This window comes from Callospermophilus lateralis, chromosome 3 (genome assembly GCF_048772815.1).
Source record: "Callospermophilus lateralis isolate mCalLat2 chromosome 3, mCalLat2.hap1, whole genome shotgun sequence".
NCBI lineage: Eukaryota > Metazoa > Chordata > Mammalia > Rodentia > Sciuridae > Callospermophilus > Callospermophilus lateralis.
In genome coordinates, this window is record NC_135307.1 from 46,086,584 (window position 1) to 46,663,299 (window position 576,716).

The 576,716-nt window shown below is 36.5% G+C and overlaps 8 protein-coding genes, 4 non-coding genes and 2 pseudogenes across 23 annotated transcripts; 8 read left to right on the forward strand and 6 right to left on the reverse strand.

The window, feature by feature from the left end:
* Window positions 1-1,212: 1,212 nt before the first annotated feature.
* Baz1a (bromodomain adjacent to zinc finger domain 1A) lies at window positions 1,213-111,812 on the reverse strand. 3 transcript variants are annotated; one of them, XM_076850187.2, is made up of 27 exons: window positions 111,615-111,812; window positions 110,969-111,139; window positions 97,162-97,440; window positions 68,281-68,421; window positions 61,123-61,224; window positions 57,643-57,730; window positions 53,284-53,418; window positions 50,484-50,583; window positions 43,591-43,757; window positions 41,397-41,492; window positions 40,525-40,663; window positions 38,530-38,676; window positions 34,931-35,026; window positions 34,572-34,796; window positions 33,725-33,890; window positions 33,110-33,223; window positions 27,333-27,457; window positions 23,091-23,690; window positions 21,124-21,287; window positions 20,268-20,422; window positions 18,928-19,076; window positions 8,687-8,934; window positions 8,379-8,602; window positions 6,179-6,648; window positions 4,377-4,519; window positions 2,858-2,945; window positions 1,213-2,208 (listed from the first exon to the last, which is right to left on the reverse strand). In XM_076850187.2, exons 2-27 carry the CDS (start codon window positions 111,079-111,081, stop codon window positions 2,012-2,014), a joined length of 4,671 nt encoding a protein of 1,556 aa, XP_076706302.2. In that variant the 5' UTR covers window positions 111,082-111,139; window positions 111,615-111,812; the 3' UTR covers window positions 1,213-2,011. The 3 variants fall into 3 exon arrangements, with proteins under 3 accessions (XP_076706302.2, XP_076706303.2, XP_076706301.2); XM_076850188.2 differs by lacking the exon at window positions 23,091-23,690; XM_076850186.2 differs by lacking the exons at window positions 34,931-35,026; window positions 111,615-111,812 and having other exon boundaries at window positions 110,969-111,107.
* Window positions 68,538-68,641, reverse strand: LOC143396194 (small nucleolar RNA U13). The gene has a single exon (XR_013091062.1). It is a non-coding gene; the product is annotated as a small nucleolar RNA U13 (small nucleolar RNA).
* LOC143396009 (U6 spliceosomal RNA) lies at window positions 79,023-79,127 on the forward strand. Its single transcript, XR_013090909.1, has one exon. It is a non-coding gene; the product is annotated as a U6 spliceosomal RNA (small nuclear RNA).
* LOC143393464 (DNA primase small subunit pseudogene) lies at window positions 79,098-80,327 on the forward strand (annotated as a pseudogene).
* Window positions 111,813-182,513: 70,701 nt separating the features above from the next.
* Window positions 182,514-182,696, forward strand: LOC143396152 (U2 spliceosomal RNA). Its single transcript, XR_013091027.1, has one exon. It is a non-coding gene; the product is annotated as a U2 spliceosomal RNA (small nuclear RNA).
* Window positions 182,697-190,973: 8,277 nt separating this feature from the next.
* LOC143395200 (uncharacterized) lies at window positions 190,974-215,477 on the reverse strand. 2 transcript variants are annotated; one of them, XM_076850199.2, is made up of 8 exons: window positions 215,048-215,477; window positions 204,081-204,202; window positions 202,276-202,414; window positions 200,076-200,197; window positions 197,846-197,956; window positions 196,299-196,405; window positions 193,342-193,432; window positions 190,974-191,238 (listed from the first exon to the last, which is right to left on the reverse strand). In XM_076850199.2, the coding sequence occupies exons 1-8, from the start codon at window positions 215,142-215,144 to the stop codon at window positions 191,122-191,124; spliced, it is 906 nt and encodes a 301-aa protein (XP_076706314.2). In that variant the 5' UTR covers window positions 215,145-215,477; the 3' UTR covers window positions 190,974-191,121. The 2 variants fall into 2 exon arrangements, with proteins under 2 accessions (XP_076706314.2, XP_076706315.1); XM_076850200.1 differs by lacking the exon at window positions 190,974-191,238 and adding an exon at window positions 196,084-196,171 and having other exon boundaries at window positions 193,393-193,432.
* Window positions 215,478-215,542: 65 nt separating this feature from the next.
* On the forward strand, window positions 215,543-259,810 carry Srp54 (signal recognition particle 54). Of its 2 annotated transcripts, XM_076850191.2 has the most exons (16): window positions 215,543-215,783; window positions 233,528-233,638; window positions 236,819-236,910; window positions 237,956-238,040; window positions 242,239-242,343; window positions 243,344-243,410; window positions 243,492-243,549; window positions 246,070-246,220; window positions 247,290-247,438; window positions 248,151-248,251; window positions 248,757-248,843; window positions 252,223-252,296; window positions 252,496-252,604; window positions 255,886-256,056; window positions 258,185-258,280; window positions 259,337-259,810. In XM_076850191.2, exons 2-16 carry the CDS (start codon window positions 233,561-233,563, stop codon window positions 259,426-259,428), a joined length of 1,515 nt encoding a protein of 504 aa, XP_076706306.1. In that variant the 5' UTR covers window positions 215,543-215,783; window positions 233,528-233,560; the 3' UTR covers window positions 259,429-259,810. The 2 variants fall into 2 exon arrangements, with proteins under 2 accessions (XP_076706306.1, XP_076706307.1); XM_076850192.2 differs by lacking the exons at window positions 215,543-215,783; window positions 236,819-236,910 and having other exon boundaries at window positions 233,532-233,638.
* A 6,381-nt stretch (window positions 259,811-266,191) lies between these two features.
* On the forward strand, window positions 266,192-286,781 carry Fam177a1 (family with sequence similarity 177 member A1). 3 transcript variants are annotated; one of them, XM_077109140.1, is made up of 6 exons: window positions 266,192-266,366; window positions 266,463-266,568; window positions 272,598-272,771; window positions 278,867-278,933; window positions 280,199-280,296; window positions 281,994-286,781. In XM_077109140.1, exons 2-6 carry the CDS (start codon window positions 266,485-266,487, stop codon window positions 282,198-282,200), a joined length of 630 nt encoding a protein of 209 aa, XP_076965255.1. In that variant the 5' UTR covers window positions 266,192-266,366; window positions 266,463-266,484; the 3' UTR covers window positions 282,201-286,781. The 3 variants fall into 3 exon arrangements, with proteins under 3 accessions (XP_076965255.1, XP_076965256.1, XP_076706316.2); XM_077109141.1 differs by having other exon boundaries at window positions 266,466-266,568; XM_076850201.2 differs by lacking the exon at window positions 266,192-266,366 and having other exon boundaries at window positions 266,373-266,568.
* Ppp2r3c (protein phosphatase 2 regulatory subunit B''gamma) lies at window positions 284,934-314,020 on the reverse strand. Of its 5 annotated transcripts, none has more exons than XM_076850195.2 (13): window positions 313,638-314,020; window positions 310,793-310,920; window positions 307,450-307,554; window positions 306,694-306,776; window positions 305,913-306,010; window positions 304,365-304,435; window positions 295,759-295,891; window positions 294,138-294,193; window positions 293,244-293,319; window positions 292,057-292,193; window positions 289,317-289,454; window positions 286,678-286,737; window positions 284,934-285,226 (listed from the first exon to the last, which is right to left on the reverse strand). In XM_076850195.2, the coding sequence occupies exons 1-13, from the start codon at window positions 313,693-313,695 to the stop codon at window positions 285,038-285,040; spliced, it is 1,332 nt and encodes a 443-aa protein (XP_076706310.1). In that variant the 5' UTR covers window positions 313,696-314,020; the 3' UTR covers window positions 284,934-285,037. The 5 variants fall into 5 exon arrangements, with proteins under 5 accessions (XP_076706310.1, XP_076706308.1, XP_076706312.1 ...); XM_076850193.2 differs by having other exon boundaries at window positions 306,694-306,806; window positions 313,638-314,018; XM_076850197.2 differs by lacking the exon at window positions 289,317-289,454 and having other exon boundaries at window positions 306,694-306,806.
* Prorp (protein only RNase P catalytic subunit) lies at window positions 313,792-449,225 on the forward strand. 2 transcript variants are annotated; one of them, XM_076850190.2, is made up of 8 exons: window positions 313,792-313,968; window positions 314,653-315,915; window positions 320,260-320,307; window positions 321,094-321,226; window positions 358,290-358,397; window positions 442,308-442,456; window positions 445,783-445,978; window positions 448,583-449,225. In XM_076850190.2, the coding sequence occupies exons 2-8, from the start codon at window positions 314,927-314,929 to the stop codon at window positions 448,712-448,714; spliced, it is 1,755 nt and encodes a 584-aa protein (XP_076706305.2). In that variant the 5' UTR covers window positions 313,792-313,968; window positions 314,653-314,926; the 3' UTR covers window positions 448,715-449,225. The 2 variants fall into 2 exon arrangements, with proteins under 2 accessions (XP_076706305.2, XP_076706304.2); XM_076850189.2 differs by lacking the exon at window positions 313,792-313,968 and adding an exon at window positions 314,215-314,284.
* Window positions 321,893-322,012, forward strand: LOC143396143 (small nucleolar RNA SNORA31). Its single transcript, XR_013091018.1, has one exon. It is a non-coding gene; the product is annotated as a small nucleolar RNA SNORA31 (small nucleolar RNA).
* A 20,439-nt stretch (window positions 449,226-469,664) lies between the features above and the next one.
* On the reverse strand, window positions 469,665-470,080 carry LOC143393772 (arginine vasopressin-induced protein 1 pseudogene; annotated as a pseudogene).
* A 7,805-nt stretch (window positions 470,081-477,885) lies between these two features.
* Window positions 477,886-502,690, forward strand: Psma6 (proteasome 20S subunit alpha 6). Its single transcript, XM_076850202.2, has 7 exons — window positions 477,886-478,057; window positions 490,353-490,447; window positions 490,892-490,973; window positions 492,389-492,544; window positions 495,333-495,511; window positions 498,103-498,197; window positions 502,471-502,690. The coding sequence occupies exons 1-7, from the start codon at window positions 477,982-477,984 to the stop codon at window positions 502,526-502,528; spliced, it is 741 nt and encodes a 246-aa protein (XP_076706317.1). The 5' UTR covers window positions 477,886-477,981; the 3' UTR covers window positions 502,529-502,690.
* A 69,153-nt stretch (window positions 502,691-571,843) lies between these two features.
* Window positions 571,844-575,189, reverse strand: Nfkbia (NFKB inhibitor alpha). Its single transcript, XM_076848213.2, has 6 exons — window positions 574,864-575,189; window positions 574,148-574,256; window positions 573,601-573,811; window positions 573,245-573,333; window positions 572,859-573,119; window positions 571,844-572,402 (listed from the first exon to the last, which is right to left on the reverse strand). Exons 1-6 carry the CDS (start codon window positions 575,088-575,090, stop codon window positions 572,355-572,357), a joined length of 945 nt encoding a protein of 314 aa, XP_076704328.1. The 5' UTR covers window positions 575,091-575,189; the 3' UTR covers window positions 571,844-572,354.
* Window positions 575,190-576,716: the final 1,527 nt, after the last annotated feature.

Below are 576,716 nucleotides of genomic sequence, written 5' to 3' on the forward strand. Positions count from 1 at the left end.
CACACACAAAAACCATTTCACATAGAGGGCCACACACATAATCAGATGTATTATCTTCTCTCCATTTGGCACTCTTTTGCAGTTACAGATCAAGTATTTTTAGAAATATAATTTATTTGGACTTATAGACAAAATTTAAGAGGAGATTGAAATATCTCCATCACCCCATCACCATACTGGACTTACTTAAGTTTTCTCAATCATGTTTTTATTCCACCCATTCTATTATGTAGTCCTTTGTCTTTAAAGAAAAATTCTAAATGAAAGTAAAAGATGAATATAGCTGATTTTTTTGAAGGGTCATGTTTATGTTACATGTAAGATAAATTGCAAGTTTTATGACTGACTTTCAGATAGAATAATTCCACAATTAGTTGGTCAGAAATGTTTCCTTCTTTTTTAAAGATATATATATTGTATAATGCCTTTATTTGTTTTTATGTGGTGCTAGGATCGAACCCACTGCCTAGCACTTGTGAGGCAAGTGCTCTACCAGAGCTACAACTCCAGCCCAGAGTTTAATTTTCTAGAAGAGAAGCAAATATAATAGTTACTTGTTATTAATATTAAAAAGAATATTAAGTAATCAGATAATTTACTTCCTATTAAAATGTAAGCCTATCTTCAGAATTGTCTACTTGATATTAAACGTTTGAAGTATTTTCTAAGAAATTTGGTTATTGGCATGTAAAGTGATTATAAATTTCCCATTAGTCACAGATATGAGAACATGTTCATGCAAAGAGTGCAGAAATTTGATAAACTATGAGAAAGAAATGAAATGAAGAAGGGTAACTTTTCAAATAAACCGAACTAATAAGAAAGAAATACACTATCCCCTGGCTTTTAGATTAAGAAAACAGAGGGAAGATTCTCCTACCCACCAAAGAGCTCCAGACTCTTGACTTTTCCATTTGGGAAAAGACAATGAGACTCCTATGTTATTCACACCACACACACATACACACAACCTTAACATTTCCAGGGTGCTTCTTAACTAGGTGGGTGCCTTTCCTTCTTTTAATGAGAACATGTATATAGAATGTTACTGTTATTGACAAGAGATATCTTACTCCTTAAGGATTTGGACATAAAAAGATGCAAATTAGTGCTATTAGAGATGCTGATATAACAAAATGTTGATTCCTACATTCTGGATATATCAAGCAGAGTCTAATTTTGATTTGTAAAAATTCCAGAAATTCAGAATGGTTGAAAAAATGTATCATTTTATTTGTACACTTAAAAAAAGAGTTGTACATAGAAACTTATAATACAGTTCTGTAAAACTGAGAGAACTGTCAGGGAAAAGGGAGGATGATACTTTTTTTTGATTGATCATTAAGGAAGTTAGAGAAATAAAACAAAACAGTAAAATGTTTAAAAAATTAAAGAACATTTTCCAAGTATAAATTTTATAAATACAAAACAAATTCACAAATTACTTTGAATGCTAAATAAATATCTAGTTAATAAACTCAGACTTAATACCTCCGGTCAGCACTGGTACAGTACTTCAAGGATATAAAATTGGATTCATTCATGTGTAGTGTTGAAAGAATGTGCTAATTAAACAATTCTCAAGATGGGTATACATTTTTCTACACTGTGCGATAGCAAAAGACTCATCTGTGTAGATAAATCTCCCTTAATACCACAACTTCTAAGAAATAATTAATGACAAAATAAATCATAGGTGAAAAAATATTTCCCAAGATATCTGGACACATGAATGATCTCAAAATGTACAAAAACTTCTGTAAACCAGTACTGTATCCAATACATCTATCAAACTTATTAGACACTGAATACAACTGTAGCAAAGGAAATCTTTCCTACATTCTCCTGAGTGCTTAATATTAAAATTGAGATTATAGTGCAGACCACACTTTGATGTGGTCAATCAGTTGTTATTGCTTTATACATATATGTCTGCTTTAGAGCATGATTTAATGTTCTACTTTCATGTACAATTTGTTTTTCCCCAAATACCTCCTTTAGAAGGACAAAATTAGATTCGTGACTTTTTTGCAGCTGGTGGTGTACTAAGTTGGTCCACATTACTGTGTGAGACATGGAGTCCAAGCTTTTGAGCCTGAATATGAAAAAATGCTTGAAGCCTACTTCCAGCTTTTGCTTCACTTGTGTTGCGAGGGTTGTACTCAAAGCAGTTTGAAAACATTAACTCGATATCATCAATAAACTCAGCTAGAGAGGAAAAAAAAACCCACAAGATTAGAACAAAAGTACATAAACTGCAAATACAATTTTTGTTTTTATTATTCTTAAAAAATTCATTAAGAAAATGGAAAACTACTTTTTTCTTTAAAAAGAGAAGATTATAAATCAATGGTAGAAGGAACCTGGGGCTTAAAATTGTTTAAATAAAACTCTTATTGAAACTGTTATTATATAATTAACATATATTATGAAATTATAAAGACCCTCTTTTAATTAGCTTATATAAATTTTATATATTCTGATCTTATTAAATTTTTATATAATCTGATCTTATTAAAAAAATATATATATTTATATATATATTTTTTAACTCATTCAACCCTAGCACATCTTTTATCTCCATATGCACTGTTAGGGATCTAGGGGCTGGGGTTGTAGCTCAGTGGTAAGAGCGCTTGCCTAGCACGTGTGAGGCACTGGGTTTGATCCTCAGTACCACATAAAAGTAGATAAACAAAAGGTTGAAAAAAAAAAAAAAAAACAAGTGTCTAAAGTAAAAAAAAGAATCTTAGGATCTCTTGGGAGGTCATCTATACAACTGCATAAGCACACATAATTTAAAACAAGAACAGCTTAACTCTTAAAAATAATTATCAAAGGAAAACAAATTACTTACATGCTAATTTATATTCACATTTATTTACTTTTTCACGAATTATATTTAAGGCAATTGGCTTTTTAATGATGTCATAGTAGTCTGGGACCTGTAAAATAATTCCAGTATTATTACTCCATAGAAAAATATATTGAAAATAGTGGTTAAATACATAAAGGTTTTGTACTTAAAAAGCAACTTACAATTAATCTCTGAATACTATTATTCCATTAAAATAATGTAATATGTTTTCAATCATTATAATGATGTATAAGCCTGTTAACAATTTATTATGAAAAGAGAAGAATTAATGGTTTTGCTCATGGCTCTCTCCCTCTGCATATATAGATACAATCCATTCAAATTATATACCATTACCCATAATCTCATTTCTGTGCTCTTAACCTATAGCCTCCTTTTCCCAAAATGTCCATAATTCATTTCCCACTGTTGAAGTTTTCTTTCTTAAATGATCAGTCCTAGTACTTTTTTCCATAAAAACTTTAATTCCTGCTATTCTCTCCCTCTGAAATGCTCAAATCAATATTCTTCTCTCTTCTAGTTCTCTAATACCGTTATAATTTCTATAACAGTATTATGACACTGTTCTTTCTGCTACATAGCACAAAACATTCTAATATATACATATATAATTATCTCATCACAGATATCTAAGAGCACCCATCTTTTCCATCAGTGTCTCTCAAAATGTGATCTCTGGGTCAGGACTATAGTATCATCCAGGACTTATCAGAAATGCAAATGGTTGGGAATTGACCTATACCTAGTAATTACGTCAAAAACTCTGGGGGTTGGGACTCACATTACTAGAGTTACATTTGGTTTAAAAAAAACCCCTTTTTGAAAAATTTTGAGACAGGGTCACACTAAATTGCTGAGGATGGCCTTGAATTTGTGATCCTCCTGCATGGACCTCCTGAGTGGCTGGGATTACAGGCTTACACCACCAACCTGGATGGCATCTGTTTTTTATCAAGCCCTCCAAATGATTTTGATGTATGCTGAAATTTGAGAACTGTGGTTATGCATAAGATAAATACCATTATATTAACTTTATATATATTCATTACACAGAATAAAAACTTTATTTCAACACACTGCCATCATTTAATATAAACAAGTCATGGGATCAGAAAAGAATGAGGAGACTATGGAGTCTATTCCCTTTTTTCAATATAGGAATCAACCTTCCAAGTGTTTAATTTAATTTGTTAGTTTCATTATTACTGGGGATTATACCCAGTGATCCTCTGCCACTGAGTACATTCCCAGTCTTTTATTTTGAGAAAGGGTCCCACTAAATTGCTGAGGTAAACCTCATATTTGCAATCCTCTTGCCTCAGCTTCCTGAATAGTTAGGATTACAGGTGTGTGCCCCCATACCTGGTCCATTTTTTTTTTTTTTTTAAGAAAAAAGTAGACAGTGAATACCAGGTGTTTTGACAACTTCAAGATGCCATGAGGACTAAATCAGATAATATACATGAATACATTTTATAAAAACTAGTTATATTATTACCTGAATTTTAGAAACAAGTTTCAAAAAAGGCCAGCTGTCATCATGCCGTACCAATTCCACAACAAGCTGTTCAAAAGCAGACAATTCATGAACTCCTCCCTGTCGGCCAGAACTCCTTCGATTCAGTAGCATAGGAGATGACTCTGAGTAAATAATCAAAACATCTTAGGGGTTATCAAAGCAAAATATTGACCAAACAAGTTAAACTAAACCTAAAAGTACAAACCAAATTCAAATAAAAAATAGACACTCTATACACATTGAGATATTTCAAAATTAAATATTCATGAAAATAGAAAAATGCAAAAAAAATACAAAGTTTATGGGCTATTTTTACTCCATTTAAAAATATTTTCAACTACAATAAAATGAAACTAAGCAATTCTCTTAGTTTCCTAAGGCATATCATATCCTTAAGTAAATCCTTCAGGTCTGGAACCTAAAGCTTTGTAAATAAGCTCATAGAACGAGAAAGCAATTCTCAAAACAAGTAAAAGATTATTCTTAAAGTTAGTATATGCAGAGTTTCTTAAAGGAAAACATTTTTTTCATAGATCCAAGAAATGTATAATGAAATCTAAGGTGTACACATCAGTAGAAAAGGGTAGTATAGTTTATTTATGAATTCAAGAATTTAAATTCTTTCCATATAATATTAATAATTCCCCCATTATTTATTTGTTTTTAGAACCAGGTTAGTAATTTTCACAAATTAATACAACAAATTTTTTTCTTCTGTGGAGTTTTCTGAACAAAAATATTCAAGTGTTGCCAGCTATGGTGGGGTAAGATTGTAATCCCAGCAACTCCAGAGGCTAAGGCAGGAGGATCACAAGTTCAAGTCCAGCCTCGGTAAGTAAGTGAGACCCTGTCTCAAAAAAATAAAAAAGGGCTGGAACGTGGCTCAGTGGTAAAGGGCCTCTGGGTTCAATTCCCAGTACCAAAAAAATTACATATATATTACATATAATTATATTATTTATATATGTATGTCTGTGTGTGTTTGCCTTTTTTTCCCCAAGTGTTATCATTGCTTCAAATACCTTGGAGTTAAGAATTGGTAAGAGGACAGAAAAAGTCAAATTAGATTTTCTTGGTGCAAAACTGCCTAATATTTCCTCTAAAATACTTCATAATCTATTGAGTGCATGAGCAGATCACATGCCATTCTTTTTTTGGTACTGAGGATTGAACCCAGGGGTGCTTAACTACTGAGCCCCATCCCTAGCCCTTTTTTATATTTTATACAGAGATAAGATCTCGCTGAGTTCAGTACCCAGCAACAACAAAAGCAACAACCACAACAACAAAAGAATAAACAGATTATTATATGGACAAATATTACTATTTAAACAAAAATCATAATTAAAAAGATAGCTGGTGACTACTCCCTAAAATATTATTGCCTTCAACCCTGTCCCACTTCAAATCCAGATGGGAAACTTATCAAATAATCTAATAGAGCTTATGTAGGTGATGAGTTTTGTGTTTGGAGGGAGGTGAAAATGGGAAAGGATTAAGTGTATCATAATGTGTTACACTGAGCAAGACTGTTCAAACACTGGCCACTCCACTAACAACTGAATACCATTTATATATTTATTACCATACACTACTCTACTATTAGAAAAATTAGTAATATAGTTTACCTTTATTCTCCAAATAGCTGTCCCTCAATAGAATTATATGTTTTAGGTTAGACTGATCCCTTATAAGTTTTATAAATCTTAGTATTTCAACATTTGATGTTTCCAAATTAATTCAATTCCTAGGTAAGAAAGAATATAAATTAGACTTCATACCTGTAGATTGTCTTTTCCTGCCTCTTTTCTTGGATTCACTCGCTTGGGTAGAAATTCTTGAGGCAACATTTAAAGATCTTGACTGTTCACTTGACTTTGTGCTGATAACTCTGAAGTTAGGGAAGTTGGGACTATTATTAGGTGTACTATTAGCACTTTTTCTCCCTCTGCGTTTTCTACGCGGACTAAGTAGTTCCACAAATACATCTGCTTGCAGTGTGCCATGGCTATGGCGAGTTGAACGACTGGCAATTCTTAATGATTTTGTTTCCGTAGAAGGAGCAGATTTTATTTTTCTTAGGCTTCTACCAGTACTTTTAGAAGAAAGGGTTGTTTTGGGTGTACTCTGCTGACTCCTTGAAGGGTATCTTCCAGGATCTTGTCGTTGTCCACGACTTGAGAAAGAAGAGCTAAGTCTCCCTCTTGTTTTAATTGGCAATCTAACTTGTGGTCTTCCTCGTTTGGGTGGGCTATAAATAGTTAGGAAACACAATTACTGTACAGAACAATAATGAACATATTATTACTTAACTCTATTCAGCCAATGAGTTCTACATAAATTCTTTCTCTGTACAATTGAGACTTATCCTGTACTCAGTTCTTTAAAATTGCTGCCTACAAGTTTTCATGAATATCTAAACTGTGCTTCCATGATTTCTTTGAAATACAAAAAGAGAACACTTAATATTTTCTTGGTGACTCTAGTACATCGTAATGAAAATCAGGTCCGAAATTATGATAAAATGTAACAATATCCTCAGGAGAACCAACATATAGACATATTCATTGATGAACAAATCTTTTATTTATTTTTTACTTTTTGGTAATAGGGATTGAACCGAAGGGTGCTTAACCACTGAGCTACATCTCTAGCCCTTTTTTTTGGGTGTGTGTGTATAAAATTATTTTATTTATTTATTATTATTTATGTGGTGCAAGTGCTCTGCCACTAAGCTACAACTCTGGCCCATCTTTTTGTATATTTTATTTAGAGACAGAGTCTTGCTGAGTTGCTTAGGGTCTTGCTAAATCTTTGAGGCTGGCTTTGAATTTGCAATCCTCCTGCTCAGCCTCTCGAGCTGCTGCGATTACAGGCATGTGCCACTGAGCCTGGCTAACGATCTAATCTTAAAACACAATTATTTTACTCCTTTTGCTATGTATGAGTCTTACTTTTGATTACCATTGGTACAGGTGTTCTTTAGCCATTGGCTGAAACTGAAAAACTGTTGTTCCTTAATAACAAACCAAGAATCTCTTTGCCACTTTTTGATTTTGACTGTAAAATACAAAAATAGATTTGATATTTTAAGTGCCTTTAATTAAAAGGATGAAATAGGTTGGGGGCATGACTCAATGAGAGAACTTAACCTAGAATGTTTACAAGAATTTTTCAAATCTTGGCCAGTGCAATGGTGTACACCTGTAATCCCAGAATCTCAGGAGGCTGAGGCAGGAGGATTCCAAGTTCAAAGCCAGCCTCAGCAAAAGCAAGACACTAAGAAACTCAGTGAAGACCCTGTGTCAAAATAAAATACAAAATAGGGCTGGGGATATGGCTCAGTGGTCAAGTGCCCCTGAGTTTAATCCCTGGGACCAAAAAAAAAAAAAAAAAAAAAAATCCAATTTTTCAAATTCTTTACCATCTTTATCCTTAAGACAATATTGCCACCATAAGCCTTAGTATAGATGGCTTCTGTTAACTGGTACTCTTAAAAATCAACATTTGTGTAACACAGCTGGGGTGGCTCTATTTTTACTTATCCTCCTTTGATTGTGGTCCTTTTGTACTTTTTTTCCCCTTAGTATATATTTTGGTTGTAAATGGACCTTTACTTTATTTATTTATATGTTGGCTGAGAATTGAACCCAGGGCCTAATGTGCTAGGGAAGCACTCTATCACTTGCCCACCCTCCCCCCTCCGGCTTTTGTACTTTTGATAGTGTGAAGCCCATGCTTCACACTCATTTTCCTGATTCCATAAGAATGAGGTTCAAATGTTTAAAAAGGTGGAGGGGGTGGGTGATAGTGAGAACAAAGAGCATACATAATATGACGTCCACTGGTGTACATCTGGCTAGGCCTGCTGACAGAAAACTACTAATAGATATACCGCATTGGGAATATTTTGGATGCTTATAATATATAAAAATCAAGGATAATTTATATAATAGTCAAGAGTTGTATATTAGGACATACCTGAGTTCTTCCTCTTCTTGACAGTCATCTTCATCTTGTTCTATCTCATATTCTTCTTCCTCACTTTGACCTTCTTCATCATCATTAACTTCATCATTCTCATCTTCCATAGTCTCTTCCATTTCTTCATCACTTTCCAAGGATGGTCTTTGTCTAGAGGAGAGTCTTCTAGACCGTTGCTTTGGTCGACATTCTGGACAGAACCAATCTCCTTCAGGTACAGTCTAAACGAATCACATAAATGATCATTAATCATCTATTGCTCAAAATCTCAGGGTCTGAATTCTAATCCGAGAAGATAAAAATACCTTGAGTTTTGGTCGAACACAGTAGGTATGATGACCTCGATCACAACCATCACAAAGAACCATGTTTTCAGCATCACCCTTCTTTCGGCATATCTTGCAACGAGCATTCAGTATAGATTTAGACCATATCACGCTACGATCCAAGGTGGATAAGTGAAGAAAGACTTGAGAAAGACTAGCAGAGGAAAGGAGCGATTCTCTCCAACGGTCCAGGACTGTTTTATAAGAACGCCCACTGTCACTGGCATCTTAAATGAAAGAGGAAAGTGATTAAAGTTTCTAGGCAAACCTAGACATCTTCTAGAACTATTTTCATGGCAATTTAAACTTTACATTTCTTCTTAACAAAAAGTCCATGCTTGATATTAAAAACATCATTTTAAAGAAAATATCTGCTGAAGCATATGCCTGTAATCTGAGCAACTGGGGAGGTTGAGGCAGGAGGATTGCAAGTTCATGGCCAGCCTCAGCAACTTAGCAAGACTCTCTCAAAAATATTAAAAGGACTAAGGAGGTAGCTCAGTGTTTAGTAAAGTGAAGCTGGGTTTAACTGCCAGTACCAAAAAGAAAAAAGGAAAAAAGAAAAAAAAAAAAAAGAAAAATTTGCTGAGCCACATTTTGTTTATGACATAAGGAATTACTTCTGTCCATAAATCAAATGCTTGGAGATTTCAGTAGTTAAATGCAGAAAAATCTCAGGCAATGTGTTCTCAATCTAGTCTTTGTATTAAATCTTGATCTAATTTAGAACACTGGCTAAATATGATCCCAAGTAAGTTACTAATTCATCTGAATCATTTATGTTATTTCCTTAATTTCAGATAAAAAGAATTCTCTCCAACTTAAATATCAAGCATACATGATGTTTCTTTTGGATTGGTGATAATGTTGTGAAAACAGTAGTGTTGATGATATAATGGTGAATATATACTAAAACCATTGCATTATATATTTTAAAAGGGCAAATTTTATCAATAACACTCTTATTAAATCTGTCAACTTTATTATATATAAATATCAACTATATTGTCTTCAGTCTCTGAGAATATATTATTTTTTTAAAAAAATTTTCTTTTTAGTTGTATATGGACACAATACCTTTATTTTATTTGTTTTTATTTTTAATGTGTTGCCAGGGATCAAACCCAGTGCCTCATGCATGCTAGGCAAGCACTCTATCACTGAGCCACAATCCTGGCCGAGAACACATTATTTTAAAACAGGTAAATAAAAATAATGCCAATATTTCCAAAACAATAATTTTCAGCACCAATATTATACAGAAATATTTGAAACCTTCTGTCATTAATATCACCATTCTTTTGTCTTCTGGGCTAAAACAAATTTAAGAGTAATTTAGTAGTATACAATGATAGACTACTGATATTCTATTACGTAATTTCCATCTCTATCTTTAATACTTCTACTACCTTAATTTTCCTAAAATATTATTCTTAATTATAAAGGCCAACTATATCATGTCAAAATTCTGCAATTTATATAAAGTTATATAAAGACTACATACAGAGTCTGGTTCTGAAATGCCACAGGTAGTACTATTATCCTCAAATAAAGCCCTTGGGCAGAAGCATAATGCTTAAAAGAATGCAGGCTCTGGAGTCAGTCTAGTCTGAAGTGAGCACTGATTTTCTCATGTGTGGTAAGTTACTCAACCCTCTAATAGTTAAAATATGTGGACAGTATTTACCTCAGAGGGTTGTTGGACATATCAAATGAGATAACACATAAGACATGTAAAGTACCTGCCAGAGTAAATATTACTATTACTAACATTACTCCTGCATTATCCAGTTCTCCCTATGTGCAAGCACTTTTTTTAAAAAAAATATTTATTTATTTATTTATTAGTTTTCGGCAGACACAACCTCTTTGTTTGTATGTGGTGCTGAGGATCGAACCCGGGGCCGCACCCATGCCAGGCGAGCGCGCTACCGCTAAGCCACATCCCCAGCCCTGTGCAAGCACTTTTAACTAATTTATTCTATTGTCTTATCTTCAAAGAATTTTCAGTATAGCGGGGAAGGTGAAGAGATACGCAATGAGTTAAAACTGTAAGGCAACAGACCTGCCAACAGTAGTGGACCCAACTCCCATTTGACTATTGGGTGGAGAAAGAACATGAAACCTAGGGCCCATCCAAGGCAGTAGATCTCTCTCTAGAAAGCTAGAACCCTAGAAGGCTACCTGTTCCTCTTTCAAGACTCAGGTCATAAGAGTGCCACACAGAAATAAAAGGGTAGCAAGGAAATCTACTCACTTGAGCCTTGGTTTTGGGTAGCAAGGGGAAATAAATCTAATCTGAGAATTTGTAACTATAAAGAAACCCTTTAATAGGTTTAACATCTGACAAAAAAAAGAGCCACACTTAATTGTCTAATTGTAGTTATAAAGTGGTCAGGTGAATGTCAGAAACAAGTATACAGATTTCTGTAAATTCTCTCCGAAAAAATTTCCACAGATCAAATTCTGAGGAATGAGAGTTAACAGTCAAAACTCACAAGGGGGCTAGGGATGTAGCTCACTGGTAGAGGGCTTGCCTACCATGTATGAGGCTCTGTGTTCAATTCTCAGTACCATAAAATAAATAAATAAATAAAACAATTTATCAAAAAACTACTTTCAAAACAAATGAAAAAGCTCCACAAAGGATGCTGGTAAGGTGGTGTATGCCTGCAAATCCAGCCACTTGGGAGGCTGACGCAAGAGGATTGAATGTTCAAAGCCAGCCTGTGCAACTTAATAGACCCTATTTCAAAACAAAAAGGGCTGAGGATGCAGGTCAGTGGTGAGTGCTTGGCCTAGCATGTGCAAGCCCTTGGGTTTGCTCTTTAATATGGTAATAGAAAACAATCAGATAGAACTTCTTTTTTTAGTAATTGAGATTAATAATTCAATGGAAGTAGGAAAAACTGAATGGATAAGCAAAATGGCTCTTCAAAGCTAAAATATTAATCAAGTGGGAATTAAGTGCAAATGCATGTAATCCACATAGTATTTTTCTCTGTCTTCCTATGTCCTTTTGTTTTACGGGTGTGTGTGTCTTATGGTGGATTAAACCCAGGACCTTATCCAAGCTATACCACTGTTCTTAACACTAAGCTACATCAATAGCCCCTAGGTATACCTTTTATAGACAGGATATAAACCAGTTGAATTTTGTATTTAACCTAGTCTCTACCTTTAATTTTTAGCCTGTCTTTACCATTAGAGAGTATAATTCATTTAAATGCATGATATATTTCTGCCTTCTCATTTTGTGCTTTCTAGAAAGCACAAAATTAACTTTTATTCTAAAATTTCATGAAAAGCTCTGGCCAAAGTGGGACTTCCAAGGAAGGAAGCAGCAAGAATTGCTAGTTCAGAGATCATGAAGAAGTCTTTCTGGATAAATCAGAATTTTTTTTATACCTTTATTTTATTTATTTATATTTATGTGGTGCTGAGGATCAAATTCAGTGCCTCACAACACACCAGGCAAGCACTCTACCACTGAGCTGTAGCCCCAGCTCCAAGAATGGACAACTTATTAAAAAAAAACTTTTGCAACCTTGGAAGTCAGTGGTGACAAAACACTGAAGTGTCTTTTTTTTTTTTGGTGGTACTAGGAATTACTACATAAGCATTCCTACCATGCAGTTACATCCACAGTCCAACCTATTGAGTTTTGATCAAACTCAGAAAATTAAACTAGTTTTAGCTCAAGTCCCAATTCTTATCCCTCTGACTCCAACACATGTTTATTATAATCCATGGTAGATAAGCACATTTTCCTATTTTTACATAGTACTTAAAGATTACACTAGGAGATTTCATAGTATTCAACAGCCTCTGTATAGAAATGTTATCATTCCATAAAGTTTTCTCTAAGGTACAAAACAACTCTTGCCATATGTCTCTCTACGCCAGTAAAAGAAAAGAAAAAAAAAAAAAAGCGGTGAATAAAAACTTCATGTGAAATAAACAAAAGTTCCACAGTTTTCCATTCTCTTGGCTAATTGCTAAGTATATCAAGATTCATCTTGTACAAGCTAATTTAAGAGTTTAGATTAGCCTAGGTGTGAAAATAGAGAGAAAAATATTTGGAAGATATTGCTTTTAATGTAAGACTACCCCCCCTAAGCTCATTCCCTTCCAAAAAAAATCAAATTCAAGATTTTCCTTCAAAAGCTAAATATTCATATTAATAATCAACAATGTAGAAAGTAAAATCATAATTCTCTAAAAAGACAAAAACATAAATTTCTTTAAAAGTTAAAAATTTACCATCTGTCACACTAGATTGATCTTCCTCTTATTCTTTTTTTTCTATCTCTCTTTTGATCTTTATTAATTTCTGTGTTACCTAGTTTCAAATTAATAAAGTTAGTTGAGGATTTTTTTTTCCCATAGCTTCAGGGTTTAACCATAAGCATGACTTTATAAATGATGAAATTACCAGCCTAAATAAACAATTACTTACCTAAAACAATTAACTGAAACATGATTAGCTTGCCCCAATTATAAAAAGTTTATTAATATCAATGTGATTAATCACTAGAATAGATGGGATACATTAGGGAAGGAAGAACATAACCAGAATTTTTTTTTTAAATATTTATTTTTCAGTTTTCGGTGGACACAACATCTTTATTTTACTTTTATGTGGTGTTGAGGATCGAACCCAGCGCCCCACGCATGCCAGGCGAGCGAGTTACCACTTGAGCCACATCCTCAGCCCCATAACCAGAATTTTTGTTTTTTACTTGCTACCTCAAGAAGACAAAATAATCTCTGAAGCTTAATAAGGAAAATTCCTGCCATGATTAATTTGCTCTGCCAAAATATTATCAGGAGAATTTCAATACGTATTCTCTCAAATATTTATAAAGGAGAACCTTCTATTCTCTCCCCAGATTAAGGATATTCTTGATTACTTTATTTCAAATATGTCCCATTCAAAACAGACCTTTCAAAGGCCTTGTGTAAAGAGCTAGAGACAATCAGTTATTAACCTTCTATGGAGAAGCACAGAAGGCAACACCATATTATAAATAATCAATATGACTTTGACCAACACCACCAAATTAAGGTAAGCTCAACTCTTCCCATGTCACTTTTTTTTTTTTTAAAAGATCCCAAATTAAAATGGTTTCTTTTTTATCTCTCAGGATGAAACGAAAGTTTAAAACTACTCAGCATAACCTATCATGGAATACTGTGGCTCTCACATAACATACTAGGTACAAGTTGCAACAATTCCCATTATCAAATTTTTTCTTTGTCCAAATATTTACTAAGATGTACAGAGGAAAATATAGACACAATAAACAACTATTTTGGTATTTTCCTTAGAACTTAATAGTTTTTTTTGGCACTGTCAGTACTGGGGATTGAACCTAGGGTATTCTACCACTGGGATACATCCCCAGCTCTTTTTAAATTTTATTTACAGGTTCTAAGTTGCTCAGGCTGAGTTCCAACTTGTGATCCTCTGTCTCAGCCTACTGAGTTGCTCAGATTATACTCATGTACCACCAGTCCTAATTTATAAACAATTTTGATGGCAATTTCAAAAGGGGAAAAGCCATCTAAATTGTGCCACATCCCTGACCCTACTAGAATCACAGGTTAATCTGTAGTAGTAATTTTACATTTATGAGAGCTGCATGATTTATAAATAATCACAATTTATTTATTTATTTATTTATTCATTTATTCATTCATTCATTCGAGACAGCATCTCTAATTTATTGAGGGTGGCCTTGAATTTGCAATCCTCCTGCCTTTGGTCTTCTGAGTCACTGGGATTATAGGCATGTGTCACCATGCCCAGCTTAACTGTAATTTTAATTGAGGTAACTATATATTCACATATGGTATAGAAAATAAAACAAGGATTCTCTGTATACATAATTGGATTTAGACCAAGAAAATACTAAGAAATAGTAAAGCCTAGGAAAGAAGAATGATATAGCAAATACAAACTCTAATATCTTTATGAGCTGTGATCATATTTTATCTCTCACAACTGCTATTTTCAATGTGATAACTGAGTTATTTAAGCTCATAAATGGTAGAATTAACAAAACATATAAATAGGTTTACTGGCCACAAACTCTTCAATTTGAAAATAAATATTTTATGAACATATTCATATTCCAAAATTGCTGATAGTAATTATGAAAACTTTGTTCTTACTCTATAAAATAACAATAATTATTTATGATTAATTTTCATCTATTCAAATTGCTCTTTCAATATGAGACCAACAAATGTGGTTTTAAAAAATTCTTTCTAGGATACCATGCTGAATCATAAATTTAACATCTCAAAAAGACAACATGGTAGTAGAAGCAGTTATGACATTAAAATTAATTTGAAACTTGAAACTCCTATTTTCCCAAAGACATGATGATTAGATTCTTAGACTGGTTCCTTAAATCCTATTAATTTCATAAATTGCCCAAAAGGATAGAGATAGTGTTATTTCTATTATCTAACCATAATTTAAAAAAAAGTTTTAGTGGTAGATGGACGCAATAACTTAATTTATTTATTTAATGGTGGTGCTGAGGATTGAACTCAGTGCCTCACATGTGCTAGGCAAGCACTCTGAGCCAAAACCCCAATCCCTATCTAACCATAATTTATAGAGCATTTTCTTATCTATGTTTCTGTAACACTTGGTATTTCTTCCTTTTGGGGGAGGGGCGGGTACTAGGGGTTGAACTTAGGAGCACTCCACTGTTGAGACACATCCCAGCCCTATTTTTTATTTTATTTAGAGACGGGGTTTCACCGAGTTGCTTAGTGCCTCACTTTTGATGAAGCTGGCTCTGAACTCAAGATCCTCCTATCTCAGTCTCCCGAGCTTCAGGGATTACAGATGTGTGCCACTGCACCTGGATAACACTTGGTATTTCTGATTTAACATTTATACAGTGCTTGAGTCTGTGATTCTTAAGTTTTAAATCATACCCCAAATGGTGATATTTAAAGTCACTATAAAAAAAAATAGGTATAATTTTGATTATTCAAGGTCTGGCTAGTCATAGGTTTTAGTCATTTTCTTTCTTTCTTTTTTTTTTTTTTTGAGAGAAAGAGAGAGAGAGAGAGAGAGAGAGAGAGAGAGAGAGAGAGAGAGAGAATTTTTAAAATATTATTTTTTTTAGTTTTCGGTGGACACAACATCTTTATTTTATTTTTATGTGGTGCTGAGGATCGAACCCAGCGCCCCGCACATGCCAGGCGAGTGCGCTACCGCTTGAGCCACATCTTCAGCCTTAGTCATTTTCTTTCAATAAAACTTTACAAAAGATGAGATTAACTAAATGCTTTTAAATGAATCAGAAAAAGTAATTAAGTAATATTTAAAAAATAAATCCCCACATCAATATCTTGATGAACACAGATGCAAAATACTGGCAAACTGCATACAAAAACACACTGAAAAGATAGAGCACCATAATTAAGTGGGATTCATCCCAGGGATGCAAGGTTGGTTCAATATATGGAAATCAATAAAGGTAAATCATCACATAGATAGACTTAAAGACAAGTTCATATGATTATCTCAATAGATGCATAAAAACACAAAAATACTGCATCCATTCATGTTTAAACACTAGAAAAACTAGGAATAGAAGGAACATACCTCAAAATTATAAAAGCTATATATGACAAACCCAAGGCCAACATCATTCTGAACAGAGAAAAACTGAAAGCATTCCCTCTAAAAACAAGAACAACTCAGGGGTGGCCCACTTTCACCATTTCTATTCAACATAGTCCTTGAGGCTCTGGACAGAGCAATTATAGAAAGGAAAGAAAGGAAAGGAAGGAAGGAAGACAAATAGGAAGAGCTCGAACTATTTCTGTTTGCCAACAATATGATCCAATATCTAGAAGACCCAGAAAACTTCTAGAACTCATAAATGAATTCAGTTAAGTAGCAGGATACAAGATTAACATCCATAAATCAATTGCATTCCTAATCACCAATGATGAATCAGCTGAAAGAAAAATTAAGAAAAATATCCCATTCACAATAAACTCAAAGAAAATAAAATACTTGGGAATCAACCTAACAAAAGAGGTGAAGGACCTCTACAGTGAAAACTACAGAACTCTAAAGAAGGAAAGCGAAGAAGACCTTAGAAGATGGAAAGACCTCCCATGTTCTTAGATAGGCAAAATTAATATTGTCAAAATGGCTGTACTACCAAAAGCAATTTACAGATTCAATGCAATGCCCATCAAATTTGAATGATGTTCTATACAGAAACAGAAAAAGCAGTCATGAAATTCATCTGGAAAAATAAAAAGCCCAGAATAGCCAAAGCAATCCTTGGCGAGAAAACACGAAGCAGGAGGCATCACAATACTAAACATTAAATTGTACAAACAGAGCAATAGTAATGAAAACAGCATGGTATTGGCACCAAAACAGGCCCGAAGACCTATGGAACAGAACAGAAGACATGGAGACAAACCCATATAATAGATACAGCTATCTCATATTAGATAAAGGTGCCACAAATATACATTGGAGAAAGAGAGCCTCTTCAACAAATGGTGCTAGAAAACTGGAAATCCACATGTAGTGGAATGAAATTGAACCCTTATCTCTCACCTTGCACAAAATTCAATTGAGAGTGGATCAAAGACCCAGGAATTAGACCAGAAACCCTGCACTTACTAGAAGATGCAGGCCCAACACTCCAACACTTGTTAAGGAGGTCAGTTCAGGAACTGACCTCCTTAACAAGACTCCTAAAGTGCAAGAAGTAAAATAAAAATTCAATAAATGGATGGCATCAAACTAAAAAGCTTCTTCACAGCAAAGGAAACAATCAAGAATGCAAATAGAGAGCCAGAATTGGAGAAATCTTTGCCATTTAAACCTCAGGGTATTAATTTCCAGGATATACAAAGAACTCAAAAAACAACACCAAAAAACAAAAACAACAACAAAAAAAAAACAGTCAATAAGTGGGCAAAGGAAAGAAACAGACACTTCAAAAGAAGAAACATGAACATTCAACAAATATATGAAAAAAAATGTTGAATATTTCTAGCAATTAGAGAAATGCAAATTAAAACTACATTGAGATTTTATCTCACTCTAGCCAGAATGGCAATTATCAAGAATACAACTGACAATAAATGTTAGTGACGATGTGGGGAAAATGGAACACTCATACGTTGTTGGTAAGACTGCCAACTGGTGTAACCACTCTGGAAAGTAGTATAAAGATTCCTTAAAATACTAGGAATGGAACCATCTTTTGACTCAGTTATCCCACTCCTCAATATACATCAAAAGGATTTAAAATTACCATACTACATTGATATAGCCACATCAGTATTTATAGTGGTATAATTCACATAGCTAAGCTGTGGAGTCAAACTAGGTGCTCTTTAGCAGATGAATGGATAAAGAAAATGTGGCATATGGCTGGGCCTGGGGGCACATGACTATAATACCAGAGGCTCAGGCAGGAGGATCATGAGTTCAAAGCCAGCCTCAGCAACTTAGTGAGGCCCTAAGCAACTCAGCAAGACCTCCTTTCTAAATAAAATATAAAACAGGACTGGGATGTGGCTCAGTGGTTAAATATCCCTGGGTTTAATATCCAGTACCAAAAAGAAATAATGAAAAATGTGGAATACATACACACACACACACACACACACACACACACACACACACACAATGGAGTATTAGCCAGAAAGAAGAATAACTTTTATGACATCTGCTGGTAAATGGATGGATCTGGAGACTATCATGCTATGTGAAATAGCTCAACCCCAGAAAACCAAAGATCAAATGTTTTCTCTAACATGTAGAAGCTAACCCACATTAAGGGGTGGGAAGTAGAAGTTCAGTGGAATAGACAAAGGGGAATAAAGGGAAGGGAGGTGGGATAGGAAACGGAAAGACAGTGGAATGAATCTGACAAGACTTTCTTATGTACAAATATACTACAGTGAATCTCACCATTGTGTACATTGTATACTGGGGTATAAGATATAGTCCATGCATAACTAAAAAGAACCAATAAATAAAGAATTAAAAAATAAATAAATCTCACCTGAAAGAACTTATCTTTTAAAATGAAAGCAATCTCAAGCTTTTCATATTGGTCTATCAATTTCATTGTCAGCCAATAAAATTCTATTAAAGGGCAATTTCAAAATTACTTAAGACAACACATTTTGAAATAAAAACAGATACTTACCAAGTGGAGCTTTGAGAAAACGCCGCTCAATGCCCTGTTCTATTTGAAACAGTGCTGTTGCCAGATGATGTACCACATTGCTCACTGATTGTGGTGTACTTGCATTAGTTGAGACGGTACTCGGAGTTTCTGTTTTTATCCCCAAAAGTCTACAATAAAACAAAGAAATTGTGGCACTTAAAAACACTATTAGGTGGGCTGGGGCTGTAGCTCAGTGGCAGAGCGCTTGCTTAGCATGTGTGTGGCACTGGGTTTAATCCTTAGCACCACATACAAACAACAAACTAAAGGCATGCTGTTTATGTACAACTACAAAAAAATAAAAACACGATTAGGTGAAACTCAAGACCACTCATTCTTTCAAATATTTATATAGAAAGTTTCATAATTTCAAGGATCTGGTATAAGCTAATTGGGAGGACAGAGTCATTTAAGAGGATAAGAGAAGGTGGAAGAGAGAAGACTTATGGAAAAGGTTTTAGAAAGGTGATGGTGATAAACCTTAAAGACTATGTATCTTCAACAGCTTATTTATATTTCTCTTGCTTCAGCTACTGGGCGAGATACTAATAGTTGCCTCAACTAATTCATTAGACTTCAGACTTGGTCCCTCAACAATGAATCTCCACAGTGCAGCTACAATAATCAGTTTGAAGTGCAAACCCATTCAAAGCCTTTGCCCATGGTCTTTCTTGTCTAATATTTCCTTCCTCACCTTCAGAGCTCAGCTTTGCAATCAGGAACCTTCCTCTAGTATTTCCTTCAAAGTTCTTTCCATGTTCCACCAAGATAAATAATCCTCTACCCTACTATGCACTATATTTGTACTGGGAATTTACTTTTTTTTTTAATATTTAGTTTTTAGCTGTAGTTGGACGTAATACCTTTATTTATTTATTTTCATGTGGTGCTGAGGAAAAAAACCCAGGATCTTGCACATGCTAGGCGAGCGCTCTACCGCTGAGCCACAACCCCAGCCCCGAGAATTTACTTTCTATCAGAGTCCTTACCCTGATCTATAATTTCTAGCTTCATGTCTCTCCATCATTCCCTTCTAAATAATAAACTCCTTAAGAGCATATATTAGCCAAAATAACCTTGAAAAAGTAAAAAAATATTTTATTCTAATGAGTTGTATTTTGGCTGTATTAGTATAAAGTGGAGTAATAGAGATCCTGATGTTTAAAAAATGGTCATTTCAGTGATCAGAAATATTAAGGTCCTCATAAGTTTTTAAAAGAAGGAAAAGAAACATCTACTTAAAAAAAAAAAAACACCAAAAACCTTAAAATTAAAATTGCAAGGAAAAATTGGTTATTTTAGAAAAATTCTTTTTGTACCTATCTTTTACTATGACCCTTGATTGTTCATCAATCTGCATCTCTTCCACATCTTCATTCACAGTTTTAATTATTCCATTTTCCTTGTTTTCCTCACTTAATAGCTCGTATCGTCCACTTTCTAAGGCTGATCTCCAGATATGTCTATCTGTAACCTGAAACAAAACATAAATTTACTAACCCTGGAAAACAGAAATGTTGGTCCTAAAAGACATTAAACTTAATTTACATATAAAATTAATTTATAGATATTCTAGAACAGATTTATGAATAAAAAAGGAGTATAAAAGTAAGGTTCCTCAGTGGCCAAAATGGAGTTCATATCATTCATACACAAAAGCTTTAATACCTTATTGTTTAAAAATATCATAAATGACTTTAGGATTTGTCATTAAATTAGGAGCAAAAAAGTGACAGAATATGACAAAGGCATAAACAGAACAGGTATATCAAATAAGAATTACTTACAGATTTAAAAAAGGTAACAAAGAAACCAACAAACAAACCAGACTCAGCAGAGAAGGCAGGAGCTAGTCAAGGAAGAAGAAAATATCCTTACACATTTCAACATCTGATTAAAATATTGAACATTTTTTAAATATTAAAAATATCAAAAAGAAAAATTATATTAATTAAATTCTGTTTAAGAAAGTAGATAGTCATTTAATATACTTAGGATTTGGGTCCATATATAAACATTATGATTTAGAGGAATAAACTTAGTCTTCATAAAAGATATATACTTTCCTGATGTTTATTAAAAACCACAAGTTTTACATATACAGATAATCAACAAATATGATTAAAAATCTGGACTAAGCAAATTAGATAAACTAAAATGTGAATAGGTACAAACCTTGATTGATCCTAAAGTTCCTTGATAGATTCTGTCTTCAATATCCAAAAGAAAATCTCTCAACCTCAATTCAAGTTGCTTTTCTGCAGACATCTGAGATGGATCATAGGCACTGGAAGATCTTCCCCGAGTATACGTATGCTTGCTATCAGTTTGAGGTTTGTCTGAAATAGAATCAAATGTTTTTTATGATTTTCTTAAATATAATGTGACTGTTATGATTCTGAGATGGTGGATGTTTTAAAAGCACTTTGTAAATCCTCAATAAGTAAATGATAAATAAATAAATATTTGCAAATCATATATCTGGTGAGGGCCTGTATTCAGAACAAATAAAGAGCTCATAATCAACCACAAAAAGACAAATAACCCAATTGAAAGGTGTGCAAATGAATCAAATGTATGAAAGATGAAAACAATAAAATAAAATAAAAAAAAGAAAGGTGTGCAAAGGATCTGAATAGATATTTAAGATATATAAATGGTCAATAAGCACATGAGAAGATGCTCACCATTATTATTCATTAAAGGAAGAAAAGTCAAAATTACAGTGAGATACCATTTCATGCCTCTTAAGATAACTATAATCAAAAAGTCAAACAATTTTAAGTGTTAGAAAAAAGTGGAGAAATTGGAACCCTCATACACTATGGGAGAGAAAATTAAACAGTGTAGTCACTTTGGGAAACAATCCAGTATTTCCATTCCTATTGTATAAATTCAAGATAAATGAAAACCTATGTCAACACAAAACATGTACATGGATATTTATAGCAGCATTTTTCATAACAGCCAAAAGGTAGAAACAAACTAAATGCCTATCAACTAACAAATGCATAAGTAAAATGCAGTATATACAAACTGTAGAATATTATTATTTGGTGATAAAAAGAAATGAAGTTCCAATACATGCTATATCCTGGATGAACCTTGAAAATATTGTGCTAAATGAAAGATGCAATCACAAAAGACCATATGTCATATGATTCGATTCATAGGAAATTCAAGAATAGGACATTTTACAGAGACAGATTTATCTAGAGCAGAGGGAGGATTGGTGGGGGACAGGGGAGAGAAATATAGCAGAGTGGTAGATAAAAGCTACAAAATTTCTTTCTGAAAGGAGAGAAATGTTCTATAAGAGGACTGTGGTGATGGTTGTGCAAATTTGTAAATATACTAAAAACAATGAATTGTATGTTACATGATAACATACAGGGAAGTTACATGATACGACAAGGAATATAAAGAAGTATGATCTATAATCCTAAGAAGAACTAAAGTAGGTATGGTAACATGTTCTTAAATTTAAGCAGTTTTCTATCTAGAAAATCTCATTTACTAATATAAAAACTAACATCTAAAAATTCCTTCTTTTCTGATCTGTTGTCAGTGGGCCAGCTATCATATAAGAAATGCTGCTACTACCTGATCTGACCAATTTCCAAAGAAGATATTATTAATGGAATCTGTCCCTGGGCTCCCAGCAAAACCATTAAGAGAGATAACTTCATTCACTATAATATCTCCCAAACTGAAGGCAGCCTTATAGCCTTGGGCATTCAGAGCCTACTGACTAAGGAATGAGATCAGAAAGAACACTAATATTCTCATACTATAGATAGCTTCTTATAATCCAAATAGAACCCAAATAGAATCCAAAAATTTAGACAACCATGTTTCTGTTGTCCTCTATAAGATGGAATCTCACTATATTGTAGGGCTGGCCTCTAATTCATGTACTCAAGTAATCCTCTTGCCTCAGCCTCCCAAGTAGCTAAGACTACAGGAACACTCAGTACAAGAACCTTGTTTCTATAAAGAAATACACTTCCCAACTCTTAACTCCCATACTGAAAGCATGGTCAAAATGTTAAGGTGTTTTAAATATATTTTTAATACAATGGAAAACATTTAATCTTGAATATCCAGAGATGGGGGGGGAATGGTTTTCATAGAAAATTTACCTGAAAAATGAAATTTCTCTTCTGAAAAACGGGCAAGTTGTGCACATATTCTGCTTTTTTCTTGCAACAAGGTTTCCTTTAAGGCACTTTCTCTATGTCCTCTAGAATTAAGAGCTTCAATAAGCTGGTCTAGCTGTTCACAAGAACTGTAAAAGCACCACCGATTTGGCTTATGCACTGGTTTTGGCAGCTGTGAAGAATCATCACATGGACCTTGGTCAATGTTGTTGGAGGTAGATTCAGACATCAAACGCTCTCCAGTTTTGGTAGATACCTGAGGATCTTGAGACTGTACATTATTCTGAAATGATGAAGGTCTAGGCAATAGCATGTCTTCAGTGAGACCAGAATAATCTTCTTCAATAAACAATCCAGGAATAGAAGGGAAAATCCAGTATCGCCTATACATGCGGTCGCGACCCAAGGGAAAAATATTGGTACATGCTATGGCACTCTGGATTTTTTCTAAGAGCTCTTTCTCTTTCCGTTGTTGTTCCTGTTTTAAAGCTTCTTCCTCATCAGCAGTAAGAGGCTCTTGCATTACACAGTTTATCTCTTCTTGCCTTGTAAATTCTTTAAATCCATTTTGTTCACTTTTCCCTGCAGTTTAATAACATTTAACTTTATCATATTTTAAATTTTCACTAGAAAAATGAGATTAAAAGCTATCCCAAGTTATTATGTGTTATCAAATGAATTATGTCCAATTCAAATTTCATGAATTCATATATTGAAGCCCAAACGCCCAATGTGACTGTTTTTGCAGTTAGTGCCTTTAAGGAGGTAATGAAGGTAAACGATGTAATAAGAATGGGGCCATTGGGCTGGGGTTGTGGCTCAGAGGAAAGAGTGGTCACCTAGCATGCGTGAGGCACTGGGTTCGATCCTCAGCACCACATAAAAATTAAATAAAGGTATTGTGTCCACCTACAACTAAAAAATAAATGTTAAAAAAAAAGAATGGGGCCATAATCCAACAGGATTAGTGTCCTTATAGGTAGTCAAGCTCTTGCTCTCTGGTATGCGGAGAAAAAACCACAGGGAGAAGGTGCTGCTTGCAAGCCAAGGAAGAGGCATTACCAGACAGCGACCCTGCTGGCATCTTGATTTTTGAACTTCAAGCCTCCAGAAATTGAGAAAACAAATTTCTGCTACTTATATGACCAAAGTCTATGGTATTTCATTGCAGCAGCCCAAGCAGCCTAGTAGACTGTTAGTAAAACATCGACATATTTAAATCTAATGAAATAAACAAAATCTGTAACTTGAGAGTATACTAGTTATTCTCTAATAGCCATCCAGACCATCTAAGGAAAGGCTCAATGAACTACTTTTACAGAGGGCTAGCAAGTATCTCATGCTTTGTTGGTCATATGGTTTGTCACAGGTACTCAGTTCTGGCACTATGGAACAAAAACAGTTTAACTGATGATATGTAAATAAATGAGAATGGCTGTGTTCAATAAAATCTGCTATGGACAATGAAATCTGAATTTCTTATAATTTTCACTTATCACAAAGTATCATTCTTCATTTGATTTTTTTCAATCACTTAAAGATTTTTAGCTTATAATGGTACAGGCCACATATGGCCCACAAACTGTCATTTACTAGTCATTGTATTAAGGTAACAGAACCATTAATATTTAGCTGGATACTATAAAACCCAAAAGAAGGATAACATTTCCTAGGGCAGGCATGAATGGCTACAAGAGAAACTTTTGGTCAAGGAGATAGGAGTAGAAACACGAAACCTCTGGGTTGTACTTTTCCTCTTTCTTTTTCCAACTAGCTAGAATGGAAAGCTGGTGATGAATCACTTGGGAACATAAAGTTGTTAGCAAAACCCACAGTATGACAAAACTGACAAGATGAAAGAACCTGGACCCCTGATAAACTGGACTTTTATGACATGTTGGAGAATTAAGCTGCTATCTTGTTTCAGTTGCTGTCAAATTGGGTAAATACTTGGGGAGTGTTTCTTCTATTTCTATGCATGAAAGAGATTGTGAAGTTTGGTATGATCTGATTCTTTAAAACTTGGTAGAAATTTACCTATAACATCAGTTTAGAACTGATGTTTTCTTTGTGTAAGATTTTTAGTAATGATTCATGTTCTTTAACGGTTAAGGACCAAGGACCATTTATTCACATTTTAAAATTTCTTCATGAACCCATTTTAATAGTTTGTATTTTTCTAGGATTTTGTTCATTTTCACGTACATTTTCAAATTTATTGTCAGAAAACTGTTACATGTTGTCTCTCTCTCTCTCTCTCTCTCTCTCTCTCTATATATATATATATATATATATATATATTTTTTTTTTTTTTTTTTAATTTTCTTTTTGTTTTGTGGTGCTTGGGATTGGACCTACGACCTTGCATATAAAGGGCAAGTATTCTACCACTGAGCCACATCCTGGGCCCTCCTTATAGTTAAATTTTTATTTTATCTATAGTTATGCACTTTACTTTTTAGGCTTAATTTCATTTATTGTAACCCTTTGCTGTTTCTGCCCTGAAGTACTGGGAATCAAACCCAGGGTCTTCTGCCTGTTAGGCAAGCACTCTACCAATAAGCTACAACCCCAAGTCCTCTGTTCTTTTTAAAAATAAATTTTTACCTTATTTTAAAGAACAAAGTTTTGGTATAATTGTTCTTCTTTACTGTGTTTTTATTTTCGATCAATTCCTACTTTTATTATAATTTCCAACTTATTAAATGCTTAACTTGATGTGTTTCTTCTTCCCGAGTTAGTACTGAAAGCTATACATTTTTTTTCCTAAGCAGAGGGACAAGATCCAATGAGTGCTAATATGCAGTATTAAGCAGTTTTAAATGTTTTCTAGTTTTCTTAGTTTCTCCTTTGACTCATTGCTCACTGTGTGTGTGTGTGTGTGTATATGTGTGTATATATATATATATATATATATATATATATACACACATATACACACACACACACAATATTTTTAGCTGTAGATGAACACAATACCTTTATTTTTTTTAAAAAAGTTAGGTTCTCTTTAATACTTTATTTTCTAGTTATAGTTGGATATAACTTTTATCTATTTATATTTATATATATATATATATATATATATATATATATATATATATATATATATATATATATTGCTGAGGATTGAAACCAGTGCCTCACATGGGCTAGGGAAGTGCTCTAACACTGAGCCACAATCCTGGCCCTACTCATATTTTAAAACTGATCACACACAGTTTGTTTGGTATTTTGAAATTAACTGCATTGTAATCAGAGAATTCAGTCTCCAAGATGTAGATTTTCCAACCATTTAGAATATGTGTGTGTGTGTGTGTGTGTGTGTGTGTGTGTAATTCCATCCAAATTATAGGCACAAAATTAAGTTAAGGTTCCTCATTAAAATGTTATTTTATGAGATACATATATTTAGTTGTTGTTGGTTCATTATTTTATTCATTTATTTATATGTGGTGCTGAGAATCAAACTCAGTGCCCCACACATCAGGCAAGCACTTCACCACTGAGCTCTAAGTGAGGCTAGATGAGTAATTTGTATCAATAGCTTTAAAACAGTGTATTCTCTGTGATCCAGAAATTTATAAAATTATTTTCAGCAGCAGATTTTCATTCTCAGCAATAAAGTTCCAATACAAACATTACTGATCTTTATATCTATTATAGGAGGCACTCAATTCATGTTGAATAAAATATATTATAGCATAAAAATTTTAATTTGGTTTTATATAAAATAGTAAATGCAAAAACTAAGCAAAACTTGCCAAATGCAATAATGAGAAACTTGACCCATTAAAGAGATAGGAATATTGTCTCTCTTCATTATGGTATAAGTGACATCTGAATAAAGATATAATCATAAAAATACTAATGACTTCATATGAACATTTTTAACAAAATGGTTACCATTTTACAACTCAATATGAGCTATAAGATGGGCATTTAATACACACATCATAGAATCAAATGAAAATAATTGAATCTAATATATATTTCAGAACAGCTCTATCAATAAACTACCTTATCAATTAAAAATAAACAAGCATGTCCTTAAGAAATCTTATTACTGCCAGGTATGAGGCATGCATGTAATCCCAGTGACTCAGGAGCTTGAGACAGGAGAATGGCAAATTTGAGTTCACCATGGACAAATTAACAGAACCTATCTCAAAATTAAAAACAAACAAATAAACAACAAAACAAAAAACAACTCAATATTATTACCTCTTCTGCTTTTTTTATGTGATCCTAGGTCATCTTCATCTTCAGTGACTGTATCTTGATCAAGGTCCTTTTGTTCTATCTCTTTGCTTTCAGTGCTAGTATCAAAATCTTCCTTTTCTTCCTCCCTTTAAGATAAAAACAAAGATATAAACTTATTAATGAATATAATTCCATTCATGTTTATAAACTTATTAATGAATATAATTCCATTCATGTTATATTGTCTCACTCTACTGTCATGTATATCTAAAAAAAATATTGTCTGCCTAAAAAGTATAAGGCATTATGCTTAGGAAGTAGTGAAAAATGTAAAACTGTAAACACGCAAGTGTTTATAGTCTTGCAGAGAAAACAGATAATTATATAATGTAAAATTAAAATATGTAGTAAGTACCAAAAGAGGAGGACCTCAAGATGCTAGAAAACATGTCAGGAAGAATCAAATCTATCTAGGATTGAGAGAGTCTGGCTTGAACAAGTGTCATTTAAATCGTGACTCCAGGGGGATGGGGAAGTAGTGAGCAGCAGAAGAGAGGAAATCTGCATATCATGCCGAAAAACAACATATGCACATATGCATAGTCACGAAGCTTATAATTTTGAGAAATGTGTAAGTGAAAAAGCAATAAATCAAGATATATATGAGAAAAATGCAGGGTTAGATCATGCTTGACCTTGGAGGGCATTATACAAAAAGCAATGGGAAAAAACCTAGAGTTTAGAGAAGGAAATTGATATAATTTGAAAGCACTTTGGCTGCTATTTGTAAAGTTAACCAGTTAACTAGTGAAGGGACACTAGTAAAGAAGCCACTGTAATAGCGCAGGTGGCTGGCTAGGAGGTGATAGAAGCTCAGAGTAGGAAGGAGATATAGACAAATACTGGAGAACAAAAGTAGTTACATTCCTATAAAATAGGCAGAATGAACACAATATGGATATTCATATTTACTATTTTGCTTCAATTAAAACTAAAATTATATGGCCTTGAAATAAATGCCACCATTTATGTTCTACATCATAGAGTGATTCTGCAAGCTCACATGTATTCAGGAGATAGAGATAATATACATAAGTGAGGCTGGATGAGTATAAAAAATACAGTGGTGGTACATGCCTAGAACCCCAGCATCTCAGGAGGCTTAGCAAGACCCTCAGCAACTTAGTGAGACCCCGCCTCAAAATAAAAAAAAATAAATAAAAAGGGCTGGGGTATAGCTCAGTGCTAGAGAACCTCTGGGTTAAAAAAAAAAGACCCCTCCATCCCTCCATATCCATTTATAGTTACTCCACTGCCCCTGGCACTCATTTGCTTTCTGTTTCTATATACTCACTTATTCTGGACATTTCATATAAATAGAAACACAATACATTTTGAGACTAGCTTCTTTAATTTAGCATATTTTCACAGCTCCTTTACATTGCAACATTTATCGGAACTCTATTCCTTTTTATTGCTGAATAATATTCTCCTGTATGATGTACCACAGAAGAAATATACCATTTTGTTTATCCATTTATCAACTGAAAGATATGTGAGTTGCTACCACTCTCTTCAGTTAAGAATAATGCTGCTATAAACATTTATGTATATATCTTTGAGTGAATGTATACTCTTAATTCTCTTGAGTACATAAGAGAATGGCTGTAACATTTACACACAGCAATATGGTTTAACTTTTGAAGAACTCTCCAGTTACTTTCCAAAACAGTTATACCATTTTATATTCCCATAAGCAATGTATAAGAATTCTAATTTCTTCATATCCTTGTCAATACCTGATTTCCATCAGTTTGAATAAAGTAGTATTGTGGAGCTGGGTGCAGCAGGAGGATCATGCGTTCAAAGCCAGCCTCAGCAAAAGGCAAGGTGCTAAGCAACTCAGGGAGACCCTGGCTCTAAATAAAATACAAAATAGGGCTGGGGATATGGCTCAGTAGTTGAGTGCCCCTGAGTTCAATCCCCAGTACCTACCTTCCCACCAAAAAAAAAAAAAAAAGAGGGAGAGAAAAAAAGAAAGTGGTACTTTTTTTTTTTTAGTATTTATTTTTTTAGTTATCGGCGGACACAACATCTTTGTTTGTATGTGCTGATGATCGAACCTGGGCCGCACGGATGCCAGGCGAGCGCGCTACCGCTTGAGCCACATCCCCAGCCCGGTACTAGGGTTTTAGTGTTCACTTCCCTGATGGCTAATGATGTTGGGCAGGTTTTCATGCACTTATCTTCTTTACCCAAATGTCTATTCAAATCCCATGTCATTTTAAAATTGTTTTGTCTTGGGATGTGATTATGGCTCAGCAGTAGAGTGCTTGCCTAGCATATGCAAGGCACTGGGTTCAATCCTCAGCACTACATAAAAATGAATAAATAAAATAAAGGTATAATTAAAAAAAATGTTGTTTTTTTATTGTTGAATTATAAGAATTCTTTACATATTCTAGCTACAAGTCCCTTTTCAGATACAGAATTTTCAATTTTTTTCTCTCATTCAATAGGCTGCCTTTTTTAAAAAGACATATTTTCTTTTTAAAAAAAATTTAAGTTGTTGATAGATTTTATTTTATTTATTTATTTTTATATGGTGCTGAGGACCAAACCCAGTGCCTCACACATGTGAGGAAAGCACTCTACCACTGAGCCACAACCCCAGCCCTCATTAGGTTGCCTTTTATTTCCTTGATAGTGTCTTTTAAATCACATAAGTTGTTCTTGATTAGGCAGAATTAATACAGTCAAAATGGCCATATTACTAAAAGCACTATAAAGATTTAATACAATTTTCTGTTAAAATTCCAATGATATCCTTCATAGAAACAGAAAAAGCAGTCATGATATTCATTTAGAAAAGCAAGAGGCCCAGAATAGCCAAAGCAATCCTTAGCCCGAAAAATGAGGCATCACAATACCAGACCTTAAATTATAATACAGAACAAAAACAGCATGGTATTGGCACCAAAACAGGCAAAAACACCAATGGAACAGAATAAAAGACACAGAGACAAACCCACATAAATATAGTTATCTCATACTAGACAAAGGCATCATAAACATACCTTAGAGAAAAGATAGCCTCTTCAACAAATGATGCTGGGAAAACTGAAAATCCATATGTAGTAGAATGAAACTGAACCCCTATCTCTCACTCTGTATAAAACTCAACTCAAAGTGGATCAAGGACCTAAGCATTAGACCACAGATCCTGTACCTACTAGAAGAAAACAAGGCCCAACTCTCCATCATGTTGGCTTTACGAACCAACTTCCTCAACAAGACTCCTTTAGCACAAGAAATAAAATCAAGGGCTGGGGTTATAGCTCAGTGGTAGAGCTATAACCCCAGGCAAGAGCACTTGCCTCACAAGCATGAGGCCCTGGGTTTAATCCTCAGCACCACATAAAAAATAAGTAAATAAAAATAAAGATTAAAAAAAAAAGAAACAAAATCAAAAATCCATAAATGGGATGGTATCAAACTAAAAAGCTTCTTCACAGTAAGGAAAACAATCAAGAACATGAAGAGAGAGCCTAAAGAATGGGAGAAAATCTTTGCCACCTGTACCTCAGATAGAGCATTAATCTCCAGGATATACAAAGAACTCAAAAAACATAACAACAACAACGACAACAACAAAAAAAACCCAATCAATAAATGGGCAAAAAAAGTGAACAGGCACTTCACAGAAAAAGAAACATGAATGGCCAATAAATATATGAAAAAATGTTCAACATCTCTAGAAATTACAGAAATGCAAATTAAAACTACACTGAGATTTTGCCTCATTCTAGTCAGAACAGCAATTATCAAGAATACAACAATAAATGTTGGCGAGGATGTGGGGGAAAAGGTTCACTTATATATTCCTGGTGGGAATGAAATCTGGTGAAACTGTATGGAGATTCCTCAGGAAACTTGGAATGGAATCCTCATTTGAGTCCCATGGAATCAAAAGTAAGGGTATAATTTTGATACAAAATCTGAAGGCAAAATATGAAAAATCACAAATCATTCTAACTTAAAATTATGCAAAAATCCTAGCAAAATGACATAAATATTTGTTTGAAGAAGCTGTGTGCCATGGCACATGTCTATAGTCCCAGCTACTGAGAAGGCTGAGGTAGGAGAAGGATTGAGCCTAAAGAGTCTGAAGCTAGTATATAACCATACCTCAATATATACCCAAAGGACTTAAAATCAGCATACTATAGTGACGTGGCCATATCAAGGTTTATAGCAGCATCAATATTAATAGTGAATCTATGGAACCAACCTAGATGCCCTTTCAACAGATGACTGGATAAAGAAAATGTGGTATATATATTACTCAGCCATAAAGAAGACATGACACAGACACCAGAATGGCAATATGTAAATCAATGGTTGTGCAACTGATGTGATTCTGCAATCTGTATATGGGGTAAAAATGGGAGCTCATATCCCACTTGAATCAAAGTGTGAAATATGATATATCAAGAACTATGTAATGTTTTGAACAACCTACAATAAAAATTAATTAAAAAAAAAAAAAAAAAAAAAAAGAAGACATGACATCTGCCAGTAAATGAACGGAACTGGAGATTATCATGCTAAGTGAAAAAAGCCAATCCCAAAAAACCAAAGGCCAAATGTTCTCTTTCTCTGATATGTGGATGATAACATGTAATAAGCTAGGGTAGGGGGTAGAATAGAAGTTCACTGGTTTGGACAAAGTGAATGAAGGGAAGGGAGAGGGATGGGAATAGGAAAGACAGTAGAATTAATTGGACATAACTTTCTTATGCTCATATATGAATACACAAACAGTGAAACATTATGTACAACTGCAAGAATGGGAGCCTATATAGAATAAGTCATAGTCCATGTATGTATAATGTCAAAGTATATTCTACTGTCATGTATATCTAAAAAGAATAAATTAAAACACATAAGTTTTAAATTTTGATTAAGTCCTTTAATTGCTGTCTTTATGTGCCATTTCTATTAACTTTTTAAATTTTTATTAATTTTTTTTTGTGTGTGGTACTGGGGATATAACCGAGGAATGTGTTCATGCTAGACAAGTTTTATCTACACTAGGATAAATCCCTACCTCTTTTTAATTTAATTCTTGGGATACGGTCTTGCTAAGTTGCTGAGGCTCGTCTTGAACTTCTGATCCTCCTGCCTTGGTTAACTGAGTCACTGAGATTACAGGGATGCACCACTGTACCTGGCTTTACTTGTTTTCATAACTAATCCTTATTCCAAATATTTGAAAAGCAATAAAATACTTTGGCAGTCTCTAACTTACCTGAGGCACTATCATCCTTTCCCTATACCATAAACTGAAATTTCAAATATCATCCTTCTCTATCTATCAAAGGATCTCTGAAATAGTGGGATGTGGTAGTGGAAATAAACGACTCATGCAAGAAATATTACTGCTTAAAAATAACTTATTGAAAGCTTTCTGTGAAATTACCATTCAAAACATTAATTCTGGGGCTAGGGTGAGGCACCGGGTTCGATCCTCAGCACTATATAAAAATAAATAAATAAAAGAAAAAGAATTAATTCTAAGAGAAAATTGGCCTAAAATTTAAAAATTTAATGACAGATCTATACTTGATGACTTCCTATATATACATTTTATAAGTTTGACAGCAATTATTGTGTACTTATAGAAGACTAGTTTACTAAAATTCGGAAGTATTCTAGAGTTTAAGTTACTTGATTTTTATTTACGTATGTTAAGATGAATAAATAAAGCCAGGTAAGCAGTGTAGTTCAAATCATACCCTATAGATAAATCTGCTGTTGAATTTCTTTGCTCATCTTCCTTCAGTTTTTCTTGCTTTTCTTTCATTTTTTGTTCTTGCTCCTTAAGTTTTTCTTCCTTCCTTTTACGAATTCTGAAAGTCAAAGTAAAATATTATAGTCTACTGATGCAAAGATATGTTTAAAATTTCAGGATCTTGTCTTTAATTATTCATTATGAAAAGTGCTCCAAATGTTATTACAGTCCATTCAATAACTTCTTTGTAAAGCCATCAAACATCAGAATAAGTAACAGAATGTAAAATACTATTTTTACAAAGAAATATATATATATATATATATATATATATATATATTTTTTTTTTTTTTTTTTTTGGTACTGGGAATTGAACTCAGGGGCACTCAACCACTGAGCCACATCCCCAGCCCTATTTTGTATTTTATTTAGAGACAGGGAGGGTGTCTCACTTAGTGCCCAGCTAAGAGTTGCTTAGTGCCTAAGTTGCTGAGGCTGGCTTTGAACTTGAGAATCTTCTGTCTCAGCCTCCAGAGCCACTGGGATCACAGGCTTGCGCCACTACACCTGGCAAAATAAATAGCTTTTAATAGCATGACTGACTGTAATTGTATCTTACCTAGCAGCTGCTTCTTCCCTCTCTTTTCGATGTTGTTCTGCTTTTAATTCCCGGAATTCCTGTTTTGCCTGTCGTAATATATCAACATAATCTTCAATGAAATCCCGAGTAGAAACTAGGGTTAGTAGCTTCCCACAGAGAGCATGAAGTATCTTCATTTTTTCTCCTGTCAAAAATTGGTAAACAAGACTTCTGTATTATCAATGAGAAAAAGAGGAATTGTGTTTGAAAACTTTAAATTTGTGGCTCAATATGGAATACCTAATAAATAATAAGGAGTACTCTCTAATGGTCAAACATGCTAATGGCATCTTTTCAAAGCAACTTTGAATCCAATTTAGTAGCAATGTGATATATAAGTCATTTTAAATAGTAATATCTATCTTGTACACTAGCTAAGTGGACATGAAAAATTTTCTAATTGCAAAAACTATTTTAAGTTTTCATTTTTAGGCTCACTAATAAAATTCAAATCAAAACTAAATTATGATCATGTGAATTAAAAAAATGGCAACAAACTGCTACTCTGAAGAGATAGCACAAAGTCACTGCTATAAATTATAACGATATATGAATGTCGGGAAATAAGGTGCTCTACATTTATTATATGTTCTCTAAAGTTCATTAAATTTTTTACATTTTTTATGTAAACATGAAAAACAGGTTCAATTTAGGTCATTATTTGTAGTCTAATAAATTTTTCTTAAAAGACTTATCTTTTTTAACTTTCTCTTTTAAAACTGATATCATCTAAAATTTCTCATCAGCTACTTTGTTTTTTGGGCACAAGAGACACAAAAGGATGGAAAGTGGGCAGTTTACAAAAATTTCAACTTGCTAAGTTTACCTGGTGTCAAATCATACACTGAAGTGCTTGATAGCTTTTTTAGTAGGCTGGGGTTGCTCAAACGAAGCTCCATACAGGCATCATCTGTAGCATCAAATCCTCCTCGTTTCTGATATCTGTACTTTGCATTTGCTGATGTTACATCTGCACCTGAAGCTAAGATGTGCAGTCTGAGTATTTCAGAAAGAGTGCAGCTATCAAGATCCAAGCTTTTCAAACTGCAGCCTGTAGTTGTTAAAAATGAAAGAGTCATTTAGGACAATAAATACTTAGCAATTTAAAATATACCTTTATAAATTAAAAAATAAAAAGTCAAATAAGCAAATAAATAAATAAAATAAAATAAAACCCACACATACCCTGGTGTAACTGTGGCCATGCAGCTGCCAAAGATGCAACTGCAGACAGTGCAGATTTTGTGGGGTCTGCATCTTCATCCAAAGCCTCTGTTAAATCTTTAAGGAAATAAATACTTTATTCTAGTGCAAATCAAAGCTTGAATATTTGGGAATAATGCCCTTTTAAAATGATGAAAGAAATAGAATCAACTTAATATTCAGGAACCTCAAAAGAACCAACACTAAGTACAAGCATTATTCACATTCTGCCTAGTCTCCACCTACAACTATACATCCTAAAACACACATGCCACACTAACATTTTCCTTACATAACATAAAGAAGGCAATTTCCAAATTACCAACAAGATGCACTTACATATTACAAAAACACAGTAAAATGCACTTTAGAATTAGAAACAAATCCTCTCATTCAACATCACCTTAGAAAAAGCCCACTTTGAAAACTGGAATCTACTTAAAGCTACCCAATCTTTTATAAATATTTTAAGATCAAATCTTAAAATAAAGGCTATAATCATCACAAAATCAACCCAGAAAAAGAAATAAAGAGAACTACTAAGCACTGCTGTTAGTACTTATTTAACCTTTTCATTAAAATTTCCAGTCTTTATTTTGAAATATCTCCAATCCAAGAAACAATGGGATGATTTCCTTGTATTTTCCAAATGAACTGCTTTAGATTTGAAAAAAAAAAAAATGCTTGGTTTAAAAGTAGGACTAAACAACAAATCTACTGGTAAAAATGTAAAGCATTAGAATAAACAATCCTAATTATGATATACAGATTGATTAAAAAAAGATTAAGTTTAGAGAAAGAACTGCTATCTTTTAATAAAGGAAAGAGGTAGCTCTAAGATCACATCTAATTATAATAATTGACTATTTCATGACACTAAAAGCATCAACAGGATGACACAGAAGTTATTTGACTAAACTTATCACACATGACAAAGTCATACCTATCAGGCCTAATCTAGCCCAATGACAGACAATGTATTTTTTTCTCACCAAGGAAAATTAGACTTAAAACTTTCAATTTTCATTTAACATATAAAGCCAAACAAAATTAATAGGCACTCTAATTTTTTCCCAATCAGGACTTCAAAAACTACAAAATTCATCTAGTCCTAGATACACAACTATAAAACTGTGTTGGCTCTCTTTCTTAGCAGCAGCATCAACCTATACTATCTATAGAAAGTTATAATTTTCTAGGACCAAGGTTATAAACACCTTAGGTACTGAATCACCAGTGCAAGGACAGCTTATTTATTTATTTGTTTTGCAGCGGTGGGGATGGAACTCAGGGCTTCCTGCAATGCTAGCTAAGCACTCTGCCAATGAGCTACATTTCCAGCAGGCCAGTTATTTTTAATTGGGTTAAAATAAAGTAACATGTTAAAATATGTATTCTGTAGCTCCATTATCTGTGATATAGCACTCTTGAGAAATTGTAAATATCACTGTAAGATTTGTTTAGATAGTCACTTGGCTATATCACACGAAAAGAATATAGCTGAAATATATCTATGACTATCTGAAACACATTATCATCTTAATCTAAAGTTAATACATACAATTCCAACACTAAACAAGATATCCCAGCAAATACACAAAACTGTTCTATGTAAGAAGGATGCTCTTGTTTTTATAATTTACTTTTATTCTGTTTTGGTGTTGGGGATCAAAAACCCAGGGCCTTCGATATAAACAAGCACTCCACCAATGAGCTACCAACCCGTTCCCGTGCTCTGAAGGGCTTTTAAGTTCATGATGTAAGACTGAAGACAGGATTTTAAAGTGTAAGATTTTAAAAACTGCTAATCAACATTTCTAAGACTTGATATAAAAATAGAGGTCAAGGACTAAAGAAGTTATATCTTCTTGAAGACATAATTTTATGGGTAATGCTAGTGTGACAAATATTCAAATTTTCAACTTTGCTGCCATATTTAGAGGCAACATGGTAGTCATTATGAGGGTCTAGATCAACCAAGCTTGTACCCAATTTCCTTACTCATGTTTCCTTAAGCACACCTCATTTCTTTATATGTAAAATGCAGACAATTATTATATCTGCCTCACAAAGGTGGCCTGAGAATTAAATGAAATAACACGTAGTGTTATATCAATTCTAACTATGTGATCTTTATTACATAACTTCATTGAACCTAGTTTTCCCATCACTAGATAAATTAATTCTTCTCTTTCTGATCAATTTTCCTCTTGCTAGAAATTGCAGAAAACATCTTACTAATAACACCATCACTAAGGAGAAGTAAGACGATATTCAATCCCATGTGATTCTTTAATTGATTTTTAGGAAGAGGTGTGAAAAAGCTTTTTTTTTTTTACTGAGATAGGAGAATAGATGTGAGGAAAGTGTCAATTTTTATTCAGATAGACAGACTTTATATTTATACTTATAGATAGTCCTTTATAAAAATGGAGCTATAAAATTTGCAGATTAAACAAATGGCAATACAAACCATATCCTTTCATATATATATTTCCTTTATATTAAGTGATTTTTCAACACAATTTCCTTTTTACTCCCCATCCCTTTTTACCCCCCAACTGGGACTTCAAAAATTATAAAATTTATCTGTTTAAATCCTGAATTAAATATAGCCTTATGTCTTGTATTAAGGTCAGAACTTAATCAATAACCCTCTTAGGTTATTCGCTATGATATAAACAATGGCTAAAAGAATATTTTCATTTAATTGACTAAATTATCTGAGAAAACAACAGGGGTTATATTGCTAAAATGGCCTTGATAAGGGACCCATAGTGATTATGCTCAAGCTGGACACTAGGGCAACCAACATCAGATGCATACTCATCAATACCCTATTGCTTCAGGAACTAGACATAAATAAAGATAAGCTCAAATTGTCTAAGGCCAACGAAACTATCAGAATGGAGAAATGCCCCGTTTTTTTGAACCAACATTCTGCTATTCAGTTGTTTCTGAGCGGTTATTTCTTTTCTTTTTTGGTACTGGGGATTGAACCCAGGGACACTTAACCACTGAGCCACATCCTCAGCCGTTTTTTATATTTTATTTAGAGATAGGGTCTTGCTGAGTTGCTGAGGCTAACTTTGAACTCTTGATCCTCCTGCCTTAGCCTCCTGAGCCTCTGAGATGACAGGCATGCACCACCATGCCTGGTACTCCTAGCAGTTACAAAATCATAAGTAGTATTTTTGATTTCAAGTATTAATAATAATTCATTTTTCCTAAGATGGGGCTAACAAAAATGAGTGTTATTTAATATAATATCTTGGGATTACAGATACTAGTCAGTGAAATCTGTAATATTCCTAATCATAGATAAAAATCTAAAGGAATGAAAGCAAAATAGATTGTGGGAAGATGTCTTTAAGGTCACTGGAACCAGATTACTTTAAAGTAAAGTTTTTATAAAATAACAGGTAAAATGTTGTCAGTATTAGTATCTGACCTGGTATCAGGTAACCTGAATAACTATATTTTCTAACTGTAAAAGCCAAGTTAACTTTAAAATAAACTTTAAAAACTAGTTTCAATATAAAGCTACTATGGTTCAATCACCAATAATATTGAATTCTGACCTTTGGTGTCCGCATCTGTTATTTGCTCTTTGGCTACTTCCTCTTCTTCTTCAGCTATCGCCTGGAAGATTGCAGTCAGGAAGAAAAAAAGCAATTCACATAGTGGGCCTTCACTGTCATTTCCTACAAGAGCTTCCTCTAACACTTCTGTGAATAAAATGTTTAAAATGAATTTAAAAAGTTTTATTCATATTTGAAAAAACAACTCAACTGGAATAATAAACATTTAATCAACAATAGAAAGCAGGGCCAAGTATTATATCCAAGTAAAAATTTTTAAATATTCATAATGATTACAAATAAAATACAATAAAATCATAAGTCAAAGTTACTATTTTCTCAAGCAAGCCAAAATAGCTTCAACAGACCAATATTTCATTCAAATTTAAATGGAGGCACAAATTCAGGCACTTTACAGATTATAATTTTATTCTGATTATGCAAATATTTGTTATTGTATCCCACTGTTCTCAAAAGGTATGTAGGACATTGTTGTTCACTAATTAGTGCATAGGAAAGGTAATTATTAGCTTTATTTTTTTTTTTAAAGAGAGAGAATTTTTTAATATTTATTTTTTAGTTTTTGGTGGACACAACATCTTTATTTTATTTTTATGTGGTGCTGAGGATCAAACCCAGTGCCCTGCACATGCCAGGCGAGCGTGCTACCGCTTGAGCCACATTCCCAGCCCAGCTTTAAATTTTAATCGCAATATGGTCTTCAAGTGTTAAATAAATGCTTCTTATCTAATTTGTCTTACCTATACCAGCACTGTTTAAACCTTTTTGATTGGTAAGGCACAATGATTCATATCTAGCTCATAAGGAGAAACTGAAGAATTTCAAAGCCCCCCTGAAAAATTTTTTTTTTTTTTTGAGACAGGGTCTTGCTATGTTACCCATACTCGGTTCAAATTCATAATTCTCCAGTCTCAGTCTCCTGAGTAGCTGAAATGAAAGGTGTGTATTACCATGCCTGGCTTAAGAATACCCTCTTATTAAAATTGAGACCATAATTATAATTCTGTTTTTTGAGGGTTCCTATGTGGATTTTTTTTTTCTTTTGGTATTGAGAAATTGAACTCAGGAGTGCTTATTCGCTAAGTCCCAGTTCCAGCCCCAGCCCTTTTTCTTATTTTCTATTTTGAGGCAGGGTCTCATTACGTTGCTAAGGCTGGCTTTGAACTTGTGATCCTCCTGCCTCAGCATCCTCAGCCACTTGGATTACAGGTGTGCACCACTGCTTCCTGCATGCATACATGGATCTTAATATTTTGTCTATTCAACAGCTAAAAATTCAAAAATTAGACCTAAATCCCTCCTTAAACTCTATTATAAATGTTTACACAAAGTAAAAGTATGTAAGTAGACAGGTAAGCAGAATTACAAATCAAAGGGAGGCAATCATTTGTCAGTAACCATGCACATACCACTCTCCACTCAAGTAGTGGAGTCTATTCCTCCAACCCCTTCAGTTCCAGGTGGCCTGTAACTGCTCTGACCAATGGAATGTGGCCTAAATAATACTGTGCTGGTTTCAGGCCTAATCTTTCAGAGGGCTGGCAGTTTCTGTTTTCTTGCCTTCTGAACCTTCAGCTGCCACATAAGTACAGAAGAAATGGAAGGCCATGTGAAGAGAACTGAGGCATCAGACATGTTCATTAAGAAGCCATCTCAAACATCTAGATCCAGTTAAGCCTTTGGATGATTACAATCCTAACTAGGTAATAACACGAGAGAACCCAAGGAATAATAGAACAGTTAAGTCTAGTGACCTTCAAAACTTTGAGAAGTAGCTTGCTTTTTAAAAAATATTTTAAAATTGTCAATGGATCTTTATTTTATTTATTTATATGCAGTGCCGAGAATCAAACCCAGTGCTTCACACATGCTAGGCAAGTGTTCTACCACTGAGCCACAAACCCAGCCCCAATAGCTTGTTTTTCTTAAGCCAGTAATGAAGGGTAAACCACATAATATAACTAGAGTACTTGCCTAGGGTTACGCCCTCAGGAAATTCATCTTGAAGATCAAAAAGTTCCCCAAATGCATTAAGGAACTCCAAAACCATTAGAGCATCACCAAAGATTTCAGGAGGTAGTCTAGTTTTCACTGGAGTTGGTTCTGGAAGTTCCTGCAAGATTAAGCAATTTATATAACTCTTGAATCAAGTATACTCTTTACCTAATAAAAATTATTCTATATAAACCAGCTGTCTTTAATAATTCTGGATGTTTATTATAATCACCTTTGGAACTCTTACAGATTTCATGGACTTCCAACTTTACTAGCAAGGGACTCTGAGAAAAAAATATTATTCTTCCTAAAACTGAGAATGTAACTTTAAGCTGAAGTGAATTTCTGACTCTATTTCCTAGCTAAGAAGGCCTTTTAATCTAGATTTTGAAGTCAAATTAGTTATGCAAATGTTGTCTTCAGTGCAGTATCTCCTTATGTTATGAAATATAATCCCAACAGACTGATTTGGAAGTGCTTCCTTATAAGCTGGGAATGAGTTTTGTTTTAGGTACTTAGGTTCTTCTGGAAAAAAGGCAAGAATCTATACCTAGTAATCAGCCTTAATACATGCCTGGCGACAGCATTTACCAAATTGTCAAGGATCACAAAAAATGATCAATTATTTCTACAGAATAGTAATTATTATCAAAGTTTTTTTTTTTTTTAAACAAAGCACTAGCAATGCTACCTTGGAACTCTAAGGCTGAATATTTCCTTAACTGGTTATTTCCTCTCAGTTAAACATAAAGAAAAGAGGTCATTATTAAATAAAAGAAACATTTCATCAGCAAAGCCACATACAACATATAAAATACACATGTGCCAAATATCATATAACATGCTTTTACCTTAAGGTCATCACATTCCATATCTTCTCTTGGTTTACTCCATTGTTTTAGGTATTCCATATATTTTCGCTTTTCTTCACGTAATTTCTCTCTTTCCTAATTAAAAAAAGGTTAGTAATAATTCTTTAAAGAAATTTAATAAACTTGAGATCTTGTTAGAAATACAAATACTTGGGCCCCACCCTAGGCTTACCAAATCAGGAACTCTGAGGTTAGGAGTAGCAATTGGTTAACAAACCCTTCTGGTAACTTCAATGTACATTAATGTTTTAGAACCACTGGACAGAATAATACCTATTAAGTAATTCTACAAAGACCAAAAATGCCTGGTACGTACTGGTTCCTGAATAAATATTAATTTAACTTCATACTGCCCACTCACTACTTGAATTCAATTACATCCTGACAAAGTAAATTAACATTAGAATACTTAAATAAAACCTCCCCTTCAGTTTATAATACATTTGTTATTTTCAAGATTAATTTGAATCTGTTAATAGCCCAGAGACATGCAGGGGAACATAAGTAAAAGCAACAATAATATTATATAGTTCATGGACTTCTCTTTCTTATAATCCAGGCTATTTCTCTTGTTCACTTGGTCTTTTGTTGAAACCTTAATTTCTTTGTTCTGATATTTGACGCTGCAAGGTAAATACTGTAAGGTCTCTAATAAAGCAGCACAAATAAAATATTTCATCATTATTTTCCAGTAAACATTTTTAATATACATTAAAACTATATTCTAACTTTGAATTTTAGGAACATGAAAGATGAACTATGCACTTATCAATTTTTCCACATAAAAGGGCTAGTTAGATTAACTTATTAACTGTGCTTTGAGAAGTCTGCTGTAATGTTTTTCTCCTAAAAAACAATTCTTACAGGACATAATACGATGGGCATTCTCATTCATTGTTGCTGAGAGTGTATAAATAAGCCCATGTCTGACAAATATTTAGGCTAAGTATATATATAGAAAGTATTTTAAGTGTTCTTAGCCTCTGACCTACTATTCTACATATTAATTCAGGGGCAGAGCAAAAAACAAACAAACAAAAAAGAAATTTGGCTTTATGAGAAAAAGACTATAAAGTGCTTAATTTTAGTTATTTGATGAATTATTGGGCAGTCACTAAAAATTCCACTTTAGGTTATTTAATAATATGAAGGAATGTTTATAATAAATATTAGGTGAAAAGAGAATATAAAATTATAAATGGTAGGTGCTCTAACTATTTAAGACCTTGAATAAAGACTGGAAATTAATTCAAGTGTTATTTTAATTCCATCCCTAAGTTTAATTTACCATTAAATTACAAGTGATTCTTATTCTCTACATTTCCAGAGTAAGTTTGTATTTGGCCCTTGACAGCACACTAAGAGCCTATTTGAAATATTTCAAGAAACTATAGGCAATTTAAATGAATACAGTGTATAACCTGATCCTCTGAGGCTAGTTGTGGATATCCCAAAAATCCACCTATGAAAATGCCTAAGTTGAACAGAACCAGCTATAGACTTTTGTTAAGACACATCTACCACTGAAGACTGTAAAGATTTGCTGGAATACCCTATTATTATACATACTTAATTTTTCAAGGAGGATAAGAACACCATAATAAATTCTTACTAATCATAGAATTTATTTATTTTAGTTTTTCATTAATGTAGACAGGGTCTTACTATGCTGAACAGACAGGCCTTTAACTCTTGGGTTCAAATGGCTCTGCTGCCTTTTCCCTATATGTAGCTAGGACTACAGGTATGTGCCTGATTTGAATTTACTATATTTTATCACTATTTATTTCTTTTACCTTTGAAAGTTTCATGCATAATAATTTTCCTAAATTTGGAATTCTAAATAATGAAGATGATTTGGGTTGCACTGTAAGTTTTAAGTGAGGCATAAAGACATGTAGAAATATATTGAATCTTGCAGGGCACCTGTAATTCCAGCTACTTAGGAGGCAAGTTCAAGGCTTGCCTTGGCAACTCAGTGAGACCACCCCATTTCAAAATAAAAAGTATAAAAAGGGCTGGGGATGTAGCGCAGTTATAGAGATCCACTGGGTTCAATCCCCAGTACCACGTGAATGAAATTAGTAAAGTATTTGAAAATTAATCATGAATTTAAATATGTAAAGTGATATTACTATTTGTAGGAACACAACTAATATTCTAAAATAAATACCTTTTCTCTTTCTATTTTAAGTCTCTCTTTTTCCTCTTTTTTCTTTAGTCTTTCTTCTTCAACAATCTTCTTCAATTCTTCCCTCTTTTTCTCTTTATCCTCCTTTTCTTTCTTTTTTGCTTCTAGGGCATCTGCTTTTTCTCTTTTTAATTTAGCCTTTTGGAAAGCTGTGGAGAAGGTCAAACTTAAAAATGTAAACAGGCAAAAACAACATTTGGCATTTTTTTATGCAACAAAAAAAGCCCTGACATAATTTATGGTTAAATGAGATTAGTAGAGACAAAATTCCTGAAGGGAGTCAGCAGATAATAGATTAAAATGGGAAAGGCAAATTGGGTAGGTTTAAGACAAACTACAGTACTGGGACAAACAAATCCTTCCTTTGAAAGCCCTGATACTCAAACTGTGGTCTAAAGACAGGGCAAGGTAATCATCTTGTTAAAAATGTAGAATTTCAAGAGATCCAAGATGACGGAATAGGGGAGGTCCCGTTTCTGGCTGCTCTGTGGCATGAAATCAAGAAAGTAGACAGGGAACTTCTCCACAAGGTCTTGCCTAGACGGAATACAACATCTGAGAGAGTGGGAGAAGACCCCTATACAGAGGATTTTCACAGAAATCACCAGTGCTGCAACCACCCATACAGAAATCAGAGCCTCTGTGCTCGAGTTAAGTCTCTGGACTTCGGACCCAAAGCCCGCAGGTCTAGCTCACACAGGGCTCACAAGCGGCTCACAAGCGAATTACTGTTCAGCACTTCTGCAGAACTCCAGACTGCGCTCTGCTCCCACACAGGTCACTCAGCCGCTATCTATCCACAGCTCCGCCCAACTCAGGAGACACCCTGGCACTGGAAACAGAACAACTTTATCTTGGAAAAACTTCCTCACCATTTTTTTTGGTGGGTGTGGCTACCAGATGGAATCGCCATCTGAGCAGGAGAGATCTTAGAACCGTACAAGAGCACTACAAATCTATAGGGTTAAAAACAAGAACACACCAGATCCACAGAGCTGGAAAGGAAGACACATGAGCAACATGAAAAGGGAAGAAAGTACCACAAACAAATCAAGGCAACACATGATTAGAAGCATTGGCAGCTACGGCAGAAAAAAGGACAGAGAAAGATTTCAGGATACACATGGTTAAAATGTTTTGGGATCTCAAAGACATAAGAGAACCAATACAGGCAGTGAAAGATCACTTCGACAATGAGCTACATAAAAAAATCCAAGAAGCAAAAGATCACCTCAACAGGGAGATAGAGGTTCTAAAAAAGAACCAAACAGAAATCCTTGAAATGAAAGAAATAATAAAGCAAAGTAAAAACTCAAATGAAAGCATCACCAACAGAGTAGACCACTTAGAATATAGGATATCAGACAATGAAGATAAAATAAATCATCTTGAAAAGAACATACACCACACAGCGAAAATGATAAGAAACCATGAGCAGAACATTCAAGAAATATGGGATAGCATAAAAAGACCAAATTTAAGAGTTATTGGGATAGAGGAAGACATAGAAGTCCAAACTAAAGGAATGAACAATCTATTCAATGAAATAATATCAGAAAACTTTCCAAACATGAAGGACGAATTGGAAATCCAAATTCAAGAAGCCTACAGGACGCCAAATGTACAAAATCACAACAGATCCACACCAAGGCATATAATAATGAAAATGTCCAACATACAGAATAAGAAATTTTAAAAGCCACAAGAGAAAGGAATCAGATTACATATAAGGGAAAACCAATTAGGATAACAGCAGATTTTTTAACACAGACCCTAAAAGCTAGAAGATCCTGGAACAACATATATATAATGGGTGCCAACCAAGAATTTTGTATCCAATAAGATTAAGCTTTAGATTTGAAGATGAAATAAAAACCTTCCAAAATAAACAAAAGTTAAAAAGAATTTATAGTTAGAAAACCAGCACTACAAAACAACCTTGGCAAAATATTTTATGAAGAGGGGGCTGGGGTTGCAGCTCTGGGGCTGGGGTTGTGGCTCAGTGGTACCATGCTCGCCTAGCACATGTGAGGCCCTGGGTTCAATCCTCAGAACCACATAAAAATAAATAAATAAAGGTATTGTGTTCAACGACAACTAAAAAAAAAATTCATGAAGAGGAAATGAAAAACAACAATGAAAATCAGCAGAGGGAGGTAGTACACTAAAGGAAAACTAATAAAAGAGGAAAACCAATTCAAGTTAAATAATAAAAATAAACAAATATAGCTGGAAATACAAACCATCTCTCAACAGTAACCCTAAGTGTTAATGACTTAAACTCACCAATCAAAAGACACAAGCTAGCAGACTGGATTAAAAAAAAAAAAAAAAAACCAACAATATGCTGCCTCTAGGAGACTCATCTGATAGGAAAAGACATACACAGACTGTAGATGAAAGGTTGGGAAAAATCATACCATTCACATGGACTGTGGAAGCAAGCAGGGGTTTCCATACTCATATCAAATAAAGTAGACTTCAAGCTAAAATTAATCAAAAGGGATATAGATGGACATTATATACTGCTCAAGGGAACTATACACCAACAAGGCATAGCAATCATAAACATATATGCCTCAAACAATGGTTCAGCTATGTTCATCAAACAAATTCTTCTCAAGTTCAAGAGTCAAACTGATCACAACACAATAATCTTGGATGACATTAACACAACTCTCTCTCCACTGGATAGATCTTCCAAACAAAAGCTGAATAAAGAAACTATAGAACTCAATAACACAATCAGTAACTTTAACTTAACTGACATATATAGAATATTTCAATCTGCATCAAGTGGATACACTTTCTTCTCAGCAGCACATGGATCTTTCTCTAAAATAGACAATATACTATGACACAAAGCAACTCTTAGCAAATACAAAAAAGTAGAGATACTAACAGGCATTTTATCAGATTATAATGGAGTGAAATTGGAAATCAACGAAAAAAATAAAAAATAAAAATTTCTCCATCACCTGAAGACTAAACAATATGCTGCTGAATGAACAATGGGTTACAGAAGACATCTAGGAGGAGATTAAAAAATTCATAGAGGTAAATGAGAACATAGACATAACATATCAAAATCTCTGGGACACTATGAAAGCAGTACTAAGAGGAAAATTCAATGCATGGAGTTCATTCCTTAAAAGAAGAAAAAGTCAACAAATAAATGACCTCACATTACATCTCAAAGCCCTAGAAAAAGAACAAAAAACCAGCAGCAAAAGCAGTAGAAGGCAAGAAATAATTAAAATTAGAGCTGAAATCAATGAAATCGAAACATCAACAACAACAACAAAAAACAATTTAAAAAATTGACAAAACAAAAAGTTGGTTCTTTAAAAAAATAAATAAAATTGACAGACTCTTAGCCACACTAACGAAGAGAAGGAGAGAGAAAACTCAAATTACTAGCATATGTGATGAAAAAGGTAATATCACAATAGACACTACAGAAATACAGAGGATAATTAGAAATTATTTTGAAATCTTATACTCCAATAAAATAGAAGACATTGAAGGCATCAACAAATTTCTTAAGTCACACGATCTGCCCAGATTGAGTCAGGAAGATGTACACAATTTAAACAGACCAATTATCAAGTGAGGAAATAGAAGAAGCCATCAAAAGCTTATCAACCAAGAAAAGCCCAGGACCAGATGGATACACACCTGAGTTTTACAAGACCTTTAAAGAAGAACTAATATCAATATTCTTCAATTTATTTCAGGAAATAGAAAAAGAGGCAGTAATTCCAAACTTATTCTGTAAGGCCAACATCACCCTGATTCCAAAACCAGGCAAAGACACATCAAAGAAAGAAAACTTCAGACCAATATCTCTAATGAACATAGATCTAAAAATTCTCGATAAAATTCTGGCAAATCGAATACAAAACATATCAAAAAGATTGTGCACCATGATCAAGTGGGATTTATTTCCAGGGATGCAAGGTTGTTTCAACATACAGAAATCAATACATGTAATTCATCACATCAATAGACTTAAAGATAAGAATCATATGATCATCTCAACAGATGCAGAAAAAGCTATTAACAAAATACAGCACCCCTTTATGTTCAAAACACTAGAAAAACTAGGAATAACAGGAACATATCTCAACTTTGTAAGGCTATCTACGCTAAGACTCAGGCCAACATCATTCTAAATGGAGAAAAATTGAAGGCATTCCCTCTAAAAAACTGGAATAAGACAGGGATGCCCTCTTACACCACTTCTATTCAACAAGTTCTTGAGCAATTAGCAAAAGAAATAAAAGGGATATTTATAGGAAAAGAAGAACTTAAATTAGCAATATTTGCCGACGATATGATTATATACCTAGAAGACCCAAAAAATTCCACCAGAAAACTTCTAGAACTAGTAAATGAATTCAGCAAAGTAGAAGGATATAAAATCAACACCTATAAATCAAAAGCATTTCTGTATATCAGTGACAAAGCCTCTGAAAAGGAAATGAGAAAAACTACCCCATTCACAATATCAAAAAAAAAAAAAAAAAAAGATACTTGGTAATCAACTTAATGAAAGAGGTGAAAGATCTATATAAGGAAAACTACAGAACCCTAAAGAGAGAAATCAAAGAAGACCTTAGAAGATGGAAAGATCTACCTTGCTCTTGGATAGGCAGAATTAACATTATCAAAATGACCATACTATCAAAAGCACTATACAGATTTAATGCAATTCCAATAAAAATCTCAATGGCATTCCTCATAGAAATTAGAAAAAGAAATCATCAAATTCATCTGGAAAAATAAGAGACCCAGAATAGCTAAAGCAATCCTTAGGAGAAAGAATGAAGCAGGTGGCAGCGCTATATCAGACCTTAAACTATACTACAGAGCAATAGTAACAAAAAAAAGCATGGTATTAGCACCAAAACAGACTGGTAGACCAATGGTACAGAATAGAGGACACAGATAATAATTACAATTATCTTACGTTAGACAAAGGTGCCAAAAACATGCACTGGAGAAAAGATAGCATCTTCAACAAATGGCGCTGGAAAAACTGGAAATCCATATGCAATAAAATGAAATTAAACTCCTATCTCTCACCATGCACAAAACTTAACTCAAAATAGATCAAGGACCTAGGAATTAGACCAAAGACTTTGTGTCTAATAGAAGAAAAAGTAGGACCTAATCTTCATCACGTGGTATGAGGCCCCAACTTCCTCAATAAGACTCCTATAGCACAAGAATTAAAACCAAGAATGAATAAATGGGATGAACTCAAACTAAAAAGTTTCTTCTCAGGAAAAGAAACAATCTGTGAGGTAAACAGAGAGCCTACATCCTTACAGCAAATTTTTATCCCTCACACATCATATAGAGCACTAATCTCTAGGATATATAAAGAACTCAAAAAGCTAAGCACTGAAAAAACAAATAACCCAATCAACAAATGGGCCAAGGACCTGAATAGACACTTCTCAGAAGAGGATATACAATCAATCAACAAATATATGAAAAAATGCTCATCATTTCTAGCAATCAGAGAAATGCAAATCAAAACTACTCTAAGATATCATCTCACTCCAGTCAGAACAGAAGCTATTATGAAGACAAAAAACAATACGTGTTGGAGAGAATGTGGGGGAAAAGGTATACTCATACATTGCTGGTGGGACTGCAAATTGGTGCAGCCAATATGGAAAGCAGTATGGAGATTCCTTGGAAATCTGGGAATGGAACCACCATTTGACCCAGCTATCCCTTTCCTTGAACTATACCCAAAGGACTTAAAAAAAGCATACTACAGGGACACAGCCACTTCACTGTTTATAGCAGCACAATTCACAATAGCTAAACTGTGGAGCCAACCTAGATACCCTTCAGGGGATGAATAGATTAAAAAAATGTGGCATATATACACAATAGAATTTTACTGAGCAATGAAAGAGAATAAAATCATGGCATTTGCAGGTAAATAGATGGTGTTGGAGAAAATAATGCTAAGTGAAATTAGCCAATCCCCAAAAAACAAATGCAGAAAGTTTTCTCTGATATAAGGAGGCTGACTCATAGTGGGGTCGGGGAGGGGGGAGCATTGGAGGATTAGATGAATTCTAGATAGGGCAGAGGGGTGGGAGGGGAAGGAAGGGGGCAGGGGATTAGCAAGGGAGGTGAAATGTGATGGATACATTATCCAAAATACATGTATGAAGACTCGAATTGAGTGTCAACATACTTTATATATAAATAGATATGAAAAATTGTGGTATATATGTGTAAAAGGAATTGTAACGCAAAAAAACCCCAAAGTACATGTATAAAGGCATTGATTGGCGTGAACATACTCTATACAAAGATATGAAAAATTATACTGTGTATGTATAAGAATTGTAATGCATTCCACTGTCATGTATTTAAAAAAATCGATTTATTCTTTGAAAAAAAAATGTAGAATTTTAGCCCTCACACAAATCTACTAATTAAGAACCCTTATTTTTTTCAATATTTTATTTTTTAGTTGTAGATGGACACAACATTTTATTTTTGTGGTGCTAAGGATCGAACCCAGGGCCTCACACGTGCCAGGTAAGTGTTCTACTGCTGAGCCACAACCCCAGCCCAAGAAGAACCCTTATTTTAACAAGTCTTTTAAAACGTTGCTTCCCAAAACATTCAAGTTTGGGAAGCAATGTTTTAAAAGACTATGTGAATCAAACATACTATGTTTATAAATTCTGGAAATTCCTACTTCTGAGATGTTATCTGAGGGTAAAAAATACTTACACTGGAAAAAAAAAAAAAACAACCAGAAATATGTCTCCCACTTGGGCCCACGAGAAATATTCTTTCTTGTTCTAAAGAGTTTAGAGAAAGATATTAAAACTCACCCAGTGTCTTCATTTCTTCTTGTTTCAAAAATTTGTCTCTTTCTTTAATAGCTTTGCTCCTATAACCCATGATACTCTGTTTATTAGTAAAGTTGTCTTCCTAAAAAACAAACCATGAAACTAAACTTATAAACCAGAAATTTATATAAACTGATGGTCTGCCTGGATCTTAACTAAGTAAGAATAAAAAACAAAATTTAAAAGTTCACAAAAAGACACCTTCTTCATACTAAATGAGTTTTTTACTCTAAAGTATGACTGAACTTTTAATAACTCCAGTCAGAATAATACTCAGAACATAAGTTAATACCATAGCTCTATGAATTACTAGAGTATCATCCCAGGAAAAACAACCGGTAGTATACAGTCTTGAAATATGCATTAGAAAAACAAAAATCCTCCAGATTATTTTATAAACTAGATAGGGTAAACATCAAATATGAAAAAGACAGAGAAAAGACATGTCAGAAACATTTTTGTGGCCACTGTTAAACAATGTCAAAATTTTACTTTTACGTTATTCCTTGTAAGAATGTCTCTAAATTGCTTAACATGTATAATATTCTTGTTATGTTATAAATATAATAAAACAAATAATTCATGTGAATATTTGAGTACTTCGCATGGGTCAGGCACAATACTAATCATAGTGAAAAACAAGATAAATTTGGTTCCTTTCCTTATAGATAGTTTAGCAGGTAAGTCAGATCTTAAATGAAATATAGAAAGGCTTGTTATAGCTGAAGTTCAATGTTCTGAATAAACACTTTCCAAATCTAAAAATTAGGCTAAATTCTAAAATGGAAAGACTAAACAGCCAAAAAGACTTAAAATTAAGTTGGTGTTAGAAAGTAAAAGTGGTAATGAATGATTCTAACTTTATTATCTTGTGAAAAATAGTATCAATATCACTGCATCATCAAAACAAGGGACCAGTTTTGAATTCCAGTTCAAATCCCAGCTTTTATATTCTCACTTTGAGAATGTAATCTTTCTTCATTTATAAAATGGGATCCTGCCTATTTTGAAGAGCTATCATGAGGCTCAAAGAATATACACAATAAATTGTTTGATATAAAGTAGAAATAAAATAAAAATTATATTGAAAATTATTTGGAAGAAGGAAATAAACTTCAACTAGGACAGAGGTTACTGAGTGACACAGCCTAAAGGAAAGAAAAACAGAATTCCCCAGCTAACGTTTTTTATCAGGGAAGAAGTAAGAAAAAATCTTGTTTTGCTTATTCCTCTTATAGCACAAGCAACTCTTTTGACCACTTAACTGAAGCCTGGAAATGATTCTGAAAGACTCCTCAATAAATTTCTAAATCATGCTGACTGTGCTGCAAACTATACTTAGAAACAGTGAGAATCTAACTGTAAATGATTATAACCATTAGCAATCCCAAACTAGCAGAAGAGAATAAACAGAATTCATAGAATAAGGGTATGAGAAAATAAAAACACAGAAATGGAATTAAAGGATTAGAATAATCCAAAATAAATTTCCTTCAATTTAAGACAGCTGCATTGGTTTCTTAGTTTGCCCAATTTCAGAAACTTTCATAGTGTCATTGCTCTCTGAATTGAGAAATGGCAATGACTTGTGGTAGAATAATTCCTTACTGCTAGGGAGCAAGCACAGAATTAAACACATCAACCTATATTGCCTTTCCTCCTTTTGTTCTAAAACTTCTTAGAGAAGATTTACTTCACATTCTGAGGTCTTTCATTACATACATTGAATCAGTACATTCTTATTTGCTTGAATTTAGACCATCAGCTTTTGGTTAAAGACTATTTTTAGCCTGTACATAAAACAAATAATTAAATATTTAAGCAAGATGAATATTTTTATGAAAAGAACATTTTAGAACCACTTGACAGAGAAATTAGAACCTCAAGACTAACTACAGATTTTTCTGCCTCATTTCCCATTATATTCCTCTCTCTACTAACTGATCAATCATACTATATTCACTACTCAGTGATGCCCTACAAGAGTCCCCAAATCCCTTGTGATCTTTTTTTCATACCTCAAACACCTTTCGCATTTCTTTGCCTAATTATTAGAAATCTTGTATACTGTTTAGCTCAAGTATTATTCCTTAAAGTACTCCATAATTTCCTCCAATCAGAATTTTTTTCTCTTTACACTTCAATCTCACAATTTAGTCCCTACATTTCATTCTGCTTTACATTTCAGTAATTGGTTATATGTTAGAGTCTGTAAATGTTAGAGTCTGTAAACAAGTCAGGATGGCGCCTGGCATTTTGCCAGAGAAATGTTAGAGTCTGTAAACAAATCTGGATGGCGCCTGGCAAAATGCCAGGGGGAGTGGTTTGTGAAGTAACGCCAGCGAGCCATTAAGTGTGGAGATTCCTTATTGGTTGACTGCTGTATCTAGTTTATGCTAATTAAGATAAGCTGTGTGGAATGTATAAATACCGCTCCGGTCCTACAATAAACGGCTCCCACTCCTGCTGTATCAATCTACACAAGTTGTTTGTCACCCCCGGGTTATTTTGCCCAGCCAGCCGGGCTGCGGCAGTTATATGTTTGCTTCATCTTGGCAAAAAATTCATATGGCATGAAAACAGTGTATAATTCACTCTTAAAGCCTTTCCAAACCTTAAGGCTAAGCAGCTATCAATGCACAGTTCACACATACATTTTTCTTGTGTAGAGTAATGGTTTTCTTCTTATAGACTACAGGGTGACAGGAACCAAACATTGCTCTTGATTCTGAATAATGTTTCATTAGCAAGTAAAATATAGTTTTAGCCTCTTCTCACTTACTTGACTAACAGATATTCGCTTGGGAGGTCTTCCTCTTCTTCTGTTAGCGGGACTGAAGATAAGTGTAGGTGGATCATCAGGGAAGAAATAGGAAAAATCTTGTTCTGCTATTTTATATGCTAAGAGAGATGATGGCTTCGTAAAAGAAAAAAAAGTACAATAACAACACATTAGTAAACCGTAAATCATGTACAGATACCACTAATGTATCACATTAATTACTACTAAAGTGGTTATAAAGACCAGGCTACAGACATTAGAATTTCATGTGTTACTGTGTAGTGATACATTTTAGTTGGTTTACATTTGATCCTTTTCTAAATTACATTATTAATCAGTCTTACCAGAAAGAAGACTACACTTCAAAGATCACCATAAAACACCAAGAATGTTTTCATCAATTTGCTTCACACTCTATCACTGAAATAAATGTCCAGCCCTTTTTAATTTTTTTTTCTTTTTTAGATAGGGTTTCACTAAGTTGCCCAGGCTAGCCTCAAACTTGCAATCCTCATGCCTCAGCCTACTGAGTAGCTGAAATTATAGGTATGCCCACTACACATGGCTCAGATCCTGAATTCTAAAACTACTTCAAAATTACACATATAATAATCTATTTATTTTGCTTTTGACTAATTGCCTGAGATTTTCTATGTAAATAATTAATTCATATATTTACCATTAAAAATATACCACTGTAACTCTATAAATTGTTTTTGTTTTTACTTGATACAAAATATTCATGGAATACAGTGCAATTTCTGTACCCCAATACTTTTTTCTTAACTGTTTACCAACCCTGAGTTTAGATTTTCATTTTAGGGTTAGGTAATAAATACTGTATGTATCAAATTTTTAAAACTGTTTTGGATAAAAGCAGAAATATTTATAAATTCATATAATTTTACCTCAGAATTTAAGTTCAGAAGTTAATCTCTCTTTTTCTTTTTTGTAGTATTGGGGATTGAACCCAGGGATTCTCAACCACAAAGCTATACTCCCAGCCCTTTTTATTTTTTGAGACAGGATCTAAGTTGTCCAGGCTGGGCTCTAACTCAATCCTCCTGTATCAAACTCCCAAATCTCTGGGATTTTAGGCATATGCCACCATGCCTGGCCAATCTCATTCTTACTGGAAGTTGTATGGTTCAAGGACAATTACCAAATTTACAAGCTTCTTTCCCTTTACCTTATATTTAGAACTTGTTTAACTGTTATCCATGTCTAACCCTAAATGTTTTACTAATTTTGGCCTAGTGACCAAGATCATCACTTTTTCTCAAAGAAACCATATGTCATTTATAGAAATATCATTTCAAGAAATGTATAAGAGGGGCTGGGTTGTGGGCTCAGCGGTAGAGCACTTGCCTAGTACGTGTGAGGTCCTGGGGTTCGATCCTCAGCACCATATAAAATAGATAAATAAAATTAAAATATTCTGTCCAACTACGACTAAAAATGTAAAAGAAATGTATAAGAAAATAATGATCCAAAAATTTAAGTATTAACAAAACAAAAACACTTCTACTGAGAACTTGATTTTCTACATATTTTTTTAAGAACACCATTTAAAAAAAAAAAAAAGATTTTTAGCTGTACATGGACACAATCTCTTTACTTCTTTATGTGGTTCTCAGATCAAACCCAGTGCCTCACACATGCTAGGCAAATGCTCTACCACTGAGCCACAACTCCAGCCCAGAACACCATTTTTAATACTTAAAATTCAATCGCTTCTGGCTATCATAATAATCAATAACCTATTAAGACCTTACATCAAAGTTGGGCTGGGGCTGTGGCTCAGTGGTAGAGTACTTGCCTGGCATGTGAAAGGAACTGGGTTCGATCCTTAGTACCACATAAAAACATAAGCAAATAAAATAAAAGCATGCTGTTTATCTATAACTACCAAAAGAAAAAAAAAAATCTTACATCAAAGTAGACTCCATTAGGATGATTTCATGTTATCCTACATAATTCTGAGTATACAGAACAGCTCTTTCAGCATGAATATAAAGCACATGGGTGGTTTCTTCTCAAATATAGGATGAGTATTCCTTATGCTTGGAACCAGAAGTGTTACAGATAATTTAAGACTCTGAAATATTTGCATATACTTAATGTTTTGGAGATGGAACAAAATTCATATGTTTCATATATACCTTATGTACACATCCTAAAGGTAATTTTACATGATTTTAATAATTTTGTGTATGAAACAAAGTTTCAAGATGTGGTATTTTCCACTTCAAGTCATGTCAGTGCTCAAAAAATTTCAGATTTTGGAGCATTATGGATTTTCAAAATTAGGGATGCATGCACACGTGGTCACAATAGGTTTTATTAACATTATTGTCCAAAACCTTTATTCATATACACACAACACACAAAAACTACCCACATTTTTGTGTATTTATAAAGACTCTTAATAGCATCCTCTGCCAACAGTGGGAAGCAAATTGTTTTTGCATATGTATGCTTGAAAAAGTATATGCAAGCATACCAAAATATCTTCTGGCAATCTTTTATAGCCTTAAGTAAAAATTGTTCAGTATAATCTTAATTTTTATTTGTGAAGTAAAATTGAGCTTCTTTTCATGTTTGTTGATTGTTTTTTTTTTTTTGTTGTTGTTGTTTTTTGACCTGGGATTGAACCACTGAGCCACATCCCCAACACCTTTTAAAAAAATATATTTTACTTAAGAGTCTTGCTAATGAAACAAAGATGACGACGAGGATGAAGGCACAAATGAGTCTCAGACCTAGGGAGATGAGTCAGACGATGAAATCCAGGAATTACCAGGAAATTTTAATAGATTTAAGTCTAGCAGGACCTGCTCCAGCTATTCAGATTCAGCTGCTTCCAGGTGGGAGAACAAATTTTAACAGGTACTCTGAGCTCTCAATGACTTTCCTTACACTGTTACAATGTGGGTTCAGGAGAGCTCAAGAGGCAGAGAGGACATTAGTGGGTTTCAGTTTTTGAACAGGTTAACAACCAAGACCAGAGTGTCCACGTCCATGCTGTAATACCATTCAAAACTATCAAGGCATTAAAAAACACTTGTGATGTATATGGTCCTAATTCGCCATTTGTACAAAGCTTGCTCGAGTCCGTTTGCCACAAGTCTCTTCTTCCGAGTGACTGGATTTTTTATTGCATGTTCTTGTTTAAGCAGTGGAGATTTCCTACTTTGGAAATTCTATTGGACAGATTATGGTATGGAGCAAGCAGAGAAAAATCGAAAGCAAAATACTGAAACCCCCTTAGAAATGCTTATGGGGACGGGTGAATTTGTGGACTTGGAAAGATAGCTGAATTACGAATTTGCAGTGAGAAACTGATGTGACTCCTTTTTTGAGAAACCAGCCTCTACCCCAGAGCAAAGCCTGTCCAAGGAAGGGGGCATGGCTCTTGTCCTTGGAAACACCCACAGAGCACTCCTAGGCACATACCCACCCTGCTGAGTTGTTTGTCTGCAAATAAAAGGAGAGATCTGTTGCACCAGGTGTCCCTGACTCAGTCAGGCTAAGTGAGGACCCATAGCAAACCCCTAGCAACCACCAATCAGCATGAGACAGGGAAAATACCTGGGATGCCAGATAACCCTCCCAGTAGTTTATGGTGGTTGATAATATGTTGGGAAACCAAGTAGTTCAGCACGTACTCCCCTTGTGACTTGAACCAATCAGCTCAAATCCAATCAGCTCAAATCCCCCTCTTGTACTAACCAATCACCCTTACCCAACTTGTTCTCACCAGTGAATGTGCTAATCATGTTTTAGGGTTGTTGTTTTTATGATTTTCCCGTTTTAGGGTTGTTGTTTTATGATTTTCCGGCGGTGTGTGATGATTTGCTAAGAGATGCTATGATGTAAAGTCCCCACCTTCCCCAAAGAGTGTATAAAACTGCTGCAAACCCTGGGCTTGGGGCCTCTCAGCATCACCAGTTACTGTGTGCGCAGAGGACCAAGCTAGCTCGCAATAAACGCCTCTTTGCTGCTTACATGGAGAGGGGGGGAGAGTCTTGCTAAATTGTTGAGGTTGGTCTTGTACCTGTGATCCTCCTGCCTCAGTTTCCTGAGTTGCTGGGACTACAGACATGTACCACTGCCTCTGGCATGGCTAATCTTTCTTTTGTAAGAAAAAAAAGTGGTAGTAACAGAGAATCTTAACAATTCTAGCAATTGCAAAATTAGTATTTAATCCAATAAATATTTTTTAAAGTACTAAAAACTGGCTCCACATAAGTTATTTTAAACAATTTTTTAACATTTTTGTAATGTTATAGCTTTATAACACTACTTATTTCTTATTTTTTTCTTCCTTCTAACAAATAATTTCACAACTCTGATTACCTTAATTTTAATGACTCCATCTTGTGGTTCACAGTGTTGCTTCAGAAAAAGTTTTAATTTATCACGAGAAAATAAGTGTTTTCTCCTGCTACAGGGGGGAAGAATAAAGAAGGTAGTGTTAATATCAAAGAAAATTCAACTCAAACTCCAAATTTTCTGCAAATTTAAAAACTGAATTTTGAGCCCAGGAAATTAAGGACATTTCATCTTCCAATTTTATTTATGTAGAAATTGTGAGAAACTTTATGAAGAGGTATTTATGTTGGAAGTTATAAAATCTACTTGAGGGCTGGGATTTGGCTCAGTGGTAGAGTGCTTGCCTAGCAGTGTGAGGCACTGGGTTTGATTCTCAGCATCACATAAAAAAAATAATTAAAGATATGTTTCCATTTACAGCTAAAAATATTTTTTAAAAACCTACTTGAGTGTATCTATTAAGTCTATTATAGAAATAATATATGAATTTATTGCTTAGGAGCCATTTGGAAATCATATAAACCTCAAGGAAAATATAATATGGACTATAAACCAAATGTTATCACCCTTTCAAATATCATCATTAAAATTATTTTAAAAATTATAATCAGTAGTTATCAGATATAACATAATACTATGACTAAGTAAATCTATACCAAAATGGATATTGTAAGCAGGGCTGAACATAGGTTTTATTGAATTTTTAAATCTTTGTTTTAAAATCTCAGGAGTACTGGGTATATAGCTCAGTTGGTAGAGTATTTGCCTTGCATGCCTAAGGCCCTGGGTTCAATCCCCAACACCACACACACACACACACACACACACACACACAAGAATCCATATGTTTTGAACATACCTTATACAAAGATATGAAAAATTGTTCTCTATATGTGTAGTAAGAATTATAATATATTCTGCTGTTGTGTATTTAAAAAAATAAAATCAATTAAAAAAATCTCATATGGAAGCCAACAAATAAGCAGATACAAATTAAACAGAAGTGTCTGGGTTCAGTAGCATATACATTAATCCCAAGCTATTTGGGAGGCTGAGAGGCAGGAACTTGGATAATTTGGAGAGACCCTGTCTCAAAAAAGGGCTGGAGAAATAGCTCAGTGGTATAAAAATTATAGGGACTTGGATACAATCCCCAGTACCCTCTCACTCACACACACACACATACACACACACACACACACACACACACACACACACACACACTCTCTCTCTCAAATAAATTATCATCATCAATAATTAAAGAGAATTAAGATTCTAAAACACTATTTTTGATTCTCCCTTATCTCCAAACACAGAACAACCATGGAACACCACCACCAACAAAATCAAATTAATAAAAACCCCACATGTATTTCTGGAAAAATCTAAACATTTTTATATAACACAAAAGTATTCCCTTCAAGAAAAAGCCAAGTTAAAAGGTTCTATAAGTGAATAAACAAACAATAAGAGTGTTTTTGCGGGGTGGTTGTTGTTTTGTTTGTGGTACCGGAGATTTGAACTCAGGGATATCTTGCCACTGAGCTAAATCCCCAGCTCTTTATTTCATATTTTGAAACAGGGTTATGCTAAATTGCTTAGGGTCTTGTTACGTTGCTGAGGCTGGCCCTGAACTGACCATCTTCCTGCCTCAGCTTCCTGAGTCACAATACTTTAAGTTTTAGGCAAGGACTCTTTGGTTCATTGCTGTTTCCCAGAACCACAGAGTAGTTGGCAAAAAAGAAGGTACCTATTATTGACTACTGAATAAATAAATAACCAGTCCTCAAAAAGACTACATTGTTTTATATGGTAGCTACTAACTACACATGGTTTTATTAAATAAGTAAAATTTTTATTGGAGAGTTCAAATGTCATAGAAAGTTGTATTATCTGGAATACTCTAATATCAAGTCTTCTTTATTAGAGAAATATTACTATTTCTTCATTAAAAGAGACAGTAATATTTATCTTTTGATGCTAACAAAGTGTTGTAAGTCATTTAAGCCTTCTATTGTCAAGTATAACCTTCTCACTTTATAGTTCTTTGGTTTAAAAATTAAGAAGGAAATGAGTTTAAAAGACTAACCAAGATCTAGCCAAATAATTAATTATAAAGTGTAAGTAAACAAGAAACTAGAAAAATAAAAAAAAAATTAGAGAATTTATACTATATAAATAACATATCTTCAACTAAAGGCAAAAGAAAAAAAAAAGACAAAACTCAAGCGTGAACAGGAAAACATTTGCAGTCTCAACTATGCTACTCAACAGTCCATAAACTAAAAGTTTTAATAATCCTGCCAGGCACACAGTGGTACATGGCTGTAATCCCAGCAATTCATAGGAAGATCACAAGTTCAAAGCCAGCCTCAGCAATTTAGTGAGGTCCTAAGCAATTTAGTGAGACCCTATATCAAAAAATAAAAAAGGGCTGGGGAGGTGTCAGTGGTTTAGCAATCTCTGATACTACTACTCCTACTACTACTAATCCATTAATATTAAATTGGAAATATTATTTTTCAATTTAAACTAAAATGTAGGATGCCCTAGAGATCTTAATGATGGTGTTCCCAACATCAACGGACTGACAAACCACCATACCTCAATATAGCTACAGAAAATTCTCTTAAGATATCACTTTTCTTTGGATACATGTATGTATGATGTAAACATTATTTTATATCAAATGATATGCAAGGCTGACTCCTATGTGGCAGGTTCATAGCTAGTTGATGCCAACATACTTTCAGATGATTAAGAGTCTAACAAACAGACAACAATAGGAATTTTCCTAAAATATATCTCTGCAACCTAGAGCCAATTCTTTTTTGGGGTCAAGGCAGGGTGTGGGGGAGGTAGTAGGGATTGAACTTAGTGCTCTATCACTGAATACATCCCCAGTCCTGTTCCCCCTTTAAACTCTATTTTGATACAAGATCTTGCTAAATTGCCCAGGATGGCCTTGAACTTGTGGTGCCCCTGCTTCAGCCTCTGGAGTAGCTGGGATTACAGATGTGCACCACCTCACTTGGTTAAGGTGGTTCTTTTATACTACATATGTCATATTTGTAAGTACTATTAAATTTCTCATCTTTGAAAACCCCTTTCTCATGAGAAATACTTTATAAATAAAAATCTTCTTAACTCTTTAGTTTGAAGACTATTTTTCGAAATATTTTAGTTGTAGATGGACATAGTATCTTTATTTATTTATCTTTATGTGGTGCTAAGGATTGAACCCAGTTCCTCACACATGAAAGGCAAGTGCTCTCCCACTGAGCTACAACCCCAACCCCTGAAATCTATTTGTGGTTAGTTAATAACCTAAACATAGGGTTTAAGGAGTCCATTAGGATTCATTTTATCAGTTTAAGAACATATAAATTTACTTTAAAAGAAGAATTAACCATCTACAACACTATCCGTTTGTTCTAAATTAAACCTTCTGAATCTATCTACACAATTATTGTACTTTACTATAGAGAAGACAAGGAGTTTTACCTGATCTGTGTTGCTTTAACAATAGCAGACTCATACAATTCCTTTTTAGTGGGTTGCACCTTGTACTTGAATAATAAGGGATCAAATGCATCTTTTTTCTTCCTAAAAAGATGAAAGACAAAATAAGTTACTGGTGATAAACCTTCCCTGCCATTCTCTTAGCCAAAATAGTACAAAGCACAATTTAATGTTGGTATTTTAATTACTCATTTGATAAATTTTCCCTTAAGTGACAAAAGTAACTAGAGTTGAACAAGCACTCATTTTGGGTCAGATCACTTAAAAAAAATTCTTCTTCATAGCTATATAACCCAAGAGCAAAAGCAGATACAATGTAGTTTACCTTAAGAATTGGTGAAGAGGGGCTGGGTTGTGGCTCAATGGTAGAGCACACACCTAGCATGTGTGAGGCATTGGGTTTGATCCTTAGCACCACATAAAAATAAATAAATAAAAATGAAGGTATTTTGTCCAACTACAACTAAAAAATATATATATTTTATTTTTTTTATATTTATTTATTTATTTTAGTTTTCGGCAGACACAACATCTTTGTATGTGGTGCTGAGGATGGAACGTGAGCCGCACGCATGCCAGGCGAGCGCGCTACCACTTGAGCCATATCCCCAGCCCCTAAAAAATATATTAAAAAAAAAAAAAAAAAGAACTGGTGAAGAGGCTGCATGTTTAATTCCTACCTCCACCAACTTCTTTCCTTTGAGAGTATATTCATCCACTTATTCAACTGTTTTATTTATATGTATATAAAATATATATAAATACATATATACATATATATAAATATATATAAATAAAATATATGTAATAGTTTATATATAGTCTTAAATATATGTAATAGTTATATATATATATATAATTATATATATATAGCTTTATATATATATAAAAAATTCAGTTCTACCAAAATGGAAATTGTTTTTGCTGCTATCCTACGCATGACAATAAAGAAAAAAGTAATAAATTTTACTATTAGCAGAACAAAAATGACCCAAAAAACCCAAACTATACTTTCTTTTTTAAACATAACTTGTTATTTACTTACTTATTTATTTTATGTGGTGTTGAGAATCAAACCCAGTGCCTCACACATGTTAGGCAAACATTCTACCACTGAGCTTCAACCCCAGCCCCCAAATTATATTTTCAACATAAAGATTTCTTTTAAGATCATTACCAAGCTGGGCACAGTGGCATGCACCTACAATCCCAGTGACTTGTGAGGCTGAGGCAGGAGGATGGAAAGTTTGAGGCTAACCTCAGCAACTTAGTGAAGTTCTGTCTCAAAATAAAAAGGGCTGGGGATGTAGCTCAGTGGTAGAGTGTCCCTAGGTTCAATCCCCAGTACCAAACAAAAACAATCAATCACACAATGACAACAACAACCAATGATTATCAAGTTATGTTCACTACAAATGTTCTTCAATGACGATCCATTGAATGATTAGGTTTTCAGCACAGATGGTTACTTAGGGCAATACATATATTTTAATTTAAAATACTAACCTTACTTTTCACACATTAAATTTTCACGAATGGAGCTTCCAATTCCAAAAGAATGAAGTCCATTTTAATAATATATGTATTATAATAGAAATTTACATCAAGCAAAACAATTTTTGTTTATAACCAAGAATGATTCTAAATGTAACATACTTGCTAAAATATAAAAAGTTAGTTAATTTTTATTAACTCTCTAAGGTGTTTTCAGATTAAAATAACACAGTGACTATTTTATGATATCAGTGTTTTCAGGAGAAATAGGATTGGGCATAGGACTAATAACTTGAAAATCTTGACAACTTCTAGCTTTAATGCATTTATGTCCAGTTCTGTTCTTTTTTATTGTTATTCTGTTTAGATATACATGACAGTAGGTGTATTTTAAAACATTATACATATCTACTTTAAAAACGATACTCAAATTCCATTATCTTACTAACAGTCAAGTTATCATGAGAGCCAGATTACATTACATGAAAGAAATTTAGTGAATATACTATTTTCAGATTAGACACATATTGCTCAAGAGGATCCTACACCATATATACACCTCTCTTCAGAGAGGAGCACCAGGAGACAAAATTCTAAACTGCTTAAACTTAATTTGTGAGGACGGGTGCTGGGTATTGAACCTAGGGCCTCACACATGCTCTACCACTGAGCTACATTCCCCAATTCTTCACCTCAATTTTATTTATTTATTTATTTGCAGTTCTGGGGATAGAACCCAGGACCTTGGGCTTGGCAAGCATTCTACCACCAAGCTATATAACTAGCACCTCAATTTTATATGATGTAAAATATCATCCCTAAAAGACACGCCCAACTTTATCTATAAATTATACCCAAGAACTCAACTCTAAAAATAAATTTTGCTTACATGATGCCACCTAAAAAACCGCTTCCAAAGAGTTATGTTTTGGCTAGGGATATAATCCAGTGGTAGAGCACTTACTAGCACACACAAGGCCCTGTATTTCATTTCTAGCACCCCAAAAGTGAATAAACAACAAACAAAGAAAAATAATTGCCTGCATGAAATAAATGTAATAATTCTAAACTTAAGGTGTTATTAATTATATAATCTACACAAAGTATCCCTGTAGTACAATTAGTCTTATTTCATTCTAAAGTAGATTTACATAGGAATATGTACATTTCTGCCCTATTTAGTTCTACCAACAGCTAAGGAAGAAAATTACCTCATATTTTTACTGAAGAACACAATTCTGGCTAAAAGCCAGATTTTTTTGGGGGGGGGGTGAACACAATATCTTTATTTTATTTTTATGTGGTGCTCATGCATGCCAGGCCAGCACTCTACCACTGAGCCATAACCCCAGCTCCATGTGTTAGGTTCTTTAAGAACCACAAGATGCTAAAATGTCCCAAGAGCTGTTAAGAATACATGAAGTATGCTTTGTGATAAGCTGCAATAGCCTCTTTCACAAGCTTAGTTTAAGTTTGGGCTAAGGATATAGCTCAATGGTAGAGAAAGAATATGTTTAGCTTACAAGAGACTCTGGGTTCAATTTCCAACACCAACAAGTAAATAAGACTATATTTAAGCTGATCCTCAAAATTACTAATTGACCTGCTCCCCAAAACTTTGAACACTGCCCACCAACAAAAATTGGTTACTGCTTTTATACTTTTTATTTCAGTAATATATGGCTATCAATGCCCAGACTAATAAGTAAGCTTAATATGTTCTGGAAGAATGAAATTGTATAGAAGACAGGCAAATTTTTAATTCCCTGATTTTACAAACATGGCATTTGGTATTTGCAAAGAAAAAAAATCAATATGTTCCCCCCAAATGCATCATAATCTTTTTATAAAACTCTGATCAAATCGTGCACAATGAGAGAAATGAAAAGTTGCGCTGCTATTGGGTACAATGAATCAAAATGCATTTGCTGTCAAACATACCTAATTAGAATAAATAATTTTAAAAACTCTGGTCAAAATATATTGAAAAAATACTATGATTCAACAACAAAAAGACAAATAATCAAATTTTAAAATGAGCGTGTAGTATGTACAAGATCTTGATTCTATTCCCTGTGTTGGAAAAGAAATAACAAAAAATTGATAAAGCATTAGAATAGACATTTCTTCAAAGAAGGTATACAAATACCTAATAAACACATTATTAGTCATCAGGGAAATCCAAATAAAACCACAGAATATCACTTTCCATACCTACGGATGGCTATAATTAAAAATAACAGGGCTGGGGATGTAGCTCAGTGGTAGAATGCCTGCCTACCTAGCATGTGTGAGACCCTGCATTCAATCCCCAGCTCCACAAAAAGCAACAACCAGAAAACAACAATGATAACAAAATTGGAAACTGGTATATTGCCAGGGAGAATGTAAAATGACATAGCTAGTGGGAAAAACATTTTGGCATTTCCTCAAAAAGTGTCGAATTACCACCTAACTCAGCAATTTCTACTCAAAGGAATGTACTCAAAAGCATTTAAAAACAGACTCGATTACTTGTACAACAGTATTTATTACAGTATTATTCATAATAGTCAAAGATGAAAACAACCCAAGTATCCATCAACAAATGAGTGGATAAACAAAATATAGTACAGACACACAATAAAATATTCAGCAATAATGAAGAAATTAAGTTCTGATTCATGCTACAACACAGATGAACCCTGAAAACATGCTAAGTGAAATGAGCCAGACAAAAGAACAAATACTACATAATTCTACATACATTAAATAACAGAAAGACAAAAAGTTGATTAGCAATTACTAAGCTGGAAAGAAGAATAAATGGGATGTTAAAGCCTAATAGATACAGAATTTCTATTTGCAATGATAAAAGAGTCTTTGAAATAGATTGTGATGGTAGCTGTGTAACACTATAAAGGTAATTAATGTTACCAAATTATACACTTAAAAATGGCAATATATTATGTACATGTATTTTTTTTAAATTAATATATTTTATTTTTCATAATTTTAGGTTCACATAAAAATTGAGCAGAAAATATAGCATTCCCATATATTCCCTGTCTCTGCACATCCACAACCTCCCCTGCCATCAATATCCTGAATCAAAGAACACTGTTGCAATCGGTGAGCTTACACTGACACATTATCATCCCCAAAGTCCATTCTTTATATTAGGGTTCACTCTTGGTGTTGTAGACCAATGTATAAAAACATGTATCCACCACTGTAGTAACATATAGAATAGCTGCAATGCCCTAGAACTCTTTTGTGCTCCACCAATTCATTCTCCTTCCCTGAAACTCCTGGTTTCAGCACTTATCCTTTTACTGTCTCCATAATTTTGCCTTAACCAGAATGTCATAGAGTCATACAGTCTATAACAGATTTGCTTCTTTTACTTAATATGAAATTATATTTCCTCCATGTCTTTTCATGGTTTGCTAGTTCATTTCTTTTTAGTTCGAGATGACATTCCAATGTTTACATGTACCATTGTTTATTTATCCACTCACCTACTAAGTGACATTTTAGTTGCTTCCATGTTTTGGAATTACAAATAAAGCTATAAAGTTTATTTACAAATAAAGTTATAAATATCCACACACAGGTTTTTGTATGGATGTAAGTTTTCAACATATCTGGGTAAATATCAAGGAGTGTAATTGCTGGATCATACAAGAGTATGTTTACCCCTTTTTTTTAAGAAACTGCTCACTGTCTTCCAAAGTGGCTTTACTATTTTGCATTTCTACCAGCGACTAACCGGAGCTCCTATTGCTCCACATTCTCACCAGCATTTGGTTTTGTCAGTGTTCTAGATTTTTGCCATTCTAATAGGTATGTTGTAGTATCTTACTATTATTTTAATTTCCAATTCCCTAATGACAATTGATATTGAACATCTTTTCACATGCTTACTTGCTATCTATATAACTTATTTGGTGAAGTATTTGTTCAGGTCTTTTGCCCGTATTTTAATTAAGTTGTTCATTTTCTGAGTTTTAAGAATCCATTGTAAAGTTTGGGTCACCCCCACCACCCACCAGGACTGGGGATTAAACCCAGGGTCACTCTACCAAGAAATACAACCAAGCAATTTTTCATTTTTATTGTGAGACAGGGTCTTGCTGAGTTGCTGAGGCTGGCCTCCAACTTTCGATCTCTGGCTGAGTCTTTGGAGTGGCTGGGATTATAGAAATGTGCCATCATGACTGGCTGGATAACTGTTTTAAAAGATGGTCTTTGGCAAGTTCTTTGTCCCACTCTGTGGCTTGTTCTCTTATTCTTTTAATGACTTTTGCAGATCAGAAATTTAACTTAAATGAAGTCTAGCTGATCAATTATTTCTTTCATGGATCATGCCTTTTGTGTTGTATCTAGAGAGTCATTACCACAACCAAGGTCACTTAGGTTTTCTCCTATATGTTATCTCCTAGGGGTTTTATAGTCTTGTGTTTTACATTTAGGTCTATAATCTGTTGATTTAATTTTTGTGAACAGTATAGGCTCTTTACCTAGATTTAATCTTTTGTAAGAGGATGTCCAGTTTCTCCAGCACCATTTATTGAAAAGACTATCTCTACTCCATTATACTGCCTTTGCTCTTTTGTCAAGGATCAGTTAACTATATTATTTACATGAGTCTATTTCTGGGCTCTCTATTCTTTATCATTGTCTATTCTTTCAGTAATACCATGATTAACCTTTCTAAGTCTCAGGTTCTTCCTTGTTAAATAACAATATTCTTCCAAGTCTAACAAAAATGCATACAAAGCACTTAGCACAGTGCCAGGTTATAATCAATTGTGAGATGCTAGTTATAGCTACCTACAATAGTTCACACCACACAAAACCAAAACTTGAACTACAAGATTCTAAGAGTGAATTTGGCAGGCACTGTTATTTAAAAAGCAAGGTAGTGAAATGTGGCCTCAAGTTTTTTATTTGAATATTATGGCACTAACCAATAAAAATAGGGAAGAAAAGACATAGACAGGAGAAAGCATTAAAGTTTGAGATGCTTGAAAGGGAACTGATTGGAGGAATTAAGATTTAGGATAGCTGAAATAGAGGACAGAAGAAACTGTTGAACTAAAATACATAAAATGACTGACTTAAGATTTTAAATTACAACATATCAGGGCTGGAGGTATAGCTCAGTGGCAGAGCACTTGCCTAACATGATAAATCTAGTAGGTGTGATCCCTAGCACAGACCCTCCTCCCCGCAAATTACATCATATCTACATGTTTGTGTGATTTTTGCCAACAGTACTCAGCTGACACAGACCATTATTTGACTCAGTTATAGGTGGTTACAGAAGTTCTCACTTTTCTTTACCATATTCTCCATAAATTAAGTCTTAATAATTATAGAATGAATTCTTCCAAGTAAACAAAAAGGGAAATATATAAATACAATTTAATGAGATTTACTAAAATTGCTCTTAAGCAGTTTATTAGCATTAACTAGATAGGTTAATTTTGAAAAAGGTTAATTTACCTTTTTCAAAATTAACCTAACATCTTTTGTTCAAACAGATTGTTTAGATGGGTAGTATACCATAGTATGATTAAAAAGGAAAGTAAGGGATAAAGGAACAACTGTTTCAATGGAATGTCATTATTCAGTCTGATAAATAATTTAAAAATCACTTACCCATTTTGGAAAGAACCGCTTTGTGTTTCTGAATCATCACTGTCACTGATGATAATAGTTTCTCCATCTGTACTGCTAACATGTCCATTAGCATAACCATTATGATGTGGAGGGAGGACTTCCAAAATCCTACACTGTAACCTGAAACAAAATGAATGCAAATCACTTGATACTTTACAACCAAACATTTCACAACAATCTGTTTTGAACAAATGAAGTTTTTATTTACTTATTTATCCACAGATAGATCATTGCACTGTAACAAGAATAACTGCCTACATCATAACAAGGTCTGAGGGAGGCACATCCCTTTTATCAGCTTAAAAATCCAATAATCATGCTTCTTTATCAACAAAAGGATCAGTTTTATAGAAAGAGTATAGCTGACTAAATAAACAATTTAATTAAGAAGAAAATCTGTAATATCCAATTTAAGCAAAGATTAGATACAATTCAAACAATATAAAACTATAGTTCAATTTATGAAAATCTTTAGCAATTATATTCTTTATATTTCCTTCCTCCTGCTAGATCTGAATTTTAGTTATTTTTAGTTTCTTTTTTCTTTAGTGAGAAAGGGAAAACAGGGGTTGAACCTAGGGGCACTTAACAACTGAGCTACATCCCCATCCCTTTTTAAAAATTTTTATTTGAGACAGGGTCTCCCTAAGTTGCTTAGGACCTCACTAAGTTTCTGGGGCTGACTTTCAACTTGTGATCTCCTTACTTAGCTTCCTGAGTTAGTGGGATTATAGATATGTGCCACTATGCCCAGCTTTAGTTTAATTTATCAAGTTAGGCTACGGATTTGAGATCTTTCTTCTTATTATTATTTTTTTTTACAGTTAGATGGATACAATACCTTTATTTTATTTATTTATTTTTATGTGGTGCTAAAGACTGAACCAAGTACTTCACACATGCCAGGTTAGAGCTCTACCACTGAGCAACTCTAGTCCCAAGATCTTTCTTATTTTTTAACACACCCATTTATAACCATAAAATCTCCCTTTAGTTCTTCTTTTGCTGTGTCTGGTTAAGTTTGGGTATACTGATTTTTATATTTCCTTTGTGATTTATTTTTAATCCAATGGTTATTTACGAGTGTGTTATTTGGGGCTGGGATTGTAGTTCAGTGGTATAGAGCACTTGCCTAGCATGTGTGAGGCACTGGGTTCAATTCTCAGGACCACAAATAAATAAACAAAATAAAGACTATCAACAACTGAAAAAAATTAAAAAGAAAAGAGTGGGTTACTTAAATTTCCACAAATTTGTGAATTTTCCAGTTCTTTTGTTGTGGTCAGGGAAAATACTTTGTATGATAATGTGACCACTAATCTTAGGCATCAACTTCACTGGATCAGAGAAAACCTGGATAGCTGGTAAAACATTATTTTGGGATGAGTCTATGGACTAAATAAAGACGATCAGTCCTTAATCAGCAACCACTGATTCTAAATTTCAGGATTTTACCCCCGGACTGAGAGTTGACCATCCATTCCCTGATCCTAAGGCCTTTTCAGACTTGGACTGAGCCATACTACTGGCCTCTCTGGTTCTCCAGCCATGAAGAGATGGCCTGTTGTGGGACTTCTTGGTTTCCATGATTGTGTAAACCAATTCTAATAAATTTCCTTCACATGTCTTTCCTCTCCCATATATTTACTATTGCTTCTCTCTTTCTTTCTCTCTCAAGAATCTTGATTAATGAAAGTATCTATCTTTTAGAATCCAATAAGGGCGGGGTGCGGTGGCACACTCCTGCAATCCCAGCAGCTCGGGAGGCTGAGATAATTTAGCAAAGCTCTAAACAAACTTACTGAGATGGTGTCTCATACAAAACAAAACAAAACAAAAAAACCCAAAAAGGTTGGGAACGTAGAGTAGTGGTAAAGTGGTAAAGTGCCCTGGATTAAATCCCAGTATCAAAGGGGTGGGAAGAAATCCAATGAGACCAAATTGGTGGCCCAGTATATTGTCTCCCCTAGAGAAGGTCCCATGTGCACTTAAAAAGAATGTACATTATTGTTGGTTTGAGTGTTCTGATTTATATCTATTAGGTCTAGTTGGTTTATTATATTGCTCAAGTCCTCTATTTCCTTATCTTCTGATTATTCTATCCACTATTGAGAGTTGGGTATTTTAAGTTTTCAACTATTATTGTCTGTCTCTCTTAGAAATTATTATTATTATTTTGGATACTGGGGATTGAACCCAGTGGCACTCAATCCTGAGTCACATCCCCAGCCCTATTTTGTATTTTATTTAGACACAAGGTCTCACTGAGTTGCTTAGCACCTTGCTATTGTTGAGGCTGTCTTCAAACTTGCCATCCTCCTGCCTCAGCCTCCCAAGCTGCTGGGATTACAGGTGTTTGCCCTTGTGCCCGGCTAGAAATTTTATATATATACTTTTTGTGTGTGTGGGGGGGGTGCTGGGGATTGAACCCAGGGATTTGTGCATGCAAGGCTAGAAATTATATTCCTTTTAAAAAATTTTTTAGTTTTTAGTAGTAGTTGGACACAATACCTTCATTTATCTATTTCTATATGGTGCTGAGGATCGAACCCAGGGCCTTGCACGTACTAGGTGAGCACCTCACCCTGAGCCACAACCCCTGCCCCTAAAAATATTCTTAATTAAAGTTAACTGTTTAGAAAATAAAATGTTGGCACAATCTCTCCTTATACAGATTGGCCTTATCATTTTTCAAAGCATCTAATTTATATATATATAATATATATATATATTAGTTATAGATGGACACAATATCTCCTTCCTTCCCTCCTTTCTTCCTTCCTTCTTTCTTTCCCTCTCTCCCTCCTTCCTTCCTTCATTTATGTGGTGCTGAGGATGGAACCCAGGGCCTCACACATGCGAGGCAAGCGCTCTACCACTGAGCTATAGCCCCAGTGCAGTATTTAACATTTTAATTTCAAAATTTTCCTGACCATTTCCTTATTATACTTACCAAAAATCTTGAAAGGAAATGTTTTTTAAAATATATTTTAGTTGTAGTTGGACATAATACCTTTATTTTATTTGTTTATTTATTTTTTTATTTTTACGTGCTAGGCAAGTACTCTACCACTGAGCCACAACCCCAGCCCCTTGAAATGTTTTTTGATTTCTGGAAGGTTTCCTGTTCACTAACTCTATGGTCCCTATTCTGGCTTCTTCTTCTTCTTCTTTTTTTTTTTTTTTTTTTTTTTGTTGTTGTTGCTTTTGGTGCTGGGGATTTCTGGGGATTTGACCCAGGACCTCATATCCTAAGAACAAATTTTTCCACTGAACTGTACTGCAAAACCTATTCTGGCTTCTTTTACTCTGCACATTCCATTTAGATTTTATGGACTGCAACTTCAGACTCATTCACTACATCTAAAATATTCCTGAATCCCATTTCTACTGTGCCAATTTTCAGTGCAAGAAAAAAAGGCACCTGCTTTCTCCACACTCCCTCTTATTCCAACTTCTTTATTTTCTGCCTCGAAACCACAAGTCCATTGTGAATTCAAGGTTAGGATCTTATTATTATGGTTAGTATCATTTTTGTTGGTTCTCAAAGAGATTTCTGAAACTTTCTTCTTTCTCAAGTCCCTGTCCTGCCCCCAGCTCTTTAATGTTAAAAAAACAGAGAAAAGATCTTGACTTAGGATCTTTGACTTTTCTTCTTTTCAATACCAAAATGTCCATATTTATCATAACTCTCCATATTACTATGTCAAAGGGATCTTCTTCATCCTATACCACTCTTCTTGTTTCATCTCCTGTGTATGTTTAGCCTTACTCTGCTAGCCACATAGTATTCAATACCCTGGAAAACTTATATCCATTCTCCAGCTTTCTAGAGATTCCAATTCTCTAATACTCATTGGAACCTGACATTGCTGAAGCCAAAGATGACTGCAAGAACAAAGAGGAGAATCTGAATAAATATCCCCTTGTGTAGAAATACACTGATTGTCAAAACAGAAGGAGAAAGCCAAGCAAAGAAAACCTACATCTGTATCTGTTCTGTATATATTTTGCTTCTATTAAAGACCATTTCCTTGGCTAAAAAAATAAATTTATAGCTTCTTCCTATCAATATATAATATGTTCTTTAGTGCTGTGTCTCCTTTCCCAGAGCTTCCTCACATGTCTTCACAAGTCTCAAAAATACTTTTGGCCAGTTGTGGTGGGGCATACCTGTAAGCCCAGTGACTCTGAAGGCTGAGACAGGAGGATTACAAGTTTGAGGCCAGCCTCAGCAACTTAGTGAGACCCTGACTGGTAGAGTGCCCAAGTTCAATGCCCAGTACCACCAAAACCAAAACAAACAACAACAACAACAAAAAAATTTTTTCATATACTAGATATCTTCCCCTTCTTCCATTTACTGGCAGGTGGTTTGAATATGTAGTTTATATGGTCCCTCCACTTCCCTACCCTCTGAAAACCCCAATTTTGGTCATCTTACAAAAGAACCAGTCCCATCAAAGAGCATTACAATTATACACAGGGTTCATTTTGACAAAAACATATACACAAGGAATTTGACTTCAGTCCCCCCAATATCCTCTTTCCTCTCTCTTCTTATTCTCACCCTCCCTCCCTCCCTCCCTCTCTCTCTCTCCCTCCCCCCCCCCCCTGATCCTCCTTTTGCTCCTTTATTATTTTTTGATTGGTAAAGTCCCTGATCTTTTGGTCAACAAAGCTAACAGTCTTGTCTTAGTTTTATCTTCCGTAAACCATTGTTATTCCCTTTTTTTCTAAAAATGTCCTAAACCTTCCCTACATATTTACCTCCATACCTTTTCCCTCTTTGCCAGGTTCTTTTTCTTTTTTAAGTACTGGGAATTGAACCCAGGGGCACGTAACCACTGAGCCACATCCTCAGCTCTTTTAAAAATATTTTATTTTGAGGCAGTATCTCACTAAGTTGCTAAGGTTAGCCTTGAACTTGTGAGGTTAGCTTCAGGCTCCTGAAACACTGGGATTACAGGCATGTACCACCACACCCAGCTTTTGACTGGTTCTTGTTTCTTACTACCGAAAGTGTATTGCGTATTTCTCAATAGTTATATACTTTCCCTGGGTATTTTCATCTCAGCTCTATATAACTGACTCCCTCCTAACTTCTAATAATTTAGTCATTTTAAAAAAAATCTATTTCATCTCTAAGAATCACAATTATAAGTTTGCTTTGAAGAAGCATGGCAATTTCTCATATGGTTAAACAAAATTACCATATGACCTAGCAGTTCCACACTTAAGTATACATCTAATACATATAAAACATATATCCACACAAACATTTGCATATGAATGTAGCAGCATTATTCCTAATAACCAAAAAGTAGAAATACAAATGTTCTTCAATTGATAAATAATTAAAATGTGGTATATATCCATACAATGGAATATTACTTAGCCAAAAATAAAAAAGGAACGAAATAATAATACATACTACAGAATGGATGAACCTTGAAATCTGTTTTTTTTTTAATTTTTTTTTAACTATACAATTTATTTTTATTTTTTTTTAGTCATATATGACAGCAGAATATATTTTGACATATAATACATACATGGAATGTACATACATCAATCATATTGTCTATTCTATTCTGTTGCTGAACCTTGAAATATTATGTTAAATGAAAAGGGCCAAACACAAAAGACCATATATTGTAGGATTTCATTTACATGAACAGATACATCCAGAGAGAAGTAGATGAGTGGATGCCAGGAACTTGGGGAAGAGAACTTAAAGGGCAATACATAGTATGTGCTCATAGGCACAGATTTCTTTTGTAGATGGTGAAAATGTTCTTAAAATGAGACAAAAGCAAGACATAGTTAGAAGTAAAATTTTTAAAAAGAGAGAACCCTCTGGAATTACATCTATAACACTTCTATAATTAGCAATCTTAGAGGAGGTTTTATTAACTAAGAATATCCTAATCACATAAATACCTAATGTGCTCAATACCAGAAAAAATAGTCCAAGATTAGAGACTTTGCTCACTACATCATTCATTTGGTCATCTCATACTACAAATAAGTTTTAATATATCATGGGCATCCACAAGACTGCCTGTCCATTTGCTAACTTTGTTCTTCTAGGAACTTTGTCTTACCATACCCTACCTCTTCCACATGGCTATTAGTAGTGCTGGGCAGAATTAAAAGGGTGGACAGAATTAGGTGATAGAGTGCAAGAAGCTTTTTGTTGAGTTAATACATCTTTTCCAAAATTTTAAAACTTAGAATCTAGAAAGTGAAAATCAGTCCCTCTCATGGAATCTATAAGATAAAATTCTGATACTAGTGACAGCCATGTTTCCTGCCATAAGAGGGCCACAGTACAGCAGAAGATAAAGCCTATAAGAGGGAAGAAAGGGGAGATGCAAAGGATTCTCTTATTCCTGATTTTCATTAGTCTTAGCTGCATTTTTCCCATTTCAGACTTACCTGTTTAATCTTTTCATCAATTCAAAAAACTGATAATTCCCTTCTTTTTCTAAGATGAATTTTTGTTACTGCCAAAATAAACAGAATCATAAAATTCCAGAAAAACAAACAATATTATTTAGAGCTAATTAATTTTGGGAAGCTAGTAGATTTTTATTAGATAATAGTTCCACAAAAGAACAATTATATGATTTCACTTATGTGAAGTATCTAGAATAGGCAAACTCATAAGGGGGTTGGGGGAAGGGGAGAATGAGGAGTTATTGCTTAATGGGTACAGAGTTTCTGTTTGGGATGATGAAATACTGGTGATGGTTACATAACACTGAATGTCACTGAACAGCACACTTAATAATGATTAAATTGATGTGAAGGATGTGACTCTACTTTGTGTACAACCAGAGATATGAAGAATTGTGCTCTATTTGTATAATGTGAATTGTAATGCATTCTGTTGTCATATAATAAATTAAAATTTAAAGAATTTTTTAAAAAATAATTTAATTGGTAAAATTTTTGTTTACTACAATAAGAAAGAAACTTTTAGTTGCTGTTGTTCTAACAATAAAGTCTGAGAAAACCACTTACCAAACCTACATTTGTAGCAAATGGAAATGTTATCTAAAAAACTATAGGCTGGGGCCAGGGTTATGGCTCAGTGGTAGAGCGCATGCCTAGTATGCATGAGGCACTGAGTTCGGTCCATGGCACCACAAAAAAAATAAAATAAAAATAGATTAAAGATATTGTGTCCATTTACAACTGAATAGAAAGAAAAAAAAAAAAAACCTGTAGACTGACTTTCACCATTGGCTAATGTAGAAATAAACCAGCATTTCTAAAGAGGAAAAACTACAGGAAGTCAGATCAAAACCTGTTAGGTAATTATGTATTCTATCTTTTTAAAAGTCTGTAATTTATTGACATAAATTAAACCACAAATCTGTAACAGTGACAATTAGACATAGAAGCAGCATTTTAAAGAATGTTCTGGAATGGTATATACATCTTTCCACTAAAAAGATGTTTTCAATACTCATTGTCTAATTTATATCTCAACATAAAAACTCTGTGGCTGGGGTTGTGGCTTAGCAGTAGAGCACTCACCTACCACATGTGAGGCATTGGGTTCAATCCTCAGCACCACATAGAAATAAATAAATAAAATAAAGATACTGTGCTCAACTACAACTAAAATAAATAAATAAATAAATCTCTTTTTAAAACAAAAGCAAATCATAACACATTCTAGAACTGAGACACATGCAGAATTTTTACAAGGCATTTGGGGTAGAAGTTAAGGAGAAAGACCAGAAGAAGCCTGGGAAGATCTACTTGAGATAAGAGACTTCCCACCACATTTGGATCTTTAAAAATGGATAGCTAGGGCTGGGGATGTGGCTCAAGTGGTAGCGCGCTCGCCTGGCATGCGTGCAGGCCGGGTTTGATCCTCAGCGCCACATACAAACAAAGATGTTGTGTCCGCCGAAAACTAAAAAATAAATATTTTTTTTAAAAAATGGATAGTTAAACCTATGACACTCCTACCCGCTTTGTGATGCCTCATTACCCTTTTATTTTCTTGCAATATAGATGAAATAACATTAATTTAAAAACACTGCACTGGGCTGGGGTTGTAGCTCAGTGGTAGAACACTTGCCTAGCACCTGTGAGGCACTGGGTTTGATCCTCAGCACTACATAAAAAAAAAACAAATAAAACAAATATATTGTGACATCTACAACTTAAAATACATTTAAATAAACACTGCACTTAGATAATTAAACTTTAAATGCAGAAACAAAGTAAATTTGAAGTTGAGCTAAAAAAAAAAGAAGTTTTGTAATACCTATTTTAAGTGGAAGAAACCAGACCACTCAATGAAGTCTCCTATCTCACACAAAAAGACTATAAATTATGTTGATTACTTGTCATTGGGAAGAAGAGGTCAAGAAAAGACTGCTTCGTTTATAATTCTTCACTTTTTAGATTAATTAATCAGTGTATCCCAAAGAATATTTCACTTTGAATTGTTCTAAGGTTCTTTATAGATTTATTAATACTACTATAATTAAATCCATGAGGAATTTATTTCTCCAATAGACATTTGACCCATTATGAGTCTGAATATTGTAACAAGAATCAACAGATTCTTTATGAAGACAAAAACACATTATTAAAAGATACACAGTATAAATAAAAATATTCATCAAGAAAATTCTAAATGCAAAGTAAATGGAATTAAACCCCACATATTTCTAATTAGTTCTCAGCATCTGGATATTATTAGCATTCTGTTTAAACTCCTTGGGCTTCAAAATTATCTTTAAAATCCATATTGATTAGTATGAATGAAACATCAAACCAATTAATTAGAACTTACCAAAAATTCTAAAATCCCAACTAGTATATTCAAATTAATTATTCAAGTGTTTGTAAGCTCAGTTTTATGTCGACCTAACAGTCTGATGTAAACATGCAAGATATGATAACCTTGCTGTATGGATACAGGATCCATGAATAAATATTAGAGATAACAAAACATTAAGTATGAAAAGCTACCATATTTTTGGTAGTAAGTATCTAAAACACTTATTCATAATAATTCATAATAGCCAAAAGGTGGAAGCAATCCAAGTGTTCATTAATGGATGAATGGATAAATGTGGTGCCTATGTATAATGAAATATTCAGCTATAAATAAGAAGAAAATATTGTCTGTATAGATTAAGCTAGACATGATTACAGCCATCTTGGATTTTAACCACCACAATTACCCCAGAGTAATCTTACCTAGTTTTTCCTGCATAGTTTCCTAGCAAATTATAAATAGACAAAACCATTAGTGTGGTAGGTGGAGCTTTACAACCAGACCTCAGCTCCAAGGTTGTGCCTAACTCTTTGATATTAAGATAAATCAAGTGTACTGCAGCTAGGATATATCAGTTTTGTTTAACTCAAATTGCAGAGATCTAACTGGTCTTGCTGTCACCCACGGGCCACACTTTCATCAGTAAATGAACCAATAAATTGCATTCTGTGCAATCCTGGATCTGATTTCCTCTTTCTTTGGTCTCATGACACTTTGAGGATAGTTCTCACATATAAGGATTGGGTTGTTCTGGGAACACTGTTATATGTGACAATGTGAATAAGCCTCGACAACATTAGATAAGATGAAATAAGCCTGTCATTGACAGACCAATGTTGCATGACTTCACTTAAATGAGATAGCTAAAGTATTCAAATTCAATGAAGCAGAGAGTAGAACAGGGAGTTGCTATTCAACAAGTACAAAGATGAATTAGTAATAGAGATCTGCTGTATCACATTTGCCTATGGTTTTACAATACAGTAGTATACTTAAATTTTTTAAGGGGGTAGATTTCTTATTAAATGATCCCACCAAAAATTTAAAACTATTTTTAAGTGGAATAATTGTAAATTCTGCTTTTAAACTATGTATGTGGGCATGTTTTAAGTGTATTAAATGAATAATACAACATCATAATTATATATACAAAAATGTTAATGATCAATGTCTCTAGAAAGGATTATATAATTCTGGACGGTGAACTTCCACTCTTCCAGAAAGTTCTGTTTATTTCATTCTTAATAAAAAATAAATAAATGTGTAAAAAAAAAAGTATCTAAAACAAAAGAGTATTTCTAAACAATCAAACAGGTCTTAATATGAAGAGCTGATAGGAAGAGATTTGTTGACTTTCCTCTATCTTATACTATCCTAAAGAAAGAAAACAAGGACCTCAATATAGTTGTAATAAACAAAAGAAAAAGTCTGAGTTCTTGCTGACTCTGGTCTTGTCATGTTAGCCCTATACTATAGACTTCTGGACTTACTTTATATATAGAGAAATTCTATTATGCTTATATAATTAAAAGTTTTTGAAATGAAGTACATTCTGCTCTCATATATAACTAATTAGAATAAAATTTAAACAAATTAAAAGTTTTTCTATTATATGTATCCAATTCAAATCCCAGGTGATAGGAAAAAGCAATCTCCAATTAGGTATGGTAGGTCTTTTATAAACACTAATTGCTGGGCTGGGGATGTGGCTGAAGCGGTAGCACGCTTGCCTGTCATGCATGCAGCCCGGGTTCGATCCTCAGCACCACATACAAACAAAGATGTTGTGTCCACCAAAAACTAAAAAATAAATATTAAAAAATTCTCTCTCTCTCTCTTTAAAAAAAAACACTAATTGCTTTACACAGATTTTGTCTATGTTAAATTCATTTTAAAAGTTAGAGAACTGTTGCTTGCTTCGGCAGCACATATACTAAAACTGGAATGATAGAGAAGAGTAGCATGACCCTTAAGCAAGGATGACATGCAAATTCGTGAAGCATTCCATAATTTTTCTGCAGACATATGTTCAAAGTGCTGGACCCTCACGACAATAGCCATCCACATCATCAACTGAGCATTAAAGGAGGACTTTGGATTTAAGCCTCAACTCTGAGTATGTTCTGGAAGGTGAAGTGTTCATTGTTGGGTCTGGGTTGAATGAGTTGGAAAGCTATCCTCTGCAGTACATTCTAGAATAGTTGAGTATTTGAGGGTTTTTTTTTTTTTAATACTTTTAAATTTTTAAAAAATTTTTTGTAGTTGTAGAGGGACAGAATGCCTTTATTTTATTTGTTCACTTTTTTTTTTATATATGTGGTGCTGAGGATCAAACCCAGTGCCTCATATATGCTAGGCAAGTGCTTTGCCGCTGAGTTAGGGCCCCAGCCCTAAATACTTTTAATTGTAGATGGACACGATATTTTATTTCTTAATGTGATGCTGAGAATTGAACCCAGTGCCTCACATGTGCTAGGCAAACGCTCTACCACTGAGCCACAACCTCCCCACCACACCCTGAGTATTTTCTTCTTGTAAAGTACAGTTAAGATATTAAAAAAAGAAAGTTCACCTACATGAAAAAATTCACCCAAGGGTGAATCTATAAACATAATTTTAAAATACTTTGAAGAAAATGCCTTGGTTGACCATGATATTCTTGAAAATACAGAAAGTTGGGATAAGATTTTAGCCCTTGTTCCTAATTCCTTGTTCCATGAAGATCTTCAAAAAAGACTTCCAAAAGTCTCACAGTTCACTTCAGCAACAGAAGCATTTGAAGAGAGTAGCCAGTACAAACCAGAATATCAAAAATGAAAATGTGAACCCTGGCTGGAGTGGGAGATTTTGCTCCAGTACTATTTTCCACAGCTGGATATTAAAGTTAGTAAAAGAATCAATCACTTACTGAAGAGCTCTTTTAGTGTTCATCCTAAAACAGGTCACATTTCTGTGTGTATTAATTTAAGAAAGTGGATCAGTTGATCCACTTACTATTCCAACTATAAGCTCCATCTGCCATGAATTGGATGTCATTTTCATTAATGAAAAAAGAGGAGACTGAAGTTGAATCTGATATCAAACACAGAACCAAAGATCATAAGAAGGCCAGTCTAGCATCTTATGTGAAATATCTGAACAGTTTCTTGAAACCCTGGAAAAATCCCAAAAAGGAGAACTTCTCAAGAAGAGTGATTTACAAAAAGATTTCTGAAGATAACAACTCCCCTCAAATACATGTGGATATCATCTACCTTTAAGCAAGGATCAAATACTTCAAGAGTCTTGTAATAAATATGGCAGAGGGCTGGAGTTGTGGCTCAGTGGTAGGGTGTTCACCTAGCATGTGCGAGACCCTGGATTTGATCTTCAGCACCACATAAAAATAAATTTTAAAAAAGTTATTGTGTCCAACTACAACCAAAAAATAAATAAATATTTAAAAATAAAAAACAAATAAATATGGCAGAACCAAAATAAATAAATAAATAAAAGCTGAGTGAGATTTTCAAATGTGAAAGTTATCACTGGCAATACAAATTTCAAGTCTCACATCTGTTCCAGAAAATTGAAAATCTGAAGAATAAATTGTAAGTTTAACGATTTACGATTTTAAAAAGGCAATCCCTAGCATTGGAAAACAAAACAAAACCAAGAGAAGTGGGTATCACTATAAAAGATCAAAAGAGTCTTATGGTAATAGAAATGTTCTGTTTCATGATTATCTCAACATCAATGTCAATATCCTTGTTGTGACACTGTACTATAAATCTGTAAGATAATATTGTAGAAAATTATTTTACAACAGCACGTGAACCTATAATTATCTGAAAATGGAAAAATTTGTTTAAAATGCTAACAATAAACATGAAGAAAATATTAATTCCAACCAAGAGTATTCATTCCACATAGGAGAAATAAATCAATAACAGATGAAAGTAGCCAGGCATGGAGGCATATGCCTGTAATCCCAGAGGCTTGGGAGGCTGAAGTTTGGGAGGCTGAGGCAGGAGGATGGAGTTCAAAGCCAGCATCAGCAATTTAGCAAGGCCCTAAGCAACTCAGTGAGACCCTGTCTCTAAATAGAATCCAAAAAGGGCTGGGTACATGACTCAGTGGTTAAGCACCCCTGGGTACAATCCCCAAAAGAGAGAAGTAATGGATACTATGTATATATGTATATTACTAGCATGGGAGACCTTGGGTTCAATCCACAGGACTGGGGAGAAAAAAGTCTACTGGTGTTGTTATATCTTAAAACAACATATAGGAAACCCTCAAGAACAATGACTATGATATAAGAGAATTAGAGACTGCCTAGAAATAATTCACCAGAGTAGGCATATTCACTTACTCTAAGTATGGGAGGAACCTAAACATTTACTGAGTGCTTTACATGCCAGGTACTACACCAGGCTTTTAATAAATATTAACCACTATGGCAGATTGCTCTAACTGTTGAATTGAATCATACTTCTCTAATCCCTTCCCACATTTACCCTGGATTTACTCATGTGTCTTGCTTTAGCATATGGAACACTAAAGAACATGGACCAGGGAACATTTCTACCACCCTGGGAACAAGTTTGGGCTAGCCTCCTGAAAAATGAGAGGTCATATTAAAGTAGACTCTAGCCATCCTTAGTCTAAGGCCCCAGATTTGTGAGTAAGTTATCCTAGACTTTAAGACCTAAACAGTCTCAGCTCAACTAGGTCAGCACAAAGCATAAAAGCATTATAGCAACCATAGAATTATGAGAATACTGATTCAGGCACTAATTTTGGAGTGTAGTTTGTTAGGCAGCAAAAGCTAACTATTACTATCACTGTTTTAAGGCTCTTTCCACCATACCACACCACCTTTGTATGCCATACTCTTTTGAGATTCTGGGTAAAAAAGGGATCTCAGGCGTTTTATCCTACAACAACTCTTGTTTCCTCTGTACCAGGAGTATGCACAACTTTTTTTTTTTTTTTTTTTTTGAGGTGCTAGGGATTGAACACAGGGCCTTATGCATGCAAGGTAAGCACTCTACTGACTAAGCTATAGCCCCAGTCCATCAACCTGTTTTTGTAGGACCTTCTAGCTAAGAATGTTTATATATACTTTTTTTTCTTTATTTTTTTTGCGGAGGAGTGGGTAGTGGGAATTGAACTCAGGGGCACTCAACCACTAAGCCACATCCCCAGCCCTATTTTGTATTTTATTTAGAGACAGGGTCTCACTGAGAAGCTTAGCTACTCGTTTTCTGCTGAGGCTGGCTTTGAACTCTTGATCCTGCTTCTTTAGACACTAGGATTACAGGTGTATGCCATCACGCCTGGCTTGTGTATATATTTTTAAATGGTTCAAAATAAAAAACAAAAGAATATTTCACAGGCTAGGGTTGCAGCTCAGAGGTAAAGTGCTTGCCTCACCCATGTGAGGCACTGGGTGAAATCCTCAGCACCACATTAAAAATAAATACATAAAAAGATATTTGAAAGGGGGTTGTGGGGGCTGGGGTTGTGGCTCAGCAGTAGAGCGCTTGCCTAGCACATTCGAGGCCCTGGGTTCAATCCTCAGCACCACATAAAATAAATAAACAAAATGTGGCCAACTATAACTAAAAAATTATCATTAAAAAAAAAAGATATTGTGTCCATTGACAACTAAAAACATTTTTTTAAAAAAGAATATTTCATGCTATGTAAAAACACGGAAACTCAAATTTAAGTGTTCATTAATAAAGTTTTAGTGGAATACAGCCATGTTTGTTCATGTGTACATCATCTATGGCTACCTTTGTACTAGAAAAACAGAGTGAATAGTTGTGACAAAACCATATGAACCACAAAATCTACAATATTCACTATCAGGATCTTAATTTTTTTTAGAGAAGTGTGCTCAAAATTATTCGTGACATATTGTTAATTTAAATAAAAATTTTCGCCTAGTGCTGAGTAAGTAGTTTTTAAATATATACTGTTTTAGTTGTAGATGGACACAACATCTTTATTTTGTTTATTATGTGGTGCTGAGGATTGAACCCAGTGCCTCACACGTGCTAGGCTAGTGCTCTATCACTGGCCGCTGCCCTAGCCCCCTTTTTTTTTTTTTCGTACTTTTACCATTCTTTCTTTTTATTGAGAATTATATTAGCTGATGTTATTTATTTATCTCTCTCTCTCTTTAACTATTTTTAGTTGTAGATGGACACAATACCCAGTGTCTCTCACATGTGCTAGGCAAGCTTTCTACCACTGAGCTACAATCTCAGCCCTGATGTTCTTTCTCTTAATTTTCCCTTAACTTCTATCTTGGGATGGCCTCTGAATTTATCTAAGAAATAAAAACTGTAATTTAGAACCACAGTTCAAATGAATTTTACTTAAGTGTAAAAAATGATAAGCCTCCAATAAAGCATGAGAAACTAACAAATTATTCTGAGAAGGCAAAATTTGAGTTTAAGTATCTAAACAGAAAGTTTTCATTAAAAAAAATCTTGTGCATGTATAAATACATAGCACTGAATCCTACCATTAAGTACAATTACAATGCACCAATAAAAAAAATATGTGGGGAGAAAAACCCTGTAGTATTTTATTGGTCAAGTGGAATAGACAATGACAGGAGGTTAGAAAAAGATGTGGGAGAGATCTTAGTCAATCCTCTAATTTCTTAGACCTGAAAAATGTGTAATAACCATGTAGATATAAGATTCTCTTTTAATTCCATCAGGGATTTCAGGTCTGAAGTAGCTTTTCAGTCTCCCATCTTTTGTTAGATGATATATTCTCCAGCCACTTTGAACTAAGAACTTTAGAAATACATATCTTCTATTTCACCAACCTTTTAATACTAAATTCTGAGACATAAAATAAAGCAAATAAACATTGGGTTTTCTTTCATACTGGAAAAGATGTGAACCTCAATTTATATTCCTCATTTTTATCATCTTTCTTACCTCGGGATCCCTCTATTAGTGAAAATTAGTCCTAGTGTACATTCAGCTGACTGCACTTGGCATTAGCACAAAGGATCAATAAAGAAATTGCCATAAAAACTAACTACCCCCAACCCCAACATTCAAAAACTTTTTTTTTTTTTTTTAGGTGTAGATGGACACAATGCAATGCCTTTATTTTTATGTGGTGCTGAGGATCGAACCCGGGTCCCGCCAGTGCTAGGCGGGCACTCTACCGCTGAGCCACAATCCCAGCCCCATACATTCAAAAACTTTCTTGAGGAGCATTACACAGATTGTTCTTAAGGGCCACTGAAATTTGAAAGTCCTTTGAATACTAAAGAAAGTAAATTTAAACTTCACTGAACTATTTTCATGAAGTGTCAGGCAGTTGATTCCATGCAGAAACATTCACAACACAGATTTGTTTTTATATATATATATATATATATATATATATATATATATATATATATATATATATATATATATATAAATAAAAGTTGTAGTTGAGCACAAAACCTTTATTTTGTTTATTTTTATGTGGTGCTAAAGATTGAACCCAGGGCCTTGCACATGCTAGGGCCACAACCCCAGCCCACAACACAGATTCATATACCTTTTAAATTAAACATGCTCAAGCTGAATGCAATGGCACATGCCTATGATTCCAGCAACTCAGAAGGCTGAGGCAGGAGGATCACAAGTTCAAGACCAGCCTCTGCAACTTAGCAAGACCCTCTCACAAAATTTAAAAATAAAAACGGTTGAGGAATTGTACCTCAATGGTAAAGTACCCTACATTTTATCTTCAGTACCCACCCACCCACCCACCCACCCATCCATCCATCCATCTATCCATCATGCTGAGAAAAAAAATTTCTATTTTCATTTATTTTTGTGATTTTTTTTATTGACTTTTAGGGTATATGAAGCACTTCCCAGGAAAGATCTCCCAATTTATATTATACAAATATATGTTTTAAATTTTAATTGTTCAACTTGCACTGACAATCCAGAACCCAATTACTTTGTAAACCCAGGTCTCTGATACATACAGCATCCCTTAAAGAAGATGGTCCTACTCTTAGAATTCCAAAGAAATCACAGCTATCCCCAATACCCTTCTTTTTAAAAAAAAAAATTAAAAATTACACTAATTAGAATAAAAAATACATTTAAAAACATCGTATTATCAACATATTGGGGCCATCAGGAACTGATGAAACAAAAATTTTAGGATATTTCTTAGGACATTATTTGACCTGGAAATACTAACTCTGACCTTAAAAAGTCAGTAGTATAATCTGAACACATGTTATAGTTCTTAAAAAAGAACAATAATAAATTTAACTAATATGGTTTTTTGTTTGTTTGAGAGACAGAGAGAGAGAGAGAGAGAGAGAGAGAGAGAGAGAGAGAATTTTAATATTTTATTTTTTAGTTTTCGGTGGACACAACATCTTTGTTTGTATGTGGTGCTGAGGATCGAACCCGGGCCGCACACATGCCAGGCAAGCTCGATACTGCTTGAGCCACATCCCCAACCCCAAATTTAACTAATATGTATTGTTAGAAATTCTATGTACTACCTTTGATCCTAAATAAGATGCTAAATAATCAGCCTGATTCTTGTAACCCTTTCTGCTAATCTATATGTTTTTTTTCTCCTTCAAATTTCTAGTCAACCCTTTTCCAAAGACTTCTTGATTAGTCACATCTGGACCTAGTCACTGGCATCCACACATGTGTATGTTTAAATCAAAATAACTATTTGTTTCTCACATATGTCTTTTATGTTTATCTTATCAGTTATTTGGTATCTCTTTTGTCCTCAATATTAATACATTTTAATTATGATTCATCAATTGAATTAAAGATAATATTATAAAAGATTCCAAAGATAAAAAGTCCATTTTCCAAAGATAAAAAGTCCATGGACTTTTTACACTAATAATTTACTTTATTAGTGCAAATTGCTTAAAGCATTCTACCAATACAACATAGATGGTCCAGAGGGAATATACGTTAATAGTTGAGAACAGTTAAGAGCTCTGTTGATTTGAGATCATTTGATGCCAACATTATTATCAGTTTATACAATTAAAAAATTTATAATCTTTATTTTCCAAGGTAGTTCTAAATGCAATATTGAACCATAGTCTCTTCTTGACTAGATTAAATGGTTTAAATTTTAAATCCAAAAATATGAAGATAATATTTGGGAAAACCAAGCTATCAATTAAACTCTTTAATGCAAATATAATTTTGCCATTTTACTGAGTTAACAAACACTGGTCAAAGCTCTATTATTCAGCTCATGGTCAAACATTATTTGAAAGAAAATGAAGTTCAAGCCAGAAGTAGTGGCATGTGTCTGTAATCCCAGTAAGAAACTAAGGTGGGAGCTGGGGTTGAGGCTCAGTGGCAGAGCACTCGCCAGGTACGTGCGAGGCCCTGGGTTCGATCCTCAACACCAAATAAAAATAAATAAAATAAAGATAGTGTGTCCAACTAAAAAGTAATTATTAAAAAAAAAGGAGAGAGAGACACTAAGAGAGAAGGATCATTTGAGCATACTGAGTTCAAGACCAGCCTGGGCAACATAGTAAGAACTGTATCCTTCCCTCAAAAAAGCTGTTTATTATTTTCAAGAGAACTAACCTGGGGCAGAACAAAAAGAGTAATTTAAACTATCTTCACAAAAAGGCAATTTTCCAAGTAAGGTTTTTAGGAACCAATAAAACCATTTCAAGCAAAACCAATTAGAAATGGTACACATCTCTATTCTGAGAAAAGATCTATACCATTACAAAATGAAAAGGCTGCTTGTCATTTTTTTTTCAAAGTTCATATAAGAATTGAACTTGAAGTTATATATTCAATTTTGACAGTGATTATTTCTGAAAGGGGAATTTGGGAAATGAACTCTACACCTTTCATTTTCTCTCATATACATAAAGCTCTTAATAGGAAAAAAAAAAGCAGATTTTAAAAGGTTACACATATACATACATACTTGGAAACAGATCTTGGTAAATTGTCCAGACTGGCCTTGAACTCAAAATCCTCCTGCCTCAGCCACCTAAGTAGGTGGGATTATAGGCACACACCAGTGTGTTCAGTAGATTTATATAAAAAATTGTAACTCTTGATAAGTGGAACATATAACATTTCTGAATATTATGAGTCACCTATCTTGATAATTAAAAAGAAGGCAGTGTTCTAGAAAGCATCTAGAACACTGCCTAGCACACAGGAAAAGCTCAATAAATATGCTGACATAATTTTGGTTCTGCAATGTATTCTTTTTTATTAATTTTTTCTTTTAGTTGTAGTGGGACACAATACCTCTATTTTTATGTGGTGCTGAGGATCGAACCTAGCACCTTGCACATGCTAGGCGAGCGCTTTACCACTGAGCCACAATCCCAGCCCTCTGCAATGTATTCTTTTTTTAATTATTTTTTAGTTGTTGATAGACCTTTATTTATTTTTTTTATTTATGTGTGGTGCTGAGAATTGAACCCAATGCCTCACACATGCTAGGCAAGTGCACTACCTCTGAGCCATAGCCCCAGTCCCCCTTTGTAATGTATTCTAATGCTACCAAGTTATACATTGATTCAGGCCAGTATATTTATGTAGGTAATGTGTAGTCCAGCTCCTTCTTTGCTATTAGGTGCCACTTCTTATGGCACTATACCTACTTTTAGAAGTATCTTTTGCCATCTGTTGCTTCATATTTGCTTTGAATTCTTTCCACTCCCATAATATCTTAACTATGCCTTTATAACACTTTATTTCTTTTAGTCCTTCATAAACATCCTTAGCTCCTTTAAACTGTGAGTTTCTATACAGGAAAAGACTCTTATTCATTCTTATATATTATCTACAGCCTTAATGTGGTAGTCACTCAAACACTTGTATGCACAAACTGACAAAAGCTCTCCCTGTGACAAAAAAAAAAGAGAAAAAAATGTTCAAAAGGAACACAAACAACATGATAATTACAACACTAATCTTTCAATTTTAGTACAAGACTTAGGACAATAGGCTCTTGAGTAGCTTTTATACTCAAATCGGAAATAAAACACATGGATGTTGTGGCAGTGACTTTCTTATTCAATCTTCAGCTAACATTAAGGTCCACAGTTGTGTTCCAAAGAATTTGAACTGTTAAGAAGTCTGTACTCTAGCAAAATGGGAGATTATTTACCATAGCTGTATATAGAATCTTTTAAGGGGTGCTAACCCCTCAGGTAGACAAAATTTTAGAAGCTCTCTTCTCTGAAATACCTTTTCTATTCTTTTTTGTTTTTTTTATTATTTTTTGTTTTAATTAGTTATACATGACAGTAGAATGCATTTATGCACTTTGATATGTCATACATAGATGGGATATAATTCTGTCTTTTCTATTCTTGCACATATTAGGACCTCTACCCTAAATGGAATTAATACATATCCCAAAACCATTAGTGTGGCTTAAAATGTAGACTTTCATAGACTCTTGACAAAAATCAACATTTCAATAGATATTTGGAGATTCCTTCCAGATACAAAGAATGGTAGAATTGGTGAAGTGGATGAGGTTACAGGTGGACACTATGCAGAAAAGCAGCACAAATTAGTCCTGTTTGAAAATCTACTTATAAAAATGTCTGAAAATAGGTTGTTGTCCAAAGCCCACTTTAATATAATCACCAAATGCATGATATTTTGAGTTAATTTTTAAGATTCTCTCAAACTCTAATTCTCTCAAATGATGATTCAATATAATGAGTATAAAAAGTTTATTTATTGTATGATTTCTACCTCCTTTTTCTGGATTTAATACTCTGGTCCCAGGGCAGGAAAGAGAACATGGGTGAATCATGCATGCTTTTGTGTTCTACCCTCATCATCCTTCCAACCCATTATTAAACAATGATTATCAACCTTGTTAAAAAAGAAAATTATGAAGTTAACTGAAACCCAGATGCCTTAAAATCTCCTTATGTGTCATTTTCTAGACCACATACAAATCTTACAATGACTGCCTTAAATAAATAAATAAACATCTTTCCAAAATACTGAAATTATTAATTTATTCTTAAATCCTCATATCTCAAGGAAGAAAAGATGGAAGGAGAGGACATCAGGAAGAGAAACAGGGAGAGAGAAAGGAAAGAAACTAACTCTATGGCCTCTAATCAAGAAATTCAAATATTAACAAGATACTGATATGAAATAGCAATATTATACAATACAACTCAAAAATATTCACCTTCATCATGTCACTTTATCCTGTGAGGCAACCCTGTAAGGAAAGGGTTCACTTGATAGATGAAAAAAGACTAAAGCTCAGAGTTTAAATTACTTGCTACCTTAGCCATAGAGACGTAGAACCTTAGACCAAAAACTATGTAACTCCTAGAAGAAAATGTAGGGTCAACACTCCAGCATATAGGCATAGGCAAACAACTTTCTCAATAGAATCCCTAAAGATCTGGAAATAATGCCAAGAGTTAATAAACAAAAAGCTTCTACACAGCAAAGGAAACAATTAGGAACTTGAAGAGGGAACCTACAAAATGAAAGAAAATCTTCGCTGGCTATGCTTCTGACAGAGCATTAATGTCTAGAATGTATAAAGAACTAAAAAAAAAAACCTAACATTCCCCCCACAAAAAAACCCAAATAACCCAATTAATAAATAGGCAAATGAATTATAAAGACACTTGCTCACAAGAAGAAATACAAACAGTCAATAAATATAGAATGGAAGCTACATGCTTTTGTTTTGTTCCTGCTATAGCTCTAGTGTTAAGAACAGTGCAAGCAAATGACTGGAGATTAATATATGTTGAATGATTTTTAAAAAAATCTTTAACTTCTTTGGATTCCTGTTTCCTCATCTGTAAATGGAGACAGTGAATTCTTGCTTCATACATACTAATATAATGTATACACAAAGCATCTGGTAAGTATTTAAGAATTAATAGACCTGGGGCTGGGGCTGTAGCTCAGTGGTAAAGTGCTTGCCTTGCACATGTGAGGTACTAGGTTTGATCCTCAGCACCACATAAAATAAATAAAATAATTCTGTCCATTTACAACTACAAAAAATAAAAATTAAAAAATGCCTATGTAACGTATCTGTCTTAAAAAAAGAATGAATAGACCTGCCAGGCATGGTGGCTTGGGAGGCTGAGAAAGGAGGAGCAAGAGTTCAAAGCCAGCCTCATCAACAGCAAGGCACTAAGCAACTCAGTGAGACCCTGTCTCTAAATAAAACAGAAAATAGGGCAGGGGATGTGGCTCATTGGCCAAGTGCCCCTGAGTTCAATCCCTGGTACCGCCCCTCACTCCAAAAAAAATTAATAAACGTGATTTTCAGTTTGATATTTGTTTCACAAGACCCCCCAGTCCTCTTACTTCTTCCATTGGCTCTGATGAAGTAGAAAACCAATGTGAACACATCTGGGAGACAAGGCAGTAAAGAATCAAATTATTCTTCTTTTCACCTACCTTAGCCAAAAAAAAAAAAAAAAAAATCAATGGTTTTTCTTTACTACTCTGCTATAGCACTGACAAAGGACTGTTTAGAAAAATGTTAGCTGATTGCTTATTTCAAAGTAGAAAGTCTTGAGGGTAGGGGAAGAAGCGCCAAATCTATAACTGTGAAAGAAAAAAAAAAAAAAGGCAGGTGGGGATACTTAAAATTAAATTTAAAAATAAGAATATTAATGTGTGTGCAAGTAGGAATGTGTAACAATGAATCCCACCATTATGTATAATTATAATGTACCAATAAAAAATTATAAAAACCACCAAAAATATTGAAAAAATAATTTGCTAAAAAAAAAGAAATAGGGGCTGGAGTTACAGCTTAGTGGACAGTGCTTGCCTAGCATGTAGGAGGCACTCGGTTTGATTCTCAGCACCACATAAAAATAAATAAATAAAATAAAAGTATTGTGTCCATCTACAACTAAAAGCATCTCTAAAAAAGAGAAACAGAGGACTGGGATTGTGGCTCAGTGGTAGAGCACCTCGCCTAGCACGGGCAGGACCCAAGTTCAATCCTCAGCACAACATAAAAATAAAGGCATTGTGTTGTGTCCATCTATACCTAAAAAATAAAAAAAATAAAAATTTTTAAAAAAGAGAGAAAACAAAATATTGTGGTGAGCAGATACAGAGTACCTATGCCAACTAATTCAACATAAAAATGATCCTTATCCATTTCTCTATTACTTTATAAAATCTTTACAAGAAATCAAGAGAGAAAAACTGGTGTTTTATAACTTGCCAAAAAGTATAGGTAGTTACATAGGTGGAAGGCACAATTCCAATATAGTCAGCTTAGGCCAATTAACATCTTAAAAGTTATTTTAACCAAAATTTAAGTAAAAAGAGTATTGTAAAGGGACAAGACTATATATATACAACAACTTAGGATAAGGTAAAGAACTTATAAGTCATCTTTAAAGTTTAGTTATAAAAGAAAATATAATTTCAAGTTTATTAAGAACCATATAAGCCTCAAGTCAATAACAACACTAATTCCCAGTAAAATGCCACTATGTTCTATTTATATGGAGATTTAAAATGTGTGCCCCAGGAGGGATAGGAAGGGCAGCAGAATAGAATAGACATTATGATTGCTGTATGTATATAGGTGACTCTATGACCAGTGTGATTCTGCAATCTGAACAATTAGAAAAATGAGAAATTATACCCCAATGATTCAAATGTATGAATTGCCAAGATCATTGTAATATCATGAATAGCTAATAAAAAAAAGGAAAAAATAAAATTAAATAAATAAATAAAATGTGTGCCTCACATACACATATATATGTGCAGTCATTTTAATCTCAAAATAACCTAAAAGGATGTCATTGTCCAACAAGATCAGTATTAAGTCTAAAGTCTACACATTTTACTATCTTTATCTGTCTCTCATAAAACTAAAAATTTATAACTTCTCAAACTATAACAAAAGGCAAAGATAAATGTACTTTACTAAAACCATGTGGGCTGGGTACAGTGACTTACACCTATAATTCCAGCTACTCATGAGGCCGTGGCAGGAGGATTACAAATTCAAAGCCAGCCCAGGCAATTTAGTGAAACCTTGTCTCAAAATAAAAAATAAAAATGGCAGAGGGTATAGCTCAGTGGTAGAATGCCCTTGGGTTCCATACTCAGTATTGCAAAACAAAACAAACCAACAAAAAATCATATGGTAAATATATGAACATTTATTTTTATTCTTTATTCCTTAATTGTATAATTATTCTTTATACTATTTTAAAAAGTTCTTTTTATATTTACTGAATATTTAAGAAGCAAAAAATGAAAAAAAAACACTTGTAGCAGTATAGCAAAGAACTTAAAAGTGCTAGTATTTAATAAGTATCTCTTTACAAACATTGATAACAAAAGAAAGATGTGAACAAGCAAATTACACTGAGTATATCAGATTTGGCAAAGGTTAAAAGACTAAAATATTCATTGTTGTTATATTCAGGACCCCAAGCCTAGCTTCAATGTCAAAGAACCTGGATACTCCTGAATTACTTCATACCATCAACAAGTTTCCATGTTTGTCTTTCTTGACTAAACTCTTTAACAGTGTCTTAATCCTTTACATATCCACAACACCCAGCCCAGGATCTAGCCTGTAAGAGGACTCATAAATAATATAAGTAACTTGTTTGATTTCACAACATGTCTCTTTGTCAAAATAAAAGTAATCAACTGTGTGTATATATGTGACTGCATGACCAATATGATTCTGCAACCTGTACACTCAGAAAAATGAGAAATTATATCTCATCTGATTCAAACATATAATATGTCAAGGTCATTATACTGTCATGTGTAACTAATTAAACCAAAAAAAAAAAAAAAAAAAAGAGTAATCAGAAAATAACCAGGTCTGAGATGAAAACAAAGACAGCTAGATTCTCATAATATTACTCACTAAGGCTTCTTCTGCATTGTACCATCTACTAAAAGCATAAAGTTGAGGAGCCTTTCCCCTACAATCCCCTGCCCAACCTATCATTTAATCCATCAATAAATCCCACGAGCTTCTCATTCAAAATATTTTAAAACCCACCTGGCACAGTGGACATGCCTATAATTCTAGATACTTGGGAGGCAGAGGCAGGAAGATCACAAGTTTGAAGCCAGCCTGGGCAACAAGCAAGACTCTCCAAAAAAAAAAAAAAAAAAAAAAAACAGAAAAGGAAAGGCTGGGTTGTGTAGCTCGTGATAGAGCACCCCTGAGTTCAATTCCAAGTATGATTTAAAAACAAACAAACAAACAAACAAACAAACACAACTAAACTAAACCCATCCAATTCTCTTCATCTGCACCACTACCATATAAATCAAAGGCCTTATCTGCTCCAGAAAAGCCTCCCCCAAACTGGTCTGGGGTTTCCTTGCTGACATCCTTCCAATCACTTCACTATATAGCAGCCAGAACAATATAGGCCTCTGGGCCTTTCCCTCTATCTACAGAGTTCTTGATTTCCTTGGCTCCTCCTCTCTCATTCTAGTCTCAGAGCAAATATCATTTCCTCAAAAGCAGCATTCTTTGATAACCATAGGACAAGTACCAACTACTTTTTCCATCCCTGTAATATATCTATCATTGCTTTCAGAGTGCCTCTATTTGAAGTTATTATGTGGCGTTTTAAGTGGGGACACAGTGGGCAACAAAAATTCCTGAGTTGATGGAGCTTACATTCTGGTGGAGGAGACCACCAATAAACAAAGTCAAGAGAGCTGACCAAGTTGATATTTGGGAAAAAAATTTCTAGGCCAAGAAAAGAGAAAGGTCAAAGGAATCTGTTCTTTGACCTTTCTTTTCTTGGCCTAGAAATTTTCTTTTCTTGGCTTAGAGGCATGGATCACATTTGGCACATCAGAGAAGCAACAAATATGTTTAGCTTGGGAAATGGAAGAGCTATGTACTATTGTATCTACAGTACCCATATCAGTGTCTGGCACAAAGGAGAAATTCAAATATTTCTGAATTAACCCTGCAGAAAAATTAGAGGCATGTAATGGCATATCCTTTTAAAATTATTGATTCACACTCTACAGGGCAGTGTGAAAGATTTACAGGATCCATAGGAAAGCAAATAAGAGTATTACTTAGCCCGATAAGAAGGAGGTTTTCAATTATTTCTAAATATTTTTCTGGTGCCTTTCTGCTTTGGAGTGAAAAAAATATTAATTACTAAGCTTAAAATATCCCTCTTAAGTCCCCTTTTCTACTGAACTCCTACCTAACCCTCTTTTAAAAAATTTTTTAGTTGTCAATGAACCTTTATTTATGTGTAGTACTAAGGATCAACTCTAGTGCCTCACACATGCTAGGCAAGTACTCTACTACTGAGCTACAACCCCAGCCCATACCTAAACCTCTTTCATTCATGACTTTCCTATATGTCATCATCACCAATTCCTTTTCATATGCTATCTCTAAGTATTTTATTTTTATTATTTTAAAAATATTTTTCTTTAGTTGTAATTGGACACAATACCTTATTTTATTTATCTATTTTTATGTGATGCTGAGGATCAAACCCAGTGCCTCGCAAGTTCTAGGTGTGAGCTGTACCAATGAGCCACAACCCCAGCCTCTTCTTTTATTATTTTTACTATACCTACAACTGTCACAGTAATGCGGTACAATATTCACAGTAGATCATAAAGAAGACAAAAAAATAAAAACTTTAGAGATATGCTAACCTTCAGGTTATGTCAGTAAAATGTTTGTACAAACCAGAACCAAAGCTATGTCCACAACCTCCACCTTCAGGAAAAAAAAAAACCAACCCTCTGGAACCTATAATCACAGTGATCTTGGGAACAGAGGACCTATGGAGTGTTTCTATTAACTATAATCATCCTTAAGTTTTTAAATAAAAATCAAGTAGTCAAACACTGAAGACATATTCTCGTGTTCTTACAAGCACTTCTCAGATTAACTCAGTTCTATGCTGAACTCGAAAGTTTATATTAGAAAAAGAGTTTCATAAATCTTAAAAAAATACATGTAGAATGCTGTATTTAAAGGTGGGGGGAATTTTAGGCAAATACACAGAAATTAAGCCTCAATATTTTTCAGAAAATAACCAATTTCTTATACTTTACAATTTAAAAGATTCTTTAAAATGTAGAGGTATTTCCTATTCAATAAAATTTTTATTCCCAGATTTCCCCTTTCTATAATACACCACAGTTTACAATTGCTAGAAACACCTTCACCTTTTTTAAGCCCATTTTTAAGAAACAACAACAAAAATGTTATAGGAAAAACACTGAGTTGCTACATTTTTTTGGACTTTATATTCCTAATGTTAAACATTTCTGTATCACAATGATTTAAAAATTATAAAACATTTTTGGCATAAACCATATAGTGGCCATAAAGAGGAAAAAAATTTTTCATGGTTCCCAAACATGGTTCTATTATTTCCTTCAGTGATACAGATCAAAACACAAAAATCTATTTTCTAAGTATATCACCCAAAGTATAAACAATTAAACATACTCTAACAGTATTTGTAATATGATGCTTTCTTATAAAGGGTATTTTCTTGGTGGAATCATATTAGTTTCTCCCCTTTTTGTTTTGTTTCTATTATTTAACATTTCTAAAACAAAAAAAAATTTCCCAAAAGTTAGTAGACATATAAAAAAAATTCTTTAATTCTTAACATGTGACTTCCGTAATTTTTATTTTATTTTATTTTGTACTGGGGTTTGAACCAGGGGCACTTTACCACTGAACTACATATCCCTAGTCCTTTTTATTTTTTATTTTGAGATCAGGTTCTCACTAAGTTGCTTAGGGCCTTGCTAAACTGAGGATGTCCTCTAACTTGGGATCCTCCTACCTCGGCCTCCTGAGTTGCTGGGATTATAGGTGTGTGCCACCATGCCCAGCTGTTGCTTCTATAATTTTAAAGACCTTTCTGGATTATTTGCCAAAATAATTTTAGATCTTAATATAAACACTGCTTAGCTTTTTAAAGGTTAATGTAGAGTAGCATTTAACAACTAAATGTTATATTAGTTAAGACATTATTACAGTTATGCATAAACTCACAATAATTTTTCCAAATAAAACAATAAAGAATATAATTGGGCTGGATATCACTCAGAATTACAGCACTTACCTAGCAGGTGTGATGCTCTGAATTCAATGCCCAGCACCACAAAAAACAAACAAAAAAACCAACAGAAACAAAACAAAAACTGCTAAAGTTTAACATTACAGTCTTCCTTTTCTTTCTTTCTTTTTTTTTTTTTTTTTTTTTTTTGATGTTGGGAATTGAATCCAGGGCCTCATACTTGCACTCTACCACCCAACTATACTCCCAGCCCAATAATGACAATTTTCAACTTAGAGCCATAGATTATATCATTTTCAATTTTCTTATATGAAAAATAAACTTTATTCTGGAAGACATGGGTAAAAGAGAAAAGATCTAACACTAAATTGTATACTTTATATGGGGAAGCTGTATGTGAACTGTCTCTCAACAAAGCTACATGAAAAAAATATTTTTTTTAAAGAAGAGAAACTTAAAAGGAATATATAAACCCAGGTCTAGTTTTGTTAAATGAAATACTAAAACCCATCAAGAATACAATTGTGTTTAAAGTACTAGGTAACATAATGAGGACTAGGTAGATATGGTTATCAAAAGTTTTTTATTTTTAAAAAAAAATCAAATTTCCACAAATGGGATTTATTATACAGTAAATTATTAAGAAAGGTGGTTTATATAGCAATGGGTTGATCCCTGAGATATTTTAGTGAAAAAGTTTATAGAGAATCATGTTACCTATTTTATAAAAAGGGGAAAGAATGTATACGTGTATGTTTCAGATACACAGACACATGCATGTACATGTTTTTAGTGGCTTATGTATAGCTTTGTAACAACAAAGCTATCTGTGGCTAACAAAGTAGCTAGAGGACAGTAAAAAGGAAGATTTCCTCAGGTTACCCTTTTGTTTTTTCACCTTTGAGCAATGTGATTATATACTTATCAAGAGGAAAAATTAAAAGTACTTTACCTTGCACCATTGTTCCTAATGACTTCCACAGTTTCTTCAACAAAATATCGATCCTTGATATATGCAAAGATATCATCACAAATTTCATGTAAGCGTGAACGATGGGTAAGGTTGGTCAAGTATAAAACTGGAATAATTAGTGGTTCTGGAAAACTCTGAAGATTCTGTCTTGCTTTTTTTTCTGACTCAAGTGCTTCCTGATATGTCAGTCCAGGTCTACCCGTCACAGCACAACTCCACACAAGGCTGTTGCACAGAATGGTTCGTTCAAAAAAGTCACTGATTAAAAAACAAAAACAAAAACCCATTACCTATCATTTTACAAATTTTACATTAAAAACTGATACCTTTATTAGTTTTGTTTGTTTGTTTGTTTTTTGGTTTTTTTGGTGATGCTGAGAATTGAACCCAGGGCGCCTTGTGCATGTGAGGCAAGCACTCTACCAAATGAGCTATATCCCCAGCCCCTTTTATTAGTTTTTTCCATGCCTTTGGAGCAAAGTTTTTCATGGAATCACAGAACTCAAACAAGAGTTTAGTAGCTGATCAACTTATACATTAAGACAAGCCCAAGACAAAATATATTTAAAGTAGATATTTATATTCTACAATTAAAAGCACATCGGCAAAAATTGGACTTCAAATTCTAGCAGTTTGGAAATCTAGAGTCAAACTGAAAATAAACTCAACCTTTCTTTTTCCTTTTAAAGTTTCTTGAAAAGCAGCCAAAACACTAGTCAATGCAAAAGTACTCAGCCATAAATTTTTTTCTTTAACATAATAGTGAAAAACTGACAAGTATAAGCATCTAACAATAGAGGAAAATGAAATAAATAATGGTACTTCACATAATGAAAAAGCAGTCACTAAAAAGTATAAGAGTTGTTAACATTGCTAATAAGAAAAAAATAAATAAAAACAATTCTATTTCCAGTTTGAACCCTCCTGTCTTTCTGTCCATCCATGTATTTTTTTTTTTTGGGGGGGGGGGTACCAGGAATTGAACCCAGGGGCACTAGCCACTAAGCCACATCCCAGGTTTTTTTTTTTTTTTTTAAGTTGTAAATGGACACAATACCTTTATTTTTACTTATTTATTTTTATGTGATGCTGAGGATCAAACCCAGTGCCTCACATGTTCCAGGCAAGTGCTCTATCTTGGAGCCACAACCCCAGCACCCCCAGCTCTTTTTAATTTTTTAAAAATTATTTTTAAGTTGTTGATTGACCTTTATTTATTTACTTATATGTGGTGCTGAGGATCGAACCCAGTGCCTCGCAAGTGCTAGGCGAGCGCTCTACCGCTGAGCCACAACCCCAGCCCGTCTTTTTAATTTTTTATTTAGAGACAGGATCTCATTAAGTTGCTGAGGCTGACTTTGAACTTGTGATTCTCCTCTGTCTCAGTCTCCAGAGCCACTGGGATTACAGGAGTGCGCCATGGTGCCCCTCCATAGAATGTATTTTGACATGTCGCACATACATAGAGAATAAGTTCCTTTTCTTGGCATTATATATGATATGGAGTTATACTGGTCATGTATTCATATATGAACATGGGAAAATTATGTCTGATTCATTCTACTGTCCTTCCCCTTCCCATCCTCCCACTTCCTTATCCCATTTCCCCTTGTCCCAATCTGGTGAAACTCTACTTCCCCCACCACCACTCCCGCTATTGTGAGTCAGCATCCACATATCAGAGAACACTGGCCTTTGTTTTTTGGGGATTGGTTTATTTCATTTAGCGTGATAGCCTCCAGTTCCATCCATTTACTGGCAAATGGCATCATTTCATTCTTCTTTAAGGCTGAGTAATATTCCATTGTGTATATGTATCACATTTTCTTTACCATTCATCTACTGAAGGGCACCTAGGTTGGTTCCATAGCTATAGTGAATACACAACCTTACCTGCTTAATTTTAGCCACAAAAAAATGTGTTTGCTTATATATGTACTATAAGCTGATATTACCTATGAAGAAAGGAAACATTTTTTATGATTCTAAGTTATTTCTAAGTTGTGTAAGTTTTTATAATGTATCATTTTACAATAAAATATTTTTAAAGTATAAAAAGTTAGGGGCTGGGACTGTAGCTCAGTGATAAAGTGCTAGCCTCACATGTGTGAGGCACTGGGTTTTATTCTCAGTATCACATAAAAATAAAGATACTGTGTGTTCATCTACAAATAAATAAATATTTTAAAGTAGATATTTATATTCTACAATTAAAGGCACATCTACAAATAAATAAATATTTTTAAAAGGTATAAAAAGTTAAGATATATGTAAAAAGGTTAATAATGGCTGCCATCAAGTGTTAAGTCATGGGTAAATTTTTTTCCTTCTCTATAGAGTATTGGTCTACTTTTCAATAATTATATGTATCCAATATAATTAAGTCATTTTTTAAAAATATTTTTTAGTTTTCAATGGAACTTTATTTTATTTATCTATATGTGGTGCTAAGAATTGAACCCAGTGCCTCACACATGCTAGGTAAGCACTCCACCACTGAGCCACAACCCAGCCCTAAGTCATTATTTTTAAACTTTTTCTCCTTCCTGAAATCCCCTTCTTTCCTTCTCTCATCATTCTAAAAGTATTTTAATTGCTATAAGTTTATTTCCTGGCTAGAATATTTATCTGTTTAAGTTATCCATATGGTACTCTTGATCTCCAAATAAGATGTAGGGAAAGTCCATTAAAATGGTTTTTATAGGCTGGGGATGTGGCTCAAGCGGTAGCGCGCTCGCCTGGCATGCCTGCGGCCCAGGTTCAATCCTCAGCACCACATACAAACAAAAGATGTTGTGTCCGCTGATAACTAAAAAAAAAATAACAAATAAAATATTAAAATGGTTTTTATAGCCAGGCAAGGTGGCACATGCCTTTAATCCCAGAGGCTGGGAGACTGAGGCAGAAGGATCACGAGTTCAAAGCCAGCTTCAGCAACTTACTGAGGCCCTAAGCAACACAGTGAGACCCTGTCTCAAAATAAAATACAAAAAGGGCTGGAGATGTAGCTCAGAGGTTAAGGGCTCCTGATACCCCCACCCCCCCGCCCGCAAAAGAAAATGAAACCAACAAGAAAAACAATAAAACCTAGGGAAATAAAGTAAGAGAAACTAATCATATCTTAAATATAAATGAGATCTAAAGAAATAACATAAATGCCAAAGATGCATGCTCTAATCCAGTATGAAAAAGATTCTTTTAAAGTATATTTTAAGTATTTAAAAAATGCTTCTGAATTTCAAGGTAGAGTACTTTTCTAAGAACACATCTATACTATGAATCAACCAACTCTCTGGTGAACAAGTATATTTTAGTACAAAAAATAATGGATGTACTGTATGTCATTAAGATTACAAAGTAAAAAGTGGCTAACTTTGAACAGAGTTCAGAAGGAAATAAAAAAAAGGTGGAGAGAAAGGCAAAAAAGAATAGGAACATTTTTTGATGAAGTGATGTTAAGACCTAGGTCTTAAAAAAAGAAGCAAAGAGAAGAGATGGACATAATCTGGTTCTTATAAGCAATACAGTCCAGAATAAATAACTTATTAGCTAAGAGGTAAACAACAAACATATCCAATAGGTAGTTTTCAATGGTGCAGAATAAAATGAATGAATTTTGAAAAAGGCCTTATTTTTAACCCTGAGATGTGCACCAATAAATCTAGAAGTGCAGTATTCTTTTTTGATATTCTGGCTCCAGTACCTTTGCTTGTGTACCCAGAAATGTGATAGCTGGGACATACAGTAATATTATTTTTACTTTTTGAGGGACCTTCTGCAAAATTGCTATTCTAATTTGCATTTCAACTTCCAGTACAGAGCATTTCATCTTGTCAACATACTTGCCAGCATAACTTATTTCTTTGCATTTATTAAAAATAGCCATTTCAACAGAAATTAAATGATTTCTCATTGTGGCTTTGATGGGCATTTCCTTTTGCCCAGTGATGTTGATAATTAAAAGAAAATTTATACATTTACAGGATCCAAAAAATATATAGAAATATATTTTTATATTAGTTGTCCATATTTTAATTAGATTATTTTTTGCTTTTTTAGTTCTTTATGTGATCTAGATACCAATATTTAGTCAACCAATTAATGTGCAAATATTTTCTCCCATTTCTTAGGTTTTGTCTTAACTCTGGTGAATGTTGCCTTAATGTGTACAAGCATCTGAGCTTGACATGATCTCATTTGTCTATTTTTCTTTTGTTGCCTATGCTTCTGGGAACTTATTTTTCTTTTAATGGTCAAATTCAATGTTTTGAAGTACCCCCCGCCATTCTTTCCTAATAGCTTCAGAGTTTTAAATCTTACATTTAGGATTTAAATGTCTTTGATTTATTTTGAATTTGCTCTTTCTATGGTCAGAATTATGGGTTAAGATTCTTTTAGCCACATGTGGATATCCAGTGTTTCCTACACTTGCTTTTCTTTTCTTTCTAACTTCTTAATCTTTGTGGCTTCATGGTTTTATGTATCTGTAAAATTTTATCATTTCCAAATATTTTACTTTTTTGAATCTATTGCAAATGGGGTAGTTTTCCTAATTTATCATTCAGAGGATTCATCACTGATGTATAGAAATACATCTGATTTATGGGTGTTGATTTTATATCCTGATACTTTATGAACTCTAGAAGTATTCTGGTGGAATATTTTGGGTCCTGTAAATATAGAACCATGTTGTCAGTAAATGGCGATAATTTGAGTTCTTCTTTTACTATTTGTATCCATTTAATTTCATTTGACTGTATAATTGCTCTGGCTAGAGTTTCGAGGACTATGTTGAATAGAAGTGATGAAAGAAGGCATCCCTATCTTCCAATTTTTAGAGGGAATGCTTTCAATTTTTCTCTGTTTAGTATGATGTTGGCCTTGGGCTTAGCATAGATAGCTTTTGCAAATATTGAGGTATGTTCCTGCTATCATTACTTTCTCTAGTGTTTTGAGCATGAAGAGGTGCTGTATTTTGTCAAATGCTTTTTCTGTATCTATTGAGATGATCATATGATTGCTATCTTTAAGTCTATTAATGTGATGAATTATGTTTATTGATTTCCATATGTTGAACCAAACTTGCATCCCTGGGATGAACACCACTTGATCATTATGCACTTTTAAATATGTTTTTGTATGTGATTTATTAGAATTTTATTTGAGAAATTCTGCATCTATGTTCATCAGGAATATTAATTTTAAATTTTCTTTCAAAAAAAAAAAAAAAGAAAAAGGCCTTATTTAATCTTCCTACAGTCTGAAACTGCAGTCCCACCTAGAAATCTTGAAAAGTCCCAAACTTTTTCCTATATGAACAAATATATCTGTAAAGTTCCACTTTCCAAGACAATACATAAATAGCATGAGGCATATGTCTGACAATTTAAACTACACCTAGTGCCATTTTAAAAAACTAACTTCAAATCTACATATCTTACACATTAGTCTGTAAACAAATGCTAATATAAATAGAGTTCTTGCCACAAATATAATTTGAAATTTTTTAATGTTCACATTGAAAAAATAAAGGAAATACTAATTAAATTTGCATATATTTTAACCCACTAAATTATGATAATTTTATCTCAATATGTAATCAACAAAATTTAAAAATTTTTTTTGTAGTTAAGTCTTCAAAATCCAGCATACATTCTATATTTACTGCCCTTCTTAACTTGGATTGGTCTCATTTCAAGTGTTTAATAACCCACATGAACATGTAATAGCTTTTGTATTAGCATACTTCTAGCCACAACAGTTAGGTGGCTGGATTACTGAAGTAGACCACAGGGTATCTGATACCATGATAGGGGGATAACAGCTAGGTATAAAAGTGAGTTGCAACATACACTACTTAGATTTAACATTGTCTAATAATATCAAAACAAGCAATGATACAAGTTCCAAAAATTACCATTAAATGTGGATGAGGTAGAAAAAGTGTAGTCAATAATGACTGACTGACTATATTTTTCTACTTCCAAAAGGTTGACACTATCTTCTGCAATGTGTTTGTGTTGTTTGCTTCTTTCATGATTCTGTTTAGTTATATTATAGCTTCACTATACATAAAGATCTGTCCTCAGATCTACTGCTCTGCTGTGGTGGCTATTTTGGGTGGCGATGGGGGTGTGCTCCAAGGACTATTTCTCCCCTACTCATCAAAGTACAGCACTATCTCTAAATTTACACACTTTCCCCCCATTTTTGTATTTCTGCTCATACTTCACCCATCCATCAATATGTATTCAAATATGTAGAGTTTGTTGATAATACTGAACTCAAGAGGATAGGTTACAATGCCTCTTCAATTTTACATTACAAGAAGCCTATTTTACTATTGTGAACAAAAAGTGGAAAATACAAAATATTGCTTTATATTGATATAATTTTGGAATAAGGTCAATTATTATATCCATTTATGACTACATTCATTCAGTAATCCTCTTTACCAGAGGTGGGCATGCTGCTGGCCAGTCCTCCATATGCTTTCATAGTTTTACTGGAACATGACCACACCCATACTTTTAGGTTGTCTGCCTTCTCCTATATTTGTAGAGTTGGGACCGGAGACAAAGTCTAAAATACTGATTATCTGGCCTCCCTCCTCTTTACCATTGTTTCTTTTTAAATTTTTATTAGTTATCAATGGATCCCTATTCATTCATTTGTTTATATGTAGTGCTGAGAATCTAACCCAGTACCTCACACATGCTAGGCAAGCACTCTACCACTGAGCCACAACCCCAGCCCCACCATTGTTTCTTAAGGAAAAAATGCTTCTGAATTTCAAGGTAGAGTACTCTTCTAAGAACATATCTATACTATGAATCAACCAACTCTCTGGTGAACAAACTGAGGAACAAAGGCAACATACTGTTAATTTGTTGGGTAACTGAAAACTTAAAGAACTAAGTGACATTAAATATAATTTAAATAAACACAAAGTATATTATGCTTATGGACCAAAACTATATTAACCAGGTATATAATATATACTAAGAAAGATCTAGCACAATTAAGCAGAAAAAAAAATCTAATGGACAGGTAGGCCCTCCTACTGACAAAAATAATTACTATAAACTGAGAAATGCAGCAATAGGCTAAAAACCAGTATAATTCCTGATTTAAATAGCCTATGATAGGCAAGAGATGAAAAGTATGGCCTAAAACTTAGAAAGGTAATTACTTCTAGAAGACAAGACAGGTTCTTCTAACAATTTCCTTTACTGACAGGGTTTCAAGAGCATATCAGGAGATTATGGGCATGGGAGAATAAACATGCCTTATATTATATAAATACCAACCAACTAGATGAAAAAAAAGTTTTTTCTTTTTTTGGTGGTGCTGGGGATTGAACCTGGGGCCTTGTGCATGCCAGGCAAGCAGTCTACCAACTGAGCTACATCCCCAACCCTGAAATTTTTATTTTTTTATATTAAGATGGTCAGGGAAATTTTTTAACTAATAAAAGCATAAGATAGCTAGGTAAGCGGCATAAACCTCTAATCCCATTGACTTGGGAGGCTGAGGCAGGAGGATCTCAAATTCAAAGCCAGCTTCAGCAATTTAGCAAGACTCCAGGTTAACTATCTCAAAATAAAAAATAAAAAGGGCTAGAAATGTGGCTCAGCGGTTAAGTGTCTCTGGGTTCAATCCTCGGTACAAAAATAAATAAATAAATAAATAAGATTTAATTTTTTAAATAATTTTAATGAAACACTACTTTGCATTTTACTTGGTGTTGCCTTAAACAGACTTAGATGACATACAAGGCAGGTTCCTAAATCTGTAGATGGCACAAAACTGAGGAATAGCAATAATGATTTTTTTTTTAATACTGGGAATTTAACCCAGGGGCACTTAACCACTGAGCCACATCCCCAGCCTTTTTATTTTTCATTTTGAGACAGGGTCTCCTGAAGTTACCTAGGGTCTCGCTAAGGTGCTGAAACTAGCTTTAAACTCATCTTCTTGCCTCAGCCTTCCCAGCAGCTGGGATTATAGGCATGTGCCAGCATGCCAGGTACAAGGATTATATTTAAAGTTAGAGACTAAACCCTTAAGTGGAAATCAACAAAGATGAAATATATACTGCTACTGGATGTAAAAGTCGTAACAATGACGAATGTGAGAAAGACAAATTTCAGATGAAATACAAATTCTTATTTCTATGCATTTTTATAGTTATCCTTGCTTAGAAAGAATTCCTTAGAACATTTAGAAAGAATCTCTTTCTGTTCCATTCTGTGTCTCCTAAGCTCTATCCTTAGGACTCAACTCACATGTCATTTCCTATTTGAAGGCTTCCCCAACTCCCCAGCAAACAGTGATCAGCTCTCTCTTTTCTGTGTTCCCATTATACTTGCTCCATAAAACATAAATGATTTGTGCCATTATGTTGTAGATATTCTTTCATTTCTCACTAGAGGGACAAATTATCTCAGTATCTGCAAAGACTCTTCAATATAGTAGAGTGTCAAGAATAAACAAATGTACTCTCACTGGGCAGTCCATTTATTTTTATGTGTATCTAGACAGAGAAAGTACACATACGAATGAGAAAGAAGACTGTCTGAAACCTGGCTTTATCCCTTTTATTATTCAGCTTTGGATAAGTTCCATAACCTTTTTGAAGTTCTGGTAAAATGGGTATATCTCCATGAACAATTTGTGTAAAAATCAAATTAGATAATTCTAAGCATATACTCCCATAATTTTACTGTACTCAATAAATATTATTAATTCTTACTCTTCCGGGACCATATTAGCAGAGATTCTAGGAGCATAAGCAGTACAGCAGAGAAACAATATCAAGACATACACGAAAGACTTTAAGGATGTTTTAATAAGATGAAGTTCAGCATTGGAAAAGAGAATAGAAAGAGGCAAGAATAACTATCTTAAATATTTAAAGATATTTCTTCTTGGCAGCTTCTAAGGGCAAGTACAAGAACAATAGAAATTTTAGGCAGAAACAGTTTGAATCATTATTGTAGGTAGCACAGCGGAAACCAACAAGGTGTGTCCACATTGTGTTTTGGTGGATAATATCAATTAGATTATCAGTAAACACCCAAAACCCAATCAAAATGACTCAATATAAAATATTAACAACCATTTGTGGTAAAAGTGTGTAGAATCCTTTGAAATATGACACTGAATGTTCTCACTAAGAAGTAAAGTCTACTCACCATCCCTTGAATCGGTGATGGCCTTGTGATTTGTTTTGATCAACCTGATGACATTGAGGACTTCTGCCTTCACTCTCTTGAAACCCTGAGACTACCATGTGAAACAACCCAGATAGCTTGAGGATGAAAGACTATATGGTGAGAAAAGCCACACCATCTGAGGTCCCAAACTTGAGACCATCTTTTACTCCATTCAGTCTCAGCTTTGATTCTAGTTAACTGTAGTTAACTGAGTACAGACAATACCAAAAGAAACCAAATAACAATCCATAGGAAAGTGAGTAAACAAAATGGGTTATTATTCTGAAATAATTAAGTTTTAGGGTGACTTGTTACACTTAATAGTTGATATACACATTCTGCCTAAAGAAAGAATGTACAGATGTAAAACATGGTAGTCTGCTAAACAGATAAAAGGTAAAACTCAAAAAGCATTTAGGAGGCCAGATGTGGTGGCACATGCCTGTAATCCCTATAATCAGAAAGGGAATCAAGGTAGAAGGATCACAACACTTCAAGGCCAGCTTAGGCAGCATGGAAAAACTCAGTCTCAAAATAAAATAAAAAGAAGTGGAGATGGAGTTCAATGGTAGAATACTTGCCTAGCAGGTACCCAGTTCTGAGTTCAATCATCAGCATCAAAAAAAAACTCAAATAGTAAAAAAACATTTGAGAATCTATGCTATACCATCTATGAAAAAAGGATTAATGGACCCAAGTATCAGGGCCATGTAGCAACTTATTCCTAAATAGGAGCTGAACACCTACTTTTGAAACATTAGCTATGAAGTTTATCCTACTTTCTTTGAAAACCCATGCCACCAAATAGCCTTTAACTGTTCATCAGCATGGGAACTTGTTAAGCATGGAAGTCATGTTTTCTTTAATATTAATTGATAGCATTCTGGTTTATCCATTTAATACTTAGAATTTAATCACTGAGTGGGGTAGTAGAGAAGGCAAATGTCTGAGCAGACAGTAGGGAGAGGTACCTAAAGAAAGATCTAGATGGCCAACCTGAATTCCACACAATGCTATTTTCTTGGTGCATACTTCTGCAAACTTCAACACATATTAAGATGAATTCTCTATAATAAGTACCATGTGATAGTAAATAGCAAAAAGAACAGAATCTTAAAACCTTAGAGACATGAATTAATATTCCAGTGTTTTCAACAGCTAGATAACTGATTTTGGACATTATGATCTTGAACTTACTCTCCTACCCTAACCCCAGTTTCCTCAACTGTGAAAGAGGGCTACTGGAAAAACTGAATCAACAACTGACAGCTGATAAACAATGAAAATATTATAAGCTAGTTAAATCTCTATCACAGGACAGCCAGGTTAAAATACAAGTTGGACTGCCTCTTAGTTGATGTGAAAGAGATTCCCAAATTCTGTATGAAAGGTTGGATTTGCACAAAGATAAAGCATATTCCAATTCCAAATGGCTAACAAAACAGTATTTTATTTAGGAGATTAATTAATTGAGTAATATAACAAATCATTTTCCTAACCCCCAAATCTAGAATTTCTAGTGTTAAGACTTGGACTGTCTCATTTTTTTTTTAACAATCCACAGCCAAAAACAAATACAAAACAAAATTGTCATCAGCTAACTAAAATTTATAGTATAAATCTTTGACTTAAAACTAAATTATATACTTAACTTTGCATTTGCCTACAGTTAATGTGCTATTTTTTTTAAAAAGAGAGAGAGAGAGAAAGGGAATTTTTTTTTTTTTTTTTTTGGTAGATGGACACAACACAATGCCTTTATTTTTATGTGGTGCTGAGAATCGAACCCAGGTCGCGCCTGTGCTAGGTGAGTGCTCTACCACTGAGCCACAATCCCAGCCCAAATGTGCTATTTTTAAATGAGTCTTCTTTGCTCACCAAAGCAGGTCAAACAAGAGTTAGCAATTAGTTAAAGAGCACATAATTCAAACAAAGTAAAGGAGTTTGTACTGTATGATCACTAAGGATCTATCCTGGTCATAGTCCTTGTCCTAAAGAACTCAAGCTATTAAAGACGACAAAATGTGAGACAACAAATACATTGCTCCACAGGGTAGTAATAGGAAACATCACTAGATAAAAGGAGAGGTGCTCATTGCTGCTTAAAAACACATAATGTAAGCAAACTATAATAAGATAATAAGAGACAGAACAAAGTTACAGGCACAGTTACTCTGAATTGTGTTAGCAAGTGAGCAAGGCCAAGAGGTGAAGAAATAAAAAATTGGAGTAAACAGGTGAGCATAACAGTCTTCAGATAAATACAAAATTATTCAAAACAATATACTAAAGGATAATTGTCAAATTCCCACAAACTAATCAGTAATTTAGTGAATGAGAGAAAACAGATTTCCTTCAAAGTTTCTCCAGATTTGTGACAAAGATCAAACTACCTAATACTGCAGACTATCATATATCATCCACCCTGAATGCATTTTTTAAAAGATTTCTTTATAATCATTTAAGGAGAAAATAACTTAAAATTTAACACAACTAAATGACAGTCTTCTTCCAATTTTGCCAATTCAAAAATCATAAGGATAAACATCTAAGAAAACCAGTAACACTGTTCAGGGTAAATAGTCAAATAGATTTGCTCCCAAATCAATCACCTCACATGAGCAGCTTGTAAAGTTCAAAAACTTAAAACACTTCAGCAAGGTTGAACAAATAAAAGTTAAAAAAAACTAGATATTTAAAAATTTTTAATGTCATAAGACTTCAAAGGACACAGTTCCTTAATGTTAATAAAGATAAGTAGGTTTGAAATGCCAAAAATCTCCTTTACTTCAGCATTTCAGATTTCTCCACAGTTAAAATAAATCATCTCATGAACCAAAAGTACATGAAGAGTGTTTTAATTTGAAGGATAAAAGCCATATTTATCCTAGCCTCTAAAAAGACATTGCTTATAAGCCTATCTAATTGGCACTCTTAAATTTTTTCAAACTTTAGAATTGTTACTAAGAATTTTAGCTTAAATTTAAAAGAAAAAAAGTCATCATCTTTGTCAAGTTACCTAATCCAAATTCACTTAAGTAGTTACAAGAGTGAACCCTATTTAAGTAACAAAACAAGTCTGTACAAGAGTAGAGTGAGATGTGCACTCCTACATAAAAGTATTGTCTGATGAAAAGTACTATCTACTTCTCTAGATAAAACATGTTTATGCATAACCCTTTCCCTCGAGTTGAAGGGAAAAAAAGGCTTATTTCAAATAAACGTTCAAAGAAACTGACTTTTCTAACCCCACTACTCCTCAGACAGGTGCAGACCCTTCAGGATCAAGCATCCCACCCATCTCCGGGAAAGGTGCCTTCCATACGCAATTTATTTGCTTGCTGTAACACACGATTTCTAAACCACAAAGAGATTCCTTCTGAGTGGAGAAATAAAGCGTAAGAATAAAAGAAAGATCGGGATCACGGACTGATCAATTCAGTTTTTACTTGGAGATCCTGTTTAAACACCAATCGCTAAAACATACACTACTGCTTCGAGTCACTGGACAAAGGTATCTCTAGGAAAAAAACAGGCGACAGACTGAAAATTTGGGTGTTAAAACTACACCAGCAGCAGCTTCGGGTTCTTATCAAAACAATAGCGAATGGCACATGTCAGGCGGCCCACTTGCACCGAGGGATAAAGAGGCGACTGGCAGAGGCTGGAATTGAACTTGCCTTAACGCCCTCCCCCAACTCCCACCGCCACAGTCCTGGCAACGCGAAAGTGAAAACCAGGGGCTGCTCAGGGCCCGGCTGTCTTCTCCCTTCCTCTTTCCCCAGCCCGCCCGGACTTCTTCCTCACCGGTCTCCTGGGGGCGAAGACGCCGAGTTCCCTGGGGACGCGAGTTAGTCACCAAGAGGCGGTGACAGAGCGCACTGCTCGTGTCGCACACTCCGAGGCCTAGCCGCGCGGGACCGAAGGCCGTCGGCGGAGGCTCTCGTGTCCCGGGCCCCACGGCCCCCAGTCCGCTGGGACCACCCCTCCTTCCCTTCTAGAGAGTGTCAACTCCACTCCCTCTAAACCCTACCCCAGGGAGCCCCAACGTCAGAACCTGCTCCCAACAGAGGAAATCAAGCTCTGCCTAGCCGTTTCCAACCTTCGGGGTCAGGGATTCCCTCTCAGGGCAAAGGACTGCGGCCCCGCGCCGCTGACCCGAGCGGGGATCCCCTCAGCCGCCGGGCGGGGATCCCGGAACTGGCCTCCGAGTGCGCGTGTAGCCGCGGTGGGGAGGGGCAAAGCGGGGAGTTTCCGCCGCCCGAAGGACAGCCGGCCCGGCGACAGCAGCAGCCAGAAGCAGTCCCCCAAATCAGCCGAGGGCTCTAGACTCCTCCGCCGCGACCCGACCCGCTTTCCCCACGCGTGGCGCGGCCGGTGCCCCACGCAGTCTCCGGGTTGGGCCGGGGGAGGGCGGAGAAAAGAGGGCTCCCAGCCACCCGTCACTTTCAAGTCGCCCAGCCAAGGAGCCCAGGGCGAGAAAAAGAAGAGAAACAAAAGGGCGCTGGGGAGGGAGTCCCTACAACCCCTCGCACCCCCCCGCCCCGCGCGCTCGGCCCGGCCCTTACTCATAGTGGCGGAAGATCTCGTTGGTGACTTTACAGTAGAAAACTTCCTCGTCCGGCCGCAGGTCCACGGGTGGCTTCTGTCTCACAAACGGCTTTCGGTGTAGCAGCGGCATCTCCTGTCCGCCCGCGGGTTTGCCCCGACCCTCGGCCGCCCGTGTCGGCCCCTCTTCCCTATCAAAATTGGAGGGAAAGGAAAGCCGGTAAGGTGGGGAGTGCTAGCGGCAGCGTGGGCCGGTCCGCGCGCCGGGGAGAGCTCGACTGCCTTTTGTGTGACTGACGCGCCTTGGCTGTTACAGGAGCCGAGTTCTCTCCTGCCGCCACCCGGGTGTTGAGCGAGTATAGCAGCCGCCACCGCCTCAGCCCTCCAAGTGCGCCCCACCTCGGCTCGCCCGGCGGGCGGCTCACAATGGGGCCAGGCGCCCCGCGGCGGCCCCCTCCCCCTGCGCCGGCTCCCCGCCCGCCGCCGCCGCCGCCGCCGCCGCCGCCGCCGGGCTCACAACGTGCTCGGCGCGCAGCCGGCCAGCCCCACGCCGCGAGGGCGCTCGCCGCGGGCGGACCCAGGCGCCGCTCCGCTTTGTTCCCCCGCTCGCCTACACTTTCCTGCCGGCGCCGTCCGGCTTCGGAGCGACCGCAAGGAGCCCCTCACCTGCGAGCACTCCGACTGCCACTTCTCCACCTTCTCAACTGAAAAGGCAGAGAGGTCCCGACCCTCCCGGGGGGTCCCTTCTTGCCGGCCTGCGGCACTAGTGGCCGCGGCTTCTCACGCTGCCACTGCCCTGCTCCGCGCCGGGGGATCGCGTCCCACCGCCACTTCCCCGCCTCTCGGAGCTCCTGGGAAGTTTCTGATCTACTTTCGGCTCCGAAGGAGGAAGAGCTGTTGGGAGGAGCTTTTCACTTCTAGCTTCTACCTTTTTATTGGCTACTCGATGACTTTTACAGCCTGTCACTGATACAGGAAGAGACGGCGGAGAGTCTGGGAGAGCTACATTATTAATTAATGAAGCAACCCCTTGTGAAGAATCAGAAGCATCCTCCATGTTTGAGATTATCAGCCAAAAGATCTAGGGAAAGCGCCGGCGTTTCATGGACACATGGCTGACAGTAAAGCCTTCATCTTCAAGTTTCTCACCAACCCTTGGCTACAAGTAATTGGGATTCCATTTACGATTACGAAGAGAAATGTTTAAGAAATAAAAATGTTTTGGTGTTTGTCTTCAAAATTAGAATTCATATAAAGATATCTTGTACGTGTAAATATGCGACTTGAACAAAACATACTTTCTCGACATCCGTTCTTTTTAATACTTAGGGCAATTCAGTCAAAGATTTAATTAGCCCAGACGGGGAAATAAGTTAGAAAATGTCATGGTGCCTATGAGACCCCCAGATATTTACAATTAAATAACACACCCTTTGAAAAGTAAAATTTACACAACTGTAAATATTTGCAAAGATTAATGCCTAATTCAACTAGAATTTTAAAGATTATGGATTTGCTACTAAAATTTTCCCTAAAGCAACATTCCCATATCAGTACTTTTCACTTATGAAACCAATTTTAATGTACATAGTATACAAGTCTTTTGAATTAAAAATAATTTTCTAAAGTAGGACTCAAGAATTTTTACTAGCTTTGTTTTAAATGATTTTATTTTGCTATTGCCCTTGCTCTTTGCTTATTTGCTAATTAAAATGTAAGAATGAGTCTAAAAGTAAGATTGAGAATGGTTATTAGACAACAAAAAATTATTTCTTCTAACTACTAATGTAGTGAAGTGATAATTACAGAAACAATATGGGATCGGCTTATATCTTCAAATTAAGTACATTCGTACGTTGGAGCAGAAAATTAAGAAATCTGTTTAAATCTAGTAATCATTTTTTAACTTCTCTCAGGCTGCTTTTACCTGCTTATACAACTAGCAAAATGGAACATAAATTAATGGCACAATATTCTTTCAGTGTTTAAAAAACTATTAATACTATTTCTTAATGCATCTTACTCTGAATTATAGAAGGTACAGAAGCTTGGAAATGCTGTCACTAGCAAGTATATGAGTAGCCTCTATAAACCCTTCAAAAAAGTACAGACTAAAAAGACTTTGGGTTTTAAATTGGCCTTCAATTAGTATACTGACAGACAAATTAGAATTCTCTACCTAGCAAGTACTTATTGGCAAAAAATGTAGAACCCACATATGTAGCCTCAATCTTTTGAGGACAAGAAAAAAAGAATAATTTTACAAACTACTTTTTTTTTTCTTTCTGGTGCTGGTGATTGAACACCCAACACCCCAGGCATGCTAAGAATGATCTATACCACTGGCTATACTCCAAGCCCAAAACCTGTATTAAAGCATCACCTTTACAACTCAAAATCTCAACTATTAAGTTAAAAATAGATGAAATTCTCTGAATACTCAAGTGTATTTTAGATCTCTCTATTGGATATATTTTTAAAATTGTTAAAGTCATGATAAAAACCAGTAATATTTTATTTTTATCAAGTGCAAATTTTAAACAGTTGGAACCTTATATTAACAAAATTGAAATTCTGGGCTGGGGGTGTAGCTCAGTGGTAGAGGACTTGCCTAGTATGTGTGAGGCACTAGATTCAATCCTTGGCACCACATAAAAGTAAATAAATAAAATAAGGTACATCTACAACTAAAAAGAACTTTTAATTGTAATTCTATTTATTAAAACATCAAACTCAACATACTGAAATTTCAATAAAATCATAACTCAATTCTCTGAGTTACATAAGGTTTATTTTAACAATTGTGATATTTAATATTTTACATATTGTTCATTACTTCAGAATAATGTCAGTTAAAATCATAACATGCAAACTTTAGTTTTAATGTGTTTATAATAATGAAATTGATAGCATATCTAAACTGCCTCATTAAAAAACATTTCTCTTAAAGAAATTATTTCTAACTAAAACTTACCTAATGTATTGTTTATTTCTGAATTTTGGTATCATGATTACTTCCTTACATTATAAATTACTACTTTTGAGAGTAAAAAGCTCATTGCTGTATCCAGAAAGCAGTTAAAATAAACTCCATGAAATGGGTCTTTGTTTTAAAAAAAATGGAAATTTTATAAAAGAAACTGTGAAACCTAAAATAGCAGAGAACAAAGAGAAAGCAAAAGAATTACAATGATTTAATTTTTAAAAAATTAATTGCATTAAACATTTATCAAGCTTCTTTTATATACCAAGAAAATGTACTAGCTCATATAAGGGATACAACATTGATGTACCCCAGCCTCAAAAAAAGAGTATAATCTTGTAGAGAGAAATGATGAAAATACAACCAACACAAGAATTGTGTGAGTTCCAATGATCATAAGTAATATAATGCAAAAAGAGAAGTAGAAAAGATTAGGAGGAAATATAGAAAGGAGACTCACGATTGGTCCTAAATAAAGTTAGGCATGATTTAAAAGGTAACAAAAAAATGGTGCTCTAAAACATCCTCACCATTCACAAGATGGAATCCTTCAATCACTTAGTCACCCTTCTGGGTAAATGTAAATATGCTAACTACACAGGATATATATTAACCTAATATTATCAAGACATATTTTGATAAAAATCTCAAGACAAAACAAGACTATGAAATATAAGTTTTAAAAGCATGAGCTGGAATAATTTTCTTGTCTTCTATTGATTGATTATGGTAAGAAAGGCTTTTATTTAGGTGATTTGGTCAGAGAATAATTATTTAGAGTTGAAAGAAATCTTTGGGAACTGTTAATTCTTTCGTTTTGCTCCTGAGGAACTTTTAAGCTCGAGAACTGGAATCTAGGCCTCTTGATTGTACACAGTCTCTTTAGACCACACTGTATTTTCCTTGCCTTCAATAATATCTAATATTCTGGTATACCTACTCACACTTTTATCTATAAACAAACAAAAAATACCATTACATGAAAAATTTTTGCTAAAATGATAACATGGATATAGGGATAGTTTACTGATTCTTAGAAGCAATAATTTTTTGAGAATTATATTGGAAGGCAATGGATAAGAATCTGAAATTTGTCTAAACCACTGACATGAGTCTTAACTCCATGACTCATTTAATGCATCTAACAAATTTCAGGACTCTTACCTCTTAGCAATGTTATAAAAGAAGTTTGTTCAAGAAAGATGTCTTATAAATAAATGCAAGAACATCTCTAACTTTGTAACTCTTTTCTTCATATATCTATGATACTTTTCTCAACTCTATCATGTTCTTTTTAATGTCTTCATAATAAATTTAGGCTATTTTAACTGTAAAGATTTCTATACTACCTGTTGTCCTTTAGAAGCAGTGAATGTTTCCCTTCATATCAGAAAAGAGTTGTTCTACCTCCACTTCAGTGTTAGAATAGTGGTTCTAGATCTGGGCTGCCCATTAGAATCACATGAGGGGTTTTTGGAAAATGTGATGCCTGGACCATACCTAGGCCCAAGGTCTCTTGGGTAGGGATCCAAGCATTGGGAATTTTAAAATCTCATGTGATTCTAATGTAGCACTGACATTGAGAACTACTGTGCTTGGAGGAAATTGGATAGTTGACATTCACAAATTTAGAATGCATCTTTTTATTTAAACCCTTCTCAATCATGAATTGAGATAGTAGTAGAAGTTGGAAGAGCAGTCTATAATCATTATCATTATCACGGTAATAGTTTAAATAAATTCTTCCAACTTGTTAAGCATTGTGCTAAGGGCTTTAAACAAATCATATCATTTTCATCTGAAATTAAATACTAATTATCATTTCCATTTTACAGATGGAGCCACTGAAACTCAGTGAAATCACTTAAGTAGGATGCCCAAAATCATACAGTCTGGAAACAGAAAATCCCAAACTCTAGTTTTATCTACTCCAGAATTCAAGCACCCTACTTGTATCCTATATTTCATTAGGACTGATTTGCAGTTCTAGCTCAGGAAGAAATTCAAACAGGAAACTTAATCCTATACACAAGACAACTTAAGATTTTACAAGCATTAAGTTGTTGTTGTTTTGTGTTTGTAGTACCAAGGACTGAACCCAGGGCTTTTCACATGCTGGGCAAGCATTCTACTTTGAGTTACATCTCTATCCCTAAGAATGTTTGTTAATCATAAAAGTACTAAAACAAACCATGGAAGAATTATTTTTGAAGTATCTCAGAATGAGGAAAGCCTAAGTATAACATGAAAAATGGATTTGCAAAAAAAAAATGATTGTATAAAATTGAAAACATTCTGCATGACAAAAGCTACCATAAACAAGCCAGCACAGTGGCACATGCCTATCATCACAGTGACTCAGGAGGCTGAGGCAGGAGGATGGCATGTTGGAGGCTAGCCTGGGCAACTTAGCAAGATACAGTCTCAAAAAAGGGCTGGGGATGTAGCTCAGTGGTAGAGTGGCTTTGGGTGCAATCCCTATTACTATAAAAATAAATACTACTACAAAGTTGAAAGACAAATATCAAATTGGTAAAAAATATTTACAACTTACAAAGGAGATGATTTCCCTAGTGTATAAAGAATTCTTTTTTTAACAAATATTTTTTAGTTGTCAATGGATCTTTTATTTGTGTAAATGCGGTGCTGAAGATCGAAACCAGGGCCTCACAGATGCCACCAGGCAAGCACTCTACCACTAAGCCACAACTCCAGTCCCTATAAAGAATTCTTATAATCAAAATAACCCAGGAATAATAAAAATCTTATAATCAAAATACAATTGGCTTTTAAAACATAAAAAGATTCTTAACCTCACTCATAATAAGAGAAAAGTAGATTAAAACTACACCAAGATGACATCTTTTACTCTGCAGATTAGCAAAGACCTCCACCAGATATGTTGGTAAGCCTGTGGGGAAACAGGTACAACTTCTACAGAGGGCAAATTGAAAATATCTACTCCAAATTACAAATGCACTAGAAGTTCTAAGTGTTCGGAGATATTCCTCAAATATATTTCAATATAAGTCTTTATTTTGGCTTTGTTAGGAATAGCCTAATATTAAAATCAATTGACCCAAAGAACCAAAGGCTGAATGTTTTCTCTGATATAAGAATGCTAATTCACAATAAGGGGTGAGTGGCTAAGGAAGAATAGAGGTACTTTGGACTAGACAGAGGGGAGTGAAAGGAGGGATAGGAATGATAGTAGAATGAATTGGACATTATTATCCTATGTGCATATATGATTATATGACCAATGTAACTCTACATCATGTACAACCAGAAGAATGAGAAGTTATACTCCATTTATGTATGATGTGTCAAATTCATTCTGTCATGTATAACTAATTAGAATAAATAAAAAATCAGTTGAGATATCCATGATTACATAAATTATCCTGTAGCCACACAGTGGAATATATGAGGAGGTGCCTGTCGCAGTGGAGTATGCGTGTAATACCAGCAACTCAGGAGGGTGAGGCAAGAGGATCACAAGTTTGAGGTCAGCCGCAGCCACTTAGCAAAACCCTGTCTCAAAATAAAAAATTTAAAAAGGGCTGCAGGTGTAGCTCTGTAGTACCCAGTACTAGAAAAAAAATGAAGAAGTAAACAACAACAACAATCAAAAACAATGGGGTTGGGGTCATAGCTCAGTGGTAGAGCACTTGCCTCGTGCATGTGTGAGGTCCTAGATTTGATTCTCAGCACCACATCAAAATGAAAATAATTAAAATAAAGGTATTGTGTCCATCCTCAACTAAAAATATTTTTTTAAAAAAAGCAAACAAACAAAAACCAAGCTAGGATATACAAGAAAATAGCATGCTGGTTGCTTCTGGGAGGAAATAGTAGCTAGGGGACAAGGCTGAAAAAATTTCACTGTAGAAAGATGAATACAAATTTTAAAGCTGAAGAGATTAGAAGGTAAAGAGGCTAATGAGGATAAACAACTGGTATAACAGTCTTTCACTTCACAACTGGAAACAAAATAAATGCAAATAAAGTTAAAATTAGAACTGCAAATAAAAGGTAAAAATGTCAGTGTTAAAAATTTTACAGAGCCTAGAATAATGTTTTTCCCATGACAGGACTTCAATATATATTTGTTAGATGGATGTAAAAAATACAAATTTAGCGGGCTGGGGTTGTGGCTCAGTGGTAGAGTGCTCGCCTAGCATGCATCAGGCACTGGGTTCCATCCTTAGAACCACATAAATGTAAAATAAAGATATTTAAAAAAATACAAATTTAGTAAGACAAGTAGAGTCAGACGGCTAGCTGCTTGGGAAGATGAGGCAGGAGGATTTTGAGTTCAAAGCCAGCCTCAGTAACTTATCAAGTCTCTAAGTAACTCAGTGAGAACCAATCTCTAAATAAAATTCAAAAAAGGGCTGGGAATGTGGCTCAATGGTTAAGTGCCCCTGAGTTCAATCCCCGGTACCAAAAAAAAAAAAAAAAAAAAAAAGCTAGCTGCTTTTATCTTAATCTGGAAATAGAATTTAGATCACATATTTCCAAAAACTATCTAGATTACCTATGTTGATATTTTCATACCTATTTAAAGAAAAAAATTATTACTATGTTCAACCAAATAGATTTGTTGTAGTTTAAAAAACAACAACAAAAAATAATATGTAAGAAACAAGTAGATGGTTTTAAAATGTGTATTACAGGGTTCTTTTTTTCTATTTTGTTAACTGCACAACTGAATTTTAAATTTTATTAGCAAAACAGCCATAAGATACAAGTACACTAATATTTAATATCTCATTTACTGACTCATTTCTTTTATTACTGGAGTGGAAAACACTAGAATATATATTGTTCTTTGTTTATTTTCTCTAGCAATCCCGCCACAGCCTACTATCAGGTATCATTAAAAATGTTACTATACAATTTAAAAATATTTTTGAAAATATTTACCATAATGTCTGTAACGTACTATGCACTTAAAATCTATTATAGAAAGGTTCTATGTTCTATCATTTTCTTATAGTATTTATAATTAGGACTGTATTTCTTCTTACCAGTGAGCTCACGTGATTGAAGAACAGTATTATCAATAAACACTGTTTTGATACCAATAACTCACCACTATGTTTTACAAAAGATCTTCATATTTGCAATGCGAGTACAGGCCATTTAAAGAAGGAAAGATAGAAATAAAGAATTAAAATTCAGAACTCAGTGCTGAATAAAGTTTTGCGATGTTCTAATTTAAGAGTTCCTGGTAAAACATATGCTACTGCTGCAGGCTCCTATAAAATAAAAAACATGTAGGGATTTCTCCCTCTCATTTTTGTTGCCATCAGCACACCATGGAGGAATTATGCTACTACTATTATTTTCTCTAGTTCAAATGTTTGGGTCAAAGAACTCATCTCTTATTTCCTCAGCAGAACTGAATTTTTTTTTTCAGCTAAATTTCTCTTTTGGGGCTGGAAAAGATAAATTTTACCCCAAGCTACCAGTAAACTGTTTCTCAATATTTTCTTATCAACTACATACCACATGCCTGGCCTCTAGGACCTGGTCTACCTACCAGATAAGCATCTTCCTTGATTCAAATACAAATACAAAATTCCCTCGTATAAAACCTTTCTTTTTTTTTTCCTCCATCTCAAACTTTTCTCTGAAATAAAGGCCTCACTCTCAGTTATAGCGTGGTATGAAGCCCACTAGAGATACAGAAAAGAAAGATTAAGGTTAAAGATCTTGAGCTGGGAAGATCAGTCTGTATTTCCCAGGTGGGCCCAATCTAATTATATGGAGAACATTTCCCAACAATGGTTACTAAGAGGAGAGGATGGTTGAAGAAGAAAAGGCAGAGAAGTGGCATTGTTGGGTTTTGTTTGTTTTTACATCAATTTTTTCTTTAAAAGGGTGAGACAGGCATGGTGGGTGGCGCTGTCCTATAACCCCAGCCGCTCCAGAGGCTGAAGCAAGAGGATCATAAATTCAAAGCCAACCACAGCAACTTAGCCAGGTACTGTCTCAAAATAAAAAATAAAAAGGGCTGAGGATGTGACTAGTGGTTAAGCACCCCTGGGTTAAATTTATGTATAAATACATACATACATACATACATACATACATACATAAAGTGGGTTGTGTATAGGGAGATTGAATGCTTTATGTACAAGGGAAAAATAAACTGCTCTAGAACCAACTTATTCGTCACCTTCTTCATCTTTCTCCTCCTCTTCTTCTTCTTCCTTGTCTTTCTCCTCTTCCTTCTTCTTCTTGCTTTTTTTTTTCTGCATAGGTTTTCCTTTAGCTTCATAGACAACATTATACTTTTAAAAAATCTTTCCTTCAGCTTATCAGCTGTTTGTCATCTGCAGCAGTGTTATTCCACATCTCTCCCAGATTCTTTGTAACATACATCAACAATGGGTAGGCCAGAAGGGATGGTCTCCCTTGATTATGGGGCAACACTCAGAACAAGAAAAAGGCTAACAAGGCCTCTTGGGTGCATTAGGATCCTTGTTCTTCTTTTTTGTTTCCTCTTTACAAGAGATATAGGTCTTTATTTCTCTTTTCATAATGGGTCTTATCCACCTTTTACATGTTGTCAAATTTAACAGACATAGTCTGCTAAAATCCTTCTTAGAAAACTCTGAGAAGGTGACTGCAGCATCTGGGTGCTTTTTCTTGGACTCCTCCTGGAAAGATTGTACAAAGAATGTATGTGACATTTTGCCTGTTGGCTTCTTAGCATTTTGCCCATGTTTAGTTGTCTTTCCTCAGCAAGCCTCAGAGTCACCCAGTGCCTGCCTGACTCTCACTTGCCCCAGCATTTTCCCTATGTAGCTCAATGTACAACAATGAATATCAACATTGCTAGTTTTGAATGAAGAAATGAAGCCACAAGCCAAGGAATGTAGTAGTCTCTAGAAGTAAAGGGAACAGTTTCTATCCACAGGGGTCCAAAATAAACATGGCCCTGCTATACCTTATTTTAGCTTAGTGGGATCTGTGTTGAACTTCTGATCTACTACAAAGTTTGTGGTAATTTGTTACCACAGCAATAGAAAACTAATAATCCAGTTTCCAATCTGAGCATTTGTTTTGCATTGGTGAATAATACCATCGAATTTTAATGAGTTAGTTCTCTCAAGCTAAGTTTACAGGAAACTTTCAGAGTTTTCTGAAATGATTTAGCCAGATGTTTTTCCTTCAAGTTGCAAAAATTTATCCAGTCATTTCATAACACACTATTACCTTAACCACTTACAGATTGAGTATGATTTATCTGAAGTGTTTGGGACCAGAAATGTTTTGGATTTGGAATATCTACATATATAATGAGATATCTTGGGGATGTCAAGGTAAAGAGTATGTCTAAACATGAAACTCATTTATGCTTAATATATACTCTATAAACATAGCCTGAAGGTAATTTCACTCAATATTTTTAGTTTTTGTTTTTGGTTTGTTTGTTTGTTTGTTTGTTTTGTTTTGGTTTTTTGAGACAAGTTTTGGTTAGTTCCCCAAACTGGACCCAAATTTTCTGTCCTCCTTCTTCAGCCTCCTTGGTATCTAGGATTATAGGCATGCACATGCCTGGCCAGAGTACCTTTATTTTGATTATGACTTATCACATGAGGTTAGGTGTGAAGTTTTTCACTTGTTCAGTCATGTTGGCACTCAAAAATGTTTCAGATTATAACTTTTCAAATTAGGGATGCTCAACCTGTGCAACCATAACATTCATGTAGAAAATAAGAGAATGATTACAAACAAAAGAATTTTCCTGATAGGATTGTATCTCCTTATACCTCCTTAAGGCTCTTGCTCCATCAATCATCTTTCCTTTAATAGCAACCTCTCCTTCACCACTTGCTGCCCTAGGGTATAAACTAGTGCAGGTCTATTTCATTTTGGGGTGGGGGGCAAAAGGTGATTAAGTACATTGTTCTTTATCCTCAGCACTATTTCTCTTCCATTCTCAATTAACATTTAAAAAGGAAATCTATGTTCCTTGATCCTACTTCTCTATTTCTCTTTATTTCTAACCCTTTGTAGCCTGTCTACTCCCTACACTCCCTTAAAACTGACATTGATTCTGATCCTGCTGACAAATCCAATAAACTGTCACCTGAAGTGTCCAACTTATTTACACAGCTCCTTGGCATCCTCTCTACCTTGAGCTCTGTGATACACTCTTCCCTGGTTCTCTTTCTACCCTCTGAATGGCCCTGACTCTCCTTAGCATCACATTTTCCCCCTCAACTATTCCCCCAAACCTGATATTTCCTAGCTCCCTCACATCCCTTTTCTTCTCTCACTTCTCTAGGAAGGCTTCCCCAAATTATATCCTACTCTCTGTGTTTATTGCCCCCATTCTCATTGGAATATGAGCTCTTCCAGGGTCTTCTTGTTTCTTTCCTTGGGAACTCTATCTACCACTGCTCCTTGAAGACTTGTGAAATGAGTGACTCATCAAACTGACATTTTATAAAGATAAATTGGGAGTGGTATGTGAGTTTGACTGGATCGAGCAGACTTCAGTGGCATGGAGACTATTTGAGAAAGGAAAGAAGTTGAAGCACAAAAATGACAAAACAGTAATTTCCCTTTATCTGAGGTTTCACCCTCTGGGGTTCCAGTTACCTGAACTGTTATCTGGATATATTAAAATTTTTCTAGACAGAGAGACTCTCTATATATTTCTAGACAGAGAGACTCTCTATATATAACTTTTATGACAGCATATTAATGTAATTATTCATTTTATTATTTATTATTATTATATCTTATTGTGCCTGATTTATAAATTAAACTTTATCATCAGTATGTTTGTATAGGAAAAAATAGTATATATAGGGTTCGGCACCATCTGTGGTCTCAGGCATCCACTGGGGGTCTTGTAATGATCCCCCATGGATAAGTGGGAACTACAATAGCCTGAATTATTGCCTTGGCAATGGATAAAAAGAAAATTAGGAGAAATATTTCAGAGGAAGTATTTAGTGACAGAATCTGATGACACACTAGGGAAGAAAGGTGAAAAGTCAGAGATGACTCAAAGGCTTCAGGCTTGGGAGTCTAGAAAAGTAATAACATCATTAACAGAAATGGGGTAATCAAGTACAGAAATAGGTTTGGGAGCACTCCATTTTAGATATGTAGCATCAAAGCAGAGATGCCTGACAGGCAATTGGAAGACTAGGCTCTGAAATCAAAAGAGAAATCTGGATTGAGATGACTGCTTAGGGAATTGTTTCCAGAAATGTAATAACAAAATGTACTGAAGATGATAAATATGCAGTAGGTAACTAACATTTGCCAAATAAATAAATATCTTTATACTATCCTGTTAGTCAACTTGTTGTCCCTTTGACCAGAACACCTGACAAGAACAACTTAGAGGAGGGAAAGATTTATTTTGGCTCATGGTTTTGGAGGTTATAATCCACATCCATCTTGGGCCCCATTTCTTTGGGCTCAAGATGAGGCAGAATATCATGGCTGAAGGGCATGGCAAAGGAAAACTTCTCAGCACATGGTAGCTGGGTGGCAGAAGAAGAAGGATTGGAGAAAAGATAAACCCTTCCAAGTCACACTCCCAGTGACCCTTCTTCCAAATAGGTCACTATTTGGAAGTTGCCACTTCCCTGTAGTTCATTCAGCTATCAATGGATTAATCCACTGATGAGGTCTGAGCCCTCATGATTTGATGATTTCCCCAAAGCCCCCACATAAGACTTTGGGGGGATATTCTAGATTCAAACCATAACATCTTTTCTCTAGTCAAGTACTCAGCCCAAGTACCAGGGTGCTCATGATACTTGCCAGCACTCCAGGATACCTTCCTGTTCCCTGTGAATAACCCCAGTTTTAGCTTTCCCTGTGCCTACTTCCTCATTATTGTTAAACATTACCAAAAGCTGTTCTTTAAGGCTAGGCAAAGTGGTGCATCCCTGTAATCCATTGATTCCAGAGGATCATGAGTTGGAGGACAGCCTTAGCAACTTAGAGACTCTAAGCAACTTATTGAGACCTTGTCTCAAAATAAAAAAATCAAAAGAACTGGGAATGTAGCTCAGTGATAGAGCACCAGAGCATCCCTAGGTTCGATCCTTAGTGCCAAAAAAAAAAAAAAAAAAAAGTTCTGTAATTCCAGAGGCCTTTGCTAACACCATAAACTGCATTGGAGGCATCTCATGCTAACATTCCATTGAATACTCTAGAACAGGTTTTCTAAACAAGCCTTTTTTTCCCCTCAAACTTCCAACTTCTTATCCTTTTTGATCCTTAACCTTTGTTTTCAGCAATCACCTCATTTCCTAGTTCATTTACGAAGTCTGAGCCATTCAGTATGTCTTCTGTTTTTAACTCAATTTTCTTGTTTCTTCACCACTCATTTCCCCCTCCCTATTGTTTTCTCCCTTCCAGGAATTTATCTGTGCCTTTGACATGTTTTTTCCACCTCTACGACCTTATTGTTTGACTTCCTTCTCTCTAACATCTTTCTCTTTATATTACTCTTTTCCTCTGGCTTATTAACATACCCAAACCTCTTTTATCCTTAAAGAAATATTTTCCTTCACTTTGACTCCCTTGGAGGTAACATCTTATTATTCTCCTCTTTTTGTTATTAAGAACTATAAACTATATATAATCTTGGTAGTGGTTTGAATTCTTGCTAAGTTTTATTTGTGTTAATATGCCCTATATTTTTATTCAGTCTCCAAAATGTGAGTTTCTACAAGCCAGAAATCATTTGATAAATTAATTATAAAACATTTTCAACTATGACTAACCAATAAATAGTTGTACAATATGGGATGTTGATTTCTCAGAAACAAGAAATAATACTACTTTGCTATTATCTGTTTCTAAGGAGTTAAAGTTGTATACGCACTTAGCATTGTCATGTGATGATTATCTCTTAGTCATAAGCCAGGATTTTTCTGATGTCTATAACAATAGCAATTATACTCATTTAAGGCTGTAGCCAAGAGTCTTGGGTAATTCTTGGGTAACAAACATAGAAGTTAACATAGAAGTTAACATAAATGGACAAATTTGAAACTTAAAATACTACTTTTTCATTATTAATTTAAGTGCAATCAATCTCAGTTCATAAAATATATATAGAGAGTTATATTTTAGAAATTTTTAGCTGGAAAGTTGGCAATGACTTCTGTTCTGTATTCCATACATATACCTACACTTTTCTTTCCACCCTAAAAAGTTACCTTTCAGCCCCATTCCACTATAGTTGCCATATACCAGAATGTGATACTGAGTATTTGGATCTAAAACCTAAAGAATGAAATTTTAAAACAAATTAATTTTTATAACAATTTTTAGAAAAAAGTCATTTTTATAATTTTACAAACACAAAATATATATTCTGTTATCATAGCAAAATAAATGCCTCACAACTGGAGAACTACTGAAAAATATATAAAGGTACTGCTATTTATAGTAAAGCAAATTTATTCCTTACAGTTCTTTAAGTATAAAAATTAAATTTAAAAATTACTTAGCAGCTACTAGGGATAAAACACTTTGCCACATGCTGAGTTTAAGAATAAAAAAAGTCATAATGGATGGTGTGGAGGCACACACCTATAATCCCAGCTACTCAGGAGGCTGAGGCAGAAAGGTCACAAGTTTGAGGCCAGCTCAGGCAACATATGTCTCAAAATAAAATAAAAAGAGCTGTGAAAGTAATTCAGTGTTAAGAGTGTCTGACTAGCAGGCATGAGACCCTGAGTTTAATCCCTACTATAGGGGGAAAAAGTCATAGTGGCTCAGATGAAAGGTATTCCAAACATTCTATGCATTCTATACTATTATTCTCATTTTATAGATAATAAAAGTGCAAAGTAAAGAAATTGTCCTAGGTTCCACAGTGTGCAAGAGTTGGGATGTAAAGTCAGACTGATTACATGTCAAAGTCTATTCATTCAACTACTACTTCTGAGTGTTTTCTACATTCCAAACACTGTTCTAGGATCTTGGAATATAACAGAAAGTAGAAAATAATCCCTTCAATCTGAGACCTTGCTTTCACAGGGAAGGTACAGACAGAAGAGCTTTGCTGTGTATCATTCCTTCCTAGGCCTGTGGGAAAAGGAGGTAATATTTTGAAGAATGAACTTAAGATAGTTTCTAGTGGCTTTTGGTAGCAGCAGAGTCCCATAGTCATAAAGAAATTTTTTAGATAAACTGTAGGGCTGACTGGTTCTCCCTCTTAGACTGAAAGTGAAGGCTGCAGGGCTGGGGCTGTAGGTCAGTGATAGAATGTTTGCTTACCATGCATGAGATCCTGGGTTCAATCCCAGCACCATCATTAAAAAAAAAAAAAAAAAAAAGACTGCAGTGGGGGCTGGGAGGGGAGGGGCTGTTAACCACTGGGTGATCATATCTGGGAAATTCATAAATATATAAGTTTCATTTCCCCTCCACTCCAGGTTATTGAAGTTTTGGTTAAATCTTATTCTATCAAACAAAGGAAGAATCCCTTACTTGCCAGATGTCTCTACAATATTTAAGAATGATTAATCATGCCAGAGAAACAATAGGCTATTGCAGAAAGTGAACAGTCTTGAATTTTAAGACTGGAGTTTAAATTTCCATTTGGCACATAAAGCCTTGGAAAACTAAATTCCATCACCTCAAGAATGGAGTGATTCCAGATTCATACATGTTTATACATTAATTCTATCAAAACTTTATGATATGCATATATTATCATCAATAATATCTATTTTCAGTACTGGAGATTGAACTAAGAGGTCCACTGAGCTACATCCCCAAACTTTTTTTTTGAGACAGGTCTTGCTAAATTGCTGAGGCTGGCCTTGAACTCACAATCCTCCTGCCTCAGCCTCCAGAGTCCTGGGATTACAAGTATGCGTTAGTTACCATGCCCAGCAATAATATCTATTCTAAAAATCAGAATATTATGGAAAGTTTCATTATTTATAATACAGAGTTCTGATAAAACTGAGAACTAAACCTGAGATACATGGTACGCAAAAAAGAAAACCATGAACTAATATCATTTATTAAAATGGATGCAAAAAAAATCCCACGTAAAATATTAGCAATCAACCCCAGTAGTATATTAACAGAATAACAAACCCTAAAAGAAAAAGGCTTATTTTAGGAATGTACAGATGGTGAAACACTAGGAAATCAATAAATACATTTCATCACATTAATGAATTGAAAGAGTGAAAATCCAAGAACACTTCTAGAAGAAATAAAAGGGCTCTTAATGAAATTCAATGTTTGTTCCTGGGTTGTAAAGAACTAAAGTATCAATGAAGACTGATAAAGCATAAACATCATATCAAGCATGACATGATAAAGCATTTCAAACTTAACATTAAAACTTTAGATACATTTCATCACAATTGGCAGAAATTAAAAACCTCCACTCTCATTGCTAGTATTCATAGCTGATCAGGAAGTTAGCTAACCAGTCAAGAAAGATAAATAAGAAGTGTAGATATTAGAACAATAGAAGAATTCTATCATTACATGTAGATTATTGAATTTTCTGGAAAACCAGAAACTACAAAAACCATTACTACTAGTAAAAGAATTTCAAAAAGATGTGTATTATCACAAGACAATTTTCCTGTACAGTAGTGGTAACCATTTGGAAAAATGTTAAGGGAAGAAAGGTCTCACTCAAAAAGAGCCGAGACTGAGGCCTTTCCTCTTGCTCTTTCTTCTGCTTGAAACACTTCCCCAAAATCTCATGTGCTTGCTACATTCTCATCATTTATTTCTCATCTCAATTTCCTGTTCTGTAGAAAGACTCTTACCTCTTCTAACCCCTAATATGACAGCTAGTACTGTTAAGCATTTCCCGTGTACAGACTGTTGCAATGTATATTTGCATGTTTACTTTTCCTTTTGGGTACACAAACCACATTTCCTAGCTTCCCTTTTTTAGGTAGTTGAGTCTGTGTAATGAATTCTGGCCAATATAGTATGGGGGAAAGTGCTACTTCTGGAGAAGGAGGACACTCTCAAGCAATTCTCTGCTCTTCTTTCCCATCCACTAAATGACAGGACCCCAAAGACCTAGAAGATGATAGAACTCAAGAACAAAGTAAAATTGAAGGAACCTAGGTCCCTGAGTCACAGTTTAAAAAAGCATTGTTCAGGGGAGCTGCCAAACCAGGAACACCTACATTGGTCTGTTGAATGATCAGGAAGCAAGCTTATTTCTTCAGGTAATAAATATTAGGGTTTACTATGTGTCAAACAGTATGACACTATACAAATATTAAGTAATTTAGTTTCACAACTCCATTTTTAGGTGAAAAGATAGAAATTTGATGATTTTTAAAATCTTTAAACAATATTTATTTTTTAGTTTTTTAAGTGGACACAATACATTTATTTTACATTTATGTGGTGCTGAGGATTGAACTCAGTGCCTCAAGCATGCTAGGTGATCACTCTAACACTGAGCCACAACCACAGCCCCAGAAATTTGGTGATTTTTAATATGCTTTCCCAAGGTCACCTAGTTATTAAGTTTTTGAAGTCCACCCTCTTACCACTAGGCTATACTGATTCATCAGAGAAGGAATTTTTTGAAAAAGAAGAGTAATGAAGAGCACCTTCCTTATCTTACCAGAAATAAAAGCATATTATAAATCTAAAAAATTAAAAAGGAGCAGAGAGATAGGTAGATAAATCAATAGGATAAAGGCACAAATAACCCCAAACAACATATCCAAGGGATTTTTTACAAAGGGGTAAAAACAATACAATGGGGGAATAACATAATCCTTTCATTAAGGGGTGCTAGAGTAATTAAGACAACCATAGGTAAAATAAATAAATCTCATTCTACAACTCACACCTCATACAAAAATTATCTGAAAATGGATCAGATGGGCTGTGGTTGTGGCTCAGTGGTAGAGCACTTGCTTAGCACATGGGTTCAATCCTCAGCACCACATTAAAAAATAATAATAAAGATATGAAATAAAGGTATTGTGTCCAACTATAGCTAAAAAAATTTTTTTAAATGGACCAGAGACATATATGTAACACACAAAGCTGTAAAATTCTTAGAATAAAATCTTCGGATCTCTAGGGCTAGGAAGAATTTTCAGTTTTGACACCAAACAAGATCCATAAAAGGGGGCTGGGGTTGTGGCTCAGCAGTAGAGCACATGCAAGACGCTGGGTTTGAGCCTCAGCACCACATAAAAAGATACATATATAAATAAAATAAAGGTGTTATGTCCAACTACAACTAAGAAAAAGAAAAGTTTCATAAAAGGAAAAACAGATAAACTATACCTCATCAACATTTAAAATTTTTATTCTGATAATGACTCTTAAGAAGATTAAAAAAAAACAAGCTATGGACTGGGAGAAAATTTTTGCAAACCAAATAGCCATCAAAGGACTCATATTTATAATATATAAAGAATGCTCAACAGTTAAAAAAATCTAATTAGAAAATAACTAAAAGACATGAACGTGCATTTCATAGAAGAGGATATACAGATGACACAGTACATGAAAAGGTGTTCAATCTCATAGCCACCAGGGGAATACAAATTAAAACCACATGCCACACCTATCAGAATGCCTAAAATAATAATGAAAACACCAAATATTGTCCGGGATGTTAAATATTGTAAACTCATACTTCTGATGAGAATATAAAATGGTAGTCATTCTGGAAAACAATTTGGTATTTTCTCATAAAACTAAAATCTCCATCCAGCAATTTCACTCCTTGGCATTTACCCCAGAGAGATGAAGACTTAATTTCACATAAAATCCTATACATAATGTCTATCCAGACACAGTGGTGCACATCTGAAATCTCAGTGACTTGGGACACTAAGACAGAAGGTTAGCAGGTATGAGGTTAGCCTTAGTGAGAACCTGTCTTAAAATTAAAAAAATAAAAATTAAAAAGGACTGGGGATGTAGCTCAGTAGTAAAGTGCCCCTGAGTTCAATCCCCAATAGCCCAAAGTGGAAAAAACTCATGAGTTCTTCAAGAATAGTTAAATTCTGGTACGACCATATCATGAAATACTACTCAGCAATAAAAATTGATACAACTACCTGGATGGATCTCAAGAGAATTATGCTAAATGGAAAAAAACCAAAGCCTTCAAAGGCTATATACTATACGATCCCATTTATATAACAATCCAATGACAAAATTAAAATGTTGGAAAACCCTTTAGTGATTCCATGAGTTAGATTTGGAAATCAGAGAGGGTTGAATGTGAAGGTGAGGCAGTTTTGTATTTTGATTGTGGTTGTGATTACATGACTATCTGTAGGTGCTAAAACTGCATAGAACTTTTATATACACAGTGCATAGAAAACTGTTAAAATCTGAATAGATTGCATTAATGTCAATTTCCTGGGTAATATTATATTGTAGTTATGCAAGGTGTTATCACTGGGAAAAACTGGGTGAAGGGTAAATGGGCCCTCACTGTACAACTGTAATCTATAATTATTTCAAATAAAAAGTTAAAATATGGGCTGGGGCTAAACCTCAATTGGTAGAGTGTTTTGCATGCACAGGTCCTGGGTTTGATCCTCAGTACCATGCACACACAAAAAAGTTAAAATATATATTGTACAGCCCACTAGTAGAAGCTAAAAGTTCATTATTTTTAGGGTTCCTGATAGGCCAGACCTTAATTGGACCTATCTAGGATGTTCTTTACAATAAAAAAATAGTGTTCTTGTTTTAAACAAACCATGGACAGACATAATGGATTCATTGTCTTATTCAGAAATGAAAAATGTCAATTCTAAATTAGCACAACCTCCTGAATGACCTCCATCATCTTCCCCTTTAGTGAATCAGTGAACTGATTTTGAGGGCTGGTTTGTGTTCTCTTGCCTGGCAAGTAAATAAACCCAGTTCCCCTTAAAAAAGGAGGAGGGGAGCTGGGGGTGTGGCTCAAGTGGTAGCACTCTCGCCTAACATGCATGAGGCACATGATTCTCAGCACCACATAAAAACAAAATAAAGATATTGTGTCCATCTAAAAAACTAACAAATAAATATTAAAAATCAGGAGGCTGAGTTGAGAGATCTCCAGTTTAAGCTCAACTTGGGCAATATGGGGAGACCCTGTCTCAGAAATACACAAAAAAAGGAGGGTAAATACACACTCAAGTGGAACAAGAAAAAGTGCAGAAATACTCTCAGCAGAGGAAAGAATTTAGAATACAAAAATGTAGCACTTTGAAGCAGTGGGAGAAAAATGAATCACTCAAAATGGAATTAAGTCAACAGGCAAACTATTGTGGGGACCGGAATCAATGGTAGATTGCTTACCTAGCATAAGCAAGGCTCTAGATTTTATTCCCAGAACCCCACCTCAAAAAAACCTATTTGAAAGGAATATATCAGTTATGTCCCTGCCTTATGTCTTATTTAAAAATAAGTTTCATTTGGAATAAATATTACTTGAGAAAGAAAAGAAAATCTATAAGGTTTACTATTCTGACTTAAAAGTTTACTATTAGTAGAAAATGTATATATTATATAATCTTGGTATAGAGAAAGTCTGTCTAAGCATAATACAATAGATAAAAATAAAGTGGAGAAGATTTAACTATTTAAAACAAAACTTTTAAATCTTAAAAGTAAATTAAAAACTTGCAAAAATATTTGTAATAATTATGACAGGTAAAGGTTACTACTATCTTTAATATAAAATGAACTCAAACAAAAAAGAAAGAACCCAATAGAAAGATAGAGAAAAGGCATGAAAGAAAAAATTAAAATGGCAAAACGTGGAGAAGAATGTTGTCTCATTAGAAGTTGTAGATACACATAGCCAATTTTCATTTGTCAAACTTCAAAGATTAAAATTGCCTACCTTTTTACCAGAATTATATTCCCAAGAAATATAGTTAATGTGGGTAAAAATTTAAATGTAAGGATGTTCATCAAAGTTCTATTTGTATTTATTAGTAAGAAATAGGAAAAATAATTCAAATGTTTAGCAAAAAGATATGAAATAAATTATGATATAACCAAACAAATGACTACTGCATTGTCATTAACAATAATATCTGGGGCTGGGGTTGTGGCTCAGTGGTAGAGCGCTCACCTAGCATGCACAAGGCCCTGGGTTCCATCGTGAGCATCACATATAAATAAAGGTATTCTGTGCAACTACAACTAAAAAATAAATAAATATTAAAAAAACCCAATAATATCACAGAAGTGTATTTTATTCCATGGAATGATATTTTTAACATATGGTTCAAGTGTAAAAAGTTGCAGAAGAGTATGCTTAATATATATCAAAGCTATATCAAGGGCCAGACTCAGTGATGTATGCCTGTAATCCCAGCAGCTCAGGAGGCTGAAGCAGGAGGATCATGAGTTAAAAGCCAGCCTCAGCAATGACGAGGTGCTAAGCAATTCAGTGAGACCCTGTCTCTAAATAAAATACAAAATAGGGCTGGGGGGTGGCTTAGGGGTTGAGTGCCCCTGAGTTCAATCCTTGGTACCATTAAAAAAAAAAAAAAAAAGTTTATCAAGGGGCTGTGGTTGTAGCTCAGTGGTAGAGCACTTGCCTGGCATGTGTGAGGCATTGGGTTCAATTCCTAGCACCACATAAATAAGTAAAATAATGCTAATTATTTTACAAACTAATGAAGATTTAGAATAAAAATTTAATATTGCTATATAACTTTTCAGTTAAAAAGGGAGGACCAAATGAAAATAAAACTTCCCTCAAAATACAACCTTCCAAATTTATTAGAGTGAAGATACATTTAAATTTTTAAACATTAATTTTAACTTAAAGAATATAAAGTTAACAGGAGGGGGGCCCAGTGGTACTCACCTATAATTCCAGTGGCTTGGGAGGCTGAGGCAGGAGGAGAGAAAGTTCAAAGGCAGCCTCTGCAACTTAGCGAGACCCTAAGCAACTCAGAGACCATGTCTCTAAGAGAAATATAAAAAAGGGCTGGGTATGTGGCTCAGTTGTTAAGTGCCCCCGGGTTCAATCCCCAGTACCAAAAAGGAAAGAAAGTCACTCTACACAGCAGTAAAATCAAACTAACCAATTTTTAATTTTTTTTTAATTGGGGATTGAACCCAGGAGCGCTCAACCACTGAGCCACATCCCCAACTCTTACCTTTTTTATTTTTGAGACGGAGTCTCACTAAGTTGCCTTGTTAAATTTTTGAACTTTCTATCCTCCTGCCTCAGTCTCCCGAGTTGCTGGGATTATTGGTATGCTGCCACCACACCCGGCTTGGCCAAAGTTTTTACTCACTCTTCCACCAAGGGTGGGACTGATTATGTCTTACCTCCACAACCTGAAAGACTGCTTTTCTACTTTAAGATTCCAATGTTCGCTTTAACTTGATTTGACCTTTATAAAAAAAGGTTTTGGGGGTTGGGATTGTAGCTCAGTGGTAGTGTACTTGCCTAGCACGTGTGAGGCACTGGGTTCGCTCCTCAGCACCACATCAAAATAATAAAATAGAGGTATTAAAAAATATAAAATAAAACAAAGATTTGTGCTCAGTGTAACAAGATCTAGGCTTATTTCTGTCAATCAATTTGTAGTTGGCTCAGCCCCTCAAAGTTGCAGCTCCACCTACACATTTCATGTTCAGTATTTTCCCAGAGCTCACGTAGGCCAACCTTGATCTAACTCACCAGAAACACCCACTCTCATACTTGTATGCCACAGCAACAGCAAAGATTAAGGCTTCTCTTCACTTTTTCCTAGGGAGATTTTGGGTCATGTGGTAGTTTGTTCCTACTCATATGCAAGCCTCTGGGTTTGATCCCTTAGCACTACCACCAAAGGGGGTGTGGGGAGCTAAGATTCCCTGGGATTGCTATCTATGGAGTATTTATTCTCTGTCTCCTAGGATTTAGCTACCCAACAAAAGTGTATTCTCTCTGTTCTAACAAAGTAGCAAGTTTTTGTTTTGTTTTGTTTTTAACCTTAATTTTGCTTCTCTGACTTTGAATGGCTTCAAGCTCACAAATTTTTAGGTGGCCCATAACTTCCTATGCTCTTCCTCAAGGATAACCTAAAATTTAATTTTACTGTTCTTCATAATAATAGTTATAGCTACATAGGGCCTTGTATTTTCTGGAGTCTACCTCCATTTCATGCTTGGACCCTGAGAAGTATATTCAAATGTTAAAACTCCCAAGACTGAATCAATACAGAAGGTTCTCTGCTCTATGCACTTATCTGTTTCTTAGATTATTTTTGTACAGTTTAAAGTTTGAAGAAAAGTAGCAGATCTAATAAAAAGCTAATTTTGAACTATAGCCTTTTGTGTTTTTGTCTTTTAATTTTACAAACACATTCCAAAGCTGTTGCAATCAGTCTATGCAAGAACAAAAGCTCATTAGTGTGTCTCACTCAGAGAAAACATATATTGCAATAAGTAGGGCTAACATTTCCAAAATAAGTAAGACCCAGGAAAAATTTAAGGGGTCCAAAAGTTCTTATATAAAAACTACTATTGCCCCCAAACTATATTTTATACAAATCAGACATAACAATGTTGATCAAACCACTGTTTTGCAAATACAGATGAAGAATATATACTAGACAAAGCACTTATCATCTTGTCTAGGAAACACTTCCTGTAACCTGAGTCCCCAAACACCTATAAAACTGAACACTTCTTTCTCATTGCCTTTATTTCCCTACATAGTTCCTATATTACATTGTACCAATTTGTTTATATGTCAATAATCTTGAGGTAGAGTTAGGCAGGGGCAATGTTTTCCTTCTCTGAAACATACCTGACACACTATAGTTCCTTATTTAATATATCCTAAATGGCCAAACAAATGCTTTGAGGAATCTGAATTGCATTTTTGGCATTTACATTGAAACAGTCAAACCAATGCTTTGAGAAATCTGAAATGCAATTTTTACATTTCTGTTGTAAAAATGTTGAGATCTGAAACTCGGTATCATTTTCTTTTCTCCTGCAATAGGAGGGATTGAACCCAGGGGTACTCTAAGACTGAGTTACATTCCCTGTCCTTTTTATTTTTTATCTTGAGGTGAGTTCCACTAAATTGCTGAGGCTGGCCTTGAATTTGCAATCCTCCTGCCTCAGCCTTCCTAGTCACTGGGATTACAGATGTGTGCCACTGTGCCCCTTTGGTACTGTCAATTCTTTTGTGTCATTGTATAGCCAACTCTAGTACAGTGTCTGATGCACAGTGAGCCTTTAAAAATACATATTTTTAAAATTTTTCTCTTTTTTAATATATATCTTTATTTTTATGTGGTGCCGAGGATTGAATCCAGTGCCTCATGTATGCTAGGCCAGCGCTCTACCTCTGAGCCATAACCCCAGCCCCTAAAAATATTTTTTGAAGAAAATTTTTAATATTTTAGTCAACCTTGAACTCATTCATGTGTAAAATTTTACATATTTCTAAGGGGGACCTATTTTTTTTTTAATATTTATTTTTTTTTATTTTTTATTTTTTTTTCTTTTTTATTGGTTGTTCAAAACATTACAAAGCTCATGATATATCATCTTTCATACATTTGACTCAATTGGGTTTTGAACTCCCATTTTTACCCCAAATACAAATTGCAGAATCACATTGGTTACACACTCACCTTTTTACGTAATGCCATATTAGTGACTGTTGTATTCTGCTACCTTTCCTATCCCCTACTATCCCCCTCCCCTCCCCTAGGGGGACCTATTTTTAAATTTAGGAGTTTTCAAGGTTATTTTAAATTTCTTTGTATTTCTTTGTAACTTATGCCATTATTCTTATTTAAAGTTTCTTATTTCATTTTAAATATGTGAGAGTATATTAACAAGGTACTGATTCATAGGCAAGTGGGTAGATCACAGAATTTAATTATCTATAAATTGTTTGTCAGATGCATTGTGAACTTTAATACCTGTAAAGGCTCTTACCATGCAGGGATGAAAGACATTTAAGAGTAATGAGTCATAATCAACTGTGCAGCCACAATCTGCATGCACAAATTTAAAAATACATCTAAAATGCCATTTTTAATTTTGGAAGAAGACATTTAAATTAGAAAAAAAGTAGAGGTTTGGTTTTTGTTGGGAGAGGGGCATTGGGGATTGAACCCAGAGATATTCCATTACTGAGTTACACCCCAGTCCTATTTACTTTTAAGACAGTCTTGCTAAGATACACAGGCTGGCCTTGACTAGCAATTCTCCTGCCTCAGCCTCCCAAGTTGCTGGGAATATAGATGTGTAACACATTACCCAGATAGATTTTTTATTAATTTTTTGATATGTAGTTATCTCTAATTAAAATATATCATCTTTGGGGCTGGGGCTGGGGCTCAGTGGAGGCACACTTGCCTGGCATGTGTGAGGCACTGGGTTCAATTCTCAGCACCACATATAAATAAATAAAAAACTAAATTAACAACTAAAAAAAAGTTATAATATATATACACAAAGATCATATATATATATGATCTTTGTTTATAGAACTTAATCTTTAGGGGTTGGAGTTGTGGCTCAGAGGTACAGCACTTGCCTAGCATGTTTGAGGCACTGAGTTTGGTCCTCAGCACCACATGTAAATAAATGAGTAAAAGTCCATCAGCATCTAAAAATATATTTTTAAAAAAAACTTAATCTTTAACCACATTTTAGAAATTTTTGATTTATTGTATATTTTTGCTGCTGGGGATCAAACCCAGTACACACACACTAGGCAAGGGTTTTATCGCAGAGGTGTATCTCCAGCCCCCAAGTCACACTGAATTCAAGTCCTCAATGTATTCTCCTAATTCTTTTTTGTTTGTTTATTTGTGGTACTAGGGATTGAACCCAGGGGCACTCTAGCACTGAGTTACATCCCCAGCTCCTTTTAAAATTTTATTTTGAAACAGTGTCTCTCCAAGTTACCAAGCCTCACCTTGAACTTGAGATCCTTTTGCCGAGCCTCCTGAGTCATGGAGATCATAGTGTGCACCACCATTCCTAGCTTTTCATTATTCTTAAAGCTCCAACTCCTAATACAGTCTTCAAACATCTAGTGATTTTGGTTCCTCATCTACTTTACTAAATTTGTGTGTGGGTGTAGTATATTGGGGATTTAACCTAGGGTCTTGTGCAAGCGAGGCAACACTCTGTTACTGAACTACACTCCTAACTCCCTTATCTGCTCTAGCTTCATGTATCATACACTCTCTTGACTTTCTTCTCTAGCTATATTCAAGTTATTTCAATACTACATGGCATCCCTGATCTTTGCTGGTGCCATTATCTCAGGTAGCCATGTTCTTCTCCACTGTCTTTGGCAACTCATACTTGTCCTTCAGATCTCATCTGTTTCTCATGGAAGCCTAGACTGACTTGCATGATTAAGTTAAATTCTTATTTGTGGTATTCTCTCATAACACTATACATTCTCTTTCATAGCACTTAACCACACATACAGTTTTATATTCATTTGTGTATTATTTAATTAGCCTGCATCTCCTACCAGACTGCATAGTCCATGAAGGCAGAAACTGTTTTTTTGTTTGTTTGTTTGTTTGTTTTACTGTTACAGCTTCAGTTCCTAGAACAGTGCTTGAAATATAGTATATGCTAAATAAACTATATGCCCAATAATAGTTATTGGGCATATAAAAATATTAAATCTATTAAATATTAATACTATAATTAACTAGAATCAATAAAGTGGGCATATAGTTTATTGATTCTAGTTAATTCTAGTATTAGTAGTCTATTAAGACTTACTATATAAATACTAATGTAACAAAGATTCAAAAGTGGGAATTAACAAGCAGAACCATAAAAACATAAATCACTACTGAAAAATAATTATTATTAAGTTATTAAATCTTATAATTAATTACATGAAATTAAAAAATTGTCAAAAAAAATTTCACCAGCAATAAAATAACATTATGTGTGTGTGTATGTGTGTACAGATGGACATAATACCTTTATTTTATTTATTTATTTTTATGTGGTGTGAGGATGGAACCCATTGCCTCACACATGCTAGGCAAGCACTCTACCACTAAGCCACAACCCCAGCCCCACATTTTTACTAGAATATATCAATGTTACTTTCTCCTTGCACTGCTGTTATGAAATAACAACAAAAACAGTAGATGACTTTTATCAAATGCTTATTATTTGCCAAATACATTTGCTATACATGCACTACCTCTTTTAATCCTCATGGTTCTCTTTGAGATAGACATTATTAAAACCACTTTACTCTTAGAATTAAGCCTCAGGAAGTTAAATTGACTTTTCCAAAGTCATAACTATTAAAAGTGATAAAAACAACATAGCCAATAATTAACCCAGTCTACCTGACTCTTGATTCCCCATCCCCAAACTATCCTAACCACAAATATCTGTATGTTAAAAGACATTAGGACAGCTGTATGTCTGTAACCCCAGCAATGAAAAAAACTGAGGCAGGAGAATCATAAATTCAAGACAAGCCTTGGAAACTTAGCAAGAAACTGTCTCAATAAGTGAATAAACAAATAAATAAAAATTAAAAGGGCTGGGGATATAGCTCAGAGGTAGAGTGTCCACCTCCCCCCTCACACACACACTGCTGTATTCAATTCTCAGTACCCCACCTCACAAAAAAGTGACATTAAGACATAATAAATTCTTGGAAATAACATGCTGTCCCGGAAGGAACACAGGCCTTGATGCTGGCTTTGAATAGGAAACCGAGTTCTGCCACAAAGTAGCCATTTGATTTTAGACAAGTTACATAATTATCTCATTCTCACCCCCAATCCTTAAATCTGTATTTATAATATAGAAATAATAGCACCTATCATATAGGATTTGCTATAAACATTAGGCGTAATAAAGTGATTTAATGAATACTATGTGTCAGGCACCCTATACATATTATACTAATTTTATAGAAAATGTATTGTCCTAGTATCTTTTGTATACAGATATTTGTGGTTAAGATAGTTTGGGGAGAAGATCATATATGAAGTCTTTATTTGTTCAAATAACTTACACATTTGGCAACATTGTGTCTAGGATTTTCAGAGATAGTCTTTATGGCTTTGTTGTTGTTGTTGTTACCTGGGATTGAACTCAGGGGCACTAAACCACAGCCAAATCTCCCACCCTTTTTTTTTTGTATTTTATGTATTTAGAGACAGGGTCTCACTGAGTTGCTTAGTGCCTTGCCAAATTGCTAAGGCTGGCTTTGAACTTATGATGCTATTGCCTCAGCCTCCCAAGCTCTTGAAATCTCAGGTGTGCACCATTGTGGCCGGCTCTTTTTTTCTTTTTCAGTGGTAAAGGGACACTTTACCACTGAGCTACATTCCCAGCCTATTTTTTTGTTTTGTTTTGTTTTGGGTTTTTGTTTGTTTGTTTTTAATATAGAGTCTCGTGAAGTTGCTTAGGTCCTCACTAAATTGCTGAGGCTGGCCTCAAACTTGCAATCCTCCTCCCTCAGCCTCCTGAGTTGCTGGAATTACAGGCAAGTGCCACTAAGTCCTGTGAAAGATCTGATTTATATGATTCAGAAACACTGTCACCAGATATATATTTGTCAGAGCATATGTCTTGTTTTGGTTTAGAAAAAAAGATTACCATATTCAAACACCACTTAGCCAAGTGCTAAGCCTAGAAAATAAAAATAAAATAATAAAATCCTATTAAATAACTGAATAATTATCATCAGTATAATAAATGTATGAAGAAATAACAGGTAAATAGAAAAATCTACTTAATATGTATCTGAAAGAATAAAATTACTTCTGACTTTTATGTCTGATTTATAACATTTTGAAAATATAGGATACAATTTAATTTTTATAATTTAATGGAATAATAGAAAAGAAACATCATTTTTATACTTTAAACATATAGTTATTGGGCTGGGGAAGTGGCTCAAGCGGTAGTGTGCTTGCCTGGCATGCGTGCGGCCCAGGTTCAATCCTCAGCACCACATACAAAGATGTTGTGTCCACCGAAAACTAAAAAATAAATATTAAAATTCTCTCCCTCTCTCTCTTTAAAAAAATATATGTATAGTTATTGATCAATCAGAATATTCTGCTTTATCATTTCCAAATCAAAATAAGTGAGCAAATATTTACTAAATTATGCATAATAATATTTACTTGTATTCATGTAAAGTGTTTTTTAAAATTTTTATTTAATCAAAAGAAATACATGAGATTCAAACTGTCCATAAAAGTATTGAGCCAGGTGCTGTAGCACACACCTGTAATTCCAGCAGCTTGGGAGGCTGAGGCAGGAGAATCTCGAGTTCAAAGCCAGCCTCAGAAATTTAGGCCCTAAGTAACTCAGTGTGAACCTCTCTAAATAAAATACAAAATAGGGCTGGGGGGACTGGGATTGTGGCTCAGTGGTAGAGTGCTCACCTAACATGCATGAAGCACTGGCTTTGATCCTCAGCACCACATAAATGTAAAATAAAGATATCGTGTCCACCTAAAAGTAAAAATAAATAAATTAATAAAAAAAAATAGGCTGGGGATGTAGCTCAGTGGTCAAGTGTCCTTGAGTTCAATCCCTAGTGCCAAAAAAAAAGAAAGAAAAAAGTCTAAGGCCAGCCTCAGCAATTTAGTGAGACTGTTTTTTTAATTTTATTTTTTAGTTGTAATTGGACATGATATATTTATTTTATTCATTTATATTTATATGGTGCTGAGGATTGAACCTAGTGCCTCGTATGTGCTAGTCTAGCCCTCTACTGCTGAGCCACAACACCAGCACCCCTGCAAGACCATTCTTAAAATAAAAAATAAAAACGGGCTGAGGATGTAGTTCAGTGGTAAAGCACCAGTGAATTCAATCCCCAGTACTGGGGAAAAAAAAGTATTGAAAATTATTTAAACTCTCTAAGTAATAGTAGACATATACAATTCTTTTCAACATAATTATTTTCAAAAAATTCTGCTTTCAAAGGTATGCCTAATATTTATGCCAATTCTAAAACATCAGGGAGAAACCCAAATTAGGCACTATAGTTAAAAAATAGAATACAGGGACTGGGGTTGTGGCTCAGAGGTAGAGTACTTGCCTAGCATGTATGGGGCACTGGGTTTGATCCTCAGTACCACATAAAAATAAATAAATAAAATAGAGGTAATGTGTCCATATACAACTAAAAAAATTAAATCCATAAAGTCTACAACTGAAACAGTACTGAGATATATGGTACCGTATTATTATGGTATACCGTATGCATAATTTAGTAAATATATGCTCACTTATTTTGCTTTGGAAATGATAAAGCAAATATGTATGAAATTTAAAATTATAATTCAGTTTCTATCAACAGCTATATTGATTTGGAGCCTATAATTAAGTGTTGCGACAAATTGCCAATAGTTTATTATTTTATTGGGACTTGGTAATTAGGAAAATTTTTCAAAAACAAAAAAATTCTATAGTAATTCATTCTGAGTATTTAATACCTAAAAATTTTTATCCATCTTGATTTAATATTTATAGGAAGTTGACATTTTTATATACCTCATAAATTATGAATCCCTCATGCTATATTTACACATGTGTAATTTTATAAATAGAAATACTGTGGAAAACCAAATTATAATTTTCATTATTGTCATTATTTGCTTGCTTTATACTTTAGTGTAATGAATAATCATCAATTTCATGAAATGTGATCATCTTTATCTTTATCTTATAAATAATTATAATTTTTTATGTAGTTGTAGATGGACAGCATGCCTTTATTTATTTATTTATTTATGTGGTGCTGAGGATCAAACCCAGTGCCTCACATGTGTAAGGAAAGTACAGTTCCACTGAGCTACAGCCCCACCCCTATCTTATAAATAATTAATATAAGAATGTATTTAGGTATTGGAGTTGTAGCTCAGTGGTAGAGCACTTGTCTTGCATGTGTGAGGCCCTGGGTTTGATCCTCAGCACCAGATAAAAATAAACAAATAAAAATAAAGTTATCATGTCCATCTACAACTAAAAAAAAATATATATATATATATAATGTATATAATACATTTATGCCAACAAAGCTAGGTAAAAAAGATGACTTTATGATCTGTGATTTTGAAATTAGTATCTGAATTTCCAGTTCAATTCTGAATTTAAAAAAATAAAATAAAACTTTTCCCCCCACAAGGGAGATACAATTAAGACAAGATGACTTTGTTTTTTGTGGTGCTAGGGATCAAACCCTGGTTTGGGGCATGCTAAGCAAGTCTACCATTTATCCACATCCTCAGCCCCACAATTAAATCAATAGCTTCCTTAATAAATATTTTTTAATATATTTTTAAATTTCTAGACATTTTTTATACAACTATTTTATATTTAAACAATATATTCTTTCCGAATGTATAGTGCTTGTCAATTAATTTTTATCAGGAACACTCTCAGAGATAAACTAATTAAGCTGTTGCCCAAGTGGGATTTGAAAGCCATAGGGAAAGGCCTTTCCCAAACCTCCTCCACAAATTCCCTTGGCATCTGTCAGTCATTAATATTATAGTTTGAATTAGTTTATCAGTTACCAACTTGTGTAAACCTTCTAAGAAACAGGACAAGGAAGCTCAGTGGAGAGAAGGAAAGAAAGGGCCATTGTCAGCTGTGAGTCTACAGTGGAGAGCAATCAGCAATTTGGGGGTTAGCAAAAAAGGCAAGTGCCTGGAAAAATGGAGAATGCAGAAAGGTGCCTCAGGAAGAAAGGAAGGACTTATGGAGAAAAACTTCACCTACTTCACAATTTTTCAAGTAATCCAGAGTATTTAATTTGTGAAGTTGATCTCAAGTAGTATTAAAATGTTACACATCTTAAACACTAAATGCAACTAGAGATAACAAAAGGTCTAAACAGTTAAGAAATACATAAGTAATTACCTTCTTTTTTATTTTTTGGTGTTAGAAAATTATAGGCTGAATTTCGTATTGCTGTGAGTGTTCTATTTACTCTACTGGTTTTTTTCCTTCTAGCAGTTAAAAACCAGTACCTACAGGGAAACAGTAGTATAATCTCAACATTCTATTGAGAGCCTGGTGTGGCACAGGCCTGTAGTTCCAGTGATTTGGGAGGCTGCGGCAGGAGGATACCAAATTCAAGGCCATCCTTGGTAATTTAATGAAAACTGACTCAAAATAAAATTTTTTAAAAAAAAAATAGGAAAAGCTAGGGATGGAGATCAGTGGTAAAATGTCCCTGGATTCAATCCTTCTTGAAAACTAACAAAAACCAAAATTCTATTAAGATTGATCATAACTTGTAGTGTTAAGCCAAAATTGATATGGTAAGGTCACTTCATTATAAATTATATGAAGTGAAAATGTGTGTTTTTAATACCTTATTGGAAAAGGTTAGATTATTGCATGTTTGAATAAATTATTAGAGAAAACAAACTCTGTTATTCTCTGTACACAATTTGGTACATGGGCTATAATATGGTGTTGAATTCAAAATCAATATAAGATTGCATAGTGGAGGAATGGTACGTGTCCACATTTCTTTCTGTTCCCATATATTGCAGGGATGCTAAAGATTGAAAAGAAAAGCAAGTAGTCAAATGGGTTTTGTGGGCGCCACCAAGCCTATAAACATCTCTAAAAGCAGAGCAGAGAGGCTAAAAAAGCATCCCATTTGGGGGATTGTTTTGTTGTGTGGTGTTGGTGTTGGTGGTGGTTGTTTTTGTTTTCATATATTACTAAAGGAAATCAAGGGGTTTGAGAAAAATCTGTCACCACAAACAGACAATAGGGATAAAATTGCTCAGTGGCTTGCTTCCATGCATCATTTCAAGGGTCAATCTTCAATAGCCTGGTAAGACCAGAAAGCAAGCTTTTCCTAATAATGCAGTAAAATCTATAACAGAAAAAATAGCAATTAGTAGGGTGGTTACTCACTTATTTCCTGAAGTCAAGTAGACTTGGATTTGAATCCTACCTTGGACACTCAATACCTACAAATAAACAATATATAATAACTTACATTAATTAATGTCTATTTTCTGATTTGTGAATGAAGTTAATAATTGTACCTGGCATGAAGTAAATGTTATCTACATAGTCATTATTATAAATTCCTATCTTCCCTACTACTGCCGTGAAATGGGAAAAGACAGATTTTGAAGTAGATCATAAAACATGAGTGACTTGTTAGTAAAAATTTGAGTCAAATCTGTTTTTTACACTTTGCCCGTATATCTAAAAACTATAATTCATATCCTAATACCAAAAATTTGAAATATCTATCAGATTCTCTATTGTGATTTAAAATCGTCTTTACTACTTGCAGACTCTTATTAGAATTTTGGAAAGAAATACTTAGAAAAGAAATAGACCTACTACTTAAAGGAAATGGTATGATTTTAGTAGCAAGAAAAAAAAATGAGTTGGGCTACTTAGTTACTATACTGTTTCCATCTTCTAAATAACAAGAACTATTTTTGAACTGAAAAAAAAAAATACTTATTGGAAATGGCACTCTAGATCTTCCAGATGAAACTTAACTTTATCCACACCCATGAGACAGATGTTAAAATTTGCAAATCTATTAATTCCTGTATTAGAAATTCAGAACTATAAGACCAGCTATTTTTATGCATACAACTTTGACTGCCCCATCTAATCCATTTCCTTCACACTATATATAGTATATGCTCATGGGGACATATTTACACCCCCAAATGAAGAAGTAAACTCCTTGGCTTCAACTTTGGCCAAGTTGAACACATCATGGTGCTTCATTCATATATGTTAAATGAACAACTAAAAGCAGACTAGAAGCCCACTTTTTTTGTTGGGGGGGGGTACAAGGATTGAACTCAGGGGCACTTGACCACTGAGCCATATCCCCAGGCCTATTTTGTATTTTATTTAGAGACAAGATCTCACTGAGTTGCTAAGAGACTTGCTGTTGCTGAGGCTGGCTTTGAAGTCATGATCCTCCTTGTCTCAGCCTCCCAAGCTGCTGGGATTACAAGCATGCGCCACTGCCTGTAATTTATGTGATGGAACAATAAAGATTATCTACTCACTTCAACGGAGTTCAAGATTCCAGGACTCCAGATAATCATACCTAGATGCTGGAAGAATTTGTTCACTGATCTCATAGCCAAAGTCATTATTTTTCTATTAGAAAGGAGATAGGAGTAAGCAGGTTTCTGGAAAAGTCTGGACTGACAACTTTCCAAAATTTTCAATAGTTTAAAATTCTAATAATTACATGGTGAAAAGATTAATTCTTTTTTAAATGGAGGAGATACTGGAGGTTCAAACCAGGGACACTTTACCACTGAGCCGCATCCACCACCCTTTTATTTTTTATTTTGAGACAGGATCTCACTAAATTGAGACAGGCCTGGAATTTGTGATCCTCCTGTCTCAGCCTCCTGAGTGGCTGAAATTACAGGTGTGTGCCACTGCACCTGTTTGGAAAGCTTAATTTGGAAAGCTTGTAATGTTCTATAGCATCTATGAAATACTGACTTATGAACATTTATGAAATGACATAGCGATCGTTAGAAAACAACATGGATTTTCTCAGAATGTCATTCACAACAAATTCCTTTTACTTTTTTGCTAAATTGTTGGATTAGTATATCGGGAATTCTACAACCTACCTTCATTAATCACTATGGCTGAACACTGAGATGAACTGTCCACTGTAATAGGAACTACTTATTAGTAGGGAATTTTAACGTGGGAAGGAATTAAATCTCTCAAACCAAAGCAGGAACTAGTAGAGAGGGAAATCATATCAGGTTTATGCCAAAAATATTTAAGGCAGAAGGACAGAAACACAGACAGAAACAAATCTATGTCTCCTTATTAGAATGAGCAGACAAGAGAAAAAAATGTTAGCAGATGAAGTGGTGATTTAAATTACCAGGAAGCAACAGTTTTTGATCAAGGAAATCAAAGAAAAGGCAAAGTGTAATACCAGGCTAGGTATAACACCTGCAACATTCTGGGGATGCATCTTTCTTGGATAATGCTTTCAGATCATTGTTGTTTTCAAATGACACCCCATCAGATGACAAAGACATCCTTCCTATGTTTTGTGTAACTAGAAACTTATCGATGGCAAGCTGTAATTCTAGAGCACTGTTTCTCAACTTTGATTGCAATTAGAGATTTTTAAAAATACCAATGCCAAGAGTTCCAACCCAGGCCAATTAAGTCAATCTCTTGGGCTGCAGCCCAGTCCTCAGTATTTTTTAAAAGCTCCCCCAGGTGAATTTAATGTGCAGTGAAAGTTGTGAATTACTACCCTAAAGGGAACTGTTTATTATACACTGCTCTCAGACTTCAACATACATACGAATCACTTGAGGGTCTTGTTAAAATGCAGGTTTTGGATTAGTAAATCTGGGTTGGGGCCTGAGGTTCAGAATTTTTATAATAAGCTTCCAGCAGAGCATGGTGACCCATGCTTGTAATCTTAGCAATTTTGGAAGGGCCAAGGAGTAGGAGCTCAAGGGATTGCCTCTGGGTTCAATCCCCAGTACACAAAAAAAAGAAAGTTCAAGGGCAGCCTCTGTAACTTGGTAAGACCCTCAGCAACTTAGTGAAACTCTGTCTCTAAATAAATAAATAGGACTCTAAATAGATGGGGATGTGGCTCAATGGTAGAATGCCCCTGGGTTTAGTTCCCAGTACTGGGGAGGAAACAAAAAACCTATCATATAAGCCAAAATCATTCTTAAAAAAAGAAAACATTAAAATATACTATCAAGCAGTAAATTTTTTTAATTGTAGATGGACACAATATCTTTATTTTTATCTATTTTTTTAATGTGGTGCTGGGGATCGAACCCAGTGCCTCAAGCATGTGAGGTAAGCACTCTACCACTGAGCCACAACCCCAGCCCTAAAGCAGTAAAAATGTTTTAAAGCAAATATTCCAAAGTGTACTAATGACTTATAAATAATTAAATTGAGTAAATAGAAAAATATATTTTAAAACAAGGAAATTTGGAATATGAAGAAAGTGGCTATTTAAATGGAGGGAGCTTATTTAATTAATCAAATTTAAACAAAAGAAAAAAATAGTCATCCAGAAAAGGAAAAAAAAAAAGAGTGATCCACATTTCACACCCTACCCTAAGATGAATTCCTCATGGATTAGGAATATAAATATTTTTAAAAAGGCAAAACCATGATAAAGTATTAGACAAAATGATAAAGGTCCTTTCTTTCTTTCTCTTTCTTTCTCTTTCTTTCTTTCTTTCTTTCTTTCTTTCTTTCTTTCTTTCTTTCTTTCTTTCTTTCTCTCTTTCTTTTTCTCCTGGTAATATCAAAATGAGGAAACCTTTATAAACATGATACAAAGCCAAAAAGCCATATAAAACTAAAAATTAAACCAGAAAAAAAAATTGCATGGCAAAGAATTCCACATGGGCAGTCAAAATATGAAGGACAAATGGGAAAAACATGTTTCACTCATAACATAGACAAAGAATTAACTTTTCTAATATTTAAGAGGTTTTTACAAAACAATAATTTAAAAAAAGACTTTCAACCTTCTTTCCCTCCCATAAAGATTAGGAAAGTATACGATCAAACTATTCACAGAAAATGATATGCCAATACCTTATAATTTCTATGACAGGGCTTATACTATAAAAGCAAACTGATATCAACTACTTGTCTACAGGTATTCTTTGAATTATCTTTAAAGCTAGCACATTCTCATGATGCCAGGAAATTAAGCAGAGCCACAGGAATAGAGTATTTCAAAAGTCAAATGCTGTAAATAGTGTAATCAAAAGTCAAATGCTGATGAGAGGTCAGGTCAGCTCAGTATGGAAAGTGCCTGATGAACCTATATATCTATGGTCAGTTGATCTTTGATGAGGATGCCAAGGTAATCCAATGAATGAGAGAATAGTCTTTTCAATAAATAGTCTTTTCAATGCATTATTATTATTATTAATTTATTTATTTTTTGCAGTATCCCCATGCAAAATAATGATTTGGAACCCCTACCTCATACCATATATAAAAATTCACTTAAATTGGATCAAAGACCCAAAGAGCTAAAACTGTAGGTTTTAGAATTTTTCAAAAAGGTGTAATCCTCCTAACCTTGGGTTAGACAATGATTTCTAAGATATAATACCTAAGGCACAAGTAACCACCAAAACAACAGATTATTGAACTTCATCAAATTTAAAAGTTTTTGTGCATTAAAGGACACTATTAAGAATGGGGAGGCTGGGGTCTGGGATTGTGGCTCAGAAGTACAGCAATTGCCTACCACGTGTGAGGCACTGGATTTGAGTCTCAGCACCACAAATAAAGTAAAGATATTGTGTCCACCTATAACTAAAAAATAAATATTAAAAAAAAGAATAGGAGGCTGGGCGGGTGGGAGTACTGGGGTTGTGGCTCAGTGGTAGAGCACTCCCCTAGCACATGCAAGGCACTGGGTTCTATCTGCATCACCACATAAAAAGAAATAAATAAAATAAAGGTATTGTGTCCAATTACAACAAAAAATGGGGTGGGGGAGGCTGGGCATGGTGGTGCACACCTGTAATCCCAGAAACTCAGAAGGCTGAGGCAGGAAATTCTTGAATTCAAACCCAGCCTCAGCAACTTAGTGAGATCTTAAGCAACTCAGCAAGACCCTGTCTCTAAGTGAAATATAAAAAAGGACTGGAAATGTGGCTTGGTGGTTAACCACCCCTGGGTTCAATCCTTGGTATAAAAAAAAAAAAAAGAATGAAAGCTGGGTATGGTGGTGCACATCTGAGATGCACCTGAGATTCAGGAGGCTGAGGCAAGAAGATTATAAGTTGAAGATCAGCCTCAGCAATTTAGTAAGGCCCTGAGCAATTTAAAGAGATATGCTAACACTATTTAACCCTGTCTCAAAATAAAATTAAAAGGACTGGAATATAACCCAGTGGTAAAGTGGCCCTGGGTTCAATCCCTATGATTAAAAGAGAGAGAGAGAGAGAGAGAGAGTACAAAACTCCACAATATGAGAGAAAATATTTGCAAAACATATCTGATGAGGGTCTAGAATCTAGAATCCTGAATACATAAGAACCCTTTCAACTCAATAAAAAGACAATCCAATTTACTGGGTGCAGGGGTGCATGCCTGTAATCCTAGTGGTTTGGGAGACTGAGGCAGAAGGATCTCGAGTTCAAAGCCAGTCTCAGCAAAAGCGAGGTACTAAGCAACTCAACAAGATCCTGTCTCTAAATAAAATACAAACTAGGGCTGGGGATGTGGCTCAATGGTGGAGTGCCCCTGAGTCCATACCCCACCCCCCAAAAAATACAACACAATTTAAACATGCAAAAGAATTGAATAGACATTTCTAGGAAGATATACAAATAACCAATAAGCACATTAAAATATCATTAGTTATTAATCAATATCATTAGTTTCTAATAAAATGAAAATCAAAATAATGAGATATTACTTCATACCCACTAAGATGGTTAGGAACTCAGATAATAACTAGTATTGGTGAAATTGGCGCCCTCATATATTAATGGTGAAAATTAAAGGTGCAGCTGCTTTGGAAAACAGTTTGGCAGTTCCTCAAAAAGTTAATCGAGTTATCATATGAGCTAGTAATTCCATTCATGAGTATATACCTAAGGGTCCTGAAAATAAATATTCACACAAAAACTTGTACATGAATTTTCATAGAAACATTATTAAAAATAGTGAAAAGGTAGAAACAACCCAAATTTCCAATAACTGGTAAATGGATAAACAAAATGGTACATCCATTCTGTATATCTATACAATGGAATATTTTTCAGCAATAAAAAGAGATGAAGGGCTGATAATACATGTTACAACATGAATGAACTTTGAAAACATTATCCTAAATGAAAGAAGCCAGTCACAAAAAGTCATATATGACCTTGTTCACTATTAAATATCCAGAAACAGGAAAATCCATAAAAGTGAAAAATAGATTAGTGATGTCCAGACACTAGGGTTAAAGGGGATTGAAAATGACTGTTAATATCATGCTTATCATACAACAGGGGTGATAACAACGTTCTGTAATTAGATAGTGGTGATATTTGTGTAAGCTTATAAATATACTAAAGAACACTGAATTGTACATTTGAAAAGGTAATTTTTTCCCCCTTCTGTGGATTTGGAGATCAAACCTATAAAAGGTAGATTTTATGGCCTGTGACTTTTTTATCTCAATTTTTTTTTTGTACCAGGGATTGAACTCAGGGTTACTCAACCACTGAGCCATATCCCCAGCCCTATTTTGTATTTTACTTAGAGATAGAATCTTGGTGAGTCGAGATCCTCCTGCCTCAGTCTGCCAGACTGCTAGGATTATAGGGGTGCACCACCACATCTGGCTCATCTCAATTTTTAAAAAGTATTTATTGGATTTTTGGGAGTAGGATGTCATTGAAGGCCTTGGCAAGAGTAGTTTTAGAGGAATACAAGGGTGGTCAGAGAGATAGCAGTAGACAAAAAAAAAAAAAATGAGTGGGAAATGAAGAAATATAGATGTGAGTAGACACAGCTTTCTCAGGACTGGGATATGGCTTTTTGGTAGATTGTGCACTTAAGCATGTGTGGGGTCCTGGGCTCAATACCCAGCACACACATAAAGGATACAACTCTTTTCAAAAAGAGTAGATGAGAGGAAAAACAGGGTAATAGTTAAAACAGATAAAAAGCCAAAGAATATTTGAATATTTTTGTTTTGTGTTTGGTTTTAATGTTGGGATAACCTTAAAGAAGTTTAAAAGAGTAACGGGAAGATCTAGTTGAGAAGAAACAGTTGAGGGGCTGGGGTTGTAGTTCAGTAGCAGAGCACTTGCCTAGTGGGTTTGATTCTCAGCACCACATATAAATAAGTAAAATAAAAGTTTCACTGACAATTAAAAAAACAGTTGAATATATTAGAAGGAGGTTGATATATAATACAATTATTAAGAAATCAAAGAGGTAGAGTGTGTTCTAAAACTTAGAGAACCATGGGACAGGAGGAAAGAAGCTGACTGGGGGAAGTCAAATTATGCTCCTTGACTTATGGTGGGGTCACAGCTTGATAAATCCATCATAAATTGGAAATATGTAAGAAAAAACCCTGCATTTAATACATCTTATCTATACTGAACATCATGGCTTAGCCTAGGTGACCTTAAATGTACTCAGAACACTTATCAGACTACAATTGGGCAAAATCATATAAAAACAAAGCCTATTTTTATAATAAAGTGTTTATATATAATAAAGTATAATAATATTTATGAAATTATTGAATACCTGTATCCAAAAAATGCTGGCAACACAAGCCACTCTAGTCTTCATGGTTTCCCTGGTGACTGCATGGCTGACTGGGAGTACCAGCTTGCTGCAGTCACCTGCCTGTGACTAGGCCAGGAAAACATCAAATTCAAAGTACAGTTTCTGGACTGGGCTTGTGGCTTAGTGGTGGAGGGTTCACCTAGCACATGCAGGGCCCTGGGTTTGATCCTCAGCACTATATAAAAATAAATAAATAAAATAAAGGTATTGTGTCCAACTACAACTAAAAAAAAAATATTTAAAAACAAAACAAAGTACAGCTTCTACTGAATGAATATCTGTTGCTTTTGCATCTTAAAATAAAGTCAGAAAAATCTTTTTCTTCCAATTTTAGAGATTGAACCCAGGCCTTTATGCATGCTGTGCAAATGCTCTACCACTGAGCTATATCCCCAACCCTCCGTATCATATGTTGAGACAGAGTCTCATGAAATTGTTTACACAGACCTGGAATTTGCAACCCTCCTAAGTAACTGAGTTACAGGCTTGTGTCACAATAGGTGAAAAATTTTAACTTGAACCATCATAAGTCTTTTTAAAAAGTCTGTATACGGAAATAGTTGAATTTGAGGAAGTCAAGTAGAAAGTGTGTGATGTGGCTAATGTAAAACTGTGAGAGAGATTAGAAACAGGGAAATACAGTAAGGTTGGTGGGCAGCATGGAGGGTCCCACTCTAGAAGATTGATGAACAAGAATTTACAATGAATTACCATAGTTCCATTGTTTGCTCCAGCAATATTTGGCAATCCAGGTGCAGGATCAGAGAAGGAAACAGATGTATGCAACTAGGGATGAGATTTTTCTAGGTAAGCAAGAAAGAAGAACACTAGAGTCAAAGAGTTAAGTATTTTCTCAAAAAGAGAGGTTGAGGTTATGGAACATGAAGAAGAAAGAAAACGAACACTAAGGGAGGGATTTTAGCTAGAGATGAGGAGTGGTGAGAAACTTCCTCTAGTGAGAGAGATGAAAGACTGAAGATTGTAGCCATAGATTAGAATACCTAAATCTTTTATTTTAGGATCAAGATACTGAGTGGCCAGTGTGGATGAGTTATCCCTAATGCTACTGAAGTTATCCATGAAACACATATTTGTAAGCATTTATACATTTTCTCAAAATGTCCATATGGCTTTATTTTCTGCCTCTCAATGTATCTGAGCCACACATGTTTACTTTCATTCTTCTTTTGATATTATTTAAAAAGAAACAGTTGAGGGGCTGGGGGGCTGGGGTTGTAGCTCAGTGGTAGAGCTACTGGGTTTGATTCTCAGTACCACATATAAATAAGTAAAATAAAAGGTTCACTGGCAATTAAAAAAAAAACAGTTGAATATATTGGGAGGAGGTTGATATATAATACAACTAATAAGAAAGCAAAGAAGTAGAGTGTGTTCTAAAACTTAGAGAACCATGGGACAGGAGGAAAGAAGCTGACTGGGGGAAGTCAAATTATGCTCCTTGACTTATGGTGGGGTCACAGCTTGATAAATCCATCATAAATTGGAAATATGTAAGAAAAAAAACCCTGCATTTAATATACCTTACCTATACTGAACATCATGACTTAGCCTAGGCGACCTTAAATATAATCAGGACACTTATCAGACTACAATTGGGCAAAATCATATAAAAACAAAGCCTATTTTATAATAAAGTGTTGATTATCTCATGAAATTATGCCCACCTGTAATCCCAGCTACTCAGGAGCCTGAGGCAGGAGAATTGCAAGTTCAAGATGGCTTCAGCAACTTAATGAGCCCCCGAGCAATTTAGCAAGATCCTGTCTCAAAATAAAAAATAAAAGGACTGGGGATGTATCCCAGTGGTTAAGCACCCTGGGTTTAATCCCTAGTACAAAAAAAAAAAAAAAGAGAGAGAAAAAAAGAAAATCCATGATTGACAAAATGATCACAGTAGCATGAACGGCATAGTACTATGAGTAAGAGTATGAACACCAGAGTCATACCTAAATTTAAATCCCAAGACAGTATAACTTTGAGTAAGTTATTTACTCTACCTGAAACTTCATTTCCTTAAATGCAAATGTTTACCAGTAAATAAGTATAAAACACTTAAGACAGAATGAAAAAGTTCATTTTTTAATCTGATGTTAGTACCAGAAATCTCAGTACAAAACCACAAATTTATACTGCTGGCACAATCAGTAACTCATTCTCTAGTCCCTGATGATTTGGGAGGTTTAGGGCATCTAATCTGCTTATTTACTACTCTACTGCATCATTGGGATGTCCTTTAATTCCAGAAAATTCCAGGACAAGTTGATTCTATTGGGTCCAAACAACTTAGTTTGGTTGTTTTACTCCTTATCCTCATATTAATCAGAATCCTTGGTAGCACACACTTCTTTTTTACTTATTTTTTATTCATTTATTTCTTTATGTGGTGCTAAGGATAGAACCCAATGCCTCACACATGTTAGGTAAGCACTCTACCACTTAGTTACAACCCAACTCCAACTTTTTGAACACCTAGAAGAATCTATATTGTCTCTGACCTTTTGGTCAGAAGGAACTCCCATTACCACTCCTTGAGTTGGGTTCCTCAGACCTATCCTAATCCTACTCTGGCATAACTCTGCAACAACCCAGGATTCTGTAGATACACTGATAAATTTCTCATTACTGACACTGTGGGTTAAATTACTTAAGTCAGCTGCCTTCCACTAATCTCTGAGTGGGACTAAGCCACAGAAAAAAAAATTCTTTTAAATATTAAAATTAATTATTTTTAAGTATTATAGTCAAAATTCCTTTATTATTTTATCTCTTGCCTCCAAGAGAAGGCACACACACCACAGATACACATACCCACACAGAGTTGTGTCTTTCTCACCCTCTCCACCATGGTTTTGTTTAAAACTATATTTATAACAACAGTAATTATATGTATACCATACTATACTTTCCAAATGCTTACGCATCCATTATCATTGTATGTAATGTTCCATCTTAGCTAGGTTGAGATGCATTATCACTACTAGGCTGTAGATGAAGAAACAATGGTTAAACAATGATTAGTGACTTACTCACGATAATAATTTGTTGATAGGTAAGTTGTCTTTAGACTTCAGATGTTTTTTGTTTGTTTGAACTGAGGGAATTGAACTGAGGAGCACTTAATCACTGAGCCACATCCCTAGCCTTTTTACATATTTTATTTAGATACAGGGTCTCAGTAAGTTGCTAAGACTGGCTTTGAACTTGCAATCCTCCTGCCTCAGCCTCCCAAATCGCTGGGATTACATGCTATGCCATTGCACCCAGCTTCAGATATGTTTTGATATTTCCTACCATATCCTTTCTATTCACTATAAAGATAGTGAGAATTTTGATAAATGTTTTCTAATAAACCTATTCTAATTTTTTTTTTTTGTGTGTGTGTGTGCTGGGAATTGAAACAAGGGCCTTACTATGCACTCATTCTACCACTGAGCTACATACACAAATTCTAAACATGGTTTTTGTTCTTTACTGGAAAAAGGGTTTCAGTAAACCTCTTTTTAAAAAATGTAAATTGAAGGGGCTGTGGCTGTGGCTCAGTGGTAGAGTGCTTGCCTAGCATGTGTGAGGCAATGGTTTGATCCTCAGCACCACTTAAAAATAAACAAATAAAATAAAGGCATTCTGTCCATCTACAACTACTATATATATAGATGGATATACATGTATATATATATTTTGAATATCCAACAAAGGAAAAATGTCTATGATTTATAAAGACATAAACTTTCCAACTTTCCACATCAATGACACTGATGATATATTTCAATCACAGAAGGGGCACTGACTTTAATATGTCTTTACCACTGTATTTAGTACTTACTATATAAATTTACTTTTGCCAAGTATAATGACAGTTTTGTGTAAGATTACTGTTCAGGGTCAACATTCTACAACAAACCTTAATACATTGCCAATACTTAACAGGAACAAATAATCTAGTTTGCTAATTCTTAAAATATTTAAGGCTAAATCCCAAGAAATGTGAAAAGAAGGCTAGGGTATCCATATAAATCTGTTTTGTGGGATTACTTCTGACTCTGGGGAGGAAGTGACTCAGTGGTCATTTGGATGAGATAAATGGCCAACAAGAATCTGTCAGTTATCTTTCTTCTTTCAACCAAATTCCAGATTAGATGGTAAAAAGTTATTTGCAACACCACTGCCAATTTCTTTTCCATCTCCATCTGTAATAACTAGGGCATAATGTGCTGAAAAAAGGAAGCAAAGAGGCCTGACACTTCTTCCAAATCAATCTGAAGAATAGCATAACTAATGTAGACAAAACATCCATTAAGTGTACGTACACACACTTGCACACACACATACACACAATTCCTTAACTAAATTCTCACTTGCATTTTGTATTCTCATGCTGTGGTGGCTTATCTATTCATTCTGTAGAAGAAATATGGAGGTCAAAAGCCTTTCAATAATAGAGACTAAGGATTCATATTTCCTATACTTTTAAGATCATGTTTGAAACATGCAGTATATATATATAGTGTGTATATATATATATATATATATATATATATATATATATATATATAGTGTGTATATATATATACACACACATATATATAACATTAAAATTTATAATTTTATCCATTTTTAAGAGTACAATTCAGTGTCATTAAGTACATTCACAAAGTTGTGCAATCATATTATAGTCAGAATTCCTTTATTATTTTACCTCTTGCTTCCAGGAGAAGGCACACACACCACAGATACACATACCCACACAGAGTTGTGTCATTTTCCTTTTCTAGAACTTTTTCATCATCCTAAATAGAAACTCTCCACCATTATTAGCTTCTCTTTCCCCTCTACTCCCCAACCCCTGGTAACCTCTATTGTACTTTCCGTTTTTATGAATTTGCTTATTCTAGGTATCTCATATATAATATTTGTGTCATACAATATTTGTTCTGTAAGTCTGTTTATTTCAATTATTGTACTTTCAAGGTCCATTCATGTTGTAGCAGGTATTTTGTTTTTTTAATTGTAGGTGGACATAATCCATTTATTTATTTATTTTTATGTGGTGCTGAGGATGGAACCCAGTCCCTCACATGTGGTAGGCAAGCACTCTACCACTGAACTACAACCCAGCCCTATAGCATGTATTGTAATTTTATTTCCTTTTTAATATTCGGGCTGGGGCTGGGGCTGGGGCTCAGCAGTAATGCACTTGCCTGGCATGTGTGAGGTGCTGGGTTCAATTCTTAGCACTGCATATAAGTAAATAAAATAAAGGTCTATCAACAACTAAAAAGTATATTTAAAAAATTATTAATTCATTTACTTATTAGAGTACTTTTACAGTGAGCTACTTCCCCAGACCATTTTGAGGGGTCAGAGGAACATGGTCTCACTAAGTTGCTGTTGAGATCCTCCTGCCTCTGCCTTCTGAATTGCTGGGATTATAGAAATGTGCCACCATGCCTGGCAGGAATTTCATTTCCATTTAAGGCTGTATAATATTCCATTATATGAATGTACTACATTTTGGTTATCCAAGTATCTGTCAGTGTACATTTGGGTCACTTGGGTTGTATCTACCCTTTGGCTGTTGTGGATAATGCTGCAATAAATATTAGTGTACAAGTGTAAGGATGGCCTTAGGCCTTAACCTAAGCAACTCCATTTTAAAACTCCACTTTGAAACCTGCAGTCTCACCAGGCACACCTACGGAGCCCTCCAGTATGGTCACCAGGCATAGCCCTGACACAAACAAGTCACTTCTCCCCACCCTGAAAAGTGACAGAGTGAAGTCTGTCCATTGCCCCCACGCCATAAGGGTAAAAGGCAAGAAAATCAGAGTGGGGACCACCAGACCAGATGCTTTAACCTCAGGGCAAATGATGTCACTGAGAAATCCAGTAGCAGCTAATAGGAATTGAAAGGGTGGTCAGAAGCCCAAAAATTTAGTATAAATGATGAAGCCAATGAACAGACATCCAGCCAGTCAACACTGATACCCTCATGCTGAAGAACCTGATGAGGACCTGGACAGACATCCCAACTCTTATCATTTGCCTGATCCTCTGTCTTCCTCACCATTCTCAAACTCTACAGCCATATCTTGACCCTGGTGAGAACTGCAACTTCTCCCTATGACCCTCTCCTCTCCTCAACCGGTCGTCAGCTCCACCCCAGGAGAAGCCTGCCTCAGTTCCTGACTTGATTACTTCAGTCTGTGAGTGAGTGTGTATCTTCTGGACTTAGAGCCTAAGACTTGAAACTTTAGACCTGGCACTTGAGTTTAGCACACAGAGGGAATATCTGTCATGAGCCTATCATGATTGAATTATTTGCAGTGTTTAGAATTAACTTAGAATTGTTTGATGTTAATTAATTATGTCTATTGAGTGCCTAGCATTAAGGATTGTCATTTTCTTGATTAAGAACTTATAGGGTGAAATTTTATTGAGTGATTTAAGTGCATAAAGCATTGAAAACGGCAGATGCGCATGGACATTCTTTATTTCTTCCTCAACTGCATAAGTTTGCCCCTTGAAACAAGAAGTATCTATTTGAGTCCAGTTTTCAATTCTTTGAGGTATACTAGAATTGGAATTACTGGAGCATGTAGTGATTCTACCTTTAATTTTTGGAGGACACACCATACTGTTTTCTATAACAACTGCATCTTTCTCTGTTCCCACTAATCATGCAAGGGTTCTGATTTCTCCACATCCTTCCAACACTTCTTATTTCTGCTTTTGTTGTCGTTGTTGTTGTTAATTTTTATATTATATTTTATAATGAGTGTCAAGTGGTATCTTGTGTGGTTTTGGTTTATATTTCCCTAATGACTAGTAAGGTTGAAAATTTTTTTCATGTGTTTATTACTTTGTATATCTTCTGGGGAGAAATGTCTATTCAAGATCTTTACCCATTTTGGAATTTGTTTGAGGAGGGGGGTGGTGGTTTTTGTTGAGTTGTAGGATTGTTTATATATTCGGGTATTAATCCTTTATCAGATATATATTTGCCAATATTTTCATCCATTCTGTGAGCTGTATTTTCACTCTCTTGATAGTGTTCCCTGATGCACTAAAAGTAATTTGTGTGTGTGTGTGATGCTAGGGATAAAACACGTGGCCTTTTGTATGCTAGGCAAGCACTCTACCACTGAACAATACTCCTGACCCAAGGTTTTCATTTTGACAAAGTCCAATTCTTTTCTATTTTCTTTTTTGTTGTTGTTGTGTTATTGTTGCCTGTGCTTTCGTTGTCATGTCTGAGACGTCCTTACCAAATGCAATGCATAAAGATTTTCCTTGGGGCTAGGACTGTGGCTCAGTAGTAGAGCACTCGCCTAGCATGTGCGGGGCCCTGGGTTCAATCCTCAGCACCACATAGATAAATGAAATAAAGATATTGTGTCCAATTACAACTAAATATATATTTTAAAAAAAAGATTTTCCTCTCTTTTCTTCTAAGAGTTTTATAGTTTTAGCTCTTAACATTTAAGTACTTGATTGATTTGGGGTTAATTTTTGTATATGGTGAAGGTTAAAGGTCCCATTTCATTCTTCTGCATTTTAATATTCCTGTGCTTTGTCATTACATGTGTTTTTCTCATTTATAAATTTAAAATTGTAATAGCTACATCCTATATTTTCTTTTAAAACTGTTATGTACATTATAATGTTAGTATGACGATTACAGCCAGGTGCCAGTGGCATATGCCAGTGACTCGGGAGTCTGAAGCAAGAGGATCATAATTTTGGGGCTGGCCTTGGCAACTTGAGACCCTGCCTCAAAATAAAAGCCAGGCGTGGTGGCCCATGCCTGTAATCCCAGTGGCTTGGGAGGCTGAGGCAGGAGGATTGGGAGTTCAAAGCCAGCCTCAGCAACATGAGGTCCTAAAGCAACTCAGTGTCTCTAAATAAAATAGAAAATAGGACTGGAGATGGAGTTCAGTCCCTGGTAACAAACAAACAAACAAACAACAAAAAAAGATAAAACATTCTGGAGTTATACTCCATGTATGTATGATATGTCAAAACACACTCTCTTGTCATGTATAACTAAAAAGAACAAACAAAAATTTTTTTAAAAAGTCTGGGGATGTAACTCAGTGGTAAAGTGACTCTGCATTCTATCCCCAGTTTAAAAAAGAAAGAAAGAAAGAAAGAAAGGATTACAATGTGAGCAATAAAGAAAGATTATAATCCTACAAGATATTTTCTGTTGATTCTATTATATAGGCTGATTATATACTATGCCACAGTGTCTTTAGCGACCTAAAAAGACCAAGGTTTGTACCAAAGAAAACTGGAGGAGGAGTAGAAGGGGGAAGGGAGGGAGGTTGGTAGGGAAAGCTGCCCGTCCTGGGGATGAGTGCTGTGCTTCCGTAATGGTTCTGGAGAACAACTGGTGTCCTAGGTTATTAGTTTATAATTAGAAACTGAACCTAAAGTGTTCTCCAATGCCTTTTTGGAATACAGAAATTTCCTGGCAGTTTACAGCAGGTGGTTGTCATTTTGTGCCCAACGTTAAACCCTAGCACTCACTCTCTGTGGCAGCACCGCCGCTCTCCCGCGGGGCGCGCGCTCACCCCTCTTGTCGGGGTCGCCCTGGCTGCAGTCTTCGCTTCCTCCCCGGCGGCCGCCACTCCCCCGCCCGCCTAGCCGGCTTCCTCGTGCCTGGCGGAGCCGAGGGCCCCAGAGGCCCGCGCTCCACCCCGAACAGCCCCAGGCAAGTTGCTGGGATGGGCCGCGCCAGCCGCGCCAGCCGCGCCGGGCGGCCCTCAGGCCTGGGCCGCTGCTTGGCCGGGCGGCGGGGGCCGAGATTCGGTCTCTTCAGAGCCCACGGGTATTTCTGTAGAAAACATTTTGAGCGGCTTTTGTAAACAAAACAGCAGAACAGTTTGGGGAAGACTGAAGCCTCTTTGCCTTTCCCTCACAGAGGTTTTAAGAAGGGCTGACGCTGTGGGAGCAGGGGAATCTGGGGCGGAGGAGAGGGGCTGCCGGGCCGCCTGGTCCGTAGCCGAAGGCTCTGCGATCCCAGCCCGGGAAACACGAGGGCCCCGAAGCCATCGCAGACCCAGCCTCTCCCGAGGTTGTGAATCGCGGCCTGGCCAGAAGGCTAGTGAGACAGTTACCTGCCCTGTCATTTAGGCAATACTGACTTTGATTGGTACTATTTCAAGGCAGAGGCTCAGGGCACCTCAGTCCCATGTGTACAGGTGGCATAGATATCCCGTGATAAACTTTCCTGAGAAGTAGGATGATGGTAGTCCCCGGGATCAATCGCCAACACCACAAAACAAAAAAACCAAACAAACAAACACGACAGAAAAGAAAGTCAAAATGAACCCAGGGCCTCCCTCATGCTTGGCATGGGCTGTACCACTGGGCTACATCCCCAGACCCCTTTTTATTTTGAGACAGGGTCTAGCCAAGTTGTCCAGGTTGGCCTCTAACTTATGATCCTCCTAACTCAGCTAGCTATACCCTCTATATCAAGCTGAGATTGTATGTGTGTGCCACCATGTCCAGCTAGATATGTTCTCTTCTTGAAGGTTCATAAAGATGGAGATTCTAGAAGCCTATCTAGATAGTTAAATTCTTCTACACACTTAAATGTTGCCCGTGTACCAGTAAGCTAGTAAGGCAACATGATATGATGGGAAAAGTATAGGACTTGGAATAAGGGCAAGTGTAATTCAGTCCTCATTCTTCTGTTTTTTTTTTTTGTTGTTGTTGTTGTTTGTTTGTTTTTTTAATTTTTTTCAGTAATAGGGATTGAACCCAGGGATACTCTACTATTGATCTACATCCCCAGCCTTTTTCGTTTCTTTCTTTTGTTTTAAGACAAGGTCTCACTAAGATGCCTAGGCTGGCATCCCCCTGCCTCAGACTCCCATCATTAGGATTACAGGTGTGTGCCACCCAGCCTCTTCCTCTATTTCAATGGTCTTAACATAGAATGTATGTAAAATGTATTGTGAAGTGCTATATACACAGCTTATACAAAGCCTTTACACACAGGCTTTTGATGAACATTTATTCCTGTAATCATTCATTTCTGTTTAATCAACATGACACTTTCTGTTTCTCTACATCATTGTGTTGGTCACTGGTACCATTTCACAATGGCTGTTTTCATGTTGTAGATTTAATTTTGGTGAGGCTAGCCTTATGAAAATTCATTATTTTCTGAGAGCCAATTTATTTAGAATTCAGGTACTGACCTTCATGAGGATAGTGGTGCCTGGTTTATGATTGGGTGGTTTCTGTCTAGTCTATTCTTTGATTTGGATAAGAAGATGCAAATTTGTTCATAACCTAACCAAATTTTCTATTTTTTAAAATATATTTTTAGTTGTAGTTGGACACAATATCTTTCTTTCTTTTTATGTAGTGCTGAGAATTGAACACAGTGCCTCACACCTGCTAGGCAAGCACTCTACCACTGAGCCACAACCCCAGTGCCCAACTTTTCTATTTATTTATTAAAAGGAGTAAGACCTATTGAATTACTAATAGAATATGTGTGCGACCATATTTAATAAGATTTAGAGAAATATAAACACTTATATACAAAGCCCCTCACTTGATTTTAATTCTTTTTTTCCCCCTTATTTGTAGATGGACACAATGCCTTTATTTTATTTATTTATGTGGCTGAGGATCAAATCCAGTGCTTCACACATGCTAGGTAAGCACTCTATCACGGAGCCACAACCCAGCCTTTAGTTATTTTTTTAATGAGGTCTAATTTAATTGTTGCTTTTTTAAAAAATAGTTTTAAAACAAAGGAAAAATAACAAAGGCTGGTTAGTTATTTTTCTCATGGCCAGAAATAGAACATTTTCTCATCCAGAAATTTAGGGCACCCAATTATTGAATGCCCTTGTCATATTGCTTTAAATGACAGAAAAGAGTAAAGCTAGCATCCTCTAGTGTATACTAAGCATGAATCCAAAGCATGGGAATAAATAGGGTATGTTCCTAAATGTCAAATTATAAAACTACTCAAAATTCTACAATTGTGATTCATGCAAATACCATGTTAGGTTAATTTAATATTACAAATACTGCATCCTTGGTGCCGTTATATCCCTTTTCATAAAAAAGAAATTCTCACTCACTTCTGATGCTGGCTAACAGCTTTGGAGGAAATAACTGTACACCCAGGTGTTGTGATCACTCAAAATTTAACACACGCACACACACCTGTAAACATACACTTGTTACACAAACACACAAAGGTGTACACACACACACACACACACACACACACACACACACACCAGCTTTAGGATCTCCGCCTGGCGGCTGAGCCCTTAGCCTCGCTGTAGAGACTTTTCTGTCGCCCTGGGTAGAGTTTATTTTTTTGATGGCTGAGCTGTTGCTGATGCTGAAATAAACTAGGGTTTTGGCCTGCCCTGCCTCAAGTGCTGCCTCTTATTTCCCTGGGAAGCCAGTGGTTGGGGGCTGAGGCCCAGTTGCCTTTTCTGCTTCATCTTCCTAAGGCAGGACTGGAGCTGGACATGCTTGCTCCTCCCTGGATCCCTGGATCCCTCTTTAGTTATTTTTAAGAACCAAAAAGATTCTTTTGGAGCTCAAGTCAGAAATGGAATATTGCACCTTTTAGATAGAGTAAGTGAAAGGTGAAGTCAGTACAGAGCTACTGGAGTATGCATTCCTGCAAACCTTGAAGAACAGGTGGGTCAGGCTGCCAATGTAGAACAGGTAAGGTAGGAATCAGAAGAGTTATCATGTGCTGTGAATCAGTCACTGAGATATCAGGGAGAATGTTGACATGTCAGAACCAAAATGAGGCAGGAATTAAGAGACCAAAAATAATGCCTTGCCAGGTTAGGAATTAAGAACTAAGATAAATCAGGCTGCCATGAGAAAAAGGCAGCCTATTCTTGGGGTAAATCTTGAATACAAACAAATGTCACTTGGAAACTAGAGTCTCTTTGGGTAAATGGTGAAGAGCTTTCCATAGTTATTATCTTTTTTTTTTTTAATCTGATATTTACTGAGTATTTGTTAGGTGCCTCTGTGCCATCACCATTCTACACGTTATTTGCATTATTTTTTAATCTTTATCAACCTTACAAAGCGGGACATTTATTTATCTGCAGTTTATAAATAAAGAAACTGAGGTAATGGAAGTTACCTAGCTTGTTCAGGTAATACGCATACAATAAATATTAGAGCTGTGACTCCTAACCAGTCTGCCTGACTCCAGAGTTGGCACTCTGAACCACTATATTACATGGCTCTCTTAAGTTTTAATTCACATTTTTTATTCATTGGGATTGGCCTAGACTTGAGAAAGATTGCTGGAAACATATTTCATGTCAATATTATTTAGTCGAATTGTGAACACAATTAGGAAAATTGAAAAGAAATACAACTTAAGGAAAAGAATCTTAGATTATCTCTTGGAGTTTTTATAGTTTGGTGCAGAAAAGTGCTTGCAATTTTGTCATCAGAATTTTCTTTTTTTCAGCACTGGGGATCAAACCCATGACTTTGCAAGAGCTATGCAAGACCTCTACCACTGAGCTACATCCCCAGTCTTCATAAGAATTCTTCATGGTTGAATTTGTTTAATTTGAGATCTGTTTATTTATAGAAAAGCAGTTTAGTTTTGCTTTTCCTTTTTCAGAAAAATACCAATGATCTGTAGGCACTCTAAACTCTTAATACCTGCATCTCTTTTCGCTGAAGGGATTTAAAAGGATTTCAGGGTATTCAAAAGAAAATATCAGGGCTGGGGTTGTGGCTCAGTGGTACAGCACTTGCCTAACGTGTTTGAGGCACTGAGTTCAATTCTCAGCACCACATATAAACAAATAAAAATAAAGATTAATCAACAACTAAATAATAATAATAATAACAATAATAATAATAATAATAATAATATAAGAAGAAGAAGAAAATATCAGCTAATTAGATATGTGGGATTAGAACTCAAAGAGAGATTGGAGGTAGACATGATTTGGGGTGATATTCTTAAAGTCATTAGAGTTGAAATTATGGGAAATTCATGAAATCTCTAGAGAAAAAACTCAAAAAGAAAAATGTAACTCAGTCCAGGCAGATAAGACTTTATGGATCATTCTAGTCCAATCTTTTACACAAACTCAGAACACAGACAGCTAGTCTCTGCTACTGTATGGTGATAGGAACTCATTACCCTCTGCATCACTTTCTTCTTGTTGCTGTAACAAATTACCACAAATTTAGTAACTTAAACAACACAAAATTATAATCTTATAGTTCAGAAGATCAGAAGTTCAATATGGATTTAAACTGGCCAAAGCTAAGATACTTGTGGGTCTGTATACCTTCTAGAGCTTCTAGGGTAGAATTTGTTTTCTTGTTTTTTCTAGTTTCTAGAGGTTGCTTGCATTTCTTGATTTATGGCTCCTTCTTCCATCTTCAACGCCAGCAACATAGCATGGTATGGTTTGAATGTTTGAATGTTAGTCCATTCCAAAGCTCATGTGGAAATTTAATTGCCATTGTAATAACATCAAGAGGTGGGATCTTTAAGAGGTGGTTATGTGATTAGGGCACATGAATGGACAAATGCCTTTATTGTTGAAGTGGCTTCCTTACCACAGGAGTGAGTTTCTTATGAAAGAATGAGTTGCAGCCCTGTGTCTCTCTCTGGCCCACTCTTTGCCTTTCTATCATAGGTGAAGCAGCAAGAAGGCTCTCATCAGATATCAGCCTCTCACCTTTGAATTTCCCAGCCTCCGTAACTGTAAAGAAATACATTTCTGTTCTTTATTACTTACCCAGTCTGTGGTTCTATGATATTGAACCCAGGACCGTGAGCATGCTATGTAAGTGTTCTAACACTGAGCTACATCCCTGGTCCTTTTTATTTTATTTTGAGATATGGTCTCACGATTGTTCAGGCTGGCCTTAACTTGCAATCATCATGCCTTAGCTTCCCAAGTAGCTGGGATTACAGGTGTATGCCACCATGCCTGGCTTCTAAGACAGCATTTTTTTTTTTTTTTTGTACTGTGAATTAAACCCAGGGGTGCTTTACCACGGACCCACACCCCCACATCCCCAACCTTTCTTAAAAATTGTTTGTTTTGAGACAAATTCTCACTAAGATGCTTAGAGCTTTGCTAAATTGCTGAGTCTGCCCTTGAATTTGCAATCCTCCACCTTAGCCTCCTGGGAGGCTGGGATTACAGGCATGCTCCACTATGCCCAGCTAAGACAATATCTTTTTATCTCAAATTTCGACCTTTAATCTTTCTTCCTCCTTCTTTGATATTTTAAAGACCCTTATTATTACCTTGGATCCCTTTGGAATTCCAGAATAATCTACTTCAAGATCCTTAATCACATCTACATAGTCCCTTAGAGTTCTAGAGATTAAAATTTAGACATCTTTGAGACTATGTCTATTATACCCCTCAAAGTACCCCACAATGCTAATGGCTACACATTTTTGTACTAAGCTAAACATTGTCTACATGTAGTTTCTAAACATTATTTGAGAAGCTTTGTTCTTTGAAGTCACAGATATTTTAGTATCTCCCACATACCTCTTCAGATATTTGAAGACATATTGATCCTATCTCCCCTGACTTTTCTTCTGCAGACAAAACTATTTCTTCAGAATTTCCTAGGATGTAGTTCCAAACTCCTGTTATTCTGGTTGGCCTGTGACTACTTTAGCTTATCAGTATTTCTTTCAAACCATGTTATAGACTGATCCAGCAAGAATAGATAAAGTCATCTGGTTCTAAGCACTAAATTTTAAATAATGAAGCCCAAGAGTGTAGTTTGCAAAAATTGATATGTTTACTTGTGTTTATCTGGAATGTACTGGCTTTTTTTTTTTGTTTTGTTTTATTTTCTGTGTTGGGGATTAAATTCAAGGCCTTGCACATGCTAGGCAAGCACTCTGCTGCTGAACAATACCCTCAGCCCTATATTATTTATTTTTAACTGAAATGCTAAATTTTATATTTAGACTTACCAAATAAATCTTTAGTGTCATTGAATGATTTAGTAATCTTTAACAACTACATGTGATCTGTAAATTTAATTATATGTGAGTTTCCAGCCTAAGCATTAATTAAAAGATGTTAAGTATCAAACTTCTTGACAAGTCCAGGATAGAGCCTCACAGTGTAACCAAGGGTTTTGTTCTGATGAAGCCTTTATCTGCTCTCTTGAGCCATAGCCATTCAAGCAAGATCTGTGTTATAATCTAGTCTACAGTTTTTCAGCTTGTCCACAAGGAGTTCAATATCTTACAATCTACTAATCTTATCTGAAAAAGAAATAAAGTTAGTGTGGCTCAACTTGCTTTTGGTAAACTCAGGTTGGCTCCAAGTGATGGGCCTTCTCCTTAAGTACTCTCAAGTCACCTATGAAATTCTATTCTGGACCTGTTTCTGGCACTAACGTTAAGTTTTCAAAATACACTATGCAGAATATAGCTCCCTATATTTTTTAATTTTTTTTAGTTATAGATGGGCACAACACCTTTACTTTTATTTTTATTTTTTTAGTTGTAGTAGAACACAATACCTTTATTTTATTTTTACGTGGTGCGGAGGATGGAACCCAGCGCCCCACACATGCTAGGCCAGCTCTCTACTGCTGATCCACATCCCCAGCCCTTGTTATTTTTTTATGTGGTGCTGAGGATCGAACCCAAAGCCTCACACATGCAAGGCAAACACTCTTCCACTCAACCACAACCCCAGCCCCATGTAGTTTCCTATATTTTTTGATCCTTTTTGTCAAAAATAATGTTATTCTGGCTCTACAGTCTTTTGATCATTTTTTATTACAATTCTTCAACTATGAATCACTTTGATGACTTGGGGAGACGATGGCCTCATCTAGAAATTCTCTTGGTCAGGCTGGGTTGTAAGGCAGGTTTAACCCCTCAGAGACTGATGGTAAGGGAGTTTGTCTCAAGGAATACAAACAGCAGGTTCACCATGTGAGAGGTGGAGCAGGCATGTGTGGAAGCGGTATCAATGATCAACAGGTAAATACAAAATAAATTTCATTGTTTTCAATTTAATTGTTTATTAAGAACTTCTTTTTTTTTTTTTTTTTTAAGAGAGTGGGAGAGAGAGAGGGGGAGGGAGAAAGAGAGAAAGAGAATTTTTTTTTTTTTTTAATATTTATTTTTTAGTTCTCGGCAGACACAACATCTTTGTTTGTATGTGGTGCTGAGGATCGAACCCGGGCCGCACGCCAGGCGAGTGCGCTACCGCTTGAGCCACATCCCCAGCCCTATTAAGAACTTCTTGACAAGTCTACAAAGAATTGGAAAGGTGACTAGAGGAAATACAGGAAACTCTTTGTTCTAAAACATAGATCTTTGAGTACATATTCACAAGGGACATTTCAATGTATAATGTGAAATTTGTCTATCACAATCAATAATTAATAGGTTTTTATCATAACATATCAAATTAATAATTTCAAAACTTATTTTTCTGTGTTAATAGTTTCTTATTCCATTAAGTAAGAAGCTAAATCAACAGATATGTTCATAATTTATGAACCTGATGATCTTTGGTGTAAACCAAATCAAAGTCAATGGAAATTACAATTAGATTCCTGCCTACATTTTGTACTAGTACCTTCAAATTTTTGTGATGGCTATAAGTTTAGTTTATTACTACAATATAGGAATATACACATATCAAACACAGATTAACTTAAAAATTGATTTTTCAATATTAGTAATGAGAAATATTTTTGGAACTTTTATTCAATTCTTGGGAAAACTTGCCTAGGGTAGACTCCTATATGAAATGTGTTAAATGAATGAAAACATAGTAGAATGATAATTGTAATAATACCTTCCAAAATTTTTATTTAATTTTAATTTGTACACAGTAGCAAACATTTTCTCTAACATTTATTATCTTATGGACAGCATCAATGACATAGATACAGGGGAAGACACTCTATGTAGTAAGATATCATAGACATTTCTAATAATTAACAATTCATGAGAAAAATACAGAGAAAAAAACCCAAGTGTTTAGAAATCTAGATGTCTCTGTATTTGGTTAGATTTTTTTCAACTTGTTTTGCTCAATTTTATAATATATTGCATATTTGAAAAGGAAAATGTTAGAAACCTCTGGCACATATAGCATCATGTCCTTAATTAAAATGTAAAGAGGGTGGGCTGGGTATGTGGCTCAAGCGGTAGCGCGCTCACCTGGCATGCGTGCGGGCCCGGGTTCGATCCTCAGCACCAGGTACAAACAAAGATGTTGTATCTGCCGATAACTAAAAAATAAATATTAAAAATTCTCTCTCACTCTCTCTTTAAAAAAAAAAATGTAAAGAGGGGAGTAGGGGGCGTTGGGGTTGTGGCTCAGGGGTAGAGCTTTCGCCTAGCACGTGAAAGATGCTCGGTTCAATCCTCAGTATCACATAAAAATAAATAAAATAAAAGTGTAGTGTCCAACTACAACTAAAAAAAAAGTTTTTTTTTTTTTTTTTTTTTTAATGTGAAGACTATTCATTCCCTTATAATGCCTAAATGAACATTTAGGACCACAAACTCTCCAAGCACAGGAATCTTCTGCTATTTTTCATTGTATTTCCAGTTCCTGCAGCAAGAGGATTTCAGTAAATGTTTACGTATGACCACATTACCTTTTAGATGGCCTATATGAAGAAAATAGAGCAAACCAGTATACTTGACTTTTGCTTACTTCATTTACTGTACATTTCCTTTTTAACAGATGTGTGATATTTATTGCTTCTGGTGAACAAAAATAGCCTGAAGCTCAAGAGGCAGTTCTTTATGACCTAAGCAACAAAATGAAAACCTAAATTCCAGTTTTACTCATTTGACTTGTTTTTCAGAATTTGAGTTAGAGTTTTTTATATCCCTTCCACAAAAATGGACCAAGTTAGTTAAGGAAGATTACTGAGAAGTTTTGAAGATATGTGAATGAACGAATGAATAAAAAGAACAGCTACAAAACTACTGTGTACCTTTAAGAAAAATATAGTTCTATGTTTAAAAAAATGAGCAAATATTATTTGGATCTATAGTCTTATAAAAACTATAATTTTTCTTATAGTTGGAATTTACATCTTTTGGTTAATCCATAAATTTGGTCCAGTTCAGGGTGTGTGTGTACAAGTGTGTGTGTAAATTTTGCTTTTGCTTTCATGTCAGTATTTTTCATTTGTTTTTGGCAGTCACAGATAACATTACGTCACAGAACCACTTTAGGATGCAGTTTAGAATAATCCTTTAGATTTATAGTCTTGTAAAGCTAAATTTTTAAATAGAACACAAAAATCTTTCTCATTTAAATTCTCTTAACAATTGAGAAAAATAAATACTGACCATTTCAATCTTTGACAAAGGATCTGGAAGTTACTAACCCTAAGATGTCCACTTTTTTAAGGTCCCATTTTTCACTTTAAAAATTTTGATATCATTACCCTGATTGTGGTATCAATATGGGTGTATAATACATCAAAATACAACAAATTTTACAGTTTATTTTGTGTCATACAATCTTATTAAAATTTTAAAATAGGGCTTGAGTTGTAGCTCAGTAGTAGAGTGCTTGCCTAGTGAGGCACTGGGTTTTATTCTCAGCACCACATAAAAATAAATAAAATAAAGGTATTGTGTGTCCATCTACAATTAAAAAACAAATAAAATAGTAAAATAGTTTTAAGCTCAGGGAAGAATGAATGAACTATATTAATATAAAAATAAATAGATGAATTTCACAAACATAGTGTTGAGCAAAAGAAGCCAGATTAAAAAAGTAGTACATCTCCTGGTGTGCCTGTAATCTTAGAAATTTGAGAGGCTGAGACAAGAGGATTGCAAGTTCAAGGATAGCCTTGTCAATTTAGTAAGACTCTGTCTTAAAAATTTTTAAAAAAGGAAAGGAAGAAAAAAAGAAAGGGGCAAAGGATGTAGTTCAGTGGTAGAGCACTCCTCAGTTCAATCTGCAGTAACACACACACACACACACACGCACAAAGAGTACAGGATGTGAGAGTCACTCCTGAGGGAGGGTGGTGACTGAAAAGGACCATAAAGCAGTCTATTTAGCGATAGTAATTTTGTTTTTGAACTGGGTTACATGGGTATACCCTGACTTCATGGAAATTCAATAGGTTGAACAGTTATAATTTGTGTACTTTTAAATTATTCTTTAGTAAAACATATGTCTAAAAATGAGAAATGCATGTGGTATTAGATGGAGAGTAGAAAAATTACCCAAAAATTTTATGAAAAGTTTGTGTCCTATTCATAATATATCAGCCTGTTTTAATGTAAAGGCAATGTTAATTACCTACTTACTTAATTAATTAATATGTTACTTGGAATTGAACATAGGGACACTCTACCACTGAATTACAAATCCAGCACTTTTTTTTTTTTTTTTGAGACAGGGTCTCACTAAGTTGCCCAGGCTGGCTTCAAACTTGCGATCTTCCTGCCTCAGTGTCTTGAATCAATGGAACCACAGGTTTATGCCATCAAGCCCAGCTGATACAGAGTAAAGTTTTAAATTAATATTAAATTTTATAATGGATTAAGGACATGTACAAACATTTCACCAAGAGGGTATACAGATGGCAAATAAGCATATGAAAAGATTTTCAATATTATTAATCATTAAGAAAATGTAAATTGAAACATGAGATATTACAACCTATTTATTAGAACACCTAAAATTAGAAATAGTGATAAGTCATGTTTGCCCAGCATATACAAGACCTTGGATTCAGTCCCCCACTGCAGAAAATAAAAATAAAAAAATAGGGATAAGCCAAATATAGGTGAGGCTACAAAGAAACTGGATTTCTCATACATTGCTGGTGGGGATGTCAAATAGCATTACCTGGCATATGCTGGAAAACAATTTGGCAGTTTCTTTAAAAACTAAGCATAAACTTACAACTCAGCAACTACTCCTTGGCATTTATCTCAGAGAAATAAAAACTTATTTTCGCACAAAAACCTTTACACAAATGTTCACTCTATTGTAATAGTCAAAAATTGGAAACAAGCCAGCAGTCGTTCAATTGGTGAATAGGTAAACAAACTATTATATCCTTACCAAGATATTCTACTCAGCAATAAAAAGGAATGAACTATTGATGTATGCAAAAACTTGGATAGATATGAAAGAGATAATATTGAGTGAAAATATCAGTATCAGAAGGTTACTTAATGTATCATTTCATTTATATAATACTCTTGGAAGACAAAATTATAGAGAACAGATTAGTAACTGCCAGGTGTTTAGGATGAAGACAGAAGAGGGCTATGAATGTAAAGGGGTAGCTTGAGGATCCTTACAGTAATGGAATAGTTCTGTATGGTTGTGGGTATACATGTGACAAAATTGTATAGAATTTTATGCACACATACATAAATGAGTGCATGTAAAATTGGTGAGACATGAATAAAGTCTGTGAATTATACCAGTGTGATATTGTACTGCAGTTATGTAAGTTTCTATTGTTGGGGAAAATTATGTTGAAAGGTACTTAGATTTTCTCTATTACTAAATTTTCAGCTTCCTGTTAATCTATAATTATTTCAAAGTTTTAAAATACTATTGAACAACAGAGATATTGTAGTGGGTGAATATCTGTCAGATTTTCTACTTATGCCCCCTTTCTAGGAATTTCCCTAGTTCCCTTCCTCAGGATTGTGATGAAAGCTGTCATGTTAAATCTAATTTGTCCCAATCCAGATGAGAGTTGACTAGTCCGGGCATGGGTATCTGCTCCAATGTGGGCCAGTTGGAGCCTTTCTCTGGGAATATGGCATGTGGACTGAGAAAGAGCCAACTCTCTTCATGTGTCTGGGCTATAATTTGTAAATTTAAGAGTTATCAAGGTGTCTTATTTTCCACCATATGATTAGGAAAAGTAGAAGAGCCTGGTTGACAGAGAGAAGGTGAAATTAAGCAGATATCCAGAGGGAGGGGGAGTAAGAAAATGGAGAGTCCTTTTGACATTTACCTTATTGGTTCCTTAAGTCCAGTTTAATTACTGCCCTTGGGTTTTGTGAGACACTTCTGTACCTTTATAATAAATTTATCTTCTTATCTAAGATCTATTTGGATTTTGATGATTTGTAACCATAAAGAATCCTAAACAAGTTAATTATAATATTATTTTGATAACATAATAATATATTGTTATTAACATACAATGTTATGGTTAATTATTGAGATGAAATATGTAAAACATCTCAAGTAAACATTGTTATTGTTATTATATCACAAATGATTACACATTTCATTAGAAAATGTGGTCAGTATTAGAATATCTGAACAAAATATACTTTTTATTGATAACAGCATAATTTTTGAAATAGTCTTTATTCTTCTTGTATGAAATTAATTTAGTGCCTTTAAGTTTGGGAGATCTGAAACAATTAAAACAGGTCTACCCAGGCCTGGGGGACACACCTGTAATCCCAGTGGCTCAGGAGGCTGAAATAGGAGAATCGCCAGTTCAAAGCCAGCCTCAGCAAAAGCAAGTGAGACCCAGTCTCTAAATGAAATACAAACTAGTGCTGGGGATGTGGCTCAATAGTTGTGTGCTCCCGAATTCAAATACTGGGTAATCCCCCCAAAAAAATAAAGAAAAAAATGTCTATTTAGGGAAAAAATAGTGGTAAAACATTGGTTCTTTTTACCCCCAATTAACCATAATTTTGATTCTTTTTTCCCTTTAATGTACAAAATATTTGTCATTGTTAAAACAAGTATAATTTAAATGTAAATATTGTTAGAAAGTAATAAAACAGTTCTCCCTTCTCTGGGGGGAAAAAAAGAATCCTAAATAAGTTGGACATGATAGTGCATGCCTGTAATCTCAACTCTGAAGATTGAGGCGGAAGAATTGCAAGCTGGAGGCCAGTCTTACCAATTTAACAAGACCTTGTCTCAAAATTAAATAAAATTTAAAAAGGGCTAGGGATGTAGTTAAGTGATAGAGTGGCCCTGGGTTCAATCTCTAGTACCACACCTACAAAAAAGCATGCCTTTACAATATCTATGATGAGATAGGCACTCCTCCATAGTATAATTAATTACACAACATGTACAACATATAAAGATCATATAACCCATCACTCTGCCTTTTAGATGAGAAAACTGCAGGTAAAGGGTAGCCAAATCAATACAGCTAAATGCTAGGAAAAAAACAGAGGCAGCACCTTATCACCATCTTCACTTCAACATTATATAGTAAGTTCTGGAGGGAAGCGTCAGGATGCTCCATAGAGGGTTTTATTTGCTTGTTTTTAATGTACTAGCTGCATAATTAATGAATCAGAACATGGTTAACAAGGACCTACTTGAGAGATCAAATGAATAAGGGATGAGGACTAGGGATATAAATAGCTATAATTATAGGCACTTAATGCTAAAAAAAGTCTATAACTTTTATCATTATTAGTCATGGAGATATTCCATTTGTCACATACATACATAACAATTTCAGGACAGAATGGAGAAAAAAAAATTTAAGACTACACTCAACAGGATGTAAGTACTGAGTTTGACGTAAACTTCCTGAGAGGTGGATGTTTGCTCGGAAACTTCCTGCTTGGTCATAACAGAGAGCAAGGGAACTGGAACACATTAGTCTCCCTCTTTCAATATGATCCCGTATAGTTGATAAAAATACTGATTTGGGATTATTCTTAACTAAAGTAGCCAAAGCACAGCATTGTATTGACCGTATTTTGAGAGGCAATTTTAACACAAGGGAGAAATATTATCCAGGTTTCAAATAAAAGTAAGTCTAATGAATATGTGACTTGCAGGAAAGCAAATCATAAAATAGAGAAGTTATAATTTGTATCTTTTAGTTTTATGTTTCTTAGTTGATTCAGCTACTTCTATGATTGCTAGCTGGCTGTTCACCCAAAGTTGTAGCTGTCTTTTTGATGAAGGTTGTCCATCACGCTTGGTTGTATTTTAACTCTCTGTTGCGGTTATGAATGGTAATGTAGCCAGCCCTGTGTGGTGTGTATGTGCAACTCTTCCTACTCTTGTTTACCCTTAAACTGGCAGAGCGTCTTATCTTTTTGGTAATTCTTTCTATGAAAGAGCATTTTAATATTTTATTTTCCAGTAATAGTGGTCTCAGCTTTATCATCACCTCAAATGAATATGCTATCAGCCTTAGTCTTTATTTTCTGGAGCTGCTCTCTTCCAGAGAGAGGCACTCACTCATTTACATGCTTGAGATATAAACCTTTGGGCTAGAAATAAAGAAAAAAAAAACTCTTCTCATTACACAGTTGGAAAAAAAAAAAAATCAATCAAAGGAAGCCAAAAAACAAGAAAGGAAGAAAAAAAAGGAAGAAGTGAAAAGAGAAAGAGAGAAATTAATGTTGTTTGGTCATCGTTGTCCCCCTCCTCCTCTCCCCCGCCCTTTCCTTTGTATATAGGATAGAGAGGGTTTCTTTGACCCAGTTATCTCAAATGTTTCTTCTAGAGACAGCAAATAGCATCATCAGCCCCTGAAATTTCATGTTCATTTGGCTTCCCGATGTCCCCATTCCTTTCTGGAACATTTTCTACCTTCTCCTGACCTGCAACATTGTATCTTCATCATATTGGTCTGCAAAGAAATATATCCTGTCTGTGGCTTTGGTATCAATATTTGACATAATATTAGTATATACCTCTTGAATCCACATTATGCCCATTCCACTTTGCAACTCGGTCATGGAGGCTAATAGAAGGATAAGTTTATTCAATTTAATCCAGGACGGACTTGTAAGTAGACAGGAAGAATTGGAAGTTCATAATCCTGTAACTGAAGCTATGATTAAATATCAGGAACTGACAATTAGCATAATAGAGATACAGATAATAGATAATCAGAAAGCAATGACAGATAGTAATTCTAAATGAGAACGATAGGATTTTAGAAAGCTAAGATTTTATTAAAAAAATAGTTATACACACACACACACACACACACACACACACAGGGGTTGGGGAAACAGGTCAGTGGTAGAGTATTTGCTTAGTGTGTACAAGGCCCTGGGTTCAATACCCAGCACCAGAAAACTGCCATTTTTTCCCTTGATGACAAAAGTTACTAGTTTTTCATTTCTATAAGTTTGAAAACACAGGCTGGGCAAGGTAGTGCCTACCTGATGCTACTTAGGAGGCTGAAGCAGGAAGATCACAAGTTTGAAGCCAGTCTTGACAACTTAGCAAGACCCTCTCTCAAAATAAAACATAAAAAGGACTGGGGATGTACCTCAGTGGTAAAGCACCTCTGAGTTCAATCTAGTACCAAATAAAAAAGTTTAAAAAATACAGAAAGGCAGGAAGAATTTTTAAAAAATACACCCTAAGACAATTATCACTAACACTTTGGCATACTCATTTTTGACATTTTCTAAAATTTTCATTTATATATACATTTATACATACAGTATATATAACTGGGATCTTAGTCAATGTAATGCTTTGTGACTTTTTTTTAACCTAACAGTATATTGTGAATATTGCTTACATCTAAATTATTCTTCTATATCTGTCAGTTCCCAAATATTGAAGCAGTGTACTTCATCCCTATTATTGAACATTTAGGTGGCTTCCGATTTTTCACTTTTATTAATAACAGTATAGTGAACTATAAATCACAAATCATTTCACAAATATCAGATTATTTTCTTATGTTCCTAAAAATTGAAATGCTTAGTCAAGGTAGTTAACATTTAAAAAAAAAAATTTAAAAAATTTTTTTAGTTGTAGATGGATACAATATCTTTATTTTATTTATTTATTTTTATGTGATGCTGAGGATCGAACCCAGGGCCTCACACATGGGAGGTGAACAGCTCTACTGCTGAGCCATAACCCCAGCCCCCAAGGTAGTTAACATTTTTAAGCACTTTTATGACACTTTAAGTACCTTTCTGACACTCTTATCAGCAGCAGATGAGGAGTTCATGTTTTGATCAATAGAACTTTTCTAGGGATGTCAAGTATCTCTTATTTGAAAACCTGTTTTGTTTTTGAAGATGCATGAAGTTATATATTTACATATAGAAGGAGATACAAGGCTCTACCCATTCAACTCTGCCATGTAGTGTTGATTGAGGAAGGACAAGTTTGTGTTTGAGGATGTGTCACACTCTTGTCATGTAAAAACCAATATGTAGAGCAAAGAGGAGAAAAGTTTGGGCAGTTCTTTTCATCTCTAGTGTGCTTTCACTAATGACTTCCATGCAATTCTGTATATCTTTCTTCCCTGAATCTTCCCCCACTCAAAGGTGACAACTAATTTCATAAATATTAATGGACTGAATGATCAGATTTTCAAAGTCTCTTTTTGCATTTAATTGTAAACTATATAATTTTTATTAAAAAAGAAAAGGAAACCAGTGGCATTACTTCTTTTAAGTATAAGCATGAGGAGAGTTAATGTTTTCCTGTTTTAATGCAACTGTATATTTTATTGCAATGCAATCTGTCACTGAGATATTTCAAAGCTGCTATTTAAATGTTTATAATATATGGACAATCATAGTTGTGTGGTTTAAACTGTTAAGATAGTTTTAGAAAAAGGAACTTGAGTATTATATTGTCACTTTATTATAAATCTGTTTTAGATGATAGTAAATATTAATAGCAATATAGTAATTCCTTGATAATAATAGGTCATATATTATTGAAAAATATAATGTCAAACAAAATTACAGCTGGCAATTTATTTCCTTGTTTAGCACTATCTACCCCCATCTTTCTGCCAAGGAGAATGTATACTTCATAACAACCATGAGCTTGTCTGGTTTTTCACTGCTGCATTCCTATCCTGAACAGTTCTGGACATACAGTTTACTCAAATATTTGCGGTATGAATCAAAAATAGGGAAGTAACTTTAAAAGATTTAAAAGGCACAGAATTTACAAAACACATAAACTAAAGTTCTAGAAGTCATCCAGTTCTAAAACAAACCAGATCTGTTATTACAGTTGCAAGTTAAATGTAATTCATTGCATTTAAAGTGATAGTATTTATTATTAAAGTGATAGCATACATTACTAGTTTACAGAATGATATAATTAGATGGCAATAATAATAGTTAAAGCTCAGAGATGAATGATAAAAGCAGAGTTGGATTTATAGTACCAGGGTCAAAGATAGTCCTTGGAATTGACTAAATTTTGAGAATGTTAAATACCTTTGTGCAGGTGTTTAAGCCTTCAGTAGATGAGAAAGGAGGTAACTGCCTGAGAAACTTCTCTTTTTCTGATTTTGTGGGCTTTTCCTTCCTTCTTTCTTTTTTTGTAGGTATTGTGGATTGATCTCAGGGCCTTATGCATGCAAGTACTTAGTTTCTTTGAGTAAAAATTGAGTTAGGTATAAGTTAATATTTATCAAACAGAATCTGTATTATTTATTGCTGTGTGGTAAGTTACTCCAAAACTTGCTGACTTAAGCAATAAATAATTATCATCTTACAGAGGCTATGGAAAAGAAGCAGGGCAAATCTTAGTTTGATCTCTGGATCTCAGTTTCCCTCAAGGCTGTATTCAAGGTATTGAGTGGTGCTACAGCCATCTTAAGGCTTTGCTTAAAAAGTAAATGTTGGCAACGTTTGGTTCTTTTTAAAATGTTGCAATGAGGGCCTTAGTTCCTCCTCACTGGTTGTTAACTAGAGGCTACTGTCTGTTTCTCGCCACATAGACCTATCCATTGGGCTGTTCACAACATGGCAGTTTTGTTTGTCAGAATGAAAAAGTGAGAGGGCATAGAGAATGATAGGAATATGGAAGTCACAGTCTTTTGTAATCTAATCTCAGATATGACATCCTATCACATTCTATAGTCTATTCATTAAAAACAAGTCAAAGTGGGCTGGGGATATAGCTCAGTTGGTAGAGTGCTTTCTTTGCATGTGTAAGGCACTGAGTTCGATCCTCAGCACCACATTAAAAAATACGTAAATAATATAAAGGTATTGTGTCCATCTACAACTGAAAACAACAACAAAAAACATAAGTCACTAATTCTAGCCCACACATAAGGGGAGGAAATTACACAAGACGTAAAAACAGGAGGGGTCGTTGGGAACCATCTTAGAAGCAGCTTACCACAGAAACTACAGAAAGAAGGAAAAACAAAAAGTAAAAATGCTAACTCAGCTGAGAGTCATTACAAAGGAATATCTTTTGTATGAGGAAATAGTGTTACTGATAGTGATCACCTTCTGCATATGTGGTCAGGAATGGAAAGGCTGCTAAGTGAACTAAGAATACTTTCCACAAAAACAAGGATGGTTGTGTGACTTGTAGCTTTTATTGAATATTTGTAGTTTGTTGCTATTTTTGATTCATATATATATATTAACCCTGTGGTGATATGCCACAGAGCTACATCCTCAGTCAGCCTTTAAATTATTTTTTTTTTTAATATTTTGAGATAGGGTCTCACAAGTTGCACAGGCTGGCCTTGAATTTGGGAACCTCTTGCCTTTGCCTCCTGAGTAGCTGGGATTATAGGTATGTGGCACCTTGCTCAGCTACAAATAGGAATTTTAGTGAAGCAAAAACCAAATATGAATCAGCAAAGTGGTACTGTGATTTTTAATTCAAAAGTAATTCTGAGATACACTAATCGATTAGTAAGAATTTACTGAGCACCTCCTAAGTGCTAGGAACATCAATACTAGAGAAGTATAGAACATACTATGCACTCTCAATTAATCTGTAGCAGGCTTTATAAATCCATGAAATAGAAATCAACTCCTTATTGTATCAGATACTGGGCTCTAGAGTCAAGAGATAAAGGAAATAAAATAATTCAGAGGAGTGATTAACCAAAGGATTAAAAATTGGAAAACAGAGGTAGACCTATTGCCTAGCATGTGTGAGGCCTGGGTTCCAGCCCCAGTATCAGGGAAAAAAAAAATTGGAAAACAAAATTTATGTGGAAAGGCTGAAGGAATAAAGCTTACTAACCTGAGGAAGGCAAATGTTGTTCTAATAATCCTCTCCAAATTTATGAGTACTCTATAGGTGATGGGGGTATTTGTGCCCTCAAATGAGAGAATGCAGAGAACTAGATTTCTCTCTCTTTTTCTGTATAAAGTTTTCTGGCACATTAATTCTTTTTTTTTTTTTGTGGGGGGGGGGCGGGGGCGGAGTACCAGGGATTGAACTCAAGGGCACTTGACCACTAAGCCATCTACAGCCCTATTTTGTGTTTTATTTAGAGAAAGAGTCTCAGTGAGTTGCTTAGTGCCTCACTTTTGCTGAGGCTGACTTTGAACTCTTGATCCTCCTGCATCAGCCTCCTGCCTAATCCTCCCTTCTGGGATTATAAGAGTGTATCTTATAATTGTATTAAGAATTAATATGCCACCATTGTATCTGGTGGCATATTAATTCTTAATTAGTATCAGTGAAAATTCTTATAGGATATTTTCTCTGACATCATTAAGACATCATATATATAGTGGAAAAATGTCTAATTATTCACCCTATTTAATTTTTTTGTAGTTGTAGATAGACAGCATGCCTTTATTTTATTTGTCTATTTATTTAAATTTTTTTAGTTGTCAATAGACCTTTATTTTTATTTATTTATTTATATGGTGTTGAGGATTGAACCCAGTGCTTCCCACATGAAAAGCAAGTGCTCTGCCACTGAGCTACAGCCCCAGCTCCATCTACTCTATTCTTAACAGAGATTTCTTCAAGACCTGAAAAGAATCTTCATTACTCATAGGGTGACACAGCGTGGACTAGGTAATACACTGGCCCTGGGGGTCACACAAAGCAGTCTTAGTTAGATAACTGTACAGGCACTAGGTTTATATCACAGGAACCCCAAACAAAGGAAGCCTCAATATTTTATGTTGGACTATAAGCAAAACAGCACAACCTTTGCCCTAGAGGGAGACATTATCTTTATTATACAGGAAAGTTAACAAATCTGACCTCTGCTCTAGAGGGAGACATTATCTCTAAATTCCAAGGCTCTTCACTGTACAAACATTCTTGAAGAGTCCAGAACAAAATGCATCAGTGCTTCTGTTCCTAAGAAGTGCAGAAATGCAAGAGATGAAGGAGAATTGTCTCCCACAGATTTTTTTCCTAGGAAATTTCATTTTTATATTTATTCATTTTTTTCAACAAAAATATTTGATTACCTATGTAAGTCAAGTACATAAAGTATACTTTTTCTAAGTGTGTTTATATAACTTCTTTTTAAAAAGACCAAAATGGCGTGGTGTTGCACACCTGTAATCTCAGCACCTCAGGAGGCTGAGACAGGAGGATCTCAAGTTCAAAGGCAGTTCCAGCAAAAGCAAGGTGCTGAACAACTCAGTGAGACACTGTCTCCAAATAAAATACAAAATAGTGCTGGGGATGTGGCTCAGAGGTTGAGTGCCTCTGAGTTCAATCCCCTATACCGCCCCCCCAAAAAAGACCAAAATGTTAATGTTACTTATTGCTAGATGATAGGATTGAGTTATTCTTTTTTTTTTGAGTATAACTTCTTGTATTTTTTTTTTTTAGTTTTAGTTGGACACAATACCTTTATTTTATTTTTATGTGGTGCTGAGGATTGAACCCAGAGCCCTGCACATGCTAGGCGAGCGCTGTACCGCTGAGCCTCAACCACCACCCCGAGTTATTCTTTTTTTAAAATATTTATTTATTTATGTATCTTTTTAGTTTTAGGTGGATACATTAGTTTGTTTTTATGTGGTGCTGAGGATCTCGAACCCAGAGCCTCATGCATGCTAGGCGAGCACTCTACCACTGAGCCACAACCCCAGCACCCCCCAGTTATTCTTTTTTTTTTTAAAGAGAGAGAGAGAGAATTTTATTTTATTTTTTTTTAAAGAGAGAGTGAGAGAGGGAGAGAGAGAAAGAATTTTTTAATATTTATTTTTTAGTTTTCGGCGGACACAACATCTTTGTTTGTATGTGGTGCTGAGGATCAAACCCTGGCCGCATACATGCCAGGCGAGTGAGCTACCGCTTGAAGCCACATCCCCAGCCCCCGAGTTATTCTTAATTGTAATTCATCACCTTTCTATATTTTCATATTTGCAATTATCATGCATGACATTTTATTATTATACATTTTTAAATAGACATAAGTACACATTACAAATCTAGGAATTATTGTCTTTTCTAAAGATCAGGGAATAGAATAGATTGCCTCTTCAAGAACTGTCTAGCTCATGACCACATGTTTTGGTACATGAGGGCTTAATCCTGTTAGTTTAGGTTATTTTATTAATTTTCTCTAAGACAGATTTTAATATATTTTTAAACATTCTTTTAAAATTTTTTTTATATGATTCTGAGGATCAAACCCAGTGTCTCACATGAGCTAGGCAAGCGTTCTACCACTGAGCCATAACCCCAGTCCCAAGATTTAATAATGAAAAACTTAGCTCTGTTTATATCCAGTATTTATTTATTTATTTATTTATTTATTTATTGCCATTCTGGGGATTGAACTCAGGGCCTTGAATATGTTAGGCAAGTGCTCTATCGTTGAAATGCACCCCTGGCCCTATTGCCAATATTTTAAATATTACCTTACTCTTTACACTTATAAGCATTTATCAGAATAAAAAGTTGTCCTAATAGGCAATTTGTAAGTCAGATAATTAAGCTTGCAGTTGATATTTCAAATATGCAATCATGTAAGAATATCAGAAATAAATGTCATTCATCACATTATTCCTTGATACAAAGCAATGTGACAATATTTTTGGAAGTGAAGAAATTGGATACTAAAAGATATGTTTTTTTTTATATTGAGTCAACACAGGAAGTAAGTCAAGAAATGTACCTGAAAAGGGCTCTCATGGAATCTGATGCCTGAACTGTGGGCAGCATCAAAAGTGAATGATTCTGTAGCTTTGTTCAGCCAAAAGACTTGTTCCCACTCAATAAAGTTTATGGTGCCAACTAGGAAGAGCAGGAATGTTCTCAACTGCAATAGAAGCTGGTAGAAATATAAACTCATACTGGTTGTGATGATGCATGCCTGTAATCCCAGAGCTGGAGAGGCTAAGGCAGGAGGATTGCAAGTTTGAGGTCAGCCTCAGCAACTTAGTGAGACCTTAAGCAACTTAGCAAGACCTTGTCTTGAAAAATAAAAAATAAAAAGGGTTGGAGGATAGCTCAGTGGTAGAGCACTCCTGGGTTCTATCCTTAGTACCACAAAACAGATCTGGCCTTGCTTCTTGGCCTCTTGGCTAAGATCAAGTAGAGTATTCATATCGGTTTAATATCTGATTTATCCTCTGAGGACAATATATTAAATGAATATTTGCAGTAGGGAGATGGAACAGGAGTTTGCTCTGTCTGCTCTGTGCTTAAACCTGGTATGGCAGTACCTTCAGGAATGGTGTACACCCAAACACAGAAAAGCATTCTATCATTTGAGATTACTAGTTTTATTTTAAGAGCATAGTAACTTTTAGAAGTTATTGTAGCTACAGATATTTCAGACAGTAACTTGGAATATGCAAGATTTCAGATAAACTGTTAATTAAAACACATTTGCTGGGTGTGGTGGCACTTGTCTATTAACCCAGCTACTCAGGAGACTGAGACAACAGTATTACATGTTCAAAGCCAGCCTCAGTAACTTAGCAAGATTCTGTCTCAAAATAATAAAAATTAAAAAGACTGGGGCTGTCGGCTCAGTGGTAGAGTGCCCCTGAGTTCAATCCTCAAAACAAAACAAAACAAACAAACAGAAAAAGCAACACTTATATTTGATTATTCTGAGTCTACCACATTGAGCTGAACCAGCTGTTCTTAAGAGCCCCTTATATGGTAAATCAGATAAATCATTGGGATTTTTGTACACATTTTTAAAAAATATATATATTTTTTAGTTGTAGGTGGACCCAATACCTTTATTTATTTATTTATTTATGTGGTACTGAGGATCAAACCCAGTGCCTCACATGTGCTAGGCAAGCATTTTACCACTGAGCTACACTCACAGTCCCACATTATTTTTAATTTTTAAAGTAAATGTTTAATATTTTAAAACATTTTGGAAAGATTATTGTGCTGCATTAGGAAACCACATCCTCCCTGCTTAGTAGCCATCCCATCCAGTCTCAAAAAGGAGCACAAGATGTTTTGTTCTAAGGTGATTGGTGGCAGATATCCATATCCCCACCCTTTGGCACCTTTACAAAGTAACATTTCTGCTGTGCCTTCCCAGCTCATTCCATCCATTTGATAAGAGTGTTGGCAAGAAGCACTTAGGTGATCAAGGTCTACAAAGCCTACAGGAACAGTTGTTGTAGTTATAGTCCTTTTCAGTTGTACCTCCTTTATGAAAACTGTGTTTAAAATTTTCCACACCTTTGTTGGCCCAAAGGATTATTCTTCTGTTCGGAAAATATAAAATAACTAATCTGAGGCGATGTGATTTTCTTTTTTTAGTACTTCTAGGGGAAGATACATTTCTTGTTTCACTTTGAAAGTTTTCCTTTTAAAATGATCTCTTCTGAGTTGCAGTCTCTGCTCTGTCATTCTACAACTTGTTCTGGAAAATGATACCACTTATTTTTTACTTCATTAGAGTAAGAACTGCTCAAATGAAAATTAAGTTTTATGCTCATGTCTCCCATACTTATTAAGCAAATTTCTCAAATTCTGAGTAAGAGCAAAATTTCAGTAAAAGGGTAGGTTTTCAAAAATGCTGCTAGTCCTAAAATATGTGGATGACTTGAAACTGTAAAGTTAAGAAATAGTGACTGGGGCTGGGGCTGTGGTTCAGTGGTACAGCACTTGCCTAGCACAGGGGAGGCCCTGGGTTTGATCCTCAGCACCACATAAAAATAAATAAATAAAATAAAGGTTAAATTCACTTTTTAAAAAAAGAAATGTGACTAAAATATTTGTTTGCATGTGTTTTCTGCAAGCGTTTGAGGTATTAATTAAGTTGTCTAATTATTAGCTAGTGCTACAATCTTGGTGAAGTATCATGATTGCTTTCCTCATTTCTCAAAATTAAAATTTTTTTTTCCTTTTTTTCATATTGGGGATTGAACCCAGGGTGATCTACCATACTGTTGAGCCACATCCCCAACTGTTTTTTTTTTTTTTTTTCTTTTTTCTTTTTGGTACTGGGAATTGAACTCAGAGGCACTCAACCTCTGAGCCACATCATCAGCCCTATTTTGTATTTTATTTAGAGACAGGATATCACTGAATTGCTTAGCACCATGCCATTGGTAAAGCTGGCTTTGAACTCATGATCCTCCTGTCTTAGCCTCCTGAGCCATTGGGATTATAGGCATAAATCACTGAGCCCGGTTTTCTTATTTTGAGTCAGGGTCTCACCAAGTTGCAAAGGCTGGCCCAGAATTTGTGACACTTGTGCCTCAGCCTCCCACAGTTGCTGGGATAACAGGCAAGTACTACTATGCCTGACTTTTATTGTTTATTTTAAACTTTTTATCTTTCCTAATTTTTAAGCTTCCTCCATCTTGTGAAATGGTTCAAAAAGTTGAAGTGCAAATATGTTCTTATGCAATATTTGAAGTATGTAGTTGATTGGGAAAATATTAGGAAATTAAAGATGTATGGTGTTGTTGGGGCTGGGGATGTGGCTCAAGCGGTAGCGCGCTTGCCTGGCATGCGTGCGGCCCGGGTTCGATCCTCAGCACCACATACAAACAAAGATGTTGTGTCCACCGAAAACTAAAAAATAAATATTACAAAAAAAAAAAAAGATGTATGGTGTTGCTTCTACTACCACTCAAGATAGTTTAACAGGGACCTGAATTAACCTCTCACCTATAAGCCAATTGTCTTCAGATATCCTGCAGTGTATAACAGTGATTTCTCAGAAGAGGAAACTTGTTTTCTAAGATTATCTCTGGCTGAAGATTTTCCAGGCTGAAGCACAGGTATGAAGAGCCCAAACAGAGCTCAGTCACCTCTTTGAGTTGAGGACTAGTTTGAAGATTTGGGAGGTGAAGGCATCAGAATTTTCAGAGTAAAAGCCAGAGGAAAGGGTTATACAAGATTCTGAAGGGTTCTTGAGTCTTCAGCTGAGTGCTGATCAGTACATGCATATGACACAAACTACCAAGGCTAGCAATAATCTCTGGAAAATCAGTGAATTTCTCATTTTTTACTTTAGAAGGAAAACCTTGTAATTGTCTCAATAAATGTAATAATTTGTCAAAATTCAGTATCCACTCTTAGCTTTTAGTTTCAGTTTCAGTTTACTAAAACTCAGCAAATTAGTGAATAGAATAGGAAATTCACATGCTGAGGGAAAACATTTGCAAGATATATCTAATAAAGGACTTGCATACAGAATATATAAAAGAACCCTTACAACCAATAACAAGAAAATCTGTTTTAAAAATGGGCAAAATATTTTAACAGACACTTCTCCAAAGAAGATAAATGGTGAATAAGGCAGGGCATGTAGCTCACTGGTAGAGTGCTCATGTAGCATGTACAAAGCCCTAAAATCAATCCCTAGTACTGCCAAAAAGAAAAAAAAAAGCTTTAAGATAGGTGGTGAATAAGCATATAAAAAGATATTCAATCTTATTTATTAGAAAAACGCAAATTAAAACCAAAACACAGGCTGCAGTTGTAGCTCAGTGGTAAAGCACTTGCTTAGCATGTACGGGACACTGGGTTTGATCCTAAATGTGTCCATCTACAACTAAAAACAACAACACAACAACAACATCAAAAAACATACATCTGCATAACTATTGGAATGATTAAAATGAAGACTGACCATATTAAGGATTAGGGTGGTCATGGAGAAATTGAAATTCTCATATACTATTGTTTGGAATCTAAAATGACACATATACTTTGGAAAGCAGTTTCATAGTTATTTTAAAAACTTTTTTTTTTCTTCCAGTGTTGGGGATTGAACCCTCTGGTGCTTTACTACTGAGCTACACCCCAGTCCTTTTTATTTTTGAGACAGGACTTTGCTAAGTTGCTAGGGGTGGTCTTGAACTTGTGATCCTCCCAAATTGCTTGGATTACAAGTGTATACCATGTGCCTGGCTAGTTATTTGAAAGTTTAAACATATACTTCTCATATGACTCAGCCATTCAAGTCCTAGATTTTTATTTAAGATAAATGGAAACATATGACCACACAAAAACTTACACACAAATGTTCATAGCCAATTTATTTTTAATTAATCAAACTGAAAAAAGCTCAAAAGTCTATCAACTGAGAAATGCATAATCAAATGGTATTATATTGATGCTAGGGAATACTGTTATCAATGAAAAGCAACGAACTATTGATATAGAGGGATACTAAAATCATTATACTAAAAATAAATAGAACAAAAATGGAAAAAATGAAGACAACAAAGGAAGAAAAAATCATTATGCTGAAAGAGAAAAGCTAAAGAAATTGCATGTGGTATGATTCCATTTGTATATGTACAAAATCCCCCAATCTAAACAGAAATCAAAGCAGTGTTCACCTGGGGCAGGTGTCAAGGAGGAGTACAGATGACATAGAGTCAAGAGGAAACTTGGATGGAAATTCTCCTGATCTTGATTGTGGTAGTAGTTTCATTCATATATATATATATGTATATATATATGTATAAAACTCTTTACATTGCTTTTTTAGAAATTGTTTTACCTGAAAAAACTGTAATTCTTTTGCCGTGATCATAGATGATTTTATCAGTGCCATCTGTTTCCCAGCTAAGAGTCATTCTGACTCTGAGTATATAGATATCTACTAGTCCCTGGATTCAGTTTTGCTCAATTTCCCAGCAAACTCTTAGTAAATGTAGAGAAAACAAGTAGTATACCCTATTGTTTTTTAGAACTGCTGCCTCATTGACTTCTATTATACCTTTTTTTTTTTTTTGTCAGCCAGACATGCCTCAGAACTTGTTTCACTTCTACAACTATAACGTAAAGATTATCTCCAGTGCTGAAAATGCACAAAGGCTATAAAATGCTAGTCATCCATCCAGGGGCATCAGTGGACTTATTATATGAAAGCATGAAGAAAAGATTGCTGGTTTAAATATGTATAAAATAGTGGGTTTACATATGTATAAAATAGTGGGCGATAGTTCTAAAATTATCTTATTTCCCCTAAACTACTGAAATTAAAATTAAACTAAGGTTAGGTAATCTTCTTCTTTATGATTTAATAATATAATACTGTTCTCCTGTGCTAAACAATTACCTAATTATTACAAGGAAAAAGTCACAAGTATTGTTCAAACCAAAGTTCTCTTTTCCTACATTTTCTTTTTTTAACCTGTTTTATTGAGATATTATCCACTACAGTGCAATTCAAACATATGAAATGTACAATTCAATGGTTTTTAGTATAATTAGAAGGTGCAGCTATCACCACAATTTGGAGTATTCTTTTATTTATTTTTTAGTTGTAGTTGGACACAATACCTTTATTTTATTTATTTTCATGTGATGCTGAGGTTCGAATCCAGGGACCTGCTCGTGCTAGGTGAGTACTCTACCGATAAGCCACAACCCCAACCCAATTTTAGTGTGTTCTTTTTGTCACTCCAAAAACAAATCTTTTAATTAGTAGTCACTTCCCAAATGCGCTCTCTGTTTTTCTCATTTCTAAGCAACCAGTAATGTGTTGTCTATACAGTTGCAATTTGTTATGTTATTCATATAATGCATTTTTTTGTGACTGGCTTTTTTTTACTTAGCATGTTTCAAGACTCATCTATGCCATAGCATGTATCAGTATTTCATTTCTTTTTATATTGAATAAAATTCTGTTGTATGAATACAGTACACTTCTCTTATCCATTCATCAATTGAGGGATGTTTGCCCTCCCCTCTCCTCACTTTTTGGCTTTGGTAAGCAATGAGCTGTGAACCTTGTGTACAAGTTGGACATGTTTTCCATTCTCTTGGGTGTGTAATGTAGGAGTGAAATTGCTAGGTGATACAGTAGCTTGACATTTAACATTTTGAAGCTCTGCCAAAGTGTTTTTCAAAGCATCTCCACCATTTAGATTTTTTTACCATTAATGTTAGGAAGATTCCAATTTCTCAACATCAACCTAAAGTACTTTTCAACTTAATTTTATCCCATAATTGTAGGTCTTTGTTGCCAGAATGCAGATATAAAATAAGGAAACTCCAAGCACAATTTTTCTTTCTGTAAGAAAATGGAATGGGAACAGTTTATCCTACAGTATTTTCGAACCTAGCCTGTGTTTCTTCATCTTCAAACAGAAAGCATGGATCTTCTTATTTGCACCTTGTAGTTTGACCTGAATAAAAACGTCTGTTTGGCAAGGAAAATAAAGAAAAGATGGGAGTCCAAAGGCTGAGTCATTGTTCAAGCAAATCATTTATAGTCTCAATAGTTGTCTTTTCCTGCCTGTAAGTCAAAAACTTGGCATATTTTCTATTTCTTCAGTGGCTTTTGATAAGTTCAGGTTATTATTTTATGGTGTATGAACAAGTTAGTAAACAAAAAAACAAACAAAACCACAAACAAAACAAAACAAAACAAAAAACCCAACAGTAGAACTGAATTTATACTCTATATAGGTAAATTTCAATTTAAGAATCACATTAGCCAGTTATGGTGGTCCATACCTATAGTCCCAGCTACTGAGGCTAAGGTAGGAGGATCACTTGAGCCCAGGAGCCTGAGGCCAACCTGGACAATATAGTGAGATTGCATCTCAAACAACAATAACAACAAAACTTCACCAAGAATATTAGATTCATAGTATTAAGCAACACCTACTATAATACTAAAAGCCATGTTGTTCCTCTCTTTGATTCAGAAGCATTAATTTTAGATTATAATCTCATTATCATTTTTCCTTTTGGCTTAAGCATCCAACAGATTTATAAACCACAGATGTAGTGCATGTTTGACAATTGCACAGGCAACTTTCACATTTGATAAAAAATCCAAAGGCAAAATGAGGCAAAACAGATTCTCCATTGGAATCTTGATTTTGTGGTTACCTTTAGGCTATAAAATTTAAACAGCAAAATGAAAGAATATGGACTTTGAAGTTCAGACAGAAATAGGGTTCTTGTTCTAGCTATACAAATTTTGGAAAGTTTCTTACCCTCACCTCCTTTTTTTTAAAAAAATTTTTTTAGTTGTTTATAGATCTTTATTTTATTTATTTATCTGTAGTGCTGAGAATTGAGCCCAGTGCCTCACACATGCCAGGCAAATGAGCTACTGCTGAGCTACAGCCCCGACACTTCTTTTTATTCTATTTTTCCCTCCTTTTCACGTCTTTTTTTTTTTCTTTTTTTCCAGTTGTAGATGGACACAATACCTTTATTTATTTATTTTTATGTGGTGCCTCACACATGCTAGGCAAGCGTTCCACCAGTAAGGTATAACCTCAGCCCCAGTTTACTCACTTCTTAAATGAAGTAGCTTCTATTTCACTGGGCTATTGTCTGGATCAATAGCTAGTGCACCTTAAATAAAACATGTGTCAATACGTTTTAAGTGTTGTTTTCCCCTGAAAATCTTCTTTGAGTGTTCTGACTTAGGCTGAAATAATTCTGGAGACCCATTATTTAGTTTGGGTTAAAAGAGGAAAATAAAGAAAGGGAATAAGTCAGGAAGGTACTGTGACTGTCAGTGAGCTCAAAAGAAATGAACTAAGGTATTAACACAGGATGGAGGGAAAAGGAGTCAAGACATATTTAGCATGTCCCAATATTGCCACTTGGAAGACCAAGACTTTTTACCTTCCTGGTTTAGGATAGGAGTCTATCTTTGTCAAAGAATAAAATATTCCATACCTAAATCAAAGATAAGATTATATGTGAATAATATATATTCTATATGAAAATTGTTTTCACACACACACACACACACACACACACAGTCCTACCCAAATCCTTCTCTTCCATCTAATATCCTTGTTTGTCTCGTGGGTGTTCCACCCTTGACATGTGCTTGTTCAAGCAATTGTGTTTTTTTTAAAAAATATTTTTAGTTGTAGATGGACACAAGACCTTTATTTATTTTTTTTATGGTGCTGAGGATTGAACCTAGTGCCTCACAAGTGCTAGGCAAGTACTCTACCACTGAGCTACAACTCTAGTCCTCTAGCTATTGTCTTAATTCTTACTTCCTGGCATTCTGTTTTAGCCATGTAGTTAATATTCAACTAACTAATTTATTTATTTATCTATTTATTTATTTATTGGTACTGGGGATTATAGTCAGGGGCACTTAACCACCAAGCCATATCCCAAACCTTTTTATTTATTAAAAAAAAAAAAAAAAAAAAAAAAAAAAAAAAAAAATATATATATATATATATATATATATATATATATATATATATATTAGTTGTTGATAAATCTTTATTTTATTTATTTACATACAGTATTGAGAAACAAACCAGTGCCTCACTCATGCCAGGCCAAGTGCACTACTGCTGAGCTCCTGCCCCAGGCCCCTTGTAATTTTTTGAGACAAGGCCTCACTAACTTGCTGAGGCTGGCTTTGAACTTGCAATCCTTCTGCCTCTATCCCAAGCTGCTGGGATTATAGGCATGTGACACTCAGAATTTAAAAAATGGGAAAATTTAAAAAATTCAGATAAATACTTTAATTATCACACAAAGCAGAAGTTGTATGTATACATATATAACAACTATGTACGTACATATAAAACTATCTACAAATATGTAGCATAGGTACAAATTTTGAAAGGGAATATACAGAAAAATATGTTTTAGGATATTGAAGATACATTTCTTCCTTATTTTGTAATAAACTCAACAAAACATTATACTAGGTAGGACTATTTTAGTGCTAGAGAATCTCATATAGATGAATTTGTTCAAGAGCTTCTCTATCAGTGTCTTCTGGTAGGCATTCATTATAGTTCAGTGATACTTCTTTGACCCAGGGAGATAACTGTATATTAGTCTAGGGGAAAAACAAAAACAAAACAAACAACCTATAAATAAACATGAATTACAGAATAATCCTACTTTCTGAAATTTCACGAAAGCATCATTAAGTAATTGAATACATTAGATTTTTACTATAATACACAGGACCAAGTTTACATGGAACTATGTGAATATATTTTTGTTGTACTAAACAATAGGTCTATGTGTTTAGAGTTAAATTTATTCCGATTTTGGAACATTAAAGCATAAATACATAATAGGTATTTTAATGTAACTAGAGTAATAATTATCATTTGGTTTAAACAACAAAAGACCAAAATAACAACGGGAATATACTGAGAACACAGAAAAACCGTTCATACATCCATGGTAATAGATCTCCTTTCATAACCTTCATTAGACCCTTAGTCTCCTATGGCAAACTTGAGCCTCCATGCCAGAGAAGTTCTGGAATCACTACTGTATGTATTTGTTTAAAGAAGTTTATTTTTAGACAGGAATGCAGTAAAATTATCAAGAGTTTATGTATAAGGACTTTTTCATAAATATCAATTTCTAATGGTTATTTGAACAAATTTATGCATTTAGGGTGAAGACTATTATTCTGGTAAGTGAAAAATTACTTATATACATATAATTATAACATACATATATATATATATATATATATATATATATATATATATATATATATAAAACATAAATCAAATACCATATACATATTTAAAAAAAAATATCTTTGTGGTGCTAAGAATTGAACCCAGTTTCTCACACATGCCAGGCAAACGCTCTACCACTGAACCACAACACCAGCCCCTAAAGACCATATATTTTAAAAGTTTTGTCACATCCCACCCCCCCACACCCCTCGCACTCCAATATTAGGGATTTAACCCAGGAGCACTTTATCACTGAGCTACATTTCCAGCTTTTTTTATTTTTGATTTTGAGACATGGTCTTGCTAAATTGCTGAGGGCCTTGATAAATTGCTAAGGCTGCCTTGAACTTGCCATTCACCGCCTCAGTCTTCTTAAATCACTGGGATTACTGGTACATGCTACTGTGCCCACTAAAGCTGTTTTTATGAGTATGGAAAATCATGGTGCAGTCACACCACTCATGGGGTGGGAATCTTACAAGGAGGTAACTGGAGAGATTGACACCTTTTCTTTATATATTCCTCTAGACTATTTCCCAAGCATGGATTACTTTTGAAATTTGGATGATTACTAAAAAAAAAATTTTTTGAAGGTGTTATTGATCATTCCTCCTCCTCCTCCTTTTTTTTTTTTTTTTTTTTAAGAGGAAGAAACAGATAACTTAAATTTGACAGTGCTTATATATAAGGAACTCTCCACTACAGGAAATAATAATAATCATAGCTGGGTATGTCTGTAATCCCAGCAACTCAGGAGGCTGAAGCAGGGGGATTCCAAATTCAAGACAGCTTCAGCAACTTAGCAAGACCCTGTCTCAAAAGAAAAAATAAAAATGGCTGGGGATGTGGTTCAGTGGTTAAGCAACCCTGACTTTAATCCCTGGTACCAAAAAGAAATATAATAGTACCTTTTATCTGGGGATCTCAAAGAACTTCACAAATACTAATTAACCTTCATGAAAAGATCAATTTGCTGGGCTAAATTTTATTATTAAGTATCAGCATCATTTTATATGGAGAATCTGTGGAACAAGAAAATTGTTGTGCTGGACTCCCAACTGATTTAGAGGCCAAACTGCACAGAGTATGGAATCCTCCAGTCTACTTATTTGAAGCCTTGTGTTCCTTTTGGTCTAAGGGACAAAGTTTAATGTGGGTGTTCTGAGCCCCCTACAAATATTCAGTAGTGTTTGTTAACCCCAAACTATGACCCTAAAGTTAGAAGAATTGGGTAGAGAAGCAAAGGAATCTATATCCAAGTAAAGATTACAATTTCAGAGCTTTTGAGGCCAGGAAATAAATCTCAAACCAGTGCTTAAGTAATAAGGCTCCTGCTATTCTATCATTTGTCACTATTTCAGAGAGAACATTCCTAGAATATCATAACAGCTATCAAGGAAAAAAAAATACAGGAAAAAGTTTTGACAATAAAAATACTAGATAAGTGGTTTACATACCTGAAGAACTGAGAGAGATTCTTCAAGACTTGGCACTGTTAGTAATAATGATCCTTGCTTCCTTACATTATGGCTGATGTATTCCCAGGCTCTGCAACACATTAAAAATTGATATGTTAACAACAAGATATTACTACATACCTATTACAATGGACAAAATCCAGAATACTGACAACTGTAGATATGATCTGGATTCCTATACTGTGTATGAATCTTGATAGAATACTATACTACTAAGGAACAATGATTAAGTAATCTAGGGGCACATGGGTAGTGGAATCATTTATACTTCTTTTAGTTATAGCAATGATTAGTGTGTTTATTAAGTTCTGGAGTTTATTAGCAAAATGATAAAATGTTCTTTTTCTCAGGCTGGATATAAAATTATGTGGCAGTGTTCAATAATAAATGTCATTGTGTTTGGGCTAGTGCTTTTTTGTTCTTTTGATTGTGGTTTCTAAAAATGATATATTTGGCAGTTACGTTCTTCAACATCTTTTCTTTCATTTTCTATAAAATAGAATTAATTACAGGTAAATGTTCTGGCACAACAATTCCAATATCAGAATGTTTTACTGTATCTTCTAAACTTACTTTTGTATATTATCATTCACAAGAAGATAACTACAAGAGCCTATAACCTATCTATATTTAGAATTCTTTATTCTAGACAATTTAGAAGTGATTAAATTATATCATGTAGCCAATAGTTATTCAGTGAATCACGCAGAGTTCATGAATGAATGTACCAAGAAAGTTTTAAAAATAACCCAAATATACAGTATTTCCCATATCAATTTCCCAATAGTTTTCTTCATTCTTGATCATTAAAAATTTTTCCATAATGAATCTCCAAAAAGTGTATAGTATTTATCTTTCAAGTTTTTTTTTTTTTTTTTTTGGGTGTGTGTGTGTGTGTGGTAATGGGGATTTAACTCAAGGTTGCTTCACCATTGAGCTCACCTCCAGCCCTTTTTTATTTTTATTTTGTGACAGGGTTCGCTATCTTGCCCAGGCTGGCCTGGGATGATCCTGCCTTGGTTTCTGAAGTCACTGGGATTACAGGCATGTGTTACCATACTTGGCTTCTTTAAACTTCTTATAAAGCGTAAACCTGCTAATATTTCATTTCTCAACCATTATGCAGTATTTTAGCTACCTGTCATTAACTTGTAATTTATTTAGTTAGTTTTTGGTACTGGGAATGGAGCCCAGGGGTGCTTTATCATTGAGCTACATTCCTGGTCTTGGTTTTTTTTTATTTTGAGACAGGTTCTCACTAAGTCAAGGCTGGCCTTGAATCTGCAATCCTTCTGCCTCAGCCGCCTGAGCTGCTAGGATTATAGGCATGCACCACCACATCTGGCTTGTCATTAACTTTAAAAGGGCAAAGTTGGGCTGTGGATATAGCTCAGTTGGTACAGTGCTTGCCTTACATGTACACAGGCCCTAGGTTCAATCCTCAGCACCACACATACACACACACACAAAGGGGACAAAAAGTAAATCATACTTTGTTCACTAGAAATTATGTTTGAAGAGGGCACTGTGATTAAAACAACTTTGTTCATGGTCATGTGTTTAGTTTATGAACCAAACCACCACCCTCTCCCTGAGCTATGACAATATGATAGTTTCTTTTAAAATGAATTAAACTGTTCATTTCATAGTGACCTTAAAGAGTAGTAATTTGTGTGTGTTTGTCTGTGTGTGTGTGTGTGTGTGTGTGTGAGTGTGAGAGAGAGAGAGAGAGAGAGAGATAGATAGATAAGCGGGGGGGGGGGGGAGAAAAGGGTGGAGGAAAAAGAATAGAGAGGTAGTACATAGAAGATGGTGGCAGAATAAAGAAGTTTGGATTCCATTCAGTATTAACTATATTGGTCTACAATTCTGTGCATAATTTGTGAAAGAGACATCCTACTAATGTACTAATGGAAACACAATAGTATAATTCCTTTTTATATATACGGAAAGGAGCTTTTCTGCATCTTGAATACTCAAATGTCACTATGAAAAATAAGAAATTAGCAACTCTAACTGGTTACCAAAACAGCATTTTAGATTGTATAGACTTTAGGAATTTCTAAATTAGCAGTGGCAAGGACATCAGAAAAGTGATCATAGGGGCTGGGGTTATGGCTCAGCGGTAGAGTGCTTGCCTACCATGTGTGGGGCCCTGAGTTCAATTCTCAGCACCACATAAAAATAAATAAAGATATTATGTCCAGCTACAACTCAAAGAAAAAATATTAAAAAAAAAGTGATCATAGATTTGCTAGTTTTTCCACTACTTAAGAGTGAAATAAACTCCAGGAATCTACTATTATTACCTTAAGAACACTGTAAAATTCAATAATTAATCACCTTAAGAACACTGTAAAATTCAATAATTAATCACTATTTTCCAGGTTAATAATCTTATATGCTCCTTTATATTCATTTATAAGCCTTGGTTAATATCAATTATTTTGTGATAGGATAGTAAATGATGTTATTTCACAGAAAAGTGAGATAGAAAATCATAAGTATAAAGAACCACTGGGAACTGTTGTCTAATTTTATTCTTGGCTGTTTAAGCAAATACTTGGGTTATACAAGTATTTGATATCTGTGGAAAAATAGAAGAAACATTTTATGAAGTTTGTTTTTAATTTTGTCATATATAATGTATTTTCTTTTTAAAACAATCTCACAGTTGAGGTTGCTTTAAAAAAGTTTAATATTAGGATGTTTTTACTGTACCTTGTTGAATATATTTTAAAAACAATGGGCTGGGATGTGGCTCAAGCAGTAGTATGCTCGCCTGGCACGTTCGGGTGCTGGGTTCGATCTTCAGCACCACATAAAAATAAAAAATAAAAATGTTGTGTCCACCGAAAACTAAAAAATAAATATTAAAAAATTCTCTCTTTCTAAAAAAAACCCCAAAAAATCAAAATTTTGAATAAATAACGTACCTGGCCTGTTCTGCCTCATTAAGAAAATATTCGAAGACATTATTCATTATAACAACATCAGCATTTTGCAGAAGTGAACCCTGGGTGCATATATCTGCATGAAGTACCTAAAGAAGAATGAGTATATGTAATGAACAAGTATATGCTATTTCATAACCACATAGGAAATATCTATATAGTGAAACATCAGATATAGTGAAACTATGAGATTAACAGCTTTGACAATGGGAGATCAGTATACTGATGCCTATAGGAGAAACAATATCTAGTAAAAATCAAACTTCTGAAGATCTATTTGTTTTAGATGGAATTATTTATTAGGTCATACTTACACTTTTTTAATTCCCAGTTCAGAGTTTTTTCCACTATAATTATATCACTAGTTCTAAGTCAAAGAACCTAGGTTTGAATTATGGCTCCATTACCAATCAGGCTTGTAATCTAAGGTAGTCAGTTTTTTCATAAATAAAATGGAATCTCTTTTATTTCACAGAATCAAGTGGGACCATATAAAAACTATAGGATACACACACACGTTACCCTAAAATTATAAAAGTAGGTTGTAAATTAGAGACTTTTTTTTGTTTTGTTTTCCCTCCGGTACTGGGTGCTTTACCACTAAGCAACATCCCCAGCCCTTTTTACTTTTTGAGACAGGGTCTTGCTAAATTGCTTAGGGCCTCTCTAGATTGCTGAGTCTAGCCTTGAACTTGCAACTGGGTTACAAACTATAAATTGTTAACCCGACTTGTGTGACTCTTCATCTAAAATTGACTTATTATCTTTTTAAAAAAGCAAGTAAGGAAGGACAGCAGAATAAAATAGACATTATCATTGCTGTATGTATATACATGACTGCATGACCAATGTGATTCTGCAACCTGTATACTCAGAAAAATGAGAAATACCCAATCTGATTCAAATGTATGATATGTCAAGATCATTGTACTGTCATGTGTAACTAATTAAAACAAATAAAAAAATAAATTAATTAATTAAAAAAAAAAAAGCAAGTAAAACAATTTATTTAAGGGCTGGGGTTGTGGCTCAGCAGTAGAGTGCTTTCCTAGCATTTGTGGGGCCCTGGTTTCTACCTTCAGCACTACATAAAAATGAATGAATGGAATAAAGGTATTGTGTCCAATTACAACTAAAAAATAAACATTTAAAAAAATTACACTTCAATCAAGAATTGCAGACCATAGGAAAGATAAAATAAAGAAATAAACAATTTTTGTTTTAAAAAGAAAAAGTTTAGTTTGTATCATATTATTTCTTTTCAAATAAGCACTTGGTCTTACAAATATATTTTGAAAGGTACAGAGTCTAATTATTTAAAAAATATTTTCTTTCTTTAAATAATAAAAATACTAAAAAAATTAAGTTGGCTTGGAGTTCTAAAAACAGCTTTGACATATTCTCAAAACAAAGAAAAAAATCAGTTAATTACTTCAAACTTTCTAAATATGTAACTTAGATAAGAAATAGAGGGCTGGGGTTTGGCTCAGATATACAATGGACAACAGAAAATACATTTTAAAGAGTACCTTTATTCTATCATTGAACTGGTATTTTTTTATGACCATTTCTTGTAGCTGGCAAAAGTCTCCATTTAATTCTACTCCATAGAGTTGCTCTGCTGAACTGTAAAGGTAACCCTAAAAAAAGAAGATACATTTTGATGCTACTGAATTAATTTTTAATTTTGGGTTTGTTTCTACTTGAAATTTAAAGTCAGGTTTTAAAAAATATCCATAAAGTAAAAATAAAACTAAAGACAAGTAACATCTTGTAGTTTATGTAAAACTTATATAATCTTAAGAATATTTTGTAATATTCCCAGTCTTGACTAAGTAGTTACATTCTTAAAGATAAGTTTCTCATTTATTTTGTTTTGTTTTAGGTACTGGAGATTGAACCCAGGGGCCCTTAACCCCTGAGCCACACCCCCCAAGCCTTTTTATTTGCTAAGTTACTTGCTGAGACTGGCTTTGAACTTGGGATCCTCCTGCTTCAGCCTCCTGAGTCACTGTGATTACAGCGTGTGCCTTGATTTCTTATTTTTCTTGATAAAAACAAAGTTTAAATGAGAAAAGTGACCATGTATAAATTCTGTGCACAATACTCGACTTCTGTAATTTCTTGGGAAGTTACACCAAGGGAAAGCAGCAAAGGAATTAATCTGTGGGAATATGATGGAAAATCATGTACAGTCTGACACTAGTGGGTGGTCACCAGAGGTATATACTGGTTGACTTAAGGAAGTCAGCCTAGAGTTTGGCAATCTGCCAAAGATAATCCACCAATAAGTTAATAAGGATAATTAAAAAAAAACCTGACTATGTATTGTCATGCATTTTTTATTGTTATCATAAAAAATAATTTGGAAAGAAAGGTCAAATCATTTTCTGAAGATCACTCTGTACCAATGTACATAAAAACCAAATTTGTATCTATAGCTCTATCATGGATTTTTAGAATATATTTAACAATGCATATGTAGGTATTCAAAAAATTTTTATTTATGGAATCAGTGACCTACAGAGAAAAATGTCAATATATTAAAGATTTTCAACAATGATACCATGTATGTAATCCCAACACTCAGGAGGCATAAGTGAAAGGATCACTTGGGTGCAGAGGTTCTAGGACAGCCTAGGCAACATAGCAAAACACTGCCCCCACCCCCCCCCAAAAAAAAACAATAACAAAACAAAGAATATCAGACTGTATATTTTCTATTATGGCTATCTTTCTTAATTACAAAATGAAAGTTTAACCCTGAAAAATAAATTAAGCAGTAAAGAATTAACTGTTTCTGTATAAAGCAAGCAATGATGTATTTCTAGCATGAGGCTCTACTGTTATTGGTCACATGTTTTAACAAGCCTACTAATGACAAACAGAAACTACATTTCAGTTTTTTGATAAAATCATTTAAGTATACTGAAAATACTCATGATTTGAAAATCTTTTTTAAAAGCCATTTGAAACTTTTTAAAAGACATTCAAACTTTGGATCACAGAAAATGGGAGCAAGATGTGTTCTTGGACATCATATAAGTTGCTCATTTACAGATGAAGAACTAGAGGCCAAGAGGCATTAAATGACTTGTTTATAGTCATACAGGGATTTCTTTTCTTTCTTTCTTTTTTTTGTATAACTGGGAATTTCACCCAGGGGCACTACTTTACCACTGAGTTACATTCCCAGCCCTATTCACTTTTCATTTTGAGACAGGTCTTGCTAAGTTGCTGAGGCTGGTCTCAAGCTCGTGATCCTTCTATTTCAGCCTCCCGAGTTGCTGGGACCACAAGTGTGTCCCACAGCATCTGGCATAAGAGTTCTTATCAAAGCTCAGCATACCACTTTATTTTAGTTATAATACAGAAAAAAATAGTGAGGATGGGAATGTATGTAGCTCAGTGGTAGAGTGCTTGCCTAGCATATTCGAGGCTCTGGGTTCAATCACCAGCACAAAAAGAAGTCAGTGGTGACTGATAAATTAGTAAAGTGTTATAAAAGTATTATGTTTCTGTAATATTTACATTCTTTGTGTTGTAGAGATAGATTAGTAAAGGAACTGGTTTTAGCATTCCAACCTCATTTATTATCATCAAATAGAATTTAGGAACCTGCTATGTTATACTATTTTAAGCTTATTATGTTACTGTAATAAATAAAGCCAAGCTGTCACCTTGGATGGTGGCAGGCAAAGCTGTTGCTACAGGAAAGTATTTCCAAAATGTTGAGTATGTCCGCAAATTGGACTTTACCCCAAAAAGGACTGTGCCAAGTCTGGAGCCAACGTCAACCAAGACCTTTCCTGACAGATCAGGGAGTACATGATGATAAATGAACTTCAATTCCATGAGGGAGAAGGAATGAGAAATAAATCCTGGAGAATTAGAACAGAGTGAACATCAATCTATGCTTTGCTATTAAGAATTGCATTCTGTATTTCTATAATTCTTTCACCTACATTTAAGAGTATATTTCATGTATTTTTCTTAATCAATGAGAGCCATCCAGAATTTATTTAGAAAAAAATTAATGATAAATTTGTACTCTACCACTCTAAGTTATGTTATAGAAAAGGAAATAATAACTCTCTGACATTTAAAAGGGCTCTAGGAACCAGCTACCGAGATTATTGTCTCTATCTGTTCTTGCTACTGCTTGAAATGTCCTGGGTTTTTTCCTCCTTTTTGCTCTCTAACCTGTTGCTACTTGGTGGCTTCTTAACTTCCACATCTGGCTTTCTCACCTTACCCCAGAGTCAACCTAAAAACTGCCATGTATTGCTGCATAGACTATATAAACTATATGATCATCTTTGGAGTTGTATAATGGAGAATGTGTGTTCTGCAGTGGTATGGAAAGAGATTAAAATATCCCCATAAGTTGCCCTTATTTCCTTTAACTACCACCATTTATTTTCTATCCTCAAGTCTATCTTCTTACCCCAGTTTCTGAGATAAAATTTCTGGGATAGCCTGAGTCAATTTTTTCCCCTGATATGCTAGACATAATATAATGGTCAGGAAGAGGAATAACCTTGGCCATAACCAATGGAAAGTGGCAAAGAAATGGAAACAGGTAGGCCAATCCCTTGGAACAGAATAAATGTTGTGACTAGGTCTCAGAAGTAACTTTTGGAGATTAGTTCTGACCACTGTAGTCATTATCTCCCTAGAATCCACACTGTCCATAACTCTTTGCAATATTAGTACTTTTTCTCTGGGCTAAAGTCACCATTAATGTCTCAGAGCTAGATAAATCCAATGTCATATGAAGAACTCCCCCATGGTGACAGCTGTTTCAGAGTCATTACAGTTATCTGAGCTGTTCTGGATATCTAGTCATTATTTATAACCTTATTTTTATGGAAATATAATAGCCTAGTCTTCAGACTTGTCAAACAGCTCTTCTATAAAATTTCTAGACATCAGATCTATTTGTTATGGTTTTATAGTTATAATTCACCTTTTAGTTTGTCCTCTATTATTCTTGTACAAGACCTTTTCATTCTATGAATTTCAACTACTTCAAATGGAAATTAGAAGTATTATCTAGAAATAAAATCTTAAACTAGTCAATCAGGTAAACTTAATCCCAAATTATCATGCAGGTACAAAATATTAGTAGTACCTAAAAAATTCAAGTTTGGTAGTAGTTAACCTTTGAGAATGACATTATCTAAGATCAATAACATAAGCACAAGATTTATTCCTTGGAAAGGCAACCTGCTCCAAGCAACGACTCTAAATCTAAGTGAGCTGGAAAATGCATGTCTGAAACGACAGTTCAGTCAATTACATTCAGTTTAAACAAAGAATATATTAATAGAAAAATTAATATATTAGCATCATGGAGACATTTTAGTTTCCTGTTTGGGACACAGGTGCTGCAGCTGAGGAGCACATATGCAAGACTTACTGTCACTAGAGTTGTTCTGTTATGGGTCAGGGATGTTCACTGGATCAAAAATGGTCTGAATAAATTATTTCTCAAGATTATCTGTCTCTGTCTTGAGCCCATGTCTACCTAGTAATATTTGATCACTATCTGACTTCTCAAACAGATGTTTTTATAGGGAAAACATTTCAGGCCCCTTGAAAAGTTACATTTCTTATTATAAACATATCAACAAATGGTTTGTAAATTAATCTCTGTTGAGTACATAGAATATGAGTTAGTTCTCCTGTGTCTAGCCATTTCTGATTAATTTTTGGACTTGAAAAATCAACTGTGATTATGCAGTTTTTAAATGTGTTCTGGAGGACATTAAGTGGCCAGCTTCCCCATGAAATATTTACATTGAGTCTCCTTATTGCAATATTTGGTAATGGCTATGCTGCAGGTTGGCCTTTTGCTTTAAAAAGTCTTCAATGGTCTCGTCAAAAATGTGGACACCCATGACATGTCAGAAAAAGTACACATAAAGTCATCATATTTGTACACTTTAGTGCCTACCTAAAGGTGCTGTTTGGTGTGAGCCACACACCATACAGTAGTTTCTGCTCATTTTTCCTTCCTCACATAATGAATCAATAAAGTCTTCATCATAAAGGAATGCATCAACATGAACTGTGGGTTTTGGCTGCTGCTGTATCTAGAGGAGAGAAAAACATCAAAAGAAACATAAGTTAAAAAAAGTCTCTCTTTATTGCTAAATAAGGCAAAACATTAATGTTTCATATGCTAAAATTTGAGAGTAACAAGGCACAAAAAGATAAGTTTCACTTATTCAAGTCAATAACTACTTTTTCCCCCCTTCATTTAATTACTGATACACTATTAACTTTTTATTTGACCTGGAAAAATACAAAGAAATATCTAAAATTTCAGCTCCAAGTAATATTAGAGATTATCTTGTCCATCCTAAGGAGTATATTTTACAAATAAATTGATACTCAAGATTTCTGTAAAGAAATTACACTATGAAGAGGGAGAAAGTTGAAACTAATGCTAGGTTTTCTGAGTTCTACGTGTCAGTTACTTACCATCAAAATACTTAGCAAGTAATCTTTGTCCAAAAAGCAAAGTTTTCAAATAATTAAAATGTTATTAAAACTTCATGCTTAGAGATAGCAGCCCTCTTTTAATATTGGTGGGTTGAGATATAACTGCAGATAGCAACAAAGAACACTGATTCCTTATACCTTAACTATAATAAAAAAATCCTATATGGATTCTTAAAAATTTTATTTTACAAAAATATTTTACTTTACAAAAAAAATTCTTTAAGTATGTTAAAAATCAATGGACACATATAAAGATCAGAAAGAAACTGAGGAAGATAAAATCAGTCATTTTTATATATTGTGGTATATCATGATAATGATAAGATTGTTTTATTAAATAACATCCAAACTGTTTTACAAATATTTCTCAATTTTTTTTAGAGAGAGAGAGAGAAATTTTTAATATTTATTTTGTAGTTTTCAGTGGACACAACATCTTTATTTTATTTTTATGTGGTGCTGAGGATCGAACCCAGTGCCCTGCGCATGCCAAGCGAGCACACTACCGCTTGAGCCACATCCCCAGCCCCTCCCTCTCTCAAATTTTACACTGCCTGCTTTCCTCCTTTGAGAATCCAATCTGAATGCTTGAATATCTATAGTTTTGCAAAATGTTCATGATATGCATATATTATTAAGAATATAGCTTTAGTTCCTTTGCTCAGGCATTATAGGCTAAAAGAAGCACATGGAGGATGGCTATTTTCAGATTAGTGGTACAAGAGGCTATTATTATAAATTTTGCTTTAAAAAACAGTATTTGTAGCATGTCTCCCTTACATGTCCAGATTTGAAGGAACCTGAATGAGAAAGGTCGTTGGGAGAAGAAAAACAAGAACTAATTCTAGAAAAAAGGAATGGAAGAATAAAGAAAAAATATGTGATGTAAAAGCAGGAGAAAGAAACAAGAAGGTGAAGTCTATTTGTGATAAGCGAGGGAACTGCAACAAGTAAAAGAAAACCGGGACAATGATGAATACAAGGACAGATTGTTGGCCTTCACTGGATATGGTTTTTGATTTTTGAGTACCTTACAATCATGATGCTCTCAAGAAATATTTGTTGAATAACTATTACTAGGGAGCCAGAAGTTTAAGGATTCAAAAGAACTGGAAACACGGTTGGAGCACTGCATGAAAATTGCTTAAAGCCGAATTTAAAAGTAATTAGACAAGAGACGCTTTGATGTTAGGGAAGAATAGAAGAATCCTAAAGTAGAACAAATAGTATATTAATTTGATTTAATGTAATTACTTTTTGAAGGGCTAGATGTTCTGAGGAAAGCATGGTTTCTAAAGGTAAGCAATTCCGAAGGTCATCTGCTATGTTTTTCAACATAATGTCGTTATTGTCTTGAGTGAATTCATCAAAATCTCCTGAAAAAAAAAAAAAAAAAAGAAATAGTTCTTTTAGTTGCAGTGATGCCTAGATTAAATAATTAAAATGGATATATTTTATATCAGACAGCATCAATCAATTTATAACAATAAACCTTTTAAAAAAATGACAAATTTAAGTATTTTTTGGTACTGGGGAATGAACCCAAGGGTGCTTTACTACTGAGTCACATCTCCAGTCCTTTTAAATTTTTTATTCTAAGACAGGGTCCTTAAGTCGCTTAGGCCTTGCTAAGTTGCTGAGGCTCGCCTCAAATGTGCAATTCTCCTGCCTCAGCTTCTCGCTAGGATTATAGGTGTGCACCACCATGCCTTGTGACAAATTCAAGTTCTAACACAAATTTAACTTAAAATGTTGAATTTTTTATTTTCCCAAACTGCCAATCAAAGCAAAGATATTTAAGAAAATATGTAGTATTTTAACTATGTTATTTTTATTCAAAAGTACTTCCATTAGTATTTAGAGTCTGAAGCTCATTAACAAAAAAGTCAAAAATTTTATCTCTGACCACATGGATCAAAACCTAGGATCATAGCTCAAGGATTATTAAAATTACCTTAGTAATCTGAATATCCCTGATTCTGATAAAATGTGCTTGACTTCAAATTAAAAAAGACACTAATATCCTAACATCTGGTACAAACTATACAATAAATAATCATGTTGTTCTGCTGCACTAGAGCAAAGAGGAGGATGGGGGAGATACAGTGGGAGAGAGAGAAGCAATAAAGATTAATAGATGGTGAATCTAGATGAGGATATAAAATGGTGTTTTTATTATTTTTATTCAAAAGTACTTCCATTAGTATTTAGAGTCTCAAGCTCATTAATAAGTAATTAATAATAATAACATTATTGTTTCAACTTTGCTGTGGACTAAATTCTTTTTTTTTTTTTTGGTACTAGATATTGAACCCAGGGTTCTTTTTTTTTTTTTTTTTTTTGAGCACTAAGCTCTTTTCCCAGCCCTTTTTGTTTGTTTGTTTGTTTGTTTTGAGATAGGGTCTTACTAAGTTGCTTAGGGGCTTGCTGAGTTGCTGAGGCTGGCCTTGAGCTTGAGATCCTCCTGCCACAGCCTCTTGAGCCATTGTGATTATAGTCATATGCCACTGTGTCTGGCAGTGAGTTAATTTTTACTTGATTCTAAAAAGTATTATTTCTAAGCAGTTCATATACACATTTAAAATAGAATGACTTATCTGGAAATAAAATACTTTTGAAGTCAGCTACTCTTTGATGCCAAAAGCAGACTGGAAAGGACACAATAAAATGATGGAATAGAAAACAAAGTATTTACCCGTCCTTTAAGAGACTCTCTTATACTAAATTCTTGCTAGGTAAAATGACCCCAAGGGAATTGTGTTAAATAGCTACAGCTATTTAATATAATATCTCAGCCCCTGTAGCTACTGTTAAACATAGCTACAGGGGCTGAGATATAATTCACTGATACAGCACATGCAAGTGGTGTATTCACCACCACCACCAAAAAAAAAAAAAAAAAAAAAAAAAAAAGAAAAGAAAAGAAAGAAAGAAAAACAGCTGTAGAAGGAAAACAAGGACATCCGGAAGGAAATATCATTAATTTCCACATCCCTCAAATCTCTGGTTGTCTTTAAGTAAGCTCATGATCTCCTTTTTTATTTTAAAAAAGTTTAAAACTGATCTGTAAAACATAAACATTATACATATTTAAGGAGTATCATGTGAGGTGTTGATGGCTGTGTAATGTTTAAATCAGGTTAAACATATCTATTTTTTTTGAACACTTACATACTTCTTTATGGTAAAAACATTCAAAATCCTTTTTTCTAGCCTTTTGAAATATACAGTACATTATTATATAACGTCACCATACTGTGTAACAGCACATTATGATCTTCTTATTAAACAAAATAATTTTGGTTTGTTCAGAATGACATCTTCATGTCACAAATTAAAAATTGCAGGTTTTATAGCTTACAAAATTTTTTCATATAGAAACTAAGTCATTTAACTATTACAACATCCCTTGTGAGAAACACAAAGCAAGAGTACATTTACAGGTTAGGAAACTGGGTGGGTTTTTTTTTTTTTTAATCTTTAATTTATTTATTTTTATGTGGTGCTAAGGACCGAACCCAGGGCCTTGCACATGTTAGGCAAGTGCTCTACCACTGAGCCACAACCCCAGCCGATGGGTGGGTCTTTTAAGGTCAAAAGAATTGCCAAAAGTTATAAAGCAGGCCAACAACTACATAAGAACATAAGCCTACATTCATGCCTCTGAAAAATGTGTTCTTTTTCTCTATACCACAAAGATTCTTTCTCTGCATAAATTCTCTTGGAGCAATAATAATACCAAGATACATTACTTGGCTCTCTGAACTAATGTGGGAAGGCCTTTCAGCTTTTTTCCAAAACTTTCTTTGCATACCTTGGATAATAGTCTCAGTTATTGCTTCAAATAATTTCTAGGAGACAATATAAATTATAGAGAATATATATTTGTTTTTTGGGGGATTGAACTCAGGGCACTTGACCACATCCCCAGCGCTATTTTGTATTTTATTTAGAGACAGGGTCTCACTGAGTTGCTTAGAGCCTTGCTTTTGATGAGGCTGGCTTTGAAGTTATGATCCTCCTGCCTCAGCCTCCCAAGCCGCTGGGATTACAGGTATGAACCACTGCACTCTGCAAAAATAATATTAAGATGGCTTCCTGGGGCTGGATATGTAGTTCAGTGGTAGCGTACTTGCCTAGCATGTGTGAGGTCCTGGGTTCCATCCCTAGCACCACACACAAACACACCCACACACAAAAAGCCTTCCAAATTATTTTAGGTTGAACTTAATTAACACCTTTGATGAATTTTTTTCTATATTAGCTTTCTTAATTATATTTCTAAAATCTAATTTTCCAAAGGTGCTAATTAATATCTAACATTTATTTTTCTTCTGTAGATAGAACACAATGTGAGAGCTTTTATGATTAAAATTAAAAAAAATTTTTTATTGTATATAGTCTTGATGCCTTTATTTGTTTTTATGTGGTGCTAGGATCGAACCCAGTGACTCACACTTGCAAGGCAAGTGCTCCACCACTGAGCTACAACTCCAGTTCTGATTCAAATTTAATTCTAATAATATTACTTACACCAGTGATATTTTTTTAGTTGTAGATGAACACAGTGCCTTTATTTTTATTTATTATTTATGTGGTGCTGATGATTGAACCCAGGGCCTCACACATGCTAGGCAAATGCTCTACTACTGAGCTACAATCCCAGCGTTCACACCAGTGATTCTTGTTAAGTGGTGTAACTAAAGAAGCCCCCCCCCCCAATCTTATTAAACTAAAATATTTTATAGCCTTTTTGGGTTTAATTCTGAAACAAAAACAACCATGTTGGGCTGGGGATGTGGCTCAAGCAGTAATGCACTCGCCTGGCATGCGCGGGGTGCTGGGTCCGATCCTCAGCACCACATAAAAATAAAGATGTTGTGTCCACCGAAAACTGAAAAATAAATATTAAAAAATTCTCTCTCTCTTAAAAAACATGTTAATAAAACAGTTGTGTTTTTACAAACTTTTATAAAATCAAAGAGTCTTAGAGCAGAAAAGGAACTTACACTATGACCTCTTACTACAAGGCAAAATACCATGTATGAATCACTTGATACCTGATATATAGTTGTTCAATCTTTACCACATTAAAGGACAGCATTTCTTCCAGAATCTTCCCCTTTATAACATTAGCTCAGTTTTGTTTTCAATTTTAGTTTAAAGTTATCACTCTCTTTAATGTTATGCATTTACTTATAGTCCTTAAGGTATACTAGACTTTGCAGTGTTTAATCAAACATTACCATTAACTTCAAAGAACCCTATAAGGTGGGACTATTAACAACTGTTTCCATAATTTAGAAAAATATTGAGATTGTAAGATTAAGTTATTTGCCTTAGATTCCACAGGTCAGAAACTGGCAGAACTGGGATGAGAAGGCAGGTCCAAGTCTGAATCACAGTATCATACAGCCCCTCTGAAGTACAAAGAAAGTAGCTAGTAGCAGCTCTCCTATCACTACCTTAGGTTTTTCTCCCTCGCTCTAAGCATGGTTCTTCTTATGATGTGGCAGCCTTTTCCTTCGCCATCTTTGCTATCTTACAGGCTTTCTCAACAGCTCCTTTAAATTTGGCCCTGGAACTCAATATTCTGGCAACCTAGTTCTCTAGCCCATGATTACCTTTGTTTCTTTTCTTCTGCTATAATTTTGTAGCACTCTAGAACTCTGATTGCTACTGCTACTGGGTTATTGATAAAGTTGGAAGGAGTGGTGGTGGCAGTAAAATTGTAATGGATCATATGTAAAAATCTAGGAAGCTGGAGAAAAGTGAGACTGGTGGTAAACTGTGAACCATCACTATGAATTTCCAGATGATTCCCTAGTTAAATGTATTTTTCTGGGAGTCAATCCCCAAATTGATGTAAGCATCACCAGTTAAAATCAAAGGTACATTGAAACTGCACATTAAATTATTCAGTCACCACTTATTCATTAATAAAGGAAGATTGCATCTGTGTTTGTTTATATAGTGCTAGGGATCAAACCCAGAGCCTCGTATATGCTAGGCAAGCATTTTATCACTGAGCAACACCCCCAGCCCCAAAACTATTGTTGAAGGCTATCAGGTGGAAATGAGAGGCATCCCTCAACATGGACAACAAACTCTGATTTAACCACATTCAAAGATAAACAGATTTCTTTATTTACTACAGGGTTTTGCAACCCGATTCTAGTCAAGATCGAAATAAGGGCCTTATATGGTCAAAAGAAGGCACGTGAAGTTGTATGCTTGGGTGTGGAAATAAATATATTTTCTTATAAAGTTTTCTTAAGAGATGTTTAGTAATAATAGCTAATATTTATTAGGTACTATATGTAAGGTACTGTATTACATGATGTACATGCACTTCCTTTTAGTCTTCAAAACTGAGGCAACACCATTATTTTCTCCATTTTTGGTTCCAGTCTATGCAATCAAACATTGCATAATGAGGGATAAGAAACACTCATTTAAAATCACTTCTCAGGGATGGGGTAGAGCACTTGCTCTACCATGTATTGAGGGGCTGGGCTTCCTACTTAGCATCATTAAAAAAAATAATAATTTCTCCTTAGGTTCTGGTTCTTATTTTCAACTTTTAGTTAAACCATCCTTACCCAGCTGGCTTTGGCCTATTCTCTGGAATACACTCTGAATACAGAGTTTTTAAAAAAAGGACCTTGGAATTAAGACCACTTGAATTCAAATCGTGGCCCCATCAATTAATTAGGTGAGTTACTTAATTGTGAGCCTCAATTTTCTCATCTATAAAGTGGGAATAAAGAACAATACCTTTATTAAAAGACTGTTTTGAGGATTGAGTATATAAATTCCATGTTAAGAACATTGCTTTAGCCAGGTGCAGTGGCGCATGCCTGTAATTCCAGAGGATACGGAGGCTGAGACAGGAGGATCATAGATTCAAAGCCAGCCTCAGCAATGGCAAGGTGAGACCTAAGCAACTCAGTGAGACCCTGTCTCTAAATTAAATACAAAATAGGGCTGGGGATGTGGTTCAGTGGTTGAGTGCCCCCGAGTTCAATCCCTGGCACCCTCCTCCAAACCCTCCCCCCCAAATGAACACTGCCTTAGAACAGCAATCAGTCACAATAATATTCAATAAATGCTAATTAACATTTGAGGGTCAGTTTGAGGTTAAGTTTGGTAAGTTTATTTTCAAAAGGTGCATTAAAAAATATTGTCAATTTCATGAATTGAAATGGAAACATGCCCAGTTTAACCATTTAAGTAAGATATACCCATCTCATGTTTTCAAAAATTTTTTATTCTGTTCTTTTTATCCAAATGTCACAGATTCATAATAGTAGGTACTTTCAGATCTTGAAGGGAAATTTTTATAGTCTCTAACTATTCACTCCTATGCCTTGACAGTTTATAGTTAGTGAAAAATTAGGAACACTGCCACTAACGTTTTGGTACATCATCTGCTTACATCTCTAGGATTATTTTCTTAGTACAAAATTTTGACTGGAAAGTACTTAAACATTGCAATGGCTTTTGCTACATATTTGGAAATTTTTTGCCTGAAAGATTATTTAAATTTACTCTAACAGATGTGAATAAGATTATATGTTTCTTCAAATCATCACAGCATTGAATATTATCATAAAACAAACCTCATTGTTTTAATTTACTTTATTAAGTAAATTAAATTAGTGAAGTTGACCATTTTTTAACATGTATAAGAACTATTGAGGAATATGTGGAAACAGTATGTAATCTGGAGAAAGATTAAAGAATGGTGTGAATCAGCTATGCAAGAACAGTAAAGTTTTTCTCATATATGTAGGTGGGAAGGGAAGAGAAAAATAACTGCAAAATTAATTATTTAAACTCCCCTACACACACACACTTAGTCTTAGGGTCTTGCTAAGTTGTTGGGCTGGCTTTGAACTCAAATCCTTCTGCCTCAGGCTCCTGAGCTGTTGGGATTATAGGTGTGCCACTGTGCCTGGTCCCTACTTATATTTGAAATAAATACCTGGGGAAAGATGACAGTCTATGAATCAAATTAAGTTTTTATATCTAGTTAGGTATTAAGTCCTACCCCTTTTAATTTTGAATCCTATTTCCTCTTCATTCCCACTTCAACAACCTCATAAGAAGTCAATACGTCCCACTTAAATACTGTTACTAATGCATATATAGCTCCTTGATTTCAGTTTCTCCCCACTATAAAATACCTCACATATTTACTTTAAACCAATCTTGTTTAAACCTCATTTTCTTGTGGAACTAAGGGCCAAAGTGAGGGGAATTCTACCTCTGCGCTACATTCTCAGTCCTTTATATTTTTTGAGAGAGTGTCTTGCTCAGTTGTCCAGGCTGACCTCAAACTTGTGATACCTTGTGCCTCTGTCTCTCAAGTAGCTGGGGTCAGAGATGTGTGCCATATCTAGTTAAAAAAATATATACACACAGCAATCAAAAATTGAAAAAAAATCAGGATACCATTTGTAATAGCATTATCAGGGTAAATCTGAGAAAAAAATGTGAAAGACTAAATAATGAAACTATGAAATATGCTTGTATCCTGTGATTTAGTACTAGTCTTTTTGCATATCCTCTAGGAACTCTAAGTAGATAATCAAGTTGTGTGTGAATAGACAGTTTTACTTCTTACTTTCTAATTGGGATGCTTCCCCTATTTTTTTCCCCCATGAAATACTGGCTAGAACCTCTATTAAGTTATAGTGAATCACACTAACTGATTTTCTAATGTCTAAACAACAGGGCATTCCTGGGATAAACCCACTTGCTCATGCTATATTATTCTTTTTACATATCATAATCAATTTCAATAAATAACAAGGGAGATTTTGAGAAAAGTACAATTGTTTTTATTTGATGGAAAATTTATGCTCAGTACACTTTTCTAGATTTTGCTATTTTTAATATTATCTCATATGGTTGAGAACTTTTCACAAGTTCATGTGGTTTTAATGGTCAGAAAATATGAAGTTACAAGGACAGCTCAATACTAATACTATATAAATTAGAACAGTATGCTAACAGATATAACTAGATCCTAGACTACCTTTTAAAATTGTGGAAATTTCAAAGAACCTCTAACAACTCTGTAACTGCTGCTCAGCAACATGATCAGTTCTGCTCAATGAAGATGCATTTAAATAAAGTATACAGGAAAGTGTCTATGAACTTTATTCAACAATTATTTTCTTTAAGCATTTAAATATTTCCTTGATGATTTTGTTAATTTCCTTAGAGCAAACTCGAATTTTCTCTTTTGTAACTTGATCCTAAGTAGAACTGTATTGAGCTATTGGCTTGATTTCCCCATTTATATTTGCATAGCCAGGAAAACTTCAGAGGCTTCAGAATAACATTTGTTATTAAATCACTATTCTGATGCTTACACACACACACACACACACACTCATATCCCCCCCACCCCCATGCAGTTCAGGCTTTCAGCTTTCTTTACTTAATGGATTGCACTCATTTTCCTACACAATATATACTGACTTGTTATTGTTTTTTTGAGGTGCCGGTGCTAGAACCCAGGGTCTTGTGCATGCTAGGCAAGAACTCTACCGCTCAGGTATACCCCATCCCACTTTCCTACACTTTGAAATCTAGATTGAGAGCACTTTACACCAAGAAATAGAAGGGAAGAGATGCTCTGTAATGAATCAGCTGAGGTATTGCTGTCTTTTTAACTGCTTTATATTTAGTGGAGGAGGGACGTCTATTTGTCTTCTTTGCTTCGCAGAGTTAGTTCATCCTTCCAAATTGGTGCTCCATATTTCCTAGACCTTTATTTAGCCTAAGTTATGTTAAAACAAAATGTAGGCTCCTACCTGCATTTCTCCTAAATTTTCAACTTATGTCAGAAATTGCCAAATGCTTGGCTTTTCCCAGGTCTAGGTCTAAGCTTCTGATTCCACCAGCATGATTATAAATCACCTAAAGTCTTAGTGTGATAATCCTGCTATCCTTACAGAGACCACAAATTTTATTCCTTCTTTTGTGTATTTGAAATTATTCTGATTTTACTTATTAGCAGTATTTTGATGTCATCTAGTTTTTTAAAATGCATGTGTTTTCTGACACAATACGTTTATTTTTATATGGTGCTGAGGATTGAACCCAGTATCTGTATCTCACATGTGCTAGGCAAGTGCTCTACCACTGAGCAACAACTCCAGGCCTGTCATCCAGTTTTAACACATAGGAACCTCAAAACCAAAGTCATACTCATAATAATAACTATTATTATCTCTTGATATTTCATTAAATAGTATAAAAGTCCAGAAATCATAATGATTAAAGGTGTAAGTAAAGGGCTGGGGTTATAGCTCAGTTGGTAGAACGCTTGCCTAGCATGTATGAGACACTGGGTTCGATCCTCAGCACCACATAAAAATAAAATAAAGGTATTGTGTTCATTTACTATAAAAATATATTTTTAAAAAGGTTTAAGAAAATATACAAATGAGATATTATGTAAGTGACAATGCCAGAAAAAAAAAGTTATTTTTTCCTGAACAAAAAAAAATCTAATTAGAAAAACAAGAAACATTTGGGAAAATCTTTAGCACTACATATAGACCACCTGATAAAAAAAGTACGACAAGAGTTTCAGTTCAGACAGATGAAAAATGAAATGGATGATGGTGATAGTATGCAACAATGTGAATATACTTAATGCCATTGAACTGTACACTAAAAAATGATTAAAATGGCAAATGTTGTATTTTGCCACAATAAAAAGGTATATACTTCTTTTTTTAGGTTTATTTAAAAAATACACCACTCTTTCATTTTAAGTTGTGACACTTTGAATACTGAGACTTCTTGTTTACAAAATTAACATCTAAACATGCTTTTAAGTCATCCTGACTTTGAAATATGGAGTCTCAATTGATGCCTCTAAAGTTAAGAGATTTAATTTACAAATGGCTCCATAAGACTGAAATGTTCTTGAAAAGAAGGATATTGCAATAATTCTGCAACTGCCAGGCAAGGCAATATAGGCATTTCTGTAGGCATTCAATGTTTTTAGATTAAATTACCTTGAATTAATGAATGTAGAAAAGCTAGATGGAAGTTGATATTATACACACACATTGTCTTTTTTTGAGACAGGATCTGGTTATGTTGCCCATGCTAGCCTGGAACCCCTGATCCCAATGACTTGGATTACAGGAATGCAGACACAGCAGCCCACTATAAGAAAGGATTTAAATGAAGTAACAGAAGACTAAGCATATCTTCGAATTCCTATCTTGAGATAATCTTATATGTGTATATAAATATGAAGATCTACCTCTAGTTTTCTAGAGTTTCCAGGATAAATATCTCTCTCAGATGTTCACGTTAACTTTGGTTTGGCATCTTGTTTTAAATGATCTCCAAAAATATTTAATAATAATTATTACAATACCTATACCTGTCGACTGACTTCAACATCACAAAAACAGAGTTTTTGGAAGAGATCAAGGTTGAAAATCTAAAACTGGGAGTCAACAGGAAACAAGAATATTTCAAATAAGTCTGAACAAAAATAACCATGGAAATCAATGTTAAGAGGTAAAGAGGTATGGTTTGGCATACTTACCAACAAGAGACTATACAATTTTTGTATTTTCACTAGGTATCACTTTGCTGGAATAGAAAGATCTAATTTTTCAATAACCAGATCTAATTACCATATTTCCTCGGTCCTAACTTGTGCCTTTTATCATTTTTTAATTTTAAATTATGGAGTTCAAAGTCAGTCTTTCCCCCCAAATCCCAAAAGACTGCTGTTAACAATCGAGAAAACATAGATGATTTTACCTACAGGATAATATTTTCAAGTTCTACAGCCTAAAACCTCTTCATAAAGTGCTTTTCCAGGTAATATCCATTTCTGAGAGTAATGAGAAGGGTCAAAGCCCACCCCCGACTTTTTTTTTCTTCCAGAAAAGGGGTTAGGCACAAAGAGCTCTGGCACTGGATCTCTGAAGTCTGGGAGGAAATCACACACCACCTCCCTAGAGCCCGTTCATCTTTTTGTATCCCATCTCACGTGGTCCTCTGAGCGGCCTCACGTCTAAGGTGTGCCGCCGTCAAACTACCCCGAAGAAAAGCAGAGAAATACACAGCGACCCCAGGGAAGGTTTTTTGTTTCACTCCTTCTAAATCTCCAAAGGTCAGCTCCCTCAGTATATTCTTGCCCCAGCTGCCTGCCTCTGGCTCTGGTCGCTTACGTGTAGTTCGCATCCACTGCAGCAGCGCTGGGCGGTCAGCGGGAGCTACCGTACCCAGCAGTTGAAGTATAGCTCCGCGAGCAGCGCAAAATTCCATGTCACCGCAGCCAGAAGAGCAGGATTCCGTTCGAACTGCGCACGCGCAGCTAGAGTCCGGACTTCTGACCCCACCCTCGTGGAGCTCCTCACAGAGCTCCGAAATCCCTAGGCCACGCCCAGTTTTGGAGTTCCACGGAGCACCTCTTTCGGTTTAGTCCATTTTCCTTAAGGTGGCTCCTCTCGGCCTGGCTTTCTTTCCTAGATTGCGCCACGAGAGAACCTATTTTGCTACTAACTTTGCTGCCGCCGTTATTTAACGGTAAAAAAAAAACTAACACCAAAGCCAATCGAAACAAAGTAATATCTCCCGGAATCTTGTGAGAGATGAACCGAAGAAAAGCGGCGCTGTGCCCCGGAAACGGAAGTGTTACCTCTTCCAGAAAGGCTGGACTACGCCGAGTGATGACGTCTCCTCATTGGGCGGAAGGTTCGGTGGCAGTCGTCGGTCTTCCAGCTGGTGGGAGTTGGCGTCGCCGTGTTGGGCTCTTGGACCCTAGTTTATGCAGTTCGGGGAGTTGGGTTGTGGGATCTTATCTTTCTGTCTGCTCCCACCTTTCCTGGGTTGCCATTCACGGCCTGGGGCTTCGAGGAGGACTCCCCGGCCCTTAGGGCCACGGCGTTAGCAGTGCTTTTTGCGGTAAGTGTGTGCTTTTTCCTTTCTGCAGACTACAGAGGGACAGTTAGGGCTATCTTCAACCCTGGTGAGTGGTCGAGAGACTTCAGAGGGAGTGACCTTCTCTCGCCACTAGCTGTCGTGTCACGGAGGCTAATGTGCTCTGGCTTTTTATCTACTGTCCTCCAGTAGAAATTTAGTAAAACGTGCTTGGACCCTTTAAGTTGGCTTCACATTTACCTGGGCCAATAAGATGAAGGTATTTGTAGGTTTGACTTTAGTGTTTGCTTTCTTGAGCAAGAATTTAGATATGGCTACTTCCCCCAAAACCTTTGGATGTGTACCGGATTTTATTTTCCTTTGTATTTGTAGCGCTTAACACTTTGTCCTGCATGTAGTACACATAAGATACTGTGCCATTTGGCATTATTGACCATCCATTTTTTTTGAAACTCCTCTATTGGTTTTCTTGATGCCATGTTTACTTGATTCTTTCATATGCTTAGTTCGACGGAATGTTTACTTGTTCTTAAATTTAGGGATACAGAAATGAATTACACAAACCCTGCGATTGAGAAGCTAATAGTACAGGAAAAGAGAGGCATTTAAGTGTACATTATATCAAGATGAATAAAGAGGGTTGGGGTTGTAGCTCAAGGTAGAGCACTTGCCTAGCACGTGTGAGACACTGAGTTTGATGTGCCTTTGGGGGAGGGGAAAGGAATTAGTAAACGCTTTTATCCCTTTGGTTTATTTTACTGTTAGTTAACTCTTAGAGTAAACATCTTATTGGCCCAGGTAAATCTGAAGCCAACTTAAAGGGTCCCAGCATGCTTTACTAAATTTCTACTGGAGGACACTAGATAAAAAGCCAGAGCACAACTCTCTTTTTAGTTGCTATAAATGCTATAAGCCATGGTCTTCCACAGTCTTACCTTGAGTGTTCTCATCTTCATCTATGACTTCTGTGACATCATCATTATGCAATAGTTTCCAAACCTTTTCTTTAGCTTCCATCTCATGAAAATTCTGTACTTTCTGCAGACTCAATAGGTCAGAAACCTATTGAGTCTATCTTCCTTTTTTCCTTTTTTCACTATGATGTGTATTATAAAAAGTCTATAAAAGAAGTGATTCTCAGAGTTTTTGAGTTTTTTACCCCTTGTTAATTAAGTTTTGTTATATGAATGTTCAGTTTAGAAAAGGATAAGCTGAACAGATGCAGTGGCACATACCTGCAATTCCAGCTACTTGGGAGGTTGAGGCAGAAGGATCACAAGTTTAAGACCAGCCTCAGCAACTTAGGGACACTCTGTTTCAAAAAAAAATCAAAGGGGCTGGGATGCAGCTCAGTGGTAAAGTGACCTGATAGCACAAAAAAAGGGTAAGCTGGATGGGGTGGCATGTGCTGCACCTATATTCCCAACTACTTTATAGGCTGAGGCAGGTGGTCTGAGTTGGAGAGGAGCCTGAGCAAGTAGTGATGCTGTCTCAAAATAACAAAACAAAGGGTAATAAGGACTGGGGTTGTGGCTCAGTGGCAGAGCGCTTGTCTAGTACATGTGAGGCACTGGGTTCGATCCTCAGCACCACATAAAAATAAAAAAAAAAAAAAACCAAAGATATTGTGTCCATGTATAACTAAAAAAAATTTTTAAAAAGGTAATAAAATGAATGCTTAATGAATGAATATCAAACTTAAATGAATATCAAATTAAATAGTAGATCATTACAAATAACCCTTAAGGCTTTTGTACCTTTTCTCTATTGAGTGTTCTTTTTAACTTTCAAACCAGCTTCTCCTTTTGCTTTCCATTTTTTGGTTAATGGCATCACTAGTCATCATTTCTCCTTCACCTTCTACTGGCATTTGGTCATGAGTTTCTGTAGATTCAGCTTCATGGGTTAGTTCTTGATTCTAGCACCTTCTCGCAATTTGCCTTATTTTCCCCTGGCTTATACTCACAAGTTTTACTAGGTTTCTGGAGTATGGCTAGTGTTTGTAGTCTTCCAATTCTTGAGTTTTTCTTCCTCAGATATATTTGTTACATTGTTTCTAAAGATATGTTTTTATATTATTATTATTATTATTTTGAGACAGGGTCTTGTTATATTGCTCAAGTTGGCCTTGAATTCCTGGGCTTAATTGATCCTCTGCCTCATCCTCCTCAGTGGCTGGGACAAATACCACTAGCCTAAAGATATTTTTAAGTGATGAAAAAAAAATCCATTCCCATATTTCCTTTGAGGAGTGTTTCTTAATGCAGTGATTGGTAACACTGGCATTTCAGGGTAGACAGTAAAGTTTTTCAAAATATAAATGCCTTGTTTTGCTTTCCTAATCAAGAATTTAGGTAAGGCTGTTTCTTTCTTAGTTACCATCCCATCCCTAAGGATTCTCGCTGAGCATTTACTTTTTAGCCTTTGTTTAAGTGTAATTGAAATAGACCATTGCTTGAACATATGCCTCTTATACCTCCTCCTCTTTCAATTACCTTCTCTTTTATTACCTTTTTTTTAACTAATTGAACTTTTATATACTTTTTTCTGTCCTTCAATTATGAAGAGTTGTGTAGTGTTATTTTTAATATTAAAATAAGTTTTAAAATTTGAAAACCAATTATTTTAATTAAAGAGAATTTTTTGATATTTCCTGCTATGATTGAATATAACCTTTGGTGCAAAATTAAGGGAGGGGAGTTTGTGGTAGTTGATAAGGGAGTTGTCAACTTCTGAAATTGCCAAGGGAGTCTTCTTTGTATTAAACTGATGTTGATTTATTGATTTGAAGTTAGAACTTTTCTCATACTGGGACAATTTCTGCAGCATACAGTAGGTGTTTAATGAATAAATGAACACCAGTGACAACCCCTAGCCTTTTGACAATACTGTTCAAAGTTTTCATATGGAGCACTTTAGAAAATAACTTTCCTCTTGACTTAAAAAATAATAGTCTTGGGCTGGAGCTGTAGCTCAGTGGTAGATCGCTTGCCTAGTATGTGTGAGGCACTGGGTTTGATACTTAGCACCATATAAAAATAAATAAATAAATTTAAAGGCCTACAGTCTATCTCCAATTACAAAAGAAAAAAAAAAGATCTTAGTGTGGTGGTGTGCATTGCGGTGGTATGCAAGTGTAGTTCCAGCTACTCAGGAGGCCAAGGCAGGAAGATTGCCTGAGCCTAGGAGGTTAAAGCCAGTCTGGGCATCATACTGAGACCCCCCATCTTAAAAAAAAAAAAAAAAAAAATCTCAATCCTTAATAAAAAATTGGATATTCTACAAATAGATAAAATGATAAAAAATTTCAAGTTACTTGTTGAATGACATTCGGGCACTTGTAATTGGCAGTAAATGTTAAGTATTCCAGAGATGACAAATGATATTTGTTTTATTAAAACAAAGTGCTTATATTGTACAGTTCACCTAAAGTATACATTTTGAAGATTTTAGTGTATTTACAGTTGTGCAAGCATTATATAACGAATTTTGGAACGTTTCGTCACCCCATGAAGAAACCCCATATGCATTAACAGTACTTTCCATTTTATTTAATTTCCTGAACTCTAAGCAACTATTTATCTACTCTTTGTTTCTATAGATTTGCCTATTCTGAACATTTTTAAAATATATTTTTAGTTGTAGATGGACATATTCCATTATTTATTTATTTATTTTAAAATATTTATTTATCTATTTATTAGTTGTAGTTGGACACAATACCTTATTTTATTCATATTTATGTGGTGCTGAGGGTTGAACCCAGGGCCCCGAATGTGCTAGGCAAGCGCTCTACCACTGAGCCACAACCCCAGCCCCTATTTATTTTTATGTGGTGCTGAGGATAGAAGTCAGTGCCTCATACATGGTAGGTAAGCACTCTGCCATTGAGATACAACCCCAGCCCCTGATTATTTTGTATAAATGAAGTATAGTTTTTCGTGACTGACTTCTTTCTGTTAGCACATTTTCAAGATTCATACATGTTGTATGTATGCAATACTGCATTTCTTTTTATTGCCTATTGATATTCCATTCTTTGGATCCTATTTTGAAACAAGGTCTTGCTAAGTCATTGAGGTTAGCCTGGAACTTGCAATCCTATTGTCTCAGCCTCCTGAGTAGTGATTAAAGGTGTACACCACTGCACCCAAGTGTTTCCACTTTTTGGCTATTATGAATAATGCTGCTAAGACCATTCACGTAAAAGTTTTTATTTGGATGTGTATTCCTTTCTCTTGGATATGGATATAGGAGTGCTGTGTTTAACATTTTGAGGAATTGCCAAGTGTTTCCTAAAAGACTGTACCACTTTGCCATGAGCAGTGTATGAAGGTTCTGATTTCTCTACATTCGTGCCTACATGTGTTTTGTTTTTTTGATTATAGCTGTCCTAGCCGGGCGGCTGTGGCATGCCTGTAATCCCAGAAGCTGGGGAGGCTGAGACAAGAGACAAGAGAATTGCGAATTCAAAGCCAGTCTCAGCATCATTGAGGTGGTTAGCAACTCAGTGAGACCCTGTTTCTAAATAAAATACAAAATAGGGCTGGAGATATAGCTCAGTGGTTGAGTGTCCCTGAGTTCATTCCTCAGTACCCCTGCTACAGGGAAAAAAAAAGAGAGATATAGCTATCCTAGTAAGTATAAAATGATATCTTATAATTTTGATTTATGATTCCTTGATAAGGGTAGTGTTCTGTTTTAGATATTTTTTTGAGTTTATTTTTTGTGGTCCTGTTTTTCACAAAATGAACTGTAATATATATAATTGTAATAATATATAATAATATATAATAATATATAATTATATATATATATATAATATATAATAATATATAATTCCTGTATATATTTTGTAGTATGCTTTTTTTTTTTACTAAAGCATATTTTAGCACTATCAAGCATATTTTAGAAAAGAACTTCTCTCATTTCTGCTTCCTTCTCTGCTTCTCCCCAAACCATAATTTTGTGAAAACTTACCTAAATTATGTGCCTAGAAAATAAAATCTGTAAGGATGTACAGCATATTATTATTTGTTGTTACCAGGGATGGGAGTGGATAGGATTAGGGGAATTAAATTTTCTATCTTATATTGCTGTTAATACTTGAATTTTTACAATGAACATGAATCCTCTTATAATTATAAAACATAAAGGTGAATTATTTCTTTGGAGGAATAAGTAGTTTTAACTTTTATCAGGTAAAATTCTGATAGGTGCTGTGGGCATGTGTGAATGTACTACAGTGACTTCCACCTTCATGTATACATAAAAGGCACTAATATGTAAAATCAATAAATAGATGGGGGGAGAGCCACTGGAGAGAAGAAGGGGAAGCAGGGGGAAGGAAGGAAGGAAGGGAGAGATACTAAGGACTGAAATGGGAAAATTATATTCCATGATGTATGATTATGTCAAAACAAACCCCATATTAGCAACAATGCACTAATAAAAACATAAAAATTACCTACAGCTATATTTTTCACTAAATTTTCTTTTCTGTGGTTCTAGACTCTGAATACATAAAATTTATAGAATTTTTAAAATACCTTTATTTTTATAGTCAGGTAAACAAATATTGGTTATAAGCTTTTGGCTAGTTTAGAGAAATATACTGTGTAGAAGAATGTTTATGAAAATAATTTATATATTTAATTCCTGAGTCTTAAATTGATTTTAAAAATTAGTTTTTGTCAAGGGATTAGAAGAACTTAAGGGTTTTGTTGTGATAGGATTTGAAATTTCTAAACATTTTTGTCTGTATGGTCTCAGATCCAGCAAGGTTCTGGCAAGATATATTTATAATTGTTTATGTAGAGAAGGGTGGCTTTTTTGACACTGTAACACTTATTGAATGACAACTAGGTACTAAATGTAAAATTGGCGCTAAAATCTTTTACTAAATACAAAAGACTCCAGTGGTTCCTCCATAATGGGACAGGCACTTTAGTAGGCAGTTCAGAAATTTCTAGCTTACACTTTGGATGATACAGGGAGAGATACTTGATATCATTCAAGAAAGAATAGAAGTAAATAGTTAATATTCTAGGCACCCTCAGACAGTTTTATACGTACTATCTCATTTAGTCCTCACAACAGCTGTGCAGGGTAAACTACCTCGATAATAGTATTATCTCCATTTGCAGGTGAGGAAAGTGAGGCTCAGAGAGATTAAGTAACTTGCCCAAAGTAACACAGCCATTATGTAACAGAGCTGGGATTTGAAACCAAGTCTGTCAGACTCCAAAGCCCATGCTCTTTCCAGTACTTCACATTGAGCAAGTAAGTAGGATACTTGGCCTTGAGATTGCCTTACTTAGGGAATCCCAGACTTGAGCCTGTTTCTGTCATTGACTCACTCCTAGTCAGCCTCCTATTAGAAGAATCTGTGACTTGGGCCAAGATCAGTACTTGTACATTACTGATCATAGTGGTACTTTCCAGCTCTTTCTGGACATGGCAGTTACTCTTCTATGAAGAGGAACATAGCCAGGTGCAGTGGTGCTTGCCTATCCCAAGCGACTCAAGAGGCTGAGGTAGGAGGATCACAGGTTTGAGGCCAGCATTAGCAACTTAAGTGAGGTCCTAAGTAACTTAGTGAGACCTTTTCTCAAAATAAAAAGGGGTGGGGATGCATCTCTGTGGAAAAGCACCCTGGGTTCAATCCCCAGTACTCTGCCCAAAAAAGAAAAAAAAAATTCAAAATATGATTTTTTTTATTTTATAACATAGCAGCAAAATTTGTCCCTTGAATTTGCCACCAGGGTATTTGACCCTATTGGTTAAAGCATTATTTATATTCTAGAACTTTAGGCTGTGTAACTAAAGGCTATAGAGAATCATATTGGAATTTTTGGTAGGGAGATGACTGTTCTGTTTCTTAAACTGCTTATTTCAAAATTGTTAAGAGGGTGGAATGAGATAATAGGTGTTAAATCCTAGGAAGTACTATATAGTAATTACTTGCTATTCTAAAATCCCCAATTTAAATCCATTTTTTGTATGAAATTCTAACATTAAAAATTTATAGGTAATATCTATAAATTTTTTTAGTTAGCCAAGAGAATTTTAGAATGAGTTTTTGAGTTGTAAATTGCTCCAACTATTTAGTTTTAGATATTAACAACAACAAAAAAGTATTTTGCTTTTAGTGTGCATTTTAGAACAAGGAATAGTTAATTTTTAAGTATCTTATTGGAAATGCATGGAGGGAAATTTTGAAAAGTTATAATAAATAATGACAAATGACTATTAAATGTACAATGTCAGTTACTTAGATCATTGAATATCTTTTGACTTGTTATCTGTATTAGTGTATTTTAGTGGCCTTTAAGAGTTATTTGTAAGGCTGGGGTTGTGGCTCAATGGTAGAGTGCTCACCTGGCATGTGTGAGACGCATTGGGTTCGATCCTCAGAACCATATATAAAAGAATTTAAAAAGAGTTATTTGTAATGTTTTTCATAACTTTGGTCCCTGGTCTTGCTTTTTCCCAATTGCATTAAATATTTCATTCATTCATAAAGTTCATTGTCATTAAGGATTGAGGATAGGTAAAGCAGTGAGATCACAGGAGACAGCAAAAGAGTCAAAAATTCCTGCCTCGTGCAGCTTACATTTCAGTAGGGGGACTATAGACCACATGTAATATAAATAAATCATATATAAGTTGACAATAGGAAAAATAAAGGGAGGAGGAGTTACAGTTTAAATAAGTGATTAGATCAGAAAGAGCCTGCCAGCTAGTACTACAACCCTGAGGTGAAAATAGCAGCCACAGCAAAGTGGTATGATTAAAGTGAAAGGTGTGTAGGTACATATTTGAGGATGCCTACAGTTCATTTTGAGGACTTTACCTTTGTATGCAATGGGAAATTACTGAAATTTTAAGCAGAATTAAAGTTTAGACACTAGAGTTTTCAGAAACAGATCTTTGGAAGTTGTGGAGAAAACACTGGGTGAAAGATATTATTAGGTGCCGCAGTCTCTGGCTGGGCACAAATCACGAGTCTCCACACAGCTTGTAGATTCAAACAGCAATTCTTTATTCCCGATCTCACACCGGCCGTCTACAAACACGTTCTGGGGGAATCCACGTTCTCTGCCCAAAATCCACACTCTGCCCAAATCCACTACTCCTGGGCTTCTGTCTCCCAAAATATGCTGTCTGACCCTAAGAACTCAAGAGGAACTCAGCAGCAGGATACGCCCTATTCTAAAGGGGGAACACCCTAATCTCCTATTATGCTAAACCGCCCTATTCTAAAGGGGGAACACCCTAATCTCCTATTATGCTAAACCGCCCTATTCTAAAGGGGGAACACCCTAAACACGGATCCGCCCTGATCCTTGAGCAAGGTCACCTTACATGCAATGTCCTGCAAAATGTCCTATTTCCATGAGTCCTTCCACTAAAGAAACATGGGGGTACGCTGGCAAGGAAATTGTCATACCTACTTGGCTGATGGCTCCCAGCATCTCCCCCCTTCTGATTAATTAAACAACAAGTAATGTGGCTTAAGGACTGTGCCTGGTAGGTTGTCCAGTTCAACATATGGTCCTTACCCGTCATTGGAAAACTGACCTTTAGGCGTCAGCCTCCTGTCTTAGGTTGATACCACTGCAACTGGATCATACCCGTCACTGACTACCGGTCCAGCATACAGCCATACTTGTGGATAGGTCTATGCACCAGTGGGGGGGTGAGGTTCTTTGCCTCACCTCTGTTGGCCCCCAAATTTGGCCTTGGTGCCAGTGGGGGAGTGAGGTTAATGTGGCTTAAGGACCGTGCCTGGTAGGTTGTCCAATTCAACATATGGTTCTTACCCGTCATCGGAAAACTGACCTTTAGGCAACTGACCTTTAGGCGTCAGCCTCCTGTCTTAGGTTGATACCACTGCAATTGGATCATACCCGTCACTGACTACCGGTCCAGCATATAGCCATTGGCCCCCAAATTTTAGACCATCACTAGCAGAAGGGAGGAGGATACAGAAATGCCATGACACCAAGCCAATTGACAGTTCCTTTGGAAAAATTGCATCACTGGTGACACCATCAGCAAAGATCACTGGTGACACCATCAGCAAAGATATGCCAGCATTACCACAATTTGCTGCACTAAATGATAGTTACATAGTCCAGGCAAGTTCTGCAAGCGGTTCAAAGTGGAGGAATCTGTCAATATGTCCGTCTCCTCCCAAAGTCCGTTGACTCCTTGATTGAGCATACTTGTTGAGTTATATTCATTGGGATGAAGATAGGAATTCTGGCAATGATGCTAAAAAGACATTATCCTGAAAAGAATTATTAAATATAATGAAAAGGAAAGGTGAAAGTAAACAAACAGATCTGTTAACCTCCTTAAAAAACAATCCTTAACAGCTGTTTACCTGATTTAAATTAGTAAGCAAGCAGATCTGTTAACCACCTTTAAAAACAATCCTTAACAGCTGTTTACCTAATTTAAATTAGGCCATTTAAATCACGTGAATAAAAAAAATAATAATTTGGATCCATTTTTCATGAGCGCTCCTCATATATGAAATATGGACATATGCACACACAGACATACAACACAAAACACAAATGTGCAAACAAATGTACAACACATAAGATAATAATAAAGGCCTTGTAGCTTTACCTAGGTGAAATCTCCATTGCAATGTTTAAAAACTCCACAGTCAAAAAATAAAACTGATCAGAAAAACATTAACCTAGGTTTGTATGAGCTCAAGAAATAAAAATAGAACCTTATGATGTGGAAAAATGCAATAATAAAATAGATATTGAAAAAAGCATCCTGGTTAATCACTGTTGCAGATGTAAGAATGGCCAAGCTGGAGTTGTGGATATCAGCTGTTATGGATTTGAGTCAAATCATCTTCTTTTCGATCTGTAGAAATCGTTTTGGTTAGTCTTTCTGGAATCCAAATCGGCTGCTGTTCTCCCTGTGGAAACACGCAAACAGAGCCCCGACTCCAGACAATCACTGGGTCAGGACCTTTCCATTGTCCTGTTAGAATATCTTTCCAAAGAACTTTAGGCTTATGCACATTTTTTGGATACATATGCCTTTCCGCAGCACTAAGTCCTGATGAATCCAAATTTAAAAAGTTTAGAGTAAAAAGCGTTATTTTAAGTTTATCTTTGGGGGATATATACCCCTTTCCAATTCACTCTTTTTGCTTTAATAAGTACGTTTTAATAGTTTGATGAGCTCTTTCAACTATGCCTTGTCCCTGTGGATTGTATGGGATTCCTGTTATATGAGTAATACCAAATGATGAGCAAAATTGTTTAAAAGAGGTAGAGGTATAGCCAGGACCGTTATCGGTTTTTAACTGTTTAGGAACGCCCACAGTGGCAAAATTTTGTAAGCAATGAGCTATAACATCTTTAGTTTTTTCTCCGGCATGAAGGGAGCCCATCAAAAATCCGGAAGAAGTATCAACTGTAACATGTAAATATTTTAATTTTCCAAATTCTGGCAAGTGTGTGACGTCCATCTGCCAAATATGGTTAGGTATCAGTCCTCTAGGATTGACTCCAAGATTAACTTGTGGTAAAAAGGTCACACAATTTTGACATTGTTTTACTATATGTCTGGCTTGTTCCTTAGTTATTTTAAAACGCTTTTGTAAAGTATTAGCATTAACATGGAATTTTTTATGAAAATTCGTAGCTTCTTCTAGTGTAGAGAAAATATGTATGTCATGTGTAGTTTTATCTGCTAAATCATTGCCCAAACTAAGGGCTCCAGGCAATCCTGTATGTGCTCTAATATGTCCTATAAAGAATGGATCTTTTCTGTCCCAGATTAGACTTTGTATAGTGGAAAACAAAGAGAAAACAGTAGAAGAAGGGGAAATCCTACCAGCATCTTCAAGAGATACTATAGCATTAACTACATACTGACTATCAGAAAATAAATTAAATACAGAATCTTTAAACATTAAAAAGGCTTGTAATACTGCATTAAGCTCTACCTTTTGAGCTGATTGTTTGGGTACTAAAAATGTTAAAAGTTTGATCAGGGGTAACTACTGCTGCTGTACCATTATTTGACCCATCAGTGAATATATTTGGAGCATTCATGATAGGTGTTTTTCTTGTCATTTTTGGAAAAACTACAGGATGCTTAGACCAAAAAGACAACAAAGGATTAGATGGTAAGTGATTATCAAATGCAACATTATATTTACACATGATTATTGCCCAAGTATTTAACTCATTAGCTAACTCATCAATTTGATCCATAGTATATGGAGTAATAATTTTATTGGGAGAAATTCCAAACACTCCCTTCGATGCTTTTATTCCTTTGAGTATTAATTGTCCTACAGCCTCAGGATACCTAGTAAGAATAGTGTTAGGAGAATAAGATAAATGTATCCACAATAATGGACCTTCTTGCCAAAATACTCCTGTAGGAATATTTTTTGTTGGTAGTACAATAAATAATAAAGGCAAACTTATATCAGTTCTATCCAAATGTATATTTTCCATGTATGTTTCAATAATTTTCAATGCCTTTCTTGCTTTAGGAGTTAACATGCGAGGTGAGTTTGGATCTGATGGACCTTTTAGAATATCAAATAAAGGTCCCAACTCTCCTGTTGGTATGCCTAGATAAGGCCTTATCCAATTTATGTCTCCCAATAACTTTTGAAAGTCGTTAAGTGATTTGAGTTGATCTACTCGTATTTGAATTTTTGGTGGACGGACCATGGTTGAGGATAATAGAACTCCTAAATAATTAATTGGAAAATTTAATTGTACTTTATCTATTGCTATCTCTAGATTATAATTTTTTTTAAGTTTGTAAGTGTGGCATAACATTCCAGCAATATGTTTTTATCTTTATGTGCCAATAATACATCATCCATATAGTGAAATATTTGTAGTTCAGGATTTTGATTTCTAAGTGGCTGGATTGCTTTATTAACATATATTTGACACATAGTTGGACTGTTAGCCATCCCTTGAGGGAGTACTTTCCATTCATATCTCTGATCAGGACCTTCATGATTTAATGCAGGGATAGTAAATGCAAAACGTGGACTATCCTCGGGATGAATTGGAATTGAAAAAAACAATCTTTAATATCTATGGCTAAAACATGCCATGTTTTTGGCAAAGCAGACAATTGAGGAATCCCTGATTGAGCAGGTCCCATAATAACCATTTCATTATTAATGGCTCTTAAATCTTGCAATAATCTCCATTTACCAGATTTCTTTTTAATGACAAAAATGGGAGTATTATGGGGAGATATGGAAGGTTGTATATGTCCTTCCGCTAATTGTTGTTTGACCAGATCATGGGCTACTTGTATCTTTAGTCAGGGGCCACTGAGGAACCCACACTGGTCTTTCTGATTTCCAAGTAATTTTTATTGTCTCAGTGGCCCTTTCTGAAAATCCAACCCATGTCTGTCTGTTCCTTGATCTATTTGAATTGGTGCTGCTATACCTTGTCCTTGTTTTCCTAATCTTTTTTCTTTCCTAAAACCTTGTCTAGCCCTAGTAGTGGGCGCATTAGGATTGATGTTATTTGTTAACGTCAAACCTAATTGATCTAGGACATCTCGTCCCCATAAATTTATAGGAAGATGATCCAATACATATGGCTGTATAGTTCCCTCACATCCTTCAGGATCCTTCCAATCTAATACCATTGCACTTCTATGGGGATTAGTAGCCACTCCTAGGCCTCGAAGTGTTTGAGTGGCTTCTTGTAATGGCCAATGTTTTGGCCATTCCTGACTAGATATGATGCTAAGGTCTGCACCTGTGTCCAGTAGCCCATTAAAGTCGTGTCCTTGAATATTTAGTTTTAACATTGGGCGAGAATCTAAATTTAAAGACAACATAGCCCAATCTACACCTGTGGAGCCTAATCCCCTGGAACCTCTTTTTACACTATGACTAGGAAATTTATTATGTAGGCTGGGTATTATTAACAACTGTGCTATTCTATCTCCAGGTGAAATTACTGATATACCTCTTGGAGAACTAGCTATAATTTTTATTTCACCTACATAATCGGGATCAATTACCCCAGGACTTATTATAAGTCCTTTTAATGTAGATGAACTACATCCCAATAATAAGCCTACTGTCCCTTGGGGAAGAGGTCCTTTTATTCCTGAAGGAATGATTTGAACTCCCATCTCTGGAGTTAGTACTGCTCTGGCAGAGGCGCAGATGTCCAGCCCTGCGCTCCCTCGGGTTTGTCTGATGAGGGATTTAATGGACAATGTGTCCTGGGCACTACTCTGATGGTGTTGCTGGGTTCCTCCACTGCCCCGTATATTTGTGGTTGTGGGCCCCGGAGCATTGGGCCCCCTTGTCCGTTTTTTGGCAATGGAGCCTGATGCCTTTCTCCACGATATCTTGGGTAAATACCTGGTCCTTGTCCGTTTTTTGATAAGGGAGTACCCTCTATGGTGGTTTGAGAACGGCATTCATTAGCCCAATGTCTCCCTCTACGGCATCGTGGGCAAATACCCGGTATTCTATTTCTTTGATACCTAGTTTTGTTAAATCCTCCTCCTATGGGGCAACTCCTTTTAAAATGTCCTGTTTGTTCACAATCATAGCATGTTTTTGGCCTGGCATCTAAAGCCTGTTGTACTGCAGCTGCCAAGACTTGCCCTTGTTCATTAATATCTCTACATAATTTAATATATGTGTTTAAATCTTCATGTCTCCATGGTCTAATAACCTCTCTGCAGCAACGATTTGCTTGGTCATAAGTCAGTTGTTTTATTAATGGCATTGCTTGTTCCGTATCCCCAAATATTTTGGCAGCTGTTTGAATTAGCCTATCTACAAAGTCAGCGTAAGGTTCAATAGCTCTCTGTATTACCTTAGATAGCTGACCTTGTAAATCTCCATGTCCTTGTAAAGTCTTCCATGCCCTAAATGCGTCTCCAGTAATTTGTGCATATATAGCAGGATCATATTCAATTTGTTGCCGCTGACCCTCATAAGGTCCTTTCCCTAGCAACATTTCTAGATTTCTTTGAGGGTAACCGGCTGCTGAATTTCGCCTAGCTGTCTCTGCACAAAATTCCTCATTGGCAACCTTCCATAACAAATATTGTCCTCCATTTAGCACAGATTTACACATGCTAGCCCAATCTGCTGGCGTCATGTCCAAGTTAGTAATGGACTCGACCATGCTTACCGTGAAGGGAGCTTGGGGACCATAGGTTGTTACAGCCTCCTTTAACTACTTCGCTGTTTTAAAATCTAAAGCACGGTGAATTCGCTGCCCTCCTGCCTGCTCAAGTACAGGGCATGCTAATCTTCGAGGTCCTGTCTCAGGATCCCAATTATCAACTACGGGGTTTGAGGGCCACTCAGCTATCTCTATCGGTGGGGCTGTTGGTTGAATTAAACCCTCTTGTGATAAAACGGAGTTAGTAACAGCCTCCTGTTGTGGCCTTTTTCCTAACAACCCCTTTTCCTTTAAATTTTCTTCCTCTGTCTGACTAGCTCAAGAGACCTTCTCTTTTGCTTGATCTAAAATGTCTTTCTCCATGTTCTGAACCTCTAACAATTTACTTAACATCTTTTCAGTTTGTTTTAATCTACTATAAAGATAACGCAACCCAATAAGATAACACAAAACAAAACCGAAACTGAATGAAACAAAAACGGAATAAAAAATCGTTGTATCAATTTTCTCTTCCTCAGGGCCGACAAACTTCAAACCTTTATCAACCATTTTTTCCAGTTTGCCTGAGAAATATCTAGGGATAGGCAGCTTGAAAGAAAAACAAAATAAATCAAAAGAAGAACACATTGTTTTTTGAAATGGTCACCCATTCTCTCGCCTTCCCTCAGGGGCGAGCAATTTCACTTAGCTTCAGGCGTTCCCCGTACGGGCCACCAAGTGCCGCAGTCTCTGGCTGGGCACAAATCACGAGTCTCCACACAGCTTGTAGATTCAAACAGCAATTCTTTATTCCCAATCTCACACCGGCCGTCTACAAACACGTTCTGGGGGAATCCACGTTCTCTGCCCAAAATCCACACTCTGCCCAAATCCACTACTCCTGGGCTTCTGTCTCCCAAAATATGCTGTCTGACCCTAAGAACTCAAGAGGAACTCAGCAGCAGGATACGCCCTATTCTAAAGGGGGAACACCCTAATCTCCTATTATGCTAAACCGTCCTATTCTAAAGGGGGAACACCCTAAACACGGATCCGCCCTGGTCCTTGAGCAAGGTCACCTTACATGCAATGTCCTGCAAAATGTCCTATTTCCATGAGTCCTTCCACTAAAGAAACATGGGGGTACGCTGGCAAGGAAATTGTCATACCTACTTGGCTGATGGCTCCCAGCAATTAGGTATTCTTATTCTTCTGTTGAAGTGTGCAGGTTTTTATAATGAGAAGTATTTTAAAATATTCTGCTAAATGTTACAAAGAAATTTTTTAGTTTGAAAGAGACATTTAATATGGATAGTTAGCCAGGTTCAGTGGCTCATGCGTTTAATCCCAGCTACTTGGGAGGCTGAGGCAGGAGATTTGCAAGTTCCAGGCCAGCTTCTGCATTTAGCAAGACCCTGCTTCCAAAAAGGGTGGGGGAAGCAGCTGGGGATATAGCTTTGTGGTGAAGCACCCCCCTAGGTTCAATCTCCAGTTTAAAAAAAAAAAGGAAAAAGAAATAAGTAATAATATGGGCAGTTAGCTTTTTTAAATGGTGATCTTTTATGACATGATCTCTAAAGAAGTTAATTGTGGTGTCATCAATAGGATTATGTTAACTCCTGGTAACAGTGGTAAAGGAGATGAATTGAAACATCTGATCTTATTTCTTCCATTAAGAATATTTACTTAAGAATTGATAATTACATAGATTAATGAATATGGTATAAGAAATAAATGCTGGATTTTCCCATGAAGTAGAGTTCCTTTCAGTTTAAACAACCATGTAATTGTAAAATGGGGTAAGCATATTTTTTTTCAATTTCATTAAGTGTTGATGGGAATTGTTTTTAATTTCTAAATTACTTAAGTTTTGAGTGGAAGTGTAATGTATAATTCAGAGTTCAGTCTGGGATATCTCTTTGCTATGTTAGGCTCTAGAGTGCATTTTCCCTTCCTGTCTCTTGACTTGCCTCACCTATCTACTCTCTGTGGTGAATGAGTCAGCTATTTTATTCCAATTTTAATCTGCTATGCCTTCTGTTGATGACATCAAGTGTGAATAATCTTAGTTCACTAAATTAGACTAGATTATCTTCCAAGGTTTACCAAAACAATTGTTTTGAACACTTAATGTTTTTATTAATATTGCTTATATTGGACAATTGACATCTTGTAAATGTGGGTTTCACAGCCTTGTTTTACAACCTTAATTTCCTATGTAGCCTTCTGACCTGAGCAGAATATTTTTACTGTCCCCCAGATAAAGCTCAATAATCTTTAAGTAGAATGCATATATCTTCCAGATTCCCAGGTCTTAATTTCTGGTTATGCCATTCCATGCTACTCAAATTCCCTTTTGTCCCCCTCTCTGTTTATCCAAATCTACCTGTATGTCAGTACCAAATTCCAATAAACCTTAGACTAAAATGTTTTTTCTTCTTTTGGATTTTTATAGAGTTGATCATTCACAGTTCACCTTAGTCTCTGTTGCCATTACTTCACTGTAATTTGCCAGGGTTTTCTAGAGAAACAGAACCAATAGGTGCTGTGTGTGGGTGGGAGGCAGGGGTGAGGTGGAGTGGTGGTGATAATAGATGTTATAGGGAATTGGCTCAGGCAATTTTGGAAGCTGAGAAGTCCCAAGATCTCCAGGATGAGTTGGCAAGCTGGAGACCTAGGAGGCCAAATATGTATTTCTAGTCCAAAGGCTAGCAGGCTTGAGATCTAGAAGGCCAATATTTCATTTTGAAGACAGGAAAAAGCTGATATCCTAATTTGTAGGAAATTCTCTCTTAGTATTTATTTTGTTCTTCATTCATGTGCCTTGTCTTACCATCTAGCATCTTGAAGGCAGGAAGTACAATTCATATTTGCTCTTTTACTATCTGTAAGTTCTTACATTCTTACATGTAGTAGATATATCTGTATACTTTATAAGATGATGATGTTTTACAACTGGAAAGGATGTTTGAGGTTATTTTAGAGTGGGGGAATAAGGAACAGCTTTAAAATGGGAAGAGGGATAATAATATATCTTTCCTTGGGATTGGAAGAATGAAATGAAGTAATATAATTTACGTGGAATCCTTTAGTACATTGCCTGTCACATAGTTAATGGCTCAACAGTTGCTTTACTTTGTGCTAGAAAAGTTAAATGATAATTTAATTCTTTTGGCTTAGGAACAAGAATCAAAGTAGTTCAAAGTCTTATAATTTGGGAAAATAGGCAGTATTTCTGGAGATTTCACTTCTTTTTCTTGCTCTTTTAATTTAAAAATGTACATAGTACATTTAGTTGTTCATATTCACAAGTATGTATTTAATTTGTGATCATGTCATTACTTCCTCAGATTGACATGTTAAATTTGCTGATTCATATCCAAGATTCTAATTAGATATTTAAAGATAAGGCATCCTAACAAAGTGACATTTTGATTTTTTGAACATAAGTGTATTAAAGGTGTAGGTTGAAGCTATAGAAATTGAAATTACAGTAATTAAACATTTCAGTATTTTAATTGAACTGAAATATTATTCTTTAGAAGTTGTCAGTCATGGAGAAATAAAATTGCTTCTTTTTATTTCATATATTTTTATTTTTAGAGTTCCTCATAAGCACATCTTAAAGTCTTCAAGATGGTTCTAGCAGACCTTGGAAGAAAAATAACATCAGCATTACGCTCATTGAGCAATGCCACCATTATCAATGAAGAGGTATGTAAAACATTATGTGAGCTATATATGATTGTGCATCTTCACTAGCATTGGGGAACTGGATTATTATAATCTGTGTTTATATTTATTTTGATGTAGATTCAATGCTTGTAGATAAAAATTTATAGCCAAACCTAGTGCAGTGATTTGAGTCCTAGTGATTTGGGAGGTTGAGTGAGGAGAATCACAAGTTTGAAACCAGCCTGTGCAACTTAGTGAGAACCCTGCCGCTAAATAAATAAATAAACTGGGCATGTAGCTCAGTGGTAAAATGCCCTTGGTTCAATCACCAATATTATTAAAAAACAGAAACAAACAAAAAACAAGAAACAACAACAAAAAAAACCCTATAGCTTGATAATAGTAAATAGTTTTTTTTCATCAAGAAATCAACTGTCCTACTGTTGTTTCATCTTTCTATACAGAACTTATACAAAAATGAGCTTAACTTACATGTAAAAAAGAACATCTTTTGAAATTTACTTAAATCTGGAAATGTACTTTTGCTTTCCATCTTGATGTAGACCTAAAACTCTGCTTCTTTCTTCCTTCCTTCATCTTTCTTCCCACCTGGGATTAAACTTGGGAGCACTCAACCAGTGGAGCCACATCCTCAGGCCTATTTTGAATTTTATTTAGTGACAGGGTCTCAGTGAGTTGCTTAGCACCTTGCTGTTGCTGAGGCTGGCTTTGAACTCTTGATTCTCCTTCTTCAGCCTCCCAAGCAGATGGGATTACAGGTGTCCACCACCACTGGGCCTGGCTATTCTGCTTTTTTCTTCTTTGCTATGTATGTGCTTTTCTGATTTTTCTCAGTGACTTAATTAACATTTTTCTTATAAAAGGCTAGCATTTTTTTCTTGGTTTCTTTATTTTCTCTGAAATCCTTATTCACTTTTTTAGAGATTTTATATCTCCTTATATAGCATGTCTGAAATACTTTTCTTCCTGGTTTTAATGTTTTAAGATACTATATTTCTTCTTTTTCTTTTTATCCTACTTATCTTTATGACTTATTAATTAAAAAGAGATGATTATAGTCTACAAGTATACTTATTATTATGTAGTAATAATGGAAACAGTACTGAATTTCATGTTAGAAGACCTTGATTAGAGTCCCACTTCAGCCATTTTTAGTAGCTGTGCAATGTGAATTTGGGTACATCAACTTTCATATTCCTTAATGTATAAAATGGGAAAATAGCATTTACTTTACAAAATAATTTTAAAAGACTATATGAGCTAATAGATTAAAAGTACTTTCTAAGCCAGGTGCCATGGCGCACGCCTATAATCCCAGTGGCTTGGGAGGCTAAGGCAAAGGAGTGTGAGTTCAAAGCTATCCTTAGCAATTTAGCAACTCAGCAAGAACCTGTCTCTACATAAAATTTAAAAAGCTCTGGGGATATGGTTTAGTGGATAAGTGCCCCTGGGTTCAATCCTGAATACCAGAAAAACCAAAAAAAACAAAAACCAAAAAAACTTTCTAACCAGGTTCAGGGGTGCATGCCTGTAATTCCAGTGATTCAGGAGGCTGAGGCAGGAGGATTGCCAAGTTTGAGGCCAGCCTCAACTTAATAAGACCCTTTTTCAAAATTAAGAAAAAATAAAAAGATGTGGAGATATAGGTCAATGGTAAAGTGCCCCTGGGTTTGATCCCTAATATTTAAGAAAGTATCTTTATATTTTTATTTTTTTATCAACACTTTAGCAAACTAATGGAAGTAAATAATTTTGAGACTATCTTAGAGATCACATAGTCCATCCTCTCATTTAATAGAAACAGAAAGTCGGTTTTGAAACAGAAAATAGGTTTCACATGTTTGTTTATTGGACAAACCAGAGTAGAATCCTGCCTGCCTGCCTGCCCCTCCAATTCCTCATGTAGGGTTTTCTAATAATTTGTATTAAATAAATCATAATTTCAACCATTATTTAGTCTTATAATCCAGAATAAATAAAACAATAGCTTTCTAAACAGTTTTCCCTGTTGAAAATATTGTAGCCCTTGTTCTCTTTTTATTAATAGTAAGGAAAAGGAAACCTGAGAATTGCTTGTTGGAAATGGAACAGCATCTATTTCTTGAATTAGCAGCTTTTCTGTTCCTGTATTATTTTGCTAGCAGGTTAATAGGGAAAAATCCCCCTAATGAAAAATCAAGTCCAGTTTTATCAGACCCCTTTAATGAAGAAAAGAAAAACTTGATAACCCTCTGTAGGGCAAATTAAGTGAAGGGAAGGAGAGCATTCATTCAGGAAGTATTTAAGGCCCTCATTTTTTCAGACAGGTTTGCTGGTACCAAGGATAAAATAGTGTGTAAATAAGATTAAAATTCCTTTGCTTGTGGAGCTTATATTCTGTTTTATAAGAGTGTGTGTGTGTGTGTGTGTGTGTGTGTGTATGTGTGTGTATGTGTATGGCTAAACTTCATTTTAAGATGTTATAGTTTATGATCTCTTAAACACAGTGCCTCATAATTCTGCATATGTATGGTGATAGTGAATTATTAGAGGAGGATAATTTCCTTTGCAATTTTATTCCTCTTATCTGAGTGGAAATAGTTAGACTGGGTAATTTTCTTCTATCACATTTTCCTCTATGGTAGCCCATTTAAGAAAAGCAAATTTTGTGAATATATGCCACTATTTATCATTATCAGAGCTCTTCAATGACACACACACAAAAAAACACATAAATGGCAACATCTGTTGTATAGAAACTTTTTTTAGCTTGAATATTGTTTATATTGTTCATGACTTTAATATAGGATAAAATCATGGTGATTAAATATTTGGTATGTAGAACTAAATGGGGTTATCTTATTTTGACAAAAGGATTGGACATTTAATAGTATTTTCTCTCCAAAACTAACTGAAAAACTTTCTCTTGCTGGTGGCACATGTTTGTAATGAAGATCACAAATTGAAGTACAGCCTAAACAACTTAATAAGACTCTGTCTCAGAATTAAAAAATTAAAAGGCCTATGATGTAGCTCAATGGTAAAATGCCCTGGATTCAATCCCCAGTATTTCCCCCGCCACACAAAAAAATCTTTCCTCTAATAGTGTGGTGTTATCTTTATTTGGCTATAGTGACATAGGATAACTGATTAACTATTGTTTTTATGTAATTGAAATGGTACACTGAGTGCTTTAAAATTTTATTTATTTATTTTCAGGTATTAAATGCTATGCTAAAAGAAGTATGTACAGCATTATTAGAAGCGGATGTTAATATTAAACTAGTGAAGCAACTAAGAGAAAATGTTAAGTAAGTTGAATTGGTTAAGTATAAAACAGATAAAACTAAGTATAGTTTACTGGGATGGGGAGCAATTGGAAAGGTTGGCTTTTTAGCTTTATTATGAAACATGTCTGCTAAATGGCACTGGAATAATATAGAGCTTATTTGTTAGAAAACTGCATGGACTTATGTTTTCATAATGATGGTTCAAAGAACAAAGCATGGGCTGGGATATAGCTCTGTTGGTAGAGTGCTTGCTTTGCATGCACAAGGCCCTGGGTTCAATCCCCAGCACAACAAAAACAAAATAAAAAAAAAAAGACATGTGTAACTTTCATTTTAATTATAGTCTTTTTTATTTTGTTATTCCTTTACTTGGATGTATTCATATTTATTTGGATATATAAGATATTTTAATATAAAAGCCTTTGAACAATTCAGTTTCTTTATAGAAAAGTGGTGCGATTTTATATTCTTCAGGGTTAAGATGACATTAACCAAGCTTATTCATTATTGGTGAACATTATTCTCTTTGGTTCTCCTTTATGGTATCTCTGTTCATATTTGATTGAAGGAGTAATGTGTGTGGTTTGGTTATTGTGTTCATTAGAGGAGGCATGGACTGGGCAGGACCCATGGAACAATTTAGGCACCTGCATTAACTGCTTGAATTCTAGCCCTTATCAAGCTTAGCACATCTCTTTTTTCTGCTTTGTCCAGCCTGGTAGTAAACTTAGAATTTTTAGTATTTAAGCATTTAGCATTAGAGGAAGTTGTTAGTCATGTTTTCTCTTATAAGGATGTATAAAATCATAAGCTGCAAGATAAATAAGTAGTATTTTGTAGTCCTTTGAGAGCAAATTAATATTTATACTTTTAACTGAAAGCCTTGCACCTAATACTTTATGATATAGTTCTTGGTGGTGTAGTCTATAGTAATTATATGCATTTTAGTTAAAAAACTATTAAGATGAATGATTGAATATTCTTAAATTCTGTGAGATAGAAGATTTTTTTTAGAGTGCCTTATATGACTTTTCTCTTTGCTGTCCCAAACACCATCATCATGAAGGTCTGCTATTGATCTTGAAGAAATGGCATCTGGTCTTAACAAAAGGAAAATGATTCAACATGCTGTCTTTAAAGAACTCGTGAAGGTAAAATTCTGTCAAGACTGCTATGTTTCTTTAGACTCAGTGGGTAAAAGCATGCTAGCACTATAAATGAATACTATTTCAGAATTCTTTCTATTAAAATTTTATGGAATCATCTATGTTAAAATATTAACTGGCTGGGTATGGTGGGGCATACCTCTAATCTCAGTGGCTCAGGAGACTGAGGCAGGAGGATTGTGAGTTCAAATCCAGCCTCAGCAACTTAGCAAGGCTCTAAGCAAGACCCTGTCTCTAAATAAAATATAAAACAAACTGGGGTTGTGGTTCAGGGGTTAAGTGCCCATGGTTCAATCCCTGGTACCCCCCTCCCACACACACACACAAAAAAAAAATTAACTGAAAAATTACTAACTTTTCTAAGGTGGTTTATTTTTATTATAGACTTTACTAAGTGCAGAATTCTGAGTATATATTTTAAAAAGCTAGTATTGTGATCTTAGCTGCTTGGGTAGCTGAGGCAGGATTGCAAGTTTGAGGCCAGCCTTGGCAACTTAGTGAAACTCTGTTGAAAAATAAAAAATTGCTGGAGATGTAGCACAGTGGTAGGGTGCCCCTGGATGTAATCCCCAATACTGGGGTTTGGTTCAGGAGGGAAGCCAAAGTTGAGTTGCAAAGAGTAACACTTCACTACAGACTAATTGATAGAAAAGCCTAAGTCTCTTTTAATATCAAGTATTGTCTAGGATGGTCCTACTCTTGTGTACGAAAGTCATACCAGAAAGTATACTTTTCTATACTGTTCTTTATGAAAATAATTCCCTTTGAAAATATAAGTTTCTCAGCTCTTAGTTAGATTATGAGCAATTTTGAATTAGTGAAAAAAATTTTTTTCAAGTAGTAAATATATCCTTTTAACTATAGCTTGCCTTAGAGCTGTTATTGCTGCTGCTGTTACACAAATTATGGTGAAAATTTTAGAGCTTTGAAAAAAATGTGTGTCTATTAATGGGTAAAAAAGGAACTGTAAAATAGTTTTTTTTTTTTCCCTTAGAGCAGTAGATGTCTGCTAGTGGTTTACTGTTTTATTCTTCAATATATATGAATATTTTCATTTACTCTTTTGGTACCAATGCTGATAGGTATTTTGGAACAGTCCTGTTATCTTGGATGGCTGTGTCATTCAGTTTGATCCACTTGCTTTATTAATTAAAAGACAGAAAAAGTCAGGATTAAAAGAGTTAAAGAATTTGTTCACTTCATATTAATTTACAGTTGAAGCAAAATTTACAATCTCTTTGATGAGTTAAGGAAGTAACACCAAATTATACTATTAGTCATTGTACTCTTTACTACCAAATACTTGGAGTAATAAAAGAAAGTGCTTTTTCACTTAAGAATATCCTTGCTGAAATAGTAGAAATTATTAATTGTATTAAATATTGATCCTTGACTATAAATGTATTTTTAAAAATATTTTTAGTTGTAGATGGACACGATGTCTTTATTTTTTAATGTGTTGTTGAGATGAACTCAGTGCCTCACACATGCTAGGCAAGCGCTCTACCAGCCCTGTAGATATATTTTTTAAGATTTTGTGTGATGAAATGGAAAGTATGCATAAAGTCCTGCTGTTGCATACTGAAATTTCATTATTCTCTTTATGAAAGCATGTTTTTACATAAATGAATAGTAGACATATGTAGTTATTCACACGTAGGTATTTGGCATACATTTTTTCCAAAGTGTAGTAAACTTGTGAATTTAAGGAAGTAACTAACAAAATATGGCTAGTGATGAAATTTGAGCTTTCGTACATAAACTAGGAACTTGTATCTTTACCCTGAGTTTGATAGTACTTACTCTTCTGAGAAAGCCAGTATTGACATTAATGAAGTTTTTGACATTATACAGTGAAATGTGTCAATAATGAAAGATTTATGTAACTCAGGGAACCAGTATTTCAATGAACAATGCTACAAATCATGTACTAGTATAAGACCTACGCAAAGTGCAAGATAAAATAATAGATTTTAATGCAACAGTATGAAAGTTTACATGATTTCAGATTCCAGATTGCAGCTAACCCTTACAAACTGCTGTGATGATAAAGGAGTTCTCAGACGGAAAAGTTGAAGACTTTTGTTCTAAAAGGTGGGAGGAAGAGAAGTGTAGATTTATAAATAATTATTCAGTAAAACATATGTTCCAAATAAGGAGTCCATAGAGAGCTGAATGATTCTTTATACCTCTGCCAAGAGGTATAGAGAATCATTCAGCATCACCATACTGAAAGGATCTAGGTGGAACTGGAAAGGATTTATGTTTTTTTTTTAATTTTTTTTTTTTAGTTATAGATTGACACAATATTTTTATTTTGTTTATTTTTATGTGGTGCTGAGGATTGAACCCAGTGCCTCACATATGCTAGGTGAGCACTCTACCACTGAGCCACAACCCCAGTGTGGATTTATGTTTTAAGATAGATTCTGCCCTTTTTAGAAGTTTGTGCAAGGCCAAGTTGATGCCTGGGAAAGGAATAAGAACATATGTTTTTTGTTTTTTTTTTTCCTCTCTTTGAAATAAAGGTATAATAAGGATTATATAACCTTTTAGTGTGCTGTTTTTAAGTCCTTTGAGTTATAGAGCAAGGAGAGAGATAGCTGGGTCAAATGGTGGTTCCATTCCAAGGAATCTCCATACGGCTTTCCATATTGGCTGCACCAATTTGCAGTCCCACCAGCAATGTATGAGTGTGCCTTTTTCCCCACATCTTCGCCAACAATTATTGTATGCATAATAGCTGCCATTCTGACTGGAGTGAGATGAAATATTAAGAGTGTTTTGATTTGCATTTTTCTAATTGCTAGTGATGATAAACGGTTTTTCATGTATTTGTTGACTGATTGTACATCATACTCTGAGAAGTGTCTCTTCAGGTCCTTGGCCCATTTATTGATTGGGTTATTATTATTTTTTTTTTGGTGTTTAGAAGGATTATATAACTTTGATGATATTGTTTAAGATGGGCTTGGCTGACTTTCTCCTAAAGATTTAGGCATTGTGGACCTCATGGTCTCTATTGTAACTATTGAGTTCTGCTTTTGAAACACAAAAGTAGTAAATAATGGACATGGCTTTGTCCCATTAGAACTTTATTTACTCGTTTGCCAACCTCTGGTCTAGGACATGAACTAGTACTGTGGATTTATCATTATATAGAGATAAGTATTTTAAGCTCCAAACGACTGACTCCTAATTGGATTATTTTGAATGAACTTAAATGCATCATGCTTGTTAGCTTAAGGACTTTTCTTCCATATATGACCTTTCCTTTTCCAATGATTCATTATAACATTGGTGATTATTTTTTATTAGCTTTCTGTAAGTAATAACTTGGTAAAAGATCTTTGGTGTTGGAGAACTTAACATTTGACAGAAAGTCTTTGACATGATATTTGTTATTTTGCTTTATATAAATATTTGTCAAGGTGTACACAGGAACTCTCTAATGTCAGCCTCTCCTTATTGAGAATGTGTCATGTGACTAGTCTAAATTGAGATCAGCTTTATGTATAAAATACACACTAGATTTGAAAACAGTATGGGAAAGGAAATGTAAATTATCCCCTTAAATAGATTACATGTTGAAATGATGAAATTTTGATTATATTTAGGTTAAATAAAATATAAAAATTAATTTTACTTTTTAATGTCATCCCTACAAGAAATTTAAAAATTCACACGTGACCTGCATACACATTTTTGTATTATATTTCTGCAGTGGTGATTTACTCCTTTGGGTCAAACGTGGTCTCATATTTTACTTCATACTTGAGCATGTTCTAAAAAACATTTTGAGATTCTTACCTCTGTATTGGTTTGGTAGTAAAAGCTTGATTATGACTTCATAATACATGTTATATTCTTTAAAAAAAATTTTTTTTGTAGTTACAGATGGACAGAATGCCTTTATTTTATTTATTTTTATAATGGAACCCAGTGCCTTACACATGCTAGACAAGCACTCTGCCACTGAGCTACAGCCCCAGCCCTCCAATGCATGTTATATTCTTAAATTTCATTCTTTATGTGTAAAGGGGAGTAGTAAAGTGATATTAGAAGTATTATGGTGACTTTTATATGAAATATCCTTACATTATTTACAAGTTCTAGGGAGAAGAATTTTGAATGTAAGCATATGTTAACTTGATTTTATTTTTATTTTATATTTGGTATGTAGCTTGTAGACCCTGGAGTTAAAGCATGGACGCCCACAAAAGGAAAACAGAATGTGATTATGTTTGTTGGATTGCAAGGGAGTGGTAAAACAACAACATGTTCAAAGGTAAATTACACTTTCTTTAACAAAAAAGGTCCTATAGAAGATATATTTGTATAAATCAAATTTTATGTGAAAGCCCAGCTATATAATGCTGCTTTACAATTTTGTGTTAGTTGCTATATCTATTATGTTTTTTTGATGATTTTTTGTAACATAAGGAGAAAGAATTCCATCGTCTATCAGAGCATTAGATTTATATATAACTATGCCAGCATTAATTTTTGATGGGAAAAAAGTAGCATTCTGTCTTTTAAGGGCTTGAGTATATGATTTTTGAAGTGGAGAACAAGAGTAGTGTATATCTTATCTCCTATGACTTAAGGCTCCCTTTTCAGTGTCCCACCCTATATAATATAGATCTTTACTTTGTATATCCTTATACTAACTTTTAATTCATTATACTACCCCTTACTTTATAGAATTGGGTGCCTAAGTGTTGTTATCAGATTTTTTTTTTTTTTGGTCACAGGCTGCAACCATGCTATATTTAGGGAAGAAAAAGGAGGATTTTTTTAGAGGATTATATTATTATTGCATTTTTTAAAAAAGTAAATTAACATTAATAGTAAATATTTTTTTCCCTTTGCAAATGGTAAGTAGTTAACATTTTTAAAAGTATTTTTTTAGTTGTAGATGGACACAATACCTTTATTTTATTTATTTATTTTTATGGGGTGCTGAGGATTGAACTCAGAGCCTCACTCGTGCTAGGCAAGCACTCTACCACTGAGCTAAAGCCCCAGCCCAGTAGTTAACATTTTTAATGAAGACCGATTGCTGCTTTTTCATTTTATATCCTTTGAATGCAACTATATGACAATTTGAATTTAAACTGTTCTTAGCAAATTTGTAGTGCTCAAAAATCTTTAATAATATTATATTCAGGAGAATTATAAGCAGTTTAATTTTAATCATTAGATGAATGAATATAAATAGAAGAAATTCTGTGTATAGTAATTTGTTATGTCTTATGAAATTACATTTTTAAATCTTCTTTTCCCAGTTAGCATATTATTACCAGAGGAAAGGTTGGAAGACCTGTTTGATATGTGCAGACACATTTAGAGCAGGTACTGGGTTAAAATTTAAAAACTGTTTTGTGTAAACTTATTTTCAAGTTTGAGGATTAATTTACTCTTTTATTTTTTTAGGGGCTTTTGACCAACTAAAACAGAATGCTACCAAAGCAAGAATTCCATTCTATGGAAGGTAGGTTACTATTTTTTTTTTTTTTTATACTCATACCTCATCTTGTCTAACTTTTTCATTTAAAAATATTTAGGACTGGAATCAAAGCTCAGTAGTAGAGCGCTTGCTTACGGTGTATAAGGCCCAAGGTTCAATCCCCAGCACCACAATTAAAACAAAATAAAAAATATTTAGCATATCATTTTCAACATTTGTGTTTGGTTATCCTGAAATGGTTTCTCACTAAGAAACCATTAAAATGGTTATAATCTCAGATTATCTCAGATAGAGATTCTGATCGTTGCTATTTCTCACTTTATATAGTGTTCAGTTAGGTAGTCAGTACGTTAGTATGATTAAAAAATGGTATCTAGATTGAATTTAGGACTTATTTAGGAGACTTCTTAATTTTTTTCGTTGAATAATTTCAAACAGACTAAAGAGGAATGTTAGAAGTGAGTGGGGAGGTACACATCTGTAATCCTAGGAACTTTTTGGGAGGCTAAGGGAGGAGGATCACAAATTCAAGGCCAGCCTCAGAAATTTAGGGAGAACCCTTTGTCTCATAATTAAAAATAAAAAAGGTCATTAGCTTAGTGGTAGAATGCCTTTGGGCTCAGCTCCCAGTACCTCTAAAAAGTAAAAAGAATAAAGGTCAGCCTTTTTTAAAAAAACACAAAAACCCATTTCATCTGAATACAGTGATGTATACCTATAATCCCAGCTACTCTGGGATTATAGGTATACATCATCTGAGGTAGGATTGCAAGTGCTAGGACAGCCTGGGAAATTCATGAGACCCTGACTCAAAATAAAATAAAAAAGTAGAGCATTAAAAAAAATAAAAATAAAAGGTAGAGCATTTGCCTAGCATGCTCAAGGAACTGGGTTCAATTCCCATTACCACACACACATACAAAACATACACACACATCCTTCAGTCACACATATCTTCTTAGTAAGTGTATTCCTCCCTTATTTATTTATTTCAGTACTGGAGATTGAACCCAGAGGGTATCTACCACAGAGCTACATCCTTAGTGCTTGTTATTTATTTATATTTTTTGAGACAGGGTCTCACTAAGTTGCTGAGGTTGGCCTTGAATTTATATCCTCTTGTCTCAGCCTCCTGAGTCAGATTACAGTGTGTACTGTCACACACTGTAGCTCTGATTTTATTGTTCTTAATTTAGATGAAATCAGTTTTTTAAAACCTTACATATATTTTCTTTTGACAGTACTAGTCTATATAATAGTTGTCATGAATCAGAAGAATCCCTGTTAAAATGTGATCTCAGTAATTGATTTTCAAGTTGAAAAATACTTTTCTTCCCAGGATTATGAAAATATGGCAAAAAGGGATGAGATTAAATTCCTGTGGAGGATATTTTTCTTTTAACAAGCCAAAAGCCTAAATGATGGGCTGGGGATATAGCTCAGTTGGTAGAGTACTGGCCTCGCATAAGGCCCTGGGTTTGATCCTCGGCACGGGAAAAAAAAAAAAAAAAGCCTAAGTGATTATATCATTTGACACAAATTTGACTTGTAAGAGTCTGTCTTAACATAGTTTCACAGAAACATTTATGTACTATTTTTGTTGGCTATGTTTTTAATAACAAGAAGTTGGAAGCCAGGTATTATGGATTCATACCTGTAGTCCTAGCAACTCAGGAGGCTGAGGCAGAAAGATTGCAAGTTTGAGGCCAGCCTCAGCAACTTAGTGAGAAGCCCTAAGCAACTTTGCAAAACCAAAAAACAAAAAAGGGGAGTCTTGGGATGTAACTCAGTGGTAAAGCACCTCTGAGTTTAATCAGTATCCAAAAAAAAAAAAAAAAAAGGAGCTGGAAAAATCTCAGTTGTCCAACAATAGGGGCATTTATTTATTTAATAAATGAAAGCATAGCTATCTCATGGTGTATTTTGGATAACCTAAAAATTATGTTTTACAAGAAAGTTTTATGGTTTTATGAAATGGCTACAGAAAGGTGTTAAATAGAAAAGCAAGTATGAAATACTTTGTAACATGAGTTCAATTATTAAAGAAGATATTAGCCAGCCAGTGGCATATGCCTGTAATCTCACCGACTTGGGAGGTGAGGCAGGAGGATTGTGAGTTCACAGCCAGCCTCAGCAAAAGCGAGGCACTAAGTAACTCAGTAAAACCCTGTCTCTAAACAAAATACAAAATAGGGCTGGAGCTGTGGCTCAGTGATTGAGTTCCCCTGAGTTCAATACCAAAAAAAAAAAAAAGTACCAAAAAAAAAAAAAAGAAGATGACATAAAAATTTTTAAGGAAACAGCTCATTGAGAAAAGGCATGCAATCATACAGGCTTTGTAGTTGACAAGTTGGATGAGTGCTTCATGCTGCTCTAAGAAGATTTCTGTGTTTAATACTTAATAGAAATTTAATTTGCTAAATTGAAATTGTGATCACTTTGACTTTTTCAGAATATATTAAAGATTGACTACCAATTTCCAAATCAGTAGTATTTGGAAGTTTTACTCTTGTGATTGTTAAATCATTTGTTGATATTAAATAGCTATACAGAAATGGATCCTGTTATCATTGCTTCTGAAGGAGTGGAGAAGTTCAAAAATGAAAATTTTGAAATTATTATTGTTGATACAAGTGGCCGCCACAAACAAGAAGATTCATTGTTTGAAGAAATGCTTCAAGTTGCTAATGCTATAGTAAGTAATTTTCCATGGAACACCATTTAAAAGACTTTTTAATCAATTTAAAAACCTAATTGAATTTATGGTCAATACAAATTACTCCTTGACGATAATCAAATTCCAAGTAATTTCTTTCTGTTTTTGGGCACCTTAATCTGTGTGATAATGACTTTATCTCATCATTTTTCTTCTCTAGCATAGAAAAATAAAGAAAAATTAAAGAATTAACCTTTAATATATATTGCATTTCCTTTCTATGAGTTATTTAAATTCAATTAGAAATGATATTTTAGGTGAAGTTTGAAATTTTTTTAAAATGAAAATACATGTTAAGGGCTGGGGATGTGGCTCAGGTGGTAGCGCGCTTGCCTGGTGTGCGTGTGGCCCAGGTTCGATCCTCAGCACCACATACAGACAAAGATGTTGTGTCCGCCGAAAATTAAAAAATAAATATTGAAATTCTCTCTCTCTCAAAAAAAATGAAAATACATGTTAAAATGATTAATCACCATTTAATGTCTTTAAATTGTGATAGAAATAATGGAAATAACTCAAGGAGAAGCGGCATTTTATAGATCCTTGTAGCATATAGTAGGAATTGGTTTTTGCCATTGGGTTGTTGGCATTCTTTGCTAACTAGTAGTTAGTGCTGATATGTTTCTTTTTAATTACTCTGTTATTTTGACCACGTTGAACAGATCTAAGGGAAGGAGTCTATTTTATTCATTTGATTTCAGTATACACTCTTCATGTTATAAATTTTTGGGTTGTATGTCTTTGCCTAGAATGCCATTCTTCAGATCTTCTTTGTTTAGGCTTCACCTCAAACATTAACCTTTAGAAAGGCTTTTTCTGACTGCCCTACCTAAGGATGCCTACCGTATCATATCTCCCTTATACCATAAGGATGATTTTCTTATCTGCCTCTTTGTCTTCAGAACCCAGATGCTACCCTAATTTATATACTCTCTCAACAAATATTCATTGCTTGAATAACTATTTATAGTAGATATTCTGTAGTTTTTAATGATGAAATTTGCTTGAGATCAGTAAAAATATTTTCTTTTCTATTTAAACTTTCTAGCAACCTGATAATATTGTTTATGTGATGGATGCCTCCATTGGTCAGGCTTGTGAAGCCCAAGCTAAGGCTTTTAAAGATAAAGTAGATGTAGCCTCAGTAATAGTGACAAAACTTGATGGTCATGCAAAAGGAGGTGGTGCACTCAGTGCGTAAGTATCATTTATACTATTCCATGTGTTCAGCTTAGGTGATGTGTGTGTGTGTGTGTGTGTGTGTGTTTTAGTCAGCTTTTGGTCACGTGATCTAAAGAACTGATAAGAACAGTGTAGATGAGGAAGTTTATTTTGTCTCACACTTTTAGAGATTCAGTCCATTATTGGCCAACTCCATAGCTCTGGGCCCAAGGTGAGGTAGAGCATAATGGCAGAATAGTATGATGGAGGAAAGCAATTCAGGACATGACAACCAGGAAACAGAACTCGGCTTACTATGGACAAAAAAATAAACCCCAAAGGACGCCCCCAGTGACCTACTTCCTCCAGCCACACCCTATCTGCCTATAGTTACTATCCAATTAATCCATATCAATGGATTAATCTACTGATTAGGTTATACATAATTGAATCTTTTCACCTCTGAAAATTCTTGTGTTGTCTCATACATGAGCTTTTGGGGGACCCTTCTACTAAAACCATAACACTGTATTTATGAATTTATTTATTTTTTAAAATATATTCTAATTGTGGACCTAATATGGCCTATAAGAGAAATTTAAATAGAAACAGAATTTTGGAATCTCTTAGATATAGTTCTGTTTTAACTAGTGAAAAAAAGTTTGAATGTTTGGACTTTTGTATTTGGCTTTGATAATCTCAAAATTTGTTATCTTTTTTGAGCTTATTTTATATTTTTTCTATGCAGAGTTGCTGCCACAAAAAGTCCAATTATTTTCATTGGCACAGGGGAACACATAGATGACTTTGAGCCTTTTAAAACACAACCTTTCATCAGCAAACTTCTGGGTATGTACAGTCATGGGGATATAAAAAAATCTATGAGAAATAATACTTCTTTAGAACGGATTAGGATTTTAATACTGTCTTCCCTGACCAGTTTCAGAAAATCATTTCCTGTTGTAACTTACCTTCTTCACCTGTAAAACAAGGGTGATATTTATCTACTTCTTGTGGCTACAGTGGTAAAGTGAGATTAGGTGTAAAGTTCTTTTGGCAAAGTTTTAGAGTACAATATAAAAATATGTAGTTGTTGTAATGTTAAAAAAAAATATATCTGAAGGTGACATAATTAGAAAGCATGGAATTTGGAGTTAAGCCCCAGCCAGAATCCCTGCTGTGTCTCCTCTTTATTGCTATTTAACTTTTCTAGTTCAGTTTTCTCACTTGTAAAATGTATTAAGAATACCTAATCTGCCTACCTTGCAAGGTTATTATTTATGTGAATATGTTTTGCATGATGTGAATCTAGTTATACTGTCAATTGTTAATTTTTCTATTCTGGGTCTTATAGGAATGGGTGACATTGAAGGACTGATAGATAAAGTTAACGAGTTGAAGCTGGATGACAATGAAGCACTCATAGAGAAGTTGAAACATGGTATATGAGTAGCAAAAAAGCATTTGATCTCAGACATCTATCCTTGATTTCTTTTTGATAAATCTACTGTAATTCATTTGAAATGATAATATCTGTTATTAGAGTCAGTTCTTGAAGTGTTTATTGTTTTAATGATTTATATATAAATCATTTTAATTCTTAGGCATCTGAGCAGTTACAAAATCTAATATTTTTTATTGTCTTGTAATCAAATTACCTTAAGATTAAAATCAAGGCTTTCATGAAGAAAAATAGATGAAAAGTGAGTTAGAACATGCTTTTCCGTTTGTTTTCTTCTAAAAATATTTGTTTTCTTTGTGTGTGTGTGTGTGTGTGTGTGTGTGTGTGTGTGTGTATGTATAGTATTATAAAATATACAAAAAGAAATTTAAAAAAAAGATTAAATACACAAACACAAACTCTGTCTTCACTCCACATGACAGACCACTCCTGTGGAGAAGTATAAGACTGCAATTAAGAGTTTAACATTCTTGGTATAACGTACTTGGATTTGTATCTCTGATCTGTTTTTAGCTGTGTAACTTTTTCTAACTACTTAGCCTCAATTTCCTTATCTGTAAGAATTACATTATACTACCATATATGGTTGTGAAGATTACATTAACTGATGGATGTGAAATGTCCCACATGTCATAAGCACTCAACGTATTATTATTGACCATTCTAGTTTTTTTTTTTTTTTTTTTTCCCAAATGATCTTTTCTCTTGAATTAAGTCCCATGGCTATATACTTTTCCGAAGCCTCTTTGCTCCATTTTGTTCATCTTGTCAGGTACTCTTTTTAATTATTGGTGTTTTGCAGGAATCATCTTAGACTATCTTCTTTCTCTGCAGCTTTAAACCTGTTGGACTGTATGTTTATTAGACCACTCTTGGATATTACACAGACACTTCAAAATAAACATATCATCATCTTCTCATCTGAACCTCCTACTTCATTGTTATCATTAATAACTCTTTAACATCATTTGTCTTGTTGCCAGAGTCAGAAACTTGGGTGGTGTTATTATTTTTTATTCTTTGTTGCGCTGCTCCCCCCGCTTTCCTTGTCAGTCAACTAACTAGTCCTAGTGATTCTGTTTCCTATATATCTCCATTTTATCCAGCTACCCTGCAAATATGCTGGTTAATCTCTTACCTTGATTGCTTATTTTAAGTTTTCCAGCTTTTCAGAGTCTTTCCATTTGATCTGTTATTATACTGCTAAAAAAAGATGTTTCAGAAAAGGAAATATGATTCTATTTTTGCCCTTCATAGAATCCTTTAGTGACTTCCTATTGTCCAAGTCATGTTTTGGCACCGTTGTACTTCGCATTCTGTGTGTGGGACTTGCCTTTGCTAGTCCTATTAAATACATCCTCTCTTCTTCCTACCTTTACCCTCTTTTTCCCTAGCCAGGCTGGTTAACTTGTGCTCAAATTTCAGATCTCTCCTTAAGTCCCTCTTCAAGGATATTTTATCTGATCTCTAGACTAAGTTAGAACCTTTTAATGTTTGTTTTCATTGCACCCTATAATTGATTTTGTTATTCCTCTTGATATCTGATTTCTTTGCTTGAAGGTGAAGGTAGAGTTCATGGCTGTGTTCTTCATCTTTTATGTTCACAGTACCTATCTCAGTGTCTGGCACGTAGTAAGGTCTTCAGTAAATATTGATAAAATGAATTTATTCTTAATTGCCTGATTTTCTCTCCTACCTCCCTATATCTTAATGACTTTAGCACTGCTTGTATGTACCACTTCCAAATTGGGTGGTACTTTCTGTCTCCTGGCTCTTTTCTTATTTCTCTATATTTTTATTTCTGTTCCTAAAATCCTACTCATTTCTGAGGCCACCAAGGATCCTTTCCAAATGTAGTGGTGATTTTCCTCATAGTCCTTGGTTCCTAATATTTGACAGTGTATTTGCCTTTTCTATTTTAAACTTTTCATTTGAGTTCTATGGTGTTGGATTTTCTATATAGATAGCTTCAGTAGTAATTTATTTATAAATGGCCACGTAGATATTTGAGCTCTATCTTCTCTTCCATTATTTTTTAAAATTTATTTTTTAGTTGTTGTTGGACACAGTACCTTAATTTAATATTTATATGTGGTGCTGGGGTCGAACCCAGGGTCTTACACGTGCTACGCGAGTGCTCTACTGCTGAGCCACAACGCTAGCCCCCCTCTTCCACTATTTTAACTCTGTGTTTCTGGCTATCTGCTGTAACCTTTAAAAAAAAAAAAAATTGTAAATAGAAAATACTCTTTGTTCTTTTCCTCATTCCCTCTCTCTTTTTAAAATTGAAGTTAATTTACATACAATGAAATGCTCATATCCTAAGGTTACCATTCCATCTTTTTTTTAAATTTTTCAAATGCATAGTAACCCACACCCCATGAAGAAACAGACCATTTCCATTACCCTAGAAATTTTGCTGTTTTATCCCAGTAACAGTTCATATTTTAGAAATTCTAGAATATGTCCTTTTGAAATCTTTGACCAGGCATAATATTTTCAGTAGTTATTCATGTGGTTATTTGTTCTTTTTATTGCTGATTAGTAGTTCATCCACAGATTACTCATTTTCTGTTCATGAACGGCTATGCTATGCTATTTAAGGAACCTCAGCCAGGCATGGTGGTGCATGCCTGTAATCCAGCAACTTAGGAGGCCGAAGCAGGAGGATTCCAAATTCAAGGCCAGCCTCAGCAACTTTATCCAGGCTCTAAGCAACAGTGAGACTCTGTCTCAAAAAAGAAAAAGGGGACTTGGGTTGTAGCTCAGTGGTACAGCCTAGTATGTGTGAGGCACTGGGTTCTATCCTCAGCATCACATAAAAATAAATAAATAAATAAAGGTATTGTGTTCATCTACAACTAAAAAAAATATTAAAAAAGAAAAACGGCATGGGATATAGCTCAGTGGTAAAGCACTCCTGGGTTTAATTCCCAAGTAACAACAACAAAACTTAGAAACCTCAAATAATCTTCTAAAATATTTTTGCTGTTTACATTCTCACCATTAGTACATGGACATTTTATGTGTTTCACTTTTGGTGTCAACCCTTAATTTAGGTACCCTAGTAGGCACCTAGTTTGTATACCTTGTTTTGGAGTTTCCTATGTATTTGTATTTGTCCATATTTTCTGATAGAAGGTGAATTTCCCAGGGATAGATCCTGTCAGTGTGCTTGTATATTCCCTATAGCATTCACTCTGTCATCGTGCACATAATAACTGCTCAGTGGGTGTTTATTGATTGGGTATTTTATAAGTATGCTTCAAAATGAATCTATCATTAAGGAAAAGATTAGTTTTATTGAATGGAGATGTACATTTGCTAATATATCTGAATCATTTATATTGTATTTCAGGTCAGTTTACGTTGCGAGACATGTATGAACAATTTCAAAATATCATGAAAATGGGCCCGTTCAGTCAGATCTTGGTTAGTTATCCTTAAAAGTTTGTTTATGCCTTTTTTTGTTTTTTTATTAAAAATTTTAAGAACATCTAGATACATTTGCTTTAATTCTTTGGGTAAAAATGTATATTTTAAGACTTAATATTAAAGCCAATATTCAAATGTAGACATTATGAATAATTAGTTTAATCTCTTAATTACTTTATGTTTAATTTTGTTTTAGGGAATGATCCCTGGTTTTGGAACAGATTTTATGAGCAAAGGAAATGAACAGGAGTCAATGGCAAGGCTAAAGAAATTAATGACAATAATGGATAGTATGAATGATCAAGGTAAGATCAGATTTCTTGACTTAGGACAGTGTTTTGAAAAAATATTAGTAAGTTGAGTTTTCTTGTTATAAGATGAAAAAGTTTTTTACTAAAGGAAAAATAGTAACTTGAAAGTATTTAAGTGTTACGATTATTGTATTGACTTCATCATTGAGAGAAATGCTTAATATAGTTTTTCTTCAGGTGAGTTCCAAAATAAGAACCTTAGTTCACTGTGATGTTGATGGAAATAGGGGAAAAATGGAGTCAAATTTAGGGGAATACTGGGTTTATAAAGTTAAATGTTTGTTTATTCTTAGTCTTTTCAGCAGTTTAATATGCCAGAGTACAGAGAGACAATGTAAGCAAAACAGCTTTTACTTTTGAAATTCTCAAAGAGTTTCAGTCTTCTCTGAAATGTAACTGCTCTATCTCTGTCATCCTATATTATCATTAGCTCTATTACTTCTAGGTCTTTTATGTGGTCTTCCATTAGCATTTCTAATCATATGACCCTTTTCCACCAATTTTTTTAGCATACTTTTTTTTTTTCACTTAGTTTTTAGGCCTTCTGCTCTACCATTTCTTCAACTTGACCTCTGACCTCATTTACAAAGAAAATTTGATAACAATTCCCTCAACTTTTAGCTAACTTACCTGTAGGGTTATGACAAACAAACCATTCTTAGCCCTCTTCATGCTTTTTCTAGAACCTCTCTATCAGTAAAATCCTTTTCTATAACTTCAGGCCCTACTTATCTACTGATTTTGTTTAACTCTATGACTCTTTTTAGTCAAGCTTTAAAAGAACAGTTGATTCTCTCCTTTAAACCACTGAAATCTGACTTCTATCCTTATTCATTACTCTGGAGTAGTTCACATAAAGGTATGTAGTAGGGCTGGGGATGTGGCTCAAGTGGTAGCGCGCTCGCCTGGCATGCGTGCGGCCCGGGTTCAATCCTCAGCACCACATACAAACAAAGATGTTGTGTCCGCCGAGAACTAAAAAATAAATATTAAAAAAAAATTCTCTCTCTCTCACTCTCTCTTTAAAAAAAAAAAAAAAAAAGGTATGTAGTAACTTCCTATTGTATTGATCTTCTCTAGTGGATATATATTAGCTTCTTGTTGCTATGACATAACCGAGAAAACTAACTTAGAAGAGGAAAGATTTATTTTGGCTCCTGGTTCAGAGGTTTTAGTTCATGGTCTGTTGGCTCAATAGCTTTTAGGACTATGGCAAAGTAGAAATGTGGTAAAAAGCCATAGCCAGGAGAGCTGAGAGAGACAGAGGATGAGGCCAGGGACAAGATAATAGTCTCTGAGGATGTGCCCTGAGATCTACTTCTTCCATCCATGCTCCACATGCCAATCTATAGTTTCTACTATCTTCCAGTAGTCATTCAGCTATCAGTGATTAACCCATCAAGGAGGTCAGAATCCTCATGATCCAATCAATTCTTTTTTTTTTTTTTTTTTTTTTTTTTTAAGAGAGAGAGAGAGAATTTTTAATATTTATTTTTTAGTTCTCTGCAGACACAACATCTTTGTTTGTATGTGGTGCTGAGGATCAAACCCGGGCCGCACGCATGCCAGGCGAGCGCACTACCGCTAGAGCCACATCCCTAGCCCCCAATCAATTCTTAAAACCCAACTTTTGGACATTGGTGCATTGGGGACTAAGCCTGCAACACACGAGTCTTTGTTGGACACTTCATACCTGAATCATTCTTTTTCTTGATCAACTTTACAACATTGAATGTTGTTAATCACCTTTTTTCCTTGATTTCCATTATACCGTCTCTTCACTTTTAACCATGCCTTGTTACCATAGTCTCTTTTACTGATCTCTTTCTCAGCCCAGCTTTTAAATGATTCTGTCCTGAGCCAGTGTTTTTATCATTCTGTTCCTTTTTGTGCTTTACCTACTACCTGATGATGATGGTGGTGGAGGGTGGTGAGTTTGTAGTCATTAGCTGTTTCCTGAGCTCCAGGTTTTAATAGTAACCACAAATAAGATTGTCTACATCTTCAAATCTGGAAATTTTTTGCATATAGAATTAGTAATTGTAGCCATATCAAGTATTTACTCTGCCAGGCACTATCGTGAACACTGAAGATATATAAACCATTTAATTATCACAATACTCTTAAGGGATAGCCCATTATTTTCTGTCTTTTTCAGACCAGCAAAATGAAGTACAGGTAAATTGAGTAGTTTGCTTACGGTCACTAACAAGTGGAGAGGCTGGGCTTCAACCTCAACATTCTGAGTCCACATTCGCAATCATTAGTTGTGAGATGTAGTGACTCTCAAGTATTTGAAAGTATTTTTTGTGCTTGGCAAGGAGAAATATATATGAATAAAAGTGCCAGGTAAATGTATTTCAAGTTAATATATGAAAAGAGTTTCCAGCCTGGGTGTGGTGATGCACACCTATAACTTGGGAGTCTAAAGCAGTAGAATCACAAATTCAAAGTCAGCCTGAGACCCTGTCTCAAATGGCATAGACTGCCTTAATTTATGTAATGGGTCATCTCTTCTATGGTTATTAAGACAGAGTCTAAACAGCAGTTATTAAGGGATGTTATAGAGATAATGCAGACATAATAGAAAATTTTGTCTAAAGACCATCCCATTCCTGAGATGGTATGCAACTAAAACCAGGAGAACTGTACCTTGTATTCTGAGTGATCAAAAAAAAATAAAATAAAATAAACAACAAAGAAAAAACTGGAGGGAATTAACTTCTACTACATGTGTTTCTATAAAAAGGATTAAAATAGGAGTAATTACTTGATATGTACTAATGTTTTTTTTTTTTAAATAGGACCTTCCTCCTTCTGTTACATAGCCTAAATTTGTGAGTTAACAATTAATAGTTATTTAAGATAGGTTTAAGGTGAATACCTCTCTTCTTTTTTGGAATATACCATACACATCTGGTATGTAGTGGGCATAGAAAGGGTAGACCTAGGAGATATGGAGATAGTGAACATGGAATTTCATAGTTCTCAGAATGTTCTTATTTTACCTAAGGATACTGTTAAGTATCCTTTTGAATATATTCCCCTAAATTTTTAAAAAATCAAATGCATACATGGCAAATGATAACATTTGTTAAATCTGCTTGATGGTTTGCTCATTTATTATACCTATTTTTTTGTATAAGATTTTGTAGTTTAAAAAGAACAGAAAGATGAAGTGTGGTTATCCCTTTAAAAAAACATGTCTGCCAAACTCTGTCTTGTTGATGAATGACAATTTTACGTTAAATGAAAGTAATTGACATTGCCTACAGAACTGGACAGTACAGATGGTGCCAAGGTTTTTAGTAAGCAACCAGGAAGAATCCAAAGAGTAGCACGAGGATCAGGCGTATCAACAAGAGACGTTCAGGAACTTTTGACACAATATACCAAGTTCGCACAGATGGTAAAAAAGATGGGAGGTATCAAAGGACTTTTCAAAGGTAAGAAAAATAAGCTCATTAATTAATAGACTGAAAAAGTTGAGAAACTAGTAAAGTTTAGTACTGAATTATTAAAAAATTTATTGCTGAATTTCATGTTTGTGTAGTAGTACCAGGATTTATAATGTGATACAATTTATTTGCTTTCAGATTAAAGGTAATAGACATTAATATGGAAAAAAATGAATGATTTTGTTTTTATGAACATATTATTGTAGAAAATTTAGAGAATATAAAGCATAAGAAAATAACTAAAAACACACTCTACTTTTCAGAGAATAGAATCCTCCAGTGCCATTGCAAATAACAGTTGCTATAACTACTACTTTCTGATAAATTGTAATTTTTTAATATATTGCCAAATATTCCTGAAAATATAACATTTAACTATTGACTAGAACTATTTCAGTTATGCATGTGTCTTTTTCCTTTTTTCTTTTTTGTGGTGCTGAGGAATTAACCTAGGGTCTCACATGTATTAGGCAAGCACTGTACCACTGAGTATATATCCTTAGCCTTGTTTTATTTTCTGTGTGACTTTCTATACCAATTGGAATTTATTTTGCTGTGTATTATATAAGATAAAAGATAAGTTTGTTTTTCCAAAGAGTTGATCAACTCTTCTAGTCCTCTTTTAAATTACTTTATATAATGTAAACACTTATTATAATGAATTTTTTATTTAAAAATACTGTTGATTAGGCAGATACAAAGAGGAATAGTTTCTACAAAGAATGAATATTAATAGATATATTTAATTCCCTTTGGTTTTGCACACTTTCCTTATTTTCGTTGTTTGGCTATATTTTCTCTTTTGTGACATGACAGATTTAAAATTGGTTATAATTTCCAACATCCCAAGCCATTTTATATTGTGATTAATAAACACATAAGTCAGATTTAAAATCATCTTCAAGTGACCCTGACTATTCTTGATAGAATTACTGAAGATCTATCAATCAAAACTTAGATATCTAAGCATTGGTTCATAGATAAAGGCACAACCAAGATGAAATGGGCAGTGAATGTACACTCATCGTTATCACACTAAAAAGTTCAATTTTTTTTGGAAGTTTTAAGTCCTGAAAAAGAAATTCTTAGAACAAATTACCAATAAACACAGAATTAACATCTTCCACAGATTAATTCTGCTTTTTATCACATAAACATTTTATCTTTCACTAACAGCCTTTTTTTTTTTTTTCCCCTTTCATGGTACTGGGGTTTGAACCCATGGACTCTATTACTAAGCTACACCCATTATCCTTTTCATTTTTATTTTGAGATAAGGTCTTGCTAAATTGTCAGGTAGTCCCTGAGCTTGTGATCCTCTGCCTCAGTTTCCTTAATCCCTGGGATTACAGTCATGGGCTACCATTTACAGACTTTAACTGTTAGTCTTAATTCACATAATTTATTTAGATTGGTTGGCTGTGATCAGAGAATCAAGGGCAGCTTTGGTTTGTTTTTATTAAATGCTCTGAGAAGTACCACAGTTATTATTCCTTTTACATAAATAATTTTGCTGAAATAATTCTACTCATTCATTATTGTTGCAATGATAATCTCTTTTGCTTCCTGTCTCAATCTCCAGTACCAAAACCAAAAAACTTTATATACATATATACATACATACATACATATATTATAATATATATTATATATATAATTTTTTTCCTATTCTTAAGTTCTCTTGGATTGATACTTTCAAATTCTTTTACTAGCCATCCATTCTCTCAATTAACCCATATCTATAAACTCAGTATTTTTTCTGACCTTTCCTCATATAACTATTAAGCAACTGTTATTGTAACTTATAGTTAATAACTATTATGTGCACTTTGTTATAGTTACTCATATCATGAACAGATATGAGTAAAAGTGTTAGAAAAAAAGTATAGTTTTAAGAAAATCCTTAACATGTTCTTCTATATAGAATTTCATTTGTTATTCCTCAAAAATATGTTATTAAAATAAACATAGTAGGGAATAGGTAGTAATGGAAATAATTGTGTCAAGATGATAAGATTATAGGTGAATATTATCTTTTTTTTATTTATCACTTCAAACTTTCTCTGATACTGTGATTATATTAATCTTATACTCATTCAAAATATCCTTTTTTCAGGTGGTGACATGTCTAAGAATGTGAGCCAATCACAGATGGCAAAATTGAATCAACAAATGGCCAAAATGATGGATCCAAGAGTGCTTCACCACATGGGTAAGTATAAAGTTGTTGCCAATAGCTAATATATAGTTTAATTGATAAGGATTGAATTTGAATGGTAATCCTTCTATTATGATAGTTTGAAAATCTTTTCAAAAGATATGTATTTTGAGGGAAAAGGTCATAAGTTAATGTTAATAGTATTAGATAAACTGAAGTTTTATTTATTCCTCTGCTGTGTGATTTTTGAGCAAGCTAATCACCTTTTATTAATTCTTGTTCCTAGTGATCTTTTGTCCTGTTTTGGAACTGTATATTTTCAGTGATGGGTCTTTGAAATTATATAAGAATTTTGAACTCCAATTCAATGTGTAACCTTTGAAAATTCCCTTAAACTTTGAATTGGGGTTCCTTTTTTTTTGGTGTTACGAATTGAACCCAGGGCCTTGTGCATGTGAGGCAAGTACTCTACCAACTGAGCTATATCCCCAGCCCAGCTTGTGTTTCCTTTTGTGAACAGATAATATCGGGAGATTGTGACAATTCAGTGAGCTAATATATATGAAGGTACTTAATACAGTTCTGGGCATATATTGGATTTTTTTTTTGTGTGTGTGTGTGTGTGTGTATGTGTGTGTGTGGTGCTGGGAATTGAACCCATGGCCTTGTGCATGCAAGGCAAGCAAGCACTCTACCAACTGAGCTATATCCCCAGCACTAGTAGGTGTTTAATAAATGGTGAATTGTTTTTTTCCTGGAAGTTCTTTGAAATAATGCTCCCCATCCCCCAAGTTTTAAGTAACACAGTTCTCTTTATAAGAAGACTCTTGATCTTTTCAGAAAAAAAAAATTTTTGTTTAGATTTATTTACTCTCAGAAAGGTCCTGTTCAATGGTACTGTTTTCTTATTTCTCACAGGAATTTGAGGTGGATTATTTATTCTCTAATAGATTAGGATTCTGGTGATAATACCAATTTTTAGTTGATGTGTTCTTTCAGGTTAACTATTGCAATCAGAATATGATGTGTTTTTAGAAATTGAAGTACTTGTTAGGCAAAAGTTACAGATGTTTCAAGTTCTGCTTAGTAATTATCTGTTTTCTACTTTAGGTGGCATGGCAGGACTTCAGTCAATGATGAGGCAGTTTCAACAGGGTGCTGCTGGCAATATGAAAGGCATGATGGGATTCAATAATATGTAAAGAAGATGCCTTAATATAAACTGACTTGGTTGATTACATTATTTGCTGAGACCTCAGAGTTTTCCCTCCATTTTGCAAACGGGGAAAAAAGAGTACTTTTCTTGCCCTCTTTTTCCTTTTGTCTTTTCCCTTTCTTTCTTCTTCCCTCCCTTCTTTTGATATATGGGAGGAATATATGGTTTTTGTGAAAATCATTATATTTCTGTTTGAAAATTTTTCTTTTAGTTTTCATCATCTTAACACTTCTTAAGTTAAACAAATCATGATGTAAAATTTTAGTACTTAAAGGTTTTTAATTGTCTCAAAGGCCAAGCATTACATTTGTAAACAAGTCCTGGTCAGTAAGTTACATGATGTCTCAATAAAAGTGCTGTAAAATAAACTTCAAAATGGTTATAAGTTAAGGGGTTGTTAACTTTCTTTATGGCTTAAAAGGATCAGTATATCAAAAAAGAAAAGATAGAAAAGGCAGTAGATAAATGTCATGTATAACTATGCCTAGAAATAGACCTTTGGTGAGAAATATAGTATAATAATTTAACCATGAGTATTAGGATATTTTATTTATCATAGAATAACTAAAGATATTTTTTTGCCATGGAAAAATCTTAGTGCTTCCATTTAGATTGAAATTGAGAATTTGGTTCTAATTCACAATGTATGATGTTTTGTATACAACTTGTGTTTTTAACCTATTTTTAAAGCCTTACTCTGGTAATCTTTGATTTTTAAATTTTTTAATTATTTATTTATTCTATTCGGGTTTTTTTTGCAATGCTTGGAATTGAAACCAGTGGTGCTCTACTACTGAGCTACATCTACAGTCCCTTTTGTTTTTTATTTTGAGACAGTGGCTCATTAAGTTGCCCAGGCTGACCTTGCACTGAGACCCTCTGGTCTCAATCTGATGAATTGCTGGGATTATAGGCATGCTCCACCATTCCTAGCTTTTTTTTTTTTTAATATATTTAGTTGTAGATGGACACAATACCTTTATTTTATTTATTTATTTTTATAAATAATTGGTAGAGGCAAGTGCTCTACCATTGAGTTACACAAACCTAGATCGTGCCCAGATTTTGAAAAGGCTGTACCAGAACAACACTACCTTGAAGTATTTGTTTTGCTTTAATAGTTAATGTATAGACGTCCTAATGTGAGATTGATCTGGTTATTTTGCCTTGGATTACTACATAGTTCATTGAGAACAATGTTTTTTTTTGTTGTTGTTGTTTGTTTTTTAAGAAAATGGGGGTTTTGCTTAGTTGTGCAGGCTGGCCCTGATGTCTTGTGCTCAAGTGATCCTCCTGCCTCAGCCTCCCAAGTAGCACACTGGATTACCAGTGTGCTTGTACCTGTCTAGAACAATAGCTTTTAAATTAAGTATGGAATTAATTGAAAATCCTACAATAATTTTACTATGGCTATTTATTATTGACATGAAGATAATAGAGGGTGTAACAATGTATTTTGAGCTAGGATAAACTGATTTTTAACAAAGGATTGATTTGTAGGAGGAACATTTAAACAAAAGAAATAGCTAGTTTTTATATAATTATTTTTTTTATGAGTCAGATGTCTTAAAAGGTCTTAAAAAGAAATTACATAAAGAATACAACTGATTTTCTTTATTTTTTACTTGGGAAAAGATTTTATATTCCAGTAAATTTTTTTACCAGATAAAGACAAAAATATCCCTACAGAACATTGTATCCCTGTAAAAATTATGTGTTTTGGGTTCTGAAGAAATGTCATAGCAAGGTCCAGCTATAGAAATTTGACAACAGAGAAAATATTGTTTTCCAAGTAGTTCCTAATTAAACTGTTGCATACCACTTTTCTGGGTATGCATTTTTTAATTTCTATTCTCAGGAAATCAATTTTGCATTTTGACCAAAAAAGAGAAATAAGAGCCTCTTTTAGCTACAGTAACCCTTGTAGCTTCAGCATAGGTTTTAATATTTCTGTGTGTGTTGTAAACTGTTTTTTATAAACTAAAATAACAGTGGCAAAGGACAGCTAAAAGTGCAGAATACCTAAAAACAAACATGAATTAAGAATAGTGTCAAGATTATGATGCTCATTGTATTCTATAACCAAAAAGAAAAAGAAAAAGAAGGAAAGTAATAGAAACAAATTGCAAAACCAAGAAAGGGCAGATTTGATTTAAATGTGCTATATATAAATGTTCTGAAAGTACCATATTTGCTGGCATATTTAAAAATGTATTTATATACACAGTGCATTGCAATCTAATAGAGGAAATTTTTGGAAATAAGTACTTTCATCTTGTCTAAGTGTTGCATAAACTATTATTTTGTTCGACTGAATACATAATTATTGTGATGTGATCTTGAATAGAAATATAGTATCACATAACTAAAAAGAGATTTAATGTTATCAGTGAATACTAATAAACAGATAGCAATAAACTTAGAAAATTTAATGGAATTAAAGTCCCGTATCATGTATAGTAATGTAAAGGTAAAATTTATTTCAATAAAATTTATTTTCATTTATTTCAGTAAATTAAAGTTTATTTCAATGAACTTAAGATGTACAAAATGTAAATCACAAAATTCAAGTGAATTTTTTATAAGTAACTTTAATATATATGAATATATAAACAAACATTTGAGTAAAAATGGAACAAAGCATTTAAAATAAAAATGTGAGCTGATTACAGTGGTGCATGCCTGTAATCCCAGCAGTTCAGGGGCTTACACAGGAGGAATGCAAATTTGAGGCCAGTCTTGCAATTTAACAAGACACTATGTCAAAAAGGATTGTGGGGCTGGGGCTGTAGCTCCATGGTAGAGCACTTGCTTTGCATGTGTGAGGCACTGGGTTCTATCCTTGGCATCACATAAAAAAATAAAGATAATGTGTCCATCTACAACTAAAAAAATATTTTAAAAAAAGGACTGAGGATGTAGCTCAATGATAAAGCACTTGTGGGTTCAAGCCCCAGTACCAATAAATAAATAAATAATAAAGCGAAGGAATTTCAATTTGATGTTTATATTACACTAAAGGAAAGTATTTTACTATTTGAATACAGAGAACAGCCAAAGAATTTGAAAGAACTTTTAACAAATCTGTGTCAGTGAAAATTATGGTTAAATAGCAACATAATTGTTGACCTTTCTCAAAACCTAAAATAATCATTAAATAAAACTATGTAAATAATAATATCCAAATCAGAAAGCCATCATCACAGCTCAAATCTAGATGGTTTTCTTTATCACTGGCGTTCATTGGATTAGAAACAAAGTCATTGTCTTTAAAATTCTGCTTCAAATTCTAGATGCCATTTTCTAAATATTAATTGTTCCATTGCACTTGAACTTAATGTTTTTTTTTTGTTTTTGAGATATGAATTATAGGAATGAGAAATTTACATCTCAAATGCCGAGGGATTAATTTAAACTTTAGGTCAGCTGTGTAGGCTGTGAGATATTTTCTTGTAGTAAAGTAGTTAATTGATGTAAAATTTTGCTGACAATTTTTCCTCCTGCTTTGCTACTAGCAGTAGATAATTGTGCTCAATTTTGAGTGGTTGCTTACCTAAGACCCTAGGCTTCTAATCCCTTGCATTGCCCTTTTGTCTGTAATATGGGCATATTGAGTACAAGGTAATTTTTATGTATGAGGAAGTGAAAATATTCTTTATGATACTTAGGATGGTGCTGCTATGGAAGTTCTTGTTTTTGACATGCATATGCTACTTTTTGCAGTTCTCATTTTTTTCTCTCTTCATTTGAAGAGCACATTGTATCTTTTCACTTGGATTAAAGGTTCTCATATTTGCCTCAAATAAAGCATTTATCAGTACTGGTTGGATCATAAGGAAAAACAGCTAATAAGTTGCACAGTAGTATCTGTTTGTAAGAGGGGATAATTTAACTGAACTTGCATTAAAATTCCCCTACTTGGGACTTGAGACGCCTCTGAAACTGTAGTATAAAGGCTTTTTCTACAAAGAAAAGTAGAAATGAGAGCCTAGATGCCATCTCTTTTCTTAAAACTTTTCTCCAGAGGTCCCATGTCTGCATTACGTGAAGAGAACATATAATGGCTTCATATTTCCACATTTGAGGAATCATGCTTACTTGCTTTTTGTGCTTTTATAAATAGAAGGGGAAACTTGCTTGTCAGGGATCCAAAAGAGGTAGGAATTTTTGATTTGTATGATCATCAGCTGTTCTTTCTGATTTTGGGAAATCACTTAAGGGATAATAATCTCGATTCTTGCAAAAGCTGGTACAAGATACAGCTGCACATTTATTGACACTGCATTTGATAGGAAATAGTTGATGTGTGTCCCTTGATTTTATGCAATTTTCTTATTTTGTTAAGTGAAACAATGTGATTTTGCCCTGTGATGAAAGACATTCCAAACTGGGCAAATTATCATCTTTAAAGATCAATAATATTTTAAAGGATATATATACACACATATGTACATATAAATGTATGTGTATATGTATATATGTCATATGAAAGTCTTATTTGGTAAACATTCCTGGTTATCAAATTTTATTCAACTTTATTTGCTTAGTCTTTACATAGAAATGGATAGATCCAAATTTACATTTTTGGCATATATAACAGTAAGTGATAAATTTAGACTACACTTGTATTTTCAAGTAAATTATAATGCTTGAATTTATTTTTTGTCATAAAAGAAGGAAAATTTTGGCATATTGCTTTTGTTACCTGGGGATTGGACCCAGGGGTGATCAACCACTAAACAACCCCTCCTATCCCTTTTTATTTACTTATTTTTATTTGTGACAGGGTCTTGCTAAGTTGTGGATGGTGGCCTCAAACTTGTGATCATCCTCCCAAGTAGTTGTGATTACAGATGGGTGCCACTGTGCCTGATTTTTAGTTGAGCTTTCACAGTTTGGAAATAATGACAAAAATATAAATGCCCAAGATAAAAACACTAGACTTTCTGTGCTTTTACATTGCTTTGAATTGTTCATATGTAATAAACTGCTTTTCAATTGCATATTTGTGTGAAAATTACCATTTTTAGGAGATATTTTTGTGTATGTTGGAATATAACTTGCTTTTTTTTTTTGGTACCGGGGAGTGAACTCAGGGGTACTTGACCACTGAGCCACATCCTCAGTCCTATTTTGTATTTTATTTAGAGACAATGTCTCACTGAGTTGCTTAGTGCCTCACCATTGCTGAGGCTGGCTTTGAACTCTAGATTCTCCTGTCTCATCAGCCTCCTGAGCTGCTGGGATTACAAGCATGGACCACTATGCCCAGCTATAACTTGCGTTTTGAATCGTCAGTAAACTAGGAAACATTCAGTACTTGTAAACCATAAAAATAGCAGCAGTGGAAACTGTAATTTATTGTTTTAATTGCCAACTTGGAAAATAAATCACGGTTTAATTCATAAACATCCCACATTTTTAAGATTGTTGCTTACCCTTCTTGCCAGTAAGAGGGAACAGATTTTAAATATATGTAATGTAGAGCAGTTATGAAGGCCAATTCATGAAATCTGGCTTTTTGTTTTCAATTTATTGCCATTTGGTTTTGCTGTTTTGAACTGTTTCCACCTTTTGCTAATGCCACCATAGGGACTCTGATCATGTTTGTTTACATCTTCAGCAAGCTAACTTGGTTGATTATATTGCCAGAATGTAGATTATTATGGTTTTCTAATTAGTTTTTAAAATGTAGATGGTTTTCAAAGAATTGTTCTTTGTATTTAAGATTTTTGCGGTCTGGTGTTAAGCTCAGTTGGTAGAATGCTTACCTCCAGCACAAGGCCCTGGGTTCAATCCCCAGCACCACACACAAAAAAGATTTTTGCATTTGCTCTTTCAGTTTATCATGATTGTAGTAAATAGGATAGAAAATGTACAAGAATACTACGCAGAGGGCAGACAAAGAACTTTGCATAGAACAGAAAGGGACATTTAAGGCTCTAAGGGTGTTGGATTTGCTGATGCCATGTTGAATAACATGTGCTACACATGTAACATTGGAGGAATTTCTGAATTGGGACTGGCATGAAAATGGAACTTGAAGTATCAAATGATGGATTCTGTGGCCAAAATAACGTATATTTTGTTTTTGACCTCTACATAGTAGTGAAAGTTTCATGCTAAAACAGTATAAAATTTACCTGGAAATGATCCAACTAATGTTAAAGTCATGCGGTAATAATTGAAATCATGGTTTTCTAATTTGGTGGCACCCTGGGAAAAAATGGAAAAGTCCGGGATTCCTTCTCCCCGCCTCTTTTTACATACACAACTCTAAAAATTGATAAAAATATTCCTCATATTTAACACAGAGTAAGCTTGCTACTGCTCATAATTTACTGTCCTTCAGGCTTTAACGCTTTTTCTACAGAAAAAATTTAAGTATTTCAGACAAATGTAAGCAGAATTCATTTTAAAAGGTGTTTTGGCTGGTCTGTCATCCATGTTAGGAATGGAATATGCAGCATATGCCATGCATTTTTACATATTCAGTAACCTCATCTTATCAGTACATCAGTAGCCTTTGACGCTCACTACGCAACTGTTCTCATTTTACTTGTAAGAAAACTGCAGTCTGGGAGGGTGACTGAGGGCGTGGCTGGTAAACTACTATGCCGAAATCCGCACGCTAAGCTTAGTTCCAGGTACAAGGCATGATGTCATGGATGGTGCCAGGCGGCGGTTCCGCGAGCTCCCGACGTGGGCCTGGCCGGAAACAGTGCAACAGAAGGCCCCGCCCCGCTCCGCCCGGCGCGAGCCGGGTGGTTGCGGCCTCCCAAACGGGTCAGCTGGGCCCAAAGGTGCCGAACCTGGCTAGCGAGCTCAGGCTAGCTCCGCCCCTCAAGCCGGCCCCACCCCTCACGGTCCCCAGGTCGCTCCTACAGTGACTTAGCTGGGCGTGGCGCCAGGCGGGCGCTGCTGGTGAGTCCCTGGTTCGGACTGCGGGGCTCGGCCATCCACCGGGCGGGGAGGCGGAGGATGGAAGTGGGCTTATCGGCCATTACTCTATCTTGCCAGCAGCCCCGTGGCGACGACAACGATGGACCGGGAGCCGGTGGGCAGTGTGGAAGGAGAAACCGTCGCTGTGTCGGGAGCTGAGGCTTTCGGAGACTCGGCGCGGCAGGTAGGTGGGGCCGCGGAGGCTGAGGCCAGGAGAACCGAGCGCCTCCTCGCCCTGTCAACTCACTACCTACTTGGCCTGCCCGGCCTTCTTCCAAACAGGCCGCCTGCCGGATGTGAGTTCGGGGCTTCCCCCTCACCATACCCCTGCCTTTGCTCCAAGAAACCAATTCAGGGAAGAAGCGGACGCCTCCGCCCGGTTGGGGCGCCCTTCCTTCACCAGCCCTTTCGCTGGCAGCGCCGCGGACTCTGGGGCGGCCTTGGATTTCCGGGGGGGATATTCCAGTTAGTGGTTGCGAGCGAGAGAAAACAGGCGTGTCTCCAAAAGGCTGTCCTTAAAAGCAGTTGAAAGCCAGGTGACGCAGTTTAGTCAATTCTCAGTTCCCTGTGGAGCCAGCGCCTCCCCTGGCATCTGCCCAGAAGCATTTACAGGCTTTCATTGACTTGATTCATATAACCGGGCCAGGTGGGTGTTACCCCATTTTACCAACGAAGTGACTAAGGCTCAGAGCAGCACAGTTAATTGTAATTCGAAGTTTTCCAATAGCCACAAGAAAGTAAAAAGAAACCGGTGATACTAATTTTAATATGGTGTCTTATTTAACCCATTCTATTAAAAAAATTAACGTATAATATGAAAATTAAGAAGGTATTTTACTTTTTTTTTTGAAATCCTGAATATTTTAATTTAGCAGTCCATCTCAGCTGCGACTGACCACATGGCAAGTGCGCGTTTGCCACATTGGCTTGTGGTTACTGTATTGGGCAGTGCAGTGTAGGGAGTTAGGTAAAGTTTGTGGACATTTGTTTTGGATTGATAGTGTAGATTAGTGGTAAATCTTGGTCTTTGACCAAGTAAAGCTAATGAAGGAATTACTTTAACGGGAACCCGCTGACGCGTGTAGTTTTGACAGTTAAAAACCTGGGGTTGCAGGCTTGTGTAAACCCAAATAGTCCAGAGACTGACGCAGTAGGATTCAAGGTTCTACACCGTCTCAAAATAAAAAGGGACGGGGGCGCTGGGGTTGTGGCTAAGCGGTGGAGCACTCGCCTAGCACGTGCGAGGCGCCAGGTCGGATTCTCAGCGCCACATAAAAATAAATAAACAAAATAAAGGTATCTGTCCATCTACAAGTAAAAGAAAAGGGGGGGATGGGAATGGGGGTGGGGATGTAGGGCAGCATTAGAGTGTTCCTGGGTTCAATCCCCATACTTTGAAACAGAACAACCTGGAGTTGTTAATATTCAGAAATTTTCCCAACTTCTGTGGGAAAGCTTTTCCAATGCTTTCAGTTTTGAGACTAAGTACCTGAATTGTTAGTAAGACATCTTCCCCAAACTACGGGTTCTTAAAGAATTGTTCCTAAATGTAAGAATAGCTCATAGTATAATATGCAATTTGCACTAACAGTTTTTCCACGTACTAATCTCTATGTGGATTATTTTTTCCTATTTGAGGAGGAGGAGGATAATATGCAAGGAGTTCAGGGGACAACACTAATTGATTAACTTCATTTTCTGTTTGACTTCTTGTTGACAGGTATACTTGCACTGAACCTTCAAGGCAACAGAGATTGATGGGCTTTTCCATTTGTTTTTTCTTTTTGTCACTAGAACTGTTTTCACCACTACTTCAGCTTTGTATTAGCAAAGTAAATATAACTCTACTAATATGCCAGATAAATGTTTCAATGGAGACTGTTTTTTTGGTTTAGTGGTGTTATGTAGTTTTCATATTGTTGGTTATAATATTTAAATAGTAAAGAAGGTTTTGGAGCAAAGGGTGAAAATTTACAGGAATATACCTACTGCCTTTTCCTCATATTCTTATTTCCCCCAAAGTAACTATTATTTCTATGCATTTCTTTTCTTTTTTATTAAATACAAATGAACTCATACTATACAGACGGTTTTAAAATTTTCCCTGTTTATGCCAAGGGTTTGAACTTAGCAAGAGGAAGAGACCAAGGAGGTGGAGATCGGGTGGATGGAAAGGCTGCCATTCTATACTCCTTCCCAAATTTATAAGAACTGACAAACACCAAGTGTCATGTAAGGAAGAAATTAAGAGAGATAGGATCTATGTTTAGAATTAGGTGTGTAATCAGGCCATTTAGTACTGTTGTGACCTTGTATCCAGCAGCCTCTCTGAGTATTTTCAAAGGAGTTAAAATTTCAGTACTACTTAATTTAGCACCTCTATTTACCACACAGAAATGTTAGAGGAACTGTTGGTTTAAAAGAGGTGTCTTTGTTGCTAACTCCCTAGTAGAAGGTGATGCAACAAAAAATTCCAAGTGTACTATGTGTTTTAAAGAAGTCCTGGGTGCCATGGAAGTGTATAAAAATAAAAGTGCCATTAAAAACGGGTCCTGAGGATCAAGGTAAGCAGATTTACAATCCAGTTAACCATACAGCATAATTAAATGTTAACAGACATTACATTTCATAATTCCTTGGTGTTATGAAATTCTTCAGATCTTTAGAATTCATTAGTGTAGAATTTGTATAAGTGACAGTAAATAATTAAAATTTTTTATGGAATTTGTATAAGTGAGAGATTTACTATTTACAAAAATGAGAGTACTTTTTATAATTATTGAAATTTCATACCAAATTATTTTCTGGTTTTACTTGGCAATGTCTACCTCATTGCTTCCTGTCCACTGAATGCAGGTTAGAATTCCACATCATAAATTGTCTTTCATAGACTTTTTACTCGCCAATCTGCTTCTTTAAGACCAGGAGTGGACAAACTACGGTCCATGAGACATTTCCAGCTAGCTATCCATTTTATGAAAATTTTATTGGAGCACCAGCCACACCCCTTTTTTATGTAGTGTCCATGTAAGTGACTTATCATTGATGGCTGCTTTCACAGAGTTTAATTGTGAAGAGGTTTTCTGGTCTATAAAGCCTAAGACATTTACTATCTGGCCTTTACAGAAAGTTTGCTGACCCCTGCTTAAAATGATAAACCTAAAATTTGAGATTTACTACATCAAACATTAATTTTAAACTTTTTAAAGAAAGGGCTTAAATAAAATCTCTTTTATGGGGTTGGGGAGGTAGGTAACCAGGAATTGAACTCAGGAGCATTTAACCACTGAGCCACATCTCCAGCCCTTTTTAAAATATTTATTTATAATTATTTAGAGACAGGATCTTGCTGAGTTGCTTAGGGCCTGGCTAAATTGCTGAGACTGAATTTGAACCTCCTGCTTCAGCCTCCTGAGTCACTGGGATTACAGGTGTGCACCACCGCACCTGGCCCTAATCCTTTTTATTTTTTGAAGACAGGATCTCACTAAATTGCTTAGGGTCTCCCTAAGTTGCTAAGGCTGGCCTCAAACTTGTGATCCTCCTGCCTTTGCCTGAGTTGCTGAGATTGCTACAGAGAGCTTCTCATTATTTCTCTCCTGGGAGTGACACTGGCAGGGTATGGTATGGTATCATTTTATGAAAGATCTGAGCTCTATTCACTGACTGGAGATCTAATCTAACTTCTGGCTTTGCTTGGCACAGGAAATTAAGGAATCTAAAAAGCCAAGTCATAGTCCAAAAGGAAACATTGATATCAGGATAACCATAAACTCAAACTTTTTTTTTTTTTTTTTTAAATTTTGAGACAGGGTCTCACTAGGTTGCTTACCATAAACCAAATCTTAGGGGAAACATGAGATTGGCTGTAGGTGCTGGGAACTGAGGGAGTGTGGTATAGGAAAAAGTGGTTTGGGTGAACCACTCTTCCCCATTTTGATCATGATACAATCAGTTCATTGATCTTTACTAAGGGCTAGAATTTGTTTGAACTTTCCAGACAACCTGGAGACAATTTTGAATTTTTTTCCAGGATAACCCATTGATAAGGCCATGTTATCAAAATTTTCATGATCTGCAGCTTCCTATATCGCAGTTGTTAGTTGCTACCAATGATATCTTTGGGTTGGTTATACCTGGATTCAAATCATGGCTAATGACTAAACTTACCTTTGGAAAGTAAAAGATAAGAACTGTATCTGTTTTCTGAAAAGGACCTTAGAGAATTGATAGAATACACAGTGCATAAAAATAAAGTTGCTTATACTTATATAACTGAGTAATTCCATTCTACTGTATTTATCAATATAATCACATCTCTGTAACTCCACTTCAAAGAACTTTTGTTGTGGTCAACAACAATCATGGGTATAAATTACATTTGCCCATAGAATTTTTATAGAGATAAAATTTCTGTGCTGTGGAACTATCTTAGAGAATACCAACATGACTCTAATTATTCTTGTAGTCCTAATAGTCTAATTAGTCTTGTAGTCCTATATATCTTACTTTGGTTTAGTTTTTAAATTATACCAGTAATACATGAACATATTCTCATCACAAACCAATAGCAAAATGCAAAAAAAAATTAAAAGTTTTCTTGATCACTCACTTGCCTTAACCTTTTTCCCATAACTGAGTTCCTATTTGTGGATGTAACCACAGTTGTCAGATTTTTCTTCACCATTATGTATTGTCCCTTTGTGAAATTGAGACTTAAGAGTTTAAAATTGAGGTAAAATGACAGTAAACAGAAGCTCTTCACCATCTTCCACAGTATGCATTTACTTTGAATTTGAAACACAACTGCATGTACATGATAAAAATTAGTATTTCTCTAGGAGTAAAATTTGGATGTAGTTAGAATTCCAGAGACTACTGTACAAGTAGTTTTAAAATTTATACAATTTTTTACAATAAAAAATCTTCTGGAGCTGGGTGCAGTGGTGCATGCCTGTAATCCCAGCATCTCGGGAGGCTGTTGCAAGTGCAAAGCCAGTCTCGGCAACTGTGAGACAAAAAGCAACTAAGTGAGATCCTGTCTATATAAAATACAAAATAGGACTGGGGATATGGCTCAGTGGTTGAGTGCCCCTGAGTTCAATCCCTGGTACAAAAGAAAAAAAAAAAAAGCCTGTTGCTATATGTATACCATTGACTTAAGAAATTTGGAAGTTTAGGGATAGAACACCAATGGTCTGCTTTTCAGGTTTGGCTTATAGTTGTTTTTTTATTTGACTTGCATAGTATCTAAAAATACTTTTTTTTAGAATCTAAAAATATTTTTTTCCTAGTTTAAATGTCTTTAGTTGGGGCATGCATTCTCCGCAGGATCCACCCATCTCTATAGTTTTACTCATTTTTGGTACTTGCTTGGCTCCAAAAGGCACTTGAATTTAGGAGTCCTGTTTTGTGTAAGGAGAGATTTTTAAGTTAAGCTGAACTGCTTTTCTTATGGTCATACATTGTTGAGAGCCACAGACAATTCAAGATGGCGCCTGGCACTTCGACAGCGAGCCATTAAGATGATAGAGATTCCTTAATAACTGACTGCTGTGTCTAGATTATGTCAATTAAGTTAAGCTGTGTTTAATTATTAAGATGATGAGAATTCCTTAATGACCAATTGATGTATCTGGATGTTAATTGAAATAAGCTGTGTATAATCAGTTAAGTGTATATATACCTCTACTGTCCGACAATAAAGCGGCTCCCGCTGTATCAACCTTCACAAGCTCCTTGTCACTCCCCCCCTCCTCGTTATTTTGCCCAGTCAACCAGACTGCGGCAATACATAGCTAATCTCAAATCCAAAATAGTTCCCTAATACAGTTTGCTTATTTTATACACTTAATATGTATATGTGTGCATGTTTTTTTATGTTTTCTACTAATACTTCCTTAATTCTCATTATTGTTTAAAATTATGGGTGTCCAGTACATATTTATATATATATAGCATTGAGATCGCTCTGACTCTAAGTGCTTGATATATACTTATTGACCTAAATAAAATTTTTTATTCTGTTTTCTGTAACCTTGGTGATTATGAAAATTTTTAAAAATTAACTCTACATATATATTTTAAAAAATTACTTAAGGATTGGTTTCTGTTTTTAAGTCCCTAAACTAAACTAAACATTTTTTTTGTGTGTGTGCGTGATGAAAGAAAATTTCATTTGAAACTCATGTTTTTAATTTATTATTGATATAGATGAGTAATGAAAGAGGCTTTGAAAATGTAGAACTGGGAGTCATAGGAAAAAAGAAGAAAGTTCCAAGGAGGGTCATCCACTTTGTTAGTGGTGAAACAATGGAAGAATACAGTACAGATGAAGATGAAGTTGATGGACTAGAGAAGAAAGATGTTTTGCCTTCTATTGATCCGGTAGGTTGATATTGGTCATCTTTTGATTAATGAAAACAGTTGAAAAGAGGGGCTTGAGAATTAAACCCAACTATATTCTCATTATAAAATTATACATTGTGATTTTGGTAGAAAATTGTGTTTTATGTAATGTGGATGAAAATATTTCTAGCAGTTGAATAGCCTGAACTGTTGAGAGTTCTGGTCACTGTCAAATGATTTATATAAGAATTTTCTCTTTTTTTTCTTTTCAGAGAGTATTACTATATGTTATATAGCCTAGCTTTGAACTCACAATTCTCCTGACTCAGCATCTTGAATAGCTGGGATTACAGGCGTGTGCCAGCATGCCCATCTTCTATTTATTTATTTATTTATATTTATTTATTTATTTATTTTATTAAATTTCTAGAATTCTAGTTTCTTTTTCTTTTTTCAGTCCTGGGGATTGAACCCAGGGATGCTCTACCACTGAGCTGTAACACATCCCTTTTTATTTTTTATTTTGAGTCAGGTCTAGGTTGCTGAGGGCCTTGCTAAGTTGCCAAGGCTGGCACCAAAATTGCGATCCTCCTGCCTCAGTCTGGGCTAAATTGCTGGGATTACAGGCTTGCACCAGTGAGCCCTACCTCAGTCCCTTTGAATTGGACCATATTACCCTGATGGTTTCTACTCTAGCACTTAAGAATTGTCAGTTCTTTTTATATGGTCTCAAGTTTTAATTAGTATGCAGTTCTCAAGAATTTCAAAATTATACAGAAAGGGACTATAAGTTTATAAAACATTTTTAAAAAGGAGTGCTACCCATTCAAGTAGTTGTATTGAGAGTCCAGTTGATCCCATATTTACAATGTGTACTTTCTGACATGCACTATATTAGTTGCTAGTGATATGGCAGTTGGCAATATAAATTTGTTATCCTATGCTAGTTAGAAGATGGACAATAAACAAATGTATACTATAATTATCAGACTTTGAAAAGTGCTATGAAGAAAATAAACCATAGTAACAGGTTAGAGAATTAGTTATATTTGATTTAGGAAATGTTATTACTGATTTTTTTCTTCAGACTTGGCTCTAAATAAATTTTAGCTATTAACAAATCATATCTAGCTGGGCGCAGTGGTGCACATCTGTAATCCATCCAAGTGACTCGGGAGGCTGAGGCATGAGGATCCCAATTTCAAGGCCAACTTCAGCAACTTAGTGAGACCCTGTCTCAAAAAAATAAAAGGGCTTGGATGTAGCTCAGTAGTAAAGTTTAATTAACTAGGTTTAATCCCCAGTAACAAAAAAAAAAAAAAAGAAAGAAAAATCTTTCACCATATTGGAGTATGTTCACAGATGATCTGCATCTGAATCTTGGAACATTTTGATAGCAGAGAACCATGTTAACTACTTCCAGTTGCCATTAATCTTTCTTGTGTTTGTGGACTAAGCATCATTTAAAGCTTGGGTTTGCCTCTCTAGAGTCACTCTTTATTCTTCTGCTTGAGCCTGCATTGTGTTCTGACATGAGCTGCATCAGAAGGTTCCTTTGTCTTCTGGCTTCCCCGTTTTTTTTTTTTTTTTTTTTTTTTTTTTGTTTGTTTGTTTTGGTGGTGGTTCTAGGGACTAAATCCAGGGTCTCAGCAGAAAATCAGAGGGCAGGAAAAAAAAATTAAAGTTGTGTTATTTATTTTTCACCATCCAGAATCTAGGATTCCTTTTATGTTATATGCCGTGGGTAACTGCATGCTCTAAGGCCACAGCTGCTGGGAAGTTTTCTCCATTTGGGCATTCTCTCTGGGTTACCATTAATTGCTGTCTCTTTTTATCCTCTACATATAGGGATTGTCTTAGTCCATTTTGTGCTGCCAATAACAGAAAAATAGACTGCATAACTTATAAGGAACAAAACTTGATTCATTTACAGTTGTGAGGGTGGGAAATCCAAGACTGGAAGAGAGAGAAGAGGAGAAACTTGCCTTTCTATAACCTACTCCTGTGACAATATTATTAATTTATTCAAGAAGGCAGAGCCCTCATGGTCTCATCACCTCTCATTAGGCCCTACCTCACAGCACTTGCATTGGGGATTAAATTTCCAAGACTTCTTTTGGGGAGCTCATTCAAACCATAGCAGGGCTACTACTAAGGGTTTTCTTGGTTTTTAGCCATGGGTACTTTTGGAAAAAAAAATCCTACATTTACACAGACCCAATTAAAACTTGGTATTTAAACTGAAGTTTTAAGATAAATATTCCTGGCGTAAGATACAGATAGAGAATAAGAAGTGAAGATCTAAGCTGGGCATAATGGTACATGCCTGTAATCCCAGCCATTCCAGAGAAAGAGGCAGGAGGATCATAAATTCATAAATCCAATCCAACCCGAGCAATTTCATGAGACCCTACCTCAAAATTAAAAAGGGCTTGGCATGTAGCTCAGTGGTAGAGTAGTAGAGCATTTCTGGGTTTAATCCTAGTCCCTCAAAAAAAATTTTTTTTTAATTGAATCTAGAGCCTTTACATGCTAGGCAAGTGCTTTACCATTGAGCTATATCCTAGCCTGAATAAGAACTGAATCTTATATGTACTTTTTTCCTATACATATATACATATGATAAAGTTTAATTTATAAGTTAAGCACAGTAAGAAATTAACAACTAATAATAAAATGGAACAACATGCTGTAATAACAGTGTGATTCTTAAGTTATGTCAGTGTGACCTCTCCCAAAGTTTGGAATTTTCCATTTAATATTTTCAGACCAACGTTGACTGCTGGTAACTGAAACCATGGGAAGTAAAACTGGATAAACAAGGAAATACTATAGTCAGAATTCAAAATTCGTAATTTTTGCCTGTCAACTTTTTTAAGGAGAAGGTCAGGTGGTATGGCAGATCTAAAGGGAATGGCACTCTCATATGCTCATTGCTGGTGAATATTGATTGATAAATTCTCCAGATTGAAGTTTTGCGGTGTGGGTGAAAAACTTTCTAAATTGATTATATTTTTGGCCTAGTTAATTACACCTTTAGGAATTTAAGGCTATAAGGAAATGAGCTTAATAAGCTTAATTATTATAGGAAGTGAGGGAAAAGATAAATATAATAGTATTATAAAATTATAATATAAATAGATAATATAACAGTATTATAAAACACACACACACACACACACACAGGAAAAAAGTGAAAAGATAGACTAAAATGTTAATGATAAGGACTGGGGCTGTGGCTCAGAAGTAGAGCGCTTGCCTAGCATGTGTAAGGCCCTGGGTTTGATCCTCAGCACCACATAAAGATAAATAAAATAAAGGTATTGTATCTATCTACAACAAAATACTATTTTAAAAAATGTTAATGAAGGTGGTGGAAATGGGTGGCTTTATTTTTTAAAGATTTTGCTCCCTTTTCTAAGTGTTCTATATTAAGCATCACTTTTTTTTTTAAGTAAGTTGGATTTATATTTATTTATTTATTTTTATGTGGTATTGAGGATTGAACCTAGGGCCTTGTACATGGTAGGCAAGCGCTTTACCGCTGAGCCACAATCCCAGCCCAAGCATCACTTTTTTAAAAAATATTTTTTAGTTGTGGATTGACCTTTATTTATTTTTTTATTTATATGTAGTGCTGAGAGTTGAACCCAAAGCCTTACATATGCTAGGCAAGCTATCTTCCATGGAGTTACAACCCTAGCCCAAAGCATTACTTTTTATAATCTGAAAAGTTTTAAAACAAGAGGTATCAGGTCTTATTGGGGAAGGAAAAGATGGATACTTTAAATTTTGTAGGAAAAAAATGAAACATTTTGAGTTTTAGCATTATAAAATTAAAGCCTCGAAGGACCCAAGATCTTGTCCAAGTTTTGCTGTTACTGGGATGGTGGTGGTGGTAGTGATGCTGTAAGTAGAGGCACAGTTCCAGTTTAGACTATTGAGCTATCTTTTGATTCAGAAAGGTCAGGTACAAAGGGCCTTTTAAATTAATTCTGCATAGTAGTGTGGGATAATGATAGATTTTATTCAGGAATCTTTATTTAGTTCCTCACCTCTGAAACAGTTCAGTTCTTTAGTAGTCCTAGCTTGGATGTTAGTACTTACTGTCTCTGGAAACAACCCCAGAAGAATTGTGGCACTGAGAAGTAAATATATGCTTTCTTTCAAAGCATTTTTTTTTTTTTTGTACTGGGGAATTAACTTGGGGACCATTACCACTTAGCTGCTTTTCCAGTCCTTTTTTATGTTTTGAGACATGGTCTTATAAAGTTGCTGAGGATGGGTTGAACTTGTGATCCTCCTGCCTTACCCTGAGTTGCTGGGATTTCAAGTGCATTCGACTGCACCTGCTAGCTTGCCTAGTCCTTAATAGTTCCCTTGCCCTTGTCATTTATTTTGTGTTATGGAATTTGGTCTCATTCCTTTTACTTCTGCTACAGTCCCATTTGCTGTAAACCATAAAGTCATAATTTCTTAAAAACAGAGTCTTTAAAGTAATCCTCACATCAGATATGAGACGTACCTTGCTTTGAATGTAGAAAATACAATATTTAATCCAATGAGTCAATAACATATAGTATTTTTTGGTTGACCCTATTTTTTTGCTAGCACTACCTCACTTCTATATCTTTTCATATAAACCATCAAAGAAATTGGCATACCTACTTTTCATGGCAAGACTGTCTACTTTTTTTTGGTATCAGGGACTGAACCCAGGGGCACTTATCCAGAGCCACATCCCCAGTCCTTTTTTTTTTTTTTAATATTTTTAGTTGTCAATGTTTACCTTTATTTTGTTTATTTAGTTTTTGTTTTGTTTTTTTAAATGTGGTCCTGGGGATCGAACCCAGTGCCTTCCATGTGCGAGGCAAGTGCTCTACAATTGAGCCACAACCCCAGCACTTTTTAATATTTTGAGACAGGATCTAAGTTGCTTAGGGCCTTGCTAAATTGCTGAGACTATCTTTGTACTTGTGATCCTCCTGCCTCAGCCTCCTGAGCTGCTGGGTTTTCAGGTGTGTGCCACAATGCATGGTTTAAAATATCTTAGCTAAAACAATTATGGACAAATTTATCTCTCCTCCCAAGAAGCAATATTAAAGTAATTGTTAATGTATTCGATTTGCAGGCTTTATACTATGTTCCATGTTTTGTTTTCTTTTTAGATGGGTTTTCACTATGTTGCTCAGGCTGTTTTTAATTCTTGGACTCAAGGGATCCTTCTGCTTCAATCTTCCATACCTGGCTTTTTGTTTTTAAATGGTACTGGAAATTGAACCCAGTGGTGCTCCACCACTGAGCTAAATCCCCAGCTGTTTCTTATTTTGAGATTGCCCAGGCATGCCCTTGAACTTGCAGTCTCCCCTCTTGCCTCAGGCTCCAGAGTAGCTTCAGTGTTTTCTTGTGATAAAGGAAAATATTGGTACAGTTAAGGATATCTGCATTAATTATCAGTTTTATCAGAGGCAAACTGTCATCTATTTGGCAAGTACTTCATAAAAGCACTTTATGGAGATTAACTATGGAGGTATGTGGTGTAGACTGCATTCTGTCTGTGGCCCTGAACAACCAAATATACACTGAACTGGTCTTGGGTTGTATATTCCAGTCCCTTTTTAATCTTTAAGGAAACAAATAACTCATCTTTCCACTTGTCTCTCATATTCTCATTATTAGAAGCTCCTTTGGTGTACCCTTACTTATCCTGCTTCAACTCCCTACACCTTTAACTCCCCAACTGTAATATAAGTGTGTTGGATTGTGTGATTCTCTTGATTTTTATATCATCCCTGGTGTTGTGCTTATGAACATTAAAGATAAAAAAGCAAGACAGGAGAAAGACTTCAGATTATCATCAATTTGTAAATAATCTAGACTGAATTATTAACTTCATTTCAGTGGCTGCATCTTTTTTTGTTGTTGTTGTTCTTCTGTGGGCTTAAGGCCGGTAGTAATTATATGGGCAAATGTAAAATATCTTCATGGAATCCTGTCTTTAAAGATTTAAAATTTTTGATTGCATTGCAGCATGTGTATATTCTATGTACCTATTTGACTACTTCCTTCTACTTCATTCATAACCAAAGAATGGCTTTAAGTATGAATGTTGCTAATCTGACTTCTTGTTGCAGGCAAAACTTACCTGGGGCCCCTACTTATGGTTTTACATGCTTCGGGCTGCCACATCAACCCTTTCAGGTATTGTTTTTCTGTTTGAAAATTGCATAACTGCTATAATATACTCCAAGAACAAGAACTTTGCCAAGTTTCCAAACTTAAGGGAGAAACAAAAGGGAGATGCTAGCTTGCATTGGAAGATTAATATAATCTAATTTGTACATTCTTCAGCTTCTGGTTTTATTTTTTGGCACTGGGGATTGAGGCCAGAGGTACTTTACCACTGAGATACACCATAGCACTTCATACTTTTTGAGACAGGGTTTTGCTAATATTGCCCAATCTGGCCTTGAACTTGTGATTCTTCTGTCTCAGCCTCCCAAGTCACTGAGTTTATAGGAGTGTGCCACTGTGCCCAGTCTGTTAGCATCTATAATGCTACTGTCATTGAGTTTCTTAACTGGTTTTGTTCTTGTTCTATCATGTTACTTAGTCTAAAGCCTGTAGTTTTACTTCATTTATAGTTTTTATTTTAAACTGAAATACATCTTATTTCTGAAGGAAATGAATTATCAACTAATGACTTAATTATGCTAATTTAAACATAGATTAACCATAAAACTTTTCTTCCGCTTCCAATTTTAACTTCTTTATAGCTTCTATTTCAGTCTTTTACTAGAGCATATTGTGAATAGTAATTGATTCAACAAACATTTGCAAGTACTCACTATATGCAGGACAATCTGGTGTAATGGAAAGAACATGAGTTTTAAACCTAGAGTTCAATTTTAGATCTGCTTTATCAGCTCAGCTTAGACAAGTCCTTTAATATATCTAAGCCTAACCTTTCCCCATGGCTGCCACATGATAGGCACTAAATGAAAAAGTAACCCCCTCCTTCAGCTCAGTGATAGCCAACCTTCTAAGGTATACATTTTTCTTAAAAGAAATAGACAACAGATCATTATAATGTCTGTCAAGAAATGTTATAATAGAGGGTTGGGGATGTGGCTCAAGCGGTAGCGCGCTTGCCTGGCATGCGTGCAGCCCGGGTTCAATCCTCAGCACCACATACAAAGATGTTGTGTCCGCCGAAAACTAAAAAATAAATATTAAAAAAATTCTCTCTTTAAAAAAAAAAAAAAAAGGAAATAGAAATGTGAACAGACTGTTGTTGGGAGCCCCAAAAATGCTACTAATGCTTCTTAGAGAAATGATGAAAGACAAATTGGGTTTCAGTAATCTCCTTGAGCATAGGAACAGTAACTTTTGTATTCTAGTGTCTTACATATAGAAAGTGCTCAAAAAATGTTTATGGAATTTTCTTTTAAATTTTGTGTCTTTAGTGTGCGACTTTCTTGGAGAGAAGATTGCATCTGTTTTGGGTATTAGCACCCCAAAATACCAATATGCCATTGATGAGTATTACCGGATGAAGAAAGAGGTATGTCTCCTTTTTATTTTTTTTTTATTTGGTTTGGTTTGCTATAGATTTGATGGGTTGCATAATTAGCTTATGCAGCTGCCCAAAAGACAGCACCTTTTTTTTTTTGTGTTTGCTGCTGGGGATCAAACGCAGGGCCTTGCACATGCTAGGCAAGTGTTCTATCACTAAAGATAGCTCCTTTGGTTTATAAAAACAATATACATTTTAGGATTCTTTAAAAATGGAATTTCCTTAAGATCCATGTGCAAAAACTAAGTTATGTTTCATTGTGCTAGTCCTGTGTGAGTTGCCTTATATACATTAATCTTCACATATCACTTTTTGAATCATTCTAATTTTAAGATGAAGAAACAAGACTCAGCCTCTGTACTTGGGCATGTAAGACTGGATATAGAAGTGTTATCAAAAATGAGTATGTGCCCACTATGAAAGTGCAAAGATGTGAGGACTATTATTTCTGCAGGAGGTAGTGAGGCCTTAGGGTGGGGGGTGACAGGAGTTTAGACCTAAAGAATAAGAAAGATTTAGTGCTTTAAGAACATAGGCTTAAGAACCAAAGGCTTTAAACTCAAAATCTGGCTCTGGTACTTCTAACTTCCTTATCTTTATAAATGAGAACCACTACCTCTATACTAGGTTTAATGAATTAATGTCTCAAATGCTTAGACTAGCACCTAGTATATACTGAGCAGCACACAAATAGATACTAGTATCTATTATTCTCCTTCAAGCAAATTAAAAATAGCAATTCAAGTGAAGTTAGTATGTAGAAGTTGTGAAGATTTACACTACAAGCCCTGTTTAGAGCCCCATTACCTCATTTGGACTATTATAATAGCTTCCTAAATGGTCTATCTTAATTCTCACACCCCTAATTAATCTTCCCTGAAAGGTTACTCTGCATTAACTATCACTATCAAAGGGTACAAAACAGATGCCAACTTCTCAATTAATTTAGAGTTGAAGAACTAGAAATTACTTTTCTAAATCTTTTTTATTTTTTAATTTTTTTAATGTTTATTTTTTAGTTGGACACAATATATTTATCTATTTTTATGTGGTGCTGAGGATCGAACCCAGGGCCCCCCACATGCTAGGCGAGTGTTCCACTGCTGAGCCACAACCCAAGCCCCTCTTTTCTAAATCTTTATAGTACTTATTTGTTTTAATACTTTTCACCTGTCTTAACTTCCCTACTAGATTATAAACCTCTTCAGGGCAGGAACTGCCTTATTTGCCAATTTTTAAATTTAGATTAGGCTTAATCTAAATTTTAAAAAAAGCCCCTGTCAAAGTTAATTCAGGACTCATCTAAGCTAGTTCTAGACCATGTTTTAAAAATAACTTGACTTGATTTATATTTTATATAATAACTTTTATTTTTTAAAATATTTTTTAAAGTTGTCAATGGACCTTTATTTTTTTATTTATTGATATGTGGTGCTGAGAATCAAACCAAGTGCCTCACATATGCTAGGCAAGCACTCTGCCACTGAGCCACAACCCCAGTCCTAATAACTTTTATAATGATTATTTGGGGAAAAAGGGAAGGGGGAGTATGTCTTAATTAGACCAAACTGAATTGGACATGATACTGTTTTGGTTTAAAAAAAAGTATGAAAAGCTGTGGTGATCGAAGAACTACTGTTCTTTTGGACATTAACATTTCAAGTACTGATATTTCCCATTTTTAGGAAGAAGAAGAAGAAGAAGAAAATAGGATGTCTGAAGAAGCAGAAAGACAATACCAACAGAGCAAGCTTCAGGATAATTCCATTGTTCAGACAGATCAACCAGAAACAGTGGTGTCCAGTTCATTTGTGAATCTTAATTTTGAAATGGAGGAAGACTGTGAAGTAATTATGGAAAGCAAGCAAAATTCAGTCTCTGTCCCACAATAGAATGAAATGACTATCAAACTTCAAGTCCTAAGGCTTTCTTTTTTTAATACCAAGAACTTTCATATTTTCTATTTAGTGAAACTTTAATTAATTTATATTTTAAATTATTGTTATTTGGAAAGAAGAAATGTTTCTCCATTATTAGGCTTTAACTATCAAAAATCAGATCTGAAATTTATATGCACTATGCTTTTGCTGTATGTTGAAATTAGTGCTTTGGTTTTTTTCCTTTTGCAGTGCTGGGCATTGAACCCAAGGCCTTGTGCCTTCTAGACAAGCACTCTGCCACTGAACTACACCCTCAGCACAGTGCTTTGGTTTTATGATCTTTAAAAAAGGTTAAGGACATTCTAGATTCCTAGTCAATTAAGAAGAGTTAATTTTCTATTATTTGTTTAAAAAAAAGGTAAGTTATTGATTTAGGGTAACTGGAGCTGAGAATCCTACAGTCTCAGATTAAAATGAGTATTGACCTTTCCCAGATTTTCTCATGTTATGCCTTGCATTTTATGCTTTGCATTTAATTATTTAACCATTAATTTCATACAAAGCATGATTCACTAAGTGTGTAATAAAAGGAACAAGATGGAAGCACCCTGAATTTTCCTTTTATCGAGAATAACTTTTATGGAAAAGTATCTGAATTTACTACACCAAATATTAAAATATGTGCTAGGGATTGAATTCAGGGCATGCTAGGCAAGTACTCTGAGCAATATCCCTAGCCCTGAGTTTTCTTTTTTAATGAAAGTTGTTATTCAAATTAAATAATCAGCTTTGTTTATAATGTTGACCTTATTTAAAGAATTAATTTATTAATATATTTGTATTCAAATGGTAAAACCTAGTGATTATCCACATAGCATCCTGGTTATATCACTCATTCAGCCCTTAATGCCTCAGACAGGCAGAGCAGTTGGGTGGGAATTGGTGTATAGCATAGGTTGAAGCTATCAGAAGTTGTTAAATGTGGTTCAAGGTACATAGTAATAATGAAATTAGTTCCTTATTTCATTCATATTTTGAAGTAGCAACCTGGTTAATTAACTTGAGTTAATTTGCAAAGTTTACAAACTTACATGAAGCTAATTTTGAAAATATTTCTGAACATGTGCAGAACCCCTGAGATGTGTGCATGACTTGATTTACAACTAAATGTAGATAAAGATGAATGCAATGGAGTGTTTTGGAAATGTTGACCTTAAAAGCTTTTTCAAGCTGAGTGAGTTGGTAATCCCAGCGATATGATAGGCTAAGGCAGAAGGAAGTTTGAAGCCAGCTTCAGCAATTTAGCAAGATGAGTTAAAAAAAAAAATAAAAAAGGACTGGTGATGTTGCTCAGTGGTAAAGCTCCCCAGTACCCAAAAAAAGGGCCTTTTCACAAACTTAATACTCAGTGGTTATATTAACAGCCATCTAAATAGCGTTAAGCTTTCAATCTTAAATTTTATCTAAGATATATAGTTTAAAAACAAACTCAATGTGCAGAAATCTATAACAAAATGTCATAGAAATCTATGTATTGTCAGTGTGTGTGAATTCAGTTCAACTGGAAGTTGAAAAATCAAGTGAAAGCTGAAGTTCTTTAAATTCTTCAACTGATAATTGAATTTAGGAAGGATAAACTCTTAGGAATCTTCAGTTATGTAGATTTCAAGGCATGGTGTTTCATACTATGCAATGGTAATAATTTTATTCATGGTTGTAAACTATATAACTTAGTGCTTAAAGGATTCTCATCATTGTGTATAATGTCACCATAAATTAGTTTATTAACAGCTCTTAAATATGCTAGGGCGGCGTCACTTTTCCTTCCAATATGTTTTAAACTGAGAATAGTACCTATCAAGTGAAGGCAGGTATGTTCTAAACATGATCTTCTGAATCTTCTCCTTACAGGTTCTAATGTCTAATATTTAGTTTATCTAGAAACTTTTGTGACTATAGTAGAAAGAAGATAGTGACTTTGAAAGGTTTTTGTTTCTTGAATTTTACTTTCACTACATGCCCCAAAGTAGCCAGTTTGTAATGTTTATAGTTATTCACTGTGCCTTACATTTTTATACTTTTTTGTTTATGCAAACTATAAAATTTCCCATAAATGCATTAAATGGTTTGTCTTATTTTAAGCCTCTTTCACTTTTTCCTACTTTAACAGTTCATGATATTCAGCTTCTAATCTCAAAAAAATTAAACAATTAGTATAATTAGCCTTTACTGAATTAAATAAATTTTCTAACAAAAATCCTTAAATAATATGGAATTAAGTTTTATAAATGTAACTGTGGTATACTGGCTAAATAATGCAGACAGATTTCTTTTTATATCAGTGATTAGTTTTAGTAATTTTTATTGACACATCATCCTATTAAAAGAAAGATCATGTCCAAACACTTATAACCCAGAAATAAATGGTTCCACTCTAATGGAAAGTCATTTAACATCCCTGATACCATATAATGTTTTAGATGAAAAATGAAGGTTAAATGGCCAGTAATTTAAACCATTCCTCAAATATTCTAATTCTGTATGAGGATCAGAAATATTCCATGAAAATTTCCTCTGTCTCTAAAGATTATGCAGATTTAACTATCCCTGTACCTACTGCAAATCACGCTTGCCATATTTGAGCTTGAGCTAAATGAAACCAGAACTTACCTCCTAAATAAGCAGTATTTGGTCCTATTGTTTCCAAACTATATAACAAAATTCCAGGAACCGAAACACTTGCTGTGTTTTTTAGACACATTTTATTTAAACCGTTTCTAAAGGAGTTCAGCTTCAAAGGTTTCACATGCAGCATTCAAGCATCTTAAGACAGTCTAGTTTTTTAGAGATCATGTATCATCAAGGTCTGTAGAATTTTCACTGTCATTTGCAACAAGGGCTTCTCTGTTTTCATAAGTCCAGAAGCCATTCAGATCAATTAGAATGGTAGTGACTGTATCTCCTTGATTACTATTGATTAAATCCTGAAGAGAGATTTTCAAAGGATCCTTTGGTTTTACCATGTCAAAGATTTCATCCTGCAAGAGAAAAATACAGTAAAATCTGATTTACTTGGTATTTATCACTGATCTAAAATTCACAGCTGACAGTTAAGCTCTCATGAAAGTTTCTGCTTTACTTCTCTACTTGACAGGCAATTTCCTTTATCTAAAATCACAGAATCTTACTGGGAGATTCCTGAGCTATGTGATTTGCTATTTCTCATTTTATAGATGAAGAAACTTAGGTTCAGAGTTTAATTCAAGCTACATAGCTAATTAGTGGTAGAACTAGCTAATGCAGTGTTCTGCGAATACATACTAACTTCAAGTACTTTTCTATTACCTTCTAATTGGTGATGAAAAAACATTGGTTTGTTTATTTTGGGAGACTCAGGACTGAACCCAGGCAAGCACTATACCACCGAGCTATATCCCCAATCCTTAGTTTACTTTAAAAGAAAAAAAACTTAGCTCAAACTAAAAACTTGAGTACTTCAGAAATAAGTGACAAAACTTTATTTCCAATACCAATGTCAACTTTTACTCTAGACCGAGGATGAGAAGAGGGGAGATTTCAGTATTAAAGAATTTGTCATCCAAAATGATGTGAAATTGTGCCAAAATGACTAGAATTGATGGAAAAACCACTTTTACAGTAATGAAGTGTATACTACATTTATATTATACTCATTTTCTAATATTTTTGAAGTAAAATCATTCAATATTTAGTAGCATTTAAGGAGGCAAATTACATTTTTAAAAGATTAACAATTCAGGTACATAAACTGTATTAACTTTTAGTCTTTCCTAGATTGGTTACAGTTTAAAATGTCTATATCTTAAACTTCCTGTTGCAGAGTTTCAAATATGCTTTGTTTATAGTAAACCAAAATAGTTCTTTATCTTTACTCAGTTGAAACTGGTCAGGGTATTTTATTACACATGTTACCAAACATGAAGAACCAAATGGTACTAGATACTGAAAGTTACTCGGAACTGGTAAAAATGATTACTAAAATGCTAGGCAACAACAGTGTTTGACATAGTGGTGGTTTTCATACTGTAGGACTGATGTCTCCTTAAATTTAATATATCAAAGCAAGTGGCTCTTTGAGAGATTATACTAAAAAAGTGCTTGAACCTAAGTAGTTCCCAATTAGAACTTGAATTTATAGTGGAATAGACTACCAAAGGATGCAAGCTAAACTGAAAAATGAATGCATGCTTCCAATGAAAACACAAGGTTGACAATACTAAAATTTTGAACTCTACAAATTAATCAAGATTCACATGTCTTAATGTCCAATTATTTAAATATCAGTTCAGAATAAGTAACAGTTAATACCCATTTGGGTATTTGCTTCTTTGGGTATAGTACTTCATAGTACATAGCTTTCATATAAAATTTCATGTTCTACAAATGATTATCTGATATTAACACAATAATGTTTACTGGTAATGTTATATACATTAAAGGAAAAATTAACCTTGACGTCTTGAAATGAAACAGGATCTTGTCCATGGATTTTCATTAGTTCTTGTATGGCCTGTATTTAGTGGAAATAAATCTAAATAAAAAAAATTCACAATATTCCCCTTCTCGCCCCAAATATCTTTCTATTCCTTTTTCTTTCCTATCACACCAGAAGCCTTATCTCAATCTCTCTTACCTGTCTTAATTTCCTTGATCTTGCTCCACGTCCAGTCAGTAAAATAATAAACATGCTGGTTCTGTGTAACTACTTACCTTTCTACATCTATATCTTAACTATTAAGAACTTCAGGATAAAACAAACATTAGGATTGTGGATTCTTGCTACATTCTTGAATGTTCTCCCACTTCAAATGAGCCCTCAACATGGTCATTATTCTTTTATGGCCTGCTCTTCCTATTTTCTATGAATGCTGTTCATACATTCACCATTTAAAAAATATTTTTAGATGTAGATAGACACAATACCTTTATTTTATTTTTATGTGGTGCTGAGGATCGATCTCGTGACTCACTCGTGCTAGGCAAGCACTCCACTCAGCTCAACCCCAGCCCACATTAACCATTCTTTAAGACCCCTATCCACCTCCTCCTCCCAACCCTACAGTTTACCTTCTACTTAGAAAAAAATGAAAGCAGGCCTCCTTCAGAATCTTCCTTTTTATAAACAACAAGACCAAGAATGACTATTGTCATTCAGTTGGACTAAAAAATACTTTAGGTGAGAGTCATTAATTTGGAAGTGTTAAGCTTAAAAAATAGTCAATACATGTATTTCAAATTACTCTGGATGTGGTGCCAAGTATCCCCAGTGTATCTGAAGGAGGTAAGAATTTATGAGCACACTCAGTTAATATAATAGTAGACTTGCACAGCATGGTCACCATCCAAGTCCAGCTTTATCACTGGCATATTAATAGATAATAGCTCTACATACAGTGTTAGGCCGGAGAAACTTTTTAACTTTAACCCAAAGAAACAAGCTTAAATAAACTTTGATAAAATAGATTCATGCATGAAATATTTTTAAAGCAAAATTAAAAGAGGAAAAGAAAAAGATCTTTATGAAAAGGGGTTGAATGTTTAATTCCTAAAAGACATTTTTTTGTCTGCCGAAGCTCAAACCCAGGGCCTAATACATGCTAATAAGCAAGTCCTCTATTAATAAATTACCTCCCTAACCCCATTTTTCTTTTTTTTTTAATATTTATTTTTTAGTTGTAGTTGGTGGTGCTGAGGATTGAACCCAGGGCCTTGCATGTGCTAAGCGAGCACTCTACTGCTGAGCCACAATCCCAGCCCTATCCCTATTTTTCTAAGACTGAATTTTCACTTATTAGATTTGTCTGAAATGGGAGGCATCCTTTGATATGATAGTATTTTTTTCAGATTAGCGATTAATTTAAGCCCATATCACATTCAATTAGAATTGTTTAAAAATTTACTGTGCTGGGGATAGAATTAAGCCTTACAAATGCTGGGTGGGGAACAAGTCTACCACTGAGTTGCAACTTCAGCTTTGCCTTAAATTTTTAAAAAAGGTTTTCTAATAATGAGATTATTATTTATCCTAATATTTGCAGTCAATACTGCCTAAAATTACAATGGAAAGCTTTCTATGGAATTTATGAAATATATATTATGAAACCCTAAGGATGAATTCAGAAACCAGATAAAGATATGAGTACCAAAACTTTTTTAAATGGAAAAAAAAATCCCTGGGGGCAATGGTTTATGACAAAGATTTGAAAATGTCATTTTTTAAAAAAAAAATTTCTTCCTATTGTTGGTCTTGACTATATAAAAATCACATGGTTGGGCTGGGGTTGTATTCAGTGGTAGGCAAAGCGCTTACCTAGCACATGTGAGTAAGTGAATTTGATCCTCAGCATCACATAAATGAATAAAATAAAGGTATAAAAAAATCATGTGGTCTGTGAAAATATGGTGATGATGCAGAACACTATTGTACAAAACTATTCCATCAAGTGGAAAAATTACCATTCATATTAAGGAATTTTGTGTCTTACAAGAGCAGACATTTCTACTTTTACATGTGTTGGAACTGAATGCTATCAGGTACAATCCAATTTCATTTCAGAGCTCACTGTTACTCTATGATCTGAGACCAACTAAGGCACAAAATAAATGCTTCAGCAAATCTCTTTTGCATAGAAGTGCAGCACACAATTCTGGACAGTTTGAAATTATTTTTATAACATAGCACAAAAGAATCTACAACTAAAGTCTGTAAAGCTTCCCTGGAAAGGAGTTACCTTTTCTGAATGTCTAATCAAAGCTTAGGCTTTTACACAGTAGTTTTTGATTAACCAAAGAATTCAATTTCTCATCTCTAAAGGCTAGTACAGCCCATAATATTTATTATTTCCATACTTTTTTAGTATTTACATATAATCAAATTGGCTTTTACTATCAACTTTTTTTTTTAATGGAAGGAAAAAAAATCCTAACACCAGATTTGATTTCCTTCTGCAAAACAAAAACATAAAAATTTGTTTGTAAATCCTTTGTTGGATTTAAAAACCACAAGTTAGGTAAAATTGTCACTAAGTAGTTAAGTCATATGGTATAATATCTTAAGGAATAATGTTTCTTTACCCAATTGAGACTTACCCTAAAGAAATAATTAAGGGAAAAGACATTGAGATATCCCTTATTCTCAATATCAAGCAGTTTGAAAATATATTGCAAAGCTGCAGGTTCCTTCCTGTTTTCTAATGCAAGAACAAAATCCAAGTAGGTCTTATAGTCCTATAGAAAAAAAAATGATGGTCAGTAAAGGGCTTACTTGAAATTACCTTTTCAAGTAAATGATAAAAGTTATTTTGCAATCCAGGGAGGCAGATTTAAATTTTTTAAGTTAATATGAAATGATAAACCAATTGGCACATTTAATATTAGTTTCTAGAAACTCTAAATAATATCTGCACATGATAGTTTTGGGAATATTTTCTCATGAGATTAGCTGTGTATAATATTCATTACACTTTTGAAATAGTGACTTTTGAAATAGTGACTAAGTTATTATGCATCACCATTAAATTTACATCTTCATTTCAATGTGATTATTTTGAAAAAAATTTTTTTTAAAGAGAGAGAGAGAGAGAGAAATTTTTTAATATTTATTTTTTAGTTTTCGGCTGACACAACATCTTTGTTTGTATGTGGTGCTGAGGATCGAACCCCTGGTCGCACGCATGCCAGGCGAGCGTGCTACCGATTGAGCCACATCCCCAGCCCTTGAAAAAATTTTTTATCTGGAATGAATAGAACAGTAAACTTATATTGCTGTTTTGAAATACAGTTGTCTGTATTTCTGGATTCCACATTTGTAGATTCAACCAACTGCAGACTGAAAACATGGGGTAATTTACAAAAAATCACATATGCATTGAACATTGATAGGTTTTTTCCCCTTATTATTTCTTAAATAACACAGTGAAAGTTTTACAGTAGCATTTACATTGTATTATATATAATAAGTAATCAAGACATGATTTTAAGTACACTAGAAATAAGTATGTAAGTTATATGCAAATACAACATTATTACAGAAGGAACTTGAGAGCATTTGCAGATTTTGGTATCTACTGGGGGTCCTGGAACTGATATGCAGGCAGATACTGAGGGATGACTATAGTGTTTAAAAAAAAATTTTTTTTTTTGTACCGTGGATTGAACTCAGGGACACTCAACCACTGAGCCACATCCCCAGCCCTATTTTGTATTTTATTGAGAGACAGGGTCTCACTGAGTTGCTTAGCACCTTGCCATTGCTAAGACTGGCTTTGAACTCTCTTGATTCTCCTGTCTTAGCCTCCTGAGCCACTGGAATTACAGGTGTGGGCCACCTGTAACTGGCTGTTTAAAATTTTTACATCAGATGATTTCCAGTAAGAAAATTCTGTTCTCATTAAAAAAAAAAAAAAAGAATACAAACGAAAGCTAGAAAGACACGAACAGAAAGCTTTGTCTTGGAAAAGGGACGTTCAGATTACTTGTTTTGTATGATTTTGGGAGATTCTCAAATTAGAAAAAAATTTATATTAGAAATGATTTTGTAGGCTAAGAATTATTCATAACTTACATTGTAAAGAATTAAAGAAATGTAACTTCATCATTTTTCACAAGAAATTACTAGTATACTACAATCCCGTCACTGTCTAATGTCAACAGCTGTGAGAGTCAGAGTTTTGGAGCCTTTTCCCCATTTTTTCTGTTGTTGGCTAACAATGGTATTACTTGGTAAATTCCTATTTTTTAAAAACATTTATTCTTTAGTTGTAAGTGGACATAATACCTTTATTTAATTTTTTGTGGTGCTGGAGATCGAACTCAGTGTACTTTTCCTCTGAGCCACAACCCCAACCCCTTGGCAAATTCCTATTAAAGCTAAATGATATAATACAAAAACCCCATTCTCATCTGTCTGATTATTTCTTAAGCACCACAGTTTGGAAAACTCATCATACATATCCTTACCATTACTCTCAACCCCATATTAGGGATCACCCAGGGCATTGCAATAGCAAATGTCAGACAAATGCTATTTTCTCAGCCTTTTTAACAATTTTATTTTGAAACAGGGTCTCACCAAGTTGCCTGTGCTTGCTTTGAACTTGAGTTCATCCTTCCTCGGACTCCCCGGTCGCTGGAATTACTGATTTGCACCCCCATGACCCCACACCACATTATTTTTCATAACAACAATTTTGATGTTAAAAGTTTATTTAGAATTTTCCTTTTCAAGTATCTAAAGACCACAAAGAAAAATATAATTGCATACCCCCAACTACATAAGCAGTAAATTCTTTCTAAAATTATACTCTCAGATTCCCAAGTATTTTGAGAAAGAAAATGGCAATTACATTTTATATTAATATAAATAGGTTAATATCAGACTTAAATTGTGGTACTGTTAGATCTGATAATTTAATGACCAGACTATCTACATGAAAATAGTTAATAGGATTAAACTCTCAGATTTATTTTTTAGTTTTAGGTGAACACAATATTTTTATTTTATTTTTATGTGGTGTTGAGAATCGAACCCAGTGCCTCATGCATGCTAGGTGAGTATGCTAAACTTGTTCATATTTCTCCACAACAGGAGCATAACAATGAAACAAACAAAATATTAAAATTTATTATCTGTACTGAGCCCATTAAGGAAGTATGTTTTTAAGTGAATTTACCTTACAACCAAAGGTTCTGAATATCAAGTAATTTGATTGGTTTATACTTTTAACTTGTATTAAACTATGATATTAATCTGAATTACATCAACAAAAGGGCTTATGGAAATTGCAGGAGCCTAAAATTTTAAAGCTCATCATCAGATCTGAACAATTACCATTTCTCCATCATAAGTGAGACATTCCTGGAAAACACGATCTAAGAAGACGTTGGTCATGGTTGCTGTTCCATATCGAGACAGTTCTTCTTTACTGAGCATACCATTGTGATCCTTATCAAGATTCAAATACTGGCCTTGGGAAGAAAAATAAAAAGATGCCTAGACCAAAAATTTTTAATTAAAGATAATAGAATAGACATTAATAAAAAGCTCTTATTATTGGTTAATATTTTGATTTTCAAACTATGTTACAGGTAGGGTAGTAGCTTAAGTGTAATAACATCAGCTATTTTTAAAATTTTGATTAGAACAACCATTAAGTTAGAACTGGTCAAAAAAAAAAAATTATGAAGGCCAGGGCCTTTGGCTATTTTAATTACATCTTTGTCTTCAGTTTGCAACATTTAAAATAATTTCTAGGGTCTAAATTAGATGGAGGGAGGGGTTGAGAAAAAAACACTAAAATGCTATCAATTTGGAAGAAGAGATCATGGATCCCAAAATGTGTCAGAAGACGACTTAACAGGTTAAATGTGGGTAACATGAAATTTGATAAAAGAGCAAACCAATCTCTAGAACACCTCCCTCTGTGGATTCTGAGAACAGCATTTTATCACAAAGACAACAGTTGATATTCATAAATGGTGTTCCTTAGTCAATAAGAATCAAATTACATCTGTTCTATTGAAAAGTATAGTAATTAAAAAAGGATTCCTAAATTAAAATGCTAGTATTTAAACAAGTAAATCTTTAGTAATCTACAATACTGTTATTTAGAAGTTCTGGAGATCAGATCCAGGGCCATTGCACATACTAGGCAGATGCTTTACCACAGAGCTACATTCCTAGCCCCAGAATGCTTTAAGACAGACAAGATGGTGTATATCTATAATCTCAGTGACTCAGTAGACTGAGCCAGGAGGATCAAGGTTAGGTAGGCAGGAAAGTTCAAGGCCAGCCTCAGAAACTTAGTGAGGCCCTAAGTAACTTAAGGAGACCCTGTCTCAATAAAAATATAAAAAGGGCTGTAGATGTGGCTCAGTGATTAAGCTCCCCTGGGTTCAATACCCAGTACCCCCCCCATCCAAAAAAAATACTTTGCTTTTAAGGCAAAATAGTCTATGTATAAAACTGTCTTCTGAGCACCAATAACTCAAATTTTAGCAATATGATGGAGAACATACCATAAACCCTTAGGGCAGAAGGAGCAGAAAACCAATTTGTTTCTTGACTCTCTTTGGATAGTTCTTCATCCCTTAACTAAAGGGAAAAAGAGACATTAATAGAAAATAGTTATAGAATGGCAGTTATCAAAAATACAAACAATAAGTGTTGGTGAGGATGTGGGAGAAAAGGCATACTCATACATTGCTGGTGGGACTGCAAATTGGTGTAACCACTCTGGAAAGCAATATGGAGATTCCTTAGAAAACTTGGAATGGAACCACCATTTGACACAGCTATTCCACTCCTTGGTATATATCCAAAGGACATAAAATCAGCATACTATAGTAACACAGCCACAGTCAATGTTTATAGCAGCTCTTTTCATAATAGCTAAACTGTGAAAGTAACCTAGATGCTTCGATAGATGGGTGGATAAAGAAATTGTGGTATATACACACAATGGAATACTACTCAGCATTAAGAGAATAAAATTATGGAATTTGCAAGTAAATGGATGAAGTTAGAAAATATCATGCTAAGAGAAGTAAGCCAATCCCCAAAAAACAAAGGTCGAATGTTCTCTCTGATAAGTGGATGCTGATCCATAATGGCAAGGAGCATAAGTAAAATGGAGGAAGTCTGGGTAAAGGGGAGGGAAAGAGGGTGGAGGTATGGAGGCAGGAAAGATGGTGGAATGGGATGGACATTGTTACCCTAGGTATACTTGTGACTGCATATATGGTGTGTTGCTACATTGTGTTACAATCAGAGAAATGAAAAGTTATGCTGGTAACTGTGTACAATGAATCAAAATGCATTCTGCTGTCTCATATACCTAATTAAATAAATTAAAAAAAAGAAAACAGTTAATTATCAAGTGATATAATTAAGTAGTTTAAAAAAGTATTTACCTCCAATAAGTCATCCAGGAAGCTGCATGCTAAAATATCTTGAATTTTAATTTTTCCTTTAAAAAACATAAATACAAATACTTAATTTCATTTAAGAACAAGAGCAACTTAATTTGTTAAAGTTTATTATTTTACATGAGCTATTACACAATTGATATTTTAAAACTTCTAGCTCCAAAGTCCTTATTACATATTACTACAAAAGGGAAACATTTAGTAAAAGCTGTATGTATATATTTACTTTTATACTCCCAAATGTCTAAGCTATAAATTCTAAAATTATCAGAGTCACAAAAAAGTAATGTCAAAAATTCTGTGAACAAGTTGGGCATAGTGGTGCCTGCCTGAAATCCCAGTGACTTAGGAGGCTAAAGCAGGAGGATGGTAAGTTCAAAGCCAGCTTCAGCAACTTAGTGAGGTCTGAGGTTACTGAACAAGACCCTGTCTCAAAATAAAAAAAATAAAAAGGGCTGGGAATGTGACTTAGTTAAGCACCCCTGGGTTCAATCTCTGGTACATAAATAAATAAATAAATAAAAATTCTATGGCAAAGATATAATACTGTTTATAAAAAATAAGAAAAGAAGGGCTGGGGTTGTGGCTCAGAGGTAGAGCGCTTGCCTACCATGCGTGAGGGACTGGGTTCAATCCCCAGCACCACATAAAAATAAAATAAAGGATATTGTGTCCACCTATAACTAAAAAAAAAAAAAAAAAAAAAAATTTAAAAAATAAGGAAAGGAGACAGTTTCTGTTTCTGTTCGCCTAGCACATGTGAAGCACTGGGTTCGATGCTTAGCACCACATAAAAATAAATAAAATAAAGGCATGCTGTCCATCTAAAACTATGAAAAAGTGAAAAAAAAAGAATTGACAGATGGGAAGATAACTACTTCTATAAGAAATGAAAGAATCCAGGTAAAATGCTTAGCATAGTGCCTTGTTTATAATAAATATTCAAAATAGTTTATATTTTATAAGCTTTCAAAAGGAAAAGATGTGTATGCACCTACACCTGGAGGAGTTTAAAAAGATAATCCGGTACTATGTGTTGCAATGGACTTATTGCTGGGTTTTAAAGAAAAGGAGAATCAAAAGACTTTGGGCCTTCTCTGACCCTTCCTCTGCCTTAATTACATGTATTTAAGTCTGGGCAGGTTAAAATAATTGGTAAAACAATACTGTCACCAAGGCCAAACTTACTAATCTGATTCCTATATAGGATAGTTATCTTGGGAAAAATCATCTTGGCTCTCTAGTATATCACATATCAGGAACAGCAAATTATATCAGAGTAATTGGTTTCTTAGAACTGGAAAGAAGCGTAATAATTGATTACCTAATTTGTACTTTTTCATTTTAGGGACAAACTGAGAGAGGTTAGGTGACATGCCCATTATCACAAAATTTTTATAGCCAGTGCAAATAAATCATAAAAGATCTTTATATAAACCTAAACAAAAGCTTTAAAAAAAATCCTGTACTCCTTTGATATTCACTAGATTATTAGTGATAATGACATGTTAGGAAAATAAATAAATGACATTTTTCAAGACTTCTCTAATTCTTGATACTGAGATATAATAATATTCTCATAATATCCAAGTTACATAAGATTTACCTGTTCTTAGAGGGTCCAGAAAGAAGAAAAATTTCCTAACTGCTGTACAAACATAAAAGGAGTAAAAGGATTTTTCCAGGCCATCTAATTGTGGCAAAGTAGGGATAAGTTCCAATATGTAGTTTTCTAAATCCTAAAAACAAAATAAAATAAAATTTTAAAATGTTAAATGTCTTTTTTTTTTTAAAGTGTGTGTGTGTGTGTGTTGGGGGCAGGGTACTGGAACCTATACCCAGGACACTACCACCAAACTACTACTAGTGAGGATTACTGTGTCCAATCTTATTCCAAGTTTGAGTAGTTATATAGTGTTCAATAGGCACACACATCCTAGTAGTAACTGCTATGAATGAATGAAGAAAAATATTATTTTTTTCAACTTTGTATTTTTTTCAAGTAGCTGAAAGAATACTTAATGAATACTTTCATTAACTTGTTTAGAACTATCTGGTTAATAAATGGAACTGTCAGGGATTTCTTTTGGGCCAGAGGCTCTTACCAAGAGGATCTCATTAAAAGCATTATCAAATTTTTTGATCTCTGTTTATCTGACAGGTAAAAAAAGGTATCTCACTATAGATTTATCAGGCATTTTCTTATGTGAAGTTAAGGCTTTTTCTTATGATTAAGAAGCATTTGTGAGTGGGAGATGATGTCGGATTAGAGGACAAATGTACTTCTCAGCAGCTCCTTAACACCAGACTTACAAAGCAGAAAGACAGTTTCTCAATAAGGTGGGTAACTAAGGGAACTCACTGAAAATAATGAACTATAAAAAACAAAAAACAAAACCAACCAACTATCCAAACAAAATTATAGAGACAGAGAAGTCAGAAACTTTAACATAAGAAATAATTTGTTAGAGAAGTGCCAGCGTGGGCATCAGCATGGATACCAGCAGTAGAAGAAGGGGAGGTGCAGCACAAACAAAGGAGACAGTGTGGCCAGCAGATAAAAAATTAAAAAATTAACTTGGGGTAACCTGTGGATTTGAGAGGAAGTCTGATTTTAACAGACCTAGAGTCTGTCAGGAGAAGGGATTCAGTGAAAGTAAATCCAAAAATAACTCCCACAGGAGAGGAAGCACTTTGGGCACAGAGAACTGCCACTGCTGTGGCACTCTCCACCGCTGGCACTACTAGAGAAAGTGGCCCCCACCACCTCAAAAGCCACCTTGTCCCCAAGCCCTGCACCAACAAACAAGAGATTGGGAACCCGTGCAGCTAACCAAAACAATTCCTAGAAGGCACCTGAACTAAAATAGGGACAAAGAGAATTTGCCTGAACCATTCAGCCTATGGATCCTAAGGGAGGGAACTCCCATTGTTGCTTATGCTTCAGTGGTCACTAGGGACAATCTGCACTCCAGGGCAGAAACCTGGTATTTCATATTCATAACTGTGAAGGTAAAATGTGTAGAGGTTTTGCTCCTATGCCTTAAAAGTGGATGTTACCAGAGACCCTAGAAATCCAGACATCCTGCAGAGACTGGCATCACCCCAATAGCGGGTGTAGAGCAATTCTCAAACAGCCATTCACAGAGTTTCAAAGTTCAATCTAGACTAAACCTTAATACTGGAATATTCAATTCAGAACTCTGAAACACCCCTGCCACAGAACACACAATGTGTCTGCACCAAAACTGTGCTACTTCACCATAAACCAGAAGCTAAGACCAGAAGCACAACCAGCTGTAACTCCTAGCCACAAAGCTTAGCAGTTAAGTGAGGAACACAAAGGCACTGGGATTAACAACCTCCAATTCTTGACCCAAGGGTTACAAAGCCAAAAACAAATATGGAGAATGAAAATCCATTGCAGCTAACAGTTTTGACCACCTCACTGGAAATAAGCCCTTTATTTCTCACCAGGATTTTTCTTTATTTTTTTCCTCATTTCATCTTCATATTTCCATTTTTAAAATATTCTTTTTAAACTTTTTAATTATTTTTAAAAACTTTTAAAAAATATTTTTATTTTAATTTTTTTAGTTGTAGATGGACACAATACCTTCTTCGTTTTATTTATTTGTTTTTATGTGGTGCTAAGGATCAAACTCAATGCCTCACAATGCTAGGCAAGTGCTCTACCACTGAGCTACAACCCCAGCCCCAATTTTTAATTATTTAAATTTTTTTCAAACCTTTAATCATAAATGCATAAATAAAATGTACACAATTGACTTTTATTCAATCATAAAGAAAAATAAAATTATGTCATTTGCAGGAAAACTGATGGACCTTGAGACCATTACGTTAAACAAAATAAGCTAAATACAGAAGGTCAAGGGTATATTTTCTCTCATATGTGGAAGCTAGAGAGGAAAAAGGAAAAGAAAGTTGGGTTGTCTCATGAAAATCAAAGTGAGATCAGTAGAAAAGAGGAAAGAGATTTGGAGGTAGTAAGAAGGGAGGGAAGGGGGAAATGCCAAGGAGTAATACTGGTCAAATTATATTATTATATTGTGTGAATATACAAATATGTAAGAACAAATCCCACTATTATGTACAACTGTAATGCACCAATAAAAAAGATGGAAAAAATTTTCATCATATTAATTTTTACATTTTTTTGCATTATTTATGATTTTTTGTGAGTGTGTATGTGGGGGTGTGTGTTGGTGTGTATGTACTCACTATACAGACAGGTTTAAAAAATGTATGTATAGTTATCTAATTTTACTTTCATGAAAATTGCTTCCTTCTGCATATGTTTATTATAGCCTTGATTTGTCTTAGGTGAGGTTCAATTATATGCAGGTTTGAGTTATTTTGATCTTACAGTTAATGGTTTGTCCATATTTAACTTCTTGTCCATCAAATTTTCCTGATGCCATGTCCTCTTTCTTAATTACTTTCTGCAAATGTTTTATTCTTTCTTTTTTAAAGCCACCATCTGTACCTATTACCTGCCTTTAATGATCTCTTTTTAAAAATATTTCACTTTCTTTCACCTTCCTACTGTATTTTGTCTTAAACTGGAATCCCACTAAATAACACAATTATATAGTTAATGTAATTCATACCTCATTCATATTGTTGTGATTATTAATATGGGGCACAACATAGTAGACAGGTGATGTTGAATACTTGATTTGGCCTACAATCAACCTTTCTTATATAGGTGGCAATTAGATATCAAAGTAGACACCAGATATTTATCTCAAAACTATACATCTATAACTGACATAAGTGCTAGTCCTGGCTCCCTATTTCCTCTACAGGGGAGACGCTTCAAGATCACAGAGTAGATATCCTGCTGTTGAGAAACAATTACAACTCAGCCAAGCAACAGTAATTCTCATTCCACATATGATGTAGCCCCACCGGATCCTAAACATTACTTCAGTTCATAGAATTGGGGAAAGAAAAACCCCAAATCAAAAACTAGGCCCCAAGGAAAAACAACCAGAGGAGAACTTTAGGTACTCCTTGACATCTACTCATATCAAAAACAGACAGAAATCCTAGAACAAAAAATAACTACACATATACGGATACATATGTAAAAGAGGAAGGAGAATCCATCTCAACAGACATGTAAGTCCAGGACCTCTGAAAACATGAGAAAACTGGCACACAAGTTATACTACAAAGCTATAGTAGCAAAAACTGCATGGTAATGGCATCAAAATATACACGAAAACCAATGGACTAAAAGACACAAAGACAAACCCACATACTTTCAGTCATCTGATACTTGATAAATGTGCCAAAGGTGGGGAAAAACAATGGAGAGAAGAACCCTTTTAACAAATAGTGCTGGGAAAACTAGATATTTACATGTAGAAGAATGAAATTATATCCCTGTCTTTCACCTGCAAAAAAATTCAAATCAAAATGGATCAAAGACTTGGGAATTAGACCAGAAAACTTGCAACTGCCAGAAGAAAACATATGGTCAATACTCTATTATATAGGTAAAGCACTGACTTCCTCAACACAACCCTAAAGCTTAAAAAGTAAAACCAAGAATCAGGAAGTTGTTGCCATCAAATTAAAAAGCTCCTGCAGAGCAAACAAAATGATTAAGAGTGAAAACAGAGCCTATGGAATGAAAAAAAAAAAAAAAAATCTTTGCCAGCTACTCCTCTGACAGAGGATTTATATCCAGAATATATAAAGAACTCAAAAAAAAAAAAACTTTTTAATGCCAAAAAAACAAATAACCCAATCAATAAATGGGCTAAATAACTAAACAGACATTTCTTAAAAGAAGAAACACAAATGGCCAACAGATATATGATATGTTCTATATCTCTAACAATCAGGGAAATGCATATAAAAACTACTCTAAGATTTCATTCTAGTCAGAATAGCAATTATCAAGAATATGAATAATAATAAATGCTAGGGCTGGGGTTGTGGCTCAGTGATAGGATGCTTGCATAGCACGGGTGAGGCACTGGGTTTAATCCTCAGCACAACATAAAATAAATAACTAAAAATAAAGGCATTGTGTCCACCTATAATTAATTTTTTTTAATAATAAATGCTGGCAAGGATGTGAGGGAAAAGGAATACTCAAACACTGCTAGTGAGACTGCAAATTAGTATTAGTACAACCACTTTGGAAAGCAGTGTGGAAATTCCTCAAAAAACTAGGAATAGAAGGCTAGGGTTGTAGCTCAGTGGTAGAGCACTTGCCTGGCACGTGTGAGGCCCTGGGTTCAATCCTCAACACCACATAAAAATAAATAAATAAAATAAAGGTATTGTGTTCACCTGTTTGTAAAAACAAACAAACAAACAAACAAAAACAAAAAACCCCCAAAACCTAGAAATGGAACTACCATAAGACTTAGCTATCCCACTCCATGGCATTTATCCAAAAGAACTAAAATCAGCATACTATAATGATGCATCCATTATAATGTTTAGCCAAATTATGAAATCAACCCAGATGCCCATCAATAGATGATGGGCTTCCTTTTGTTCGTAGAAGAGGTCAAACTTTTCCTCAGCTATAAAAAAGAATGAAATAATGGCATTTTCCAATAAATGGATGGAAATGGAGAACATTAGGCTAAGTGAAATATGTCAGACTCAGAAAATCAAGAGAGCCAGCTCTCTCATATGTGAAAGCTAGAGCAAAATAAGGGAAAGAAGGTGGTGGGGGAGGGGATTAGATATCATAAAGACATAGGAAAGATCAGTGGAGAAAACATAGGAGAATGAGAGGGAGGGAGGGAGGAAGAGAAAGGGAAAGAAATATGGGATGAATCTATATACATATATAAATGTACTAAAAGGAATTTCACTTTTGTGTATATGCAGAAAGTACCAATAAAAAGTAAATAAAAGGAAGATCAGTAGATGAGGGAGAAAAGGAGGCAAGAGATGGGGGGAAAGGGGTGGGAGAAATGGATATTGAAATAAAATTCCTTATATGTATAAGTTTGTCAAAAAAATCCTATTTATAATTACAATGCTATCATCAAAAAAGGAAGCATTTGCATTTTATTTTTTACATACTATTTATATCCTTTGTCCAGTTTTCTACTTACCATTTCTTTTTAATTTCTAAGAGCTTTTTATATTTTATGATAATTGGTCTTTGTGACTGAGTTTCAGATATCTTTCCCAGTTTTCTTCTAACTTTGTTTATGATGATCTTTGCCTTACATTTTTTGTTTAAGTTCACTGAATTTGCTCTTTTGTAGTCTTCTTGGTTGTGCCATATTTAGGAAAACTTGCCCTGTTCCAATTTTAGCCTCTCATGGTTTTTAAAATTAAACAACTTTATTTATGCTTTAACCATTTTAAGTATCATCTTTCTGACAGATCTGAGATATTTTATAATCTAAATTTATAAAATAAAAGGCATCTAAAACTTGATGTGCACAAAATAGGACTCTCTTCTCAGTTCTAATCCTGGTCCTTGACTGCTTCCCCCTTATTCTAACAGTTATTCAAAATAAAAACTGAAGACTCAACTTTGGTTCCCATCTTTCCTTTACCAATGTCCCTGTTCCTTACCTGCAATATTTAATCTAGCTTTTTTTTTTTTTATGCCGGGGGCAGGGGTGTTCAAAATATATCTTGGTTAATCTATTTATAGCTTTCTTATAATTTTTTTTGTAATTACAGATGGACAGAATGCCTTTGTTTTATTTATTTTTATGTGGTGCTAAGGATTGAGCCTAGTGCCTCACATGTGCTAGGCAAGCGCTCTACCACTGAGCCACAACCCTATTTATAGCTTTCTTTATAGCCACCTATCATCCTGATCAGCGACACTATCATGTCACTTGGACTACTGCAGTACATGAATCCCGCTTCCATTCTAGGCTCCTTACAAATCTCCACACAACATCCAGAGTGATCTTTAAAAATGTAAACCATGGGTTTCAGAGGTAGCTCAGTAGTAGAGCACTTACCTAACACATGTAAGGTCATAGGTTCCATCTCCAGTACTACCAAAAAAGAATTTTAAAAAAATTATGGTAGAACTAAAAATGTAAGCCATGTTCTGACACACTCAGCTTTTAAAGTTCCAAGGGCTTCCCATAAACCTCAATATGAATCCAAACTTCATACCATGGCCTAAAATGCTTTGTATGTGGCCCCCGCCTACTTCTCTGACTTCATCTCCTGTTGTTCTAACTCTTGATCATATGTTTTAGCCACCCTCGCTTCCTTTTGTTCGTAGAACAGGTCAGATTTAATTGTGTCTTGGGGACACAATACTTGCTGTTCCTTCTGTGCTATATCTTCATTATGCCGACTTCTTTCTCACCCTCTATGGCTAAAACTTAATCACTATTTCAAAGAGGTTCCCCTTCCATCCTATCTAAAATAGTCTCCTGACCCTATCATACTCTTGCCTAGTACCCTAATTTATTTTCCCCATATGACTTGTCACTACTTATTTAATAAATGTAAATGAAAGTTTGCATATAATACTCAAATTATAAATGTTAGTCTAGCAGTCACTGTCCTAAAATACAATGCCTGGTTTCAAATAGAAAAGTACCAAGGCTGGGAGAAAGACATTTTTCTTTGAGAGAAGTGTTTCTTTTCACTGAGAGAGAAAAAAAAATTCCCTTTTAAAAATAATAACTGTGGACATACAATGTTTTCTCTCTGGTCCTCATCTCTTTCAATTTTTATTTCCGTCTATGGAAAGAGACAAGACATACAATAATAGGAGAGTACGTTTCGTAAACCAAATTAAGTTCTAAGGACAATTCTCAGAGCTAGGTAAGTACTCTAAAGCCTATCTTATAAATAAGTATCAACAAGTAACTATATTTTCCTTGCTACAGAGTGGTAGACAGAGGCAAGAGCCTTTGACTTTCAAGCTGATCTAAACTTTTTTTTTATTAGTTACACATGACAGTACAATGATCTTGACAATTCATACATATGAATCAAATGGGGTACAATTTCTCATTTTTCTGATTGTATAGGTTGCAGAATCACATTGGTCATACAGTCACCTATATACATACAGCAATAATAATGTCTATTTTATTCTGCTGCCCTTGCTATCCCCTCTTCCCCTCCCCTCCCCTTGATCTAAACTTTAATAGACAAAACACACTGGAAAGGTTGTACAGTGCCAGTGTTTAGAATGAGCTAAAAGATTCTATCTACAGAAATCTGGGCTAAACAGACTTCAAGAAATTATTATGCCAGTAATTCAGGAGGCTAAGACAGGAGGATTGCAAGTTCAGGGCCAGTTTCAAGATATTAATTATAAAAGGAACTATAACAAATGCAATGAGGAATTAATTTACATTTCTTTAAGTTATATGATATTCAAATATTATTTAATTAACCTAGCACATACTTATGCCCCATTCCCTTCACCTGTCCTCCCACAACACTAGAAAAAGACTCTATATTTGGGGGGAAAAAAACTTGAGCTGAAAACGTATATGTAGTTTAGATGCCCATACTTATAAAAAGTATAGCCATCTGTATCATGAGCTTATAATGCTTTTTTTTTTTTTGATGTTTTTAGTATTTTTTTTTCATTTGAGCTTATAATTCTTTATTGATAACTTAGACCTAAATACATTAGTTATCTAGTAAGGAATAAAGATTCCTTTCATAATTGACCTTATAGCCCTAAACCTGCAGGTGGGAATACAATCACATCTCTTATATTTCTTTAAAAATTCCTGGCCCAATGCTGAGGTTGTAGTACAGTGGTAGAGTACTTGCTAGCATGTGTGAGGCACTGGGTTTGATTCTCAACACCCCATAAGAATAAATAAAATAAAGGTCCATTGATGATTAAAAAAATAAATAAATCCCTGGCCCTTCTTAAAAGTCACATATTAATACCATTCAAGAGAGACAAAAAGTTTTCACTGTTTCTTCAATGATTTTTAAACCCGTTAAAACATCACATTCTTTGCATTTTCCCCTTTGGAAGGCCTTTTAAAAAAAAACTTGAAGTACAAGAATCTAAAAAGGAATCTAAATGGTCAAAATGCATTTAAAACTTTATAGTAAACATACTACCTATAAAATAGAAAAACACAAAAACTGAGAAACCAAATGTAGTAAGAATCACCTTAATATCAATACTCAGTGATAACTACTGTTTAACATACTGGTGTCTATAATAGTGATTAAAAGCAAATTAATACTTACAGATTCCCGAAGGTACCCTTGACCAGCAACATCATATAAACTGAGTCCTATTCTTGTTTGATGAAGCCAAACTGACAATAAAGAAAAAAATGCAATACAATTATTAACATCTATCCTTTAGTGTGTATATGTATGTGTATGGAAGAAGAGGTGAAATGCTAGATTAGAGCTGGACACAGTGGCATAGCCTATAATCCTCCCAGAGATGCGGGAGCCTGAGGCAGGAGGATCACAAATTCAAGGCTGGCCTCTGCAATTTAGTGAGACTCTGTCTCACAAAATGAAAAGGGCTGGTGATATAACTCATTATTAGAAAGCCCCTGGCTTCAACCCCTAGTACCACACACACACACACACACACACACACACACAAAAAGCTCACATGTGCTAGGCAAGCGCTTTACCACTGAGCCACAACCCTATTTATAGCTTTCTTTATAGCCACCTATCATCCATAAAAAACCCATCTATTAACTCTAAAAACCTATTTCTTCTCATACACACTGAGTAATCTTAACCCTAAAATTGTTTCAAACAAAACAAACATACCATTGAATGGCAGATTTCAACACTTCTATCATGACCAAAGCCACAATAAAACTGACACCCTTGGGGTTTGGGTTGTGGCTCAGCATCTGAGCGCTCGCCTTGCACTTGCGAGACCCTGGGTTTGATTCTCAGCACCACATAAAAATACGTAAGTAAAATAAAGGTATTGTGTCCAACTACAACTAAAAAATAGATATTAAAAAAAATAAAAATAAATCTGATACCCTTGAAGAAATCATTCTTTACCTATTGAAGTTGGTGTTCCACCAAATAGGGGTAGCTAAGAGAATGTTACATCTTCAATGAAGCTGCTTTCATTCTACTGAGGTTGATTACAGCAGTCAAGAAAAAGATGGTACACAACAAGATTTCACAGATTATTATGGTATTTAATAGAAATCATAACAACTACAAGTTGTTTAATAGAGGCTCCTTGAAATTGATGCAACAATCAAGGATTTGAAACTATCCTTTAAAACAACTCAACTTATAGCATTTTTAAAAATATTTACTTTTTAGTTGTAGTTGGATACAATATCTTTATTTATTTATTTTTATGTGGTATTGGGGATCAAACCAAGGCCTTGCCCATGCTAGGTGAGAGCTCTGCTACTGAGCCACAACCCCAGCTCCAACTTGTAGCATATTGATGAAATAAAATTACTAGTAAACTAAAATTATTTCAAATCACCATACATTAAAATTCTTGGTTCACCTTTCAGTATTTCTAATCAGCTACTATCTTTAGGATACATGAAATTTTATTTTTATAATAAGGAACCCAAATTTAAAGTATAAAATACCAGCTTTAGGAAGCTCCCTAAGAGTCATTATAATAATATGTAAATAATCATGTATTGTTAAAAAGACAAGAAATCCTGCTATTCAAATTCAAGTAAAAGAGTTGTTTCACATGAAGAAATACTATAGAAGCAGACTAGAAATCTACTTGATTTCTAGATGGAAGGAATTCAATCAAGCGCAAGGAAAATTGATTACCTTTTCGCATGACATAGTTAAAGAACTGCATGATGGAAATTCTTCCATAAGAATCTGTATGAAGAAGTTTAGCAAAGACTTTTGCAGTGAAAAATTGCCTAAGAAAAGAAAGAAAAGACTAGAATATTCTGCCAACATAATATAAAAATGATTTCTAAGTGAATTAGCAAACAGCATAAATTTATATATTTAAATCAAAGTGAAAAAATTAAAAGCAATAAGCATAGAAAACATATAGTTCAAAAACTTAAAACATTAAGCCATTTATCACTGCATTCATTTTTTCTTTACATTCTCCTGTGTTAAGAATGATGTCCTAATGCATTTAACAAAACCATGCTATTTGCATGTATAAATATGTCACGGTGAATTCCACCTTTATGTATATCTATAAAACACCAATTAAAAATAAATAAATTAATAAATAAAGATAGGTGAGTAGAGGAAGAGGAATAAGGGGAGGGAAAGACAAGAAATCAGGGAGCAAATTAAATTTCATATGTGTATGATTCTGTCAGAATGAACCCAACTATTAAATAACAACAAATGCACTAATAAAAACATTTATAAAATTGGTATTTGGCAGTTACACTAAAAAAAGACATCTTAAACTGTCAAACTATTTCTTTAAATCTTCATACAATATACTTTTTCTTGATTATAAATTATTTTATTAAATTTCATTAATAGCTCAAATTGTCTTTAATGTCACATGGCAGACTTAAATTTTCCTTAACAGTCAAGGCATTTAAAATGCTATGCCTCTGTTAATTATTCTTACTTGCATTTTGGTCCAGCCTTTTCGCCAACCTTCAAAAAATTTTCATAATTGATCATTGCTTCCTCTCCAATCATAGGTGGTGTCTGGTGTTTGTCCAACAAAAACCATAAGTTCTTACCAAGAATTACAGAAATGAAAATGTTAGTTAAAATTTTTTCAAATGTAGTCAAATGCAACATTTCCATTGAAATGATAGTCTGATAGAAGAGATTTAATATTAAGACATAAAATAGCGGGGCTGGGACTGGAGCTTAGCAGCAGAGTGCTTGTCTAGCATGAGTGAAACATTGGGTTAGATCCTTTGCACTGCAAAAAAATTAAGCAAATAAAATAAAGGCATGCTGTTCCTATGACTACAAAAAATTTTTTAAAAGATATAAAATAACTAACATTTATAGTGTCTACTAAGTCGGAAGTTTTTCAAATATAATTTCTCCTTAATCCACTTAACTATGAGTTTACAGTTGAGAATTACATCACAGAGATGTTAAGTCCATTGCCTAAGGTCGCAGAGTAGGACTGGGATTTGAAGCTCTGCAATCTGACCTGACATTAGAATCATGCAAGGACTTAAAAAGAAATAAACTTAACAACACTACCCTTAGGGGATAATGGCCCATGCAAGCTCAGCACCTGATTCTTGTGGCCACCTTATACATTACCATTCTGTAGTACTAAGTCACTAGGCACCCTGAGATCCTACATGATTTAAGTAGATAACAAATAAGAAATGGTTAACTTCTAACTTGTTCTTACCTGTAATTCTTCATTATCTAAGAGTTCTCTGCTTTTCCTTTGGAGAAAAACAGCTCTGGATTCCTCTCTTAATTTCTGTAGTAAAATCTCATCTTCAGCTGGCAACTAAAAACACATTGTAAATTTCTACAGGTAAATTGTAAATTGAATCATGTAAAATGTTACATGACTTCATGAGATAACTACATGGCATTTCCTTTGTTTGTTTTTTGATTCTTACCTTAATTTTGCTTAACATTCATTTAACAAAAAGAGATCCACAAACAATTTAGTGAACAGCAATGCTAGATCTCTGCCTTGAAAAAGCTATAGTCTAGTCCAAGTTTATTCTATATTCTTTTTTGGCAGGTGGTAGGTACCAAGGATTGAATTCAGGGACACTCAACCACTGAGCCACATCCCTAGCCCTATTTTGTATTTTATTTAGAGACAGGGTCTCACTGAGTTGTTTAGTGTCTCCCAGTTGCTGAGACTGACTTTGAATTTGCAATCCTCCTGGCTCAGCCTCCAGAGCTGCTCGGATTACAGGCATGTGCCACAGTGCCTAGCTTATTTTATACTCTTAAAGCTCTTAAAGCATTGTGTTTCCGCTGGGCTTGGTGCTGCATGCCTGAAATCCCATCAGCTTGGGAGACTGAGTCAGGAGGATCATGAGTTCAAAGCCAGCCTTAGCAAAAGCGAGGTGCTAAGCAACTCAATGAGACCCTGTCTCTTAATAAAAAATACAAAAAGGGCTGGGGATGTGGCTCAGTGGTTGAGTGCCCCTGAGTTCAATCCCCAGTACCAAAAAAAAAAAAAACCAAAAGTATTGTGTTTCCATTGTGACCTCAGACTGATACTGAATTAAAGTAGGACTAGTTTAAGACTGACAGACATAGGAAAGCATGCCTATTGAGACTGGATCACCTTCCTTCTTAGAGATGGTTAAGTCAGTGTCTATTATGTTGTCTTACAAGGCAGAGGGTTTGCCAAATGAGATAATTTCCATAAACAGAGCTTCAGAATACTCATTTCAACCTTAATTAAAACAATATGTTTTAAGGATTTCTTCCTCCTTTTCTACATTCTACTTGCTCTATTAAATGTATCTCAGTAGTCCTTGGTACAAATTGGATGTTGTGGTTTTCATCTTTCATTTCCAAATCTCAAAGAGACCATCCTTCTCATCAAAAGGGATGTAGAAAAGAATAGAGAAAGAATTATTTGGAGGAGGAGGTGGAATTAGGGACAAGAGAGAGACACAGACAGTTAACCAGTTAATCAGATGAGGAGAAAAATGGTGACTGAAAATTATATATATTTTCTCTGAAGGATGAGGCCATGGAGAAGAAAAAGAAAGAAGAGAAAACTTTTCACAAATGTACAATTGCAGGCAGGAAACAATAATGGATCTGGAAATGGTCCCAGAGAGGAGAGAGAAGATAGGAGAAAAAGAACTCCTTCGGAAACCAGAAGGGAGATGGGCTGGTAATGTAGCTCAGAGGTATACTGCTTGTCTAGTATGTGCAAGGCCCTGAGTTTGACCCCCAGCAAAGTAGAAATGAGAGAATGAGAGAGAGAGAGAGAGAGAGAGAGAGAGAGAGAGAGAGAGAGAGAATATGAATAAAAGAAAAAAGGGGAGGAGTTGGGTACAGTGGCATATGCCTGTGATCCCAGGAGGTTGAGCCAGGAGGATTATAAATTCAAGGTTAGCCTCAGTAACTCAGCAAGGCCTTCAGCAACTTAGTGAGACCTTGTCTTAAAATAAAAAGGACTGGAGGATGTAGCTCATTGGTAAAGTGCCCCTGGGTTCAGTCAAAGAAAAAGGAGGGAAAACCAGGAGTGGTGGCACATACTTGTAATCCCAGCAACTCAGCAGGCTGTAGGAAGATCATAAGTTTCAGGCCAGCCTGGGCAACTTAGCAAGACCCTATCTCAAAATAAAAATTTTTTAAAGTGCAGGGGATGTAATGGTAGAACACTTGCCAAGCACGCATGAGATCCTGTGTTAAATTCCCAGTCTGTTTCTCTCTCTCTCTCTCTCTCTCTCTCTCACACACACACACGCACGCACGCACGCACGCACACACGCACGCACAGACGCGCTCGCGCAAAAGGAAAAAGAAAGAAAGAAAAGAAATGAAATGAAACCAGGAAAGGAAGACAAAATTTGATCTTAGAAGTGCAAGAAAATTCCTCAGGAATAAGGTCACAAAATTCCTACCCAAGGGGTATTCCTGGAGTAGTAAGATACTATTTGATAATCTAGTTTAAACGAGATAATAAGTACAGTCTTCTGCAGTAATTAGGCACTCAATAAATATCCATTCCCTTCCATCTCTTATAGGTTATCAAAACATTCACTTGTCTAGTTGTCTGTTTAATAATAGAAAAAACAGTAAAAAGCATATATGATGTGATCTCATTTTTGTTAAAAAAGAACATGTATACACTCTCACAGAAATATGTAGAAGGATTCATGTAAAAACTGTATTTGTTTTGTTTTGATACTGAAAATTGAGCACCCCTAGGGGCCACATCCCCAGCCCTTCTTCCTTTTTATTTTTTGAGACAAGGTCTTGCTAAATTGCTTAGGGTCACATTAAATCGCTAAATCGGGCCTCAAATTTGTAATCCTCCTGCCTCAGTCCCTGGAATTATAGACTTGTGCCACCATGCCAGGTGAAAAATACTTTTTTCTTAAAAGTTTTTTCCTGGAAGAAATGTTTCAATAACTCATATTAACACTTCAATCCCTAAGAATGCCAATTAAACATAATGTTTAATATTATAATGAATAAATTTAGAAGATACCATGTTCAAGAGACATCCAGCTAAGATTCCAAAGTTAACTTTTCTATAGTGGTTACCTTTTACATACTACTAAATAGGTCTTATTCTTTTGGTAGATTTCACTTTTCAGTATAAATAGTTTTCTTAAGGCCTTACTGTTTTGTCTATGCCCCCTTCAAAGACTTCTTTACAGTTTTGGCACAAGGAAACATATAATTAAGTGAATCACTTTTAAGTTTTCCAATCTCCATCTATTTTTCAGTTTAGCCTTGAGCAAATTTTTATATCTCATAACATAGTGTTGTATACTACAACATAAAAAATCCAATAGAATACTAACACTAATATGTATTATAAAAATGATAGAAAAGAACCATAGTTCAAAAAAAATGGGCAAAACCCAACTTATTTTCATAATAGTAATAAGATCAACTAGAATGGAAGAATATACAAAATTTAAATTTAATATTTTATTTTTTAAAAATAATATTTTATTTTTATTTTCTAATTCCATTTTTAAATTATATTTTATTTATAAACTTTAAGAGACATTTGATTAAATATCACTTACCCTATAGTAAAACCGAGGAATGGTCTTATATAATTCATTTGTGTTTTTTCTACCTCCTTTCCATTCTGAGTAGTATTTGGTAAATAAATCCATTTCTTCATCTTTTAATTCTTGTTCACTTTTTTGATCTGATAACAAAAAGGATTAAGGGGAGAAAAGCTCTCTTAAAAATCAAGTAATATTTTTACTCAAGTCATTGTAGATACTAGAGTCTAATTAAAATAGTTGCAGAATTTCATGTTAACTTTCTTGAAATACTAAGGATCACTATCTGTCACTAAAATAGCTTTTTCTACATCTTCATAGACACTGGAACTAGGAGTAAATAAAACAACCTCCGACTTCATGAATTTTCAGCTTCATAATCATTGTTCCTCTCCCTTATGCAAAAAAAACCTCTTTCTGAAGTCAAACCTCAAGGCTCTATTACCCTCCAACCTGCCTCTTGCTGGTGCATAACTGTCTCTTTCAGTCAGTCCTCCTTACTTAGGATGAATTAACATTTATGTGAGTGACTGTGATCCCTAAGACTTTAAAAAGGCTTTCATCTCTACTCTGTCACTCAGTTTCAATATAATACCACAGATCTTACTGCTCCTCTTCTGAAATCCTTAAAACTCTAATACATATCAGATCATTTTGTCTGGTCATTGAAAACCACACAGCCATAATATTTGCTCTTTGGGCTTCACTGAAATTTTCAATCTGTGATCTATTCTCTCAAAAGTTTATTTTTGTCTTTCTGTGTCTCTTCTCCAACAAGCTTCTTATTCCTTTATACTCCTTTTATGACAGTATTTTTGTTGCGTCTTTTATGTTAATTTTTATCCTTGGACAAACCTATAATTCAATTTCTTTATGCATATGGCTTAGTGCTATTGGAAAAAAAACTGCAAAATTTTGCAAATAAATGAGAACACATCTTACCACCAAATTTAGCAATGTGGAAATCACTAAAGATGCTTGACAAACAGGAATAGAGATTTAACCAAAAAGGCTTTTAGGAAGTATTGTTATAAGAGAAACAAAAATAAGGTACATCTAGAGGTAGAAATAAATGCAAAAAAGTTTATTTAAGGAGATGGGGTTGTAGCTCAGTGGTGGTAGTGCTTGCTTAGCATGTGTGAAGTACTGGGTTCAATACTCAGCACCACACAAAAATAAATAAATAAAAGAAAGGTATTATGTTCATCTACAACTAAAAAATTTTTTTTTTAAAGTTTAAGATCAAAAAAATACATTTTCCTTTATATACTAATAGAAATGACTAAGAAAATCTGATGCAGGAAAGAAGGCAATTGTTAAGAATACAACTATGAGGGGGCTGGGGATGTGGCTCAAGCGGTAGCGCGTTCGCCTGGCATGCGTGCGGCCCGGGGTTTGATCCTCAGCACCACATACAGACAAAGATGTTGTGTCCGCCGAAAACTAAAAAATATTAAAAAAAAAATTCTCTCTCTCTCTCTTTAAAAAAGAAAAAAAAAGAATACAAGTATGAGATCCTCTAAAGAAAATAATGCCAAGAGTTAATAAATGGGATGGCATCATTAAAAGCTTCTACACAACAAAGGATACAATTAGGAATGTTAAGAGAGAACCCACAAAATGGGAGAAAAATCTTTGCTAGCTACTCTTCTGACAGAAGATTAATATCTAGAACATGTAAAGAACTCAAATAACTTTACATGAAAAAAAACAAATAATCCAATTGATAAATGAGCAAAGGAATTTTATAGACACTTCTCAAAATAGGAAATACAAATGATCAATAAATATATTGAAAAAATATTCAACATCATTAGCAATTAGAGAAACTCAAATCAAAACTACACTGAGATTTCAGCTTACACCAGTCAGAAAGACAGGAATCAAGAATACAAATGATAATAAATGCTGGAGAGAATGTGAGTATGCTGTTGGTGGGATTGTAAATTAGTACAACCATTATGGAAATCAGTATGGAGGTTCCTTAAAAGACTAGAATGGAACCATCATATGATTCAGGTATACCACTCCTCAGTATTTATCCTGAAAATTTAAAAGTCATCATTCTACAGTGATACATGCCTACCCATGTTTATAGCAGCACATTCACAACAGCCGAACTATGGAACCAGAATAAGTATCCATCGATGGATGAATAGATAAAGAAAATGTGTATATATGCACAATGGAGTTCCATTTAGCCATAAAGAAAAAATGAAATTATGTCATTTGCAGAAAAATGGATACAACTAAAGACTATTATGTTTAGCAAAGTAAGAGAAACTCAGAAGGTCAAGGGTCATATGTTTTCTCTCATATGTGGAAACTAGAGAGGAAAAAAGAAGACAGATGGGAGCAGATCTCATGAAAATCAAAGGAAGATCAGTAGATAAAAGGGACCAAGAGGTGAGAGGTGGAGAGGGAGGAAGAAAGTATTGGGGAGAATGATATTGGCCAAATTATGTTGTTATATTATGTGCACGTACAAACATGTGACAATAAATCACACCATTATGTACACCTATTAATGTGCCAATAAAAAATGTGGAAAAAAAGGTACATCTTTGAGTAGGTAAAAAAGGGATTGAGCATATAAGTCCCAGTGAGGTTTAAGAGTTGTTGGAGCCAGGTTATTCTGTTATTCCTCACAAGTCTAGATCAAGACCCTGGAAGTTAGAGGCTCAGGCTAAAGAAGTGTGGTTCAATCTTTTTGGAAGCCCAAAGCATACTCCACTCTGCCTCCTTTGTCCAGAGGTACGTCAGAAGTGGAAAGTACGGCTTTCACTTGCTCCTCCTCCCCTTTCTTCCCCCTCCTCTAGTTTAGGGCCGGGCTATCCCAGCAGGCGGCTCCCAAACTCACTGTTTGGATCGGTGTTGGGCGTCGCTAACCGCCTGCGAAGCACTTCTTTCCAGTCCATGGCAGAATTCCGCGCAGTAGCTCCGGCATTTGCTGTTTATTAACCGCTCCACCCCACCAGCTCGAACGTCAGACCCTGCCAAACTCCGTAGAGATTAGGAAGGCCGCCCAACCGCCATCTTTGATGTGGGCGGAAGTCTTGGCTAAAGGAAAAAACGGCTACTGTAGGTGTAACGGAGGATACAGCAATTATGCTATCTGGGGAGAAGCAGAGATGCAAAATGCAAAACCGATTTTGAAGGCTAGAATAAGAAAGACCGCGTATTTCTTAAGGGTGAGCCTTTGGAGCGTGTGCACCACGTGATTCAGGAGTTCCCGGGTGCTTCCGGCTTGAGAGACGCGCCTTCTACACAATTTTTTTTTTTCATTCTTCTGGAGGCGCTAACGGTCTCTAGAATGTGCAGACGCTTCAGTAGGGCTATTTCCATCCCACCCCGCCTCCAGCACTACACGTTTCAAAATTGCCTTTTTTCTCACCGCCAGGCCTTGCCCAACGCGTGCCACCCCCCGGCGTGCCCTCGGTAGCGCGGTGCGTTGTGGACACCGTAGTTTCCGCCGCGTCTAAAGTTGGGTTAAGCCTGAGTACTGTGGTGAGTTGTTGAATGAAATGAACTTAGAGAGATCCGTACATAGTCGTGTCCGCACCTTTCGAGGACCACGCTTTCTTATCTGAGTTGTTGGCGCGACAGACCCCCCCACCCGCGTCTCCTCCAGGACTCATCTTCCCCCACCTGACGAATTTGGGGGCCTGGGGAGAGTTGTTAGGCAAGGGAGAGGGGCCACTAGATGGCTTTCGTCGCTGTCGCTGTCTCTGCTAGTGGGACTGGGGTGGGGGCCTCTTGGTTTGGTTTTGAGTTTAATTCCTCCTTTCCAGCGCCTGTGGGATCCAACCCCTTTTGAGGATAGTGGTGAATCACTTGAGTCAAACTGCTTTCATTCTTGTGCTTTTTTTCTTCAGGTTCTCGGACAGGAATGTAACAGACACCAGAAAATCCCTTCTTTGTCTCCTGGCATAGGACTTAGGACTGATGTCGGATATCGCCTGATCATTGCTTTTTTGCTGTTGGTAGCCTCCAAAGCAGAACCTTGGTTTGACTGTAATAGAAACGGAGTCTCCTTTTTTAAAAAGTGGCGCTTTGACCCACTACTCTAAACCCCAATTCCTTAATTTTGTTGTGGAAGTAGGCGTTTTTCGGGAACATCTTGATCACAGGTGCTGATCTCACTGCATAATGACTTTTTTGTTGTCAGGTATTCAAAGCTTTTCTAAGCTTTGGAAGTGCAGCCCACACTTTGGGCTAAGCCCAGGGCACTCTTGCTGCTTCTTCCTCTCAGACTACTGTGGCATCAGGAACCAACAGAGATGGTTTTCTCTCAAAAGCATGTCTCTACAAAGTACCAAAGCTGGGAACGCATCAATTGCCAAGGCCAGATATCTCAGGAAAGGAGATGAGGGCAGTAATAAGCAAGTTTCTTCTGATTCTCCTCATCTTTTTGCAGCCGGAGCAGCTAAAAAGAGATCACAGATGAATCCTCGGAGTAACCATCAAGACTTGTCACCTGTGAAGAATATTTCTATTCAACTCCCAACAAAACCTTTGAATTCCAAGGAGTGGGATAAACTTAAGGAAGACTTTAAAGGAAAGGTCAATTTTGAAAATTGGATAAGTTCACAGATGGCTCACTGCCATAGCCCTATAGATGTGGCTAAATCTCTGCTGGCATGGATAGCAGCAAAAAACAATGGTATTGTAGGCTATAATTTACTGGTCAGGTATTTGTATCTCTGTGTCTTTCATAAACAGACTTCAGAAGTTATTGATGTCTATGAAATCATGAAAGCCAGATACAAGAGGTTAGAATCTGGGGGTTACAGTCTTCTCATTCGGGGATTGATGCATTCAGACAGATGGAGAGAGGCCTTGATGCTATTAGAAGATATTAAAAAAGTCATGACCCCTTCAATAAAGAACTATAATGACTGTATCCAAGGGGCTCTCCTTCATCAAGATGTGAACACAGCCTGGAATTTGTATCAGGAATTGCTAGGTCATGATCTTATTCCTATGTTGGAAACTTTAAAAGCCTTCTTTGATTTTGGAAAAGGTATAAAGGATGATCACTATTCCAGCAAACTACTTGACATTCTTTTGTATTTAAGAACTAATCAGCTATATCCTGGGGAGTCATTTGCACACAGTATAAAAACATGGTTTGAGAGGTAATTTTGATTTTTCTTTATGTGTTTTCATTTTGTTATACCCCAAAGTAGCCCTTTTTGTTGTTGTTGAGAATCAGCCTATTAAGATTTTGCTTTTTTTCCCATCTCTAAGTAAGATTTGCTTTCCCTTTAAGACAAAGTTTTCTCTCTTTAAAACAAATAGAGATGTGGATGTGGGGTTATAGCTCAATAGAGTGTTTAGCATGCACAAGGTTTGCTCCTCAGCTCTACAAAATAAGGGCGTAGCATAAACAATTTGTATTAATCTGTACCGTTCATATAAAAAGAAAATTATAGAGCATTTATAGTTTTATCCATTTTTTTCCTTTTATAAGGATCATTTATTTTGTTTTCTGAGACATCAAGTATAATGTACATACTTAAGAATAGTATTTGTGTTGAGCTCTTTATATACCCTAGAGATTAGAGCTCTATCTGATGTGTGAGGGGTAAAAATTTGTTCCCAGGATGTAGGCTCCCTATTCACCTCAAGTATTATTTCTCTTGCTGAGAAAAAGCTTTTTATTTCGACTCCATCCCATTTGTTGATTCTTGGTTTTAATTCTTACACTATAGGAGTCTTATTAAGGAAGTTGGGGCCTAGCCCCACGTGATGGAGATTAGGGCCTACTTTTTCTTCTATTAGACACAGAGTCTCTGGTGTGATTCCTAGATCCTTGATCCATTTTGAGTTAACTTTTGTGCGTGGTGAGAGATAGGGATTCAATTTCATTTTGTTGCATATGGATTTCTAGTTTTCCCAGCACCATTTGTTGATGCTATCCATTCTCCACTGTATGCTTTTGGCACCTTTGTCTAATATAAGGTAGTTGCAATTTTGTGGGTTAGTTTCTGTGTCCTCTATTCTGTACCATTGGTCTACCAGCCTGTTTTGGTGCCAGTACCATGTGTTGTTGTTACTATTGCTCTGTTTAAGGTCTGGTATGATACCACCTGTTTTACTCTTCCTGCTTAGAATTGCTTTAGCTATTCTGGGTCTCTTATTTTTCCAGATGAATTTTATAATTGCTTTTTTCTATTTCTATGGGGAATGCCATTGGGATTTTGATCGGAATTGCATTGAACCTGTATAGTGCTTTTGGTTATATGGTCATTTTAATAATATTAATTCTGCCTGTACATGAGCAAGGTAGATCTTTCCATCTTCTAAGGTCTTCTTCTATTTCTCTCTTTAGGGTTCTATAGTTTTCATCGTATAGATCTTTCATCTCTTTTGTTGATTCCCAAGTATTTTATTTTTTTTTTTTTGAGGATATTGTGAATGGGGTAGTCTTCCTCATTTCCTTTTCAGAGAATTTGTCACTGATATACAGGAGTGCCTTTGATTTATGGGTGTTGATTTTGTATCCTGCCACTTTGCTGAATTCATTTACTAGTTCTAGAAGTTTCTTGGTAGAGTTTTTTGGGTCTTTATAGAATCATATCATCAGCAAATAGTGCTAGTTTAAGTTGCTCTTTTCAAATAGTTATTTCTTTAATTTCTTTTGTCTATCTAATTGCCCTGGCCAGTATTTCAAGAACTATGTTGAATAGAAGTGGTGAGAGAGGGTATCCCTGTCTTGTTCCAGATTTTAGAGGGAATGCCTTCAGTTTTTCTCTGTTTAGAATGATGCTGGCCTGAGGCTTAGTGTAGATAGCCTTTACAATGTTGAGGTAAGTTCTTGTTATCCCTAGTTTTTCTAATGTTTTGAACATAAAGGGGAGCTGTATTTTGTCAAATGCTTCTTCTGCAACTATGGAGATGATCATATGGTTCTTATCTTTAAGTCTATTGACGTGATGAATTACATTTCTTGATTTCCATATGTTGAACCAACCTTGCATCCCAAGGACCATTTGTCCCAGCTATTCCTCTTCTCGGACTAAACCTAAAGGACCTAAAAAAGCATACTATAGGGACACAGCCACATCAATGTTTATAGTAGCACAATTCACAATAGCTAAACTGTGGAGCCCTTCAATGGATGAATGGATAAAAAAAAAATGTGGCATTTATACACAATGGAATATTACTCAGCACTAAAAAATAATAAGATCATGGCATTTGCAGGGAAATGGATGGCATTAGAACAGATTATGCTAAGTGAAGTTAGCCAATTCAAAAAAAAATGCTGAATGTCTTCTCTGATATAAGGGGGATGACTCAAAATGGGGTAGGGAGGAAGAGCATGGGAAGAGATTATCTCTATATAGGGAAGAGGGGTGGGAGGGAAAGGGAGGGAGAAGGGGAATTGCATGGATGGTGGAAGGAGACCCTCATCGTTATACAAAATACATGTATAAAGATGTGAATTTGGTGTCAACATATCTTGTATACAGAGATATGATAAATTGTGGTATAAAGGTTTATAAGAATTATAATGTTAATAATAATAATAATAATAGAGCTCATGTAAAAAAATAAATAAAAATTAAAAAAAAAAAGAATACTTGTGGCCAAGTTCATAGAAACAAAAGGATAGCCAGGTATAGTGTAGCACACAATCCCTGTGACTTTGGAGGCTGAAGCATGGGGTTCACAAGTTTGAGGCCAACAATTTAGTGAGATTCTATCTCAAAATAAAAAGTAAATAGATCTGGGAATGTAGCTCAATGGTAAATTGCCTCTGGGTTCATTCCCCAGTGCCAAAAAGAAAAAAAGGATATGTGACTAGAGCTGTCTTTAGGCCATATTAGTAGTTTTAGAAGTTCTGTTTGAAGTCTAATGACTGGGATAATGTACTTATATTTATTCTATTTAATCTCTGCATTCTATCAACTTCTATGGGTTAAATGGGATGAGATTCCTGATCAAATCTGATATGCAAGTATCAAAATTGAAACTTCATCTTCCTGGGTTTGGATCTTTCATGATTTGGCTGCTTTCCAAAGCTCTCTGCTTTCTCTTTGTTTTTATATCTATTTATTGGTTTAGTCTTTGTTCTCATTTCTTCATCATTAGTGGACTTCAGGCCCTTTCCTTCCTCTTTTTTCTCTTCCTTTTTATAACATATGTTTTACAGAGCTTTGAAGTAGCAATTATGCTTAAATATCTTGACAATATCAATAGAGGAGGAGCCAAAGTGTGAAAATCTTCAGATTTTATTCTGTTATCAAGAATGCTGGTTTTGGAGTGGAGTTTTAGAAAGTTTATTGCAAAAACAATGAGAAGAATAGAATAGAGAAGGATTAATATTGAAAACAGGAATACCTGTTTAAATGCAATTTTAGTGGGTGGGAGATGATGAGGTCCTGAATTAAGAACTGGGGAGAGAGGGAATTGGAATCAATAAGAACTGATGGTAAAAATGAAAGAGGAAAGTTAATTGAGAAAATAAATCATATAATTTTTGAATGACTTCAGTTAGTCTAGGCACCATTGATAGACCCAACCTGATCTTTTCTTAAAATTGGGAGCCATCTCGCCACAAAGCCATGAAAAGATAATTTTGGCTTTACTATAAATTACTGCAAATTCTGAACCTGCTTGGAATGCCTGCCCATGCCTGGCCCTCTGACTAGACAGCAGCCCTCTCTAAGTCTTTGATGCCTCACAAATCTTGGCCTTCCCTGGCCAGATAACAACCCTCTCTGAGGCTCTAATGACCTTCATAAATTCTGATGTCGGGGCCAGCAAAAATGTAAACTACCATTAGTGTTATGCTTGTCAGAGTTCTGTTATCTGTAAACCCCCTTTGTGTAATTTTCTGGGCTATAAAGCTGGGCTGCAGGAAAGCTGCTGGTGCTCTCTTGTTCCTGCAGTTTTGGGTGGGAGAAGCAGCCTGGCTGGTCGAAATAATAAGCTTGCTTTAATTTGATTTTAATTGGAGTCAGTGGTCTTTTCTTGCATCCTGTCTAACACTATAAGTATTTTGTGATATGAAATCTTTTATGATGGCATTCTCAACCTAATTAGGAATACAATACCTGATCTGTTAAATAACAGTGATCTATAAGAATATTATGAGAGATGAGAGAAATTATCCTGAGTAGGAGCACACTTTAGCAACTATGGAGAAGATTAGAGTTGAGTTTGATTTAGAGGTTGTATTACTAAGATCATCTGCTTTTTGTATAGCTCCAGTGAAGGTACATTTAGACTTGAAGAAGTTGAGGATTGGATTACAGGTGAACCAATAGGAAGGAGGAGACCCAGTGGAGGATACCATTTGCTCTTTAGCCCCAACACAGTATAGCAACCACTCTTGTAATTAAACCATTCTAGGGAAGTATCCTGATCCTTCAGAGTTATTACAGAGTTTCTAAACACAATGAATATCTTTCAATTCAGTAGGAATCTAATCCGATGATTTGATTCCTTTTTTTTTTTTTTTTTTTTAATAGTGTTCCTGGAAAACAATGGAAAGGACAATTCACCACAATCCAGAAAAGGTAAAAGATAATATTTATTTTTAACTTGTTTGATTCAGGGTTAGTAAGTTTTATTGCTATCGATTTGAAAATATGAAAGAACCCTTTAGGAAATAAGATAATTAAGAGTATGTAATAGGACTGGGGTTGTAGCTCAGTGGTTGTATGCTTGCCTAGCATGTGTGAGGCAATGGGTTCAATTCTCAGCACTGCATATAAATAAACAAAGGTCCATTGACAACTAAAAAAAAAAATAAATAATAAGAGTATATAATTAGAATGCCCCGGGAAAGAGCCATTATTTGCATATGGAGACTTTACAGTGCTCAAAATGTTTTTCCTTCCTGTTGGTACCATAAACCACTGTGAAGCCTTAGAGATGTTTGTACCTGGAGATTTGAGACACAGTTGTGTTTTAGGAACTACTTAAAAATTTTCATCCAATGCCTACCGTTTACTTTTTTGGGGGTTTTCTGGCACACTAATATGTGATATTTTCAGGCTTTCAAGAAATCAGATGCAGGCTGGGGTTGTAGCTCAGTGGCAGAATGCTTATCTCTCGCATGTGAAGCACTGGGTTTGACCCTCAGCACCACATAAAAATAAAAAAAGCAAAATAAAGATGTTGTACCCATGTATAACTAAAAAAAAAAAAAGAAGAAAAAAAGAAATCAGATGCATGTGATGATCAAAAATGTTTTCATGTTCTTTTCTATTACCTTTCACTTTATTTGTGCCTTAGAATTACTAATTTTAGAAAAAGTACTTTTCAAGAGCATTATTTAACTTAAAAAATTTTAATTACAGTGGTCAGTGTTCATGCTGTGGAAAAACCATGGAGTCTATTCATCTGAGTCCAGAAGAGTATGAATTTCTTAAGAGAAAAATCATAAGGGATGTAATAGATGGAGGAGACCAATATAAAAAGACAACACCTCAGGTGAGTCTAACAGTCTTTGTTTTATTCTTGGATTGCTTGTCTAGGGCAGGACCCAGCAATTCTTTCCCTATAAAGAATAGATAATAAATATTACATGGTTTCTGGGCTATAAATAGCTTTTTGATTCTGCTGTTGTAGTTAAAATAGGCATCGACAATATATAAACAAATGAATGTGGCTGTGTTCCATTAAAACTGTTCACAGAAACAAGCAATAGGCTGGATTTGGCCCATGGCCACAGTTGTCAACCTTTCAGAGATTACTTTAGAATTTCATAGAATAATTGGTTTATACTATCATCTATTGAAGTCAGTCCTGTTACATGTAGGTGTAATAGGTGCAAGTAAATTAAAAAGACAGATGCTTATTCTTTCTCTAAGTGCTTCCAGAAAACTTTTCAGTAAACTCCTATAAAAACAACTTTTCTAGTCAAGGTAGTTTGGGGTAACTTATTAAAATTGCTCACACATTTTCTTAACATTGAATTTGATTCGATAAGTCATATATAATAGTTTTTTCTTGCCAATCTTCAGTTCTTTATGATAGGTACTGAGATATTAAATTGAAGAGGGAGGATACTTTTGTATTGGTCATCCATGGGGATTATCTTTCTAAATTTTTTTTTTCTTCCTTTTATCAAGTAAAAATGAGAAGCAAAAATTGTTTTGGCATTCCCCTTGACTTTTCATTTTAATTTTTATAAAATATCCCTAGATAGGATACAAAGGAAAAATCTCTGCACTTTCTGTTTTTGTGGCAGTCCAGATTGAATTGGGGAATACATCTGTAGGAAAGAAGAAAAAAAAAATCTCCCTAGGTCATATGAAGACCTTTAAAGTCAAAATCTTGTCCACAAAAACAACATATCCATTTTATAGAATACCTTTTATCTAACTTTGTTGATAAGATGACAATTAACGTTTATTAAGTAACATTAAGTACATTAATTATCTTACATCTCATTTAATCCTTATAACTACCCTATAAGATACTATTTTATTATTATTTTCCATGTGGAGTCCTTTTCTTTCATCCCCCTGGAATTACCTGTTCCATCTATCAGGAATAAGTATGAGGAGAAGATAATACTTTAATTTCTGGTACATTGGGTTTTAGTACCAGCAGAAGATCCAGGACTTGGGGTCCAACTTGGAGAAGAGAACTACTGTTGGAGGTTTCAGGGGGCATCATCACTACAGTAAATTAAACCAAGGGTACCTTGCTAATAAAATCCAGGTCTGACTAACCCTAAAATCTTTGCCATCATACTCTTACAGTACAGTCCATAGATGCATATATACCTGACAGCCAGCTGATTGTCACAGCTATTAATACCTTGGGAATCTCTGACTTAAAAAAATTCCTGTGTGTGTGTGTGTGTGTGTGTGTGTGTGTGGTGTGCTGAGATTGAACCCAGGGCCTTGTGCATGCGAGGCAAGCACTTTACCAACTGAGCTATAGCCTCAGCCCAACAAATTCCCTTTTAGTATAACAAATGTCTATTGAGCACTCATGTGTGCTCAGATAAATACATGGTTGTATAAATCATGCTGGTTGTTATCAAAAACTTAACCCTTTCTGCTGTAGAATAGTGCATATTCTTTCCATTTTGCATCTTTTTATTTGGATGACATTTTTAATTCACAGAAAAAATGAAAAAATTAACAGAATGGACACCCACATACTTGGACACCTTCATCTAAATAACTGTTAATGTTATGCCACATTGGTTTTCTCTGTGTGTATGTGTTTATGAACCATTTAAAACTAAGTTGTAGGGGCTGAGGTTGTGGCTCAGTTGGTAGAGAATTTTCTTGCATGTGTGAGGCACTGGGTTTGATCCTCAGCACCACATAAAAGCAATAAATAAAGGTATAAGTAAGTTGTAGACATGAAGATCATTACCACACCCAGATCCTGTGACAGACTTTTTAAAGAAGTCTGGACAATTAATCTTGTATGGGGCTTCACAAATTGTTAAAATGCAAATTCTAATTTCATTGTTTGGAATGGGGCCTAGAAGTCTTATTTCAAACATATATTTCAAACAAGTTCCCAGTTGATGTGATTTTGGTCTTTGGACACATTTTGAATAGTGATTATAGGATGTCTAATTATCTGATTGCTTTCTTTTCATTAATTTGGTTTAAATGCCTTTGAATATACTATACACTCCCTTATTCTTTTTCTTTCATCCCTCTGGAATTACCTGTTCCATCTATCAGGAATAGGTATGAGGAGAAGATAATACTTTAATTTCTGGTATATTGGGTTTTAATGCCAGCAGAAGATCAAGGACTTGGGGTCCAGCTTGGAGAAGAGAACTACTGTTGGAGGTTTCAGGGGACATCATCACTACAGTAAATTAAACCAGAGGAATGCCTGAGTTCATCCAGGAAGAGAGTAGGAAGAGTAATGGGTTCAGAACTCGGTGGGTGTAGAATGGGGAGCACCAACATAGGATAAAAGGTCAAAAAGTAGTTCCATTTAGTAGACTAGTTAGAGCAACACAGACTGTTCAGTGCAGTGTAACAGACCCTCAAATTCCATCTGTCTCATTTTGAATTCCATTTAACATTCTTTGATTTTTATCCCAGAATAGTATTATATTATGTGGACATAAAAAGAAGATTCATATATTCATTCATTGGTTGATGAACATTCTCTTATTTGGGGGCCATTATGAATGAAGCTGGTCAGAATATTCTAATACAGGTTTTTGTACTTTATATTTTTGTATTAGTTCCCAGGACTGCCTTAACAAATTACCACAAATCGTGTGAATTACAATGACAGAAATTTATTCTCTCACTGTTCTGTAGGATGGGGGTCTGGAATTAAGGTGTTGCTAGGGCCATGCTTCTCCTGAAGACTAGGAAAGAACCCCTCCTTCCCTTTTGCTAGCTCCTGAAACTTTTGGCTCCTGGACATTGCTGGTGTTCCTTGGCTTTTAGCTGCACCATCCATTTTTTTCCTCTGTCTTCACATGACCTTCTTTGTGTATCTCTATCATCTCTTTTTATAAGAGCTCTAGCCATTGGATTTATAGTTTGCTCTAATCCATTATGACCTCATTATAAGTAATTGCATCTTCAAAGACTTTCTCCAAATAAGGTCACTTCCTGAGGTTTCTAGTGGGCATGAATCGTGAGGGAATACTCACTATTCAATCTACTACAGCTTTTTTTGTGACTATAGATAGGATCAGAATATTTGGGTCCTATGACAAGGGTATGTGTAATATTTTAAGAAACTGCCAACCTGATTTCTAAAGTGGTTGTAACATTTATATTCCTACCAGCAGTGTATGCATATTACAGTAGCTTCATATTATGGCCAATACTTAGTATAATCAATTGCCTCAACCTACATGGCCATTAATTCAAGAAACCAAATAGGGTGGTGAGGGGATGAAGAAAGGACAGACAAAAACACAAATAGAGAAAAAGCCAGGCCTCAGCGGTTCACTATCAACCCTGATAGGGAGATAGTGACCACGAACAAGCTTGGCATGTTTATTATATAATTTTTTTTCGGTGGACACAACAACTTTGTTTGTATGTGGTGCTGAGGATCGAACCCGGGCCGCACGCATGGCAGGCGAGCGCGCTACCGCTTGAGCCACATCCCCAGCCCTATTATATAATTTTTAACTTCAAAAGAATTTATTGTGAGGGCTGGGGTTGTAGCTCAGTGGTAGAGTGCTTGTCTTGCACATGTGAGGAACTGAGTCCAGTCCTCAGCACCACAAAAAGATAAGTAAAGGCATTGTGAGGAAAAAAAAAAAAGCATTTATTATGAGAAAGTTTCTTCAAGATAAACAGAACTGAAGTTGAGGGTATAAACAGCCCAATTAGAATTATCAGCTTGCTCCCATAATTCTCTATCCCCAAGCAGCTGGTGTCTGAACTTCTGGGTCATGAACTGATAATTTCTGTGGCTGGCACATTACCTCCTTTTGAACAGGGCATCACCACAGCCGCTGGGCAGTCTCAAATTGATGCCTTTGTTCCAAGAGTTTCCAAGATGGGCATTGCTTCTGCCACTGGACAGCCCAAGGACCATAATTCATTCACTGCTCCCAAAAGTCAGTCTCTTTAAGTTAAGCTATTCTAATAGCTGCAAAGTGGTATTATTATGATTTTAATTTACATTTTCCTAATGACTAATGTTGAGCATCTTTTTACATACCTAATTGCTGTCCACATATTTTCCTTGGTAAAGTGTTTGATAGATCTTTTGCCCATCTTAAAAATTGGGTGATTTTCTCACTGAGTTTTAAGAGTTGATTATAAGACTGGGAATGCAGTTTAGTGGTAGAGCACTTGCCTAGCTTGCACAAGGTTCTGGGTTTGATCCCTAGCATTGGGGAAAAAAAAAAAAAGTTTATGTATTTTAGATACAAGTTCTTTGTCAGATAAACATTTTGTAAATATTTCCTTTCAGTCTATGGTTGCCTTTTATTTTAATAACTTTAAAGATTTTGATTTGATGCTGGCATGGAGAGATCTTGACATTAGGATTTTCAAAAACTCCCAGGTGATTTAAAACTATAGCCAAGAACAACTGCTTATAATGTGAGATTTTAAAGAAACATTATATATGGCAGCTTCTTTTCTGTGGATAATTTCAGGGGGAAAGCTCAGTTACAGAAAGTAAATATTTACAGTTGTTTAGTGTACTTAGACAACACAGCCAGCAGATGGCAATAGGGTAACATATAAAAATTATTTTAGGTTATGGCCTAGTCAAATAGATTAAAGGATTAATGAATTTCTTTTAAACTGAAAGGTATCTAATCTCATTTTTGTTTAAATTAGGTTAGTGGTAGTAGGTAAAGATGAAAGCTATAGATGTGAATTTTAAGTGAACAAAGCAGAACTCCAAATAATTTGTGTCCACTAATTTAACTATATGAAATGACATCAATGAAGATCAAAAAGTTGATTTGAAGCTAGGGGGATAGTGTGAGTTTAATATTAATCAGGTTCTTTTCCCTATTGTTATCCTTTATTCTTAATATTAAATTACAAGTTTTTCCCCCTATATTCAGCTTCTCAGTTCTTGTGCCAGGCTCCACAGCACACACCTGTAATCCTAGCAACTCAGGAGACTGAGGAAGGAGGTTTGCAAGTTTAAGACCAGCCTCAGGAACTTAGTGAGACCTTGTCTCAAAATAAAAATAAATAAATAAAAATGGCTGAGAATTTGACTCAGTGGTAAGGCACCTCAGGGTTCAATCCTTGGTACAGACCCTTTTATATTCTTAAAACTTACTGAGAACTCCAGAGTGCTTTTGGTTTATACGGGTTTATATAAAAATATACTCTGAGAACCTTTAAAAATACATACTAATGCATTTTAAAAATATAAAAACTACCAACTGTTAACCTAAATGTTATTTCTTTTTATGGAAAATAATTATGTTCAAAACAAAATGGTGTGAATGAGAAGATTGGCATTGTCTTATTTTTTGCAAGTTTCCTTTATTACATGACTTAAAAGAAGACAGATTTTTTTTTTCTTTTTACAGTGAAAGATCTTATATTTAGAATTAGCCAACTGCACTCAGATGATCCCCATTTGTTGGCAACATAGATCAGACAGATGACCATAGACTTTCTTTTATACATCAGTCTTCATCAGGATGTTAATCTTGTCCATGTAAGTGTCATAGAGCTTCTTCACAGCCTGTTTGATTCGGTTGTTGGCTAGTGAACACAAATGTAGTTTGGGGTTCTTCTTCATGACCAACTCAGGTGAGGCGGAACTTGATGGCATAGTGGTCAAGCTTGATTATCCTAGGGGTGCTCTTTAAGTACATTTATGCTGCCTTGGGAGCATATCTTGGGCTGCTGGAATATAGGTGATGGCTAGATCTTTTGTGTGTGTAACAGCAGATGCTTTTTAACATTGCTTCTTAGACTTCAAAGCCATAACTTTTGATTCAGCTGTGAGGAGCAGGGTTTCCTACTGCACTTTGAGCATCTCAATGAAAAGGATCAACAGCTGGATTTTTGTATCCACTTATGTGTTCACTTTGTTATAGCATATTGTTTTAGTTGAAGTTATATTGTTTATTTGAACAAAAGAGATTCAGACTAAACAAAGGCAATGATTTCACTACTCAGCATATCTTCCATTTCATTTCTTCTGTTATTTTTTATTGAGACTTACTATTTCATCATCATTTTTCACTTCCAAAGTAGAGGTAGGTTTTTTCTCTTTATAAAGATAAATATATTTAAAATTACAAAAAACTTCAGTAGGAGCTAGGGATGTAGCTTAGTGGTAGAGTGTTTGCTTAGCATGCATAAGGCCCTGGGTTTGATCCCCAACACTGTACCTCCCCACAAAAAAAATGCAATCAAAATAGACAACCAGTGCCCATGTATGTTTTTAGTACATCAACATCACTCCATAATTTTTTTTTTTAGTTGTAGATAGATACAATATCTTTATTTATTTTTATGTGGTGCTGAGGATTGAACTCATGTGGAAGGCAAGCGCTCTACCACTGAGCTACAGCCCCAGCTCTTTTTTTTTTTTTTTTTTTTTTTTTTTTGAGGTACTAGGGATTGAATTCAGGGGCACTCTACTGCTGAGCTACATTCTCAGCACTGTTTATTTTTGTTTTGAGACAGAGTCTTGCTAAATTGCCTAGGCTGGCCTTGAATTTAGGATCCTCCTAAGTTTCTGGATTACAGGCATTTGGCACTGTACTGGCCAGCATGGGCCTTTAAATCCATGTCAGGCCATGTCACTCTTCTGTTTAAAACTCCTTAGTAGCTTTCCATCTAACTCAGAGTGTTTACAATGACCTGTGAGGCCCTTCACAATCTGGCCTCTGTTAGCCTCTCAGATCATACCCTGTTCCAGCCATACTGGACTCTTTAGTGTTTCTTGATCTTTCAGATATGCTTCTGCCCCAGGACTTTTGCACTTATTGTTTCTGCTTCATCCAGATATTAGCATAATTATTCATCTGTCTCCTTCAAGTCTTTTCTTACATGTTGCTGTCTTAGATGGCTTTTCCTGATCATACTATTTATGATTGCATGTGTACCCTCACCCCCACCCTAGCATTCCCTGTCTTCTGTACTTGCTGTATGTTTCTCCATGGCATGGAATTTTGTCTATTTTGAATGCTGCTGTATCCCCATAAGTTAATGGTAACTATGACATAAAGATGCTCAATTTGCTGATAAAATGAATAGAAGTTACCATTTTACTTTGTGCCAGGCACTGTACTAAGATCTTTGCATAAGTTTTCTCTAATTGTTATGACAATCCTTTAAGAAGGCAGCATCCCTTTTTTGTTAGACCTCAGAGTGTTTCAGTGAATTGTCAAGCAAAATTTGTAAGTAGCAGAAATACTAGAATCCAAATCTGTCTGATTCACAAATATGAGTTCTGTTCATTAAGCTCCTATATTCAAAATGAAAATATTGGACCATTTAAGAAATTTAGCAGGATACCTACTGTTTAATGTTATTTGTTTGATAAAGAAAGATATGTACTATATTTCTGGCAATTTTCATCATGGATTATCTTTACTTTAAAAGAATAAAATGAAAAGAGCATGCTTCAGTTACCTGGAGAACCTACTTATATGTAGAACACATCATTACCCCAAATAAAGATAGAAAAGACTATTCTGTCAGAGAAGATTGGGCCAATGTCCAGCACGTCTTCTGGCTGTGTGATTTTGACTTCCTAACTGTTGCCAGGCAACTTAATTATCTGTTAACAAAAGTAACATAAGATTGGATATTGTAATGGAAGCAGAGATGAGAGTGGAGCCCTGAAGACAACAGAGTAGAATAGAAGTTGTGATTTAGGTGAATGAAAGTTCAGAGCCTGCATAGTGTCAGTTTGAAAGGAAAAGGGACATCAAATCATTATTGTGGTTTCAGTGGTATGAAGCTCTTTTTGAAAAGAATTTCTTTATTAGAGCATCATAACTATGCATAGTAATTAGGTTTATTTAGACAAAATCATACATGCAAGGAATTTGATTTCAAGCCCCTCTTCCCCCATTTCCTCCTTCCTCCAATTCTCCCTCCTCTATTAAACTTCCTTTCTTCTACATATACATATAAGTGAAATTCCCTTTGGTATCTTTATATATGCATATAACATGATTTTGTTAAATTAATTCCATTTATCTTCCCATTTTGCCTTCCTCCCTCTTGTTCTACTTCTACTCCACTGATGTCTCCTTTATGATACCCAATTCCCTCTTCCACTGCCTAGTATGAAGCTCTTTTGATAACCTCTCAACTTTTCCTTAATTTCTGAAGGGAGAGATTCCAAGTTTTTGCATGTTGAGCAGAGCACATGATACCTCTTTATTAACCAGCATACTTTTTAGCAAACAATCTGATTTCTTTTTTTAAATGGAAATTATTATTTTTTAAATACCTTTGTTTTATTTATTTATTTTTATGTGGTTGTGAAGATTGAACCCAGGGCTTCACATGTGCTTGGCGATAACACTACCACTGAGCCACAAACCCAGCCCCACAAGCTGATTTCTTAAGTTTTTTTTTTTTTTTTTTTTTTTAATATTTTTAGTTGTAGACAGACACAATACCTTTATTTTGTTTATTTAATTTTTTTTTTTTTTTTTTTTTTTTAATGTGGTGCTAGGGTCCATATGGAACCCAGTGCCTCATGCTTGCTCGGCAATCACTCTACCACTGAGCCACAACCCCAGCCCCTTAAGCTTTTTTAAAAATTTTTTTTTAGTTTTTTATAGTCAGACACAATAGTTTTATCTTATTTATTTATTTTTATATGGTGCTGAGGATTGAACCCAGTGCTTTGAACGTGCTATGGGAGCACTCTACCCTGAGCCACAACCCCAACCCCTCCCTTAAGCTTTTTTGACTAGTGATTGTTCTTCAAGATTTAAAGAAACAGAAAATAGAGAAATTAAGAATTTGGTACATGACATTATCAAAATTGAATCAGATCAACCAACTAGAGTGAACTACTAATTGAAAGAAAATAAGGGAACAGAGAAATATGTTAAATTATATACCTCAAGAGTACAATCAGCCAGATATGGTGGCACACACCTGTGATCTTAGCAGCTTGGGAGATTGAGACAGGAGAATCACGAGTTCAAAGCCAGCCTCAGCAATTGTGAGGCGCTAAGCAACTCAGACCCTGGCTCTAAATAAAATACAAAATAGGGCTGGGGATTTGACTCAGTGGTCGAGTGCCCCTGAGTTCAATCCCCAGTATAAAAAAATGGACAATCACCAAATCCATTGTGGGAAACTACAAGATAAACAACCCAGTTTCTTCCAGTAAATCAATTGCAAGAAAAAGAGAAGCAAGAACCTATAGATTGAAATTTGAGATGTGGCAACTATCTGCACTATCTAGACCAAATTGGGTTCACAGTTCCTGATTTGAAAAAATCAGTCAAAGAACTCTGAATACCAGTTATTGGGAACTATTGAGAAGTTATTGTTGATTTTTACTTAGAGGTACTAATGTTAGTGAGCTAAAACTCATATTTCAGAGCTAAACACTGAAGTGTTTATGGGTGAAATGATGTGATGTCTTGAGATATGCTTCAAAAATTAGTGAGAAAATGGGGAAGCACGCCTGTAATTCCAGCAACTTGGGAGGCTGAGGCAGGAGAATTGCAAGTTCAAGGCTAGCCTCAGCAATTTAGTGAAACTCCGTCTGAAAATAAAAAATGAAAAGGGCCGGGAATGTGGTTCTATGGCTAAGTGCCCCTGGGTTCATTCTCAGTACAAAAAATAAAAGCGGGAAATAGGGAATAGAATAAATGGGGTTACATATGAAATAAGATTGATGTGAGTTAATAAAATTTTATAGGTTCATGGACATTTATCATGTTATTCTGTTTTCTTTTGTATGTTTGAGATTTTCATATAAAATATTTTTTAAAAACTGATATTAAAACATACATTTTCAGAATAAAAGTTATGAAGAGGGAGATTATAAAACAGTGCATCCTTAGTGGTTGTCATGCAGAGGCAACATCTTTTTATAGTACATTTTCTCAGCTAACTATAGTAAGTATATACTTATTATAAAAGAAGAAAACAGTTAAGAAATGTCACTGCAGAATGAAAGTCTTTAAGCAAGGAATATTTTCAAGATAACTGAAAATTGTTATGACATTTGCACATGGTAATTGTTTCTTTTTCCATTTTTGAAATGCACAAGAGATGAAATTTCTTATTAGAGTAGAACAGCTCATTTAGATTCAGAGTCAACTCTATAGAGATTTTTCCTATTGTACTGCATTGCTATTGCTTTGCAAAAGAATTATTAATATTTGCTCTGGAATTAGAGAAAAAGTCCTATACTTGTTAATCTATTGTATAGTGAAAACACTGTAGCTATTGTGGCAGTCTGGAATGTTCCAATATGTAGCTACCCCTGCTTTTAGCACAGATGGCAACTGCAGATTGATTCTGGTTTGGCGAGGCCTTCCATGAAGGGAAATTTGAACCTGAGAGCTTCTGTCCTCAATAGTGCTAATTGGGAGTTGTGCAGTAAGGGGATTTCCACTCTTTGTTAAAAAGGATCTCGAGGCACATTTCCTCTGTGTTTTTCCATTTTCCTCAGCTGTGAAGCAACTGCAGGGAAGTAAAATGTGATTTCCTTCATTTGGGAGTGCCAGCTTTTATTTTGGAGACTAATAATTGGAAGAGTGGAATGTGCATGGATTGAGTTACTTGTAGGACGGATTTAAACACTAGGTTTGTTTTGTTTTTCTCTAATTGGTTTACTGCATTTGTAATGACAGTGGATTTGCTCAGATGATTTGAATTAGCAAGTAACTTAGATTGTCTCAAAAACAAGTATCTCTCTTAATGGACCACTTCTTAAATTAATAGTATGATTCTTTGCAAGGAGTTTGGAAAAAAACAAGAATGATAAAATTATATTCTGTCATATTAATAAAAACACTGTAGTTCCTTTTCAGGTTCATACTGTATAAATGCTTATTTTTTTGGTTGAACTGATGATTTACTCTGCAAAATTATCTAAAATGAGAGAAGTGGCCAGAGGATATTTTTCAGGAAAACATAAGACCCTATCAAGTACTGTGCCCAGGTACAATGTCAGTGGGAAATGAAGAGAACTTATTAGTAGAGTAGATGTCAGGAGCCATTATTAGACTTTAGGTGAAAGATCTTAACATAAATTATTACCTTTCTTGTACTTACAGTCAGTATCCCATATGTCAGTTAATTGTGGTTCTTACCCCCCCGCCAAAAAATATATATATATATTTTTAGGGGCCTGTACTATATTTAATCATGGACCAGATCTTAGAGACAGAAACTTTTGGTGTGATTTCTTCCCAAGTCACTCACCATTGTGTTTATGGTATAAGGCTTCTACAACACCTATAGTTAGAGAAACTTCATATGGCTATTAAAAAACAAGAACTGGTTATTATTAAATATCAAAATACCTGACAGATCACTTTCAGAATTACAGAACTGAATGATCATATCCAAGGCATAGTATTCATTCTTCCCGTCAGCTATGGGATCAGTGAAGCTAAACTAATATTTTTTTATACCGGAAGGGAGAATGAAAAAGGGGTGCTTAACTATTAGCCACATCCTCAGTCCTTTTTAATATTTTATTTAGAGACAGGGTCTTGCTGAGTTGCTTAGGGCCTCGCTAAGTTGCAGAAGCTAGCTTGAACTCACTAAACTGGCTTCTAAACTAGTATTTAAGTCCAAATGTAAGTTTACTTTTTTTTTTTTTTTAATTGGCACTGGGGATTGAACCCAGAGGTGCTTTATTACTGAGCTATATTCCAAGTCCTTTTTATTTTTTATTTTGAGATGGGGTCTTGCCAAGTTGCTGAGGCTGGCCTTGAACTTGCAATCCTACTGCCTCCGCCTCTCAAGTCACTGGAATTAAATTTACATTTACTTTCATTATATTGGAATAAAACTTTTAAGTAGAGTATTGCTGTTAGTAAAGGAATGATAATGGATTTTGAGGGGAGAGGGAAGAACTGTAACTCTTTGTTAACTTATTTTGTGATTCAACCCTGGCAGTTTCAGGTTTTATTACATTGGATTCTGAACCTACAGAAATTTTGTGAAAGTTTGTATAAATATGGGTGCAATGTTTCAGGTGGATTATGAATGAATGAATAGTCATCCATCATACATATATCCAAGGTAAAATTAGGTGACTTAACTGAGGACATTGAAATTTAGCAGAAAATGGCCAGCTTCAGAAGAAACAGGTACAATATATTTTAGCATATATATTTTATTTTCTTTAGGCCCCCAGAATTCCTAATGGGGCTGAGCAGCTGCCAATGGCATTGTATACCCAAGGTGGGATTTCTGTACCTTAACTCACACAGCATCACAGACCTTTTATATTTAGGCTTACACCTCTCTGTTCACAAACACTATAATTTGCAAGCCCCCTTTAAGAGGATTTTTTTCAATAGCAGGCTCCTAGTTTTTTAAGCCAAACTTCTTGTTTTCTCCTTACTAGGAGGAAAGAAAACTGTCAGGAAACCCATCTTCCTCCAGTGAGAGCTTATGTTTTTCTGGGTGAAGACGAGCCTTTATCAGTGATCCTAATGGGATTTTTTCCTTCAACCTTAGTTCTACTGTCTTGTCCCAGTAACTCCCAAATTGTTTTCTTTCATCCTGGCTACTCTTTAAATGCCATAACTGTGTAGCCAATTGCTTATGAGACATTTCTAATACACCATTATGAACTCAAATTCAGTATATCAAAAAGCTTCGTAATGCTTCTTCTTTTGTAGCTCCCAGTACTACCATTGAGTCTTCCTTCTCTGCCATCTAGACTGAAAAGATTAAAGCTGATTTTGTCTCTCTAATCCTTAATCTTGATATCTAATCGTCACTAATCCTATTGTGCTGAATTTCTCATGTCTGCCTCTGCTGTTCCATTTCCACTAATTCCATCTTGTCTAGTTCTTTAGTATCTCACCCTCAGTTACCGGATTATTCCTAACAGGTTTCCTTATGTACACACTCCACTTGTCCTTTTCCCCACACTATTGCCAAGTCAATGTTTTCAAAACTCTGATTTAATTATTTTACTCACCTGCCCCAAAATCTTCACGTTTCCTCATTCTTATCCTGAAAGTGACTTCTCAGTTTGGCCAGGATCTTTCAGACCCCCTCTCTTAGTACTTTCCTACACAAACATTTGCTCCAGGCAGCACTAGCTACTTACCAGGTCTGAACTGTTTTCTATTTTTTTCCTCTTTTTCCTTTCATCAAAAATGTACTTTAAGGGCTGGGGCTATAGCTCAGTGGCGTAGTGCTTGCCTAGCATGTGTGAGGCACTGGGTTCAATCCTCAGCACCACATAAAAATAAAAAACAAATAGAATAAAGGCATGCTGTCCATCTACAACTACCCCCCCCCAAAAAAAAAGTACTTCTACCTCCCGATCATGTTTTTCCATCAAGATTATCTCAAGTACATTTTCTGTGACTTCTGTAGTCTTCATTTATCTTTTCTTCTTTTCAACTTGTAGCATTTATTAATCTTGGCACACAATTGACTAATAATTCTATACTATGTGTTCTTGTAGTGTTTAATTTAGTTTTTCACATCAGTATCTATTTTTGATTCAACTACATTAGAGAAACTCTTTAAGGAACAGAACACCTTTTTTGAATTTTCTACAGTGCTTGGCATCCAGTAAATGTGCAATAAATATTGTTATTTATACAGCAAATAGTCAAATGTTGGCACTTATGATGTCATAGCTATCATTATTCAATTGTTTCACCTGATCTTTATAATAAATTTGTGGGGGAAGGAGTATTTTTTTCTTACCTTACATATGAGGAAAGTGAGGCTCAGAGAAGCTTAATAACTTGCCAAAACTACACAACTTAAGTGATGAATGCTAGGATTCAAACCCAGATCTTTGGACATAGTAACATATACTGTTAAGTCTTCACCTGTAATTCTGCTTCTCATTAGATTGATGTATAATTAATACTTCACTTGCTGTTACTTATTTAACTATAGTAGCAGAAGAAAAGATGTACAAATGTGGATTAGTAGTAATTGCTAGCAGGAATAATGAAATATTTGTAAATTGTGTCAAAGTTCACATAGAATTTCCCTTAATCTTTTTGATTACTGGCAGAATGACTCATCTTCAAGTTGTGAGTTGCTCTTGAGTTATTCAGTTATTTGTATAAGTTAGACATGGGAGGGAAAACCACCGATGAAGTATATAAGACACGTCATTTGAGCTAATGAGTGTTCCCAGGATATCTCCAAGATCTCTACCTGAATATTCTTTTTTTAAATAATCTTTTTAAAATATTTTTTAAGTTGTCAATGGAACTTTATTTTATTTATTGATATGCGGTGCTGCGAATCAAACCCAGTGCTTTACACATGCTAGGCAAGTGCTCTGCCACTGAGCCACAACCCCAGCCCTACCTGAGTATTCTTGTCTCTTCCATTAACTGCTTTTTCTCTCTAGTTTTGGTTTTAAGAGTAAAATCAGTTCCTATTTCCTTTTTGATTTCCACATGGACAACTTTCAGAGCCTACTTTCTTACTCTGAAGGTACACAAAGATTTATTATATGTTTATTTCACAAGAGTCAGATTTAGTTTTATTGAATTTAGGCATAAGAAATTCCAAGAAAATCTTCCCTTTTTTATTCTCCCTTCTCTGTGCCTATCTCTGTTTTTATTTATTTAATTTAAAGTGAACAAAAACCCAAACCATTTTTTTTTCTTTTAAAATCAGCATTATATGGGCTGGGGATGTGGCTCAAGCGGTAACACACTTGCCTGGCATGCGTGCGGCCCGGGTTCGATCCTCAGCACCACATACAAACAAAGATGTTGTGTCCGCCAAGAACTAAAAAATAAATATTAAAAAAAAATTCTCTCTCTCTTTCAAAAAAAAATCAGCATTATAATTGAATACAGAAAATGGTAAGTTCCACTTTGTGTCTATAAGCATGTTTAAAACTTTGATCGCTTTTGCAATTATGACTGGTATATTGTTTTTGCTTTATTTAAAAAAAATAGCTCATTTACCTCAGTGAAGTCATGAGTAAATGCCGCAGTCTGGCTGAGCACAAAATCACGAGCCACTCAAGCAGGAACAAACTTTATTTTTTGAAACTGCCGCCAGTGCCCCATACGTTCCCGGGAAGATTGCCAACTGACACACGCGGCGTTCTCCCGGATCCCAAGAGGAAGTTCCTCCTCCGGAATTCCCTCCTGCCGCACTTCCCCAACCAATGGGAACTCTCCAGGAGTCCCATAGCAGGCGGGGGTGAACAGCAGGAGTCCGATATCCATATGAATGCAAATCTTAACATAATCATATCATCTCAATGGCTTGCTGGCATCACCTTTCAACCAAAAATGCCATGCATCATATTACTTGGCTGTGGCTCTTAGCAAGTAAACTAGAAATTGGAAATAGAGATTCTATTTATGTAGTTACTAACTTGATCTTCTTTCCCTCTGCATCTTAGTTTTTTCACAGGATCATTTTGAGGATAGTTCAAAAGACATATATACATTGTAAAGCAGAAAGTAATCTCTCAAGATGCAGTTCAGATACTCCCCATACTTGATTTAGGAACCATGTATACATGTGTACTATAAGGGTAATGGATCTAGTCTCAATAGAGCTCTCTGAAAGGGACAGATTGAATGGTCTCTTTGGCTCCTGAAACAGAACACCTGGTAATGTAGACATGCTTTTCTTACTGAGATGTAGACATGCTTCTCTTACACATAGGGAGGCAGTTATGAAGACAGGAAATGTATTTGTCAGCAACAGAAAGCAGGGAAAGTTGTTTTCCTGATATCCTGTGTTAAAACCCAAAGAATTATAAATGGTGGCAAACAATTGATAAAATTTCTGTTTTCACTAACTTAAAAGCAAATATAGGGGCTTTTTGTAATGTAGACTTTTTGTAGTCAATCATTTATTTATTTATTGGTACTGGGAATTGAACTCAGGGGCACTCGACCACAGAGACACATTTTTGTATTTTATTTAGAGACAGGGTCTTACTGAGTTGCTTAGTGCCTTGCCATTGCTGAGGCTGGCTTTGAACTCATGATCCTCCTGCCTCAGCCTCCCAGTCTGCTGGGATTATAGGTGTACACGACCACATCTGGCCAAATCATTTAATTTTATTGAGTTTTTACACTAGTCCTCTGAAGTAGGTATTAATAGTCCCGTTTTATACCCAAAGGCCAAAAAAGTGAGATGACTTGACTCAGGTCATATAAGTTAATGCATAGCCATTAACTAGGTCATATAAATTAATGGATAGGAGAGAAGGCAGACCCAGATGGGCTTATGGCTAGTAAAGACTTCTTTAGTATCCTCATAGCTCTACTGATGGCTTATGCATGTGTCTGAGCAGAACAGTAATGATATGAAATCCAAAGTTATTGTGAAAGGAAGCATTTTCAGTTTGGTCAGTTTTTCAGAATGAAGAATGAAAAAACCTATAAAGAGTTTTTAAAAGAGTTCTGGGAAACCCTGTGTGATTGCTTTTCTTTGGGAATTCTTTTTGAGTGGTGGTCTATGAATAGGATCTCTTTGCATAGTGCAGTAGTGCCGTGAATAGTTCTATCTATGTAGTACTCAACTGCACATATAAATGTGTGTGTGTGTGTGTGTGTGTGTGTGTGTGTGTGTATTTCTTTGTATAGTGCTCAATTTTTCTTCAGGCCATTTCTTACTCTTATTTGAAAAAAGAAGTGTTTATGTTCTGATTTCTTTTTGAAAAGGGTTTCAGTGAGTCTTGTTTGTGCAATATTTTAATTTTGTTTTGTTTGAGGACTGCATAGTAAAAGGACTTTAGAATATTAAATTTCCTTCTGAGGAAGGAGAGAAGGTAGGCATTATGTAGTTCCTTTAGCATAGCTTCCTGGTTGCTTGTGTAGCTTAGGGGATTTCCAGGATGTGTAAGCAATGTATGAACTCCTTGAACTGAAAGTAGAATTAAAAAAAACAAAACAAAACAAAAAATGTGGTTAACAGCATTTGGAAGTTTGTAGTATCCAGGTCTTATTATTGCCTTTCTTTTGTCTGATTTGTTTCTTTCTAATTTATTTGTTGTTGTTGTTTTGGGTGTGTGTGTGTGTGTGTGTGTGTGTACCAGGAATTGAACTCAAGGGCACTCAACCACTAAGCCACACCCCCTATTTTGTATTTTATTTAGAGACAGGGTCTCACTAAGTTGCTTAGTGCCTCACTTTTTTTTTTGGTGATGGTGCTAGGGATTGAACCCAAGGCCTTGTGCATGCACTCTACCAACTGAGCTATATCCCCAGCCCCGTTTTTTGAGGAATCTCCATGCTGCTTTCTAGAGTGATTGCATCAATTTGCAGTCCCACCAGCAATGTATGAGAGTACCTTTTCTGCTGCATCCTTGCCAACATTGTTACTTGTATTCTTGATAATTGCTATTCTGACTGGAGTAAAATGAAATCTTAGAGTACTTTTAATATGCATTTCTCTAATCGCTAGGGATGTTGAAAATTTTTCCATATATTTGTTGATCATTTGTATTTCTTCTTCTGAGCAGTGTATGTTCAGTTCCTTTGCCCATTTATTGATTGGGTTGAGCCTTTTGAGTTCTTTGTATATCTGAGATTAACACTTTATCTGAGATGCAGGTGGCAAAGATTTTCTCCCATTCTGTAGGCTGTCTCTTCAAGAGCTTGATTGTTTCCTTTGCTGCAAAGAAGCTTTTTAGTTTGATGCCTTCCCATTTATTGATTTTTAAAAAATATTTAGTTTTAGTTTTAGGTGGACACAATATCTTTATTTTTATGTGGTTCTGAGGATTGAACCCAGTGACTCATGCATGTTAGGAGAGCACTCTACCACTGAGCCACAACCCCAGCTCCAATTTATTGATTTTTTATTTTACTTTTTGTGCTTTAAGAGTCTTGTTAAGGAAGTCAGTTCCTGAGCCAATATGTTGGACTGTTGGGACTACATTTTCTTCTAGTATGTGCAGTATTTCTGGTTAATTCCTAGGTCCTTGATCCACTTTGAGTTTTGTGCAGGACGTGAGGGTTTAAATTTCATTTACTATATATGGATTTCCAGCTTTCCCAGCACCATTTGTTGAAGAGGCTATCTTTTGTATATTTTTGGCACCTTTGTCTAATATGAGATAACTGTATTTTTGTGGGTTTGTCTCTTTATATTCTGTTCTATTCCATTGGTCTTCTTGCCTCTTTTGGTGCCAATATTGTGGCCTCCCCCCACCCCTATAGCTCTGATGTATAATTTAAGGTCGTATAGTGATGACTCTCATTTCACTTTTCTCATTAAGGATTGTTTTGGCTGGGCGTGGTGGAACATGCCTGTAATCCCAGTGGCTCATGAGGCTGAGACAGGAAGATGGTGAGTTTCAAAGGCAGTCTCAGCTAAAAACAACTCAGTGAGACCCTGTCTCTAAATAAAATACAAAAAAGGGCTGGAAATTTGGCTCAGTGGTTGAGTGCCCCTGAATTCAATCCCCCCCAAAGTGGAGGGGATTGCTTTGCCTATTCTGGGCCTCTTATTTTTCCAGATGAATTTCATGACTGCCTTTTCTATTTCTGTGAAGAACACCATTGGAATTTTGATGGTGTTCTTGCATTGAATCTGTATAGTCCTTTTGTTAATGGCTAATTTGACATTATTAATTCTGCCAAAGAACATGGTGGTGGTGGTGGGAATTCTTTCCATCTTCTAAGGTCTTCCTCAGTTTCTTTAGTGTTTTGTAGTATTCATTGTAGAGGTCTTTCACCTTTTTTGTTAGGTTGATTCCCAAATATTTTATTTTTAGGCTTATTGTGAATGGATGGTTTTCCTAATTTCTCTTTCAGCTGTTTTGTCATTGGAGTGTAGGAACACAATTGATATATGGTTCTTAATTTTGTATCCTGATCCTTTTTCTGAATTCATTTATGAGTTCTAGATTTTTCTGGTTTTTTGTTTGTTTGTTTGTTTTTTGGTTATTCTACATATAGAAGCATGTCATCAGCAGACAGATTGATTTCTTCTTTTCCTATTCATATCTCTTGAATTTCCCACTCATAGACATGCTTTGGCTACAGTTTTTCTCCACTTAGAATGATGTTGCCATTGGGTTTGTCATATGTAGTTTTTACAATGTTTAGATATATTCCTTGTGTCCCTGTTTTTTTCTGGAATTTTAAACATGAATGGATGCTGTATTTTGTTCAGTGCTTTTTCTGCATCTATTCAGATATTTATGTGATTATTGTCTTTAAGTCTATTTATGTAATGAAGTATGTTTATTGATTTCTGTTTGTTGAACCAACCTTGTATCCCTGGGATGAAACCTTTTGATCATGGTGAGTGCACTATCTTTTTAATGTGTCTTTGTATATTTGGAGTCTTCTATGCTTCCTATATTTGATTTTCCATTTCATTCTTAAGTTTTAGGAAATTTTCTGTTATTATTTAATTGAAAATATTGTGTATTCCTTTAGTTTTCCTTCAGAGCCTTTATTTAGTCCTTTGAATCTTAAATTTGACCTTTATGTTATGCTATATTTCTTTTTCTTTTTTTTTAGAGAGAGAGAGAGAGAGAATTTTTTAATATTTATTTTTTAGTATTCGGTGGACACAACATCTTTGTTTGTATGTGGTGCTGAGGATCAACCCCGGGCCTCATGCATGCCAGGCGAGCACGCTACCGCTTGAGCCACATCTCCAGACCCATGCTATATTTCTTGAAAATTCTTTTCATGGTCTCTGAACATCTTTTCTCAATGATCACCTTTATTTTTAAGATTATATACTTTGTATTCACTGCCTGAAACTCTGTCTTCCAAGTGATCTAGTCTATTGGTGATACTTTCAATTGAGGGTTGTTTTTTTTTTTTTTTTTAATTTTTTAGTTGTAGTTGGACATAATACCTTTATTTAATTATTTTTATGTGGTGCTGAGAATCGAACCCAGGGCCTTACACATGCTAGGTGAGCACTTTACCTCTGAGCCACAACCCCAGCCCTTTCTTTTGAGTTTTTAATTTGTTTATTGATTCCTTCATTTCAGGGATTTCTTTCTTTTTTTTTTTTTTTTAAATGATGGTGTGTCTTTTTTTTTTTTTTTTTTAAGAGAGAGAGAGAGAGAGAATTTTTTAATGTTTATTTTTTAGTTTTTGGCGGACACAACATCTTTGTTTGTATGTGGTGCTGAGGATCGAACCCGGGCCGCACACATGCCAGGCGAGCGCGCTACCGCTTGAGCCACATCCCCAGCCCAATTTCAGGGATTTCTGATTGATTCTTCAGGATCTCCATCTCCTTGTATTTTCTCTCCGATTTCACTCCTTACATCGTCTTTTACCTCAAGATCAGATTAATTATGATCCTTCTAAATTCTTTCACTGACATTTCTTCCAATGTGGTGCCCATGGAATCTGTTGTTGAGGCACTCTGGATTGTTTGGGACAGTTTGTTCCCTGCTTTTTCATATTGTTTGTGTCTACCCATCTATCCGAATGGATCTGAACAGCAGTGTTTCTACTTGTATGAACTTATAGTGTCCCTGTTGGTTTCTAGTACCTCATAGTTTAGGGGAAGCCAAATAATGTCAATGACCTATGTTATACAATATATAGCAATAAATGAAGTGCTTGGTTCATTTTATAACATCTATAGTATTAATTGGCACAATAAATACAATTGGTAGAATCAGCAATTGCCAACAGTAAAACAATAAGTGACCATATATTATGTCTGGCATAAAATCAAACAATAGCTATTATCTTTTACTTCCTTAGTATTAATTATTACTATAGTATTGGTGGTGGAGTCTGACATTATATAAATTAATTAGTGCTAAGAGATTTTAAGAACAGAGTTAATTAAGAGGAAAGAAGAGGAAGGAGGGTAGAAAGAGGTTTGCAATTTCAATAAGTGAATATGGGAAATGCAAAAGCAAGTAGGTTAGCTATGAGCAGGGAGGAGAAAAATAAAAGAAAAAAATTAAAGGAAGAATGAAAGAGAATAATAGAATTTGGTTGTTAGCTAGTGAAAAGGGAAACAAGGGGAACAGAATATTGAAGAGGAAAAAAAACAAAATCTAACTATACTAAACAAAACTCCTAACACTTCACAGATAGAGCAAGGAAAAATAATTACCTTTGAAAAAATGCTAGAAATGAGAAAAACAGAAACAAATGTGTACATGTGTAAATGTCTATGAATCATTCAGCACTAGAAAAAAATTAAGAAAAAAAAAAAGAATCTTGATTAAAAAACGTAAGGAGTCATTTCCACTGCAGTGAACAAAAAAAATCAATGGCAGTAATATTTCGTTATCTGTGCCCAAATGTCTTTCTTTCCATTTCTGTTTCTTCTTGAATTATATATTGGGTGCAAGACTAGGGGATGCCAGTTGTTGACTCCTTTCTTTTTTGTGTGTTGCTCACCGAGATGCCAGTTGGAGTTTAAAAACCTCTCCTTTCCTTCTTTGAGGTAAGAAGTTTCAATGGGCAATGCTGTCAGCTCCTCTACAGGGTGAAGCTACTTCACTTCTCTGAGAGCAGTTTCGTGTAGGAGGAACTATTGGGGACAGGGCAGCTTAGGTCTAGTGAGGTCCCAGGTACTTTATTAAGAAGCTAGTTACCTGAAGATATTAAATGAACGCACCTTTAGAGCATGTCAGATGCCATACAATACTGGGAGACTGTACCCCAGGCGTCTCCTTAGGGATCCATTCATAAGATGGGGAAGCCAGTCTCACGCTGTTTCTGTTGCTTATGGGTACCACCCTTCACGGCTTTCCGGAGTCTGCCCCAAAGCGCAATCGTACCTGCCAATTTAGGTTTCTGATCCACTGTAGGTGATCCTACACTCTTGTGGCACACCCACCCATTCAGATTCTTGAGCCTCTCACGGTCAGTTTCCAAGAGCAAATACCCACCCATTTCCCAGTCCACAGAACTGGCCCTGCAGGCCCTGGACTCAAAGTGGGGAGGGAACTGGATTCTCCCCAACCTCTCCAACCTATATTCCCCCCACAATATGCTCTTTTTTTTTTAAAGAGAGAGTGAGGGAGAGAGAGAGAGAGAATTTTATTTTAATATTTATATTTTAGTTATCCGCGGAAACAACATCTTTGTTTGTATGTGGTGCTGAGGATCCAACCTGGGTGCTTGCATGCCAGGCGAGCGCGCTACCGCTTGAGCCACATCCCCAGTCCCCCACAATATGCTCTTTGTGCCAGATTATCTCTGGATTTTGCCAGGCTCAGATTAGGTCATGTGACTAGTGCTTGTCTGTATTGTATATTAGAGCCAGCCCCTTTTTTCCCAGATTTGCATTCTCAGTTCCTGTATTCACTGGCCTCCGCAGTGCTGTAGGCTCAAAATGACTCCTGCCTCAAATGTCTGTGGACAATTGTTAATCATGGGGTTTAATTCATATACCAATTTATTTTGTCCAATCACGTTTGGATCGGCCTAAGGCAGGCTGCCCCTCCAATTTTAGGATTTTCCACACTAAGACTGTCCATTGTATTTCTCAACTTTTTCGGTACTTGTGTGCCAATTGGGCTACTCCCCGCCAGCAACCCGGCTCTATTGACGTCTCTTTCCTTGTTTAGTATACCCCAAAATTTCTAATAGGGGTCACTAAGCTTCAAGAAAAACTGTTACCCTCTAGTCTGCCATCTTCCAATCCCAATGGTTCCTTTTTATTGCTGAATAGTATTCTAGCCTATGAATTTACTCAGTTTGTATGTTTACCAGTTGATGGACTTTGGGGTTTTTTTTCCCCCCTATTCACTTAGTTTTAGTTGTTTTACAGTATTAATTTTAGAACCTGTCTTTCAAATTTGCTTTTCCTTTTTTCACAATATGACTTATGATTTGATTTTTCTTTTTTGTGCTTTGATTATTTTTACAAAATTTTTTTTATTATCTTAGATTTTTCTATTGTCCTCCATCCTGAGTTCTTTGGATTCTAATCTTTTGTGACAAAGTATTCTCACACATGGTAGATTGTTTCCCCTTGTGTTTTGTGATTTTGAACTAGTGAATTCATCCTTAGAGTAATTTGTTCTTTTTAAAGAATGAGAAAATTCCTGTGTGACCTGGATTGTTGATAGTGTCACTCCAAAGAGATTTTGTGTTTGCTTTCATCACTCAGAGGTATTCCTGGATGGGGTCCAGTTTTTGTGTTAATTCTTGGGTGAGAGCATGATGATTTTTTTTTTTTTATCACACATATTGTTTGTCTAAATTTGAACTTTTAGGACACAAACCTGGAGGGTTCCCCACCCCCCCCTTTAGGGAGTTTTTTTTTCTTACTTACATAGCTGGTGGTGATAGTTTGCATGTTATTTTTGTTAATTAGTGTATCATTTTTTAAAGATTTCTGTTTTATCCAAGAGTTTGCTTCTGATTTCTCCCCTCATTTGAGCCCATGTTTTGGTAGGTTTCCTTTCCCATGGGAGTATTGAAAGGCAAGCCTATCTCATTTCATCTATACTTTTCTCCTGCACAACATTAACATCAACACTTATGCTTACCATTTCTGGTTTTCAAAGGTCATACCTCATCTTTAGCATCTGGAAATTGATTTCTTTTTTATACCTGCAAGTTCAACCATTCATTAAAAGTATTTTTGTTGCATTTTTTTTCCAGAATTTTTTTAATATTTATTTTTTAGTTATAGGTGGATCTCGCCCATGTCCCGTGTGGGCAGTGGAATTTGGGGTTTCTCTGCATGGACTGAGCTGGCTGCAAAATAAAGCTAAGAAAAGAAGGTGGCAAAAAAACCCCACAGGACACAGAAAGTAATTTTGAAAGCAAGGGCAGGACTGCTGCCCGACCTTAGGGGTTGAGCTTCTAAACTGGAAAGAGAAAATGAGGGTCTTTGTATGCTTTATTTATATGGGAGACCTTCAGAGGCTTTCTACAGAATGTTTTTTGCCAAATAAGATAGGAGGTGAGCTGTTCAGTTCCCAGTGGTTCACACCTAACTCCAGATCTATAAGATCAGTCTTTCTAGCCCAGCAAAGACAGAGGTCACATGCATTGTGCAATCCATTAAATAGGAGGAGCCACAAGATAGCTTGCAATGCCAAGCCACAGTCTCCTTGGCTCAAACCCTAGTGAAGACATTCAAATAGCTCAGAGGTGGCTCCCCACAGGTGAACACAGTACCATTATTTTATTTTTATGTGTTGCTGAGGATCTAACCCTGTGCCTCTTGTATGCTAAGCAAGTGCTCTACCTCTGAGCCACACCCCCAGCCCCCAGATTTTTAACATATTTATAGCAGGAAGTTTGGTTTGTTTGCTTTTTCATTTTATTGGAATCAGAAAACTCAAATAAGATACAAATATTTTTAATAACATACTGTAGTAATTGTAGTTAATGAAATAGCTATATATAGTAAATTAAAAATAAGAGTTATAACTTATTATTAAATGAGTGTAAAAGGACTGGGGATACAACTCAGTTGATAGAGTGCTTGCCTTGCATGCACAAAGCCCTGGGTTCAATCCCTAGCACCACACCAAAAAAAAAAAAAAAAAAAAAAAGTAAACTTTTGAACTGTTTCTATTTTGACAAGATTTGAGAAATATTTAAAAGTTTTCTAGTCTCCATATTAATTGTCAAGTTACAGTGGCACATTCAGACTATCTACACTAAAATAGTCATGTTAGTGTTCTTTTTACTTAAGATTTAGTTGGATCCAATGGTTTAAAGAAATCACATGATTTATTTGGCCATTTGATACAGATATGCTGTTTTTTTCTTTTTTAACTGATACTCACTTACTAAGAACAATGTTTCCAAGCCAAACGGCTGGTATTCCCCTATTTTTCCACTTCTACTATGCCTAAAATCAGTTAATTTAATAGTCACTTTCTTAACAATCTTTAGAAAATGTTATCTAGTAATATGGTGGACATATGTTAAGATCACTTGATTTTTATGCTATAAAGCTTTTTTGTCTTCTTGTTGTTGTTGGTTTTGGTGGTACTGGGGATTGAACCCACTGATTTTAACCTCTCGGCACATTACAGCCCTCTTTTAAATTTTGAGACAGAGTCTTGTTAAATTCCTTAGGACCTTGCTAAGTTGCTGAGGCTGGCCTGGAACTTTGGGCCTCATGCCTCAGCAACCTGAGTTGTTGGAACTACAGGTGTGTTCCATCATGCTTGTGTGTATCAGCAGTTTCTTTTTTGTTTTGTTTTTTGGTACTTAAATGCTGCAGTCTCTGGCTGGGCACAAATCACGAATCTCCACACAGCTTGTAGATTCAAACAGCAATTCTTTATTCCCGAACTCACACCGGCCGTCTACAAACACGTTCTGGGGGAATCTACGTTCTCTGCCCAAATCCACTCTCTCCCAAATCCACTACTCTGCCAAAATCCAATCCGCATGGGCTTCTGTCTCCCAAAATATACTGTCTGACCCTAAGCACTCAAGAGGAACTCAGCAGCAGGATACGCCCTATTCCAAAAGAGGAACACCCTAATCTCCTATTATACTAAACCGCCCTATTCTAAAGGGGAAACACCCTACTCTCCTATTATGCTAAACTGCCCTATTCTAAAGGGGGAACACCCTAAACACGATCCTGCCCTGGTCCTTGAGCAAGGTCACCTTTCAGAAGTCCTTCCACTAGACAGCATGGGAGTAAGCTGGCAAGGAATTTGTCATTCCTACTTGGCTGATGGCTCCCAGCATCTCCCCCCTTCTGATTAATTAAACAACAAGTAATGTGGCTTAAGGACCGTGCCTGGTAGGTTGTCCAGTTCAACATATGGCTCTTACCCGTCATTGGAAAACTGACCTTTAGGCGTCAGCCTCCTGTCTTAGGTTGATACCACTGCAACTGGATCATACCCGTCACTGACTACCGGTCCAGCATACAGCCATACTTGTGGATAGGTCTATGCACCAGTGGGGGGATGAGGTTCTTTGCCTCACCTCTGTTGGCCCCCAAATTTGGCCTTGGTGCCAGTGGGGGAGTGAGGTTAATGTGGCTTAAGGACCGTGCCTGGTAGGTTGTCCAATTCAACATATGGTTCTTACCCGTCATCGGAAAACTGACCTTTAGGCAACTGACCTTTAGGCGTCAGCCTCCTGTCTTAGGTTGATACCACTGCAATTGGATCATACCCGTCACTGACTACCGGTCCAGCATATAGCCATTGGCCCCCAAATTTTAGACCATCACTAGCAGAAGGGAGGAGGATACAGAAATGCCACGACACCAAGCCAATTGACAGTTCCTTTGGAAAAATTGCATCATTGGTGACACCATCAGCAAAGATCACTGGTGACACCATCAGCAAAGATATGCCAGCATTACCACAATTTGCTGCACTAAACGTAGTTACATAGTCCAGGCAAGTTCTGTAAGCAGTTCAAAGGGGAGGAATCTATCAATCTGTCCGTCTCTTCCCAAAGTCCGTTTCCTCCCAAAGTAAGTTGACTCCTTGATTGAGCATACTTGTTGAGTTATATTCATTGGGATGAAGATAGGAATTCTGGCACTGATGCTAAAAAGACATTAACCTGAAAAGAATTATTAAATATAATGAAAAGGAAAGGTGAAAGTAAACAAACAGATCTGTTAACCTACTTAAAAAACAATCCTTAACAGCTGTTTACCTGATTTAAATTAGTAAACAAGCAGATCTGTTAACCACCTTTAAAAACAATCTTTAACAGCTGTTTACCTAATTTAAATTAAGCCATTTAAATCACGTGAATAATAAAAAAAATAATTCGGATCCATTTTCTCATGAGCGCTCCTCATATATAAAATACGCACACACAGACATACAACACAAAACACAAATGTGCAAACAAACGTACAACACATAAGATAATAATAAAGGCCTTGTAGCTTTACCTAGGTGAAATCTCCATTGCAATGTTTAAAAACTCTATAGTCAAAAAAATAAAACTGATCAGAAAAACATTAACCTAGGTTTGTATGAGCTCAAAAAATAAAAATAGAACCTTATGATGTGGAAAATGCAATAATAAAATAGATATTGAAAAAAGCATCCTGGTTAATCACAGTCGCAGATGTAAGAATGGCCAAGCTGGAGTTCTGGATATCAGCTGTTATGGATTTGAGTCAAATCATCTTCTTTTCGATCTGTAGAAATCGTTTTGGTTAGTCTTTCTGGAATCCAAATCGGCTGCTGTTCTCCCTGTGGAAACACGCAAACAGAGCCCCGACTCCAGACAATCACTGGGTCTGGACCTTTCCATTGTCCTGTTAGAATATCTTTCCAAAGAACTTTAGGCTTATGCACATTTTTTGGATACATATGCCTTTCCGCAGCACTAAGTCCTGATGAATCCAAATTTAAAAAGTTTAGAGTAAAAAGCGTTATTTTAAGTTTATCTTTGGGGGATATATACCCCTTTCCAATTCCCTCTTTTTGTTTTAGTAAGTACGTTTTAATAGTTTGATGAGCTCTTTCAACTATGCCTTGTCCCTGTGGATTGTATGGGATTCCTGTTATATGAGTAATACCAAATGATGAGCAAAATTGTTTAAAAGAGGTAGAGGTATAGCCAGGACCGTTATCAATTTTTAACTGTTTAGGAACGCCCACAGTGGCAAAATTTTGTAAGCAATGAGCTATAACATCTTTAGTTTTTTCTCCTGCATGAAGGGAGCCCATCAAAAATCCGGAAGAAGTATCAACTGTAACATGTAAATATTTTAATTTTCCAAATTCTGGCAAGTGTGTGACGTCCATCTGCCAAATATGGTTAGGTATCAGTCCTCTAGGATTGACTCCAAGATTAACTTGTGGTAAAAAGGTCACACAATTTTGACATTGTTTTATTATATGTCTGGCTTGTTCCTTAGTTATTTTAAAACGCTTTTGTAAAGTATTAGCATTAACATGGAATTTTTTATGAAAATTCGTAGCTTCTTCTAGTGTAGAGAAAATATGTATGTCATGTGTAGTTTTATCTGCTAAATCATTGCCCAAACTAAGGGCTCCAGGCAATCCTGTATGTGCTCTAATATGTCCTATAAAGAATGGATCTTTTCTGTCCCAGATTAGACTTTGTATAGTGGAAAACAAAGAGAAAACAGTAGAAGAAGGGGAAATCCTACCAGCATCTTCAAGAGATACTATAGCATTAACTACATACTGACTATCAGAAAATAAATTAAATACAGAATCTTTAAACATTAAAAAGGTTTGTAATACTGCATTAAGCTCTACCTTTTGAGCTGATTGTTTGGGTACTAAAAATGTAAAAGTTTGATCAGGGGTAACTACTGCTGCTGTACCATTATTTGACCCATCAGTGAATATATTTGGAGCATTCATGATAGGGGTTTTTCTTGTCATTTTTGGAAAAACTACAGGATGCTTAGACCAAAAAGACAACAAAGGATTAGATGGTAAGTGATTATCAAATGAAACATTAGATTTACACATGATTATTGCCCAAGTATTTAACTCATTAGCTAACTCATCAATTTGATCCATAGTGTATGGAGTAATAATTTTATTGGGAGAAATTCCAAACACTCCCTTCGCTGCTTTTATTCCTTTGAGTATTAATTGTCCTACAGCCTCAGGATACCTAGTAAGAATAGTGTTAGGAGAATAAGATAAATGTATCCACAATAATGGACCTTCTTGCCAAAATACTCCTGTAGGAATATTTTTTGTTGGTAGTACAATAAATAATAAAGGCAAACTTATATCAATTCTATCCAAATGTATATTTTCCATATATGTTTCAATAATTTTCAATGCCTTTCTTGCTTTAGGAGTTAATATGCAAGGTGAGTTTGGATCTGATGGACCTTTTAGAATATCAAATAAAGGTCCCAACTCTCCTGTTGGTATGCCTAGATAAGGCCTTATCCAATTTATGTCTCCCAATAACTTTTGAAAGTCGTTAAGTGACTTGAGTTGATCTACTCGTATTTGAATTTTTGGTGGACGGACCATGGTTGAGGATAATAGAACTCCTAAATAATTAATTGGAAAATTTAATTGTACTTTATCTATTGCTATCTCTAGATTATAATTTTTAATAAGTTTGTAAGTGTGGCATAACATTCCAGCAATATGTTTTTATCTTTATGTGCCAATAATACATCATCCATATAGTGAAATATTTGTAGTTCAGGATTTTGATTTCTAAGTGGCTGGATTGCTTTATTAACATATATTTGACACATAGTTGGACTGTTAGCCATCCCTTGAGGGAGTACTTTCCATTCATATCTCTGATCAGGACCTTCATGATTTAATGCAGGGATAGTAAATGCAAAACGTGGACTATCCTCGGGATGAATTGGAATTGAAAAAAACAATCTTTAATATCTATGGCTAAAACATGCCATGTTTTTGGCAAAGCAGACAATTGAGGAATCCCTGATTGAGCAGGTCCCATAATAACCATTTCATTATTAATGGCTCTTAAATCTTGCAATAATCTCCATTTACCAGATTTCTTTTTAATGACAAAAATGGGAGTATTATGGGGAGATATGGAAGGTTGTATATGTCCTTCCGCTAATTGTTGTTTGACCAGATCATGGGCTACTTGTATCTTTAGTCAGGGGCCACTGAGGAACCCACACTGGTCTTTCTGATTTCCAAGTAATTTTTATTGTCTCAGTGGCCCTTTCTGAAAATCCAACCCATGTCTGTCTGTTCCTTGATCTATTTGAATTGGTGCTGCTATACCTTGTCCTTGTTTTCCTAATCTTTTTTCTTTCCTAAAACCTTGTCTAGCCCTAGTAGTGGGCGCATTAGGATTGATGTTATTTGTTAACGTCAAACCTAATTGATCTAGGACATCTCGTCCCCATAAATTTATAGGAAGATGATCCAATACATAGGGCTGTATAGTTCCCTCACATCCTTCAGGATCCTTCCAATCTAATATCATTGCACTTCTATGGGGATTAGTAGCCACTCCTAGGCCTCGAAGCGTTTGAGTGGCTTGTTGTAATGGCCAATGTTTTGGCCATTCCTTACTAGATATGATGCTAAGGTCTGCACCTGTGTCCAGTAGCCCATTAAAGTCGTGTCCTTGAATATTTAGTTTTAACATTGGGCGAGAATCTAAATTTAAAGACAACATAGTCCAATCTACACCTGTGGAGCCTAATCCCCTGGAACCTCTTTTTACACTATGACTAGGAAATTTATTATGTAGGCTGGGTATTATTAACAACTGTGCTATTCTGTCTCCAGGTGAAATTACTGATATACCTCTTGGAGAACTAGCTATAATTTTTATTTCACCTACATAATCGGGATCAATTACCCCGGGACTTATCATAAGTCCTTTTAATGTAGATGAACTACATCCCAATAATAAGCCTACTGTCCCTTGAGGAAGAGGTCCTTTTATTCCTGTGGGAATGATTTGAACTCCCATCTCTGGAGTTAGTACTGCTCTGGCAGAGGCGCAGATGTCCAACCCTGCGCTCCCTCGGGTTTGTCTGATGAGGGATTTAATGGACAATGTGTCCTGGGCACTACTCTGATGGTGTTGCTGGGTTCCTCCACTGCCCCGTATATTTGTGGTTGTGGGCCCCGGAGCATTGGGCCCGGCTGTCCGTTTTTTGGCAATGGAGCCTGATGCCTTTCTCCACGATATCGTGGGTAAATACCTGGTCCTTGTCCGTTTTTTGATAAGGGAGTACCCTCTATGGTAGTTTGAGAACGGCATTCATTAGCCCAATGTCTCCCTCTACGGCATCGTGGGCAAATACCCGGTATTCTATTTCTTTGATACCTAGTTTTGTTAAATCCTCCTCCTATGGGGCAACTCCTTTTAAAATGTCCTGTTTGTTCACAATCATAGCATGTTTTTGGCCTGGCATCTAAAGCCTGTTGTACTGCAGCTGCCAAGACTTGCCCTTGTTCATTAATATCTCTACATAATTTAATATATGTGTTTAAATCTTCATGTCTCCATGGTCTAATAACCTCTCTGCAGCAACGATTTGCTTGGTCATAAGCCAGTTGTTTTATCAATGGCATTGCTTGTTCCGTATCCCCAAATATTTTGGCAGCCGTTTGAATTAGCCTATCTACAAAGTCAGCGTAAGGTTCATTAGCTCTCTGTATTACCTTAGATAGCTGACCTTGTAAATCTCCATGTCCTTGTAAAGTCTTCCATGCCCTAACTGCGTCTGCAGCAATTTGTGCATATATAGCAGGATCATATTCAATTTGTTGCCGCTGACCCTCATAAGGTCCTTTTCCTAGCAACATTTCTAAATTTCTTTGAGGGTAACCGGCTGCTGCATTTCGCCTAGCTGTCTCTGCACAAAATTCCTCATTGGCAACCTTCCATAACAAATATTGTCCTCCATTTAGCACAGATTTACACATGCTAGCCCAATCTGCTGGCGTCATGTCCAAGTTAGTAATGGACTCGACTATGCTCACCGTGAAGGGAGCTTGGGGACCATAGGTTGTTACAGCCTCCTTTAACTGCTTCACTGTTTTAAAATCTAAAGCACGGTGAATTCGCTGCCCTCCTACCTTCAAGTACAGGGCATGCTAATCTTTGAGGTCCTGTCTCAGGATCCCATTTATCAACTACGGGGTTTGAGGGCCACTCAGCTGTCTCTATCGGTGGGGCTGTTGGTTGAATTAAACTCTCTTGTGATAAAACGGAGTTAGTAACAGCCTCCTGTTGTGGCTTTTTTCCTAACAACCCCTTTTCCTTTAAATTTTCTTCCTCTGTCTGACTAGCTCGAGAGACCTTCTCTTTTGCTTGATCTAAAACGTCTTTCTCCATGTTCTGAACCTCTAACAATTTACTTAACATCTTTTCAGTTTGTTTTAATCTACTATAAAGATAACACAACCCAATAAGGTAACACAAAACAAAACTGAAATTGAATGAAGCAAAAACGGAATAAAAAATCGTTGTATCAATTTTCTCTTCCTCAGGGCCGACAAACTTCAAACCTTTAGTCAACCATTTTTTCCAGTTTGCCTGAGAAATTTCTAGGGATAGGCAGCTTGAAAGAAAAACAAAATAAATCAAAAGAAGAACACATTGTTTTTTGAAATGGTCACCCATTCTTTTGCTCTCCTTCCCTCAGGGGCGAGCAATTTCACTTACCCCCAAGCTTCAGGCGTTCCGCGTACGAGCCACCAGATGCTGCAGTCTCTGGCTGGGCACAAATCACGAGTCTCCACACAGCTTGTAGATTCAAACAGCAATTCTTTATTCCCGAACTCACACCGGCCGTCTACAAACACGTTCTGGGGGAATCTACGTTCTCTGCCCAAATCCACTCTCTCCCAAATCCACTACTCTGCCAAAATCCAATCCGCATGGGCTTCTGTCTCCCAAAATATACTGTCTGACCCTAAGCACTCAAGAGGAACTCAGCAGCAGGATACGCCCTATTCCAAAAGAGGAACACCCTAATCTCCTATTATACTAAACCGCCCTATTCTAAAGGGGAAACACCCTACTCTCCTATTATGCTAAACTGCCCTATTCTAAAGGGGGAACACCCTAAACACGATCCTGCCCTGGTCCTTGAGCAAGGTCACCTTTCAGAAGTCCTTCCACTAGACAGCATGGGAGTAAGCTGGCAAGGAATTTGTCATTCCTACTTGGCTGATGGCTCCCAGCACTTAAACCCAAGGGTACTTAACCACTGAGTACATCCCCAGCCCCTCACCCTTTTTTTTCTGATAGAGGGTCTCTCTAAGTTGCTGAGGCTGGCTTTGAACTTGGGATCCACTGGGATTACAGGCATGCACCACAGTGTGCTGGCAACAGTTTCTTATAATAGCTGAATAGTATTTCATTGTCTAGATATGCCACTTTTTTTTTCATTTATTCACTAATTTGAATTGTTTCCAATTTGGGGTTAGGGATGTAGCTCAGTGGTAGAGCACTTGCCTAGCATGCATGAGACCCTGGGTTCCATCCCCAGCATAGAAACAAAAAATTACATGTGAATTGTTCCTAATTTTGGCAATTAGGCATAAAGCTACTATCAACATCCACTTGTAAGTCTTTGTACAGGTGTTTGTTTTCATTCTTCTTTTGTACATATATCTAGAATGGAATTGCTCAATTGTTACGAAAAGCTCAGTCCTTGTCCCCAGTGCCAGTTCATGCCAATTTAATGAGGACAGGATTTTGAGTAAAAGGAAAAAGTCTTATTGCTTTGCTAGAAAGGAGAAACACAGGGGACTCTAGTCCCAGAGGCTGTGGATCTACCTATCAGGGAAAACAGAGGGCTTTTAAAGAAGCTATTCAAAGGCTACATTCCAGGTGTGCCCTGGCCAAGGGGTCCCAGATGCAGCCTGATGGTGTGTTGAAATTCACTTGTTAGTTTGGGAGATAGTCACTTCTTAGTTCTTCTGGTGACATCTTTCTGTGGAGAACAGATAACTCAAGGTAATCTTATTTCCCCACCTCTAGGTTAGAGAAGGGGAGAGGGAGAAGAGGAAATGGAAAAAACAAACAAACAAATAAACATGTCCCTTTAAAATAAGCAGCGGGCTGGGGTTGTGGCTCAGAGGTAGAGCGCTCACCTACCATGCTTGAGGCACTGGGTTCGATTCTCAGCACCACATAAAAATAAAATAAAGATATTGCTGTAATTAAAAATAAACATTTTTAAAAAATAAAATAAAATAAGCACCAAGGGCTATATTCAAAAGACAGAAGTGCCAAGAGCATGCATTGGAGAAAAGATAGCCTCTTCAACAAATGGTGCTGGGAAAACTGAAAGTCCATATGCAACAAAATGAGATTAAACCCCCATCTCTCACCATGCACAAAACTCAACTCAAAATGGATCAAGGACTTAGGAATACAATCAGAGACCCTGCATCTAATAGAAGAAAAAGTAGGCCCTATTCTCCATCATGTGGGATTAGGCCCCAACTTCCTTAATAAGACTCCTGTGGCACAAGAATTAAAATCAAGAATCAATAAATGGGATGGAATCGAAATAAAAAACTTCTTCTCAGCAAAAGAAACAATCTGTGAGATGAATAGAGAGCCTATATCTCGGGAGCAAATCTTTACCCCTCACACACATCAGATAGTGCACTAATCACTAAGGTATATAAAGAACTCAAAAAGCTAAACACCAGAAGATAATCCAATCAATAAACAGGCCAAGAACCTGAAGAGACACTTCTCAGAAGATGATGTACAATCAGTCAATAAATACATGAAACACTGATGATCATCACTAGCCATTAGAGAAATGCAAATCAAAACTACTAAGATTTCATCTCACTCCATTCAGAATGACAGCTATTAAGAATACAAACAACCATAAGTGTTGGCGAGGATGTGGGGACAATGGTACATTCATACACTGATGGTGGGACTGCAAATTGTGCAGCCAATATGGAAAGCAGTATGAATATTTCTTGGAAAATTGGGAATGGAACCACCATTTGACCTAGCTATCCCACTCCTTGTTCTATACCTAAAGGACTTAAAAACAGCATACTGCAGGGACACAGCTACATCAATGTTTATAGCAGCACAATTCACAATAGCAAAACTGTGGAACCAACCTAGATGTCCTTCAATAGATGAATAGATTTTAAAAATGTGGCATATATACACAATGGAATATTACTCAGCAATAAAAAAAGAATAAAATCATGGCATTTGCAGGTAAATGGATGGAGTTGGAGAAGATAATGCTAAGTGAAGTTAGCCAAATTAAAAAAAGGTAAAGTGGACCACTGTTACAGTATAAGTGTATGCTTAAATTTATAAGAAATTGCCAGTATGTATATAGGTGACTCTATGACCAGTGTGATCCTGCAATCTGTACAATTAGAAAAATGAGAAATTATACCCCAATGATTCAAATGTATGAATTGCCAAGATCATTGTAATATCATGAATAGCTAATAAAAATAAATAATAAAAAAGAAATTGCCAGATTATTTTCCAAAGTTGTGTCATTCTGCATTTCTGCCAGCAATGTCTAATCATTCCAGTTGCTCCACATACTTATTATAGTCAGACTTCTTAATTTCAGCCATTCTAGTGGATGTGTAATAGTTTCTTACTGTAAAGATTTCCCTAATGAGTCAATATTGGTCCAAAGAGAGTTTTCATCTTAAATCCATGGTTCATAGTTTTTGTCACTGTCCCAGTAATGTCCTTTATATGCTTTTCTTTTCCCTAAATTCAGTTCAGTATCACACATTGCATTTAGTTGTCATGTTTTATTTTAAACTGAGTTTAAAGTGAGTAGGGAAAGTTTTAGTTTTGTCGGTCTTTCACCTCAACTTAAAAAAAAAATAGGCCTATTGTTTTATAGAATGCCTCTCCATTTAGATTTATCTGATATTTCCTTATGATTAAATTTTCTGAATGAATTTTTGGCCAGAATACTACAAAAATTATGCTCTGTTCATCAGAGGGGTTTTGTATCAAGGAGTTCACTAAATGAATATTAATGATGACTCTATTTGCTGCTCAAGAAGTTTTTGCCTATCTGGTGTTGCAAAGAATTTTCCAATTTTCATCCAGAAACTTCATAGTTTGGGCTTTTAGATTTAGGTTTATGATCCATTTAGAAAAAGGTTTTTTTTATTATTTTACTTTCTTTGAAATTTGATATACTACCTTTTTTTCTAGCTTCTTAAAGTGAAAAATTACATAAAATAGTTGCAGGTCTTTCTTGATTTTTATGTAAGCATTTAAAGGTATAGTGTCTTTTATTTCCTATCCTCAGAAGTCATAAAGCCTCACTTCTGATCTCCTTCATTCACATACATACAAAGGATATTCAAGAAGAGTGAATTATAATTACTCTACCATTTTTAAAGAAATAGTTATTTTTTAGTTGTAGTGGGACACAATACCTTTATTTTATCATTTATTTTTATGTGGTGCTGAGGATCAAACCCAGGGCTTCACACGGGCTAGGCAAGTGCTCTGTAGCTGAACCACAATCCCAGCCACATGACTCTACCTTTTGAGGTGGGAGAAGTGTTAAAGAAATTTCAGACATGTGGTATTTTGTTTTGTTTTGTTTTGTTTTGTTTTTTTCTGTTACTGGTGAATTGAATGCATGAGCACTCTACCATTCAATGTTTTAAAACTACCAAACCTTCCAAATATCATGTCCCTTTCAGTTTCTGCCTGCTTTTTGTCATTCTTTAGTACCTTCAAATGTAGTTGGGTTTTAATCTAGAATTTCTATTATTATCTGGTAGTCCAGCACAAACTATTTTATCACTTCCAGATGTCAGAACCCTTCCCTTTCTTTTTATTCCCCATAGCACTCATCACATTTAATATATAATAACTTATTAATTTGATTTATTTTGTATGCCTTCCCATAGTTCTCCATTAAATTAGGGATTGTTGTCTCATTTGGTAAAGGGCTAAGCAAATATTTGTTAGAGCAGGGCACAGTGATGCATACATATAACCCCAGCAACTGAGGAGGCTAAGTCAGAAGGATCTTGAATTCAGGCTCAGCTTGGTCAACATAGATACCATCTCAAATACAAACAGAAACCCCCAAGTATTTGTTGAATTAATGATCTCCACTTCTTCAAAATAGCTATATATAAATAAAAGACTATTAATGATAAAAGAGGAGGTAAAAATTTTAGAGTCTTGTTCTTTTAGCACAGTTGTACTGGTAGGCTGGCATTTCTGAGGTTCACTTACAAGACAGGACTTAGGAATTTTGACATTATATTTGCCTTTTTGCTTATTGTGTAAATCAATTTAGCAGCCTACATAGGCTGGGTGCAGGTCAAATGAAATTGCAGATGAAGATACTCTGTGAAATTAAAGCACTATGAGATTATAAAACTATATAAGTTAATTATATGCATTTGCATCCATTAGGCTGACTTTTTCAGATTTCATTTTGAGAGTATATTTATATATGTATGTATTTGTAAGGGAAGAATATTTTGAATTATCAAAATAATAAGAAAGTCACTTTATTTGTAATTAAGTTCTTGTTAATGTTTTGTCTGACTTCTTTTTTAGGAACTGAAGAGGTTTGAGAACTTTGTAAAATCCTGTCCTCCTTTTGATATAGTCATTGATGGCCTCAATGTTGCCAAAATGTTTCCTAAAGCTCGTGAATCTCAAGTTGTAAGTACAAGTTTTTATTTTGTTTTTATCCATCTCCTGAAATATTTTTTGCACCTATTTGTGATCTTCAAGTAAATGATTCATAGGCCAAAAGTAAGGAAGTTATTGACGATATTCTGTGGTTCAGACAAGCTCAGGGAACATGTATAAGCCAATGTAATAAGCATTATGGAGTGAGTGAGATAGAGAAATGAACTATGTAAGCATCTACAAGACAAATGTGACATTAAAAAAAAAAAAAAATCCAGTTCCTCTCCAGGGAAATTTCCTTTGAGCTTTTTTTACCATTTAAATTCCTGTACTATTTTATATTTTAATTCAAATCATGCCTTTTTAAATACATTGATAAGTTCAGTGTTTAGTAAGTTGTCAAGAACTTACAACTTAATATAGGAAGAAAAGGATAAAAGAGTAAAAAGAACTAGAGCAAACCATTTTGTAATAATAGATTTTATTTTGTATTCTTCATAAGATAAGATCATTATTAATACTTTAAATAACAGAATAATCTGATTTGTAAGCCTTTTTAAATGAACTTCAGTACATATGGAAGACTAATATACCATATACCACATGCCATCCAGTTTTAATAATATATACAAGTTTTCTTTTATAAGACTAAAAAATATCAATAATCAGTGGCCTCTCATATAAAGCCTTATTTTTTAGACTTTTTTAAAGGTTTGAGCCAACAAAGAAGTTGCCATAGGAGCTAAAAGTAAATGTTAGAGGGGAAGAGTTAAAAGAATGAAATGAAGCAATGTTTATGCTATTATAAGAAATCATAAATTGGTGCAGCCAATTTAGAAAGCAGTATGAAGATTCCTTGGGAAAACTGGGAATGGAACCACTATTTGACCCAGCTATCCCTCTCCTTGGTCTATACCCAAAGGACCTAAAAACAGCATATTACAGGGACACAGCCACGTCAGTGTTTATAGCAGCACAATTCACAATAGCTAAACTGTGGAGCCAACCTAGATGTCCTTCAGTGAAGAATGAATTAAAAAAATGTGGCATTTATACACAATGGAATATTACTCAGAAATAAAAAATAATAAGATCATGGCATTTTCAGGGAAATGGATGACATTAGAACAGATTATGTTAAGTGTTAGCCAATCCCCAAAAAACAAATGCCAAATGTCTTCTCAAAACGGGGTTGGGAGGGAGAGCAGGGGAATAGAGGTGGGAGGGAAAGGAAGGGAGAAGGGGAATAGCATGGATGGTGAAATATACAAAATTATACAAAATACATGTATGAAGATGTGAATTTGGTGTCAACATACCTTATATATAATCAGAGATATGATAAATTATTGTATAATGGTGCATTAAGAATTGTAATACAAAATTAATAAATAAAATCATGATTTTAAAAAAAGAAATCATAAAGAGATTTTTATGCTTTAATTTTTTGGAGTGGCAATATTAGTTTTTTTTAGAATAATTTGATGAGGGGATAAAGGGTTGTATGTTTATTTTACTTTTTGATTTTAGTATATTTTATAAATTTAACCTCGTATAATCATGTAATTTTGCTCTTGCTTTTGACTAACTTCTTTTTTTGGAAATGTCATTGTTTTTTACAAGGCATGTATTATTCTTTTTTCTAGTTGTTCTGAATGTGTTTATTTAGCTTTCAGGATTTAAAATTGATATTACTATAAATGGATTTAAAGTAACTAGAAAATTTTATTAATTTTCCTCTCATTAATTATACCTAGAATTTATCATCACCAGGTTATACTGAAACATCATTTTTTTTACAGTTAAGTGATAGTTAAGTGATAGTATATATTATTTCTCTTAGTTTTTCAAATACTTAACTGTAAGAATTTCCTTTCCTGTCCTCTCTTCAGAGTATCTAGCACCAACCTGTCACTGACAAATTAGAAAATAAGTGAAGACTGTTATATGTTTTAAAATTTTAAAATATTATTACTCTTTTTAAAATTGATCTTCTGAAAAAAATAAGAAAATGAATATATATATTCCTTTAAATTTGTAAAATTTTCCAAATAGAGAGTAAAACTACACAAAGCTAGTGTTATCAGTCTCACATTGTTCACATTGGTGATTAAAAAAAAAAAAAAAGTCTAAGAAATCAAAAGAGTGAGGAATTAAAAAAGAAAGACCAAGTAACAGAGGCTAAGATCTGCCATTTTTGTATAACCTTTAGCTATACCTTCTCTACTCTCTTTGGTGCTACCCTATCATTTCTCTGTGGGTTACATCACATCCCTCTACTTGAAAATGATCACTATATTAGAATAAAATATCTAGAGAGAGCAGTCACTCTTTACTTAGGTTTGTTTTCTAAACATAGTATGTTCATAGGTTAAGCAGTCTTTCTATCATAAGGTAACTATTTTTTATCAATTTATAAATGCCTCAGCAGTATCTAATAAGAATGTCATGATTTTTCATAGCAGTGGTTACTTTAATTCATATTTTATAGATTAGAAAATTGAGGTTAATTTTGTATAATAAATCCTTAGAAAACAGTCATAATATCAAAATTAAATTGTAGAGAGGTCTTGGATTTTAGGCTTGTGGGTCTTAACATTGGCAATCTGTAGTTGAACTATATTATTTCTAAAAAAAAATGCTTTTTCTCGGAGATGCTACTAGTTCAGTTTGGCTGTTTATACTCAGAAAAGCTTACAAATATGAACAAAGGACGATTTTGATTTACAGAAATATGTTTATATATATAAATTGGCAAGAACATACTTTATATACAGAGATACGAAAAATTGTGCTCTATATGTGTAATAAGAATTGTAATGCATTCCACTGTTATCATGTATTTTAAAATAATAATAATAATAAAATCAATTAAAATTTCTGGAAAAAAAAGAAAAAAAATTATTTATTTTTATGTGGTGCTGAGGATTGAACTCAGTGCCTCACACATACTAGGCAAGTGCTCCACCACTGAGCTACAACTCCAACCTGTGCCTACACTCTTATGAGTACATACTTTTAAAATACTTTATTTTAAAAAAAAAATCGGAAATTGAAAATATTTTTTCTATCTATGTATATAGGAGAGCCTTTGAGGCAATGCTATCACCAATTCAAACCAAAGAAGGAAAGATGAAATTTTCATTACTTCATGCTTGGTAAAGCTTAGGATCAGATGAGCTCATTCTGGAAAGTTCCCTTCTAATCTGTGAGAAATAGAGTTTACCTTTTGTTTGACTTTCAGCTTTGCACAAAGCACTAAAAATTAGCTTACCAGAGCCATATTGTAACCCAAACTGGACTAAGTTTTTTGGGAAAAGTAAAATATTGAAGATATGTAGTAGACATGTTGTAAGAGAAATATAGATATTTTGAAAGACTCTAGACTATTTGCGCAGAAAGGCAAAGAACAAAAGGTCAACCAGTGAAATCATAGGCCTCTGCTACTACTTTTGGCTTTACTCTTAAAAGAATTTAATGTTAGCAACAGTTTATGTGACAATTATTTATTATTACCTGCTCTTCAGAGCACTGTTATCTTGTGGTAGTGCACAGGTGTTAACAGCTGAGAAACCTAAGAGACTAAGCTTTAGAGATAGCACCTAAATAAGGAAAGAGGGAAATTTTTTTCTTTTGAAGCTAGAGATTTATAAAAATAAATAATAAAGATATATTGTATTTCCCATGTGCCCATCTTTTTAAATTTTTTGCCTAAATCTTCTTGTAAGTCCATTTGTGACTTGATCTCATTCTTCACGTTATCGCTTTTTGGGTTGTTATTTTTTCTGTTCCCACTTTTTCTGTTCATCCTTTAAATAGCATTCTAGTTCAGAAATTAAGAATGGCAATTCTGGAGACAGATCCTCTGTGTTTTAGTCTTTATTAAAACCTCTCTATGACATAATTTCTCATTCTTTTAAAAGATGATAAGATAGTACCTTTCTCATAAGATGTTGTGAAGAATTGATGAGTTAATATGTGTAAGCACTTGACACATTATACTGTTGCAATTTTTGTAATGACCATTCAAATGAATTTCCCAAATGCAACAATAATTCTTGTATTTTGTAGACCCTTAACTGGTAGTTTAAAATATTCTCCTGTCATCTCATTGATGATAAAAGAGTTAAAAGAAAATATAGACAGGCACAAAGGCACAAACCTGTAATCACAGCTACTCAGCAGGCTGAAGCAGAATGATCACAAGTTTGAGTCCAACCTGGCCAATTTAGTGAGGGTGAGACTCTGTCTCAAAATAGATAATAAGGTAAAAAGGGCTGGAAATATAGCTCAGTGGTGGAGTGCTTGCCTAGCAAGTGTGAGACCCTGGATTCAATTTCCACTACCACAAAGAAAAAAGATATATTTCTGCCTTAATGTTAAACTCAGTGTAGATCAAATATACAAATAATAATTGAAAATTGAGGCCAGTACTACCAAAAGCATAAGAAAACATATAAATATGATGGTGTTGAAGTTACTTATTTATATATATATGTGTGGGTCTTGCTGAGTTGCTTGGGATCTTGCTAATTTGCTTAGGCTGGCCTTGAATTCATGATCTTCCTGCCTCAGCCTTCCAACTCTCTGGGATTACATGCATGCTTTACTGTGCCCAGCCAAAAATTGTATTTTGTTCTAATTATAAAAGTAAAATGTGTTTGATGTAGAAAACTTGAGAGTCACAAAAAGAAAATCATATATAATGCTGTCATTCCACAAAAAGCATGATATTGATTCGGATTGAACCCAGGGTTGCTTTAGCACTGGGTTACATTCCCAACTCTTTTTTCAAATATATATATAAATTTTTTTTTTTTTAATTTTGAGGCAGACCAATTTAGGGTCTCAGAGTTGCTAAGACTACCCTCAAAATTGAGATCCTCCTGCCTGTGCCTTACTGAGGCCTGGAATCACTGGGATTACAGGTATACACTACCATACCTGACAGTGTGTCCTTATTCGTAGAGAAACAGTCTTATCTTGGGTAAATAATAAGTCCAACGTAATTTAGAGAATATAGTGAGTTTTGAAGGGACTAGCTTTGGCCCTTCCTTTTCTTTTCTTTCTTTTTTTTTTTTCACTGCTGGAATCACATCCCCAACTCAGTGTTGGTCCTTTCTAATTCTTTTGTTTAACCTTCTATAAACCTGGGCAGAAGAAGACCTGCTTCTTGCCTTGTAGATGTTTTTCAAATGCAAAGTGTGTCTGCTTAAAATATGTATTTTTTTACTTGGTTTCAAATTTTTAGGAGAAGAATGGCTCTAGTTTGTTGTTCTGTGGTTTTTTAAGAAGATGGAAGGGTTCTGAGTGATTGACATTTTAATCATACAGCCTCCATTTGAAAAGGACATTTATAGTATCTTGATAGGGGAATATGTTGATTTATTTATTGTTTATTGAGCACATATGCCATGCCACATATTATTTTAAGCTTTGATAATATGACTACAGATCAGTAATGGGAATGCTAGAAACCATTAGGCCTATGGTTATGTTATCTAAACAAAAAATATATATTTTGAATCCTATTGTCTGTTAACAGTGATTCTTATGTTCTTACATAACTTTTTTTCTTTAAGATTTCTTGGGCTATCAGAATGGAGAATAATATTTGCCTAAAATATATGGTATTATAATTTTTTAAAAAGTATTGAAAAATGGCTTAATAACATTTAGTTCTCCAGAATATGTTATAATTTGGGAGAAATTATGACTAAATTAAAAAGTGTTAGCTATGATCTCCTTTATATTATTTAGCATGTCTTTTCATCACTATCTGTACAAAATATGGTGTTCTAGATTTTCTTTGATTGGGTTTCTCTTTTAATTTAGGAAACTTAAGTTTTTAGAGTAGTTTTAGGTTCATGAATTTCTTTATTTATTATGGTATTGGGGATCAAACCTAGGGCTTCATACATGCTAGGCAAGCACTCTGTCACTGTGCTATCCAGACTGTGAATTTCTTTTTTATGAACCCACATTTCACAGAAACTTTTTTTAATATTTTATTTTTTAGTTGTAGGTGGACGCAATCTCTTTATTTTATTTTTATGGGGTGCTGAGGGTCGAATCCAGTGCAGCATGCATGCTAGGTGAGCGCTCTACCTCTGAGCCATAGCCCCAGCCCCCAGAAACATTTTATGTAGACTTTTTCAAATACTCTTGAATAAAAATATTACATACACAAGAAGAGGTAGAAAATTTTTTATTTTTATTTTTTAAGGTTGAAATGGATGGGTAATTGACACCACCATCTTCCAAACTGTTCAAGCCCCAAACCCAGGATTCCATCCTCAATTACTATTTTTTTTTCACTAGCCCCATATCCAGTTGACTAACTAATTTTATTGGTAATAATCCCCAAATATATCCCATAATTTAATTACTTCTCTCCCATCTCCGTTGGTATTATGTCTCACAAAAACTCTTAAGAGAACTCCTTACTTTTTCCACCCTTTCCTCAATAACTTCCCATTATACTTAGAATAAAATTACTACTCCTTATCATGAATTATAGTAACTTTCATCATCTGATCTTCACCTCTCTTTTGAGCCTTGTCAGTGGTTTTTCCTCTTTGTCTTTCACTGAATTATAGTAACACTTGAATTTTTCCTGTCCTTCCAACATACTGATCTACTCCCACTTCAACATCTTTGTACATGCTGTTCCTTCAACCTTTAATGTTCTTCCTTCTTCAGATAGCTGCACCTTAAAGACCATTTCTGATTCTTCTAATGTAACCCCATTCTGCTCTGTTTATCTGCCTGTGTTTTATGTTTTTTTTTTCTTTTTTTATACTGGGGATTAAACCCAGGAACACTTTACCACTGAGCTATATCCCCAGGTTTTTGTTGTTGTTGTTTGTTTGGTATTTTTTAAATATTTATTTCTTAGTTGTAGGTGGACACAGTACTTTATTTTTTTATATGGTTCTGAGGATTGAACTCAGTGCCTCACGTGTGCCAGGGGAGTTCTCTATTTCTGAACTACAACCCCAGCCCTGTTTATTTTTGAGAGAGTGTCTTGCTAAGTTGCTTAAGGCCTCACTAAGTTGTTAAGGCTGGCTTCAAGCTTGTGATCCTCTCATTGTGTCCAGCTGCCTATGTTTTCTCTTAAATTAACCTCATTCACTTATGCGGTAGATTAGAAATGTTCACAGATTCTTTGCAGTTCTTCTCATTAGAAGAGGGAGTCTGTTTCCTCGCCTCTTGAATCTGAGTTTGCTGAATGACTTTTTTTTGACCAGTAGAATGTTACAGAAATGACATTGTGGGAATTCCAAGCAAGGATTGAAGAGGTTGTGCAGCTTATACTAACTCTAGGAACTACCACCTTGTAAACAAAACCAGACTAGTTTTCTTGAAGGAGGGAGGGAAGAAGAGAAGGATAGGAAGAGACTTTCCAACTGAAGCCCCAGACATGTGAGCTCCCGTGGGACTAGACCACCTCCAGGCAAGCTGCCAGCTAATTGTGAACACATGAATGAGCCCAGCCAATAACATGTGATACAGAAGAACAATTCAGCCGAGCCCAGCCCAAATTGTCAACCCCAAGTATTATGAGAAAATAAATGTTTTGAGGTATTTTTGTTTGTTTGTTTTTGTGGTGCTGGGAATTGATCCTAGGACCTTGCCCTTGATAGGCAAGCACTCTACTACTAGGCTACATCCCCAGCTCAAAAATGGTCATTTTTAACCTAAGTTTGTGGAGTATTTTATTACACAGAAATAGATAACTAATTTAGCTCTTTCATAAGTATCTGCAGTTACTTATGCCTAAGTTAGTATTTAAATCCTGATATTAAGAAACTTTGTATGCCTTGCTTCTTGTAAAATCCTTGATGGTCAGAAAAGGGCCTTGTATATAATGAATGTTCAGTATATACTGGGTGAAGTAATGAACAGATGAATATACAGTATATGATCCAACTAATTAGAGTTAACATTTGCTTTTCAGACTTAACTGTGGAAAAACTCCTTGAATTTTGCTCTTGTACCTTACTTCCTTTGTTACCTATGTGACCTTAGCTGTTGTATAACCTTCTGGTGCCTAATGTGAAAATAATTTAATTCTTAAAAATTATTGTGGAGATAACTAATGTGATTCTGCAATCTGTTTAATCAGAAAAATGAAAAATTATACCCCAATTGATTCAAATGTATGCATTGCCAAGATCATTGTAATGTCATGTGTAGCTAATAAAAAAAATTAAAATTAGAAGGGCTACAGATGTAGCTCAATAGTAGGGTGAAAAAGAAATTATTGTGGTGTCCAGCCCACAGTAAAATAAGTTTAAAAGCAAAAACACAAAACTTTATAAGCACATTTATTGTTCATGGTCAAAACAGTGCAGAAACAAAAACTTGGTAGTTTGTAAAGATGTGTTTAGTCTCCTGATTTAAACAACTGACAGTCTCTTGGTTTTATTAGTTTTTATGAAGTAGTCTTCATTCTTTTTGAACTGGTGCTTAGAATTTAAACTTTAGTCACCAAATACATGGCCAACTTTTCTGTCAAATAACTAAATGAAAAATTATATGGACAGTCTACAGAAAATAAAGATTGGTTGTATTAGTCAGGATAGGCCAAGTTATGCCGCAGTAATAAACCACTGAAAAAATTCATTGGCTTAAAGCAAATTATTTTCTTGTTTTGCTAGATGCCCAGTTGAGGTCATCTGAGTCATTGTTATTCTCATTCCAGGGGCCAGAATAACTCTTGAAATATTGTTAGTCACTGTGACAAGGGAAAAAGGAATGTGATGAAGAATATAGTGGCTTGAAAAACTTCTGCTTTGATGTGATGCCCCTTCTGCTCATATTTTGTTAGCAGCTAATGCAAGATACTTACCCAGACCTGAGTTCAACATGATTGGAAAGAAGGTCTTAAAATGTGCCCAGAGGGAAAAAGGAGGAGTATTTTTGAATAGCTACCACAACTGACATAGCTAATGTCTACTAACCTGAGATTGGTCATGGCTTGCTTGTTAATGATTGCCAAGCCTTAGAGCTAGAAATGAGTTTCAATATAACAATGCAAAGTGCCTTTATTTAGATTATTTTTTCAAAATTAAGGTCCTTCTCAGTAGTTTTATGTATAAAGAGTTGAATTTGTTGCTTATTTTTCCTATAATGATCAGGGAGGGAATTCTAAAAACCTCCATGACTCATACTTTACCAACTTTCATTTTAAGAAATTAGTTTTTCTTTTCACTTACCAAGTCATCATGAATAATTGGTGATGTGAGATTGCCGTGAGGGGATGGGAACAACATGCTTAGAAACACAACTTTTTGCTTAGAAAACAAAAGGATATAAAGTAGAAAGCTTCTTACAGAGCTGCTTTTCTCTCATTATCTTCCCAACCTCACACACTTGCCCCAAATTCAGTCTTAATGCTGTTGTTCTTATTCCTTTTTCAGCCTGAAATTTGGGTTTTCAATGTTCATTTGCTCCTCTAATAGAGGGTATGTGGGCAGGAAAGTACATCATTTTAGTTAATCTTGCTAACTGTTAAAAACTCTGCTTCCTATTTCTGTAGATAACTGAGAATTGGTTAAAATGGCTTCAGCAGAATGAAAAGTTATAATGTAATTTTAAAAGAATTATGGCCAGACATCAGCACTGAATGCTTTCATTCTTACAGCGGGCTTGGGACATTGAATAGAAAGTAGTTTAGTAGAAACACTGAAGAATTTGTTTTGATTGCCATCTCTTAGTTGGTTTTGCTACAGTGAGAGAAAAATGGTGACAAGGATATTAACCATTAAAGGTCATTTGCTAGTGTTTACTTGGAAGTGAGGTCTCATTTTTTTTTTCTGCCACTCAAGTTATTTTATTTCTCTCTGATGATTTACATAACCTCTTATAAATTTCAGTACCATAGAGCACCTAAGATACAATAAAGTATGCTTGGTGTTTTTGTGTGTATATTAATCTGGGCATATTTTAATGTCCAAACTGTAGAAGTGTTAGAGTTTGTCATCAGCTATGCTTAAAATTATGTTTCAATAATTTGAAAGTAAGAAATTCATATAAATACCTTATCTTGTTTACAACAGGAAATGTTAAATATTGAAATGAAATTTTTATTATGTCTCCAACTTATGAATACTTTTATCCTTATAATTGTTACTCCTGCTTAAATACTGTCTCTTAAGGACTGGCTTTAGAGGTGGAATGTCTTATTCCTTGGGTCCCAAAACTTGGCTATCATGCAGCTACTTTTGCCTTTGAGGAACATACTGTTACCATGTCTGCTCTGAAAAGCTATTTGAATAATTTTTTATTGAAATCTAGCATTAAAAACTTGTCATTTTTCCCAATTTACTTTCATTTGAAGTTTGGTTCATTAGTAATGACTTTAAATAATAGGCAATTGGAAATCATTTGTAAACTTCTTTCTTGTACTGAATATTGAACCCTGAGCTACATCCCTGGACATTTTTTTGTTTTTTTAAGACTGGGTCTTGCTAAATTGCTGAGACTCACCTTGAACTTGCAAGCCTCCTGCCTCGGCCTCCCAAGTTGCTGGGATTATACAGGTGTGTGCAGCCACACCCAGCTACTTCTAAATATTTTTAAAATTTTGGTTGGCTGGTTAATAATAGTTTTATTCCAGTGGAATTCAAAAGGGGTTTTAACAGTATTTTTAAGGTTAGCAGTTAACCAGTTTTAATTATTTCTGAATTAAACTCTTAATCCAGAAAGTTCACCTGACTCATTCAGGAACAGCCTAATTTTTACAATATTTCCTTTCTTTTATTTCCTTCCTTCCTACCTTCCTTCCTTCCTTCCTTTCTTTTTCTTTTTTTTTCTTAAATAGTGGGGATAGAACTCAGGGGTGCTTTAACACTGAACTACATTCCTTGCCTCCCACCCCCTTTTTGAGACAGGATCTGAGTTGCTTAGGGACTTCCTAATTTAGGAAGTCTCTAAGATTGGCCTCCAACTTGTGATTCTCCTGCCTCAGCCTCCCAAATTGCTGGGATTGCAGGTGTGTACCACTGTGCCCTGCTTTACTTATATTTTCTGATTTCAAGACTATTGTTTATCCCATATCAAGCTGCCTCCTACAGAAAGTCTTCAGTTTATAAATGTACTCAAAATATCTAAAAATAGAAAATGAAGATGGTCAGGTTCTTGGTTGACCCATATTCTTTGATGAACTCTACTGACTAAATTCTTTAAGCCTGTATTGAGCATTAATATGTGCTAAGCACATAGAGATAGATATTAGAGAAACAAATGTTAAATAGAAATGTTTCCTTTTATGGAACTCGCCCAGCTGATTTGATATTACTGTGTAATACTAGGCAATTTACCTTTGAGTGACTTCATAATTATTTGATTTAGATATCTTTACTTAAATTGAAAAACCACCACCATTTCTATTTTGCCTCAAAATTTGGCCTAATGAGAGTGTAAAAACAAATGATAGCATTTAAATGCATTTATCATCATCATTGACATATATTAAGCACTTAGTGTATAACTTCCAGTATGCTTTACATAAATTATGTCATTTAATCCTGTAGAGAGTCATTATTCTCTTCAATTTGCAGATGAAGAAATTCTGAGAACCAAAGATTAAATAATTTATTAGAAGCTCACAACCAGAAAGAGACAGAACCAGGATTTATGTGCAGGGTGTCTTAAAACTACATAACCAGTGGTCTAGCTGTTACCCAGACTGCTTCAATTTAAAAAAAAACAAGTAACCCCCCCTTTTTTTGCATTGTGAAAACTTTAAATAATTTTTAAAAATTTACATATAGTTGTTGTTGTGGTTTGGATATGAGGTGGCCCCCCAAAAAACTCCTGTGTTAATGCAGGTATGTTTGGAGGTAATTGGATTTTTGAGAGCTGACCAGGTCCATCCTAGTTTGAAGGGACTGAGTATAACTGAAAGTAGGTAGGGCACTAGGGGTGTGCCCTGGTGGCCCTTTTTTCCCTACCTCTCTCTTTCTGGATGCCATGAATAGAACAGTGCTCCTCCACCATATGCTTCTGCCATGATGTGCTGCTTCACCTTGGGCCCAGAGAAATGGACTCAGCCAACCATGTACTGAAACCCTGGAACCTTGCACCAAAATAAGTTGCCTCTTGTTGGGTAGTTAGGTCATAAGGGTTCAAAAGCCTTGGAGATTGGTTCCAGGACCTTCTATAATACCAAATCCACTGATGCTCAAGCCCCTTATATAAAATGGTGGCATAGTATTTGTATTTAACCTACACAGATTCTCCCATATTCTTTAAATCATCTCTAGTTTATTTTATAATACTTAATAGAATGTAAATATTATGGAAATAGTTGTTATACTGTGTTGTTCAGGGATTAACAACAAGGGAAAAAGTCTGTACCTATTCAGTACAGATACAACTTTTTAAAAAATTTTTTTAATATTTATTTTTTAGTTGTAGTTACACAATACCTTTATTTTATTTATTTATTTTTATGTGGTACTGAGGATTGAACCAGGGCCTCACACATGCTAGTGAGCACTCTACTGCTGAGCCACAACCCCAGCCCCTAAAAATATTTTTGATTCATGGTTCGTAGAGTTCAAGATTATAGAACCCATGGATACAAAGGGTTGGCTGTGTATGAATTTAAATATCTTTGGTTTAAATTAAATCCAAATGATACAAATTTTGGACATGTAATTTTGTGTCATAAGCTTTGAACAATATGCTAATTACATTTTTCTTCTGGGTGAGGCCAAATATGAAATTAAATCATATGTGGAGTGCAGTTGACAATTTTGTCTAGTACTTAAGAGTTCACTCTAGTCAGCTACTCATAGGCACAACTCATCTGAACCAAGTTTACTTCTTAATTTGAGTGTTTTGCAGTTTAAATTTATCTAGTATTGAATTAGTAATTTACTGTTCTTCATCACATTTTGGTTTCATATATATTTTTTGGTTGATTGTGAGCAATAGGACAAATGGAAAAGAATTTATATCTGGTTTGCTCCCAAGATGTGCTTAAATAAAGATAAATTAGAAAGAGATCTAGCATGTTATGCCATTCCTATATCTTATGTTTGTAAGGAAAATAAAAGAATTGACATAAAATGACAAAGTGCAGAGGCAAAAGCAAAAGCTGCTCGCCTGAGCTGCTAGCTTTATTTATATCAATAGGTTACTTTAGGTCATAGGCATCATTAGTACATATTGTTCATTGTATTACTAGGCAGGTTACAGACTTAGCGACATTATGCAGCTTTTTCCTCAGCTTACATACTAAGTTGTAATATGCAATATTAGGAGCTTTGTCTCAAGAAAGTTCGTTGTATAAAGTTATTGTTATGTGGGGCAGGTTTAGGCTCAGTGAAACATTGTGGTTGTCTAACAAGAGAATTCCTTATTCCCAGGAGCTGTGTGCCGAGATTTATATAAGACTAACACAGAGCCTCCTCATGACGGACATTGCTATAGCAGTCAGGCATTCTATGTCTTTGCACAGAAACTTCCTAGCCACCAAGCATGCCACAGTCTTGAAGCTTTCAGAGACCTCAATCCCAAACACAGAAACCTTACATATGATTGTTCCTAAAATTTTAAAATTTATATTCTAATTTGTTATGTATGACAGCACAATGCATTACAATTCATGTTACACACATAGAGCACAGTTTTTCATATCTCTGGTTGTACACAAAGTAGAGTCACACCATTTGTGTCTTCATAAATGTACTTAGGGTAATAATGTCTATCTCATTCCACCACCGTCTTTTCTACCCCCGTAAACCTCCCCTTTGCTCTATCTAGATTTCATCTAATTCTCCCATGCTCCCCCCCACCCCATTATGAATCAGCATCCTTATGTCAGAGAAAACATACGGCACTTTGTTTTTTGGGATTGGCTAACTCCACTTAGCATTATATTCTCCAACTCCATCCATTTACCTGTAAATGCCATGATTTTCTTTTCTTTTAATGCTGAATAGTATTCCATTGTGTATATTTACCACATTTTCATTATCTATTCATCTAGGCTGGTTACACAGTTTAGCTATTGTGAATTATGTTGCTATAAACAGTGATGTGACTGTGTCCATGTAGTATGCTGTTTTAAAGTCCTTTGGGTATTGACCAAGGAGTGGGATAGCTAGGTCAAACGGTGGTTCCATTCTCAGTTTTCCAAAGAATCTCCATATTGCTTTCCATATTGGCTGCACCAATTTACAGTCCCACCAGCAATGTATGAGTATGCCTATTTCCCCTCATCTTCGCTTATTGTTGTTTGTATTCTTAATAGCTGCCATTCTGACTGGAGTGAAATGAAATCTTAGTAGTTTTGATTTGCATTTCTCTAATTGCTAGTGATGTTGAACATTTTTTCATATATTTGTTGATTGGTTATGTCTGTTTAATTCCTTGGCCCATTTATTGATTGGGTTATTTGTTTTTTTGGTGTTAAGATTTTTGAGTTTTTTATATATCCTAGATATTGGTGTTCTATCTGATGTCATATTATGTCAATTCTTTTTTAATTGTTAAAATTTAAATTTGATTTATTTTCTAACTGATGACATAAAAAACATTGTAAAAATATTATAAAACAAGGTTCAACAGAAAGTGTCTTCATGCGGTCTGAGTGCTGTTGCATTAATGTATAAGGGCAGTACTTCTCATTTCTTTCTTTCTTTTTCCAATCAGTATTGGAGATTGAACCTAGGATTGCTTTACCACTAATCTGTATCCCCAGACCTTTTTATTTTTTATTTTGAGATAAGATCTTATTAAATTGCAGTCTGGCCTTGAATTTGTAATCCTCCTGCCTCAGCCACCCAAATCACTAGGATTAAAGGCATCTGCCACCACACCCAGCTAGAGCAATATCTAATTGACTTTGAATCCACTAATTATTTGCTTATGAAATTCACTCTATCCATGTTTAAGGCTTATAATATTTGAGAATTCTGTTGCTTTGCTGAAGTTTTGAGTACTTTTAGTTGTCAATTTGTGTATACTTCACAAAATTTATTTTGACCAGATTTATGTTATCTTTCAGGTACATAGTATTAAATCACATTAAAGAAAATTAACACTTGTATTCATACAGATATAAACATTTTTAAATGTAGGATATACACTGGATACTAGAAAAATAAAATCCTGATTATTCCCTCAGTTTATGCCCAGACTAAATAATTCTCCTACAGAGTAAATATCTAGTGAGGGCTTAGCGCTTTCATAGTTTTTACTTTTATTTTCAGTGGAGTATTTTTCCTGATTATCAAAGTACAAATGCTTATTATAGAAAATTTGAGAATAGATAAAAGTACAAAAATTGTTTTCCATTATTTGAACATCTGACATTAATGACTTTAAAAAATAGATTCAGTACACTTTTACCCAATAAAACATTTGGTGTTGGCTGTTCATCTGTTTTAACAGGGAAATTTGTCTCTGTCTTTTTTAAAATCTATTTTTTTTAAGCAGGCTTGGTGGCACATGCCTATAATCCCAGCACTTGGGAGATGAAAGATAATCACAAGTTTGAGGCCAGCCTCAAATGTTTAGTGTTGACATTGTCTCAAAAACATAAAATAAAATTTAAAAAGACTGGGGATGTAGCTCAGTGGTAGAGTGCCTCTGGGTTCAATCCTCAGTACCACCAAAAATAATAACAACAAAAAATAAAAACTAATTTTTTAATGAATTAAAAAATGATTTTTGTTTGGCTAACAAAGTTGAAAGCAAAGATAACTGAAAATGGAAGCAGACATCAAACAGATCAGCAAGCTGTATTTTTTAAGCATATGTGGAATAGCACATTTTCAGGGGAGAAAACGGTGACTGGTTATAAGAGGGTTCTGTGTTTTATAGGTCTTAAAGAGAGTTAATCATGTTTAGTGTGATTTAATCATTAGACACTGAGGACCTGCTGGCTGGGCAGTCAGGAAACTAGTTGTGCAAGTTAAAAATCTAACTAAGGAAAACAGCTGTAAAAGCACGAAACCCATTGATACTGGGATGAAAGTTCAGAGCCTAGATCTCGTTATTTGTCTTCTCTGCCTGGGACCCGTTGTCACTGGGAAAGGATGAAAGCCCAAAGCCCAAGGCCCATTGTTTGCCTTCCCCTCCTCTCCTCCTGCATCACACATCTTTTTTTTTTTTTTCTCCCTATAGGCTGTCATTCTCCTTTTCTTGGGGGATGTTATTTTTTCTATTCTTCAAAAGTTAATTAAGGAGTTTAAAAAAATTTAATAATATAGTAACCACAAAGAAAATAAAATAGGGCTGGGATTATGGCTCAGTGGTAGAGCACTTTCCTAGCATGTTTGAGGCACTGGGTTTGATTTTCAGCACCGCATATAAATAAATGAATTAAGTAAAGAGGTTCATCAACAACTAAAAAAGAAAAAAAATTAAAAATGAAAAGAAGGTACACTCTATTTACAGAGAGCCAACTTCTAGGCAGTCTGAGCCATATGAAACATAGCCAAGAAGTTAAAAGCAAAATGGCCTGAGAAGAGTCAAAAATCAATGCCACAAAACTCATGATGATAATAAAGTATTAGTAATAATAACATCATAATTGTAGAATTAACCAGTTATTGAGTATCTGCAATGTACCAGGCTATTTACATTGCATTTAGTATCAGGTGCTTGATGCAGTAGTGTATGCTGGCAATCCCAGCATTTTAAGAGGCTGAGTCAGGAGAATCATAAATTCAAGGCCAGTTTGGGCAACCTTAACGGGGCTCTAAGCCTCATGAATAGTACATGTGATTTTTAAAAGTTTTATTGCTTGTGTAGAAATTCATTAATATAAAACATCTGAAAAGTGTTCATATAAATGAAGCAGACCCATTTATTCTGTTATAGAAAAGATGCCATTCTTATTAGAAAAGATAAACACTGTTTTTTAAAATTTTTTTAAAGTTGTAGATGAACACAATACCTTTATTTTATGTATTTAGTTTTATGTGGTGCTGAGGATCGAACCCAGTGCCTCACACATGCCAGGCGAGTGCTCTACCATTGAGCCACAGCCCCAACCCACAAACACTGTTTTATAAGTAGTAATATAAGTTAGTTCAGCCTTATTGAGTCAGTTTGGTACTATATCAGAATATGCACTGATATGGCAGGTCTACTTCTAGAAATCTATCTTGCAGATATAGTTGTATAAATGCATAAATATGCATAAATGCACATTTTCATTGCATCTTTGTAATAGCAAAAAATAAAGATGATATGAAAGCAAATTGACTACTAGAGGGAAATTTACATTGAAAAAGGAAATTGAAAGCAAAATGGGATGGAATGGACATGATGGCCTATACCTGTAATCTCTTTTTTTTTTTTTTTTTTTTTGGTTATTCAAAACATTACAAAGATTGCAGAATCACATCGGTTACACATCCACATTTTTACATAATACCATAATAGTAACTGTTGTATTCTGCTACCTTTCCTATCCTCTACTATCCCCCCTCCCCTCCCCTCCCATCTTCTCTCTCTACCCCATCTACTGTAATTCATTTCTCTCCTTATTTTTTTCCCATTCCCCTCACAACCTCTTATATGTAATTTTGTATAACAATGAGGGTCTCCTTCCATTTCCATACAATTTCCCTTTTCTCTCCCTTTCCCTCCTACCTCATGACTCTGTTTAATGTTAATCTTTTCCTCCTGCTCTTCCTCCCTACTCTGTTCTTAGTTGCTCTCATTATATCAAAGAAGACATTTGGCATTTGTTTTTTAGGGATTGGCTAGCTTCACTTAGCATAATCTGCTCTAATGCCATCCATTTCCCTGCAAACTCCATGATTTTGTCATTTCTTAGTGCTGCGTAGTACTCCATTGTGTATAAATGCCACATTTTTTTTATCCATTCATCTATTGAGGGGCATCGGGGTTGGTTCCACAGTCTAGCTATTGTGAATTGTGCTGCTATGAACATCGATGTGGCAGTATCCCTGTAGTACGCTCTTTTGAGGTCTTCAGGGAATAGTCTAAGAAGGGCAATAGCTGGGTCAAATGGTGGTTCCATTCCCAGCTTTCCCAGGAATCTCCATACTGCTTTCCATATTGGCCTCACCAATTTGCAGTCCCACCAGCAATGTACTATACCTGTAATCTCAATGACTCGGGAAGCTGAGTCAGGAGGATCACAAGTTTGAGGCAGGCCATAGCAACTTAGTGAGATTCTCAGCAACTTAGTGAGACCCTGTCTCAAAATAAAATTAAAAAGGGGACTAGAAATGTAGCTTAGTGGTAAGCTGCTCCTGGTTCAATCTCCAGTACCAAAACCAAAAGTGAAAAGACATTTGGTTCAAAATAAAAAAAATTTTTTTTAATTACTGTGTGTATGTCTAGCAGAAAAAGTCTGGAAATAAAAATTCTATACTGATATAGTTAGCTTTGGTTGGGAAAAAAAGGAACTTTACTTTTAATAAAATTACACATAGTTTATTTGGTGGGGGTGCTGGGCATTAAACCCAAGTCCTCACACACATTAAATTACAATTGTGTATCTTTGGAAGGTTTTTTTGTTTGTTTTGGTACTAGGGATTGAACATAAGGGCTCACATGTATTTAAAGATAAGATACTTGAAATCTTTAGTGTTGTAAATTTAAACATTAATGTTTCTGCTATACAGTAGAATATTGATTCTCAATTTTGAATGTGCATCAAAATCACCTGGACAAGTTGTGAAATGAAACTGCTGGTCCCACACCCAGAGCTCTGATTCAGAAGGTCTGGAGTGAGGCCAAGAATTTGCATTTCTAAAAGGGTTCCAGATAATGCTGATGCTGCAGGTTTGAGACCACACTTTTGGAATCAACTATTATGTAAAACTGGTTTCTCAGAGGTTTATCTTACTAACTTTACAAAAACAAGTCATTTTAGAAGTCAGATTGGGCTGGGTACCTTGGCGCATGCCTATAATCCAGCAGCTTTAGAGGCTGAGGCAAGAGGATTGTAAGTTCCTTAGCAACTTAGTGAAGCCCTAAGCAATTCAGTGAGTCCCTAAATAAAATATTAAAGGAGGTTAGGGGTGTTGCTCAATGGTTAAGTGCCCCTGGGTTCAATCCCCCACACTAAAAAGAAGTGAAATTAGTCTTTTTAATTATTCTTAGAATGGAAATCTGTTTTTTGATATTGTTTGTTTGTTTGTTTTTTAACTAAGTATATGAAACTCATTTTAGGGAACTTGGTTCTAGGAGTGATATACTTCTTTCATTTTCAAAACAGAAGTTTATTGTTTCCATAACCCATAGCTATGTTATCAAGGTGTTATATTAGCGTTATGATGGTGTAAGTTATTTAAAGTATGACTTTAAAAAGTTAAGTAGAACAAAGGGAAAATATTAATGGGGGAAAACTTGAGGCTAAAAGTTATTAAATGGAATATCAAAGCAGTGAAATTGTGGTTTTCTCCTTAAGGAATCTGAAATGTTACCCATATAAATATGTTAGTATGGATTCATGGAACTAAAATATGTAAAAAGTAAATAAATCAATGAAATGATGAACTTGAACTATGTATCTTAAAACAGCTAATCTAGTAACAGCATTTGAATTCTACTTCATTAGGGTTTAGGAAGGGCTTATAAAATTCTTTAATCTGTAAGCTTATAACACAGGGGGAAATCATATCTAATCTTTGCATTTTAGAAAATAATTACATCTAGCTAGTCAGGGGTAATATAAGTGACTTGGGGCAATAAATGGACATTAGTGTATGCCACTGAGGAATGCAAACAATTGTTTTTTGCTTTTTTACTCACTATTCATCTTTCATGGCATGGTAACTCAGAGTTAAGTCACATTGCCCTAAGTCACACAATGTCAGGCTAACTATTTCCCTCTATCATGTGCCACTCCACCCACTCCTGTGTTGTCATGTAACTGCTACAATAGTCTGTACTGCTCAGAATTATTCTCAAAAATACCAAACTTCTCATGAAGTGAATGATCAGCAGTCAGGTGGGTTTTTAGTGATATATGATCAAGGGCATCAATAAATGAATGAATCCAGGAAAAGTTTCTATAATGAATTGGGCTTCATATTCCTTTCATTCCAAATGTACCAGAAAGGTACACTTTGCCTTATGTTTGAAATAGATTACCCCTTTTTATTATTAAAGTAATCAGGTGTATTAGAATAGCCTTGTTAAGGAAACATGTTGCCAAGCTCCTGTTTCTAATGTCACTCTGGCAAAATCTTAATGGCAAGTTGATTTCCTGTCTTAATGTGTCACTGATAATGTCTGTGTGATAATTATTTGGGGTGTGGTAAGATTCTCTGTGAATCATTATTGTGTGTATCTTGCTTCTATGGCAATATTTTTAAAACACACCCCTCAGGAATGTGGTAGGCAAAGGCCATTTATGAAAATGTAATATCTACTGTAACAGTGACAAAAAGTTTTAAAATATTTGTTAAATCAGTAAGGTAAGCAGTGACTCAAAAGCAAGTAGTAAATTTACTTTACCTTTTTTTTTTTTTGAACCTGTGTAAATTATTCTTACCTGGTTATTACAGTACTAACTAACATTTTATTGATCATTAATTTTGAGGTAACACTTGTTTTGAAACAGCATTTTTTTTCCTTTTAAGTTTCTAGATGTAGAACTCAGTGGTAGAGCACTTGCCTACTATGCATGAGGCCCTATTCAATCCCAGTACCACCAAAAAAGAATAAATAAAATAAAATAGTATCCATTTCACACTTTTCACTATTATGAAGGCTGATTTTTCTTACAGTCAAATACATTTAAGATCTGTTGATGTAAAATCAATTCAAATTGTATGGTTTGGGGTTTTTTTTTAGTAATTTAGACTTTTTTTTAATGGATAGTTTTAGGAAGAATTATGGTTCCTTATAGTATTTATTCCTTTCCAAAGTGATTATTTCATATTTATAGATCATTTCTACCCCATCTTGTTCTAGAAAAGATATCATAGTTTAAATAATGTATACAGCCCAAAAGATAAAACAAATTTAAAAGAAGTTAAAAGAAAAAAAGTAAGAAAAGGTACAAAGGGAAAATGGGCTTAGGAGAAGAGGGTTTGAGATTGGTACACAAGATACATACATGAAGGGATCTTTTAATTTGGTTTAAATTTAGTCAACAAACTTGCACATAATTCATAAACATCCCAAACTTCCGTTATAAACATCTCTTTTGACCTAAGAAATTTTCAAAGGAGGTAGGCTGGGAACAGGGAGAGGAGATAAGGTGAACAGAACCTTAGAAAGTAGGGAAATTTACACCCAATTCTGGTATAACTTTCAAAGGACCTATAAGACAATAATTTGTAAAATTCGTATAATTCATAGGATTAAATAGGAACAAATTCTTCAAGGAAATTTCATTATTCATATTGAAACCAAAGGATTCTCTCCTCTAATCCTCATGGTATAGGGTCATGTGGGTATTCTAAATGCTATTCACAACATTCTCATTAGAACCAAATGAATGGATTGTATACAAATTGGCAGAAAAGGAGTGAGAAGAATAGTATATGAAGTGGCAGACATGGTGGCACATACCTGTAATCCTACCTATTCAGGAAACTGAGATAGGAGGATCACAATTTTGAGGCACACTGGGCAACTTAGCACGACTCTGTCTCAAAATTTAAAAAGAATTAGGGATGTAGCTCAGTGGTAGCATGCCCCAGGATTCACTAGCCAGTAATGGGAGAAAAAAAGTGGCATATGATAAAGATAGAAGCCTCTGAAGGTGCTGAACAGGCCTCAATAACTCATGCTGTGAAATTAGAAGACTTGGTAGCAGGAATTCTGCTGGTTGATCCTTTTGGAAAATGAATAAACTTATTTTTTGCTTCAGATCTGTAGTAATCCACAGCAGTGCTGGACCATATTTTAAAAATTTATAATTTCATTGCAGTTTTTTTTTAAAGGCTGATAAAAAAAATCATATCTACCTAATATCTCTGGTGAGTAGAAAGTGCTTTGAAGAGATACTAAAGAGAGGTTATATTTGTTAAATAATTATAGTGGGCACTTACTATAGTTGGAATGTTTGTTTCCCCTCCAAACTTCATGTTGAAACTTAATCACCAATGCACCAATATTTAGGGTGGCACTTTTAGGAAGTGATTAGGCCTTGAAGACTTTGCCCTCATAGCATCATTACCAACCTTATGGGCTTGAGTAAGTGAGTATATCTCCTTTTGCCCTTCTGTGCCTTCTACTATGTAAGGAGACAGCATGCAATTCTTTATCTTGGAAGTAGAAATTGAGGCTCTTACCAGACACTGAACCTTCTGCTACTTTGATCTTGAACTTTCCAGCCTCCATACTTTTGAGTAAATATAAACTTCTGGATTTTTTTTTTTTTTTTTTTTTTTTTTTTTTGGTACTAGGGATTGAACCCAGGGGTGCTTAACTACCGAGCCACATCCCCAGCCCTTTCATATATTTTATTAGAGACAGGGTCTCACTGAGTTGCTTAGGGCCTCACTAAGTTGTTGAGACTAGGTTTGTACTCACTTCCTCCTGCCTCAGCCTCCTGAGTCACTGGGATTGAAGGTGTGCACCACCATGCCTGGATAAATTTCTGTTCTTTATAAACTACCTAGTCACAGGTATGTTGTTATAGCAACACAAATGGGCTGATATAGTACTATTTCTTCAATGTAAAAAAGATGCTTACAAACTCAGCCTGACATCATTTAATTAGTGGAGTGTTTTCCTCCTTGCTTAGTCTTGTCTGAACCCTAAATAACTAGCAATTGCTGGTATATATAAGGTAATAGAATTAATGTAAATACAAACTTTACAATTATAATCTTTCTCCAAAGATCTGTACATATTATATTATGAATGGCAGGAAACCCTCTTGAAAATTTTCTCATTTGTTTAGAAAAAAATAATGGTAATCTTGCTAAATTTAATCTTGGAGGATAAATGAAAAGAGCAGTTCCTTTTCGAATTAACCAATATAGCCCTGCAAAATATATAATATTTTTACCAAAATAAGAACTTGAAAGTGAAGATCCTAAAGTCCGAAAGCAGTTCCATGGTTATAAAAGTATATAAAATTCTTAATCACTTTCTAGTGTTTTAGCAATTTAATCAATATCTACTACCTGATTTCACTCTGACATATAATCAGAGGGATAATATCTCATAACATTTGACTCTTTATTCTGTTATTTCTAATTAAGTCCTGACTTCAGTGAGTCACTTTCTGTAAAGATATCAGGCTATAATATAGGCATTAACCAGGTCCTTCCTCACACCTGTACATATACTCCCACACACTGTAGTAGTGTCTTTAATTACTAGTTCTGTTCATGATTTATCCTGTTCATGGTTTTAATGTTGACTGTGGCAGTAAGAATCAGAGGGGGAGCTAACAAACTTTGGCATTTTAAATACTTTGAATTTTTTTCCTGGTTTTTTTTTTTTTTTTTTTGGTACCAGGTATTGAACCCAGGGGTACTTAACCACTGAGCCATATCCCCAGCCTTTATATATATATAAAATTTTGAGACAGGTTCTTGCTAAGTTGCTGAGGTTGTCTTTAAACTCATGATCCTCCTGCTTCTGTATCCTGAGCTGCTGGGATTACAGGCATATACCACCATGCCCAGCAATACTTTGAATTTTAAATATATGTTTTAAAAGAATAATTTCAGAGATTAGGGATATAGCTTAGTGGTAGAGCACTCACTTAGCATGTACAAGGCCCTGGATATGATTCCCAACACCATAAGAAATAAATAAAAAACAAAGAATAATTTTATTTAGTGGTTTGATGTATGCTTTAGGTGCTAAATATTTTATATGCATCATTTCATGTAATTTATACAACTCCCTTAGGTGTTATTACTATTTGCATTTTACAGTGAGGAAACTAATGCTGAGAAAGATTAAATGAGCTTGTGACATTACTGAAACCAGCAGTTCATTCAATAGCCCCTTATCCCTACTAACCTGAGGTAGAGCTTGGATCTCAAACTACTAGATAAAACTATTCTTAAAAAAGTGTGTGTGTGTGTGTGTGTGTATACACACAAATTTATGTATATATTTGGTACTGGGGATTGAATCTAGGGGCGCTTAACCACTGAGCAACATCTCCAATCCCCTTTTAATATTTTATTTAGAGACAGGGTCTCCATGAGTTGCTTAGGGCCTCACCTAAGTTGCTGAGATTGGTTTGGAACTCACAATCCTTCTGCCTCAGCCTCCGGAACTGCTGGGAGTATGCCACTGCACCTATCTAAAAATATATTATGATGATGAAGAAATCAGTTACATAGCCTGTTGAGAAATTTAAGCTTATAGAGATGAGAATAAGTTGTAGGAAAAGGCGGGGGTGGGGTGGGGAGATTAACCTTAAAGCTAGTATTGTTTCATTTTGTCACTCAAAAATGAATTCCTTCACCGGGTACGGTGGTGCATACCTGTAATCCCAGCAATATGGGAGGCTAAGACAGAAGGATTGTGAGTCTGAGGCCAGCCTGAGCAATTTGGCAAGACCCTGTGTCAAAATTTTAAAAAAATGAAGGAATAATGGTGTAGTTCAGTTATAAAGTGCCCCTGTGTTCAATCCCAGTATCCTTCTACACCACCCATACATTTATTCAACTGAGAAATGGTAGCATTATCTTATCTCATTTAAACAGTGTTCTTTTAAAATTAATATTAAATTACCTTTATTAATTCAGAAAGAGTTAGATCGGTGCAATGGCACACATCTGTAATTCCTACTTCTCAGAGGTGAGGTAGAATAATTGTAAGTTCAAGTCTGGCCTGGGCAATTTAGCAAGACCTTTTCTCAAAATTTAAACAAACAGAGCTGGGGATATAGCTCAGTGATAGAATCACCCTGGGTTCAATCCCCTGTATTCGCCACTCCCCCCTCCACACACACATACACATATACACAAAGAAAGAGAAGAAAAAAGAGTTGACTTTTTGTGATTTATTTTTCCTTGTAGAGTTTTGAGTTTTTAGAATAAGGTTTTATTTCATAATAGTTTTAGACCTATAGAAAAGTTGCAAAAATAGTTAAAGAGAATTCCAATATCCTATATCTGGTTTTCTCAGTCATTAACATTTTAATGTAATACATTTGTCATAATTAATTAGCCATACAGAGCAATAGTAACAAAAACAGCATGGTACCGGTACCAAAACAGGTGGGTGGACCAATGGTACAGAATAGAGGACACAGAGACTAATCCACAAAGTTACCATTATCTTATATTTGATAAAGGAGCTAAAAGCATGCAATGGAGGAAGGATAGCATCTTCAACAAATGGTGCTGGGAAAACTGGAAATCCATATGCAACAAAATGAAACTGAATCCCCTTCTCTCACCATGCACAAAAGTTAAGTCAAAATGGATCCAGGAGCTTGATATCAAATCAGAGACTCTGCGTCTGATAGAAGAAAAAGTTGGCTCAGATCTGCATATTGTGGGGTCGGGCTCCAAATTCCTTAATAGGACACCATAGCACAAGAGTTAATAACAAGAATCAATAAATGGGACTTACTTAAACTAAAAAGTTTTTTCTCAGCAAAAGAAACAATAAGAGAGGTAAATAGGGAGCCTACATCATGGGAACAAATTTTTACTCCTCACACTTCAGATAGAGCCCTAATATCCAGAGTATACAAAGAACTCAAAAAATTAAACAATAAGATAACAAATAAACCAATCAACAAATGGGCCAAGGACTTGAACAGACACTTCTCAGAGGAGGATATACAATCAATCAACAAGTACATGAAAAAATGCTCACCATCTCTAGCAGTCAGAGAAATGCAAATCAAAACCACCCTAAGATACCATCTCACTTCAGTAAGATTGGCAGCCATTAGGAAGTCAAACAATAACAAGTGCTGGCAAGGATGTGGAGAAAAGGGTACTCTTGTACATTGCTGGTGGGACTGCAAATTGGTGCGGCCAATTTGGAAAGCAGTATGGAGATTCCTGGCAAAGCTGGGAATGGAACCACCATTTGACCCAGCTATTGCCCTTCTCGGACTATTCCCTGAAGACCTTAAAAGAGCGTACTACAGGGATACTGCCACATCGATGTTCATAGCAGCACAACTCACAATAGCTAGACTGTAGAACCAACCCAGATGCCCTTCAATAGATGAATGGATAAAAAAAAATGTGGCATTTATACACAATGGAGTATTACTCTGCACTAAAAAAATGACAAAATCATGGAATTTGCAGGGAAATGGATGGCATTAGAGCAGATTATGCTAAGTGAAGCTAGCCAATCCCTAAAAAACAAATGCCAAATGTCTTCTTTGATATAATGAGAGCAACTAAGAACAGAGTAGGGAGGAAGAGCAGGAGGAAAAGATTAACATTAAACAGAGACATGAGGTGGGAGGGAAAGGGAGAGAAAAGGGAAATTGCATGGAAATGGAAGGAGACCCTCATTGTTATACAAAATTACATATAAGAGGTTGTGAGGGGAATGGGAAAAAAAAAAAAACAAGGAGAGAAATAAATTACAGTAGATGGGGTAGAGAGAGAAGATGGGAGGGGAGGGGAGGGGGGATAGTAAAGGATAGGAAAGGTAGCAGAATACAACAATTACTAATATGGCATTATGTAAAAATTTGGATGTGTAACCGATGTGATTCTGCAATCTGTATACAGGGTAAAAATGGGAGTTCATAACCCACTTGAATCTAATGTATGAAATATGATATGTCAAGAGCTTTGTAATGTTTTTAACAACCAATAAAAAAAAAAGAAAAAAAAAACAAAAGAATGTATGGAGCCCAATTTGGGGTTTACTTTAAACAATATTATATTTTCCATCTTATAATAAAAATTAAAGATCAGCAGTTTCATATGGCTCAAAAAAAAATTAATTAGCCAATACTGTCACATTGTAGTCCATGGGAGGCTGGACTACAAAATTGTAGTCCATGAGAGGCTGAGGCAGGAGGATCAAGAGTTCAAAGCCAGCCTCAAGCAATGGCAAGGTGCTAAGCAACTCAGTGAGACCCTCTCTCTAAATAAAGTACAAAATAGGGCTGGGGATGTGGCTCAGTGGTTTGAGTGCCTGGAGTTCAATCCCCAAAAACAAAAAAACAAAGTCCATTTTTTATTTGGATCTTCTTAGTTTTTACTTTTGATCTTTTTCTTTTCCAGGTGTCCACCAGTATACCACTTTACATCTAGTCATAATGTCTCTTTAGTCTCCTTATACCTGTGACATTTTATTAGATTTTCCTTGGTTTTGATGAACCTTGACAGTTTTGAGGTATACTGATCAGGTATTTAGTAGAATGTCTCTCAACTGGGAATCATATTTTTCTCATAATGTGACGAAATTGTGAATTTTGGAAAAGAAAACAAGGTGCTGTTCTCATTCACATCGTATCAACAATGCATCTGATCAACATGACTTAGCACCATTGATGCTAACCTTGATCACTTGGCAGAGAAACTGTTGGTCAAGTTTGTTAATGAAAAATTATTTGTTTTATTCCTTTCCATACTATATTCTTCAGAAGGATGTCTCTATATGCAGCCCTCACTTGAAGAATGAGGGGAATTAAGCTTTTTCTGCTTTCTTGAGAGAAAGAAAAATTATGAGCTGTATAACAATGTTTCTCCTAAGGAAGGACTGTGTATACAGTGTTGAAAATTATATCACCTAATGATGTCATAGCTGTATTAAGTTGTTTTGTATACTCTTCGATGTTCACATAATGGCAAAATCACCTAACAATGCATTTCTCAGAATATGTACCTGTTGTTAAGTAACATAGGACTACATTTACATAAATTACTTGTAATTCTGCCCTCTTGAAATTTTTCCCTCTCACTCATACATTTATTTGTTAAATCATTTATTTATATGAACTTATGAATATTTGTTTTTAACACTTTAGGTTACAACCTATACTACTTTATTTAGCTGTTCAAATTGTTCTAGTTTATCCATTGGGAGATTTTAGTAGCTTTTATGCCTCTCTGACATGCCATCACTCGTAGGTATTTTTTTGCTTGTTTAGCACTTCCTTACTTTTGGCAATATAGTATAGATGCCTCATTTTGTATGTTTTCTTTTTAAAGATAAAATACAGACCGTGCAGTGGTGCACACCTGTAATCCCAGCAACCAGGAGGATGATGAAGGAAGATTACAAATTCAAGACCAGCCTCTGCAAAACTTAGAGAGACCCTGTTTCAAGATAGGAAAATAAAAACGTCTGGGAATATAGCTCAGTGGAGAGATGCCAGCCGCAGTGGTTCACACCTGGCATTATCTATGAATTATTACATCTTACAGGTGCATACTGCTACATCCCCAGTGGCTTGGGAAGCTGAGGCAGGAGAATCTCGAGTTCAAAGCCAGCCTCAGCAAAAGTGAGTTGCTAAGCAACTCAATGAAACCCTATCTAAATAAAATACAAAATAATGCTGGGGATGTGGCTCAGTGGTAGAGGGATTATTTCCTCTCCATGTGTTATTTTTACAACATACAAAAAAACAACGAAACCTTTGTTTAATATTACCCCAAAAAGGTTTTCTTTTACTATATAATTTGTTCAGTGGGATTTAATTATATCATAGTCACTTTCTTTTTTTTATTGGAACATTAGAGTTATACATAGTAGTTGAGTTCATTCAGGCAAAATCATATATACACGGAATTTGATTTATTCCGTTTCAGTGCCCTTCCCCTTAACCTCCTTTTTCCCTCCCCTCGTTCCTTCCCTTGTTCTCCTTCATCTATTCTACTGATCTTATTTTTGCTCATTTATTTATTTTTGATTGCTGCTTTATACATATACATAAAGGTGAAATTCCCTGTGGTATATTTATATATGCATATAATATGATTTTGTTCAGTTCATTCTTCATTTCTTCCTCTTTCGTCTCTTTCTTCCTTCCCTATCATCTTATTCTACTCCACAAATCTTTTCTATAACTTTATGTTATATCATCCTCACTGCCTTCTTTTCCTTATTTTTCTCTGCTTTCCACATGTGAGAGAAAACATTTGACCCTTGATTTTCTGAGTCTGGCTAATTCCACTTAACATGATATGCTCCTTTTCCACGCATTTCCTAATAAATGCCATAATGTCATTTTTCTTGATGGCTGAGTAAAACTCCATCGTGCATATATAGCACATTTTATTAATCCATTCATCTATTGTTGGGCATCTTTGCTAATTACATAATTTGGCTATTGTGAATTGTCCTGCTATAAACATTGTAGTGGCTATATTGATGTAGTATGCTGATTTTAGTTCTTTCATTGGTTGGTTGGTTGGTTGGTCAGTTGGTCAGTTGGTTTGAGGGACTGAACCTCCAGGGGTGCTAAACCACTAAGCCACATCCCTAGGTCTTTTTTTTTTTTTTTTTTTTTTAAGATAGGGATCACTAGGTTGCCTCACTAAATTGCTGATGCTGGCTTCAGACCTGCAATCCTCCTGCATCAGTCTCCTCAACTGCTGGGATTACAGGTGTGTGCCACCATGCCCCGCCTGATTTTAGTTCTTTTGGATAAATACCAGGCTGGTTCATGTGGTGGTTCCATTCCTAGTTTTTCGAGGAATCTCCATACTGCTTTTCAGAATGTTTTCACTAATTGGTAGTCCTTTTGCCAACAATGTATAAGTATACCTTTTCCTCCCACATCCTTGTCAGCTTTTATTATTATGTGTATCCTTGATGATTGCCATTGTAACTGGAGGGAGGTGAAAGCCTCATCTGGTTTTAGATTTGTGTTCCCTTTATTGCTAATGATGTTGAACATTTTTTCATATATTTATTGGCCATTTTTAATATTTCTTCTTTGGAGAAATGTGTGTTTTGATCATTTGCCCATTTATTGATTGGGTTATTGGTTATTTTGATGTTAAGTTTTTTGAGTTATTCACATATTCTTGATATTAATCCCCTGTCCGAGGTGCAGATGGCAAAAATTTTCTCCCACTCTGTAGGCTGTTTTCTTTTTTAATCATTTCCATTGCTGTGCAGAAGCTTTTTGGGGTGGGGGTGGTTTGGGGGATTGAACTCTGGGGCACTCGACCACTGAGCCACATCCCCAGTCCTATTTTGTATTTTATTTAGAGAGAGGGTCTCACTGAGTTGCTTAGCACCTTGATGTTTTTGCTGAGGCTGGCTTTGAACTTGTGATCCTCCTGCCTCAGCCTCCCTAGCCACTTGGATTACAGGCGTGCACCACTGTGCTGGACTCTTGATGTGTGTTTGAAGGAGGTTTTCTGATATTTTATTTGTATATCTATGTTCATCAGGAATATCAGTCCATAGTTCCCTTTCCTGGATGTATCTTTGTCTGGTTTTGGTATCATGATTATCCTGGTTTCATAGAATGTATTTGAGAGTGTTCCCTTCCTTTTAATAATGTGGAATAATTTGAGAAAGATTACTGTTACTTCTGTTTTAAAGGTTTGGGAAAACTCAGCTGAGAATCCATCTGGTCCTTGGCATCTTTGATGGTAGGCTTTCCCACCTCCCCTTGCACTGGGGATTAAACCCAGCAGTGCTTAAACACTGAGCCACATCCTCACCCCTTTTTATTTTTTTATTTTGAAACAAGTTCTTGCTAAGTTGCTTAGAAAAAAGTTGCTGAGACTGTCCTTGAACTTGTGATTCTCCTGCCTCAGCCTCTGAGTCGTTAGGATTACAGTTGTGCTCATGCCACCATGCCTGGCTCTGTTGGTAGCTTTTAATTGCTGTTTTAATTTCTTTACTTGATATTGGTCTGTGTAGGTTTTATTTATATCTTCCTGGTTCAACTTGGACAGGTCATATGTGTCTAGAAATTTGTCAGTGTCTTCTAGATTTTCCAGTTTATTTGAGTATGAATTTTTAAAATAATTTCTCATGATTCTCTGTATTCAGAAGTGTCTGTAGTGATACCTCCTTTTTCATCTTGAGTTTTGTTGATTTGGATTTTCTCTCTCTTTTGGTTAGTTTGGCTAGGATTTTGTCAACATTATTTATCTTGCAAAGAACTAACTGTTGAATTGATCTGTGTATATTTTCATCCTCTATTTCATTAATTTGGCTCTGTTCTTAATTATTTTCCTTCTTCTACTGATTTTGCATTACTTTGTTCTTCCTTTTCTAAGACCATGAGGCATATACTTATTTATTTGGACTCTCTAGTTTTTTTTAATGTAGATACTAGATGCAATAAATTTTTACTCTTAATACTGCTTTTATATTGTACCAGAGATTTTGATATGTTGTATCTATGTTTTCATTTGTTTCTAAGAATGTTTAAATTTTTTTCTCTTGTTTATTCTATGATCCATTCTTCATTTAAAAGAATATTGTTTACGGGGCTGGGGTGGTGGCTCAGTGGTAGAGCACTTATCTAGCATGTTTGAGGCACTGGGTTTGATTCAAATAAATAAAAATAAAGTTCTATCAACAACTAAAAAAATAAAATTTAATTTAAAAAAGGAGGCCTTGAGGTGGATTTTTTTTTTAAAGAGTATTGGTTAATTCCCATGTGTTCTGTGGTTTCTATTATTTTTCTTGCTGTTGATTTATAGTTGCATTCCATTATGGTCTAATAGGATGCATAGGATATACCATTTTAAAAAAATTTGTTAAGACTTACATTGTGGAGGCTGGGGATATTATAGTTCAGTTGATAGAGTAATTGCCTTGCATGCACAGGGCCCTGGGTTCAATCCCCAACACACATACACACACACACACACACAAAAAAAAAAAAAAAAAGACTTACATTGTGACCTAAATATGGTCTTTTTTGGAAAAGGTTCTACAAACTTCTGAGAAGAAGGTAAATGTAGTTGCTTTGGGGTGAGATATTCTGTAGATATCTATTAGGTCCATTTGATTTATAGTACTATTTAATTCTATAATACCTTTATTGATTAATATGTGTGGATGCCCTATCTATTGTTGTAAGGAGTTGTTGAAAACTCCTAGTGTTATTGTATTAGGGTCTTTCTGGTATTTCATGTTAAGAAGTGTTATTCTTGTTCATGTTTTTAAATATAATTAGGTGTCCTGACATTTGGAGCATATATATTTGCTATCATTATATCTTCTTGTTGAATTGTTCCCTTTACAGGATATAGTGGCCTTCTTTGTCTCTTCTAATTAATTTTTGCTTGAAATATGCTTTGCCAGATATGAGAATAGCTACTCGTGCTTGTTTCCAGTCTCCATGCTCATGGAATTTTTTTTTCCTTCAGCCTTCTTACAAGATGAGTCTCTTGCAAACAGTACATAATTGGATCTTGTTTTTTGATCCATTCTGCTAACCTATGCCTTTTTTTTAATTTGTCATATATGACAACAGAATGCATTACAATTCATATTACACATATAGAGCACAATTTTTCATATCTCTAGTTATACATAAAATAGAGTCACACCATTCATGTCTTTATACATGTACTCAGGGTAATGATGTCTAACCTATATGCTTTTTAATTGGGCGTTGAGACCATTTACATTCAGTATTATTGTAAGTATGTGTTTGTATTTTCCTGCCATGTTAATTTGCTATATTTAATTCTGTCTTGATTTTCATTTAGTTAGTTGCTCTTCTAGTGATCTGCATCTGTTGGGAGCTTTGGGGTTTATTTTTGGGTTCCTCTGTATGCAGTTTATCTTTGAGTGGTGGCTTGATAGTCATGAATTATTTTAGTTTATTCTTATCGTGGAAAGTTTCATTTCCTCAATTTTGAAAAAGAATTTTACTGGATATAGCAATCTTGTCTGGCAATTGTTTTCTGTTAGAGTTTGGAATATCATTCCAGGCTCTCCTTGATTTTCAAGTTTGAGAAGTCAGATTGAGCCTTGGGCTGGGGTTGTGGCTCAGTGGTAGAGCGCTCGCCTAGCATGTTCAAGGCCCTGGGTTCAATCCTCAGCACCACATAAAAATAAATAAAATAAAGATGTTGTGTCCAATTACAACTAAAAAATAAATATTTTAAAAAAATATATATATTTGCCTTATTGGGTTGCCTCTAAATGTGATAGGATTTTTTTTCCTTGAAGATTTTAATACTCTTTCCTCTTATTTATGTTAGGTATTTTGATTATGATATGTCTTCAACAGTTTCTCTTCTGAGTTTGTCTTGTTGGCGTCTGGTTGTCTCCTAAATGTGGATATCTATCTCATTTCTGATATGGCATATGTCTCTGTTACTATCTCATTGAAAGTGTTCTTGGTGCCTTTAGCCTGTGTCTCCATGTCCTTTTCTATTCCAGTGATTCTCAGATTTGTTGTCTTGATGGCTATCCCAGAGTTTTTCTATATTCTGATCATAGACTCCCCTCTCACCTTGTTTCACACTAGTATTCAAGTTCATATATCTTGTCTTTAAGGCCTGAAGTTCCATCTTCAGGCCCTAAAATTCTGTTTTCTACATAATCTATTGGTAATGCTTTCACAAGAATTTTCAAATATGATTTACTTTGTCTTTCATTTCCAGGAGTTCTGATTGGTTTCTTTTCTTTTTTTTTTTTAAAGTATTTTTTTTAAAGAGAGAGAGAATATGAATATTTATTTTTTAGTTTTCGGCGGATACAACATCTTTGTTTTATGTGGTGCTGAGGATCGAACCCGGGCCCCATGCATGGTAAGCGGGCGCGCTACGGCTTGAGCCACATCCCCGTGATTGGTTTCTTTTCATTATCTCTGTTTCTTTATTAAAATGGTCTTCATCCCTTGAATCTGTTCTCCTAATTAATTTCTTATATCTTCTTTTAGTTCATTGAACATTTTAATAATCAAGTTTTTTATATTCCTTCTCTGTAATTTCATATACTTCATATCTGTGGGATCCTTTGTTGGGGGATTGTGAATTTCGGAGGGTTTGGTTTTGTGCATCATCAGTTGGGATGGATGTTTCTTCCTCTTTTGTATGTGTCCTTTTGTGTGTAGTTATCTTTTTTGTTCTGGGGCTTCTCTCTCCTTTTGATATTGATGTCCAAAATGTTCTCCCTCCTTTTGTTTCTCCGTGGGGCCTGGTTATTACTTTGGAGTTTTTGTCTCCCTAGTTCTATGTGTAGAAGTAATGTTGAGACTCAAGCGGGACTAATTCATGTGTGGGTTATGATTCACTGTTACTTGACTGAGTTGTGTGTATAGCTTAGCAGCAGATCTCTACTCTATGAACTTTAAGTTTCCCAGTCACTTTCCAGCCACTCGTAGAGGAAGTGGGGAGCTAGCACTAATGTTAGCAACAGATGTATTGCCTTAAGATAAATGTCCAGTGTCTACTTTGACATCTATTACACTTAATTACCACCTATATAGTATTGATGGATGTTTTAATCAGCTTTTTCACTGCTATGACTAAAAGAACCCAACCAGAACAAGTGTAGAGGAGGAAAATTTTATTTGAGGGCTCACAATTTCAAAGGTCTCGATCCATAGCCAGCTTTATTCTCCAGGTCTCTAGGTAAGGTAGAACAACATGGCAGAAGAATGTGGCAGAGGGAAGCAGCTTACATGATAATTAGAAAATTGAGAGAGATCTCCTCTTGCCAGATACAAATATATAACCCAGAGCCACACCTTCAGTGCCCCACTTGACTTCAATCACCACTCAATTAATCCCATCAGTTGATTAATTCACTAGTTGGGTTTAGGCTTTCATAACCCAATCATTTCTTCTCTGAACCTTCTTGCATTGTTTCACACATGAGTTTTTCAGAGACACCTCACATCCAAACCGTAACAATGGGTCAGTGTTTAATATTAGTATCAACAATAAAAAACTGTGAACTAGGCCTCTCAGCGTCACCAGTTGCTGTGTGCTTTGTGCGCGCGGAGGATCAAGCTAGCTCGCAATAAACACCTCTTTGCTGCTTACAAAAAACAAAAACAAAACTGTGAACTAGATCAGGCATTAGACAGCAGGTGTCTGCTACATCATCCATTGTATTAATAATCATGGTAGCATGAATGGGGTAGGAATTACATAAACTATATTATTCTATTACATAGTGGGATTACGGTTTCTTAAGTGAAGCAAAATAGGGTAGGAAGTTGAGAAAAAACTGAAACATTTAAAAAACTGAACAGAGAAGAGGCAGGAGATAGGTAGCAGATATTGGCTGTAAATAAGAAGGAATAAAAAATTAAAAGTAATAAAAAATAAAAGAGAGGAAGAGGGAATAGTAAAATTTGACTATTACTGTGGGAAGAATGAAGAAAGAACAATAAGAGAAACAAAATCCGGGGTGGGGTTGTGGCTCAGCGGTAGAACACTCACCTCGCACGTGTGAGACCTGGGTTCGATCCTCAGCATCACATAAAAATAAGTGAAATAAAGGTATTGTGTCCAACTACAACTAAAAAATAAATATTAAAAAAAAAGTGGGACAAAATCCAAGGCACAAATAAACAAGCAAATGTAAGATCAAAACAACTCAAAGCCATGTATAATTTTATCCCATCTAAGTCAAACCAAGGCTAAATAATAAACAGCTGAAGAAGAAAGTAATTAAAATAAAATAAAAATTAAAATAAAATAAAATTATATTCAGGTACACGTATTTTTTGAACCTGTCTGCACAGTGAGAATATACCATATGCATGCACGCACGTGCGCACACACACAAACACACAAACACACACACACATACACCCCAAATCTTGCAGAATAGAAAAAAGTAAAAAGTAATGACTTTTTTTTTTTAATTTAAGTTAATTTTTTTTTTTTTAATTTAAGTTAATTTTTTTTTTTTTTTAAAGAAGAGGGAGGGCTGGAGCTCAGTGATAGAGTGCTTGCCTCACATGGGCGAGAGGCTCTAGGTTCAATCCTCAGCACCACATATAAATAAATAAATAAATATATTGTGTCCATCTACAACTAAAAAAATATTTAAAAAAAAAGAAGAGGGAAGAAAAGTGCAGGGAATACAGAGGAAAAAAAATGACATGAGAAGAAAGAAAAAAATCTTAATGAGAAATAAAAGGCTTGTTTCCACTGAAATGGTCAAAACTGTTAGCAGGGATAGAATTTCATTCTATTTTTTTTTAAATATTTTTTAGTTGTAGACGGACACAATATCTTCATTTTTATTTGTTTATTTTTATGTGGTATTGAGGATTGAACCCAGGGCCTCATGCATGTGAGGCAAGTGCTCTACCACTGAGCTACAACCCCAGCCCCTGGGATTTCATTCTTATTATTTATTTTTGGCTGTATAACCCTTGTGTTGAGGGCTGGAAGGTTGTTAAGTCCAGTGTCCTGTGTTCCTAACCTAGCTGCCAGCCTTTGTGGCTAGGAGCCAAAGCTGGTTGCAGTACTTCTCAGCTTCCAGTCCTCCAGTATTGGGTGGAATAGACTGGAGATGATTCCATAAGCTCACACTTTGATGTACCATCTTTATACTAAATATGTAGTGATGATAGATGAAATGTAAAAAAATAAAACATAAATTATAGCCACGTTCAAAAATAAAATATTAGAAATATAAAATCTTGAGTAGAGCCAGGCATAGTGGAATGTACCTATAATCCAGCTCCTAGGGAGGCTGAAGCAGGAGATTGCAAGTTCAAGGCCAGCCTCTAACTTAAGAATACTTTGTCTCAAAACAAACAATTGAAAAGGGCTAGTTATATAGCTTAGTGCTAGTGTTCTCAGTTCTGTCACTAGTATAGGGCTAGGCAGGGCGGGGCAGTGTCTTGATAGGGCCAAAACCATAGGCCTGCTTAGTTCTGAGTCTTGAAACAGGAATGGAAGTAGGGAATTCAACTGCCTTGGGGTAATACAGTCCAATTGTATGCCACATCAGAAACGGTTGCTTAAAGATTTATTGCTTAAAGTAAGAGTGGAGTTTCTCAAAATGACAACAGAGGCTGCAGTAAGAAAGAAAACTTTTAACTACCATTTGAGGTATTGCTTGTAACTACTTATAAATTTCAGGAATGAAGACATAAGAAATGGTGTAGCAACTTGCCAGTGACTAGATCTGTTACAGAGACCCCATGTCAACAGGACTTAGGAACCAGGAAGGAGAGTACTCCTAAAACTTTTAGGAAATTAAGAGGAAAAATATAAAATAGAGAAATAAACAAAATTTCCCTCAAAATGAAAATAAGTCTGCAAACCAAAATTCCAAAATATAAAGAAATTAACACTAAGAAAGACAATCAACAAATGAACAACTAAAACATAAATTTAGAGATGAAATGAATTCTAAGCTTCAAATATTTTAAAGTTTGCTGAATATGCTCAGATACAAATGAATGAATTCATGTAAGATAAGTAATAAAACATGAAAAAAAGACAGAAGTGAAAAGAAACAAACATTTGAAAGAATCAGAAATCTTGAATTAAAAATAGTCATTGAAATAAACATGATAAAGACAAGACTGGCCACAATGAAAGAGAGTTTATGAAATGGAAGTTAATGCTGAGATATTCAACCAGAATGTAGCACAGAATGACAAAAAGATTTAGAGAAGGAGAGACTATGACTTGATGGCAAGGGAATGAATCTCCAATAGAGATAGTAAAAAGGAAGAGAATTTGGTAATGAACCAGATGGGGTAAGTGTGAATGAGAAAACACAACCAAGAATGACATCAAGACACTGGTGTGTTTTACAAGATGAATGATGATGCCAAACTGAGAGATTGAAGGAAGTCTAGAGGGAAGATTTAGGGGACTGGCTTTAGATGTGTTGAGTTTGATGCCTTGAGGGTAGTAAAAGCAAATACTTAATAGGTTGTGGACATTTTGACGTAGAGTTCAGAAGAGGGGACTAAGCAGAAGAGAGAAAATTTTAACTCAAGCATGTGGGTGATAAGCTGTATGGAACGAGAAAGGAAAAATTCTCAGACTGAGGTTGAAGGAACTTTAGTACTTTTGTGTAGAAGATGATGAGCTTGCAAAGAAGACAAAGTAATGACTACAGAGGTTGGAGGTAAACTAGAAGAATAGTTAATGACTTTTAAAAATAAAGCAAAAGCATCCTAAGATTATTTATTGAATTTGTTTATTAAATTTTGAACTATTGAATATGTGTCAAAAGAGTGTGTCAAAAGAGACTCTGCAATATTGTAAAATATTGCAGAAATATCACAGGGAAAAAACATCTGGAAATATTACTGAATTTTGTTGTATGGAGATGATTGGTAACTATCATAGAGTGAGCTATGAAAGTGAAAGGGCCAGCATACCGCAATCCGGCTGGGCACAAATCACAAGCCACTCAAGCAGGAACAAACTTTATTTCCGAACTCCCACAGCACTCCATACACACTCCCGGGGAACTCTCCCGAATGCCACCCACGCTGCTCCTCCAGGAACACACCACACACCAACCGGAACTCCCTCTCCCGGAACTTCCCCAACCAACTGGAACTCCCCAGGCAATCCTCACGAGAACTCCAAAGTAGCGGGCGCCCAAGGCGGACCGTAAAGGTCTAATATACAATTGAATCAATCCAGCATCATCTTTTTTTTTTTTTTTCTTTTCAGTTTTTGATGGACACAACATTTTTATTTTATTTGTATGTGGTGCTGAGGATCGAACCCGGGCCGCATGCATGCCAGACAAGCATGCTACCGCTTGAGCCACATCCCCAGCCCAATCCAGCATCATCTTAATGGCTCGCCTCTTAACCATTACTTCTGGCAAAATGCCAGGGGCCATTCCGACTCGGCTGTGGCTTTAAGCACCAGCAGCCAGATTGGACTGAGTTGAGGAGTGAAGGAAATTGAGAACATAAAAAGGACAGAAGTAGATCAGCATCTAGAAGGGGATAAGGTGTGTGGTCAAACAAGGGCGTTTGAAAACAAATGAAAAATATCCAGATGAGGAGTTGCAGCTGATAGTGTAAGAGCAAAGGAGTATGAATGATGCTATAGGGTATCTGAGAAGGTGGAATTGATAAAGACCAAAGCACACATTGAGGAATTAGCTTCAAAATGGAAGTATAAAGGGAAAGAGAACACATTGTGTGCAAATATTTTTCAAGAGAGTATATATTATTTGATTATGGAAATTTTTCCAAGTATCTTAAAGGATATATTAGTCCTTCAAAATATACTTGGGGAAAAATGGACTTAAAGCATAATTGTCTTCTGAATTTTTAAAGTCACCAATTACTATTTACCTGTTGCGTAAATAGTAAAGAAGCCATACAGATATTCATAATTGACATTTTTAGTGCTTTCTTGTTTTCTTTTAGAATAAATTAAAAAGTAATTTTAGATAGTAAAATGCTTTGTACTTCCTCAGGATTAGTCTATACAAGTGAAGAAGTTACATGTTATGTGAATTTGAACCTTACTTAGTTTGGCTTGATTTACCATTAATAACATTCAGATTTTGGTCTAAAGATATTCTTTTGATAGAATTGATCATTTTGGCTAGGCATGGTGGCTCATGCCTGTGATCCCAGTGACTTGGGAAGGCTGAAACAGAAGGATGGCAAGTTTAAGACCATCCTCAGCAACTTAGCAAGACCCTGTCTCAAAAAATAAAAAGACCTTGAGATATAGCTCAGTGGCAAAGTGCCCTTGGGTTAAATACCTACTACCAAAAAAGAAAAGAACAAAACTGATCATTTTATTACTACACTGAGGCAATGATAACAAAAATTCTCCTTTGAAAATAAAGCAAAAGCATCCTAAGATTATTTATTGAATTTGTTTATTAAATTTTGAACTATTGAATATGTACATCATATGTAGTTATCTTGAGCTTTGTATTTCACAAATGTTATCCATTATCTCCTTTAATCTAGCAACCACAAACAACTTCCTGCAGAGGAGCAGCTTATATTTTTAGGTAATACTCTGCTTACTTACTTGTCTTCAATTTTTTTTTCCTCTTTAAACCTTTGTTAAAGGTGATATTTTTGTCACATGGTAATGTTACTGGAAAGTGGTGTTGAGAGATGATCTGTGAAAGAAATGAGAAAAAAATGTTTTTCTACTAAAAAAAGAAAAATGGGTCAATGAAACCACAAGACTTAATGTTTAATTTTATGGGCTCAAATTGAAGGTATACTTCAAGATTTCTGCCTCCCTAGTCACGAGGTTTCCTCGTAAGAAGAATACTGTTCAATTCTGATAAATCACATTTAATCACATGATTTTCATATATTTTTGAGATTGCTCTGCCACAAAGACATTAAATTTATTATGAACTACCTCCCAAGTTCTTTTTATTTTTTGTCTCCACTTACGCCAGCTACATTGATCTGAATATTTTAATAATTTTATTTGTTAAGTATTTTTATATCCTCCTTGTTTAAAGGCCTATGTGAGGTGCAGCTATAGGAATATAGCTCAGTCGTTAGAGCATTTGCCTAGCATGGACAAGGGCCTGCACCAAATCCCCAGCACCAAAAAAGAAAAGACTACAAAGGTGAAAGAAGCATAGTCTCCATCCTTTAAGAGTATTTTAAATTGTTAGGGGGACCCAGAAGAAAACAAAAAAAAGACAAATGTCTACAATAGAAGACAAAACATTATTGACATGTTAATTGTGCCATAACACTATGTACAGAAACTGCAAGTAATATTTCTTAGATTTTCCTATGGCTCAAACTAATTTTTCTGTCATTTGTTCAGAAATATTAATTCCTATAATCTCAGCAATTTGGGAGGCTGAGGCAGAAGAATTTTAAGTCGAGGCCAGTGTCAGCAACTTAGCAGGTTCTATCTCAAATTGAAAATTAGAAGGTTCAACCCTCCTACATACATAAAAGCTATTATGGAATTTCCAGTTAATTTATTCATAATGGCCGTGTTGTCTTTTCTTTTCCCTAGGTTTTGTTGTTCTTGTTTGTTTGGGGGAATACTAGAGATTGAACCAGGGGGCACTTTACCACTGAGCTCAGTCTCCAACCCTTTTCATTTTTCATTTTGAGATAGTCTTACTAAGTTTCTGAGGCTGGCCTTGAACTTGGGATCCTCCTACCATAGTCTCCCAAGTCCTTGGAATTAGAGGCATGCGCCAGGCTCTTTTTCCTAGTTTTATCTAACATGTATTAAGAATTTTTCATGTGCCAATACCTCTTCTGAGTACCATATATATATTATATTATTAAATCCTCACAATAGTTCTATATAAGCTATTATTTTTCTTTTACAAATATAGAAACAGAGGAGTCAAGAAATTAGTGCATGATAAATTCACAGCTAATAAGGGTCAAACCCAGGTTTTCTGATGCCAGATTTTAAGTTTAATTACCCTTATTATTTCCTCTCTCTGTGTACCTTGCCAACTTTCCTTGTCTTTATTAACAGAGAAAAGCTGCTTCAGAAATGAAAGTGAAAGTCAGTGGTGGTGGCCCAGGCCTGTAATCCCTGAGACTTGGGAGACTGAGGCAGGAGGATCGCAAGTTCAAAGCAAGCCTCAGCAATTTAATGAGACCCTAAGGAAGTTTAGTGTGATCCTATCTTAAAGTTACCAATGATTTTTTTTTTGGGGGGGGGGTGGTGGTAATTAGATATCAACATGGTTTTGAAGTAGAAAGTACTCAATTTACCAACCAGTTCAAGCTTGTGCTGTGACTGTGACTTGGTACCTTTATACATACTGCTTCTTTAGGTTGTCTTATTACTTCTTGCCTGCACTTGTCAGTTTGGGAGTCTTTCCAGGAGGTCTTCCAAAACCCACCTACTCATCCCCATCAAGTCTTCTTAGGTCAGGGCGCTTAGCCCCTCTTGTGTGCTCTCTGAGCATCCTGCTATCATCTGTCAGAGCACCAGTCACAAAATTGCAGTTATCTAATCTTAAGATCCTTGATAACAGGGACTGTTTTTTTGCTCTAGAAACCTCAACATCCATTGTATTCACAGTGTTTGGCATGTGGTAGATACAAAAAAAAATGTCAAATGAATGTTTGACTCATGTATTTTAAGACTTTCAGAATGTTTGGTGAGCTCTTTTAGTCTGTGTTTTGCCCTAGAACTTCCCACACATGGCTTAGGATGGACAGTGTCTCTTTTGGTTCTATCACAAGATTTCATCATGTTACTCAGAATGGTACACAAATTAAAATTTATGAATTGTTTGTTTATGGAATTTTTTATTTAATATTTTTGTACCAAAATTGACCACAGGTTAAAAAACCATAGAAAGGAAAACAACAGCCAGGCATATGGTGGTACATGCCTGTAATCCCAGTGACTCAGGAGGCTGAGGCAGGAGAATTGAAAGTTCAAGGCAAGCTTCAACAACTTAGTGAGGCGCCCTAAGCAGCATAGAGAGAACTTGTCTTAAAAGGGCTGGGGATATGGCTCAGTATTTAAGTGCCCCTGGGTTTAATTCCCAGTACCAAAAAAAAATTAAAAAATAAAACCACAAATTAATGGAGAGGCTACTACTTAGTGATGTTTGTTATCACAGCAAACTCTAACTATGCCCTTTTGTATTGTGGTCACTTTTAGTTTATACTTTGTCTGAAACTTCTTAGGATTTTTTTTTAATATTTTTTTTATTTGTTGATGGACCTTTATTTTTATTTATTTGTATGTGGTGCTGAGAATAAAACCCAGTGCCTCACGCATGCTAGGCAAGCGTGCTACCGCTGAGCCATAACCCCAGCCCAGGATTTTTTATCTTTAATAATTTCTCTTGATTTCTTAGCATCTCTATTCAGTTGAATTGCATTTCCTATAGTAATGTTGAATTATTTTATTACCTGTCTGACCTCCCTCTAACTTCATACCCCTCCCCAGTTTATCATCTCTTAACTTGCCTAAAGCACTCTCTAAAATAGATATTTTAAATTTATATTACAAAAATACACCCTAGTATTAAAATATTAACCAGCACAGTTGGGCATGGTGGGTGGCACATGCCTGTAATCCCAGTGATTTGGAAAGTTGAGGCAGGAGGATTTCAAGCCCGAGGCCAGCCTAAGACCTTAGCGAGACCCTGTCTCAAAATAAAAAGGACTGGGGATGTAGCTCAGTGATAGAGTCCCCATGGGTTCAATCTTCAGTGTCTCAAAAAGAAAAGAAAGAAAAGGAAGGAAAAATATTAACTAGAACAAAATTATAAAAATTAATGATAAAATTATTCTATATCCTGATAGTAGAGATAATTAAAACCCATAAAATTGCATAGACATATGAATGGAAAAAAGAGAGAAATTAACTAGATGTTATAAATTAAATTTTTACTTTATTTGACTAAAAGAAAAATCTTACGCTATATTATTAGAAAATATTCCTATGTGTAGCATGTAAATTAAATGTCAAAACATCTATATTCTTCTTTTCTTCATTAACAAAATATTTATTCAATATGGATAGTAAAGAAGCTTTATCTCATTCTCTGCTTACAATTATATTTCATCCAGAAATCAGTTGAAGAAAAGTCAAAAGTCATCTAAAATATCTGATTTTTGGATGCATCTTGATTGATTTTGTTTTGATTTTAACTTTTAGCTTATAGTTAGGATTGATCAGCTCATAAAGAAGACATAGCCTGGGAAGTCAGCAGGGTAGCAAGGATAGCTAGTATTCTAAGAGTGGCTGAATTTTACAAGAAGAGACCTATGTTGATAAGTATCAATAATCTTGAATATCAACACATGTGACTAACTAGAAATACCTAAAATGTTTCCTAGTTTAGATATTAGATAAATAAATTTATTTAGGTATCTGGAATACTAAGATATGCCTGCAAAGTTCTAAAATAAAGTGCCAAACAGTCTGTCCTCAGTTTTCTTTAATATAAAAAGTCACAGTAGGTCTCATGTACATATCCCCTTGCATTATACACACACAGACACACACACAAATACCCTGTTTTACTCTTATTTGTAGGATGATTGATAAACATATATACATATTCACGTACGTATATATACACAGACATGTGTGCAGACACGCTCACACACACACAAATAATTGACTCAGGTGCCATAGGGAAACTGGTGAACTTTTTTTTTAGCGGGAGGTGCTGAAGATTGAACTCAGGGGCACACAACCACTGAGCCATATCCCCAGCCCTCTTTTGTATTTTATTTAGAGTGGGTCTCACTGAGTTGCTTAGCACCTTGCTTTTGCTGAGGCTGGCTTTGGACTCATGATCCTCCTGTCTCAGCCTCCCTGTCCACTGGGATTGCAGGTGTGCACCACCGTGCCCGGCCCACTATCAAAAACTATTAACAGTGATGATGACCAAAACCACACATTATTCTGTACTCATTGTTTGTCAAAATTTTTTTGTCAATCATCTTCTAAAGAAGAGGAAAATTGGGTGTTTTTTTCAAAGAATACAATCAGGGAAGCATTGGTACTACTATTCAGATCAAAGAATAGAGGAGGATAAAGCTAAATGACAGTTCTTATTTTGTTTTTGGAAACGACTTATGTATTGTTTTTGTTTTGTTTTTATGAATAGTCACTCATAAACTGGCCTAAATAATAGAATTGTAGAACTTTACTCCATAGTAATGTCCTGGTACGTTAGGTCAATTATATGGTCAATTTTATGGTCACCTATTTTCTAAGAAGCTCTAGGAAAATATTCTCATTAAGATTTTGTTTCCTCAAATTAAATGGAATGATTTTACTCTTGTTTCATTATCGTTTTTTAAACTTTTATTTGCATTTATTTTATGCTGCATTTATTTCCATGCCATAAGTTTTTGTTTCTTTAGTTTCTTCTTGATGTTTTTTTCTTTTGTGCAATCTCCCCTTCTGGTTTAGGAAAAATTGTTCTTTTTCAATGAGGGTCATTTCATTGTGGCAGGAGGAACTCATAAATGAGTTAATATAACTGTGTGTTCTTAGCATAGCAGCTCATCTTGGATGCTTTGTTCCCCTGAATATATTCACTGACCAGAGAACCTACATCTAAACTCTTAAGTTCAACATTACATTCTGTATTTGTAAGCAGGAAAATATTCAACACTCTTCTTTGTTTGTTTGCAGTGCTGGTGATTGAGGGCCTTATACCACTAAGTTAGATCCCCATTTTATTTTTTATTTTGAGACAGGGTCTTGCTAAGTTGCCCAAACTAACTTCAAACTTGTGATCCTACTGATTCAGCCTCCTGAGACACTGGGATTACACAGCTGTGTGCCATCACACCCAGCCCTTTTAGTACTATTTTTGAGCCACCAACCCTGTGTTCAGTCCCACTGTTTGGCCTGGGCACCATTCCATCATTGCTAACAGTGGAATGCTTCTTATGTGATGTTGCAGATACTTGGTGGCTTTGTTAATATGCATAACCTTGATTGTTTGGTCAGTTCAGGGGTATTCTTAAAGTGAACAGGAAGATAAGAACCTCTTGATTTGCATGATTTTGTGGGGTTTTCTGGATCAATTAAACAGAATCATTTTCACAAATCACCTCAGGCCATTTATTGCAAGATCCCTGTTGCTCCTTTGTAGATTACTATTAATAGACAAATGCAAAAGCTGTGAAGTTTTACAAATTTTTACTCTGATTTTTATCAAGCAATTGGCAAGAATGGACATGTTTTTCTAAAATTCAACTTTTAAATAGCTGGCTGCCTGGAGTGCCTTTTGAGTTTAGGCTTTCAGACTATTGAAGATTGAGAGAGCATTAATTTTTTTTTTATTGTAGCAATGTTTATTGAATGAAGAATAGGAAGATTAAAAAAAAAAAGTTTGCTTAGGATCCAATATGAGACTTCATTTCCAGCTCTGTTGTTTTGTCCCTCTGTGATCTTGGATGGTCTCTTTTCCTTTTTGAACTGATTCCCTTATGTATAAAATTAGGAGAACTGACTTAATAATTTCTAAAAACTCTTTCAAGTTGGTTGGGGTGGCGTTTGCCTGTACTCCCAATGAACTGGGAGGCTGAGGCAGGACGATCACAAGTTTAAGGCCAGCCTCAGCAACTTATGCCCTAAGTAACTTAGCAAGACCCTGTCCCAAAATAAAAAATAAAAAGGACTGGGAATATAGCTGAGTGACAAAGCATCCCTGGATTCAATATCTAGTACCCCTACCCACCAAAAAAAAAAAAAAAGACTCAGTTCTGAAAACAGTGATTCAAGCAGGCTCCCTGTGAAGAAAAATGCATTTCTTCCAAAAGAGGGTGCTATGGTATTTCTCAGTGCTTCAGCATTTTTTTTTTTAAAGAAACTGAATAGAATTAGAATCTATTATTATTATTATTATTTAGTTTTAGGTGGAGACAATATATTTTATTTTTATGTGATGCTGAGGATCGAACCCAGTGCCCCGCACATGACAGGCGAGCTTGCTACCACTTGAGCCACATCTCCAGCCCCCAGAAATAGAATCTTGGCATAATATTGTAATCTTCAAACTCCCAACCCATGAGAAGTAATGTTTCATTCTTTCAGTTTATAAGTCATATAGACCAATTTTTTTTTCTTTAGTACTGCAGATTAAACCCAGGGCTGCCCTGTTTTACTATTTTTTAATTTTGAGACAGGGTCTCACTAAGTTGCTTAGGACCTCGCTAAGTTGCTGAGGATGGCTTTGAACTTGCAGTCCTTCTGTCTTAGAGCTTCCTGAGTCTCTGGGCTTACAGGTGCACACCACCTGCCCAGCCAGACCAATGATGTTTTATTTTTTAAAGTATTTTTTTTAATTACAAAAGTGTGTGTTTCTTTGGGAAAATAAGAAATTTTTAAAGAAGAAAATAAAAAATAAACATAATCTTACTACCCAAATATAGCCAGGTTTAACATTTTAGTGTATTTCCACTTTTTTTTAATATAGTTTCAATTTCTTTCTATAAATTTGAGACAATATATACATAAATATTTAGATTTGTTTTTGTCTTCTCCTATCTGGTGAGACCTATTCCACAGAATTAATAGTTTGGAAATTGTCATTTGTAATAACTACATAACCACTTTTCCATTGTTCAATATTTATGTTGTTTACAGGTTTTTAATATTAAAAATAATTCTGTGAAGACTATCTTACATTCAAATATTATACATAAATGTGTTCAAATTTCTGAGTCAAAAACAAAATAATTTAAGGTTCTTCGTCTCTGAACTAGGCCAAAAGGAAAGATTCTTTTTTTTTCCCACAGTCATAATCACGTTTTATTTTTATAATACTTTTTTTTTTAAATTTTTATTGTTGGTTGTTCAAAACATTACATAGTTCTTGACATATCATATTTCACACTTTGATTCAAGTGGGTTATGAACTCCCATTTTTACCCTGTATACAGATTGCAGAATCACATCGGTTACACATCCACTGATTTACATATTGCCATACTAGTGTCTGTTGTATTCTGCTGCCTTTCCTATCCTCTATTATCCCCCTTCCCTCCTCTCCCCTCCCCTCTTCTCTCTCTACCCCATCTACTGTAATTCATTTCTCCCCCTTGTTTTTTTTCCCTTTCCCCTCACTTCCTCTTGTATGTAATTTTGTATAACCCTGAGGGTCTCCTTCCATTTCCATGCAATTTCCCTTCTCTCTCCCTTTCCCTCCCACCTCTCATCCCTGTTTCATGTTAATCTTCTCATGCTCTTCCTCCTTACTCTGTTCTTAGTTACTCTCCTTATATCAAAGAAGACATTTGGCATTTGTTTTTTAGGGATTGGCTAGCTTCACTTAGCATAATCTGCTCTAATGCCATCCATTTCCCTGCAAATTCCATGATTTTGTCATTTTTTAATGCAGAGTAATACTCCATTGTGTATAAATGCCACATTTTTTTTTTATCCATTCGTCTATTGAAGGGCATCTAGGTTGGTTCCACAGTCTTGCTATTGTGAATTGTGCTGCTGTGAACATCGATGTAGCAGTGTCCCTGTAGTATGCTGTTTTTAGGTCTTTAGGGAATAGACCGAGAAGGGGAATAGCTGGGTCAAATGGTGGTTCCATTCCCAGCTTTCCAAGAAATCTCCATACTGCTTTCCAAATTGGCCTCACCAATTTGCAGTCCCACCAGCAATGTACAAGTGTACCCTTTTCCCCACATCCTTGCCAGCACTTGTTGTTTGACTTCATAATGGCTGCCAATCTTACAGGAGTGAGATGGTATCTTAGGGTGGTTTTGATTTGCATTTCTCTGACTGCTAGAGATGGTGAGCATTTTTTCATGTACTTGTTGATTGATTGTATGTCCTCCTCTGAGAAGTGTCTGTTCAGGTCCTTGGCCCATTTGTTGATTGGGTTATTTGTTATCTTATTGTTTAATTTTTTGAGTTCTTTGTATACTCTGGATATTAGGGCTCTATCTGAAGTGTGAGGAGTAAAGATTTGTTCCCAGGATGTAGGCTCCCTATTTACCTCTCTTATTGTTTCTTTTGCTGAGAAAAAACTTTTTAGTTTAAGTAAGTCCCATTTGTTGATTCTAGTTATTAACTCTTGTGCTATGCGTGTCCTATTGAGGAATTTGGAGCCCGACCCCACAGTATGTAGATCGTAGCCAACTTTTTCTTCTATCAGACGCAGAGTCTCTGATTTGATATCAAGCTCCTTGATCCATTTTGAGTTAACTTTGGTGCATAGCGAGAGAAAGGGATTCAGTTTCATTTTGTTGCATATGGATTTCCAGTTTTCCCAGCACCATTTGTTGAAGATGCTATCCTTCCTCCATTGCATGCTTTTAGCCCCTTTATCAAATATAAGATAGTTGTAATTTTGTGGATTGGTTTCTGTGTCCTCTATTCTGTACCATTGGTCCACCCGCCTGTTTTGGTACCAGTACCATGCTGTTTTTGTTACTATTGCTCTAGTATAGTTTGAAGTCTGGTATCGCTATACCGCCTGATTCACACTTCCTGCTTAGAGTTGCTTTTGCTATTCTGGGTCTTTTATTTTTCCATATGAATTTCATGATTGCTTTATCTATTTCTACAAGAAATGCCGTTGGGATTTTGATTGGCATTGCATTAAACCTATAGAGAACTTTTGGTAATATCGCCATTTTGATGATGTTGGTTCTGCCTATCCATGAACAGGGTATATTTTTCCATCTTCTAAGATGATCTTCTATTTCTCTCTTTAGGGTTCTGTAGTTTTCATTGTACAAGTCTTTCACCTCTTTTGTTAGGTTGATTCCCAAGTATTTTATTTTTTTTGTGGATATTGTGAATGGAGTGGTTGTCCTTATTTCCATTTCAGAGGATTTGTCGCTGATATACAGGAATGCCTTTGATTTATGCGTGTTGATTTTATATCCTGCCACTTTGCTGAATTCATTTATTAGCTCTAATATTTTCTTTGTAGACCCTTTTGAGTCTTCTAGGTATAGAATCATGTCGTCCGCAAATAGTGATAATTTAAATTCTTCTTTTCCTATTTTTGTGCCTTTAATTTCTTTTGTCTGTCTAATTGCTCTGGCCAGTGTTTCAAGAACTATGTTGAACAGAAGTGGTGAGAGAGGGCATCCCTGTCTTGTTCCAGATTTTAGAGGGAATGCCTTCAATTTTTCTCCGTTCAGAATGATGCTAGCCTGAGGTTTAGCATAGATAGCTTTTACAATATTGAGGTATGTTCCTGTTATCCCTAGTTTTTCTAGAGTTTTGAACATGAAGGGATGCTGTACTTTGTCGAATGCTTTTTCTGCATCTATCGATATGATCATATGGTTCTTATCTTTAAGTCTATTGATGTGGTGAATAACATTAATTGATTTTCGTATATTGAACCAGCCTTGTATCCCAAGGATAAATCCTACCTGATCATGGTATACAATTTTTTTGATATGTTTTTGTATCTGATTCGACAGAATTTTATTGAGGATTTTTGCATCTAGATTCATTAGAGATATTGGTCTGTACTTTTCTTTCTTTGAAGTGTCTTTGTCTGGTTTAGGAATCAGGGTGATGTTGGCCTCATAAAATGAATTTGGAAGTTCTCCCTCTTTCTCTATTTCCTGGAATAGCTTGAAAAGTATTGGTATTAGTTCTTCTTTGAAGGTTTTATAAAACTCTGCTGTATACCCATCCGGTCCTGGGCTTTTCTTAGTTGGTAGTCTTTTGATGGTTTCTTCTATTTCCTCGATTGATATTGGTCTGTTTAGGTTGTCTATATCCTCCTGACTCAATCTGGGTAGATCATATGACTTAAGAAATTTATCGATGCCTTCACTATTGGAGTATAAGGATTCAAAATAATTTCTAATTATCTTCTGTATTTCTGAAGTGTCTGTTGTGATATTGCCTTTTTCATCCCATATGCTAGTAATTTGAGTTCTCTCTCTTTTTCTCTTCATTAGCATGGCTTAGGGTCTGTTGATCTTATTTATTTTTTCAAAGAACCAACTTTTAGTTTTGTCAACTTTTTCAATAGTTTCTTTTGTTTTAATTTCATTAATTTCAGCTCTGATTTTAATTATTTCTTGCCTTATACTTCTTTTGCTGTTGATTTGCTCTTCTTTTTCTAGGATTTTGAGATGAAGTATGAGATCATTTATTTGTTGGTTTTTTCTTTTTTTAAGGAATGAACTCCAGGCAATGAATTTTCCTCTTAGAACTGCTTTCATTGTGTCCCATAGATTCCGATATGTTGTGTCTGTGTTTTCATTTATCTCTAAGAATTTTTTAATTTCCTCCTTGATGTCTTCTATAACCCATTGATCATTCAGTAACCTATTGTTCATTCTCCAAGTGATGCATGATTTTTCCTTCCTTCTTTTATCGTTGATTTCCAGTTTCATTCCATTATGATCAGATAAGATGCATAGTATTATCTCTACTCCTTTATAATGTCTAAGAGTTGCCCTGTGACATAATATATGATCTATTTTTGAGAAGGATCCATGTGCGGCTGAGAAAAAAGTGTAACTGCTTGATGTTGGGTGGTATATTCTATATATGTCAATTAAGTCTAGGTTATTAATTGTATTATTGAGTTCTATAGTTTCTTTATTCAACTTTTTTTTGGAAGATCTGTCCAGTGGTGAGAGAGGTGTGTTAAAGTCTCCCATAATTATTGTATGGTGGTCTATTAGACTCTTGAACTTGAGAAGAGTTTGTTTGATGAACATAGCTGCACCATTGTTTGGAGCATATATATTTATGATTGTTATGTCTTGTTGGTGTATGGTTCCCTTGAGCAGTATGTAGTGTCCCTCTTTATCCCTTTGGATTAACTTTGGCTTGAAATTTATTTTATTTGATATGAGTATGGACACTCCTGCTTGTTTCTGAAGTCCATATGAGTGATATGATTTTTCCCAACCTTTCACCTTCAGTCTATGTATGTCTTTTCCTATCAAATGCGTCTCCTGTAGGGAGCATATTGTTGGATCTTTTTTTTTTTTTTTTTTTTTTTTTTTTGATCCATTCTACTAGCCTATGTCTCTTAATTGGTGAGTTTAAGCCATTAACATTTAGGGTTATTATTGGGATATGGATTGTTCTTCCAGCCATATTTGTTTATTTATGTTACTTAACATGGTTTTTTTTCCCTCTTTGATTGTTTTTCCCTTTACTGTACTACCTTCCACTATTGGTTTTCATTGTTATTTTCCATTTCCTCTTCTTTTTTAATAAGAGTTGTAAGAAGTTTTATATATTCGGATACTTCATCCTTATCAGATATGATTTGTTAAAATTTTTTTCCATTCTATAGTTGTCTTTTCACTTTCTTGAAAGTGACTTTTGAAGTACAAGTCTTTAATTTTGACGAGTCAAATTTTATTTTTTTCATTTGTTGTGCTTTTTTGTTTTCATACTTTATACAGGTATGTGTGTACATATGTATGTATGTACATCTGTACTGTGGATTGAACCCAGAAGTGCTTTACCACTGAGCTACATATTTATATTTCTTTTCCCATTTGGTCTTTTTTCTAGAATTTTCAACTTGAGCATGATTTTAATCATTTACTTTTAATCATTTCATAATATGCTAACTTTTCCAAACATTTCAAAAGATTTTTTTGTTGTTCATAATAATAATAACTGGTCACTAGACCTGAACACATGAACAACAGAGAGCAAAGTATGCCAGACTCACTAAAAACAAACACCAGAAACATACGTGGAAGAAAGGACCATGTTCACCAAAAACCAGGTGGAAGATTTAGAGACATTATTCAATAAAAACCCAAATCCAATTCTAATCATTGGAAAGAATGGCCTAAAAATTGGTTTGTATCCCAACAGTACTACAGATGTTCAGAACCTCAAAGCAAAACTCAAGAAATGGCTGGGCACAGTTGTGCACACATGTAATCCCAGTGACTCAGGAGGCTGATGCAATAGGATCAAAAGTTCAAGGCCAGCCTGGACAACTTAGTGAGACACTTGTCTTAAAATAAAAATGGCTGGGGATGTAATATAGTGGTAGCGCATTCCTGGGTTCAATCCCCAGTACCACCAAAAAAAAATTTTTTTTAAAAATCAAGAAGCAAAAATAGTAGAAGCATATACAATAAAACCAGCAAAAAGCTCGACAGTAACAATTAACTTAGGGAGAAGTTGAAAGAAATATGGCATATCACCCAGATCTACCAGTGGTGCCAACCTTATCTCCCCAATTTTTATAAATCATCTAGCACCTTTAACCCAAGTTAACATGCCCCAATTTTAGGGTTTCTACTGACCATTCTTTTGGCCACAAAATCGCCTATTATGGCTCTGATGAGACTTTAACATAGACCACCTCTGTTCCATTTTGGTTCCCATGTTCTTCTCCCAAGATGAGTTTCTAATTCTTTCATTTGTTCACCTCTAAATTTAGAACTTAACTAGCAGGTCTGACCTATAAGGAAAACAAAACAAAACCAAAAAACATGGTCAAAGGGGTAAGGAAAAAATAATTTCATTCTGGTAAAAGTACAGCATTAACTTTCCTGATATTATAGTGAGTTTATTTCACTCTTTTCATTTATCCTTTTTTGGGGGTTAAACTGGGGATTGAACTCAGGGTCACTCAACCACTGAGCCACATCTGCAGCCCTATTTTGTATTTTATTTAAAGACAGGGTCTCACTGAGTTGCTTAGCACCTCGCCATTGCTGAGGCTGGCTTTGAATTTATGATCCTCCTGTCTCAGCCTCCTGAGCCACAGGGATTACAGGAATGCACCACCGTGCCCAACTTTTATCCTTTAATAAATGTATTGCAACCTGTTTTTTTTTTCCTTTAGCTTTTTCCCTCCTATTTTCCTCATTAGAATCAACTATATTATCATTTTAATTTTGTTTTTAAGGTCTTACATCTATCTTGAGTTCTACATTGGGTTACAGTGTCTGACTTGTAATTACACCCATCCTATCTCTTAACACTTTGAAATTTATTCTCTTAGGGTTTAGGGTTCTTCTATGCCAAAGGTTTCCTTCCTTTGCTATTAACAGAGTCCACGCTAGAAAGAATACTCACTTTTTTAAAAGCTCTTGTCACTCACCTAAAAGCTCTTGTCACTCACCTATAGTTTCCTCCTTGTCCATCATTACACTTCTGAATAGCAGTTCTCTTTGTTGTTTCCTCTGCTTTCTGAGAAATGAAATTATAAATATAGTATCAGTTTATCAGGTGTTGTGCTTTTACCAGAATGAAACTCTTCCCCTGATGCTGGGAGAGGTGACATTTCCCTTTACTATTGTATATTGTGTATATCTGTTTTGTAATATATATTAGGAAATCATCACTGTACATTAACCACAATAGTATACTAGAATAGAACATTACTTTTCAGTGTTATGAGTTTAAGTAATACTTGACTCTTTGTGTAAACTTTACAAATTTGCTAGAATAGAACATTACTTTTCAGTGTTATGAGTTTAAGTAATACTTGACTCTTTGTGTAAACTTTACAAATTTACTTTTCTCATTATCCATGTTCTGGAAATTATTATTAAGAACAAGGCTAGTAGCTTGCTTTCTATCTGCTTGACTTTTTGCTGATAAATTATCAGAAGACTGTACTACTGTTACTATGTAGATATCACAGTAGCACCTCTGTGTGTGAGTTGTGTTTATTTTCAGATAGTCTTATAAGACTTCAAATTTTACCCATCATTGGCTTTAATGCTTAGTGGCATATATCTAATAGGGAAAGTGATAATATTCCTTCTTCCCCTCTCATTTTCCTAAAGGCATGACAGAATTGGAGCAGACATTTTTAAGGAACCTGAGCAAGAAGTGTACTGTTTGCTGGATACTTAGTTTTTAGCTAGCATTATAGAAGCAAGAGTTAGAAATCACAGGGAAAGCCAAGCACAGTGGTACCTGCCTGTAATGCCAATGACTTGAGAGGCTGAGGCAGGACAATCCAAGTTTGAGGTCAACCTAAGCAACTTAGCAAGACTCTCTCTCAAAATTAAAAAATGGAGGGACATATGATGTAACTCAATGGTAGGGCACCCTTGGGTTCACAGTACCAGGGCAAGGTAGGTAAGAAAATAAATCATAGGGAAAAGAAAGAAGGGCATAAAATAAAGTCAAGGAAAAAAAGAAGAAAAAGTCAAGGAAAAAAATTTTAAGTTTTCACCTAGTGTCATCATATTATATATCTGGAGACATGAAATAAATATACAAACATGGGAATCAGATAAACATTTAAACTATCATATTTTATTTAGCAAACATTCATATAGCGCTTACCATGGCATATATGTTCAAAGTCATACAAGCAAATCTGTCAGGTAGGAACTACTGACAGTTCTCATTTCACTAATGAGATGAGGAAACTGAGGCTTAGAGAAGTTAAGTTACATCCCTAAGGTTACACAGCTAGTAAATGAGAGAGCTAGTATCTGAATTAGAGAGATTTGGTTTCAGAGTCTATGCCCTAAACATTATATTAGCAGATTCTTCAATTTATTTTCTTCCACTGAGGAAAAATCTACAGACTTATACCAGAAAATATCTAATGAACATGAAATGTTATTATTTTTTGGGGGGTGATACCAGGGATTGAACTCAGGGGCACTCGACCACCAAGCCATATCCCCAGCCCTATTTTGTATTTTATTTAGAGACAGGGTCTCACTGAGTTGCTTAGAGCCACACTTTTGCTGAGGCTGGCTTTGAACTCGAGATTCTTCTGCCTCTGCCTCCTGAGCCTCTAGGGAAATGTTATTTTTCAAAAACCAACTAACTAAATTAGTTAAGGACTTTCTCAAATATATTAACCTTCTTAGCTCTAACTTTCTCAAAAACTGCTTAGGTACAACAGTGTTACCTCCCCCTTAGTATTTGTCTGCTTGGTCCTCCTACCTGTTTCCCAAGTTCAAAATTACATGGTTTATTTTATTTATTTACTTTTTTTTTTTTTTTTTTGTGGTGCTGGGGATTGAACCCAGAGCCTTGTGCATGCGAGGCTAGCACTCTACCAAATGAGCTATATCCCCAGCAAAATTACGTGGTTTATATCTAAATTTTTTGTGTATCTTTAACTACAAATTCCTTTTTGTTTATTGTAGTATATGTGGGATTGTGAGAAATTTATTGTGTCCAGGTTTAGATTAATGATCTCTTTTCACCTATTTCTTTTTTACCTTGCCTGCTAATTGTTTCTACCTATTCATGTTCATATCCAGTGTTCTGTTCCATTTAAGTCTTGCTGGTATCAAATTTGCTAGTATGGAAATTCTCTATATCTGCAAAGTTTTTCTTTGCTTCTTTCCTAAATCTATTAATCTTTATTGTTTTAAGAGAAACTGCTATGGTTTATTTCATGTTGTATGAAAAATCACATACATAAATTTACAAGGATCTCTGTGTAAATCTACTGAGGGCTTGAATTCTTTGGTAGAGAATTTTTCTCCTATAATGAAGAGAATCCCGAGAAACTAAATCAATAAACATAAAGAGCTTAAGTTTAGCTCCATGTATATCACCTAACCAGGCTTTAGCCTAACCAAAGCTGCAACAAGCTATAACATTAGGTTGTCATTAGCCAGCTGGTGACTTGATGACACCAGTGATTACTTTCACAAAAATAACCAGCTCAAATATGTAATTTCATTGTAGTTACCACAGATTCTAACTTTCATAATCAAAAAATATTTAACAAAGACCCTCTATTGTTAATCTTTGTGCCATGATGTTTCTCAAAAAAACTATTTTGTTTACTGTGATGCGTATCATTCAGTATTCATTAAATGTTTATTGACATTCTGAGGCAGGAGAATGACAAGTTTGAGGCCAGCCTCAGCAGTTTAGCAAGACTGTCCGCAACTTACTGAGACCTTATCTCAAATTTTAAACACACACACACACGGAACAAGGGATGTAGCTTTGTGGTACAGTGTCCTTGAGTTCAATCCTCAGTACCCCCTGCGCCAAAATGCAGTTCCTTTCCTTGTCAAGGATGTTATAATCTCCTAAATGTCCCAATTAATGTGCAGCATATCTACAAAGGCTGTAAGAAATGTTTAAGTAAAGAACACAAACCAAAACAAAACAAAACAAAAAAACGCCATAGGCTTAAGGAGTCTATTTCTGTCTAAAGGAGATGTAAAAGAATGTCTTATAGAGAAAGAAACATCTAATCTGGAGTTATGAGTTAAATTAGGTTGCAGTAACTAGAACTGAGGTGTGGGAAAGAAGAAGGGTTGATTCCATATCCACACAACACTGTTCAAATAGCACAATGTAACAAAGTAGTGCTTTGGAAGTAGGCAGAATGGGTGGGAAAATAGTCACAAATATTGCCTTTTTTCTACTTATCTTTTATTTTTAATTGACAAAAACTGTTGCACATATTTGTGGAGTACCACATAATGTTTCAATACATGTATACATCGTGTAATGTTCAAATCAGCATAATCATGTCAAAACATTTATCATTTCTTTGGATTGAGAGCACAGTCCTTTCTTCTAGCTTTTTTGAAATATATAGTATATTATCATTATCTATAGTCATTGTACTATGCAAATAGGTGAGTACCAAGTTACTATCTAACTATAACTTGGTACTCACCTATTTTCTATTATCAAAGTGTGGCATCCTTACTGTGATGAGATCTGAGAGTTTAAAATTTAATACCCAGTTAAAAGTAGTTGGTTAAATAAACAAAAATTCTTGTTATCCTCATAATATTGGTTTATCTTTGGTTGTACCCAACCAAAGATAATTTTTTTTAATTCTAAAAACTAATTTTACTCCATTTGTGTACAATGTCAAAATGTATTCTACTGTCATGTATAACTAATTAGAACAAATTTTTTTAAAAAAACTAACTTTAATGGATTTGAGTTATTTACCTTAAAGCTGTGTTATGACAATAGAACACATTGGTATAATGTTAACTTGGGAGCATAAAAATCACATGTGGCCTGGGATACCTTCATTCAGTCTTCTCCAGCTGCAACCATAAATCTGAGCCAGTCCATAAACTTTTAATGTTCTTACTGCTCCTTTCTCTTGTCTCCCTAGGTAGGAGGAATCTCACCTAAAATAAAAGTCCCTTTTTACTTCTTCCAAAGACTTTTTTCCTCAGAGAGGCTCTGTTTTTATCTTATAACAAAATTAAATAAGCAGGAATTTGAGCATATTGAAAACATTTCTTAAAATTCCAATTTAAAATTAAAAATTATTTTTTCTCCATTGTCCATAGTTATATAACAGGTAATTTAAAGACTTAAAAACATAAGTGCTAGCTATACAATATTAATTTTTAAAAGCTAATAACTATTTCATTGAATAGTATTGCCCTTTCATTTTATGTGATAAAAAGAAAACATATAACTTTGAATAAATGCAAGGTTTTGTTTGTTTGTTTGTTTTCTTTTTTTCCCTTAGTGCTGGGGATTAAACTCAGGGCTTCATGCTTGCTAGACAAACACTCTACCATTGAGCTACATTATGAGCCCTAAATCAGTGGTTTAAAAGGGCATGAAGACATGAACTTGGACCACATGTGGTGGCTCACACCTAATCCTAGTGACTCAGAAAGATTAGGCAGGAGGCCAGCCTCAGCAATTTAGTGAGACTGTTGTCTCAAAATAAAAACAAAGCCCATTACAGTTGCATAGGCCTGTTATCCCAGGCACTTGGGAGGCTGAGGGAGGAGTTCTAGGCCATCCTCAGCAATTCAGTGAGGCCCTAAGCAACTTAGTGAGACCCTGTCTCAAAATAAAAAATAAAAAGGGCTGGGGATGTGAGTCAGTGGTAAAGCACCCCTGAGTTAAATCCCCAGTACCAAAAACTTTTAAAAATAATAAAATAAAAACAAACAGGGTTGAGGATAATAGGATGTAGCTCAGTGGTAGAGTATCCCAAGATCCAATCCCTAGTATAAAAAAGAAAAAACTCTTATAGCATGTCAGACCTTTAATTTCAATTACTTTTCTCCATCCCTAAAATGCCATGATTTCTACATGTCCTATAGATGGCAGTACTTATATGGTAAATACAAGTTCATACAATTTGATTGAGAATGATTAGCAAATGTTAGCAGATCAGGGTCATTAATGAGAAAGGTTCAGTTGAAAAGTTCTTTCTTTGGGGCTGGGGTTGTAGCTCAGTGTTAGAATACTTGCCTAGCATGTGTAAGGCATTGGGTTCGATCCTCAACCCAATTGGGTTCGAACCCATTGGGTTCGATCCATCACATATTTTAAAAAAAAAAAAAAAGTAACATAAAGGCATTGTGTTCATCTACAACTAAAAACATTTTTTTAAAGGTTCATTCTTTGTTAATTTTTCTCATTCACTGGATTTTTTTAAACAATTACAAAGTTTCTATTTTAATCATATATTTCCGTTCAGTTTCCTCACATCATCACCAGACCTCCTCACCCCTGTTTGTTTCAGAAATCACGTTGTACAACCATTTTCTCTTTAGAGGGCAGTAATTAGAAACTGGGTGATCACGCACATGACAGGATCCTGTATAAGGTTGTGTACTTTCCTTCCAAGTCTACTTGCCTCAAACTCTTTCATAGTACTTGAGGAAGCTATTGTGGTTCAATGAAAGAACAGATACTAGAAGAATCCTATTTTCACACCATGGGATAATGGGACAAATGCCTAAGAGTCTATGTAAAAATGATAGGCTGTGTAACACCAATTGTGGAAAGAAGCCAGCTTCTGTGTGACACCAATTGTGGAAAGAAGCCAGTGGTGTAATCCTGGGGAGGATGATAAGAGGGTCTTAAGTTCCAGACAAGCCTCAGCAACTTAGCAAAAACCTCAGCAATTTAGCAAGACCTTGTCTCAAAAAATAAAAGTAAAAAGGGCTGAGGTTATAGCTTAGTGGTAAAGCACCCCTGGGTTCAATCCCTGATGCCAGAAAAAAAAAGAAGATGAAGGAAGAAGAAAACACCCAGATACATGCACATTTGTTGATGTTTCTAGAAAGCTGCCTAGAAATGGATAATATTGGTTGCCTGTGGGGTGAGGAGCTAGATCGATGAAGATGGAATGGAAGAGAAACTTCATTGAACACTGTTGATTTTCTTTTAGAGTTCGAACCATGTGAATTTATTACTCATACAAAAATAAAGTCAAACTTCCTTGGAACATTACCACTTTTGAGGAGAGTGTATACCAGTTGTTTTTTATTTGGTTAGTGTGTAACCTACTAAAGTCCTAAAAGTATATTGTAAAAGGAAAGTATTGTGAAGGATCATTTAAGTATCTGTACCTTTTTGTTGTTGTTGTTTTATTTTGGTTACAGGGAACTTCCCACTTTTTATTTTTCATGCCTGTCAACGAGTATATCCTGATAAACATCGGTGGTTATGAATGGAAGTGGTTCCCCCCAGAGAGCCAACTATAGATGTTTTTTATACATCAAAGAACTACATGGTTTTGTATTTGTTTGGTTTTGTTGTTCTAATGGATATTGCACATAAAGTATGCCAGATAAAAATCTTGGCAGAAGACAGATTATGAACAGAAAAAAATATGGCTTAGTAAACCCATTTGCATTGCTCAGAATTTAGAGTAACTTAGAAGATCTTCTTTATGCAATGAACTCCTTATGAAATAGCATTAGAGGAGAAATAATGAGCCAGAGAGAGACATTAGTGCTTTTTTGAAGCTAAAATGTTAAAATACTGGGAAGGTGAAAAAAATTTCATAAAATCATCTAAACCCCATGTCCTTAGAAATTCTGTATTTGTTTATTGGTAATATAAAGATAATGCTGAGGGTTCTAAAACACATAAACACTCCACAATTTATGTCAAATTGAAACCTGAGAAATAGAAGAGAATGAAAAATATACACAAAGAATTGTTTAAGTTACCAACTTTGTATACATACATATTTGCTGAAGCACAAAATTTGGTCAGTGGACATTAATTAGTTGATTAATCTTTAGGAAATTAATAAAAATTGCTAAAATTATGATAGCATATAAGAGTTTGCAGATCATTTCTACAATGTTTATCTCACTTGATCATAGGCTCAAGGATTTATTTTGGGGGTGAGGCGTTCACGTTATAGTGAAAATCTTATTTTTCTTCTGACTTCTACTTCCCTAAATGGTATGGCTATGTTAATGATTTTTTTTTCTATTTTTATGTGCTGTAGTGCCTCATGCATATGAAGCAAGTACTCTATGAGCTATAAAATCAGCCATTTTGATTTTTGTTTTGTTATTATTGTTAGAAACAAAAGCAACTTGGTAAACTTTTCTTGGCATACATAACATGCCAATTAAAAAGAAAATCTCTGGGGTTGGGGTTGTAGCTCATAAAGACAAATGAAACTATGGCATTTGCCAGTAAATGGATGAAACTGAAGAATATCATGCTAAGCGAAATAAGTCAATTCCCTAAAAACCAAAGGCAGAATGTTCTCTATGATATGTGGATGCTAACCCACAACAAGGGAGGGGATGAATAGAAGTTAATTGGACTAGCCAGGTATGGTGGTGCATGCCTATAATCCCAGCAGCTCAGGAGCCTGAGGCAGGAGGATGGCGAGTTCAAAGCCAGCCTCAGCAACAGCAAGGCTCTAAGCAACTCAGTGAGACCCTGTCTCTATATAGAATACAAAATAGGGCTAGCAATGTGGCTCAGTTGTCAAGTGCCCCTGAGCCAATCCTCAGTACCAAAAAAAAAAAAAAAAAAAAAAAAATTCACTGGACTAGACAAAGGGGAATGAAGGGAAGGGAAAAAAAGGATAGGAACCGAAAAGGCAGTAGAATGAATCGAATATATCTTTCCTATCATTATATATGAATACATGACCAATGTAACTCCACATCATATACAATCACAATAATGGGATCCTAATTGGAACAAGTTATACTTATTCTATGTATATATGTCAAAATATACTTTACTGTCATGTATATCTAGAAAAAAAAAACAAATTAAAAAATGAAGTAAAATCAGCATACCAAAAAAAAAAAAAAAAAAAGTCTGTGCCCACTGGGGGTAGTGACATACACCTGCAATCCCAGCAACTTGGGAGGCTGAGGCAGAAAGATCTTAAGTTTGAGGCCAACCTCTGCAATTTAGCAATGCCCCGAGCTACTTAGACCCTGTCTCAAAAATAAAAAGGGCTAGGGATGTGGTTCAGTGGTTAAGTGGTTAAGTGCCCATGTGTTCAATCCCCAGTTACAAAAACCAAAAAACAAAATCTGTACCCTAGCCGAATGACATGGTTTACACCTGTAATCTCAGTGACTCAGGAGGCTGAGGCCAGGAGGATTGCAAGTTTGAGGCCAGCCTCAGAAACCTTATGAGTCTCTAAGCATCTTAGTGAGACCCTCTCTCAAAATAAAAAATAAAAAGGACTGAGGATTTAACTTGGTGGTAAAATGTCCCAGGTTCAATCTCCAGAATCCAAAAAGAAGAAGAAGAAGAAGTATTGTGTTCCCTACATTTCAAAGACAAAAGTTTGCATCAACATATTTGTTAGAAAAAAAGTTGTAGAAAAATAATACCATTGGACTTCATGCTACCATTATCTTGCCCAGTGACTGCTCAATTTTCCTAAGTTTTTTAAAACTTAGATTTTCCTTGTATTCAAAATATGGAACTGAAAATACTTAACAATACTTACTTACATATACTCAATATAGAAAATAACTTTGAATTTATCCAAGAGAGATTTTGTGTCAAGATTCATTATTAGAACACCACATACATTGAAAAAAGTGATTCTTTATGCATGCAGGGCCGGAAAATTTGAGGATTATGTTTATTTACACATCAACATAGTTAAAATTAGATGGAAAGGTTTAGAGATTGTGCAATTAGGGAATATTTTCTATCCACAAATTTCCTAGCTATATATATATTTTATATATTTTACATTCATTAACAATTAGGCCCAAGGATACTTGGATTTAAATTTGCTTTGGAAACTAATTTTTCCAAATATTTTGTTTCCTAGATTTTTACTTAATGAATAACATCAGGTTTGAGCTCTACCAACAACTTTTTCCCCATGAGGTAGCTTTGTTTGTCCTTTGATCTTGTTCATGTCCCACTTCTTAAAACTTGTCTCTGATGCAGCTGTATTACAGTTCAGAGAGAACACTCTTATTTCAAATCATTTTTTGAGATATGCTAATCATATATGACACAAAAGGTTTCTTCCCTAGCCCTACTTCCTCCTTGGCATTTTCACTTACTTCATCCTTTTAAGACTTCAAACATCAAACTGTCAAATCCTTTCCTGTCTCAACTATCATTCCCTATTTTTTAATATTACATAACTGAATGCCTTAATCCTGGGCAACTTAATTTATATCTTTACTGCCTGATTGAAATGGTACTCTTCTATGTTACCATTGACCTCTAAGGGAAAATGGAAACTAGTACCTTCTGTGGACCAAGCAATTGTGCCTATGCTAGACATTTGTATATGCAGCATCTCTTTAATCTTCCTAACAGTTACAGAGATACTGGTATTCTCTGCTTAAGTGAGGAAACTAGGAGTTGTGGCTCAGTAGTAGAGCACTTGCCTAGAAGGTGTGAGGCACTGGGTTCAATTCTTAGCTCCCATATGACATGGTAAAAAGATGTATGATCAGATGCCATCTATTGACATGGTAAAAAGATATATGATCAGATGCCATCTATTTATCTCTAATTCTAAATTCCAGAAAGCTTTGAAAACCAAGTTTTCTTCTAACCCATGTGACAGTAAAATCAGACTTGAGCTTTGTAAGGATATTTATAGTCTCTATGTATCCCATTTAGTATGAATATTATATTTCATGAAGCAGTATTAGTAAGACAGTAGTATAAGCAATATGAACTCTATAAGGTCCTCAGTCATGCATCTGAAGTAAGCCATTAAGATGAAAAGGTATTTACAATTATTTTCTGTAGTATGTGCTCTATTTTATATTCATATTATGTGGAACTAAACTAGATTTTCTTTCCCTTTTTAATCTTTTATTGTACAAACACACACATATGTCTATACAAAACTTTATGTAAGACACTGAAGAACATGTATTCCTCAAGAAGTAGAATATGTGATATGTTAAAAACTATTCAAAACTTGGACTTAGGCAAAAAGAGATCACTAGAATAAAATTTCAGTGAGTACTAGGCATTTTTTTAGCAGACCCCCTAGGGGTTATCAAAAAAAAATGAGGAAACTAGGTCTAGAACAAGTTAAGTAATGTGTCTCATAGTAAGTAAGCAGCAAGGTCATAGGACTAGACACATCTCATTCAAAGCCCATTTTCTTGCCCTTGTAACACACTGTTCTTTGTATTTTAACACATTTGTCTGTTTATCCTCTCTTTCTTGAAATACCTCTCTGATCTCTTTGTGCATGCTTTTTCAATTCTTTAGTCCACTTGGCTCTCCATTGCTAGCTTGCTCCAGTCCCTCACCTTATCATCTAAACTTCTAAAATAACTGGTAAACAATTTCTTTCTTGCTACCGACTTACTCCCTAACCCCTCAGGCCACTGAAGTCTGGCATAGCCCCAATAGCTGCATTGAAACTGTTCTCCCTAAGGCCATTAGTAATTTTCTAATTCCGAATTCCAGTGGACCTGGAGTTTTAGTCCTTATCACTCTTTCTGCATTTAATACTTCACTTATTCCTTTCTTCTTGAAGCTATGTCTTTAAATTCTATGACTTCACACTCGTCCCTCTCAATATACTCTGTCCATTTTTTGTAATTGCTGACTTATTTTTTAATTCTCCTACATCCTCTTACCTCTTAAATGTAGTGTTCCCTGAAGCTGTCTCAGGTACTGCCTTGGTTTATCTCATCTACTTTCATGTGCTGCTAAGTTCCAAATCTACATCTCTACCTTAAACGTCCACTTCAAACTAAGTATATATGTTCAAAACCGAACTCAGCATCTTTGTTCCAGATGTGTATACCAGTAGGTAATACTACTATTCTTCCAGCCATCCAAGCCTGGAAATGATCTGTAGTTCCTCCCTCTCCCTAACCCTCGTATCTACTTGTTCACCAAGTATTATCAATTTTACCTACTACTTATTTCTCAAAGCTATTCTCTTCTCTCTCTCCTTTCTCATGAGATCCTTATTAGCACCTATAATACTTACTCTCTTTTCTTAACTTGTTTCTCATCTCCAGTATTGTTTCTTTCAAACATATCCTCTTCCACAGGCAAATATGACCACATAACTTTCCAGCTTAAATAGACTTACATCTCATATTTTGACTGGGGCCATGTATAAATACATTAAAATGTATTTTTTGGTAACTGATGTGAGTTTTTTGTTAAATAGTCCCCCTTTCCAGTTTTGTCTTTTTACCTGCTTGAACTTTAAAATTAGATGTAATATCTGCTTATTAAGTGAAGCAAGTAAAACTCTAAACTTACAATGCACATAACTATTATAAGTCAACACATCTTATTTTTTCTGTTTTATGAAGGATCAGAAACAAAAACATTGAGTACTATTAAAGCTGGACACTGTTCTTAAGCAATCCTATAAATTTAATAAATAAGTTCTCATTTTACAAGTGAGGAAATTGAGGTGAAATTAAATTACTTCCTGAGACCATAAATATAAGTAACATCCAGAATCAAGCACAAGTCTGACTCCAGAGTCTATGGTTTTCTCACCATGCCATGTTCTCATGCCCTGTGGCATGCAGTTATAATTCCCAAACCCACATATCTAGCCCTTCCCTCACTAGGTAGTGTTCTGGATTTGTTTACACCTGTGTGTTTGGACAGCGTATCAATGCCAGAAATTGAGATTTGGGAGAAAATGACACAAAGAAAGCTATGTTGTAGGAAAAGTGACCTGGCAATGGTTCAAAGAAAACTAGACATTGAAAGACCACTGGAGGGTCTAAGGCAATCTTGAACAAAAGTGATGAAAGTGAAATCTCAGAGAAAGGGCTCAGTACATGGCTTGTGCCTGTCTTCCCAGCTACAGGGAGGTGAGGCAGAGGGACTACTTGTGCCTAGGAGTTCTAGGTTACATTCACCTATGTTAATCTGGTATCCACAGGAAGTTCAGCATCAAAACGGTGATCTCCCAGAAGCAGGGGAACTACTAGGTTGCCTAAGGAGAGAGGAACTGACCCAGGTCAGCAATGGAGCAGGCCAAAATTCCCCTACTCAGTAGTGGAATTTTATCTGTGAATAGCTACTACACTCTAACCTAGGCAACATAGCAAGAACCCACTTCTTAGAAAGAAAGGGAGTGTGCTTAAAATCAAGGCACTAAAGTAAAGAGCTTTTGAAAAAATATGGCAAATCTATTTTTATGAAAAATCTCTTAATTCTTTTAAAATCATAACTTTTTAAGGTAGCGTGTCAATTTATATATCAATGTGCTACATCATCTGTGCTTTCATAGCCTATCAGTGACAATGAGTAAACTCCTAAGCTCACAAAATTCTTTCAGATATTATCTGATTCGATCCACATATATCCATATGGACTGAGTAGTTGTATTTTTCTCATTTTATGTATAAAGACACTGTCTTAGAAGCTAAGTGACTTGCCTAGAGGTAACAGCCCAATAAGTCCACACTCTTTTTTTCCATATTGTATGCTTTTTCCAGACTTATTCTGCTTCTGCAAAATCAAACAATATTTTCTCAAAGCAAGTGAGCATGTCAGAGTCCCTCAGCATTTGAGTATCAGCTTGGCAACATGTTAAAAAATAAGAAATGATTAGATCAGGCAATAAGTGGGTGAAAAGAAAAGAACTTAGATAATAAAATTAGGTTTCTGGTCTATATTTTATAAATGGGATTCTTGTATCCTTTAACAAGTTATAGGTAATGTATAATTTCTTGGACATTTCATGCATTAACTGTGAACATAAGTGAATAAAAGCATACCATGGTTGTACCAACTCAGTGATAAGCCATGTTAAGTTCTTCACTTATATGAACTGTCCTGCCCTGTTTAACTAAAAAAAAATCAAGGATCTTCTGCTCTATAGAAAAATAATCAGAAGTTTTTAAACAGAGGGCTTGATAATAATGTTGTACTGACTGGCATTACAGTTGATTATTCATAAGTCATTTTATTACCACCAAAGTTGCACCTCAGACAGCTTCCTTGCATTCTGCACACACAGTCTTATTTTAGCAACCTTTAAAAATATGTGGCTACTACTTCTGGGTGGTAGTCAACTTTTACACCATTTTATTTCCTTGTTTTAAAATTTACCCAGATGGGTTTTCTATTTTTGTTTTTTAGTTTTCAATGGACACAACATCTTTATTTTATTTTATGTGGTGCTGAGGATCGACCCCAGTGCCCTGCACATGCCAGGCAAGTGCGTTACCACTTGAGCCACATCCCCAGCCCGTGTCACAGCATTTCTAAGGAAAACAGTTGTGTTTTAAAACAGCAAATAATTTAGAGATATCATCAGGTGTTGGAGGAGAACCAAAATTTAGTTCAGGGAAACATACTTGGACTAGCATATAGAATTAGACTGTACCCCCTTGCTTTTATTTTTGCTTTTTTATTCTATACCATTTTAGAAGGTCATAGTTTTCTGGCTATTAGATTACTTTTGGTAGTTAACATCTTAAGCTATGGCATGGAGATAATATATTGATGAAATTGCTTTTTAATTTTTTTTAGTTATACATGATAGTAAAGTCCATTTTTACATATTACATAAAGTCCATTTTTACATAGTAAAGTCCATTTTTACATTTTTACATATTTATACAAACATGGAGTATATCTTATTCTAATTAGGATTTCAGTCTTGTGGATGTACATGATGTTGAGATTCACTGTGGTGTTTTCATATATGTACATAGTAAAGTTATGTCAGATTCATCCCAGTCGTTCCTGTTGATATTGATGAAATCTAAAAATCCCACTTCTAACCTGAGTGTGTATTTAAACATTAGAACAAAGTCCCTTGGAATATTATTTTTTCATAAGATTAAATAAATTTTAGGAGTATTGCCAAAAAATTTATTGTTCAGAAATATTAACAAGTAAAATTACTTTAGAGGTGGGATATGTGTATCTGTTTTGTTGGTTGGTTGGTATTTATTTTGTTCTTTCAGTGTGAAGGTATTTCATATTGAATGAAAATAAAGGAAAACTTACCTCTTATATCTTTTTTTTTTTTTTTTTTTTTGCTTGTTTGTTAAATCTCCACTCAAAGGACTCTTTAGAAACAGTCAGTATCAAAGAGATCTAGATCAAAATTCTGACTCTATCACTTATTCACTAGATCACCCTGGGCAAATAATGCTTAGGCATTTCAGAGTTAACAATCTAAAAATCAAATGATTTATCATCTTCTCTCAGACCTGTCCTTTTCTCTGTATCCTCTATTTGGTTTGCTGGCACCTTGCTAGTACCATCCTCCATCCAGTTGCCCAAGCAGCAATCACAGTAATTTCTGCCTCTTTATAGCCAATTTGTTGACTAAGCCAACAAATTGCCTCCTATAGTAATCCCTCTGGTCCTGCACTGACCAGTGTGGTAGCTACTAGCAAGTGTTGCTGTTGATCACTTGAGATGTGCATTTAAGTGTGAAACATACACTAGATTTTGAAGACAAGATATAGCTCAGTGGTAAAGTGGTTGCCTAGCACACCCAAGGTTATGGGTTCAGTCTCTGGCACTGCAAAACAACAACAATAAACCCTCCCCCAAAAAATTGAAAATATAGGAAAAGCTCTCCATAATTGTTATGTTAATTTCATCTTGGAATATATTTTGATACAATGGGTTAAGTAAAATGTATTATTAATATTTATATCACATGTTTCATATTTTTTAGTGTAACCACCAAATAGTTACGTTTGTGGCTTACATTGTATTTCTCTTGGACAGTGCTGCTATAGTTCATTTTGTTCTTAGTCAAACCTTTTTTCATTTTTCATTATCTCTGACATCTGATAATTGGCCTCCTTACATTCTGAACCTTAGTAGGAGTGTTGTTTCTGAAATGGACATCTGAAAGTGTCACTTCTCTGAGGCTTCTCATTACAAAACTGTTCCTGTGTGCAGTAGGCAAGAATCTTCATTGTTTGACTCCTGCCTGCCTCTCAGTCTCATCTCTCCCCTCTCCTCAGTTCCTGCTTTCTCTCACCTTGCACTGGACGCCCCATTGATTTTAAAATTTCTGTTTTCTCCCCATATACTTGCTGTTTCACTCATCTAAAATGCTTTCCCCTTTCTCCACCTCTATTAGACTTGGAAGTTCCACTTTAGCTTTCAGAACTTTACATAGGCTCCTCTTTGCTTCCTCCTTGTAGCAGTTCTTCCAACACTTTTCACTTAATCCCACTTGACTCTAAGCTTCTTCAGGGTAGAGATCAGTCTTGTTCATCTTTATGTCCACTTTTTCTTCCGTAGTATCCTGGAGCAGAGTACATTCATTGGGTAAATTTTTGTATAGAACCTGAAGTAACAGTTTCATTCCAGAGGCCTATATCTTGTATATCCTACGGCTTAAAGTAGCCCCAGCATATCACAAAGTACTGCTATAAGTAAACCCCGGTGGAGAAATATAGTATTACGTTTCCAACAAAGTACCTAGGATTTCCCACAATTCAATTAAGAAGGATGAAGCAGTAGATGCTACTGGAATTGTCATAATCACTTTGTCATAGTTGTAGAATAAGGGATGGGATTAAGAAGGAGAAGTTTTACAATAAATAAAGTCTTTTTTAAAAGGGAGTATTTTGAAAAGAAAGAAGTTTGAATTTGAGAGTTATATAGTATTAGGGTTACAGATTAATAAAAGTGTAGGTTTAAGGTTAAAATTACCTAGGTTTGAAACTTTGTTCTGCTATTTGCTGGTCTGTGACATCGGGTTATTTCCTTAACCTTGCTGAGACTTGTTTTCCATATTTGTAAAAGAAGAGTAAGAACAGGTAGTAATAATGATACCAAATTTACAGGATTCTATGAGGATTAAATGGTGATATGTATAAAAACATTAACATTTAAAAGTACTTAAAGTGCATATCATAATTGTGCTGAAACTCAGCTTGATTGTGGGGGATGGGGAGCGGAAGATTATTCTTTTTGATTTACATTACTGTCAAATCTATAATGCCTGAAAAAAGAGTCAAAACAGCAATTGTGCCAAAGAATCATCTCATCCCATTCATGTCTTTGCCCTGATTAGAGAAGTAGACCAAACATAATTGTCTTGTTTATACTCTTAATTCCTCCTCTCACAACTCTCCTTCAAATCACATCCCCATTATTACTTCCTATCATTTCCAGTTTCTGTATCCCCATTTCTGCTAAGAAAAGCAGAAGTAAGAGAGATGTGAAGGTTTGGGGATTTCTAAAAACTGTTTTTAAATCCTCATTGTTCTGTTCTATTAAATTATAGTTATGTGATTATAATGTTTGGCAGATCTTTTTCCTGGGAAACACACAGTAATTTCCAAATTTAAATTTTGTTTTGTTTTGTTTAAATCCAGAGGCACTTAACCACTGAGCCTTATCGCTGGCCCTTTTTGTATTTAATTTAGAGAGTTGCTTAGGGCCTTGCTAAGTTGCTGAGGCTGCCTTTGAACTCATGATCCTCCGATCTTAGCCTCCCAAATCACTGGGATTATAGGTGCGTGCCATGGTGCCTGGCTAAGTGTTTTAACTTTCTTTTTTTTAATTTTTTTTTAAATTTTTGTAATTGTTCTAATTAGTTATACATGACAGCAGAATGCATTTCAACTCATAGTACGCAAATGGAGCACAACTTCTCATTTCTTTGCCTGTACACGATACAGAGTCACACTGTTCATGCAATTATACATGTACATAGGGTAATAATGTCTGTCTCATTCCACATTCTTCCCACCCCACACCCTCTCCCCTCCCCTCATTCACCTCTGCCCAATTCAGTGTTTCTTTATTCTTCCCTAGCACCCCACCCCCTATTATGGTGTTTTAACTTTTTAGAGAAAGGAATTATTTTGTTCTGCATACACAACATGACAGTTACACAATTATAGGAGTTTGTTAAATTTGAGACAGAAACCACCTATTTTTTTCCCTTCCACATTTTGCATGTGAGAAAACTGGGCTCTTATTTTGCTTCAAGGGCACAGGGCACATTACTGAACCTGAACTAGTAGGGTTAAACTTATGAGGTTGCTGTTTTTACATCAAAGATGGTAGAATACTGGCAATTCCATGTGGTTTGTAATAAAAATACTATGGTGTGTGTGTGTAAAATGTGTCATGTATAAAGAACACTATTTAAATGTAATTGTGTAATTTAAGGAGAAATTCATTAATAACCTCTGTACCGACCAGTTGACCTCCATTGTGAATTTAATAACTTCTTCTCCTTTCCCTTTATAACTTCTTCCCCTTCTCTCACCCCATCTGGGTAATGTAATCCTAACTTATATGTAAATCATTTTCTTACTTTTTATAATTTGGGTTTGAAAAATTCAACAATAGCTGTGTGAGGAAAGGACAGTCTTGTCACTATTAAACGAAAACTTCCTAGAGAAGATAAGCTGAACATAGTCTTTGGTTCATGATCTAGCTTTGTTCTGTAGGAGTCCTATCTAGGGAAGTCAGAGTTCAAGGTCAAACATGAGTCTTAGGAAAAAGAGAATATACCATAGGCAGGGCATCTGACAGAGCTATTATGTAGATTAAGTACATGATTTCCAACAGAACTATGATTAAACAGAATGGGCTAACTTCTCTTTGCCCCTAAATTCATTTTGGCATTCCTTCAGCATTCAGAAGTAGGCCAAAACAAAACTTTCTGCATTTTTAGTAAAATGCAAGTCTTCACTGATGGAAGCAACAATAATATGTCAGAGAGTATGGAACCCTGGCTCTTTTTAAGACAAGCCATGAAAAATACTCAGGCATTCTATGCTCAGTTAAAATAATGGTATAATGGTAGTAGGAATCTTGATAATAACAGTCCTTAATGTGGCTTATCTCTTGAGTCCTTACCTGGACTCATTACTCTTTTTCTCTGATACACAACTGTCATTCTGGGATCTCCCTTCACCATCTTCCTGGGGATTCCCATTGCCTCTCTCCTTGTTGGATCTCTCTTTCCTGCCTTCCTCTTTCTTGGGTTAGTCTCTTTAGTGGGGATTCTCTAGGAACTTCTTAAGAAGGATGCATTGGGGTGGGAGGGTAAACATTTGAGAGCTTTCATGTCTGAAATGTTATTTTATCTTATTCTTATATATGAATAGTGTGGCTGAAAATAGATTCCTAGGTTAGAAATAATATTTTTGCAGAATTTGAAGAAAGTGCTTCATACTTCCAATGTTACTCCTTTTTTTTGTTTGTGGGTTTGTTTGTTTTGTTTTTTGGTACTAGGAATTGAACCCAAGGGCACTTAACCACTGAGCTAAGTCCCCAACCCCCCTTTTTAATTTTTTTTTAATTTCAGGATAGGGTCTTGCTAAGTTGTTTAGGGCCTCCCTCGGTTGCTGAGGCTGGCTTTGAACTTGCGGTCCACCTACCTTAACCTTCCCAGTCTCTGGGATTATAAACATGCACCCCATGCCTGACCCAGTGTTACTCTCAAAGATATTCTGTTTGTCTCTAGTATTCTAAAATTTCACAGTGGTGTGACTTGGTATGGTCTGTTATCAAAGAACTGTTCCATTCTAGAAACCTTTTGTTTGGTGAAATGTTTTTTGGTTATTTTGATGACTCCTTCACCTCTGTGATTCCTGTTCTCTCTCTCAACCCAAATAACGAACCCTCAGACTTCATCTCCTATCAGAAGCAATATAGATTCAAGGAGGTGGAAAGCATGAATCTAGGAATCAAATGTTTCTTCAACAGCTTTTATCCACTTCTTAGTTAAGCCACACATCTCCATTGAGCTTCATTTCTTTTCAGTACTAGAGTACTGAAAAGTCTTTGTGAGGAATTGTGTCTTTCTCCCTCCCTCCCTCCCTCCCTTCCTTCCTTCCTTCCTTCCCCTTGAGTTGCTGGCAGTTGAGTCCAGGAACTCATGCATGTTAGTCAAGCATTACCACCAAGCCATACCACCAGTCCTTTGTTCTTAGCCACCATTCTTCAGATTTGACTGAATTGGATCTCAAGATCAGTTATCATTTGTGCATCTTCTATTTTCCAAAAGTTATGTAGTTGTCATATTCCAAGTCTTTATGGATTTGTCATTTTAGAGAGATTATATTATAGTTTTAATGACATTTCAAGTGCAACTAAGATTAGATAGATGTGTGTGTTCAGGGTTTGTCTTCTTAACCTGAAAGTTTATGTTCTACTCTTACTAAATGTTGACAGAGATTAACCCATAAATCATCCAAGTCTGTGATTATGCCAAAAGAAACTTTTCTGTTTCTTTATCTTTCCTTTTTTCTCTCCCTCCCCTTCCTCCTTCCTCTTTTCCTTCTCCTTCTCCCTTTTCTTCTTCTTTTTCACAATGTTCTCCCTCTCTCCCTCTTTTCCCCCTTCCTCTTCTCCCTTTTTCCCCTACTCCTTCTAATAGAAATTGGGGGCTCTAAATCAATGAATCCAGACTGTATTGTTTAATAATAGCTAACATTTATTAAGTACTTTTCAGTGTGCTTTGTATCTACATGCATTATCTACTGTGATTTCTCCAGTTAATATCACAATTTCTCCAGTTAATATCACCAACAGTGAAACAGAGGCACAGAAAGGAAATGTAACTTTCCCAAGGTCAGAAAGTTTGTACAGAGTGGAACAAGAATTTGAATCTAGGCAGCCTGTCACCAAAGCTTTTGCTATTAATTGTTATTACTATATTATTACATAATAGATAGAAAATGGAAAAGTCTCTTTTATGTGTTTGTTCAGTTTCATTTAATATGTAAATTCTTTTGCTTCCACTTGCAGGACTGGATAGATGGCTCAGAACATTAACTGGAGCTTTCCAAGATGTCTTTTTATGTAGTCAGGTCTTTTATATACTTTGGATTTTTTTCATATTTTTATTGGTGCATTATAGTAGTACATAATGGTGGAATTTATTGTTACATATTCGTGCATGCATACAGCATAACTATAATTTGGCCAATATAATTCCCCAGTATTTCCCCTTGTTTTTTTTTTAACCTTATTTATTTATGTTTTGTTGTACTAGGGATTAATCCAGGGGCACTTTACCACTGAACTATATCCCTAGCCCTTTTATTTTCTATTTTGAGACAGGGTCTTGCTAAATTGCTGAGAGTCTTGCTGATTTGTTGAGGCTGGCCTCAAGCTTGCAGTCCTCCTGCCTCAGACTCAAATTTCTGGGATTACAAGTGTGCTCCATCACACCTGGCTATGTTACTTCTCTTTTAATTATTAAATGATGTCCTTTGATTCTGAAAGCATTCACATCATTCCCAGAGTGAGTAAAGCATTTCCTATAACTTGGACTGGATAGAATTCTGGGGGAAATTTTAAATAAACCTTTTACGGGTGGCAATTTAAATGAATCAGAATAAGTTAGTTTAATTTTCCTGAAATTAATTTTTTTCCTGAAATTAGTTTTTTATATTCAAAATGTCTATCTTTTCTTGGCTCATAGGATAAAGGAAACACAGATATCTTACAGAGAAATGAAAAAAGAAAAACAAAGAATGCATTTAAATGTATGGAGAAAAGTCACATTATGAGTCAGGAGCCAAATCTTTTGTCTTCTAGACAGCTCTGAGTCTCACCTAGCTGGGGAAACCCATCCAGTCCAACAATTTAATATTTTTAAAAGGCTGGATAACTGTGTGGGTGCTAATGGCATCAGAGCAGACAGTGATATTGAGGAAACACATCCCACATTTGACAGGATGTTCCCAAAGCAGAAAGGGCATTTCTCTTCCTCAGTAGAATTGTTTCATTGACTAAGAACAGGATGAGATCATTGAAATCTCCCTAAAATACCAAAGATTGACAAAAGCAGGATATAGCAGATAGTGGGTTTAACATAAACCAGTGGGATCATTTATGACATCATGATGTAGTGATTAAATTTTGTGTATATATGTTCTTCCCAAGACCTGCAAAGTAGTAGTCATTAAGTAGTTTTAAATCTTCCATGCACAGAGATGGAGGTAGGAGCCCATCTCAGCCTTATCCTTCTTGGAACTTCTCCACCAAACTTAAAAAGCCTATAGTGCTTACATATACCCAGGAAAGCTTGCCTCTCCCTCTTTGCCCCAGTTTCTGCTTTTTCACCAAAGCACTTCTCTTATCATTTTCCAATTCTCCCATTTTCATCAAATGCTACTTCACCCTATATGGTATATATAGTTTTTGAATAGTTCTAGCAAAACACCGTTATTAATTTTTCCTTAAATAAATAATGACCTCTTCTTTCTGGAAGCAGCAACACCTGACCAAGGTAAAACTGAGGCTGATACAGCAGTAGCTGAGCATCAGGCAAATGAAAACATGATGTGACCACTTGAAATCAGAAGCATTGAGCCACAATTTTGGTGGATTTCTTGCACTCTCCTCTTTGGTGGCATTTTCATAGGAACACAGAAAATGTCAGTCACTCAAGAAATATAGAGTCATCATCTTAGAGCAGGGGTTTTTTTCCTTAAAACTTGGCTGAAGAGAAAAATGAAAGGAATAAAGATAAAGATTGGAATGAAACTGGGTATTAGCTAGCCTGCAGAGGGGAATCACATTATAGATACATCATAGAAAACTCCATTGTACTAGTATAACTTATGACTTCCCTTGTTTTTCAGCTATAAACTTTGTGGAGAGTACAATGCATCAATTATAAACATTATGTTTGTGGTCTTCACGTCCTGGGACACTGCCCCAGGAGAGTTCTTCATAATATTTGTCCCTACAGTGGTTTTATGTTTCTTAGTTTGTGAAAACAAACAAACAAACAAAAAAAAAAAAACACAAAACTTTATTTTTCTTGCTTTCTCTTGTCTGTCTTTGACTTAACCCCATTATATCCTGAATTCTAGCCAGAGTCAAATAGGAAAACTCCCACCCAGTACCATTTGCCCTAGTTTAATCCCCACATTACAGTGAGGTTGTCTTTTAGTAAAGCAATCATATAAAAAAAATGGAGAAGTATTTCCTGGCTCCAATCTCCCAAAAAACTGTAACTAGTGTTAGAAGTTGGAATTCATTTATGTGGAAAGAATATGTAGTCTATTAGTGCTTATTTTAAGAACTTCTGTTGTTTATGGAATTTTAAATATCTACACTTATGAATAAAGAAAAACATTGTCCTTAACATCAATATTCTATTTAAAATGAATTTGCTTTTCTTTATCAACTTAGGTTCTGAACTGCAATTCTGTATATGTGTAAAGAGAAGGCAGATCAAAAGTAATGATAAGACCTAACTCATATAATTGTCTTGTAATTAAAATGAGATAATGAAAGCACTCATCATGATGCTTGTACAATGAACATAAATTTCTGATAGGAAAAGAAAGGAGGCACACACTAAATCACTTTACATCCTCCTTGGTGTAAAGACTCACATAGTTTTATCTGAGAAAAAAAATGAGACTTCCAAAAGGTTAGACCTAGCCAGACACGGTGGTGCACACCTGTAATCCCAGCAGCTCAGAGGCTGAGGCAGGAGGATCGTGAGTTCAAAGCCAGCCTTAGCAAAAGCGAGGCGCTAAGCAACTCAGTGAGACCTTGTCTCTAAATAAAATACAAAATGGGGCTGGGAATGTGGCTTAGTGGTCCAGTGCCCCGGAGTTCAATCCCCAGTACCACGCCCCCCCCCACCCCCGCCAAAAAAAAATAGGTTAAACCTGTCAAATAGATGATTCTTTGCTCCACAAACCCTCTGCACAGTCCCAATTTGCACTAAAATAGCCACTGGCTGTGAAAACAATTTCTGCTTTAATCCAGATTCCCCTGCTACCTCAGGTCCTATAAAGATAAGAAAACTATTCCTGAGCTCAGGAATCTGAACTTTTGTGATTTCTTAAAAGCTATTTATATTCATTTATTTCACACATGGAGTTATAGCATCAGAAGTGCTAGGAGTTGACACTAGCTGCATTATCCAAGGAGTATTGAACCTTAACTAATGGATAGATCTAGACCCTAACTAGATTTGGAACCTCTCCCCAACTAAGGCTAAGTTTTTCCTCACCATTCCTACACTGATTTATTAAAGGAAGAGAAGTTTGACAGAAGGTAAAGAGGTACGATAATCAAGGAAATGTGCTGTGCATGGTGTCCCACATTTGTAATCCCAGTGACTCAGGAGGCTGAGGGAGGAGAATCACAAGTTCTAGACCAACTTTAGCAATTTAATAAGACCCACTGTGGAAGGCCACGCCTACGCATGAAGACACATTCTGCTACTTCGAGGATCAGGGTAAACAACTTAGCAAGACCTTGTCTCAAAGTAAAATATTAAAAGGGCTGGGGATATAGTTTAGTAATAAAGCACCCTGAGGTTCAATTCCCAGTATCCAAAAAGAAAAAGAAGAAAATGTACTTCACTAACACACGGCCTTCCTGGACCACCTTATCAAATAGGCCTCTGGTGGTTTCTTAAACTTATTTAAAAGGAAGAGGCATTGTCAGAGAGAACATCCCCTTTAATCCAGGTGGTTTTGAGATCCTTTCTCTGAGTTAGCACCCAGAAACACCTTGAATAAGTCCCTGGTTTCTCTTAGCTCCTTTAGTCTCTAAATGAGAAAACACTGACTTCCCTCCTAAATTGCTTTGAGAACTTGTAGAAAATTATCAAAGATTATCTCATCTTTACATACAAAAAATTTGTATGTAAATACCATTTTACTTTTTTATTTTAATTTTTTTATTTTTATTTTTATTTTATTTTTTTGGATTTGAAGCCAGCAGCGCTTAACCTCTAAACCACATTCCCAGCCCTTTTATGCATTTTATTTAGAAACATAGTCTTGCTGAGTTGCCTAGGGCCTCACTAAGTTGTTGAAGCTGGCTTTGAACTCATGATCCTCCTGCCTCAGCCTTCTGAGCTGCTGGGATTACAGGAGTGTGCCACCATGCCCAGCTACATTTTCATTTATGATGATAATTTTTATAACACTGTTAAGGATAGTGAAGGGAGAAGGGAGATGTAGGCATAGGCAGAAGTATTTTATTCACATTTTGTATCTCAGCAAATAAATAAAATTGGAATTCAAAATTTCCAACTCAGGCCAGAACCCAAATCACAGATCCTATGCTGATATAAATATGAATTTGGGCTACTGAATTCAATTACTACTAATAAAAAGGAAGAATATTAGATGACTGATGTTTCAGTTATAGTTCTACCAGAAAGTGCCTTTTCACCAAATGTTAGTGTAGAACAAGAAACTAATTCTCACTAGCCGTCTTCCAATTGCTCCCTCTTATTGTGCAGACAGGACACTGAGCATTGTAAATTCACATTTGGGCTGACTGCTGCTACCTCTGGGCATTGGCTTGCTGGCCTCAAACTAAGCCCCAGCTTTACCCCATTCAGGGTTGTGTGTGTGTGTGTGCGGTCATGTAGAAACTCCCACTCCCAGTCTCCATACCAGCTCTATCTCATTTGCACAATGACCCTGAAGCCTCCTACTCCATCCCCTCCCCATAACTCTGCCAGTGATTCACTTCCTATTGCACAAAGAAAATAGAAGGTCTCATGAGGAACAGCTTCACATATCTATATACATACCATGCATTTACACACATACTATCAGATTTTTCTGTATTTAAATCCATCATTATCCTTCTTCCATCTCAGTGCAAGAGGTTTTCTCTCCACCTCTTCTCTGGATTCTGCCTCTTGCTTCTTTCTCGGGAACCTTGTTCCAGCAGTTGTCACTTCTATGCCTATGTCTTCAGCCTCTACCTTGCTACTGTTTTTTTTTTTTGTGTGTGTGTGTGTATGTGTGTGTGTGTGTGTGTGTGTGTGTGATCAAAAGGTAAATATTCTCAAATTTCTTTCATCTTTAAAGAACAAATCCAAAAAACCTGCTCTCTTCACAGTGGTGCTGGGAAGGCTGGATTTTGAAGAATCCTTACCACTCAGTATGTGAAATAAAGAACAGAACTGATTGCTCATCAAAACAGAGCTGTGCTTGTAGGATGCAACCTGTCCATGCAAAGCAGTCTTACATAGGGTTTAGGGAAGCAACTGAAAGCTCACTCCTAATCCCTATGGGATCATCAAATTATTCCACTGAGTTATAGGCCACATATTGGTCCTTATCTTACATGATGCCTTTGTAGCACTGATACTTAACCCTCTACCTCCTTCTTAAAATGTTCCTTACAATCTTTTTCTGGTCTTCCTTATATTTCTTCTTCTGTCTTCACACTCTCCTTTAAATAGTACTATCCTCAGGTTTCATCCTCTGCTTTCTTCCCTTTATCCTATCCTATTATAGTTCATCTACACTCATGACTCCCAGATCTTTATCTGGAGCCCAGAGCCTTCCCATAAATGGTAGAGCCCCACATAACCAGCTACCTAATGAAAAATCTCCTACCTAGGGATATCAAGAGCTCTTCCTCTCAAGAATCTGTCTTGGGGGGTTAGGGGTGTGGTTGAGTTGTAGAGGAGTGCTTGCCTAGCATGTGTGAGGCACTGAATTCGATTCTCAGCACCACATATAAATAAAGGAATCTGTCTTGGTACCATTCTCTGTCTGGTGGTCCAAATCTTCCTTGCCTTATCCTTCCCTTCCCCTTTGTTTCTCACATCTAGTCACTGACTTAGTCTGCTCAGTTCTGCTTTACTGGCTCTCATCTTTCCATCTTTATTGCTAGTTTTCTCATTATCTCTTGCCTGGATTACTGCAGAAGCCTTCTAATTGATCTGCCTGTTCTAGTCCAGCCTTCTCGCAATCCATAATTTTGATCTCTCTAAAATGGTAGTTCTGTCACTGTGCTGTCTTAAATCCTTTGCTTATCCCCCATTGCTTTCATGCAGGAAGATTTATCAGCTTTCACAGACCCCTGTAATCTGACCTCTGCATTTATTCCTACAGTATTTCTGGTACTTTCTACTATACCTCTGCCTCACCCACATTTGATACCTTGCAGTTTCTCAAATTCAGTGTGCTGATAAAGAACACAATCAACATGCCATTCCTTGTCTTTGGAAACTTCCATTTGTTGCCTGGATAATTGGTCTGAAAATTGAGCTCTGCTGTCACTTGCTCTGTGAAGACTTCTCTGACCTTACCCTGAGTCTGATGGAAGCACCCCTCCTTTAAGCTCCCTCTTTGCACTTGAGGTTAATTGTACCTTTAGATCTGTATCAATAACAGTCCCTGCTTAGTGACTATAAAACCTTATAGAGAAGGTTCTCAGTAATGTTGATAGATGAACTAGCCTTTTAACTTTATCAAGACCATGATATAAAAAAATAAAATAAATAAAAGAGCTCATGTATGATGGCATAATTTGGCGTGAACATACTTTATATACAGAGTTACAAAAAATTGTGCTGTGAATGGATAATTATGATTGTAATGCATTCCACTATTGTCATGTATGTAAGAAAAATAAATAATAAAAATAATTTTTAAATGCAAAAAAAAGACCATGATTTTAAATAGATACATATACACACCCACAAGCACATTATTATACATGCATAACCAAAACAACAACAAAACAAAATCCTTGAATTTGATCCAGCTTCTAGATCCAACTACCATTTTACAGAAAAGATAGAGAACTGGAGGTTCTATTATGTGATGTCAGAGGGAGGCAATGAGCAATACCCTAAATGTGGGAAATTTTGTAAGAATAGCCACATTTCTTTTACTCTAAAAAGGAAATGGAGGAGGAAGCCAGTACTGTGGCACACACACATAATCCCAGCTACCAGAGAGGCTGAAGGAAAAAGATCACATGTTAGAGGACAGCCTGGGCAACTTATTGAGACTCTGTCTCAAAAATTTTAGGGGCTAGGGGTGTGGCTCAATGGTAGAGTGCTTGCCTCACATGTGTGAGGCACTGTGTTTGATTCTTAGCACCACATAAAAATAAATAAATAAATATATTTGTGTCCATCTACAACTAAAAAAAATTAAAAGCGCTGGGATATAGCTCAGTGGTAGAGCACCCCCTGGTTCAATCCCCAGTATACTAAAAATAAAAAAAAAAAGATGGAGGAGGAGCTTATAGAGAGTCTTAAGAAAGCTATCAAGCAATTGTAACGGACATAGCTTTTTTAGATTTTAATTTTAAATTCGGAGAAATATGACCATTGGATATTTAAAATTAAGAAATTGTTAATTTTAAAATTGTAATAATGATATCATTTTAATATTTTAAGCCTCCTTATAGTTATTTTTGTTTGTTTGTTTTGTGATACTAGAGACTGATTGAACCCAGGAGCATTCTACCACTGAGTTTACATAACCAGCCCTTTTTATATGTGTGGTACTGGAAATTGAAGCCAGGGACATTCTACCACTGAACTATATCTCTAGCTCTTTATTTTTTAGAGATAGGGTCTCACAAAGTTTGCCCAGGCTGATCCCGAATTTGTGATCCTCCTGCTTTAGCCTCTCGAACTGCTAGGATTACAGGTGTGTACCACCTCGCCCAGTTTTATAGTTATCAAGAACTGGCACAGATTTTCTTATTTTTGGTAGACATCACATCCCAAAGGCTTTAGACATTTTGAAAATGTATAGTACGTACAATCCCAGGAAGTATTAGAACTAGAGCCTGAAGAGGGGGAGGTAAAAAGTTGTAAGAATGGAAAAGGAAGTGATATTTGCTTTTTAGGATTACTCAGAAGTATGGCCCTCACTGGCCTCTCCCACCTCCCAGTTTTCTATTTCCTAAGCACCACTATGCAGTTGTTTCTAACACTTAAAGCCCTGCCAATTATATTTTTACCCTGAGGTCAGGAACTACTTTTTAGTAGTTTTGTGTCAAAACTAAATATGTTATTGTGAGCCTTAAAAAAAATTAAAAAAATCTTTTTCTCTACAGGAGAAAAATCAAACTAGGGTAGAAGCCAAACTAGACAATGTTTGTACCAAATATTAATCTGAAATGTTCTTACTCTTCTGATTACTAGAGAATTGTACTTTAAACATCTTAAGGATGATAGCAAAATAGTATGGAATATAGAAAACAACCTAAATCAGAATTGAGTTTCTTTTAGTTAGCATGTAATAGAATTATATTTTTAACATGTAAGATTGGCAAAAATTCAACTCTAACAATGTCTGTCCTTTAATTGACGTATTTGGGCCCTTTATACCTTATGCTGTTACTGATATGTTAGGGCATATGCCTGCCATTTATTTTTTTGTTTTGTTTTCTATTATCTATTTTCATTGTTTTCATTTCTGAATTATTTTCCTGCCTTCCTGTGGGTTACTTGAACTTTTCTTAGAATTCCACTTTTATTTCTCTTAGTGGGTTTTGGGTTTTTTTCTTTTCAACTGTAGCATCTTTTTTTTTTTTTAAGAGAGAGAGAGAGAATTTTTTAATATTTATTTTTTAGTTTTTCAGCAGACACAACATCTTTATTTTATTTTTATGTGGTGCTGAGGATCGAACCCTGCGCCCCGCGCATGCCAGGTGAGCGCATTACCACTTGAGCCACATCCCCAACCCCTGTAGCATCTTTTTTAAAAAATTTTTTAGTTGTAGATGGACACAATACCTTTATTTATTTATTTATTTTTATGTGGTGCTGAAGATTGAACCCAGTGCTTCACAGATGCTAGGCAAGTGCTCTACCACAACCCCAGCCCTCATCTGTAGCATCTTTGAGTGTATCAAAGATACATGTTCTAGTTATAACTTGCATCACAGTCTACTGGTGTCATTATTTTACCTGGTATTTGCCAGGTAGATAGGGAACAGACCTTTGGTTTGTGTGGTGTTTGGGTTTTGTTTGTTTGCTTGTTTATACTACATGCTTTGGCCTTTCCATTCCTTATATCCTGAGGCCCTTAGCCAGTTTGTTTTTGTTTTGTTTTTTTAATGTATATTGTTTTAGTTGTTGATGGACCTTTATTCATGTATTTATATGTGGTGCTAAGAATCAGCTGGGCAAGCACTCAACTGAGCCATAACCCCAGCCCACTAGTTTGCCTTTTATCCCTAGCTTGAAAAGCCTTCCCGGGCTGGGGGTATAGCTCAGTGGTAGAGTGCTTGCCTGGCATATTCAGGGCCCCAAGTTTGATCCCTAGTTCTACCAAAAAAAAAAAAAAAAGTCTTCCCATGTTAATTTTATATATGCTGTCCAGGGGATTTAGTTGTACTTAGTGGGAGAGACAGACTGATATATAAAGTCAAGCACAATGGTGCATGCCTGTAATTCCAGCAAATCAGGAGGTCAAGGCGGGAGGATTGCAAGTTTGAGGACAGCCTTGGCAACTTAGGGAGACCCTGTATCTAAAAAAAGTTTTAAAAACTGGGAATGTAGCTAATGTAACTCATGATTGAGCACCCCTGCGTTCAATCCCTCTTTTTGTGGGCTGGGGCGGGCGGGGGGGAGGGGGAGTGTGTACTACCTTCCAAATTTAATTTCTTTTTCATCTAACACAGAATTAAGTTGAATTTTCCTTTTCTTTGATCTTCTGAATATACCTTTGACTCTGACCCAACCCACTAGATCCAGCCTTGGAATTTACTCCAAAGGAAGTAGGCTTTTATAGCTGGACTGTCATAGTGTTTCAGGCCATTGCCATTATTCTGCTCACTCATGTTTCTTTCCTGTGTCTTTTCTTTATTCTCCTTTGTTTTTGTTGTTTTCTGAGAGCTGCTGTTAATGGAGACTTTTTAGCCACAAGATGGTGCCCCAGAGTAGTTCAAGCTAAGTTTTTCTGCCCTTCCTTGGGCTTCCACCTTTAACCTAATATTAATAAATTCAGGGCTGTTTATCTGAGCCAGGTTATAGCTGCAAGGACCCTTGTCTTTTTTGTCTCCCTAGCTGGATGGAAATTTTAAAAATCAGTAAAAAAAAATATTTTGGTTTGCATTCTTTTCTGTATCTTTATAATGTGGAAATGAATATGGAAAAATTTTAGAATTGTGATTCCTATTAATGAATCCACTTGCCATTTTATATCTGGGCTCATTGAAAATAATTTGTAATCTTGGTATAGTTTTATAAAAAGAATAAGTGGAGCCTGATGCTGTAGCACATGCATATAAATGCTAGCTATTTGGAAGACTGAGGCAGAAGAATCAAAAATTTGAAACCTGCCTAGATAACTTAACAAGACTCAGAGAGAGAGAGAGAGAGAGAGAGAGAGAGAGAGAGAGAAAGAGAAAGAAAGATAAGAAAAAGTAATAAGTGTATTCTGAAATAAATGTACTTTCAATGTCTGAATCCATAAAACAAACTTTTTTAGTATAAATGCCTGCCATAGGTTCTAGAGAACTCAGTTTATTTTAAACTAACTAACTAAATATGCATGCACACACTCATACACATATATGCATATATGTATATATTTAGTTATATATAAATATATATGTGTGTGTGTATAGTTTTTTTTTTTTTTTATGTGTAAATAAAAACAACCAGACACAGCTCTGTTTAGAAATCCACTCCTGGATCTAGTGTAGCATGACCTGTGGTCAGTATTATACATTAATTTGTAATAAGAAAGCATTTTCCTCAGGCTTTCGAAGATTGAAAATTATTAAGGGCTGTTTTCTTACCCGCTTTTCAGAAAACGGAGCCTAACCATTAAGATGATCAGGTAGAAAAATTACTCCACTTACTTGAGATTTTTCTCTTGACCCTTTTGGATGCTGGTTTTGTGTTTTTTAGCTCTTGGATGTAGTTTCTCAACTAGCCAAACAGAATCTGCAACTGCTGATCCTGGGCCGGAAGCACATGCTAACACAGCATTTCCGGTGGAGAAAGGATGAGATGGAAAAAGTGCAAAAGCAAGCCAGCTGTTTTTTTGCTGATGACATGTAAGTAATGGAGATAAAAGGTAAATTACACTATGCTCTAGTCATCTGCTTGTGTGTTACCTGCTTTTTCAATTTTAAAAATGGATGTATATGTACATACCTTATTCAAAAAAATATTTTGATGCAGCTACAAAATATAGTTTCTACAACAGAAGAAACTTAAATAGATGAGGATAAAAGAGATATAAGGAAAAGAGAAATAGGAGGAAGATGAATCAGGGGTGAGATTAGGTAATATCATTTTAGGCAGTGGTCAGTGCAATATAAAGCAAAGTAGAATGAGATTAGGCAGGGGTTAGATCAAAGGGTAATAATGGTTGAAGTGATCAGGAAAGACCTTTGTGAGGGGGTAAATCTGCTGGGAAGATGGAATGGTGGGAAGGAAACACAAACATTTACAAAGCCACTGTACATGTGCCTATAATCCCAGCTACTCAGTAGGCTGAGGCAAGAGAATGGCAAGTTTGAGGTCAGTCTGAGTAATTTAGCAGGCCCCTGGGAAAAGAGCTGGAAATTTAGCTCACTGGTAGAGCTTCTTTCCCCTTGTGTTCAATCCTCAGTACCACAAAAAAAAAAAAAAAAAAAAAAAAAAAAAAAAAAACAGTCCTAGGGCAGGAATAAGCTTACATTTTTTTTTAAAGAGAGAGAGAATTTTTTAATATTTATTTTTTAGTTTTCGGCGGACACAACATCTTTGTTTGTATGTGGTGCTAAGGATTGAACCCAGGCCGCACGCATGGCAGGCGAGCGCACTACCGCTTGAGCCACATCTCCAGCCCTAAGCTTAGATTTTTGTTTGGTACTGGGGATTAAATCCAGAGATGTTTTGCCACTGAGATACATCCCCAGCTCTTTTTATTTTTTTATTTTGAGATAGGGTCTCACTGAGCTGCTGAGGTTGGCCTCAAATTTGCTATCCTCCTGCCTCAGTCTTCCGAGTTGCCGGGATTACAGGTGTATACCACTGCACCCTGCAAAGTTGGCATTTATGAAGAAAGCAAGAGGACCATGTGATTTGGCTGGAACAGCAACAGGGGAAATACTTAAGTTTTGAGATAATAGAAAAGTCAGGGACCACATTACAGAGGATCTTATGGGTCCTGGTAGATATACAAGGGGCTTAGATTTTATCCTGAGTATAAAGAGAAATTTGCTACTGAGCCATAGCTTCTTATGAAGCAAAAAGAATATGAGGAACATGGTCAGTTAAAAAAAAATGTAGACTGTCCATGAAGTAAAAAGAAAACAGCTAACCAGGAGGAGCACAAATCTTCAATAGTACATATGAACTTTTAATGTGCATTTAGGTTTTCATACTAGTTAGGCTAATAACAAAAATTTATTTCTCACTTTGCTTTGAATGATGATTATGTGTGTGCCTCAGCCCTAAGCCTAGGTTTCATTAGTTCCGATGGGATAGCCTCCAGGTTTGTTAGTATTCCCCAAAGTATTTATTCCTAAAAAGGTAAAATGACTCTCTTTGCATGAAGCAGGAGGTCAACTCCTCATCTGAATTCCAAACCAAGTCCCTTTTTTTCTTTTGCTAGGAGAAGGAGCTTCCATTTCTCCAAAAGAAGACCAGATCCTCTTCATGCAGTCACTGTAGGCAACATTAGTAGTCATTAGGAGTGCATGCTTGGTTCAGATTATAGCCCTGCCACTTCCCATCTGGGAGAGGTATTCCTTTCTCTGGGTCTTCCTTTCTTCATATGTAATCTTCATGATGTTGGGAAGGTTATTTGAGACAATACTTATAAATTATACATGTTAAACTGTTTGTACAGCACAAAATACATGGAAAGCATATATCTCCATTGCTGACATCATCATTATTATTTTTCTTTTTTTTAAGAATTTTTTTTGTAGTTATAGATGGACAGCATGCCTTTATTTGTTCAGTTTTTTATGCAGTGCTAAGGATCAAACCCAGCACCTCACACATGCCAAGCAAGTGCTCTGACACTGAGCTACAGCCCTAGCCCATCATTATTATTTTTCTTGTTTGAAAGAATTGGATAAATGCAGTATTATAACCAAGAAGTCTGTTGGAAGTTGGTCTCACTGTTTGGTTTTGCAGCAGGTGTTTACTGTACCAGCTGAAGTTCCAAATTCAGTTGTAAAGGCTGATTCACTGACCTTCTGTGTCTCTGAATTTGAATATTTAATTTTTAAAAAATTTTTGTTATTTTTAGTTTTACATGACAGTAGAATGTATTTTGACATATTATACATATATAGTTTTAAGCTTCCCATTCTTGTGATTGTACGTGATGTGGAGTTACACTGGTCACGAATTCATATATGAACATAGGAAAGTTATGTCCAATTCATTCTACTATCTTTCCTATACACCCTCTTCCCTTCATTCCCCTTTGTGGATATTTAATTTTTTAATATGACTCTAATTTCTACTAATGTACCAAAGAAGCCTTTTCAAACATAAAGTAGAAAAATAGTATGTACAGTGAATTCCCATGTAATTCTCACCCACCTCCAATAATTACCATCATTTTGCTAATCTTGTTCCATACATCTCCCAACATTTTCTTTTTGTGTTTTTTTTTTTTTCCCAATCTGTCCCCGCCCCACCCCCCGGGGTGGAGGGGAATTTTTAAGGCAGATTCCAGTCATTTCACTTGAACTCCTTTAGTATAAGGTGAATTTTAAGTGGTCCTATTTGGGTCTTTTTAATTAAGGCACAAAGCATCCATATCGCAGGTTAGTCCGAATTTACTGAGCCAAGGTAGTTATTGCCACACACATGAAAAGTAAGTGCTAAGATTGACAATCTGTTGGATACTCTGAATCACTGGTTCTTCTCAAAGCAGAAGGAGTCATCCAGTGCTGATCCTAGTGACTGCCCACAAACTGCTTTGAGAAAACAGTTTCAGATTTGGGACTAGCCAGTTATTTGGTGGCTTACAAAGAAAGTGTCATCTTGTCCTAGTACTGTTTTGGATGTTTCTTGAATTTGAGTGAGGAAAAATTTAAAAACTGTGTACTTTGTGGTAAGTGAGGCACATAGGAAAAATGTCCACAAAGAACCAGCTTTTAAGTGTAAAAAGAAAATTGTTAGCCCCATTGAGTTGAAAGAGTCCCAGACACTACTATCCTCTCCCCTCAGCTTTCCCTGTGGACTCTAGATAGTATTGCTTACCAGCTAAGGACTTCCAGGTGGTTTATTAAGTATCACTGAGATTATGTCTGTCAGGAATTCAGAGGCACCTCTAAGAAAAGTAGGAAAATAAGTAAAATGCTTGGTGAAAAATGCTGTCCTCTGTCTCCTGGGGTGTATTTGATTCTGTCCTTTCTTATGACTGGTTCAGCTCAGAAGATGATCCATTCCTTCTATATGCCACACTGAATTCGGGGAATCACTGCAAGTTTATCACAAAAGACCTAATGCGGGATCATAAGGCCTGTCTACCTGATATCAAGACCCAACGTCTATTCTTTAAGTGGCAGCAAGGACATCAGCTGGCAATTATAAATAGGTTTCCAGGATCAAAAATAACCTTTCAGGTATGTGTCTGTTCTCTATGTATAATGTTAACAAAGTCAAACATATAGTAAGAATGTAGCATTGTTTAAAAAAGTGTTGTAATTAATTGAAAGCTCTAGATGCTTTGTTGTTGTTTTACTCTGGTATTTGCTGTTTGCCAATTCCTGGAAACAGAGCGTCTGTCAGAGCAAAAGTTCTTGTAGGTCATCCTCCAAATTAACTGATATATTGAAACACCTGGGATGCCATTTGTTGTGACTTCAATTTTGTAATCAATTATGACTTCTTACATGGGTTTTTCACTTCCCTGTTTATTTGCAATGGCTCAAAATTCTTTTTTTTTTGGGGGGGGGGTACTGGGGATCAAACCCAGGGGCATTTAACCACTGAGCCACATCACCAGCCCTTTTTTGCATTTTATTTAGAGACAGGATCTCACTGAGTTGGTTAAGGCCTTGCTATGTTGCTAAAGCTGGCTTTGAACTCGCAGTCCTGCCTCAGCCTCCTGAGTTGCTGGGATTACAGGCATGCACCACCACACCCAGCTTCAAAATTCTTATCCCTACATTTGTCATACTTTTACTTTTGCTGAGTAACTAATTTTTCCTGTTTAAAATCATTTCTGAGGCAGTTTAGATACTTATAGCACAGAAATGCCTGTTGTGAAAGCAAAGGAAAAAAAATCCAAAGGGGAATTATTACAGAAAAATATATTGGCCAGAAATGGTGGCATGTTCCTGTAATCCCAGTAACTTGGGCAGCTGAGGCAAGAGGACCACAAGTTTGAGGCCAGCTTCAGCAACTTAGTGAGACCCCGTCTCAAAATAAAATATAAAAAAGGGCTGGGAGCCAGGTGAAGTGGCTCATGCCTCTAATCCCAGCAGCTCAGGAGGCTGAGATAGGAGGATCGCAAGTTCAAAGCCAGCCTCAGCAACAGCAAGGCACTAAGCAGCTCAGTGAGACCCTGTCTCTAAATAAGATACTAAATAAGGCTGGGGATGTGGCTCAGTGGTCGAGTGCCCCTGACTTCAAGCCCCGGTACGCCCCCACTCCAAAAAAGGCCAGGGATGTAGCTCAGAGGTAGAATGCCCCCTGTGTTCAAGCCCCACTCCAAAAAAAAAAAAAAAAAAAAAGAAAAGAAAAAGGAGAGAAAAGAATAAAGAAAAATACACTGGCCCATTGTTCTGATGGTCAAAAATCATAGAGATGAGGAGATGTGGGACAAAAAAATGCAAAGTTTCAGTTAGATAGTAGGAGTTTATGAAATTTATTGTACGATATGATGATTGACTATTGTTAACAACATAGTCTTTTGTGTGTGTGTGTGATACTGGGGGTTTAATCCAAGGATAATCTACCACTGAATTATACCCCCAGCCTTTAAAAAATATTCTATTTTGAGATAGGGTCTCACTAAATTGCCTAGTCTTGCACTTGCAATCCTCCTATCTCAGCCTCCCGAGTGGCTAGGATTACCTTTGTGTGCCACCACACCTGGCACAACATATTAGATCCTTGAAAATTGCTAAGAGAATAGATTTTTAAGTGTTCTCACTATAAAAAGTGATAAATAGATGAAGTAACTCATATGTTAATTAGCTTGATGTGGCCATTCCCCAATGTGTAAGTATTTCAAAACACTGCTATATACAATAATTTTTATTTGTAAATTTTAAAAATTAAATATAAATTTTTAAAACAACAAATTTACAGGAAATAAGTATCAAATACTTACAACAGAGACTCAACAAAATCAGGGCTGTATTATGAGAAATGATACAGGACAACTGACCTGATTTCCTCTGAAATCAACAAACAACAACAAAAAGAAAAGCAGGATGTAAGAAAAATAGAGGTGGGATGGGAAAAATTGCCTTTAGATTGAAAGAGAAATAAGAGGTATCTCACTGTCACAATGTAATTACCTTAGTTTAATTTCTATTCAAACAAATCATGAAATATATGTACATATAATAATCAGGAAAAATATAAGCAGTAGAAATTTGATGATATTAAGAAATTATTTATTTATTTTAGAGAGAGAATTTTTTTTAATATTTATTTTTTAGTTTTCGGTGGACATTCTTCTGTGTGTGTGTGTGTGTGTTGGGATTGAAAACAGGGCCTTGTACATGCTAAGCATATGATATGTCTTATCACTGAGCTATATCTCCAGCCAGTTATTATTACTTCTTAAATGTAATAATTTTATTTATCTTATACTTACAAAAATAAATCCTTATCTTTTGGAGCTATACAGTGAAGTAATACAGAAGAAATGAGATCTGAAATTTGCTTCCAAATAATTTTGGTGGTAGAGGGATATGGCAAGGAAGTTGGTAAGGTATGGATAAAATAAGATTAGCTGTGAGTTGATAATGATTGAAGCTGAGTATGTGGGAGTTCATTATGTTATTTCTCTACCTTCATATATTTGAAAATTTTCCCTAATATCCATCTTCCAACATTCATCATCACTGAATTAGCTGCTCTTTGAAAATCCATTGTTAAGACAGTGACTACTCTTCCAAAGTAAATTGAGAAGTTGTCTGAAAAGAAAGGGAAATAGCTGGGTAGCCCTTTATCATTATTCTCAATGTTTGGTTCTCTTTTTAATTCAACAGCATATTCTCACCTATGACACAGTGGTGCAAACAACTGGAGACTCCTGGCACATACCATATGATGAAGACCTGGTGGAAAGATATTCCTATGAAGTGCCAACCAAATGGCTTTGTCTTCACCGAAAGACATAAAGACTGTTACCCCTATGCTAAATTTATGTTTGGTACCCTCCTTTGTTAGCATCAGAGGTCTGGTGTTTTTATTGTTTTGTGGGTTTTTTTAGCACTGGGGTTAGACCCAGAGGCACTCTACCACTGAGATACATCCCCAGCCCTTTTTGTTTTTTATTTTGAGATAAGGCCTCACTAAGTTGAGGGCCTCAGCCTCCTAAGTTGCGGGGAGTGCCTGGCAGCTTCAGAGCTGTTTAATGCTCGCTTAGAGCATTGCCTCTGTCCTGAAGATAAAAGGGTTTTATTAATACTGTTTGGTTCTATTGGTTTATATGTCAATAAATTGTTATTTTAAGTAAATGATACATAATATCTTTTCTAATTAGCTGCATTTTTTCCACTAACATTTGCTTTTGGAGGCTTATCCAGAATTGGGGAACTTAATGAAGCCTAAACCATGGGGTCAGCTATTCCACTTAGCTTGGAGGACAGATAGTTCTTCTAGTATCCATTTTGCTGCTTCTGACTTCACTTTCCATTCCCACCAATTATTTCTTCTTCATTTAATTAAGTTAATTAAAATAATTATTTTAAAATGAATGCTTTTTTAAATAATTATTTTTGTGGGTCTGAGGATCAAACCCATGGCTTCTTACAGGCTATGCAAGCACTCTATCACTAAGCTATATTTCCAGCCCTTTTGTTCATTCTATAATCCAAATTATAAGCCCTTTTCCAAATTGGTTTCAATATTTTATGAAAAATAATATTTTTAATGGCTTTAATTTTTTAAATACTTAACAACAGAATGCATCACAATTCTTATTACACATGTAGAACACAATTTTTTTATCTCTGTATATATAGTATGTTCACACTAATTTGTGTCTTCATACATGTACTTTGGATAATGATGTCCATTACATTCCACCATCATTGCTAACCCCCTGCCCCCTCTCTTCCTCTCCCACCCCTCTGCCCTATCTAGAGTTCGTCTATTCCTCCCATGCTCCCTCTCCCTACCCCACTATGAGTCAGTCACCTTATATCAGAGAAAACATTCGCCATTTGTTTTCTTGGGATTGGCTAACTTCACTTAGCATTATCTTCTCTAACTCCATCCATTTACCTGTTAATTCCATGATTTTATTCTCTTTTATTGCTGAGTAATATTCCATTGTGTATATATGCCACATTTTTTAATCCATTCATCTACTGAAGGGCACCTAGGTTGGTTCTACAGTTTAGCTATTGTGAATTGTGCTGCTATAAACATTGATGTGGCTATATTCCTATAGTATGCTGTTTTTAAGTCCTTTGGGTATAGACCAAGGAGAGGGATGGCTGGGTCAAATGGTGGTTCCATTCCCAGTTTTCCAAGGAATCTCCATACTGCTTTCCATATTGGCTGCACCAATTTGCAGTCCCACCAGCAATGTATGAGTGTGCCTTTTTCCCCACATCCTTGTCAACACATTGTTGTTTGTCTTCATAATAGCTGCCATTCTGACTGGAGTGAAATGGTATCTTAGAGTAGTTTTGATTTGCATTTCTCTAATTGCTAGAGATGATGAACATTTTTTCATATATTTGTTGATTGATTGAATATCCTCTTCTGAGAAGTTTCTATTCATGTCTTTGGCCCATTTATTGATTAAGTTATTTGTTTTTTTGGTGTTTATTTTTTTGAGTTCTTTATATAACCTAGAGATTAGTGTTCTATCTGATGTGTGAGGGGTAAAAATTTGCTCCCAAGATGTAGGCTCTTTATTCACCTCCAAATTGTTTCTTTTGCTGAGAAGAAACTTTTAGTTTGAGTCCATCCCATTTATTGATTCTTGGTTTTAATTTTTGCACTATAGGAGTCTTATTAAGGAAGTTGGGGCTTAATCCCACATGATGAAGATTAGGGCCTACTTTTTCTTCTATTAGATGGAGAGTCTCTGGTTTAATTCCTAAGTCCTTGATCCACTTTGAGTTGTGTTTTGTGCATGTTGAGAGATAGGGGTTTAATTTCATTTTGTTACATTATGGATTTCCAGTTTTCCCAGCACCATTCGTTGAAGAGGCTAGTTTTTCTCCAATGCATGTTTTTGGCGCCTTTGTTTAATATAAGATAATTGTAATTTTGTGGGTTAGTCTCTGCATCCTCTATTCTGTACCATTGGTCTACCAGTCTATTTTGGTGCCAATACCATGCTGTTTTTGTTACTAGTGCTCTGTAGTATAGTTTAAGGTCTGATATAGTGAAGCCACCTGCCTCACTCTTCCTGCTAAGGATTGCTTTAGCTATTCTGGATCTCTTATTTTTCCAGATGAATTTCATGATTGCTTTTTCTATTTCTATGAGGAATGCTATTGAGATTTTGATCGGAATTGCATTAAATCTGTATAGTGCTTTTGGTAGTATGGTCATTTTAATAATATTAATTCTGCCTATCCAAGAGCAAGGTATATCTTTCTATTTTCGAAGATCTTTTTTGATTTCTTTCTTTAGGGTTCTGTAGTTTTCATTGTATAGATCTCACCTCTTTCGTTGATTCCCAAATTTTTGTTGTTGTTGTTTTTGTTTTTGTTTTTTTGATGCTACTGTAAATGGGATAGCTTTCTTCATTTCCCTCTCAGAGGATTTGTCACCTGATGTACAGAAGTGCCTTTGATTTATGGGTGTTGATTTTATAAACTGTTACTTTGCTGAATTCATTTATTCTATAAGTTTTCTGGTGGAGCTTTTGGATCTTCTAGGTATAGAATCATATTGTCAACAAATAGTGCTAATTTAAGTTCTTCTTTTCCTATACATATCCCTTTAATTTCTTTCATCTGTCTAATTGCTCTGGCCAGTGTTTTAAGACCTATGTTAAATAGAAGTAGTGAAAGATGCATCCCTGTCTTATTCCAGTTTTTAGAGGGAATGCCTTCAATTTTTCTCCATTTACAATGATGTTGGTCTGGGGCTTAGCATAGATAGCCTTTGTTATGTTGAGATATGTTCCTGTTATCCCTAGTTTTTCTTGTGTTTTGAACATGAAGGGGTGCTGTATATTGTCAAGTGCTTTTTCTGCGTCTGTTGAGATGATCATATGATTCTTATCTTTGAGTCTGTTAATGTGATGAATTACATTTATTAATTTTCTTATGTTGAACCAACATTTCATCCCTGGGATGAATCCCCCTTGATCATGATGCATGATCTTTTTGCTATGTTTTTGTATTTGATTTGCCAAAATTTTATTTAGAATTTTGCATCTATGTTCATTAAAGATAATTGGTCTGAAGTTTTCTTTCTTTCATGTGTCTTTGCCTGGTTTTGGAATCAGGGTGATATTGGCCTCATAGAATGAGTTTGGAAGTGCTGCCTCTTTTTCTATTTCCTGAAATAAATTGAAGAGTATTGGTATTAGTTCTTCTTTAATGGTCTTGTAGAACTCGTCTGTGTATCCATCCGGTCCTGGGCTTTTCTTGGTTGGTAGGCTTCTGATGGCATCTTCTATTTCATTACTTGGTATTGGTCTGTTTAAATTTTGTATATCTTCCTGATTCAATCTGTGCCGCAGTCTGGCTGGGCACAATTCAGGAGCCACTTGTCAAAAGAAACAAACTTTATTTTTAGAACCACACACACCAAACAAAACAGCTCCTCAGGAAAACCTTCAGAGCCCAACTGCCACCACCGGCTTCCCACAAGCCTCTCAACCTCCCCCACTCCTCCTGCTCTTCAGGCCGATTGGCTGGGTCACATGGGCGGAGCCAAAAAAAGTCCCCCAATGAGCAGCTCCATGGTCTGAAAGGGTGGGGAAACAGCCCAATGATCATCACCGCAGAGGAGCCAATCAGTTGGCAGCTAGCAGTTGCTGGGGCCACTGTGAGCCAATCATCAGCTGGCAGCTGGAAATTTGCTGGCAGCTGGAAGTTTGCTGGGGCCCCTTCGGCTGTGGCTCTCAACAAATCTGGGCAAGTTGTATGACTTAAAAAATTTATCGATGCCTTCAATGTCTTCTATTTTATTGGAGTATAAGTTTTCAAAGTAATTTCTAATTATCCTCTGTGTTTCTGTAGTGTCTGTTGTGATATTACCTTTTTCATCACATATGCTGGTAATTTGAGTTCTCTCTCCCCTTCTCTTCGTTAGCGTAGATAAGGGGCTGTCAATTTTATTTATTTTTTCAAAGAACCAACTTTTTATTTTGACATTTTTTTCAGTTGTTTCTTTTTCGATTTCATTGATTTCAGCTCTAATTATTTCTTGCCTTCTACTGCTTTTGCTGTTGATTTGTTCTTCTTTTTCTAGGGCTTTGAGATGTAATGTGAGGTCATTTATTTGTTGACTTTTTCTTCTTTTAAGGAATGAACTCCATGCAGTGAACTTGCCTCTTAGAATTGCTTTCATAGTGTTCCAGAGATTTTGATATGTTGTATCTATGTTCTCATTTACCTCTAAGAATTTTTTAATCTTCTCTTTGATGTCTTCTGCCACCCATTGTTCATTCAGTAGCATATTGCTTAGCCTCCAGGTGTTGGAGTAATTTTTATTTTTTATTTTGTCATTGATTTTCAATTTCATTCCATTATGATCTGATAAAATGCATGGTAGTATCTCTACTATTTTGTACTTGCAAAGAGTTGCTTTGTGACACAGTATATGGTCTGTTTTAGAGAAGGATCCATGTGTTTCTGAGAAGAAAGTGTATCCGCTTGAAGCAGGTTGAAATATTTTTCAACTTTTGTTTCAAAGATCTATCCAGTGCTGAGAGAGATGTGTTAAAGTCACCCAAGATTATTGTGTTGTTATCAATTTGACTCTTGAACTTGAGAAGAATTTGTTTGATGAACACAGCTGCACTATTGTTTGGGGCATATATATTTATGATTGTAATGTCTTGTTGGTGTATGGTTCCCTTAAGCAGTATGTAATGTCCATCTTTATCCTTTTTGATTTAACTTTGGCTTGAAGTCTACTTTATTTGATACGAGGATGGAAACCACTGTTTGCTTCCACAGTCCATGTGAGTGGTATGATTTTTCCCAACCTTTCACCTTCAATCTGTGTATGTCTTTTCCTATCAGATGAGTCTCCTGGAGGAAGCATATTGTTGGGTCTTTTTTAATCCAATCTGCTAGCCTATGTCTTTTGATTGGTGAATTTAAGCCATTAACATTCAGGGTTACTATTGAGACATGGTTTGTATTCCCAGCCATATTTGTTTATTTTTGTTATTTAACTTGACTTGATTTTCCTCTTTGATTAGTTTTTCCTTTAGGGTACTACCTCCCTCTGCTGATTTTCATTGTTGTTTTTGTTTCCTCTTCATGGAATATTTTTCCAAGGATGTTTTGTAGTGTCAGTTTTCTAGCTATAAATTCTTTTAACTTTTGTGTATCATGGAAGGTTTTTATTTCATCTTCAAATCTAAAGCTTAATTTTGCTGGATACAAGATTCTTGGTTGGCACTCATTTTCTTTCAGAGCTTGATATATATTGTTCCAGGATCTTCTAGCTTTCAGGGTTTGTGTTGAAAAATCTGCCATTATCCTAATTGGTTTTCCCCTATATGTAATCTGATTCCTTTCTCTTGTGACTTTTAAAATTCTCTCCTTATTCTGGATGTTGGACATTTTCATTATTATGTGCCTTGGTGTGGATCTATTGTGATTTTGTACATTCGGCGTCCTGTAGGCTTTTTGAATTTGGATTTCCAATTCATCCTTCATGTTTGAAAAGTTTTCTGATATTATTTCATTAAATAGATTGTTCATTCCTTTGGTTTGGACCTCTATGCCTTCCTCTATCCCAATAACTCTTAAATTTGGTCTTTTTATGCTATCCCATATTTCTTGAGTGTTCTGCTCATGGTTTCTTACCATTATCATTGTGTGGTCTACTTTCTTTTCAAGATTATATATTTTGTCTTCATTGTCTGATGTCCAATCTTCCAAGTGGTCCACTCTGTTGGTGATGCTTTCATTTGAGCCTTTAATTTGGTTTATTGTTTCTTTCATTTCTAGGATTTCTGGTTTTTTTGCTTGTTTGTTTGTTTGTTTTTTTAGAACCTCAATCTCCCTGTGGAGATTATCTTTTGCTTCCTGTATTTGTTTATGTAGCTCCTTGTTGAAGTGATCTTTCACTGCCTGTATTTGCTCTCTTATATTTTCCTTGAGTTCACAGAACATTTTAACTGTGTACATCCTAAACTCCTTCTTTGTCATTTTTCTGCTGTGGCTGCAAATGATTGATGCCGCAGTCTGGCTGGGCACAATTCAGGAGCCACTTGTCAAAAGAAACTAACTTTATTTTTAGAACCACACACGCCAAACAAAACAGCTCCTCAGAAAAAACCCTCAGAGCCCAACTGCCACCACCGGCTTCCCATAAGCCACTCCCTCAACCACCAGCCTCTCCACCTCCCACAATCCTCCTGCTCTTGAGGCCAATTGGCTGGGTTGCATGGGCGGAGCCAAAAAAGTCCCCCAATGAGCAGCTCTGTGGCATGAAAGGGTAAGGGAAACAGCCCAATGAGCATCACCACAGAGGAGCCAATCAGCTAGATATTGCTGGGGCCACTGTGAGCCAATCATCAGCTGGTAGTCTGAAAGGGCGGGGAAACAGCTCAATGAGCATCTCCAATGAGCATCACTGCAGAGGAGCCAATTAGCTAGATGTTGCTGGGGCTGCTGTAAGCCAATCATCAGCTGGCAGTCTGAAAGTTTGCTGGGGCCCCTTCGGCTGTGGCTCTCAACAGATTCTAATGTTTTGTTTGGGGCACTTTCTTCCCTTGTCTTTTCATGTTGCTCATGTGTCTTCCCTTTCAGCTCTGTGGGTCCAGATTGTTATTGTTTTTACCCTATAAGTTTGTAGTGTTCTTGTAGGATTTCAAGACCTCTCCTTTGTGGGGAAGGACAATGTTAACAGATCCCAATATCAACAATATACTGAACAATTTGTTGCTATTAAGATGTTTATAGTTTAGTCTCAACTACAGAAATGTTGGATTCCATTATTATCTAAAATATTGATTATATTTTAGATAATGTAATAGTTTAGTAGTTTTGTAAAAAGGCTTACAGTTTCTGATGAAGGACAATATACTGGGGGTGGGGCATAGGACGATATGATGAGGAGGTAGGATGTGAGGATATAGAATTAATAAGTGTGAAGGAGAAATCTAATGAAGAGGGTTAGTAGCAAGAGAATAGACAGGAAGTAATTTAGGATAGGCAAGTACGTGGGATGACAGTAGAGTACATAAAACAAACACACATGTATTTAGAAAAATACAGATGTTAAAACAGTAAAATTTGAAGGTGGAAAGAAAAATGAAAGAAGAAAAAGGAAAAGAAAAATAAGGGCATATACAATATCTCTATATTATTCAGATGACTCAGTCCTTAAAGTCCTATATCATGCAAAGTTCTTGGTTTCACATATGTTGGGGATGTGAGGGCCGGAGGATAGAGGGGTAGAAGAGAAAAAACAAACAAACAAAAAACTTGAAGGAAGAAACCAGGGTTGTAGTTACCTTTAGAGAGCCATATCTTTCCTTCTTCTGTTATCATCCAATAGGTGGGGTCGTCTCTTGTAAGCTGGTGTTTCTTCCATCCGGATGGTGGAGGTAACCAGGGTGGGAAGACTGGTCCAGGCACAGGGAGCCTGGATGCAGGGAGTGGCACCTGACAGTCCCTGCGGGGAGACTGCACCTCACGGGTCTCTTTTGGGGACCACTTGTATGACTTGAGTGCCTGGTACTATCTCCCTCTCTTGCCTGGAGATTTCCCAGTTCCTGGTCTCTCTGTTAGGCTCCAAACTTTAGCCCTATCTCCCTCTCCCCTAGCAGTTCCCAGTTGAGGAACTTCTCACCCCTGGGGCTCCCATGGGCGGCTCCCTGGTCACACTGCACACCTGTATTGGGCAGCTACTGCTGGGGAGGAGAGAAGGTTGGAAACCTGGTACCTGGACGCTGGAGATCCAATCTGGGAACTGCCCCCACCTAATATGGCGAGAATGTAAAGCCAAGATGGTGGTGGTTTGTTTTCATTGCCAGGGTGTCTGGTGAGGTGGCGGGGGGCGGGCAATGGTGTGGGTAGGTAGCAGCTGAGTGACCTGCATGGGAACAGATGGAAGTCTTGAAAATCTGCAGATGTGTTGATAGGTGATTCTGTTAAGGCACTTGCTGAGCCTTGCATAGGCTGGAACTTGGGGCTTTGGATCACTCTGAGGCCCAGAAGCCTGCACAGGGTCACAGCGCTGGTGATTTCTGTGGAGAGCAGCTGTATAGGGTTCATCTAACACTCTCAGAGATGCAATATTCAACCAGGTGAGTTCTGGATCACAGAGCAACACAAAATGCTGCCTCCCTCTTGCCCACCATCTTGAGACTCCTCGAAAAATAATATTTTTAAGAGACATCCCAGGGTTCTTTCTATGTTGCCCAGGCTGGCCCAGAACTCCTAGACTCAAGTGATGCTCCTGCTTCAGATTTCCAGGTAGCCAGGACTACAGTGTATACCACTGCAGTTGGCTGTGAACACTATTAATACCATCACTTAGCATGAGGGATTTCTAAAGTATACAAAAACTTTCAGATGTAATCAAATTTAACTGAGTTTAACAATGTAGTTAAGTTTTAATAGTTGTGCCTGTCAGTTTTACCCTCTCACTAGCCAGTTTACACTCACTGGCCCTTGATTTCAGCTGAAAATGTGCATATCTACCCATTATGACACTTTTTTCCATCTCACATATAAATGAACAGGCAAAACTAATCTATAGTGATTAAAAATCAGAATAGTCGTTCCATAAGAAAAGGAACATAAGAAAACTTTCTGTGGGTGATAGTTCTATATATTGATCTGGGTAATGGTAACATAGGTTCCTATATGCGTGTGTGTGTGTGTGTGTGTACATGTGTGTATATATATCTCCTAAAATTCACACTAAACTCTTAAAATTGATACATTTACATATACCTCAAAAATGTATGTTAGCATAGAAAAGTTAATTATTTGCATGAAATAAATGATGACTTCATTTACACAAAACCAATACACATGTATAAGTAGGATGTGTATTATGTACAGATAAAAAATCCAGGGAGAACTCAGAACTTACCCACTAACAGGATTCAACACTTCTTCTTGCCTAGACAGAAGAGCTTTCCAGGAAAATGTTTGGTAAATTGAGAGCACTGAAAGATGCTAAGGATTAGAAAGCTCTCATAAATCCAATTTGCTTATTTTCTAAATTTCATAACCTACATGTTTTATGTAAACTACATATATACTTAAGTACACATATAAGAGCCCACATATACCTAGAAAATAGTGCTTCCAGCAAGCTAATCTGTGAGTGTTTGTGTGTGTGAGAAAGATAAACTGGGATTGAACCTAGAAGCCCTCTGCCACTGAGCCACACCCCCAACCTTTTTTTATTGTAAGACAGGGTCTCACTACCTTGCCAAGGCTGATGTCAAACTTGACAATACTCCTGTCTCACCCTCCAAGTGACTGGGATTACAGGAGTGCACTACCACAACTGGAATTATCCTAGTTACAAGAAAAAAATGTTTAAAGCATTTCTTAAGTTCATTTAAAAACCTAATGCATGCTGTTATATATAAATAAAATTTTTTTAAAAAACCTTATTAACAGATGTGAAAAATTGTGGTATATATGTGTAATAAGAATTATAATGCAAAAAAAAAGTACACGTGTAAAGGAATGAATTGGCATGAACATACTCTATATACAAAGATATGAAAAATTGTACTCGTAAAATAAAAACCTAGTGCAAATTCCCCCCAAAAAGAAGCACATAGAGATGGGGGATGATACAAGGAGAATCCTGGAATTTTAGAGTAGGGTTGAACCTGAGTAGCATTAAGTACAATAGCCACATTTTAGAGATGAAAAACAGACCCAAAAAGATGATGTAACTTCCTTGAATCCCATAGTTAGTTGAAACATATGACCTGCCTCTTGGATTCCCGGTCAAACACACTTTCCCCTACACAACACTTGATTTAAACTAGAGGCGTTCATAAAAACTCAGACAAAACACCCCATACTTAAGTTTAGAAACTATCATAAGCCACGTAAGAGAAAAGGAAAAGAAAAAGTAGAAGGAAACGAGCATACTTCAAGGGTCGAAGAATTCTGAATGACCCATGAATGCACAACACTGTGAAAGAGAAATTACATTCTTTAAAACTCTAACACTGTTCATAAACAGAATTCTAACTCCTGCTTGCAGTTAATTGAGGTGCATCTGTTCTCTTCCAGGAATAGGAGGAACTTTGTAGGGCTTCTTAGAGTAAATCACACTGCTGCATTGAACCCGGGGCGGGGGCGGGGGTGGGGTGGGGTAGGTGTCTCTTAGAAAAGGCAGTGGAACCAAGCACTTAGGCTGTCCATTTGTATTCTGCTCACCTCAATGAAACAAAAGCTACCTTTAACCAAGAGCCAAGATACAATTAAAAGAAGGAATTCCTTAAAAAGATATGCTCTGAATTGATAGTTTTTATTTTTATTTATTTATTTTTTGGTACTAAATATTGAAACAGGGGTACTTAACCACTGAGCCAAATCCCCAGCCTGTTTTTATTCTATTTATTTGTTTGTTTGTTTGTTTGTTTATTATTTATTTAGAGGCAGGGTCTCCCTAAATTGCTGAGGCTGGCTTAGCACTTGTGATCCTCCTGCCTCAACCTCCTGATCTGCTGGGAGGATTGATAGTATTTTTAAAGTCACTCATACATTGAAGGCTTTAAAAGAGTATTGACTCTACCACTTGAAACTAAGGAGGAAATTTAATTTAAAAAGGGAATGTTCTTTAGAAATATGTGCAGTTATTCCCAAATACTTTGTCCTTCCCTCTGCCCTCCAGTCTTTTCTTCCTGCTGTTCTCAGATCCAGTAAATAAAATCTTAAGAAGCCAGAGTTTATTCTCTCAGGGCTCCACTGGGACTACCTCATCTGATGTGCCTATTCATATTAAATTAATTCTCTCTTTAAATTTCTCCCATATTTTTGTTTATTTATTTTTATGTGGTGCTGAGAATCGAACCCAGGGCCTCACACGTGCTAGACAAGCGCTCTACCGCTGAGCCACAATCCCAGCAAATTTCTCCCATATTTTTATTGGTGCATTAGAGTTATACATAATGATGAGATTTGTTGTTACATATTCATACATGCACACAATATTAAGTTGGTCAGTATCACTGTCCAGCACTTCTCTCCCTTCATGGAGTGGGACCTTCCTTTCCTCTACTGATCTCACTTTGATTTTCATGAGATCCCCACCCCACCTCCTTCTTTGCCTTTTTCTTCTCTAGCTTCCACAATGAAAGAAAATTTAACAACCTTTAACCTTCTGAGTTTGGCTTATTTTCCTTAACATAACTGTCACTGCTCCATCCATTTTTTTCAAATGACATAATTTCACTTTTCTTTATGACTGACTTAAGACTCCACTATGTATATTTTCCACATTTTCTTTATCTATTCATCCATTGATGTATACCTATTCTGGTTCCGTAGTTTGGCTATTGTGAATTGAGCTGCTATAACATGGATATGAAGGTATCATTGTAGTATGATGACTTTAATTCTTTAGGATATATACTGAGGAGTGGTATAGCTGGATCATATAGTGGTTTCATGCTTAGTCATTTTTTTAGTAAATCTTTTTTTTAAATATTTTATTTATTTATTTTATTTTTATGTGGTGCTGAGGATCGAACCCAGGGCCTCGCACGTGCTAGGAAAGTGTTCTACTGATGAGCCACAACCTCAGCCCCTCATGCCTAGTCTTTTGAGGAATCTCCATACTGATTTCCATAGTGCTTGTACTAATTTTACAATCCCACCAACAGTATAAAAGTCTTCCTTTTTCCCCACATCCTGTCCAACATTTATTATTATTTGTATTCTTTATGATTACCATTCTGACTGGTGCAAGATGAAATCTCAGTATAGTTTTGGTTTGCAGTTCCTTATGCTAATGATGTTGAACACTTTTTCATATATTTCTTGACCATTTGTTTTTCTTCTTTTGAGAAGTATCCAATTCATTTTCCTATTTATTATTTGGGTTATTTGAATTTGGGGTGTAAGTTTTTTGAGTTCTTTATATATTCTAGGTATTAATCCTCTGTAAGAAGAGTAGCTAGTGAAGATTCTCTCTCATTCTGTAGGTTTCCTCTTCACATTCCTAATTGTTTCCTTTGCTGTGCAAAAGCTTTTTAATTTGATGGCATCCCATTTGTTAACTCCCAGCATTATTTCCTGAACTTTAGAGGTCCTGTTGGGAAAGTTATTGCCTTTGTATAAATACTGGAGTGTTGACCTTATGTTTTTTTTTTTTAGGAATCACATTGTTTCAGGTCTAATTCCAAGATCTTGGATCCATTTTGAGTTGATTTTTATGCAGGGTGAAGATAAGGGTCTAGTTTCATTTTTCCACATATGGATAATCAGTTTTCCCAGCACCATTTGTTTAAGAGGCTGTCTTTCCTCCAATGTATTTTTTTGTCAAGGATCAGATGAATGTAGATGTGTGAGTTTGTCTCTGTGTCTTCTGTTTTGTACCATTTGTCTGTGTTTCTGTTTTTATGCTAGTACCACGCAGTTTTTGTGATTATAGCTCTGTGGTATAATTTGTGCAATCCCCACCTAGGATTGGTCAGAGTTAGCAGATAGAAATATAGGATATTGTGGTATTGGGATACCTTTACCATTGCTTTTTTAGCTTAGAATTGCTTTGGTTATTCTGGGTTTATTATTCTTCCAATTGAATTTTAGGACTGTTTTTTCTAGTTCTGTGAAAAACGTCAATAGTATTTTGGTGGGGATTCCATTGAATCTGTACACTGCCTTTTATAGTATATCCATTTTAACAATATTAAGTCTGCCTATCCATGAACTTGGTAGGTCTTACCATCTTCTGAAGTCTTCAATTTCTTTCTTCAATGTTCTAAAGTTTTCATTGTAGTCTTTTCATTGAAGTCTTTCACCTCCTTCGTTTTCCTGATTTCTTTCTCTGCAGTTTCATTGTTGGTTATATATAGGAAAGCTCTTGATTTATGTTTATTGATTTTGTAAACTGCTACTTTGCCATATTTGCTTATTAGCTATAGCAGTCTTTTGGTGGTATTTTTAATTTTTTTTCAGATCTTCTAAGTATGGGATCATATTATCTGCAAACAGTGATGATTTGACTTCTTCCTTTCCTGTTTTTTTTTTTTATTCCTTTTATTTCTTCTCTTGCCTAATTGCTCTGGCTAGAATTTATAGCACTAATTAAATAGGAGTGGTGAGAGTGGATATCCTTGCCTTGTTTCAGATTTTAAAGGAAATGCTTTCAGTTTTTCCTCATTTATTTTTGAGTTGGCTTTGAGTTTTTCATATATAGCCTTTATGATGTTGAGGTAGATTCCTTGTATCCCTAGTTTCTTCAATGCTTTTATCATGATTGGATGCTAAATTTTATCAAAGGCCTTTTCTACATCTATTGTTTCTCTTTAAATTTGCATTTAAATATAATTACTGTTTCCTTGACCTTTTAGTAGATTTTTCACTTATTTTAATTGTCCTATGGTACTATAAAATCTATTGTAGGGATGAGGATATAACTTAATTGGTAGAGTGCTTGCCTCCCATGTACAAGGCCCTGTGTTCAATCCCCAGCACCACCAAAAACAAAAAAACTATTGTAAATGTTCACATTAGACTCTTCTTCCCTGGTAGGTTTTTTATTATTGTTGTTATTCAGGCTAACCTAAAACTCCTATCTAACCCTCCTGATTATCTGACGGATTACAGGTGAAACCACCCTCACCCAGGTCCTGACAGCTTCATTCTAAAGCAAGAATGAAAAGCAAGGGTTTACTAGATATAGGCACCTGAATTCTGGTTTAATATAGGGACTCTTCATTTACTAAAAACTAAAATTATCAGGGCAATTGGGACAAAGCTAAATAGAGTCCAGATCTGATATTTTTTCCCCATCCTTCATCAATTTGGAATTTACAGAGAAGTCTTTAAGGGAACCCTTTTGGGAATGACTGGGAATATAGACTATAGAGCACTGTTATGCAATGGTGGTACTGAGGTTTGGACATTCTTTCAGAATGAAACTTAGTCTGTTCTGGGATTCTAGAACAGCTGCCTAGTAACAGAGAAACTAGGCATCTGCTAGAGCTTCCTGTAGCCCACAAGGAGGAAGCAGGATTGCCAGAAAAATACATGACTCCCAGTAAAATTTGAATTTCAGGTAAATATTTTATTTTAGAAGAAATATGTCCCAAGTATTCCAGGGACATATTTCTGCTAACAATACTGTCAACTGGAAATTCACATTATCTGATATCCTGTATTTCTATCTGCTAACTCTGGCCAATCCTAGGTGGGGATTGCATGAAAGAATAGGGACTAGTGGGAATGAGGCATCAATAGAGCTGGTAGCTCTACTGCCGGGAGGAGGGGAGCAAGAGTAAGACATGAAGCTGGGGATATAGCTCAGTTGGTAGAGTGCTTGTCTTGCATGCACAAGGCCCAGCACCACCAAAAAAAAAAAAAAAAAAAGTTAATAAAAGGCACTTGGAAGGGGACAGAAAGGGAAGAAGACTGCTTATCTCATCCCTTACTAATGACAAGCAGTCTACTTAAGTCTATGCTATATAAATAGGGTTCCATTCAGAGATCTGCTTAGAGGAAGTCAGAAAATAGTAGAATGAAAGAAAACACAAGAGGCAATACAGAGAAGTAAATTTAATAAATCTTGAAAATAGTCTTTAATTTTCTCAAATCATCTCCATTTTATGCTGTTTGAAGATTTCTGAAGTTTTCCCTAGTTTGTTTTTCATTGACAATATTTGATCTGGCAAATGCCTCCAGAGACTACAATATACACAACTTGCTTCAAGTGAGCAACTGAAATAAACAGGAAGATAATTATCTAGTCACTGAGGCAGCTGAATTTTTTTTTTTTTTGCTAGCAGAGTATCCTCAGAAGTATATTCTAGTCAAATAGATTGGGTTATTCAGATAACTATGATAATTTTCTTTTTTAATAGTTTTTAAAAATATTTTAGTTGTATATGAACACAATGCCTTTATTTTTATGTGGTGCTGAGGATTGAATCCGGTGCCTTACATGTGCTATGCAAGCACTCTACCACTGAGGTACAACTCCAGCCCCAGTAATTGCTTATAAATAGCAGTAACGTGAAGGTTTTTTGGGTGGCTCTCACAAGAAATTTGCTATGGAGTTCATTTCAACCACATTGAAATGACTGCTCCAGTTATCTCTTTGATGCTATTTAAAATCTTGTTTAAGAAGCAAATACTTAAAAAATCACTGATAGGTTCCTTAATCCCAGTATGTTAAAGAAATAAATTCATTTTCAAAAGCTAAGTCACTTTGTCTCATTACTTTCAACTGAGCTAGATAGAACATTATTAGGTTTCAAGTTCAGTTCACATCTATGTATTTATTTTATTTTTTTTCAAGCATATAAAGCAGGGTTTATTTTAAAATGGGTAACATAGACTTCTCCTGGGAGGGAGAAATGGGCCATTGCTGGTATCCTGGTATCCTAAGAAGCGAGGTTTTCTGCCCTTTTTATATGTCTAGGCTTCCTTTGTTCTCCTGCCTTTTTCCCCCTTATCTTTCTTCTTCCTGTATTCATGACTAGGCCCAGAAATGCTCACATCTATGTATTTAAAGACCTTTTGTTGTTGTTTTGTTTTGTTTTTGTACCAGTGATTGAACCCAGGGATCCCCAGCTCTTTTTATTTTTTGAGACAGGGTCTCACTAAATTGCTAAGGCTTGAACTCTCAATCCTCCTGCCTCAGCCTCCCAAATTGATGGGATTACATGTGTTCGCCACCATACCTGGCCTAAAGGGTTTTTTTTTGTTGTTGTTGTTGTTTTTTATGGTGATGGGGATTGAACCCAAGATCTTCTGCATGTAAGGCAAGCACTCCACCAACTGAGCTGTATCCTCAGCCCTAAAGTCCATTATTAAAGGAGATCTCTTGTGGTATTTATGACAACATCAGAATAGAAGGACATCAGTGTCCCGATACATGCAAATGGAACTCCTGAAAATTCTGTCCATTTGGCTGTTGTAGAGCACAGGGGAGTGCTGCGCTGGGAAAATGGGATAGAGTAATCACCTGTATGAAACAGGTTCCTTTGGAGGTAGCTATGGCAAGACCTCGAAAAGGTAAGTCCCTCATCTAGACTTGTTACCTAAGATGTACTATACTAATATAGTATATCACCTCCTATGTCCATCTTTTTAAATGAGCACTAATAATTCTTTGAAAGTAAATTGTTCTTGAAGTTTCTTCTTTTCAATGACCTTGCCCTAGAACCGAAAGTTGCATTTTTTAATCCTGTTCCGTAGCTGACATCTATTACTATTGTTCCTATATCCATTTTCTAAAAAAAGAATCATTCTGTGTACACTTCTTTGTAACATTTTTTTAATCTGACAGAAAATGAACACTTTTTCTTGTTCTTATATTCTTCTACCACTTCTTCCTTATGTATTCTATTATGTAATCATAAAATGTAAATTCATAAAAGGAGTCAAATAGCTTAAATTACGGCATTGCTGTATACCATAAAATACTATTCACATATTTTTATACTCAAATTTCTCCTCAAGGTTTGCTTGTGTTCAGAAGGAAATTTGTGTTTCAGGAAGCTGTCTTACTGATAATAGCTATTGGCTCAAATTAAAGGTCACGTCCTTTGGCACTTGGTCCATTCTGGCAGGAGTGGTCAAATCCTTAATGAAATGGGTATTTTCCAAATCAGGCCCTCTGATCTCTTCTCCTAAAGAAATAAACTCTGATCAGACCATGTTTTTGATGAGAACTGCTGCTTTACACTGATAAAGAAGTTTTTTGTTTTTTTTTTTTTAAGTAAGTCATGTGATTCTTTTTGTTCCTTGACACACCAAGGGAAGTTTATGTGAGGAAATCAGTATTGAACAGTTTGTACTGTACAGATGTTAATAGGATACATTTTTCTTCCCTTGCCAGTATTACTGCAGATTTTAACTCCATAAAGATTTCAACTCCATCCATGTTCTGGTCTCATTGTTTGTTTCTTAACCTCTTCTACTCTTGGTTTTTGGCCCTCTGTGAATGGCCATCCTGAACCTCTTTAATTGCTTAAAACTGCTCTAATTTCAGGATTTCAAACTTTGAAATTCCTCATTTGGACCATGACTCCCTTATCTGCCCTACTTCTTCAACTCACCCACCAGTCCCTTGACTAGTTTTTGGGCCTGTCCCTTCCAAACCTACCAGGCTTCTATTGCCCATCCCCATCTGGCTTTACTTCCTTCCTCCCCACCTTTTTCACTCCACCCCTCAAAGCATTCATAAGAGGAACTGCTTCAATACCAGTCCAAATAAGTTCATTCTTTTCATCTCCTATGTCCATCTTTTCAATTCCAGACCTACTGTAGAGTAGTCACATTCTACTTTCTTCAGTCCTGTATACCACAGTATTGCTAAAAAAAAAAAAAAAAAAAAAAAAAAAGTCATGAAATTATGTTGTTGGAACTTCACTCTCATTTGAAGTCCTTTTTATCCATTTTGCATTGAATTCCTTTACAATCTTAACTTGAAAAACAACTAATTTGAGGCTCTTATTTTTTCTCCTGTTAAGTGGCGAAGGTGAATGAATCTGAGTGGCCACAGGCTACCCAGAAGATGGTCAGTTGCAGTACTTATCAAACTTTAATGGGCACAGAAACACTTGGAGATCTTACTTAAAATGCCAATTGTGGGCCAGGCATGGTGGTACATGCCTATAATCCCAGCAGCTCGGGAGGCTAAGACAGGAGGATAGTGAGTTCAAAGCCAACTTCAGCAATGCCAGTTTTAGGTGAGGATATAGCTCAGTGGTAGAATGTGTGCTTAACACCAAAGAAAAATATGTCAATTCTGATTCAGGTGTCCCTGGTAATGCCAATGCTGCAGGTCATAATTTAAGTAGTAAGGGTCTCATTGAGCTCCAAGATTATTTTTTTAAAAATAAAAGGGTAACACTCATGATTCTAAGTCATAATCATATTTTTCATTCCCAGCAGACAACTTAACTAGAAACTGAAAGCCATGAGCCTCTTCAGCAATGTTTATCCTTTCCTATCCTGAGGCTTTTCTCCCTTTTCTTTCCTAGGTTTCCTTTTCTACTTGCTTTCATACTGTCCCTCCTTGCTGAGTTGGGATCTTGTTCTTTCAGTTATCCCTTCCCACTGGCTCCTTCCCATCTACTTGCAAATACCTTCAGACTTCTGGACTAATAAAACTGTGCTTTCCCAGGGATAGTTTCATAGTGAAATTTCACAAAGGACCTCTCTCTATGCCTAGTCTCCTTCCAATTCCACATTTGCAACTGACCATCATTTCCTGGGTAGCCTGTGGACACTCCAATTCATTCACTTTGGAAACAACTCATTCATTTGTAATAGTGTTACTGGTAATAATAAAATTAGAAATAAGTAACTGTTCAAATTGAAGGAAGAAATAAGCAGTGTTAAATGTTGCAGTAATTAAAATAATACTTCATGTGTTAGCATAGAATAAATACAAAAGCAACTATGCCATATTTTAAATAGGAAAGAAGATAGTTTTAGAGGAAAACATCTGAAAGGAATGATATTTTATTGATTCCAAAATGTTAATAGGTATCTCTGGGTATTGAGGTTGCAGATGAATTTCACTTCATCATCTGTATACTCTGAAATTTTTAAAGTATGTATAATAGGGAATTACAATAAGACTCTTCTGTAGGAACTGAGGCACAAATACAGTAGATAACCTGATTCCTAGGTGAGTGTGAGGCAGAACCCCATACATAGATTTTGCAAAAGGAATGAAGAAGAATCTGTCTCACAACTCTGCTCTCTGAGTCAGATCAAAGATATAAAGGAGTCAGAGAAAGGAGAAGGATAAAGATGTTTCCTTAAAGAAAGCTGCTGCTATGCTCTTAGTTTTTTGGGTGCCTTTAAACTAAAAGGCCCCAGGAAACATGTCTTCATACAAGGATTTAGAGCTCGTAGTATGGGGGACTCAGAGAGGTGATGCCTGAGAAAGTTGAACTGTAGATAGGGCCTGAGTGTATGACTGGAAATATAAAGGATGACAGAAAGGCTGGCAAAAAGCATTGGGATGGAAGCCAGGGAAGGCTGCTGCCTTGAAATTGGCCTTCACTGCCTATTTCCTGAGAGCCATATAGGTACCAACAGTGAGAAGAGAGTTGCCTTAGAGCTATTTTGAACTAGAAGGAACTTTATGGATGCCTAGGGGTTGAGGAAGGAGCTGTAAATGACTACCTAGATATAAAGACATAGTGACCCACCAGAAAACCACTAAAAAGTTTTCAAGAAAAGTAGCCCAGAGAGGAAGCATAGGCTTTAATTACTTGCCAGGCTTGAGACACCAGCCTTAAACATTTGCTAGGCCTAGAAAGCATTAAGTCACCCACCCCTCACCTCTCCTCATCTTAACCCTCTACTGCTTATCATCACCTGGCTGGAGTAAGAAAAGAAGCAAGTAGGGGAGGAACTGAGCGAGGAATGATTAGGGAAGAAAAGTCAGCCATGCTCTCACCCTATTTACACTGAAGGCTTTAGCCAACCTAAACTGGCAGAGTAGAATGCTGTAATGCTGTTTGAAATTTTTGTTGTTATAGAACTTGATATTCTAATTTCTGAATTAAGACTGCACTTATTAAAGTGACATTGTACTATGAATGCATAGTACAACGCATAGTACAATCTAAGGGGAACAGAGAAGTAATGGGAACTCTAGACTTTTTTTGGTCCTGGGGTAGCCCTACTACTGAGCTACATCCTCTGTCCTTTTTTATTTTGAGACAGGGTCTTGCTAAGTTGCTAAGGGTCTCACTAAGTTGCTGACTGGCCTTGAACTTGCAATCCTCCTGCCTCAGCCTCCCAAGTCACTGAAATAACAGGTGTGTGCCACCACTCCCAGCTGAACTGCTAGTTTTTTTTTTGTTGTTGTTGTTGTTTGTTTGTTTGTTTTTGAGTACAGGGGATTAAACACAGCTACACTCAATTCATCCCCAGTTCTTTTTTTATATTTTAGAGACAGGGCCTCACTAAGTTGCTGAGGCTGCCTTTGAATTTACAATCCTCCTGCTTCAGCCTCCTGAGTCACTGGGATTATACTACTGTGCCCAGCTACTAGACTTTTCATCTAGGAAGAAAGAGCAAAGGAAGAATGGGAAAACAAAAATCAAGTTATATCACAATCTGTTCATAATACTTGTTGCCAGAAGCCCCCTTGTGATTTCCTCCTCCATTTCTTATCCCCAAAAAGGTAACAGGTCTTCTAATAGTATAAATTTGTTTTTATATTTTGTATACATGGAATCATTTGGGATTTTCTGTTTTATGTATGGTTTCTTTTATTCCACATTTTGTGAGGTTAATCCATGTTGTTGCAAGAAGTTATATTTCATTCATTTTTATGCAAATGGTTTTATTTGTTACTTAAACCATGTTTTTTTCATGCTGGCCTGACAGCACCAGGGGTGTGGGACAGGTTGCTGAACTATGGGTGACAGTAGCAGCCAGCAGATTAGTGACAGAAGTGATAAGGTACTGCATTCTGAGTGCCTATCACTTGATTCCCAAGAGAATATCATGCAGCCCAAGTACAGTGTTGGATTGAGAAGAGCTGAGGCAGGAACAGTCTCTGTGTGTCTCCCCACTCTGGTGAGAATGGATCTCACATGATACAGAGCCCACTGGAAGGCTCCAGTCCTGTTGAATTGAGCAGACTAGTGGCAGCACCTTTTGCTTTCCTTTATTTATTTCCTGCAGGGCTGCTATCTCAGGTCTCCTTTCTTTACCTCCCAGGCCTTTGGCAAAAGTCACCATGACTCCTGGGGAAAATCCTGCTATTCCCAGACCTTTCCTGGGATCAGTGTCTGATCTGATAGAGGTAGCCTGTGGGACCTGGTTCCCCAAAGTTCTGGCAGATCCTGACACTTGTCCTGAGTTCTAATGCTGCTCACTAGAGGCTGTCTTAGTGGCAGTGCTCTGTGCATCCAGCCAGTGGGAAGCGGAGCTCTAGGATTAGAGGTTAACTGCAATGCTGTAGCAATTGAGCCTGGGCTTTCTGCCTGGGGGGCCTCCTCTATTCAGTGATCTCCTGCACACTCCTGGATCTGGAGCCATTCCTCAGCCCCCTGGTCCCCACTGCACTGAAACAGGCCCTGGAATCTGCAGCAGGTCAGCATCCTGGAAGATGTTGGCCGAGGCCTGCCTGTGACCCTGGGCTTCAGTGGGGGCCTGCCAATAGGACATCTCACTCACTATAGAGGCTGGGGTGCCCATTGTGAGCACGCTGGTTGCCTAAGGCAGGCTGCACGCAGTCCAGAGCTGGCCCAGGCTACCTCAATAACAGTCAGGTTACCCCAAATTCATTCATTTGTATTATTATATAATGTTCTATAATATAAATATACCACAATTTGTCCATTTACTGATAAGAATTTGGATAGCTTCCAATTTTTGCCTATTACAAACAATCCTACTGTGAATAGTGTATTATTTTTAATAACGAGGTGGGAAGCTCTTAAAATTCTTGCAAATAATCTCTTTTCTTTTCCCATTACTACCATTCTAGTTTAAGTCTTCAAAATCTTTCACTTGGATATCAGCAGCCTCCTCATTGATAACTATAGCTACAATTAATCATAAAGTATTACTACCAGGTTATCAATCCAAAGCATAACTTTAGTCATGCCACTCTTACTCATAAATATTCAAGGTGTGTCCTAGTCAATGCCCTAGGCAATGGCCTAGCTTGTCCTAAACACAGACCCTCATTTTCTTTCCCTGCTTCTCTGTTCATGCCATTCCCACTTCATGTTGCACCAAAGTACCACCCACACTGTTTCTAACATCTACATGCTTCTTCAGCTGGCAGTCTTAAATGCCTTCTGGCTCATCTGCATATAAGGTCATTTCCTCATTGGCAGTGCTCTGTTGCAGTCATCCTGATGGCTTTGCTTTCATTCATCTTTCATTTTCCTCCCTGAACTCTGGTGGGGACCCCATCTCGTTCATGTGTGTTTCCTACAGCAGCTAGTGCAGCTTCTTGTCCATAGAAGGGGCACAGAGAATGTTGCTGAAGTATTTTGGAGAAGTTGTTAGAAAATTTCTTCCTGATTTTTACCTCTCATGCCTACTTCTCCTTTGAGTGAATTCCCCTCTTGCTCCTTGGTATTTTATTTGAGCTGGCTTGCCCAGGAACTTAGTCTGTGGTATCACTGATCCTCAAGAAAATAACTTCTCAATACTGCTTTCTGTAATAATACCATTTAACAACCTTCCTTCTCTAAATGAATTAGAGATTATTTAGTAGGCATCTAGTATGTACATGGCACTGTAGTAACCGGAATAAAATTTGCTGTGCAGTTGCAAGACATCATTCCAGAGTTTTAATCTTTTTCAATATATATTTTTTAGTTGTATATGGACACAACACCTTTATTTTATTTGTTTTATTTTTATGTGGTGCCGGGGATTGGAACCCAGTGTCTCACACATGCTAGGCAAGTGGTCTACCACTGAGCCACAGAGTCTTAATCTTAAGAACATTTTAATGAAGAACATTTTAATGTCTAAATCTGCTGTCTCGGAGCTGGGGATGTGGCTCAAGCGGTAGCGCGTTCGCCTGGCATGCGTGCGGCCCGGGTTCAATCCTCAGCACCACATACAAATAAAGATGTTATATCCACCGAAAACTAAAAAATAAATATTAAAAAATAAAATAAAATAAATAAATCTGCTGTCTCTGGTTGATTTTTAAAACTTGCATTTGTTTCACCACTATGGATGAAATGCACTTTGAGTGAAATTTGGGAATGTCAGCTGAAGTTCAAGTTATTTCAAAGCAAATAGAAGATAAAACTGGAGCACTGTCTTGCTTTCCCATCAGAAACTGAATTCTCAAGAACTAGTTCCTGAATTTAATGACTGAAAAATATTGGTTAAAATGACCAGAAACCTCATTTATTTGCATCCTTTCTCCCTCTCTCCATTTACCCCAAGAAAATTTGATTCTTCTGAGCATCAGAGATGACTTAATTTTGTGGTAAGAAAATAGGAATTAGGGGAAGTCAATTAGGAAACCTCAAGGAAGAGGAAGTGTCTCTAGGCTGAAAGGAAGGCTGTTGAGTCTTATTTCCTCTTTGTTCTTGACTCACTGTCTTGGTGCCTAGCCAATTTCTGCATCTCCCTTTCTTTTACCTGAGCAGGGAGCTGGGGTGAGGGAGAAATAGAGTAAATAAAGTCTAAATAAAATTCATAAAGATCCTAAGATGTAAGGAAACACCAGAGGTGGGAAATATCAGTGAACTGATATTTGCAGTTTCATTCCTCTCTCCACATCATGGGTGAGGCTGCATGTGTATAGGACAGGGTAGGTAAGAACTGGCTGCTTTCCAAAGTAGGAAGAAGAAGAGTTTCACTTCTGAATAATTGCATATGCAGTGCAGATCTGTGTAGTACTTGGCTTCATTCTTTTTTTAAATATTTATTTATTTTTTTAGGTGTATTTGGACACAATATCTTTACTTTATTTACTTATTTTTATGTGGTGCTGGGGATCGAACCCAGGGCCTTACACATGCTAGGCAAGTGCTCTACCGCTGAGCCACAATCCCAGCCCGGCTTCATTCTTTAGTAGAGATAGAACAAAGCAAACTAACAAATAATCCAGTGCTTCTTCACCAGTGCCCACTTCTTTCACAAAGAGAAGCTGAATTCAAGTCTACTGGTAAATGCCTTATTTTCACTGATCTTTTACTTATGTTTTTAAAGTGGGTACAGAATGCTCCCTTATTTAAGAGAAGAAACTGAGGTTGTGGACACCAGGTAGTCTGTGGCAAGGCTCAGATTCTGATACTTAGCAGAGCCTGATGGTGTTCAAAGCTCAGGACCTTATCTCTCTCTTCCCCATTTTATTTTTCACTGGAACATTTGCTGTTCTTTCAAGCTATGAAGGGCTTCCGGTGTTATCATGCTTAAGGGGAAGTTATGTGTTAAAAACCACCAACGGTTAAGCCCAAACCAGCTGGTGTCTTCCATTGCCTCCTTCCAATTTCTGGGGAGACCTGTGAGAATTCTCTTTCACACAATCCTGTTCATGCCACTCTTAGGAGAAACAAGAAATCAGCTGAGCATTGGGTCTTCATTTAAAGCAGTATTGGGGAAAACAAGAGAAACATGAAAAGTTATGAGGATAATACTTAAGTTGTTATAGCTAAAAATCAAGGGTGAATTGAAAAGATAAAGGTTTGAGCTCTATAGAAGGGGTTTATGGATAATTGTATTTAAATGTCATTTGGATTGAGCTGATAAAGGTTTATTCCCTTACAAACCAAAGGAAAGCATTTGTCATTTTGGGTAATGGTTGAGACTCCAGGCATAGAATAACAGGTACCTATGACTGCTATGTTGACAGACACTGTATTGTACCCTCCATTGGGACTAGAAAGTGAGAAAACCACACTCACTAGATGTTATGGACAAGATGGCTGAGGAGCATTATTTCACTAGAGTCTGGCCAAGAAAGAGGTTTGAAGGGCATATGAATAGAAGCATAATGAAGTTACCTCATGTAAGTCACAGAAATCACACCCTGGCCCACATTTGAATTCTCCTTAGCCCATAAGTGATAGAATTAGAATGCAGAGAAATCACCCTTTTTTCCTTCTCCAAGACTCATTCAGAATTACTGTACTCCTAGGTAACCAATCATAACTAGTATAGTGCAGGAAGAACTTGCAGGCCTGAGATTGATCTGAGAAAGATTAAAACAATGGAAAGATACAAATAGGGTCAGGTTCTTGCCCTCAAGGAGTCCTCTCAGGAGGCTCTGGACTGGAGAAAGTCTGGCCAGGGAGCTGGGCAGAGTCCTATTTCCCTCTCATTTTTTACCCAAAGCTGCTATATCCTTAGCTGTCCTGGCTACAGTTGCCTTTTGGGGCTCCTTAACATCAGGAAATCTCAACTCTTCTAAAATACTCTATGATCAGTATATGTAGCCAACTCACAGGGCATTGTTTCCAATTCCTGCTAACATCCATGGAAACCCAGGCCTCATTTTTCTATTCCCTTGGCTCACTGAAACTGCCAGCAGAGTGCCTTAAGCTAAGAGCTAAATTCTTATCTTGCCTTTAAGCACCATATGATCAGCTTGTCAGCAGTCACTGGGAATCTACACTGCTATTTCTTACCTTTGCCTGTGGGTAACCTCTACCTTCCACCTTCTTCCACCCCCGGGGAGAATGTAGGCCTTGCCAAACAGAGGCCCCCAGGAAATTTTCCAAGACTCACGAGATGTCAAGTCATCTCTAAAATTTTTCAAAAACCCAGAAAGTAATTTCAAAAGCCTAATTTAGTGCCCCCCTTCCCCAGAGAGAAAGATCAAATTTTCCACACAGACACAGCAAATCTGCCCCATAGGCTCATGTTAAAGCTGCAGAAGTATTGGTGCCCAGACTACAGTGAAAGCTCCCTGACCCAGGGGGAAGTCCACCTGGCTAAGCAGCTTAGCTGCTGCTTGGTGGTCAATGGCACACATTCATGAAATCCACTTGCAGGGGATTTCCCTTTACACTGGAATCAGCAAAGGTTTTGTCTTTCTGAAAGATTTCCCAGAGGAATTCATTTGCCTATGTGGAAAAACCTAAATTTGGATTTCTCATTTAGTCATAAGTTTTTTCAAATAAAGAAATATAAACTGGGTGCACACCTATAACCCAGCTACTAGGGAGGCTGAGGCAGGAGGATCACAAGTTGGAGGCCTACCTGAGCAACTTAGTGAGACCCTGTCTCAAAATTAAAAATAGCCTGGTGCAGCGGCATGTGCTTATAATCATAGCAGTTTGGGAATACTGAGGCAGGAGGATTGCAAATTCAAAATCAGCATCAGCAATTTAGCAAGGACCTAATCAATTTAGCAAGACCCTGTCTCAGAATGAAAAATAAAAAAAGTGATGTGTGGATGTGGTTCTGTGGTTAGTGCCCCTGGGTTCAATCCCTGGTACCAAAAAAATTAAAAATTAAAAAATAAAAAGGGCCAGAAGAGGTAGAGCACCCTTGGTTTCAATCTGTAGTACCACACACACACACACACAAAAAAAAAAAAAAAAAAAAAAAAAACAATTAAACATAATACAAGTTTTAAATACTGAGCATGTACATTCTATGAATGGTCTGATGCTTACTTTATGCTAGGCCCTGTTTGGTTTAAGGAGATGCTGGTGAGCAAAATACATAAGGCCACTGCCCACAAGAAGACTGTGGTTCTAATCTAGCTTACAATCTGTATTAAAAATGAACTTGATTCCATCCAGGAAGTATACTAAAAAGTATTAAAACATACATATCATGTTATATGCCTCAAAATTTGAATGAGCTGGGCATGGTGGCATGGTGGTGCACACCTGTAATCCCAGCGACTCAGGAGATTGAGGCAAGAGGATCATAAATTTAAGGCCAGTCTCAGCAACTTACTGAAGCCCTAAGCAATTTAGTGAGACCCCGTCTAAAAAAAACAAAACAAAACAAAAGTGTGTGTGTGTGTGCACGCATGTGTAAAGAACTGAGGAGGTAGCTCAGTAGCAAAGTGTCCTAGGTTCAATCCCCAGTACCAAAAAAGGAAAGGAAAAAAAAAGTTCAAATGTGTGAAATAATTCTCACAGCCTGCAGGGTGTGAAATATCCCATCACTATAGGACAGTGAATGTCCAGAATCATGTCTACAAAGGAAGCAAAGATTGCAGCTATGAAAACATTTCTCAGTTGTTCCCTTTCTACAGTTTTCTGTTCAATTTAACAGTCACTGTTGAACTGTTATGAACCAATCCCCATGCCAGGGGTAGTAGAAGATATAGAGATGAAAAGTACCCAAGCCACTGCCCTGCCACTCTTGATGAAACCCACACATCTGACTCTAAACCATGTAATTGCCAATATCTGACCCACAAAAATGGCCATCTCTAACTCAGAGAGAGCACACTTAACCTACCATGCATGAAACCCTGGGTTTAATTCCCAGAACAAGGGGAAAAAGGCCATCTCATTTGGTTAGGCTATTTAAAGATTCAAATAATATGCCCTGGCCATATAAGTAAGAAAGAGATCACTGGCAGATTTGGGCTTCTTAGAATCAATGATCCTTAAGACAGGAGCTTGGGGAATGAGGGGTGATCAGGCAGTGCAGCTCAGAGCAGTGCCAGTATTATCCAGGAATAGAAATAGGAGAATGAAGTATAGAAGAAAAGGCTGAAAAGATAGGTTAACTTGTTAACAGCTTTGAATGCTAAAGACTAGATTTTATTCAACTAGGCATGACGAAACACACCTGTAATCCCAGCAATTTGGGAGGCTGAAGCAGAAGGATCCCAAATTCAAGGATAGCCTGGGCAATTTAGCAAGACATGTCTATAAATTAAAAAGGGATAGGGATATAACTCAGTGGTGAAGCACCTGGATTCAATCCTAATACCAAAAGAAAAAGAATATTGCAAGGTTTGGCTTAGTACTTGGATTGTGTAGTACAAAAGGCAGGAATTGGCTTGAGAGGGAAGAGATTAGATAAGGAATTCCATTTTAAACATTTTGGGTTTTGAAATGCCAAGTGGCTTAGTATGGAAGAGAAGATTCAGCTTCAAAAAAAGGTCCAATGTAAGAACTAATTTGAGACATCAGCATAGGGCAGGCTGTTGAGACTGAGGGGTTAAATGAGTTCATCCTCCTGGCAGCTTTACAGAGAACTCTGATTCACAGGCAAACTATAGGAATTACAGAAGACAGGCCCTCTGTCTGTCTCTCTCAGAAAACAATACTCAAAAGGTCGACTTGATCCTTAGTTGGAGACCTGAACCAGAAGGGACAACTCTTATCAGTACAATTAGAGCTGGAAAGTACCCTATGTTCCAGAGATGCTGTTTGCATTTACTATTTTCTTAATTATGTTTCAGTTTTGAATTTCTTTTTCAGGTTAATAAAATAGAAATTTGTTTTTAAAAACCACTCTTGAGAAATTGGAACTCTTTTATGAGGTTCTTACACCTTCTTTGGTTCTAGGGGGGGAAAACTCGGCCAACATTATGTTTTTGCATTTTGTATTCATTAACTAGGACTCTTCATTTGGGTAAAACCAAAATAAGCACGTTTCTACAATTTGAAAATCCACCTGCTGGTTTCCCAAGGGACATTCCCTTTTTGGAATTGTTATCATTAATCCATCCAACACTAACCTGCTCATCCCTTCTGATCTTGTTCATTATCCATCAAGGCTGCTAACCTCCGCATTTCCCCATTACCTGTATTTCAACCTTAGTTCCACTTCTTAAAAAAAAAAAAAAAAAAAAAAAAAAATTGGTCGGGGCTGCTGTCCAAAGGAAGATTTTGCCAAAATAGAAGAAAATTCCGTTCTTTCCAGTGACTACTTGAACCCCTTCAGAGCCTACATTTTAGGGTTACTGCTACTGCAGCTGCTATCCTACCCACCCCGCCTCCATCGTAGGAAGGAAAGTGGCAAGTAACGTGGAAGTAAGGAGAACAACTAGCGTTCAGGTCAGACACAGGTTGGATGTAAGATGCCACTACTAACGAGGTGTGATTACATTACGTGATCACATTGATAGGCAAATAATTACCCAGCAGCCCTAGAAAGCTGCTTCGTTCTTTTTTTAAAATATTTTTTTCTAGTTGTTGATAGATCTTTTATTTTACTTATTTATAAGTGGTGCTGCGTCTGGAAACCAGTGCCTCACACGTGCCAGGCAAGTGCACTACCGCTGAGCCAAAGTCCCAGGCACGCGCGCGCGCGCGCACACACATACACACACACACACCTTCTCTCTTTTTAATATTTAGCTGCTTCGTTCTTGCTGTAGTCAACTCATTCTCAGCATGCAAGCCCTAAGACTGCAAGACCCCCACTTCACCTGACCATCTTCCACACGCTCAAGAGCAAGCCAGGCGCAAGCGCATTCCGAAGACCTTCGGCCCTTAGCTTCCCACCCCTAATGGGGGCGGGACTCTAAAACTGCCTCCTCGCTTGAATGAACGCTAGGGCCGTGAGTTCGGCCGGCCGGAGCGGAAGAAGACCGGCCGGTGCCCCGGAAGCAGTCACTGCAACTTCCGGAGGGGTTTGTACGCCTGGTGCCGGAGCTCCGGGCCCGAGACTGTGTTTGAAGTAGTGGGTGTACCAACATGTCCCGTGGTTCCAGCGCTGGTTTTGACCGCCACATTACCATTTTTTCACCCGAGGGCCGGCTTTACCAAGTAGGTGAGTGAACCAAGTTCGCCCGGTGGTCCACCTGAATTGCCCTGTCATGGTTCGGCCTGGAGCAAGCAGACGCGACCAGAGTTTAGTCTGGAGCTGAAGCAGGGCCGGAGTTGGGAAGGAAGCGCCTAGGCGAGGTTGAGTGCGTTGGTGTTCACACCCGTCTGGAAGCAGGCTTCTGGGTCCCGACGGCGAAACGAAAGCCTGGCCTCCTCTAGGCGAGCGCCGCAGCGCCTGAACACAAAGAGTTAAGGCAGACAAGACTAATGCTTGCCTCTGGCTTCCTGAAGCCCTTTCATTTCCATTCTGTCCTGATAGGCCCAGAGTCTTATCTCCTCGAAATGATTGCTTCCTTATCCTCCCAACTCAAATGCCCCCTGTTTTTCTTTGTTTGCAGCATGGACTTCCTTGTCCTGTGGTTAAATCCACGCAAGCATTCAGAGGTTCCTGTGCTGTTTCTAGGGGTTACAAAAATAAATATTACACTCTGTCCCATACTTGGAGCTCACAACATAAAGGAAGTGATTGATATGTAACCAAATAGATAAGAAGGAAAATGAGAAGTGCCAATTTTCTAGTGTCTACCAAGTTCAAGACATCTTTGGAAAACTGTAGATTGAATGAATGGCTTCCAGTTATAGAGCTGCTCTTGAAACTGGCATCTTCTTTTAACCCACACCTATGGGATTGCTCCTAAAGTTTAAAAGCTGGTTCTGAATTTTAGATGAGGTATGATGGACTGTTACTGAAGATCAATTTTAGTGAAAAGACTCCTAAACTAGTTATCAATTATTCAATTCAGTTCAATTGCAGTAATGTCGGAGTAAGGTTATTATTAAAAGCAGGCCTTTGACCTCTTGCCATAGAGAATTTAGTGTTAGAAGAGTCTGATTTACATCTGGTCTGTAATAGTTTTATTTTTTTTAGTTTACTACCTTAGTGTCCTGGCAAGGGCAGTAATCATCTTGCTTAAAAATCTTAAGTAGAAAAAAAATCGTAAGCAGAAAGGTAGCCTATAAATGACGTTCTAGTCACCTGTAAATTTTTAACAAAGGTAAAAATGATTTGGAGAAGGGGCTGGGGCTCAGCGGTAGCACTTGGCTGGCATGTGTGAGGCACTGGGTTTGATTCTCAGCACCACATATAAATAAATAAGATAAAGGTCTATTAACAACTATAAAAACATTAAAAAAAACCAAAACGCTTGGAGGGCTGGGGATGTAACTAGGTAGTAGAGCGCTTGCATGCAGAGGCCCTGGGTTCAATCCCCAACACCACCAGAAAAAAAAAAAAAAAAGGTTGGATGGAACTGGTTCATTATATTGCTACATACTGTATATGATGTGGCAACAAACAGCATCATGTTGAATCAGTAACCTTTTTAACTTGACCTCAATTGAAAAATATGACCAAAGATAAAACAAAGAGATGACAGCTGTCTCCTGGAGGATTTTTCATTTTTAGTGTTTTATTCATGAGTTTTAAAGAATTTTCCTATATTGGACTACTGCTTTTGAGTGTTATTTTTGTGCTTTTTAATTTGTGAACAGAGAAAGCCATACTTAGACCTATGTCTTGCCTATATATCCTGCATTGTAGAATCTAGCCATAAAGCATCTTTTTGTTTTGTTTTTGTTTTTATTATAGTGGTGGAAGTTAAACCCAGGGCCTCACACTTGACTAGGGAAGCACTCAGTCACTGAGCTATATTACCAACCCCAAAATATAGACTATTTATTTATTTAAACTGGGAATTGAACCCAGAGTCACTTTGCCAGTGAGCTATATCTCTAACCTTTTTATTTTTATTTTTTAATTTTGAAACAGTCTCACTGAGTTGCTGAGGCTGTCCTCAAACTTGCAGTCTTTCTGTCTCAGCCTCCCCAGTTGCTGGGATAATAAGTGTGCACCACTGTGCTTGGCCTTCAAAGCATAGTCTATATTGCTTCTCAGATTTGGTGAATAGAAAGGCTGAATATAGTGTCATTTTGATAGGATTTGGAAGAGAACATGCAGTTCAAAACAAGTTTAAGATCTAAACAGAATGATTTTAATATCTGTGCCTTGTTGAATAGCACTCTTCTGCTATTCAGGACATCAGTTAGACATTGCTGAGAGAAAGAAAGTGAAAGAATGGTTAGTATGAGCAAGCAGTATAGTGGTGAAGAATTCAGGCCCCGGAGCCATACCTGGATTGAGATCTCTGTTCTATACTAGCTGATTTGGACAAATTGTGTAATCTTTGCTTTAGTATCTTTTTGGAAATTAGGCTAATAATAATTCCTTCTCATAAGGTTGTTTTGAGGATTAAATAAGGCAATGCATGCCTGCTACATACTAATTCCTCATAAATGTTATCACATGCTTTTTCGATTCTTTGGCTTTGAGGGTGGAGGGTCTATTAAATTAGTAGCTCTGTAGATGTGGAATGTTTTCCTTTCTTTGGATCCATCTATGCTTAGTTCTCCTGTGAAATATATGTATATATTCATTATTTGTAAATGCTATTTATTAGGTTTATAAACTCTAGAATCCTCCAAAGACAAAGAATTGTAAAATCTAAGAATTGTAAGGTGCAAATTATTAATCTTAACAGCCAGAAAATAACATAACAAAAATAGAGTGATGATGAAGAAAAGATTAATGGAAAAGTAAGAATGTTCCTCATCTTCCATAGTTAAGTTCCATAGTTAAGACTCAAAGAGATAAATGTCGAGGATGGAGGAGTGTAGCTTAGTGGTAGAGCACTAACCTAGCATGCCTGAGATCCTGGGATCAGTCCCCAGTACCAGAACAAATAAATAAATGTAGTCTAAAGTTGATAAATAGAGGTATAAATTGAAAGTTACAGTTCTAAACATAACGTTATAATTGTAAAAGTATAACATTGACAATGTTTGCTCCCAGTAAGTAGGGAGAAAGATTTTTTTTCCCCATTTTATACTCTTTGGTAGTATTTGAAAATTTTTTCTTAATATATGTACACAAGTATTTTGCTTGCACATGTTAAAAATCATAAAGCACTGTTGGGGGTGGTGACGCATGCCTGTAATCCCTGTGCCTTGAGAGGCTGAGGCAGGAGGATTGTAAATTCAAGGCTAGCCTCAGCAATTTAGAAAGATCCTGCATCACAATAAAAAATAAAATGGGCTCGGGGTGTAGCTCAGTGTTAGAGCATCCTTGGGTAATACCCAGTATCACCCCCCCAAAAAAAAAAAAAAAAAAATTAGAGTACCTAAGTTTGAAATTTAGTTTCCAGGGATGTAGCTCAGTAATAAAACATAATAGTGTGAGGTCATGTGTTTATTCCCAGCACTGCAGCAGGGCAGAAAAAGAAATTTAATTTCAGGGTACCTAGCTTGTATATTATAATGTTGTAAACCTTAAATATATATACAATAAAATTTTATTTTTGGTACTTTTTTATTCGGGGGTTCTTAACCACTGAGCTATATTCCAGTCCTTTTTTAAATTTTTTTATTTTGAGATAGGGTCTCACAAAGTTGAGGAGGATCTCACCGAGGCTAGGTTGGCCTCAAACTTTCATTCCTCTTGCCTAAGCCTGGGATTACAGGCATGTGCCACCACACCTAGTTTAAAACTTCCTTTAAAAAAATTTTTTTTTAAATTTGAGCAATTCCTCAGTTTACCAGTGGGGAAAATCTAGTTGATCAAATTAAGGTTGGCCACATTATTTTCCCCCTGATGCTGGCGATTGAATTCAGTGCCTTAAGCATGCTAGGCAAATAACTCTACCACTGAGCTACACCTTCAGCCCTTTTGTATGTGTGTGATGTACTCAGGATTGAATCCAGGGTACTCTACCACTGAGTTACATCTACCTAGCCCTTTTTATTATTTATTTTGAATATACAAATATTAAATATTTTATATTTTAAGTTGCTGAAACTGGCCTTAAACTTGTAATTCTCCTGCCTTAGCCTCCCTAGTAGCTAGGATTACAAGCATGGACCACCATGTTGAACGCCAGCCCTTTTTATTTTATTTTTATGAATGTGTGTATTTTTACCAGGGGTGTTTTACCACTGAGCAACATTCCTAGTCCTTTTTATTTTTTATTTTTAAACAGGGTCTTGCTAAATTACCCAGTCTGTCCTCGAATTTACCATCTTCCTGCCTTAGCCTCCTGAGTAACTGGGATTATAGGCTTGTGCTACCACATGTGACTGGCAAGCCGTGCTGCTTAATGCTCCTCTCGTGCTTTTTGATGCTTTGCCGGATAGGTCTGGCAAAGAAGAATAGGATGGTCACTTGGATTTGTCTGCCAGTTGAATGTGAGGACTGCCTAGTTGCTTCTAAATGAAGCATATTGTTACAGAACTCAAAAGAAGTGGACTGGTAGAGAGAGATTGGAAAAGATAGTTTGTAAATAAAATGTGAAAGTAGTATTTATTATGTTATTGAAGCCAGAGTTCCTGGATTTGAGTCATCTCCACACCAAATGTGAGAATTTTCTTCATTTATAAAATGGAGATGATTCTACCTAGTTTTATGAGGCACCAAGATTTATGAGTTGATATGTGCAAAGCACTTAGAACAGTGCCCAATATATAAGATCTCAATTTTTTTTTTTTCGGAAAGTATTGCTATTAAGAAGAAACAGGGGCTGGGGTAAACGGGCTGGGGTTGTGGCTCAGCGGTAGAGCGCTCACCTCAAACATGCAAGGCTCTGGGTTCGATCCTCAGCACCACATGAACATAAATAAATAAAATAAATATGTTGTGTTCAACTACCACTAAAAAAATAAATAAATATTTTTTTTAAAAAGAAGAAGAAATAGCTGGACGCTGTAGCACACACATGTAATCCCAGCAGCTCAGGAGGCTGAGACAGAAGGATCACAAGTTCAAAGCCAGCATCAACAACTCAACAAGGCCCTAAGGAACTCAGTGAGACCTTGTCTCTAAATAAAATTTTAAAAAGGGTGGGGGATATGGCTCAGTACTTAGGTGCTCCTTGGGTTCAATTGCCAGTACCAAAAAAAGAAGGAGAAACAAATTGCTGATGTAAATGGAGTAGAAACTCAAATAAATGAGCTGAGAAGTACAATCATATGTCAGTTAATAATGAGAATGCCTAGTTAGTTGATCTTATTGTTGTGTGACTATCATAGTGTATACTTGCACAGACTAAGACAGCTACTACATCTCTAGGCAAGGGGGCTACTATTGTATATGCAGTTTGTTGCTGGCTGAGCCATTGTGATGGCTGTACTTAACTGTTTGCCTCTTTTGCAATTGAAAAAAATTCTTATTTTAAAGCAGTGTTTCTCAACCCAGTCTCCTTATGCCCTCCTTGAATCTGATTTGAAATTAGATGTGTGTGTGGGTATACATACATACTTACATGTGTATGTGTGTGTGTGTATATATATATATATATGTATATATATATACATATATATATATACACACATATGTATATTTCACTACATAAAAGGTGATTGAATTAAAGACTACTGTATTTTTCAAATGTCATATTCTCCCTCTCCCTATGTCAGTGCCAAGATTTCTAGTGACCCTACTCCATTGAGAATCATCATTTTAAAAAGTAAAATATTAGGAAGCACTGAAATGAGTCACGGTTCCTGATAATGTAGCTTACAACTTTAGGAAAAGACAGAATAAGCAGCTTCAAAAAAATCTTAACAGAAAGTTTTTAGGCACACAGTATTGAAATGGAATATAGATACACTATCCTTCCTTGCCACAGTGGGATATCTCTTGTTTTTTTTTTTATTATCCAAACTTAATGGCATGTATGGTTCTCAATTCATTTTTATTTTTCCAGCTCATGTTTGTATAGGGGGAAAATCATATTTATAATCCTAAATTCAGTACAGCATTTTAAACAAAATTATGGTGGAAAAAGCCTTGAATAGCATTTCTAACAATTGGTAGACCCTCAGAATCACCTGTAGATGCGTTGTAAAGCCTGATGAGGATCGACCCATAAAGAGGTTAGCATCTCTACTCTTAACTACCATCAGAGTCAGCTGCTAACATTGTGAGCCATTGTCTGATACTGTGTGCTTGTCCTGAACTTTTGCCACACACTATCTTTTATATTTAGCTCTTGTTTTGTGCTGGTGTTATATAAATGCATACTAGAAAAATTGGGAAAGTGCTGGGCAAAATTTTAGGGAAGGAAGAAAAGTAAGAAAGAGATTACTGTGGAAAAGACATGTCTGTTTATAAAACAAATATTAACCATTTGGTTTGTAAGCAAGGTTACTTCCTAACCCAATGGTTTGTTGTCTGAGTTAACTATATGAAAATATTGGCAGCTTCATGTGGTTCCACCTAATACTTTAGGTATTTTACTATGTATATAAGTTAAGCTTAGGGTTGAATGTAATCTATTATAATCTTACCCATGGAAAAACTAGGGAATGGGCTAATACTGTTTTCTTGTATTATGTTGAACATTCAAGGACAAATTAGCATTTGTGCATTAGTAGCATAATGGTGTTTTTAGTCTTGAAAGTTTTTGAAATTTTAGTCAAAACAAAAACTTTTAGTGATGGAAATGAAGTGTTTTTAAGATACTGTTACCAAATTTGAATTCTAACTTTTGGGCTGTGGCTGTGGCTCTGTGGCAGAGTGCTTGCCTAGCATGTGTGAGGCACTGGGTTCAAGTCTCAGCACCACATAAAATAAATAAATAAAGTTATTGTGTATGGACACAACTAAAAACAAACAAACAAATAAATAAATAAATGCATTTAAAATACTGCCCACAGGGATTAGTATTGTGGCTCAGTGGCAGAGAGCTCGCCTAGCCCATGTGAGGCACTGGATTCAGTCCTTAGCATCACATAAAAATAAAGGTATTTGTCCATCTACAACTAAAAATATACATATATTAAAAAAATGCTGCCCACAAACTCGTCTGTGTTTTCTTTATTGGACTTCATGTTGCTTATTTCTTCTGTAACATGTGATACTACTTTTTTACATTCCTAGTTTTTCTTCAGAAGTTACTCTTTTTGGGGCTGGGGATGTGGCTCAAGCCGTAGCGCGCTCGCCTGGCATGCATGTGGCCCGGGTTCGATCCTCAGCACTACATACAAAGATGTTGTGTCCGCCGAGAACTAAAAAAAAAAATAAATTAAAAAAAAAAAAAAAGAAGTTACTCTTTTGAGGGTGGGGGGCACTGGGGATTGAACTCAGGGGCACTTGGCTACTGAGCCACATCCCTAGCCCTGTTTTGTATTTTATTTAGAGATAGGGTCTCACTGAGTTGCTTAGCACCTCACTTTTGCTGAGGCTGGCTTTGAACTTGCTGTCCTCCTGCCTCAGCCTCCCTAGCCGCTAGGAATACAGGCATGTGCTACCGCACCCAGCTGAAGGTTACTCTTTAGGTGTGGGTGTTCTCTGATTTTTTTACTCTGGCACTTTCTAGTTTCCTGGAATTTATTCTGAAAATATATGTTTTATGATGATAATGTTAAAATGGGGATTCATTTATGCTAACCTTTATTGAAAATTATAGGTGCAGCATGGTGAGTACTAAAATAATGGCACAACAAAAGGTACTATGGGAAGTGACTAGACTAACATCGAGGGAGGACCAGACAAGGCTTCTAAGAGAAGAAACGGGGTGAAAAATAAAAGATAGGTTCGTGTCTTGAAAAACTGAGTGGCTAGTAATACCATTATTCAAGATAAGCACTATTAGAAAAGAAGCAGATTTATGGAGAAAAGAGTTTATTTTCAGACATGTATATTAAAGAAATACAAATTTGCAAATATGGTTCCAGAACCAGAGATGATAGAATTAGAAGTGATTATATAGGTTTAACTGAATCCATGTTACAGGATAAAATCATCCAAGGTTAGGGAAAAGTGACAGATTCCTAGAGAAACCAATACTTGAGAAGGAAAGTTCAGAGAAGCAGGAAAGGAATAGTTGGAATGATTTTCCTAACTAAAAACTTTAAATATTCAGTTCCTTAGTTCTACCAATCCATTTCAAATATTCTGTAGCTACATGTGGCTGAAGACTATTATATTGGACAGTGCAAACATAAAGAACATTGCCATCACCAATAAAGTTCTGTAGAACAGCATTAAGTCTAAAGAGAGAGCAAAGAGAATTCCCTTAATGGATCATGACAAATTCACAGGTGTACCTCTATTAAGAAGCATTTTTATATGTACAGTATTTTTTATTTTACATGACAAAAGTGTGTATTACCTTGGGTGATGTTACAGTGTCTTTTGTGGCTTTTACTGTGAATTATTTAAATATTAAGGAAGTGTTCATTTAGTGCATGAGTGACACATACATACATACATACACATACACACACACTAGGATTATAGTTGTGTGCCACAGCGCCTGGCAGCTCTTACACAAATCAAATAAGTAATGCCAGTGAGTGAAAAGGCTAGATGAGATGCCACAGGAAGTGGTGGTACCTGTGGGAAACTGCAAAATACATGTCCAGCCTTAGGTGATTTTTACTCTGAGCTATAGTTATTATGTGAGAATGAAGATCAAGTGTTACCAGAATTTTTCCCCAAGAAAAACAAACTCCTGGTTTTACCTTTATGTGATATTTCACTTTGAGTTAATTAAAATCTCTAGGAAACCTACCCTGCATTCTAAACCAACTTGAATGGCTTTTTTTTTTTTTTTTTTTTTTGGTGTTGGAGATGGAACCCAGGGATGCTCTGCCACTGAGCCACATTCCTATTCCTAGCTCTTTTTATTTTTATTTTAAAATAGGGTCTCGATAAGTTGCTTAGAGCCTCAACCTGCTGAGTCTCTGGGAATACAATATGCACCACTATGCATCTGGCTGCTCTTATCTTTTTTTTTTTTTTTTTTTTTCTTTTGGTACTGAAGATTGAACTCAGGGCACTTGACCATTGAGCCACATCCCCAGCCCTATTTTGTATTTTATTTAGAAACAGGGTCTCACTGGGTTGCTTAGCGCCTCGCCTCGCCATTGCTGAGGCTGGCTTTGAACTCACGATTTTCCTGTCTCAGCCTCCCGAGCCACTAGGATTATAGGTGTGCCACAGCGCCTGGCAGCTCTTATCTTCTTGATTAGCTAGTGTATTATATTCACTTCCTGTGGCTGCTTTATCAAATTACCACATGCTTGATGGTGTAAAATAACAGAAATATATTCTCTTACAGTTCTGGAGGCCAGAAGTCCAGTCAGTTTTACTGGTCTGAAATCAAGGTGCTGGATAGGGCTGCACTCCCTCTGGAGACTCTATAAGAGAATCTGTTCCTGCCCAAAGTTCTGCTTCTAGAGCTGCCAGCATTCCTTGGTTTGTGGCCTGCCTCCTCATTCTAATGTTCAAGGCTAACATCTTCAGATCTCTCTCTCTCTACTTGACTCTTCTAAAGATATATATACTAGAATAATCCCCCCATCTCAAGATGAAGTTTTTTTTTTTTAATTGTTTTAGTTGTAGATAGACACAATACCTTTTATTTATCTTTTTTATGTGGTGCTAAGAATCGAACCCAGAGCCTGACACATGCCAGGCAAGTGCTCTACCACTGAGCCACAACCCCAGCTCTTAAAGACTACTGAGCAATCACAGCTGCAAAGACCTCACCTTTTGCTGGGTGCAGTAGCATATACCTCTAATCTGAGCGACTTGGGAGGCTGAGGCAGGGAAATCACAAGTTTGAAGCCAGCCTCAGCAAGTTATTGAGGCTGTAAGCAACTTAGTGAGACCCTGTCTCAAAATAAAAATATAAAAAGTCTGGGGATGTGTCTCAGTGGTTAAGCGCTCTTGGGTTCAATATCTGGTACCCAAAAAAAGACCTCCTTTCTTTGAAGATAGAGTTCATAGGTTCCAGGGATTAGAGCATGGGTATCTTTTAGGAGGCTGTTATGCAGCCTACTACAGGGTGTATAATTTTATTGGTTTGTTGTTTTTGTTTAAAAAAACTACTTTTGCTTTTGACGAATTGTGGTCTTTTTCCTTCTAATATAGGTTTACTTTGCTCTTTTCTAGCTTCTTAAAGTAGAAATTTAGGTAACTGATTTTAGACTTCCTAATGAAAGCAGTTAAAGCTATGTTAACTTTCCATGTTTTGTAAAAATTGCACAAATTTAGCTGTCTAAACAACACATATTTTATTACCTCATGGTTTTTATGAGTCAGGAGTAGTTTGGGCACAGCTTAGCTAGTTCTGCATAGGAACTCACAAGCCTGCAATCACGATACTGGAATTGGTCTGTGTTTTCATCTGAAGACTTGCCTGAAGGAGAATCTACTTTCAAGCTCACTGGGGTTGTTGGCAGAATTCATTTCTTTGTGTGTATAATTGAGAGCCCCAGTTTCTTGATGACTATAATCTGGAGACCAATTATTTTATCAAACTTACAAGAAGAATCTATAGAGTGAGTTGGCCAGCAAGACAAGTCTTATATAATGTTATAAAGATGACATTCCATCAACTTTACCATATTCTGTATGTTAGGAGTGGGTTCTAGGTGCTGCCCACACTTAAGGAAAGAGGGTTACACAAAGGTGTAACTACTTCTCAGCAACTCAGGAGACTGAGGCAGGAGGATCACAAGTTTGAGGCTACCCTTGTCAACTTTAGCAAGACCCTAGTTCAAAAAAAAAAAAAAATTAAAAAGGCTGGGAATGTAGGTCAGTGGTAGAGTATACCTACGTTCAATCCCTAGTAACACCAAAACAGGGAAGGGAAGATGAGAGGAGTAGTTGTAATACAATAGAATGATAAAAATTAGTTATTATAGTTAGCCATTTAAGCTAGAGTTGAGAATTTCTTTCAAGGTGATTTTTCTAGAATCTTTTTGCCTAATTCTTTTGTTCTGTCTTAAATATATAGCCACTTAGAAATATTTGATAATTTTTATTACAGCACCTATTAAAGGAAATTCTTTGGTTTCATAGATAGTATCTTCTTTAACTAGTTCCTATCACTGTGACTTTTTGAACAGATGAAGCCAGGAATCAAAGCCTTGTCTAGAATAACCCTTGACAGAATCATGAAATAATGTATTACAAGTCAAAATGTATATAATTAGTATTATGAATAATTTTTTCCTTTTAATTATCTTCTGTATTTTCCACATTTCTACAATGAACATGTTTTGCTGCTTTTTCTTAATTTCAATATCTTTATTATTAAATTTAAATATTACAGAAATGAATAACACAGCAAGTGATAGTCTCAAAAGAACCATATGTTGAAGGTAACATGAAAATTGCAAAAAGCATGATTCAGAAAAATTCAACTTGGTAGACAAATCAATGCAAAATAATCTAAAAGCAGTTAAAACCACATGTGGTCAAATTAGTTATTGAACAAAGCTAACAGACATATTAAGTTTTGAGAAATTTTAAAGCAGCTGAATTTGACCTGGGAAAAAAAGAAAAGACCCACAAAACAGACTTTTCTTTCTTTTTGTAGTGTTAGAGCTTGCCACTAAGCTAAATCCTCAACCCCAAAATTTTATTTATTTTGTCAGGGGTGAGGGTACTGAGGATTGAACCCAGAGGTGCTTAATTACTGAGCTACATCCTTATTTTGAAACAGGTTCTTGCTGTGTTGCTGAGGCTGCCCTCAAATTTGTGATCCTGCCTCAGACTCCCAGGTCACTGATATTACAGGTGTGCACCACCAGGCTGGGCTCCAAAACAAATTTTAAATGATAAAACATGTTCAGTAAAGATTTGCTATGATTAAAATTACTTAAATTAAAACTGTTGAAATCTTGGTGCTTTAGCCTCATAATCTCAGTGAAATGGAAATGGAAAATACAGAGTTGGCTTAACTGGTTTTTTTTAATTAGATTTTTATTATTTTGACTTTATATATCTTAGATGCATTCCATGTTAGTTCATATAGCTCATCCTCATTCTTTTTTTCTCCTTTTTTTGTGGATCTGAGGATGGAATCTGGGTGGAACCTCACACATGCAAGTGCTCTACCACTGAGCTACATCCCCAGTCCAGCCTCATCCTTTTATCTTTTTTGGTACCGGGGATTGAACCTAGAGTTGCTTAACCACTGAACAACATCCCAGCCCTTTTTATTTTATCTTTATTTTAAAACAGGGTCTCACCAATTTGCTAAGGATCTTGCTAAATTGCTGAGGCTGACTTTGAACTTGTGATCCTCCTGCCTCAGCCTCCCAATTTGCTGGGATTATAGGCATGTGCCACTGTATCCAGTCAGTTTCTTTCTTTTTAATGACTATTTGTTATTGCATTGTATGAATCTATAATAAATTATTCTACCTTTTAAAGAAACCTGTTTGTTTTCCAGAATATGCTTTTAAGGCTATAAACCAGGGTGGTCTTACATCAGTAGCTGTCAGAGGGAAAGACTGTGCAGTAATTGTCACACAGAAGAAAGTACCTGTAAGTAATACATCTCAAGAGAATTTTTCATGAGTTTGTACAAAAGTGTATTACTTTATTCATATGTTAACATTATTCTTGCTTTGACTGCTTTCCTACTAGTTGTTCAAGGAGTATTAGTTGAGCATCTATAAATGGTTTAGCTGAGTAGACAGAAGTAACACGTTAAATTCAGTGATATGTTTATGAGCACAAGGGAATTTCTAAATTTTTTGTCTTCTGGGACCTTGATCCAAGTTTAATAAACCCACAGGAAAAATATCTAGGAAAGGAAAACAAAGTCTTCTACCCCACTCCCACCCCAATTGATTTTAACCATAAAGTGATTAGAATATATGTCTAGTAACATTATATAGTTTATTGCTGCATAATGTTTTTATAATTGTGGAGACCTGTAAGGTGTTTCTCTTTTTTTTAATTGTTTTGATTTATTTTGTTCATTAGGACAAATTATTGGATTCCAGCACAGTGACTCACTTATTCAAGATAACTGAAAACATTGGCTGTGTGATGACTGGAATGACAGGTAATCAGCTAGATGTCTGTTTAAATATACTAGGCTTATGTTATTTTCTTCAAATACTTTTTTGAGTTTTGCATTTAATTTTAGAGCACCAAAATGCCTGATTTTTCTAGGTGATATAAATAGATACACAATACTCTCAGGCTAGAAACAATATTTTAAGAGTACTGTGAGTGGTTTTTGCTTAACCACTATATTACATACCCAGGCTCCCTTTCCCACTCTTTATTTATTTATTTATTTATTTATTTTGGAGATAAGTTCTCACTAAGTTACTTAGGGCCTCAGCTTCCTGAGCTGCTTGGGATTACAGGCATGTGCCACCCTGCCCAGTTTATGAGTGTTTTTGAAGGTGGAAGTGTAATGGTATCAGGTCTTTATGCTACTTTTAGGGAAAAATGGGCTGAGGCACCTCTCATAGAAACTGTATTTCAGATGTGGTTAGTATTTAAGGAGACCTAAGTCATTATGTCTTGCTCAAATTTGGTAATCATGACACTGATTAAAAATGGGTAAGAAATACTATAAAAATTATTTTGGGGCCAGGTGTGGTGAAGCAACACCTGTAATCTCAGCAACTCAGGATGCTGAGGAAGGAAGATGATAAGTTCAAAGCCAGCCTCGACAACTTAGCGAGACCCTGTCTCAAAAATTTTAGAAAGGGCTGAGAATATGGCTCGGTGGTAAAGCGCCCCTATGTTCAGTCCCCAACAACTCAAAGGAAAAAAGAAAATTACTTTGGGTTTCTGTTTCTTGAAATCAAGGGAAAATTCAAGGCCTGAAACAAAGATCAAATGAGATTATTCTCTGTCCTAAAACCTTGTGCTTTGGGAAGTAATTTGACTCTTATAGAAACTGTTCCGACCAAAAAAAAAAAAAATTGTGACAGCTGGTGAAAGGTTTATTATAAATGGGCAATGCAGTATATAGAGCTGTATCTTTTTATTTACTTACTTTCAGGTTCATTCTTTTATTTATTTACTTTGTTGGTAGTGGGAATTGAATCCAAGGACTTTACCACTGAGCTACTTCCCCAGTCCTTTTTTATGTTTTATTTTGAGACAGGGTCCCACTAAGTTGCTGAAGGTCTTACAGAGTTGCTGAGGCTGGCCTCAAACTTAAGATTCTCCTGTCTCAGCCTCCTGAGTTGTTGAGATTACAGGCAAGGGCCAGTGTACTTGATAAGCTTCATCTTTAAAAAAAAAAAAAAAAACCTTGTTGCTGATTCATTCCATATTCATTGGTGGGAGAAAGGGCCATAGTGGACCCCATTTTGAAAACTTTTCTTAACTCATAATAGAGATATACAGAAAGGTATAGGTATTTATGGAAAGGAAGTTGCCTGATGTTCAGGTTCATTCTTTCCTTTTAAAGAAGTAAACCTTTTTTTTTTTTTTTTTTTTTTTTAATGCTATAAGCTGACAGCAGATCCCAGGTACAAAGGGCACGCTATGAAGCAGCTAATTGGAAATACAAGTATGGCTATGAGATTCCTGTGGACATGCTGTGTAAAAGAATTGCTGATATTTCTCAGGTCTACACACAGAATGCTGAAATGAGGCCACTTGGTTGTTGTAAGTATACTAAGAAGTCTCCTAAGCCTCCCAAATAATTGATCATTTGTAATTTTTTTGAGAAACATGTTTAGAGATATTTAGGTTTTAAACATGTGATTTAGAAATTACATAAGGTGGAGAAATCAGTAATGAAGGATAAGTTTCAAAACAGTATGATAGATATCTTTAAGCGTTAGGTGCTGTTAGATTTTTTTAATAAAAATTTCTATTTGGGTGTGTGATTCAAAAAATCCAAGTTCCTATTTTGTTGGGCTGTTGTTAAGGTATTCTATTGGAATTCTAGATTAATTAATTCCATGGAAATACCTCAATTAGGCATCTTGACAATGTAGCTACTTCTTTTGACCACTCTAAAGAATTAGTAACACACAGGCCTATAATACACGTTTTTAGAATAAATTCCTTTTTTTGAAAACAAATGGAATTTTATTGAAAGAAGGATAAAGTTTACCCATTTTTAGACCTAATGAATAAATTACCCTGAAAAATTCAATACATGTTTGTTTCTGGCATTGTCATTCATGAGAATTAAATGTAATGATATTTCTCTTTAGTATCTGATTCTGCTGACCTTTTACTTAAAAAATATTTCTCCCTTGATTTCTAACATAGTAAAAATATTATTCTTCTTTTAATTTCTTTAGCTCATCCTCTTTTGTTGATTCCTTAAATGTTGTTGCTCACCTGGTTTTGACCTTGGTCCTTCTTTTCTCTCTTAAATTTCATTAACTTGAATAGCTTCACTTACTACCTCTGTACCAATTGCTCATGCATTATCTTAACCAAGTCCCTCCATATCCCACAAACACTTCAAACATTAAGTCATTGCTATTTTTCTACATTCATTTTCAACTTCTCTTTTCTAGTCTTCATGCTACCTTTCTGGTCATTATCAAGTTTTACCTCAGTATATTTTCCTTCTCTACCTCGCATTACTTTTTCATCATATTGGGCTTTTTGTTGCTTAGCTAATTTTTCAATCTCTTCTCCCTTTTCTTTCTAGTCTATCTCCATATTAACTCATGAGTTATTCTAAAATTGAATTTTTATTGTTGCCTCCTGATAAAAATAGATTCTTAATCAGCTTTAGCATAAATCCTAAATTCTTCAGAACAATATCAAGACCCTTTATAGTTTATTCCCATTTACCCTATTTCTTATGCTCTTTTCTTCCCTTACCAGAAAACCCTGTAATGTATGGATCTTTTTGTTGTACCTGGGGTGCACCCTGCCCTTTCATGTCTTAGTGTCTTTGTACATGTTGGTCCTTTGATTGCCCTTCATGTGTTTATGATCTATTAAACCCTTTCATTTTTCCAAACCCTGGAGTAAAGTATTTGTTGCTTCCTCCAAGTAGTAAGTGGGCATTTTGTGTTGCTCTTGTACTCCATATCCATCAAATTATAAAATATAAAAAAAGAAAATTACAGGTGACATAACTTTTAAATAAAGCAGATATCTGGCATCTTGTAGAGTGTCAATTAAATAAAGTTGAATATTCCTCATTAGTAGATAGTATAAAACATCTATAACTGAATACATTTGTTGGCTAATACTGAATATTCTATAATAGGACACTACATAAAAGGTTCAAATCTAGAGTATAAGAAATCAGATGTTAAGCCATTACTTAAATACTTTATTATCTGCTCTGTTGAATAGAAAGAAGTTTGATTATGATGTTTAATTGTATGTCCATGGTGTAATAACACTTAAATTTGTAGTAATAAAGTTATATTAAATTTAGAGGTTGGTTTGTACTGACTTTATTAAGGGGGCATATACCAGTGGGAAGAGAGATGAGCAGTATAAAGGTATGCAGTTAGCTCCAAAGTGTGTTCCATACATTGTTAGTTCCCTGGAACCTTAGTAGTTATTTCTTAAATTTAAAAACGAAGAAAAAAAGTAGTCCTGGTGTTTTAAGTCAAGTTTTTGCTTCTGTGACTAAAAGACCTGACAAAAACAATTTTAAAGGAAGAAAAATTTATTTTGAATGCTCATGGTTTCAGAGGTCTCAGTCCATAGACAGCTGGCTCCATTCATAGGGGCTCTAGGGAAGGCTTAACATCATGGCAGAAGAATGTGGTGGAGGGAAGTGGCTCACATGATGATCAGAAAGCAGAGATTCCAGTCACCAAATACAAAATACCCTAAAAGCATGCCCCAGTGAGCAGCCTCTTCCAGGCACACCCTGCCTGCCTTAAATTATCAGTCAGTTAATCCATATAAGGGGATTAATTCACTGATTGGGTTAAGACTGTCAATCTAATCATTTCACCTTGCATTATCTCACATGTCAGCTCTTGGGGGATACCTCACATCCAAACCATAACACCTGATTCGAGTATAAGAAATATTGAATAAAAACTAAATAAGCCAATCTACAACAGAACATTTTAGAGCATTTAATATGTTATTTATTATCTATAAAAGGGATAAATGAAAATGTTTTCAAAGTTTATTTGACCATGTTTATTTAACATCATAAGGGATTAGGGCTCAAATAAGTATGCTTTGGATAGTAGCATAGATTAGAAAAAAATTGTAAATTACATTTGTAATACTCAATTTCTTAATCTGTGATATGTCCTTTTGCAAAATAGAAATTTGTTTGTTGCCTAATTTATCTGATAACATATTTTGTCACTTTTCTTAAAGCAAAACACATCTCACAAAATTGATGACCAAAATAATAATTAGCAATAGTTCTATGATAGCACAAGAAAGAGGACATTTTGTTGTAGAAGAAAGGTATAATATATTTAATTAGGGTGTTTCTTTTTAGGTATGATTTTAATTGGTATAGATGAAGAACAAGGCCCTCAGGTGTACAAGTGTGATCCTGCAGGTTACTACTGTGGGTTTAAAGCCACTGCAGCAGGAGTTAAACAAACTGAGTCAACCAGCTTCCTTGAAAAAAAAGTGAAGAAGAAATTTGACTGGACATTTGAACAGACAGTAGAAGTAAGTTAACCAAATAGAATTGATTTTTTTTTTTGTAATATTTTTTTAGTTGTAGTTGGACACAACACCTTTATTTATTTATTTTTATGTGGTGCTGAGGATAGAACTTAGTGCCTCATGTGCTAGATGAGCGTTCTACCACTGAGCCATAACCCCAACCCATAGAATTGACTTTTTTAATGCTTTGTAGAACAATGAAAATCTTTGCCTAATTGATAGTCTGAAAAGGGTTATTTCTGAGTTATATCACAATACCAAAGTCTGTCAACTTAATAGTAAAACTGATGTTATTCAAATGACATAGAAAAATGAAGACTTCTTTAATCACTAATTCCTGTCTTGCTTCATAAATATATTGGAAATAGGCTTCAACAGAATACACATGATAAAATGGGAAAATATGAACAAGAGTAGGGCCCAAAGACTTGCATGGTTACTATGGTTGAGAGACTCAAATTAGGCTTAAGCTTCCTGGTGACAAAAGTGAAAAGGTTAGAGGTCAGTGATATTGCTCTTTTGGTCCTAAAGGAAAAATAGTCACATACCGAATTCTCAAGGAAGCACACATTTTCCTAGTAAAAGTACATGCTCGGGGCTGGGGATGTGGCTCAAGCGGTAGCACGCTTTCCTGGCATGGGTGCAGCCCGGGTTCGATCCTCAGCACCACATACAAACAAAAATGTTGTGTTTGCCGAAAACTAAAAAATAAATATTTAAAAAAAAAAATTCTCTCTCTCTTTCTCTTTAAAAAAAAAAAAAGTACATGCTCACAGAATGATTTGGATGGGTGGGGGAATACACACACACACACACACACACACACACACATCTGGGATGCAAGATAGTATAGCTAGTTTTATATGGGGTTCTTTTGGGGAGTTTTTTGTTTGGTTGGTTGGTTTTGGTTTTGTTGTTTTGTTTTTCTACTGGACGTTTAACCCAGGGGCACTTACCAACTGAGCCACATCCCTAAGTCCCTTTTTATCTTTCATTTTGAGACAGGGTCTCACTAAGTTGCTTAGGGCCTTATTAAGTTGCTGAGGCTGGCTGTAAACACATGATCCTCTTGCCTTAGCATCCCAAGCTGCTGGGATTACAGACATGCACCACCAAACCGGCTTTGGAGTTCTTAAGGAGATTATTCATTACAATTGGTAAATTTTAAATTGACAAAGAATAAGCTAGAATTCTTACCCAAGTATTTAGTAATCTTAAACTGTAAAGAAGCATCTTATTTAAAAAAAAAAAAAATTTCTTTAGTTGTAGATGGACACAATGAATTTATTTATTTTTATGTGGTGTTGAGGATCGAACCCAGTGCCTCACATGTGCTAGGTAAGCACTCTACCACTGAGCCACAACACCAACCCAAGAAGCCTTTTATTTTTGCCAACAAAATTAAGCAGAATTTTGGATCTGAGGATCTGGAACTAAGGCCTTTCTGAAGACTTAACATTATGCTTTTGAAAAATTACCATTTAAAACTTTTATAGTCTGGTACAGTGACACACGTGCCTGTAATCCCTAAGACTCGGGAGGCCAAGGCAGGAATATTGCAAGTTCAAGACCAGCACCAACAATTTAGTGAGACTATAAGCAACTTAGATCCCATCTTAAAATTAAAAAAAAAAAAAAAAAAAAATTTAAAGCAGGGTGGGCTAGGGATGGAGCTCAGTGGTAAAGTGCCCCTGGCTGGGTTCAATCCCCAGTACCAAAACACAACAACAAAGAAATCTTTTTTATTTAGACTCTAGAGATGTAGCTCAGTGATAGTGTTTGCCTAGCATGTGAGAACCTAGTACCACACACAAAATAAATAAATAAATAAAACTTTTCTATGTGGGGCCTTGGAATATAGCGCAATGGTAGAGCACTTGCCTGCATACTCAAAGCTGGATTTGATTCCCAATACCGCTCCCCACACACATATACATAAATAAATATAAACTATCAGATTTTAAGTGTTCTTAAATTCTTACTACTATAAAATCTTTGAAGGTACAAATTGTATTATTATTTATTCTCTTTCCATCTCACATCAGCACTAAGTGTAGTACCTTGCATATAGTGGTCATCAAGCCAATAAACTTTTTAAAAAATTATATTTATGTGTGTGTATGTGTGTATATATATATATATATACGTGTATGTATATATATATGTATATATACGTGTATGTATATATATATATATATATAAGAATTTTTTTAGTTGTTGCTGAACCTTTACTTTATTCACTCGTTAATATGCAGTGCTGAGAATTGAACCCAGTGCCTCACACATACTAAGCAAGTGCTCTACCACTAAACCACAACCCGAACCCCACAAATAAAATTTTATATAAAGCATCCTATTTTTTCATGTACCCCTTTAATTTATAGCTTGCTATAATAGAAGTAAGTTTACCATCATTGACAGATGACACATTATAGTTAAGCAATCTGTTAGTAACATAGGCTATAGAAGTATATTACTAAAATATGGAACAGAAGTAATAGCTTTTGGTGAACTCATATTATTTGAATAAGCTTAGGATTATAAAATTCTTATAATTTTGAAATACTGTGTTTTAATGTTAATATTTTTTTCAGACTGCAATCACATGCCTGTCTACTGTTCTATCAATTGATTTCAAACCTTCAGAAATAGAAGTTGGTGTAGTTACAGTTGAAAATCCTAAATTCAGGTAAGTTATGTTATGAACCATGTATTTAAAGAAATTTGCTAAGAGCTAAAATTTCTGACTAGAAAGGTAGAGAGAGACCTTTGGGTCCATTTGTTCTATAACTTGGTGGAGGGTGAGGATGAACTATGATTATAATATTTTTTTTTCTTCAGCATTTGAGAATCTATTTTAATTTATTAGAGAGCAAGGAGTGCAGCTTAGTTCTGGAGCACTTGGGTAGCATGCTAGAGGCCCTGGGCAAGGGGAGGGGCAGAGAACACTTATTTATAAGACAGACAGTAGGTGCTGGTGTTGTGACTCAATGGTAGAGTGCTCGCCTGGCACACATAAGGCACTGGATTTGATCCTCAGCACCACCTACAACTAAAAATTAAATATTTTTTTTTTAAAAGACAATAATAGCTCTTTATGTTTAAGAGTCATTTTATGTTTAACACCAGAGGTGTCACAAAATCATGTCCATTTTTTTTTTTTTTAAATTGTAGTTGGACACAATATCTGTATTTTACTTATTTATTTTTATGTGGTGCTGAGGCTCGAACACAGGGCCTCTCCTATGCGAGGCAAGCGCTCTACTGCTGAGCCACAATCCCAGCCCCAAATCACGTTCATTATATAAGCAGTAAAATAAGAGCTGGGTGGGCTGGGGTTGTGGTTCAGCGGTAGAAGAGCTGGGCATGTTAGCACGTACCTGTAAACTCAGCTATGCAGGAGGTGAGATAGGAAGATTACAAATTTTTTTTTTTAAATATTTTTTAGTTGTAGATGGACACAATACCTTTATTTTATGAATTTATTTTTATGTAGTATTGAGAATCAAACCCAGTTTCTCACACGTGCTAGGAAAGCACTCTACCACTGAACTATAGCTCAAAAGATGACAAATTTGAGGCCAGCCTGGAGAACTTAGATGCTGTGTCAAAATAAAAATAATTTTTTAAAAAAGACTGAATGTAGCTCTTGATTGATCATTTGCCTAGCAAGGCCCTGGGTTCAATCCCCAGTACTGAAGAAAAAAGTAGTAGTAGAAAACAAGCACAAGGGTTTATTTTTTTAGTTTAAGGCCGATAGAAATCCAAATTCCTCAGTAGTAATTTTCAAGTTTTTTTTTTTTGCTTTTTTTTCAGTCTGATTCTTTTAATGGCTACCACATCTCTGTGACTCAAAGCCAGAGGACAGGGTGTGGCTGCTACCAGTCTTTTTTTTTTTTTTTTTTTTAACATTTTTTAATTGTAGTTGAACACAATACCTTTATTTCACTTATTTATTTTTTATGTGGTGCTGAGGATCGAACCCAGGGTCTCGTACGTATAAGGCGAGCACTCTACCACTGAGCCACAACCCCAGCCCTGTGCTACCAGTCTTAATAGGGCAGCATTGAAAAGAAACAGGGTCTCGCCAGGCTGAAGTGCAGTGGTTATTCACAGGCACAAACCCAATCCCACCACTGATCAGCACAGGAGTTTTGACCTGCTCCATTTTGACCTGGGTCGTTCACCCCTCTTTAGGCTACCTGTGGTCCTATGCTCCTGGGAAATTACCATATTGATGCCAAAGTTAGTGCATACATGGGGTCAACATAGCACACTATAGCCCAGAGCCCCTGGACTCAAGTGACCCTCCCACCTCAGTCTCCTAAGTAGCTGGGAATGTAGGCATATCCTACTATGTGGGACAGTAGTTGTCAAGTTTTGAACGTGGAACTTTTATTTTGTGGTTAAGGATAATTTGTTTTGGCACCTGGGACTGAACCCAAGGTTGCTTACTTAACCACTGAGCCACATCCTCAGCCTTTTTTTTTTTTATTTAACTATTTAGATTTTAATTGTAGTTGGACACAATACCTTTATTTATTTTTATGTGGTGCCTGTTATAGAACCCAGGTCCTCACACATGCTAGGCAAGTGCTCTACCGATGAGCTACAACCCTAGCCCCTTTTTTATATGTTTTATTTTGAGACAGGGTCTTGCTAAATCTTAGGGCCTTGCTGAGTTGCTGGGGCATGCAATCACTGTGCCTGACTTAAGTGGAACTTTTTAGAGCAATATGTACTTATATAAATCACACCATTATCTAGAAATCTTTGGGAAAACTGGAATTTTGAATATAACTGATGAGTTGCAGATGCTGGAGTGTTGTGTGTTGTTACTAAGTAACTAACTCCTGTGTATCAGCTCACTTAATTCTTCCAGCGTCCTGTGAGATAGGTTGCATACCATGGACTAGCGTGCTTTTGGGATTAGATGCAAGGAACTGTGTGTCTTCTCTTAGATCACAACTGAAAGAACACATAATCATGGTTGGGGTGGAGGGTGGATAAGCCAAAATGTAAGTTTGGGTTGCCTGTAGGTAAGTGATCTAAATGTGAATTCCTAGGATTAAAAATAAACAAAAATAGGATTGATTATAACCTAATTTTTTTTCTTGTAAAACAAGGTTACCTTTTGTTTTTTTCCTTTTTGGTGGTACTGGGAATTGAACCAGTACCACTCTGTACCACTGAGTTACATACTCAATTCTTTTTTTTTTTTTTTTTGAGAGAGAGAGTTTTACTAAATTGCAAAGGCTGGTCTTAAACTTGGGATCCTCCTGTCTCAATGTCCATGGTCACTGAGATTTTAGGCATGCACTACCATATCTGGCTAAGGTTGCCATTTTTGTTTCCTTTTTTTGTATGTTAAAAATCCAAAAGGAGCGATGTATGTATCTCTCTAAAGAACCTGTAGTTAGCCTCTGGATTCAGTCCCCAGTACTAAGGTAGTGGGAGGATGCCATTAGTTCTGGTTTTCTAGTCTAAGAATTTTTGATTATCAATCTTTGAATTTTATTTGTATCTCTTATTTTAAAAATTGGATCAGAGCCGGGTACAGTGGCATGTACCTAATGATCCCAGCTACTCGGGAGACTGAGACAGGAGAATTGTGAGAATTCAAGGCCACTCTGGGTAATTTTAGCAAGGTCCTGTCTCAAAATAAGAAAAGGACTAGGAATATAACTCAGTGGTAAAGTGCCCCTGAATAAAAAGTAACTAAATAATCAGGTAAGAAACTAAGGATCCTGCTGGGCACATGGTGCATACCTGTAATCCTAGCAGCTCGGGAGGCTGAGGCAGGAGGATTGAGAGTTCAAAGCCAGCCTCAGCAACAGTGAGGCACTAAGCAACTCAGTGAGACACCCTGTCTCTAAATAAAATACAGGATAGGCTGGGGATGTGGCTCAGTGGTCAAATGCCCCTGAGTTTAATCCCTGGTACCCATCCCCCCCCCAAAAAAAAAAAAAAAAAGCAACAAGGATTCTGTGTCTTTCAAAAACCTTTTATCATTTATAAACTCTGTGATAGTAAGTATACTTTAGTAACTAGGATATACAGCATAAGCATTAACAACTATATATAATTATAGCTTAATACTGCTTCCCCCGTGTTGCACTTATTTGACAAATTTCACCTGTTTTTTGTTTGTTGGTTGGTACTGACGATGTTTGCTGTACCACTGAACTCCATCCCCAGTCTTGATTTGTTTTTTATTTTGAGGCAGAGTCTCACTAAATGGTTTAGTGAAACAATGCAGACCTCCTGCCTCAGCCTCCCAAGTTACTGGAGTTACAGTGTGCTCCACCATGCCCAACAACAAATTTCACTTCTTAGGAATCCAGCAATAATAGGTCATATCAACAAGATTGTCAAGCAGTTAATTCCTTTGAAAGCAAACGTAATTTAGAAAATGTCATATATTCAAAATGTAGCACCTTCTGACTAAAAGACTGTTCATAGAGTTATAATATCATTTTTATGGACTTCTGAATCTGAGCAACTTTTTTAAAAAGTTCATGTACGTTTCTATATAAATTTTCATCTTTCAACTGATAAGAAACTTGAGTTATACTAGGTATAAAGGCATTCCAACAACTCTGCTAAATTGAGGACATTATGTATAGGTTAGCTTTATATTATTCAGTTGAAATATTTCTGTCTCTGCCATAACTAAAAGAGTTTTGTTTCCAAAAGACCTATTTCTGGATCTAATATTAAACAACTAAATATTTCTGTATATAGATGAAGTTGACATATGTCTGGGAATTCCACCAAAATACTGAGGGAGTAGTAGTAGCTGGGTGAATCTCTTAAAATGAGTGGTTATAAATTGATCATGTTGAAGTTGGATGATAGATACATAGGAGTTACACTGTCTTTTATGTGTTTGACATTTTGCATAATGAGGTTTTTTTTTTTTTTTTTAAGTAATTGTTGTTTTTTACCCTTTCGCTTTCTAGGATTCTTACAGAAGCAGAGATTGATGCTCACCTTGTTGCACTAGCAGAGAGAGACTAGACATTGTCATTAGTTTACCAAATCCATGATGCCACTTGTCTGTGTGTTTGGTAACAACAAACCAACATTATAGAGGCCCTGGATTGAAAAAGGAACCTCTCCCACTCCTACTACTGAAGTAGTTAGGACTCTGTATAAATAAAAACAGTGCTTTTGGAAAAATGGTATCCTAACTTTTTTTGCCTCCAGTTTGAAGTATTAATCCTTTAGTACCTGCAGAGTGTTAAGTATTTGCCATCTTCATATGATAGCGTTAGTCATTTTGTTGGCAGAAATGCAGGTTTTACTGGGCAGGTGGCACACACAAAATCCCAGCAATTTGGGAGCCTAAGGGGGATTCCAAGTTCAAGGCCATCCTCAACAATTTAGTAAGATACTGTCAAAATAAAAGATAAAAAAAGGTCTACGGATAGAGCTCAGTGGCAGAGCACCTCTGGGTTCCATCCCTAGTACAAAAAAAACAGAAATACAAGTTTCCTTGGTTTGAGGGACTTAGCCCCAAATTTATCCTATAGCTATAAGGCATAATTAATAATAGCAGACTACAACACTGGCTTTGAAACTATCTCTGACGGTAAACTAGCATATGAGACAAGGCTTTTATTTTACAGTTCCTCATTCTAATGGGCTATTGCTAAATCTGGAAGGCTTTACCTATAATAAAAAAAATTAGCCTATTGGTCTTCAGTAGGTTGTCTTCATTTAGGTTTGGGGGTGGGGAGTTGGTACTGGGGAGTGAACCCAGGACATGCTCTACCACTGAACTATACCCTCAGCAGTCTTCAACCAGTGAACTAAACATTTAATCTTTACTCAATAGTAGAATTGTAATTAACCTTCAGAAAATAGCTGTGAATGTTCAGAAAATAGCACAGTGTGTATTTTCTGTGCTTGAAGTATTGAAAACAATAAGAAATCCCATTATTCCCTGCTCCCCAGCCCTTTTTTTTTTTTTTTAATTGTAAGAGTCTCACTAAGTTGCCAAGGCTGGCCTCCAACCTGTAAGTAATCCTCCTGCCTCAGCCTTCGGAGTCACTGGGTTATGGGCTGGTGCCATGCCCAGCTAAGGAATTTCTTTAATGTTTAGAGAGAATGACATTAGCAATGTTAAGGAAATACAAAGTAAACTGTATATGCAAAATTATCCATTTGTTTTTTGTTTGGTTTGTTGTTACCAGGAATTGAACCTTGGGCACTTAACCACTGAGCCATATCCCCAGTCCTTTTTTTTTTTTTTTTTTTTAAATTTTGAGACAAGGTCTTGCCAAGTCGATAAGGGGCTCCCGAAGTTGCTGAGGCTGGCCACTTTGATCCCTCTGCCTCAGCCTCCCAAACTGCTGGAATTATAGGTGTATGCCACCACATCCGGCTCATTTAGGTTTTTTAATGTACAGGATTTAAGGATTTTTAGAGTGATTCCCTAGAGAAATGGACTACTAATTTATAGATAATCCAGAAATCCTGGAATCAGGCTAATACATTTCATGTCCTCATTTTTACCAGGTGAGACTGATGGTAATGACCTCAAACTGGTCACTGTGGCTGCTACTTCCAGTCCCTAAAATCAGAGTTGCTCCTGTTTGCAGCCATCAGGCCAATACAGGGAGGCCATGGGAGCATGTGACCACTAGAAGCAGGAAACTTCACCAACCACATCCTCTACAGAGCTGAGTCAAGAGTAATGAAGTTTCCCAAGAGGGAAGCGGGACTCTCAGTTTAGGGGCTGCCACTTAGATTACCCATCAAAATCCATTAGGCTCTCTGAAGGTGCTGGCATCCTTTTGAAAGTGGGGTCTGTAGGACTACTACCCTACACAGACTGAAATATACCCTTGGACCCTTGACTGATACCATCCCTCTGGAATCATGGATGAAAGGCTAGCAAATAACTCAGTGTTTCTATAAGAAGATTTGGGATAGAAAACAAATTCTGGCTAGAAACAGTGGTACACACCTGTAATCCCAGCAATTTGGGCTGAGACAGTAGGATCCCAAACTCAAGGCCAGTCTGGGCACTTAAGCAACCTGTCTCAAAAAAAAAAAAAGGACTGCGGATGTAGTTTAGTGGTGTGGAGGATTCAATTCCCAATACCAGAAAAAAAAAATCTACAATTACCTTATAGTTCAAAATCTTATAATTCATATTTTAAGCAAGTTTAAAATAATACCAATTGAATAATAGTTTTAAAATAAGTATATTATATTGGTTAAATTACTTGAGGGGCTGGGGATGTGGCTCAAGCAGTAGCATGCTCACCTGGCATGCACGGGGCACTAGGTTCCATCCTCAGCACCACATAAAAATAAAGATGTTGTCTCCGCCAAGAACTAAAAAATGAATATTAAAAAAAAATTATTTGAGAGAACTGGAAGAAATTGATCTATTTTCATATGTGAACTTTAAATTGTGTTTTTAAAAAACTAGTCTGGAATAGATAACAGCTAATGCGAAAATGTTACCCAAAATACTAAGAAAAATGCCTTAGATCTTTAAAAAGATATTTTGATAAGGTAATATATATATAAAGACAGAATATAAGAATATTGACAGGGGTTTGTTCAGACATGATTGAATGTAAACTATTTGGGTAAATACCTGGCTTTCCTTCTCTTACTACCTCAGTTTGAAGGAACAGTTTTCATGAACCATTTAAGAAATGTGAACAACAAATCGGGTTTTGGCTTTCCTCACTAGCTCTCAAATTCAAAATTTGAATTTGTGCCATAATCAAATTATTATATAAATGATCTTAAAGATCTCTTTTAGAGTTAAAAAAGCTAAGATTAAATACATTTGTTGATCTGAATTTCCAAAAATAAAAGGAAAAAAATCTAAGTTGACAGAGATGTAATGGTGAATTAATAGGATGTTCTTCCATTGAAATCAAGAATGATCCCAGGCTGACTTCTACCCATTTATTTTACATTCTGGAAAATCTAGCTAACTCAATAAGATGAAGTTAAAAGGTATCAGGAGATAGTACTATAATTAGCTGTTTACATTGTTTACCTTTATTTTATTTATTTATTTATTTATTTATTTATTTTATTGGTTGTTCAAAATATTACAAAGCTCTTGACATCTCGTATTACATATATTAGATTCAAGTGGATTTTGAACTCCCATTTTTACCCCAAATACAGATTGCAGAATCACATGGGTTACACCTCCACATTTTTACATAATGCCATATTAGTAACTGCTGTATTCTTTACCTTTAAAAAGAAGAAAAGACCTAGGGGAGCTGGGATTGTGGCTCAGTGGTAGAGCACTTGCCTAGCACATGAGAGGCATTGGGTTTGATCCCTAGTGCCACGTAAAAATAAATGAACAAAATAAAGGTATTAAAAAAAAAAAAAAAAAGACCTAATAAAGTATCACCTTTTATTGGGGCAGGTCCTGTCTTTTCAATATTCTTTAAACTTTTTTAAATTTAATATTTAATTTCAGCCATCTAATTGTCTCCAGTTTCAAAAGCAAGGATCTCTTAAAACACTTAGTAGTAAAATATGAGCTAAACTGATTTGAAGCCCTACTTGTTCTTCATTATCTATCTCACTTTATCTTTGCAAAAATAAAGCAAGATCACAAATTCAAGGCCCGCCTGGGCAATTTTAGCAAGACTGCCTCAAAAAATAAAAAGGGATGGGGAAGTAGTAGCTTAGTGTCAGAACACCCCCTAGGTTCAATCCCCAGTACCAAAAAAAAGTGTAGTTAATGTGTTTAATATTCCCTACTGAAGGTTCATATTAAGTAATTTGGCCAGGATCAGACAACTAACAAGTGGGAAGGACGAGATGAGAAGCCACAATGGTCTTATCTCAGACATGTCTTTGTTAGGACAATAGATAAAATCTATAATTATCCTTTGTCAAGTTTCCCTTTCCCCATGACCCCCCCCCCAAAAAAAAAAACTTTAAAAATAACTATTTTCATATACCAGGAACAATTGCTTAGTAGTATGGCACCTATAACCATACAACCATGAACCCACCTGATCTCATCAGAAAACAGAATTTGTGTGTGAAACAGTAACCACAAAAACAAAAAATGTCTAGGAATAATCCTAACTGGAAAATACTGATCCATACGAAGGAAACAAACAACAAAAAAAAACAGACACATCTGGCTCCTGGCTGGGAGCACTGAGTACTGTGAAGTTAATTCTTTTCCAAACTAATGTGATTAAAGTTATTTTAGTTAAAATACTATAAGAACACTTTTTAAAACTTGGGATTGCCCAGAAACAGACTTTAGCATATGTAAGAAAGAATTTAATTGAAGATAAAATTAGCACGACAAACCAATAGGGAAGTAATTCTGAGGGGAAAATGAGTATATAGAAGAAAAAAAAAATGTTCCTTGTTTTACATTGCACACCAAAATAAAACCCAGGTGGCTTAGATAATTTTTAAAAATATTTTAAGAGAAAGAAAAAGTAAAAGGGAAAAGCTTGGGATTAGAAACATCCCCAAATGATGAAGCACCTTTCTAAACAAAAGCACCTTTCAAATCATGAAAGGGAAAAAAAATATTTTGTATACCTCACTACTTAAAATGTCACATTTTGCTAACCAGAAAATACCTATCAAAATAAAATTCAAGTAGTAAGAAAATACTAAGGAAAACAAAAAGGTAAGAAAATACCAGCACATAAATAGAAAAGTATAATAACACTACAGACAAGTTACGGAAATTACCTAGTCAATAAACTTGAAAAAATGGTCAATCCAAATTTTAAATGAAAATTATAACATTTTCTATCAAATTACTAAAATTTAAAACAATACATAATGTACTTAACACATTGCAAATATTCAATAAATATTTGTTTTTGCAAAGGGAATGATGAGGTACATTAAAAATCAGCTGACCAGATAGCATGGCACATGCCTCTAATCCCAGGAGCCTGGGAGGCTGAGGCAGGAGGATCAAGAGTTCAAAACCAGCCTCAGCAACATCAAGGCACTAAGCAACTCAGTGAGACCCTGTCTCTAAATAAAATATAAAATAAATCTGGGGATGTACCCCTGAATTCAATCCCCAGCACCCCCACCTCCAAAAAAAAAAAAATCAGCTGCTCCTGCTGGTATAAGTGTATACATATTCCTTGAAGGAAACCTGGGCATATGCACCAAATGGCTTCATCCTTATCCACTCCCTCCTCCCCCTTAAACCCAGGAGTACCTTACACACAACTAAACCCCCCAGCCATTATTATTATTATTATTATTAATTTTGGGACAGGATCTTGCTAAGTTACTGAGGTTGACTTTAAACTTGAGATTCTCCTTCCTCATCCACGTGAGTGGTATAAAAGATACGCACCACCACACCCAGCAATTCTGTTTGTAAAAATTTGTCAAACATGCATAATTAGATACAATGATACAGTTTTTATTTTAAAAATACACAGCATTCAATATTGTGCACAAATTAAATTATATGGCATTCAATTCTGAGGAGTATTGTGCAGCCATTAAAACCCTTGTGTTGAATGCGCTCTCGCTCTCTCGGCCCTGCCCCACGTCTGCGCTTGTGGAGCGCGCAGGAAATTGATCTCCAATTTAGGCGTCCTATGTTGTTTCCCCGAAGGCCTCTCCTGCATTGACAGTTTATTAAGCTCCAACTTGAATTTAAGACGCAGGTGTTATCATTTCACAGCCAGAGAAACGGATGCCAGGAAGTGTTCTTTCACCCTGCTCCATGCCAGCACTCATCATTCATAAAAATTTGGTTAAAATTGGGCTGAGGTTGCTTAGCAGTAAAACCCTGGCCTTGCATGTGTGAGGCCCAGGGTTTGATCCTCAGCACCAAATAAAAATAAATAAATAAAATAAAGGTATTGTGTCCAACTACAACTAAAAGAACATTTTTAAAAAAAAATGGTTTAAATCGCTTAATCAGCTGGGGTGGTGGCGCATGCCTATAATCCCAGCAGCTACAGAGGTTGAGACAGGAGGATCTTGAGTTCAAAGCCAACCTCAGGAAGAGCGAGGGCTAAGCAACTCCGTGAAACTCTGTCTCTAAATAAAATACAAAATAGGGCTGGGGATGTGGCTCAATGGTTGAGCGCCCCTGAGTTCAATCCCCGGTACCCAAAAGAAAAAAAAAGGGCTGGCGGAGGAAAAAAAAAAAACAAAAAACCTTGTGTTGGGCTGAGGTTGTGGCTTAGTGGCAGAGCACTTGCCTGGCATGTGTGAGGCACTGGGTTTGATCCTCAGCACCACATAAAAATAAAAAAATAAAAATAAATGTATTGTGCTTATCTACAACTAAAAAAAACTATTAAAAATAAACAAACCTGTGTTGACAAACATTTGGTGACATGAAAAACAGGTAATATTATGTAAGAAACAGGATACATAATATACGGTGTAGTCCTGGGGGTGTAGCTCAGTGGTAGACCACTTTACCTAGCACGAACAAGGCCTTGGGTGCATTCCCAGAATCCCTGAGACAAACTCTTTCGTCAACTATTTCATTCCCTTTGCCTTCCTGATTTCTGCCATTCAGTGGTAGACAGTTCTGACTCCTGCCAACAGCATCCCACCTCAAAATTACTGTCTGCAGTCCTGGTATAAGTGTATACTTATACTTTCCTTGAAGGAAATCTGGGCATATGCACCAAATAGCTTCATCCTTATCCACTCCCTCCTCCCCCTTAAACCCAGGAGTACTTTACACATAATGACAAAATTGACAATATTGAATTTTCTTATCCATAAACATGTAGCATCTCTCCATTTATTTAGATCAGATTTCTTTCATTCGAGTCTTATAGCTTAATATAAAAAAACTTAATATAAAATTTGGGCATTAATTAGTAATATATTGAGGAGCTGAGTATGTGCCTCAGGACCTTCTCTGAAATCAGGAAAACCTGCTCTGTCTGTACAATCCCAACAGGACCTGGAAATTGCAGGGTAAATAATACCAATTGGAACTGATGTATGAATGTCCCAGCCCCTTATAGGGCATTTCTGGGATGGGCTATAGATTTTGAAACTATATGCAAAATTTGGTATATGTATTAATTTCCTGGGAGAGACCCACAGTTTTTATCAGATATTCAAAGAAGCCTATTTCTGAAGAAGGGAGAACCGCTAGCAGAAATGAAACAGTAGAAGACAAAAGAATGCTAACAGTGGTTATTACTGGTAGAATTACAACTGCATATCATTAAAAAACATTTTTCTGTATTTTCCATATTTTCAAGAACATGTATAAAGAAATTGAAAACACTCTAGATATCCAGCAGAAGGAAATTGATTAATAAATTATAGTTCAAGATATTTTACTGCCATTAAAAGTGTTTTACAAGAATCTTAAATGGCACTGAAAAGTGCTTATGATAAAATTGGGAGGTAAAATATTAGACTGTTTACCAAGCCTATGATCTCAACAATGTAAACAAGGAATTTAAAAAAAAAAAAAAAAAAAAAAAAAAAAAAAAAAAAAAAAAAAAAACTCCTGGGACTAATATATGTTCACAGGAAAGTTAAAGGATACAAATGTAATAATACACAAAAGTTGGGGCCTGGGTTATGGTAGAATATTCACCTTGCATGTGCTAGGTGCTGGGTCTATCCTCAGAATCACATAAAAATAAACATATATATATTTAACACAAAAGTTAAATTGCTTTCCTGTATGTCAGCAATGAAGAATTTCAATTTGAAATTTCAAACAAAACACAACTTACACTAGTATCAAAAAACGAAATACTGAGCTATATATCTAACAATATACATATAAGATCTATCTAGAGAAAGCTATAAGACTCTGATGAAAGAAATCTGATCTAAATAAATGGAGAGATACTCCATGTTTATGGATAAGAAGATTCAATATTGTCAATTTTGTCATTTCTCACCAGTTTGATGTATAGATTCAATACAATCCCAATTAAAACCCAGCAAATTACTCTGGATATTGACAAATGATTCTAAAGTTTATATGGACCTATTTTCAAGACAGTGATCAAGACAACACAGTATTTAGCAAAAGAATAGAAAATCCCAGAAACAACTGGGCTCAGTGGTACACGCCTATAATCCCAGTGGCTCAGGAGGCTAAGGCAGGAGGATTGCAAGTTCAAAGCCAGCCTCGGCAACGGTGAGGCACTAAACAACTCAGTGAGACCCTGTCTCTAAATAAAATACAAAATAGGGCTGGGGATGTAGCTCAGTGGTTGAGTGCCCCTGGGTTCAATCCCAATACCAAAAAAAAAAAAAAAAAAAAAAAAATATATATATATATATATATATATATATATATATATATATATATATATATAATTTGGACATTAATTAGTAATGTATTGAGGAGCTGAGTATGTAGCTTAATCATGGGGCATTTGCCTAGCATGCACCCAGTCCTGGGTTCAAACTACAAAAAATAAAAAAATATTGATATTAGTTCATGAATTATGACCAATGTATTACAGCAATACAACATATTGGGAAAACTGGGGTCATATTTATATGTGAACTGTCAGTACAATTTGGTCATTTTTTCTGTAAATCTAAAACTACTCTTAAAAAAAATGTATTAATTGTGGTAGCACAGTCCTATAATCCCAGCTACTCAGGAGAATGAGGCAGGAGGTCTACAATTTCAAGGCCAGCCTGAGCAATTTAGAAAGAGTATGTTTCAAAATAAAAAGGACTCGGGATATTGCTCAGTGGTAGAGTGTCCCACATTCAATTCCTAGTACCTAAAAAAAAAAAAAAAAGTATTAATGCCTGAGGAAAAATTACAATAGATAATCCAAACTATTTATGATGGTTACAAATATTTTTTCTGATTTCTTAATTTATTTTATGATTTCTTAATTTATTTTCTGATTTCTTAATTTATTTTCAGGTGTTTTTCAATGATCTGTTATAATAGAATCAGACTAAAATTAAGTCCTGAAATTTAAAAACCCAGGGGAGGCCAACATAGGAGGATCATCCCTTTAAAGTCTAGCCTTGGCAACTAAGTGAGACCCTGTCTCAAAACAGAAAAAGGTCAGGGGATGTAGCTCAATGGTACAGTGCTCCTGGGTTCAAACCCCAGTACAAAAAAAAAAAAAAAAAAAATGAAAAAAAAAAAAGTTAAAACCCTACACTGAGGGCTAGGAGTATAGATCAGTTGTGGAGCACTTACCTAGCATGTGTGAAGCCCTGAGATAGATCCCTAGGACAACAGCAGGAAAAAAAAAAAAAACTATACTGAAAAACATAGCTTTTAGAAAACGTGATTAAAATTTTCATTTCTTTTATGAGAAAAGAAGCCAAAATTTTTCTAGTAAAATAATAAAGAGAAGGTATGGATATTCTTACTAATTTATTATTTTTTTTAATTGCACCCACATCCTACAATAACATTACCTGGAAAGCAGTTTTGCTCTGTGGGTCACATGCTGGTCAACACCCTCCTTCAAATCTTGTATGGGCCACTTTCCTCAGTTGCAGGGCACAAAGCCATGAAGCCTGGTGCCTTATACTCTGCGCATGCATTAAGTGTGTGCTCATTTCCCCACTAGACAAAACACCTGAGACACCATGGGACTGCAACTTCCTCTGTCCCGGTTCATCCTACTCACCTCTTAATACAAATGACTGACTGCAGGTTAGAACAACCTCACCTCCTGCCCCTAGGAATCTTGCTTGCCTTCTCTTTAGATGAAAGGTGATACCACCACCACATGCTGGTGCTTGGTTCTGACTCAAGAAGAGCCTCTTGGGTAACAAAAATGTATTATTTGCCAACAGACCCCTCTACACAAGGTAAAAAAAAAAAAAAAAAAAAAAAAAATCACAAACTCTATGTGGTTTTAAATTCTCTGTGACACCACTTTCCTATGCCCACATCCCATGAGGGTTAGCAGTGAAGACTTTTAAATTTAAAATGTGCTAGATTAGTGGTTCTTAGCCAGAGTTTCACATCAGAAGTGTCAGGGGAAATTTTTCAAAGTATACAAGCCAGGTCCTCACTCCTGGCCTATCAAACTATAGTCTCCCAGGATGCTGCTGTGGGCATGTGGGTTTTGGGGGTTTTTTGTTTGTTTGTTTTCGGTACCGGGGATTGAACTCAGGGGCACAACCACTGAGCCACATCCCAGCCCTATTTTGTATTTTATTTAGAGACAGGGTCTCACTGATTTACTTAATGCCTCTCCGTTACTGAGGCTGGCTTTGAACCTGTGATCCTCCTATCTCAGCCTCCCAAGCTGCTGGGATTACAGGCTTGCACCACTGTGCCCAACTGGGCATGTGTGTTTTGAGAGTCAGGTCTGGTGCATACTGTAAGCTAGGAAGTGGCAACTGCAGGTGACATGATCACACATGATCAAATTGTAGGAGCTCATCCCAGATTCATAACTGTTTTGGTTAATGGGCTGAAGAATCAGTTGAGTTTCTGCAAAGTGACCCTGTGCATTAGGTTCATGTCATCTGTGCCTTTGCTGATCTCATCCTTGACTCTTACAGCCAGTGAAGGGGACAAAACATGCAAATGTCTAGCAATAATTAACCCTCTGGGCAGCCCAGCCACATAGCAACCTCAACCTGTGGCCATCCTTTCGAGGGCTTGAGACAGATTCACATGCCTTTAGGTAGACCCTCTCACTGAGAGACCTATCTCAGATCCAGAGGGATGTAAAGGAATATAGGAAAATATGCCATTAGAAGTAAATGTACCATTGCCTCAGATGGCAGGTGGTACTGCATATACTTTAGTGAAGCTACTGATGCCCCTTTTGAGCAGTTAACAAAAATGGTTTGGATTAGGGGCATTCTTCACACAGAAACCAACATCTGACCTTATTGCAAGGGGTGACCTGCAAACCTCACAATTAACCCAGTTGTGAGGGTTTTACCAAGTGCTGCAATGATTAAGCTCTCACAGGGACTGGAATGAGGATGAAATGGAGAAGCAGAAGAAGCACAGGAAAGACCTGGTTTCCCTGGGCAGCGTAGGGATGATTTGGGGGGAGGCCCAGCTAACAGCCTCAGAGTGCTCAACCTAGCTGGGGTTTTCCAGGGACAGAGGCCATGAACAGCACTTCAGTTACCAGCTGGATTCTCACTGTCTAGTCTATAATTACCATCAGAGCCATGCTTGCCTGATATATAACTGAGGCCACACTGCTTGGGCAACCTCCAGGGACCTGACTACCCCTGTTGTTTCTGGGAGCTTCTACAAGTCCTCAGCAAAAGCTTCAGGCAAAAAAGCTTCTGGGGAGCTGGAAGCAGAGGCACCTGCCTCTAATGCCAGAGACCCAGGAGGAATAGGAGGAACACTGGTTGAAGGCCAGCCTGGGCAACTTAGACCTTGTCTCAAAATAAAATAAAAAGAGCTGGGGATGTAGCTCAGTGGTAGAGCACCCCTGGGTTTGATCCCCAGTACCAGGAAAAAACAAAACAAACAAAACTCTGCGATGATAGCTATGCTGGTATTTCTTAAGTGATAAGCTCTAAGTTTTGAATGGACACAGCATAGGACACATTTACCCCCTCCAAAAAAGTAGCCCATGGATCCTCATAGAATGGCTGTAGAGACCCACTGTGACAGGGTAACCTGGAGATCACTTGTTTTTGTGCCTCCATCCAGCAACACCCAAGAAAATGTGCTTCCAGAAAGAAGAAAGAATTCTAGGGCTGGGGTTGTGGCTCAGCGGTAGAGTGCTTGTCTAGCATGTGCGAGGCCCTGGGTTCAATACTCAGCACCACATAAAAGTAAATAAATAAATATATTGTGTCCAACTACAACTGAAAAATAAATATTAAGAAAAATTCTAAATTCTTCTTATCAATTTAGAAAGCATTTTCTTAGCACTTATTCACAGCAAATAATTTTGAGCCCCTCCTACAAGTCAGACCATACTTTCAGGCACATAGTGATTAACCAGGTAACATCGACTGAGCTTCTGGAGTGGCTGAGAATTTAGGTCCTGCATCTCTTTCTCTTGCAGTGTCTCCTCCAAGTGAGCTGCCACTGAGAAATTGTGGCAGCCTCACATCCTGTCTGCATCAGCAGGGTAGAAGTTGGCCCTTTTGCAGAAGCAGATTAAACATGGAGTCCTCTTGTAGGGACACCCCCAGAGACCAACAGCCCATGATTGACAGAAGATGTCTCTAACAACTTGCATTTGTAATTCGTGGGGTGCACCCCTTTCCTGCCACAAAGTACGCAGAGATCCCTTCTGGGGTTTTTCTTTCTTCTTTTGTCTTTCTCTGTGAAGTGTACTTAAAAAAACAAAAGATCACTGTGAAACAAGGGAGTGTGCAGTTTCTCCTAAAGCAGGCAGGGCTGCAGGTACTCACAGCTGATTTCTCACATCTGAAAAGCCCCAGTTCCAGACCTCATTCCACAAAATAGGAACTGGTGGCCTTGGAGAGAGAGTCTTTCTAGGGAGGAGATAAATAGGCGCTCGAACACCTGTGTAGGTACTTGCATGCCAGACCAAACAGTGAGACAGGGAGTAGGGGAAGTCCTGCCGCAAGGCCCAACCTCCCAATAGCTACACACTTAGGCACAAAACCCTTATCCTCCATTTGCTTCATTTTAAATCTGGCCTCAAAGAGACCCAGATAACAAAAGTACTGACTAGAGAGGAAGGGAGAAGGTCACTCACAGCCTCAGACTTCCAACTGCTGGTACTGCTAACTCTCCAACAAATAGCCAGACTCACTTCACGCCTAAGGAATTTACTGTCTTGGTTTTCTCCCTGTAAAATGGATCCATCTCAAAGGGAGCTCTGAAATGATTAGACATAATACATTTAAAGTGCTGAAAGAATACCAAAGACACACTACTAGATAGTAGTAGCAGGGTATGGTGTAGCCCTTCCAGAGTGCTTTCCCCACAGCACCCGATCTTCCAATATGTAATTTCCTGAGAACATTTTTAAGTAGAAGGATCAGCTAGGCAGAAGCCAAGCTGAAGTTAAAAAGTTTCCCTCTCTGGCCAGGAGAGAGCAGGTGTGGCCCTGTGGAACCTGCCCAGAGCCTGCAGTTCACCAGTGAGTCACCTTCCCACTTCTTTCCAGGCGAAGAGGTTCCCTCTTGAGCCCTCCATCACTCACTTGCACGTGGCGCACACAGGCTGTAGCCTTTCCCCACCGGGGTACCTTGTCTTTAGGGCAAGTCCTGCCTGGTTAGAACCTTCTCCTAGAGGAGCACACAAGATGGCATCAGGAAGCAAGCTGCTTTTGACCCTTTCTGAACCAAAATGGTCTGAGGGGCAAGGTGGGCTCAACATTGTCTCCATTTTCTTCCATCCCCAGGGCTGCAGAGTCCTCAAGAGCCCTGGTGGCACCCCAGCACAGGACTCTGAGGCTCCTGACCTGCACCCAGAGCCTGTCCCCACCCCCCGGGGAGGTTCCTCATCCTAGTATCCTAGAGAAGTGTGTGTGAGTCAAGACCAACTGAGAAAGGAGGGGCCAAGGTGGAGGTGACTAGGGGTGCTGAGCAAAGGGGAGGAGAGACTTGGAAATGAAACTTCAGTGCTGCCAAGCTCCTCTTGCATGCCTGGGGGCTCTGAAACGAATCAGCCCCTACAGACGGCCCAGGGGTCTTCTAAGTTCTCTTCTTCACATTCTTATGGAGAGGATATGGCTTCCTGAAGCCTTCTTATGCAGGAGGGATTTTGCAACCTCCCAGTGGCTTGTCACCTATAGAAAACTCCAGGTCAGCTAACAAACCAGCTTGCTTATCTGGCTGTTGGAGCCAGGAGGATGGCTGGCCTTGGGGTGGGGAAATCCTATCTTGCGCAGCTTCCTTCCTTCCTCCCTTTGGCCGGGCCCCACAGGGGTGGGGAGGCCTTTCAGGGCTTAGCACTTGGCTACTGGGCTCCCAGCCAAGTGTCCAGAGGACACTCCTCCTGACACCTGGGTCCTTTTTATCTTCCTAGGGCTCAGGGACCATAAAACTCCTGCTCTAGAGAATGAACAAAAAACCCCTGCATTTCCAAGGTCTCCCAGATAGCCTGCTCCAGCCAGTTTCTCCAGTTTGTTCTGGGAGAAACAAGAAAAACACCGAACAGGAACTTTTCTCTCTTGCTTTGTACTGATGGAACATGTCATCCTGCTGACAAGGCCCTTACCAACCAGGATTGAGTGATAAATTCCATGTGAACCTGCCCAGCACATAGCAAGTACCCCCAGAAATATTCTGCCCAAAGCCCTAAGGCTAGCTCTGTGTGTGTGTATTTTATATATATATTTGTAGTACCATATTAACCAGTATTATTTGGACTTAAAAATGTATGCATCTCACAACAGAAATACAGAAGATAATTAGAAATTATTTTGAAAACTTGTACTCCAATAAAATAGAAAATATTGAAGGCATTAACAAATTCTAGAGTCATATGATTTGCCCAAATTGAATCAGGATGATATACACAATTTAAACGGATCAATTTCAAGCAATGAAATAGAAGATTCCTTCAGAAGCCTAACAACCAAAACAAGTCCGGGACCAGATGGTGTCAGATCAGGCGAGCTGGGCAGCGACCAAAGGAGGCAGATTTAAAAAGGCTGCTGAAGGAGGCTTTATTGAGATTCCACTCCCTGGCAGAACTCGATCAGACCCAAAGAGTGGACAGGAGAAGGGTCTGAGGAGAAACCGCGTGGAAGCTTGACCAGACTGGACTTTTATGGGGCTTACAGAAGGAAGGAAGGGCTTGGGACAGGAAAATGTGTTTTTAGGGTCCCTTGTCCCGTTGGAGTTGTCAAGGAGCTGGCGGCACTCCAGGATTGGCCAGGGGGTCCTGCTGATTCACAGGCGTTAGTCAGGAGATCTCACTGATTGACAGGCGATTCCACCCCGGCACCTGATTGATGTTCCTTTTCTGCGCAGGCTGCTTTGTTCTAAGTCGCAGCCACCGACCTAACAGATGGATACACAGCCGAGTTCTACAAGATCTTTAAAGAACAACTAATACCAATACTCTTCAATTTATTTTAGGAAACAGAAGAAAAGGGAGCACTTCCAAACTCATTCTATGAGGCCAAAATTACCTGATTCCAAAACCTGGCAAAGACACATCAAAGAAAGAAAACTTGAGACCAATATCTCTAATGCACATAGATGCAAAAATTCTCAATAAAATTCTGGGAAATCAAATACCAAAACATATCAAAAAGATGGTGCACCACGATCAAGTGGGATTCATCCCAGGGATGCAAGGTTGGTTTAACACATGGAAATCAATAAATGTAATTCATCACATCAATAGACTTAAAGATAAGAATAATATGATCATCTCAATAGATGCAGAAAAAGCATTCGACAAAATACAGCACCCCTTCATGTTCAAAACACTAGAAAAACTAGGGATAAAGCAGAAACATATCTCAACATTGTAAAAGCTATCTCTGCTAAGACCCAGGCCAACATCATTTTAAATAGAGAAAAATTGAAAGCATTCCCTCTAAAAATTGGAACAAGACAGAGATGCTCTCTTTCACCACTTTTATTCAACATAGTTCTTGAAACACTGGCCAGAGCAATTAGATGAAAGAAATTAACGGGATACATATAGGAAAAGAAGAACTCAAGTTAGCACTATTTGCTGATGATTTCATTCTATACCTAGTAGATCCAAAAAATTCCACAAGAAAACTTCTAGAACTAGTAAATGAATTCAGCAAAGTAGCAGGTTACAAAAATCAACACCCATAAATCAAAGGCATTTTTGTATATCAGTGACAAGGAAATGAAGAAAACTACCACATTTACAATAGCCTCAAAAAAAAAAAAAAAAATTCTTGGGAATCAACCTAACAAAAGAGGTAAAAGATCTCTACAATGAAAACTACAGAATGCTAAAGAAAGAAATTAAAGAAGATGGAAAGATCTCCCTTGTTCTTGGATAGACAGAATTAATATTGTCAAAATGACCATACTGCCAAAAGCATTATACAGATTTAATGCAATCCCTATCAAAACACCAATGTCATTCCTCATAGAAATAGAAAAAGCAATCATGAAATTTATCTGGAAAAATAAGAGACCCAGAATATCTAAAGCAATCCTTAGCAAGAAGAGTGAAGCAGGTGGCATCACTATAGCAGACCTTAAACTATACTACAGAACAATAGTAACAAAAACAGCATGGTATTGGCACCAAAACAGATTGGTAGACCAATGGTACAGAATAAAGGACACAGAGACTAACCCACATAATTACAGTTATATTAGACAAAGGAGCCAAAAACATACATTGGAGAAAAGATAGCCCCTTCAACAAATGGTGCTGGGAAAACTAGAAATTCATATACAACAAAATGAAATTAAACCCCTATCTCTAACCATGAACAAAACTCAACTCAACGTGAATAAAGGACCTAGGAATTAAACGAGAGACCCTGCATCTAGTAGAAGAAAAAGTAGGCCCAAATCTCCATCATATCGGATTAGGCCCCTACTTCCTTAACAAGACTCCTATAGTGCAAGAATTAAATCAAGAATTAACAAATGGGATGGATTCATACTAAAAAGCTTTTTCTCAGCAAAAGAAACAATCTGTGAGATGAATAGAGAGCCTACGGCTTAAGAACAAATTTTTACCACTTGCACATTACATAGAGCACTAATCTCTAGGGTATATAAAGAACTCAAAAAGCTAAATACCAAAAAAACAAATAGCCCAATCAATAAATGGGCCAAGGAACTGAACAGACACTTCTCTGAAGGTGATGTACAATCAATCAACAAATATATGAAAAAATGTTCATCATTGCTAGCAATTAGAGAAATGCAAATCAAAACAACTCTAAGATTTCATCTCACTCCAGTCAGAATGGCAGTGATTATAAAGACAAACAACAATAGTGTTGGCAAGGATGTGGGGAAAAAGGCACACTCATACATTGCTGGTGAGACTGCAAATTGGTGCAGCCAATATGGAAAGCAGTATGGAGATTCCTTGGAGAACTAGGAATGGAACCACCATTTGACCCAGCTATCCCTTTCCTTGGTCTATATCCAAAGGACTTAAAAACAGCATACTACAGGGACACAGCCACATCAATGTTTATAGCAGCACAATTCACAGTAGCTAAACTGTGGAACCAACCTAGATACCCTTCAATAGATGAATGAATAATGAAAATGTGGTATGTATACACAATGGAATATTACTCAGCAATAAAAGAGAATAAAGTCATGCATTTGCAGGTAAATGGATGGAGTTGGAGAATATAATGCTAAGTGAAGTTAGCCAATCCTAAAAAAACAAATGCCAAATGTTTTTTCTGATATAAGGAGGCTGATTCATAATGGGGTTGGGGGGAGCATAGGAGGAATAGATGAACTCTAGACAGAGCAAAAGGGTGGGAGGAGAAAGGAGGAGGCATGGGGGTAGAAAAGACGGTGGAATGAGATGGACATCATTACCCTAAATACATGTATGAAGACACGAATGGTGTGCCTCTACTTTGTGTACAAGCAGAGAAATGAAAAATTGTGCTCTATATATGTACTATGAATTGTAATGTATTCTGTTGTCATATATAACAAATTAGAATAAAAAAAAATTTAAAAATTATGCATCTGAGGTGTAATAGCTACTCAAATTTAAAATCTTAATAAGCTTGATTTTTTAAACCAGTAGGGCCTCATTTTTTCAGATTCTCAGCCTATTTTGGAGGATCATTGGACCTTTTTTATGTATGGAAAGTACGTCTGTCTTCCCTCATTTCCTGATCACTTCCCCATCCTTGCCCACACCCCCACCCCCATATAGCACAAAGCCCACAGTCAGGCCAGTTCCAAAGACCGAAAACAAAGTGAAAGACCCAAGGCTGGGTGTCCATTCCCCTCCCCACGAAGCTGTTCAGCTGCTGCTGCCCCCAGCCCTCCCCTATGCAGTCAAGGCCAAAAAGGAGCGCACCCCCACCCCAGATGCAGCCTCAGGCAGGAGCGCTGTGGGAATTTTCCGTCTCACTCTGCAGCCTGATAGGCAACTCCTTAGATCATCTTGCTGCTGACACAGTCCTACGCTGGGCAAGCTTTCCTGCAGGTCAGAGAGGGCGGCCCAGGCAGTGCCCAGGCCTGCTCAGAACCCGGTTTCCCCCTCTGCAACCTGAAAGGGTGGAGGAGGGGTTCAAAGCCTCAGATATCCCTCAGCCCAGTGCCTCAGGCCCAGTAGCCTCAGCCTCCACCCCTGCCCAGGCCTGTTTCCTCCCAGACTCTTGCTCTCCAGTTTCCTTCAGCTTCCCCTGTGGGCGGCTCCTAGCACTTCCAAAAGTCTCCTTCAGGAAATTTGCTAGTAGCCACAAAATAATGCAAACCTGTTCCTGGGGCTATCCAGGGCGCAGGCATCATGCAGTCCTTGTCTCCTGGGGACCTGAAGAGGTAGGGTGAGGCAGGCCCTGTGACCCTGGGTGCCTCTCCAAGAGCCCTAGGACAAAGCCCAAACTGGACTGCATTAGTTACAGATCAGGTATAAGCTAGTGGCCTTGGCTTTGCCTCTAAGAAAACTGAGCTCAACCCAGGGAAAGGCTACACAAAAACCTCAGGTGCTCCAATGTACTTCCTTTCTATTTAATATATAAAATGGTTGTATATATTAAAATTTATGATTTTTATATATTAAAGTTTATGGTTAGCATTGATTAGCTTTGTTTACCTGAGTTAAACTCCTTGCCCTGTGGTGAGCAGAAAGTGAAGACTCAAGGACAAATACTTCTAAGCCCCAGAGTTCCAGGTAGTGACAAATGCAGGAACATACTTCCTTCTGTGTGTCTGCAGGCTGGCCCCTGATGTCAACCTCATGGTCACAGCAGCCTGAGACCCTGACCAGAGAAAGGCCAGTTGCAGTGCCTTACAGAGTGTGGGCCATCGCACACGGTAGGGAATGGGCACGTGCCCTGCAGGTGGGCGCCAGAGAGATGCCACCTCACAGCAGATGGGAGAAGGATGGGGTAACCATTGTTACTGCCAGTTATCAGAGTCCTGCTTCCCCACATGTTGAAGTTTGAACATTAGAGAAGCATGCCAAGGCAAGCATATAAAGCAGGGTTTATTTTAAAAGGGGTAACACAGACTTCTCCCAGGAGGAAGAAGGGGGCCATCGCTGGTATCATGATAACCCAAGATGCGAGGTGCTCTGCCCTTTTTACATGTCCTAAGCTTTCTTTGTTCTCCTGCCTTTTCCCCCTTATCTTGTGACTAGGCTCAGGAATGTTTGGTGGAAAGGCCCAACAGTGGGAAACAGGTGGACTGAAGGGGGAAGGGCAGGGTGGAGTAGCCAAGGATACCTTAACAACCTTATAGCTCCCTGTAGGGAGGGGCAATTCCTGTAACAGGTTACCTTGACATCAGGTAGGAGCAGGGGTAGGTTCTTGATAAGGGTGGAGGAAGGGCTTTGAAGGAATTAACATTTCAATCCCTCAGGGGCAGACTCCAACTTCCAAGACTCACTCAAAATTGGCCTCCTTGATCTGACCTGACTGCCTGTCTAATTCTGGCTTCACAGTGACAGAGGAAGACTGGATTGATGCCAAAACCTTCACAGTGTTCTGACTCCTAAGTTCTCCCCAACCCTCTCCTCTCCACTCTGTGGTCCCTAGGTGAGGGTCTAAGGAGAATGTTGTCTGCTCTCCCAGCTCCCTCCTGTGATAAGGCCATGACCACTTAGGAGAGGAATGGAATCCTAAGGGCTCCTGCTCCCAATGGAGGAGAGGTGGGAGGAACCCAAGCTGACCATGCACTATGTACCAGGCCCTCAGGTAGGTGCTGAAAATAAACACTACCTCCTTGACTCTCTCAATAGCAATCCTATGAGGTGGATGTTTTCTTGACTGAGATGGGATTCTGAAGCTCAGAGAGATTAGTGACTGGCTCAAGGTCACATGGATGATGTGGTGATTCAAAACCAGGTCAGTTTGAAGTTCAGTGACCTTGAGTCTTGCCTTGTCACACAAAGCATCTTGTGAAACATGCAGGCCTTGCCTTGTGAAATCCAGCAGTTAATCCACATTCTAGTCCTACTCCACATTCCAGGTTTTAGAGCTCGTTTCACCTGTAAAAGGGGCCCAGAGGCTCCATCAAGGCCTCAAAATGACATGGGCCTTTGTATCCAGCTCAGTTCTGCAGATTGGCCTGGAATTGCTTAAGGAGAATGGACACTTCTCCATTAATAGATAATAGAGCAGGTGAAATAATAATAATAATAATAATAATAATAATAATAATGTTATGCTCGAATTCAGGACCCCCAAAGACCACCAGAGACCCAAGATCGATGTAAGCAGCAAAGAGGTGTTTATTGCGAGCTAGCTCGGTCCTCCGCGCACATACACAGCAACTGGTGACACTGAGAGGCCCCGAGCCCAGGGTTTGCAGCAGTTTTATACATTCTTTGGAGAGGGCAGGGACTTCACATACATCATAGCAAATCATCATACACCACGGGAAAATCAAATAACAACTCTAAAACATGATTAGCACATTCACTGGCGGGAACAAGTTGGGTAGGGGTGATTGGTCAGTACAAAAGGGGTATTCATTTGAACTGATTGGTTTAAGCCAAGAGGGGTGTACATGCTGAACTACATGGTTTCCCAACTTGTTATCAACCACCATAAACTGCTGGGAGGGTTATCTGACATCCCAGGTATTTCCCTGTCTCATGCTGATTGGTGGCTGTTAGGGGGCTGCTATGGATCCCCACCTAGCCTGACTGAGTCAGGGACACCTGGCACAGCAGATCTCTCCTGTAGATAAACAACTTAGCAGGGTGGGAATGTGCCTAGGAGTGCTCTGTGGGTTTTTCCAAGAACAAAGATCATGTCCCTTCCTTGGACAGGCGGTAGAGGCTGGTTTTTCAATAATAATAATACAGCAGGTGAAACTTTCCCATTTTCACATATTGAACTCCAAATTAGGGTATGGACCAGATGGGGCACATGGCCTGATAAGAAGCAAGCCAAAGTAACTTTTCCTTATGACTTAAAAGCAGAATTTGCCTTCTGATGGATGGTATCATGCAGCTAAAATCTTTTTTTTTTTTTTAAAGAGAGAGAATTTTTTTTTAATATTTATTTTTTAGTTTTCGGCAGACACAACATCTTTGTTTGTATGTGGTGCTGAGGATCGAACCTGGGCCGCACACATGCGAGGCACGCGCTACCACTTGAGCCACATCCCCAGTCCCATCATGCAGCTAAATTTATTCATTGTGGTTGGTGATGTGAGAATCTCCAGAGGGTTTAGAACTCTGGAGTTTAGGACCATTTCCCACTCAAACAGGGTAGCCCTTCCTAATCGCTTCATATGGCAGCTGTTGAGAGATGACAGGCCCCAGGTCAGAACTAGATTGGGGCTGGACAGGGGAGAGAATCATCAGGGCAATATCCTTGCCTCCCACAAAGGATACTGAAATACTGATATAGTTTGGCAAGTCCTAACACAGGCCTTTTTCAGTTCAGCTCTATTGAGAACACTTGAAGGGCCTCCCTTGTCAGTAATTAGGGCCTACCCCCCCTGCCCCCCGCCTCCATGCCAGGGCTGTAGTTCAGGACCTAGGAGTCAGCAGACAGCAGAGGACTAAGAATCTGTGGACTGTGTGTGTGTGTGTGTGTGTGTGTGTGTGTGTGTGTTGTGTGCTAGGGACAGAATCCAGGGCCTCATGCATTCTAAGCAGGTATTCTATCACTGAACCATAACCTCAGCCCCTAAGACTCTTGAGAGTTCATTTACCTCCAAACAAACACCGTGTGTCTTTGCTTGGTTGCCTTCTGACCCTGGAGAGGGGTTGTTCTGACCCTGGAGAGAGGTTGTTGGCCAAAGGCAACATCGCTGACCCGCTTAGCATACTCCTCTATATCCCATTCTGTCCTTCCTCACCAACCAGAGTGCTCACCCCTTCCTGCTGCTTCTACAGCCAAACAGCTGTAGGAGTGAGCAGAACATGTCTATCCTACTTCCTGCAGATTCTTAGCAGCTGGGAGCTCCCTCTGTTGCCTGGTCATTTCAAAGTCTTCTGGAATATTCACCTTTGTCCACTGACTGCATCACCATACCTGTAAATGCTGAGAGGCCAAGGATGTTGATTTTGTATAGGAAAATGCATTTTAGCTTTGGATTCCCTTACCTGTGGCTAACAAGAATCTTTATTTGCTTTGTTCAGGCTGTTTTTCTTGTGAAGAAAATAAGATTGCCAGTTTGGGGAGGGGGCTTTCAGGCCTCACATATAACCTTTGCTTCAGCTGTTGGAGCACAGATGGAACAGACAGGGATGCCAGGGGAGGACCCCTTTTGAGTCTTTGTGGCAGGTCAGGCCCAGTGGCACATGCTGGTAATCCCAGCAATTTAGGGGGCTGAGGCAGGAGGATCCCAAGTTCAAGGCCAGTCTCAGCAACTCAGCAAATCCCTTAGCAACTTAGTGAGACCCTGTCTCAAAATAAAATAAAAAGGATTGGGGATATAGCCCAGTTGTAGAGCACCCTTGAGTTCAATCTCCCCACCTAAAAAAAACAAAAAACAACAACAACAACAAAAAAAACAGACTTTGTGGCAGGGTAGGGTGAGGGGGACCAAAGGAAAAGTTCTGCAATCGCCTAAGCTGCCATCCCCACAGTTAGCCACCAAACACTCTGGTAGCTCTGGGCCTTTCCAGAACTCTGGGCCCCACTGGCTGCCTGTTTCAGAATTGCCCTGGTGCTTGGCACCTGCCTAAATCCCACCCTAGACGTTCTAATCTCAAAGGAGAGGAAGGGCAGGAAAGAGTCATGCTGACAAGTCCTTCTGTCTCCAGGTAATTCTCATAGCCTGAGTTTGAGAACCATTGCCCTGAACAATCAGGCCACACCCAGTTGAAGGCAGTTCTGTACAAAGCACAAATTTCCTCTTCCTAGGGTAGCTGCTTCACTCTTGGATTTTTGTGTTCATGGTCAGAAATTCAACAGAGACAGCAATATCTCTCAGTATCCTGGTGCTCTCTGCAGAGGAATGAGCCAGCCAGGCACGAGAAGCAGCCTCCCAGGGGCCCACTGCAGAGCCCTCCTCTCCTGTGACCCCAGCAGGGCCTTGCCCTGAAGTATTTTGGCCAGTTGACAGTTTGGGAAAACCCCAAGAGAGTCACAGAAGCAGCTGCAGAGGTGGCAGGGAGGGGAAGGTGTCACAGAGGGCTGGCATCTTCCACTTGGGTGCTGTCTGGTCTCCTGCCCTGACAGAGGCCCTAAGTCCACTCCTCAGCCCAACCTTGGGACTCTCCCCTTTGATTGCCTGCTGCACCCCATTCCAGTGCACCCATTTCCTCCTGATTCCCAGGTCAGCCTCTGTTCTCTCGTCTGGACCTCTGTGCCAGGTGGGGCCCCCCGCTTGCTAGCCTACAAATTTGAATTCATTTTTCAAAATCAACTTCAGCTCCTTCACCTTTTCCATGAATCCTTCCTGCTACCTTGAGCTAGAATCGATCCCTCCCTCCCTCCTGTGGTGCCTGGGAGCTGGCACATCCTTTACACCTGTCTCAGTGGTCACGTTTCTCACGTTTGTTCATGGTCACAGCCCTCACGTCTCTGGGCACTCCTGTCAGCATGCAAAGCCCTGCAAGCCTCTTCACTGTGACAGCTGCAGCTTTGAGTAGGTGTGCAGGGAAGTTGGTTCTTGTTTTAGCTCTGTGGTCTGGAGGTAGTTCAAGGCTTGATTTTCTTTGACACAGATTGCGGTGGGTTTTCTACTGTCTTATTTCAGAAGTGAGGAGATTAAGACAAGGTAAACACTCAGTGACACCTCAGTGCTTAAAAGCCTATTAGTCTCTACTTTGGTCTGTAATTTCCTCCCTGATGCTATTACAATATGCCATTATCTTGTTCATTTGTTTTCTTGTCTCTTGGTCCTTTGGCCTGCGTTACCTATTAGAGCGTAAACTCATGTTAAAACTGGTCTTGGAAATCAGGATTGAAAATCAAAATCAGCTCCTTGTTTCCCTGGTGTAGAAGATTAAACATGCTCAAAATGCCCAAGCAAGAGCAAAAAATACATTTATTTAAAAAATAGAACAGAGAGAGGGAAAGAGAGTCCTCTGAAGAGGACAGGGTCCAGAGCATGTGCCTGAGAGAGTGAGGGTGTCTTGCCCCTTTATAGAGTTCAGGTTTCCTTTCTTCTCCTGTCCCCTTTTTCTCTTATCTTGCTATGTGAACAAAAGGTAGGAATGACCAGAAGCAGAAAAGGAGCCACCCTGGAGGTATTAACAACTCCTTGCTGGGAGACAGGTAACCTTGGCAACAAGTTGTGAAGGGGGGAAGTGTTCTGGAGGTATTAGCATTTTTTTTCTTTTTGAAACCAACCCAATCTTTCATTATCTATACTGCCTGTCTAGCCTTTGCCCAGTCTCAATGTGAGTCGGGTATATGGGATATACTTGCTCCCTACTGGGTCTTCAGAGATAATGAGTGGGACCTTCACAGTGTCCATAGATGTTTACTATGAATAGGGTAAATCCAAAATCCTTGAAAATTATGTAGAGGCAGGTATAAAATTAAATATTTCATCCTGTCCCTAAATACTCTGACAGGTAACTTACAACCACAGTCTGTATTTTTCAGATCAAGCGTAGATACCACATTGACATGCAACCTTGACTTCCACAGGCTCAAGCTGTAAAGGTAAAAATTTTAAGCTGATTCTAAGCCGCAGAGCCAGAGTTAAAGTGTAAAGGACCGGACACTGTGAAGTTTCTAAAACTGCAAGGCTTGGGTTGTAAAGTAAGAGACCATTGATATGTAAGAGACCATTGATATGTTAAATACCTTGGCTACCCCGAAGCCTTTGATCTCTGTAGCTGTTAGGACAATAGCGGAGCTGCCCCAGTAAACATTCTCACTGACTCCTCTGGTGGTCTGATAAAACTTGGGACTTTGAGTCGCCTGGCACTAGGCACCACGGGCCCAGAACCAATCAGTTTAAATATCCCCCCCCCCCACTTAAGAGTAACCAATCACCCCCGTCCAATCTGTTCCCGCCAGTAAATGTGCTAATCTTGACTCAGAGTTGTTGTTCAATTTTCAGGCGTCTCTTGTTGATTTGTTCAGATGTATGCAAAGCCCCCGCCCCCCCCCCCCCCCCCCCGCCCTCTCCAAAAGGTGTACTTAAGCTCAGCTTAACCTCTGCTCTGGGCCCTGGACTGCTCTTCCTTTTTGTGCGAGCCGGCCTGGGGACTCAGCGCGCTGAACCGGATTCTAATAAACTCCCTCTTGCACATTGCATAAAGTTAGTCTCTTGGTGGTCTCTTCCTCCGACGCTTCGCCGGACCCTTACAAAGCCTTATTCCAATTCTGTGTGGCTTTAGCCATGTGTTAGTACGAAATCCTTAGGGAAGGATTTTGGAACAAATAGTCTGAGCAGAGGAAAAGAGGATGGCCTTTGCTCTACATACTGCTGGTTACTTCCCAGGCTAAGAACTTGGCTCAGGAGCCTGACAGGATGGTTAGCCAGCTGTGTAGATGTGTAGTCCTGAAAGTGTCTCTTGTGTCCTCTTCCTTAAAATCCATTCTGTGGGAAAGGGTACCCCAGGCCAGCAGCTACCCCAATGACGGCACTCGTCTCTATAAGCTGACCTCCCCAACATTGGCCTGCAGGCACTGCTGGATGGACATAGCCCAACACATGCCTCAGCCCACACCTGCACATCTGTACACAGCAGCCCCAGGAAAGTCCCCAAGATTTTTAGGACAAGGGAAAGGCACAGTACTTTCTCCACCAGAGCATTCTGTCTCTGCCATAACCCAGTTGGGTGAACTTTGGGCCTCTCACTCCCCTTGGCAAATCTCTGGTTCCGGGAGAGAGCTGGGCTTGCCCCTCCTTTTAAGATTCTAAGTCAAGTTCTTAGTTGGAGCCAGACATGGGCAGGGCCTGGCTCTTCTTCAAGGCCTGGCTCAGCTCCTCCGGCCTGCTCCCCAAGCCCTCTGTCCTCACACCTCCCCACAGCATCTGCCACACAGAAGTGGGCAGGCGAGGGAGCTGGGAAACTCCCTTCGCCAGGCTGCCAGCTGAGTATAATTAGCCTCACGGCTCCCACAGAGGCGACACTGTGTGCTTGCCAAGGCCACTGTCTTCTCCCGCTTGTTGGCTGCTCCTCAGGACAGTTGAACCTCCAGCCTCACTTTGCTGGGTTTGAAAAAGCAAGAGCCGAAAACAGAAGAGGGGAACATAACCAAAATGGAGAAATCTGATCTTGGTGAGGGGTCCTGGAGGCAGCAGAGGCCATGGGGTGGCTGTTTCCCCAGAGCACACCCTCAGCCCTCAGCCCTTCAGCCCCTTCCCCCTAGCCATTCCAGGCCCCATGAACAGTGCAGTGGGAAGATGCATCTCTGGGAATCTCCAGATAGCAGCTGCCCTTGCTGACTGGGGGTTTCTGTAACAAAAGTCTTTTAGGGCCTGGCCATAGGGCCTCAGCTGTTCTAAATGATATGTTTCAAGTGGTTTTGCTTTTGAGGAACTTGCTGCCCAGGACTTCAAGTGCCAACACTGACCAGTGCATGTCCTAAGGCCTCCACTGGCCACAGCCTCATTCACCACACACACCCTGGCTCCCACCCACTTACTGCTGGTCCTGGACTCCTGTGGCCAAGGAGAGGTGGAGAGATGTTGGTAAGTGCGTTTCCTTTGGCCCTGGAGTAATTCCAGGCTGTGCTGAAGCTCTGGAAGGCAGTCAGAGCAAGCCTGAGACGTGAGCCCTGACTTGAGAATGAACCTCAACACACATACTCTGTCCTCTTCGGAGGCAAATGACACATCTGAAATGCAGAAGTAGAAATTTTGCTGATTATGAGTTTCCTCCTCGGAGCCTTCACTTTTTTATTACTGCTGAAGGTACTGGTCAATCCCAGCTAACCCAGGCACCCACCAGATCCTGCCTGTTCATACTCATGTCAAACCCTTCCCATTGTGATCCGAACTGTCTTTTTAGTCTTGTCACCAGCTCCTCTCTACATTGACTAATTTGTCCTTCAAGTATACCATTTATCCATCCACTCATCCATCCAGTTCTTCAATTATTTTGAGATAGGGTCTTGCTAAATTGCTGAGGCTGCCCTTGGACATGCAATCCTCCTTTCTCAGCCTCCCTAGTGTCTGGAATTATAGGCATGTGCCATCATAGCCTCCTCTATTTCTTCATTTATATTTATCATGAACCAGGACTGATAGGGATAGAAATCATCCTTCCATTTGTGAGGGGCAAGGACAGATTAATAGGCATTACTGTTATTGCTATGGGCCAGTCTGTCTGGTGACCCACTGCTGGTTTTCCTCCTGCCTTTCATATGGATCTGCTCCATTGGATCCTGCCTCCCTGGAAGCCATAGAAAACTAAGTTCTCAGGTAGCAAGCTGTAATAGTCATCATTCCTGTGTCTAGTGTTTACCATGTCACAGTGGAAGAACTGGACTACACCCCCAGGCAGGATGGCCCCTGGCTGCATGGACAAATGCCCTTGTCCTCTGGCTGCCTTTTGGTGTTGGCCAATGGGAAGCCTGGAGAAAGATCAAAGGGAGGAAGGGAAGGGATGTCTGTATTCATTTCCTGACAACCTTCCCACAAGGCCTCCCAGACTGGGCCGTGACCCTGGAAGGAAGGTCACAGCTTTTCTCCTTCTTCATTCCTAGTAATGTTAGTGTCTCTGCTATTGCCCCCCGGCGGCTGCAGCCTCCCTGGTGCTTCTGCTATACCCTCTGCCAACTTTGTAAATGGATGGCCACTGCCCCATACTGTCTCTCGGCTCTAGGTAGAAGAAAGCTTAGATTGTCGCAGGACCTTATCAACTTGCTGCTTCTCATATTTTTTATTTCGTTTAATTTTTATTTTTTATTTAAATAGGTATAAAAGAATGTACAGTGAAAAGTCCTCCTCCCTATATTTCTCAAATACACAATTTTCCCTATAGGAAAGCATTGAAATGCTTCATTTTATTTTTGTGCTTAAAGATGTAAAATTTACCATTTTAATTTTTGTGTGCTCATGATGCTGGGGATGGAATGCAGGGCCACATGCATGATAGGCAAGTGCTTTACCACTGAGCTACACCCCCAGCCTTCAATAATTAGTTACGTTTTTTTTTTGGAGACAGGGTCTCACTAAGTTGCTTGAATTTGTGATCCTCCTGCCTCAGCCTCCCAGGTTGCTAGGATCAATACAAGTGTGTGTCTTAGCATCCAATCATTTTGATCATTTTAAAGTATATAGTTCAGTGGCATTAAGTACATTCACGTTCTTGTGCAATCATCGCCACATCCATCTCCAGAACTTTGTCATTTTTGTCATTTGAGACTGTATCCTTTTTTTTTTTTTTTTTTTTTTGAGACTGCATCCTTTAAATACTAACTCCCTGATGGGTTTTTGTGAATCCTTCCAGAGATATCTGATGCATATTCTAGCAAATATATATGAATATTCTTCTTCCTTTAAGAAAACACAAATTATTTTGTTTAGTAACACATCTCAGGTATCATTTCCCATTATACAGTTTCTCATCTTTCTTGTCAGCCTTCCTTGTACGGATATTTAGCCTTTGTTGCGTTACATGGCTGGAAACTGAGGGTGTTTGTAACCCTTTGCTGTACAGATGGACCTGAAGGGTCTTTAGTTTGCTGCTAGCCTCCAGCTCCTTTTCTGGTGTAGCTCCCATTCTGCCTCCCTGCATGCTATACCAACCCCTGGATTTCAGAGCCACCAGGTCCTCAGACTTTGCAGACTCCCTGGGTTCTGGATTTGCTGTTCCTTTCAGGAACTCACACTTCTAACTCCATAGTAGCCCAGCTCATCTCGTTGGAGCCCTGTGTCCTAGACTGACAGCCTATGTTCCAGATGTGATAAACACAGGGAAGCATAAAAGTCCTTGATGGTCCCTGCATCCATGGGGGAGAAAAGTAGAAAAAGCCTCCTCATCCAAACAAACATAGGCCTCCAGATTGATGCTAGACGGTGTAGGATAAATTATTCTGGGAAGCATCCACACCAGGCCTGTAGGGAGAGGCCCAGCTCTTGTTCACAAATGTGAGGAGCCCAGCACTGGGTCTCCACATTTTTTTTTTTTTTTAGTTATAAATGGACACAATATCTTTATTTTGTTTATTTATTTTTATGTGGTGCTGAGGATTGAACCCAGTGCCTTATATGTGCCAGGCAGGCACTCTGCCACTAAGCCACAGCCCCAACCCCTCCACATTTTTTGTGTGTGTGTGTGTGTGTGGTACTGGGGATAGAAACCAAAAGTGCTCTACCACTGAGCTACATCCCTCTTTCTTTCTTTCTTTCTTTTTTTTTTTTAAGAGAGAGTGGGGGAGAGAGAGAGAGAGAGAGAGAGAGAGAGAATTTTAATATTTATTTTTTAGTTATCGGCGTACACAACATCTTTGTTTGTATGTGGTGCTGAGGATCGAACCCGGGCCGCACGCATGCCAGGTGAGCGCGCTATCGCTTGAGCCACATCCCCAGCCCCCCCTTTCTTTTAAGACAGGTGAATTGCTGAGGCTGGCCTCAAACTTGCAATCCTCTTGCTTCATCCTCCCAAGTATCTGGGATAACAGAATGTGCCACTTTCTGTCTCCAAAGTTTGTTAACTTATACCTAGATTTGCTGACACCTACCCTGGGAGTTAAAAGCACCCAGAGCCTATTTATTTTTTCGTCCATACCCTATACTGTTTTCTAGTCTAGCACTACCATTATCATCATCACTTTCTAATAAAAGAAAGAATTGTAGAAGCTGGGTACAGTGGCACAATCTGTAATCCCAGATGCTCAGGAAGCTGAGGCAGGAGGATCTCAAATTTAAGGCCACTCTGGGCAATTTAGTGGGATACCCATTTCAAAAGAAAAAGTGTTTAAGTGGGGGAGGGGATATAGCTTAGTGGTAGAGCACTTGCCTAGCATGTGCAAGGCCCTGAGTTCAGTTCCCAGCACTGAATAAAAAAAAAAAAAAAAAGGAAAACAAAAAATTGCAGAAAAATGGAGGAGAGCTGGGTGCAGTGGGGCACACCTATAATCCCAGCAACTTGAGAGCCCAAGACAGGAGTATCACAAGTTTGAGGTCAGCTTCCAGCAATTTAGCAAGACCCTGTCTCAAAATAAATAAAAAGGTCAGGGGATATAGCTCAATGGTTAAGTGCCCCTGGTTTCAATCCCTAATCCCCAAGAGAAAAAAAGAAAAAAGGGAGAGAAAATGGTAGAGAAAGCCTCCGCCCACAAGCAAATATATAGGATTCAAGATTTATGCTAGAAGGTGTAGGATAAATTACAAAGAAAAATGCTTTCCCCCTAATACTAACAGTAATCAACATAAATGTACTCAGAATGCCTAAGAAGCACAAAACACCCTATGGAACAATACTGTGCTTTTCACCCTCCAACTGATGAAGAACAAGGTTCAGAGAAGTAAAGGGGCCAAAAGGCCAACAACAGAAGTGGGACTGAATCAGTCCCTAGACTCAAAAATCTCTAGGAATGCATATCGAGTTTGACCAGAGGCCCTAAAACAAGCCAGCACTAAACTAGGCATAGGCATTAAGAAAGGATTAATTAACATGAAAGAACTAAAGGAAACAAGGCCCTGGGAGCAACCACCAAAGTTGCAAAACTAGGTCAAGTTTCAAGATGAGCTCTCAGGGGACACTTTAGGGGACACTTAGAAATGGCTGGAGGGCTGGAGACCAGCTAAACAGGCAGGATGACTTGAGAGGTTGCTCTGGACAAGACAGAGGGGCAGGCAAAGAGGAGGATCCTCTCTGTGCAGGTGGCTGATCACATTGTAATCTCTACTTTCAGGAGTGCAGAAACTTCCAGAAAGGATCTTGTCCCTCTTGACCAAAAGGTTGAGAGGTCGGACTTTGATTTCTTTGGAGGCCAAGTAAAGGTGAAGTCAGGGCATTCAGTAGGAAGGTATGACCACAATGTAAGAAATGGACTCAGCTGTGTAAATAAGACGATCCATAACCAGCACCTCCACTACAGCTTCCTCTCCTGTCCACCATGGGTCTGAAGTGCTGCTGGTGGTGGTGAGGTATTTCCGCTTCCTAGACTGACGAAAACTGGCAAAGCAGGGATCGAGATGGGAGCTCACCATACTTGGGTTGAAGGAGACTTCATCCACAAAGAGCACTCTCTGCAGAGAAACCTTTCTCCCCTCTAATCCCTTGAGGGTCAGTGGAGAGAAGCCCTCAGGAGAAAGCGGAAGCTAGGAGGCCACTTGGGGGACATTCTGAGTGTCCCCCTTGCTGAGGTCCCACCCTTCAGGCCTTCTGGGGGAGCATTCATGACAAGAATAGCTCGGCTCATTAAAAACGGTAAGCTCTTCAGTACCACCCATCCTGACCCAGTACCTGGGTGTGCAGGCCCACAGGGGCGGGCCAGGGAGGACAGACTGATGGGCCAGCCCCTCATACAAAGGGCATGTGCCCAAACCACAGCAGCCCAGGTGGTGTCACATGAGGGTCTGAGAAAAGTACAAGCAGGGAGTAGTGGGGTGGGGCAGTCCTGAGACAACTGCTGGCCGAGGCTGAGCATAGGCCTCACACCTGGCTGAGCACTTCTCCGGAGAGGGCTGTAGAGCTGTGGCCTCACACCTTCTCACACACCTAAGACCCTTCACTACTTCAGAAAAGGGATGTGAGGACACAAAGAGGAGGAAAAACTACAGAAAGAAAATCTTCTAACCTCGGAGTTTCTGCAGGAGTATCAATGATACAGAACTATATTTGGGAAGCTCCTCAAAGAGAAAAAGGCTTCCCAGCCTCTAACTTGATAGAGACCCTGGACTTGGGATGAGAGGGAAGCTGAGGGGTGGGCCCTGCCTGATTTTCCTGGAATGAGTCCAAGGGAGGTGGCAAAGTTAGAAAGGGCCATGTGGCATGTCCATCTTTCCATGGTGGCAGGCTGCAGAGAGTCCTGTGTACTTGGGAGAGCATGGGCAAAGGAGAGAGAATAGCTGCTGAGGGAATTTGTGGGCAAGAAGTGACAGCCCAGAAGTGACCAGAGAGGGAACTCCAGCAGATGCCAGGGGGACAGCTGGCCTAGGATGGAATGAGCTCTAGCCTCCTCCCATGTGCTGGGTAAATGCACCTGGACTCAAGAAAATTCCAGGAACTGGCAGGAGAGTGGGAGAGGAATAGCCAATCTCTGGATTGACTTGATTAATGCTGAGTGTCTTCCATATCAGGGGAGCAGGAACTGAGACAAAGAAATGAGGTCAAAATGAAAAATGAAACATTGAGGGTCTCGGGAGTTCATAATCCACTTGAATCTAATATATGTAATACGAGATGTCAAGAGCTTTGTAATATTCTGAACAACCAATTTAAAAAAAAAAAAAAAAAAGAACGAAAAATGAGGGCTGGGGATGTGGCTCAGGTGGTAGCGCGCTCGCCTGGCATGCGTGCGGCCCGGGTTCGATCCTCAGCACTACATACAAAACAAAGATGTTGTGTCCGCCAATAACTAAAAAATAAATATTAAAATTCTCTCTCTCTCTCTCTCTCTCCTTTAAAAAAAAAAGAATGAAAAATGAATTCTTATACAATCAAATATGTGCACTGAAATTCTAACATGCTACATAAAAGGCAGAAAACCCAGAATCTATAAGGATCAAATTTATACAATAAAACCCTTCAAACAAAAGGCAATATACTGGGGAAAATGACTACATTTCACGTGATAAAATACTAAGTTTCTTTGTGATGATCTTTCCTCCCCTCCCTATCCTTTCCACCCTCCACCCTTTGGTACTGGAGATTGAACCCAGGGGCACTCTAACACTGAGCTCCATTTCAGCCTTTTAAAAAGTTTTTGAGACAGGAACTTGCTAACTTACCCAGATTGTCCTCAAACTTGCGATCTTCCTGCCTTGGGCTCCCAAGTGCCTGGGACTGGAACTATAAGCATGCAGCACTGCGTTTGGCCATAAGTTTAGTAAAATCTGATGCTGATGAGAGGACAGAGAAGCAGCCTCTCTCAATGGCTGTTGATAAGATCATAAATTGTTACAACCTCACCTGTAATCCCAGCTCCAGAAGCTGAGACAGGAGGATCAGGAGTTCAAAGCAAGCTTCAGCAAAAGTGAGGCACTAAGCAACTCAGGGAGACCCTATCTCTAACTAAAATACAAAATAGGGCTGGGGATGTGGCCAAAAAAAATTGTTACAACTTCATTCATTGAGAGCAGTTTAGCAATATCTTTCAAAACTGAAGTACACAGTTCCTTTGACCATTGTTGCAGTTCTAGGAATTTACTCTGTAAATATATCCCCACATAGCCGCAGAATGTTTGTTCAAATAGCATGTTTTTGTAATAGCAAAAAATTTGGAACAACCTAAAGGTCTATAGTAAGGAACTGAAAAATAAATAAATAATGATATATCAATGGAATACTATGTGGCCATTCAAAATGAAATGGATCTGTGTATGCTGATATGGACAAATCTCTGAGAAACAATTAACTTTTGAAAAAATAATGTGAAGTCAGGCATGGTGGTACATACCTGTAATCCCAGCTACTCAGAAGGTTGGGGCAGGAGGATCACAAGTTCAAGGTCATGGTGAGCAATTCACTGAGGCCCTGTCTCAAAATTAAAAAGGGTTGAGGGGTGCTGAGGTTGTAGCTCAGTGGTAAAGCACTTGCCTAGCACAGGTGAGGCCCTGGGTTTGATCCTCAGCACCACATAAAAACAAATAAATAAAATAAAAGTGAAATTCTTTATATATATATATATATATATATATATATATATATATATATATATATATATATAAAAACTATCACTAAGGCATTTTGACAAATGAAATTAACAAGTTAGTTATCGGCAGACACAACCACTTTGTTGGTATGTGGTGCTGAGGATCGAACCCGGGCTACTCGCATGCCAGACGAGTGCGCTACCGCTTGAGCCACATCCCCAGCCCAAAAAAGTTAAATTCTTAAAAAATAATAATAAAAATAAAAAATGGCTGGAGATATAGCTCAGTGGTAGAGTATTTGCCATGTGTGAGGCCCTGGGTTCAATCCCCAGTATACACACATACACACACACACACACACACACACACACACACAAAAAAAAAAAAAAAACCAACCAAGGTGAAAAATTATTATAGTTATTTCCCATTTGAATTTAATTAAATAACAACTTAATTAATTTTTTGTAATACAGAGGCTTGAACCAAGAGGTGCTTTGCACTGAGCTATCCTTAATCCTCCCCCCCCCCCCCCCCCCCCGCTTTTATTTTCTCTCTCTCTCTCTTTTTTTTTTTTTTTGTGGTGCTGGAGATTGAACCCAGAGCCTTGCACAAGCTAGGCAAGCACTCTACCACTGAGTTACATTCTTGGTATTTTTTTTTTTTTCCTGTTTTGAGACAGGAAAAAATTTCCAGGCTGGCCTTGATCTTGCAATCCTCCTGCCTCAGCCTCCCAAGTAACTGGGATTATAGGTGATCCACTTGCATTTTTAAAAAAGAATCTATGTACAAATAATGCATGTTTGTGTGTGGGTATATTCTAAAAGTGCACAAAAGCTAAAAATCTGTCTATATATTCTCATGGAATAATTTTGTACTATTTGAATGGTTTAGCGTCTGTATGTTTTATTTTTATCATGGTTTATAAGGTGCAGAGGCAAGTGGGAAACAAAACTAGTGGGAGGAAGGTACAGCAAACACTTATGCCAGCCCAGAGCCAGGGGTAGTGGGAGGTTTTGTGGGGGAAATTGGTGCTTTCCATGTGACAGCCTTAGACATCATGACCTGAGTCACAGCCACCTTACAGACTGTGATAAAAGTCCACAACCTTCCAAAGGCCGTCATTGCTGGCATATTCTAGAACAGATTATCCTTAAGGCAGGAGGATTTGAGGCTCCCAGTGGGGATAGGAAGGACCAATAAGAAAGCATATGCAGGGAGAGGCAGAGAATCAGGGCTCTTGTCTCTGGCTGGGCTGTTGTCACTCTTCCAAGTTCCACAGGGACTATGATACCTCCAGATAAACTTGACCTGCCCTAGAAACAGAAACTCCTATTTCTCAACAAAATCTACCTAAGCTCAAAGGTGAGATCAACAAAGAGTTTCAAAGATAAGTTTAGATTATTATTAAGAAAATGGAAATGAAGAATTATTAAAAGAATTATTAAGAAGACATTCAAAGCCCAGCAGCATATGAGTAATAAGGGAACTGCCAACATGAAGCAAAGAAAATTAATCAAATTCAGACAAAGAGATCCCATTTTCCAAATATCATATTAGCAAAAAAATGTTAAGGATTGCTACAGTTCAATGTTGATGCGTGGGTGGCCAAAGAGGTGCTCTCAAGTCTTATTTGGGAGAGTAAAAATGAGCCCAAGCTTTTTGGAACCCAAGTTGATATGTGGATTCACTCTGAACTGGCAGCTGCCCTTCTGGGAATCTACCCTCTGACATCCTCACACAAGGCACACACAAGGATGTTTATTTCAACACTGTTTACCTAGTAAAATGTTGGAAACAACTAAATGATCATCAAATGGAACCCAGATGAACAATTTGTGATACAGCTACAGCTTGGAATCTTTAAAAGACAGAGGTACAGGGCTGGGGTTGCGGCTCAGTAGTAGAACACTCGCATAGCACATGCAAGGCCCCGGGTTCGAGCCTCAGCACCACATAAAAATAAATAAATAAAGGTATCGTGTCCAACTACAACTAAAAAAAAAAAAAAAAAAAAGACAGAGGTAGATTTAGATCACTTATTGGAACTATCACTAAGGCATTTTGACAAATGAAATTAACAAGTTAAAAATATGATACATATAGTATTTTATATGTGTATTTATTTTAAGTTCTTTCCTAATCCTAAGATTATATCATTCCTAAAAACAGGTATGAAAGGATGTACACAAGCAATAAAGAGTGGTTACCTGGGCTGGGACTGTAGCTCAGTGGTAGAGCGCTTGCCCAGTTTGTGTGAGGCACTGTGTTTGATCCTAGGCACCACATAAAAATAAATAAATAAACACACACACACACATATGTATGTATGTATATATATATATATATATATATATATATATATATATATAAAATGTGTGTGTATATATATATATATATATATATATATATATAAAATGTGTGTGTATATATATATATATATATATATATATATATATATATATATAAAATATATAGTGTCCATCTACAACAATAACAACAAAGTAATTACCTATAAGGAGAAATAATATAGAGATATGTAAGTTTTACTACATACATTTCTGTGTTGGATCTTTAATTTTATAGTTTTTAAACAATGAGCATGCATGAATGTATTACTAGTGATGGTGTGAATGCTCATGATGGGTAGTGTACATACTGGCCTCATTAGTTACGAGGTGTGTAAGAAAAAATAAACTAAACCTCAAGGCAGCTTTTTTTTTTTTTTTCTATAAAAATAAGGCTGGAATTGTAGCTCAGTGGGAGAGCACTTGTCTAGCATATGTGCGGCACTGGGCTCAGTTCTCAGCATGACACATAAATAGTAAATAAAAATAAAGGTCCATTAACAACCAAACATATATAATGGCTAATAAGCTAAGTGTGTGGCACAGGTCTATAATCCCAGCTGCTTGGGAGGCTGAGGCAGGAGGATTGCAAGTTCAAGCCAGTGTGGGCAACTTAATGATACCCTGTCTCAAGAAATAAAAAGGGCTGAGGATATGGCTCAGTCATAGAGTCTCTGGGTTCAATCACCAGTACTAACCCTCCTCATAAAAAGGGCTAATAATAGGTTTGTTGCGAGGGTAACATGAATTGATGTAAACAAAATGCTTCGATGAGACTGGCATATGGTAAGTGTTGCAGTTAGGATTACTTATGCAAACATAAGCTTTACTTCACAAGTAGGTATGTGCTTGGGCGGAGACTCACACCATAAAGCCATAGCTCACTTGAGTGTGAGTTGGAGAGAGATGCCAGGTATAAATGTCTGCCTCGAAAGGAGAGTCTGATACTACTGAGAATGGAAGCCAGACTGAGGACTGCTCCCTGGCCAGCCTCCCGTCTTCTGATAGACATCCTCGACATCATTGTGCTGGCAGGAATTCATGTCAAGTTTTTCTGTTGCTACCTGAGTTGGCCGGTATTGCTGACCACAGAGGTAGAACCCATCTGGTCTAACACACAAGTTCCGTGGAGGCACCGAGGAGCTGGTGACTTGGAGGATGGACACATGTTCAGGACCCTCTCATGGGTTCTCATCAGGAACCTCTGGCATTCAGCACCAGGAGAGTGGTCCTTGGAGTAGCATCAGCAGGCCTTGGACCAGGAGACTCACTTACATAACCCTTGTGCTTTGGAGACCCACATAGACTGCTGGGTTCCTCCAACAACAGATTCCACCGATAACTTCAAGGACATTTAATTTTTTTTTTTCAAAACTTGATGACATTCTCTCTCTCTCTCTCTCTCTTTTGGTAGAAATTAACTACAAAATTTTTCCCCTTTGTAAACAACATACCTCAATAGGGATGATCAGCCCTTGATGGTATGAAGATTTAAAAATATATGCAGAGGGCTGGGAGTGTAATCCAGTAGAGCACTTGCCCAGCATGCTTGAGATTCAAGGTTTGATTCCCAGCATGGCAACAATACCAACAAAAATATTGCAGAGAGATACCGTTTGTATAGTATTTAAATGTGTGTGTGTGTGTGTGTGTGCGTTTGTGCATTCATGCTCATGCGTGTTTTAATAATACTTCTGGCAAAGATGCAAGAAACTTAATATATGCAACCATTTCTGTGAACAAGATAAGTTCATACACGCCTTTTGGATAGTATCTTGGCAATATCTCTCAAGAACTAGAAAAACATTCACAGTAGTTTCTTTTCTGAGAATTTATCTCAAGGAAAATATAAATCAAAAAGGAAAGATAGAAAAGTAAAGCAAATCCCATTTTGCTGCTATATCATTTAAATATATAAAACTGAAAACAAATTGTCCTATAGAAGCTGGGCTAAGTGGCACAGGCCTGTAATACCAATTACTCAGGAGGTGGAGGCAGAAGAATCACAAGTTCAAGGCCAGCCTGGGTAACTTAATGGGACCCTGTCTCAAACAGACAAATTGCTGGGCATTTAGTTCAGTGGTAAAATGCTTGCCTAGCATGCACAAGACCTATGTTCCATCCCCAGTACTGGGGAAAACAAACAAACAAACAAACAAACATGTAGACAGTTCTACAGAGGGACACAGTAATTTTGTAGAATATTATTCAATTATTTAAAAATATGATATGAGGACTATATAGGAACATGGAAATGCCAATAAGAAAGAAGTAACATCTGTACTGCCTTACAATTACAACCATATAAAAGTACACTTGCATACACACAGACACACAGACTCATGGCCTGAGTGATGAGCTGCTGGGCACTTTCCTATATGTATCACACACTAGCCAGTCCCCTCTCCTCCAAGGTCCTGTAGCAGTGAGCTGAATTCATCACCTAGTGCCCTCCCAGGCATACGTAGGTTGCTCAATACATGTTTTGGAAGAAATGTTCTGTTGATGTTGCTAGGATGCTTGGTAGTACCACTTAAAAACAAAATATACATTCACACTTGATCACAGTCTGTCCAGACCTTGGCCTCTACTGAATCCTAACCAAAGCCTTCCTGTGACTTACATATTTTATTCAAATGGTGTGGTGCTTATCATGTAGCACCTACCAGCTATCTCCAACATTTGTAAGCAAGCCTCTGTGTGCCTTTATATGAAGTGGAGGATAATAAAATGTCAGACAGCACTCAGAAAATAATTGCTTAAAAAGGAAAAGAGTTTTTCAGGGATACGTTCAGATCTTATCTGAAGAACCCAAGAATCAAGACACCTACATACTTTGGCTAGTTTATTTCCAGTTCCGCTTAGGAAAAGCAGGTAAGCTAAAGGCCTGCGATTCAGTGGGAAGTAGAGATGGGGCTGGGACCAGGGCTGCACTAGCCACCAAGAAGCATCAGTTTAGGGCAGTGCTGCCTTGGAAATAGACGTCTAGTCACAGAAGGCATAGTTAATGTTCTAGTAGCCACATTAAAACAATAAATGAAAATAATTTTAACTTATTTAATTAGAAAACTCCAAGGTGTAATTTTTACATGTAATTGGTGAAAATTATTTTTATTAATTTTATATTCCTTTTTTCTTACTAGTCCTTGAAATCCTGTGTGTGTGTGTGTGTGTGTGTGTGTGCGCGCATGTATAAGTTTTTTTTTGGGGGGGGATACTGGGAATTGAACTCCAAGGGGCACTTTACCACTGAGCTTCATCCCAAGCGCTTTCCATTTTTTATTTTGAGACAGGTTCTCACCATTATTTTGCTGAAGCTGTCCTCGAACTTGGGATCCTCCTGCCTCTGTCTCCTGAGTTGCTGGGATTATAGGAAGGTGCCAATGTGTCCAGCAAAATCCAGCATATATTTTATACTTACAGCATATCTCATTTCAGACTATGCACATTTCATGTGCTTAATAGTGGGCTAGGAGTGTAGCTCAGTGGTATAAGCAACAAGGTCCTGGATTTGATCTCCAGTTATACCGGTCTTGGAAATCAGGATTGGATCCTTGTTCCCTCAGGGCTGAAGATTAAACACCAGATAAATGCCATGGTAAGTTTTATTTGAGAGAGAGAGAGAGAGAGAGAGAGAGAGAGAGAGAGAAATACTCCTCCGGAGAGGAGCCCATGTGACCCAGACCTGGTGGGAGTGGGGGTGTCTTCTCACTTAAAGAGTCTCTGCATCCATCTCTGGGCTTGAGGGTAACTGAGCCCTGAAGTGGGAGAGGTCTCAGAGAATTAATTATATAAGTTGTTGTATGTCCTTCAGCAGTCCTGGAAATGAGCTCCAGGAGGAGAGATTTTGAAAAGAGGAATTTTGAGGAGATGAGAAGAACAGAGTAGGACAGAGATAATCTTTTAGGCATAAATTTACCAGAAGTCATTGTTCTTTATTTGCATTTCCTTTCCTTATCAAAGTAAAACACACGCGCTCGTGGGCGCGCACACACACACACACACACACACACACACACATACACACGCACACACACTTGCACTTACGCAATGGTTTGTGCAATTGCTATGAGTCCAACAAGGCTTGTCTGGGTGTGAGCCGGCACATGTCTGGCTTCCCGCACTGAGGGCAAAGGGACACACTGGGAATTTCTCAAATGTTCACAAGAATGTAGAGAGGGAGTTCTGAGTAATCTTAATTCCTTGAACATCTTGTGGGAAAATGCAGTCCCGATTTCCTTTTAGAGACAACAGTCTTTAAAAGCAGTTTTGCCATGAGAGTTTTCATTTGTTTATGGTTAGAGAATGGCATAAATGCGCTTCTATGGAAGGTCCCAGCAAGTGAGAAATCCTGTCACAGGGACATCCCACCCTAGGCACACAGCCAGCTTGAATTCCCCCACCTTCCTTTTAGCTTGGTTAAGGGGATCAGCCTAATAAAACTATTGATATCCTTATCACCTTGCTTCCTTTGGACCCTTGGAGTTCTTTCCTTTATTCTGTTCTCTGGGCCTCTGGTATCTCCCAGGTAGAACCTGAGACACCATGCATCCAGGGGGCAAGCCATCTGCCTACAATTTGGATGGGCCAAGGGGCCACTTATAATACAATCCTGCTGCTAAGCTCGCTCCTCCATCAGAAGTCTGTATCCAGTGCCACATCTTCTCTGGGTTCCAGTCCTCCCACCTTCTAGGTTGTTAATTAGGTGATTTGACTTACAGAGGAGAAGGCAAAGAAAGAAAAGGGATGAGAAGAGGAAATAAAATTAAAAGCCACCCAAAGCCAAGGTGCCTGGGTCCCTCTCTGTGTGGTACAGAATAGCTATGGTGGCAACTGCCCAAACCACGGTGTCCAACCCACTAACGGTGGGGATTTCCAGCCAGGGAGGAGGTGCTGCAGGGCTGGTGGCGCCTGCAGTGTGGACAGCTGCCTGCGCCCATTGTGTTGGGACAACCTGACTGGATAGCCTGACGGAGGACAGCTTGACAGGTCCACAAGTGGCTGCTCACTCCTCCCAGCCTGACCATGCTGGCTACCCTGAGGTCTTAGCATCTGTCACCAGGATTCTTTGCCCCCAAGGAGAACCATAATAATAATAACAAGAATCTCATTTCAAGGATTCAGCCAACACCAGCTATTTATAATTCCAGAAAAAGCCTAGATACCAAGTGGCACCATTCCTTCCAAGGGGGATTTGGTCCCACTTTTCTGGAGGGATGCAGAGGGAGAGCAAATGCATATGGTACATGGACCTCTTTGCTCTCATCTGGCCATCAGCTTACTCTGTAGTCCCTCTCAGGGGCCACACAAACGTCACCCCTCTTCCCTGAGGATAAAGACTTGGGGAATACCTACAATGAAGAGTAGGGGCTTTAGGGTTTTATACCAGCTTCACTTCATTTTTTCTGTCGTTCATTCTGTTATCTGAGAGACTGAATGGAAATTATAGGGGCTGAGGATAGGAACTGACTCCTCCTAGGCCTGGCTCCACCTGCACAGCTGGAAAGGCTTATCTCTTATATTGGCTCAGTTTCCCTCAAAGAGGTGGAGAGCCCTCACTTGGAAAACTGCCTACAGAGCAGTTCCGCCCCTTTGTGAATAAGCTTTGGCAAGCACTTGACTGAGTCACAGCCTCAGTGACACAACACGTGACTTCAAATTGCCCAGAAGTATGACTGGCACTGTGGCCTGGGCCTCCCCTCCTGGAGGGCCTTTGGATGTGCCACTGTCAACTCAGAAAAAGGGAGCTAAAGATTATCTTGCTTGTTTTCTAAAAACCTCAGTCAGCTGCTGAGTTTGAAGGCCCTGGTCCATACATGGTACATTCCTTGAAGGCAACTTGAGGTAAATACTGATTTTTTTTTTTTTTTAATTAACTAAGCAAAGCATATTTCTCTAGGAGAAAGAAATTCCCTGATGGGATTCCTAAGCAGGTGGGAGAGTGGACTATGTTCTTACTTGGGAGTGAGGACATCAGACCCAACTCCAACATCTGGCTGGTGACACCTTGATTATTGACCCTTGAGGCACAAGGCTGACTTTTCCTGAGAGTCTGTCTCAGTCATGGTTCTCCCCAGTCATGACCCCAGAATTCCTGGCCCCTGACATGCTGGACCCAGGTGACCCACAGTGAACATCTACTTGGCCCACCCTGGGAACGGCCCCACTTCTCCTAGAGCAGGATAGAGCAGAAATGGAGGAAGGCAGTGGACAGCCATTCCTGCATTTACTGAGCCAGCTGAAGCCAAGCAGCTGGTGGCTTGTCAGTGTGAGGCCGAGGCCTGAGTCATGGCTCTGTCATAGCCCTCACTTGAAGAACTGACCCACAGAGGAAATTACACAGCACTCTGTGGCCCATGGTGGAGGCAGGGGCTTTTCCAAAGCCATCAACTGGGAAGGCAGCAAGCAGTCTCACCCACGTCGGAATCTAAGGCTTGGGGACCCCTTCTTACTTCAGGGGAGAGGGCCTGCTGACTACACCCTGACCCATTTGTTACAGAACTGCATGCTCACCAAACCAGTCTTGACCCACACAGTTCCTTGAGCTGCAGCTCCCAGTCCCTCTGTAGCCACTCACCCAGAATCTATACTGGCCCCAGAAGCTCGCTGAGGGACCCTCCGTGAGAAAAGACAATGTGTCTCTAAGATACCTACCTATAAGACTCTGGGCAACTACATGATATTCTCTCTGTGCTCAATGGTGCACACCTGTAATCCAGTCCCAGATTCTCAAGAGGAGGAGGCAGGAGGCTCCCCTGGGCCCAGGAGTTCAAGGCCAGACTGGGCAACATAGCAGGACCCTGTCTCTAAAATGATAAAATACAAATAAATATATAAATAAATAAACCCTCTGTGCCTTCGTTTCCTTGTCTGTAAAAGAGGTTTGAACACACTTCAACCAAGTTGTGGCAATTAAATGAGAATATAAGCAAAGGACCTGACAGAGAGCGGCATAGAAATAGGGGCTCTGTACTCAGCCTATTCAGATGCAAAATCCAGATTGGCACCAACCCCTGTGGCACAACTGTTAGAGTTTCCCCCTTTGTTTCCCCTATATCCAGTCCCCCAACCCTCCATGCAAATGTGTGGTTGGAGGAGGAGCAGGAAGCGCCATTGTTGTAATAGTTAATTCACCTTAGTGTGAAGGCTGGCCCAATTTAGGGCAGACCACTGAGAAGGACTCTTCACCTTCCTGTCGCTTACACAGTATGTGTGTGTGTGTGTGTGTGTGTGTGTAAAGGGAACAACATTCATCGTGCACCTATTGTGTGCCAGGCCAGTGCTAAGCCCTGCACTCTCTGTATTTCATTTAATCAGTACAATTTGCTGGGCTGCTTCTGCGTCATTCCAGTGTGGCTTTTCATACAGATGTTCTTCAGCTGGGGTGGGGGTGGGGAGCTCCATTTCTATTTTTATCTTCCATCAGAGGGTGCTCTGCTTGGCCCCTTATCGCCCGCCCCTAACACTTTCACCTACATCCGGCTGCAACTAGAGGCTTTAGTTTTGCAAAGGGAACTTTTGCTTCACATCCAGCCACCTCACTTCTCCCTCTGAGCCCTCTTTGAGGTTCCTTCTTCCAGGGCACCATCTCAGACTCTTGGACTGGATGGAGGTGGAATCCATGCTTCTTCCTGGAACCCAGGAACCACCTGGGGTAGGACATCTTCCTTTGCCTCCTGCCCCTAGCAGTAAAAGGGGTCTCTTGGACTAACAACCCCTCCCTGCAGAAGGCCAGCATTGGAGGGCAGACCAGGATTCCAACTGGCTCAGAGCTCCCCTAGGGTCCTCGCACACCACTGTGTTTGATTTATTTTAGCCCATTCCACTTTTGGCTGAGCATTTGAGAGTACAAATCGGGATCAGAGGTACAATAAGGATTCTGCAATGTGAATTTTTTGTTGTTGTTGTTACTGGGGAATAAATCCAGGGGTGTTTAACCACTGAACCACAACCCTAGTCCTTTTTTTTTTTTTGTCAATGGACCTTTTATTTATTGATATGTGGTGCTGAGGATCGAACCTGGTGCCTTACACATGCTAGGCAAGCGCTCTGCCACTGAGCTACCACCCCAGCCCCAACCCTAGTCCTTTTTTGTATTTTATTTAGAGAGAGGGTCTCACTGAGTTACTTAGGGCCTCACTAGGTTGCTGAGGCTGGCTTTGATCTTCCTGCACTAGCCTCCCAAACTGCTGGGATTACAGACATTTGCCACCATATCTGACTGCGTTGTGAATTTATATCTATGAAGAGCTTAAAGTTATTCTGCATGTGATTTTTTTCAGTGCTGGAGATCAGACTTGGGGCTTTGGGTAAGCTAAGGAAATGCTCTACCACTGAGTTACATCCTGAAGTCCTTGGCTTGTGATCTTTATAAATGCTTTGCCTGTCCATAGGAGAAGAGGGATTATTATCTTTAATGTACAGCTAGAAACTGGGAGACCCAGAGAAATTAAGGGCACTTATTAAGGGAAATCAGCTGCTTTACTGAGTATCTTCTGATTCTTATCTCAGGGCTACTTTCTTCCACCAAGTGCCACAGTGCCAGTCTAGGTGCCTGCCATTCAGGCCAGAGCAGTCAGAACTCAGGGAGAGAGTTCTGGGAACATCTCTCCCCAGGGAATGAAAAATCAAGGGACCCATGGCTGAATCTTTTAATGGCTGACTGGCTCTGGACATTGAAGAGTCACAGCTTTAGTCTCCTGCAGCTATGATCTTCTTGGGAGAAAAACTAGGCACCTCTCTCTTTATGTGATAATGTCTGACAATGAAATAACACTCAAATAGTTATTTCCTGTGCACCAGGTATAAGAGTGTTTTTCAGGAATGGACTCATTTAACCCTCACAAAACCCTAAAATACATTTTTTTTAATATTTATTTTTTTTTAGTTTTCGGCGGACACAACATCTTTGTTTGTATGTGGTGCTGAGGATGGAACCCCGGGCCGCACGCATGCCAGGCGAGCGTGCTACCGCTTGAGCCACATCCCCAGCCCCTAAAATATATTATTTTTATTTCAGTTTTACAGATGAGAATATGAAGGCACAGAGAGTTTAAAAAACTTGTCCAAGGGGCTGGAGATGTGGCTCAAGCGGTAGTGCGCTCGCCTGGCATGCGCGTGGCCCGGGTTCGATTCTCAGCACCACATACAAATAAATGTTGTGTCCGCCGAAAACTAAAAAAAAAATAAAGAAATATTAAAAAATTCTCTCTCTCTCTCTCTCTCTCTCTCTCTCTCTCTCTCTCTCTCTCTCAAAACAAAACAAAACAAAACAAAACAAAAACAAAAAAACTTGTCCAAGATCACACAGTGAGAAAGTGTCCAATAAATATGACTTTTTTTCAACTCCTTTTAAACTTCTTAACTCCTTGGGGCAGAAAGTAAGTTTGGTTCCTAAAACTATTCTGGACATAGGTTCAAATATCCTCAATCTGGTTTCCTTCTGCATAAAACCAAAATTGCACTTCAATTGGTAGGTACAATTGTGGATTTTTTTTTTTTTTTTTTTTGTACCAGGGATTGAATCCAGGAGTGCTAAACCACTGACCCACATCCTTAGCCCTTTTTTTAAATTTTTGAGACAGGGTCTCACTAAGTTGCTCAGGGCCCCTTTATGTTGCGAGGCTGGCTTTGAACCTGCGTCCTCTTACCTCAACTCCCCAGCCACTGGGATTACAGGTGTGCTCTACCTTACACAGCCTGATTTTAAGTTCCTTTTAATGTTGTATGTTGTCAGGATTATATAGATTGCTCATTTTGGAGCAATTTGTAATTACTGATGCTTTCCTTCATCTGGAACTCTTTGTTCAAAGTGGCCCAGAGAAAGGACAATGACAGAATTGCTGAATGGCGTCAGAGTAGAATGTATGATTCAGAGCCTGCTCCCTGCGGCCATTCAAGGGGCTTTTCTGAACAGAGGTCCTGGCTGTGTGCCACCTCTTGAGTGACAGAGGAGCAGGATTAATGTGTGCCTAAAGATAACTGGCCCAGAGCCCTAGAGAGAGGGAAACTCATCCCATCCTCCATGAATAGGTTCAGAGAAACAAACTAGCAGGAGGAAGGGCATTTTAGGGTGACAATTTTTGACTCTTGGGACATTTGGATGCAGCTATTTTCACACAGTGATCTTTAAACAAAACCACTTAAACATTAGCTAGCTGTGCTACACTTACCCTTGAGGACAATACAGTCAAAAGGGTCCTGTTCGGGCCCAGCTCAGTGGAAATACAGGGAGTAGATGGGTTGAGGGGGAAAAGTGAAGTCAAAGTTTATTCCCTTGACTTCCTGTGGGGTCTTCAAGGGTGACTGCTGGGCCACAAGTACAGTGGTCCATGCCTGTAATCCCAGTGGCTCTGGAGGCTGAGGCAGAAGGATCATGAATTTAAAGCCAGCTTCAGCAACCTAGTGAGGCCCCAAACAACTCAGTGAGACCCTATCTCTAAATAAAATACAGAAAAAGGGCTGGGGATATGGGTTTCAGTGTTTAAGTGCCCCTGGGTTCAATCCCTGGGACCAAAACAACAACAAAAAAAGAGTGGCTGTTGGTCTCCTGAGGGTGGCACACAGTTTTCAATGAAAACTCTCTTGGTTTCAGGTTTCTGTTGCCCTCTCACGCAGCCAAGTGTCCGGCTGGACATCTGCCAGGAGCCCCAAATCCTGCACTAACCCCGGTGGTTTTGCCACATCCTGGCCCTGCCTTTGTAAACAGTCTTTTTGATCAAACTCTCTCCAAATTACCCACCATGTGTGCCTGTGACAGTTGACTCCTGCCTTGATGCACTCAGGCCCTCTCCTCTTCTCCAGGCTGTCTCCAACCTGATCCAGTCGAGTGGCTTCCATAAACACTGCCCTCCATTCTGGGGGTTGGGGGGGCAAGGTCTGGAAGATCCAAGCTGGGTAGATTTAAAGAAATGGATGGGTCTGGTGTCTGGTGCTTTGAATACTGCATTTCCTGGGAGTAAGCCCTGAAGCAAACACTCCTAAGTCAGACATTTTGGTGTGCCAAACACATTCCTCTGGAGGCACCCGGCGTCCTTGTGTCCATCATTGCAACAAATTGAGACTTCCTTTGTCCAGGTGGGCTAGCTCCTCCTTCCCCGCCAGCCCCACCAATGGGATAGCAAGTAAGCAACCCACAGTTCACGTCCAGCCCATAAGGAATACCTGGAGGCAGGAGGTGAGGGCACACAGGGTGATGTCTTTTTTTGACCTGCGCAACACAGGGATGCTGACTGCCCATCGGTTTTCGAAGAAAGAGGAAACGCTCGCCGGCCAGTCCATGCTCTGCACTCTGGGTTTTTTCCCGGTTCAGAGAGTCCCACAAATGCATCCTGTTACTGAAACATGAGTCAGATGAATCCTGTTGTAGTCTCTTCCCCAGGAGCACAGATATACAGCCAGAAATCAGGGTGGGGACTGGAACTCAAAGGAGTCTGGACTTTGCAATCTAGAGGAGAGGTTGGGGAGCTTCCTGCAAACTCCCCAAATGCCTTGAGTACACTGGCAAGGAAGGGATCTGGGAGGTGGAACTTGCTCCTTAGTTGCTGAGCCGGATTAGAGTCCAAAACTCCAGCGTGGCCCAGCACCTCCCCTCTGATCCTGCTCTCCTCAAGTGTTTTCTGAGCAACGTTTCTAAGCCCCTTGCCAAAGGCCTGGACTCACAGGTCAAAGAGGCTTTGCTAAAAACCGGTTGCTCAAAAACTGGGGAGGGATGATCCCTGGTGTGTTAAGGAAAGCAAAATGCCACCTCCTGAAGCCCTCCCTGATGACCCCTGTGGGAGTGATTGCTCACCTCTCTGAAATCCTCTGACCCGCAGGATCTTTCAAAGTAGGCTCTAAATGTTAATATTCGTCTATATCAATCAATTTTTTTCCACCTTTGTCAGCGTTCCTCCTGCACAATACCCAGGTTCCTAAGCAGTTTTCCACCTCTCCATTCATGCCCAACCTGAGGAGTGTGTGTTAAATTTTCATCTAGCCTCACCTTGATTCTACCCCTATGACTGGCTGCTGGAGAGTGGGTCATGGAATCCTCACCAGTGAGTGTGGTTATTCAGATAGGCTTCAAAGAATGAGGCTGAAGAGCCAGTCAAGATGCAGAACTAGCAAACCAAAAAGAAAAAGTGCCTTCCCCTTATCAAGATCACAGGGGCCTGGTTCACTGAGCAGCTGGGACAAAGAGTTCCAGTTAAGACTCAAAGCAGCCACTGAAGGAGCCAGTTTAGGAGGTGAGGCAATACCACAAGTGTAGCTGAACCCCTTCTTTCCTGGGGAAGGATCTGGGCAATCTTTCCTGCATTTGTGACTAGAGATCTTGGCAAACAGGAAGATTTGGTTAAAGAATTCCCTGTGCCAGGCGTGGTGGCACACATCTGTAATCCCAGCAGCTTGGGAGGCTGAGGTAGGAGGATCACAAGTTCAAAGCCAGCTTCAGCAACAGCAAGTTGCTAAGCATCTCAGGGAGACCCTGTCTTTAAATAAAAATATAAAAATAAGGCTGGGGATATGGCTCAATGGTCAAATGCCCCTGAGTTCAATACCTGGCATTCCTCTACCCTGCATTTCCACCCAGAAAAAAAAAAAAAAAAAGTTCCCTGTACCTGAAGCAGTCCTAGCTGTCAAGGTCAGTGTCACCCTACTGACTGTGATTTTTACTAGGCTACTCATTGCACTCATGTCTCAAATAAGGAAAAATGAAATATAAAAGAGTCTTGGGAAAACTAGGAAGCTTATTACAGGAATAACTCAGAAGAAATGGTTCAGCACTTCTTCATTCCACAAAGGGAACCAGAAGTGTTGCAAATAATGTTCTTCCTGCTAAATAAGTGCATTTGTCACGGACTCTCTATCAGAAGAATCAGATAAAGGCATATTGACACAGGAACAAGAATTTTTATTCTTATGTTTGAACATAAGGAAGGCAGAGATTTCTGGGAAAGAAATCCAAGACCAACTCAAGGGAAGGACAAAGGTGTACAGCTTTTACAGCATCTGCAGGGTAGGCAGGGATCCAGTGTCCTGATAGCATCTCTGCTCCATGTGATGTATATCTCATTGCTATCATCTCTGACTTATGGTGTGTTTTTCACTATGCTAATAAAGTAAAGGTAACTGTAGGTTACTTTAATGACTATTCTACCCATGCATTTGCTCTTCATCACCTGGAATTTATCCCTTATCATCTGAAAGAGCCCTTAGTATTATTTTCAGAAAGAAAAGGAAATACTATTGTTCTGTCTTAGAACATTTGATTTTAGTGACCTTGTCTTGTCTGACCCTGATTTTTTGGTATTTCTGCTGATTATGTAGTCTCTGAAAGCTGAAGTTGACTTCTCATCCTCCTGTCTCCTGGTGTGTCACCTAAATTTTATGGGCTTGAAGACTATTCCATTTGTTAATACCTGATTTTCCATTGTTAAAACTAACTTAACTGCTTCATTTTTCCCTGGAGAGATTTTACTCCCTTAATTCTAAGGGGTCCTGTTTTTCATGGGGGTTTCTGACTATCTCAGATTTAACAAGATCCTGACCCCTAAACTCTCTGGGGAAGCCCCAGGCTCAGTTTTCAAGGACTAGTGCTATCACTTTTTCAGAAATGGTAGAGTTTGGAATGGTTGAGTGACATGATGCATTTCTGCAAGAGGACTACAGACTTGTTTGGACCTGATAGTCAAGGCATTTTTCTAGAATACCAGGAAATTTTGAACTATTAATCCATCTCAAGCAATGGTGCTAACAGAAAATTTACCTATGATAGAACATAGAATCACAACCAAACTTTCAAACATAGAATGATCAATGGTTTTCTAGTTTTGCTTTACTATCTGTTTGCTCTTATTAAGTATATTACTTTATAGAACATATATGAATTATAATTAGTCAAGAAATTGGAAGGATTGAATTCGGGGACTCACTCATGCTAGGCAAGCACTCTATCAGTGACCACATCCCCAATCCTTTTTATTTTTTATTTTGAGGCAGGGTCTTGCTATATTGTCAACACTGGCCTTGAACTTTTGATCCTCTTGCTTCAGCCTCCCAAGTAGCTGAGATTATAGGCAAACGCCACTGCGCCCAGCTACTTGAATTGTTTGTTTATTTTTTAAAGTACTTTCCCAGATGTCATTCCCTCCTTACCAACTCTGTAATTTCCTTAATTTTGTACAGCCCTCACATAGTGTATATTTCAGCCAACAAGAACTCAGTCAACTTCAGGACATCCCAGCTTTATACATCACATTGTGTCACCCACTTGCTGAGGTCAACCACACTGTGGTTTGGTCTGAAACTGACTCGAAGAGTTGAGTTACAGACCTGTCCAAGAGTCCCAGAAAGGTCCTTGAGCTGGGGACTAAACACAGCGCTGCCTCAGTCACAGAGCTCAGGACTGGGGAGGAGGAGTGTTCTGAGATTAGACTGATTCTCTCTCCCTCACTCTCTCACACACACAAACACATGCGCACCCACACACTGGTTTTGTTTGGTGATGCAGTTCCTTCTTTATCCAGAAACTCTTTTCTCTAAAAAGAGGTAAGAAGAAAGCTCAGTGTCTAGCATGCATGAGGCCCTTTGGTTCAATCCCCAGCACCATCACCACAGAGAGATAGAGAGAAAAAGAGAGTGGGGGTGGTGGGGGGGCGGGGATGCAGATGTTTCTGTGAGCCACTCAGCTGGCATAGAACTTCTTCCATTCAGATGGTCCCTCTCTGGGCTGGGGGTCATCAGCATTGTTCCCATGAGCTGCTCTGATGCTACTTTCCTAAAGACCAACAGTTCTTGGAGCCATAACAAACTTTTAAAACTATTTGTAGCACTTTTAAAATATATATCTAAAAAGTAATCTAATGAGGCTGGGTGTGGCGGCGCTGTAATCCCAGCTACTTGGGAGACTGAGGCAAACTGATTATAAATTTGAGGCCAGCATGGGAAACTTAGCAAAACCCTGTCTGAAAATAAAAAAATAGAAAGGACTGGGGGTATCCCTAGCAACACATAAACACACACACACACACACACACACACACACACACAGGCTGGGAATATAGCTCAGTGGCAAAGGGCCCCTGGTTGTTCAATCCCCACTTCTGCAAAATACAACAACCAAAAAAAAAAAAGAAAAAGAAAAAAAGAAAACGAATAAACAAAACACCCAAGGCTTGACCAACTTTTAGACCACAGAGGTGTGCAGGGAAGTTGGTTCTTGTTTTAGCCCTGTGGAGAAGCCTGGGGGAATAAGGCAGCTTCTGGAGAACAGCAAAGATGCCCAGTGCCCAGGAGCTCCCAGCTGAATTCAGCCATCTGAGCAATACCAGCTGGCACACAGAAACCACAGAGCTAAAGCAAGAACCAGCTCCTCTGCACACCTACTCAGAGCTGCAGCTGTCACAGGGCTTTGCATGCTGACCAGAGGGCCCACAGACGTGAGGGCCATGACCACTGATGAATATGAGGGATGAGACCATTGAGATGGATGTGAGTGACCACAGATGGATGTGAGGAATGTGACCACTGAGAGGGAGGTGAGGGACATGCTAGCTCCCAGGCAGCACAGGAGGGAGGGAGGGATCAATTCTATCTCCAGATGACAGGAAGGACTCTTGGAAAAGGTGAAGGAGCTGAGGTTGGTTAAATCCCCAGCACAGGGAAGGAAGAAGGTAATTTTAAAAACTGGGTATGGTGGAGCTTGCCTGTAATCCCAGCAACTCAGGAGGCTTAGAGAGGAGAATAGCAAGTTTGAGACCAGCCTAGGTAATATAGCAAGACCCATCTCAAAATAAAAAATAAAAATGGCTAGACATGTAGTTCTATGATAAAGTGACCCTGGGTTTAATCCTAATCCTCAGTACTGGAAAGTAATGATGGTGATGAAGAAGATGATGATGATAACGTTGATGAAAGTAACCTAATGAGCAGCATATACTTTATATAATATTCTTTTTTTCCTTTCCTTTTTTTTTTTTTGGTACTAGGGAGATTGAATCCCGCGGACGGTATGGGCGGGGCGGGGTGGGTGGTGCTTTACTACTGAGCTATATCCCCAGTTCTTTTTATTTTTTATTTTGAGATCAAGTCTCTGAAAATTGCTTAGGGCTTTGCTAAGTTGATTAGACTGAACTTGAACTTACCATCCTCCAGTCTCAGCCTCCTGAGTCCCTGGAATTACAGGCATGTGCCACCATGCCTGGCCACTTTATATGACTTTTAAATGGCTTCTATCCTGGTTTGTTTATAGGCATGCATTTGGTATGTGCTTGATCACTACATTTTTCTTTGTAGTTTATTTTCTGACTTAATGTCCTATGCTAAATATCCCAGATGCATTTCCATCAGTTTCGGTTTTCTATTTTCTATTGCTCTGTAACTAAGGGCCCCCAAAATTAGTGGCTTAAGAAGACCTTGATTTATTATTTTTCATGATCCTGTTTGTAGGCAAAAGGTTTTTTTGTGTCACCTGCTATTGCTCAGGTGGCTGCATTCAGCTGGGAGCTCAGCAGGGAATCTCTGTTCCTCTCTGGGTCTTGTTCTCCCAGGCTTCTCCACACTCCTGCTGTCTAGCTAGGACTTCCTGACAGCATGGCAGCTAGATTCAAAAAAGGAGTGCTTTGCGAGGACAGACCTAAAGTGTGAGCTCTTCTCAAGACTTTTCTTTTGTCATGCCTCCTTAAAGTCCCACTGGCCAATGTCAGCCACATAGTCAAGGCCAGTGTCAATGTGGGAAAGAACTATGAAAGGGCATGGATTCCAAGATTGTGCCTCCTTAAAGGGCGCCAATGTACTAGTCCACCACAGCTCCATTCTTATTCCAGAAGACTATTAATAGTTGTGAATTTGACCTTTTCCAACTGAAAGCTAGCCTGATGCTGCAAATGTGATTTTGCAAGAATAAGGTTTGAACTGTGCACCTCCAGCCCAGTGTACAGAAGTGGAATTACTTGCTGGTGAGTGAGCCTGGTGTTTACCTGGCACCTGATTCCCGTCATGGCTTGGTTAGCCTCTGTTCATCTTGGCTGGCTACAGATCAGTTCTCACAAAGTGGGGTGGGGGAGGGAAGCTGAGGCAGGAGGATCTCGAGTTAAAAGTCAGCCTCAGCAATTCAGGGAGACCCTGTCTTTAAACAAAATATAAAAAGGACTGGGGATGTGGCTCAGTGGTTAAGCACAGTACAAAAAGATAAAAAAAACAATAAAACCCCCCAAAATCTAGTGATTATTGGAAAGAATAAGCAGATGATGCAAGAGTATACATAAGACACACAGGGGCCCTCTGAAGACGTGATTCAGGGGGTAAGGAGCTGTAGAAATGTTTCCCCATGTCCACATTTGGAAACTAGCAAAGCTCTAGACATCCCTGTTATGAATGCTGCTGTATTCACATAACAAAGCTTTTAATGATATTAACAGCATTTAAATATAAAAAGAAATTTACTTACCCGGGTGTACCATTCCAATTTTCAGTTTCTCTCTGAGAATACCTTTCAAGGCAGAGACAAAGCCAAAGGCCTCTTACCTGCCCAGGCCTCCTTACAACCCTGCCCCTTGTGATTGTTCCAGGTCTGCACTCATATTTTTGTATATTTTGCAAAATTGTGAGCATAGAATAGGTATATTTTGTGTTCTTTCTAAAATTCATCCTACGTAACTTCCCTTTTCCTGTTCTGTGTCTCACAGTTTAACACTTCTCCTACTGGTGGGTACATGGGCTTTCTACATTGTTGATGTTATAAATAGCACTACTATGAATAAATCTGCATATTTTTTTATTTTGGATTATTTCCTTGAAGGTAGAGTATCTAAAGTGGGCTAAGGAGAATCAACATACCTCTTTTTTTTTTTTTTTTTTTTTTTTTGGTGGTGGTGGTGGGGTTCTGGGGTTGAACCATCCACATCTCAGCTTAATACGGCTTACCATGTTTTAAATCAAATCTATCAGTCTTATTTGATTATTTATCTTTTAAACTTAGAAAGTCATCAGGCACAGTGGCACATGCTTGTAATCTCAGCAATTTAGGAGCTTGAGAGAGGAAGACAGCAAGTACAAGGCCTGCCTGGGCAACCTATCAAGACCCTGTCTCAAAATAAAAAAGGCCTTGGGGTATAGTCCAGTGTTGGAGTACCCCTGATTTCAATTCCAAGTACCACTAAAGAAACAAGCAAACTTAGAAAAAAAAATCCTCTCATCTCCAATATTATATTACATATTTTCTTTCATTAAAAAAAGATGTTATGATTTTTGTTTTTTATTGTATATTAACTCCAATCCATCAGGGATTTTTTTTTTTTTTTTTTTTGGTGGGGTTGATATAGGAACAGCTGAAAATTTGCAACAAGAGTTATGTTGAGCCTAGCACAGTGGTACACGCCTGTAATCCCAGTGAATGGGGAGACTAAACCTGGAGAATTGCAAGTTTGAGGCCAGTTTCAGTAACTTAGTGAGGGCCTCAGCAACTTAGGAAGATCCTTGTCTCAAAAAACAAAAACAACAACAAAAAAGGCTGGCAGTGGCAGTGTAACTCAGTGGTGGGGTGCCCCTGGGTTCGATCACCACAATACCGAGAGAGAGAGAGAGAGAGAGAGAGAGAGAGAGAGAGTAGACATGATGGAGAAAGATGGGAAGGAAACAGCAGTTGAAACTACATGGACATGACATTTCTAATAGAAATATTGAAAAGAAAAAATAAAAGAACTCTTGAGTCTCATGCACATTTATTAAAAAAATATTTCCAGCATCTTATTGGAAATATACCTAATTGGGAATATTTCCAGCAAAGTCTGTAACAGAAAAGGCATAGACTTTGCCGTCAGAATGGGGAATCCAAAAGGGTGAGAGTCACAACATAGTGTTCTGACTGCTCTGGTAACAACTAATAGGAAAAATGATAGCCTGTTCTTTTAATATCCAGATTAAATTGTGCAACTTTAAAAAAAAAAAAAGAAAAGAAAAAGAATAGCCTGAATGATTCCTGGAGCACTGTGACATAATCAACACTGCCAAAGATTAGTACCAAGCCCCAGATATGAAGACAAAAGAATCTAAAAATTCACAAAATGGGCTGCAAGACTATATATCGAATTCAGGAAAGTGTTCCCTTTAGAGACCAGAGGAGGGAAAGAATCGAGTAGGAGTAGTATGCAGAAATTTTGTTGTTTTATGCATCATGTCCCATTTTCTTACAGAAAAAGAAATAAGGATTACAGGGAAATATCACACACAAATTGTAATATTTCTTTTTTTAATATTTATTTTTTAGCTATAGGTGGACACAATATCTTTATTTTATTTTCATGTGGTGCTAAGGATGGAACCCAGTGCCTCTCGCATGTTAGGGGAGCGCTTTACCTCTGAGCCACAACCCCAGCCCCAAATTGTGATATTTCTGAGAAAAAAAAAAATACATTGGTTGAAACATGTACAAATGTGTGAGAAGGAGGGGGATAACTGAGGAACCCTGAAGAGGGTGGGGCAGGGGAACTGCAGGCTGAAGAGGGGTTTGTCCTGCCCAGCTTGACATGGGGATTAATGGATGCGGTACACAGGCCTTTCAGGCAAAAGCATGGATAGGCCAGAGGACAGACTGTGGTAGGCAAGTTTGACATGCACCCTGAGGGCCTCAAACATCCCCAAAGGACTTGGAGCTTTCTCTGGATGGAAGACTTGCTCCAGGGCTGTGTAAAGGGGGACCTAAGGAACTATGGACCACTCAGGGCTACCCTAGCTCAGGGTCAGCCCACTCATCCACCACCCACAGTAGCATAAAACTAAGCAAAAATTGTAAAGCAAACAACTGGTGAGGGCCAGAGAGGCCCTTATAGGGGGCAGTAATCATGCAGAGTAATTTCAGGAAAACTCTCAGCAAGCTGGGAAATCAACAGGATGGAGACCAGGGCCAGGTGGAGGCTGGCTGCCATTTTAGGGGGACTAGAGCCTAATACCCGGACCTCCTCAGAGGATATCACCTCCTACCCACTTCCCTCCAGGACAGCTGAAGAGGTCAAGTCCTTCCTACTCACCCCACTCCAGGAATGTGGCAACCACCCAGCCAATTGGATGTTTTCACCTAGGGCTTTGGCTCTTGGGTGAGCAGCTGAGGACACTGGTAGAGGTCATTTACAAAAGCAGGTGCAGTAGGCATGGCTGTGGCATCAACAACCTGGCCATGATCACTTGTGGCCTGCTGGAGCTGTCATTTCCTGACCTTCTCAAGCTTGGTCTCCGTAATCACTTATCCATCCTGTGAGTTCTTCACCACATTAAATTCCTCCCTGCTTTAATTACTGGAGCTGTTTTATTGCTCTTGGACATAAGCATCAGGATGGATTTAACCACTCAGCTGTCCAATGCGCTGCAGAGAATTAGCCAGAATATCCTGTAATTTGCTCTTCATAATATATCTCATACCTAATTCACACCCCTGACCCTATCCAGGCCTGTGTTTTCTTACTCTGAACAACTGCAGCAGCTCCCTACTTGGGCTCCCTCCCAGCTCTCTCTGCCTCCCAAACTCTCAAGTATCACCGATGGATTTCTATCCTGTGACTTTCCTGCTCAAGAACTTAGTATGGCTCACTATTGCCATAGGCCAAATCTAGGTGCTTCCTGTAGTCCGATCCTGCTGCTACCATCTGACCATAAAAGCTCCCTCTTTGAGGGATGCCTCATAAATCACCTTGTCGCCTTCCCCAATAGGTCTTGCCTCTTGTCTGTCTAAATCTTGGTAAGATTTTGGGGTAAGGGTTGTCTCAATGGATCTGCATCAATGCTCTAGGAACTTGGTTTGAAGCAGTCACTGACCCTCCCTGGGCTGCTGCCAGCACCTATAGAAGGTCTGGGTTGGATCAGATGTTCCTATGTAAAGACCCTCTTGACTTTCAGGAGAAGGGTAGTCACCCTTTTCCTTTAAGGGCCCCCAGCCTTGACAGAGGCCATAAAGGGACCACCCAAAGACCCCGCCCCATCTTCTCTGTCTCCTTCCTTCATCCTGGAAATCCTATGAGCCAGGTGGATACAGGTTGGTTTGCATGGTTGAACCTCAGAAAACTGGAGACAGTCATTGCTCTCAGGCCCATGATGGCACAGAGCTCTCCTTGGCAACAGTCACACAGTTAAATCCCTGGCAGTATGCAGTCTGTAGTCTGTGATGCCACAGTCCACAGGACCTGCTTTTCTCTCTATTGCTTTTTCAGGAAAACAAAACAAAACAAAAAACAGTAAAGCTATTCTCATTTTAAATTAGTTCTGAAAAACATCTGTAAGAAGGCCTGGGAGGGTCAGAGTCAGAGCATACAGGTTTGCATTACAAGTAACAGAGGCTCTGAGTTGCTGCCCAGGCCTCTCTGTCATCTGTGTCATGCATGTTGTCCTGCTCTGAATCACTTTCTGGTCATTGCTGGCACTTGGTTCTCTCCCCGACCAAACTGCCTGCCAGCACAGGCCTCTGTGAGATGGGCACTCCGCTGGGCTTCTTTTCCAGCTTAAAAGAATGTTCCTCCTCTGATCATTGCCCTCGATCTGTCTAGACCCTGCCAGGGTTTTAGCACAGCGCTCTCAGGAACTAAACATGGCCCAGTTCCTGGGATATAATTAGACTAGTCTGAGTGCTCTCTCTGGGAGTGTGCATGTGTGTGCGTGCCTACGTGGGTGCATGCAGGTGTTTGGGTGTGTGAGAGGCTGCGTGTGTGTGTGTGTGTGTGTGTGTGTGTGTGTGTGTGAGAGAGAGAGAGAGAGAGAGAGAGAGAGAGAGAGAGAACTCACAGCCCCTTGGCTGAGGGGTTGAGGGTTGGTTTGTCTGGGGAGCTGCGTGACAGCACAGCCACACTCTCCTGCTGAGGGCAGGACATAGGGGAGCCTCCTGCAGAGAGAAAGCAGGCAAAGCTCCTTGGAGAGGGGCCGAGGAGGAAGACCCAAGTGTCTTCTGATGGTGTTTCAAGCCTCACCTTTCACTGTCCCCTGCTCCAATGAGGCTCTGAGCTCTCAGTCAGGGGTTGAGTTACCTTGTAATGTAAACCTTACTCACTGTCATCCTGGGATACGCTCGGTGTCCTCTGGCTGTCCTTTTTCCTCAAGGATAGGTATGTGGGGCACATTCCACTTGTGGATTAATGTTTTTGAGAACAAATCAAAAATGAGAATAGCTTTATTGTTTGTTTGTTTTTCTGATATTCAAAGTGATAGAAAAGCATAAAAAGAATACATTTCCCTGATTTATATTAGTTTTTTTTTTTTTTTTTTTTGGTGTGATGATGATTCAAGTTATGCTTTTAGAGCTGGGGATGTAACTCTCTGGTAGAATGTGAACTGAGCATGCCCTGGGTTCAGTCCCCAACACCACTCACACACACACACACACACACACACACACACACACACACAGTTAAACTTCTAAAATATAGTCTTGGAGCTGGAGTTGTGGCTCAGCGGTAGAACACTTGCCTAGTATGAGCGAGGCCCTGGTTTGATCCTCAGCACCACATAAAAACAAATAAAATAAAGGTATTATGTCCAACTACAGCTAAAAAATAAATATTTAAAAAAATAAAATATAGTCTTTATGGACTAGGGATATAACTCAAGAATCTAGCCTTACTCAGAATGTACAAGGCCTGGGTTCCATCCTTAGCACTACAAAGAAAATAAAATAAAATATTTAGGGAGGCTGGGATTTGGCTCAGTGGCAGAGTTCGATCAATAAATAAAATAAAGCTCCATTGACAACTAAAAAAATATTTAGGGATGCTTTATATGAAGCGACAACTGGTGTTTACTTTGATTTGGGGGGAGAGGTAGATGGAAGTATAAATGAAACAAAATTGCCCATGAGCTGATAACTGAAGCTGGGCATGGGATTTATTTTTAATATTCTGTGTACATTTTTGCATATTTGAGGTTCTCTATAGAAAGTTTTAAATTTTTCTTAAGCCTAAAATGTAGCTACCCATCACCGTTGACATCTTGGGACATTTGTCACTTAAAAATGTCAGAAGAACCCATTGTCTATGTTTGGAGACTGTGCTAACTGGAAAAAAAATGCCAGCACTCATTTTGCAGCCTCCCTCATGTGGCACATGACTTGAGGCTCCAGCAATCTCACCCTCTGCTCAGACCTTGAATCAGAGGCTAATAATGGGAGGGATTATGTGGAATCCATTCCAGGCACAGTGGATAGCCAAGCCCAGCAGGGTGCAGAGTTTGGGACGCTAGCAGTGGAGGCAGACTCGCAGCATTTTATCTCTGGCTTGTGGGCCAACTGGAGAACCTAAATCACCCATAATTAGTTTCTTTTGCTTATAACCAATAATCTTGATGGGTAAAGCACTTCATTATAATGTTTTATTATTCATAAGATTATACTATGCAAAATGTTCTATTGCATATCTATTTCCCTTCCACTTAATGGCACATGGAGGCTGCCTCTGTACGATACAGAAGTCCTCTCTCCCACATTCCCTCAAACACTGTCAATGCTGCTATAGGGTTCAATGCTGTCTTTCTCTGCCTTTTCCACAAGTGTTTGGGAGGACAGGAAAGATCTCTATAATAAAAATTCACCTTTTAGCCCTGTGTGGGGGTGCAGGGCTAATCCCAGCAACTGAGGAAACTGAGGCAGGAAGATTACAAGTTCTAGGCCAGTCTCAGAAATTTAGCTAGTCCCTAAGCAACTCTGTGAGATCCTGTCTCAAAACAAAAAAATAAAAAGGGCTGGGGATTTAGCTCAGTGGTAAAGTGTCCCTGAGTTCAATTCCCAGCACCATAAATAATATAAATAAATAGATAAAATTTTACTTTCTATTTTGTGAGGCAGGATTGGGAGCTAGAGGACGCATACCTGACCAGCCTCCTCTTATAACAGTGGGCTCCTGGCACAGTCCCAGGAGAGGGATGTTCATCCCAGCATTCTATAACCATGTTGTATTTCTCCACTGACACACATCTCTCACTACCTGTGACCTGGCCCATTGTTGATGACAAGAGCAGCGGTTTCTCTCACTCTCTGGGACTTCAAGGAACTTTCAGAGGTCAGAAGTCTCCTAGGCTTGCACTTGGTCTGGACCACTGAAGACCCTCAGTCTCACACCTTTGATCAGCCCATGGCAGCTCCTGTGAGTCAGGTCTACACTTCACAGGTGTTGGGAAGCTGAGAAGGGCTGGATAAAGTGGGAACACTGAGTGAGGGACTGGTCAGAGGGGGTCAAGAGGAAAGATTGAAAGTCCTAGTTTGTCCTTAGCAGATCTAGTTCCTCAGGTCCTGGGTTGCCCTGAGAGTAGAGGACGGAGGGCTGTCTTGAAGGGAATGACATGCCTGTCCGGAGGCTGTCAGATGCTCTTCACATTAATAATATTAATAATCTTCTAGCAGAAGCTCTCATCTACTAAGAACCTACTATGGCCCTTTGCCAGAGTTTTACAGATGGTGTTAGTGATAGTCATGCATCACAGCCACTCAGCCAGGCAGCTCTAACAACCCAACTTTATAGATGAGAAATTGAGACTCAGGTGAAGCAACAAGCCCAAGGTCACACAATTATATGGATTAGGGCCCAGAGCGGGGCACAGGTCAGGCTGAATCTTCAGGGATAGGAAATCACTCTGGAGGCTGCCTCTCTTCTGGAAGCCACCAGGGGTGTGTGTGCCTGCCATTGGGCTTCCCCCAGACACAAGATCCTACAGGCGTCTGCTTGAAGTACCTCCCTCCACCCCAGTGGGTCAGCTGGAAATTCACTTTTTAGAAAATTCACTCTTAATATCATATAATTTCTTCAGCCAGTCTTTCCCAGCTGGCTCTAAGGAGGCAGAGTTTTCTCTCTTTTTTGTTGAAGAGTTCCTGTTCTCAAAAACCCTCTGATGGTAGAGGCTGGGGTGGGGGTGGGGCTCAGCAGTAGAGCTCTTGCCTGTGCTGGGACCAGAACTGGGGCAGGAGCCTCTTTCCCTGTGGCCAGGAGGCCTCTCACCCACTAAACCTGGTGTGCCAGGGCTGCCCATAGCAACTGCAGTGGGCCCGATGTTCATGTCCTCCCACAAATTCATGTAGAAATCTTAACCCACAAGGTTCGGAGTACTAGGAGCCAGGGCCTTTGGGAGATGATTAGGTGATTGAGTGGAGCCCTCAAGAATGGGAGTAGTGCCCTTTTCGAAGAGACCCCAGAGATCAAGCTCACACTTTGCACCATAGTAGAGACCCCAGAGAGGGAGTTCACTCCTTTGTTGACAGAGAAAAGATGTCATCTATGAACAGAAAGCAGGCTCCTACCAGACACCAATCTACTACCACCTTGATCTTGGACTTCAATGCTCCAGAACACTGAGAAATACATTTCTTTTGCTTATCACCCATGAGTCCAAGGAATTCGGTTGGAGTAGCCTAAAGGGCCTCAGGCAATTGAGCTCCTGGTGTTCTCAGTGCACTTAGAACAACTTTATCACCTATTTTTTGAATACTCCTCTGAGGTAGCTTTTCAATTTTCCACTAAAGGTAAATTTATACAACAGAAATAGTAGCAAATGTTACTGACAGTAAGTGTAAACCTATTTTCCTCAGAGTAAAATAAATAGCCAGAGTGACTGCAGACAGTGGCAATGGAAAATGGCAGCTTTGAGGAACTCCTCACATCTTCAGCAAAATGAGGAGGCTCACTCTGGCCAGTCTGGTGGACAAAAGTTTGGAGGCAAGAAGGGACAGGGTTTGAATCTCAGCACTGTCACTTTTCTTGGCTGTACCACCTCAGACAAGTTACTAAACCTCTTTGAAGCTCAGTTTCCTTAATTCCCACCATGATCGTCTATGCCTGGCTTAGAGTCACTGTTTGACAAATGACACCTGCTGTGATTTATTATTCACCAGTGGCTGAATTACCTGGGCGCTTTGAAGTGTGATGGGAATTGACATAAGGACAGATTGGAACTAATGGGCTAGATGCTTATGACAAACTAATGCTTGTCGATTACACATGAAATTCTAGAATAGGAGACGCTTGTTCTCCAATTTCCCCTCCTCATACTCCCTATCCTGGCTGCCCCACAGTCCCACTGCTCCACTGCCCACATGCCAGCCACCATGCTATTCATGGGTTGGTTCATGTCCTGAATTTTTAGCTTTTTCTTTTTGTTTTAATACATCAAAATGTACCTGTCATGCGTCCTATCACTCAGGACTTTAGGCCTAATGACTAATCCAACTAAAGTAATCATCCTCTCTTCTGCCTCCCAAATTACTGTCTAAATTAACATGATTTCATTCTTCCAATATCTTCATTACAATAACTTTACTGTTTCAAGAGATTTTTGCCTAGGTAAATAACTTGATTGTTCATTACAGGAATCTCTCAAAAGACCCATCAACTCTTTAAAAAGGAATCATCAATAGACATTTCACATCTAAGACTCTTCAAACCCCTCACCTTGCTGTTTCAACAACATGAAACTGTTCTAATGATCTTTCCTCCAACCTAATTAAGCCTCTGCACCAAATACCCTCCTTAAATCAAACTTGCAGTTCTCAGAGAGAACCGACCACTCTCTTCCCACTGCATATGTGACTTAGAGGTTCTGAGGACATTTCCTGCCTGTCCACACTAAGCAACGGCCTCATTCTATCTTATCAGCAGGTTGGGGGGTCCTGTTTAGGTAGCCAGCAATGAGCAAGATCAAAGATCACATGACCGCCAATGTCTCTCTCTTCCCCAGAGCAGAAACTCTGATGCACTCCTTTCAGAAAGCCCTTTTGGTGGAATTGATACTATCTGAGCCCCAGCTAAAAGCCAGGAAAGAAAACTTCTGGAGCCAAGCTTATTCTAGAGGTCATTTACATCCTCCATGTTTGGAACTGTTTTAGGTGGGTACTTGGTGGGCAATGGGTGGACAGGCCTGAAAAGTACTACACACGCTGGTCATGGTCAATCATGGGAGGTACGATTATTCTTAATTCTCAGCCTGAAGAGGGAAAGCTGTCTATTCCCACTTGACTTGTGGATGCCTGGATAGTTATTTATCTATGGCTTAGGTCTCTACTTCAAACCAGAGGTTTACTAAGTGTTTTGAGGAAGAAAATAATTGAATTTACGTGCACATAAAGGTCTGTAGAACTGGCTGCTCCATAGCTAGGTCACACACAGTTTGCCATACAACAGAGTCCTCCTCAATGACTTTGCTCCCCAGGGATAGAGGTGGAAAGGCAGCCACAGGAGAACATTAAAAACCAACTTAAAACTGAATCAATACTAGAACATTTCTCTTGAAAGAAGTTCATTCACTGGTTCTTAAAAGTTGCATTTGCTTGTTTGTTTTGGGCATCCCCCGGGAGGAATATTAAAATACTGCAAAGTTTTTAAAAGTCTGACCAAAATGTTTAATGTGGTGACTTTGGGTAGACCCAAGCTTCAGTCAGAAGCAAACATAGACCGCATACTGGAAACTCCTGGAAGGAGAGACATGCCTCACTTCCTTTATTAGCATCATATGAAACTTGATGCTAAGAATTTGCAGGGAGACAATTAGGATTTGGGTTCAGATCTGCCTGAGTCCCAAAGTATTATTCAGTTACTGGTCTTCTAAGATCTTAGGTCTTACATTTTCTGTATCATTTTGCAATTTCTATAAGACTTTTTTTTTTTTTTTTTTTTTTTTTTAAAGAACTTCAGCTTGGGCTAGTTAATCCTTTCCAGCCACATTGAAATCACATAACTATTTTTTTTTTTTTTTTTTTTTTTTTGCAGTGCTGGGGATTGAACCCAGGGATTGAACCCACAGAACATAAAGAACATATCCCCAGTTGATGATCTGAAATCACTTTTATTAGTGGGAATGTCCACATTTACTTGGAAGCTGTTTCATGCCACCGATTAGAAATGTGGAACTGGAGCTGATCCATATCCTGCTCTTCCATTGACTAGCTGTGTGACACGGCTCTTTCTTTTTGTGGTTGTTAGGTGCTAGGAATCAAACTCAGGGCCTCGTGCATGCTCCACCGCTAAGATATACCCTTAACCTTGGGCCATGTTTCTTCACTTTGCTATGCTTCTTTTCAAAGGGTGGTTTGAGAATTACAGTAGTTAGCTTTAAGTGACTTAATGAGGCACTGTCTCAAAATAAAAATAAAAAAGGGATGGGATGTGGTTCACTGGTCAACCACTCCTGGGTTCAATCCTTGGTACCAAAGGGAAAAAAAAGAGAGAAAATCACAGGAGTTTACTTAAGACTACTGTCTGGCACATAGTAAACATTATATATAAATTTAATAAAAAACTGCAATTATTTTAATTTTTTATCCCATGATAAATAGTGTCATAGATCAATTAAATATCATTGTGAATAAAATATTGTATAAAATGAAAACATAATAATTAAAAAAATATTGTATAAAATAAAAAGATGACAATTAAAAATTTTAACTTGCTTTTAAACAGCTAAGTCTTTTCATATTTTCATATAGGCTCTACTCAATAAATTTTAAACATATATGAAATGATGGCAACAACCGAAGGGAAGCTCCTCATTACTTAAAGATTTTTCCTCATGTATTTTAGTCTACTGTTTGTCAGGCTTCTCACATTCCAGTAAGGGCAATGGGAGCACTATCACAGGGAGGGAAGCGCTGCCCCTCCATTCCTTCCAGTTCTGAGGTCTAGCCAGGGCATGACCTGCACCCACAACAGCCCATACAAAGGTACAGATTAACTCATTTAATTAAATTATTTTTTGGCTACTAGGGATTGCTTATTGCCTCCTTTTTGCTGAGGCTGGCTTTGAACTCTCGATCCTCCTGCTTCAGGCTCCCAATTTTAAAACCAACTTTTCATCTCCTTTTTTAAAAAAATATATATATTTTTTTTAGTTTTAGGTGGACACAAATTCTTTATTTTCTTTTATGTGGTGCTGAGGATCAAATCCAGTGCCCCACGCATGCCAGGAGAACATGCTACCATTTAAGCCACATCCCGAGCCCTCATATCCTTAATAGGCAAATTACCTCCTCAAAAGCAGCCCCTACATGACTTTTGTTCCTTATCTGGAGCCCAGTGATTATGCCTTTGACCTTGTATTGTGTCAGCCTCTTCCCTTATTGCATGTACCTGGTTTGATGGCAGATTTGTTGGCCTTGGTCCCTATTTTAGTGCCAGTGCTCAGGATCCACCCCTACTTTTAAAAAAACTCCCATTGCCCAATGCTAGATCTTCCCTATGAGCAGCTATAGAAGTGCTTAGACCACTTTGCAGTGATACCAGGGGTGGCAGACAGCACCATCTAAGGCCTAGTTCAGATTCAAGTCTGATCCTAAACCAGAAGTACATTGTCTGGGAAAACATTAGACATGCAGAATCTCAAGCCAGCCCCAACCAATTGAATGAGAACCTGCATTTCAACAAGTTATCTAAGCAAGTCAAGTGCATGTTAAATTTGAGAAGCTCTGGATAAAGGCACGCACTCATTTGTCATTAACTCAAAGACAGGTGGCAGATTTCTTCCAGATTTGGCTCTAGAATCTAGGGTCACACACAGATGTTAAAAAAAAAAAAAAAAATGGTATGGCAGTGCCTGGTGGTGAACACCTGTAATCCCAGCTCAGATGGGAGGATTGCAAATTTGAGGCCAGCCTGGGCAACATAGTGAAACTGTACCAAAATGGTAAGGTCTGTAGCTCCGTAAAGTGCTTGCCCAGCATGTTTCATGTTCAAGTCTTACTACTGTAGGCAAGAAAAAAGCAATGTAATGAAAAAATATTCAAGATCTATAGTAATTAGAGAGATGCAAATTAAAACCACACTGAGATTCCATCTCACTCTAGTTATAGAATGGCAATTAGCAAGAATACAAGGAACAATAAATGTTGGCAAGGATGTGGGGAAAAGGTACACTCCTACATGGCTGGTGGGGCTACAAATTGGTGCAAACACTCTGGTGCTTTCCAATCTGTAAAGCAGTATGGAGATTCCTCAGAAAACTTGGAATGGAACTGCCATTTGACCCAGTTATCCCACTCCTTGGTATATACCCAAAGGACTTAAAATCAGCAGACTACAGTGATGCAGCCACATCAATGTTTATAGTTGTTCAATTCACAATAGCTAAGCTATGGAACCAACCTAGGTGCCCTTCAACAGATGAATGGATTAAAAAATGTGGTATATATACACAATGGAATATTATTCAGCCATAAATGAGAATGAAATTAAGGCATTTGCTGGTAAATGGATAGAACTGGAGATTATCATGGAATAAGCCAATCCCCAAAAAACAAAGGCTGAATGTTCTGTCTGATATGCAGATGTTAACACACAATAAGGGTGGGGATAGAAATTTATTGGATTAGACAAAGGGGAATGAAGGGAAGTGGGGGAGACGGGAATAGGAAAGAGTGGAATGAATGGGATATAACTTTTCTTTGTTTATATATGAATACACAACCAGTGTAACTCCACATCATGTTCAACCACAAGAATAAGATATACACATGCATGTATAATATGTCAAAATATACTCTACTGTCATGTGTATCTAAAAAGAACAACAACAATAACAAAAAGCAGCATAGCCTGCTGTGGATGGTCAGTTTAATCCTCAGCCTGGAATTTAGTTTTGTTATGAACACAACTTGATCTCCTGCCACCTAACAAAAAAGTGCTACTGGTAGATTGGAGCATGGGATAAGAGAATAGATAGTACTGCTAGGGAAATAGCTAGCTGGGTCATAAACTTTCGTTCCCATTCTCCACCTTTCTGTGCCTTGGATGCCTGCACTTCGAGCTCAGATCTTGCTCTGTGCTTCATCTCCCCATAGGGTCTTACATGTGTTGCCTTTCTCTGCACCTAAACAAGGAGCACTTTGAGGCAAAGGCCAGGATTTGTTCATCTTTGTGTCTCCAGCTCCTGGCAGAGGGCCTGGAGAATAATGGTCATTTATAATGCAAATGAATGAATGAGACTGAGAATCTCACTTCTCTAGGAGGGAAACACACATATAATATCTAGTTTCTGTTTCCATAATGCTCCTTTAAGATTCGGAAAAAACCTGGGATATTCTTGTCCAGGGACCAGAGGTTGGGGAAGGTTTCTTGGGCAGGTTTCTGACTCTAGTTCCAGAACTCTGGCCTTTCTTGCCAAATGAAACTTCAGCTTCACCTAGGGCAAGTTAGTAAAAATCTGGAGCAAAGGGGAACAAAGGAAGAATCTATTTCACTGACTCAGTTCTAACTGTCACCACTTAATCACTTCCAGTAGCTATTGAAATTTCAATGCAAATTCCCCTTCAGCATTTCCAGGCCTCAGAATCAGATTGCTCAGACTATAGTTTGTGCCTCTTTAAAGAAATCCCTTTCCTCTGGAAGGGGATTTGGTACACATGACCCATAAAGGAAATTTATCCTGCTAGATGAGGCAGGCAGAAGGAATCAAGGAACTAAATTCAAGGAAGTTGCTGACGTGACATTTATTTCCTCCTTCTCTTACTTCTGTCTTTCCCAAGACTCCCCTACTTCTACCTGCCCTGATGGAACCTTTAGCTTCCAGGAGAAAATCGAAGTGTGTAAACTAAGGCTTTCAGTCTGCCAAACTGTTTTCTTTGAAAACTTCTGTTCTTGTTTGCTTAGAAATGTGAACAAAACTTTCTACCAATTAGAATGTTTCCATTCTAAAAATATTCTGTTAGGAAACTAAAACTCTAGGCTCCAGCCACCCAAACAACTAGAATAATGGAAAGCAAGGGGAAGAAAAGGAGATGGAAAAATAGAACTGGAAAGTTAAGGACTGACTTTAGTTTTTACCGGGGCCCAGTTATGTTGGAGTTTATCAGATGTCAAAACCCAAACTGAGGGTTGGGGTCTTGAAGAGAAGATAAGCTGAAGTCTAGAAAGGCGAGACTGTGGGCCCAAGTGGGTCAGAAGAGGACACTCCCTGTGGTGACCATGGGGGATGAGGCCCCTATTCAAAGAGCTGATCCCTAAGGAGGTGGGGGATGGGCGACATCCTTTGCTCTGTTTTTCTAGGTTTCTAGCACAGAACTAGAGTGAACCTGTATGAATGAATTGACACACATTCACCACCATTACAGTCAGAAGAGTTGATTCTGAGTAGGGTGCACTTGAGTTTGAGGATGTGGATATTCCCCCGACCCCCACTTTACCCATTTCACTTACCAGCTGAGAGAGTTAAACCTAAATTAACATTTATGTGTTCAAGCATTTAACACCCATGTTCAGGTGCTCTGGAATGGACAAGGGATTTCATGGATGAGCACAGTGCACAACATGGGTAATACTTGGCTCTAGATAGACTGAGGCTGCTAAGATGGGACAGAGCTGGCTTTGACCAGCTCTGCAGTAATGCTCTTTATATATGAAAGACCTCAACAAGTGTTGGCTCCTTTTTTGGTTTGAGGGAGGTGATGATCATATTTATTTGAATTTGACATCATTTGTGGATCAGGAAGGGATAATATTTTCTTAGCTATAAGCTGAAGTACATGAATTGTGTTTATATACCATTCTTCATTTTATAAAATGTCCTAAGCTTTATTCTCCTACTTAAGCAAGAAATACATTCTAAGGGTGAAAAAATGCTAATTATAGAGTATCTAAATTCAACTTTCACAAATTACTGATTTCTCGCAAAACGTAAGACTCATGAAGCCAGTAGTATACTACAGCCAATAACAAAATAGGTAGTTTCAGAGATGCAATATATTTAAATATTTAACTGCCTGAAAACAAGGGTAAAAATTAAAAATTAACCATCTACCACTCCTAAAAGGTGACAGGCCATTCTAATTTCTTCCACTGTTAAATATAGGACTTTGTGCAACAGCTTGTATTTTTCTTTAGCCCTATATACCTGGCACTCTGCTGTTTTTAACATGGATTGTCTTCTGCAATGTTCACAACATCTGCTAACAGATATCAGTGTAGTCCCATTTCCAAGTCCATGTCCTTAGGAACTTTCACTATTACGAGATTTTTCCCAGTTCTATAAAATATGAATTCATATTCCTTTCATACAAAATAATTTCCTGAAGTGGAAGCAGGGTTCTGGAATAGTTTAAATCAAGGGGATGAAAGAAAATGACAATGGAGAGCCTTTCAGCTACAGGATGAACAGCTTGTCACCACCCTAAGCCTGAGAAGGCATTTCCTTTCATGCTTGCGACAGCCTCCCTCCCACTCAGGCCCAGGGACTGCCTGCAAAGTTTTGCTGGCAGTGTGAGAAGCTGCTCTCTGAAAGAGTTCCACAACAGGCTGTTCCCCCACAGCTTTCTACCTCCACCTCTACCTCCTCTCAGAATGGAGGAGTCCCTTGACAGCTTGAAGACAATGATCAGGAATAACTGTTTGTAAAAATCCATTTAATAAATATACATCTTAGAAGTACCAAAATAATTACCAACAAAATACACTATGTACACCATTTACAGGAGGGTAATACAAACCTTGATAGGTAGTGACTTTTAACCCCACACCACCAAACACCTGGTTATTACATGTGACAAGACACAACTGGGGTCAGCCACTAAATAAACAGTGATTCAATCAACAGCACAATAAATAAAATGTAGTTCTTTCATCAAAACCTTCTCCATAAACCCTACAAAGGTGAAGTTTTAAAGAGGTTTTCTTTGAATTCCAATCTTTCTTGCTCCCCCATAAAAAAGTTCACAAAAATAACAAAATAAGGGCTGATCTACCACAACAGAATGTTTGGGGACAGGCAGTGTGAAGTGTGGGTGGTAAGCACACCCTTTGAATTTTTTTTTTTTCCTTTTTTCTTTTTTTAGAAAAATAAAACTCTCCTTTTGTACAAATATACAAGTCCACGTTCTTTTCAATATTTTCCGCTCATAATGTCAGGCGCTGGCCTCCAAACACACAGTCATCGTAAGGCAGCTAAAACAAGAGGAAAAAAGACATGTTAAACTTGCAGAACTTGGCCAAGAGTGTTATAGGGAGGCTACTGAAAATAACTGAAGTATTCTTGGAATCCCTTCTCCATAACCCAAATATAATGAAACTGACAGGCTGAAGGAATTTTCCTTGAATGCTCCTTTCATTAAAAAAAAAGCTAAACCATTGCTTAGGGTGTAGCTCTGTGGTAGAGCAGGTGCCTCACATGCACAAGGGCCTGGGTTCAATTCCCAGGATCAAGAGAAAGGATAAGCTATTAAAATAAAACAAAACAAACAAACCCAAAAAAGGCGTACTCTTGGGATACTGGTTATATAGGTTCAAGTTTGAGAAACTGATGAGCCCTGTAATAGAGAGTAGCTCTAGGGCCTGGGAGGGTACAGGAAAATAGCCCTCATTATCTTGGGCAGAGTGATGAAGATGTTAATGGAAACTAACCTCATCCTCTGTGAACTCTGATTCTGTGTCATAGCTCTCCTCATCCTCGCTTTCAGGAAGCATCTGAAGGTTTTCCAGGGTGAGCTGGCCCAGCTGCTGCTGTATCCGGGTGCTCGGGCGACCCCAGGTGAGCTGGTATGGGGAGTACCCTTGGTAGGTAACTCTGTTGACATCTGCCCCACACTTCAACAATAGGGACACCAGATCAGGATTCTGCAGGTCTACAGCGAGGTGGAGGGCTGTCCGGCCATTACAGGGCTCCTGAAACCAAGAGCAATTTGAGATATATACAGCTGAGTTTGGAATTTTTGCTTGCAACAAGAGTATGCTTAGTGTTACTGAGGAGGAGCCTGACTCACTCCATCTGTAGGTTATGAAGCACTCACCTGAGCATTGACATCAGCACCCAAAGACACCAAAAACTCCACGATGCCCAAGTAGCCATGAATAGAGGCCAAGTGCAGACATGTGTGCCCTAGAAGAACAAAAAGCAAAAAGTATAGTCATTTGTCAATGACTTACCCCTGTTCTTTTATGGGACAAATGGTCATATCTTCTGAATTTTAAGAATTCGTAATTTGGGTTCTGAATGAACTTTATAAGGGCATCAAACAGGCATGTCGAATGCGTATTTCCTCAACCTTTCACATACTGGAAATTTAAGCTCTTGCCCGACTCCTTAAGTTGGCCCACCCACCCCTTATCCATGGCAACTGCCCTTGGATGGGGCAGTCAAACATACCATTGTAATTGGTGGCCTGCAGGATGGACTGGAGGTGCTGTGTGGTGCAGGCCTGTGTCAGGACTCCTATGCTCGCCAGAAAGCCATGCTCACAGGCAAGGTGTAGGGGGGTATTTCCTCGAAAGTCTCGAAGCTCAGGATCACAGCCAGCTTCTAGAAGTGCCTCAGCAATTTCTGGCTGGTTGGTGATCACAGCCAAATGGAGTGGAGTCTACAAATGGAAAAGGATACAAAGAAGGATGAGCCACGGAAACAAACCCATAATTTGATTCCCTGAATCCCAGACATCTCCTGGTTGTGGGTGCTTCTCCTCCCAGACAGGTACAGGGGGTTAGGCAAATACCAGAGGCTCTCAGCAGGTCATAAAGACCTCATCAAACCAATGGAATTTTCTTCACTCTCTAGGAAGCTGGCAGATTTGAATGAAAAAGGCCACAGCAGTATGGGCCAAGGAGTGTTAATTTAGAAATGATCTAGGGGCAAGGGTACTATATATCCAGCTCCACCATGGGGTCAGAGAGGGCACAGGGCGGGGTAAGGGGCCCACCTGCTGCAGGTTGTTCTGGAAGTTGAGGAAGGCTAGGTCTCCCTTCACCTGGCGAATCACTTCCATGGTCAGTGTCTTCTCTTCATGGATGATGGCCAAGTGCAGGAACCTGAGGGGAAGAGAGGGAAAACCCCCCAGAGGTGGTGAGTGCACTGCGTGGGGCCCAAAAAGCGCAGGCTGCGGGGGATTGCGCAAGGTCGGGGTTTCTGGAGGCCGAGGCCACGGTGTTTTCCGCGAGGTTATTATGAGCTGAGTGTTCCTGGCAGGCGCCCAGGGACTTTCCGGGCCCCACCCCCTCCGCGGCGGGCGCCGGCCAGACCGCCCCGCCCTCCAGCCCGGCCGGAACGCCCTGTACTTCCCCTCCCGGCCGCGCGGCGCCCGCCAGCGGCCCAGAAACTCCCGACCCGCCTTATGCAACTGGGGACTTCGCGTCTCTGCCGCCGCCCCGCCCCCGGCCGCGAGGTCGGGGCCGGGGGGATGGGGGTGTGTGGCAAGGCGGCCGTGAAGCAGAGGTGCCCGGCCTTGGGCCCTCGGAGCCCGAGCCAACTCCCGTTTCCCCCACGCGCAGCCCTGCAGTTTTGCAAGGGTTCGCAACGGTGCAGAAAACCCGTAGGCAATAGAGGCCCCTCTGCCCGCGGCTTGGGCTGCAGGCCCCGCGCGCCCACTCTGCTCCGCACGTCCGCCCGACCCCCGCCATCGGGGCCCGCAACACTTACGAGTCTCCGTCCTCAGTGAGCTGCTGCTTCCAGGGCTCGGTGCCATGCGGCGCCTCCTGCGGCTCGAGGCGGATCTCCCGCAGCTCCTTCACCATCTGCTCGTACTCCTCGTCCTTCATGGAGTCCAGGCCGCTGTCGTGGCGGTCATCCAGCAGCCGCTCCTTCTTCAGCCCATCCCGGGGGCCCTCCATGGCCCACTCCTGAGCGTGCTCGACTGGCTGAAACATGGCGCGCTGAGAGCTCCGGGCGCTGTCCCCAGGTGCGCTCGGCTGCGGGCTGCGCGCTGCCTTCCTCGCAGTGTCGCTAGCAGGCAGAACTGCACGTTCGGATTGTTGTGGGCTCGGCAGCGCCGCCGCGGCGCCCTTATAACGCTGGCAGGGGATTTCTCCGGGGCGGGGTCAGGCGCGGGGAATTTCCAAGCTAGTCAGACCAGAAAAAGAGAACTGGCCTCGTCCTCTGCTAAGAAGCCTAAGCCCCGAGCCGGGGTTCATTAGAGAAACTCCCTGCGATGAGCCACTGGGGTCATGTACTGGGAACTTTTTCATGAGCGCTGAGTGGCTGGAAAGTCCTCCCGATCAAGCCCCCTCCCCCGAGGTACTTCCCTGCAGCTTGCACTCAGTAACCCTGTCCCTCTGCAAGAAAGCTTCTTTCCCTGGGGTTTCCCAGGATCGTTTTGATTTGGGGTCGTCGGCTGCAGAGATCCTAAGGACTCAGACTTGGTGGGCGGTTCCTCTTCGGGGTTTGCCAACCTGTGGGTCCTTTCCGTTTTTAGATCTTTTGAAAACGCAAGGGTGGAAATGATGGCTAGGAGTAGGGATTTGCTTCCCCCAAACTTCTTTCTGCTAGGAAGGACATACTGGTTGTTAAAAGGTCGCAGGCGTCAGTGTTTCTGCCAATATCAGGCTCATCTCTTGGTGCAGGAACTTTTACCTCATCCCTAACACACACACACACACACACACACACACACACACACACACAGTTGTGAAAATCTTTGTAATAGAAGTTTGCAGATACCTCAATAACTATTGAGTTCCTACTGTCTGATTTACCTTGTGCTGCTGCAGAGAATTGATCCTGAGCCTACTTCTGGGTGCCCAGCTGAGGACTAGGTTAGTGCCTTACCCAAGATTGGCCTTGAAGGATAGCCAAGAAAATAACTGCTAGGCATCCTGCAGGAGGTTGAAGGCAGCCCTAACATTGCCCCCACATCTCTTGCTGCCTTCAACTTGCTCCTCTTCTCCGCAGGAGGGCGGATGTAGGATACATTCATGCATTGGGTACACTCCAGAGATAAAGGGTTTGGGTTCACTATCTTCTGATTTCATCTGGAGAAATAGAACTGATGCTTCTGCCCCCAACCCCACCTCCTGCTCTCAAGGCGTGGTTTGAGTTCATCAGCTTCTTATAGAATTGATCCAGCCAAAATAAAGTCCCCCAGGTTGGGAATTTTTCCAAATTTGCCCAAATGGTGTTGGGGATGTATCTCAGTGGGAAAGCATTTGCTTAGCACGTTTGGGGCTCTGGGTTCAATACCCAGTATCATTAAAAAAAAAAAAAAAAAAAAAAAAAGATTCTGGGGTTGGGATTGTGGCTCAGAGGAAAAGCGCTCACCTAGCATGCGTGAGGTCCTGATTTCGATCCTCAGCACCACATAAATACTGAATAAAAGAATTGTGTCCACCTACAACTAAAGAATAAATATATATTTTTAAAAATGCCCCGTAGTTCTGCAAAGATTTCTGTAGATAATTGCAGTCATCTTTTCCTTGACTGGTTGTACCCTAACCAGCCTTTCCCTTCTCTTTATATCTTCACCCCCTCTCTCAATATTTTAATGTAGAGAAACAGAA

Bases quoted from the DNA above. Each gene is read 5' to 3' on its own strand.
- Baz1a (XM_076850187.2), bottom strand. From the start codon at position 111,081: ATGCCGCTGCTACACCGAAAGCCGTTTGTGAGACAGAAGCCACCCGTG. The intron at 68,422-97,161 runs GTAAAGTACTTT...ATTTTGTTTCAG, and splicing joins ATTAGGAACAATGGTGCAAG to GTTACAGTGTAGGATTTTGG. The intron at 6,649-8,378 runs GTATGTCCTAAT...AACTATTTATAG, and splicing joins CAAGAAGAGGAAGAACTCAG to CCCACCCAAACGAGGAAGAC.
- LOC143395200 (XM_076850199.2), bottom strand. From the start codon at position 215,144: ATGGAATTTTGCGCTGCTCGCGGAGCTATACTTCAACTGCTGGGTACG. The intron at 202,415-204,080 runs GTAATTACATTA...TCTCTCCTCTAG, and splicing joins AACATCTAGCCCTTCAAAAA to ATACAGCAGCAGCCAAAACC. The intron at 196,406-197,845 runs GTACTCTTTAAA...ATTCTTCTTTAG, and splicing joins AGTTCAATGATAGAATAAAG to GTACTTCATGCAGATATATG.
- Srp54 (XM_076850191.2), top strand. From the start codon at position 233,561: ATGGTTCTAGCAGACCTTGGAAGAAAAATAACATCAGCATTACGCTCA. The intron at 233,639-236,818 runs GTATGTAAAACA...ATTTATTTTCAG, and splicing joins CCACCATTATCAATGAAGAG to GTATTAAATGCTATGCTAAA. The intron at 246,221-247,289 runs GTAAGTAATTTT...TAAACTTTCTAG, and splicing joins TTCAAGTTGCTAATGCTATA to CAACCTGATAATATTGTTTA.
- Fam177a1 (XM_077109140.1), top strand. From the start codon at position 266,485: ATGGACCGGGAGCCGGTGGGCAGTGTGGAAGGAGAAACCGTCGCTGTG. The intron at 278,934-280,198 runs GTATTGTTTTTC...TTGTGTCTTTAG, and splicing joins TGCCACATCAACCCTTTCAG to TGTGCGACTTTCTTGGAGAG. The intron at 280,297-281,993 runs GTATGTCTCCTT...TCCCATTTTTAG, and splicing joins ATTACCGGATGAAGAAAGAG to GAAGAAGAAGAAGAAGAAGA.
- Ppp2r3c (XM_076850193.2), bottom strand. From the start codon at position 313,695: ATGGACTGGAAAGAAGTGCTTCGCAGGCGGTTAGCGACGCCCAACACC. The intron at 293,320-294,137 runs GTAAATACTTTT...TTTTCCCTTTAG, and splicing joins TCCTGGATGACTTATTGGAG to TTAAGGGATGAAGAACTATC. The intron at 292,194-293,243 runs GTATGTTCTCCA...TTTCTTCCCAAG, and splicing joins TTCTGCCCTAAGGGTTTATG to GCCAGTATTTGAATCTTGAT.
- Prorp (XM_076850190.2), top strand. From the start codon at position 314,927: ATGACTTTTTTGTTGTCAGGTATTCAAAGCTTTTCTAAGCTTTGGAAG. The intron at 315,916-320,259 runs GTAATTTTGATT...TTTTTTTAATAG, and splicing joins ATAAAAACATGGTTTGAGAG to TGTTCCTGGAAAACAATGGA. The intron at 445,979-448,582 runs GTATGTGTCTGT...TTAATTCAACAG, and splicing joins GATCAAAAATAACCTTTCAG to CATATTCTCACCTATGACAC.
- Psma6 (XM_076850202.2), top strand. From the start codon at position 477,982: ATGTCCCGTGGTTCCAGCGCTGGTTTTGACCGCCACATTACCATTTTT. The intron at 478,058-490,352 runs GTGAGTGAACCA...TTTGTTTTCCAG, and splicing joins GGGCCGGCTTTACCAAGTAG to AATATGCTTTTAAGGCTATA. The intron at 498,198-502,470 runs GTAAGTTATGTT...TTCGCTTTCTAG, and splicing joins GTTGAAAATCCTAAATTCAG to GATTCTTACAGAAGCAGAGA.
- Nfkbia (XM_076848213.2), bottom strand. From the start codon at position 575,090: ATGTTTCAGCCAGTCGAGCACGCTCAGGAGTGGGCCATGGAGGGCCCC. The intron at 573,812-574,147 runs GTGGGCCCCTTA...TTCCATTTGTAG, and splicing joins TCCAGAACAACCTGCAGCAG to ACTCCACTCCATTTGGCTGT. The intron at 573,334-573,600 runs GTATGTTTGACT...TTGTTCTTCTAG, and splicing joins GCAGGCCACCAATTACAATG to GGCACACATGTCTGCACTTG.